The 576,716-nt window shown below is 42.3% G+C and overlaps 2 protein-coding genes across 6 annotated transcripts in view; one reads left to right on the forward strand and one right to left on the reverse strand.

Moving 5' to 3' along the window:
- The first annotated feature begins 10,660 nt into the window (after positions 1–10,660).
- Positions 10,661–483,959, forward strand: APBA2 (amyloid beta precursor protein binding family A member 2). Of its 5 annotated transcripts, XM_075857892.1 has the most exons (15): positions 10,662–10,904; positions 25,872–26,043; positions 78,208–78,301; positions 213,653–214,641; positions 253,446–253,526; positions 266,097–266,136; positions 308,044–308,189; positions 310,763–310,798; positions 322,220–322,306; positions 354,562–354,747; positions 370,447–370,626; positions 370,713–370,925; positions 372,819–372,938; positions 453,518–453,658; positions 483,409–483,959. In XM_075857892.1, exons 4-15 carry the CDS (start codon positions 213,682–213,684, stop codon positions 483,478–483,480), a joined length of 2,262 nt encoding a protein of 753 aa, XP_075714007.1. In that variant the 5' UTR covers positions 10,662–10,904; positions 25,872–26,043; positions 78,208–78,301; positions 213,653–213,681; the 3' UTR covers positions 483,481–483,959. The 5 variants fall into 5 exon arrangements, with proteins under 5 accessions (XP_075714010.1, XP_075714007.1, XP_075714006.1 ...); XM_075857891.1 differs by lacking the exon at positions 25,872–26,043; XM_075857895.1 differs by lacking the exons at positions 25,872–26,043; positions 253,446–253,526 and having other exon boundaries at positions 10,661–10,904.
- Positions 483,960–518,860: 34,901 nt separating this feature from the next.
- ENTREP2 (endosomal transmembrane epsin interactor 2) overlaps positions 518,861–576,716 on the reverse strand; it is an 878,750-nt gene continuing 820,894 nt past the window's right edge. Inside the window, exons 9-11 of the mRNA XM_075855203.1 lie at positions 575,237–575,821; positions 533,379–533,704; positions 518,861–519,524 (exon numbers count right to left, since the gene is read on the reverse strand). Of these exons, the coding sequence (XP_075711318.1) occupies positions 519,339–519,524; positions 533,379–533,704; positions 575,237–575,821 (1,097 nt within the window). The 3' untranslated portion in view covers positions 518,861–519,338. The remainder of the gene's footprint in view (positions 519,525–533,378; positions 533,705–575,236; positions 575,822–576,716) is intronic.

The raw sequence follows: 576,716 nt of genomic DNA on the forward strand, positions 1-576,716 counted from the left end.
GCTTTGAAATGGACAACTGGGCGTTTTTTTTTCGTTATGCCCAACTGGGCGTGTATTGTGTTTTTAACTGGGTGTGTTTACGTGTATGATGCTGACCAATCAGTGACCAGTCAGCGTCATACACTCATCTCCATTGATTTACACAGCAGCGATGTGCAGCCACATACACAGAGATTAACGTTAATCAAGTGTCCTGATAATGAATACAAATGACCTCCAGCCTGGACGTCATGTGTATTCAGAATCCTGACACTTCTGAATCTTTTCTGTGAGATTCCAGCAAACCACGCGTAATCTCGCGAGATTACGGCGGTAAACGAGATTTCGACGCTGGAAATCTCAAAGAAAAGAGTCAGAAGTGTCAGGATTCTGAATACACATGACGTCCAGGCTGGATTTCATGTGTATTCATTATCAGGACACTTGTGTATGTGGCTGCACATCGTTCTAGTAAGAACACTATGTGCTGTGTAAATGAATGGAGAGGAGTGTATGAAGTTGACTGGTCACAGATTGGTCAGCGTCATACACGTAAACACGCCCAGTTAAAAACACAATACACGCCCAGTTGGACATAACGAAAAAAAAACGCTCAATTGTCCATTTCAAAGCTCATTTGCATATATATATATATAAAATAGCTCATAACTTGGCCAAAAATGAACGTTTTAAAAAAAACAAAAACGTTACTGTTATCTACATTGCAGCGCCGATCACATGCAATAGGAGATAGGGATTTGAGAATCTGGTGACAGAGCCTCTTTAATAGGAGGCTGAGTACAGGAATGTGGTTGTCACGCACAGCTGTACTTTCACTGTTCAGTGGGGCTCGCATCATTTTTATGTGAGACATGATCTTTCAAATGTAGGAAACACTTCCTGCTTTGGGCGTACATGTATGTTCAGATGTGTAACAGGTCAAACCAGGGCACTAAGAGCTCCTATTATACATCTCCCCGAATGAGAGATTGGGGATGCATAATGTGCCTGGCATCCAGTTAAAAAGGCTATTTGGGAGGTATGCAAACTGATTTTTTTTTAATCAGCTGATCACAGTCAGTATGGCTGGGATTGTTTTAAGCAATGCTGCTTGGCAAAGATCCACTGACAGACAGGTTACTCACAATGCTCCTCTCAAATGTCAGACACCTTTTACCGGCCGATTAACTGTGGTTCTAGATGCTATATGGCAGAGTTATTAACACACATTAGGTTAACCTTTTATGGATATTTTATAGAAGCCCTTGTGTAAAGTGCCTGTTTCTCATGACAGTGGCATTCAAAATAAGTTCTGATGTCATCACTGGGGGCACTCCAAAGGTGGCGCTCAAGTAGGTATAAATGTATTGAAAGCAATCGAAAGTCGCCATAATCTGATGTTTCGGTCTGATCCCAGACCTTCCCCAGATAATTGATTGCACCACAGAGAGAAGGTAAACAACAAAAGAATAACTGAGATATGCGACCACTGTGGATAAAGAATAACACTGAGCCACTTTGTGATCTTGCAAATTCTTAGTAAATTGGATCTAGGTTCTCTCAAATTCAACTAAATTTTTAGGGTGATAGTGAATTTATTTTTCGTTGTTTAAAATTATATATGTATGTATGTATATATATATATATATATATATATATATATATATATATATACATATATATATATATATATATATATATATATATATACACATATAATATATTTAGATAGATATACATCTTCCATATATGAACCATATATGCTTCAGCTATAACATTTTATTGGATTTAAATTATGAATTTATATATCAGAGTTATCTGTTACTGTAAGTACAAGCCTGTTGGAAAGGATGCTAAAATGTCCCCCTAGTGGACACGTGTAAATTTTCCATAATTTTACATTTTAACAGCATTCAAAACAAAACTTATTATCATCTTAAAAGTTTTATTAATCAGCTAGTAATTGTGACCTTTCATTATGTTAGTTCATTGATTTATTCCTTTCTTACGGTTGCTGAAATTAAAAGACATAAATATAACATAATATAAATATTAGATATTTTAAAGCAATGGGATGTAGGTGTAGGTGCATTATAATATCATACTTTTTAAAAAAAAATTTGGGAAGGTGATGCTTATTACAAACAACCTCTCAACATGTAGAAAGTAGACTTTTGGGATATAAATATTACAATAAAACATTTTATAAAAAGCTTTAAAAAAATAATGTAGGTGTTTTTATTGTGATTGTCTATGACTTCAATGGAAAATGACACTGCAAAATACAAAAACGAAATTAGCTTTTATAAGTGTTTTTGCATATTTACTGCTATTTGGGCACAAGAAGAAAACATCTGGTTTAAAAACACATTAAAGGGGTTATCCCATCTGATGATCAGCTGATCGCCACAGGTACAGCTTCTCTAACCCACAGCTATCATCTGGTATTGCAGGGGAAAGCTCTGTGCAGCTACTCATTTCCCCTACTTTGGCCATTGCAGGGGAAAAATAGTATTGCGACCATATAATACATGGTTGCCTTGAATATGTCAAAGAGGGAGCTAATCTTTGCTTTAAGCACTGAGCTAGGGTCTCCACTAATATATATATGCTCTAATAAGGTATAATAAAAGGTGTCTCTCTATATGGGACGACCCATTTAAATACACAGAACACTGTTCAAAGCAAAGCAGCACAAAAAATGCAACACAAAACAGTTTTGGTGGGATATTTAATCGCACTGCAACCCTATGTATGAAATGTGGTAAACTCAGAGGCAAAAAAAAAAACTTGGCATGGCCTGTTCAGAGATTTGTCTACCTTTAGGCCCAGTTCAAATAGAGGTTTTTGGCGCTGATTTTGAGTGGAGAAAAAAAGCGGCATGTCCTTTCCTGCCATGGTTCCGCCTCAATGGGAGGCAGAAAAAGCATTTTTTGTTGCGTTTTTTGCGCGCGATCCTCAATGGCCGAGGGTGAAAGACGCTGCAAAGAAGCGCATGTAGGTCAAAGAAGCGCAAGTAGGTCAAAATCTGCCTCAAAATTCCTTCAGGAATTTCTTTAGGAGCAATCGTACCATATGTGCAACCTGTGCAAAGCACAGGGGCTCAGTAACTAAGAGGACCATGCTGTCACCTAAACCTACCTACTGTCTATTAGATTAGTTATAAGGAACTGATCTAATTTAATGCTTTACAAGCCCCTCGACCAGGTTTCTTAGAGGTAGGAATGGGAGTAGGGGTTCCCCAAGAGGGGACAAATTGTTGAGGGTTTCCGACCATGGTAACAAGGTTGGGAATGACTGGTATACAGGCTACTTAAACAACAGGCTATATAGTTCGCTGATCTTTTAGGTCAACTGTTGGAAATTATGGCCCTGTTTCTTTTCAGGTTACTCCTCATTGGCTGTAATTCTATTAATCGCCCATATTATGGAAATACTGATAGTTCCTAATATTTTACATAATGTGCATACAAACAGTAGTTCCAATTAACAGATGGAAGATATACAGAATATACTACTAAAAGGGGTGCTTTTTTTATTTTAAAAAGGTTAATATGACATTTCAAATTTACCCCAAAAACCTACTGAAATGAAAAGAGCACCTGTTTTCTGAATTGCTGAGCCCAACCTATATATGTGTGGCAACTAATAATGAGACAATCAAATGTACTTGATGATGTCGCAATAGCGGCCAGCCTATAAATACCGCGTCCTACTTACTTGGTACTTACCCGTTTGCTCACACATTTGCAACTGTTGGCTATTAGCTCCATTTTTCAGAGATGAGGTAAATCTATTGGGATATTTTAATTCTAGAACTAGAAGTTTTATATCCTATTATTATACAAATAGAGATGATTAAATCTGGCCATTTCAATAACCAATATAAAACAACAGGCAAATAGTTTTGGAGTAATATTGCTTTAAAACGTAAGAAATGAATTACAGCAAGGCGTCCTTCACGAACATTATCTGAAAAATGCCAGAAAAAACACCATACTCAGAGTATGCTGCCGCCAAAAGCTAAAATGCTCTTTACAGTGTTTACTATATTTCACTATAGACTTTATAGTATCATCTGGCCGCAGCGTTTTCGACCTAAAACAAAACACACTTTGTCACCAAGGAATTTGATGTGGCGCTAAAGCAGGGAGCGGGGTCTAAGGGGACCCCAGGTATTTACCCTTTAATCCCGGGGATCTGGACGTCGCTGCTGGGGAACCGCTACCCCCAGTGTAGTCTGCCTTGGTGACAGTCTACATAAAAAGCCATAGTACTAAATTCGATAGACAGTATGCAGGGTCATGTATAGCAAAGATCATGGCAGGCAGCAAACGGGCACTCACGGTTGGTCAAGCAAAAGGTCAGGGCAAGTGGTAGAGGTTTGTCACAGGTCACTAGCAAGAGGTCAGGGGGACGGCAGCAGCGGCGATGATGGAGAACTCAAACAGCCTGCAGCGACAGAGGGATACGGCGGCAGTCAGGAGCCAAAGGACGCAGAGGAGAGATAAGTGTACGCTGGCCTAGGAAGCTGCAGCCGTTACACTATATATATTGCGCAAGCTGTACTATGGTAAGTCATTTACTTAAAGTGGTTGTCCGCTTTGCACAATATATTCTGGTTGTGTCTCCAGATAATTAGCAGATCACAGGTTGGCCCACTGCTAAGACCCACAGTGATTGCCTGTAAACTGTGGACAAACATAGCAGCCAGTGTTCCATTTCTCTGCAGCGCCACCACAGGAGAAATGAAGAATTACGCAGTTTCCATTGAAATCAATAGGCTGTCCATGTAATGCACGGACTGGTTAGTTCCTCCAGAGTGAAAGATGGTCTTTGTAGCCGCACTCCGCTTTGGGTAAGGGTATGTTCACACGCACTAATTACGGACGTAATTCGGGCGTTTTTGCCCCGAATTATGTCCGAAAATAGCGCCTCAATAGCGTTGACAAACATCTGCCCATTGAAAGCAATGGGCAGACGTTTGTCTGTTCACACGAGGCGTATATTTACGCGCCGCTGTCAAATGACGGCGCGTAAATAGACGCCCGCGTCAAAGAAGTGACCTGTCACTTCTTTGGCCGTAATTGGAGCCGTTATTCATTGACTCCAATGAATAGCAGCGCCAATTACGTCCGTAATGGACGCGGCGTTCAAGCGTCTGCACATGCCATTACGGCTGAAATTACGGGGATGTTTTCAGGTGGAAACATCCCCGTAATTTCAACCGTTACGGACGCTGCCGTGTGAACATACCCTAAGGGTATGTTCACACGACAGCGTCCGTAACGGCTGAAATTACGGGGATGTTTTCAGGAGGAAACATCCCCGTAATTTCAGCCGTAACGGCATGTGCAGGCGCTTGAACGCCGCGTCCATTACGGACGTAATTGGCGCTGCTATTCATTGGAGTCAATGGAGTCATTGGAATAACGTCCGTAATGGACGCGGCGTTCAAGCGTCTGCACATGCCATTACGACTGAAATTACGGGGATGTTTTCAGGCGGAAACATCCCCGTAATTTCAGCCGTTACGGACGCTGCCGTGTGAACATACTCTAAGGGTATGTTCACACGACAGCGTCCGTAACGGCTGAAATTACGGGGATGTTTTCAGGAGGAAACATCCCCGTAATTTCAGCCGTAACGGCATGTGCAGGCGCTTGAACGCCGCGTCCATTACGGACGTAATTGGCGCTGCTTTTCATTGGAGTGAATGAATAACGGCTCCAATTACGGCCAAAGAAGTGACAGGTCACTTCTTTGACGCGGGCGTCTATTTACGCGCCGTCATTTGACAGCGGCGCGTAAATATATGCCTCGTGTGAACAGACAAACATCAGCCCATTGCTTTCAATGGGCAGATGTTTGTCAACGCTATTGAGGCGCATTTTTCGGACGTAATTCGGGGCAAAAACGCCCGAATTACGTCCGTAATTAGTGTGTGTGAACATACCCGAATAGTTGAGTGTCCTGACCTGTGGGATCCCACTTTATTACACAACAGGGTATGGGAAAATGGGTTTTCTAAACAAGAAAATCACTTTTATCCAGTACATACCATTCTGTTGTAAAGTCCAGACAGCAAGTAAATAGGTGCAGTTTTTTAAGGGAAAATTAGTTGTGTCTGTAGTATAGAGAAATTCTTTGATGGAGAACTTTTTTAATAATTCCCTATCTTCACTTAACTTTTACCATAATGGGCTTTTACATAGGAGAGTTTGTCAGATGCTATGCGAGAAGACAGTGTAGCAAAACGAAATATGGTCACCTCTTTCCGAGTTGCTGCCAGAAAGATTAAGCATTTGGCCCATTCGTAGCAGCATCTTAGGTGGATCCCGGCGCCTCTTGTTTTATGCTGCCATTGCCCTTAGGGTATGTTCACACGAGGGCGTCCGTTACGGCTGAAATTACGGGGATGTTTCAGCCTGAAAACATCCCCGTAATTTCAGCCGTACCGGCATGTGCAGGCGCTTGAACGCCGCGTCAATTACGGCCGTAATTGGCGCTGCTATTCATTGGAGTGAATGAATAACGGCTCCAATTACGGGCAAAGAAGTGACAGGTCACTTCTTTGACGCGGGCGTCTATTTACGCGCCGTCATTTGACAGCGGCGCGTAAATATACGCCTCGTGTGAACAGACAAACGTCTGCCCAATGCTTTCAATGGGCAGATGTTTGTCAGCGCTATTGAGGCGCTATTTTCGGGCGTAATTCGGGGCAAAAACGCCCGATTTACGTCCGTAAATAGGCCGTGTGAACATACCCTTATTGCTCACACATATGTCTCCCAAGAGTTTTGAGAACCTGGAGCAGGTGCTTCAATGTACCAATGATAATATAGCCCTGAAGGTAATGAGATTTGCATCCAACCTGTAGGATGATAATTTGCAAATGATCACATGATAATACTATACAAAAGACATGCCTGAAGGCCTTGTTCACACAGTGCAGAGGATCACATGATAATACCATACAAAAGACATACCTGAAGGCCTTGTTCACACAGTGCAGATGATCACATGATAATACCATACAAAAGACATACTGGAAGATCTAGTTCACACAGTGCAGATTTTGCATGCATTTTTTAAACCAACCCCAGAATTGGATCGAGGAGAGGAGACGCTTTTAGGCCTTCCTGTATATATTTCTTCTGCTTCTATTCCTGGTTGTGGCTTAAAAAATATATTCAAAATCTGCACTATGTGAAAAGGACCTTAGAATACTCACCAATCAGCATGTCTCAGTAAAGACAGAACATAAGTTGTATCATTCAAAATTAGTGCAAACTGTAATTCATGCTATATTACAACATAAGCAACCGAATTCAGATACTGCAACCATTGTGTTCCTATAATGCCAGTTACCCCAGCAGCCATAAAGCATTCCTGTCTGTGGTGCAAAACTGTAAGGTATTTCTGCTCCAATTAAACTTTGAGAAACCAGTGACTCTTATACTTACCCAGAATTCTGTGCTTCTTCGTCCGGGCCGGCCTCCTGGGATGACATTTTATCCCATGTGACAGATGCAGCCAATCACAGGCTACAGCAGTCACATAAGATGAAACCTCATCCCACAAGGCCGGCCTGAAGGACGCGTCACCATGGCTACGGGTAAGCATGAAACTTTTTTTACGTGCAGTTTTCTACAGCAGACATTCCAGCCGAAAAACTGCACTACAATGTAGTGCGTTTTTTTGGCCAGAATTCCCTGTGGCGATCAGGTCGGATACAATGTGTGCTTTTACGCAGCGTATCCGCCCTGTGTGAACATACCATTACTGGCAGATGGAGTGTATTATTTTTATTGCATCACTGCATGGTAAATGACTGGTATGTTTCGACAAATCCCAGCTACAATAGTTTATCAATGGCATACCTCCCAACCGTCCTGGATCCGGCGGGACAGTCCCGGTTTCTCACCGCTGTCCCGGGCGGTCTTCAAAATGTCCCGCTGGGCGCTGCAGCTGTATCAAAACAGCTGATCGCTGCTGACAGGCGCCCTGCATGTCAGACGACTGCAGCAGCGATCAAAAGAAGGCAGGTGTCTTGCGGCGGCGTTCTCACTGGGATCGATGCCGGTACGGGAGTGGACCAACTCCAGTCACCTGACCTGTCAGCTGACCTCACCGGTTAGGTGACAGGTCAGGTGACTGGACTGGTCCACTCCCGGGTCGGCATCGACACCAGTGAGAGCGCCGCCGCAAGACTCTTGCCTTCTTCTGACGGTGAGTGAAAGCAGAGCAGAGAGTGGCAGCAGTAGGGCCGGCTACCTCTTATAAGGGGGTTGTGTTGCGCTACCTACACGGAGCTATCTACAGGGGAGCTGTGTGTGGAGCTATTTACAGGGGGGCTGTGTCTGGCACTATCTACAGGGGGGCTGTGTGTGGCGCTATCTACAGAGTGCTGTATCTGATGCTATGTACAGGGGGCTGTGTGTGGAGCTATCTACAGGGGGCTGTGTGTGGCACTATCTACAGGGTGCTGTATCTGATGCTATGTACAGGGGGGCTGTGTGTGGAGCTATCTACAGGGGGGCTGTGTGTGGCGCTATCTACAGGGGGCTGTGTGTGGTACTATCTACAGGGGGCTGTGTCTGGCGCTATCTACTGTGGGGCTGTATCTGTAGCTATCTACTGTGGGGCTGTATCTGTAGCTATCTACAGGGGAGCTGTGTGTGGCGCTATCTACACGGGTGCTGTATCTGTTGCTATCTACAGGGGGCTGTGTGTGGAGCAATCTACAGGGGGGCTCTATCTGGAGCTATCTACAGGGGGGCTGTATCTGTAGCTATTTACAGGTGGGCTGTGTCTGACGCTATCTACAGGGGGCAGTATCTGACGCTATCTACAGGGGGCTGTGTGTGGGGCTATCTACAGGGGGGCTGTATCTGGAGCTATCTACAGGGGGGCTGTATCTGGAGCTATCTACAGGGGGGCTGTATCTGGAGCTATCTACAGGGGGGCTGTATCTGTAGCTATCTACAGGGGGCTGTGTCTGGCGCTATGTACAGTGGGGCTGTGTGTGGAGCTATCTACATGGGGGCTGTGTGTGGCGCTATCTACAGGGGGGCTGTGTCTGGCGCTATGTACAGTGGGGCTGTGTGTGGAGCTATCTACAGTGGGGCTGTGTGTGGCGCTATCTACAGGGGGGCTGTGTCTGGCGCTATGTACAGTGGGGCTGTGTGTGGAGCTATCTACAGGGGGGCTGTATCTGAAGCTATCTACAGGGGGGCTGTGTGTGGAGAAATCTACAGGGGGGCTGTATCTCGAGCTATCTACAGGGGGGCTGTGTGTGTAGCGCTATCTACAGGGGGGCTATATCTGAAGCTATCTACAGGGGGGCTGTATCTGGAGCTATCTACAGGGGGGCTGTGTGTGTGGAGCTATCTACAGGGGGGCTGTATCTGGAGCTATCTACAGGGGGGCTGTGTGTGGAGCTATCTACAGGGGGGCTGTATCTGGAGCTATCTACAGGGGGGCTGTGTGTGGAGCTATCTACAGGGGGCTGTATCTGGAGCTATCTACAGGGGGGCTGTATCTGGAGCTATCTACAGGGGGGCTGTATCTGGAGCTATCTACAGGGGGGCTGTATCTGGAGCTATCTACAGGGGGGCTGTGTGTGGAGCTATCTACAGGGGGCTGTATCTGGAGCTATCTACAGGGGGGCTGTATCTGGAGCTATCTACAGGGGGGCTGTATCTGGAGCTATCTACAGGGGGGCTGTATCTGGAGCTATCTACAGGGGGGCTGTGTCTGGCGCTACCTACAGGGGGGCTCTGGTGGATGATTTTTCCATTGACCGGTAGCAGCGTTACACAACTGGGAAAAAAAATCCCCATCATGTAACTCTGCTACCTGTCAATTGAAAAGTCATCAACCACCGGGTCTCCCTCTTGACTTTCATTGTTCTCAGGCTTTTGGTCTGTCCTGCAGCTGCCGCCGTGATGAGAAAATGTTATACCCAAGATAGGAAAAGTAACATAAAGACGATATAACCAGATCCATAATATCTGTGATATCCAGACAGTCTAGAGATCCGCAGTGAGAATGTGCGCGTGTTATTTGCAGAAGGATCTGGCCGTGATTTGATGTGTTTATGCGGGATATTGGGCGTGGTTAGGGGGCATGGCTTAAAATGCCCCTCTTTTCCGAATTCAAAAGTTGGGAGGTATGTCAATGGGACTCCCACGACCCCCTCCCCCTACCCAGCTGCTGGACAGGCTACCCCTTTAAATAACCTGCCAGTATACAGAAAAAATAACTTAATAGAATAATATCTGGATCACCTCTTTAGCCATGTGTATATTATTAGAACACCCCACGACTAAACGCAGAGATTCTGACAATACATTACATTAGGGGATTACTTTTTAAGCAATTCCCAAATGGCATAGGTTTATGGAGGATTCATGGTATAGCTGTGTAGCATTTGGGTAGACAGATACATTACAAAAGATAAGAATGTGGGCAATAAAGTGGGCATTTCATAACCATAAACGGATTCATGTGCCCCGTGGTAACCCTTCTAGGTAGGAAATGCCCCTGTAGAAGAAGATGAGTCAGGGGAAGGAGAAGATGTGGATAAACAGGCGTTTACAAACATTCCCCTCCAGTGTATTCCTCTGTATGTCTTTACTACAAGGCACACAGGCCTAGAGGAGGAGGAGGATGGGGCAGCAGCCGTCGCCATGGTAACAGCCTCATCCCCTCCCTGCATTCTCCTTTCTCAGCCAGGGGGCCGCGTTCTTCCTCACGCAGGTTCCAGGGCCGCCATTGTCCGCGCTTGTGCATGCAGCTTCCCGGGTTCATTAGTAGTCTCAGCGTGTGACTGGGAAGCAGGAACACAAAAGAGCTGGTCGCTGCCTGAGAATCCGGATCCTCCGCAGAGAGGGAGACCAACCAAGGCTCTGCGGGCACAGGTAGGCAACTTGGCAGGGGCTGAGGACTCTTACCTGCTCTGCCCAGAAGGGCTGTCCTTTGTAGAAGGAGATTTAGAAGAGGGGTGTGGAAGTGGCATGAAAGTAGAGACCATCCTGGCACTGGAGATGGTTCCATTGGTTTGTATTGAAAACAGGAATGTATTTCCATTGTACGTGATAAGAGGCTGCTGAGGTGATGTCCTATGTAATGTGGGAGCGCGATGTCGTCAGTGTACAGCTGCTAGCGAGATCTGTTTCTGCTACTCTGTTGCTATAAGGAGATGGAGGATACTGTGGATGGTACATGATGGATAGGTGCAGCTGCTGGGCACTGAGACTGGCACCGGATTGTACACGCAGGACCTCCCTGGTAGGAGTTATATGAGGTGCTGTTCCTGGTCCTGAGCAAAGGAGCAGAGGAAATCTGCGTCCACCACCAGCAGCAGCATCTATATAGCAACCAATGTAGCAGAGTGCACATTGCGCTGACACACCCTTATCCCGAAGAGCTGACAGCCAAGTCACTGCTGCCAAAGTTGAAGAGGATACTTTTTATATGCTGAATTGTGTATGTGTGCATGGATTACAACACTATGTATATATATATGAATGACTTGCCATTTATAGATCTGCCATATTCTGCATGGCTGTCCACTTATATTAGTCCCTAATGAAGCTTACAATCTAATTTACTCATACAATTTAATAGGAACCCAATGAAGCTATTTAGATTTTTATGGAGTGTAGGAGGAAACCAACACAAACACTGGGAGAATCTGTAAACTTCAGGTAGATGTTGAGGGTGGGTTCTGTACCAGTGCTGGACATATTCCCTGCCATGGTCCCACTGCTGGACATGTCAGTGACCTGATAATGTGGGCATTACAGCGTTTAAATAATGTATCTTTCCATAAACCTGTATTTATTAAACATGTAAACTGGTAAATAAACTTTGCAGCAAGATATACACACTGAGATGTAAATATTTCACATTGTTATGAATGGTCGTCATGCATTAGGTGACTGCCAGCTGTCCTGGTCATGAAAGACAAGTCTCTGTCATTGCTGGTAAGTCTTGCTGCTCAGATTTTTAGCTCTATGGATCTCAGTAGAGACTTGGCTCTTGGATGACAGATGACTCCATTAAACTGTCATGTTTAGGTCAGCAGCCGCCATACTTCACTCGCTTGTACCGCTGGTCAGTCGTTCACAGTTTATGGAAGGGTGGATTGGCTTTGTTTACATTGCTAATGCTTTCTTATAATGTTCTTGGTCGCTTATTGACTAATGCAGCCTTATTATGCGGTGCCATCATCATTTTCTAGTATTATGGGTTTTTCACTTATATATAGTGATGTGAAAGACTAAACACTGTATATTTCACTCCATGTCATTTTTCTATAGGTACCGGTGTCTTATGATGTTATGTTGCTGCATTAGAAATGTTACAATAAATGACAATAATAAGAGTGTTTCATGTAAAGTGTCCATTCATTTTGTTTTCTTCATGATAGCTCAACTTGTAAACAAATTAAACAAATAATTGGATTTCGTAAATACGTAAGGGGCCGAGGCATACATTAACCTATGCCCTGCTGGATATTGATTCATCTATGGGATTTGGTAGACGTGTATTGTCAGAGGGCTTTCTGTCTGCAAACCGAGGAATTCAATATTTTCAAGTGTCAGTGATGAAGGGAATTTACATGAATAGCATTATGTTATGTCTCACAGTCCTTGGATACAAGACGCTATTTTTATGTCTCTTTACCCTTTCATCAGAACTTTACTTAGAATTACTTATTGTTTTATGCGGATATTACTTGTGTAATAGAAATCAGTCTGAAAGAGAATGTTGGTAGAAGAAAGAACTCCTGGGTAAGATTTTACAAATCAAACTGGTCTCTGGATTTTATCCAGCCTATAAAACATGTTTTCACGTTTCAGTTTTAGGCTACGTTCACACAAAGTGTACTGCTTCAGATTTTCTGTTTGGATTTTACTTCAATTGGGAAGTTAAAATCTGTAACATATAGCAATTGTTGCTATTTCTGCAATCGCCAATGTTGCATTTTTTGCTATGAAAAAGCTGCAAATTCGCAGCAAAAATTGCAAGTAGGGAGAAAAAACAACAACATATTTACACTTTAAAATTAAAAAAGATTATACTCACCTCCCCAAATCTCCCATAGCAATGCCTCACTGCTCCAAAGGGTGTTCTTTGTGCAGCCATCCTCATAGAATGACATTTTGTTCCATGTACCTGCTGCAGCCAATCACAGGCTTCAACGGTCACATGAGACAAAAACTTCATCCTAGGATGCCCAAGGCACAAAGACTAGCCGGTCTCGCGGAAACATGTCGCTACGGGAGATTAGGGGAAGGTGAGTATAGTCTTTTTTTCTCCTCTGCTGTTAGTTCACAGCAGAAAATTTGGCCAAAAGTCTACATTCCGCAGCAAATCTGACCCGTTTGAACATGCCCTTAAAGTTTATGGCCATGCTGGACCTTTTCCTCATCCCTACTGATCAAGTGTTCATAACCACTCCGTGCATGTGATATCATATGATCTGTAACGTTTGGTATTAGACGCTAAACATACAAGCGTTCTTGGATCCCGGCTGCTGGAAACTAGATCCTGGACAGCAAAGTCAGAACTCGGGTGGAGATGTAGAGTATCACAGCATAGTGGGAACAGAATTCAGCTATACTATGCATACTTGTCGGTGAAGGAATTGCGCTCCAACGAAGAAGAAGTTTGGCAGTAGGCTGAAGGCTTGACTGTACTTGTAGTTTTTAGCATTAGTATGGAATTATAGTGCTAAGGGAATTCAAACTGACCTGCTACTTGATTCCAGTTTGAAAAGTTTACCTGTCCCTACAGTTTCATAAGGGGACCATATGATGGAGCCGTAGGCACTCATATGGTGCCAATCTGATGAAACATGCCAGCATTTTCTTTCTCATGCATTCCATATGAATCAATTAAACAAGTCCTAAAAATAAATATAGGTGGGGTCTAATCCCTGGGACATCCACTATAACTGAGAACAACGGACCCCAAGTCCCCATTTTAAATGAGAGAGTTGGCCCGGAGTTCACATCTACACTCCATAGAAATGAATGGGAGTGCTGGAAGTACTAGATGAAGTAGTGATCAGTTGGGGGGCTGGGGACTCTTTTTCTACTTCCTGTTAGTATTTGAAGAAGACAAGATCCAACCTTTCTCTGCTTAGACCCCATTCACATCACGCTTTTGCCCTAAATTTTTTGTGTACATCAGGAAAGTTCCTGACGTACACAGTAAATGTTTCCATAACGCTCCAGTAGCCCGCTGGAGACCAAACGAGTGTGCTTTTGGTCTCTATCAGGCTGGTATTCATCAGGGATACTGTTTTTTGAGCTATGGCATAGCATATTATACAATTCTATTCTATACAACAGAATAATGCAAAAAAGAAAAACATATACCGTATGATATGTTTTTTTAAATGGGAGCTTATGTATAGCATACATCCCAGGCATCCGCTTAACGTATCCATCATGGGCTTTTCAATAGCTTTTCATGACGTATATGTTAAACAGTTACCATAATTGTTTATGGGTGACGGATGCCTGTGACAAATGCCTTGCAGTGGCATCTGTCGCCCATAGGCTATAATGGTATCTGTTTAACGTATATGTCATGAAAAGGGTGATGAGAGTTCATGACGTACCTAATAAAGTATCCAATAATAGTATATGGGTAAAGGATGCCACTGTTAGGTATCCGTCACAGCCTATGTTTAACATATACATCAGGATCCTTTCCCGACATATACGCTAAACGTCAGCCAAGAAACCTGATGTGAACATAGCCTTAGAGGGAATAATAGATTGTTTTTAGCATCACTGCAAAAGGAGAAGACCTGAGGTTTAGTGTCCCTTTAATGGCAGTCACTAGCTTCTGCTATTCAGTAAGTTTCTGACTCACCATGATTCAGAGATAAAACATAATAAGCAAAAGATCAAGAGCAGAACGTTGTAATAAAAAGTCATTGCATACCCCTAGAAATTAAAATATGATATTAAATTGCCCACACCTTTGTACAAGTCCAAACGATTCATGATTATGAAGATTTTGTGCAAGGAATTTTTTTTTCTGCAAATGTACTATGACGAATAAAACATTTCCACATCATGTATACATCTGTTATTTTGATCACCAGCTTTAAAAGTAACTATATATACTGCATTATTATTACCATATGATTTATAGTAACTATTTACAATGTATAGTAGTGGCAGCATTACCTACTTCCATTGGGACTTTCAATCTTATCTTGGGGATGAGAAAACTGGCATAAATACATTCATAAACCAACCTACCCCCCTGTGCTTGGTACTCCATTCAAGTCTAGACACGTTTCTGATATCACGGGAAGCAGATGGGCACCCAGCTCCAGATTTGTATTCTGTTCACCGTTTACATGATGACACATGCTATGATAGCAACAATGACAGTGGTGAGATCAGAAAACCAATCGTTTTGCACTTTGTTCTCATTGGTTAAAGCCATGATCCGACATTTTCGGCTGGATCATATAAGTCGCATGTAGATGCGGCCTTTGCTGGTGACCCTTTTTGTATCTTGTTCACCAGTTATTAGTTAATTAACACAGGATGCTGATCAGCACATTGAAAACCATGGATCCCTACCTGTCTACAGACATATGGTCATTAGCTTAGCATATTTCTATTATTTTCATAACCATTTGTTTTAGGTTCACCTGTTACCTAATCCCCTGCTTGAATGAAGCAACTAAGCAGTCGCAGCATGTAGACTCTCACTCCTTTTATTCAAAACGTACGCACCGTAACCTGCCCTACATTGCTAAATAGTGAATAGCGCTACAGATAACTGTTTTATTTTCTGTAGCTTCAGAACAAAAGATATTAAGGTCATATGTAATAGTCTCAGAAGATATTTGTGGTTGGTAAAATTGAAATATCAACTTAATATTCCCTATGATGTTCACCTTAAGTTTGTAATTTAAAGATACCGCACCATCAGAACTTTGCAGGTGCACCTGGCACTAATAAAAAAACGGACAAATGAAAGCGACATCTTTTAAATGATTAAAGGGGTATTCCGGTTACAACAAGTTACCCCCTATCCGTAGGGTAAGGGGTAACTTGCTGATTGGTGGGTGTCTGACAGCTCTGACCCCCCACCGTTTACGAGAACAGGGAGCCCGAGTTGCCCGAACCCCAAGTTTGAACCGAGCGGCAGGTCGCTCATGCGCACTGCCGCTCCATTCATTCTCTATGGCATCGCCAGAAAAAGCCAAACACTGCACTCGGCTATCTCCGGCGCTCCGAATCCTTGAATCTTTGTCTATCTGTACAGGTCCCCATGACTGGAAATGTAAGCCTTTTGCAGCTCAATATATTTTACTATGCATATGAAGTATATATGGTATTTACCTGATAATCTTATTAATCTCCTTCTATCATTCTATCCTAAAAACCAGCACTCTGTATACTAAGTTCCTGCTGGTGGAGCAGAGATGAAAGCAGTCAAACAGCCAACAATAAACACAACATAACCGTGTTTTATTTACTTGTAGTTTATGATCATTCTATGCTTGTTTTATTGGAACTCAGTTCCCCATGAGCTTGTAAGGGGTGTTGAACAGTTGTGGAACAGAGAGTTTGTGCTTATGCACCATAGCCAATACAAAACAGTAGAGCAGCGTTATACGGAGAGGTAGATTTGTGACTCTAATAGAGTGCACTGAGCGCTGTAGCAGACCTGGAGTCAAAGATCAAGGCTCTCACTTAGTGAGAGAGAGCTAAAGAGCAGTGAAAAGAAGGATGAAGACTGTAGAACACTAAATAGCAAGTTAGCCTTCGTTCACATCTGCGTCAGGGCTCCGTTCCGTCGGAACGGAGCCCTGACTGACACAAATTGAAACCAAAGGTTTCCGTTTCCATCACCATTGATTTCAATGGTGACGGACCCGGTGCCAATGGTTTCAGTTTGTCTACGTGGTGCAAAGGTTCCGTCATTTTGACGTGATGAATACCGTAGTATTCATCCCGCCAAAACGACCGAACCCTTGCACCACGGAGACAAACTGAAATCATTGGCACAGGATCCGTCACCATTGAAATTAATGGTGATGGAAACGGAAACTTACGGTTTGTGTCAGTCAGGGATCCGTTCCGACGGAAAGCTCAGACCGAACGTCGGAACAGAGCGCTGACGCAGATGTAAACGAAGCCTACGCCTGTCATCTTATCTCTGACAGTGTTATGTAGTCATGAATATTGGGCAAATTCCATAGCAAATCAGTTAGTTCATGTCCACGTTATGCAATAATCTCAAATTTAAAAAAAAGTATATAAATACATTACATCAGTCTGTAATATGATTACTTTAAACATTTGGCTTTTTTGGGCGGATTTCACCCAAAATGTGACAGTGGCCATATTCTAATAAATCAGAATCGGTTCATTTGTGAAGGCCATTTTTTAAAAAGTGACAGTAACAGGAAGTGCCGTCATTTTAGTTGTCACTTGTGAATTAGCATCTTAGCAACAGATAGTAAAACTGTCACTTTCTTATTGGAAGAACCGGCGGACAAAACGACTGTTCACTCTCAATTCTCATTTATTAATATATGGCTACTTTCACTTTTTGGGTAAAGTATCTTTGGATAAATCCTATAGAAATCCTCTGAAAGGGGTGTTTCCAGGCAGCATTAGGTGTGTGCTTTGGCAGAACCAGCAGGGGCTGGTCTAAAAATGTAAATTGAAATGTTTGAAGATATTGTTCATTTGCAACTCCTTGATAGTATATATACAGAGTGAACAAAAAAATCACTATGTACCTATGAGTAACAAATCAAATATAATAACTACAGTCATACGTTGGAAGTAGCCTCCATTTGCTTCTAGACAAATATTTACGCGTTTTATCGTGTTGAAATAGAAATGTTGCCGATGTGGTTGTGATGGTTTGCTTTATGTCAAGGACAGTGTGAAAATTGTCTTTGTAAACAGCATCTTTTATATGTCCTCACAGAACATAACCCAGAGGTGTGAGATCAGGTGAAAGTGGTGGCCTTATGTCCTTGGAGATCAATCGATCTCCAAACACGAGTCCTTGAGACACAAGCTTTGTGTGTAACTGCACTACTTTGCTGGAGGCAGCCATGGAAAAGTTCACCCTCATAACTGTACAATAAAATAGACATTCTGCCTTTATGGTGCCATCAAAAAAGATTTCCTTTTCGGACCTTGCACACCTCACTAACTTTCTGACCCCACAGCAAGGTCTCCTGTAACTTTCTGTAGATTACTCAAAAAGTAATGGTTAACCGGTGTACCCCATTGCAATGTGGGATATCACAGCCCGGAGAATTATTCCCTGACCTTCCATTGCACCACAGCCATACACCTGCACTACTACACACCTGTTCCACTACAAATACTTGGGATTTGCGTGACAACACTGATCTTTATAATACCACTTTTGACGAAAACACACTCAACTGACTGCTTGTGGTTCCAACAATATCTTTTAGATATTTGAATATAATTTTATATAACTTAATCAGTTCTACTTGTTCTAGTAAAGTGAATGCTGGAAACGGATTGATTGTCATAGGCAGCACTGACTCTTCCTATTACAACCCCGTCCAGAGTCTTGTAAGCCTATAGGATTAATACAAAGAAGGCAAATCTACTATATGTAGCATAAATTCACAGTGACTTATTTTTTTAAACCTTTGGTATTATTTATAATCCAGAAGCCATGTTTTTTTTCTAATTGGTTTATGGCCTGTTCATATCAGTGTTGTCTTTTCGTTGAGAGGTTCCATCTGAGCTTTCCATTGGGGCAACACCTCAACGGAAAGGCAGACGGAAACCTTTGCTTCCGTTTGCATCACCATTGAGCTCAATGGTGACGGAAACTTTGCTAATGGTTTTCCATTTTTCACCTTTGTGAAATTGTTCCGTTGTTTTGACGGAATCAATAGCGCAGTCGACTACTATCAGAAAATTCCAGCATTTATTTTGTTGAGTGTTGTATGATTAGAGAGTCTGTAAGCATTTCTTGCCACACAGGGAGACATGGAGACAGTAATACCTGTGCCATCATCATCCGGTGGACAAAACTATCTACTCGTTCCCCTAGCAAGGTGACCGCCGCATTACACTAAAACCAAAGCACAGTGATAAGGGTCAGTTTACAGTCATGTGGGCGGTTGCTATGAAACTATTTATAGCTATTGTACGTACCTCGTAAAGACTTGATTTCCTTCTATGAGATGTAAAGATTAACTGTTGCCTTAAGGCCCTATTACACGGGCCAATGATGCGACAAACAAGCATTTATATGAATGCTCGTTTCCTATCATCGCCCTATGTAATAAGGGCAATGATCAGCCGTTGAACGAGTAAATGCTGATCTTCTCTTTTATGCAGAATTAGAAAATCACCGTTGTCGGCAGCACTTCTCAGGAGAAAATAGCTGCCTCGTTTCAGACGTAAAAGCTTCTCCTCGCATTATGCGAGGCGTCTTTGACGCCCGTAATCTTGAGCTGCTCTTCATTGAATTCAATGAAGAACGGCTCAAATTACGTTTCAAAGAAGTGTCCTGCACTTCTTTGCCGAGGAAGTCAATTTACGCGTCGTCGTTTGACAGCTGTCAAACGACGACGCGTAAATGACAGGTCGTCGGCACAGTACGTCGGCAAACCCATTCAAATGAATGGGCAGATGTTTGCCGACGTATTGTAGCCGTATTTTCAGACGTAAAACGAGGCATAATACGCCTCGTTTACGCCTGAAAATAGGTCGTGTGAACCCAGCCTTAGAATCGATTGAAAAAGAATAGCCGGTGTTGCATACACCCTGGATACAGTGCAACTTGATCCATACATCATTTTACAGAGATCCTTTGGAAAATGAAAGCTGCAACCTCATTGGTGGCGTTAAGCAGCTCTTCCTTTTCTCCCTCGCACTAGCTGTGATATCAAATGTTCCTTGCTCTGCATTTTTTGTGGTTTGCAAAAGACCCCGTGTTTTCTTCCATTTATTCTTAGGAAAGTGGGTTGTACGTCTCTGAGCAAGCATATAAGTACAGAATGTCATTTCATGTGTCAAGCAGGCATCACTCTACTTCATAAGCATAATTACCAATTCATTATTCCAGAAAGAGACCTCACAAGAACAAAATACTGCCTTGTGAATACTAAACTGTAAAGAATGTTACCTGCCAATCATTTTTCATTACTACAGACAGTAAGAATACATTGTTAAAGCATTAAACAGAGCTGAATAGACAAAAAGGAAACAACATACAGTACATATCTCTCAGGCCCCATGCACATGACCGCAAAAATCAACCGTAATTGCGGCCGGACATGACCGCAATCGCGGCCCATGATTACGGGCACGGCCGTGTGCATGAGGCCTTAGGCCTTATTCACACGAGCGTGTCCGATTTGTGTCCGCTAAAAATGAAACATTTTCATCCATAAATGTCCATGTTACATCCGTGTAGTTTCCGTGTGTCTCCGTTTTTCTCCTCTACAAGCACTTCCTTGTTTCACTTTTCTTTATTTTCTGCATTTCTTTAGAAACTGACCTGTAAAAAAGGGGACAGTCTGGGCTGCAAAAACTGACCAGAATAGGGCGTGCTGTGAGCACAACATGACACATGCTCCTTTAAAAAAACAAACGGATGTGTAAATATCTGCATTGAATTACATGGGTCAGTGTGCTGTCTGTTTTTAAAACGGACAGCACACTGATGAGAAATACGTTTGTGTGCATAAAGCCTAAGGCCGGGTTCCCACGGGTCAGATATGCTGCATAAAAATCACGCGGCGTGTCCGACTTGGAACCCGCAGTACATTCCGTCCGAAAAAAATCACACCACACCACAAAGCAGCAGTAAAAAACGCTCATACTTACCTAGGCTGTTCTTATGGCGATACGTCCCTCCTGTGCAGTCCGGTCCAGCCTCTCTTAATGACATTGCAGCCTGTAATTGGCTGCAGCGGCGGTCACATGGGATGTAACGTCATCTAGACAAAGAAACACAGACTTCTGGGTAAGTATGTTTTTTTTCCTTTTCCGTAGTTGCGATTTTTGCGGCGTAATCGCTGCAAATATACCGCATAAGTCGCAACTCTTGCCTTTTTGTTGCAGGATTTGCACCCCCATTGAATTCAATGGGGAAAATCTGCAACAGAATATCAACTAAAATGCAGCATAAAATAACATGCTGCTGATTTAAATTCTGCACCGCAGGTCAATTTATTACCGTTTACGCTGCGTGCAGCGGTCACATGGGCTGCAGCATCTTCCAGGGAGGCCGGACCGGACTGCACAGGACAACGGCCTAGGTAAGGCCGGATTCACATGAGTGTGTGCCTTTTGCGCATGCAAAAAAGGTGGCGTTTTGCCTGCGCAAAAGGCACTTGACAGCTCTGTGTGGCAGCATCATATGGTGTGCGGCTGAGTGCTTTTCGCGCAGCCGCCATCATTATGAAACTCCATTTGGATGTTTGTAAACAGAAAAGCACGTGGTGCTTTTCTGTTTTCATTCATCCTTTTGACAGCTGCTGCGCGAATCACGCTGTTCGCACGGAAGTGCTTCCGTGTGGCATGCGTGGTTTTCACGCACCCATTGACTTCAATGGGTGCGTGATGCGCGAAAAACGCTCATAGAACAGACATGTCGTGACTTTTACGCAGCGGACTAACGCTGCGTAAAAATCACGCACATGTCTGAACGGCCCCATAGACTAATATAGGTCCGTGCGACGCGCGTGATTTTCACGCGCGTCGCACGGACGTATATCCCGTTCATCTGAATAAGCCCTAAGTATAAGGGTTTGTACCGCTGCTATCTGCAACGGAAAATCTGTCCGAAGAAACGCACCACGACGTGGTGCTTTTTTTCAAACGGAATGTACTGCGGGTTCCATGTCGTATTCGACCCGTGGGAACGCGGCCTAACATGTGTACAAATGATAATAAAATGGAAAATATATGTAATGTCTATGCACACCATATGTAATATATTCTCATCCCAGGCACTCATGTTCCAGACAGGATCTAGTGTTTTTCACTCTTTGGTACATTTACAAATTAAATTAATATAAACCAGAAACCTGTATATGCCTAAAGCAGGAGGCTGCGTAAAAGTCTTTGATGCGCTGAATGCTATCCTGAAAACATCAAGGTTAATGTATAGTCAATGAACACGTGCGAAAACATCATAATTCTAATGAGCCAGCGGCTACAACATTGTCAGTACATAATGCATAAAGAGCTAGTGACTGCTGCTATCTTTCATTTACTAGCGGGTATGGAAATCACGCAGCCGCTGCTCTATTAAATCATGTCACGAAAGAGGGGATTATTAATACTGGGAACACATATCCGCCAAGCACAGGCTGCAGAGGCAAGTGCTACAAGATCAAAGCTTACAAGTACATCATCATCACCTGACAAACGTGCGCCACACAACCAGATGGGAGGAAGGCGGCTGGAGTGGCGACAACACCTCAAGTGCTTTCTTTCCAGGGGTAATGATGAAGATATAAGAGTAATGGGAGAATGGCGGGAATGTCAGTGGGAACGTGAGGAGATAATCAGGTCTCATTTCCTGCAGTGCCAATTATCTCCACAAATGTGTTACTGCATCATACTAAGTGCTAACAGGCAGATAACATAAACATATAGAGCGCGCGCTCTACGTACCAAACGCGCTCATCGCTGCAGCTTCTGTCTGTTCTCCAAGGTATTTGATGTATACATTAAAGAGTACATTGTACATCGGGGGCCTGCTATGGAAACCATCTCATAAGCTTTTTTCTTTTCTTAGATCCTCTCTTTTACCTATAGTCGTACAAACATTAAGGTTTATAGATATTCAAAAAGCACTTTTATCCTAAACACTAGGTAGGACTTAATTTCTACAGACATCTCTCCTGTCAGATGGGTCTCTGAGAAATATGATGGACATCTAATTATTCACATGTCAGATTTGAGATGCTTCAAGTCTGCGAACGGTCAGGCATGCAGAGCTGTTATGATCCTGACATCTTTTTGGATCCCAGCACTTCCCAGCTAATAGCATCATGTAAGCAAAATATTGCAGATGTGTCCACCCTTAATACCAATTCAATACATTATCAAGCCATCCAGTAAAAAAACGTATACGTTAAAAATATACGTTTTATTAACATGGGAGTCTATGAGCAACAGATGGCCAACAAATTGCATCCGTCACAGCCATCCACTAAAAATATGTATATGTTAGACGGATAGATTTTTTAACATGGGAGTTAATAGGCGAAAAATTGCTCGCAATCAGAGGCATCCGTTGGAGTTATACATGTTTGTTTTACAATTTTGTTTTGTATCTCGTGCCATTGTGGCAATTGTAACTTCATTAAAAAAACACTTCTAAAAACCACAGCTATATTAAAATGTAACATGCGCATTTTATAGCCTTTTTGATGAAACTTTTAGTTTGGTGTCATTTTGTACATGCTTTTTTTTTTCTGCCATTTTTTAAGTCCTATAGAGAAGACTATGGGAAAATGGCAAAAAAAAACACCATTCCCGGAGCATGATGCAATTTAGAAAAAAACGCCAACGACTGCAAAATTGCCTCAAAAACGCCATAATCCAAAACACATTATATTACATTATTTATATTTCCCTATAGTCTTAATGTAACATCTAAAAAACACACTTCAAAAAACACCATTAGGCCAGTATCACTCACACACAGTGGCGTAGCTAGCGCTGTAGCAGCCATAGCGCCTGCTATGGGAGACCCGCGGCATGAGGGATCCCATGCCGGCGGGCACCGCTAGTAGCCACATTCCATAGCGACGTCACATTCAATATAATCTGCGTCCTTAGGATGCAGATACTATTGAACACATTTACTAGGCTACAGTTCAGCCTGCAGCCTATCAGGTGCAGGGACAGTATCCCTGCGCAGGCCGGCATGATTATGTTACTGGATCACACCGGCCTACGCAAGGATCCCGTTGGTGTTGGGGATGCTGTGGAGCAGTTCAGTATGTCGTGGGAACGGGGCCTAGATGAGTATAAATGTTTGTTTTATGTGTTTGGGGGTGCTATCTACAAGGGGGGCTGTATGGCACTGTTTACAAGGGGGAGGTTGGGGCACTATCTACAGGGGCAACTCTATGGCACTATCTATGAGGGGGAAGTGGGGGGCACTATCTACAGGGTGGGCTGTTTTGTACTATCTACTAGGGGAGGTGGGGGCACTATCTATAGAGGAGCTGTATGGCACTATCTACAAGGGGGAGGTGGGGAGCAATATCTACAAGGGGGTGTTGGAGGGCACTATCTACAGGGGGGGCTGTGTGGCACTATCTGCAAGCGTAGGTGGGGGCACTATCTTCAGCGGGGAGGTGGGGTGTACCATCTACAAGGGGAGCTGTATGGCACTATCTACAAGGGGGTTGTGTAACACTATCTACAGGGGGGGCTGTATGGCACAATCTACAGGGAGCCTGTATGGCACAATCTACAGGGGGGCTCTATCTACAAGGCAGGGCTATGTGTGGCACCCAGGGGAAGGGGGCCCAGTCAAAAGTTTGCTATGGGGCCCAGTCTTTCCTAGTTACGCCCCTGCTCTCACACACAGTTTGATGCAGTTTTTTTTGTCAGTTTTTTGAGCCAAAGCCCAAAGTGGATCCAAAAGGAAGAAAAGTTATAAAGAAAAGACTGACGTATCTCCTTTCTTTTGTGTCCACTTCTGTTCTTGGCTCAAAGCACTGAGCCAAAAACAGCCACAAAACTGGTGTGTGTGTGTGTGTGTGTGTGCGTGTTCCTGGCCTTAACAACGCAATAAAAAAATAAATCACAAAAACACAGCAAAATGCTGTGTGTGAATCCAGCCTTTGGCCAGGATTACACATGCATTTTTGTTGCAGTTTTTGCCTGTTTTTTTTAGCTAAACACATGAGTGGACACAAAAGAAATAAGGTGCATCAGTCTATTCTTTATGCCTTTCCTTTCTTTTGGATGCACTTCTGGATAAGAAGTTGTACAGAGCCCTGAGGCTACATGACAACCTTGTCGGCACTTTAAGGGTATGTTCACACGGCCTATATACGGACGTAATTCGGGCGTTTTTGCCCCGAATTACGTCTGAAAATAGCGCCTCAATAGCGCTGACAAACATCTGCCCATTGAAAGCAATGGGCAGACGTTTGTCTGTTCACACGAGGCGTATATTTACGCGCCGCTGTCAAATGACGGCGCGTAAATAGACGCCCGCGTAGAAGAAGTGACCTGTCACTTCTTTGGCCGTAATTGGAGCCGCTATTCATTGACTCCAATGAATAGCAGCGCTAATTACGGCCGTAATTGACGCGGCGTTCAAGCGCCTGCACATGCCGGTACGGCTGAAATTACGGGGATGTTTTCAGGCTGAAACATCCCCGTAATTTCAGCCGTTACGGACCCCCGCCGTGTGAACATACCCTAATAGTGGCCATTAGTTGCTGTCACCTTTGGGAATGCAACATTTCTTTAAAGCTCATAAATGACTGAATAAAATATTTCACATAGAAGACAACTGAGGGACTTACTGTATATTTGCATTTTTTATTTATTTCATTAGGGGCACAATCTGAAAGGTCCCCTATATTATTTTCTCTGCTTTGTATACAGAGCTTTTTTCCTGATGAAAGAGAGATTTTTTTCAGTACTCAATATCTCAGGGCCATACAATTGGTATAACCTGGACACACATAACCTGGACTCAGCAGAGACGTAATAGAAATAGTGTCCAGCTTGACCATATATGTTAGGAACTAAACTGATTGAGATCTACCATTATTTTGATTGTATCAGGGCCTAATTGGAAAATAATCAAATTCCTAAACTCAGTGACCATTTTCTTGACAGATTTTCAACTTGCCCATAATTGGGACGATTGCATTTGTATTGGCATTTCTATCATTTTGGGGCCAGACCAAATGACATCTTTTCCTGATTTTATTGGATCCAGTTCAGAAAAACATATTAACAGTGAACCGGATAATTCTTTGCAGGAAAGTGACAGGTGAGAGAGCAATAGGTAAGTAGACAATATTTGATGGGCACCATAGCAACCGTGTCTTCTGCTACTGTTAGGTACTTATAGACAAAGACATTTCACAGTCATTTCCCTGTCAATCTTTTGTATAGTTATAGTAGGTCTCAGAAGAAGAATATTCGGCTTGTATTGTACTTTCATGGGTTTTGATGCCTGCAAATAACTTTGTTATTTTCACTTCACTTTTACTCAGCTATTTTAGAGAGCATTTTTCTATGTTAAGATAACGATTTCCTTTGTTGAACTTGATGGACATGTGTCTTTTTTCAGCCGTACTAACTATGTAACTATGTAACTACTATGTAACAAACACCAAGCAATCATGGTATATGCATAAATATAGACCATGGCAACTTAGGGTCCTTTTACACCGGTCCATTTTGGCTGTGAGAACGAGCGCCGATCATCGAGACAGCTAGTTGATTGGCGCTCGTTTGCTCCTTTCACAAGGCGCAATGCTTGGTTATGTATGGGGACGAGCGATCATTACTACGATCGCTCGTCCCCATACATTTCTTTTATTTTGGCAGCACATCTCCACTTTCACACAGGAAGATGTGCTGCCGGCAACGATACTATTTTCTGCTAGAGAAACCATACGACCAGCCGAAGAACAAGCGTTGCTCGTTCATCAGCGGATCATTGCCATGTGTACACAGGGCAATGATCACGAACGGGCATGTTCGTTTGCCCGATAATTTGCCAATGTAAAAGAGCCCTTAGATCAGCAAATCTGTGACTGGTGTTTATGCATGTATGTATTGTTAATACTAGTTGTGTCCCTTAAAGGGGTTGTCCCAAGTTGATAAATGGAGCTATAAAGCTCCCCCATGTAAAAATAAGAAGAATTCTAATTACCTGTCCGTCGTCCAGCGATGTCGTTTTCTTGATATCGTTGATTGAAGTTGCGGTCGGTCCCTCTTTGTATCCTGCTCGTTGCCTAGGTTCCCGGCCACCGCTATTTACCTTTAGCGGTGGCCGCGCATGCGTAATGACATCCTCTGCGTCCTGAGCAGAGGATGTCATTTGCTCGTGAACGCGCGTCTCGGCGCTTCTCGGCGCATGCGCAGAAGATGCAGTGGAAGGCACCCGTCGCAAGGAGAAGTCTGCGCTCCGCTAAAGGTAAGTCAAGTGTGTATATGTTTGTGTGTGTGTGTGTGTCTGTGTATATATGGGTGTGTTTGTGTATATGTGTTTGTGTGTGTGTGTGTGTTTATGTGTGAGTGTATATATGGGTGTATTTGTGTGTATGTGTATATGTTTGTGTATATTTTTGTGTATATGTGTGTGTGTGTGTATGGGTGTGTTTGTGTATATGTTTGTGTGTATATGTTTGTGTGTGTGTGTGTGTGTGTTTTTGTATGTGTGGGTTTGTGTATATATGGGTGTGTTTGTGTACATATGTTTGTGTGTATATGTGTGTGTTTGTGTATATATGGGTGTGTTTGTGCATATGTGTATAGGTTTGTGTGTATGTTTGTGTGTGTTTTTATATACGTGTGTGTTTGTGTATATATGGGTGTATTTGTGTATATATGGGCGTGTTTGTGTATATTTGGGTGTGTGTGTATATGTGTGTGTGTGTGCATATATGGGTGTGTTTGTGCATATGTGTATAGGTTTGTGTGTATGTTTGTGTGTGTTTTTGTATACGTGTGTGTTTGTGTATATATGGGTGTATTTGTGTATATATGGGCGTGTTTGTGTATATTTGGGTGTGTGTGTATATGTGTGTGTATATATGGGTGTGTTTGTGTATATGTTTGTGTGTGTGTGTGTGTTTTTGTATATGTGTGGGTTTGTGTTTGTGTATATATGGGTGTGTTTGTGTACATATGTTTGTGTGTATATGTGTATATGTTTGTGTGTATATGTGTGTGTTTGTGTATATATGGGTGTGTTTGTGCATATGTGTATAGGTTTGTGTGTATGTTTGTGTGTGTTTTTGTATACGTGTGTGTTTGTGTATATGTGTGTGTTTGTGTATATATGTGTGTGTTTGTGTATATATGTGTGTGTTTGTGTATATATGGGCGTGTTTGTGTATATATGGGCGTGTTTGTGTATATGTTTGTGTGTGTGTGTTTGTGTATGTGTGTTTGTGTATATTTGGGTGTGTTTGTGTACGTATGTTTGTGTGTATATGTGTGTGTGTGTGTGTGTGTGTGTGTGTGTGTGTATATATATGGGTGTGTTTGTGCATATGTGTATATGTTTGTGTGTATATGTTTGTGTATTTTTGTATATGTATATTTGTGTGTTTGTGTACATGTGTTTGTGTATAGGTTTGTGTGTATATGTGTGTTTTTTGGAGTTTATGTGTGTGTGTTTGTGTATATATGGGTGTGTTTGTGCATGTGTATATGTTTGTGTGTTTGTGTATATGTGTGTGTTTGTGTATATGTGTGTGTGTTTGTGTATATGTGTGTGTTTGTGTATATGTTTGTGTGTATATGTTTGTGTGTTTGTGTATATATGGGTGTTTGTGTACATGTGTTTGTGTGTATATGTGTGTGTTTGTGTGTGTTTGTGTATATGTTTGTGTGTATGTGTTTATGTAATATATGGGTGTGTGTTTATATGTGTTTGTGTATATGTTTGTGTGTGGTTGTTTGTGTGTGTGTAGGTGAGTATAAGTATCGGTATTGTTCACATTGATAACTTTTTTTTATGTTGTTTCAGATTTTGATGTACCAATTGGACTACGTCTTCGATTCGTTGGACTACTGCGTAGATCTACGTTTTTTGAAAATTTTAATAAAATGGTTAACGAGGGTTTTGTTGGGGATTTCTTATTTCAATAAAAAAAATTGTCTTTGTGTTTTTTTTTCAAACTTTATTAGTGCCTAGATAATGGTAGTTGGCTGATTGACAGCGTCCATTATAAAGGCGGTACTTAGTGTTAGCCGGTGCAGAGGCTAGCACTAACCACCCATTATTACCCCGGTACCCACCACCACCAGGGGTGCCGGGAAGAGCTTGGTATGATCCAGTACCCGACCATCTGTTGTGATGGTCGGGTACTGGGGCGGCCGTAGGCTGGTATTATGAGGCTGGGAAGGGCCAAAAACAGTGGACCTTCCCACCCTTGTAAAGCAAAGGCTGCTGCTGCTGTGTTGTATCGGGCTGGTTATAAAAATGTGGGGGACCCCCACGTCGTTTTTTTTTTAAATTTAACAATAGACGTTGGGTCCCCCACATTTTTAATAACCAGCCATATACAAGGCCGCAGCAGCCTGGCATTACACGGGTGGGAGGGGCCACTGGTTTAGTACATTCCCAGGCTAATAACACTGTGTTTGTGGCTGGCTATGATAAATTGGGTGGAACCCCATGTCTTTTTAATAAAAATAATAAATAAATAATAAAAAAAAATGACGTGGGGTCCCCCCCATTTTTATAACCAGCCAGATACAACACAGCAGCAGCAGCCTAGCATTACAAGGGTGGGAAGGTCCACTGTTTTTGGCCCTTCCCAGCCTCATAATACCAGCCTGCGGCCGCCCCAGGGCCCGACCATCACAACAGATGGTCGGGTACTGGATCGTACCCAGCTCTTCCCGGCACCCCTGGTGGTGGTGGGTACTGGGGTAATAATGGTGTTTAGTGTTAGCCTCTGTACCGGCTAACACTAAGCCTCCCCTTGGTAATGGACCTTGTCACTCAGACAGCGGCCATTACTAAAGTGATAGTAATAAAACTTGAAAATAAAACACAAAGATATAGATAAAATATTTTATTGAAATAAAGCACCCCCAACACAACCCTCATTAACCATTTTATTGATGAAAAAAAAGCGTCATCTAAGTAGTCCTCGAAACCGAAGTAGTCCAAACACCAAACCTGTAAAAAATCAAAAATATAAGAAAAAAAATGAAATAAAACATGTCGTAGGCTTAGTTTCACTTTCATGTGTGATACTGACTGTTATACCATGTATAAAAGTCTGCGGCAAAGTTGGCTTAGATACAGGGCGCCAGCAGACAGTATCATACATGGCCATACAGACATTTATACAAACAAACATACATACATGCAAACATACATGCACATATACACATACAAACATGACAACATACATACATGCAAACATACATGCATACATACATGCAAACATACATACATGAAAACATACATACATGCAAACATACATACATGCAAACATACATACATGCAAACATACATACATGCAAATATACATACATGCAAACATACATACATGAAAACATACATACATGCAAACATACATGCACATATACACATACAAACATGACAACATACATACAAGAAAACATACATACAAGCAAACATACATGCAAACATACATAAATGCAAACATACATACATGCAAACATACATGAAAACATACATACATGCAAACATACATGCACATATACACATACATGCACATATACACATACAAACATGACAACATACATACAAGCAAACATACACACATACATACAAGCAAAACATACATACATACATGCAAGCAAACATACATACATGAAAACATACATACATGAAAACATAAATACATGCAAACATACATGCACATATACACATACAAACATGACAACATACATACATGAAAACATACATACAAGCAAACATACATACATACAAACATACATGCAAACATACATACATGCAAACATACATGCATACATACATGCACTTATACACATACAAACATGACAACATACAAACATACAAGAAAACATACATACATGCAAACATACATACATGCAAACATACATGCACATATACACATGCAAACATGACAACATACATACATACATACAAGAAAACATACATACATGCAAACATACATACAGGAAAACATACATACATGCAAACATACATGCACATATACACATACATGCACATATACACATACAAACATGACAACATACATACAAGCAAACATACATACAAGCAAACATACATACAAGCAAACATACATACAAGCAAACATACATACAAGCAAACATACATACACATACAAGCATGACAACATACATACAAGAAAACATACATATACATACATACATACATACATACATGCAAATATACACATACATGACAACATACATACAAAAATAAACTCACCTAAGACGTTCCCACGAAGAGCTGAAAGGTCCCGTCACTTTTCTTCTTACTGCTCCCATTCACAATAACATAGCGGTGGGCGCAGATGACGTAATCACGTGTGCCTGATATGATTACGTCATCAGCGCCACAACGCATTGTTACTATGAATGCGAGCGGCGCCAAGAAGAAGGAAGATGGCAAGTGACGGGACCGTTCAGAGCGCCGTTAGAACGTCTTAGGTGAGTTTATTTTTTTTATATATTTTTAGTTGTTCGCCGGGTGCTGATGCGGCGGCTACACAAATTACATGTAGTGACAGGGGGGGAGAGAGAAGTTGTTTGCCGAAACGGGGTGAATGTAGTGTAGTGTAGTGTAGTGTATTGTAGGGTTGATGACATTCACGGTAAGTTCGTCTCAATCGGGTTTACCATGCCCGCTTGAGACGAACATTCTCCCGATGTTGCTAGAACTACAGTATCTAGCAACATCGGGAGCGCGCACACTGCAGAGCGGAGCGGCTTGATTGACATCGAGCTGCTCACGCCCCTTTTTAGAAAAGATAACCAGCACTTGCTGAGTTATCAAGTGTAAAAAAAAGGCACTTAGGAAATGAATTTTTAAAATTTTTTAACAGCAAATGTTTTAAAATTCATTTCCTGCTTAGAATGTTTAAAAAAAAAATTTGAGTCAACTTGGGACAACCCCTTTAAGGCCACGTTGATACGTGGCATATTTTCTCCGCTGCAATTGTTGGTGCAGATTTGGGAATTTCGCAATGAATCTGCACCAACATTTGACAGGTAATTTAGACGTTGCAGATATCACAGCGGACTTGCCACAGATTCCAGTTTTTGCATTGCACAGTGCATGCTGCGGAGAGAAAATTCTGCACCGCAGCCTAATTTCCGCAGTTATTTTCCACAACGTCCCAACTAAGTTTCCTAAAAATGTATAGAAACAAATGTAAAAAACGGCTGCTGGAGAATTCCACGTCTGAACGTGGCCTAAAGGGAATGTCCATAATTAGAAAAAAGGGTCTGCTTCTTCCCCCTAGAAATAGTACCAACCTTGTCCATGGGCTGTGTCTGGTATTGAAGTGTCACAAGACTGATAGACAGTCTTCTTGGAATGAAAGCAACCCCCTTTTTCTACTCCTGGAAAACAAAAGGGCTTTTTCAGGTTTATGTAAATAAAACGTATTCATCATATAGGAAACACGTATGCAAGATCTCTCCTTGTTGTCAGTGAATCTGAACACTCTAAGGGTATGTGCACACACACTAATTACGTCCGTACTGTAATCATGTTTTCAGTACGGGACAGTTGTCCTGCAGCGAGGCAGGGACTCCTAGCATCGGACATAAGTATGATGCTAGGAGCCCGGCTCCCTGCACTGTGTTCGGTCCGGTACTTGCGGCCGAAATACGTCCGTCAATTACGGACGTAATTAGTGTGTGTGCACATACCCTTAGGGTATGTGCACACACTTACTAAAAAATGTCCGAAAATACAGAGCTGTTTTCAAGGGAAAACTGCTCCTTATGTCCAGCTGTTTTTTTAAGCAAACTCACGTTTTTTGCAGTGTTTTTTACGCCCGTTTTTGGAGCTGTTTTTCTATAGAGTCAATGAAAAATGGCTCCAAAATGGCTCAAGAAGTGACATGCACTTTTTTTTCGGGGTCTTTTTTTACGCAACCCTTTTTAAAAATGGCCGTGTAAAAAAACGGCCCGTCGGAACAGAACACCATTTTCCCATTGAAATCAATGGCCAGATGTTTGAAGGTGTTCTGCTTCCAATTTTTAGGCAGCTTTTCGGCCATTTACGGCCCGAAAAATGGCCGAAACTAAGCCGTGGGAACATACCCTTAGGCTCGAGTCACACTATGTTCGTGGTGCACTGTCGGAGTATACACTAGTAAACACTTTCCACAGCCACGTCAATGTGCCAGGCATATGTTTGGCTGCGATACATTGGGATCCCGAAACCCAAACTATATTAACCCCTTTGGAGCAAAGCCATTTTAATTGTTTTTCACTCCCTGCCTTCTAAGGCCGGATTCACACGAGCATGTGCGGTTTGCACGCGCAAAAAACGCGATGTTTTGCGCGCGCAAAAGGCACTTGACAGCTCCGTGTGTCAGCCCCGTATAATGCGCGGCTGCGTGCTTTTCGCGCAGCCGCCATCATTATGACACTTAGTTTGGATGTTTGTAAACAGAAAAGCACGTGGGCCTTTTCTGTTTTCATTCATCCTTTTCACAGCTGTTGCGCGAATCACGCTCGTCCCACGGAAGTGCTTCCGTGTGGCATGCATGATTTTCACGCACCCATTGACTTCAATAGGTGCGTGATGTGCGAAAAACGCCCAAAGAACGGACATGTCGTGAGCTTTTCGCTGCGGGCTCACGTAGCGTAAAAATCACGCACATGTCTGCACGGCCCCATAGACTAATATAGGTCCGTGCGACGAGCGTGAAAATCACGCGCGTTGCACGGACGTATATCCCGTTCGTCTGAGCCCTAAGGGTATGTTCACACGATGAGAGGCATTTACGTGTGAAAAGACAGACTGTTAACAGCTGCCTCGTTTCACACGTAAATGCTCCTCCTCGCATTTTGCGAGCCGTCTGAGACGCTCGTAAATCTTGAGCTGTGCTTCATTGAGTTCAATGAAGAACAGCTCAAATTACGTGGCAAAGAAGTGCCCTGCACTTCTTTGCCGAGGCAGTCCATTTACGCGTCGTCGTTTGACAGCTGTCAAACGACGACGCGTAAATTACAGGTCGTCTGAACAATACGTCGGCAAACCCATTCAAATGAATGGGCAGATGTTTGCCGACGTATTGTAGCCCTATTTTCAGACGTAAAACGAGGCATAATACGCCTCGTTTACGCCTGAAAATAGGTCGTGTGAACCCAGCCTTAGGCCTCATTTACACGAACGTAATATACGCGCGTGCGACGCGCGTGCTTTGCACGCATGTCGTACGCACCTATATTAGTCAATGGGGCAGTTTAGACGATGCGTGAATTGCGCTCAGCGCGTGTGCGCAGAAAAAAACTCACGACATGTTCTATAATCGTGCGTTTTTCGCGCACTCACGCACCCATTGAAGTCAATGGGTGCGTGAAAACCACGCATGCCGCACGGAAGCACTTCCGTGCGAACTGCGTGATTCGCGCAAGAGCTGTCAAACTCCTGAATGTAAACAGAAAAGCACCACGTGCTTTTCTGTTTACAAACATCCAAACGGAGTGTCAAATTCGAGATGAGCGCACCGAACTTCACCGGGTTCGGCCAAACTCGTTTTGACCGAAACCGGTAAAAAATGTTCGGGTACGCGACGTCAGGAGACAGTCACTGTCCACGGTGCTGAAAGCGTTAAACTGGTTCAGCACCATGGACAGTGACTTCCGCTCCGAAAATCCATGAACCTGTAAAAAAAAAAAGACGTTCTGACTTACCGATAACTCCGGTCCGACCTCCCGGGATGACAGTTCAGTCCAAGTGACAGCTGCAGCCAATCACAGGCCAAGCACAGGCTGCAGCCAATCACAGGCTGCAGCGGTCTCATGGACTGCGGCGTCATCCTGGGAGGTGGGGCCGGATGACAAGAGAGGGACGCGTCACCAAGGCAACGGCCGGGAGCCCGGACTGGGGGAAGCAGGAAGTTCTTGGTAAGTATGAAAGTCTTTTTTTATTCACAGGTTGGTGTATATTGTGTTCGGCATTCACTGTCGAGGGTGCTGAAAGAGTTACTGCCGATCAGTTAGCTCTTTCAGCACCTTGGACAGTGACGGGCGTCGACTAGCCTCATCTCTATGATGGCGGCTGCGCGAAAATCACGCAGCCGCGCATCATACACGGATGACACACGGAGCTGCCAAGTGCCTTTTGCGCGCACAAAACGCAGCGTTTTTTGCGCGCGCAAAACGCACACGCTCGTGTAAATGAGGCCTTAGAGCCATAACATTTTTTATTTTTCCATCAATAGAGTGGTGTGAGGGCTTATGTTTTTTTTACGGGGGGAGTTGTAGTTTCTATTGGCACCATTTAAAGTACCATATAATGTACTGGGAAACTGAAAAAAACTCTTTGTGGAGTGGAATTGTAAAAAACTACGATTCCTCCATTGTTTTCTGGTTTCGTTTTTACGGCTTTCACCGTACAGTAAAATCGACAACCGAACCTTATTCTGCGGCTTAATACGATTACGGTCATACCAAATTTATATCGATTTTTTTTTACATTTTACTACTTTTACAAAGAAAAAACTATTTGTTAAAAAAATTGTTTTGTTTCATTACATTCTGAGAGCCATAACTTTTTTATTTTTTCGTCGTTTGAGCGGTGTGAGGGCTTACATTTTGCAGGATGAGCTGTAGTTTTTATTGGTACATACAATTGTTGAGAGCTAAGGTGACCAAAAAACTGAGATTTTTGGTGTTTTAAAATGTATATTTTTACAGCGTTCACTATGCAAGTTAAATAATGTTATATTGTAGCAGTTTGGACTTTTATGGACACGGTAATACCAATTTTGTTTATTTTTTACATTACTTTAGAGGAAAAATGGGAAAAGTAGTTTTTTTTGTAACTTTAATTTATTATTTTTGCAGTACTAAATACTTTGTTAAACTTTTATTTACATTTTTTATTAGTCCCCCTAGGGGACTTGAACCAGTAATCGTATCTAATACTAATGAATTGAAGGCAGAAAGCTATACCAATTACAGTATGTTTATTATTCATATCAAAAAACCTTTATTTTACTCTTTTTTTTTTTTTTTTATATTAAACCATCGTCGGATATATACTGAAATACTAATGTATTGTAGTATATTGTGATTCCGACAGTCTCCTATTAAGCCCTGCTGGATGGTAGACCTGGGGGCCTTCATTAGTCCCCCGGACTGCCATGACACCCATCGGCAGCCCACAAGAACGTTGCGCGGGGTGGGGTTGCTGTCGGAGTGGGCCGCCCTCCTCCTTCTAACAGCTTAGATGCCGCAGTCAGTGGCGTAACTACCGCCGTAGCGGCTGCTACGGGGCCCGCGGCAAAGGAAAATCAAGCGGCTTTAATAGAAGACTTGCCAAAGCCAGGGAAAACCCATGATGTGCACAAAATTTTAGATCTATATCCCTGCTTAACTCTGACCTGAAAATATATGCTAAGTTATTGGCTGTTCGTTAGGCTCCTCTGATACCGGATCTGGTTGAGCCCGATCAGGTTGGATTTGTTAAACGATGACAGGCTCCTGATAATACTAGACGTATACTCAACATCTTACATTATTTGGAGTCTAGAGGAATTCCTTCGGTTTTGCTGTCATTGGATGTCGAGAAGGCGTTTGATCGCATTAGCTGGTCACAGTGGCGTAACTACCACTTTAGCAGCCGTAGCGGCTGCTACAGGGCCCGCGGCATGAGGGGGCCCATGTCACCCGCCGGCACGGGTCCCCACCATGGCCGGAGGCTCCGCTAGCAGCCGCTATGGCTGCTACAGCGCGACGCCACTGAACACTACGGCAGAGCAGGGAGGTATCTCCCCGCTCTGCCATTAAACAAAAGACATGTATCCCCTATCCACAGGATAGGGGATACATGTGTGATCGCAGGCAGCGATAGGGAGAACGGGGGACCGAAAGTCCCCTGAAGTTCTCCATCACAAACCTCGGACTTCCGGGGTCTCCGTCGGCAGCTCCGTAGAAATGAATGGAGCGCCGGTCGCGCTTGTGTGCATGCGTGACCAGCGCTCCTTTCATTTTTATTGAGCTGCGCAGACGCCGAAAGTCAGAGGTTAGTCATGGAGAACTTCGGGGGAATTTTAGTCCCCCGTTCTCCCTATCGCTGCCAGCGATCACACGTGTATCGCCTATCCTGTGGATAGGGGATACATGTCTTTTGTAGGACACACTGAAGGTCGCATTTTTTTGGGAGGGGGGATGCTGTATGGCGTTCCCTACAGGGGGGGCTGTACGGCGTTCCCTACAGGGGGGGGCTGTATGGCATTATCTACGGGGGGACTGTATGGAGTTCTCTAAAGGGGGGGCTGTATGGCGTTCCTTACAGGGGGGGGGCTGTGTAGCGTTACCTAGAGAGGGGGGCTGTATGGCGTTCCCTACAGGGGGGGGCTGTATGGCGTTCCCTACAGGGGGGCTGTATGGCGTTCTCTACAGGGGGGGCTGTATGGCGTTAGCGCCATACAGCCCCCTCTGTAGATAACGCCATACAGCCCCCTCTGTAGAGAACGCCATACAGCCCCCCTGTAGATAACGCCATACAGCCCCCTCTGTAGATAACGCCACACAGCCCCCTCTGTAGAGAACGCCATACAGCCCCCTGTAGATAACTCCATACAGCCCCCTCTGTAGATAACGCCATACAGCCCCCTCTGTAGAGAACGCCATACAGCCCCCTGTAGATAACGCCATACAGCCCCCTCTGTAGATAACGCCATACAGCCCCCTCTGTAGAGAACGCCATACAGCCCCCTGTAGATAACGCCATACAGCCCCCTCTGCAGATAACATCACACAGCCCCCTCTGTAGATAACGCCATACAGCCCCCCTGTAGAGAACTCCATACAGCCCCCCCTGTAGATAACGCCATACATACCCCCTGTAGAGAACGCCATACAGCCCCCTATAGATAGCGCCATACAGCCCCCTCTGTAGATTACGCCATACAGCCCCCTCTGTAGATAACGCCATACAGCCCCCTCTGTATATACTGAAATACTTATGTATTGTAGTATATTGTGATTCCGACAGTCTCCTATTAAGCCCTGCTGGATGGTAGACCTGGGGGCCTTCATTAGTCCCCCGGACTGCCATGACACCCATCGGCAGCCCACAAGAACGTTGCGCGGGGTGGGGTTGCTGTCGGAGTGGGCCGCCCTCCTCCTTCTAACAGCTTAAATGCCGCAGTCAGTGGCATAACTGGCTGCTACGGGGCCCGCGGCATGGGGGGGGCCGTGTCGCCCGCCGGCACGAGCCCCTACCATGGCCGGAGGCTCCGCTAGCAGCCGCTATGGCTGCTACAGCGCGACGCCACTGAACACTACGGCAGAGCAGGGAGATATCTCCCCGCTCTGCCATTAAACAAAATAAATGTATCCCCTATCCACAGGATAGGGGATACATGTGTGATCGCAGGCAGTGATAGGGAGAACGGGGGACCGAAAGTCCCCTGAGGTTTTCCATCACAAATCTCGGACTTCCGGGGTCTCCGTCGGCAGCTCCGTAGAAACCGCTGCAGCCTATGATTGGCCTGTGATTAGCTGCAGCGGTCACATAGGCTGAAACGTCATCCCGGGAGGCCGGACTGGAGGAAGAAGCAGGGAGTTCTGGGTAAGTATGGGTAAGCAGCAGCATCATCAGCGTTTGCAGGTAAGTAGCTACATCGACTTACCTGCAAACGCTGATGCTGCTGCAGAATCAACTGTAGCCTCTGGTGCCGATGTGTCCTCGCTCGTCCGACACGATGCAGGACCTGGGGCAGGAAGCGAGTGACGTCACAGCGTGATCTCTCGAGAACACGCTGTGTCTGTGCACTGCCAGAAGCTGGGTGTTAACGAAGAGAAGTGGATGATGCTGATTCGTCAGCATCATACACTCCCATTCACGACGCCCAGCTAGTAAAAGAAGTAAAAACGCCCCGATGTACGCACATAATACACGCCCAGTTGTACTTTTACTTTAAACACGCCCAGTTGTACTTTAGAAAGCCTCATTTGCATAAATATAAAAATGGTCATAACTTGGCCAAAAATGCTAGTTTTAAAAAAAAACAAAAAACGTTACTCTTATCTACATTGCAGCGCCGATCTGCTGCAATAGGAGATAGGGGTTGCAAAATCTGGTGACAGAGCCTCTTTAAGTGGAGAAGGAGGCATTTTTCTCTAAAAAGTTATATTGCAACATTTGTTATATTTGCTTATACTATTTATGTTTGTTCAAAGTGCAGTGTCTATTTAACCTTTTCTCTGCCAAGGACGTATATCATACATCCTTGCAGGAAGACACTTCAGAAGCCGAGGGTGTATCCGATAATAGATTTTTATAGTGCTGACAGGGAACTGGAAGTCTAGTTCCACAGTCTAACCTTACGACATGACTCATCGTCATGTGACCGGCCCCACTGTAATCTATGTACAAGCAGTAACTACTACTTATACATAGAGTACAGCAGGGCCGGTTACATGACGAAGAGTCGTGTCGTCATGAAGGAAGGCTGTGCAACTAGTCTTCCAGTCCCCCGCCAGCGCTATAAAAATCTATAAAAATCTCATAATCATCGCGACGGGGGATCAGAATGTATATTAGCGAGTGTGCTCATATACTGCAATGAGTACACAGCTAATACTTTTCGCTCCCCACATAACCCCTTTAAGGCTACAGTCACACGACAGTGGAAAAAAAAATGGCTATTAAAAACTGCTCAACTGTCAGTTTTTCATAGCCATTTTGCATCAGTGTGTCTCCAAATTTTCATACATTTCCAGTCCGTCCGTCCGTTTTTAATGGCCGTTTGTCATCCGTTTGCTGTTAAAAAATACGGACGGATTTTATTTGTCAGGTTTTTTTTTGTCCCAACCCACTGAAAAAACCACAGTGCCCATGTAGATAGTGCCGCAATGCCCCAGTAGATGGTGCCACAGTGCCCACCTAGTACCAGAGTGCCCACACAAAGTGGCATAGTGCCCACATACAAAGGGACAGAGCCCACATAGTGCCACAGTGCCCATGTAGATAGCGCCACAGTGTCCCCTGTAGATAGTGCCACCCCCCCATATAGTGCCACAGTGCCCATGTAGATAGCACCACCCCCTGTAGATAGCACCCACTGTAGATAGCACCAACCCGCACTGTAGATAGCACTAACCCTCATGTAGATTGCACCCCGCCTGTAGATAGCACCAACCGCCCTGTTGATAGCAACCTGCTGTAGATAGCACCAACCCCCATGTAGATAGCACCACCACTCCCCCCATAGGTGGCACCCACCACCCCGTAGATAGCGCCACTGTTGTTCCCTATAGGAGCGGAATCCCTCTATCTGGGGATTCCGCTCATAGAGGGAGCCCCTGACGTCTCTGTCCATATATGGACAGTGACGTCAGGTGCTCCCTCTAAGAGCGGAATTCCCTGCCAGAGCATCAGCTGTGCTCTCGCCGGGAATTCCGGGCCAGGAGTAGCCCCTGACGTCACTGTCCATATATTCAAAGACAAGAGAGAGAGGCGGCTCTCCAAAAATAAATGATTTCAAATAAGGTTTTATTCTCCCATATGTGCAGGAAAAATGCAAAGTTTCAGCTACTCAATTCAGAGAAGAGAAAAACGGCGCTCCTCTAAGGTATTACTATTTTAAAAGTATATAGATAACAGTGCATAGTGAGCTGGTTTACTCACCTAGTTTTGTTGTTCAAGTATAGACACAACACTAATGCTTTGCATTGATATCAGTGATGGTATTTCTCTAGGTGCCGGCTGCCACCCGCTGCTATCCCTCGGGTGGAATCCTCTGTGCCCGGGGAGAAGGAATCAATAGATAGGAGAAAAAGAGCAGCATTCGGGAAACGGCGCCAGGCGGGTAATTAATCCAAAAGCAGAATGTTTTTCTTAGGTATACGTTTTATTGTCACCACAATAAAACGTATACCTGAGAAAAACATACTGCTTATGAATTACCTGCCTGGCGCGGTGTCGCGAATGCTGCACTTTTTCTCCTATCTATTGATGCCTCTCTCTCCTGTCTTTGCCTGTACCGTGGGGATCTTGAAGTCAGAATACGCTATTGATTCCGTCAAAACAACGGAACCCCTGCACAACGGAGACAAGCGGAAACCATTGGCACCGGATTTAAATCAATGCTGTTAGAAACGGAAACCTCTGGTTTCCGTTTATGTCAGTCAGGGCTCCGTTGCGATGGAAAGCTCAGACGGAACCTCGGAACGGAGCCCTGACGCAGATGTGAACGCAGCCTAAGTTATACTTTGGGCATTAACATGGCTCATTATGTTTCTTATAAGTGCCCTTGTAATATTATTTCCTTATTTGAGTGCTGTTGGGGTTGTGTCTGTTGAGAGACTCATATCTTTGTAGACTAATGTATGTCTTCATATCCATACCACATCCACATAACAGACTGTATGTATGTCAACAAACTCTATCCTCTGCGCAGCTACAGTAACTTCACTTTAATTCCAATGCTTAAAGAGGCTCTGTCACCAGATTTTGCAACCCCTATCTGCTATTGCAGCAGATCGGCGCTGCAATGTAGATTACAGTAACGTTTTTATTTTTTAAAAACGAGCATTTTTGGCCAAGTTATGACCATTTTTGTAGTTATGCAAATGAGGCTTTCAAAAGTCCAAGTGGGTGTGTTTAAAAGTAAAAGTCCAAGTGGGCGTGTATTATGTGCGTACATCGGGGCGTTTTTACTTCTTTTACTAGCTGGGCGTTCTGATGAGAAGTATCATCCACTTCTCTTCAGAACGCCCAGCTTCTGCCAGATCACGCTGTGACGTCACTCACAGGTCCTGCATCGTGTCAGACGAGCGAGGACACCGGCACCAGAGGCTTCAGTTGATTCTGCAGCAGCATCGGCGTTAGCAGGTAAGTCGATGTAGCTACTTACCTGCAAACGCTGATGCTGCTGCAGAATCAACTGTAGCCTCTGGTGCCGATGTGTCCTCGCTCGTCTGACACGATGCAGGACCTGTGAGTGACGTCACAGCGTGATCTGGCAGAAGCTGGGCGTTCTGAAGAGAAGTGGATGATACTTCTCTTCAGAACGCCCAGCTAGTAAAAGTAGTAAAAACGCCCCGATGTACGCACATAATACACGCCCACTTGGACTTTTACTTTTAAACACGCCCAGTTGTACTTTTGCAAGCCTCATTTGCATAACTACAAAAATGGTCATAACTTGGCCAAAAATGCTCGTTTTTTAAAAATAAAAACGTTACTGTAATCTACATTGCAGCGCCGATCTGCTGCAATAGCAGATAGGGGTTGCAAAATCTGGTGACAGAGCCTCTTTAACACAGCCCATAGTACAAATTTAAAGGACTAGATGTGCTCCTTTATTCTTTTTTACGTAATGTTATAGTGCCCTTTTTATCGGTCATTTCTGTTTGCCTTCATTCAGAGATTTTTTTCTCTATATGAAATAACTAGGTCTCATATTATGTTATATACATCACATTGTGCAGCTGGAAACACGCCTGCTTGCTTAGTTTATTCAGTGGCTTCCCTGATTATTATTATTAGAGAAGGAATTAGATGGTGTGATAAGGCAATACACTACCTTCCACTCCAGCAGTAGAAATAATCAGCTTGTTTTGCATTTAGACCTGGCTGCTGAATAAACAAGATAGGCAGCTCTAAAATGTAGCAAACACCGTGTGTTCTTGTTTTTTTATGTATCGCATTAGAATTGCAAACACTACACTATCAAGCCACATATTCTAACAACACCTGCAGAGCACTGATAATGCAGTAACCTACATCTATTATGTGAAATAATTAAACGCCAGCTCTTTTTACAATTTATTGTCCTTCATCTCATCTTTCATATAAGCCGGAATACTTTTATTAATGACTTTAGAGTCTATGCAGGAAGTTTTATTCTATTCTAAGAATCTATTATTGCAAAAAATTTAAAATCCTAGGAAGGTGAGAATGTTTTACGTATGAGCAGCATAAAAGATTAAGGCCTCATGCACACGAACGTGTTTTTGCGGCCGCAATTCACCCGCAAATCTGTGGGTGAATTGCGGACCCATTCATTTGTATGGGCCCATGCACACGACCGTGGTTTCCACAGTCCGTGCATTGGCCGGGAGCTGTCATTATATGGGCCGCATTTGCGGTCCGAGCTCATTGAAATCAATGTGTGCACCGTCCGTGATTTGAATGACACTCTGCGGCTGTCCATGCCGCAATCACGGGCCGTGCACACGGCTACGGTCGTGTGCATGAGGCCTAAGCTGGATAGTTCCAGGATGAGCAAGGGCAAGATAAATACATAACTGGTATTGAATGCCATTCTCCAGGCAAAAGTTGTTTTTTTCTAACATGATGTAGCTAACCTACAGCCTCGTGCACACTTCCTTCACCGTTTTAGCGGCCGTTTTTGACGGATTCATGTGCCCGTTTTGTTGGCCGTGTTGTTTCCGTGTGCACTCCCTGTTTCCATTTCCGAGCTCCGAGCATGGTACTATCCAGGGTGCTGAAAGAGAAGGGTTGTTCAGCGCTAGTCACTGTACAGGGTGCTGAAAGAGTTAATGGGCTGCACTGATCGGCGGTAACTCTTTCAGCACCCTGGACAGTGACTAGCGCTGAAGAATGACCATGCTCGGCGCTCGCAAAATAAAATTTTAATTAAATAAAAAATAAAAAAATCAGTTCATACTTACCCAGGACTCCCTGCATTTTCCTCCTGACCGGCCTCCTGGGATGACATTTCATCCCACGTGACCGCCTCTGCAGCCAATCACAGGCTGCAGCGGTCACATGGACTGCCGCGTCATACAGGAAGGTCGGACTGGAGGAAGAAGAGGGACTTGTCACCAAGACAACGACCAGGTACGTATGAACTGCTTTTTATTTTATTTTTATCAGCAGCCTCTTCTCTCTATCAGTGCTGGATAGAGATAAGTGGCTGCCGATTAGTGTAATATCTCTCATGTACTTCTGCCCACCTGGCCGTTGCTAGGCAACTGCTCCGTTACACACGGACGGCACACGGATGCCTCCCGTGTGCCTTCAGTTTTTTTGACGGCCCCATTGACTTGCATGGGCCTCACGGTCACGGAATCTCGGACCAAAGTAGGACATGCTCTACTTTTGTCGGAACGGAGCAACGGGACCGTCCAAAAAACTGAAGTGTGCATGGCTCCATTGAAATGAATGGGTCAGGGTGCTAGCTGTCTGAAAAACAGCTAGCACCCTGAAGAAAAAGACTGAAGTGGGCATGAAGCCTACCTCTGAGTTCTGGTTTCCAGCAATCACACATCATTTGCTTGTATTATTATAATAAACATCTGCTTTCCAGTTGCAGTCATTTCATATCTCCTAGTCAAATGCTAGTAAATGCTGAATCTTACAGAGTTACATAGTTAGTATGGTTGAAAAAAGACACATGTCCATCAAGTTCAACCAAGGGATGGGAAAAAGGGAAGGGATGGGAGAATATTTACCCCTTTTAATCCCGAAGAAGGTTTAATCTGGCTTGATCAACATTCTATACATTGACATCGGAGCTGATATTTCTTCATTCTAGGAAATTATCTAAGCCTTTTTTAAAGCCATCTACTGTTCCTGCTGTGACCAGCTCCTGCTGTAGGCTATTCCATAGATTCACAGTAATCTTTTTTTCGCCAGACGTCGGGAGTGCCCCCTTGTCTTTTGAGGGGATTTTACATTGCACAGGTTTATATTTCTTGTATGGGCCATTCATATATTTATACAACTCAATCATAGGCTCATTCTGACGAGCGTGTTCCTCGTCCATGTGCTGTGCGTTGAAATTACTCACAGCTCATATGGACTCGTGCATTTCAATGGGGCTATTCAGACATGCATGAGTTTTCAAGCAGCGAGTGTCCGTTGCATGAAACTCCCTGCATGTCCTATATTGGTGTGTTTTTGCGAACATAGTCGCCCATTGAAGTCTATGGTTGCGTGAAACCCACGGACAACACACGGACGACCTCTGTGTGCTGTCCGTGTTTCTCGCATCAGTTACTAAATAAATGCAGAGAAATAAAAAATAAAAAAAGTGCTGGCACAGACGTGAAAAAAGCATGCCGCAAGCAAAGCACACTGATGCCAAAACGCACACTGATGGCACACGGACATGAAATGTAGAAAAAACGCTGCGTTTTTTACTCGCAGAAATTGGACACACTCCTCGGAATGTAGCCTTAGTTGTATCTTTTCAAGGCTAAATAGGTTTAATTATTTTAATCCTTCATCATAAGGCTACGTTCAGACAAGCGTGTCTGATTTGCACGCGTAAAAAATGCAATGTTTTTCCTACATTTCATGTCCATGTGCCATCGGTATGCATTGCGTATTGACATCAGTGTGCTTTGCATGTGGCATGAGTTTTTCACGTCCGTGCAAGCATTTTGTTTTTTTTCGTTTTTTTATTTCTCTGCATTCTTTTGTAACTGATGCGTGAAACACGGACAGCACACGGAGGACGTCCATGTGCTGTCCGTGGTTTTCCCGCACCCATAGACTTCAATGGGCGACTAGGTGCGCAAAAATTCACTAATATAGGACATGCAGTGAGTTTCACGCAACGTACACTCGCTGCGTGAAAACTCACGTATGTCTGAATAACCCCATTGAAATGAATTGGTCCGTGTGCTGTTAGTTATTTCAACGCACAGCACACGTCTGAATGAGCCCTTTGTATTTTTCCAACTCCAGGGCATCCTTTCTATGAACTGGAGCCCAGAACTGAACTGCATATTCTAGATGAGGCCTCACTAATGCTCTGTAAAGTGGTAATATTATATCCCTGTCCCGCGAGTCCATGCCTCTTTTAATACACGACAATATCCTGCTGGCCTTTGAAGCAGCTGATTGACATTGCATGCTGTTATTTAGTTTATGATATACAAGTACACCCAGATCCTTCTCACCAAGTGACTCCCCCAATGTAGCTCCATCTAGGACATATGATGCATGCCAATTGTTGGTACCCAAATGCATAACTTTAAATTTATGCACATTAAACCTCATTTGCCAAGTGGATGCCCAAATACTCAGTGTGTCCATATCAGCTTGTAATTTATGAATATCTTCCATAGTCTGAACTATATTACATAGCTTGGTGTCATCTGCAAAAATAGAAACAGTGCTATTAATCCCATCCTTTGTATCATTAATAAATACCGTATTTTTCTGACTATAAGACGCAGTTTTTACAAGAATAAATCTTGCTAAAAAGTCCCTGTGTCTTATAGTCGGCTGTGCTGGTCCCCTGACCGCACATCATGGAGCAGGGGAATGATGTGTCGAGCGGGCTCACTTGCTGAGCCCGCTCGATACACTGCAGGTGTCAGCTGACATGCTGCTCTAACGGCCAGGAACAGTGATCACGCTGTTCCATGCAGTTTAACTCGGCATTTATAGGGGTGTTTCCATGAAGGACATTTATGACAGATTTCAGGAGGTAAATCTGTCATAAATGTCAGATAGATGCGGGTCCCACCTCTGGGACCCGCACCTATCTCTAGAACGGGGCCGCCAATCCACGTTCTAGATTTGTGTGTTCTCCTGGCCGCTTAATGATTACAGAAGCAGTGTAGCATGCGAGCTACCCTATTTCCGTAACTGCTATTCACTTCTATGGGAGTTACGGAAACAGCGTAGCTCATGGAGTTACTCTGTTTCCTTAACTCATCCATGTACTGAAGTGTATTGTACCAGCGATCTAAAGATTTCTGGTTCAAGTCCCCTAGGGGAACTAATAAAATGTGTAAAAAAAAAGTTAGATACATTTTCAAGAGTGTAAAAAAAAATTAAAAAATATTTACAGTTAAAAAATAAAACTTTTTCCTCAAGCACTATGTAAAAAAATAAAAAAATTGGTATTGCTGCGTCCATAAAAGTCCAAACTATTACAATATACCATTATTTAAACTTACACGGTGAACGTGGTAAAAAAATGTAAGATTTAAAACACCAGAATCGTTGTTTTTTGGTCATCTTAGCGCTAATAAATATTTAATAAAAAGTGGTAAAAAAATCGTATGTACCAAAAAATGATGCCAATAACAACTACAGCTCGTACAGCAAAAAATTTGCCCTCACGCCACTCAATCGATGAAAAAATCTAAAAGTGGCGAAACAGAACAAATTGCTTTTTAACAAATAGTTCTTTCTTTGTACAAGTAGTAAAATCAAAAATAATTTTTTCCTATTTTCTGTTGTCTAAACCTGGGTGCGTCTTATAGTCAGGTGTGTCTTATAGTCAGGTGTGTCTTATAGTCAGGTGCGTCTTATAGTCCGAAAAATACGGTAAGTTGAATACTAGTGGTCCCAGCATTGAACCCTGGGGTACACCACTTATAACCGGGGACCATACAGAGTAGGAATCATTGACCACAACTCTCTGGATACGGTCCTTGAGCCAATTACAAACTATACTATCTAAGCATATAGTCCTTAATTTACCAATTAGACGTCTATGAGGGACAGTGTCAAATGCCTTTGCAAAGTCCAAAAACACTATATCCACAGCGGCCCCTTTGTCTAGGCTTCTGCTCAACTCCTCATGAAAATAAATCAGGTTGGTTTGACAACTTCTGTCCTTAGTAAAACCGTGCTGGCTGTCACTTATAATACTATTTTTTTTCACATACTCCTGTATATAGTCCCTTAATAACCCCTCAATCATTTTTCCCACGATGGATGTTAAGTTTGCTGGTCTATAATTACCCAGGGAAGACTAAGAGCCCTTTTTGGAAATAGGCACCACATTTGCCCTTCGCCAGTCCCTTGGCACTATACCAGTCACTAGAGAATCTCTAAATATTATGAACAGGGGGACAGTATCAACTGAACTAAGTTATTTAAGAACTCTTGGATGTAACCCATTTGGTCCTGGAGCCTTGTTCACATTTATTTAACTTAGCTTGGACCATATCTACATTCAGCCAATTCAGTATATTAATTGATGTATTAACAGCACTGGCACCGGCTACATCAGCTGCTCTTTCTTCTGTTGTATATACAGAGCTAAAGAACTCCTTTAGTAACTCTGCCTTCTCTTGAACCCATGACCAACTCCCCATTACCACTATTTAGGGGCCCTACAGTAGACTTCGCTATATGATTCAGTCAAAACAACGGAACCCTTTTGCAACGGTTACAAACGGAAACCATTATCAAAGAGGGGTTCCCCCGACGGAAAGTTCAGAAGGAACCCCTCAACAGAAAGCAACGCTGATGTGAGCACAGCCTAAGTGTTTTTGCCCTCCCAGCCTGTATTTGTTTTTTACAGTATAAGTAAAATGCAACTCTATTGGGGTCACTGTTACCAAGGTTTTTATGAACATTGACGTTCCCAACAAGCCCAGCATGTTTGAAATGACCAGATTCAACAGAGCTTCACCTTTAGTCGGGTCTTCCACCAACAGCCATAACATTTTCTTGCAACAGGTTGAGGAAGTTTCTCCCCTTCGCAGTTGTAGCCGAACCATGACCAATTAATATCCCTGTAATTAAAATCTACCATTGTCACTACAGTACCAGCCACTTGTTTATATAGCTGACATTCCATCTCCTCAGTTATATTGGGGACCTATAGATTACACCAAAAATAATTTTTCCAGTGTTTCATTCCACCCACAAGGTTTCAACCTCCTCACAGTCTTCACCCAATATTGTCTCTTCACACTCGTCTTCATATCACTTCTCACATACAGACATACACCACAGCTTTTCCTATTTGCTCTGTCTTTCTAAAATAGTGTAAAACCCTGTAGATTTACAGCCCAGTCATGTGAAGAGTCCAGCCATGTTTCAGCAACGCCGACTATATCAATATGTTCCTCCAGTATCAAGGCCTCCAGCTCCCCCATTTTGCTTGCTAGACTTCTGGCATTTGTGAACATTCACTTTAACTTGCCTTCCAATTTTTCACATTCAGTATCGGGAATGTGATTTTTTTGTACATTTTGTGGGCATATTCATTTTCAATGTTGTTTTGTAACAAAATGATCTCCTTAGCCTGTTGTCTAGTCCGCTCCCCACAGTCTATTTCTCCCCCCCCCCACAAATATAGTCTGACCCCTTTCTAACCTAACTACCCCTTTATTTTCTACATTGACCTCCCTCCTCAGCCCTAGTTTAAATACTCCACCACCCCAGCTAGAATTGTGGCTGAATATACATTTCCATCTCACCTGTGTGCCAGACCACTTTTTTCCCGACTATGCACTAAGCTAGTCTTTTGCCATATGAATTATTCCACAGTGCTCCAGTGTGCTACCACCCTTGTTGTTTCCCAGTTCCTCTGGGCCAATGCTCCCCAAGATCTCCAAATTCCCAGGCACTTCTTTTCCTCCTGTGCTTTGTGCAGATCTTGAGCCGTAGCTGATGGTGAGGAACTGGCCATGTTTTTCACGATAAAACCCTTAGCTGTGAGGAATGAACGCCTTAAAATGTGTTCCAAAATTCCATTAAAATATTTCAGAAGTAAACTAGAAAATAGACTTTTGTATAGCCTTTTAGGCATACAAGTATTCATAAAAACACATCCGTGTTCTGGCTAGCAAGCTCCTAAGGAATTACTTAGTGAGGTTTGCCCTGAAACATTGCCATTTTCTGTATACATTATGTAATGGGACAATAAAACTTTTGCATGGATGCTGTCATCCTCAACTCTTTTTCGGATTGCTGCCGTGGAGTGGACCACCCCTTTTTCACGACTTTGCATTCAACTACTGTTTATTGGGGTTTGATGCTGTTCCTGTCCTATTTGTTAAAAAAATAAAAACATAATCTTTATGGAATGTGAAAAATTTTACATTCTTATAGGAGTTTCAATTACGCATAAAAACATTTGCACAATTATTTGTAAGAAAATATTTGATATTAAATACTTTGCCCTTCTTAAGTGGATTGTAATTATTGCACTTGTCTGAAATGTGACTTCAGATTTGCTATTTAAACTCAACCAAATGGCTTTCTCTCATCCCATTAAAAAACATATTGCTATGGGATTCCTACTAGATTCTGCTTTGTGGGAAACAGATGCTTTCTTGTCATATCACAGTTAATTGCATTTTTCTCTTTATATTCAAACATGAGACATACCAGCTTCCATCTGTGCCAGCTAAGCTTCTTAAAGTGGTTTCTTTCAAAGCTCATTGCCAACATATACAAGGTAATCTTATTAGGTCGATAAAAAAAAAAATATGAAATGCTAAAACTTCATAGAATCAGTTGATTGTGGTATTACAAAAAACTTATATACTTTGCCCACTGATAAATTGCCTCATAGCCGACATACAATGAAACCCCATCACATACTGCAAGTTATTATAATTTATGTTGGTAGATTATAATGGTCATACATTGTCTGATTTTAAGTAAAGTACTCTCATAGATTGTAAGCTCTTGCGAGCAGGGTCCTCACTCCTCTTGTTTGAATTGTAAATTAGTTTTGTCGTTATGTAATGTCTGATATTGTCTTTGCATGTTCCCTCTGAATTGTAAAGTGCTGCGGAATATGTTGGCGCTATATAAAAATTATTATTATTAGGCCAGAAATGTGGTCCTATATAGTCCCATAAATATGCATCCAGTTTTGAAGTAAAGGAGGAATCCATTTTTTTTTGTCTAAATGGATTTTGACAACCATAGTGGTTTTATTTTTCCGTTGACATGGGTTTGATTTTGTGTGTCATATATGTTATGGTGTAACTTTAAATAATTTTTTGGGGTGGATGCATCAGTAAAAATAGCAAAGGATTTTTTTCTATGCCGTTCACAATACATTAGAAATTACACATTACCCTTATGAATACATTTGTATTCCAGTGCATTAGTATAAACTAGCTGACAAGCCGATGACAGCCCTGAGGGGCCTTTAGGGCCCCTGTTGCCATGACTTTCCATTGGCACTACATGATTACTTTGTTGACACCCTTAGTTGCCAATCCAGGCTATTGCCGCCGAGTCTTGGCTATCAGGGGGATGCAGCAAGCACAACATCTGTGCTGTACATGTACTGAACTGTGCAATAGCTACTTTCTGTATGTGACGTTCACGTACGTGTGGGAAGGATATAGAGAGATATCAGGAAAAAAACACCGGGAAATCTCTATTAGATAAGACACACCTTACTGGTTAAATCCACCGTAAAAACATGTCAGAAGATGTCATCAGTGCACGGACCTATGTTAGTGAATGGGGGCGTTCAGACAGTCCGTGATTTTCACGCAGCGTATGTCCGCTGCGTAAAACTCACGACATGTCCTATACTTGGCCGTCAATGGGTGCGTGAAAATTGTGCGTGTTTCGTGCAACAGTAGATAAAGAAGTAAAGGCAAAAATAAAAGCACTTCCTTAATTTCTTTTTCTAAATGTCAAAACCGTGTGTCATAAGCATGGCATATGCGTGAAAATATCACAGCCATGCAGTACATACTGATGACACACGCAACTGCAACGCGCAAAAAACGCAAAATGCACAAGTTCGTGTGAATAAGGCCTTAGGCTGAGTTCATACTGAGTTTTTTGCAGGAGGAAAATTCTGCCTCAAAATTCTGTGGGTACATATTTCATTTTTTGAAAGGTATTTCCTGCCATTCAAGAGAACTTGTGTACTCCAGTCAATAGAAGGTCCCAAATGTTGCATCGGTATCTAGGTGGTGGGGATCAGGTTCCTTTAATTGTATAGCGTCGCATTTAGGATCAATCACATTTCTGTTGGTATACTATACTCAGGGTAGAAAAAAATAAGTCTGCAAAACACCTTTTAAAGCCGGGAAGACCAGATAAAAATAATTCTACAAGCTACACAAGCACATTTTTTGTGAATTCCCATAATACTATTGGAAATTTACAGGAAGCAATGTAGGTCCATTGTTTTTTAACTAGACATCTTGTTACATGGTTTGGTAATTGAAGCCCCTAGTTGCAGCACAGTACAACGCCCGGCATCAGTCATACTGCATAAAAGTTATATGGTAAGTACCAGATGTGACAATGTAATGACTGGTTATGTAATCCATGGGGGTCCCTCTATCATACAAATGGGATGTTTCTCCTGTAACTGGGGCTGCTGTAGCGCCATCAACAAGGGGAAAACAATAGTGGGCCCCTTTGAGACATTCATACGCCAGAAAACTGGTACAGAAAGGTTGCAAATTCCCCCCCATTATGTTTTGGTCATTTTTTTCATACCACCTATCAGAATATCAATTGTCTATAAAATGGAATATAAGTGGTTGATATGATCTTATATTCACATGGCTCTGTCATTGATTGATGTCATTTTCACCAGGAATGTAATCGCCTTGGAACAAGGAACTTTGCCAGTTTTTTGTTTTTTTTTGAAGATTGGAAATTCTCAATTCATGTGTATAACAAGTTATTATTCCTCAATGGTCTGCTGGATTCAAGATAGGCCTCATGCACACGGCCAAATTATGGCTTTCTGTTGTACAGAGCCCTAATTGGGTACCTATAAAGAGGGATGGGACTCTCCAGTACCTCCATATGCCTCAGATTTCATATGAAGCCATACACCATTTTTTTTCTATTGGATTCCAGAAAAGAGCCCTGTGCTTAGGGCTTAAGGGTATGTTCACACGCTTAACCAAAAACGTTTGAAAATACGGAGCTGTTTTCAAGGGAATACAGCTCCTGATTTTCAGACTTTTTTCAAGCCACTCGCGTTATTCGCTGCGTTTTTTACGGCCATTTTTGGAGTTGTTTTCAATATAGTCTATGAAAAACGGCTCCAAAAACGTCCCAAGAAGTGACCTGCACTTCTTTTTCGTGGCCGTTTTTTAACGCGGCCGTTTTGAAAAGCGTAAAAAAACAGCCCGTCGGAACAGAACGCCGATTTTCCCATTGAAATAAATGGGCAGATGTTTGGAGGCGTTCTGCTTCCGACTTTTCAGCCGTTTTTCTGCCGTTTACGGCCCGAAAAATGGGCGGAAATAAACCGTGTGAACATACCTTAATACAAATTAGCTCTTGTTTGCTTTTAGGCCAGTATAAAAAAAAAATTGAAAAAACAATCATCATCAATCACAATTATATATATTTTTTTGACGCAATAATGGTGCAGGTAAGTGTTCACATCACGTTTATGGGCTACAGGTAAATGTTTGGATAGCAAAAAAAAAGAATCCAAATGTATATTGCAATGTACACCCTTAGATTTTTGTGGACCAAACACATAAAAATGTGTCCTTTTCGTAGAAATGTTTAACAGGAAAATATTTCATATTGTTTTTTTTACAGTATTGGAAAGCGAAAAAAAATGATATGCTATGACACTGGTCTGCAACTCTCTAGGTGCAGCTCTCTAGGTGTGGTCAAACTACAATTCACAGCTTGTAAAGCTCTGGATATAAATATGTTAAAAATCCATAGCCAATGTTAATCACATGTGGGTGCATGAAGAGTTTAGGTGCCTCTTACAATGCAGACAATTTGCATTTAGAAATCTTTGCTTAACCTGTTCATCCATCCAGCATTTGCAGCTTATTACTGAAAGAATAGTTCCAACATTATGGGTCAGACCTAAAACACTGTGGTGGTGCAAGTAGTGCAAAGGGGCACTTATTGTTCCCTTGCTGGAGCTCACTTGGAGACCAATATCAACTTGCTTAGTTATTTCTACACCATAGCAATTAAATCTAAATGCACAGTATGTCAAATCTTTATCTTATTTACATAAATTATATATATATACACTACTATTCAAAAGTTTAGGGTCACTTAGGAAATTTCCTTATTTTTGAAAGAAAAGCACAGTTTTTTTCAATGAAGATAACATCAAATTAATCACAAATACACTCTATACATTGTTAATGTGCTAAATGACTATTCTAGCTGCAAACGTCTGGTTTTTAATGCAATATCTACATAGGTGTATAGAGGCCCATTTCCAGCAACCATCACTCCAGTGTTCTAATGGTACATTGTGTTTGCTAACTGTGTTAGAAGGCTAATGGATGATTAGAAAACACTTGAAAACCCTTGTGCAATTATGTTAGCACCGCTGTAAACAGTTTTGCTGTTTAGAGGAGCTATAAAACTGAACCTTCCTTTGAGCTAGTTGAGAATCTAGAGCATTACATTTGTGGGTTCAATTAAACTCTCAAAATGGCTAGAAAAAGAGAGCTTTCATGTGAAACTCGACAATCTATTCTTGTTCTTAGAAATGAAGGCTATTCCATGCGAGAAATTGCCAAGAAACTGAAGATTTCCTGCAACGGTGTGTACTACTCCCTTCAGAGGACAGCACAAACAGGCTCTAACCTGAGTAGAAAGAGAAGTGGGAGGCCCCGCTGCACAACTGAGCAACAAGACAAGTACATTAGAGTCTCTAGTTTGAGAAATAGGCGCCTCACAGGTCCTCAACTGGCAGCTTCATTAAATAGTACCCGCAAAATGCCAGTGTCAACGTCTTCAGTGAAGAGGCGACTCCGGGATGCTGGCCTTCACGGCAGAGTGGCAAAGAAAAAGCCATATCTGAGACTGGCTAATAAAAGGAAAAGATTAATATGGGCAAAAGCACACAGACATTGGACAGAGAAAGATTGGAAAAAAGTGTTATGGACAGACAAATCGAAGTTTGAGGTGTTTGGATCACACAGAAGAACATTTGTGAGACGCAGAACAACTGAAAAGATGCTGGAAGAGTGCCTGACGCCATCTGTCAAGCATGGTGGAGGTAATGTGATGGTCTGGGGTTGCTTTGGTGCTGGTAAAGTGGGAGATTTGTACAAGGTAAAAGGGATTTTGAATAAGGAAGGCTATCACTCCATTTTGCAACGCCATGCCATACGCTGTGGACAGCGCTTGATTGGAGCCAATCTCATCCTACAACAGGACAATGACCCAAAGCACACCTCCAAATTATGCAAGAACTATTTAGGGAAGAAGCAGGCAGCTGGTATTCTATCTGTAATGGAGTGGCCAGCGCAGTCACCAGATCTCAACCCCATAGAGCTGTTGTGGGAGCAGCTTGACCGTATGGTATGCAAGAAGTGCCCATCAAGCCAATCCAACTTGTGGGAGGGGCTTCTGGAAGCATGGGGTGAAATTTCTCCCGATTACCTCAGCAAATTTACAGCTAGAATGCCAAAGGTCTGCAATGCTGTAATTGCTGCAAATGGAGCATTCTTTGACGAAAGCAAAGTTTGAAGGAGAAAATTATTATTTGAAATAAAAATCCTTATTTCTAACCTTGTCAATGTCTTGACTATATTTTCATTTTGCAACTCATTTGATAAATATAAGTGAGTTTTCATGGAAAACACAAAATTGTCTGGGTGACCCGAAACTTTTGAACGGTAGTGTATATATATAGATAGAGGTTTGGCCCTGAAGAAAAAAGAGCTAGAGTGGATTTTTAAGTTGGAAACTATGTCTCCTAAGGGGCTTAAAGAGGCTCTGTCACCAGATTTGCAGCCCCTATCTGCTATTGCAGCAGATAGGCGCTGCAATGTAGATTACAGTAATGTTTTTATTTTTAAAAAACGAGCATTTTTGGCCAAGTTATGATCATTTTCGTATTTATGCAAATGAGGCTTGCAAAAGTACAACTGGGCGTGTTGAAAAGTAAAAGTACAACTGGGCGTGTATTATGTGCGTACATCGGGGCGTGTTTACTACTTTTACTAGCTGGGCGTTCTGATGAGAAGTATCATCCACTTCTCTTCACAACGCCCAGCTTCTGGCAGTGCAGATCTGTGACGTCACTCACAGGTCCTGCATCGTGTCGGCACCAGAGGCTACAGATGATTCTGCAGCAGCATCAGCGTTTGCAGGTAAGTAGCTACATCGACTTACCTGCAAACGCCGATGCTGCTGCAGAATCATCTGTAGCCTCTGGTGCCGACACGATGCAGGACCTGTGAGTGACGTCACAGCGTGATCTCTGGAGAACACGGCTGTGTCTGTCACTGCCAGAAGCTGGGCGTTGTGAAGAGAAGTGGATGACACTTCTATACACAACGCCCAGCTAGTAAAAGTAGTAAAAACGCCCCGATGTACGCACATAATACACGCCCAGTTGTACTTTTACTTTTCAACACGCCCAGTTGTACTTTTGCAAGCCTCATTTGCATAAATACGAAAATGGTTATAACTTGGCCAAAAATGCTCGTTTTTTAAAAATAAAAACGTTACTGTAATCTACATTGCAGCGCCTATCTGCTGCAATAGCAGATAGGGGTTGCAAAATCTGGTGACAGAGCCTCTTTAATATAGAATACTCTTATGGCCCGCATATGTAAGAGTAGGAGGTAACTTGCCTGCGGATGTTGGGGGGTACGATGGGCGTTGTTCATTGTTGGTATAGCTTGTGTTCTATATATGGATAGGTTGAAGTCTTATTTTGATTTCTCTCTCATGTATATATTGTTTTTTTTAAAAAATTCTTTTTTTATATTTTGTGATTGTGAATATCATATTGTAATTTATTTTGTTTTGCTTTTTTTTCACTTTCTAGAAACACATGGAATTGTCAAACATCATGAAGGATTCTGATAAACAGCAGAGGCCCATTTATTGGGACCATTTGAGTCCCAGTTGGAAAATTCTATTCCTATATTTGCATATACAGCATCGATTACAGCATTGTAGTGTATCTAATGTCCACACATCCATATACAACCTCATTTAGTTTGATATAGGGCTCTACTATATATTGTATAGGTTATCTCCCTATTGATTGGCATCTCTTGAATAATAGATATAAATATATATATGGTTATGACATATGTTTGTGTCAGCATGTCCGTTTGAAATTATTTAATTTTTTTTCCAATATGGTCTATTGTATTCTATCCCATTGGTGACTATAGTCACATGTCTCTAATGGGCATAGAGGAGTATATGGATTTGTATTTTTCAAACGTAAGCAATCTTTTATAATATAAATATTGATTTTCTATCTGGGGGATCTTAGTCAAGATGTTTCTTCCAAGTATTGCATTGGCCTGAAATTCTACATAGCATACATACTGTTTTCGCTTCCTGCGCCTGCGCAATGGGGCTGGAACGCAAGTTCCGTCTCCGCGCATGCGCAGTAGCGATTGCGCTGCACGATGCGTTCCACCGGACTCAATATCCGGTTTAGACGCCATTTTGGAGCATGCGCAGTGGAGACGCGCGAACACTACACGCTGCTGATATGGAGAGATCGTAAACAGTACGTTTATAGATCTAAATTAATCTATAATTGGCCCCTGCTGGTTTTATGAGTAATCCTATTATGTACTGATTATCCATTTTACATGGTGTATATACACTTTGCTTCTGATATTTCGAGATTTATATATGTCTGTTTGAAGATCCAATATTGCACCATATTGACAATGTTTGTAATACACTATTTCAATCACAGTTTTATACATTTAATGAGAATTGTACAGCTAATTGTTTTATTGCTAACTGTTGTACGCACCTCCTGTATATACTTGGCACTATTTTCTGTTTGTTATGGCTTGAGAAAGGTTCCTGTTGAACCGAAACGTTGCTGTTTTTTCTGAGGTGAATAAATCCACTTTGCTTTCCATCTGACTTGAAGTCCTGGTGCCGTCTCTGTGTTCTATGCTTTTCTCTATATATATATATATATATATATATATACAGTATATATATATATATATATATATGCCTGGTTTCATTTTAGGATGATATTACAATCAAATATATACATGCTCATATAGTACACATCATCATCATCATCATCATATATATATTTGGCAAGGACATGGTGTCCGAGGCACAGTTAGCTCCGCCCACAGCCCGACCTGCAATAAGCCTGTGAGGAAGGAGATGTGAGTGCTCAGTCTGTCTGTTGTTTGTGTCTCTATTTGTCTGTGCGTCTCTGTGTGTGTATAAGTTCATGTATGTGTGTCTTTGTGTGTGTGTTTTTGTGTGTCTAAGTGCCTATATAAGTATCTGTATGTGTTTATATATGTGTGTGTGCATCTACTACATTATCTGTACTTAGAGTTATCACTGTGTGTTATCTGTTGTGTTAGGCCCTATTCACATGACAGGGATTCTCGGCCGTGATTTGATCTGAGTGACGGCCTTCTGCCGCTCGCTCACTCTCTTCTCCTCACAGTGCGAAGTGCATGTGAGGAGGAGGAGGACGGTATTTTGTTGCTCCCTGTAGGAGCTGAATCCCTAATCCCCGGCCACAGCTTCGGCCAAAGCTGTGGCCGGGGATTCCGCTCCTGGAGAAGTCCCTGACTTCCCTGTCCATATATGTTCCACATCACGGCCGAGAATCCCTGTCGTGTGAATAGGGCTTAACACCACAGATAACACACAGTGATAACTCTGAGTACAGATAATGTAGTAGATGCACACACAGATATATATACACATACAAATACATACATAGGCACTTAGACACACAAAAACTCACACACAAAGTCACACATACGTGTACCATATATGGACAGTGAATTTACGGACTTCTCCTGGAGCGGTCCCCTACAGGAAGGTAGGGGGTGCCATCTATGGGGGGGGTGCCATATATGGGGGTGGCTATGTACAATGGTGCTGTGTAGCACTACCTACAGGGGGCTGTGCGGCATTACCTACAAAGGGGCTGTGTGGCACTACCTACAGGGGTCTGTGTCTCACTACCTACAAGGGGGGTCTGTGTGGCACTACCTACAAGGGGGGCTATGTGGCATTACCTGCAGGGGGCAGTGGCAGTATCTACAGAACGCAGTGTGTGGCATTATCTACAGAGGGCAGTGTGTGGCATAATCTACAGAGGGCAGTGTGTGGCATTATCTACAGAGGGCAGGCTGTGGCATTATCTACAGAGGGAGGTGTGTGGCAGAAAATTTGCAATTGAAATTCATCTGTTTTTAAAACGGACAGGGAAAAAAGAAAATGCAAACATCGGCCGTTAAAAACAGAAACACGGCCCGGACCTAAACTAAACGGATGCAAAACGGCCGAGAAAAACGGACAAAAACTGACGTTTTTATTGTCCGACACTCGGACCCTGTTGTGTGCATAAAGCCTTAAATAGGACTGCAAGTAACATCTACATTATCTGTACTCATAGAATTATCGGTGTGTGTTATCTGTGGTGTTACATAGGACTGCAGGTAACATCATATTATCTGTACTCAGAGAGTTATCACTGTGTAATCTGTGGTGTAACATAGGACTGCGGGTAACATGTACTACATTATCTGTAATCAGAGAGTTATCACTGGGTTATCTGCGGTATTACATAAGACTGCAGGTAACATCTACATTTTCTGTACTCAGAGAGTTATCACTGTTATCTGTGGTGTTACATAGGACCAGGGCCGGCCTTAGGGGTATGCGAGCGCACAGGGCGCTGCACCCTCCCAACATGTAGGGGGCACCACTGGGCTCTGCTTCTGCTCTGTTATTAGTTGCACACACAAAGTAAATAAGAGCCGAGGAGCAGAGGAGGAAGCTCCGACCACAGCCCGTCCTGCACGAAGCCTGTGATCCTGTCAGCAAGGAGACATGGTAAGTTTCTATTTGTGTCTGTGTGTGTGTATACAGTATGTGTGTCTGTGTGTGTGTGTGTGTGTGTGTGTATACAGTATGTGTGTCTGTGTTTGTGTATACAGTATGTGTGTCTGTGTGTATATACAATATGTGTGTCTGTGTGTGTGTGTATACAGTATGTGTGTCTGTGTCTGTATACAGTATGTGTCTGTGTGTGTATACAGTATGTGTGTTTGTGTATACTGTATATGTGTGTGTATACAGTATGTGTGTCTGTGTTTGTGTATACAGTATGTGTGTCTATGTGTGTATACAGTATGTGTGTATGTATACACAGTATGTGTGTGTATACAGTATGTGTGTCTGTGTGTGTATACAGTATGTGTGTCTGTGTGTATATACAGTATGTGTCTGTGTGCGTGTCTATACAGTATGTGTGTCTGTGTGTGTATATACAGTATGCGTGTCTGTATGTATACAGTATGTGTGTCTGTGTGTGTGTATACAGTATGTGTCTGTGTGTGTATACTGTATGTGTGTCTGTGTGTTTATACAGTATGTGTGTCTGTGTGTTTATACAGTATGTGTGTGTGTGTATACAGTATGTGTGTCTTGTATGTGTGTCTGTGTGTGTATACAGTATGTGTGTCTGTATGTGTATACAGTATGTGTCTGTATGTATGTGTGTGTGTATGTATACAGTATGTGTGTCTGTGTGTATACAGTATGTGTGTCTGTGTGTGTATACAGTATGTGTCTGTATACAGTATATGTGTCTGTGTGTGTATACAGTATGTGTGTCTGTGTGTATACAGTATGTGTGTGTGTGTATATACAGTATGTGTGTCTGTATACAGTATGTGTGTCTGTATAAAGTATGTGTGTCTGTTTGTGTATACAGTGTGTATGTGTGTGTATTCGGTATGTGTGTCTGTGTGTGTATACAGTATGTGTATCTGTGTGTGTTTGTGTATACAGTATGTTTGTCTGTTACATTGTGTGTGTGTGTGTGTATACAGTATGTCTCTCTGTGTATACAGTATGTCTCTGTGTGTATACAGTATGTGTCTCTGTGTGTATACATTACGTGTCTCTGTGTTTGTATATGTTCCAGTGTGTATGTGTGTGTGTGTGTGTGTATCTGCATGTGTTTATGTCTCTTTGTAAAAGCGTGTGTTCAATATTAAAGTAGAACAGATAAATTGAAGATATCTGTGCTGCCTCCTATATACCCTGCTGCCCCCTATCTATCTTGCTGCCCCTAGTATGCCCCCACAGTATTTGTATCTGTGTGTGTGTGTGTGTGTGTGTGTGTGTGTATAAAGTATATGTGTCTGCGTGTGTGTATACACTATGTGTCTGTGTGTGTATACAGTATGTGTGTGTGTATACAGTATGTGTGTCTGTGTGTATACAGTATGTGTGTGTCTGTGTGTGTATACAGTATGTGTCTGTGTGTATACAGTATGTGTGTGTGTATACAGTATGTGTCTGCGTGTGTATACAGTATGTGTGTGTGTATACAGTATGTGTGTGTATACAGTATGTGTGTTGTGTGTATACAGTATGTGTCTGTGTGTGTATACAGTATGTGTGTGTGTATACAGTATGTGTGTGTATACAGTATGTGTGTTGTGTGTATACAGTATGTGTGTGTATACAGTATGTGTGTCTGTTACAGTGTGTATGTGTGTGTGTACACAGTATGTCTCTTTGTGTACACAGTATGTCTCTGTGTATACAGTATGTGTCTCTGTGTGTGTATACAGTATGTGTCTCTGTGTGTGTGTATACAGTATGTGTCTCTGTGTGTATACAGTATGTGTCTCCGTGTGTATACAGTATGTGTTTCTGTGTTTGTATATGTGTGTGTGTGTGTGTGTGTCTCTGCATGTGTTTATGTCTCTTTGTAAAAGTGTGTTCAATATTAAAGTAGAACAGATAAAACAAAGATATCTGTGCTGCCTCCTATATACCCTGCTGCCCCATATACCCTGCTGCCCCCTATATGCCCTGCTGCCCCCTATATAACCTGCTTCCCCCTATATGCCCTGCTGCACCTTCTATACCCTGCTGCCCCTTATATACCCTACTGCCCCTTATATACCCTGCTGCCACTGTGTTATCTGTGGTGTTACATAGGACTGCAGGTAACATCTACTACATTATCTGTACTCAGTTATCACTGTGTTATCTGTGGTGTTACATAGGACTGCAGGTAACACTACTACATTATCTGTACTGTGTATATATGTGCTTGTGTGGGTATATATGGGTCTGTATGTGAATGTGTCTTTGTGCTTGTATATATGTGCCTTTTATGTATTTGTATATGTTCCTGTCTGTGTATTTATCTGCCGGTGTGTGTGTGTGTGTGTGTGTGTGTGTGTGTGTGTGTGTATATGTGGCTGTACATCTATATATTTACCTGTATGTATATATTCCAGATATGTATATGTATATTTGTCTGTATGTCTAAATATCTGTCTTTTTTATGTATAGTATATATGTTCCAGTATGTGCGTGTCTATATATGTGGTTAATTTTTGGCTTGTGTAGGGTGCAGCAATAGAGAGTCCCTCACAGGGCACCATCCAACCTAAGGCCGGCCCTGCATGGGACTGCAGGTAACATCTACTACATTATACCTTTACCCTAGGTGAATAATCTATTATTCAGCAAACGCTTCTGCATTTTTGTCAGGTTTTAAATTTTGGTAATTAGGTTTTAAAATACACTTATATTTCTTTATAATATTTTTTACAAATACTTATCGTCATTCCCTTTACTAGCAAACCCGTGTAACGGGTTTTCTATACTAGGTACTTTATATTACTCAGGTAAGTAACAGTGTTTGAAATACAACATCGATGCATCATTTTATTCTTCTTAAGTGGAGGTAACTTTGGATTCAACTGAGTAGACAGAGAATTATACAGATTGATGATCCCTGGCATTCTCTCAGAGGCGCTGACCTGCAGTGTAAGGACAACTTTTATTAGAAGGGAAAGAGCCGTGAATGCAGCCTAGTTCTTTATCTTCAGCCAGCTTTAAAGGCAGTACAACACACCCAAAGATCTAAGAGGGATTATTACATACAAATATGGCCAGCATCAGCATTATCCATGCATGCATGGAAAATATTAAGCACTTCACTCAGCTAGATCAGCTACTTCCTCTCTGATCATTGTTTTTCTGGATTCGGGAATGGTTGTGGATGTGTTTTTTTTTAAAGTTATTATTTTCCAGAACTGGATATAATATATTATGATTGCAAATTAGTTAACAATTGTAACATTGTATACACTTCATTTTACTTTACATTTATGTATTTAAAAACCATGAGCACGGACCATGTAACAGCTTTCATCGAACAGAAGAACAACATACAGTAGATTAGGATTCTGCCTATAAGTATGCAGATCTTGTACATGCTGGGAAGCCCTGTTAACCTCGGACTAGATCTTAGTTTCCGTGCTTTATTGATTCTACTGTTAACATCACCTTTTTGGTGTTTTACTCTTATTAGCACCTTTTGCAACGTTCAATTTAGAAAACATTAGGGTATGTTCACACGTGCAAAAAGAAGTGGCTGAAAATTACGAAGCTGTTTTCAAGGGAAATTAAGATTTTTATCATTTGGAGCACCTATTGAGGCTTTTTTTGAGGCGTTTTTGAAGCATTTTTCATTGTGTCAATGGAAAATCAGCTCCAAAAACACCTCAAGAAGTGACATGCTACTTCTTTTGATGAGGCTTCTTTTTAGGAGGCTTTTTTTAAATTTAGCAGTGTAAGGGTATGTTCACACATCATGTTTTCAGATGCATTTAGAGGTGTAAACGCCTACAAACATCTGCCCATTGAATTCAATGGGGAAAACAGCGTTTCATTCAGTCAGGGCGTTTTTTTGCACCCCAGTTTTAAAAACAGCATGTAAGCATGACGTTTTTGGAGCAGTTTTTCATTGTCTAAATAAAACAGCTACAAAAAACCTTTTCAGCTTCAAAAACGGCTAAAAATCAGAGGCTGTTTTGCCTTGAACACAGCTCTGTCATTTTCAGCCGTTTCTGATTTTGCGTGTGAACTTACCCTAAGGGCAGATACAGACGGACGTTGCGTTTTTGCGCGCGCAAACAACACGTTTTGCGCGCGCAAAAACCATTTGACAGCTGCGTGTGTCATCCGTGTCTGATGCGAGGCTGCGTGATTTTCGCGCAGCCGCCATCATAGAGATGAGGCTAGTCGACGGCCGTCACTGTCCAAGGTGCTGAAAGAGCTAACTCTTTCAGCACCCTCGACAGTGAATGCCGAACACATCCTATCGAAAAACCTGTTGAAAAAAAAGAAAAAGTTCGTACTTACCGAGAACTTCCCGGCCGTTGCCTTGGTGACGCGTCCTTGGTGACGCACCTCTCGACATTGGGCCCCACCTCCCTGGATGACGTGCCAGTCCATGTGACCGCTGCAGCCTGTGCTTGGTCTGTGATTGGCTGGAGCTGTCACTTGGACTGAAATGTCATCCCGGGAGGTCAGACTGGAGGAAGAAGCCGGGAGTTAGCGGTAAGTCAGAACTTCGTTTTTTTTTCTACAGGTTCATGTATATTGGGATCGGAAGTCACTGTCCATGGTGCTGAAACAGTTTAACTCTTTCAGCACCATGGACAGTGACTATCTCCTGACGTCGCGTACCGATAATTTTTTTGCCGGGTTCGGCCAAAACGAGTTCGGCCGAACACGGTGAAGTTCGGTTCGCTTGTCCGGCTTCGCTCATCGCAAAGACACTCCGTTTGGATGGTCGGAAACAGAAAAGCACGTGGTGCTTTTCTGTTTACATTCATCCTTTTGACCGCTGGTGCGCTGTTTCAGTCGGTTCGCACGGAAGTGCTTCCGTGCAACCTGCGTGGTTTTTACGCACCCATTGACTTCAATGGGTGCGTGATGCGCGAAATACGCAGAGTTATTGAACCTGTCGCGCTTTTTGCGCAGCAGACAAACGCTGCGCAAAAAGCACGGACTGTCTGTACTGCCCCATAGACTTGTATTGGTCCATGCGTGCCGCGTGAAAACCACGCGGCCCGCACGGACCGAATACACGCTCGTGTGAATCCCCCCTTAGGCAGGGGTCTCAAACTCGGCAGGGTAAGTGGGCCGCATATAGAAAAAAATGGGAAGTTGATGGGCCGCATTACTTTCAAATTTGATACAATACAAAATTATTGTTAATAAATTACTTATTTGAACTACTATAACACTATATTACTATAATAATAATAATACTACATTACTATAATAATACTGCTAGGTTTAAAATTTTAGATATTTCTCCACGTGCTTATTTCAACAATCCAGTTTTTCAGTTTAAGTGTCGCTAAATAAAGTCCGGCGGCTCAGTTGGCAGCGTTTGGCAGGCACACATGTCAAGATTGGGCAGCCCCTTTTTAGCTAGTGCCACAGTGTCCTCTGTAGATGCTGCCACAGTGCCCTCTGTAGATGCAGCCACAGTGCCCTCTGTAAATGCTGACACAGTGCCCTCTGTAGATGCTGCCACAGTGCCCTCTGTAGATGCTGCCGCAGTGCACCCTGTGGATGCTGCAGTAGTGCCCTCTGTGGATGCTGCCGCCGTGCCCTCTGTGGATGCTGCCACAGTGCCCTCTGTGGATACTGTCACAGTGCCCTCTATAGATGCTGCCACAGTGCCTTCAGTGGATGCTGCCGCTGTGCCCTCTGTGGATGCTGCCGCTGTGCCCTCTGTGGATTCTGCTGCAGTGCTCTATGTGGATGCTACCGCAGTGCCTTCTGTGGATTCTGCCTCATTGGCCTCTGTAGATGCTGCCACAGAGTCCTCTGTAGATGCTGCCACAGAGTCTTCTGTAGATGCTGCCACAGAGTCCTCTGTAGATGCTGCCACAGTGCCCTCTGTAGATAATGCCACAGTGCCCTCTGTAGATAATGCAGCACACCCCTAAATATTGCCACAGTGTCCTCTGTACATACTGCCACAGTGCCCTCTGTAGATGCTGCCACTGTGCCCTCTGTAGATGCTGCCACAGTGTCCTCTGTAGATGTTGCCACAGTTCCCTCTGTAGATGCTGCCACAGTGCCCTCAGTAGATGCTGCCACAGTACCCTCTGTAGATGCTGCCACAGTGCCCTTCGCAGATGCTGCCACAGTGCCCTCCGCAGATGCTGCCACAGTGATGTCAGGGGCTTGCCCAGAGCTGGAGTCCCGGAGCAGAGCCGCTTCTAGCACTCTGCCTGGGATTCCAGCTCTGCTCCTGACATCACTGTCCATATATGGACAGTGTGTCAGGGTCTTCCCCGGAGCTAGAATCACGGGCAGAGCGCTAGTAGGCTCTTCCTGGGACTCCAGCTGTGGTCCTGACATCACTGGGACTCCGCTCTGGGGAAGACCCTCCACACTGTCCATGTATGGACAGCGATGTCAGGGATTTCCACAGAGTCCCGGAGCAGAGCCTGTACTAGAGCTCTGCACTGGACTCCGGCCCTGGGGAAGCCCCAGACATCGCGTGTCCAAACATGGACACACGATGTCAGGGAATTCGACCATCACTCGGCCATCACTCGGGACACATTCCGGTGATGGCCGTGTATTACCCGGCCCCATAGACTTCTATGGGAGCCGGGCGGCCGGGTACCCGGCCGAAAATAGAGCATGTCCTATTTTTTGACGGCCGGTTTTCCCGGCCGTCAATAAATCGGTCGTGTGAATAGCCCCATTTGGGGTCCATTATTCCTAATGCAGCCGGGTGCCGGCCGATTTATGAACGGCCGGCACCCGGCCGGGAAACCCTGTCGTATGAATGAGGCCTTAGGGTTTCTGGTCCTTGTCCCTAGCAGCCACCCATGGCTGCTCACTGTTTAAGTATTTCCATAGACTATAATTTTGTAAATCCTTAAATAAACAAAATCCAGTGTTATTAAAAAAGCAGCGTTGTGAAGGTAGACACTGCATCCCACCTCCTTTCAGTGGTAGTGAGATGAAACAATTAGCTCACCATTTTATTGTATTTTTAGTCAGATCTGCTGAATTTCAGCGAGTAAATGCAGTTAGTAAAGCAAAAAGGAAGATATTGTTATGGCATTAGAAAGGGTTTCTATATAATATTTTCAATTCAGTATATCAAGCAGTAAGCTGTGTAAGCTTTTTTCTGCAATTCTTTGTTATTATCTTTTGTGTTTTTTCCCGGATTGTAAGTGATTTACCAACAAAGTAATATCAGAACATCCCCTATCCAAATGTTATGAGGGTATATGGAAGTTATATACCAGGATTTAGGGCAGAGAGCAGCTGTAAAGAGCTACCCTTGCTTTGGAGGATGCAGTGTGACCATTACATGGTCATTCAATTGTGCAGGAAATGTGGACATGCCAGCACTCCATTGATAACAACTGTTACTGAGGGGCAGCCGTACCAACAATTCAATCTGTACTGACATTTTCCTTGTTTAGTTGTATGCTTGGATGGTTAATGTACTAAAAATGTTGTAACATATTAACGTATAGATATCTTGTACTTGAGAGGTAGAGCATCATTTTAAATACATCTCCGAATACAATTCTTCTGGTTGCTACTGAAATAGTGGGCAATATTGTTGATAGACACAACCCTAACCACTTTGCTAAGATCCTACTGATTTTTCCTATAACACATATATGACAAGGGGCCATCCTCTACATCTAGAGGAAAAAAGGTTTTACTATCATCACAGATGGAGATTCTTTACTGTGAGAGCAGTGAGACTATAGAACTCTACTACAGGATGTTGTGATGGTTGATTCTTTGAACAAGTTCCAGAAGGGCCTTGATGATTTTTATGCTGCATTACATAGTTTGAGATGTAGTGGGCCCCCGGAAGAAATAGAGCAATTCTTGGATACACTCCCCTTGTGGCGTTTAGCTGATGCGCAGGCGAAGGAGTTAGACAGCCCACTTACTGACGACGATATAGCAAATGCTATTCTAGACTTCGGGATGTATATTCTAATGCCCTGGAGGTGAGAGTCCTGCCTGCCTCCATGAGAGAGGCTCTAGTTGTGGTGTTGTTGAAGCCAGGGAAGGATCCCACTCTTCCAGACTCCTATCGTCCTATCTCGCTTATTAATTCAAATGTTAAAATACTAGCCAAAATATTGGCCACTAGATTGGACAAGGTTATATCATCCCTGGTTCATCCTGACCAAACTGTCTTTATGCCTGGGAAGGGTACGAACATCAACATTCACAGGTTGTTTCCCAATATTGATGCTGCGCAATATGATGCTTCCCCTAGTTTTGTTCTCTCTCTGGATACATATAAAGTGATTCGGTTGAGTGGCGTTATATTTGGATACTCCGCTCCCATTTAAATTTTGGACCGAGAGTTATTCCTCTTGTACGCCTTTTATATGAAAGGCCTATTGCTAGAGTGAGAACACATATGGATGTATCTAAATCTTTCCTTTTGGGACGTGGTACTCGTCAGGGATGCCCACTTTCCTCTCTACTGTTTGCCTTCGCAATTGAGCCTCTGGCGTACGGAATTCCACATCCATAAAAGGTATCCCTCGAGGTCCTATAATTGAGAAAATATCCCTGCATGCAGATGATACATTAGTGTACTTGGTGGATGATGGTCCTACACTGGCTTCCTTCCTACAACTAATTGACACATTTGGAGCCTTCTCTGGATTATCGGTTAATTGGTTCAAGTCGGTTATGTTTCCTCTTTCTGATGGATATTGCTCCCCGCAGGGCCTCCCTGTCCCATTACAAATAGTATCTCAATTCACATATTTTGAGGTGCGATTTTCCCTTAATTTACTACGCTTTCATTAAATTAACCTGTGTCCGTTAGTAGCCTCTACGGAAAAATAGTTAATTACCTGGAAGAATCTTCCCCTTTCCTTGCAGGATAAATCTTTTTGAAATTATATATCTCCCAAAATTTTTATATCTACTCCATATTTGTCCAATTCTATTAGCCAAACAATTTTTTGGACAACTTGATGGTATACTACGCTCGTTCTACAGGCAGGGGGGGCATTTGACACTGTCCCCCATAGACGCCTAATGGGTAAATTAAGGACTATAGGTTTAGAAAATATAGTTTGTAATTGGATTGAGAATTGGCTCAAGGACCGTATCCAGAGAGTTGTGGTCAATGATTCCTTCTCTGAATGGTCACCGGTTATAAGTGGTGTACCCCAGGGTTCAGTGCTGGGACCACTATTATTCAACTTATTTATTAATGACATAGAGGATGGGATTAATAGCACTATTTCTATTTTTGCAGATGACACCAAGCTATGTAATATAGTTCAGACTATGGAAGATGTTTGTGAATTGCAGGCAGATTTAAACAAACTAAGTGTTTGGGCGTCCACTTGGCAAATAAAGTTTAATGTAGATAAATGTAAAGTTATGCATCTGGGTACCAACAACCTGCATGCATCATATGTCCTAGGGGGCGCTACACTGGCGGATTCACTTGTTGAGAAGGATCTGGGTGTTCTTGTAAATCATAAACTCAATAACAGCATGCAGTGTCAATCAGCTGCTTCAAAGGCCAGCAAGATATTGTCGTGTATTAAAAGAGGCATGGACTCGCGGGACAGAGATGTAATATTGCCACTTTACAAAGCATTAGTGAGGCCCCATCTAGAATATGCAGTTCAGTTCTGGGCTCCAGTTCATAGAAAGGATGCCCTGGAGTTGGAAAAAATACAAAGAAGAGCAACGAAGCTAATAAGGGGCATGGAGAATTTAAGTTATGAGGAAAGATTGAAAGAATTAAACCTATTTAGCCTTGAAAAAAGACGACTAAGGGGGGACATGATTAACTTATATAAATATATTAATGGCACATACAAAAAATATGGTGATATCCTGTTCCTTGTAAAACCCCCTCAAAAAACAAGGGGGCACTCCCTCCGTCTGGAGAAAAAAAGGTTCAAGCTGCAGAGGCGACAAGGCTTCTTTACAGTAAGAACGGTGAATTTATGGAATAGCCTACCGCAGGAGCTGGTCACAGCAGGGACAGTAGATGGCTTTAAAAAAGGGTTAGATAATTTCCTAGAACAAAAAAATATTAGCTCCTATGTGTAGAAATTTTTCCTTCCCTTTTCCCTTCCCTTGGTTGGACTTGATGGACATGTGTCTTTTTTCAGCCGTACTAACTATGTAACTATACTATGTAACTATGTAACCCCTAGGTTTAGCCTTAGTTTCCTACAGGCCCCTAAAAGAATGGGGGGGATGGCAGCGCCAAACCTTTGTTCAAACTACTTGGCTTCGCATCTGGTGCTGGCACACTGGTGGATTGACATTAATTTAAGTAATGCGGCCACTGCGTTGGCAGGAGCACTTATGACTTCTTATGAGAGTCTTACAAATTTATTATGTAGGTTTAAATCCCCATGTCATGCGCCGCTCCCGTTGCAAACTATAGCTAGTGCCTGGAGGAAGGCACACATATTACTAAGAGATATTGCAGGTCCCTCTTACTCCCCCAGAACCCCATTATGGAACAATCCATGTTTGTCTCACCTTGTGTCACTGCCGGGGGCGATAATGTGGGCTGGGGGTTCGGTTTCTGGGACAATTGTAATCTGTGGATAGTGATTGTGTATCCTTTTCTGAGCTTGAGGGGAGGTTTGAGGGTCTCGAGAACGGCATTCTTTCAGTATCTCCAATTACGAGATGCCTGCGTGGCCCAGTTTCGCTCTGCTGCACCTTCTTTGGGCTTCCCTAAAGTGGGGGACAGGCTTGGCACCCCGGACCTTCCCAAGACGCTTACTCAAACGTATGCCTTGTTACTGTCTACTGTAAAAAGCCCATTTGCGGGGTGAAGGAGAGATATACCTGATTTGGAGGAGGAGGAGTGGAGGGAGGTGGAATTATCATTCTTTGACTCGGTTATCAGTGCAAGGGATTTCCTAATACAGTCGCGATTTATACACCGGATATATTATACCCCAGTCAGACTCCAATGAATTGGGGCCTCCGTGTCGGATAGCTGCTTTACAAAAACGAAGGAATGACCCCGATAGCTGGCGGGCAGTAAACATTAACATGAAAAACAAATGCGCATAAACGCACCAAATACCCAGCTTTTCCAGCTATCCTAGAGAGTATAAGAGGTGAATTAAGATATAACTTTTTATTGGATATAACTAAAATGATTGCAATTGGGACATATAACATATAAGTTAAAAAGTAGCCAAAGTAGACCAGCAAGTATTAGTATGTAGAGGAACATGATCGTAGTAAGTGGAACGAGTGCATCTGAGCACTAATGTACCGGACCAGCGGCAGTTGTACGCTATTCCGCTGACAGTAACAGTGTAATTACTGGCCTAACTATGTATTAAATGATAGCACAGAAGCCCCCCCCCCTCGACATGTTTCGCTACACACTTAGCATCCTCAGGGGAATAATGGGGCTAATGACGGCGTGCACGAGGTTTCCTTCTCTTAAGACCTCGGGAATTACGTATGTGAGGGTGTGGTTCAGTCCGAACCAATTGAGATGCCTAGAAAGTGTCACACCTCCAGCCGATATGATGGACGTGAGTGCCGTCCAATAAGAGGGCGAGACTCGTAGCCAATCAAAGTACTCAGATAGAGCATGCGTACAGCGCAAACAACGGCTGTCAGAAGAAATGAAGATAGAAGCGTCTGCGCATGACAGTATACTTAGAAGAACGACCAAAACTGTAAGAACAGAGACATCACTACTGGATGCATGAGGTGCCAATAATGGCAGATATACTGTTAGAAATTACTGTTATAATATAGGAAGGTATCAGAAATGCATATATAGATGCATATATAGACACTGAAAAAAGCTATCTTGTAATGGACATATAGAAATAGCACCGATGTTAATTGCCATAATCTGAGATACGATTATAATTATGAATACAGTACAGAATGCCGTTATATAAAGGCTATATGGTGGACAGGAAAAAGACTCTTTGAAGGACAAGGTCATCTAAATAAGATGATCGGACCATTAGAGTGAATATAATGTCAAATCTCAATTTAAGATGTACCAGAGAAGGAAAAATACTTATTTCCTATAATAGGAATCCTCCTCATAAGAGACGTGACAAAATGTCAATTTTAGAATTCTTATATTCGAGAGATAAATAGGAGTACAAATACCAAGGACCATAATAATGAAAATTAAGTATAAGGACAAAAAGACATGGCTGTTCCAGAAAGGCATATTATTGCCAAAAGGGAAGCCAGTATATTAATGATGAAGATGGCAAGGACTTATCAGAGAGAGGACCTAATAAGAGAGGGTTAGAAAGGTCTAATATAATCCGTTTAAAGGAAAGCGACGAAGGTGAAACCCTCATTAAGTCCCGTCGGGGTCAAAGCTGGGTATTTGGTGCGTTTATGCGCCTTTCTTTTTTAGGATAGCTGCTTTAGGTGTCAATCTGCCATCGGCACATACCTCCATTGTATCTTGTTATGTCCTAAGATTTCGCCATTTTGGTCTGAGGTAGTGGAGTTCCTTAATGATAAATTTGAATTTCCTCAGCTCCTCGCCCCTCGAGTGTGCCTCTTGGGCATTATGAATGAGATTGTACAAGGCTATTATGATAAAATGTTTTTCCGCTTTGTTCTGTCCTAGGAAGGTTCTGATTATGGCGTGGAAAGCCACGACGTGTCCGAGTCTGGAGCACTGGATACAATTAGTAAATAAATATGTACCTATGTATCAAAAATTGTACCTCAACGGGAGATGCCCTGACAAATTTGCACTTCTCGCCCCAGCCATTTTCAGTATTTCACTTTGTTTTTTCCTCCCCACTTTCCAAAAGCCATAACTTCTTTTTTTTTTCCGTTGATGTATCCATATGAGGGCTTGTTTTTTGCGGGACGAGTTGTAGATTTTCACGGTACCATTGATTGCACCCTATAATGTAGTGGGAGACTGGTAAAACTTCTTTGTTGGGTGGAATAGGAAAAAAACAGTGATTCCTCCATATTTTTTTTTCTGGGGGGGGGTTGTTTTTTACTGAGTTCACCGTGTGGTAAAAATGGCATGTTAACTTTATTCTGCTGGTCAATACATCTACGGAGATACCAAATTTATAACGTTTTTTTACTCGCCACGACGAGTGAACTCAGCCATAGGGCTTATTCAGACGAACGTTTAATACGTCCGTGCTACGCGCGTGATTTTCACGCGCGTCGCACGGACCTATATTAATGAATGGGGCCGTTCAGACTGTCAGACTTCTCGTCAGAACGCCCAGCTAGTAAAAGTAGTAAAAACGCCCCGATGTACGCACATAATACACGCCCAGTTGTACTTTTACTTTTCAACACGCCCAGTTGTACTTTTGCAAGCCTCATTTGCATAAATACAAAAATGGTCATAACTTGGCCAAAAATGCTCGTTTTTTAAAAATAAAAACGTTACTGTAATCTACATTGCAGCGCCTATCTGCTGCAATAGCAGATAGGGGTTGCAAAATCTGGTGACAGAGCCTCTTTAAGCTTACATTGTTTTTTATCTCAATCTTATCTTACAGAGGTTAATCATACATTTCTACCTATTTACCTTTAAATAATACCTACAACAGTGTTTATATTGCCTTTTGCAAATATGCCATGGGTTGTGCAATTTTTAACACATTTTTAAAGAGCAGGCTCTGCAGAACCACCAATAGTCCTGCCCAACTAATTCTCTGGTGCACTCCCAGTCAGTACATACAGGGAAATAATGTAAAATCTAATTCTAAATTCTTGTAGGAATATTTAGGGATGGGAAAATGACTGTTTTCTAGTGCTCTTTCACTCTTGGCTTCTGTTTCCGATGCATGTTAAAGAGTCTCTGTCACCACATTATAAGTGCCCTATCTCCTACATAAGGAGATGGGCGCTATAATGTAGGTGACCGCAGTGCTTTTTATTTAGAAAAACTATCTATTTTTACCACGTTATGAGCGATTTTAGCTTTATGCTAATTACTTTCTTAATGTCCAACTGGGCGTGTTTTTACTTTAGACCAAGTGGGCGTTGTACAGAGGAGAGTATGACCAATTAGTGACCAATCAGCGTCATGCACTTCTCCCCATTCATTTAGTCAGCGCATAGTGATCCTGCGTTGTTCACTATGTGCTGTCTTATCCTGACACATTAACGTTACTGAAGTGTCCTGACAGTGAATAGACATTCCTTCCAGCCAGGATGGGATGTTTATTCACAATCCCGGCACTTCACTAACGTTTCTGCGGTACTTACAGCAGAGCAAGCATAATCTCGCGAGATCAGCTGTAAATGACAGGTTACAGCGAGATTACGCTTTGCTCTGCTTTAAGTACCACAGAAACATTAGTGAAGTGCCGGGATTGTGAATAGACATCCCGTCCTGGCTGGAAGGAATGTCTATTCACTGTCTAAACACTTGAGTAACGTTAATGTGTCAGTATAAAACAGCACATAGCGAACAACGCAGTGTCACTATGCGCTGAGTAAATGAATGGAGAGAAGTGTATGATGCTGATTGGTCTAAAGTAAAAATACGCCCACTTGGCATTAAGAAAGTTATTAGCATAAATCTAAAATCGCTCCTAACGTGGTAAAAATAGATTGTTTTTCTAAATAAAAAGCACTGCTGTCACCTACATTACAGCGCCGATCTCCTTATGTAGGAGATAGGGCACTTATAATGTGGTGACAGAGTCTCTTTAAATTCCTAGTACCTCTGACTACAGTAAGGGGTAAAGAGGCAAAATTTTGTTTTGTTGTGGCCCAGAAAATCTATGGTTAGCCCTATTCGTCTGTGCAAAAACATAAAGTTTGTTTGTTTTTTAAATATTGTAAATGTAAAAAAAATTCTTAAACACTGTACACAGAAACCCTAGGGGAAGTCTTCGTTCACATCTGCATCTGGGTTCCATTCATGGGTTCTGTCAGACCTTTCCGTCAGGGGAACCCATGAACGGAAATCATAACTTTCCGTTTGCATTACCATTTGATTTCAATGGTAATTCTTCCGTTGCTAATAGTTTCCGTTTGTGTCCGTCTCCGTTTTTTTCGGGGGAATCAATAGCGTAGTCGACTGCTATTAATTTAGCCAAGAAAACAGAAACCGTATGGAATGGAAACAAACGGAAACCATTAGCAACGGAAGAATTACCATTGAAATCAATGGTAATGCAAACGTAAGCTATGGTTTCCGTTCATGCGTTCCCCTGACGGAAAGGTCCTCTTTAAATCTAAAAGTATTCGGAAAGTAATATGTTCTTTGCTGAAATATACTTATGAGTGTGGTTTGTGGTGCAGATAATAGTTTCTAACCCATTTACCTTGTCAAACACAGTGCAGCCTTCTAGCGACTGAATGAGATTTTGCTTGTCCCTGCTGGAATAATGGAGATTGGTATCTTTTTGTCTGAGAAAGTCTTCACTATTGTGCAGTATAAAACTCTTTGTGTTACTGTACCTCAGGCACCAAAACTATATTGTTTGATTTCAGTTGATCAACGAAACAATGCCTAAAATAAATGTTTATAGAAATCTGTAAAAATAATATAGTGTACAGTATTATCCTGTGAAGTGTATACTAACAGATAGAAATGACACATTTTACAGTTTACATATCCATATAAGAAACATTTTCAATAAATTGCATTACTTATTTTCTACTGATCCTGAATAACGCTGGCCAAGCACATAACATTAACTGCTCCCACAGTTGAGCTGCCCCAATACATTGAATTCCACTGAATCAGCAAGATCAGCCGACATTTAACTAATGTGTACAACCTTAGGCCTCATGCACACGGCATGCCCGTAATCATTGCCCGTTATTGCGGGCACGGCCGGCCGCCGACTGCAGCGGACAGCCGCCCGCATTTTTGGCCTGTGCTCCCATACAAAGTATGGGAGCATGGACAGTAAAACCAAAAGATATGAAATGTCCTATCTTTTTCGGAGGCTTTCTACGGCCCGGACACCTTCACACAAAAATACGGGAATGTGTCCACGGTCAAAAGAAGTAAATTGGTCTGTGATTGCGGACCGCATTTACGGACAAATTTTACGGTCGTGTGTATGGGGCCTTAGCATTATGGCCCAGAGCTGCATTCTCAATTCTGCTGGATGTTGAAAGTAGTCAACACCTTGACTCTCAATGGCGCAATGATTTAGCTGGCTCCTATAATGCTATTTTCTCTACTTCAGTGCATTCTGGTAGAGATATATTTTTCTATATCAGGCACAATGTGAAGACCAATATTTCGAGAAGTTAGAGGAGGGATCTCTGTGCAGACGTTCAGCCAACAAGTAATGCTGGTAGATTACATCTCCGTCAAAGCTGTAGAATTGTAAGTGCAGAAGTGGTCCAGAATGTACTGTCATACATGATGTAACTCAGGACCAGTACAAGATAAGTAAAGTAAGTTTTTATGTTGATTCTAAATTGTAAAATGGTACAATTCCACAAAGGGAAATGACCTCAATCCAAAGTAGGTTAAATTTTCTTCCATTAAAATACCTCGTTTGATCATAATGATTCTGAAATCCCACATGTGCTGTCATTATACTTGAAAAATCGACATATAACACCAGCAAACACCCTTCCTCCTTGAGGTTTTGCACTTAAGTGATTCATCAGTTATAGAAAAACATTTATCTCGCTTGTAGTGCTGCACTTTCTTGAGTAATAAAATGACCATTACCACGACTTTCTATATTCAGGCTATTTAAAACATTTCCTAATAATGTGTCACTGCTACTTTTTTTTTATCTCTTTCAATGGATTTTAGTTAAAGCCTCCATATTTAAAGACCATTTCTTCTCTCCCGGTACAAACGTCCTTGAGTTGTCCTCTTGCATGAATTATTTTATTATTCTATTTAACTGTTTCTGTTTTAGGGCTAAATTTACACCTCGTTTGGCATTTCCATTAGGCAGGCCTGCTTCAAATGGCCCCAACAGACATATAGAACTACATATTCTATTGTGTGTCCACACAGCTTGTATACAGTTGCATTGAAAGCGCAGTTGGCTACTATTTTCAATACAGTTTAGGCTGCAGGATACCAACAAATAAACTCTTTGGCATATGTTTGGCCATTAAAGTGTATGGTCACGCCAGCGTAAACATCATGGAATTTTTACAGAATATACACTGACAGTGCACCACAAAGGTGTTGTGAAATGAGCCTAAGTCTCATGCACACGACCGTAATGGTTTTTACTGTCCGCAAATACAGATCTGCAAATACGGATGCACATCTGTAGCTGTCCGCAATTGTGGAAGTGCCCATAGACTTCTTTGCAAACAAGAATAGGACATGTTCTATGTTTTGCGGATCATTTCTACGGCCCAGACACACATCCGTAAATATACCGAAAGGTGTCCGTAGCCTATAGGAATAAATGGGTCTGCAATTTGACTCTGGCAGGGCTTAATAGGAGCAGAAAGATGGCAGACCTGGGGGACTTCATTAGGCCTCCAGGCTGCCATGACAACCATTGGCCCAATGAGATTGCGGGATGCGAATGGAGTGACAGAGGGGCTCCCTTCTATCTAACTGTCTAAAAATAATGCTCACCTCACCGGTCTCTTCTCCTGTCCATGTCCACTCAGCATGACGCTACTCGTACAAAGTACTGACGCCAGGCAGCATCAGGACGTTGTATGTCACGCAGCACTGATGCCATTGAAGTGCTGCGTTGCATATAAGGCCCTGACGCTGCTCCGCATCAGAATCTTGTATGAGCCGCTGCACGCTGAGGGGAACCAGAGGGGAGAAGTGGAACGGTGAGATGATAATACTTTCGTTTTATTTTATGTCCGATGGGGAAATGGATGGCCCATGGTCGCTGTCTTTAGCAAAAATTTTGGTGCACGGCCGCAGTGGTTGTGCCACACTGGAAGAAAGAAGATATGGCATATTATTATTAAGAGGCGTTCGCCTCTTCAGAAATCTGTCACAGCTTACTCCAGCAGAGGAGAGAGCTAAGACTGGCAAATGAAATGAAATGCCATCTTAGTAAATCTGCCCCTCTATCCATTATAATTAGCAAATTAAAGGGGTAGACAAATTATATATTATAAAAACAGTATACTAGAAATTTCTAAATCTATAATTTTTAACCAGACATTATTTTATGTGACTGTAAGCAAAATTGCATTTTTTTTTCATGTATTCACTGCTTTATTCATAATAATATTTATGCACTAATGTCAGAGAATAGTAAAATATGTTACAATGCAACAAATGTAGATAGTTTCTATTTGCATTGAAAATGCAATGAATATATTGAGGTGTCTGAGTCTTGAATGTGTTTTGGCGCAATTTGGAACAATTTTTAAATGCTATGTACAGTTTTGAAGTAATTTTTTTTTTTATATAAATCAATGTTTTATTTCATTTTGAACAACTTCTTAATTGTTTCTTTTATTTTATTTTGTTTTTACTTTTCGAGATACAGCTTCTATTTATCCTGTATATATGGAAGCTGTATCTTGTGGTCAAAGCCGAATCCATCAGGTCTGCAGTACTAATGGCTGTGGTGAACGCTGGTTAAATGTGATTGCTAATAGCTTGATCTAGCGTGTCAGACACGCAGGACCAGTGTTCACCGAAGCTGTCAGTCCTGCAGACCTGATGGATTCAGCTATGCCTTCAAAAGTTTAGATAGCCTTTAATTGTCTCCAAAGGGGACGTGGCTTAGTGAGAAAGGGGTGTTGTTCGAGTACTATACACACGGCTTATATTGTAGTGTTAGGAGAAGATAACATGTCATACTTACCCGTACATATGTTTTTTCTCTTCTGCAGTTATCAGATTCCTACTTGCGCTGGAAGAATGTACAATAATCAGCTTACCACATCACTGTAGCACATTAGAGAATAATTTGCGCCACTTACTCAGGTACAATTTTTTAAAAATTTCATGTTCACCACAATCATATCTTGTGTACTATACTTGTGTATGCTTGTTTCTAGATAGCTTAAAGGAGTATTCTCAACTCTAATATTTATGTGATATCCTTAAGAAATACCATTATTGCCTGATAGATGCTGGTCATCTGACCCTTGTCCCACCCGATGAATGCAAGATTGAATGGAAAGTTGGCCGCGCCAGGTAGGAACTCCCGTTTTCAACACAGATACGGGTCCCGGAGGTGGGACCCACATTTGTCAGACCTTTATGGCATATCACGTGGATATGCCATAAATATCTGAGTTGGGAATAACCCTTTAATTAAGATTCATAAGCTTCTATATAATCGGTTTAGTACCAGAAAGAAGAAAAAATGCACCTGCCATGAACTTTTTGGTTTGCATGATCAGCTCTATGGACATGGTCATTGTAAATATTTGAGACTGAAAGAAGGGAGCAGTGACTTGTTCTCCAGAGAGACAATAAGATATAAGAGCTTTGCTTCCTATTGACAATAGTGAAGGCTTGTATTCACCACAAGTTAGTTTTCTTCTGCATCTAGTCCAGGATCCAGGATTTTAGCCAGCCTTTAGAACCAAAGATCTATCAGCGGGATCTAGCCACTTGCGTATGGTCTCTAACAGACAGCAATGTTTCTTTGCAGACTGCATCAGCATAGAACAAGGATGGCGGTCACAAAAATAGTAAATAGTATAATTAACTGTATTACTTCAAAATAATTTGTGTTAATACTCATTTGCAAACATTTTTGTTGCTGTACACTTTGGGGGGCATTTAGTAACGTAGTTTTTTCGTGCAAATTTTGTGACTTTTGCATTTTTACGCTACATTTGCTACTTCTTTAAAAAAGTCAGCGGAGTTTAGCGGTAGAAGCGGGGCCACACCGGCCTGATAAATTCACTATAATTTAAGTCAGAAATTATAGTGAAAAACTGCACCAGCTCGTAGCTCGCATAGATTTGATATTCTGGTGCATGGCCGATGAGAGATGTGCCTAATTTATTAAGAGGTGTGCACCTACTAATAAATAAGGCACTTCTTATGGCAGCATTTATTAGATTAAGACTGGCGTATAAAATGCCAGTCTTAATAAATTCCCCCCTTTGTGTTTGCTCACCCATGTGATGACATAAAACCCTATAGGGGAGATTTATTAAGACTGGTGTTTCATGTGTCAGTCTTAAAAAAAAATGAGTACGCCTCTTAACAAATACAGTGCTACTTTCGGCTAGCCGTGTGCCACAATTGTGGTGTAACAATCTCAATCGCAGATAGTGCGACCTCGGCTGGGCCACATCCATCTTTGCCCAACCCTCGCCAGTGGACATAAAATGAAAAACTTTATTCAACTCACCTCTCCATTACTCCCCCCGCATCCCCACAGGCTCTTACATCATGCAGCTAAGCATACAAAGTCCTGACGTCCAGCAGCGTCACAACCTTATTTGCGATGCAGAACTTAAAGCGGCTCTGTCACCAGATTTTGCAACCCCTATCTGCTATTGCAGCAGATCGGCGCTGCAATGTAGATTACAGTAACGTTTTTATTTTTAAAAAACGAGCATTTTTGGCCAAGTTATGGCCATTTTTGTATTTATGCAAATGAGGCTTGCAAAAGTACAACTGGGCGTGTTGAAAAGTAAAAGTACAACTGGGCGTGTATTATGTGCGTACATCGGGGCGTGTTTACTACTTTTACTAGCTGGGCGTTCTGACGAGAAGTATCATCCACTTCTCTTCAGAACGCCCAGCTTCTGGCAGATCACGCTGTGACGTCACTCACATGTCCTGCATCGTGTCGGCCACATCGGCACCAGAGGCTACAGTTGATTCTGCAGCAGCATCAGCGTTTGCAGGTAAGTAGCTGCATAGATTTACCTGCAAACGCCGATGCTGCTGCAGAATCAACTGTAGCCTCTGGTGCCGATGTGTCCTCGCTCGTCTGACACGATGCAGGACCTGTGAGTGACGACACAGCGTGATCTCTCGAGAACACGGCTGTGTCTGCACTGCCAGAAGCTGTGCTGTCACTTTCACTTTCCGTTGCGGGGTTCACCCGACAGAAACCTCAGACTGAACCCCAGAGCGGAAGCGAACGGTGATGTGAACAGGCCCTAACACAAAAGTTTTGTATTTTTTTAAGCTGGTTCAAGCGGTCGCGCGCGCGCGCAAGCGGTCGCGCGCAAGCGGTGTTTCGCGGCGGTGATGAGAGGGGGGCCCGCAGCTCACAGCTGTGTTTGACGAGAGGGGGGCCCGCAGCTCACGACATTGTTTTGGTGAAAAGAACAGGCCCCGTTGCAGGGGCCTGTTTTTTTCTACCAAAGGCAAGTCGCGGCAGTTGCCGGGCCCCCCTTTCAATTAAGTTTGGCCGGGCCCCCTACACTAGTACCCCTAATACCCCCTGATGGCGGCCCTGATTGTTGTTGCCCAATCACTGCCAAAAACAATGTGGCTCAAAATTACATCTGCAGAATAATCCTATCAGAGCTTGTAGCTTAGCATCAAACCTGTTGGAAAAAATACAAAATGCATCTTTTTGTCTGGTCTAATAGGATTGTATGGTGCTCTGACTTCTGGCCTCTGACACATCTAGGTGACGTCTTCAATTTAATAGGTAATTGTTATGTTTCCAGTGCAAACAAGAGCCTTTTATATCCATCAGAATTCTAATTTAATTTAACATTTCAGTCCCAAAAAAATTACTTTAAATTGGAAATTTATTTTTGCATTCACTATTATTATTTGCGCACAACTAAGATCCTCCCATGATGGCAAAAAATTTACACCTGCAGTTGATAACAGTGGACCTAACAAAAAACTGATATTTATTCAATAGTGCAGTTTTGGTGTGCTTTTTTTTGGTGCAGTTTTTGAAGCCACAACCAGGAGTGGATTAAAAAGAAAGAGGAGAAGTTAAATCTTTCCTATATGCTTGCCCTTCCTTTACAATCCACTCCTGATTGTGACTTCAAAAACTGCATAAAAAAGCAGCACTAAAACCATGCCTCCCAACTTTCAAGCATTGCAAATAGGGACAACTGGAATTTTCTTTCCTTTTCAGCCACGCCTCTAATCCCACCCAATCCCCGCCCATACACACCCGCTTCAGTCCACACAATATCATGCGCCCATAGTGCTTCCCACAAATAGCTGGCCCTACACAGTATAATGCGCTCTAGCTCCCACCATACAGTAAAATGCGCCTATAGCTGCCACCATACAGTATAATGCCCCCATAGATGCACCCATACAGTATTAAGCCAACACAGATGCCCCATACAGTATAATGCCCCAATAGCTGCTCCCATACATTATATTGCCTACACAGATGCCCTATACAGTATAATGCCCCTATAGCTGCCCCATAGCTGACTCAGAGTATAATGCCCCATAGCTGACCCAATAGAGTATAATGCCCCCACAGCTTCCTCATACAGTATAATGTCCCTATAAATTCTCCCATATAGTATAATGCTCCCATGGCTGCCCCATAATGCCCCCTCAGCTGCCACGATACACTATAATGCCCTCATAGCTGCCCCATACCGTATAATGCCCCTTTAGCTGCCACCATACAGTGTAATGCCCCCTTATCTGCCTCCATACAGTATAATGCCCCATAGCTGCCCCCATACAGTATAATGCTGCCTTAGCTGCCCCTATACAGTACAATGCCCCCTTAGCTGCTCCTAGTGCCAGTGCAGTGCCCACATATAAAGTGCCACAGTGCCCACATAGATAGTGCCCATGTAGATAGTGTCACATGTAGTGCCCACGTAGATAGTGCCACACACAGTGTCCATGTAGATAGCGCCACAGTCTTCCCTGTAGATAGTGTCACCCCCCTGTAGATAGCGCTACCCTCTGTAGATAGTGTCTAAGAGCGAAATCCACAGCCAGAGCGTCGGCCACGCCGTTGCCGGGCATTCCGCTCCACCAGGAGCCCCTAACGTCATTGTCCACATATGGACAGTGACGTCAGGGGTTCCCTCTAGGAGCGGAATTCCCTGCCAGAGCATAGCCAAGGCTCTGGGAGGTGATTCCGCAACTGGAGGAGCCACTGACGTCACGGTCCATATATGGACAGTGATGTCAAGGGCTTCCCCGGGCTCATTGCTTAAAGTAGCACTGTGCCCAGTGAGTCCTGTGTACTAATGCTGAAGCAGGGAGCTGACGGTTCCCTGCTTCAGCATTGCGTTCAACTGTATCTGCGTCCTGAGGACACAGATACAGTTGACACCGGGACATACCACCGGCCGTCCGGGACAGTGAGACACCGCCCGGAATCCAGATGTTAGATTTATTTTTATTTCCTTTTTTGGCTGAAGGGGCATGACAGCATTTTAATGACGTCTGTCAGCAATCAGTGTACCAGTACATAGTTCCTTCACTTCCCACAATGCAGTGCAGCTTGTTCGAGAGTGCACATCTGCTCTTAACCAATCAGTAATAAGGACAGGCACAATAAGCAATCACAGTGCACAGGCATGATCTGTTACGGAAATACTCAGTGTATAGAGACAGTGGCTGGGTGCACGCACGCTGATGAAGTACCGTCCCCATAGCAGGAAGTTGTATTCAGCGTTAATGTAGCTGAAAATGGACTTCCCATAACAACGGGTAACGGGTAAAATTGAATAGGATAGGGGCGGACATCCAGCAAGCATTTTATCAGAAAAGCATTTAGATTAAGATAATTGAATATAATGCAATGTATTTTAAAATCGCTTGAATTGCACATTGAAAAAAAGAATAATTAAATGACAGTTACACTTTAACAGCCTTAGATATTTCTGTTCATTTTTAGGGAAATATGCCTTTAAATGGGTTTTCCAGTTTTATGCAACAAAGCTTATTCCTATACTTCATGTTTCAATTCTTCTAGATTTACTAGTCTCTGCTTACTGTCAGTGAATGAAATTATCATAACCACTAATCAATCTTTATAGCATCAATATTCCATGACATTGGTTCCTTTACCAATGAGTATCAAATCCACATATTATCATAGTAATATATAAAAGGCAAGCCGTGCTGCCAATGACTCACTTCTTCTCTAATAGGCTGCAGCAGTCACGTGGACCACTTGGCAGGTTGAAGCGGATATATATAGTGCTGAGGCACGGCTTCTCAGCCTGCCTCTCATCTCCCTGCATGGACTATTTTAAAGGGAACCTGTCACCACCATTTTCACCCAAAAACCCACAGCACCCTCAGGAAGGGTATGATGAAATATCCTTCTCAGCTTTCCCTCTTTTTTGTGAAAAAAAATCACCCATTTACATATAAAGAATCACCTACAAAGTCATATGCAAATTAACTAAGAAGTGTCACACAATGCCTGTTATCTGAGGAGGAGCCAGGCTGAGGGGGGGGTCACTTCAGATGCCCCTATTTTTGGCCGTATAGAACCTGGAACCATGGTTCTGGTGTCGTTTTAAAGCTGTCTTTAAAACGACACCAGAACCATGGTTCTATACAACCAGAGATAGGGGCATCTGAAGTGACCTCCTCCAGTCTTTCAGCCTGACTGTAAAGGATCTGCCAGGCAGAGCTTTGGGGTTAACACCCACAGATAATCAGTCTGCACCTGCTTCTATGTCTGTGAGACTGACTCCATCTTCCACCACTCAGGGTGGCAGGTTTAGGAGTGGGAGAACCTATCACAGCCTGGCCAGACGGAGCTAGCTCCCGCCCTCTGTCTATTTATACCTGCCTTTCCTGTTCCTCCTTTGCTTGTGATTCTTCTCGTTTGGTTTCCTGGCCCTGCTGCAGCTTCTTGTACCATTGTCCTTGCTTCATATTGACCCCGGTTTACTGACTACTCTCCTGCTCTGCGTTTGGTACCTCGTACACTCCTGGTTTGACTCGGCTTGTTTACTACTCTTCTGCTCTGCGTTTGGCACCTCGTACTCTACTGGTTTAACTCGGCTTGTTTACTTCTCTTGTTGCTCACGGTTTTGCCGTAGGCAACTGCCCCTTTTTCCCCCTAGCTCTGTGTACCCTTGTCTGTCTGTCGTGCACTTATTGAGCGTAGGGACCGTCGCCCAGTTGTACCCCGTCGCCTAGGGCGGGTCGTTGCAAGTAGGCAGGGACTTAGTGGGGGGTAGATTAGGGCTCACTTGTCTGTCTCCCCACCCCCGTCATTACATAATCACAAGCCAATACCTAGTCTACCCTGGTCCCTGACACCACTATGGACCCCCTTGAGACCCTGGCTCAGCAAATGCAGGGTCTCTCCCTACAGGCCCTGGCTCAGAGGGTCAACCAGCCTGATGCTACCATGGTAGTCCCCCTCACCTCACCTCTTGAACCCCACCTCAAGTTGCCCGACCGGTTCTCAGGGGACCGGAAGACTTTTCTCTCCTTTCGGGAGAGTTGTAGGCTCTATTTTCGTTTAAAGCCCCTCAGGTTCTGAGAGCCAGCGGGTGGGTATAATTATGTCCCGGCTCCAGGAAGGGCCCCAAGAATGGGCCTTCTCCTTGGCTCCTGACGCCCCTGAACTTTCCTCCGTTGATCTTTTCTTTTCTGCTCTCGGACTCATTTATGACGAGACTGACAGGACTGCCTTTGCCGAGAGTCAGCTGGTGACCTTACGTCAGGGTAAGAGACCTGTTGAGGAGTATTGCTCTGACTTTAGGAAGTGGTGCGTAGCTTCTCGGTGAAATGACCCTGCCTTAAGGTGCCAGTTTAGGTTGGGTCTGTCGAACGCCCTGAAAGATCTGCTAGTTAGTTATCCCTCTTCTCACTCCCTAGACCAGGTTATGGCTTTAGCGGTACGACTTGACCGACGTCTCAGGGAACGACGACTTGAACGTCTTGATGTTTTCTCCTCTGACTCCCCCATGATGCCTCCCGAGGTTCCGTTGCTTCGTTCCTCCCCGGAAGACTCGGAGGTACCTATGCAACTCGGGGCCTCCGTGTCCCCCCAACAACGTAGAGATTTCCGCAGGAAGAATGGTCTCTGCTTCTACTGTGGGGATGACAAGCATCAAGTGAACAACTGTCCTAAGCGTAAGAATGCAGCCGGAGAACTTCCGCGCCTAAGTGATCATCGGCGAGGTCACTTGGGCGCACAGGTATTTCCCGTATATATGAAATGTAATAAAATCTTGCTTCCCTTTCAGGTCTCTTTTGGTGGTAGGTCTGCTACTGGCAGTGCCTTCGTGGATTCAGGGTCTTCTGCTAATATCATGTCTGTGGAATTTGCTATGTCTCTAGCTATGCCCTGTTTTTGAACTCCTTGTTGGCTCCATGCATTTGGAGCAGTGCTCTGTACTGTTAATGCAGGGATTATCGTCCGATTTGGTTTTAGGCCTACCCTGGTTACAGTTGCATAATCCCACGTTTGACTGGAATTCTGGGGACCTTACCAAGTGGGGTAATGAATGCTTGATGTCATGTTTTTCTGTTAATTCTATTTCTCCCCCTGAGGTGGTGAACACGCTACCTGAGTTTGTTCAGGACTTCGCCAATGTTTTCTCTAAGGAGGCCTCCGAAGTGTTACCTCCTCATAGAGAATATGATTGCGCAATCAATTTGGTACCAGGAGCTAAGCAGATACAGACGGACGTTGCGTTTTTGCGCGCGCAAACAACGCAGCGTTTTGTGCGCGCAAAAAACATTTGACAGCTGCGTGTGTGATCCGTGTATGATGCGCGGCTGCATGATTTTCGCGCAGCCGCCATCATAGAGATGAGGCTAGTCGACGCCCGTCACTGTCCAAGGTGCTGAAAGAGCTAACTGATCGGCAGTAATTCTTTCAGCACCCTCGACAGTGAATGCCGAACACAATATCGAAAAACCTGTTGAAAAAAAAGAAAAAGTTCGTACTTACCGAGAACTTCCCGGCCGTTGCCTTGGTGACGCGTCCTTGGTGACGCGCCTCTCGACATCGGGCCCCACCTCCCTGGATGACGCGCCAGTCCATGTGACCGCTGCAGCCTGTGCTTGGCCTGTGATTGGCTGGAGCTGTCACTTGGACTGAATTGTCATCCCGGGAGGTCAGACTGGAGGAAGACGCCAGGAGTTATCGGTAAGTCAGAACTTCGTTTTTTTTTCTACAGGTTCATGTATATTGGGATCGGAAGTCACTGTCCATGGTGCTGAAACAGTTTAACTCTTTCAGCACCATGGACAGTGACTATCTCCTGACGTCGCGTACCGATAATTTTTTTGCCGGGTTCGGCCAAAACGAGTTCGGCCGAACCCGGTGAAGTTCGGTTCGCTTGTCCGACTTGGCTCATCGCAAAGACACTCCGTTTGGATGTTCGGAAACAGAAAAGCACGTGGTGCTTTTCTGTTTACATTCATCCTTTTGACAGCTGGTGCGCTGTTTTAGTCGGTTCGCACGGAAGTGCTTCCGTGCAAACCTGCGTGGTTTTCACGCACCCATTGACTTCAATGGGTGCGTGATGCGCGAAATACGCAGAGTTATTGAACCTGTCGCGCTTTTTGCGCAGCAGACAAACGCTGCGCAAAAAGCACGGACTGTCTGTACTGCCCCATAGACTTGTATTGGTCCATGCGTGCCGCGTGAAAACCACGCGGCCCGCACGGACCGAATACACGCTCGTGTGAATCCCCCCTAAGGGTAGGATATTTAATCTCTCTTGTCCCGAACGTGAAGCCATGAGAGAGTATATCCAGGAATGCCTGGCCAAGGGTTACATTTGCCCCTCTACTTCTCCGGTAGGTGCTGGCTTCTTCTTCGTAGGGAAGAAGGATGGTGGTCTTAGGCCATGCATTGACTACCGAAGCTTGAATAAGGTCACTGTAAGGAACCAGTATCCCCTTCCTCTCATTCCTGATCTCTTTAATCAGGTTCAGGGGGCCCAATGGTTCTCTAAGTTTGATCTACCGGGGGCTTATAACCTTATCCGCATCAAAGAGGGGGATGAGTGGAAGACTGCATTTAACACGCCCGAAGGTCATTTCGAATACCTCGTCATGCCCTTTGGGTTGTGTAATGCTCCCGCGGTCTTCCAGAATTTCATAAATGAGATTTTAAGAGACTACCTGGGGTTATTTCTTGTAGTGTACCTTGATGACATACTTGTGTTTTCCAAGGACTGGTCCTCCCACATTGAGCATGTCAGGAAGGTCCTTCGAGAAAACAAACTGTTTACTAAGACCGAAAAATGTGCGTTTGGGGTGCAGGAGATACCATTTTTGGGCCAAATCCTCACTCCTCATGAATTCCGCATGAACCCCGTCCAGGCTGTGGCGGAATGGGTCCAACCTGCCTCCCTGAAGGCGTTACAGTGCTTCCTGGGGTTCGCTAATTATTACAGGAGGTTTATTGCTAACTTCTCGGTCATCGCTAAGCCTCTTACGGATCTCACTCGCAAAGGTGCTGATCTCCTCCACTGGCCTCCTGAGGCTGTCCAGGCTTTTGAGGTCCTTAAGAAGTGCTTTATCTCGGCCCCAGTGCTGGTTCAGCCCAACCAAATGGAGCCATTTATCGTGGAGGTTGACGCGTCCGAGGTGGAAGTGGGGGCTGTCTTGTCCCAGGGTACCAGGTCCCTCACCCATCTCCGTCCCTGTGCCTACTTCTCCAGGAAGTTTTCACCCACTGAGAGTAACTATGATATTGGCAACCGCAAACTCTTAGCCATTAAATGGGCATTTGAAGAGTGGCGCCACTTCCTGGAGGGGGCTAGGCACCAGGTAACGGTCTTTACCGACCACAAGAATCTGGTTTTCCTAGAATCTGCCCGGAGGCTAAACCCGAGACATGCTCGTTGGGCGTTATTTTTTACCAGATTCAACTTTGTGGTTACCTATAGGGCTGGGTCTAAAAATGTTAAGGCTGATGCACTATCACGTAGCTTCATGGCCAGCCCTCCTTCGGAGGAAGATCCTGCTTGTATTTTGCCTCCAGGTATAATCATTTCCGCTATTGATTCTGATTTAGTCTCTGAAATTGCGGCTGATCAAGGTTCAGCTCCCGGGAGCCTTCCTGAGAACAAGCTGTTTGTTCCCCTGCAATTCCGGCTAAGGGTACTTAGGGAGAATCATGACTTTGCACTATCTGGCCATCCAGGCCATCCAGGTCTCCCCCTTTTTCTGTAATTTTGGGTTTAATCCACGGTTCTCTTCCGTTTCACCTGGTAGTTCCAACAATCCCGAGGTAGAGGTCGTTCATCGAGAACTGTGCACAGTCTGGGCTCAGGTTCAGAAGAACCTAGAGGCGTCCCAGAGCATACAAAAAACTCAGGCAGATAGAAAACGTTCTGCTAACCCCTTGTTTATGGTCGGGGATCTGGTGTGGCTATCGTCTAAAAATTTGCGCCTTAAGGTCCCGTCCAAGAAGTTTGCTCCCCGGTTTATAGGGCCATACAAGGTCATTGAGTCCTCAATCCTGTCTCCTTCCGACTGGAGTTGCCCCCATCTTTTCGAGTACACGACTTGTTTCATGCCTCCCTCCTTTAACGCTGCTCCCCGTCCTTGGCTCCCTCGAGGATACCTCCGGTCCCTGTTCTCACCCCTGAGGGGGCAGAATTCGAGGTGGCCAAGATTGTGGACAGCAGGATGGTCCAAGGCTCCCTCCAGTACCTGGTCCATTGGAGAGGATACGGGACTGAGGAGAGGACTTGGGTACCCGCTCGGGATGTTCACGCTGGGATATTGGTCACGAGGTTTCACCTTAGTTTCCCCAGTAAACCAGGTCCACTTAGAAAGGGTCCGGTGGCCCCTCATAAAAGGGGGGGTACTGTAAAGGATCTGCCAGGCACAGCTTCGGGGTTAACGCCCATAGATAATCAGTCTGCACCTGCTTCTATGTCTGTGAAACTGACTCCATCTTCCACCACTCAGGGTGGCAGGCTTAGGAGTGGGAGAACCTATCACAGCCTGGCCAGACGGAGCTAGCTCCCGCCCTCTGTCTATTTATACCTGCCTTTCCTGTTCCTCCTTTGCTTGTGATTCTTCTCGTTTGGTTTCCTGGCCCTGCTGCAGCTTCTTGTACCATTGTCCTTGATTCATATTGACCCCGGCTTGCTGACTACTCTCCTGCTCTGCGTTTGGTACCTCGTACACTCCTGGTTTGACTCGGCTTGTTTACTACTCTTCTGCTCTGCATTTGGCACCTCGTACTCTCCTGGTTTGACTCGGCTTGTTCACTTCTCTTGTTGCTCACAGTTTTGCCGTGGGCAACTGCCCCTTTCTCCCCCTAGCTCTGTGTACCCTTGTCTGTTTGTCTGTCGTGCACTTATTGAGCGTAGGGACCGTCGCCCAGTTGTACCCCGTCGCCTAGGGCGGGTCGTTGCAAGTAGGCAGGGACTTAGTGGTGGGTAGATTAGGGCTCACTTGTCTGTCTCCCCACCCTCGTCATTACACTGACTCTCCTCAAATAACAGGCGGTGACTCTTCTCAGCTAATTTGCATATGACTTTAAAGGCTAATATTTTTTATAGGTAAACAGGCGATTTTTAACATAAAAGAGGGAGAGCTAAGAAGGAAATTGCATACACTACCTGAGGGTGCTGTGGGTTTAGTGGTGAAAATGCTGCTGACAGGTTCCCTTAATAAATGTGTTGTTTTAGTGAGCAGATTTATCCACTGTCTAAAAGAAAAACTGTTTGTTGCCCATAACAACCAATCACAGCACAGTTTTCATTTCAGCAGAGCAGGTTAATTAAAGTAAAGCTGAGCTCTGATTGGTTGCTATGGGCATGACAACATCACCTAGAGACATGCAGTAATGTAATAGAAGTACATACACAGACACATACACATACACATACACAGTGAATGAGGTATTCAATATTAACAATAATTCCACCATTATTAATTAGCCCTTGGATGTCATGTAAGTGCCTGTTCACATCAGTGTTGGCTTTCCGTTCCGGGGTTCCAACTGAGGTTTCCGTCGGGTGAACCCCGCAACGGAAAGTCAAACTGAAACCACAGCTTTAGTTTCCGTCACCATTGATATCAATGGTGACGGAAACATTGGTAATGGTTTCCATTCGTCACCATTCTGGCAGGTTTCCGTTTTAACGACGGAATCAATAGCGCAGTCAACTGCGCTATTTGATTCCATCGGAAATAACGGAAACCTGACGCAAAAGCCAATTATGACAGAACAAGGTTGCAGATAAAAAAATAAATGCTACGGACGGAAAATACGCAGCAATTCTGATATGTGTGGATGAGCCCTTTGAAGGCATCAAATCCCAGGGTGTAGAGCAGGGGTCTCAAACTCGGCCGGGTAAGTGGGCCACATATAGAAAAAATGGGAAGTTGACGGGCTGCATTACTTTCAAATTTGATACAATACAAAATTATTGTTAATCAATTAGTTATTTTAACTACTATAACACTATATTACTATAATAATAATAATACTACATTACTATAATAATAGCGCTAGGTTTAAAACTTGAGATATTTCTCCACATGCTTATTTCAGCAATCCAGTTTTCCAGTTTAGGTATCGCAAAATGCAGTCCGGCGGCTCAGTTAGCAGCGTTTGGCAGACACACATGTCAAGATTGGGCAGCCCCTTTTTAGATAGTGCCACAGTGCCCTCGGTGGATGCTGCCGCTGTGCCCTCTGTGGATGCTGCCGCTGTGCCCTCTGTGGATGCTGCCGCTGTGCCCTCTGTGGATGCTGCCACTGCGCCCCATGTGGATGCTGCCGCAGTACCCCTTGTAGATGCTGCCGCAGTACTCCTTGTAGATGCTGCCACAGAGTCCTCTGTAGATGCTGCCACAGTGCCCTCTGTAGATGCTGCCACGATGTCCTCTGTAGATGCTGCCACGGTGTCCTCTGTAGATGCTGCCACGGTGCCCTCTGTAGATAATGCCACAGTGCCCTCTGTAGATAATGCAACACATCCCTAGATAATGCCACAGTGCCCTCTGTAGAGGCTGCCACAGTGCCCTCTGTAGAGGCTGCCACAGTGCCCTCTGTAGATAATGCCACAGTGCCCTCTGTAGATAATGCAACACATCCCTAGATAATGCCACAGTGCCCTCTGTAGATAATGCCACAGTGTCCTCTGTAGATAATGCAACACACCCCTAGATAATGGCACAGTGCCCTCTGTAGATGCTGCCACAGTGCCCTCTGTAGATGCTGCCACAGTGCCCTCTGTAGATGCTGCCGCAGTGCCCTCTGTAGATGCTGCCGCAGTGCCCTCCGCAGATGGTGCCACAGTGCCCTCCGCAGATGCTGCCACAGTGCCCTCCGCAGATGCTGCCACAGGGCCCTCCGAAGATGCTGCCACAGTGCCCTCCGCAGATGCTGCCACAGTGCCCTCCGCAGATGCTGCCACAGTGCCCTCCACAGATGCTGCCACAGTGCCCTTCGCAGATGCTGCCACAGTGTCCTCTGTAGATGCTGCCACGGTGTCCTCTGTAGATGTTTCCACAGTGCCCTCTGTAGATAATGCCACAGTGCCCTCTCTAGATAATGCAACACATCCCTAGATAATGCCACAGTGCCCTCTGTAGATGCTGCCACAGTGCCCTCTGTAGATAATGCCACAGTGCTGCCACAGTGCCCTCTGTAGATGCTGACACAGTGCCCTCTGTAGATGCTGCCACAGTGCCCTCTGTAGATGTTGCCACAGTGCCCTCTGTAGATGCTGCCACAGTGCACTCTGTAGATTCTGCCACAGTGCACTCTGTAGATGCTGCCACAGTGCACTCTGTAGATGCTGCCACAGTGCCCTCCGCAGATGCTGCCACAGTGCCCTACGCAGATGCTGCCACAGAGCTGGAGTCCCGGAGCGTTTGGCAGACACGCATGTCAAGATTGGGCAGCCCCTTTTTAGATAGTGCCACAGTGCCGCAGTGCCCTCTGTAGATGCTGCCACAGAGTCCTCTGTAGATGCTGCCACAGTGCCCTTCGCAGATGCTGCCACAGTGTCCTCTGTAGATGCTGCCACGGTGTCCTCTGTAGATGTTGCCACAGTGCCCTCTGTAGATAATGCCACAGTGCCCTCTCTAGATAATGCAACACATCCCTAGATAATGCCACAGTGCCCTCTGTAGATGCTGCCACAGTGCCCTCTGTAGATAATGCCACAGTGCTGCCACAGTGCCCTCTGTAGATGCTGACACAGTGCCCTCTGTAGATGCTGCCACAGTGCCCTCTGTAGATGCTGCCACAGTACCCTCTGTAGATGCTGCCACAGTGCCCTCTGTAGATGCTGCCACAGTGCACTCTGTAGATGCTGCCACAGTGCCCTCCGCAGATGCTGCCACAGTGCCCTACGCAGATGCTGCCACAGAGCTGGAGTCCCGGAGCGTTTGGCAGACACGCATGTCAAGATTGGGCAGCCCCTTTTTAGATAGTACCACAGTGCCGCAGTGCCCTCTGTAGATGCTGCCACAGAGTCCTCTGTAGATGCTGCCACAGAGCCCTCTGTAGATGCTGCCACAGTGCCCTCTGTAGATGCTGCCACAGTGCCCTCTGTAGATGCTGCCACAGTGCCCTCTGTAGATGCTGCCACAGTGCCCTTTGTAGATGCTGCCACGGTGTCCTCTATAGATGCTGCCACAGTGCCCTCTGTAGATAATGCCACAGTGCCCTCTGTAGATAATGCAACACATCCCTAGATAATGCCACAGTGCCCTCTGTAGAGGCTGCCACAGTGCCCTCTGTAGATAATGCCACAGTGCCCTCTGTAGATAATGCAACACATCCCTAGATAATGCCACAGTTCCCTCCGTAGATAATGCCACAGTGTCCTCTGTAGATAATGCAACACACCCCTAGATAATGGCACAGTGCCCTCTGTAGATGCTGCCACAGTGCCCTCTGTAGATGCTGCCGCAGTGCCCTCCATAGATGCTGCCACAGTGCCCTCCGTAGATGCTGCCACAGTGCCCTCCGTAGATGCTGCCACAGTGCCCTCCGCAGATGCTGCCACAGTGCCCTCCACAGATGCTGCCACAGTGCCCTCCACAGATGCTGCCACAGTGCCCTCCGCAGATGCTGCCACAGTGCCCTCCGCAGATGCTGCCACAGGGCCCTCCGCAAATGCAGCCACAGTGCCCTTCACAGATGCTGCCACAGTGTCCTCCGTAGATGCTGCCACAGTGTCCTCTGTAGATGCTGCCACGGTGTCCTCTGTAGATGCTGCCACGGTGTCCTCTGTAGATGCTGCCACGGTGTCCTCTGTAGATGCTGCCACAGTGCCCTCTGTAGATAATGCCACAGTGCCCTCTGTAGATAATGCAACACATCCCTAGATAATGCCACAGTGCCCTCTGTAGATGCTGCCACAGTGCCCTCTGTAGATAATGCCACAGTGCCCTCTGTAGATAATGCAACACATCCCTAGATAATGCCACACTGCCCTCTGTAGATAATGCCACAGTGTCCTCTGTAGATAATGCAACACACCCCTAGATAATGCCACAGTGTCCCCTGTACATACTGCCACAGTGCCCTCTGTAGATGTTTCCACAGTGCCCTCTGTAGATGCTGCCACAGTGCCCTCTGTAGATGCTGACACAGTGCCCTCTGTAGATGCTGCCACAGTGCCCTCTGTAGATGCTGCCACAGTGCCCTCTGTAGATGCTGCCACAGTGCACTCTGTAGATGCTGCCACAGTGCCCTCCGCAGATCCTGCCACCGTGCCCTCCGCAGATCCTGCCACCGTGCCCTCCGCAGATGCTGCCACCGTGCCCTTCGCAGATGCTGCCACAGAGCTGGAGTCCCGGAGCAGAGCCGCTTTTAGCACTCTGCCTGGGATTCCAGCTCTTCTCCTGACATCACTGTCCATATATGGACAGAGATGTCAGGGGCAACCCCAGAGCTGGAGTCCCGGGCAGAGCGCTAGTAGGCTCTTCCTGGGACTCCAGCTGTGCTCCTGACATCACTGGGACTCCTGCTCTGGGGAAGCCCCTGACATCATTGTCGATGTATGAACAGCGATGTCAGAGGCTTCCCCAGAGTCCCGGAGCAGAGTCTATACTAGCGCTCTGCCCGGGACTCCGGCTCTGGGGAAGCCCCAGACATCGTGTGTCCAAACATCGTGTGTCCAAACACCGATGTCAGGGAATTTCACAGAGTCCCGGAGCAGAGCCGATACTAGCGCTCTGCCCGGGTCTCCGCTCTGGGGAACAATATTTGGAAATGTGTATTGGTCGTACCCCCGACTCTATATATACTCTGAATTATCCACCCTTACTGACTAAAATTGCTAAGGAATTGACCCGTTGGCATCACTTACCCCTCTCCTTTATGGGAAGGTGTCACTTGCTTAAAATGGTGTGTTTCCCTAAGTTACTTTACCCAATGCAAACCATCCCCCTTCTTCTTAAGCATAGGGATGTCCTAAAATTAAACTCAGCCTTTACCTCATGCATTTGGTCACGAAAACGTCCGAGAATAGCTTTGAGGAAACTTATGGTCCCTAAGGATTTGGGAGGACTTAATCTTCCTGATATTCATAGTTATAATTTAGCATGTCTTGCCGGTCACGGTCTGGACTGGCTACAAGGCTCTACCTTGTATTCAAATTATTCCCTAGAAGGGGGGATAGTGGTCCCCTGGCACTTATCCGCCCTTTTACATACAGCATTTGGGTCTCTCCCAATTAATGTGAGGCGTCGGGTGTTATTCCGGGATACTATCATGGTTTGGAAAACCATCAGGTCCTCTTTTAAACTTCCACAACGTGTATCTAAACATATGAACTTGTGGGGTCATCCAGCCTTTCCGCAGGGGAGGGAGAATCCGCATTTCAGAGAGTACCTCGGACATATTACAACTCCAACACATTTTACAGCCTTCTGAAGGTCGTTATATGACTTTTCAAGAACTGGTAGATTCCAAACATGTCCTGTCTCATCATATCCTGGCATATGGACAATTGAGATATTTTTTAACAGCGCAACTCCGGGACGTATCTAACGTATACCTTGACAACCCCCTTGACCTTCTGGTTGCCTCTCCTCCGATCAAATCCTCCTTGTCCCTATTGTAAGGCAAATTGAGAGAACGGCAGGCCAAATCCACAACAGCTATAATGTTTAAGGCCCGGAACAAAGAGTTCTCAGATGTTGATCTAACGCAGAAGATACTTGGGGTTTGGTCGAAGGTGAGGAAAGCGGTTTTCGATGAACGGTGGCGAGAAACTCATTTTAAATTCCTTCATATGGTTTTAATATTCCCCCTCATCCTAATGTCCCTGACAGATTGGTGGCTTGCCTGAGGTGTGACACTCCGAAAACGGATCTTCTCCATGGTTTATGGGCATGCCCAAAATTGACTCAATATTGGCAGGAGGTACGGAAATTTATAGCAGACACATGGGAAGTGATTCTAGACAGAGTTCCACTACCGCTTCTATTACAAGATGTACCTGACTCCGCTAGGTCTCCGCAAGCCCTACATGTATTTTTGGTTATAGCTAAACGCAGTCTATTGGCTCGTTGGCTTACCCCACAGGTCCCAACGATTTTTGAACTGATTGCGCAAATGAAAAAAATGTATTTATATGGATAGGTTGGAGATTGAACGTTCCGCGGAGTCTGGTGCAACAAAATTTTTCTAAGACCTGGGAAGTTTTTGTGGGCAAGCATTTTCAGTCTCATGAAATAGCGGAATTTATGACACCTTTCACCTATACCTCATGGTACTTGAAGAGGAATGTAGCTGGTACACTGGGTAACTTGAAGTGTTAGTTAGGTTTATAGGGACTCAGTTCCTAGATATGGGCGCTACTTTATGCAATCTCAACTCAATTATGGATTTCTGCATGTACATGACTTTGTAGTTTGAACTCTTTATTTTAATAGATTTTGGGGGGTGGGGGGATGTTAAGCGGTTGTTCTGCTGTACTGTTATTCACTTGACTGAACCGCAAATGTCCTGTGTAAAGTCACTATATCATACTATGTCTTTTGCATTGTATCAGGTGCGTCTTTGTGCCCTTTTGTGTGTTTGTAAAAATTACAACAAAAGAACATCTCCACATCTCCTGCCCTGTGAGGATTATCATCCTGCAAATGCTTCCGCATTTTGTATTTTAATGTTTCATGAAAAATTAAAGAATTGACCAACAATAGTTTTTTTTTTTTTTTTTTAAAGCCCATTGTATTGTATTTTTTGCACAATGGGCATACAGGCGGTAGAGTGGTGACACACAGGGGACAGTGATGGCATACAGGCAACAGAGCAGGGGTATACCCAGGGGACAGAGTGGCGGCTTACAGGGGACAGTTGTGGCATGCAGTGGACAAAGTGGTAGCATAGAGGTGGTAGAGTGTTGGCGTACTAGAGGGCAGACGTTTCTAGAGCCCGTGGTATTTTTTTCACACAACAGGCTTTATTTCTAGTTGTCTAATAACTCTCTCTATGTGCTGCCACTTTTTGGAAGAAAATAAAGTTTGAATAAAAGTCCCGTGTGACCACATTGAAAACATAGGAATGTTATTTTGAATATAACTAATGGTACTAATATATAGAGAAAACATAGACTATATGGACAAAAGTATTGGGACCCCTACACATTACACCTACAGGAGCTTTTATGACATCCCATTCTAAATTCATAGGCATTACTATGAAGCTGGTTCCCGTTTTCAGCTAAAACAGCTTCCACTCTTCTGGGAAGGCATTCTACAAGATTTTGGTGTGTGTGTCTATGGTAAGTGTGTGTCATCCAGAATAACATTTGTGAGGTCAGATACTGATGTTGGACAAGAGGGCCTGGCTCGCAGTCCCTGCTCTAGTTCATCCCAAAGGTGTTCGACGGGGTTGAGGTCAGGGCTCTGTGAGCCAGTCAAGTTCTTCTACACTAAACTCACCCAACAATGCCTTTATGGACCTTGCTTTGTGCACTGGCACGCAGTCATGCTGGAACAGTAAAGGGTCCCCCACAAACTGTTCCTACATGTTTAGAAGCTACAATTGTCCAAAATGTCTTGGTATGCTGAAGCATTGAGATTTCCCTTCACTTGAACTAAGGGGCCTAGGCCAACCCCTGAAAAACAATACTATAGCATTATCCCTCTTCCACCAAACTTTACAGTAGGTACAGTGCAGTCAGGCAGGTAATGTATTCCTGGCATTCGCCAAACTCAGACTTGTCCATCAGACTACCAGGTAGAGATGCATGATTCTTCACTCCACAGAACACGTTTCCACTGCTCCAGAGTCCAGTGGTGGCATGCTTTACACCACTCCATCTGACGCTTGACAATGTTCCTGGTGATATAAGGCTGGCATGCAGCTGCTTGGGTCATAGAATCTCATGCCATGAAGCTCCTAGTTATTGAGTCAGCAGAGCGTTTGGTGACTTTTATCCACTATGTGCCTCAGCAATCGGTCACCCCGCTCTGTAGCTTCTCTTGGTCTGCCACTTCGTAGCTGAGTTGCTGTGGTTCCTAAACGCATGCAAATAATATCACTCACAGTTGATGGTGGAATATCTTGGAGGGAAGAAATTTCGCAAACTACTTTGTTGCAATGGTGGCATTGTATTACAGGAATACGCTCAAATTCAGTGAGCTGTTTAGAACGACCCATTCTTTCACAAATGTTTGTAAAGACAGACTGCATGGCTAGGTGCTGGATTTTATACACCTGTGGCAATAGGACTGAATGAAACATCTGGCTTCAGTGATTAAGAGGTGTGTCCCAATACTTTTGTCCATGTAGTTTATCTTAGGTTTGTGTCACACAGTTTTGTCATGCATTGAATACACCATCACATATCTGCTACTACCAATGCATTTTGTTGCACCTACATTTTCCATTGGTAGTAAAACCCTAAACATTGTTTGTCTTATTGCTTCAGCAACATTTAGGTCAATTTTTACTGTTGGGAGCAAAACTACCATGTACGGAAACATCTATAGGATGTCCAGCATGGTAGCTATGCTTTTCTTCACCTCGGACAAAGATTTAATTTGCTTCCCTAGCCTTGTCTTTAAATATCATGGCCAAGGCAGAGTTGGCATCCCTACTGACAACCAGCACCTGCCATAATTTTTGTACGTTTCTCGCTCCCTCTTCCTCAGGTTTTCCGGAATAGACTGCTCACGGTGCCATATGCAAAGTCCCCATTCTTGAACATCAGCCCACACCGAAATATTGGTATTAAAATCCACTCATCTTTCACATCAACATCAAACTTTTATATTGCCATAATTCCTCTTTACACAGTTTTACAATATTATAATTTATTCTATCCACAAGAAAATAAGGTTAACAGCTCAATATTTTATTTATTTTAACAATGCAATTAGAGTGATAAAAATAGTCAATTTCCATAATATTTCTCGCCAAACAACAGATTCACGTATCTGCTCTTGTATTTGCTGTTTTGTGCTCCATTTTGTGATGAGGATTTTACCTATATTTACATTGTTCCTCAGTATAATATAGTGTCAAAATAAATCTTTAAAGAATAGAAGGAAAATTTATAATTTATGTTCAAGACAATTGTAATATTATTTAAAGAAATAGCTTGCAAGCTGTGCCGGCTTTTTTCTCTACCCTTTTATTACCTTTTTATTTTCCTTACAAAGACAAAAATGATAACTAGTGATAAAGTGAATTATGAGCTTGTTTTGTTTTGTACTCCTTGCCTTATCTCTTTACTGTTTTTCTTGTTTGTATGCTGCCTAAATACAAAACAGAAAGATAATACCATGTATTGAATGCGTCTTTGTGGCATTACAATAGTGTACAAATTATAAATGGTGCAGACTGAGGTTTTCTTGCCCCCTGCATTTTAACGTCGCCCCTCACTATGCATTTCGCCCCTCACTAAGTAAGCAAAGTTGTTTAAATTTAGTTGTGGCTTTTCTCTTTATCCTTCAATATTCCGTGTAGTGTCCATGAATATTGTGTCTGACAATTCAGAATAAACCATTAGCATCAGGTTGTTATTCAGTGAACAAGGCACCTTTTCAGTATTTTTAGCTGTTGAATGGAAAATTGTTCTACTGGTGAGTATATAGTAAATTTAAGCAAATAACATGTTTTTTTTTGTGTTTTTAGCGTTGCAACCCTGGCTAAACATGGGTTGGGTGAGAGGTGGGCAGATATAATGGGACAGATAACTTCTCTTTTTTTTCCCCCAAAGTTCCTCTGCCTATTCATCCAGGGTGAATTGTGTTGGGACATTGTAAATTGTGGATAACATGGTGACGACCTCACAGCTTGGTAGGAATGGTATTGTACAGGTTAAGTTAGGGGATATTCTATCTGATCCTAGTCTACTCAAATGACACCGTATCATGCAACTAAATAAAATTATGTATTAGCTTGTCCTTACCTACCAAGTGATTGATCAAAATTTGGGAATATTTTGGCTATGAAATTGACTATAATAGTGACCATATTTCCCTTCCTAGCTAATTAATTTTGGACCATCGATGATGTATATCTACCGGAAGAGAGCATTATAAAAGGAATAAGCACCTGTATTTCTAAAAAGTATTATGTTCCGCAAATACAAACTGTTGTACTAACTAATTTTAGTTACACTATCAAAAAAAAAATATCTTTTTGTCAATTCAATATTTCACCAAGAGAGAAAAAAACAAAACATGTACTACTGCTACTACTACTACTACTACTACTACTACTACTACTACTACTACTACTACTACTTCTACCATTGCTCATATAGGTTCATTGAGCTATACAAGGTCACTGGAAGGAGCAATCGCATATCTTAGTGTTAATTTAGTAGCTGTTCAATCTTGGCAACTGTATACAAACAATGTATGTAAAACAATTGTGCCCTTTGCCCATCTGTGGCAGTTTTGTTCATTTCTGCTATTTTTTAATACTCCAGTCCCTGCAATAAGCAGCTTAACCCCCCTTTGTTTGACCCCATTTTCACATTGAGTCACACAGGATTCAGGAAATGAAAACTTCATGTGCTCCCTGCTTTATTACAGTTTGGTGCTCTACTAAGCACAATTACTGTAAATGATTTCTTATGCATAGGGGAGTGTTTCTACATTACTGATTTCTGAACCATCAGCTGAGGAAATACTGAATTAATGAGAACACATTAAGCATTGTACAGCTTGTCAACCTGTAAGTAGCTTCTAATTGTTCTTCCAATGGTGGAACTAAATAAGTTAATAGGAGTCTTCCCGTTCACATTTTTAAATTCATTTCTGGACCTTTTCAGGCTTTACATTATTTAATATTTTAATTGACTAATCAATCTTTACAGCACAGCATCTTATGAGTGGAGGTTCTGATAAGAAAGGTGCAGAGAAACTATTTAAAGAGGCTCTGTCACCGCATTATAAGTGTCCTATCTCCTACATAAGGAGATCGGCGCTATAATGTAGGTGACAGCAGTGCGTTTTATTTTAAAAAAACTATCTATTTTCACCACGTTATTAGCGATTTTAGCTTTATGCTAATGAGTTTCTCAATGGACAACTGGGCGTGTTTTACTATTGACCAAGTGGGTGTTGTACAGATGAGTGTATGACGCTGACCAATCAGCGTCATGCACTTCTCTCCATTCATTTAGTCAGCGCATAGTGATCCTTTTAGATCAGTATGTGCTGTCTTATACTAACACATTAACAATACTGAAATGTTTCAGACAGTGAATATACATTCCACCGGATGTCTATTCACAATCTCTGCACTTCGTTAATGTTTTTGTGGTAGTTACAGCAGAGCAAGCGTAATCTCGTTGTAACCTGTCATTTACAGCGTATTCTCGCAGGATTACGCTTGCTCTGCTGTAACTACCACAGACAGAGTAACGAAGTGCAGAGATTGTGAATAGACATCCGGTGGAATGTATATTCACTGTCTAAACACTTCAGTATCGTTAATGTGTTAGTATAAGACAGCACATACTGATCTAAAAGAATCCCTATGTGCTGAGGAAATGAATGGAGAGAAGTGCATGACACTGATTGGTCAGCGTCATACACTCATCTGTACAACGCCCACTTGGTCAATAGTAAAATACGCCCAGTTGTCCATTGAGAAACTCATATAATGTGGTGACAGAGCCTCTTTAAGCTGTTTCTCCATAGTTCTGCACATTGTGATCTGGAAAGTAATTGTAACTGTAACTAACCAACTAAAAGGGTTTGTTACTTGTAGTGGCAAAATAAAAGCCTAAAAAAACTACAGAGACTTGAATGGGTGGCCCTAATGTAACATTATCTAAGTGTAGCTTTTTTATACAGTAGGTTTTGTTTTTTTTATCTTAAAAGATCCAAAATTCTGTGCTAATTAATTTCATGACTCTTTTTGTTATAGGGGTTGTAACTCAGTTTTTCTGATATATAGCTCTGTATCTCCTGCTTTTCTTTTTCATCAATCAAAGGGTATGTGCACACGACCTCTTTTCAGACGTAATGGAGGCGTTTTACGCCTCGAATTACGCCTGAAAAGACGGCTTCAAAACGTCGGCAAACATCTGCCCATTGCTTGCAATGGGTCTTACGATGTTCTGTGCAGACGAGTTGTCATTTTATGCGTCGCTGTCAAAATACGGCGCGTAAAATGACGGCTCATCAATAGAAGTGCAGGACACTTCTTGGGACGTTTTTGGAGCCGTTTTCTCATAGACTCTATTGAAAACAGCTAAAAAAAAACAACCGTAAAAAACGCAGCGAAAACGCAGTGAAAAACGCAGTGAAAAATGCGAGTTGCTCAAAAAACTTCTGAAAATCAGGAGCTGTTTTCCCTTGAAAACAGCTCCGTATTTTCAGACTTTTTGCTCACTGCGTGTGAACATACGCTTAGAGTAACATGATACATTTCTGGCTGCCGGCGGTCACCACTAGAGGGAGCCTAATGCAGACATATTCTACACTCTCATTCTATTCTACTCTCAATGAAATCAAATATATATGTCTCCAGTAAGCTCATAGGCTCCTCAGTGTTGGCTGCAGGTAGTTATATTTGTATAATTTAACTGTGTTGCTGTGAGAAGGGAAGCATACGATTTGGAGCTCTGTATTAGAAAAATTTGGGTATGATCTCTATCAAGATATATTGTAACATTAGGCCTATTTTGATAAAGCTAAGGTAATATTTTTTGAGATAATGTGGCATTTGCATTGACAGATTTTCCTGATTAGCAAATTGCCACAACTATACAACTAGCCTTGTCTGGCTCAGGTCAAACATAAAAGGAATCTGTCATCAGGATAGAGTTCCTTGACATAAGGGCATCTATTAGCTGCCCTAAGGAAAATAAGCCGCTATGTTCTTTAAAAATGCACTCTGTAAGTCCTGCTGAAAGTTTCCCTTTAACCTTTTCACAGATTTTACCAGCTACTTTCTGCAGCTGCGATGCCGAATGAAATGTTTGTTGCTAAATTTGACACTGAGATTCTTTGTGATGTATTTAAATTGACTTCCGCAGTATTTTCAAAGATTCTGGACCAGCAATTATTTGAGACTATGTGACGCTGTCTTCAAGTAATTTACTTAGTTTATAGCAACAAGAGAGTAATTTCAATATACATATCAGTTGTGTTTCAACTGGTTTCTTAGCTATTGGGCTTTGATAATCCCAAGAGGCCTAGAAGGAAGGCTCCCGGTTTGTAAGCAGTTTGGTCATGCTTCCAATTTTCATTGTTTTGTTTTATAAAGAATATGTTATGTTTCAGTGTATCAATAGCTTCTATTGTATGTAGCAGGCAGAGTAGATTTGAATAAGACCTAGCGTTGGTACCACTGGGACCCATTGTTCATATCTACAATATATAACTTGTCTAGAATAAGAACTCTTTTTATGTGACATTCTCTTGTATTGGATTGTACAGTAGATGTTGAATTAGTGAGCCAAATGTGCCCTGGTTTAAAGAGAGCCTAGAGATGCTCAGATATGGAGCCAATATAAGAACTGCAAACTATAATTTCACTATAGGGATGGCTTATTAAACATGTGGAATTATATCCAACTGGAACACAGCAGGTCTTGTCAGAATTGCATTCACAAAATACAGACTCAATATTATTTCTTATTGGTTTGCAAAATAACCCACCAGAATATATTTCAACGTCTCACTAACAATGTTTTATTAAACTTCACTTTTAGTTCTCTATTAAAAAATCAACACAAATAATGTAAATTACCGTACAAGGGTTAGAAATGTAAAAAACGATGTATTATTATGTCTGTTAAATAGTGAAAATATATAATATACAGTAAGTAATGTACTGTACTACTGTGGGCCCAGTTTAAAGACCAATATCCCAAACTATAACAGCTAATATATCCCGGTTTTAGGGTGAGACCTTATAGTTCTGTTGTGGTTTTGATGTGATTTTTAGAAAGACTGCAGCAAAAACACTGCAGAAAAACCGTTACATGTAACCTTTAGAACTAAGTGCATTGCTTAGTGTAAACTCTGTCCAGAGGAGTTATACAGGCGCGCAAACATTTACAAATCATCTAAAATAATATTTTGTAGTAGCAATAAACACCTATTAGTAGAGGGTAATGTAGAGAAATACCCACATTATGTAAATAATCTGACAAACTTTGCGATATCGGTCCTTAAACTGAGATAGGATTAATATCATTGTATTATTTTAATAAATAATAACACACATAATATATATTTTTAATGTATTATTTTATAGATCTCTCCATGTTAACTAAACTGAAAAATTCATACGCACGAGTTCTGCTAGACATACAGTAGGTATAGTGAAATACTTACCCAAAATTATGTAAGGCAAGTTAACAGTCATGTACATATGGGGTTTGAATTTTGGCACCATATGTTCAATATGTTAAACATGTTGCTTTTTAAAAGCCTGATAGATGTAAAGTTTTAGAACTGTTACTGAGCGGTCAAAATGTATTCTAGTTGTCTGGTTTCCTAGCCTATATGAAACAATATTGTGTGTAAGAGTTGTTAGCCTCATGGCTCCCAAGTGGATTGTACAAAAGGTTTAGGTTTAAGTATTGATCAGAGTACAGACTGCTATAAACAATGCTTGTATTCTGCTGTAAATGTCGCCTATATCATGGCACCTGAATCTTGCCTGGAGGGAATTGACAAGAAATTGAAATGCTCCACAGCCCTGCAGGGCTATTGCTTTTTGTAAATTGTGCAGTTCCAATAATAACATTGTTTAGGTCTCATTCACACGACAGGGTTTCCCGGCCGGGTGCCGGCCTTTCATAAATCGGCCGGCACCCGGCTGCATTAGGAATAATAGACCCCTAATGGGGCTATTCACACAACCGATTTTTTGACGGCCGGGAAAACCGGCCGTCAAAAAATAGGACATGCTCTATTTTCGGCAGGGTACCCGGCCGCCCGGCTCCCATAGAAGTCTATGGGGCCGGGTAATACACGACCATCACCGGAATGTGTCCCGAGTGATGGCCGGGTTTTCCGTCGCTTGCGCTCTATCTCCTCCTCACAGCGCAGAGTGCATGTGAGGAGGAGGAGTTGATGCCATTCGGACGAATGGCTGTACGCTGTACACTGTGTGGCAGGGCTGGGGTGTACAGCAGGTGGAAGGGAGCGCTGCGCTGGCTCCCTTCCCCTGCTTGTTTTAAAAGCGCCATGGCCCGGCGACACCTTCCATGGCGCCGCTAGCAGCTGCTGCTGCTGCGGCTGCTACTACTGTAGCGACGCCACTATAGCAGAGCAGGGAGGTATCTCCCCGCTCTGCTATGTGCTAGCCCCACTTTAGCTCCTTGAAGGAGCGGAATCCCTGTGTTTTCGGGGATTCCGCTCCTGGACAGAGCGCTTGACGTCTCTGTCCATATCTGGGCAGTGACATCAGGGGAAACTCCTGAAGCGGAATCCCCGAACACATGGGGATTCCCCTTCAGGAGTTGCCGCTGATGTCACTGTCCAGATCTGCCCGGCCCGGAACGGATGCAAAACTTTATGCAAACCGGACGGGCAAAATGGCCAATTTTACCGGCCGACACTCGGGCTCGGGCGGGACCCTGTCGTGTGAATCCCGCCTTAGGTAGTTTCTAGGTATATTAGTGAAGTAGGATGTGTGCATGCATGTAACAATGTGAATAAATGCACACTGCAGTATTGGCATGTATGTTGGTACGCACCACAAGTCCTTCACCAGTATAGATGGTGACATGACTTGATCCCTCACTGTGGCATCTGTTGCTAACTGGCCAGCCATATTTGGGCCATGTTTACACAGTCGTAATTAAAAACAAACAAAACATAACTAGAGTATAGGTCATCTGTCTTTTCTATTACGTGAATCAGATATGACAGGGAATGTAGAACCTCACTGTATTTAAATGAAGGAAGGAAGAAAAATTACCAAAGTTATGACCACGTTATATGGCTCTTACACTAGTGTTAACTGTGAGTGATATGGCTTGATCCTAGTGCCAGCGTCCAGTAATGCAATGTCCAGGATGGTGCCACTGCCGAGCTGTTTGGGGAACTCAGTGGATGCTGCATAAGTCCATATGCAATAAGCTTTCCCTAAGGGCACCAAAATGTTAAAGTGTTGCTAAACGTTTGACAAACTTCTGACATGTCATAGTGACATGTCAGAAGTTTGGATTGGTGGGGGTCCGAGCACTGAGACCCCCACCAATCGCTAGAATGAAGCAGCTGAAGCGCTCGTGTAAGCGCTCAGCCGCTTCGTGTCTGTTCGGCTATTTCCGGAAATAAATGTATCGGTTTACGGACTCAATAGAAAGTCTATGAGCCCGTACTCCGATACATTGGCTTTCCGGAAAAAGCCGAACAGACGCAAAGCGGCTGAGAGCTCACACAAGCACTTCAGCTGCTTCGTTCTAGCGATTGGTGGGGTCTCAGTGCTTGGACTCCCACCAATCCAAACTTCTGACATGTCTCTATGACACGTCAGAAGTTTGTCAAACGTTTAGCTTCATTTTAAATTTCAAGGCAATTTGCATGACAGCAAGTCAGCTCATGGACAGTTCATATACTTTTCTTGCACAGGTCCTTTCTGCCCACTATATTCACTCCTGCTCTGAACCGGAGCTACACTTTTGTAGGAAACTGATGAACACATTCAGACTTACATATACAATACATATGTACTGTAGACACACACTTCTCTGCCCTTTGAAAGAGCCATGGTACAATGTTTCACAAATGTTGTTTATTCAGATTTGACATGTTATGTACCTAAATTATATTAACTACACAATTGTAGTTTGTATTAAGTGTTAAAGAATAATAATTCTGAAACCTACTTTCTTATAATGATACTGTAACGTCCGTGGTCGCTGACCACTAAACTCCTTCCATCCAGTCAACGCCCTTCTCTCCAGAGATGTCTGCACATACGGCCGTCCTGTTCCACAGTGACCACCAGGGTGCGCTCGCGAGCTAAGTCCAAACTTAAGGAGCCAAAGCACACAGGTGGGAGATTGAGCTGATTGCTCCCAGAGCACCCTGGGCTATAAGAAGGGCTGGGCCCCTCCCTGCAATGCCTGAGCATTGTTGTCATTCCCTAGTTTGTCTAAGCAAATGGCCTCCTAGTGTTTCCCAGTTCCCAGTATTTCCTGTTCCTGCTACCTGTATCCTGTATCCCGTGCTATCCTGGTCAAGTACCGTGTTGAGCTGAAGTCGTGCTGTGCTGTATACCACGCCTGTTTTGCTACACCATGCCTGGAGCCTGCCTGCTGCCTAGTCCCAGCCGAGCCTGTATTGCTACTGTCTGAGCTACCACAGGTACACTATACAAACTATAGACTGTGAGCTGTGTCCTGTTGGCCAGCTGCCATACCGTCAAGGCGGTACGGCCCAGTGGGTCCACGTACCCAACGTGACAGATACGTTGTTTCGTTTCTCTGTTATTCCTTCTAGAAATGTATAAATAAATTGACAACTTGGTGTTACTAGTTGAGGGGGGGGGGGTGTCCCTACACAATCTCACAATGTCCAATCAGTGCTGACAGTGCCAGACTGCGTAGGGAGGTACACACCCCTTTGACAAGGGGAATAATAACGTCCAATTGTCAATTTTTTTCTACATTTATAGGAGGAATAGCAGAGGAAATGCACAGCGTAGAATTCTAAGAAAAGATGTCCCAGAATTGTTATTTAATTGGTAATACATGTATGTATTATACCAGACGAGTCTGGAGAGTTGACAGGTTCTCTTTAAATGTAAAAATGTATGTCCGAAGACTGGAAAATATATGTGTAACTGAAAGCTGGTGAGACAACAAGCTGTTCTCAGACCCCATGACCTGAGTATGTCGAGTCAGTATCGTAATGTCCCTGAAGTACCCCCCTCTTAAACCATACTGTACCCCAGAAGTAAGACACAAAACAAGGAAGTTGGATGATTTGGCCACAGCAGCCATTTTATTGAAATTGTATAACAAAATAGAATAATATTCCAACTTTTCATAAATAACATATCAAAACATTATTAGCAAAAAACTTTCAAGCATTAACCACCACACATACCAATAACAGTCAGACTTACATCCGCAACATACCGACTGACAATTAACAAGACGTAACAGGGGAAGTCCTTGGAGCTACAACAAACTTTTTAGGCAGCCATCTGCCCACCGTAATGTTGTACCCCCAGCCGTAGGCCCGGCTCGGAGACACGAATAACCCCTTGCAGATGCCGTAACTTAGCAGCCCCAACTCCTAAGGGATAACACCCTAAGGAGGACCTAATCAAGCTGGACCTTGCCTGGGGGATACATAACCACTATGTATCCCCCCACCATTTTCACCTACTCCAAGGACTCCACCCACAAGCTGTTACCTCTATTGTTCCCCCTCAGAAAAACCGGGAAAAACAGTCCGCTTAGGTTTTACTACATAAGCCCAGCCTCCTCCCACTCACCGATCCCCACTCTCTCCACCCCCTACCAAGAATCTAACCCTTTCCACTAACTGTGACCATGAAGCTGCCTCCAAGTCATGCTGGCTGCCTTATACTTCATTAAGTACGGCCTGTGCTTTTACAGTCTGGCATGAGTTTTTTAGATCACTATTATAGGTATAGAACAACACAGTTTTGGAGAAAACGGGCACTGGCTTGTATTATAATGCAAATATATTTCAGTGTTTGTTCTTTTTTCTTAAACTGTTTAGCCAGGTTTCTAAAAAAACTGACTAGAAATGCTGTCTGGTCTGAATGATAACAATTGACTGCTACATGGATGCTTTTCACAGCTATTTTTCAACTCTGTTTTCCACGTCTTTCCATCTAGTGTCAAAAACTGCTACAAATATACCTAAAATTCTGCCTGACAGCACTTGGTAGAAATCAGCACATAAATTAAAGATGTGGCTTATGAGAAATGAACCATTGAAGCAACCAGGGAGAAAGCACAGATAGATGAAAGGTATATAACTGCCTATGGGGACCTGATTGAAGCATGGCATGTCAACCCCAATCTAAAGCAGGAAGCCGTTTCTAGACTTTGTCTTTTTCACTGAGACACCAGACCTTTCCTTTATTAGAGAATAACCCTGCAGTAACATCAGGATAATTATAAGCAATAAATTCTGTAATGATGGAAATTAAAGGGCATTTACTAAGTAAAAAATAGTGATGTGTTCTAAAGATGGAAATATAAAGATTACTGTTTAAAAAATAAATACATCCATATACCAGGCAAATTAAGTTAGATGCATGTGTATTACAACTGTGAGCTTTGTCTGCATGATTTTTGCTGCATCATACAGCATGGATTCCAGGGGGTTATCATAAAAAAAACACCACATTTTTTTAAGGTGTTTTATGGGATTTTATAAATAATGCTAGAATAACAGGGTGCTGGATATGCACACATTTATTTAATACACACTTTAATGAATGTGCTTGCGGACACAGCTGCAGAGGTTTGGGGTGTATTGTTTACATAGGTCTCACCCAAAAAGATAGCTTTACAACTTACCATAAACTTTTGTTTTTCTCCTAAAGGTTAAAGAGAAAATATTAAAAATAATATTTAATTGACTAAATGACGGTTCCCTAGTAGGATGTTTGATTTCAAATCTTCGCAGAGTTTAGACGATACATTTTTTTGTTCTTATCCTACAGACCTAGAAGTAGACTGCATTCTGATGTATATAGCAGCCTGTAGTCTGTTAATAAATTGCAAATCCAGTCTGACAAAAGTCTTTATTTTGTTGATGGCTCTGCAAAGTAAGGAGGGGAAATGTAAAACTGCCCGTAAATGCTATGTACACCTTTGAGGGGCATTTTTTTTCTATAAACAGGTCAGTCAGTATGTTTGTACTTTATAATTAATCTTTATTAAAAATTTGTTTTACTTTTTGAGATACAGCTGCTCTGTATTCTATATACATAGCAGCTGTATCTTATGTTTTGACCTGAATCCGTCAGTCCGACGGACCTGACGAGTTCAGTGTCAGTTGGTCAGATCCACCTGTAATCTATTACATCTAAGTTATGAACTTAGATGTAATAGATAACAGGTGGATCTGACAGGCAGGACCCGCTGTCACTGAACCCGTCAGGTCCGCGGACCTGACAGGAGCTGTATTTAGCTCTACATGCAGCTGCTCTGTATACAGAATACAGAGCAACTGTATCTAAAAAAGTGAAACAAATTTTTAATAAAGACTAATTAAAAAATTACACCAAATACACAAAAAAAAAAAGTCAAATGTTTCTCCTGGCTTGCCTGTTTTAGTAAACCCTAACATTCCCCGTGAAATAATTCTGAAGCATCTTTTCTTAGAACTTTTCATTGTGCTGTTTCCCCATTATTCTTCTTGGAAATGTATGAATTAACAACTGGGTGTAACAAGTTCCCTTTGTCAATCGGGCATATTCCTATACACACTGATACGGTCCATTCAGTGTTGACAGTGTCAGACTGCGTAGGAACACACCTACCATATTGACGAAGGAACCTGTAACACCAAGTTGTGAATGTATTCATTCATTGCCAGGAGGAATAACAGAGGAATGACACAACACAGACTTCTAACAAAATGTGTTCCAGAATTGTAATATCGTGGGGAATATAAATGTTTACTAAAACAGATATATCAGTACAGACAACAGGTTCTCTTTAAGGGGTTTTTAGCTCAGGGTGGCATGGGAGAGGAACACATTTCCCCTCTTTGTTCTGGAGGACAGCATGCAGCTTCACTGCTGGGGAAGTGTGTACGGTAAGGCAGCTTTAATCGGCGATGGCAACTGTTTGGCAGTTAGTCTTCTCTGGGACAGTGCACTGTCCTTGTACGGTTTCTTTGGGGGGCCGTATAGATGTTAATGTTGGGGTTCTTCACTGGTTTAAACCAGAAAAGCTACAAATGATTTAAGATACTGCACATGTTATAACTCTTCATTTACATATGTCTCGTTGATTTAGCGCAGAAACATTCATTGATCATCCCTAGCGGTTTTGCAGATCTGTTGTTCGATGTCTACCTTATTGCTGATGCATGTTGTTACCTGGAACACAGTGAATGTCCTCTAGAAACAAAGACTGGTGCTAGCATTTGATTGTTCTGAATTTCTTTGAGTTATGATGGTTCATGAGCTTATAAAACTACTTATATTTGGTGCTTTGATATTACTAACCTTGCCACCGTAATGAAGCACATTCACATAGGGTTGAGTGAAATCATTCAGCAATCACTTTACCAAGTGTGACTACAAAAGCAGGAGTTAATAGGAGACTCTTGTTGCAAAATTAACAAACTGAACATGATTTTATTATGGACACACATCGGAAACAACCCAACACATCAACTGTGAATTAGGCCTTTGGTTTTTCATTTACATTTTCATATATGTTTTTATCCATATATTACTTTTTATTGTATATACAAATAAAGACGAGGCTGGACGGCAGCGCGGAGGGCTTAAGGGGAAGCCTCCATGACTGCCATAGGAGGGAGAGGGAACCAATAAGAGAGGAGATAGTTGGTGGGAAGGGAGGAGACGTATAGGGGAGGGGACAGGGGAGTTATCTGTTCCTCCCGCTGTTTTCGGCATTGAGCCGGAAGCAGCGGGAGGAACAACAGGTAGAAATTTAGCTGTGAGAGAGGTTGCCGTTCACTTACCTCCCACGGCAGTAGTTTAGTATGTCTTCCCTGGCCGCAATGTTCGAGCAGCTTCAGGCTGCAGCGGCGTTTCATGATCCGGCTGGAGGAAACAGTGGCAGCGCTAGCCCGGATCCCTCAGGCAGGCCCGTCGCGCTCTGTGTCGGCAGCCGGCACAGAGGCGCCCCCTTCCCCCACCCTCCTCACGGGCGTTAGTGTTATAGCAGCAGGGGGAGAAATGATCCCTGCGGCCCCTGCTACAATAAAGCAGAGGGCGTCGTCGGGAGCGGTGGCTCAGGCCAGGTCACCCCGCAGCTCCCGGCGGTCGCGTCCACCAGAGCGTCTGAGCCCAGACATGGCCCCGCGGGCCTGGCTTCGCAGGGGGAGCCCTTCTAAGGACGCTGCAGGCCAGGTTGCTGGGACGGGCGCCTCCTCCCAGGGCCTGCGTCCTGGCAGGAATCCCCAGCCGCGACGGGGCTCGGCGGCTAACGGAGTCGCAGGCCGGGCTCCCTATTACACCCCCGCCTTCAGCTGCAATATGCCGGGTGCAGTCCACGGCCGCCCCGCATGGTGAGGTGCCGGCCAGGGGGCAGGCTTCCTCGAGATCATCGGGGAGGACGACAAGATCAACGCCGACGTCGAGGCAACAAGTCCGGTCGGAGGTTTGGATCCCTACGGTCGGGCGGCAGGTGGCCGGCCCGTCGGTCAGCATGTCGGGGTCCCCATGTCGGAGATGTCGGTGTGAACACCAGTCGGCACCAAGAGAGGATTTAGAAGATGGAGAGCTGGATGAGACGCAGCGCGGTCAGGATTTTCTGGCTGGCGGGAATACAGCGCCTGGGCAGCCCGGTGAGTGTGTAACTCCTACGTTACCGTATCCAGCAATTTTCATGTCGGGTTTTGAGGGTGGGGCAGCAAGCACGGAGGTTGCGGCTGTCGATAGTGGCGTTGTCGGGCGCGATGGCTTATCGGATTTGGTGGGTTGTTTACGCGAGTTAGTCGGGCGTTTAGATAGGGCAGCGGCCCCTGTAGTTCCTGCGTCCCCGGCGGTGGTATGGGAAGGTCATCATGATGTATTGTCATGGTCCGTGGGTAGTAATGTTTCGGGGGTGTCGAGAGAAGCAGTAGCAGTGTCGGTTCAAACTGAGGCGCAGAAGGATGGGGATAGAATTAGGCTGGATGATCGTGCCCGGGGCGAGGTGTATGTCTGTTTTGAGGGTCCGTTAGGTGCTCACCTGAAGCAGGAGGTGAGGGACCGAATTTGGAAGGATGAATACGTGGAGATATTTTCTCTTCTGCTGCTTGCTAAGTTCAATTTGGATAAAGGCAAGCAGGATGAGAGTAAAAAAGAGGAAGAAGAACGCAGACGGTATAGGCTTATTCCGCAGACGTTCGTGAACTGGTCGCAAGCTTTTGCTATTCGGAGAAAAGGCGCCGGAAAATTGCTCGGCGTTCTGTTATTTCGATGCCATCGGGGAGGCTTATAGGGCGTACGGGGGGCAGGCGTGGTTGCGGTATGATGAGCAATTTCGCCAGCGAGAAGCGGTACGGCCGGCGATTCGGTGGGATCAAAAAGATATTGCGCTGTGGTTAAGGGTTACGGCCTCGATTAAGCAGTCCTTTCCCGGGAGCGTTGGCCAAGGAGGTCAGGCGGGTCAGTCCGGACAGGGTTCCGGTTCAAAACTTGGGTTCTGCTGGCAGTTCAATGATGGCCAGTGTAAGTTCGGGGCCTCATGCAAATTTAAACATGTCTGTTCGGAGTGTAACGGCTCCTCTCATGGGGCTGCAAAATGTATGCTGAAAGGGAAGCGGTCAGGTCCTCAGTCCTCCTCCGTTAGCCAAGGGGCGGTCTCCGGTGAGGGTGGAAAGAATGGCACCGTATCTAACTGAATATCCGGATAGGGTTGTAGCCAAGTTAATTTTCGAGGGGTTTTTGTTTGGTTTTGTTATTCCCCCTCTTCCGTATGAGGTCCCGGTTACACGGCGTAACCTTAAGTCGGCTTATTTGCAATCGGCGGTTGTTTCAGAAAAGCTGTTAAAGGAAGTTTCGCTGGGGCGCATGGCCGGTCCTTTTGTCGAGCCCCCTGTTGTAAATTTAGTTGTATCCCCCTTGGGAATTGTGCCGAAGCGGGAGCCCCATAAATTCCGTTTGATTCACCATTTGTCCTTTCCCAGGGGAGCGTCGGGAAATGATGGGATAGATCACGATTTATGCTCGGTGGTTTACACATCATTTGATAAAGCGGTGGCGTTGGTGCGAGGGGCGGGTCCCGGGGCGTTGTTGGCGAAGACCGACATTGATGCGGCTTTTCGTTTGCTGCCGGTACATCCGGAGAGCCAACGGCTGTTGGGTTGCTTCTGGAACGGGGGGTTCTATGTCGATAGGTGTCTTCCAATGGGGTGTTCTCTTTCGTGCGCATACTTTGAGGCTTAGTAGCTTCGTGGAATGGGTGATGAAGGGTGTAGCCGGGGTGGACTCATTGATACATTATCTGGATGACTTTTTGTGTGTCGGCCCTAGCGGTTCCCCTGTTTGTGGTAACCTATTGTATTGCTTGCAGAAGGTTGCGTCGGATTTCGGAATTCCGTTGGCGCCGGGTAAAACTGAGGGCCCAGTCTCCACCATCTGTTTTTTAGGGATCGCAATTGATTCGGTCGCTATGGAGTGCAGGCTGCCTGAGGATAAGTTACTACCCTTGCGGCAGGAAGTGAGGCGGGCCTGCCGACTGAAGAAGATCACTTTGCACAAACTCCAGTCGCTGCTGGGGAAGTTGAATTTTGCCTGTAGGATTATGCCAATGGGTAGAATTTTTAGTAGGCACTTGGCGGCAGCGACGGCGGGTATCAGGGCTTCCCATCATTTTGTGAGGCTTGGTTTGGAACACAAGGCAGAACTGAAGGTATGGGATGAGTTCCTCGGGCAGTATAATGGGAAATCGTTGTGGATGTCCCCGGTGCAAGAAGTGAGCGATGTGGAGTTGTTTACTGATGCGGCGGGGTCCGGGGGTTTTGGCGCATATGCGGGGGGTCAATGGTGTGCGGGGAACTGGCCGGACAGCTGGGTGGTCAGTGGCCTTACGCGAAATCTGGCCCTGCTCGAGCTGTTTCCCATCGTGGTTGCAGCGAAAATTTGGGGGGACAGGATCAGGGATAAAAAGGTTTGTTTCCACTGTGATAACATGGGGGTGGTGTTAGCAATTAACAACTTATCAGCATCATCTCCACCGGTGGTTCAGTTGTTGCGTCACCTAGTGTTATTGTGCTTGTCGCTAAACGCGTGGGTAGTGGCGGTGCATGTTCCAGGGGTGTCCAACTGTATTGCTGATGCTCTTTCTCGCTCGCAGTGGGATCGTTTTCGTCAATTGGCACCGGGAGCGGATGCGTCCGGCTTGCCTTGCCCGGAGCATCTCTGGGAGCTGGTTTCGGTCCCGTGGAAGGGTTGATTGAACGGTCGCTGGCTAGGGCGACTTGGAACGCTTATTCGGCTAGTTGGCAGCAATGGGAGGATTGGGTAAGAGTATTGGGCAACGTCTGCACGGAGCAAGACAGGTTGGTAGCATTGTTGTACTGGTTGGGGGATGCGTGGGAGGCGGGGTTTTCGCTGGCTAAGGTGAATCGTTTCGTTGCTGGTTTGGCATTTGGTTTCAAATTACGGGGTTTCCAGGATGTATCCAAGCATTTTCGAGTAAGGCAAGCTTTGAAAGGTTTGCGTAGAGGCAAGGCCGAAGCAGATCAGAGGCGACCCGTGTCTTTTGCCCTCCTTGGTTCACTGGGCGCATCGCTGGGGGCTGTTTGTAAGTCATCTTATGAGGTGGATTTATTTCGGTTGGCTTTTTCCCTCGCGTTTTTTGGAGCACTCCGAATTGGGGAGTTGGTCTCCCCTAGTAAGGCTAAGGCTGGGGTGTTGCGACAGGCGGATGTTGGTCTTTACGGGGATAGACTCGAATTGCTGGTGCGGCGGTCCAAGACCGATCAGCTGGGCCGGGGTAAGCGGATAGTGTTGTTTGCTCTCCCGGGATCGCCGATGTGTCCGGTCGCTTGCATGGGTGCGTTCAGGCCACTTGGCGAGGTTCCGGAGGCGCCATTGCTCCGCCATGAGAATGGCGCGTTTCTGTCTAAGTATCAATTTGATGCAATATTCAAAAAATGCTTGGCTGTGGTTGGTGTGGGGGACGGGTGTTACTCGTCTCACTCGTTCAGAATTGGCGCGGCTACGGAAGCTGGGCGTTGGGGGTTGGATGACGAGGGTGTGCGTCGCATTGGCCGCTGGGAGTCCAATAGGTTTAGGTCTTACGTTCGCCCTCATTTGTTATGAGTTGTACGTTGTTTCTTATGGTTTTCTTTGAGTTTCTTGTCCTTTCTTTTCAGATCATCGCCCATGTTTAGTCTGGCTGTTAGGACATTCTTTTGTGCACTGGGGGGCACTGCGGGCGGACGTGCGCCCGAATGGCCGCCCGCTTCGCATTCCGCGTCGGGATGCGGTGTTACATTGGTTAGGATTTCGAGGTATGTTATGGAGCCGGGTATTGGCCGAGTTTCAAACTTATGCTCGCCTGGATAGAGTCCCGGAGGTTTTGGTGTTACATGTTGGGGGGAACGATCTAGGGGTACGCCGCTTTCGTGAGCTAGTGCGGGATATAAAGCACGATTTGTTGTGTCTGTGGGCGTCTCATCCGTCCTTGATGATTGTTTGGTCGGACATAGTTCCGAGGAAGTCTTGGCGCCTGGCAAGGTCGGTGGAGAGGGTTAACAAGGCTCGCATTAAGGTGAATCGGGCGGTGTCACGATTCGTTGCCAAGAGTCCGGGGTTGGGAATTATTGGCGTAGTGATGGGGTGCATTTGACCGAGGTTGGAATTGATCTGTGCAGCTTGGCCTTAGCAGAAGGAATTGAGAGGGTTTGTTGTGGTTTGGAGGAACTCACAGGCTTAAGGTAGTCAAGGCCTGTTTCGCTGTGGCGGGGGAAGTCCTTGAGGTTGGTCAGTACAAAATGGTGGGGAGGTCGTATCGGGGGTATGCGTCCCCCAAAAAGGTATATCATTTGAAGACTTCATAGGGTTTTATCCCTTTGAAGTGGTCTTCTGGTAGTTGGAGCCATCTGCAGAGGTGAGCGGTGCCTCCGAGCTGGTTTACGGCTGGAGGTAAAGAGTTGGTGGTGGTTTGCAGATGGCTAACTTAAAGAAAATCCGGTCTTAAAAATGGCTTCAAGGACTTCCCCTGCTCTGTTAAAGTATTAAAAATGTGGAGTGTTAATTCTGATTCTGACCCATGTTGGGTCATGTGAATTAGAGGTGGAGTTAATCGAATGTTTCGGATTAAATTGCATTTAAATAATGTAAATAAATAAACGGCTGCTGTGGCCATTTCATATCCAACCTCGGTTGTCACGTGTCGTTATTGGGAGATGGGCCGGAAAAGGGGTGAATAGGATTAGAAGGTTTGTAAATAGCACATGACTCTACTTAGGCCAGTTATGTTCTGTGATTTACATAGGAACCATATTACAGACCTGTGTTTTACAGGTTCCATTGACTTCTATAAGGAAATTACTGTGTATTTAGTTTTGTGGATTCCATGTAAGAAATAAGACTATGAAAATACACGTACATTACCATATTGTCTAACATTGGTTCCATATTACATAACAAATGTAAGTGAGTTGCATGTGAATGTGCATGAGGCTTTAACCCTTATGCATTTTTAGTAGGTTTGACTTTTGCATCGACTGTTGCACCATAAGCGATGAATTGAAGAGATGAAGTATTCATTCCAATTGAAGTAAAGAATAATATTATGGAGTTTTTACAGAGACTGTGATGAAATATGTTTTGGCAATTATAATTAGAGAGCGAGCAGATGGCAAAAGACTAATAGAATGACTTTCAAAATAAATGAATTTGCCAGGCTTTAATACCTAATTATGTGCATGATTTATTTTTAGACTAGTTTCTGATGTCCATGCCTAAGGGCAATGTTATTTTACACGTACATCAATAAAATAAAACTGGGCAAATTAGTAAGTGAGTGCAATTATCTCAAGTAACAAATAATAATAAGATAAAAAAAAGCTTCATAGCTCCCTTAGGTTTTGTTAGTTTATAAACTATAAAAATTGCCAGTTGCTGACAGAAGGAGGCCATTTTGAATTTAAAGCACTACATTTTTCTGTAATTTAGTTCTTAAAGGGCTGTCTAATCAGGACAAGCCTCATCTATGTGCCCCATTAGGGCATATTAACATTGTAAAAGGGAAGTCCCCTTCTCAGGACCCACCTATATTGGCTACAGTGGTGTGCAGTTAAGAAAGAGCAGCTTCCGCTCCAGTGGAAATGCTTAGCCATGTATTACTCATTCATTGCCCATTTATTTAAATGCATACTATGGTTGCCCTGCAGTGGCCACAGTGACCAGACATAACATCCACTGGTTCTATCCCCAAGCTCAGCATCACCTACTCGATCCTATGCTGCCCTCAAATAGGGTAGACCTCACTGATATGCTTTAAAGCGACTGTCCAGTCGTGAGCTTTTCCCCTATTTATTTTCTGAGTGCTTGCTGCTTGGCTACTTTTTATGTTCAGCTCCAGTAAGGCAGAACTGATATCTGCAACTTTAGTTTAGCAGATTTTGGCCGGCGCAGCGAGTGCCAATCAATGAGACAGCTTGTTGATCGGTGCTCGTTTGCTCCTGTCACAAGGAGCTAGTATTGGGACGAGCGCTCATTACTCTGATCGCTCATCCCCATACATTATTATCATGACGGCAGCGCATCTCCCGGTTTACGCAGGGAAATGTGCTGCCGACAACGATAATATTTGACTTTTTTAAAACGATACGATCAGCAGATGCACAAGCGTTTGCTCGTTTATTTGCTGATCGCTGCCCTGTTTTCAAACGGCAATTATCGGCAACGAGCGTTCTATGATCGATCGTTTGCTCGATAATTGCCCAGTGTAAAATCCCCTTTAGTAAGGGGGAGCCTGAAGAGTCACTTTAAATTTGATTTAAATCTGACCAAGGACAACATTTGCATGGAGTTTGTATGTACTCTCCTTGTTTACGTGGGTTTAGTCTGGGTACTCTGGTTTCCTCCCATTCTCCAAAAAAGCAAACCGAAATTGGCCCTAGGGTGTGTGCGTGTCTGACATAGGGAAATTAGATTTTGAGCCTCATTGGGACATAGACTCATGTAAATGGCGACAATCTGTACAGCACTGTGGAATATGTCTGCTCTACTGTATATAAGCAACAGTAAAAATAAATACATAAATCAATAGAGATAGCTAAGAGCTAATATTAAGTCCACCTGTAGCACCATCACAGGGGAGATTTATGGCATAGGCCCAAAATGAGGAACTCCCCTCTAATAATTGAGAATACAGTAATAGTGTAAAGGATCTGCCAGGCACAGCTTCGGGGTTAACGCCCATAGATAATCAGTCTGTACCTGCTTCTATGTCTGTGAGACTGACTCCATCTTCCACCACCCAGGATGGCAGGCTTAGGAGTGGGAGAACCTATCACAGCCTGGCCAGACGGAGCTAGCTCCCGCCCTCTGTCTATTTATACCTGCCTTTCCTGTTCCTCCTTTGCTTGTGATTCTTCTCGTTTGGTTTCCTGGCCCTGCTGCAGCTTCTTGTACCTTTGTCCTTGCTTCATATTGACCCCGGCTTGCTGACTACTCTCCTTCTCTGCGTTTGGTACCTCGTACACTCCTGGTTTGACTCGGCTTGTTTACTACTCTTCTGCTCTGCGTTTGGCACCTCGTACTCTCCTGCTTTGACTCCGCTTGCTCACTTCTCTTGTTGCTCACGGTTTTGCCGTGGGCAACTGCCCCTTTCTCCCCCTAGCTCTGTGTACCCTTGTCTGTTTGTCTGTCGTGCACTTATTGAGCGTAGGGAATGGGGACAGTAAAAAAGTGGACCTCTGTACAGCGCTGCGTAATATGTTTGCGCTATATAAGTAACTGAAATAAATAAATAATAAATAAAGAAACCGTCGCCCAGTTGTACCCCGTCGCCTAGGGCGGGTCGTTGCAAGTAGGCAGGGACTGAGTGGAGGGTAGATTAGGGCTCACTTGTCTGTCTCCCCACCCCCGTCATTACAAATAGACTGTTTTTCAAAGTCTTTCCTGTGCCAGTTCCTCATTTTCTCTTTTATATTTATTGGCTTGCTGATCCTTGAAGAAATACCTCATAAGAAAAATAAGATGCTCACCTGCATTCATTTATTTCAGTATAATAAATACATGGTCAGCTTAGTCAGAGGCTTTACAGAAGTGAATGAAATTGATGTCGACTTCCTACTTGTATTCCCTAGCTTTTTCAGTTATCCGGATTTTATCAGCAGTAATATGTTGGATAATTCTTCTGCAGTCTAAGATTCTTGCCTGTATTGAATGTTATTTAGTAAATTTTTACTGACACACGGGAATATATACAATAGTTTCACATTATTTCCTTTTGGTATTGAGACCGAAACTGTTCGCCTTCAAATAGATTTTTACAGATTTGTCAACCTACTTTGGGCAGAACTTTTATTCTTAAATTATTTAAAATGTTATCCTTCTGTTAATTAACACTAGATTTTAGATTTGTGGACTACAGGCCAAATGTAAATTACAAGTGGATCCGCACTTCAATGTGCTATGAACACTTCCGTTTCATTGGCCTTCTAATTATGCATGTAAATTCTAGCCCATCAGTGAAATCATACATCTTATTTGTTTCGACATGACTTGTTTTTGAAAATAATGAAAAAATAATATAACATTAAAAATGGTAATAACATACAGATTGTACTATATAGTCTCTTGAGAATTGAATGCTTGCTTTAATGTTTGTTTTTTAAGTCTTGAAAATTCTAGATGATTTTTTTTTCTCTGTTGCTGCTAAGTAACCTTACAAAGTAGTCCTTTTCTTTGATATAGGGTATTCATCTTATCATTTTTGCCATTTATTCTGCATGAGACACATGAAAAGATAATAACAAAAAGGAAAAAAAGACCACTGCACATCTCATTCATTCTTCCTTCCACTGTGTTCTAACATAATGCAAGTGCTAGATTGTTCCTCTAATTACGGCAATCTTTGATGAAATTGGCAACTACAATCTTTGGCAGAATAATGTTCTTCATGATGTCACTGATTTATCGTGAATTGTGGTCTAAATGTTGATTCGGTCCATGAAATATGTGCATCCAATGTGTGGTCGGTAGAACCATATAAAGGCTTTTTACATCTTTGGGGTAATTTTTTTTGTTGTATTGAAATGCATTTAATTAGTGATTAAAATCACTTTTGTAATGGACTTTTAGGCCCCATATACATGACCATATTTTTTCCCTCCCATAAATACTGGCGTAAATATGGGTCCTTTGTCACACGTTTTTAACCCGTATTTAACCCGTATTTACAGACCCGTTCTCGTAAATAAGGGGCCGTTGTCATCCGTATTCCACCCGTATTTACAGACCCTTAAAAAAAAAGGTGGCTGGAAATGATGCAGACGGGGGAATCCCCTGAAGTCGCCTAGCAAAGCTCCTGTAATTATGGGTGCACACACATAGCCACCCGTAATTACGGGAGCCCCATAGACTTCTATGGGCCTGCCCGTGCCGTATTTACGGCCTGAAATAGGACATGTTCTATGTTTTTCAATGGCCTGGGCACCTTCCCGTAAACAAATGGGAATTACGGGCGTTTTTACGGTCGTGTGCATGGGGCCTTATTCAAAAAATATTTACAGTTTCACTTCGGCAGCTTCTATGTATCACAGTACATAGAAGCTGCAGAAAGCCGATCTGAATTGATCAATGAGTTGCAGTGACAGCTTGGCTGACAACGGTTCCTGTGTGCTCTTGAGCGATTTTCTAAGTTCACTTTCGATCAAGTCAAAGTTGAGCAATCCTGCTTGTCTTTAAGAGCCAGTATTTATATTGAAAATGAATTGTGACCTTTCCCTGAAATAAAGTGTTCCTTAGAAATGCCCTAATGGAAGAAAGATCTGGACGAGGCAGCAATTTGGAGCACATACAACTTGGGTGTAATTGGCCATTCAGTATGAATGCTGTATTTTGGCTGCATTACATGTTGTATAAATATACATTCCGTATTTTTCGGACTATAAGACACAGTTTTTAGCAAGAATAAATCTTGCTAAAAAGTCCCTGCGTCATATAATCCGCAGTCAATGGACCAGACATCGCCGGGCCCCATGACCGCTTCATTACTTTACCCCTTCCCGACCCATGATGTGCCAGCACATCATGGAGCTGGAGGGGGTGATGTATGGAGCGGCCTCACGCGCTGAGCCCGCTCCATACACTGCAGGTGTCAGCAGCTGACATGCTGCTCTAACGGCAATTTCCCTGTTCCTGGCAGTTTAAAGGGCTTGTGCCATAAAACACATGTATCCCCTATCCACAGGATAGGGGATACATGTGTGATCGATAAGAAGAACGGGGACTGAAAGTTACCAAGAGCGCTGCATGAGAAGCTGTGACTTCCGCGTTCTGTGTCCGGCAGCTTCATAGAGATCAATGGGATTCTTCTGCGCATGAGCGAGGGCCTCCCCATTGATCTCTATGGAGCTGTGGAACAGATAAGCCGGACACAGAACCCGGAAGTCCAGGCATCTCATGTAGCGCTTTGGGTGACTTTTGGTCCCCTTTTCTACTTATCGCTGTGGGTCCCAGCAGTGGGTCCCCCAGCGATCTCACATGTTGCCCCTATCCTGTGGATAGGGGATAAATGTGTTTTATGGCAAACCCCTTTAACTAGTTAAATGCCATGGTCAATAGTGACTGCGGCATTTATAGGGGTTTTTCTATGAAGGACATTTATGACATATCCACAGGATATGTCATAAATGTCAGATAGATGCAGGACCTGCATTTATCTCTAGAACGGGGCCCCCTAAACCCCGTTCTAGCTTTCTGTGATATGCCGGTCACTTGATTACATGTGGAGTTACTGAAACAGCGTAACTGGCTGAGCTACGCTGTTTGCGTAACTCCCATAGAACTAAACAGTAGTTACGGAAACAGCGTAGCTAGCATGCTACGCTGCTTCCGTAACTGCCATTCACTACTATGGGAATTAGGGAAACAGCGTAGTTACGCTGTTTCAGTGACTCCACATGTAACCAAGTGGCCGCTGATTCAAGTCCCCTAGGGGAACTAATAAAATGTTTTTAAAAAAAAAAATGTTAGATACATTTTCAGGAGTGTAAAAAAAATAAAAATATTAAAAGTAAAAAAAAACAAAAACCTTTTCCCTTTTTTCCCCAAGCACAATGTAAAAAAATAAAATAATTTGGTATCGCTGTGTGTGTAAAAGTCCGATGTATTACATATACCATTATTTAACTCGCACGGTGAATTTAAAAATGTAAAACATCAAAATAGTTTTTTGGTCACCTTAGGGCTTAAAATATGAAATAAAGAAAAAAGTGATCAAAAAAATCGTATGTACCAAAAAATGGTGCCAATAAAACTACAGCTCGTCCCGCAAAAAATAAGCCCTCACACCGCTCAATCGATGAAAAAAATATCAAAAAATGTTGGCTCTCAGAATGTAGTGAAACAGAATAAATTATTTTTTAACAAATAATTTTTTTCCTATTTTCTGTTGTCTAAAACCTGGGTGCGTCTTATGGTCAGGTGCATCTTATAGTCCAAAAAATACGGTACATTTGTCCTACTGTAGTCCGAGGGCACCATAATTGCAGCATGGTATAAATAATTGTTATTCTCTATAGAATAGACATAAGCCAAATACTTTTATCTATGTTCTTCCAGTTATAGCACACATTTTCCCTGAATAGTGAAAAGTGATGTGGAGATTTTGAGACTGGAGAATCTGGTATTATTTTGTTTTCAACGACTGGAAGCTGGCCTAGAGAACTGTCTCAGCAGAGGATCTTTGGCTTAGCGCACATGAATGATTTTGTTACATCAACCGAGACACTGTTCAAAATCACAGGCACATGTTATTGTCAATAGCTTGTGATGTTTCATCATAGAAATTCAGCATTGTAGCTACTCTATCTTTATGACATGTTTATATGTATTATTCCTCCAGACTACACAAATAGATTTAATAGATTGATTCAATATGATGCTCTGATTTGGGCAGCATGGTGGATCAAGTGGTCCTAGGATCAAATCTGACCAAGGGCACCATGTATATGGAGTTTGAATGTTCTACGTGTTTCCTCTGGGTACTCTAGTTTACTCCCATGCTCCAACAACATAATGATTAGTTAATTGGCTTCCTATGAAATTAGCCCTAGTGTGCGTGTGTCTAAGATAGGGAAATTAGATTGTGAGCCCCAATGGGGACAAAGACTGATATGGATGGTGATAATCTCTGAGAAGGGAATAAGCCGCTGCTAAACCCCTCTGGCACCAGTTTATCTCAACAAAAGTTTGGGAACAAAGGATTGAGCATGTTTAAATCTAACACTCCCGACCCTTCATTTGCCAGACATCTGGTCACATATGGAGGCCCCCATACACATTAGTTAAAAAGACCAGCAAAGTTTAGAGACCAGAAAAGGGAATGATAATACAAAGCAATAATATTGTAAGCAACATTTTACAGTAGCTTTATCCTGGCTGATTACCTATGCACATAAAATGCATTTTTATAAGGTATATTCATTATTAATATGTTCCGAAATACTCAGTATGCTGAAACATAGTTCTGCAAAATACAGACATCTTTTTTAAGAGAAATTGGTACTTATATAATGAAGTTTTGCGCAAAGGGGAAATTATATTGTAAGTAATGTGAGGATGAGCGATCCTATGTGACTCTGTGTGACATAAACCCACTCATCTCCCATTCACTACCTGCTGCAATCACCAAAGAACTACCACCTTTCTGTATGTCGTCTGTTTATTTGTGATTTCATTTTCAAAAAGTAGACACTGTATACTGACTGTAGATGACAAAGTAGCATGTTTCATCCAATGTCCACATTAACTGCAAATTGTCCATGGATGAGTGGATGAATTTCAACATATAACCAAGAGTGCTTCCAAGAGACCTGAATAGAAGTACTTTTTAAAATCTATAACCAAACCGAAAATGCAGCATGGATCGATATAGCCCACTATATGTACGAAATAGAAAAATGTTAGACAAAGTCACACGGGCTGATCCAAGGGTGTTCACCCAAGAGCATCACAATAGAATATATAACCTAAAAAAGAAGGATGCTGAAAAGACACGTAATGTATGAAGAAATAGAAAAATACTTTATTAACATACATAATATGAGACAATAGACAATGTATAGAAACAGAAAGAATGCATAGACCAACAGTTAAAAAAGGGACAGTGAGCTGTGTATCTGTCAAATACTCATAAATAGCAAATTGGTATCTGTGATTTGACTTCCAGGAAGTAGCATATATAATGAGACCAAAAAATAGGAACTATATATCTTATAAGCTTGCGGATCCAAGTGGGGTCCACAGAAAGATAAATGGTTTATCAAAAGGCCATATATAAATGTAGCACTAAATAAGATGGCGACAAACCATTTATGCAAAGTATTAGTAAACTACATAAGCACAAAGAGAAAGGGTAAATAGACCATAGATATGGTCAAATGTTAATGAATACAGCAATATAGATATAGCAGTATATAGTACAAATGGGGTCTACATGCATGTGATCAAATATAAACTGGAAGAAAAAGGCAATAAATACATAGTGAAACCATACCCATAATGAAATGCCAGGAGAGACACACAGCCAACGTCTACCCCAACGCGCGTTTCGGCGCAAATGCCTTCGTCTGGGGGTGGCGTTAGAACATAAACAAAGGCCATTTAAATGAGACTGGGCCAATAGGAGAAAGCCTGCATCACCTGCATGATGTTCCGTAGATAACAGCCTCACTGCCTAATTATCGGTCGCTGTATCCTGGACCGTGAAGTGGCCACGCCCCCGAGAGACGCCAGCCACGAGGCGCCATAACCGGAAGCACGTCACCGCGTCAAAAAGACCCGGTCACGTGAATGCGAAGTCCGACGCGTCACGGGTGACGAGAAACAGGGGCTGGTCACCACGAACCAATGAAAGAGCGACACAGTGAGGTAGGATACTTCAGAGCGTAGGCGATTTGGAGGAAACAATATGCTGTCATAAGGGAAAATGCATTCGTATTGTTACATTCAATTGATACATACAATGTGGACGCACATCCATCAGAACTATCAAAAGCATCAGTATTTAGACAAGATCGTAAGGCAGTCATCACTGAAATTTATATATACACATTCCTTTTGCAAAGTAGCCAAAAGAAGAGAGAACAAAACTTGTGTAATAATGCATTTATACATTTGTAAATAGTGAAAAAGAATATATGTATATACATATATACATGTCTGAACAGGTATATATATATATATATATATATATATATATAGGACATAAAGCAGTGGAAAAATATGTATGGAACAAGTGAAGGATGAAGAAATGCATATTGCAAAAAATAAAATGTGTATGTGAGTGTGTAAAAACAAAAAAGTGAAAATAAATAAAGTGGTGCGTATAGTGCTCAATAAAATGTGAAGAGAAGTGAGGTAGACAGAAAATAGGGTGTGAGGGATAAAAGTATGGTGTAAAAATATATAAATTGTCAGTGGTCAAATCACAGATACCAATTTGCTATTTATGAGTATTTGACAGATACACAGCTCACTGTCCCTTTTTTAACTGTTGGTCTATGCATTCTTTCTGTTTCTATACATTGTCTATTGTCTCATATTATGTATGTTAATAAAGTATTTTTCTATTTCTTCATACATTACGTGTCTTTTCAGCCTCCTTCTTTTTTAGGTTATATATACTTTTTAAAATTTGCCCAATTTTCTTTTTTTAAAAGCACAAAAAACTGAAAACGGTTGCTCAGTTGTTAGCACAGGTACCTTGCAATGTTCGGATCCTGGATTATAATCCGTCCAAGGGCAAAATCTTCAAGGAGTTTGCATGTTCTGCATGGGTTTCCTCTGGGTATTCTGGTTTCCTGCAACACTCCAAAAATTTACTGATAGGAAACTTAGATTTACTAGGGACAGTTAGTAAAGACAATCTCTGTACTTATGTTGTCGCAACATAAATAAAACCTAGAACTATTTTGCTCAGATGACAGCCACAGGTCTGAAATCTGAAACCCCACTGATCACTTGTGATCGCTGGGGGATACAAATAAATGGATGACATGGTTGCCCTGAGTTCTCCAGAGAGGGGGCAGCTCTTTGCAGCAGCTCTCTGTTCTTACTAGTGGAGGTGGCTCCTAAACAGAGGACCCACCCCTATGATATCCTTATGCCCCACTAGGGCACATGGACAGGGGTTGTCGTAATGGAACAGGTCCTTTAAGTTTTATCTAAATGATAATGTTTCAGTTCATCTTACGATTTCAGGTATTTTTCAGGTATTAGGCTCCTCCAGTAAGGCTATAAAATATTCACATCAAGAACTACAGCATGGTTTCAGATATATATTTGATGAAATATAAGAAATGCATGACTGTAATGCTAATAAATGTGTGATTTTATTGTTTTTACTAATTTATGTCTAGAAAGTCATGCAAGATAAGTGACCTACATAGACATGAATGGTTTGATCTGCAGGTTTTCATGTGGTGTTCATTCCGGCTCATACACTGGAATGAATGGAAAGTCATTGGGAGCACATCCCTGCAGATATGTCTCATGGAGCGCCTAGTTTTGCATGTTGCTGATCTCAATAGCACAAGACTTAGCTCAGTTTTATTGCCTCGGGGTAACAGATTCTCATAACAGATTCATTCAATTATGACTATGATTGCATGTGAATAAACATAACCTGATGCTACAGGGATTACCAACGGTACATGAATGATAGTTGTAAGCACACTCAACTGTGTTCAGAGTTTACCCACTGTATGTATAACTCAATGTAAATTGATCTATTAATGGTTCCTTTTATAGACAATATTGGAAGTATACAGGGGCAGATTGGGAACTTAAAATGGCCCTAGAAAAAAACCCTAAAATGGCCTCATGTTTTAGGTAGGTCAAAATTGGCAGCAGGGGGGCCAACACAAGTAGACAGGCCAGAAAAGCATTATCCATAGTCACATTGGTGGTAGGTGGAGCCAATGCGAAAATACAAAGGCAGAGCATTTACAGTAGGTGGGGCTAATGCACAAATAAACAAAGCATAGCACTGTTAGGCTGGGTTCACACGACCTATTTTCAGACGTAAACGAGGCGTATTATGCCTCGTTTTACATCTGAAAATAAGGCTACAATACGTCGGCAAACATCTGCCCATTCATTTGAATGGGTTTGCCGACGTACTGTGCAGACAACCTGTCATTTACGCGTCATCGCTTGACAGCTGTCAAACGACGACGCGTAAAAATACAGCCTCGTCAAAAGAAGTGCAGGACACTTCTTTCAGACGTAATTTGAGCCGTTCTTCATTGAACTCAATGAAGCACAGCTCAAAATTTACGGCTGTCACAGACGCCTAGCAAAATGCGAGGAGGAGCTTTTACGTCTGAAACGAGGCAGCTATTTTCTCCTGAAAACAGTCTGTCTTTTCAGACGTAAAAGCCTGCTACCGTGTGCACATACCCTTAGATGGCCAATGCAACAGAGCAGTAGGTGGAGCAAACAGCTAATTCGCTGACCTCAGCAGTCACGTGTCATACATACTGACATCATCGCTGAGGCCAGTGACCTCAGCGTCTGCAGCGGTCATTTGCCAGTATGGCACGTCATCGCTCCTGGCAAGTAAACGAACTATAAACAAATATTCCCACAATAAAGTGACTGAATAAGACTACTGAAACTTAATAAAAAAAAGTATACAAAGATCAATATTACCACTAGAAATGAACAAATATCCTGAAATTTGTTCTGGGTTCCATTCGGTCGAACCGGATTTCATTTTCGATTCATTCCGAATAAATTTATTGCTAATCGAAAGTGCCCCATTACCCGATAAAGTCAAACACCCTTTCAAGCTCTTTAACACAAAGACAGCATTAGTAATGTCAAAATGCTGTTGTCACGGCGGGGGGTGTGGGCTCACTGGGCCGTAGCAGGGTAGCAGCTGGCCAACAAGGTACAAAACAATGTCTATAGTTCAGAACGGGTACCTGAGGCAATGTAGACAGTAGCGGGAGCACGACTTCACTTTTACAGCAGGTGGCACCGTGGATGCAGTGGAAGACACGACTTCACTTTCACAGCAGGTGGCACTGTGGATGCAGCGGAAGACACGACTTGACTTTCTCAGCAGGTGGCACTGTGGATGCAGAGGAAGACACGACTTGACTTTCACAACAGGTGGCACCGTGGATGCAGCGGAAGACACAACTTGACTTTCTCAGCAGATACGATAGCACGGGATACAGGGTACAGGCAGCAGGAACGAGTAACAGGAAACACTGGGAGACCATTTGCAAGACAAACTTAGGTATACAACAACACTCAGGCGAGGAAGAAGTGGGCAGAGCCCCTTTTTATAGTCCAGTAGCCATTTGGGCTAATTATTGGTTGGTGACAGCTGGGCGTGTACTGGCCCTTTAAGGCCATGCACGCGCGGGCTTGCGCGCACTGCGGCAAACAGTCCGAAGACCCGGAAGTGAGTGCCAGCGTCTCCCTGGAGGGAGCTGACGCCGAGAGGACAGATGTCCATGGCCGGGGCCGTCAGAGGGTAAGTCTGCACGACTGCATTTGTTAAATCTGGTATGTCTGACTTTATCAGAGAATAACTGTGCGAAAGTTTTGAATATCCAAGTAATTCTGACATTGTTTTTTTGTCACATGTTGTACTTTATTTTAGTGGTAAAAGTAGACTGATACGATTTGCGGAAATTAATGAAAAAATAGAAAAATTGAAGAAATTTTGTAAAAATTATAATTTTCCCCTATTTTTAACTGCAATATGTCACATATGTACATACATACTGTACAATTTTTTTTATTAAATATATATTTCCATCGCTTTACTCTATTTTGGCAGCACTTTTGAAAAAAAAATTTTATTTGAGCAATTTAGAAGACTTACAAGTTTAGTAATGATTTTATACATTTTGAAGTACATTTTGTTTTCCTGCACCAAGCCAGGTTTTCAGAGGCTCATAGGTGTCAGAATGGTGGAAACCCCCACAAGTGACACCATTTTGAAAACTACACCCCTTAAGGTATTTATTAAGGGGTGTTGTAAGTATTTTGACCCCACAGTTTTTTTGTAAGAATTCATGCAAAGCAGGCGTAAAAACATATAATTTCACTTTTTTCATAAAATTATCACTTTGAAGACCGATTTCTTTGTAAAGCGACCATGAGAATGAAGAAATCCACCCCAAAATCTATCACCCTGTTTCTCCTGTTTTCAAAAATGCCCAAATTGTGATCCTAATGCGTTGCCTGGACACACGGCAGGGCCCGAAAGGAAGGGAGCAACCGGAGGCATTCAGGTCTCATTTTTGCTTGAAAATGTTTTAGGCCCCACTGTACATTTGGAGAGGTTTTGAACTACCAGAACGATAGAAACTCCCCATAAACGACCCCATTTAGAAAACTAGACACCTTAAGGTATTTATCTAGGGGTGTAGTGAGTATTTTGACCCCACAGTTTTTTGCTAAATTTAATGTATAGCAGGTGAAATAAAAAAAAACAACACTTTTTATATAAAAGTATCACTTTGAAGACCGATTTCTTTGTAAAGCGACCATCAGAATGAAGAAACACACCCCAAAATCTATCACCCTGTTTCTCTTGTTTTCAAAAATGCCCACATTGTGACCCTAATGCGTTGCCTGGACACACGGCAGGGCCCGAAAGGAAGGGAGCAACCGGAGGCATTCAGGTCTCATATTTTGCGTGACAATGTTTTAGGCCCCACTGTACATTTGGAGAGGTTTTGAACTACCAGAACGATAGAAACTCCCCATAAACGACCCCATTTAGAAAACTAGACCCCTTAAGGTATTTATCTAGGGCTGTAGTGAGTATTTTGACCCCACAGTTTTTTGCTAAATTGAATGCATAGCAGGTGAAATAAAAAAAAAAAAAACTTTTTATATAAAAGTATCACTTTGAAGACCGATTTCTTTGTAAAGCGACCATGAGAATGAAGAAACACCCCCCAAAATCTATCACCCTGTTTCTCCCGTTTTCAAAAATGCCCCCATTGTGACCCTAATGCGTTGCCTGGACACACGGCAGGGCCCGAAAGGGAGGTAGCACCCGAAGACTTTCAGGACACACATTTTGCTTGAAAATGTTTCAGGTCCCATTACACATTTATAGAGGCACAGAGCTGCCAAAAAGATAGAAACTCCCCATAAATGACCCCATTTTGAAAACTAGACCGCTTAAGGTATTCATCTAGGTGTGTACTAAGTATTTTGACCCCACAGTTTTCGCAGGAATTAATGCAAAGCAGGTGGAAAGAAAATTTTATTTCACTTTTTTTCACAAATGTGTCATTTTAAGGTCAGATTTCTTGTACAGAGGACATGAGAATAAGGAAATGCACCAGAAAATGTATCACCCTGTTTCTCCTGTGTTCAAAAATATCCCCATTGTGGCCCTAATGTGTTTCCTGGACACACGGCAGGACCCAAAAGGAAGGGAGCACCCGGAGGCTTTTAGGACACACATTTTGCTTTGAAAATGGGAGGATTCTACTTTTCTAGATTGAGAAATAGATGTCCCTAACAGTTTCTACACCCTATGACTATGTCGTGCTAAGAAAGCAGCTGTCCTGAAATCATGTCAGTCCATAGACATTATGTATATCAACCCGCTCTGATATATAGTAAGTTAGAGTGGGAAAATGTATTAAACTGTTGGCGGAAAAAGGCAATATATCTAAAAAAAAGGAGGAAGAATGTATCCAGCTATGTAGAAAACTAGAGCATGTTCACAGGATGAAAGAAAATTTGTAGGGCTGTAATGACTTTATTATTGAAAGTGACTGGTCATACAACGTCTCTTTAGCTCCATCAATCCCTATATAAGGGACGAATGTGCCAAGTGACGCGGTACACCATAACAAGCCCCTGCCCGGCAAGGTAGGAACCGCCATGTGCACAAAACAACCAATCACCTGTAGAATATATAAAGGGGCAGTGTCCCACACCGTATGTATAGATACAGTAAAGGACCACTACTCCCCAAATTAATGTCGCTATTTCTAGAAGTATTGTCGGGTGTAAGAGGTCCACCAAAAACCCGAACAAAACTGTAATAAAGCCCATAGTGTATTGATAAGGACTTATGCATAGACCAGGGTTGGAAGGACAAGCGGAACAATAATATCGTTACTCACTTCACTGTCCTCGTTTGCTGCAGACCCGACACCGTTTTTTGGGGTATTTTTGGTTAGATGTTGAAGGGATGGGGTGTAAAAAATGTTTTTCAACAAGTCGGTGTACATCCTCTGACTCATGGACTACTCTCTGGTCTGCAGATTGAAATAGGAGATCTTCAATCACTTTCTCCTGAAATTCAAAGAATGTCACCCTGCCCGCTGATTTTTTGTACAGGACAAATTCGTTCTGCATCGCAACTTGAATCCCTTGAAGCGACACTTTCGCTGTCGCTTTCAAGTAAGGCTGTGTTCACACAACCTATTTTCAGACGTAAACGAGGCGTATTATGCCTCGTTTTACGTCTGAAAATAGGGCTACAATACGTCGGCAAACATCTGCCCATTCATTTGAATGGGTTTGCCGACGTACTGTGCAGACAACCTGTCATTTACGCGTCGTCGTTTGACAGCTGGCAAACGACGACGCGTAAAAATACAGCCTCATCAAAAGAAGTGCAGGACACTTCTTTGGACGTTTTTGGAGCCGTTTTCTCATAGACTCCAATGAAAACAGCTCCAAAAACGGACGTAAAAAACGCAGCGAAAACGCAGCGAAAACCGTGAGTTGCTCAAAAAATGTCTGAAAATCAGGGTCTGTTTTCCCTTGAAAACAGCTCCGTATTTTCAGACATTTTTGGTCACTACGTGTGCACATACCCTAAAAGCTCAACTTCAGATGCAGAATCCGTATCTGAGCATAGCATCTGATAGGCTCCCTCAACGCTGTATCTTCTGGCAGCCATAATGATAATACAGTCTAAACCGCAAATAATAAATGGAACTAGCGGTTTAAATTATTTTTTTTATCAACTAAGGCCTCATGCACACGACTGTAAAAACACCCATTATTGCGGGTCGTAATTACGACCTGCAATAACGGGCTCATAGACTTCTGTTACCCACGGGTACCTTCCCGTTTTCTCACGGGAAGATGCCGGTGCCGTTAAAAAAAAAAGAACATGTTCTATTTTTCTATTTTACGGGCCGTGCTGCTATACTTTATAATGACAGCACGCCTTGCAAAAGCGGCCGGCTGCCCGGGCCGGCCGTGCCCGGCCGTGCTCGTAATTACGAGTCGTAATTATGAGCACGGTCGTGTGCATGAAGCCTAATCAACTAAGAACACTAAAAGAATTAAACTTTTTTTTTTTTTTATTGTTTTTTTTTTCGTTTTTTTTTTTTCAAACCTAAACCTAAACCCTACGCCTAACACAAACCGTAAACCCAAGCCCAGAACAGCACCCTATGCCGTCTAAGGCCCCATGCACATGAACGTGTTTTTGCGGCCGCAATTCCCCCGAAAATCCACGGGAGAATTGCAGCCCCATTCTTTTCTATGGGGCCATGCACACGACCGTAGTTTTTGCGGTCCTTGCACGGCCCGGGAGCCCGGACCGCAGAAAGAACGGGCATGTCTTATTACGGCCCTGTTCTGCGGTCCGGGCTCATTGAAAATCACGGCCGTGCACACGGCTACGGTCGTGTGCATGAGGCCTAACAGCGTACACGCCGTCTAACAGCGTACCCTAAAAAGAAAGTAGTTTATAGTACGATTCTTAGTATATACAGTAAATATATTTATATTTATATATATATGTATATACTATATACTATAAAATACTGAAAAAAATGTTTTTTTTTTTTAATAAACTGTGTAAGGGACAAGTGATTTTGTGTGGGGACACTGACACACTTGTATCTGTTTCTCTCCACAGCTAGAACAGTGAGGAGAAACAGATACATGTTTTTACTTTTATTTTACAGTAGTGATCACTATGATTGGATCTCATAGTGATCACAAAAGATCAGGAACCAATACTATTGGCTCCTGATCACTGCTCTAAGAACAGAGCTGCTAGCAACAGCTCGTTCTTAGAGCAGGAGCTGTCATTTAGACACTCCCGGCGGCTCTGTACGCAGTAACAGCATGTGACCGCTGTGATTGGCTGTCACAGCGGTCACGTGCTGTTACGACGAAATCGGCAGGTCCTGATGGCTGCACTAAGAACTGGACCTGTTACTTACAGCCGGTTTTTAGTGCAGATGTCACCAGGGTGCCGATAAACCCCCTCTACTACAGCGACGCCAAAAGGCGTCGCTGTAGACTGAGTACATGCACCGCCTGACGTCAAAAGACGGTGGGCGGTCGTTAAGGGGTTAAAGTTGATAATCAAGTGTGATGGCGTAAAAAAAAATTGCTCAGTGACATTTACAGTAAAGCATTGCTGCCTAGCGCACAGCCAGGTCCTGGTGTTCAGTGGTGTGAAACGTATTACCCAAAACTCATGTCCTCTATAAAATATGACTAAAATAATACCACCGTACAGTGCCAACTAATACCACCATACAGTGACTAAATAATATTACAATGTAGAGACTAAATAATACCACCCAACAGTGACTAACTAATACCACATACACTGACTGAATAACACTACCATAACGTAACTAGCCCTAAGAATAAATTTACACGTTGCGGAAATGCTGCAGATTTTACCTGTGGATTTGCCATGCAAAATCCGCCACAAAATACAGTAGCAGATCATTGGGCGATATTTTACAAATATCATCAACATGCTATGGAATTTTTCAAAAATCGACCTGGGGTGCAGATTTTAAAATCCGTAGCACATCATCTTCTTTTGCAGATTTTCATAGTGGATTTCACACCTTTCAATGTAGCAGGCGTGAAATCAGCGGGGATCCCGCAGCAAAATCCACATGTTACACATTTGATTTTGCAAATCTCAGCCACACACTGGAAACAATAAATGGAGAATAGTGGATTGGAAGTGCGGTGCAGCTTAAAATCCGCAGCATGTCAATTTATGCTGTGTATTCTGTTCAGAGATACTGCGTGTTTGGCATTATAAACTAATTGTATACATTTGGGATACATTTTGCACTAAAAATCGCAAGTTGAGTTGTGTTGCTGTTTGTACAGCATTTCCACAGCAGAATTGCAGTAAAAACATGAGACTATCCGCAGGTGCACATGAAGTTTGCTAAAATTTAATGCTTCACACTAAATCCGCACGTAAAACCGCTGCATAAAATCTACAGCGTTATCGACTGTGAGTGGTTTTGTTGCAAAGTGGATGCATTTATGAATCACAGCAACTCAGCCGCGAAGTGTCAGACCAACGTAAAGCTCCAAAGCGGGGTCCCGTTGATTGCTGAAGTGCATAATAGTCGCCAACGCACTGCTGATTCATTATGGGATGAGGCTATGGGGTTGTTTTTAGTGGTTGGATTAGGCCCCTTCGTTCCAGTGAATGGAAATCTTAATGATTCAGCATATCAATGCTCTACTGGATGAATGGGCCAAAAGTTCCCACAGACACACTCCAAAATCTTGTAGAATGCCTTCCCAGAAAAATGGAAGCTGTTTTAGCAGCAAAGGAGAGCCAACTCCATATTAACATCTATGGATTTAGAATTGGAGGTCTTAAAAGCTAACCTATACCCAGAGCACCCTGGACTATAAAAAGGGCTCCGCCCTTCCACTCCTCGCCTGAGTGTTGTTGTAGTTTTCCCATGTTTGTATTGCAAATGGTCCCATAGTGTTTTCCTGCTCCCAGTGTTCCCGTGCCCTGCTACCTGTCTCCTGTATGCCATGCTGTGTTTTGTTCCTGAGCCTGTCTAATGTCAGAGTCGTGTTGTGCCGTCTGCTGGGATACACCACGTCTGGTGTTATCTGCCATCCCTTGTATCATCCGCCATGTCTGGTGCAACCTGCCACGCCTGCTGGAATACACCACGTCTGGTGTCATCTGCAACTCCTTGTGCCATCCGCCACATCTGGCGCAATCTGCCACATCTAGCCCCATATGTGCCAGAGCCTCTGCCACCGTCTGAACTATCTCAGGTACCCTTGTGCCTCAAACCTCTTCCATAGACTTTGCATAAACTGTGAGTTAGCCAGCTGCCACTCTACTATGGCGGAGCGGCCTAGTGGGTCCACATACCCCTAGATCGTGACAAGCTCCTGTAGGTGTAATGTGTAGGTGTCCCAATACTTATGTCCATATACTGTAGCTTGGTATATTCTGCAAAAATAAAAACAGATCTACAGCATAAATCCTATCCTCAATCATCATTATTAACTCCTTCCCAACGTATGACGTATTCTTACGTCAGAGCCCGCTCCATACTACGCGGGTGTCAGCTGTATGATACAGTTAACACTTCACTGTAGCGAGTGGGATCCCGCTCGTTTAACCCTTTAGATGCCGTTTTCAAAAGAGATTATGGCATCTTAGCCATAAGAAAGAGGGGGGCCCCCTCTGACAGCCCACCGTGCCCACTGCGACGTGATCACTGGGTGCCAATGGTTGCCTAATAAAGGCCTCCGGCAGGGCTTGTTGGGAGACTTTCAGAATCCTGATATACTGCAATATTGCAGTATAATGTGCAAGTGATCCAACAATTGCCGGTTCAAGTCCCCTAGGGGGACTAATAAAAAGGAGTAAAAAAAGTTTTTTTAATGTATCAAAAAAAACAAAAAACTTTTCCCAATTTCCCCCTAAAGCATTGTTAAAAAAAAAAAATAAACATAATTGGTATCACCACGTCCGTAAAAGTCTGAACTATTACAATTTAAAGGGAAAGTGTCACCAGCATTTCACCTATTGAACTTTACTTATCCCTCACTGGCCGCTGCTATAAAAAGTTCATTGCCGTTATCCCCTCTCCTAAACTCCTCCTCCGACTGTAAATAACGGTCTGCAAACATTTAGTGCTTTTTATCGTAATAATCCGGTGTCCCTTGGTGCGCACACACCAGAAGAGGACATCAATACACAAGCGCAGGATTGTGTGTGCTGGGGGAAGGCAAGGAGTTGTCAATCAAATGTAAGGAGGCGGGGTAAACCCGGAAAGACTTGAGGAATAAAGATGTGACTCTTTTCAAACGAAGATTTGACTCTTTTCAAACGAAGATATGACTCTTTTCTGCTCATTAGCATACGGTGTGGGAACACAAAAAAACTGAACACTAAAGCTATAGAGCCGCCTAAGAAGACAATTATAGGTTATATAGAAATTATTTTTCACCCACTACCACCATGTATTGCTGGTTTAATAGGTGAAATGCTGGTGACAGGTTCCCTTTAACATTATTTAACACGCATGGTGAATGCAGTAAAAAAATAAAAGTAAATGCCAGAATTGTTGTTTTTTTGGTCACCTCATCTCTTACAAAAAAATTAATAAAAACTTATCAGAAACTTGCATGTACCCCAAAATGGTACCATTAAAAACTACAGCTCATCCCGCAAAAAAATAAGCCCTCATACCACTCAATGGATGGAAAAATAAAAAAGTTATGGCTCTCAGAATGTGACAGAAGGCGACGCAAAACAAATTTTATTTTTAACAATTCTTTTTTTCCTTGTAAAATGAGTAAAACAAAAAAACGATATAAATTTGGTATCGATGTTATCATATAGTTCTGCGGAATAAACATAATTTGTCATTTTTATTGCAAGTTGAACGCTGTAAAAACGAAACCCAAAAAACAATGGAGGAATCGCTGTTTTCTTTCCCATTCAAACACACAAATATTTTTTTTACAGTTTCCTAGTATATTATATGGTACGATAAATGGTGCCATGAAAAGCTACAACTCATCTTGCAAAAATCAAGCCCTCATACGGCTTTATCGACGGAAAAAAAAAGTATGCCTTTTTTTCATTTGAAAATTAAAATACGAAAATTGGCTGCAGCGGGAAAGGGTTAAAAATGTTGAATAAAAGAGGTCCCAGCATCGAACCTTGGAGTACACCACTTGTAGCCGATGACCAGTGAGAGTACAAATCATTGGCTACAACTCTCTAGATACAGTCTGTAAGCCAGTTTTCAATCCAGGGTACTATCTTTTTAATGTACAAAAAATATAAAAAGGTTAAAAAAATAAGCCTTTTCCCATTTTCGCCCTGAAGCATTGTTAAAAAAATAAATAAACAAAATTGGTATCGCCGCATCTGTACAAGTCTGAAGTATTACAATTTAACATTATTTAACCCGCATGGTAAACGCAGTTAAAAAATTAAAATAAATTCCGGAATTGTTGTTTTTTTGGTCACCTCATCTCTTACAAAAAATGGAATGAAAATGTATCAAAAACTTGCATATACCCCAAAATGGAACCATCCTGCAAAAAATAAGCCCTCCTACCACTCAATTGATGGAAAAATAAAAAGGTTTTGGCTCTCAGAATATGGCAATTCAAAACAAATTTTCTTTTTAACAATTCGTTTTTCCCTGTAAAAGTAGTAAAACATAGAAAAACTATATACATTTCATATCACCGTAAGGGCACATTCAGACGTGGCGGAGTTTTTCTGCTGCAAATGTTGGTTCAGATTTGGGGCAATTACGCAACGAATCTGCACCAACATTTGCATATTTGACAGATAATTCAGACGTTGCAGAAAACACAGCGGACTTGCCACAGATTTCAGTTTTTCATTGCAAAGGCTGAAATACGCAGTGAAATTCCGCTTCTTCTCCGCAACAGACAGTGCATGCTGCGGAGGGAAAATTCCGCACCGCAGCCTATGGTCCGCAGCGGAGTTCTCCGCAAGGTCTGAACTAACTTGCCTAAAAATGTATTGAAACAAATGTAAAAAATGGCCGGTGGAGAATTTCACTGCGGACTGTCCGCAGCGGAATTCCACAGCAATTCCGCCACGTCTGAATGTGTGTGCCCTAATCGTATTGACATGCAGAATAAAGATAATTTGTGATTTTTATTGCAAGTTTAACGCTGTAAAAACGAAACCCAAAAAACAATGGAGGACTCGCTGGTTTTTTTCCCCATTCAACCCCACAAATATTTTTTTTTTTACACTTTCCTAGTACATTAAATGGTGCCATGAAAAGCTACGACTCATCTTGCAAAAATCAAGCCTTCATACGGCTTTATCGACTGAAAAAAAAAAAGGTATACCTTTTTTCTCATTTGAAAATTCGAAATTGGCTGCAGAGGGAAGGGGTTGTTGAATAATAATGGTCACAGCATTGAACCTTGGAGTACACCACTTGTAGCCAGTGACCAGTGAGAGTATAAATCATTGGCCACAACTCTCTGGATACAGTCTGTAAGCCAGTTTTCAATCCATGGTACTATCTTTAGTGCTGCTTCTCATTCTATATCTTTATTTAACATGGAGCAATTTCTATGTAGTATACTCTTTTCTACACTGTTATTTATTACATTTGAATGATAATTCTGATTTTTTTAGTTGTGTTTTTTTTTAAATCACTATGACAAATTTCTAATGCATATAAGTTAATCTGCGTTACTCTATTTTCTGTTTATTTGCGTGGATATATTTTTTTTTTCCTAAACAGGATTTTGGTTGCTGAATCTTTTATAATAAATGTAAAACAAACTGAATTTGGTACAAGCTCTGTGAAAAAAGAGTTTAATGAAATGAGGTTATTAGCATTGGGGCATACATTGCTACCCGAACACTTTTAATTAAGATGAAGTTTAATAAAATTTGTTGCTACTTGTGCCTTTGAACTATTTAATTAATTTGAAATCTAATCAAATTTTAACCTCCTTATTTCTAAGAGCTACATTTGTTTCAAGTTAAGCACATCATTTATCATTTATAATTAAAAACCTGGATTTTCCAGTGGATTAATTCATGCGGCTGATGCAGTAATGATGGGTAGCACTAGCTGTACAGATATAGGGGCACATTTAAAACAAGCACCCTTTTAGCCCGGTTTTTCCAACAATAAAAAATGGCACAAATTTCATTGGACATGTGCTATATTCTTGGTAGTAACACATGGGCATGGAAAAATTTGGCATGGGTAACAATAGTTAGCACTGGTATACATACCGTTTAGCCATAACATTAAAACCACTGTGAGGTGAAGTGAATAACATTGATTATCTCACTACAATGGCACCTGTCAAGGGTCAAGGGATGGGATATATCAAGCAGCAAGTGACCAGTCAGTTCAGACTTAGACCAATTGCGTTGGCTGGATAACTGGGCAGGTCTAGAACGGCAAGTCTTGTGGTGTGTTCCCGGTATGGAGTGGTTCGTATCTACCAAAAGGGGTCCAAAGAAGGACAACTGATGTATCAGTGACAAGGTTGGTCATGGGCGTTGATACGCATGGGGAGCTAGGTAACTCAGTGACTCTTCTGTAGGCCCAATTCCACAGAAGAGCTACTGTAGCACAAGTTCCTGAAAAACGGTAATGCTGGCTATAATGGAAAGGTGCTTGCTGCACTAGGGACTGCGTAACTATTTAGAGTGCCCATGCTGACCTCTGTCCACAACTGAAAACAGCTACAATGGGCACATGAGAATCAGAACTACAAAGGCCAAATGAGCATCAGAACTAGACCACAATATTAGGAAATATGAAAATCTTACCTGTGTTTCGAGGCACATTTCTATGCCGTTTTAGGTGGTATTCACAAAATTGTTGCTATAAGAGGAAAAAAGTGAAAGCTGGACATCATACAAATATGGAGCATGTATATGTGATTTGTTTTATACTTTTTATCTACACCAAAAGAATGTGTGCTGCAGTTTTTACAAATGTGCCACACAATGTTTTACCTTAGCAACTGAATTTATGCTACAAAATTAGTGGTTCAAAGGGCAAATCCACACATTTTATGATATTCACTCAAAAATCTGCACTTAGAAGTGTTGTTACTTACTGTACGTTCTTTTACACAGAACTGAAGGGGATCAGAGATTTTGCTTGAGCAATAATGGTGCAGTTCTCAACTGCACCGCTTTTGGCCAAACTCCCCATGTTTAAATTTAGAAACTTATATTCTGAACGTGTGAATACCTCCATGGAGATCATGCACTGAAAGGCCACTTTATTAGAGACCTGCCCTTTCCTGATTTGAGCGTCCCTGTATGTAAATTAGACTCCTGACCCCGGTGTGCAGCATAAAATCTAGTGAGCAAGTTGTCCGTGGATTAGCTTTAGTTTGAATCTTCATTAGAATGGGAAATTCGAGCGACTTCAAACAAAGCATGGTCATCGATGCTAGACTAGCCGGGGCCGGTATTTCAAAAACTGTGGGGTTTTGTCATTCAACAGTGTTGAGAGTATATCAAGAATGGTGTGATCAAGGAAAAGCATTTAGCGAAAGGGAATCCTGTGGATGTAAACAACTCGTCGACGAAAGGCATCAGAGGACAATGTCAAGATTCTTTCTTTCTGTCAAGCAATTTGCAGCCGAATACAACGCCGGTGTTCTAACTGACATGCCCGAAAGCACATATCATCGTTCCTTAGCACGGATCGGCTACAATAGCAGACGACAATTTCAAATGCCATTGCTGTCTATGCTAAACAGAAAGGGAAGACTGCAGTGGACAAAAAAGAACAAATATTGGATCACTGCATTGGAAAAATATTCCCTGGCGAGATGAATCAAGATTTATGTTGCACCATGCTTATAGGAGGGTACGAATTTTACGCAAGCCGCTTGAATCAATGAACCCTTCATAACAGGTGTAAACACTTCAGGCTGGTGGAGGTGGAGTAATGGTGTGGAGAATATTTTCTAGACACGCTCTGGATCCTCTAATACCTGTGGATGGTTGTTTGAAGATTAGGCATTACCTAAGCATTGTGGCCGACCAAGTTCATTCCTTCATGGCAGCTGTTAACCCTATGGTAGAAGGACACTTAAGCGGCGAGAAGGTATCCAGTCCAATTGGGCCAATATTCCTGCAGAACGATTTCAACACCTAGTGGAATCTATGCCACGACGAATTGCTGCGTTTCTGAAGGCCAAAGGAGTTCCATCGTGCTACTTTATGGGTCTCTTTAATAACGTGGCCATTCAGTGTATGTTCCCCATATGTTTGTATGGGTTTCCTCTTTGAAATCCTGCATTTACCAGATCTAATATATTGAATAGTTGTACTGTAATTACAGCAACATCAACAAGTAACTTCATTTTCCTGCTTTTCCTGATCAGTTCTTGTTTTACAGCTACATTGGGACTATTTGGTAATTAGTATCCTTCCATAATGGAAGGTTCTGGGAAGGGTTATTCTGGAAGAAAGCCTAGAATTTTAGAAAGTTTGTTGCAAGAGTATATTGCAATTACAGAATGTCTAGTTGTCCAAAAATTAATAGGTGTTTTTTTTTACTTTTCCGGATCAAAAGTTTTTTAACAAAAAGATCATTGCCCATCAAATGTGGTCTTTCATATTGTACCTGGTATGGGCAAAGGCTTCTTGCTCTTTCTTAGGTTTTCTTGAAAGCTCTCTTTCCAGGCGTTTCTACTTTTTCTTTGTTGAATGTTGTTCTGCCAGATGCTTGGGCACGCATATTTTCTTTACCAAAAATTTAGGCTATAAAGATTGGGACAGTTATTGGTATTTTAATTCATAGTCTCCATTACTTTATAATCTAATTTATTAGTCTTCTATTATGCTTGACTAATAGAGAAAATTTTGAAAGGTACTTCTGTAATCTGTAAGAAGCTCTTTGCTTTTCCACTTAGTTTTCTTGGCAGTAAACAGTACTTTAGCCTCAGTGGTGAAATAAAAAAACTAAGTAATGAAACAAAATTTATGTCGCATTCAACATAAATATCTGATTTATCCTTGTCCTTCTTCATATCCCTGACAAAACCGTGGTATGTGGCAGATTACTGTTGAGCAACCTAGAAAGACTAAGTTCATGGCATTGAATTATTGAATGGCATGACCCACAATTGATTTTTCTGTTCAGTGACGGATCATACCAGAAAACGTTTTTCTCCAGAGGATTAATTAAGTTCTGCTCTCTCCACCAATAGCTGCAGATATGTGAGGCTCTCTTTCAAAGTTCTTGTGCTTAACATTTGTTTATATGTCTAGGCCTGAGGAGAGGCAGTGTAAATTCAAGACATGCATTGCTGTTGACTACATCAAACACTTTGTTGCTTTCTATTTCAAGCTCGTGGTGGCTGGTCGGAATAGCAAATGTACAGAAAAAAGATATGATTTTGTGAGGAAAAGCACCAACTTTTATCTGTAATGACAAGTAGATGTAACAAGAGCTAGCCTGGAAATTCCTGATAATCCCACCTCATATCGAAATCTTTTTTTGATTATTTCTGGTGCTTAACCTCATGGTGCTGTAGCCAGTTTTCATGTTTTCATTTTAGTTTTTTCCTCCCTGCCTTCCAAGTGCCATAACTTTTTTTTATTTTTCCATCAACATAGCCATATAAGGGCTTGTGTGTTTTTGCGGGATGAGATGTATTTTTGAATAGCCCAATTTTAAGTACAAAATAATTTAAAAAAACCTTTGGGTTCCTGATTTTACAGTGTTCACTATGCACTGAGTTCCTTATTGGGGGAGACAGGCAGCCAGAATGCTATCACTAAACTGTACGGTTGTATGAAGGAAAGCAGGGGATTTGGAGCTCTGTCACCAAAAAAACAGAGCTCTAGACAGGGAAACCAACTTCCACAGCATTTTTTTCTGGACAATTAAATCTAAAATCACGGACAGCCCAAACTTTTTACGGACATATGCTCCGCCCCTTTATAGAGACCACACCCTCCATGGCCCTTGAATCTCAAAAAGCACAAAATTAAGGGGGTTGTCTAGGAGTAAGACCTCATGCACATGACTGTAGTCATGTGCACGGCCGTGATTTTAGGGTCAGACGGCTGCGGAGCGTCACCCGTGGGCCGCCTGCGGGCCGTGCACATGTCCGCGTGCATTGATTTCTATGAGTCCAGGCTCACGGGCCATGCACGGACCGTGGAAACCAAGGTCGTGTGCATGGGCCCATTGAAATGAATGGGGCCGCAATTCATCCGCAGATTTGCGGGTGAATTGCGGCCGCAAAAATACGTTGTGTGCATGGGCCGTTAAAAAAAAAATCTGTCTGCAACATGTTAAAAACCCGCACAATACTCAGCTATTAAATCCCCCGCTGCTCCAATGCCAATTCTTTGTTTACATGGCAGAAGAGATGATGTGCTGTACTTACTGGCATCAATGCTGCAGACAGTAATTGGCTGGAGCAATCTTGCACTGGTACAGAACATCATCGCTGCTGCCATGTAAACAAAGACTGACGGGATGACCGCAGCATTGTTATTGGCGCGGCGGGGGATTTATCAGGCAAATTATATATATTTTTTTACTTCTGGACAATCCTTTTAACACATAGCCATTCCGCAGTCCCCAAAATTCATTCAGACCCAGTTCCCACACTTCCAGGCAGGAGTTATACTTTCAGCGTGGCACTCGCATTACCTTAAAGAGGCTCTGTCACCAGATTTTGCAACCCCTATCTGCTATTGCAGCAGATCGGCGCTGCAATGTAGATAAGAGTAACGTTTTTATTTTTAAAAAACGAGCATTTTTGGCCAAGTTATGACCATTTTCGTATTTATGCAAATGAGGCTTGCAAAAGTCCAACTGGGCGTATTTAAAGTAAAAGTCCAACTGGGCGTGTATTATGTGTGTTACATCTGGGCGTGTTTACTTCTTTTATTAGCTGGGCGTTCTGACGAAAAGTATCATCCACTTCTCTTCAGAACGCCCAGCTTCTGGCAGTGCAGACACAGCCGTGTTCTCGAGAGATCACGCTGTGACGTCACTCACTTCCTGCCCCAGGTCCTGCATCGTGTCGGATGAGCGAGGACACATCGGCACCAGAGGCTACAGTTGATTCTGCAGCAGCATCGGCGTTTGCAGGTAAGTCGATGTAGCTACTTACCTGCAAACGCTGATGCTGCTGCTGAATCAACTGTAGCCTCTGGTGCCGATGTGTCCTCGCTCTTCCGACTTACCTGGGGCAGGAAGTGAGTGACGTCACAGCGTGATCTCTCGAGAACACGCTGTGTGTCTGCACTGCCAGAAGCTGGGCGTTCTGAAGAGAAGTGGATGTTACTTCTCGTCAGAACGCCCAGCTAGTAAAAGTAGTAAACACGCCCCGATGTAACACACATAATACACGCCCAGTTGGACTTTTACTGTAAACACGCCCAGTTGTACTTTTGCAAGCCTCATTTGCATAAATACAAAAATGGTCATAACATTAAAAAATAAAAACGTTACTGTAATCTACATTGCAGCGCCGATCTGCTGCAATAGCAGATAGGGGTTGCAAAATCTGGTGACAGAGCCTCTTTAAGTCTTCTCCAGTACATCAAATAAAACAGCTAAAATACTAATAAACTATATAATAATCTGGACTTTAAATTAATATTTTGTACTTAATAGTCTACACATTTTTCAGACTTTGTCTCTACCTAAGCCAAGTGTCTGAAACAGGGTTTCCAAATGGAGTTACCCCTAACAAAAGAAAACAAGGGATTGTAAGAAAAATTGCTGTAACATTGGGATGTGGATATTACCAGTATATAATACCCAATAAATAGCTCAATGCATTGCTCATTGCTCAGCTAATGACACCTTGCAGTGTAGCGATAATGAGGCAGTTCATTGTATAGTTAATGTTGCCATACAGTATATAGGTACTGCTACAATGTAGTATAAGGTTGATGCCGCAATACAGTACTGTATATAGTTATTGTTACCATATTGTATATAGTTTTTGCTGCTTTACAGTGTTCATTGATTGACCCAAAAACGGAATACTAACAGAAATGTATACACATCCACTAAAACAGTTACATACATACATACATACATACTCACATGTGTATAAAACATACACAGAGCAACATATATAGTTGTACAAATGTAAACCTACTCAAAAGCTAAGTTGCGGTCAGCTCTGGTGAAAACCATACCGTAGCCTCAGGGTATGTGCACACGGTGAGAGGCTTTTACGGCTGAAATGACAGACTGTTTTCAGGAGAAAACAGCTGCCTCGTTTCAGACGTAATTCCTCCTCCTCGCATTTTGCGAGGCTTCTCTGACAGCCGTAAATTTTGAGTTCAATGAAGAACGGCTCAAATTACGTCTGAAAGAAGTGTCCTGCACTTCTTTTGACGAGGCTGTATTTTTACGCGTCGTCGTTTGACAGCTGTCAAACGACGACGCGTAAATGACAGGTCGTCTGTACAGTACGTCGGCAAACCCATTCAAATGAATGGGCAGATGTTTGCCGACATATTGTAGCCGTATTTTCAGACGTAAAACGAGGCATAATACGCCTCGTTTACGTCTGAAAATAGGTCGTGTGAACCCAGCCTTAGACTCTGTTGATCAGAGTTGTGACGGATTTGAGGTTGCGGATTCATTTGCACGCTCACTCATGGCAGTCTCCTGCAGCCTTTGGGGAATCTCTCAAATAGCAATTCCATAACAATACCTATATCTGAAACGAACAAGAATTTTTAAATATTTGTGGCATTCACTACAAGTAAAATAAATGCTTAGACATGTATTTAATTGCTTTATGGTTTATCTTAAAGGGGAAGTTTCATGAAGACAACTCCTTTTTAGACAAGAGTTGCTGCAGTGATCAACTGATCACTTCTCTAACCCTTGGCGAACCACTTTTATTGTAAGGGAAGCCACATCTAACTATACATTGCGGATGCTGCAGGGGACATGTAGCATTACATAGCGACGATTCAAATCATTGGCAACTAAATAAAAGCATCTGTCCAATCTGGCTCTTAGAAGGGGTATATCGACATGGGATGTCTTTATGAGTCAACCCCTTCAATATAAAGGGTCACTATATTCTATTAGGCTGGGTTCACATGACCACATTAACGTCCGTAATGGACGGACGTATTTCGGCCGGAAGTCCCGGACCGAACTCAGTGCAGGGAGCCGGGCTCCTAGCATCATAGTTATGTACGATGCTAGGAGTCCCTGCCTCTCTGCAGGACAACTGTCCCGTACTGTAATCATGTTTTCAGTACGGGACAGTAGTTCCACGGAGAGGCAGGGACTCCTAGCGTCGTACATAACTATGATGCTAGGAGCCCGGCTCCCTGCACTGAGTTCGGTCCAGGACTTCCGGCCGAAATACGTCCGTCCATTACGGACGTTAATGTGCTCGTGTGAACCCAGCCTTGCAGTCCCGCTTTGAGCTCATATTTATCGTCATGATTACTATTGGCCCAAGGGCCCTTTTATCCAAAAATGGTAATCTTTGATTAATAAATATAAGTTGCATGGTAATACAAACAGAATACAAAACTCCTGTTCTCTGTATAGTATATTGAATAAATTCTGTAGGGAGTCGAAAGTGACAAATTATTTTACATTTCAAATATATTGTTTAAAATATACCGTTAGGGTATGTGCACACAGCTTATTTTCGGCCGTATTTCGGGCCGTAAACGGCCGAAAAACTGCGGAAAGATCAGAAGCAGAACGCCTCCAAACATCTGACCATTGATTTCAATGGGAAAAACTGCGTTCTGTTCTGACGGGCCGTTTTTTTTTACGCGGCCATTTTGAAAAACGGCCGCGTAATAAAACGCCCGCAAAAAACAAGTGCATGTTACTTCTTGAGCCGTTTTTGGAGCCGTTTTCCATTGACTCTATAGAATAACAACTCCAAAAACAGCCGTGACAATCAGGAGCTGTTTTCCCTTGAAAACAGCTCCGTATTTTCAGACTTTTTTTTAGTAAGCGTGTGCACATACCCTTAGGGATATGCACTTTTTCGCTGGCTTTTTTTTTTGTGGCTGTTTTGCAAAACGACCGCGTAAAAACACGCCCCGTAGGAACAGAACACCATTTTTTCCCTTTGAAATCAATGGGCAGATGTTTGGAGGCGTTCAGATTCTGATTTTTTGCTGCTTTTTTGGCCGTTTACGGCCTGAAAAACGTCCGAAAATTTGCCATGTGCACATACCCATGCAGATGCCAGTAAATGTTAAGATTTTCCTTCTCTCTTTTGTGTGCATACCTTAATTGAATTGCATATATATATATATATATATATATATATATATATATATATATATATATATATATACATACATATATTGAAGAAAGTCCTACAGCACTCCGTATTAGTGAAAAAAATGGTGGTTTATTAAGCCAGCTTAAGCTGCAACGTTTCCGTCCTGCTATCAATGCTTGATAAAGGCCCTATAGCAGGACGGAAACGTTGCAGCTTGTGCTGGCTTAATAAACCACCATTTTTTTCACTAACACGGAGTGCTGTGGGACTTTCTTCAATATTGATCTATATCCCCTGGATTGGGATTACCTGCTTGCACCGGAGACCGTCTTGGAGTTGCATATATACATACACATACATACACAAAAACACACACACACACACGATCCACTCTATTTTCCGTTTAGGTAAAACTTCCTAGAGCCGGTGTCTTCATCAGACATAGAGAATGGAGGTGTTACTACAGTTTTTATATCCTCATAGTCTAGTTTAATCAGAACCGGGTGTAGCTGACACTGGACAGTTTTCCATCAGAAAATAATCGCACGAAACACCTTCCATTGGCTGCAGATTTATTCTTCAGCCAATGTTTTCTTTGTCGTAAAAGAAATTGAGCCACGCTTTTGATTATTTACCGATACAATTTTGTAATAGTATATTGTTAGGTCAATCTGTAATCTTGTGGATTTATGGAATTATAACAAGTTAGGAAGGCCAGATGCGTATGCAAGGTCAGTAACAGTTTGTAAAAATGTCTCACATTGTTGTTCTTTAAAACGTAGGTTTCTGCTGTCCTTGTAGATAAGAGGTTATTGCCAGGGAATATACTGACGTTTCGCCCTTGGGAAGAATACGACAGCACTGTTTATCTTAATATTTCTTGTGTTGCAGTTAGCGATCATGTGAATTCTGTAGCATCAATCTTTTGTCCGAAGGTTAAATAAAACAAAACATAGACTGGATGTATTTAATGCAAATATAATAAGGTCTTAGAAACATCCATAAGATATATGTTTACTTTAGATTTTTATTTATTTTTATTAGTTATTGTGCCAGTCTTTGTGAGGGACAATGGGGCAGATTTACTAATCAAAATGCGCCAGAATTGAGCCAAACAAGTAGCGCTCTAGCTGTGTGCCACATTTATTAAATGTTTTAGCCATTTTTTGTAATGTGTCTAGTAAAGGGGGCATGGATTTATCAAAATGAACCTTATTTATTGATGGTGTGTGGCATTTTTTGTGTTCAATATAGTGGTGTAAAGTAAATAAGACTGGACCTACTGTAGGGAAGAGAAAAGTGTCTAACTTCTCGCAAAAGGCGCCAAATCACAAAGCACGCATAACTGTGATAAATTTGGTGCATCTTCTGACTGTCTCACCTAAGTTTATGCTGTCTAAATTTTAAGACAGGGTTAGTAATGACTTTAGCTTAGGATTGGCTAGGTAATTGTGTCCTATATATGCCCCAAAACCCCTGAGGACGCTGGAGCGAAACATGTGGGGGGGGGGGGGCTATATTAATCCTATTTTAGAGCAATGTTAACAGCTGACCTTTACTATTGACCACAGTTAGTAACTTTACTTAGTGATAGCTGATCTATATTATTGACTGCAGCTAACACTTTTACACAGAGCTTATGATTTGCATTGGGATATTCTTATCTCTTGTATGGCATAGGAACTTTGATACTATTAGGGTATGTGCACACGATAACTGCAATTACGTCTGAAATTCAGGAGAAAACAGCTCCGTAATTTCAGACGTAATTGCATGTACTGGCGTTTTGCGAGGCGTCTTTTACGGACGTAATTTGGAGCTGTTGTTCATTTGAGTCAATGAAAAACGGCTCCAATTACGTCCCAAGAAGTGTCCTGCACTTCTTTGACGAGGCTGTTATTTTACGCGCCGTCTTTTGACAGCGACGCGTAAAATTACAGGTCGTCGGCACAGTACGTCGGCAAAGCCATTGAAATGAATGGGCAAATGTTTGCCGACGTATTTGAGCCGTGTTTTCAGGCGTTATTCGAGGCGTAAAACGCCTAGTTTACGCCTGAAAATAGATCGTGTGAACCAGCCTTACTGGTCGGCACACATTGTAGTTTTAAATTCTATGTTGTAGTTGGAAAAAAACGGGTTTTCTATTGCCTCTGGCAATTTTTCTATATATTCAAAGTTTTTTACCCGCCAACTACTAGGGTCTTTTCCTATTTTTTTGTTAAGCTATATACATAATACACTGCCTGCGGATGGGACATATTGCTATTCCGTAATATGTAATTGGTGCTCCAGTAAGCAGGCAAGTGTATTTTTAAAAATTGGGTGGAGCTTAGTGGAAGGGGTAGGGTCACCCACGGTCCGACAAATTTATTGTAATTTATGCCAGAAGCTGGAGTTAATTATAGTGCAAATCTACACCAGCTGATCGCTGGGGTAGGTTTACATTTCTGGAGCACGGACGGACAGAGATGAGCCTAATTTTCTAAGAGGCGTGCGCCATTTTACTCCATCATGTTTTACGATTACTCCATCGTGTTTTACATTAAGACTGGAATATAAAACGGCCGAATTTTATAAATTCTCTCCATAATCTTTACATGTTATGGCTTTATATCTCGAACTAAATTGGCCTAAAAAGAAGTTAGCAATCATAGGGGCAGATTTACTTAGACTGGTGTTTCATACGCCAGTCTTAGCTATCTGCTCCACTGAAGTAAGAAGCAACACGACTCCGGCTGTCCACCATCTATCCCCCTTCAGATATAAAATAAAAAATAAGTATACTCACCTCACTGCTCCTCTTCACTGGATCAGCTCTGGCTTCCTCAGCATGCATAGTCTCATACAAGGTCCTTATGCTGAGCAGTGTCAGGGCCTAATATGCGATACAGCACTGAACACCATCAGTCCTGCGTCCTATACAACGTCCTGACGTTGTCTGTCATCAGGACCTTGTATGAGCCGCGTCACGCTGATGTAGTTTGGGGGGACATGGAGGGGAGAAGAGGAGAGGTGAGAATATATATATATATATATATATATATATATATATTTTTTTTTTTTTAATTTATTTAACTGTCTCATCGGGAGGGGGGGGGGGGGTTTAAGAGGCCCAAGTCTCTACCTTGTTACGCGAGAGTGAAATAGATTTTCGCTATAGTTTACTATAATAAATTTGTTGGGCCGGTGTGGCTCCACTCCCTTTCAGGAAGCCACGCCCCAATTCCAGAAAAGTGGCCATGGCGGCGTAAAAAGTCCAAAAGTCGCAATTTTCAGTGCAACTTGCACATTTTTTAACCCTCTTGTGACTTTACTATGCCAGTTTTAGAAAGGTTGATAAATTCTTCCCCATAGTATTCTAATTTTTGGATACACTGTGTTATCATTTGGCCCCTGAGTTCTGATCCTGGTAACCGTAGCTGCAAAGCAAAGGGATTGTTTGTTTACATTTGCTTGCCCAATATGATTTCCACGTAATTTGATAAATCTGAATTGAATCTGAATATTTGGTAATTATGTTTGTTTTACTGACATTTTTGCATACAAAATTGGCATTTCGCTATTCAGTTGCGGTGGTAATTTTTGGAAAAGTGACAACAGGAAGTTCTGCCATATGGTTTTTCAATTTTGAATTATCTTTTGAGCAAGTGATGGCCAACTTTCACTGTGTTTTTGATTCAACATGATGACAAAATGAGAGTTGATGCGACGCTAATTCAACATAGAACTGATATAGCTGCTCTTCCAGTTGCCACTTTTGCATTTTTGTGATTTACTAATATAGCGTCATTTTAAAAGTTCAGGCTTGACATTGCGTATCTGATGGACATTTTGCAACATAAGAAATGTCATGGAGGCTCAGTGGAAGGTGTCGTTCATGCCACGTGTCACAAGCCATGTGTTAGGCAGACATATGTATTATAAATATAAATGTCGATATGAGAAACATTAACATTTACCGATCGCACCATTGACAATGGCGATAACTTTTTAGGTATGAACAATCGATTTACAATAATGATAAATAACAGTTTAGTGTTAATCTTCTTGTGCATTTACGCTGGACAAATATTAATATGATCGTTCAGAGGATTACGAATCAGAACAACAATTATCCAGTGTAACGGGCCTTTAGGTTTGGGTGGGAATCCTCTGTATGCATGCTCTGTGGGTTGAATGCTTACATTGATCTCTTCAATTCTGATGAAACATAGGTAATATTGGTCATAATGGTGCATGAAGTAATGTTATTCCAGGCCTATTTAATGCCCAGTTAAATCCAACTACTTAACACTACTACAGTAAATATCAATATCTTCTAGCATACAAATTTTGCTCATTATCATTACCATTAAATTATTCAAAATGTAAACAAAAAAGTAATATCATATAGTAGATATTCTTAGGCCTCCTTTCACACAGGCAGATTTTGCTGTGAATTTGCAGGCCTTTTCAGCAGAGGACATTTTTTGCTGATTTTGAATGTGCAGGTAAAGTTACAAAAAATTGACGTAAAAAGCTAACGGTAAGTAATAGTTTAAATTATTAGGGCATATGAAGTTGAACACAAAAATTGTCCAGCACTGCAAAAAATATGGGTAAAAACGGATTCGGATCTTTTTGATTTTTGTCACATATCTGTCAAGTTAAACCTTTTCCACATCCAGGTATTTGATCCAGAGGAGCAAAACATATCCCTCTAGTTGATTGCGGCCACTTTTGCCTTATGGGGAATAAACTGTATTTCCTGACCCCAGAAAAGGCAGTCAAGTATTTCCCTTGATCAGGTTAATTCCATTACTACCTCTCTGTATTTTAACTCTTTATACAATTAGATGTAAGCTGTGTGTCTAATCATGTTTCCAGTTGCATTGGCTTAATGTGCTTTCGCAAGGGAAATTATAAGTCAACCAAGGACTGGACATTTATATTCAGCTTGGATGAACGCTCATCCAGAAGCTAAGACTGACCATCACAGAAGTACATTTGTGCCCAGTGAACGGCAGCCTCAAACCATTCATGCTGTTCCTATAGTGAAGCAGAAGCTCGCTTAGCTATATCTCCTTTCATCATTAGCCATCAACGTATTTGAGAGAGATTTTATAGTTGGTGAGTCGTGACAATGCAAATGGTGAACAGTAATTACGGTGATCAATGTTTTTTTCCAGTGAGTGGTTCTGCTGGTTGAGTCGCCCACCTCCATTTAAACAGTTTACATCCTGGTTCTTTCAATCCTTTCTGCACCAGTTTTTTTTAGTACAGATTTGCTTCAGATAATTTAGCAGACAGATGCAATGTTTTACTTAGTCATGGCTGATTAGGGATTTTGCTGTTATTCTGGGAAGCATTGATAGAAAGATGCTGGGCGAAACTGGGAAATATCTGGACAACCTCCGATTAATACCGTATCGTATATTTAAAGGGGTTTTCAGAGCTTTAATAAAAAAACAAAAACAAATGGGCAGCTGCATATGCCATAATATAATTAATTAAAAAAAGCATACTGTTAAGGATCTGCCAGGCACAGCTTCTGTATCCACGCCCATAGGTAATCAGTCTGCACCTGCTTCTATGTCTGTGAGACTGACTCCATTTTCCACCACTCAGGATGGCAGGCTTAGGAGTGGGAGAGCCTATCACAGCCTGGCCAGACGGAGCTAGCTCCCGTCCTCTGTCTATTTATACCTGCCTTTCCTGTTCCTCCTTTGCTTGTGATTCTTCTCTGCTGGTTTCATGGCCCTGCTGCAGCGTCTTGTACTATTTGACCCTGCTTCATATGACCCTGGCTTACTGACTACTCTTCTGTACCTCGTACACTCCTGGTTTGACTCGGCTTGTTCACTACTCTCCTGCTCTGCGTTTGGCACCTCGTACTCTCCTGGTTTAACTCGGCTCGTTTACTTCTCTTGTTGCTCACGGTGTTGCCGTGGGCAACTGCCCCGTTTCCCTTTGTTCTGTGTTTCCTTGTCTGGTTGTCTGTCGTGCACTTACTGAGTGTAGGGACCGTCGCCCAGTTGTACCCCGTCTCCTAGGGCGGGTCGTTGCAAGTAGGCAGGGACTGAGTGGCGGGTAGATTAGGGCTCACTTGTCTGTTTCCCTATCCCTGTCATTACATAATCACAAGCCATATACCTACTCTACCCTGGTCCCTTGCACCACTATGGACCCCCTTGAGACCCTGGTTCAGCAAATGCATGGTCTCTCCCTACAGGTCCAGGCCCTGGCTCAGAGGGTCAACCAGCCTGATGCTACCATGGTAGTGCCCCTCACCTCACCTCTTGAACCCCACCTCAAGTTGCCTGACCGGTTCTCAGGGGACCGGAAGACTTTTCTCTCCTTTCGGGAGAGTTGTAGGCTCTATTTTCGTTTAAAGCCCCACTCCTCAGGTTCTGAGAGCCAGCGGGTGGGTATAATTATGTCCCGGCTCCAGGAAGGGCCCCAAGAATGGGCCTTCTCCTTGGCTCCTGACGCCCCTGAACTTTCCTCCGTTGATCTTTTCTTTTCTGCTCTCGGACTCATTTATGACGAGACTGACAGGACTGCCTTTGCCGAGAGTCAGCTGGTGACCTTACGTCAGGGTAAGAGACCTGTTGAGGAGTATTGCTCTGACTTTAGGAAGTGGTGCGTAGCTTCTTGGTGGAATGACCCTGCCTTAAGGTGCCAGTTTAGGTTGGGTCTGTCGAACGCCCTGAAAGACCTGCTAGTTAGCTATCCCTCTTCTGACTTCCTAGACCAGGTTATGGCTTTAGCGGTACGACTTGACCGACGTCTCAGGGAACGACAACGTGAATGTTTATGTGTTTTCTCCTCTGACTCCCCCATGATGCCTCCCGAGGTTCCGTTGCTTTGTTCTTCCACGGAAGACTCGGAGGTACCCATGCAACTTGGGGCCTCCGTGTCCCCCCAACAACGTAGAGAGTTCCGCAGGAAGAATGGTCTCTGCTTCTATTGTGGGGATGACAAGCATCAAGTGAACTCCTGTCCTAGGCGTAAGAATAAGCAGCCGGAAAACTTCCGCGCCTAAGTGATCATCGGGGAGGTCACTTGGGCGCACAGGTATTTCCCGTAAATATGAAATGTAATAAAATCTTGCTCCCCTTTCAGGTCTCTTTTGGTGGTAGGTCTGCTACCGGCAGTGCCTTCGTGGATTCAGGGTCGTCTGCTAATATCATCTCTGTGGAATTTGCTGTGTCTCTAGCTATGCTGATTTGCCTAAACCTGTCCCGGTAGTGGGTATCGACTCCACTCCTCTTGCTAATGGTTATTTTACACAGCATACCCCTGTTTTTGAACTCCTTGTTGGCTCCATGCATTTGGAGCAGTGCTCTATACTGTTGATGCAGGGATTATCGTCCGATTTGGTTTTAGGCCTTCCCTGGTTGCAGTTGCATAATCCCACGTTTGACTGGAATACTGGGGATCTTACCAAATGGGGTAATGAATGCCTGACGTCATGTTTTTCTGTTAATTCTATTTCTCCCCCTGAGGAGGTGAACACGCTACCTGAGTTTGTTCAGGACTTCGCTGATGTTTTCTCTAAGGAGGCCTCCGAAGTGTTACCTCCTCATAGAGAATATGATTGCGCTATCGATTTGGTACCAGGAGCTAAGCTCCCTAAGGGTAGGTTATTTAATCTCTCTTGTCCCGAGCGTGAAGCCATGAGAGAGTATATCCAGGAATGCCTGGCCAAGGGTTACATTCGCCCCTCTACTTCTCCGGTAGGTGCTGGCTTCTTCTTCATAGGGAAGAAGGATGGTGGTCTTAGGCCATGCATTAACTACCGTAACTTGAATAAGGTCACTGTAAGGAACCAGTATCCCCTTCCTTTGATTCCTGATCTCTTTAATTAGGTTCAGGGGGCCCAATGGTTCTCTAAGTTTGATCTACGGGGGACGTATAACCTTATCCGCATCAAAGAGGGGGATGAGTGGAAGACTGCGTTTAACACGCCCGAAGGTCATTTTGAATACCTCATTATGCCCTTTGGGTTGTGTAATGCTCCCGCGGTCTTCCAGAATTTCATAAATGAGATTTTAAGAGATTACCTGGGGGTATTTCTTGTAGTGTACCTTGATGACATACTTCTGTTTTCCAAGGACTGGTCCTCCCACATTGAGCATGTCAGGAAGGTGCTCCAGGTCCTTCGGGAAAACAAACTGTTTGCGAAGACCGAAAAATGTGTGTTTGGGGTGCAGGAGATACCATTTTTGGGTCAAATCCTCAATCCTCATGAATTCCGCATGGACCCCGCCAAGGTCCAGGCTGTGGCGGAAAGGGGCCAACCTGCCTCCCTGAAGGCGTTACAGTGCTTCTTGGGGTTCGCTAATTATTACAGGAGATTTATTGCTAACTTCTCGGTCATCGCTAAGCCTCTTACGGCCCTCACTCGCAAAGGTGCTGATCTCCTCCACTGGCCTCCTGAGGCTGTCCAGGCTTTTGAGGCCCTTAAGAAGTGCTTTATTTCGGCCCCGGTGTTGGTTCAGCCCAACCAAATGGAGCGTCCGAGGTGTGAGTGGCGGCTGTCTTGTCCCAGGGTACCAGGTCCCTCACCCATCTCGGTCCCTGTGCCTACTTCTCCAGGAAGTTTTCGCCCACTGAGAGTAACTATGATATTGTCAACCGCGAACTCTTAGCCATTAAATGGGCATTTGAAGAGTGGCACCACTTCCTGGAGGGGGCTAGGCACCAGGTAACGGTCCTTACCGACCACAAGAATCTGGTTTTCCTAGAATCGGCCCGGAGGCCAAACCCGAGACAAGCTCGATGGGCGTTATTTTTTACCAGATTCAATTTTTTGGTTACCTATAGGGCTGGGTCTAAAAATATTAAGGCTGATGCACTGTCGCGTAGCTTCATGGCCAGCCCTCCTTCGGAGGAAGATCCTGCTTGTATTTTGCCTCCAGGTATAATCATTTCCTCTATTGATTCTGATTTAGTCTCTGAAATTGTTGCTGATCAAGGTTCAGCTCCCGGGAACCTTCCTGGGAACAAACTGTTTGTTCCCCTGCAATTCCGGCTAAGGGTACTTAGGGAAAATCGTTTTCGAGAGCCTTCTGTAAAAAGTTGGAGATTGATCTGTCCTTCTCCTCTGCCTTCCATCCTGAAACTAATGGCCAAACCGAGAGGACTAATCAGTCTCTAGAACAATATTTAAGGTGTTTTATCTCTGACTGTCAATATGATTGGTTCTCATTCATTCCCCTCGCCGAATTTTCCCTTAATAACCGGGTCAGTAACTCGTCAGGGGTCTCCCCCTTTTTCTGTAATTTTGGGTTTAATCCACGGTTCTCCTCCGTTTCACCTGGTAGTTCCAACAATCCCGAGGTAGAGGTCGTTCATCGGGAACTGTTCACAGTCTGGGCCCAGGTTCAGAAGAACCTAGAGGCGTCCCAGAGCATACAAAAAACTCATGCAGATAGAAGACTTGTTTATGGTCGAGGATATGGTGTGGCTATCGTCTAAGAACTTGCGCCTTAAAGTCCCGTCCAAGAAGTTTGCTCCCCGGTTTATAGGGCCGTACAAGGTCATTGAAGTCCTCAATCCTGTCTCCTTCTGACTGGAGTTGCCCCCATCTTTTCGAGTACACGACATGTTTCATGCCTCCCTCCTTAAACGCTGCTCCCCGTCCTTGGCGCCCTCGAGGAAACCTCCTGTCCCCGTTCTCACCCCTGAGGGGGTAGAATTCGAGGTGACCAAGATTGTGGACAGCAAGATGGTCCAAGGCTCCCTCCAGTACCTGGTCAATTGGATAGGATACGGGCCTGAGGAGAGGACTTGGGTACCCGCCTGGGATGTTCACGCTGGGGTATTGGTCAGGAGGTTCCACCTTCGTTTCCCCAATAAACCAGGTCCATCTAGAAAGGGTCCGGTGGCCCCTCATAAAAGGGGGGGTACTATTAAGGATCTGCCAGGCACAGCTTCTGTATCCACGCCCATAGGTAATCAGTCTGCACCTGCTTCTATGTCTGTGAGACTGACTCCATCTTCCACCACTCAGGATGGCAGGCTTAGAAGTGGGAGAGCCTATCACAGCCTGGCCAGACGGAGCTAGCTCCCGCCCTCTGTCTATTTATACCTGCCTTTCCTGTTCCTCCTTTGCTTGTGATTCTTCTCTGCTGGTTTCCTGGCCCTGCTGCAGCTTCTGTACTATTTGACCCTGCTTCATATGACCCTGGCTTACTGACTACTCTTCTGTACCTCATACATTCCTGGTTTGACTCGGCTTGTTCACTACTCTCCTGCTCTGCGTTTGGCACCTCGTACTCTCCTGGTTTGACTCGGCTCGTTTACTTCTCTTGTTGCTCACGGTGTTGCCGAAGGGCAACTGGCCCGTTTCCCTTTGTTCTGTGTTTCCTTGTCTGGTTGTCTGTCGTGCACTTACTGAGTGTAGGGACCGTTGCCCAGTTGTACCCCGTCTCCTAGGGCGGGTCGTTGCAAGTAGGCAGGGACTGAGTGGCGGGTAGATTAGGGCTCACTTGTCTGTTTCCCTATCCCTGTCATTACACATACACTCACTTTTTAAATCCCCTGCAGCTCCTGCACCGCTGGTCCAATGTTACCCCACCATGCGTGACTGATGCATCAAGTGATTAATAAAACCAAACAAAAGGTGGATTATAATTCTAGAATTTCAGGCGGACAAACAGTATATAGGTATCAATAATCTTTTAACTTCCTGACCGCCGACAGTAAATTTACGTCGGCACTTGCTGGGCCCTGTGCAGCGCCAACGTGAATTCATGGTGGGTGTTAAAAGCGCGATCTGGGTGTCTCAGAGCAGCGCTGACACCCGGATCGTGCTGTTAACACCTGCCTCTGGTCCCGGAGACATAATCGGGACCTGATTGGTTCAGGTCCCGATCATGTGATCGCAGGGAAAGTTTGTTGTAGCAACGAACTGGAAAGTTTTGTACTATAACAAACTGGAAAGTTTGTTGCTACAATAAACTTTCCCGGGACCGATTGCGGGTGCTGCAGTTGGTTGCATGGCAAAACCGGAGGCCCTACAACAGACTCCGGGTGTGCCATGCCCGGCAGCCTATGAGTACCAGCCGGAGGCCGGTCCTCATAGGCTTCTTGTCAGTGTGACTCTCAGCGTCACACTAACAGTTTATAATACGTTACACTACCTTGGTAGTGTAATGTATTATAGCAGCTATCAGTGTTGCAGATCTTCAAGTAAAACATGTAAAAAGTAAAAAAAAAAAAGTAATAAAAATGTTTCATAAAAGTGTAAAAACAAGTTATAAGTTCCAAAAACCCCCAAAAATTTTTTTCTTATGATAAGACTGTTATTATAGGAAAAAAATGAAAATGTTTAAAATTACACATATTTGGTATCACCTTGTTCGTAACAACCCAAACTATATAACTATAATATTATTTTTCCAGCACGGCGAACACTATTTTTTTGGTCATCACCCCTCCCAAAATATAGAATAAAAAATGATCAAAAAGTTGCATGTACCCCAAAATAGTACCAATAAAAACTACAATCCGTTCCGCAAAAAACAAGCCCTTACACAGCTTTTATGACTGAAAAAAAAAAAGTTATGGCTCTCAGAATATGGTGACACTAAAAAGAAATAATGTTATCGAAAAGTGATTTTATTGTGGAAACGCCACAAAACATAAAAAAACAATATACATATGGTATCGTCGTAATCGTATCAACCCGCAGAATAAAGTAAAATGTAATTTATAGCGCACGGTGAACACTGTAAAAAAAAAGGACAAAAAACATTGTCAGAATTTATGTTTTTTTGTCACTTTGCTTGCCAAAAAAATCAAATAAAAAGTGATAAAAGCTGTTACAGGAGCCTGTAAAAATTACATTATACTGCAATATATTAGTATTGCAGTGTATTGTACCAGCGATCTAATGATCGCTCGTTCCAGTCCCCTAGGGGGAATAATAAAATGTGTAAAAAGTAAAAATTTATTATTAGTGAAAAAAAATATTATATATTTAAAGTCCAAAAATTCCCCCTTTCCCATTTTTCCTCTAAAGTAATTGGTATCGCTGCATCCGTAAAAGTCGGAACTGTTACAATATACCATTATTTAACTCGCACCGTGAACGCCGTAAAAAATAAAGAATTTAAAACGCAAAATCGCTGTTTTTTGATCACCTTAGCTTTTTTTTAAAATCATAAAAAGAGATCAAAAAGTTGGATGTAAAATAAAATTGGTACCAATAAAAAAAATAAGCCCTAACTAAATATAAATAAAGTGATAAAATAAAAAAAGTGATGCCTCCGGGAATGTGATGAAACAAAACGTTTGGTTTTTTTTAACAAATAGTTTTTACTTTGTAAAAGTGGTAAAATATAAAAAAAACTGTATAAATTTGGTATCACCGTAATCGTATTAAGTCTCAGAAAAAATTTAAGTTGTTGTTTTTACCGCATGGTGAAAACCGTAAAAACGAAACACAAAAACACAAAAAACAATGGAGGAATCGCAGCATTTTCCAATTTCAGCCTGCAAAGAATTTTATTTTCAGTTTCCCAGTACATTAAATGGTACTTTAAATGGTGTCACTAGAAACTACAACTCCTCCCGCAAAAAATAAGCCCTCACACAACTCTACTGACGGAAAAATAAAAAAAGTTATGGCTCTTGGAAAGCTCGGAGAGAAAAACTAAAATGTAAAAGCAAAAAATGGATCAGTCCTGAAAGGGTTAATTAATTTCTACTGAAAAACATTTATGACCACGTGGGGTATTACCATACTCAGAAGAAATTGCTTTACAAATGTTGGGGTGCTTTTTCCTCCTTTATCCTTCGTGAAAATGAAAAAATGCAACATTTTTGTAGAAAAAATGTTGATATTCATTTTCACGGCCTAATTCTAATACATTCTGCAAAAGACCTGTGGGGTGTAAATGCTCACTATACCCCTATATAGATTCCTTAAGGGGTGTTCCTAAATGGGGTCAGTTTTGGGGTGTTTCCACTGTTTTGGTACCTCAGGGGCTTTGCAAATGCAACATGACACCCAAAAACCATTCCAGCTAAATTTGAGCTCCAAAAGCCAAATATTGTTCCTTCCCTTCTGAGTCCTGCCGTGGGTCCAAAAAGCAGTTTATTACCACATATGGCGTATTGCTGTCATCAGGAGAAATTGCTTTACACATTTTGGGGTGCTTTTTGTCCTTTATTCATTGTAAAAATTAAATATTTCTATGTTTTTATCATAAAAAAGTAGATTTTAATTTTCACGGTCTAATTCCATTAAACTTCGCAAAAAAACTGTGGGGTCAAAATGCTAACTATACCCCTAGAAAAATTTCTTGAGGGGTGTAGTTTCCAAAACCTTTTGTGGGATTTCCACTGTTTTGGCCCCATAAGACCTCTTCAAACCTGACATGGTGCCTAAAATATATTCTAAAAAAAGGAGGCCCCAAAATCCACTAGGTGCTTCTTTGCTTCTGAGGCCTGTGTTTCAGTCCATTACCACAGTAGGGCCACATGTGGGATATTTCCAAAAACTGCAGAATCTGGGCAATAAATATTGAGTTGCGTTTCTCTGGTAAAACCTTCTGTGTTACAGCAACAAATGTATTAGAAATGAATTTCAAACAAAAAAAAGAATTTGTAAATTTCCCCTCTACTTTGCTTTAATTCTTGTGAAACGCCTAAAGGGTTAAGAAACTTTCTGAATGCTGTTTTGAATACTTTGGGGGTGCAGTTTTTAAAATGGGGTGATTTATGGGGTCTATCTAGTACATAAGGCCCTCAAAGCCACTTCAGAACTGAACTGGTCCTGTAAAAATAGCCTTTTGAAATTTTCTTGAAAATATGAGAAATTGCTGCTAAAGTTCTAAGCCTTGTAACGTCCTAGAAAAATAAAATAATGTTCAAAAAATGATGCAAACATAAAGTAGACATATGGAATATGTGAAATAGTAACTATTTTGTGTGGTATTACTATCTGTTTTATAAGCAGATACATAAAAAAAATAGAAAAAATATAATTTTTGCACATTTTCTTTACATTTTGGTGTTTTTCACAAATAAGCAATGAATTTATTGACCAAATTTTTGCACTAACATAAAGCACAATATGTCACGAGAAAACAATCTCAGAATCGCTTGGATAGGTAAAAGCATTCCAGAGTTATTACCACATAAAATGACACATGTCAGATTTGAAAAAATGGGCTGGTCCTGAAGGCCAAAATGAGCTTGGTCCCGAAATGGTTAAGAACATCCATAAATAATCTCTTCCTGGGTGCTATAAATATCTTCTTTTTGTAAGTAAACAAAGATGAGAGCTAGTTTAATGGAATTTACTGTATGCTAGTCTTAAAGCTGTATGCATGGAGCCTATACGACAGCACACGGAGTCCCTACGTTCCCGATATTACAGACCTGTTAGCACTCTGTGTGACATCGTATGGTGCACAGCATAATTTTGTCTAGAAGCAATGCCACTAAGGGAGAATACCTCTGTCATACAGCATTTGGTGGAACATGTCACAATTTAATTTCTTATGGATTCGTTAATATAAATCTGTAAGAACAAAAACTGCTGAATGCCCCATATGAAATTGGTGGCATACAAAGTTTCAGTATGGGCCCACAGATTTCTAAGGGTGCCATAGTAGGATGCATACGACATGGATCTGTAATACGCCTTGTGTACGTGAACTCTTACTGTTGTAAATAAGCTATACCTGCTTGTATATCTGGAAACTGGAGAAACCATTTAAGTGGAGAAAAAAGAAAGTCTGTAAAGGAGTCTTGCAAATGTCTAGTATTGTATAATATGGCATACGTTCTGTCCAGGGGCATAGACAGTGGGCGTGCAGGAGGGCTGTGGCCAAGTGGCGGGCTGGTCCGTCGTGGCATATCCCGTTCTCAACAGTTCAATCCAATGCTTCAGCTCCCTCCTTCAGCATTCACTGTGTAACGCCGGCAGTGAGTGGCTCGGTACAGACAGGCGCGATACAGATTTTGTTGGGGCAGCTATGGGGGCATTATACTGTGTGGGGGCAGCTATGGGGGCATTATACTGTGTGGGGTCACTATGGGGCATTATACTGTGTGGTGGCAGCTATGGGGCATTACACGGTGTGGGGGCAACTATGGGGGCATCATAGTGTGGGGACCGTTATTGGGCATTATACTGTGTGGTGGGCAACTATTGGTGCCTTATACTGTGTGTGTGGGGCCTCTATGGGTTATAAACATGGGTTAGGGGCCTACTCAGATGTGATTCGCCCCCATGTGCTAAACCTAAGGCTACGCCTCTGGTTCTGTCCGTACAATATCGACCATAATCACTCGTAGCATTGCTCCGCAGGTTCGTGTGTTGTATTCATGAATCTCTCTTCTATGTCATGTATGATATTAATCTCAATGAGTTCAGATGGAAACTTGGGCCAGAAAAACAGCAGTAAGTTGTAATACTGTATAATCAGTGGAGGAATTTGACACCTACAGAATAAATGATCCTGAGAGAAGGAGGAAGCTGAAGTGGCCAAGTGAATTTATTGCTGTACAAATTACTCCAGTTCACATAAGAACCTAAACCATAGGAAACAAATTGACTATTCTGTGAAATGATTTCTTTCTGTGTGCACCAACCGCTTTACTGCAGGCTATGTAAGATCCATAGGGCCATTGCTGCGACTGAAGAGTAATATATCTTTAAAGGGTTTATATCCATATTTATAATAGAATGGAAACCTGCCCTCTGAGGAAATGTTTCCCACTGATACGCAAATGTATGTTTCTGCCAATATTTTGTTTGTAGCTGAAATTCAAACTTTTGTAATGGATATTTTTTTTTTTTTACCATTTAAAGAACACTTGTCTAAAATGGCTTGCCCTGCCATTCCCTTCTGTATGATTATAGTTGTGTATATATATGATGTGAAATTGTATATGTTGGCAATCCAGTGATTGTTGCTACCATGCGCTACGTATGTTTTTTTATCTTAGATGTTAGATATATTTTGGACACACCACCTGCAACTGTTCGTTTCGAGAATCCAAGTATCTGTGATCATCTCTGGTCATGAGACACCAAGACACTTTATAGTGTACCTCCAATTATAAACCACTTAGGATATGCACCTCAGAGGGTAAATTCAAGTCTCTAACTAAAATAAAAAAGAATGAATGTTCTATGTTATTTATGGGCTTTATTCATTTGCAGGCTGCACGCTCCATTTATTTCCGTATAGGACAGAGTAGGAATTACTGAATCACTGCAGCCCTAAACTTCCTCCCAGCTGAGAGATATAAAGATAGAGATAAAATAACTTAAATATCTTACCAAAACCAAAAATGACAAGCCCCTGTGTGCCTGTAGAGGGAACGTGCTAGCTAACAAAGTCCTGTTTATTACTGCAGCATCATCGACACCGATTCAATCATGAGGTCTCTCTCTCTGCAGTGTAGAAACAGCGGTCGAGACCGAGCGCCAGCACCGCTATATCTCTAACGTGGCAGACAATAACAAATTCTTGTTAGTAAACTAGGATGAAGGGGATGTCTATAGAATAAACAACTGAACTTTGAGCACTGAAAAAGCTAACAGCATTGGAAAATTGTATTATTTGAAGAAGAGATTACAAAAGTTTAGTAAATATTTATAGTTACAGTCAGTACAAATCTACAGTAAGGCTTCATTCACATCTGCGTCGGGACTCCGTTCATGGGTTCCGTCTGAGTTTTCCATCAGGGGAACCCATGAACGGAAACTATACTGAAACAAACGGAAACCATAGGTTTCCGATTGCATTACCGTTGATTTCAATGGTGACGGATCCGGTGCAAATGGTTTCCGTTTCTCACCGTTGTTTAACCCCTTCCCGCTTTGGCCACTTTTGACCTTCCTGACAGAGCCTCATTTTTCAAATCTGACATGTTTCACTTTATGTGGAAATAATTTCGGAATGCTTTAACCTATCCAAGCGATTCTGAGATTACATGATTTCTCGTGACACATTGGACTTTATGTTACTGGAAAAAATGTGCTCGATATATTCAGTATTTAGATGTGAAAAACACAAAAATTTAGCGAAAAATTGCCGAAATGAGCATTTTTATCAATTTAAATCTGCTTGTAAGACAGGCAGTTATACCACACAAAATAGTCGCTAATTAACATCCCCCATATGTCTACATTAGATTGACATCGTTTTTTGAACATTTTTATTTTTCTAGGACGTTACAAGGCTTAGAACTTTAGCAGCAATTTCTCAAAACGCGAGTTGCTACAAAAACGTCTGAAAATCAGGAGCTGTTTTCACCTGAAAACAGCTCCGTATTTTCAGACGTATTTTGCTATGCCGTGTGAACACACCCCCTAACACAATGTTTTACCAGAGAAACGCAACTCAATATTTATTACCCAGGTTCTGCAGTTTTAGGAAATATCCCACATGTAGCCCTAGTGTGTTTATGGACTGAAGCACCGGCCTCCGAAGCAAAGGAGCACCTAGTGGATTTTGGGGGCTCCTTTTTATTAGAATATATTTTAGGCACCATGTCGGGTTTGAAGGGTTCTTGCAGTGCCAAAACAGTGGAAATCCCCCAAAAGTGACCCCATTTGGGAAACTACACCCCTTAAGGAAATTATTTAGGGTTATAGTGAGCATTTTGACCCTATAGGTTTATTGCAGAAATTATTGGAAGTAGGCCGTAAAAATGAAAATCTACATTGTTTCAAAGAAAATGTAGGTTTAGCTAATTTTTTCTCATTTCCACAAGGACTAAAGGAGAAAAAGCACTGCAAAATTTGTAAAGCAATTGCTACCGAGTAAAACAGTACCCCATATGTGGTAATAAACGGCTGTTTGGACACACGGCAGGCTTTAGAAGGGAAAGAGCACCATTTGGCTTTTGGAGCTCAAATTTAGCAGCAATGGTTTGCGGAGGCCATGTCACATTTGCAGAGCCCCCGAGGGGACAAAACAATAAAAACGGCCAAAAAGTGACTCCATTTAGGAAACTACACCCTTTGAGGAATTAATCTAGGGGTGTAGTGATCATTTTGACCCCATAGGTGTTTCATAGAATTTATTAGAATCGGGCAGTCAAAATAAAAACAATCCTTTTTTCTTCAATAAGACGTAGCTTTAGCTCAATATTTTTCATTTTCTCAACAAATAAAGGAAAAAAAGAACCCCACATTTGTAAAGCAACTTCTCTGGAGTACGGAAATACCCCATATGTGGGCATAAACTGCTGTTTCGGCACACGGCAGGGCTCAGAAAGGAAGGAGCGCCATTTGGCTTTCAGAGTACAGATATTGCTGGATTGGTTTCTGGTTGCTATGTAGCATTTGCAAAACCCCTGTGGGACCAAAACAGTGGAAACCCCCCACAAGTGACCCCATTTTGGAAACTACACCCCTCAAGGTGTTTTGCATAAATTAGTGTGCACTCGATATTGCAGAGTGAAAATGGGATTTTTCAATAGATATGCCAATATGTGGTGCCCAGCTTGTGCCACCATAGAAAGACAGTTCTCTAATTATTATGCTGTGTTTCCCGGTTTTAGAATCACCCTACATGGGGCCCTAATCTTTTGCCTGGACAATCGACAGGGCTCAGGAGTGAAAGAGTACCATGGGAAATTGAGGCCTAATTTGGCGACATATAAAGTATTGATTCACAATTGCAGGGCTCTGATGTGAAGTAATAAAAGAAACCCCTGAGAAGTGACCCCCATTTTAGAAACTACACCCCTCAAGGCATTTATTAAGGGGTGTAGTGAGTATTTTCACCCAACAGGTCTTTTCCATAAATGATTGCGCTGCGGATGGTGCAAAGTAAAAATTACAATTTTTCCCCAGATATGCCAATTCAGTGGCAAATATGTAGTGCCCAGCTTATGCCACTGGAGAGACAAAGCCCAAAAATTGTTAAAAGGGTTCTCCCGGGTATGGTGGTGCCATATATGTGGAAGTAAACTGCTGTTTGGGCACACTGTAGGGCTCAGATGGGTGAGAGCGCCATTTGGCTTTTGAAGTGTAGATTTTGCTTGGTAGTAGTTTTGTTTGAGTATTACTGGTATTTCAGTTTATAATGTTTTGGCATATGTAAGCTGGGCAGAGTACATCATGGGCATAGTCAGGTGGTATAATAATGGGGTAAACAATAAAATAATCCATAGATGTGTGTTACGCTGTGAAGAATCTTTTCTGCACAGGCCAGTGTCGCACTGATAAATGGTGTCCTTTCTTATCCCCCTTTTGGTCCACACTCCGCACTCCGGAATTTTGCAGGGAAGCGTTGTCCTGGTATAATATGGGCACTCTCGCTTCCAGCAGATATGTTTGGGCCCTCCCCTTTCTGGTTCCCTAATTTTAGGGCCCCGATAAATGGCCTCATGAAACATACTAAATGTTCCCCTCTGATCTACACAACCGCATATTTTTATTTCATGACTTATTGGAGCCTTAACTAATTTTATTTTTTCATAGACGTAGTGGTATGAGGGCTGTTTTTCTGCAGGACGAGCTGTAGTTATGCTTGGTACCATTTTGTGGTACATGCGACTTTTTGATCACTTTTTATCCTATTTTTTGAGAGTCAAGGTGACCAAAAAACAGCAATTCTAGCATAGTTTTTTTAGGTTTTTTTTATACAGCGTTCACAATGCGTCATAAATTACATGTTAACTTTAATCTGCAGGTCAGTACAATTCCGGGGATACCTAATTTATAGCATTTTTTTTACAACTTTTTGCACAATAAAATTACTTTTGTAAAAAGAATGTATTTTTTCTGTCGCCATGTTATGAGAACCATAACTTTTACATTTTTTCGTCGACGGAGCTGTGTGAGGGCTTGTTTTTTGCGAGACGAGCTATAGTTTTTATAGGCAACATTTTTGGATACATGCGACTTTTTGATCACTTTTTATTTAGTGACCAAAAACAGAAATTCTAACATTGTTTAGTTTTTTACGTTTTTTTTTACTCCGATCACCGCGTGGAATAAATAACATAATATTTTTATAGTTTAGGCCGTTACGGTGATACCAAATATGTATGGTTTATTTCTTTTTTTTTCAATAATAAAGGACTTGATAACGGAAAAAGGGCGATTGTGTTTTATTTTATTACTTGAAACTTTTATTATATTTTTTACAACTTTTTTTCACTTTTTTTTACAGTTTACTTTAGTCCCACTAGGGGACTTGAAGGTCCAACTGTCAGATTTTTTTTCTAATACATTGCACTACCTATGTAGTGCAATGTATTAGATCCGTAAGTCATTCACTGACATCAAGCCGATTAGGCTTCGCCTCCCGGCGGGGCCTAATCGGCTTCCGTAATAGCAGACAGGAGGACATTCATATGACATTCCTGTTGTCATAATAGCAGTTGGCAGTTGTGCGATTGCAGGGCACAGCTGGCGATCTGCTAACAACCACAAAGATGCAGCAATCGCATCCGATCGCTGCATCTGAGGGGTTAATGGCAGGGATCGGAGACAGCTCCGGTTCCTGCCATTACAGGTGGATGTCAGCTGTAACATACAGCTGACATCCACCACTGATGACAGCGGCTCATCTCCTGAGCCGGCGCCATCTTGCCCGTGGCTACGGAAGCCTTTCAGGCCCCGCATTCGGGTGGGGGCTGCAAGTTTTCCGTGCTAGGCACACCGGGAGGCCAGTATTAGGCCTCCGGTTGCCATTGCAGCCATTGACACCCCGGCGATTTCATTGCTGGTGTGCAGATGAGCTGCAAACACCTTAAATGTAGCGATCGCTTCTGACGGCTGAATTTAAGGGGTTAATGGCGGGGATCGAAGCTAACTTCGGTCCCCGCCGTTACAGCAGGATGTCAGCTGTAAGATACAGCCGACATTCGGGGATGATAGCACCGACTCCGCTTCTGAGCCGGTGCCATGCATTTGTCGTAAGTATACAACATTTTGCGGGAAGCACTGGCTTTCCATGACGTATACTTATGACAAATGTTGGGAAGGGGTTAAGAGTTCCGTCGTTTTGACGGAATGAATAGCGCAGTCGACTGTGTAGTCGACTAGATTTAAGCCGGATGCACACGATTACAGCACGGCAGTATTTCCCGGACCAAACACACCAGGGAGCCGAGCTCCTAGCATCATAGTTATCTATGACGCTAGGAGTCACTGCCACTCTGCGGGAAATCTGTCCCGTACTGTAATCATGTTTTCAGTACGGGACAGTAGTTTCGCGGGGAGGCAGAGACACCTAGCGTCATAGATAACTATGACGATAGAAGCACGGCTCCCTGCAGTGTGATCAGTCAGGAAATACTGCCGGCATATGGTCCGTATATCACGGACCGAACACGCTCGTGTGAATCCGGCCTAATGGTGACAAACGGAAACCATTTGCACCGGATCCGTCACCTTTGAAATCAATAGTGATACAAATGGAAACCTATGGTTTCCGTTTGTTTCAGTTTGGATTTCGTTCATGGGTTCCCGCAGATGTGAACAAAGCCGGGTTCACGTCTTCATTTGGGTTTCTGTTGCTCTGCTCCATCAAAGGAGCAATGAAAATACAGAAAGCCCCAGTATCCATTACATGACAGAAACCATCGGTGCCCGATGGAGCCCATTGAATTTATTGGGTTCCTTCAGATCTCTAACATGGTTTCCGTCATTTGGCTGGAGAAAATAGTGAAGCATGCCATGCTATTTTGTCCGGCAAAAACGACGGAAGCCTTGAACGCAGATGTGAACAGCCCCTTATTTCTTAGGTGAGTTTTACACTTGCCAGTGGTGTTGTGACATAAGGCCAGACCAGTACCACAAAAACAACCCTATGAAATATGTGGCACTGGGCTGCATTTTGCTAAATAATATATCTGGATGCTGGGGTAAAATACTGCAGAAGTATGAACGCACAAAAACGTCTGAACTTAGCCATATATTGAGCAAACCTAAAATTATATTTTTAGGGTAAGGACACACGTAGCATAAATACTGCGGATTATTCGCAGCATAATACAGTAGCAGCAAAGTGGATGAGATTTGAACAAATCTCATCCATACGCTGATAAATGCTGAGCGGAAAAAACAGTGAGAAATTGACCTGCAGTGCGTTACCTTTATCCTTTATACCTGCATCATGTCAAGTGCATTTGCGTAATCACTGCTTTTTTGTAGCGAGTTGTCCCCATTGAATTAAATTCAACACTGATTCCGACGCAAAAATCGCAATATCTGTTATTTGTTGCGGGTTTTAACTCCCCATCGCATAAAAAAAATACAAATCTTATACTTACCCAGTAATCTGTGCTTCATCGTCCAGGCTGAAACTTTTTTTTATATGTGCAGTTTTCTGCAGTGGATATTCCTGCTGAAAATCTGCAACACAATTTGGTGTGTTTTTTCGCCCGGCATTCCCTGCAGCACCAAGGGCGGATACGCTGTGTGATTTTACACAGCATATCTGCCCTGTGCGAACATATCCTAAGGCCGTGTTCCCACTTAGCGTAAACGCTGCGAAATTACCGCAATTTAATTCTGTGCAGAAATTCCACAGCATTTACAGTAGCAGCAAAGTGGATTAGATGAACAAAATCTCATGCCCACGCGGCGGAAAAAACCTGTTAAGAAATTGACCGTTAATAAAACGTTAATAAATTGACCTTCAGTGCAGAATTTACATCCGCAGCATGTCAATTAATCCTGCGTTTTCGTTGATTTTCTGTTGTGGGTTTTCCCCATTGAATTCAATGGGGATGCAAAACCCGCAACAGAAAGCCATGTGTTACGACTTTTGCGGTGGAATTGCAGCGATTACGCAGCAAAAATCGCAACTCGGGAAAAAAACCACATACTTACCCATAACTCTTTCCTTCTTGCTGCAGTCCGACCTCTTGGGATGACGTTTCATCCCATGTGACCGCCAATCACAGGCTGCAGCGTCACAAGGCCTGCAACGTCATTGTAGGAGGCTGGAATACGCGCAGAGGAGGGGGAGGGGGTAAGTAGCTTTTTTTTTCACAGCGCTGCTTTCTGCATTGAAAATTTTGTTTGAAAAACCGCACCTCAATGTGGTGCGGTTTTTCGGACGGATGGTGCTGCGGGTACCAGGTCGGATAAGCTGCGCAGTTTTTAATTGTGGGAACCCGGCCTTAATGTGTAGGTTCACCTTTATGGGTCGTCCACATTCAACATGGATGCCTTTTTAGGGGTGTATTCACACAGTGTGTTTTTGCTGCATGCGATTTTACCGTGGTTTCCGTGCTAACTGCAATACCACTACAAATTGTAGTAAAAAAACACATTTTGTTTTGCAGTGTACTTTTTGGATGCGCGGCAGAAACGCATTGTGTGAATAAATCCCCAACACTTCTGAACTCCTTTAGGGCATGACCAGATGTGGCGGAATTGCTCTGGAATTCCGCTGCGGACACTCCGCAGCGGAAATCCGCAGAGTACACGTTTCTCCATTGCCTTCCACAGCTTTGTGGTTGGGTTCGTTTACACGTTGCGGACAATTCCGCTACGGAGCATAGGCTGCGGTGCGGAATTTGGTGTCCGCAGCATACACTGACTGTTGCGGACGTGTAGCGGACTTGTTGCGGCTCATTGCCGAATTTCTCCATTCAATGGAGAGTCAAAATTCCGCAATGAAGTCCGCAGATGTTATGTGTGCTGCGGAGCGTATTGGTTTTACTAACATGACATTTCTTCATTCTGGCTGGACCTATGTATTTCTAGGTCTACAGCCAGACTGAGGAAGTCAATGTGTGCACCCGTAATTACGGGAGCGTTGCTAGGCGACGTCAGTAAATAGTCACTGTCCAGGGTGCTGAAAGAGTTAAACGATCGGCAGTAACTGTTTCAGCACCCTGGACAGTGACTTCCGATCACAATTTACATCAACCTGTAAAAAAAATAGAAGTTCCTACTTACCGAGAACTCCCTGCTTCTTCCTCCAGTCCGGCCTCCTGTGATGACGTTTCAGTCCGAGTGACGGCTGCAGCCAATCACAGGCTGCAGCGGTCACATGGACTGCCGCGTCATCCTGGAAGGTCGGGCTGAATGTCAAGAGAGGGACGCGCCACCAAGACAACGGTCGGGTAAGTATGAATTTATTTTTCTTTTACTAGGGAAAGTGCTGTCCCTTCTCTCTATCCTGCACTGATAGAGAGAAGGAAAGCCTCTTCACCTCAATACGCAACGGCTAGTCCGTATCAATTTAATGCCCACTTTAGGCAGAGCCGCAACAGAATCTGCAACGTAGATTCTGTGCGGCATTGATGCGGACAGTGTATGCAGAACTCCGCCACGTCTGGGCATACCCTTAAGCAGGGTGTGCAGTGGGCTCTCATCACTCACTCGTTTAACCCCTCAACTCCCATTTAAAGTGTACCTATCTCAAGACAGGATTATGCGGTCATAGTTTTTCATGCATTTAGTTTTATATTAAATGTATATGTATTCAATTTTGTTTTTCGAATATTTCTTAAATCGTTCTTGAATGATTTATTCTTTCTGTGAGCGGTTTATTCGAGTGACCATATTACATAATCTTTTTCATCGCATTGCATTGGCAGATAATACATAATTGAAATAAATTCATGTTAGGCAATCATATAAAATACTGCACATCATTATTTTAGTTACGTTAAGGAACAATGTCTTTTCCTTAGCTGTAGCGGTGAAAACATATTGCAAGACTCAATTTCATGGAAATGTATCCTAGATGTGTGGGTGGCGAATGGAAGCAAATACCGAGTCTGTATGTGTTTTCATAAGCGCTCAAAAACAGAACCCCCAGTGTGCTAACAAGTAACTTCAATTACTTTTCATGGGGTTTTAATTAGCGCGGTGATTGCATATGAAGTACAATTAATGTATCTCTGTGTTTCGCTCTGCACCTGGTAGGGAATTCATATGGGACTTTGCAGAGACTTTGAAATATGTTTCAGAACAGTAAGAAAATAAATCACAGACTGATTTGTCACATAAGCTTTGGGAGATGTAATGTTAGAAAAAGTTTTGACAATGAGTATGGATTCTTTTAGTAGGGCTGTTCAATCTATGCTATTGAAATTGTTTTATTTTTCCCCTATGGCTGGGTTCCCACAGTGCAGATTTGGAATGCAGTTTTTAAGCTAAAACCAGGAACGGAACCTAAACAGAAGAAATATATAAAGGCCTGCTCTCCTGTATTCAATTCTGGTTTTAGCTTACAAAATGCAGGCAAAATCTGCAGCAAATCTGCACTATGGGAACCCAGCCTAGGGGTGCAGTCACATGCAGAAAATTTTTCCATGTAGGTTACACTCCTGGTTTTGGCTTCTAAATACTTCCTTGTAAGTCCGGGACGGATACGCTGCGTAAAAAACACACAGTGTATCCGAACTGGAACCCGCAGTACATTCCGTCCGAAAACTGCACCACATCAGGGTGTATTTTCTCGGATGGAATTTCAGCTGCGGAAAGCAGCGGTAAAAAACCCTCAGGGCACATTCACACGTCGCAGAATTGCTGCGGAATTCCGCTGCGGACAGTCTGCAGTGGAATTCTCCAGCGGTCGTTTTTTACATTTGTTTCTATACATTTTTAGGAAACTTCGTTCAGACGTTGCAGAAAATAACTGTGCAGAAATCAGGCTGCGGTGCATATTTTTCCCTCCGCAGCATGCTTATTACATTGTGGAGAAGAAGCGGAATTTCACTGCGGATTTCAGCCTTTGCAATGCAAAAACTGAAATCTGTGGCAAGTCCGCTGTGTTATCTGCAACGTCTGAATTACCTGTCAACTATGCAAATGTTGCTGCAGATTCGTTGCATAATTGCCCCAAATCTGCACCAACATTTGCAGCGGAAAAATTCTGCCACGTCTGAACGTGTCCTCATACGTAGGTCGTTCTTATGGTGACTCGTCCCTCCATCGCAGTCCGGTCCGGCCTCCCAGCCCATGTGACCGCTTCAGCCTGTGATTGACTGCAGTGGCGGTCACATGGGATGTAACGTCATCCCTTGAGGCTGGCCTCTGACGTAATCCAGGCCGGCCTCTTGGGATGACGTTACATCCCATGTGAGTACCGCTGCAGCCTGTGATTAGCTGCAGCAGTCACATGGGATGCAGCGTCATCCCAGGAGGCCATACTACAGGAAGGAGGAGGGCGTTCTGGGTAAGTATGATTTTTTTTTTCTTCCGGCATTGCGATTTTTGCGGCGTAAACGCTGCGATTACGCTGCAACACCTGGCTTTCTATTGCAAGTTTTGCATCCCCAGTGAATTCAATGGGGAAAAATCCACAACAGAAAATCAACAAAAACGTAGCATAAATTGACATGCTGCAGAATTAAATTCCACACCCCAGGTCATGTTATTAACATTTTACGCTACGTTTTTTTCCGCAGCGTGGGCATGAGATTTACTAAGTCTCATAGGTATGTTCCCATACACAGCATACCTTGTTGATTTTCTGTAAGAGAAAATCTGCTGTAGAATCTCTAGAAAAACACTGATAAATCTATCACAGAAATCCGCACCAAATAGTGTGTTATTCCTGCTCATATTGCTGCGGAAATGTTTTTTCCACATCGGTTTTACCTGCATATTTAGTGTTAAACATAGGTTTTAGCAAAGTATATGTGCACCTGCAGATTTCCAGCGGTTTTTACTGCGTTTCCCCTTCGTAAACGTTGTAAAAACCTCAACAACATAAATCTATTGCGGAATTCCTGCTCCCCATTGAAGTCTATGGGCAAAACCCTCGGCATCTCCGCACAGAACACGCAGCATAAATTGACATGCTGCGGAATTAAAAAACGCACCGCAGAACACTTTCCGCACGACTTTTGTGTGTCTTTTTTCTGCAGCGTGGGCATGAGATTTCTAGATCTCATTCACTTTGTTGCTACTGTAAATGCTGCGGAATTTCCACACAGAATTCCGTTGCGGAAATTACGTTACGTGGGAAGGAAGCCTTAAGACTTTTTCTTAAATTATTTCACTTTGGGTCAAAAAACTGTCACAGAAAATACATGTGTGATTTTTACCTTCTTCACATACTTTTTTTCAGCGTTTTAAATGCATGTAAAAAAATGTATGCGTCTCAAGCATTTGTTATGACATTTGTTATTTTGTGACATTTTTCACTTGCATTTTTGAAGTCATATAGATAAATTGATGGAAAAGGCACCTGAAAAATATGCCATAACTAGAGCATGCTGCTTTTTTCTTTATTTTTTTCAATAATAAACACCACTCCAAAAACGCCACATACCAAAATGTTGCGTTTGTAGACGTTCTCATATTTTACTATAGACTTTAAAGTTACATCTGCCATTTTTGGGTAAACAAAAAAAGTGAAAAACGCCACCGAAGACATAAGTAAACTATGTGTTTATAATGGTTCTCACCGGTTTGTTCGTGGATCCTCAGTGTCGTCTGGGAGATGGTGCTTGGAACCCAGGCAATGCTTGGCACAGCGGGTAGAGGCGGTCGGATGGATAGGCAGAAGTCAGGACAGGCAGCAGACGTCGTAACGGGTATGGAAGCAATAGGTCAAGGCAGGCGGCAGCCAAGGATAGTCAAGTTCAGGCAGAGGTCAGCAACGGGAAATCCAGACAAGGCAGAAGGGAAGGAAACAGAGAACCAGGGCACAGGGAAACTCACGGGGAACTTGGTTAGACAAGCGTGGATGTAGGGAAGGAGGAACCTTAAATAGGAAGTCTTTGGAATTAAGGTGCACGCTGGCCCTTTAAGACAGAACGAGTCAGCGCGCGCGCCCTCTAGTGACTGCAGCCGCACATGGAGGATGATGGCCGCAGAGGGAGGTAAGGGATGCACTTACCTGACGCCGTCCAGGACCAGCAGAGCATCCGGATCGAGTAAGTGGAGCTCGGGATGAGCATGTGGTAATGGAGAACGCAGGAACCGGAGCAGAGGCCGTGGGGAAGGCGGGGAACGGTGCGGCAGACGTTACAGTGTTTAAAGCCAGCCAGCAGTTTTTACTTCTCTACCCGAGTACAAACTTTTGTTTACAGGTTCAGCTTTTTCAACTAAACCACACTTTAGGTGCAAAAGATTTGGAATAGTGACTAGAAATCCTGCATTATGGGACATTATCCATCAAGGTAAAATTATGTAATTACTAATTGTCAATTGGAGGTAGTGGGGGGGGGGGGATATATTGGGACACATGAAAATAAGGCACTTGATTTAGAGGACTGCCGGCATCTGTGTAATACTTGTGATGCTGCAGGTTAAGTGAGCCAAGCGGCTGTAACAGTCCAGTGGTCGGCATGCTGTACTACCACCTTCATATTAGAAGAATTTTCTCTGCTGTCTCAATTGGACTGCCTTCATAAGTCTCTTTCTGTGCACAAACATGTGCCAGAGTGTTAGGTCCCAGTTTGACTCTAGCATACTTATTCCAGTACCTGTGATTAACTTTTCGTGTACCTAACCTTAGCTAGTTACTCCGTTCCCAAACCATTGCTTGTGACCCTGAGGGTATGTGCACATGCTAGCTGGCTTTTACGGCTGAAATGACAGACTGTTTTCAGGAGAAAACAGCTGCCTCGTTTCAGCCGTAAAAGCTCCTCCTCGTATTATGCGAGGCGTCTGTGACGCTCGTAAATCTTGAGCTGCTCTTCATTGAGTTCAATGAAGAACGGCTCAAATTACGTTGCAAAGAAGTGTCCTGCACTTCTTTGCCGAGGCAGTCAATTTACGCGTCGTCGTTTGACAGCTGTCAAACGACGACGCGTAAATTACAGGTCGTCTGCACAATACGTCGGCAAACCCATTCAAATGAATGGGCAGATGTTTGCCGACGTATTGTAGCCCTATTTTCAGACGTAAAACGAGGCATAATAAGCCTCGTTTACGTCTGAAAATAGGTCGTGTGAACCCAGCCTGACATCGGCTTTGGTTGACTATTCCCTGGGATCTCGATTTGGCACTGCATCCACATACAGTCATTTGCTGTCTCTAACTAGCCATATTAAGGGTATGTTCACACGCTGAGCCAAAAATGTCTGAAAATACGGAGCTGTTTTCAAGGGAAAACAGCACCTGATTTTCAGACGTTTTTTGAGCAACTCACGTTTTTCGCTGCGTTTTTCGGGCCGTTTTCGCAGCGTTTTTGCGCCGTTTTTTCGGCCGTTTTTGGAGCTGTTTTCAATAGAGTCTATAAGAAAACGGCTCCAAAAACGTCCCAAGAAGTGTCCTGCACTTCTTTTGACGAGGCTGTAATTTTACGCGTCGTCTTTTGACAGCTGTCAAACGACGACGCGTAAATTACAGGTCGTCGGCACAGTACGTCGGCAAACCCATTCAAATGAATGGGCAGATGTTTGCCGACGTATTGTAGCCTTATTTTCAGACGTAAAACGAGGCATAATACGCCTCGTTTACGTCTGAAAATAGGTCGTGTGAACCCAGCCTAAGGGGGCAGTTACAGGGCCGCAACCTGCAGGATCCTGGCAGCTGAGTCCATACCGCCTTGTGGAGGTCCCTGGTGAAAACCAGGGGGCCTGTTAGACTCCATGCTTCGACACTACAATACAAGCCAAGCCTAAACTGGCGAGTAGAAATCTTAGATGTCCAACCACGTTCGTGACAGCGGCTCCCATTGGTTGATGGTTGATCATCAGGTCATATGGAATGTTTACCTAAAGGGTTTTTTCTTATAATGACTACTGTATCTTTTCTTGTAAGTTTTCTTGTAGTGATTATTGTCTGAATACTGACAACTTGTAGGAAATATTTTGCATATGATATTTAAAAAAGAAAAAAGAGGGTTTAAAATTTCAACAGTGTATGATAGAAAATACTAATGTTTCTATTAAAGTGCTCATTTGCTCATTAAAATTCAGACAGCTCTGTACAAGGAGTCCTTTATTTGGCTGGGAACATGAAAATAATGATAAAAGGGAGAGTGGAGAGTATTTGATTTGCCCTGTATAAACTCGGCTAATGTTTCTCGGTAGAGACATCTACTTCCAAAAGCCTTGTCATCACTGCATTTGTATTCAGAAAACATTTCTTCCGTCTAACATTAATTCTTAAGGACATACTAAATGTACTATGGGCGTATGGCTGCAAATGCACTGCTTCTAAGCTGAAGTACACACTTCATGAAATAGAAGCGGAACTCGATTCACTGCTTGTCATTGCAACATTGTCCTTTCCAAATGCATGTTACTTAGTAAAAGCCCAGCTGTCAAAATCTTTCCATAATATATATAAAAAAAATGATTATTCACTTTGTATTAGGCCTTATTCACACGAGCGTGTGCGTATTGCGCGCGCAAAAAACGTAGCAGTTCCGTGTGGCATCAGTATTTGGTGCGTGCCTGCGTGATTTTCGCGCAGCCGGCATCGTTATGACACTCTGTTTTTATGTTTACAAACATAAAAGTAGGAGGTGCTTTTTATTTTTTCATTCATTTATTTTACAACTGTAGCGCAAATCACGCGCGGCACACGGAAGTGTTTCCGTGTGCCGTGCGCGATTTTCACGCACCCATTGACTTAAATGGGTGTGTGCAGCGCGAAAAACGGCCAAGTATAGGACATGTCGTGAGTTTTACGCAGCGGACACACGCTGCATGAAAATCACGGACGGTCTGAACGTCCCCATTGCCTAACATAGGTCCGTGCGACGCGCGGGATTTTCACGTGCGTATCACGGACGTAAAATACGTTTGTGAGAATAAGGCCTTGGAGTGTGAAGGTGAAGCTTTTAAAAGGATCTCCGTCTATCCCCCATATAGAATGAATGAATAAAACCCACTGCCTGCATCCTCCACCCTCAAAGTGCAGACTGGGAAAATGTCATTCTCTTGTTTTATTTTGTACTGTAAGTGTATTCTTCTGTTCTGAAACAAAATGAATGGACCAGATCTGTTTCACGGATCCAAACCTACAAATGAACAAATACAATTAGGGCATGACCACACATGGCGGAATTCCTCCGCAACTGTCCGCATCAATGCCGCACCTAATCCGGGTTGCGGATTACGGCTGCGGATCTGCACAAAATGTGCAGAAAATTGATGCGGACTAGCTGCTGCGGACTGCGGGAAAAGTGCTTCCCTTCTCCCTATCAGTGCAGGATAGAGAGAAGGGACAGCACTTTCCCTAGTGAAAGTAAAAGAAATTCATACTTACCGCCCGTTGTCTTTATGACGCGTCCCTCCTTCGGCATCCAGCCCGACCTCCCTGGATGACGCGCCAGTCCATGTGACCGCTGCAGCCTGTGCTTGGCCTGTGATTGGCTGCAGCCGTCACTTACACTGAAACGTCATCCTGGGAGGCCGGACTGGAGACAGAAACAGGGAGTTCTCGGTAAGTACGAACTTCATTTTTTTTTACAGATACATGTATATTGGGATCGGTAGTCACTGTCCCGGGTGCAGAAACAGTTACTGCCGATCGCGTAACTCTTTCAGCACCCTGGACAGTGACTATTTACTGACGTCTCCTAGCAACGCTCCCGTCATTACGGGAGCCCCATTGACTTCCTCAGTCTGGCTGTAGACCTAGAAATACATAGGTCCAGCCAGAATGAAGAAATGTCAAGTAAAAAAAGCAAGACGCATCCGCAGCACACATGACATGTGCATGACAGCTGCGGACTTCATTGCGGAACTTTGAATCTCCATTGAAGTCAATGGAGAAATTCCGCCATGAGTCCGCCACTGCTCCGCAACAGACAGAGCATGCTGCGGACACCAAATTCCGCTCCGCAGCCTATGCTCCGCAGCGGAATTGTACGCATCGTGTAAACGAACACTGCTAAATTAAAGTGAAAGTCAATGTAGAAACGGCTCCGCTGCGGATTAACGCTGCGGAGTGTCCGCAGCGGAATTTAAGTGAAATTCCGCTATGTGTGAACCCGCCCTTAAAACCTCCTCTTTCTTTACAGGCATTCATCTGGCGATTGTGCAAGTCTTAAAAAAAAAAGATCATTTGACTTTTCAGAAGATTACATTACATACAATAAATATTTTAAGGGCAGTTGCATGGAGGTTTCACATTCTGCCTATGTGGGTTTTCATAGATAATGTATAATGTGCATTTAAGGCCTTATTCACACGGACATCTCCATTTCACGTGCGCAAAAGGTCCGTGTGTCAGCATATGGTGCGTGGCTGCGTAATTTTCGCGCAGTCGGCAACATTATGACACTCTGGTGTTATGTTTACAAACAGAAAAGCACGTGGTGTTTTTCTGTTTTCATTCTTTTTACTACTGTTGCACGAATCACGCGCGGCACCCGGAAGTGCTTCCGGGTGCCGAGCTCGATTTGCACGCACCCATTGACTTCAATGGGTGTGTGCAGCGCAAAACATGGACAAATATAGGACATGTCATGAGTTTCACGCAGCGCACATACGCTGCGTGAAATTCACTGACAGTCTGAACGGCCCCATTCATTAACATAGGTACGTGCGACGAGCGTGAAAATCAAGCGCTTAGCACGGACGTAAAACACGTTCGTTTGAATAAGGCCTAACTGTGATAGGAAATGCAGATTTTTATCTCCATATACTAAAGGTGCTTTTACACAGCCCGATACCGGCTGGAAAAAGTGCTGGTTGACAATACAGCCCATCGATTGGCGCTCGTTCGCTCCATTCACAAGGAACAACAAACGTTATGTATGGGGACGAGCTAATTATACGATCATTTGTCCCAATTTGTTTGCATCATGTCGGCAGCACATCACTCTCTCTCTACACAGGGAGATGTGCCGCCGACTAGCAATATTTTCTTTTCACTTTTGAGCAACAGTCAATATGATTAGTTAAAGACATCACTAAAGGGCCAGCCTTTAGACTAAGGCCTCATGCCCACTCCAGTTTTATTCGTCAGGCTGCTATCCGTTGTTTTAACTGATAGCGCCCTGACACATTCATTTCAATGGGGCCATGTACACTTCCGTTGTTTTAACGGAACCGGGGGCCGTTCAGTCAAAAATAGGACAGGTCCTACTCCTGCCGGTTTTTGACGGAACAGTCTCGGCCTTTTCGCTGATTTGGTCCATGAAACAGCGGACTGCACACATAAGCCATCCGTGTGTGGTCCGTGTTTCACGGAACCATCATTAGCGGCCGTGCAATAGCCGACAGAAGTGTGCATGCAGCCTTATTTAGTGATAGACAGTCCAGTGCTACACTTAAAAAGAGAGGGAGACTTCATATCCCTCCATAAGTATATGTAATTATAAAATATTGATTAGAACTGGAAAAAACTGTGACAGATAGTCTTTAATCAATAATAGTTTGTCAGTTGGCATGATCTAGAGGAATTTTTAGCCTCTGGATGTGAACAAGAATGTTTTTTCTTCAGAGGCAGCCAGCAGATATTGGAAAATATGAGGAAGTGAAACACTAATATACTAAAAAGTTACTTAAAAGCAATGTAAAACTTTGAGCACATTTTTTTATATAAAACAATGTATTAGAAAATTTTAGAAATTCTTTAATTGTTTTTTATTAGAAAATGTTTTTTTTGTTCGTTTTGAGAAACCGCATCAAACATAGATGTGATCGATAACAGCTGGATCCTGCACGTCAAGGACACAGAGGTCCCGCTGTCACTGAAGCCGTCAGTCCTGCTGACCTGACGGATTCGGGTTTGAGCACTAAATACAGCTTCTATGTATCCAGGATATATAGAAGTTGTATCTCAAAAAGTAAACATTAATAAAGAAAACAATTCAAAAGTTGTCTAAAATCTTGAACTACAAATATTCTGCCTGTATAAACGTTTCAAATAAGTATTTATTGACCAAATTTATTATTAAAAATGGTAGGGCACAGAGTGCCAAAAGATCCAGGTACAGGCGTTGGCAACCAGATCAGAGACGCACAATGAAGCCTGTGTGATATAGACAGTCAGCGTGCACCCATTCAAAAGTGCCTGAGATGTCAGATGTTATTTGTCACATTGCATAACTCCATTTAATAATAAATTTTGTCAATAAATACTTATTTTAAACGTTTATACAGGCAGAATATTTGTACTTTAGAAATTTAAACGTATACCTCTACACTGCTGATTGAGGAAATCCTGAACTACATTCCTTTATTAAAAAAAAATAAATGGACTCAACAGTTTACATGGTCTTTAATTATTTATATAAGATTAGAAAAACTGTAATGAAAAACTGCTTCAGAGAATTAAAGATTTTACACAATAACATGCCCTGTCCATATGACATATTAGAGCGTAAGGATATCATTTAATCGGGTTCACCCACCTCTGTGCCAAAGTGAAAAAAGAGCAGCTCGGACTCGGAGATCCAGTATAATCATCTGCAGATTTCAGCACCTTCAGCACTAGAGTGTTTACAATGGGAAGCTCCATTTTATGGTGTACCAGTCTCCCTTTACTCCTTAATTACGAGCTACATACAGTTACGTCTTTGCAGTTTAATACTTAACGCAACATCACGTAACTGTACGTAGCAGTGATAATGTGGGCTCGGAAGCTGATGTCAGTATATTACAGCTGACACCCTGCTGTAACGGCAGGGACCAGAGCTAGCTCCAATCCCTGCAATTAACCCCTTAAATGCCGCCGTCAAAAGTAACCCCAGCATATAGGTGTTTGTAGCCGATTGGCACCCCAGAGACGCGATCGCTGGAGTGCTGATGGGTGCTATGGCAGCCGGTGGCCTAACAATGGCCTTCTGGTCTTCCGAATGTGCCAGAGGCAGGATCTAATAGGCTTGCTGTCAGTGTGACACTGACAGCTCTAATGCGTTGCACTATGTAGGTAGTGCAATGTATTAGAATAGAGATCAGCGGTGCAGGCCTTCTAGTCCCCTAGTGCCCCTAGTGGGACAAAATTAAGTAAAACATTTTCTTAAAAATGTACAAAAGTATATAAAAAAAAAGGAGTTTGACGTTAAACAAAAAACGCCTTTTTTCCCATAATAAGTCTTTTATTAGAGGAAAAAATTAAAGCATTTAAAAAGCAATACATATTTGGTATTGCCCTGTTCCTAACCTCCCAAACTATGAAACTGTGCCAGAATAGCTGTTTTTTGGTTACCTCCAAAGATTGGGCACCATTTATGAATTATTATTTATTTACGGCATTATTATGCCCTGATGTACTCCGCACAGCTTACATATGCCCCCACATTATAAACTGAAATACCAGCGAAATACCAAACAGAACAACCACCAAGCAAAGTCCGCACTACAAAAGCCAAATGGCGCTCCCCTCCCTTCTGAGCCCTACACTTTGCCCAAACAGCAGTTTATGTCCACATATATGGCATTCCCATACCCAGGAGAACCTGCTTAACAGTTTATGAGGTATTTGTCTCCAGTGGCACAAGCTGGGCATAACATATGGCGCACTAAAATGGCATATCAGTGGAAAATTGCAATTTTCACTTTGCACCATCTGCCGCGCATTAATTTCTAATGAAAAAATACCTGTTGGATCAAAATGCTCACTACACCCCTTAAAAAATGCCTTCAATGGTGTAGTTTCCAAAATGGGTGTCACTTCTTTGGGGTTTATTTAACTATTTGACCTCAGAGTCCTGCAATTGTGGGCCAATGTTGTGAAAATCACTAAAATAGGCCTCAAATGTGCGTAGTGCTCTTTCACTCCTAAGCCCTGTCATATGTCCAGGCAAATGATAAATGCCTTGAGGGGTGTAGTTTCTAAAATGGGGTCACTTCTCTGGGTTTTCACTGTACTCTGGTACCTCACGGGCTTTGCAAATGTGACATGGTGCCCTAACACCAATCCAGCAATATCTGCACTCCAAAAGCCAAATGGCGCTCCTTTCCTTCTGAGACCTGCTTTGTATCCAAACAGCAGTTTAGGGCCACATATGGGGTGTTGCTATACTGGGGAGAAATCAACTAACAAATTAGGTGGAATTTTTTTTCCTCCTATTATTCCTTGTGAAAATGAAAAATTGGGAGCTAAAATTATATATTTTTGGAAAAAATTTTTTTTTTTTAATATTCACATGCTAATTTAATAAAATGTATGATACACCTGTGTTACAAAAAAACTTTGGGGTCAAAATGCTCCCTATACCCTTATATGAATTCCTTGGGGAGTGTAGTTTCTAAAATGGTGTCTTTTTAGGGTCTTTCCTATGTTTTGGCACTACTAGACCTCTTCAAACCTGACATGGTGCCTAAAATATATTCTAATAAAAAGGAGGCCCCAAAATCCACTAGGTACTCCTTAAATTCTGAGGCCTGTGTTTGAGTCAATTAACACACTGGAGACACATGTGGGATATTTCTAAAAACTGCAGAATCTGGGCAATCAATATTGAGTTGCGTTTCTCTGGTTAAACCTTCTGTGTTACAAAAAAAATGGATTAAAATTGAATTTCTGCAAAAAGAAAAAGAAAAGTAAATTATGAATTTTACCTCCAGTTTGCTGTAAATCCTGTGACATGCCTAAAGGGTTAAGAAACTTTCTAAATGTTATTTTAATACTTTGAGGGGTGCAGTTTTTAAGATGGGGTGATTTGTGGGGGGTTTTAATATATTGGCCCCTCAAAGCCACTTCAGAACTAAACTAGTTCCTAAAAAATAGGTTTTGGAAATTTTCTTGAAAATTTGAGAAATTGCTGCTAAAGTTATAAGCCTTCTAACGTTCTAGAAACATAAAAAGGAGTTAAAAAAAATAATGCCAACATGAAGTAGACATATGGTTAATGTTAATTAGTAAATATTTTGTATGGTATTCCTATCTGTCTTACAAACACATACATTTAAATTTAGAAAAGTGCACATTTTTCAAAATTTTCTCTAAATTTTGGTGTCCTTCACAAATAAATGCTGAATGTATCGAACAAATTTGACCACTAACATAAAGTACAATGTGTTACAAGAGAAAAAATCTCAAACGCTTGGATAAGTAAAACCATTTAAAGTTATTACCACATAAAGTGACACATGTCAGATTTGAAAAAATGGGTTGTGTCCACAAGGCCAAAGCTGGCTGTGTCTCTACGCGGTTAAGTCGATTGAAAAATATCTTTAAGAATACACTTTCATTTGGAGCAGCACAGAATACTTTTCTCTGAATGGTCCCCGGTTATAAGTGGTGTACCCCAGGGTTCAGTGCTGGGACCACTATTATTCAACTTATTTATTAATGATATAGAGGAAGGGATTAATAGCACTATTTCTATTTTTGCAGATGACACCAAGCTATGTAATATAGTTCAGACTATGGAAGATGTTCATGAATTACAGGCAGATTTAATCAAACTAAGTGTTTGGGCGTCCACTTGGCAAATGAAGTTTAATGTAGATAAATGTAAAGTTATGCATCTTGGTACCAACAACCTGCATGCATCATATGTCCTAGGGGGCGCTACACTGGCGGATTCACTTGTTGAGAAGGATCTGGGTGTACTTGTAAATCATAAACTCAATAACAGCATGCAGTGTCAATCAGCTGCTTCAAAGGCCAGCAGGATATTGTCGTGTATTAAAAGAGGCATGGACTCGCGGGACAGGGATGTAATAATGCCACTTTACAAAGCATTAGTGAGGCCTCATCTAGAATATGCAGTTCAGTTCTGGGCTCCAGTTCATAGAAAGGATGCCCTGGAGTTGGAAAAAATACAAAGAAGAGCAACGAAGCTAATAAGGGGCATGGAGAATTTAAGTTATGAGGAAAGATTGAAAGAATTAAACCTATTTAGCCTTGAAAAAAGAAGACTAAGGGGGGACATGATTAACTTATATAAATATATTAATGGCACATACAAAAAATATGGTGAAATCCTGTTCCTTGTAAAACCCCCTCAAAAAACAAGGGGGCACTCCCTCCGTCTGGAGAAAAAAAGGTTCAAGCTGCAGAGGCGACAAGGCTTCTTTACAGTGAGAACTGTGAATTTATGGAATAGCCTACCGCAGGAGCTGGTCACAGCAGGGACAGTAGATGGCTTTAAAAAAGGGTTAGATAATTTCCTAGAACAAAAAAATATTAGCTCCTATGTGTAGAAATGTTTCCTTCCCTTTTCCCTTCCCTTGGTTGAACTTGATGGACATGTGTCTTTTTTCAGCCGTACTAACTATGTAACTATGTAACTATGTAACTATGTAACTATGTATAACTACTTAAAGTAGGGCACTTATGAAATGTTTTACATGACTAAATCATAATCTTTTAACCTGACAATGAAAAATTCATATAGAACTTAGTGAGCTTAGACCGCATCCATGCTGAAGTAAAGTGTTCTGGTGACAGAAAATGGCTAAGCAATTATGTGCGACTTTAAGCAAAGCTTTTATCTGAACTATAATGAGTTAAATATATTTTTTCAATAACATGGTTTGCGCTAAAAGAAATATATTAGCTGCATTATTTTATCATTCTTTTACTTTGCAGATAGTTGTCCCATTGTCCTTGGGAATAGTTCTGCTTGTCCATTTGCTTGAAATAATTTACAGGATGCCCTAAAGATAGATTCGTCTATTAGGGCTTATTCAGACGAACGTGATATACGTCCGTGCAACGCGCGTGATTTTCACACACGCCGCACGGACCTATATTAGTCTATGGGGCCGTGCAGACAGTTCCGTGATTTTTACGCAGCGTGAGTCCGCTGCGTAAAACTCACGACATGTCCGTTCTTTGTGCGTATTTCGCGCATCACGCACCCATTGAAGTCAATGGGTGCGTTAAATTCACGCGCACCACACGGAAGCACTTCCGTGGGATGCGCGTGATTCGCGCAACAGCAGTGAAAAGTATGAATGAAAACAGAAAAGCACCACGTGCTTTTCTGTTTACAAACATATAAACGGAGTGTCATAATGATGGAGGCTGCGCGAAAAGCACGCAGCCGCGCATCATATGGTGATGCCACACGGAGCTGTCAAGTGCCTTTTGCGCGCGCAAAACGCCGAGTTTTTTGCGCGCGCAAAACGCACACGCTCGTGTGAATCCGGCCTTAAAGGGAAACATGTTTCCATTTGTGATAATGCCAACAGGTCTATCAGTCAAATAATGACTATGCCTTATCTTTGTCATCTGCCATTTGGTAGAAGTGTTAGTGGTACATACTGATGACAATAAGTAATAAGTATTTATAAGGCTTGGTAAACATGGTGACAACATATTGAGTGATCTAACCACTAGACACCTACACTGAATGGCCACTTTATTAGAGACACCTGCCCTGTCACGATTGGAGCGTATGGAAATTAGACACGTGACCCTGGAGTGCAGCAAAAAATCATACGACCAAGTTTTCTGTGGATAATTTTCAGTGTAAATCCACATTAGAATGTGAAAATTGAGCAATCTGAGTGACTTTAAATTAGGCATGGTCATCAGTGCTAGGGTAGCGGGAGCCAGTATTTCTGATGACCTGTGGACGCCAACAACACGACGACAAAACGGGTCAGAGGAGGATGTCAAGAAACGTTTTAACAAACAGGCGATGCACAGTAAAGCAAATTGCGGAAAATACAACGCTGGTGCTTCAATTAACGTCTTCAAACGTACAACTTGTTGTTCCTTAGTACGGACAAGCTATAACAGCAGATAACCAGTTCGAGTGCCATTGCTGTCTAAGGAAAACAGAACGGCAAGACTCCAGTGGGCAAACAAGCTAAAAAATTGGATCATTGAGCAGTGGAAAATCGCCTGGTCAGATTTCTGTTGCACCATGCTGATGGGAGGGTCAGAATTTGGCACAAGTAGAATGAATCGATGAACCCTTCTTGTCAGGTGTCTACAGTTAGGGCTGGTGGAGGTGGTGTATTGGTGCGGAGAATATTTTCTTGGCACACCCTGGATCCTCTAATATCTGTGGATAGACATATGAAGGATTACCTAAGCACTGTGGACGACTTGGCAGCTGAAGCTATCCTGTCCGCATGGGGCAATATTCCTGCAGAACAATTCCAACACCTAGTGGAATCTAAGCCACGATGAATTGCTGCACTTCTGAAGGTCAGATGAGGTACAACATGCTACTAAATGGGCGTCTATAATAAAGTGGCTATTCAGTGTAGGTCTGCCTATTAAAACTCAAGGTCATTGCTTGTAAGTCTACTGTGCAAACTTTTCTAAAATGCAGTGTACATAGTATTTGCAAGCAGTTTGATATGCTGCCCTCTTAGCTGTGCTTGCCCTGATGTGGCCCAGGAGGAGAATTATGCGCCAACGTTAAAATGCAGTTGTATTTTTATTTTCTTGTTTGAGAAATGGACCATCTGTTGTTACATTACAGTGCAGGGATTTTGAGAAGTGTAAAAAAATTGTTCTGTAAATAATGTATAAATTCATAGCTCAGCTATTGGTTGTGGGATACTGTAGGTCTAAGTCAGTAATCTGAGCAAAGTTTTACATGTAGCGCTATTGAATATCCATCATACGTTTGAATAAGTATTATATTTCCACATCCTACATCCAAAATTTTTTTTGTGTGAAGAAGGTCTTAGGCTAAGTTCACACTAACGTTACTAGAAGCTTACCTCTCATCCCTCAGAGGAAGAGAGGATCGATACGGTTTCGTTAGGGTATGTTCACACAACTTATTTTCAGCCATTTTCCGGTCCGTAAACGGACGAAAAATGGCCGAAAAATCAGAAACAGAATGCATCCATACATCTGCCCATTGATTTCAATGGGAAAAACGGCGTTCTGTTCCGACGGGCCGTTCTTTTTCGCAGCCGTTTTGAAAAACGGACGCAAAAAAGAAGTGCATGTCACTTCTTCAGCCATTTTTGGAGCAGTTTTTCATAGACTCTATAGAAAAACAGCTCCAAAAACGACCGTAAAAAATGCAGCAAAAAAAAAACGCACCGAAACTCGCAAGTGTCTTAAAAAACGTCTGAAAAGCAGGAGCTGTTTTCCCGCACTGTATTTTCAGACGTTTTTGAGTTTGTGTGTGCACATACCCTCAGAATTACCAGTGATTTCAATGGTAATGCTTTTGTATCATTTGCTTTCCGTTTGTCTCCGTTCGCTAGGTTTCCTGTTTTTTGAACAGAAACAAAAGTGCAGTCTGCAGAAGTTTTGTTTCCATTCAAAAAAATAGAAACCTAGCGAACGGAGACAAACAGAAAGCAGCTGATACAAAAGAATTACCATTGAAATCACTGGTAATTCTAACGGAATTGTTGCTTTCCGTTTTAATGTATCAATCCTCTCTTCCTCTGAGGTAAACGTATACTAACGCTAGTGTGAAAGAAGCCTTGCTGAAAACATTCAGAAAAAGGAAATAAATGTATGACATGGATTTTTGTACATGAATACACAGGAATTATTTTGCACGGTTACTTAAATTTTTAACATCATATATAATCTGACTAATTTAAAGAGAACCTTTCACCTCCCCATACATGTGCAGCATGTAATAGGGAGGGCTGCACAAACACTGGGGCACTTTACATTTAAACGTTCTCTTTAATATTATACATTTCTGTTTATGTTTTAAAATATCATAATTTTGATAGAATCGGTGAGATGTTGCTATTATAGTGGAGCAGATGCATCTTTGGGAAATCTACTTAGGTCCTTTGATCGGTTTAAGTTTTACAGTTATTGCAAGTCCTGCCATCATTCATCAACTTTCCATCAGATGAAGACATCTTTCCCTTGTGACCTTGTCCAATGTTCTCTGTGGGATGTCTGCCAATGAAAAAGACTTGCAATTTATCTTGAGTAAATAATAAGATTTTTCAGGCCACACATTTGAGAACATGCTCCGGAGCATCTTAAAAATCTGTTTCATCTTACAAATAGTTGTTATAACTGAACCATTAAACGTAATGAGCCGTTTTATTAATTTGGCGTTATTATGCAGGTTATACATTTTTTTCCTCCACTCATCGACAGCTGTCACTATGTTAATATTGGAGTCCACATAGTGAAATGTCTAGAGGGACTTTCTTTGGCTATGAACCTGTCAACCCCATGCATCCCAGTACTGCACCATGCTGTCATATCTGTCATTTTACTGCTGGACAGGACATTTAAATGTAACAGCACAAGCAGCTTGATAAGCAAGTCAGAAGTCAGCTGGAAGAAGGAATTCTTATTCACTCACCATAGCAAATGGAAACAAATTAAACTTTTAAAATATATATTTTCCACTAGGATATAAAAATTGTGAGTTCATTTTTATGTGTAAACACCAGATATTGTACTGGAGGTATTATCCTAATCCCCCTAAAAGCTGAAAAATAAAACTTATCAGACCTTTTTAAAGCTCTCCCTAAGGCCACATTAAAAGCTAGAAGATTTTAGAAAATCTGCGGCAGAAGTCCGCAGCTCAGATTTTGGCCAAGAATTCAGTGGCGCTTGGAGTTTGGCCAGGGATGCAATGGAGATAAGGCCCTGTTCACATCATGTTCTGAAGTCTGCATTTACTGTATAAACTTAACATATACACTACAAACCTCGAGAAAATAGGCCATTCTGATGCTTCCATCTAAGTTTTTGGATGTACATGCTAAATATGTAAGAATAGAATTGCATTCGTTTGTGTATCTGGTAAACATTAAAACATCTATTTTTCTTCTATCAAAAGGAGTTAAAAACATTTATGTTTAATGTATACAAACATGAAGCATTGAGTTTGTAGATGTCACCTATATTGACTATTATGTAAAAAAACAACGTATACATTGAGTATATGTTTTCTTTTGAGCACAGAATATTGTGGTAGACTATACTATTCTCTCCTTCCAAAAAAGTGTATGCCATCATGGAGGCGGTCAAATGCTAAAAAGGCATACTATTTTGGACTACATTTGGCCCATTAATACGATGACGAATAAGTTTGAATAACTTTTATTTTATATAGAAGGGTTTATACTCGGTGGAGAGCAGATACATGACGTGAACAGGGCTTAAAAGGCTATATATACCTTTAAAATGCAATTTAAAAAAAAATAAAAACGTCAATCAGTGTAATTGGTGCAACTTTATAATTAGGTTTTATTAAAAAAAAAAATCGTTTTTGAAATACAGCTGCTTTGTATTCTCTTCACACAGCAGCTGTATTGTTCGCTGAATCCTTCTCCCGTCAGATCCGCGAGATTGACGGGTTCAGTGTCAGTAGACACGCAGGATCCACCTGTTATCCATTACATCTAAGTTCATAACTCAGATGTGGTAGATTACAGGTGGATCCTGTGTGTCAGACACACAGGACCCACTGACACTGAACCCGTCAGGTCCGCGGGACTGACGGATTCAGGTCATAGTAAACGATACAGCTGCTCTGTATTGAGAATACAAAGCAGCTATATTTCAAAAAGTTAAAATAATTTTTAATAAAACCTCATTTTAAAGTTGCACCAATCACGATTTGTGACCTTTTTATTTAAAAAACAAACAAAAACAAAGCCTTTCAAAGGTGTACATAGCCTTTACTCTCCAGCTTTTGATTGTAAAATCTGTCAATTGAAGTCAATGGATGCGTGAAAATCCCGCGCACCACACAGAAGCACTTCCGTGGGACGCGCGTGATTCGCGCAACAGCAGTGAAAAGTATGATTGAAAACAGAAAAGCACCGCGTGCTTTTCTGTTTACAAACATACAAACAGAGTGTCATAATAATGGCGGCTGCGCGAAAATCACGCAGCCGCGCATCATATGGTGATGACACGGAGCTGTTAAGTGCCTTTTGCGTGCACAAAATGGCAAGTTTTTTGCGCGCGCAAAACGCACACGCTCATGTAAATCTGCCCTAGTTCCCAGCTGGGAGTTGTAGTTTTACAACAGCTGCTCTAGAGCAGGGGTCTCAAACTCGGCCGGGTAAGTGGGCCGCATATAGAAAAAATGGGAAGTTGGCGGGCCGCATTACTTTCAAATTTGATACAATACAAAATTATTGTTAATCAATTAGTTATTTGAACTACTATAACACTATATTACTAGAATAATAATACTACATTACTATAATAATATTGCTAGGTTTAAAATTTGAGATATTTCTCCACGTGCTTATTTCAACAATCCAGCTTTCCAGTTTGTGTCGCTAAATGCAGTCCGGCGGCTCAGTTAGCACACATGTCAAGATTGGGCAGCCCCTTTTTAGATAGTGCCGCAGTGCCCTCTGTGGATGCTGCCGCAGTGCCCTCTGTGGATGCTGCCGCAGTGCCCTCTGTGGATGCTGCCGCAGTGCCCTCTGTGGATGCTGCCGCAGTGCCCTCTGTGGATAATGCAACACACCCCTAGATAAGGCCACAGTGCCCTCTGTAGATAAGGCCACAGTGCCCTCTGTAGATAAGGCCACAGTGCCCTCTGTAGATAAGGCCACAGTGCCCGCTGTAGATAAGGCCACAGTGCCCGCTGTAGATAATGCAACACACCCCTAGATAATGCCAGTGTCCTCTTCAGATACTGTCACACACCCACTTGTAGATAACGCCACAGTGCCCTCTGTAGAGGCTGCCACAGTGCCCTCTGTAGAGGCTGCCACAGTGCCCTCTGTAGAGGCTGCCACAGTGCCCTCTGTAGAGGCTGCCAAAGTGCCCTCTGTAGAAGCTGCCCCAGTGCCCTCTGTAGAGGCTGCCCCAGTGCCCTCTGTAGAGGCTGCCCCAGTGATGTCAGGGGCTTGCCCAGAGCTGGAGTCCCAGGCAGAGCGCTAGTAGGCTCTTCCTGGGACTCCAGCTGTGCTCCTGACATCACTGGGATTCCTGCTCTGGGGAAGCCCCTGACATCATTGTCGATGTATGGACAGCGATGTCAGAGGCTTCCCCGGAGCAGAGCCGATAATAGCGCTCTGCCCGGTACTCCGCTCTGGGCAAGACCCTGACACACTGTCCATATATGGGCAGCGATGTCAGGGAATTCCACAGAGTCCCGGAGCAGAGCCGACACCAGCGCTCTGAACGGGACTCCGGTTCTGGGGAAGCCCCAGACATCGCTATTCATATGTGGACAGCGATGTCAGGGAATTCCAGAGTCTCGGAGCAGAGCCGATACTAGCGGCTCTGTGTCCCGCGGGCCGCAGATGACAGCCCCAGGGGCCGCATGCGGCCCGCGGGCCGCGTGCTTGAGACCCCTGCTCTAGAGGGTGACAAGACAAAGGCAGCAAGCAATGAGTCAGTCAATTTAGCCTTAAAAAAGGTGTGACCATTGTTCTCAAATCACATACAGTATAGCAAAACATATTGTTGATACATTTTTTTCCAATGAATTCCATAGACATTCAACATTTAATGCAATATTTGTTCCATCAGACTCAACGGATGTTTCCATGTCATCTTATCCTTGGTATGAATAGTCTGTCAGACTGATTGATGTACGGTATTTTTCTTTAATATAATATAATGTAACATTATTCCTATATACATGCAAATATAATTACTAGCATTATGGCATAATGACATAATTCCTAGTATTTATGGCATAATTTCTATTTTTATAAAATTTATAGAACACCGTACAAAGGTGTAACATGTCAGAACGGTAAACTGTTAACAATACACAATACACAAAGAATACTAGAAACTGAAAATGAGTGCAAAATTTAGTATTAGTATAAGGGAGCACTATACATTAGCAAGGTCTGAAAATGTGCCACTTGGGAGCATGTCAAGTTAGACAACAAAAATCTTGTGCCTTGTAGAGTGTTTGCCATAGACAATTCTGACTCTACACCGCGTTCCAAATTATTATGCAAATTTTATTTTTCGCTGATTTTCCTAAATAGTCGATGCAAATGACAGTCAGTATAATCTTCAAGCCATCAACCGTTGGAGTATAATGCAAATTTTATTGAACAAATCTCCGAATGATTTTTTTTTTAGAAGTAAAAAACTCAAAATGCACTGTTTCAAATTATTATGCACAACAGAGATCAAAACATTTTAAAGGTTGTAAAGCGAACTAAAATGGTAATTTGTTGAATTTGCAGCATCAGGAGGTCATATTTACAGAAATCAAAAGCTCTTTCAATCAAAAAAAACTTAGCAGGCCAAGTCACATGTTGAGTATTTGGACAGTTTCTGCTTGAATATCTTTGCAGGATGTCAGAATAGCCTCCCAGAGCTTCTGTTTTGATGTGAACTGCCTCCCACCCTCATAGATATTTTGATTGAGGATGCTCCAAAGGTTCTCAATAGGGTTGAGGTCAGGGGAACATGGGGGCCACACCATGAGTTTCTCTCCTTTTATGCCCATAGCAGCCAATGACACAGAGGTATTCTTTGCAGCATGAGATGGTGCATTGTCATGCATGAAGATAATTTTGCTACGGAAGGCACGGTTCTTCTTTTTGTACCACGGAAGAAAGTGGTCAGTTATAAACTCTACGTACTTTGCAGAGGTCATTTTCACACCGTCAGGGACCCTAAAGGGGCCTACCAGCTCTCTCCCCATGATTCCAGCCCAAAACATGACTCCGCCACCCCCTTGCTGACGTCGCAGCCTTGTTGGGACATGGTGGCCATTCACCAACCATCCACTACTCCATCCATCTGGACCATCCAGGGTTGCATGGCACTCATCAGTAAACAACACGGTTTGAAAATTAGTCTTCATGGATTTCTGAGCCCACTGCAACCGTTTCTGCTTGTGAGCATTGTTTAGGGGTGGCTGAAAAATAGCTTTATGCACACTTGCAAACCTCTGGAGGATCCTACACCTTGAGGTTTGCGGGACTCCAGAGGCACCAGTGGCTTCAAATACCTGTTTGCTGCTTTGCAATGGCATTTTAGCAGCTGCTCTCCTAATCCTATTAATTTGTCTGGCAGAAACCTTCCTCATTATGCCTTTATCTGAACGAACCCGTCTGTGCTCTGAATCAGCCACAAATCTTTTCACAGTACGATGATCACGCTTAAGTTTTCTGGAAATACCCCATGTTTTCATACCTTGTCCAAGGTATTGCACTATTTCACGCTTTTCGGCAGCAGAGAGATCCTTTTTCCTTCCCATATTGCTTGAAACCTGTGGCCTGCTTAATAATGTGGAACATCCTTCTTAAGTAGTTTTCCTTTGATTGGGCACACTTGGCAAACTAATTATCACAGGTGTCTGAGATTGATTACAATGATCCAAAGAGCCCTAAGACACAATACCATCCATGAGTTTAATTGAAAAACTAATAATTAAATGTTTATGACACTTAAATCCAATGTGCATAATAATTTGGAACACAGTGTAGAAGTGCTCCTGGGCATTTCAGCTGGTAACTTAAGTTTTTTTTTGTGAAGAAAAGCCAAGTTGGGTACATAGCTGCAGGAATGTTTGGCCACTTCCTGGCTCATCCACCCACCTCTCCGGCATTTGGAGATATTCATGCTATACATGGCCGGCGTCAGCACCCGGTGAACCTGGGCAAGTGCTGGGACCCACTACACTTGAGGAGGGGCCCACTCGGCTGCCGGGTGTTTTACGCTACAATCATGGCTCCTCCAGGAGCGGAATACCCGGCCAGAGTGTTGTTGACGCTCTTGTCTGGGATTCCACTCCTAGAGGGAACCCCTAACGTCATTATCCATATATGGACAGTGACATAAGGGGCTCCTCCTGAAGCGGAATCCTCAGCCAGAGCATTGCCGAAGCTCTGGCCGGCGATTCTGTTCCTGGAGGAGCCCCTGGCGTTACTATCCATATATGGACAGTAACATAAGGGGCTCCCCCTGGAGCTAAATCCCTGGCTAGAGTGTCGCCAACAAGGTGGTTGTATGGCACTATCCACAAGTGGTAGGGTGTGGCACTATCTTCAATGGAGTGTGTGTGGCATTATCTTCAAGGGGGTGTGTGTGGCACTATCTACAAGTGGGTGTGTGTGACACTATCTACAAGGGTGTGTATGTGGCACTTTCTACAAGGGTGTGTGTGAGGCACTATCTACAGGTGCTGTGTGGCACTATCTGCACAGTGCACTGTGGCATTATCTACAGGGGGGGTGTCCCCTTACTTCTATATGGGGACATAAAGGGGGCCTAACTTTTATATGGGGGCACAATCTGGGTTTACCTTCTATATGAGGGCATAAACTTCTATATGGGGGCACAAATTTCCGTTTTCTGCCGTTTTTACTGAAGCCGTGAGTTCCCCCCGCAAAGGGGCCCACTAAGTCTGTGTCGCCCAAGAATTGGAGTCGGACGTAATTCTATACTATACTATACTATACTATACTGGCCATGATAAGTCTACTTATCATTATTAGTGCCTGACAGATGTGACTCTCAGCATTCACTGTTAATAGGCATAGATGTTAACTTGCTGCATCTGATTAAAAAAAAAAGAAATCATCAAAGCATATATTATGCAAACATATCAAGGCTCTGCCATCTGTAAGTTCCCTTGAGTTCCTTAAAGTCTGAGGAACAGTCAAGGACTGCTGTACTTGAAAAGTAAGTTGCCTGATATAAATGATGGATGCATAGGAGTATAATGTTATAGTGTGGGTTAAAGAAATAACAGTTGGTTTTCTCTCAATCGGGTCAATGTTCTGATAACGTGTTATCTAAACAGATATTTCCATACAGATTTTTTGCTATCTATGTATCTTATAAGCACATGGAGATTGGAAGAGTCATTGTTTTCTCTTTAACCTGTGGGGCGTGAATAGTGTTAGGCCCTATTCACACGACAGGGTTTCCCGGCCGTCAAAAAATGGGACATGCCCTATTTTCGGCCATTCTCCCGGCCGCCCGGCTCCCATAGAAGTCTATGGGGTCAGGTAATACACAGCCATTACTGGAATGTGTCCCGAGTGACAGCCGTGTCATCCGTCGCTCGCTCTCTCTCCTTCTCCTCCTCATAGTGCGAAGTGCATGTGAGGAGGAGTAGGAGGGTATTTTCTTGCTCCCTGTAGAAGTGGGATCCCCAATCCCAGGCCACAGCTTCGGCAACGCTGTGGCCGGGGATTTGGGATTTCGCTCCAGGAGAAGTCCCTGACTTTACTGTCCATATATGGACACAGTGACGTCAGGCACTTCTGAAGCGGAATCCCCAACCGTGTGGCCGGTGTTTTTCCGCTCCAGGAGAAGTCCCTGACTTCACTCTCCATATATGGACACAGTGCCGTCAGGCACTTCTGAAGCGGAATCCGTGACCGGTGTATCCGCCCCAGGAGAAGTCCCTGACTTCACTGTCCATATATGGACACATTGACGTCAGGCACTTCTGAAGCGGAATCCCCGACCCTGTGGCCGGTATTTCCGCTCCAGGAGAAGTCCCTGACTTCACTGTCCATATATGGGCATTGAAGTCAGTGACTTTTCCGGGAACGGGTGGAGGGCGGGGTTGCAATGTAAAAGGTCCCTTTGTAGAACTACCTACATGGGGCTGTGTGGCATTACCTACAAGGGGATGTGTGGCATTACCTACAGGGGGCTGTGTGGCACTACCTACAGGGGGCTGTGTGGCACTACCTACAGGGGGCTGTGTGGCACTACCTAAAGGGGGCTGTGTGGCATTACCTACAAGGGGCTGTGTGGCATTACCTACAGGGGGCTGTGTGGCATTACCTACAGGGGGCTTTGTGGCACTACCTACAGAGGGCTGTGTGGCACTAGCTACAGGGGGCTGTGTGGCACTAGCTACAGGAGGTTGTGTGGCACTACCTACAGGGGGCTGTGTGGCATTACCTACAGGGGCTGTGTGGCACTACCTACAGGGGACTGTGTGGCACTACTTACAGGTGGGCTGTGTGGCACTACCTACAAGGGGGGCTGTGTGGCACTACCTACAGGGGGGCTGTGGCAGTATCTACAGAGGGCAGTGTGTGGCATTATCTACAGAGGGAAGTGTGTGGCCAAAAATTTACAAATTAAATTCATCCAATTTTAAAACGTACAGGGAAAAAAAAAGGATGCAAAAACGGGTCAAAATCGACCGTTAAAAACGGCAACACGGCACGGAATCGGAACGAATGCAAAACGGGTGGGAAAAACGGTCCAAAACGGCCGTTTTTATCAGCCGACACTCGGACCCTGTTGTGTGAATAGAGCCTTAGAGGAAAAGGTATTAGTAGAGACGACGATCAGAATGAGAACATGAAAACCATTATTGTGACCATATGACATAAATTTGGAATGTATTAGAGATATATTATGAGAGGGAATTTACATAATACCTTCCGTTCCATATACAAAGCAGCATTTTTAAATATTTCATTACTTGTGGTTCCACATTTTGGAATGCTATATTCTAAATGTGTGTTTTTTTCTTTTAGTCTACCCAAATATTTGTTCTTGTTTTGCGGAGCACAGACTATTGGCTTTTCTTACTGTTCGAAATTGGAGCTGATATCTGTTTATTTTGTAGGTCTTATATTGCGCAAAGAGGCAGAAACAGGAAAAACATTCAATGTTTCTATTTTTTTTCAGATTCTGGTCTAAGTTATAACCATTTGTGTATGTTTGATTGTGATTGGAAATAATGTCCCTTAATCCCATAAGGTTTCTTCTTTCCTTGTTTACAGAGGGTAATTGCAAGTTCATGCAACAATCACATTATGGGTCACTACTACTAACATATAAAACAGGAGCCCTGTATATTGCTTATTAGGGCTTATTCAAATGAAAGTTGTATACATCTGTGTGATGCCCATTAAAACAATGACCGTCACACGGACGCATGTATTTAAATGGGACCATTCACATGGCCGTTATTTTAACAGACCGTGTTAAGGGTTCGTTAAGAAATAGAACATATCCTATTTTTTTCCGCTTTCACGTATCCCACGATAGACTCAAGTCTATGAGAGATCCGTGAAAACGGGTCCCACACGGGTGCAACTCACGTGAAAAACTCATATGCAGTTTTATGTCATTTTTGGCGCGTTTTTTCAGCCAAAGCCAGTGGATCCAACAGGAAGGAAACATATAAGTAATTACTTTATACTTCACATTCCTTTTGGATCTAAGCCGGGCTTGGGCTCCAAAAACTGATTCCAGCCAAAACCAGAAGGGCGTCCAATATATGCAATGGGTACAAATCTTTCCATTATACTTGTTCTCTGTTTTAGGTTCCATTACTGGTTTTGGCTTACAAATACTGGTGCAAATTACTGACCAAAATATGCAAGTATGAAAGAGGTTTAACCCTCTATTGACTTAGTGCACAGAGTGTCAGGTTAAACTGTCTTTCCCTGAATAGAATTAGCCCAAGATCACACATGCAGCTTTGATTCAGTTTTTGGTGCAGTTTTTGGCTTCGTTTTTATTTAGCCAAACACAGGAAGAAACACAAAAAAAGTGATACATCAGTCTTTTCTTTATATCTTTCTACCTTTTGGATCACTTCTGGCTTTGACTAAAAAACTGAACCAAAACTGCCCTAAAAATGGCATCAAAACTGTGTATGTGATCCTATAAATGGTATGGTAAATGTCTCTTTAGCCTTTCAAGAGTTCTGAATTGCATGGTATTTGCAGCTACAGCAATGAAGGTAAAGATGATATTACAACTGCAGAGAATATTTTACACAAGCTTCATGTGGTTTATAATGTAAAGTTGTTATTATAAGCAAATCATGGTTCATATTTTGCATATAATCGGCTACAAATGAAGGTTACTGTTATGAAGAATAATGAGATTATCCTTCACCCACTCAATAGCAGCTCACACTCCACTGCTCCCTCCTCATAATAGCTTCCTTCAGCGTTGCCATTATATAGTTAAATCAAAGACTCCCCTGATGATCATTCACGTAAATTATGGGACACTGTAATTATTATTGATTACTCCTCACTTCTATAATAAACTAAGAAAATATTCAATCAAAAACAATAATAGATACAACCAAAAATATTAGGAACAGAAGTTATATTTTGATTTTTAAGACATTTTACAATAAAGCAAAGGACTTACGTTTTGATAATATTTCAGAGGATCGCAAAAATAGATCCAAAGGAAAAACGTGAATCCTTTTATTTAGCATTACAGCATGCTTTACACGCTTAGATATTATACGTTCCTCTACTCACTTGCCATCTGCCCTTCTAAATTCCCTCATCCTAGCTCTTCTAGTTTATGCCAAGACCTATTTATTGGCAGCGTTTATGATGTGGGGATATGGAACTGCTAGCCCATAATCTCATGAGACCAATCACATTATAGCACTTAGTTGCTAAAGCATACAAAAACCTCATTCCCCAATCAGCTAATTATCTAGAACAGTTGTGTTTTTAGTGTAAAATCTTAATTCATCTTCCATTAGCAGATGGAAATATCTATGTATGATTTTCCTGTTAATGGAAAGAAGATCAAATAAACCCAATCCTCCGTAATACCAACTGCAACCTTACTGTTTACGTTAATGTAGAAATGAACAAGTGCTTCTTTCAATAAGTCGCTTTACACCAATTGTGAATGACGGCTCTAATGAACTTTATCCATTTCTAAATAAATGTAATTATGTTTTTTTTGATGTTGCCAGTATTTCTAGGAACAAAAACGAACAGATTTTAGCTATACTTTTGTAGACTTCTGTAATTGTGCATGTTAATATGCATTTCTTATTTTCTTATTTACTTTACATATTTACAATCACCTTCGAAATGACTGAAAGTAAATGAACAAAGCGAATTGGAAGCTTCGTTCACATCTGCGTCAGGGCTCCGTTCAGGGGATCCATCTGAGCTCTCCATCATGGGAACCATTGAACGGAACCCTGACTCAAACAAACGCAAACCATAGGTTTCCGTTTGCATCACCATTGATTTCATTAGTGACAGATCCGGTGCCAATGGTTTCCGTTTGTCTCAGTTGTGCAAGGGTTTCGTCGTTTTGACAGAAAGAATAGCACAGTCGACTACGGTATTGATTCCGTCAGAACAATGGAACTCTTGCACAACTGAGACAAATGGAAACCATTGGCACCGGATCCGTCACCATTGAAATCAATTGTGATGCAAACGGAAAACCTATGGTTTCCGTTTGTTTCAGTCAGGATCCCGTTCTGACGGGAAGCTCCAACAGAACGTCAAAACGGGACCCTGACGCAGATGTGAATGTAGCCTAATATGAAAGCTGATCACTTTGAATAAGAAAAGGCATTGTGGGGACGGAACGTCAGATTAGGATTCAGATTTCCATAAAGACAATTAATATATAGTGAGGAACCATGATAGTTGTTTGAGGTTCCCATTGAAAAGCAGTAGTAGCTGAAGTGAAAGCTACATGATACAAATCACACAATGGTGATTTAGTAATACTGATGCACCGTACAAGCAGTGCGCCGGATTCTCCCCTTGTGCAACGTGCGCCAGATCAATCGACAGGGCACAATACCTGAAGTAAACTAAAATCAGTGGAATGTCAGAATTAGTATTGCTTTTTCTAACCCTTTTCTAACAAATTTCTCTGAAGCCCCGCCAATTTTCCAACTCACATTCGTATGTATATGAAAAAGTGGCACTGGATCTTCATAAATGTGGCATTTAACCTAAGCATATGGTACTTATAAGACCAGTATACCAGACACACAAAAGAAAGCAGGCAGGTGTGGACTGGGATTACAAGAAGCACATAACCATGTTAATATTTATTCATATATAAAGAAAATTAATAGAAGATGGATTTGTTGATATCAAAACATATATGCTGCAGTCTATAATTAACTCTAGCTTTTTTTTTTTGTATCGCATAACATTATTTTTGAAATGGGGCACATAGAGAGGATTTAAGAAAAAAAATTAATTGACTGTAAATTAATTTGTCATAGTCCTAGATTTGGTTCTGAGCTTTGAGTCCAAGAGGGCCATGACTTCATATATTGCCTAGCTTTTGGGACTTCCACCCAGCTAGGAGATCTGCTACAAGTATAGATTTATTAAGAACTTGTGAGGACTCCCAAAATGGCCTTCTATGCTTAGATACTGCATTATAAGTTGGTTGAATTTCTCTTTAAAGGGGTTTTCCCACTCACCAAAGTTGTCTAAATAAGATGTGTACCACATATTTTATTAAAAATTCTCCTAATGCGACAAATGACAAACATACTTTTTAATAATCTATATCTCCCCATGCGATCCTTGTTCTTCCTTATCATTCTCCATAAATGTGTGGCTGTGTGCGGAGCGACATGGAGCCGCTCTTCCACAATTCCCCAGCCCTAGACTCTGTGCTGTGACGTGAAACAGTCTCACAGTCCTCAGCAGCAGCGGATAGGGACTGTGTATAAGTCGCTTGGGCATCAATAAATTGCTGACAGTTTAGTGATAGAAAGCAGGAGAATGAAACACAAGTGCGCATGCGTGACCACCTAACTGGACTGCCGAGGGTGGACGCTATCAATGTCAACCAGATTTCTAAACAAAGCAGGGACATAAAGGACAAGTAACTGGCTAACTTTGTAACATTTCGATATCAAAAATATTATATTACAAACTTGTTTATTTTAAAATCAAGAATCACTTAAACACTATTTTAGTTAATGGGTACAGTCTTTTGTTCTGTGTACACATATTTTCAAGAGTTTGGATTCTATGTTTATTACTTGCAATCTGTTAAAACTATGTACACAGTTATAAGCATTGCCATTCGAAATGATACATACAGTATAGTGGACTTACATTACTAATAATATGTATTTTCTAAGTACTTTATTAGTACTTGATCAGATCTAAACAGGGATATTTTGGGAGAGTGGAGTGCTGGAGGGGTTTGATGATTGCTGAGGGCGGTGTACAAAGTTTTGGAAACATACATACCTACTTGTGCTAGAAATTGTAGATGTACTGTACATATGCATTATATTACCTGGCAACGTGTCATGCATAATACATTATGATACAGATTGTCTTAGCGAAGATAATGCTGTCATATACAATATTTCTTCAATGCAAATGAGAACAAATGACAATACTTTAAAGTGCTGTGCTCAAAAAAGTAATCGGCTCACTGAACAATAAGTAGCCATCAAAATGTCATAGAATGTCATCATTTACTCGCTATAGCCTGGCCACCTAAACACAAATTTTGTCCTAAATCAGGTACTTGGCAAAAAGCAAGACTTGATAAACCAAATCAGTGCCCTTAGTAGGAATATGATGCAAATGACATGTTATATGGGTAAAGCAGATTTATACCCAAGATATACCAGCTGCTATATGCATATGTGCTCTATAAGTCACAATAAAGTGATATCTCTATGTTATATTTGTTTTGGTGGCAGAAGTAAAAATAAAGACTTCTGAGTAACAGGAGTACTCAAATAGTATTTCCCTATACTGCAGGCTTAATATGTGTCAAAATGTTTTACAGCGACTGCATCTTTTATTTATTTATTTTTTTACATTCTTTTATTTATATTTTCGTCTGAATAAGCATACAGCAAAACATAGAATAGTCGCACAAAGCGTTAATAGAAAATAAAACAAAAAAATAGAATATTATTATGCATACAAAGTTCCAATACACAATGTACAGCAATCCTCTGACCCAGCAGAGTAGGAAGATATAATGGAAACAGAAAACATGGATATTATAAAGCATATACATGTCATTACAAAATGAGCAATACTAACAAGAATGTAGGCAATAATGTAGGCACCATGGCGACCAGGACTAAAACCACTCAGTATCGAAATTCAATAATATACACACCCTTTATCAGAGAGAGGATAGTAAATGGAAGCAAAACAAGACAACCCAGAGAACTCTAACGGATATTACATCGCAACCCCCCAGAACAGGTCAATGTCCTCATCAATGTAAGGTACGCTCTCCAACTTCCCCCATCTGATGGAAACATTACTCAGACTCCAAGGTACCCGCCGTCCCCTCCCCAAAATGAAACCTATGCATATGACAAACCAAACTCACATTCCTAGATGACATATGATGGGACTGTGTCGCTTCCTCCGTTCTCTGCAAATGTAGTATCTCCTGAAATCAGTCAGTAATCGTAGGAACGCTGACGTGTTTTCCAAAGACATGGGCTAACAGTTCGAGCTGCAATTAATAGGAAACTAATCAGGGTTTTCATATATCTTTTAATCGAACCAGGGAGCATGGAGAGAAGCAACACCTCCGGAGTATTGGGAAGCACCTTGCCTGTGATCTTGTGAATCAGGTCCACTACTGTAGACCAGAATGTGTGTATTAATGGGCACCCCCACCAAACATGCAACATAGTGCCACCTGTACTTTTGCACCGCCAACATGCATCTTTTATTTCTTTGCATTTCAGTCATTTTACATGCATTCATTGCTCCTTCAACACCAGACTATAGAACTAGAGAGCAAAACTTTACTGAAGTTTACTCAAAACATGCTCCGAACCCCTAGTTACTTTATAGGGACTGTTTCCATTTAAAAGAATATCAAGTTCAAACTCAGTTCTAATATTTCAGATTTTATTTTTGCTCTGATGCATCTATAATAAAAAATGAAGCAATTTTTCATTAGTTCTTGATTAAAAATGTTATATCATTTTTATTTTTACAGCTCCAATGCAGACCTATGTGTCTCCATAGTAACAGACTACAAACAAACTGTGTGTAATCTGATACGCCATACTCTTCCTAACCTGCTGAACGTACAGTATGTAAGTAAAAAGTTTGGGACAGAAGAGAGTATGACTGTAGGATAAGACTACACAGAATTTGCTTGTAATCTGTTGTCATGGAAACATATAGGTCTGCATAGGACCTGTAGAAACAAAACTGTAGGACATTTTTTAATCAAGGTCTGTAAAGTTGCTGCTGGAAACATTTAATCCCAAACTATTCTAAAGTTGTTTCTTTTATTTTTTTATAGGCAATAGGACAATAAAAAAAAATTGGTTGCAAGGGTGGACGTAGCCTTTGAAACATAACTCTCCTGTAACATACAATCTTTTTTTGCCCCCTTACCACCCCTTGTGAACTTAGATCACCCTTGAACCCTCTGGGGGTCTAAGGTTTTGAACTGCCGGAAAGTCCTGGTCTTGGCTTAATACAGGTGCTAAAATGCAGCCGCATTATAGGTGTCTGAATAAAGGGTAACAAGGCCGGGATCACTAAAGCCTAAGGGCATGGCCAGACGTAGCGGAATTGCTCTGGAATTCCGCTGCGGACGCTCCGCAGCGGAAATCTGCAGCGGACCCGTTTCTCCATTGCCTTCGACAGCTTTGTGGTTGGGTTCGTTTGCACGTTGCGGACAATTCCGCTGCGGAGCATAGGCTGCGGTGCGGAATTTGGTGTCCGCAGCATACAATGGTTGTTGCGGACGTGTGGCGGACTGTTTGCGGACTCATTGCGGAATTTCTCCATTGACTTCAATGGAGATTCTAAGTTCCGCAATGAAGTCTGCAGATGTTATGTAGATGTTATGTGTGCTGCGGAGCGTATTGGTTTTTTAACATGACATTTCTTCATTCTGGCTGGACCTATGTATTTCTAGGTCTACAGCCAGACTGAGGAAGTCAATAGGGCTCCCGTAATTACGGGTGACTACGTGTGTGCACCCATAATTACGGGTGACTACGTGTGTGCACCCATAATTACGGGTGACTACGTGAGTTCACCCGTAATTACGGGAGCGTTGCTAGGCGACGTCAGTAAATAGTCACTGTCCAGGGTGCTGAAAGAGATAAGCGATCAGCAGTAACTGTTTCTGCACCCTGGACAGTGACTATCGATCACAATATACAGCAACCTGTAAAAAAAAAATAGAAGTTCATACTTACCGAGAACTCCCTGCTTCTTCCTCCAGTCCGGTTTCCCAGGATGACGTTTCAGTCTAAGTGACGGCTGCAGCCAATCACAGGCTGCAGCGGTCACATGGACTGCCGCGTCATCCAGGGAGGTCGGGCTGGATGCCGAAAGAGGGACGCGTCACCAAGACAACGGCCGGTAAGTATGAAATTCGTTTACTTTCACTAGGGAAAGTGCTGTCCCTTCTCTCTATCCTGCACTGATAGAGAGAAGGGAAGTACTTTCACCTCAATACGCAGCGGCTAGTCCGCATCAATTTATTGTCCATTTTGGGCAGATCCGCAACAGAATCTGCAACGCAGATTCTGTGCGGCATTGATGCGGACAGTTGCGGAAGAATTCCGCCACGTCTGGGCATGCCCTAAGACTAAACTATGCGTATAGAAAACTTTCAGTTTCATGTTGGTGATGGGTAAATTAGACTCATTAGCTTCATTGGTGAATTTGGTAAATACAGTACTGTGGAAAATGTGTGCACTACATAAATAATGGCCACTAAGCCGATGTCCAGTCTGAGATTGCTGTACCACATCCTTCTCTCATTGGCTTGCAGTCCTCTCTGTTGGTTTTAGTGAGTGGGATGGCTGCAGCATTGTTAGTTTCCAATTAAAAAGATTACCATTTAGTTATATAAATTTGTTGGACGACTGAAGGAAGCAATGAATAAATATATTATCTGTAGTCCTTACAAATGCTCAAGAGTCTATTAATAACATCTTTGATTGAACATATCCTCTTGATGTGTAGCAGGCACATAAAATCTTTAATAAGCAGCACAATATGCTTACTATTTTATTAACAATTGTTTCTGTGTCACCTTGACAATTCAATTGAAAATGTTGCTTGTTAAGGTCTTTAAGCCCTTAGTTCGCTGGCGGCTGGTACATAATGCAAAGCGCCATAAATTTACGGCACCATCAGCAGCGGGTGTCAGCTGTATTTTACAGTTGACACCCTTTTACAAGGGCCAAAAAATTAAGACGTAGACAGCATAAAATTATAACGTGCAGTCTGAAGATGCGCCAAATTTATCATAGTGGTGCATGTAATATAATAAATTTGGTGCATCTTGCTAGAAACTTTTCTTTTCCTTATTCCAACTCTTAGTTGGCTTAGTTTAAGCTATGCCCCTTCCCCACTAAGCCACATTTTAAAAGTGTCTAGCAGACACAAATATCTAGTTCGAAATTAGAAATACTCCAAAATGCGCCGAAATTTGGTTAATTTTTAGACATTCTAGACACAGCAACAAAAATAAATCTGCTCCATTGAATTAGGAGGTTACTGACTTATGTAGTAAGTTTCTTAATGTTTTAAAAGCACTATGGAAAAAACAGTATTTTTAATTTATTCATTATTTATTACTGTCTTTGCTAAAGTACATATGTGCCATGGGTGAAGGTTTTGAAACTTAGAGTTTAACACTAATATGGTTCTGTGTTCCCCATTCTCTGCAATGGAAAATAACCACGCGTGCACAGCCATCTAGTTGAAAACTAGGAGCAGGATTCTTCTGTTGGATAATCTTTACTCTCATGACATATCTGATTGACGCAGTGGCACATGGTGTGATCCTGTGTGTTGGGCCCTGTATCTAAGCCTATTACATGGTAGGCGTAGATACATGGCCTATGTGTGATACTGTCTGTTAGACCCTGTATCTAAGCCTACCACATGTTAGGCTTAGATACAGGGCCCCAGCAGACTGGAATCTTATACTGCATAAGATTGCTGTCTTCTGGGGCCCTGTATCTAAGCCTAACATGTGGTAGGCGTAGATACAGGGCACATCAGACAGGATCACACATGTTATCCTGTCTGCTGGACCCTGTATCTAAGCCTAACACATGGTAGGCTTAGATACATAGCCCATGTGTGATCCTGTCTTATGGGCCCTGTATCTAAGCCTACCACATGGTAGGCTTAGATACAGGGCCCCAGCAGACAGTAATCTTATACTGTATAAGGTTACGGTCTGCTGGGGCCCTTTATCTAAGCCTAACATGTAGTAGGCTTGGATACAGGGTCTAAAAGACAGTATCACACATGGGCCCTGTATCTAAGCCTACCACATGTTTTACTAATGTTTTTTTTACAGGTTCGGATATTGGACTGCGTCGGATTCGAGGACTTCTTCGATGACGGCTTTTTTATTCTCAATAAAATGGTTGACGAGGATTGTGTTGGGATTTTTTATTTCAATAAAATATATATATATTTTTTTACACTTTATTACTACTGCCTTAGTAATGGCCGCTGGCTGATTAAGCCTCATCTTAGTAATGGACGCTATCAGTGTCAGCCGGTGAAAAGGCTAACACTATCCCCCATTATTACCCCGGTACCCACCGCCACCAGTGATGCCGGGTACGATCCAGTACCCGACCATCTGCAGTGATGGTCTGTTACTGGGGCGGCCACAGGCTGGTATTAGTAGGCTGGGAAAGTCCAAAAACAGTGGGACTTCCCATCCTGGTAATTTTAGCCTGCTGCTGCTATTTTGTATCTGGCTGGTTATGAAAAAAAGAGGGGACACCACGTCATTTTAAAAGGAAAAAAAAAGAATTCTAAAAAGCGACGTGGGGTCCCCCCCATTTTTCATAACCAGCCAGATACAACATAGAAGTAGCAGGCTAACATTACTAGGATGGGAAGGGCCAAGCTTTCTTGCCTTTCCCAGTGTAATAATACAAGTCTGTGGCCATCCCAGCGCTCCCAGTTACTACAGATGGTTGGGTAATGGATGGTACCTGGCTATTCCCAAACCCGTATTGGCGGTGGGTACCGGGGTAATAATGGGGGATAGTGCTAGCCTTTTCACCGGCTATCATTAAGCCGTGCCTTAGTAATGGACGCTGTCAGTGGAACAATGCAGAGTCCGGGTTTTTCCCCCAAATATGAACCCTAAAATGCATGTGTAAGGTCTTATTCAAACGAGCGTTGTTAAAACTTGTCCGAGTTAAGTCTGAGAAAAACTGCTGATTTGCATTAGTTTGCATCAGTATTTTCTGCGTTTGCCTTCAGCTTGTCAGTTTTTTCAATCAGTGTGCCATCCGTTTTTCACATCACTGAAAAAAAAACTAAGGAATGTCCTCATTTGTCCCAAGCCACTGAAAATACCCTCAGGATGCCCACATGACTGCAGAAACGCCAACATTTTCTTTCGCTTATAGCTTAGAGAACATTGTGAGATTATTCTCGTGCGTATTTTTAGCTTCTGACCATGTCTTATATTTAGGACCATACTGCTTTAGATCTGCTTCCGGGTTTTATTCCTCAAGTGTCTCCAGGCAGGGGCGTAGCTGTAGGGGGTGCAGAGGTAGCAGTTGCAACTGGGCCCTGGAGCCTGAGGGGGCCAAAAGCCATATAAGAAGACACCAGTATTATAAATGATATATGGTAGGTAGGGACCCTGTTATAATTTTTGCATTGGGGCCCCCGGAGCTTCAAGTTACGCCTCTGTCTCCAGGCAACCATCCGTAAAGAACACAACAGAGAGGATGGCATCTGTGTGGCATCAGATTTTCACGCAGACCTTTTGACTTCTATGGGCCATTCTTGCATGAAAAACAGACAAAGATAGAGCATGCTGCTATTTTTTTCATCATGGACGGATGATCTGTGAAAAAAACCTGACGCCTGAATTGGCCTATCAACTATAATGGGTCAGTGTTCAGTCCCGCTGCTTTCCTTTTTACAGTCGGGTAGCACCTGGAGGTGAAAATCATTAGTCTGAATGAGCTCTGGTGTTTCAGAATGATTTCGCTATGTAAATAGTTTGTTTTGCTTTCTATGCCCAAATTTACAACAGATGGTGTCAAATTATCTACATAGAGTAAACTTGTGAAAAAGGCATTGGCAATAGATGTATATTTTAGACGTCTGAAGTTAAACGTAAGTTAGAAACCATTTGTCAGTCAAGTGAGGAATTTGTCTTCTACCTAATTCTGCCAGTATTAGGGAAATGCTACATTTCTGCATTATAAACAGCAGCTGTGTACCGCAATTGCAAGTCTATTTTACAAAGGCATTTAGCTGCTTGTATTACTCATTGATGTCATATGAAATGGTTTCTAGCACTTTTGTTTCTATACCAAGTGATCTAGAAATGAAAGTGTTATTACAAAGCAAACAATGCGGGGTTGTGCTAAAATCTATACTTTTGATATGTTCGGGACGTAATTGTTAGAAAAAGAAAAGTTCACAAAATTTGCATTGAAAATCTTTTATTTTATATTTATTTTATATAAATCAAAAACATTTTTTTTTTAGTTTTGCTTTTACGAGGAAGGCAAGATTGCTAAATTCAACTACCATGTATAAGTTGTCTATCAAAAGGTAGTAATAAAAACCATTCCTACTCCCATGCGTGCAGCAGTGATGAAGCTTTATGTAAGACCATAAAAAGATATAGTTCCTAAATCCTTTTATATCCTTTTATTTTTTATTTCAGTTAGAGATCATTTGAGCAGTTGGTATACGTAGCCCATAAAGTCCTTAAAGACGTTAAATGGGGTTGTCTATTATTGTATTACTTACTTGGGGTTTTTTTAAATTAATTTTTCTGACATTTCAATTAGATATATTTCCATAAATTAGTCAAAGGACCTTTTTGCTCTGGGTTCCTTCTGCTGGACTCCCACTGGTATGACTCATATGACATTGATTTGTGATTAACATAATGCTTCTTTTTTTTCACAATACTAAAGATTGTGGCTCCCCCACCATCATAAAATGACCCATCCCGCAGCAAGCTCTCCCACAATCACCTTAAGGCCGGGTTCCCACGTAGCATAAACGCAACGGAATTCTATGTGGAAATTCCGCAGCATTTGCATTAGCAGCAAAGTGGATGAGATTTAGAAAACCACATGCCCACGCTGTGGGAAAAAACGCAGCGTAAATGTTAAGAAATTTACCTACGGTGCGGAATTTAAATCCGCAGTATGTCAATTCATGTTGCGTTTTAGTTGATTTTCCGTTGTGGGTTTTCCTTATTGAATTCAATGGGGATGAAAATCCTGCAATAGAAAGCCAAGTGTTGCGACTTTTGCGGCGTATTCAAAGCGATTACGCCGCAAAAATCGCAACTACGGAAAAAGAAAGAAAAATCATAATTACCCAGAAGTCTGTGTTTCTTCGTACAGTCCAGCCTCTTGAGATGACATTGTATCCCATGTGACTGCTGCAGCCAATCACAGGCTGTAGCGGTCACACTAGCTGCAGCGTCATCCAGGGAGGCCGGACCAGACAGCACAGGAGAGACGCGTCGCCATAACATCGGCCTAGGTAAGTATGAGCGGTTTTTACCTCTGCTTTCCACAGTGGAAAATCTGTCCGACGGAATGTACTGCGGGTTCCAGGTTGGACACGCTGCGTGATTTTTACGCAGCGTATCCAACCCGTGGGAACCCGTCCTAAGGCTGGATTCACACATACAGTTTTTCTGTGTTTTTGTGCGTTTTTCATGGCATTTTTAACATCATTTTTTAACAGAGTTTTTAAGTGTGACCAGATGTAACATTAATTTCTTTAATGAAATATAAAGTGCACTACATACAACTGCGTTTTGGTTTGTCGCATTCTTGTTGCTTCATTATGGTCAGTGGCATTTTGTTTAAAAAACACAGTATGCTCTGGGTGTAGCGTTTTCTTCTGACTTTTTTCCCTTTAAGCTACTCTATTGGAGTTAAAAAACACCTAAAAAAAAGCACATACAAAATAACACTTAATAAAAAACGAAACCCAAAAAACGCCACTTAAAACGCCATAAAATACACTGTTGCATCTTACTAAATGCTGGCGTTTTAAAATGCAGGTAAAAAAGCTTTTAGTTTTTTTTACATGCATTTTAAAAGGCTGAGAAATAAAAAATGTGTGTGAAGGATGCCGAACAAAGTTGTGAATTTACAGCAGCTTGCCTGACTAAAATCCGCTTGTGATGTCGCAGCTTGCATGACTGAGGGTATGTGCACACTCTAACTGCATTTACATCTGAAATTACGGAGCTGTTTTCAGGAGAAAATAGCTCCGTCATTTCAGACGTAATTGCTCGTACTCGCATTTTGCGAGGCGTCTTTGACGGCCGTAATTGTGAGCTGTTCTTCATTGGAATCAATGAAAAGCGGCTCAAATTACGTCCAAAGAAGTGTCCTGCACTTCTTTGACGAGGCAGTCATTTTACGCGTCCTCGCTTGACAGCTGTCAAACGACGACGCGTAAATTACAGGTCGTTGGCACAGTACGTCGGCAAACCCATTCAAATGAATGGGCAGATGTTTGCTGACGTATTGGAGCCGTATTTTCAGGCGTAAATCGAGGCATAATACGCCTCGTTTACGTCTGAAAATAGGTTGTGTGAACCCAGCCTTACAGTATACAGCTATAGAGTGTACTCGATTAAAACTCACTTGTTATGTCACAATAGCTTACCTGACTGAAACAGTAAAATCACAGTAATTACCTGACGTAAATCCACTTGTTATGTCACAATAGCTTACCTGACTGAAATATATTTGTGATAGCAAGGCTGCTTATCTGGCTGAAACCCACTTGTGATGTCACAGTAGCTTACCTGACTGGAACTTACTTCTGATGTCATGGCAGCTCACCTGTATGACGCTGTGAGTCACTGCCTCCCTGCAGGACTACTATCCCGTACTGAAAACATGTTTCAGTACGGGACAGTATTCCCGCAGGGAGGCAGGGACACCTAGCGTCATACATAACCATAATGCTAGGAGCCCGGCTCCCTGAATTGTGTTCGGTCCGGGAAATGCGGCCGACATGCGGTCCGTATATCACGGACCAGACATGGTCCTGTGCATGAGGCCTTAGACTATATATAATGCTGTTAGAACAAGTCTTTAGACCAGTGGTTGGGCTGGGATTTGCGGACATAAAACTGACACAAAAGTCTACGTGTATTGCCATTGTGTGAAAACAGTCGTTGTGAAACATGGGATAGTGAAGTTTTCCCTCAGTGATTGTTTTAATATTATGTTATGCAACAAACAATTTGCCTGTTTGAGGAGATCGTAATACAGGATGTCTATTACTAATGAGTAATGTCACACTAAAGACATTACCAAATATACTGTAAAACAAGAGCTACCATTCCCGGATAGTAAAGGGGTCCGTAGATGGCCCGTCCTGGATCCCCTCAGGTTGCCACATCAAGTAGTCTGTGCTTCGCCGCATACAAGGTCCTGACACTTCGCAGCGTTAGGTTGTAAAATATGTCCAGGGTGGTGGTTCTGATGATCTTCGGGGGTGGGGGGGGGCTGGCTTGGGGGCCCAGCAGTCCTTGTTTATACTCCTGCTGTAAACACATACAAGATGTTTGTGTAGGTGAAAACACAATGACCGAATGAGTAAGTCTAGCATTGGTCTGTCCTTCAATGTATAATTTTATGTCTGATAATAACTTTTATATAGAACATATCTTTTTTTGCAATAGAGACAACCCTATTTGTGTCATTATACTTAGAATTTTACATTATAATTTTTCCTGACAGCTCTGTGATTATGCTGATTGGTAATTAAAGTTCGTAAACCGCTACATCGATTTCCGGAAAAAGCAGAACAGAAACGCAGCGGCTGAGCGCTCACATTAGCACTTCTGACGCTTTGTTTTAGCGATTGGTGGGGGTCTCAGTGCTCGGACCCCCACTGATCAAAACTTCTGACATGTCACTATGACATGTCAGAAGTTTGTTGAACGTTAATTACACTTTAAATGCTAAAGATTATTTTCCTTTCCCAATCCCCTTCAGAAACCATATTGGATAAATCCAGAGTCCAGATGCAGTGTATAGAAGAGTCTGGGATCTCAACATTCAAATAATTTACTTAATAACATATTGATTGGATTGCATAGTAAGACTAGAGCTACACCGATAAAAAGTCACAATGTAGCCATAGCTTAAAGCTTATAGTAAAAATGTGTATCAGTGTGTTTGGTGCAACTTTCTATATACTTTTTATTAAAAATTATTTGTGCTTTTTGAGATACAGCTGCTTTGTTTCCTATATACAGAACAGATGTATCTAGTGCTGAATCATGCATTAGTGCTGAAACCTGTTATCGATCACATCTAAGTTATGAACTTAATAGATGTGATCGGTATCAGCTCGATCCTGCGTGTCAGAGACACGCAGGACCCGCTGACACTGAACACCTCAGTCCCGCTAACCTGACAGATACAGGTTTCAGCACCAGATACAGCTTCTCTAAAAAAACAACTACAACTATTTCAAATGTGTACATTGCCTTTAAGTCGATGAAAAGAAAATACAAAAAAATACAGTATAGTAACTTGAACTGACAAGAGTAAAGTGAATTGCTATTCGAGACACATTTAATATACTTACACACTATAGTGTATTCGTAAAAAAAAAAAACATTGTTGCATGTGAAAATGTTTTATAAAAATTAAATGAGATTTTCAACCAGAACAGATTCTAAGCCATAGGTCTAGTTTTATTGTTTGTTATGTGCTGCTTGGAAATCCTAATTTTCTATATTTATGTCTTTCACAGAATCTTTAATGAGATGAGGGTCATATGAAATGCTCAGTATGGCAAACAGGAAACGTCAGAGTACCAGGCCTAGCATGCTGGATCAAAGACCAAGATCTTGCCCTTCTTCTCCTCAAGTCTTAAGTCGAGAAAAGGAGGACTCTGTATATGAAGAAACTGTAGTTCATGAGTACACAAATGCACAATTACATAATAGGCACTCTACAAGCACTCAAGAGGAGCAAGACTGTAATGACAATAGTGGTGATGGGGACTCAAGCTCTGATTATGTGAATAATACTTCTGATGAGGAGTACGATGAAGGCCTTCCAGATGAAGAGGAAGGTATCACTTATTATATACGTTATTGTCCTGAAGATGACAGCTACCTTGAAGGCATGGACTGCAATGGAGAGGAATATATCCATACTGAAGAACACCAGATAGATACAGATGAATGTGTTGAAGCAGTGGAAGATGAATGGACTGAATCCAAACTACAGCAACGAGAATGTATTGAAGGAGATGTAGGGCAGGAAAATCAGATGCAAATTTTAGAGGAAGACAACTCCTCGTCATTAGAAGTCCAAGATCAGGAGGAAACAGCCCAGTATAGTGAAAATGAAGAGGTATATCCAGATTACTATCCAGTAGAGGCTAATGGAAATTCTCTTTCACAATCTCCATTTCATAAAAGGAAAACTGATGGTAATGGAGAGGATCAGGAGGAAGATATCGACCAGATAGTAGCTGAGATCAAAATGAGTATGAGTATGAGTAGTATCAATAGTACTACAGACATGAGCCCTGAGCATGGTGGAACAGAAAACGTGCCAAAAGACCATAAGGAAATATGCCAGAAAACAGATGCAGGCCACTCGGCAAACAGACACGAAAGTCGTCCAAAGTCTTTAGATATTCCTTCAGCTTCAAAGCATGGTGATATACAACGAAGTTATAAAACAAAAGTTCGGACTCCAGAAGAAAGACAGAAGTGGTCTCAGGAACAGGTTAGTCAAAGTTATTTTAGAAATATTCAGTATTTTGTAACTTTTGGCATTTTAAACATTTTTGAGACACCTTATTTCCAAAAAGTTAATTTTGACAGTAACAACTATATTTAATTTGTATGGCAGCCCTTGGAATAAACAAGTGTCAGCCAAATTGTAGCTTGATGGATGGACTTCAGATATGTCATGCTAGGTAACAATATTGTAAACTAGAGGTCAGCAACCTTTGGCACCCAAGCTGTAGTAAAACTACGACTCCAATCATCCCTTGACAGCCAAAGGCTTTATTATTCCACTCAAAAGCTGTCAGGGCATGCTGGGAATTGTAGTTTCACAACATCTGGAGAGCCGAAGGTTTCCGACACCGGTTGCAGATTAACATGTAAATCCAGTAGTAATAGATCCTAGAATGAAGGGCACACCACTAAGCGGATCACTTGTGTCCCTTTGTTCTAGTAATTGGTAGGCGTCTCATGATCTGAACACTCATCAAACATAACTCCTGACATGTATTTATGCCATGCAAAGTCAAGGTTAGGCTATGTTCACACCTTGTGACATTTCGTTCTGCTCCGTCAAAGGAGCAGAACAAGGTAATAATGGAAGCAATGGTTCAGTTTCACAACGGACACCACCGGTGGCGGACGTTCCGTCGGCTTTCCATCGATGTGTCCGTGATTTTACCTGGCACAATAGTGCACCATGCGGAGCCTGCAACGCAGATGTGAACAAAGCCTTATTCAGGTCCTCCTAACAAAATAAAATAAATAGACAGATACAAATCTGTTGTCACTGCATTGCCATAGCAAATAAACACAAAAAAGCAGCACTCTTTGGGCGCTAAGATAGATGCAAACATAGAATATTTGGATTCATTTAAATTGCATTACTGCAATATTTACTGTGCTTATAAATGTGAGGATCTTAGCGATCGTGAGCGAGCAAATTGTGTGAGCCCACCTGCCAGGACCAGGCAACCTCAGGGAATCCCTACACTAAGCATTATGACTATATAGTAGGAGACTGTCCTCTCTATCTTATCAAAATATATTCAGAGTAGGCGGGAACCAGCTTTATTCTGTTCTTATTAATAAAGGCCTTAGACAGATGCGAGGAATATGCAACCAATATGGAGGCAGTCACCACCCCTAAATGTACAATACAAAAAACAAGGTTAGTCAGCACCTCCCAACAAAGTGAAATAAATGTGCAGGTGCATGTCTGCTGTGAATGCAGTAGCAAAATAGTACACAAATATGATCAAAACGAGCGCTAAGAACCTCACATTTATAAATATACAGTAGAATATATAGTGGAAATGCCATTTAAAAAAATAATCCACATATTCAATGTTTGCATATATTTTAGCACAGCAGGGTGCTGCTGCTTCTTTGTGTCTGTTTGCTACATATGTCTCGATGCCATTTCAAGAGTTTGTTGAAATTCGATGTACACTTCATTGTATAGGGTCCCTTCATACTGGAAATCTACAGTTATCAAACTTTACAGACTTCATCATTGCAATATTCTTACATCTATCTATGACATACAGTATTAGACATTTTAGTAGATAATTTTTGTTGAATTTCCCATTAAATTGAGTGATTGCATATTCCTGGTACTATTCAGATCTCCATAAATGTAAAACCCCTTTTGTAGGACCAGATCTAGAACCGATTGTATTGTCACATATGTTTTAAAAATGATAAATATAATACAGGAGAATAGGAGATGTTTGACATTTAAGTACTGCTCAGATTATTTTGTTAATCTAAAAATCTTGTGTAGAAATGTCAGCCTGTGTTATGTAAAATATCGCCTCTTGTTATAAGTGTAAATGGTTGTTTATTAGGAGAGTGACAATAGGTCTTGTCTGTCTATTACCATAGCAAATAAAAGCATTTGAATAAGGGCATGTGAAAGCATGAGCTTGGTAATAAAAATGGAGGTCTGCACAAGGTCAGGTTAGCACTGTGAGCCAAGCAATATAAAAGGTGGTTTACTATAAATCCAATTTATTCTTTATATTCACATCAATTATCTTTCATTCTCACACAGACATGGCTTTAGTAACTCTGGATACTCAGTGCTGTTTTCTTAAATATGAACAGTCAGATGGAAATAGAAGAACATTGTCACTGTTCTTACATTTTAGTCCTTGGCAGCTATTGATATTTGTGTAGTCATTCAAGCATGTGGAATTGTGATCACTGGATATACTCTTGGTTGAAGTTTAGTAGCCTTAGTTCAAATTGTATTAGGTGATAGAAATCTATGCCCTTATTAGATTTCGATAATGGTACAAACAATGCGATCTAAGATCATCGCTAATAGTAGAGTATATGAAATAGCTTTCCATGTGCTCTAATGACGGCAATGAATAATCAATAAAATAGGGTAAAATCAGTTCTTACTAATTTCTGAGACAATACATTATATTGTACACATCTAAGGTACGTATAAGGCTATGTTCACACGGAGTATTTTGCCGAGTTTTTTGACGCGGAAACCGCATCGCAAAACTCGGCAAAAACGGCCTGAAAATGCCTCCCATTGATTTCAATGGGAGGCGTCGGCGTCTTTTTCCCGCGAGCAGTAAAACTGCCTCGCGGGAAAAAGAAGCGACATGCCCTATCTTCGGGCGCTTCCGCCTCTGACCTCCCATTGACTTCAATGGGAGGCAGAGAAAGCGTATTTCACGGTGTTTTATGCCCGCGGCGCTCAATGGCCGCGGACGAAAAACGCAGCGAAACTCGGTGTGCAGGGAGAGGAAAATCTGCCTCAAACTTCCAAACGGAATTTTGAGGCAGATATTCCTCCTGCAAAATACTCTATGTGAACATAGCCTAATAGGGGAAATTAAGGAAGGCCAGCCAGATTTTGCAATGTTTGTCCCACAAGGGCCTTGTTCACTGCCACTTTTCTTCTGATCTCTACAATTTCTATTTACATTTGCAGTCAGAATAGACCATTTGGGGAAAGATTCCAATTTCATATATATTTTTACAATACACTCATTGAAAGCTTTTTTATAAAGTGATTAAGATTCATTGATGGATTCTGTATGGCTGCCGGCCATTATTGTAGCCTATTGATCATTGTTATTACAAAGGCTCTATCACTGGCCAAGATCTAGAAGGTGATGTGCACTAAATGTAGAATGTATATTACCCTTCTGCTAGCTTTATCATCAAATGGATTAACTTCTGTCTGTGTAATAGAAGGAAAGAAGTCCTCTAGATGTCATCTGGTCCTTCTACCCATGATTGTATAATTCTATAGCCTTATTTTTTGTAAAAAAAAGGTGGCACACCAGACCCTGAATGTCCACTGTATTATGACATCAAGCAGCAATTAAGGCGTTAAGGTCAGGTTGGCATACTGGGACACGTCATAAGGATGCATTGCACGTATTTGTCATTGGAGTATTTAGGATAATACTTGTTCTGTTTGTTTCCTTAGTTCAAATTGTGCTAGGGTGATGGATTCCGTTTGGCAGGCGGCCACTATTAGAGCCCATTGAGTTATATTGATCGTTTTTATTACAAAGGCTCTCTCACTGGCAAAAGATCTAGAAGGAGATGTGCACTAAATGTACGATACATCCTAACCTTCTAGCTTTATCAACGAATCTATTCATTTCTGTCTGTGCCACTTTCAGAAATCCAGAATCCATGCCATTTAAAGCTAGTGATTATTCTTGGGCTTGTGTCTGGCATTTGAACGTTGTCATGAGGGCAAGTAGATATAATGGGCCTCATGTATTAAAACTATCTTGGGGCCCAGGTGTCCATATCGGCCAATCAGGTTGGCAAGGTCACACCCCCCCCCCCCCCCGAGATAGTATTTCTCATATTAGCGCGTGTGTTTTTGTATTTTGCTGTTCTATAAGACCTGTATTTTTAGGTGTTTTCTTTTAAGGTATTGTAACCGTGAATGAAAACAGATCTTTAGTTTACATGCTTATTAGGGGCAACATATATTGTGCAGCTTCAAAGTCCAATTGCCTCCTGCTCCTTATTTCCTAAGGCTATGTTTACACAGAGTTATTTGTAGGCAGAATAAATCAGACATGTTATCTGTGCCAAAGTCGCATGCTTTTTTACATTTCTTTTAATGATTGCGAATTTTGACGCTTTTTTTATGTGCTTTTTCTGCAGTTTTTCAGCTTGTTTTTTATGCTGATTTTTTTTAATACTGTTCCTAAATACCTGTATCTGTTGGGATTTTTTTTTAATAAGGTGTGTTTTATGCATGCAAAAAAACCTCCTACTGACCAGTGAAAAATGTTGGCGCGTTTTCTGCATAGAAAACATGCCAACAATGCCAACAATGTGATGACACTTTTTTTTCTACAGGACGTGTAGTTTAATTGCGCCCAAAAACATGCCGTATACACTAATGGCACGTATTCTCAATGAAATTGTTTAAAAGCTTTAGGGTATGTGCACACAGGGTGTTAAAGTACGCAATGAATCCGATCTAGAACCGACAGGGAATTCCAATTGTGGTGCAGATTTTCGGCTGGACTCTCCGCTGCGGAAAACAGATTTAGGAAAAAAAGCCAATACTTACCTCACTGACGTTGCCATAGCGATGTGACCCTCTGTTCTCCATGCACCCCGGCCTCCTGTGATGATGCTGCAGCAGTCACATGGGATAAAACGTCATCCCAGGAGGCCGGGTTCACGGAGAACAGCTGGGAAGAAAAAGAGCCATTGCTATGACAACGCCCAGAAGGGTGGGTGTAAGTGTAGACTTTTTATTAAATTTAAACAAAATTGTGGTGGAATCGCAGCTTTTACACTGCAAAAACAGCAAAATTTGCCATATGTTATGGATTTTAACTTTCCTGTCTCAGCTGATTTTTTTTTCCGCATTGTGTGGATCAGATTTGCTCGAAACTCATCTACTTTGCTGCTACTGTAACATGCTGCAGATTTACTGCATTGAAATCCGTTGCAAAAAATCCGAAGCTAATCCTCCAAGTGTGAACATACCAAGCGTATAAAAAAAAAAACACTGTGTAAAGATGGCCTGATAGATTGTAATGGCAATGTTTTGGTATATGTGGTGTGAAAATGATGACTACTTCTCCCATCTATAGGCAATCAGAAGAAATGCTAGTCTTAGGGTATGTTCAGATATGCATTGCAACAGGTGAAGTCCGCAGGTAAAGTCTGCAGCATGCCCTTAAATTTGCAGCGTAAAAATATTCAACTACTGTAGTGAATGGGGTTTTGTAGAACCACATTCATTAGTATTGTGCTGTAAATTTGTTGCGAATTTTCACTGTGGAATCCACATTAAAAATCTGCAAAAATTCTGCACGGTCTACTAGTTAGGTGATGATCCATTGGCATGGAAACATGTCCTCTTTTCCCAAAATATGTAGCGGCTGAGCCACAAAGGTTTACTTTTTTCACTTAACCGGTAACTAAATTCATTTTTATGCGGCCTACTAGTATTCCTTTGTGACATTACCTTTTTTGACAGTACAGACCCAATGAGATGACCCAGAAGAGGGCACTATTTGCTGTGTCTGATCTGGAGCTGTTTGTGGTGAGAAAGTTTCTCACATAATGATTGAGAATATTAAACACTGGAGTTAAATAGCTGAGATTTCTCTTAGGAATTCATATTCAGACATTTGAAAACTCTGTTCATATAAGTCTTGACTGTAAGAGGGCCGCATAGCCTGAGGCAGTAATTATGGAAATTATGCAGATCATGCTGTATTAATCATCTTTTTGTTCACTGTAACTTGAATAATAATTTGATAGAATAAAACTCCCTTTAACAATTTCACCTCCCAAAAATTGTTGTCTAATTATTATAGATATACATTGTAAAGCAAAACACTGAATATGGGTTGTATTTGTTTTAATTACCTGTTGACAGATTTCTTTATTGTTTTATCAGATTGACATTTTAAATTCAGGGATTTCTAGAAAAAGTTACCATATACAGAGAGTATACACGGGCCAATTTTTGGGCAAACATAAGTTCATATGAACGCTGTGTAAACAGCGAGATGTTCTGCCGACATGATGGAAATGTATGGGGACGAATGATTGTTGTAAGGATCGCTTGTACCCCTACATAACCGATCATTGCTCTTTGTGAAAGGGGGAAACGAGCGTCGATACTTAAGTAAGGAAGATTCAGTTCATTTGTATTTGTATGTGGCAATTTGTTTTCCTAATATATATATATATATTACCTCTGTTCTGCCTTTTTTATTTTTTTAAAAGACATACTATTTAATTGCTCACATTTGGCTCAATTCCCATGTCCTCTAAAGGCTAATGATTGGGGTTAAATGGGGGCCTTTGTGAGATATTACAACGCTCACGTCTCAAGTTCTTAGAAACCTGGTCCTGGTATTGGGCACCTCACATAAGTTACTAAGACTTACTGTATTGTATTTTACTCCTCAATCTTCCCCAGCACTTTGTGGGAAATACAAAGCCTATGTTACAGAATGTAAAGTGAGGCCAATGCATCAGATGATACTTATCCCTGGTGAAATGTAATGGTTCTTTAGCCTCTGTTCACATCTGCATTGTGGCTTTTCTTCATAATGAAAGCCATGAAGCTATGCCAGATTCATCATATAATGGATCCCAACGGCGCCTGACGGACCCTATTGACTCATAATAGGATCCATTGGGGTTCCATCATGGTTTCCGTCGTTTTGCAAGCTGCGCCGTTTTTACCGTCAGACCTGATGGCAGTGTGAATGGAGCCTCACTTATAATGTTCAGATGTCGCAAAGTCCGCGAACAATCAGTAATTATCTTTTATTAGTTTGGTGCCAGATATAGATGCAAATTTTTTCCATTTTCCAAGTAATTATTTTAAAGAGGACCTATCCCTTCCTAGGAAACCTTATTAAGTAATAGGAGACCAAAATATAAAAACTTTCTCAAATTTATATAATTAGGAAAATAAAAAAAATCCTTTGATAAAACCTCAAAATTTCTTCAGCTGTAGTGCTGTGTGCAGTCGACGTCTCAGGAGATTTTGACTGCTCTGTCAGATTTCCTGCTTCTAAAAGTTGGCAGAACCCACTGTGAGGGGAAGACTTCATGCTGGATGTTATTATATTAGCAGCAATGTTAGATGCTTTTACTGTGTATTTTGGAGGAGGAGGAGGCTAGAAGAAAGGTAAATCCTGTCACAGCTTTCTCCTCAGTGTGTGGCTGCTGCTGGCTTTGTGTGTCTGTAGTGAGAGAGTCAGATTAACCCTTTATAAACAGCTGTCTCCTCCAGTAGCAGATTAATCCTTTACAAGACTCCTATACAGATTAATTCTTTAAAAGCAGCTGTATTCTACTCCTCTAGCTAGGCTGCATAATACACAGGGAAATCGTATTACATGGCTGATAAATAACAATATTCTGTATATAGTTAATGCTCAGGCTATTGGCTGGAGGTGACGAAATTTCTCTCCCGATCTGCGTTTTGTTGATTTGCCGCCAATTACGATTCATTGGGGAACTAATTTACCAGGTTAGAGATTTGCTTTTGGCAAATTTATGCGAAAATAGGGAAGTCGATTCTCCTATTGTATATGTACCAGCAAATCGACAAAACACTGAAAACAGGTGAATATTTTGCTCACTTTTACTTCTGGCCAGATCTGAGCACAAGGCTCCACTTTACCATTTTGATTCTGCATAGAGTCAGCTAATCCCTTCACACACAGTTGTTACCTCACAGAGTAGAAGAGTATCTCACCAGATTTGGGCTTCACTTTGGTGACATGAAAGTAAAATCTGTGTCCCTGGAGATATCTCTTCTGCTAATAATATGTATTTGAGAAAAGTCTTATTATTTCATCTACTGCTACTTTATGTATTTTTTCTCAGAACCGATAGGATCTCTTTCACATTGTAGAACAAAATAAACATGTCGACTGTTTTAGACCTAAAATTGTTCCAGATCTAGAGCATGCATTGTCCTCATTGGAAATGAAATGCTACAAAGCAAATAGTAACCATCAATAAGAATTCAATTCTAAGATTGCATTATAAGCATTCAGACTAATGAGACAATTTTCTATTAATCAGAAATAATTATCATCTTACCATCGATACACAAATTATTTTTCTTGTTTTCTATTGTATTAGCTAATTTACCTGTGTGTCCTTACCCTACTCAAATGGTTTCTTTTAATTACTATGGCTAAACTAATAGTGCAAATTTACTGATTCTATATCTTTGTAATATAGTCTCTGTAACAATTTGGTCCCTGAACTCTGATGGGGACTGCAGCTGCATGTGAGGAAGGTCGACCATCTATAGGGACAGGATATATATAGAAATTGTGGATTCAGCTCTGGACTTCAATACAGGGTATAACTCAGGATCAGAACAAGATAATTTAACCAAATATAGCTTTCAGCAGTTATAGTTATTTGCTGTAAACATACTCCTACATACAAGAACAATTGTGTTTCTTAAAAGCAAACAAATTTCCTACAAAAATTATATACAAGCTTATAGACGTATTCAATAATTATTCCTTTATACTAATAAAACATCAATTATATTAATTAAGAGGTTTCTCCGGGATTTTATTGATGGTCTATACTGATGGTCTATGCTTAGAGTAGGTCATTAATATCAGATCGGTAACTCCCAGCACCCCTATCGATCAGCTGACTGAAAGGGCTGTGGTGACAAATGGCGCGGCCTCTTCCTAGTTTACCAGGTACAGCGCCATACACTTCAAGTGAACGGGACCAGGCTATAGATAACTGCATTCCTAGGCACAGCCGCTACGGAAGTGTACGGCGCTGTGCATGGTGAACTAGGAAGAGGTCGCAGTGTTCGTTGCCGCTGTCCCTTCAGACAGCTGATTGATGGGGTGCTGAGAGTCGGACCTCCACATATCTGATATTGATGACCTATCTAAAGGATAGGTGTTATTGTCTGTGGGTATGTGGGCCCACAAGGCCGCACCACTGTAGCGGGAGGCAGATGGCCAAGCAACAGAGCACCCAAACAATACAAAGTCCAGCACAAGGGTACCTGAATAGTCCAGACAGTGGCCAAGTCTTTAGCACGGATGGAGGTGGGTGCAGCAGGTTACGCCAGACGTGGCGGATAACAGCAGGTGCAGCAGGTTGCGCCAGACGTGGCGCATAACACTGGACGTGCAGATGACACGGGACGTGGCAGCTGACAGTGGGTGCAGTAGGACACGACTCCAACACTAACAGGCTCAGGAACAAGAACACAGCACGGGATACAGGATACAAGTAGCAGGCACGAGTAACATCAGGAACAGGAAAACGCTAAGGGACCATTTGCAGGACTGACATGGGAATACTAACAACTCTCAGGCAACGAACAAAGGGGCAGGGCCCTTCTTATAGTCCAGGGAATCATGGGCTAGTTGATGATGATGATTCCATTTGTGTGCCTGCTATCCCTTTAAGGCCGGGCACGAGTGTGCGCGTGCACCCTACCAGACACAGCGGACCGGAGCGGAAGTGAGCGACGGCGTCTCCTGGGAAGGAGATGCGAGCCAGCGCTCACAGATCCATGGCTGCGGCCACCGGGGGGTGAATAAACCCGACGGTCTGCGGCCATGGACACTATAATAGGCCATCAATATACAAGTCCCGGAGATCCCCTTTAATGCCCTACAAACCCTGTGGCAAGAAACATACAGGCTCCATAAATATATTACATAACAATAACTTGTTCGTTATTAATATAATTCACAGACTATTACCTACCAAAGTAAAAAAGGAGTATTGTGATGTATTATACAAAGAAAAGATTGCAATATATACTCACCTCACTGATTTTTGCCTGATCCCGTACCCCCAGTCTTCTCGGTGTGATAAAACTCTTTTCTGTCAGTCCAGCTTGATGACATGTTGTCTAGTGATGTCACTATGACCACAAAATCACTATGTCAGGTGATATAGGCATCACATTGACCTGACAATAAGAATTGTCGAGAGACTAAGGAGACCGGCTGAGACAACATTTTGCCAAAATCCGCCTTTTCCTGTACCAATCTATAATATTAGGGAGTTATAAGAGGGTGGCTATTTTATGGGAAGAGGGAAGTGTGTGAGCAGCTATGTACTATAAATATGGAAACTCTAGCTGTTAAGGGATAAAGGGGCTGCCAAAAGGGACTTTGCTGACATTTATAGGGGAACTAGTCCATTGGCACTGTGGCTCACACTAAAATAGTACAGTGGCTGGTATTTATTTTATTTATTTATATAGTACCAACATATTCCCCAGGACTGAACAGAGATTGCCATCCAATACATTGGTCCGTGTCCCCATTGGGGATCACAATCTCAATTACAAATCAACCTATCAGTATATTTTTGGAGTGCATGAGAAAACTGGAGTTCCCAGAAGGAACGTAACCAAACACAAGGAAAATAAACAATCTCCCTGTAGATGTTGTCCTTTGTCGGATACAAATCTAGAACTGCAAAGCTGCAATGCAACAATTCTAACCACTAAGCCATGATGCCTCCTAGCATGGCTAAAATATTACAGCGGCAATGTGGTCAACAATATTACAGAGCAATGTGGCTGGAATTATTACACATGCATGGTGGCTGGCTGGTGAGCACCATGGCACTGCCATGGGGCATAATGGCTGGAACAGGGACACTGTGGTTGGCACTGGCACTGCTACTAAAGCACTGTGACTGCCACTTCTACGTCGAAATGTAGCATAATGTAGTGTAATCATAATGTAGTATGACTGGCTTTATTACATCGACACAAATATGCTCCTCCTATTTGAGTATTATTTGAGGGTTATTTGAGGTCTGTATGGTGGTGTTAATTGGGCACTGTATGACAAAACTATGTGGACACCTTATAGAACTCTTATTTTGGCACTGTATGGCTACAATATTTGCAATATTGGGCAACACTGTATACCAGTATTATGTGGGTACTGCATAGTGTAATTATTTGGGTATTGAATGTTTTGAATAATATGGGCACTGTATTATGTAGGCATAGTAATTTCAGGCTAACATTGTGTCTTTCTTAAGGCGTACCTAACCTTTCAGTTGGCTTTTCAGAATAAGCTGTCATATGTGTGCACGAGGAGTGACACTATTTCTGGCCATTATATGACTTACATATGACATTTTATTTGGCAGTTTTTCGATTTACAGGCTCTATCTCTAATTCTCAGTTTTCTCTGAGCTAGTGATCGCAGACTAACTGCTGTCATGTCTTCTATACACAACACACATAGAAGAGGAGAATCCTTCTCTCATATCTCTACCTTTCACATATATAGTAGCAGCAACCAAATGGAGGAGATTATACAGCAGTACTGAGCAGTGCTGTTAGGAATCAAGCACTGGTGTCAGATAAAACCCTTCGGCCCCTTTTACACGGCATTTTGAGCCTTTTGTCGGAGGACTTCAGAAGTATACCTCTGAAAGTCCTCTGCTCCAGCTGCTTAAGGTCCTCCCTCCAGCCGGCTACACAGCACTTGGAAGCTTTCCCAGCACCTGTGCCATGGAACCTCACATCCACCCAGCCTAGCACACTGTTACTTTACTCACTCGCGCAGCGGCCCGACTATACCCCTCTGTGTCGCAAGACCTTTCCTGGGGTAGCTCCACAGATGTAACTAGCCATATATGACAAAGGTCTTGCGGCACAGCGGGGGGATAATCGTGCTGCCGCGTGAATGGGTATGGTGAGCGTGTGGAAGCTCTGCACTGCCCATGGAAGCCTCTCTCCATGAATGTGCCAGAAAACCCCACACTTGCAAAGCTTAGCGCTGGAGGGGGGCCCTCCTTGGTGGTCGGCACTGTTCTGAGGAGAGCTTCCCCACAGTCACCCTACCCACCCGCATGGCAGCCCGATCATTCCCCCTCTGTGTCGCAAACCCTTCGCCCCAGGAAGCTCCAGTCTCATAACTCGCTATATGGCCAGTTACATCACTACGTAACAACGTAATTTACATCACCGGAGCTTCCCTGGGGTAGCCCCAGTGATGTAAATAGTCATACATGGCCAGTTACATCACTGAGGCTTCCCCAGGCAAAGACACAGGGGAATAATAGTCAGGTCACCATTTGGGTGGGTATGGTGACCATGGGGAAGCTCTGCGTTGCCCGGAGAATGTGCAGACTAACAAGGAGCGCCCCTGCTTCAGCCGGCAGCTTCCTCTCGGTGGGGGTTGAAAGCAGCTGGGCTACTTTAAAGAGGCTCTGTCACCAGATTTTGCAACCCCTATCTGCTATTGCAGCAGATCGGCGCTGCAATGTAGATTACAGTAATGTTTTTATTTTTAAAAAACGAGCATTTTTGGCCAAGTTATGACCATTTTTGTATTTATGCAAATGAGGCTCGCAAAAGTCCAAGTGGGCATGTTTAAAGTAAAAGTCCAACTGGGCGTGTATTATGTGCGTACATCGGGGTGTTTTTACTACTTTTACTAGCTGGGCGTTCTGACGAGAAGTATCATCCACTTCTCTTCAGAACGCCCAGCTTCTGGCAGTGCAGACACAGAGCGTGATCTCGAGAGATCACGCTGTGACGTCACTCACAGGTCCTGCATCGTGTCGGACAAGCGAGGACACATCGGCACCCGAGGCTACAGTTGATTCTGCAGCAGCATCGGCGTTTGCAGGTAAGTCGATGTAGCTACTTACCTGCAAACGCTGATGCTGCTGCAGAATCAACTGTAGCCTCTGGTGCCGATGTGTCCTCGCTCGTCCGACACAATGCAGGACCTGTGAGTGACGTCACAGCGTGATCTCTCGAGAACACGCTCTGTGTCTGCACTGCCAGAAGCTGGGCGTTCTGAAGAGAAGTGGATGATACTTCTCGTCAGAACGCCCAGCTAGTAAAAGTAGTAAAAACGCCTCGATGTACGCACATAATACACACCCAGTTGGACTTTTACTTTAAACACGCCCACTTGGACTTTTGCGAGCCTCATTTGCATAAATACAAAAATGGTCATAACTTGGCCAAAAATGCTCGTTTTTTTAAAATAAAAACGTTACTGTAATCTACATTGCAGTGTCTATCTGCTGCAATAGCAGATAGGGGTTGCAAAATCTGGTGACAGAGCCTCTTTAAAGGCCTTGCAACACATAGGGGGATAGTCGGCCACCATGCAGTTGGGTATCGTTATCGTGACCAGAAGCTTTTATGGCTTATTACTGGATGCCTGTGGATAGAATAGCGTACTCGACTATGCTATTCTAACCAGCAAAACACACAGTATACCTGATGTGTACCGCCTGATGGAGGCTCAAATTACACCCTTTTGGCCTCCATTGTTATAATGGAGCCCTATGGATACGGTTAATGTGTACGTCTGAGCTTTCCCGATGTGCACGTTAACGTAGGGATAGAATCTAGAGCAGCATCTCTGTGTGTGTGTGTCTCTCTCTCACTCTGCTCCTGCTCTTCTCCTCTCCCCTCACCTCTCCATAGACTTCATGTAGCATGTAACCTGATCCTCAGTGAGCTGAAAATCTATCTCGTCTATCGAGACCATTTTTGGCAGTGAATTGAGAGTGAATAATAGTGCAGGGGGCAATAAGGAGCTGGAGAAACGCCTCATAACTAAGAGAGAGGCATTGTTCTCTAATAAGATATAGTACAAATTTCTTGTAATGCTTGTACTATTTTTTTATACAAAGTTAGTGACCATTTAAGGGGACATTGCTGTAGGTTTGACCATATTTGTCACAAAGCGGGGTGTGGACCCACTGGGCTGTACCGCGCAGCGGGATGTCAGCTGGCCAAACAGGTAAGCACAGTTCAATAGTTAAGCGAGGATACCTGAGGCAATCGTAGACAGTAGCGAGGCAGGAACGTCAAGGACCAGGCGGCGGAAGACGTCAGGAGAGGCGTAGCAAATCAACCGAGACTGTAGCACAGCACGGCAACAGCACGGCATGGAAACAGGATACGGGATACAGGAATAAGGTACACTGGGAAACTGGAAGAAACTGGGAGACCATAAGCACGACAAACTATGGGTAACAAACAACGCTCTGGCAAAGAGCAAGAGGGCAGAGCTGGCGCCTCACCGGAGGACGACGCTGCAAGCAGTTAAAATGTCTATGGCCGCGGCCGTCAAAGTTTAAGACAGAACGACGGACCGTGCCCATAGACGTTACAGTATCCCCCCTCTTACGTCCCCTCTTCTCGGGACCAGAGCGGGAGAGAAACTTCTTCACGAGGACAGGAGTATCGATGTTCTCCTCTGGCTCCCAAGACCTCTCTTCTGGACCGAACCCCCTCCAATCCACTAAATAAAATGTCCTTCCTCTCACCTTATTGGTAGCCAAAATTTCCTTTACTTCGAAAGTCCCCGATGAGCCGCCAGAGACCACTGTAGAACTGGGAGTCCTGGAGTAGCGGTTCAGGACCACGGGTTTCAGCAGGGAGACGTGGAAGGAGTTAGGAATCCTGAGGGTAGGGGGGAGCCGCAGCTTGTAGGATACAGGGTTGATCTGTAGCAGGATTTCGAAGGTCCGAGGAACCATGGGGCAAATTTGCACGACGGCACCTTCAGCTGGATATTCCTAGAAGACAACCAGATTTTAGTCCCTGGAAGGAACTGCGGAGGCGTCCGTCTTCTTGTATCTGCCTTTTTCTTCATGCGGTCCACCGCCAACAGGATAGAAGATCGGGTCTGTTGCCAAATCTGTAGAAAGTCCCTGAAGGTCGAGTCAGCTGCAGGAACCTGGGATATAGTATAAACACGAAGAGGTATACGAGGATGCTGACCGTAGACGATGAAAAATGGACTAGAAGTGGTCGACTCACTGGTGTGGTTGTTATAAGAGAACTCTGCCCACGGGAGCAACTGCACCCAATCATCATGGCGCCTGGAAACAAAATGACGTAGATCTCCATGATCTGGTTAACTCTCTCGACTTGCCCATTGGACTGGAGATGATAGGCCGAAGAGAAGACCAATTTCACACCGAGAAGGCCGCAGAGTGCTCTCCAAAACTACGAGGTGAACTGGACCCCTCGGTCCGAGACAATATGCAGGGGCAAGCCATGCAGACGGAACATGTGTTGTATGAAGAGGTCAGCCAATCGCGTAGCAGACGGCAGGCCGGTCAAGGGAATGAAGTGAGCCATCTTGAAAAATTGATCCACCACCACCCAGATCACACTGCAACTCGCAGGAGAAGGAAGTTCCGTGACGAAGTCCATAGCGACATGTTGCCTGGGGGCAACGGGCACAGACAGTGGTTGGAGCAGGCCAGCAGGTCTGGAGTGAGCAACTTTATTTGCTGCGCATACCGTGCATGAGGAGACAAAGTCCATAACTTCTTTGCGTAGCGTGGGCCACCAGAACTGACGGGTGATTAGATCTTGGGTCTTACGAGCACCCGCGTGACCTGCCAGCTTAGAACTGTGACCCCAGCGAAGAATTCTTCCTCGGTCAGCCAGAGCGTACTGTCACGAATCCGGGTGTGGACCCACTGGGCCGTACCGCGTAGCGGGATAGCAGCTGGCCAAACAGGTAAGTACAGAGTTCAATAGTTCAGTGAGGATACCTGAGGCAATCGTAGACAGTAGCGAGGCAGGCACGTCCAGGACCAGGCGGCAGAAGACTTCAGGAGAGGTGTAGCAAATCAAGCGAGACTAGCACAGCACGGCATGGAAACAGGATACGGGATACAGGAACAAGGTACACTGGGAAACTGGAAGACACTGGGAGACCATAAGCATGACAAACTATGGGTAACAAACAACGCTCTGGCAAAGAGCAAGATGGCAGAGCCCTTTTTATAGCCCAGGTCATCCTGGGCTAGATTGCAGACTTCCTGCAAAATGCGCGCACTGGCCCTTTAAGACCGTGCATGCGCAGGCGCGCCCGCCCGCCAGAGATAGTCTAGATGTCCTGAAATGAGTGCTGGCACCTCACAGGAGGACGACGCTGTAAGCAGGTAAGATGTCCATGGCCACGGCTGTCGAGGTTTAAGGCGGAACGACGGACCATGACCATAGACGTTACAATATTGAAAGGGGCGGCCTAAGGAATCTACTAAAATGACTTGATACATCTCGATACAGCTCTAAATTGTTCAGCATTGCTTTGGATTGTTCTGTCATTGAATTGTTCTGTCATCACACTTTCAATCTCTCAGGTGAAAACAACACTTTTATCAATAGGATTTCTGTTATATGCAGCATTGCACTGTGACATCACCTGGCACATGGTAACACATTCTGTAGTAGATACGGCACTATTGTGGGCAGGATGCCGTTAATCTTAGAGTCACACTGTAGCCCAGGAAATAGGTTAAATATATTTTTAGAAAGTTTACATTGAAGACAATCTTATTGAATCACCAGGTCAAAACCCTCAACAGCATGTTCCTTAGGCTTCGTCCACATCTGCGTCAGGGCTCCATTCAAGGGAACCCATGAACGGAACGGAACCCTGACCTAAACAAACGGAAACCATAGGGTTCCGTTTGCATCACCGTTGATTTGAATGGTGACAGATCCGGTGCAAATGGTTTTCGTTTGTCACCATTGTTTAAGGGTTCCGTAGTTTTGACGTAATGAATAGAGTAGTTGACTACGGTATTGATTCGGTCAAAACGACGGAACCCTTAAACAACGGTGAGAAATGGAAACCATTTGCTCCGGATCTGTCACCATTGAAATCAATGGTGATACAAACAGAAACCTACGATTTACGTTTGTGTCACACAGGGTTCCGTTCATGGGTTCCCCTGACGGAAAGCTCCAATGGAAACCATGAACGGGGTCCCGACGCAGATGTGAACGAAGCCTTAGTGAACAGAATGTGTATTTCATGTTTTCAATGATTGAAAAATAATTTGTAAGAACATAATAATTAGCAACATGCTGTCTGCTCTTTCTTAAGAATACTTTATTTATGTGTCTGTCAACTTTAAATAAGAAATTTCAATCCATTTTCCAACCTTCTTTGTGAAATGAAGAATGATATCCCAGCTAGCTCAATGATGCAGGCCAATTATTTCTACACATTTCAACCTGCACTGATATTATTTTTCAGGTATGTCAATGACTATTTCTATGGCTGGTCACCAAGTTGCGTTGCTTTAGATAATTGTGTAATTAGAAAGCTGTCGTGATTTTTATGCCACTGTACTAATGCCGCTGACATCTGCAGAACAATGCCAGTGGGTCTTTTATCAATTTTCACCATGAATTAGCACGCCACTAAGATAAATTAGTTGCTCTGGGTAGTTAACACCAGGTGTGTGACAGTAAATAAATATAATTATACTGTGTTCGACAATAAAGTGTATTTGGAAGCTGTCAAGGACAAAACTTTGAATGGAAACCTAATAATATTTTTTTTATTGGAGGACAATAAAATATATTGCTTTCTGAGCTTTACAAACTAAAGAGGAAGGCTCCTGCCAGTTATTCAGAGTGATCGATATATAAAACTAAAGTACTGAAAAGTGGAAGCGTGTGATGCCAACAGGATTTGTAGCTCAATAAAAGTGGTTTGGGTAAACACGCTGGTACAATCTGTGGTAAATCTGCATATATTTCCATGTGGATTTATATTAGGTACTCCCTACAAATTTGCTGCGGACTTCACCTCTTACAATAGAGTAGGTGACATCCCCTGAAAAAATGAGTTTCGTTTTATCTCTCTGGTTTTATTTAATATGATACTTGCACTTGCATGTATTCGACTGATATACAGGGATTAACTCCTTAATGACCGCCGATATGCCTTTTCACGGCGGTCGTTAAGGGTACTTAGCGTTTCCACGGCACTGTGTCTTAAGCACGTCACCGGTTACTAGAGCTGGTGTTTGGCTGTCTAAAAACAGCTGAGCTTCAGCTCTTATGAGCGGGATCAAAGTTACCTTCGAGCCTGTCTGTTTAAACCCTTAGATGCTGCGGTCAATAGTGACTGCGGCATCTAAGTGTTTTTAGACGAAGGAGGCTACCACTGTCACCCCATCGGCCCTCCAGTGGCGCTATTGCGGGATGACGATGGTTTCCATGGTAGCCAGAGGCCTAACAAAGGCCCCCTAGGTCTGCCTTCAGTGTATACCTCTAGGGCCTAGTAGAATGCCTGTCAGTTTTAAAACTGACAGGCTTGATACACTGCAATACAGAAGTATTGCAGTGTATTATAAAAGTGATCAAATGATCACATAGTAATGTTCTATAGTGGGGCTAAAAAAAAGTATAAAAGTGTAAAAAGTATAATATAGTTACTACTAAATAAATGAAAAATCCCAAGTAAAAACAAATTAAAAATCCACTTTTTCTACTTACAAAAAGATTTATTATGAATAAAATTAAAAAAATGAAAAAAGATACACATAATTGGTATCGCCGCATCCGTAACGACTCGAGCTATCAAATGGTTGCATCATTTATCCGGCACGGCGAACGCTTTTCGGTTTATCCTGCCTTCCGAAAAATGCAATAAAAAGTGATCAAATAGATGTATGTACCCAAAATAATATGAATAAAAACTAAAAGTCGTCCCACAAAAAATAAGCCCTCATACAGCTAAATCAGCGAAAAATAAAAAAGTTATGGCTCTCAGAATATGGTGACACAAGAACAAATGCTTTTTTTTTTTTTTTAAATTTATTAAGCAAAAAATAGTAAAACATAAAAAACTATACATTTGGTATCGCAGTAATCATAACAACCCGCAGAATAAGGTTGTCATGTTACTTGGTAAACAGCGTAAACTTAAGATGCAAAAGAAATTGTGACATTTTTGTTTTGATTCCATTAACCCCCAAAAAAGTTATTAAAGTTAATCAATAAATTATATGTACCCCAGAATTATGCCATTAAAAATACAACTTGTACTGGAAAAAATGTCTACGGAAAAATTAAAAAGTTATGTCTTTCGAAATACAGCAATCAGAAAACTGAAAATCGCTCTGTCATTAAAGAGTCTCTGTCACCACATTATAAGTGGCCTATCTCCTACATAAGGAGATCGGCGCTGTAATGTAGGTGACAGCAGTGCTTTTTATTTAGAAAAACAATCAATTTTCACCACGTTAGGAGCGATTTTAGCTTTATGCTAATTAGTTTCTTAATGCCCAACTGGGCATGTTTTTACTTTAGACCAAGTGGGCGTTGTACAGAGGAGTGTATGACGCTGACCAATCAGTGACCAATCAGCGTCATGCACTTCTCTCCATTCATTTATTCAGCGCATAGTGACACTGCGTTGTTCACTATGTGTTGTCTTATACTGACACATTAACGTTACTGAAGTGTCTTGACAGTGAATAGACATTCCTTCCAGCCAGGACGGGATTTCTATTCACAATCCTGACACTTCGGTAACGTTTGTTTGGTATTTACAGCAGAGCAAGCGTAATCTCGTGAGATCACGCTGTAAATGACAGGTTACAGAGAGATTACGCTTTGCTGTGCTGTAAATCCCACACAAACGTTACCGAAGTGTCGGGATTGTGAATGGACATGCCGACCTGGCTGGAAGGTGTTAGGGATCTGCCAGGTACTACGTCTAGGTATACTCCTGGGATTAATCAATCCACACCTGAGGCCAGACCTGTTCGACTGACACCATCTCCCACCAACCAGGGTGGCAGGCTCAGGAGTGGGAGAGCCTATCGCGGCCTGGTCAGTCGGAGTTAGCTCCGCCCCCTGTCCTTTATTACCTGCCCTGTTCTCTTCCTCACTGCTTGTAATTCTTTTGGATTCCTGGCCTCACTGCTGCTTGCTCCAGCCTGCTTCTGCCGTGCTTCTGCCTTGCTGCGTTTCTTTAACCTGCTTTGCTTTGCCCCTGGCTTGCTTCCTTCTCCGTGCCCGATTTGGTATACTCACTTCATCCTGGTCCTGACTACTGATTCACCGCTCCTTTTCCTCGTGGCGTTCCGTGGCTACTGCCCCTTCCCTTGCGTGTTCCCTGTTTGTTCTCCCGTGCACTTAGACAGCGTAGGGACCGCCGCCCAGTTGTACCCCGTCGCCTAGGGCGGGTCGTTGCAAGTAGGCAGGGACAGGGCGGTGGGTAGATTAGGGCTCACTTTCCCTTCACCTCCTTCCTGCCATTACAGAATTACAAGCCTTTACCTAGTCTACCATTTCTCCTACGCTGACGCTATCATGGACCCCCTTGAGACCCTGACCCAGCAGATGCAGGGCCTCTCCCTACAGGTCCAGGCCCTGGCCCAGAGGGTCAACCAGGGTGACGCTGCTTTAGTAGTACCCCTCACCTCACCTCTAGAACCCGACCTCAAGTTACCTGACCGGTTCTCAGGGGACCGTAAGACGTTTTTCTCCTTCCGGGAGAGTTGCAGACTGTATTTCCGCCTAAAACCCCACTCCTCAGGTTCCGAGAACCAGCGGGTGGGTATCATCATATCCCGACTCCAACAAGGGCCCCAAGAGTGGGCCTTCTCTTTGGCTCCTGACGCCCCTGAACTTTCCTCCGTTGATCGTTTTTTCTCTGCCCTCGGACTCATTTACGACGAGACTGACAGGACTGCTTTAGCCGAGAGTCATCTGGTGACCTTACGTCAGGGTAGGAGACCGGTTGAGGAATACTGTTCTGATTTTAGGAAGTGGTGCGTAGCTTCTCAGTGGAACGATCCAGCCCTAAGGTGCCAGTTTAGGTTAGGATTATCTGACGCCCTGAAGGATCTGCTGGTTAGCTACCCCTCGTCTGACTCCCTTGACCAGGTTATGGCCCTAGCAGTACGACTTGACCGACGTCTCAGGGAACGTCAGCTTGAACGCTTCAATGTGCTCCCCTCTGTCTTTTCTGCGATCCCCCCCGAGGTCCCGTCTCCTCGCCCCTCCACGGAGGACTCGGAGGTACCTATGCAATTCGGGGCCTCCATGTCCCCTCGACAACGTAGGGAGTTTCGCAGAATGAATGGTTTCTGCTTCTACTGTGGGGACGACAAGCATCTACTGAACACCTGTCCCAGGCGCAAGAATAAGAAGCCGGAAAACTTCCGCGCCTAAGTGATCATCGGGGAGGTCACTTGGGCGCACAGGTATTTCCCGTTAATGTGAAACGCAATAAGATTTTGCTTCCCTTTCAGGTCTCAATTGCTGGCCGGTCTGCCACTGGCAGTGCCTTCGTGGATTCGGGCTCATTTGCTAATATCATGTCTGTGGAATTTGCTATGTCTCTAAAGATGCCTTTTATTGATTTACCTTATCCTATCCCTGTAGTAGGTATCGACTCAACTCCCCTTGCTAATGGTTATTTTACTCAGCATACTCCTGTTTTTGAACTCCTGGTTGGCTCCATGCATTTGGAGCAGTGCTCTGTACTGGTGATGCAGGGATTATCGTCTGATCTGGTATTAGGTCTTCCCTGGTTGCAGTTGCATAATCCCACGTTTGATTGGAATACTGGGGATCTTACCAAATGGGGTAGTGAATGTCTTATGTCATGTCTTTCTGTTAACTCTATTTCTCCCCGGGAGGAGGTAAACACGCTTCCTGAGTTTGTTCAGGACTTCGCCGATGTGTTTTCTAAGGAGGCCTCCGAGGTGTTGCCCCCCCATAGAGATTACGATTGCGCCATCGATTTGGTGCCTGGTGCCAAGCTTCCTAAGGGTAGGATATTTAATCTTTCATGTCCTGAACGTGAAGCTATGAGGGTGTATATCCAAGAATGCCTGGCCAAGGGTTTCATTCGCCCCTCGACTTCTCCTGTAGGTGCTGGCTTCTTCTTCGTGGGGAAGAAGGATGGTGGTCTTAGGCCGGCATTGATTATCGTAACCTGAATAAGGTCACCGTAAGGAACCAGTACCCACTTCCTTTGATTCCGGATCTTTTTAATCAGGTTCAGGGAGCCCAATGGTTTTCTAAGTTCGATCTACGGGGGGCATATAACCTTATCCGCATCAAAGAGGGGGATGAGTGGAAAACTGCGTTCAACACACCCGAGGGTCATTTCGAATACCTGGTCATGCCCTTTGGGTTGTGTAATGCCCCTGCTGTCTTCCAGAATTTTATTAATGAAATCCTGAGAGAGTACCTGGGTAATTTTCTTGTTGTGTACCTTGATGACATACCGGTGTTTTCCAAGGACTGGTCCTCGCACGTGGAGCATGTCAGGAAGGTGCTCCAGGTCCTTCGGGAGAATAATCTGTTTGCTAAGACTGAAAAATGTGTCTTTGGGGTACAGGAGATACCATTTTTAGGGCAAATCCTCACTCCTCATGAATTCCGCATGGACCCTGCCAAGGTTCAGGCTGTGGCGGAATGGGTCCAACCTGCCTCCCTTAAGGCGTTACAGTGTTTTTTAGGGTTCGCCAACTATTACAGGAGATTTATTGCCAACTTCTCGGTCGTCGCTAAGCCTCTTACGGACCTTACTCACAAGGGTGCTGATGTCCTCCACTGGCCCCTTGAGGCCGTCCAGGCCTTTGAGACCCTCAAGAAGTGCTTTATCTCGGCCCCCGTGCTGATTCAGCCCAACCAAGCGGAGCCATTTATTGTGGAGGTTGACGCATCCGAGGTGGGAGTGGGGGCCGTCTTGTCCCAGGGTACCAGCTCCGTCACCCATCTCCGCCCCTGTGCTTACTTCTCTAGGAAGTTTTCGCCCACGGAAAGTAACTATGATATTGGCAACCGCGAACTTCTAGCCATTAAATGGGCTTTTGAGGAGTGGCGGCACTTCCTGGAGGGGGCCAGACACCAGGTAACGGTCCTTACGGATCACAAGAATCTGGTTTTCCTAGAATCGGCCCGGAGGCTTAATCCTAGACAAGCTCGGTGGGCACTATTCTTTACCAGATTTAATTTCTTGGTTACCTATAGGGCTGGGTCCAAGAATATTAAGGCTGATGCTCTGTCACGTAGTTTCATGGCCAATCCTCCTTCCGAGAAGGATCCTGCTTGTATACCCCCTGGTATAATCGTTTCTGCCACGGATTCTGATTTAGCTTCTGATATCGCGGCTGATCAGGGTGCAGCTCCCGGGAACGTCCCTGGGGACAAACTGTTTGTTCCCCTGCAATACCGGCTGAGGGTACTCAGGGAAAACCATGACTCCGCTCTATCTGGTCACCCTGGCATCTTGGGCACCAAACACCTCATTACCAGAAACTATTGGTGGCCTGGGTTGCCTAAAGACGTTAGGGCTTACGTCGCCGCTTGTGAGGTCTGTGCTAGGTCCAAGACCCCTAGGTCCCGACCTGCGGGCTTACTACGTTCCTTGCCCATTCCCCAGAGACCTTGGACCCATATCTCCATGGATTTTATCACCGATTTGCCTCCATCTCAGGGCAAGTCGGTGGTGTGGGTGGTAGTCGACCGCTTCAGCAAGATGTGCCACTTTGTGCCCCTTAAGAAGTTACCTAACGCCAAGACGTTAGCTTCTTTGTTTGTGAAACACATCCTGCGTCTCCATGGGGCCCCAGTCAATATAGTTTCTGACAGAGGGGTACAATTTGTTTCCTTATTTTGGAGAGCTTTTTGTAAAAAGTTGGAGATTGATCTGTCCTTCTCCTCCGCCTTCCATCCCGAAACTAATGGCCAAACGGAAAGGACTAACCAATCCCTGGAACAATATTTAAGGTGTTTCATCTCGGACTGTCAATTTGATTGGGTCTCATTCCTTCCCCTTGCTGAATTTTCCCTGAATAACCGGGTCAGTAACTCGTCAGGGGTCTCCCCGTTTTTCTGTAATTTCGGGTTTAACCCAAGGTTCTCCTCCGTCTCCCCTGGTTGTTCCAATAATCCTGAGGTAGAGGATGTTCATCGGGATCTGTGCACTGTCTGGGCCCAGGTTCAGAAGAACCTAGAGGCGTCCCAGAGCGCACAAAAGATTCAGGCGGATAGTAGACGTTCTGCTAACCCCCGGTTTGTCGTCGGGGATTTGGTCTGGTTGTCGTCCAGGAACTTGCGCCTTAAGGTCCCGTCCAGGAAGTTTGCTCCCCGATTTATTGGACCTTATAAGATCATTGAAGTCCTCAACCCTGTATCCTTCCGTCTGGAGCTGCCCCCATCCTTTCGCATACATGACGTCTTCCATGCCTCCCTCCTTAAACGCTGCTCCCCGTCCTGGTCCCCCTCGAGGATACCTCCTGTTCCCGTTCTCACCCCTGAGGGGGTGGAATACGAGGTGGCCAAGATTATGGACAGTAGGATGGTCCAGGGCTCCCTCCAGTACCTGGTCCATTGGAGAGGATACGGGCCGGAGGAGAGGACTTGGGTACCTGCCCGTGATGTTCACGCTGGGGTATTGATCAGGAGGTTCCACCTTCTCTTCCCTACTAAACCGGGTCCTCTTAGTAAGGGTCCGGTGGCCCCTCATAAAAGGGGGAGTACTGTTAGGGATCTGCCAGGTACTACGTCTAGGTATACTCCTGGGATTAATCAATCCACACCTGAGGCCAGACCTGTTCGACTGACACCATCTCCCACCAACCAGGGTGGCAGGCTCAGGAGTGGGAGAGCCTATCGCGGCCTGGTCAGTCGGAGTTAGCTCCGCCCCCTGTCCTTTATTACCTGCCCTGTTCTCTTCCTCAGTGCTTGTAATTCTTTTGGATTCCTGGCCTCACTGCTGCTTGCTCCAGCCTGCTTCTGCCGTGCTTCTGCCTTGCTGCGTTTCTTTAACCTGCTTTGCTTTGCCCCTGGCTTGCTTCCTTCTCCGTGCCCGATTTGGTATACTCACTTCATCCTGGTCCTGACTACTGATTCACCGCTCCTTTTCCTCGTGGCGTTCCGTGGCTACTGCCCCTTCCCTTGCGTGTTCCCTGTTTGTTCTCCCGTGCACTTAGACAGCGTAGGGACCGCCACCCAGTTGTACCCCGTCGCCTAGGGCGGGTCGTTGCAAGTAGGCAGGGACAGGGCGGTGGGTAGATTAGGGCTCACTTTCCCTTCACCTCCTTCCTGCCATTACAGAAGGAATGTCTTTTCACTGTCAAGACACTGTCAAGACACTTCAGTAATGTTAATGTGGGTGTATGTGACAGCACGTAGTGAACAACGCAGTGTCACCATGCGCTGAGTAAATGAATGGAAAGTGTATGATGCTGATTGGTCACTGATTGGTCAGCGTCATACACTTCTCTCCACAATGCCCATTTGGTCAATAGTAAAAACACGCCCAGTTGGGCATTAAGAAAGTAATTAGCATAAAGGTAAAATCGCTAATAACGTGGTAAAAATAGATTGTTTTTCTAAATAAAAAGCACTGCTGTCACCTACATTATAGCGCCGATCTCCTTATATAGGAGATAGGGCACTTATAATGTGGTGACAGAGCCTCTTTAAGGACCAAAATAGGCTGGTCACTAAAGGGTTAAAGAGGATGTTTGTCAACTCCCCTGACATGTCTGTTTTAGTAAATATTTACATTTCACATAAGAAACTAGAGCATCTTTTCTTGGAACTCTGCATTGAGTTATTCCTCCTGGAAATGTATAAATAAATTGACAACTTGGTGTAACCATTCCCCTTGTCAATTTCGCATGTTCCTACAGAGACTGACACTGTCCAATTAGTGCTTACAGTGTCAGACTATGCAAATAGTAAGATCCCCTAGGAAAATCCTGGTCATTAAAAAGGCAGTTTTTTAATCCATATCAATAGAGAAAAATAAGACTCTCAAGCATAAATTCCTCTATAAATTAATACATAACGTTCCTTTGATGCAGGTGTTGTTGAGAGTGCCTCGCGTCACAGTTAAAATTTGGAAGCAGGCAGATCTTACAGCTGTAAATCTGGCAAATACTTCATTATCCTTTTTCCCTGTTTAGATTGAGGTAGCAGATCCTCCAGCATCCAGGCAGCAGTGTGTATAAATCTTGACAGCTATCTGCTCTCTCTTTTAGTAATCCATATTCAAGAAAGAGAAATTGAATTACATGATTAATAATGATATAAGTTGTTGAGGAATATGTAAATATGTGATATATTTCATTGTTTAAAAATGTCTACTATGAAGTTTATTATATGTCGTTTTTATGAATGGAAGTGATACAGTAAATCAAGTCTAAGGTGAAAATATATAGGAAACTTGATTCATTTTTATTTCAAGCCCCTCCGCGGAAGCATGGCAATAAAAATAATATACAACTACCTGGATTATTCTGATCTACAGTAACTTTCTCTATAACACCTTTATGTTGGAAGCAAATCAAAGGTCACTGTCTTTGCAGATGTTAGTTCCAGGCCAAGGGCAAGATGTCCTTATATTTCATTGCTGGCTGGACTATTAAGGATGTAATATACAGAACTATACCACAAATAAAATCTCAAATGTCAAAAAAGCACAGCACCTTAAAATAGTTTCTATAGTGGTGCTAGGCCACGGTGCAAATTCTGTAACGGGCCCCATCTTTATATACAGTTTATAGAAATGGTGTCCTCTTATGTGGCAGAGGAAACGTTAGGCCACCTAATACACCAGTTTCTGGTACAACTGTCCGAAGTTCTGCAACACTTTCTCGTCTGTATACTGTAGCTAATGGCTAAGAACCACAGTGATGTCACAACACAAGGATGATAATAATAAATATATTATCATAATACAAGGCATAATACACACAGTGATGTCACCTTATAGAGGTCATGAAAGCAGTGATGTCACAGTACAGTACTGGATAACTAATGCAGTAATGTCGCAGCACTGAGGTAATTAACTATTAGAAATCTAAAAGTCAATGCACACAGTGATGTCATAGTACAGGGATTATAAACAGTGATGTCATAATACAGAGCATAAACACTGGTATTTCCTTACATGCCAAAGTTGCCAATGGGCATTAAATGCAACATCTGCATCCTCTATTGCTTCCCCCTTTCCAAGGAAGAAATAAATTATGAGCATATGCATGCTCACAAGGTATTTTTGAGGTTCTTAGGGACACCCAGATAATGGCTGCGTTGGCTTCAGGAATATGGAGCAAAGATCATGAGGTTGATACTGGTAATCCCACATTTTACTTCAGGTGGCATTATCTGATATCAGTTCCATTTTCTCTGCGCAGTGTAGAGAGGATAGCGCTGATTGTGTAGTATATATCACCTACTGCAGGAATTAGGAGAAATGGGATTGCCAGCATTAACACTCAGCATAATTATACAATTAGTGTTTTAGTCGATTGTCATGCTAATTTGAATTTCATCCTGATAATTTGACATCTGTTTTTTTTCAATTGTTCACTATTTACCACCTCTCCTCCCCTTAGCCCTCCCCAGTGCTGAGACCATATGAGTACATAAGTGAAATCCTTCATCTATGCACTATAGCTGGTATTGTTCTATATATATGCCCTATAATTGACACTATTATGTGGATACTATGACTGTAACTACAGCACTAATTTATGTATTTTAAGTATTTTGCCGGTATTAACTTTGCCACTATGGGGTATGTTATTATTACATGAACACTACTATAACGGCTGCAATCTTATGGTTACGATATTGAGAAAAGTAACAAGAAAAAACTGCACCCTAATGACATGGGGTGTGCATGCACATTAATTATATGGCAGACTTTTTCACTAAATCCCAACAATTTAATGGGAAAATTGTTTCGATCACAACAATTTGAGCATTTATTCTGCTTAACATTGAACCAGCGGTATATATAAAGAAGGAATAGAGTGGGTATTATTACCTGGTCTAGCCCAAAGGCCCCTTTGCCACCTTTGGAAACAGTGGTGTTATAAAGGGGAAATGCAGCGGTGTGATCGTGTTTCATGATAACTGCATAATAATGTAGCAACTGTAGACAGTTGCCACATAATTCTTCACTTTCCTAATGTATATAAATTTTTGAGCTATTAATGGGTGTCCTTAGTATAGATTTTGTAAAGGAGTTCCGGACACGCGTGCTACACTTCTGTTTTGAACATTAACGTTTTTATGATAATATATAAATATATTGCAGTGTATGTTAGATCAGGGGTATACTTATTTATACATAGAAATATTCATTATTAGTGGACGTACAGCCACCATGTCCACATGTACACACAACATAAATTGCATTTTATTATTAATGCCTACGTTCAAAAACTAAACAGGACTAGAAAAACTGTTGTGGTCACAGACAATAATTAAAATAGGAGCCAGGGGCAGGGAGGCTCCACCTATTAAGCCAGATGTAGTTATGTCAGATGGCTTCTAGTCCTTAGCTAAGTTGGTCAGATGTGTGCTTGAACTGGGGGATGGACTGTAGATAATTAAAAAAAAAAAGTCTGCAATGTGCATACATATGGGGGGTCTATTAGACTTATAAAGGGTAGTTTTTGTGGTGGAATTATACTTTAACTACTATAAACATAATAAACGCCGGAGCTATAAAGTAAGATTTATTTTGCAGAGCTACAAACACCAGAATGCGCATCGATGTCCTGTTCTGGTGCGTGCACACAACCGGACATTATAGCGGCGCATGCGCAGTAACTAGATTTTAGGCCCGAACGAAGGACGGAAGGGTGTCGGACCATACATGACAGGCACATGCGTACTATCTCAGATGAGATTTCGACATTCAGGGTGGGCCAGTTTTCAGCAGTGGGTGGCCATACAAAGAGGAACAAACAAGATTATTACCATAAAAGGCGCAAAATGTTTGCAGACCGTTATTTACGGTTGGAAAAAGAGTTTAGGACAGAGGATAACGGCAATGAAGTTTTGACAGCAGCGGCCAGCGAGGGGTGAGTAGAGTTCAATAGGTGAAATGCTGGTGAAAGATTCCCTTTAAACGAAACAAAGACATGCAGCTCACAGCAGAAGAATAGATGTCACGTAGGATTCGTGTATCCACAGGGCCGTACCGCCTTGGCGGTATGGCAGTTTGCAAACAGGGCGCAGGTCAGAGTCTGTAGTTCATATAGGGTACCTGTGGCAGCTCGGACAGTAGCAAGGCAGGCTTGGCTGGGACTAGGCAGCAGGTAGACATCAGGTGTCGAGTAGCATGACAGGCATAGTATACAGCACAGCACGGCAACAGCTCAACAAGGCACTAGATCAGGATACAGGAACAGAGAACACTGGAAGCAGGAAACACTAGGGGACCATTTTCAAGACAAACTTAGGATACGACAACAAAGCTCAGGCGTGGGAGGAAGGGGCTGAGACCTTCTTATAGCCCAGGGTGCTCAGGGAGCAATCAGCTCAATCTCCCACATGCGTGCGCTCTGGCTTCTTGAGTCTGGACTGAGCTCGGGAGCGCACCCTGGTGGTCACTGTGGAACAGGACGGCCGTATGTGCAGACATCTCTGGAGAGAAGGGCGTCGACTGGATGGAAGGAGTTTGTGGTCAGCGACCACGTACGTTACAATAGAGAGAGACAGCAGATGGTCCAGTGATTTGTGAGACCAACAGCTTGCATAACTAGAAAAGGTTCGGCCTCAAAGAAAAACTTTACAATTGGCCCCCTGCCTTTGGGCGAAAACATTTCCGTCTCCATGTAAAAGTAAAGACATTGTGGTGTCTGGAACTTGTATCCGTAAATGCCCAAATAATATGTCCCATCATAAACGCTAATGTATATATGATAGTTTACCTCTTAGTAATACAGTCATGCGCCTATCAAATAATATCACTATACAAGGCTGGTTAGTTAAACTAGCCCTTGAAAGGGTACACCAGGATATCAAGCTTTGGCTGAGAGCCAGTTGGTCTGTTAGCTAAGTACCGGCACTTGCACATTGTTTTAATTTTGATACTTAGTTTTGATCTTGATATTTATGCTGGGAAATTAGGTTTTGACGGAGAGTCAATTTATCTGTAAGCTAAGTCCCATCACTTGCACACTGTTTTAATTTAAACACTTAGTCTTATAACTATCAATAACCTTTGGCTAAAAAGGAAGTCCTTGGAGACTAAGTTTCGACACATGCACATTGCTACAATTTTTTTTTAACTTAGTCTTCTAATGAAGAAAACTCTGGCTAGGAAATCATGTACTTGGAGTCCCCGCGCATGCGCAGTCCTTTATCAACACTTAGTTTATGATGAAGAACTATTTTTTGCTCATGACCCGTTCAAACTTAGTGATTGGTTACCTCCCATCTGAATTAATACGAGGTTATGTATACCTTAAAATCGACGCGTCTGAAATCATTGGTCAATATACCTCCGAAGATGCCATCTCGGCCAAACTTGTTTGGGGAAGGGGGGCTCTGTTAAGTGTTTTTTTAACTACACTACAGGCTCTGTGTTGTGGTGGATGGGGTAGTGATCTGCAGATACTCTCCACCACTATAAAAATATTAAGTAGCCATCGCTATTGAACACATCACTTCTACTGCTAGCCAGCATAGTTTGATCTGTCTGATACACAGGACCGGCGTCAGCACCCAGCGAACCCGGGCAAGTGTCGGGGCCAGGGCCAGCATCAGTAAGCAGTGAACATGGGCAGTGATGTCAGAGGGAGAGAAGGAGTCCCAGGCAAGCGCTAACGGCTTTGCTCCGGGACTCCGTCTCTGTGAAAGCCCCTGACATCACTGTCCATATATGGACAGTGATGTCAGAGGGAGAGAAGGAGTCCCAGGCAGAGCGCTAGGGTCTCTGCTCTGGGACTCCGTCACTGGGGAAGCCCCTGACATCACTGTCCATATATGGACAGTGATGTCAGGAGGAGAGAAGGAGTCCCAGGCTGAGCGCTAGTGGCTCTGCTCTGGGACTCCTTCTCTGGGGAAGCCCCTGACATCAATGTCCATATATGGACAGTGATGTCAGAGGGAAAGAAGGAGTCCCAGGCAGAGCTCTACAAGAGACTCTGCTCCGGTACTCAGTCTCTGGGGAAGCCCCTGACATCACTGTCCATATATGGACAGTGATGTCAGGAGGAGAGAAGGAAGGCAGAGCGCTATAAGTGACATCAGGGGTTTCTCCTGAAGCGGAATCCCCAGCCAGAGCATCGGCAATGCTCTGGCTGGGGATTCCACTCTTAGAGGGAACCCCAAATCGCTACCTACAGGGGGGAGGCTGTGTGGTACTTCCTGGGAGGGGGCTGTGTGGCACTACCAGGGAAGGGGGGCAGTGTTGCACTACCTGGGAGGAGGGGGCTGTGTGGCACTACCTGAGAGGGGGGGCTGTGTGTCACTACCTGAGAGGGGGGCTGTGTGGCACTACCTGGGAGGTGGGGGCTGTGTGGCACTACCTGGGAGGTGGGGGCTGTGTGGCACTACCTGGGGGCTGTGTGGCACTACCTGGAGGGGGTGTGGCACTACCTGGGAGGGGGCTGTGTGGCAATATCTACAGAGTGCACTAAATTTATGGTGGTACAAACTGGGGGCCTAACTTCTATATGGGGTAATAAACAGGGCTTAACGCCTATATGGGGGCACAAAGTGACGTTTTCTGCCATTTTACTGCAGCCATGAGTTCCCCCGCAAAGGGGCCTACTAAGTCTGTGTCGACCAGTGGCGGATTAAGTAGACCATAGGCCCTGGGCTGTTACCCAAAGTTGGGCCCCCCTTCTCCACCGCCGCCCTGTAACTATTGTTAACACTTCCTTTTTGTCCAGGCATTAACAAATGGGTGTTCCGACTCCGCTTGTCAAAAGGCTGTGTCCCTACATACTGACAGTCTCCAACCATCGCTGACAGTATCGCACCGTGTAGGGACACATTCTCCTGACAAGGGGAATAGTAACACTTATTTGTTTATCGGTCCTGGACTGCACAAAGACTTTTTGTGAAATACAAGGATTTCCTATAATAAACATGTCAGGAGAGATGACAGATTCTCTATAAATCTAGTGACTCACAGGTGACGATGTCGTTTTTTCCCTTTTCTACTCCACCCGGTCCATACTTCATGACGACTTCTCCCGGCCATGACCCATTTCTGCACAATTTGGCACGCAGATGTCTTCGGCTCCTCACTTTTCCAACATTTCCACACCTATAAACAAAGATAAAATTATCATGGTGCCACACACTGTGCCCCTAAATATAATAGCACCAAACACTGCGCCCCTAGATATTATAGCACCATAGACTGCGCCCCTAAATGTAATTGTGTCAAACACTGTAAAGTAAAGCACCACATACACATAGCCCCTGTAGATAGCGCCACACGCAGCCCCCTGTAGGTAGAGCCACATACTGCCCCGGGTAGATAGCGCTACACACAGACCCCTGTAAATAGCGCTACACAGCCCTCCCCCTCTTTAAATAGCGCCACACTGCCCCCTGTAGATAGCGCTACACACAGACCGCTGTAAATAGCATCACATAGCCTTCCCCCTCTTGTATATAGTGCCACAAAGCCCCCTTGTATACAGTGAAGGAAATAAGTATTTGATCCCTTGCTGATTTTGTAAGTTTGCCCACTGTCAAAGACATGAACAGTCTAGAATTTTTAGGCTAGGTTAATTTTACCAGTGAGAGATAGATTATATATATAAAAAAAAACAGAAAATCACATTGTCACAATTATATATATTTATTTGCATTGTGCACAGAGAAATAAGTATTTGATCCCTTTGGCAAACAAGACTTAATACTTGGTGGCAAAACCATTGTTGGCAAGCACAGCAGTCAGACATTTTTTATAGTTGATGATGAGGTTTGCACACATGTTAGATGGAATTTTGGCCCACTCCTCTTTGCAGATCATCTGTAAATCATTAAGATTTCGAGGCTGTCGCTTGGCAACTCGGATCTTCAGCTCCCTCCATAAGTTTTCGATGGGATTAAGGTCTGGAGACTGGCTAGGCCACTCCATGACCTTAATGTGCTTCTTTTTGAGCCACTCCTTTGTTGCCTTGGCTGTATGTTTCGTGCCATTGTCGTGCTGGAAGACCCAGCCACGAGCCATTTTTAATGTCCTGGTGGAGGGAAGGAGGTTGTGACTCAGGATTTGACGGTACATGGCTCCATCCATTCTCCCACTGATGCGGTGAAGTAGTCCTGTGCCCTTAGCAGAGAAACACCCCCAAAACATAATGTTTCCACCTCCATGCTTAACAGTGGGGACAGTGTTCTTTGGGTCATAGGCAGCATTTCTCTTCCTCCAAACACGGCGAGTTGAGTTAATGCCAAAGAGCTCAATTTTAGTCTCATCTGACCACAGCACCTTCTCCCAATCACTCTCAGAATCATCTAGATGTTCATTTGCAAACTTCAGATGGGCCTGTACATGTGCCTTCTTGAGCAGGGAGACCTTGCGGGCACTGCAGGATTTTAATCCATTACGGCATAATGTGTTACCAATGGTTTTCTTGGTGACTGTGGTCCCAGCTGCCTTGAGATCATTAACAAGTTCCCCCCGTGTAGTTTTCGGCTGAGCTCTCATCTTCCTCAGGATCAAGGATACCCCACGAGGTGAGATTTTGCATGGAGCCCCAGATCGATGTCGATTGACAGTCATTTTGTATGTCTTCCATTTTCTTACTATTGCACCAACAGTTGTCTCCTTCTCACCCAGCGTCTTACTTATGGTTTTGTAGCCCATTCCAGCCTTGTGCAGGTCTATGATCTTGTCCCTGACATCCTTAGAAAGCTCTTTGGTCTTGCCCATGTTGTAGAGGTTAGAGTCAGACTGATTAATTGAGTCTGTGGACAGGAGTCATTTATACAGGTGACCATTTAAGACAGCTGTCTTTAATGCAGGCACCAAGTTGATTTGGAGCGTGTAACTGGTCTGGAGGAGGCTGAACTCTTAATGGTTGGTAGGGGATCAAATACTTATTTCTCTGTGCACAATGCAAATAAATATATATAATTTTGACTATGTGATTTTCTTTTTTTTTTCTTTTTTTTATATAATATATCTCTCACTGGTAAAACTAACCTAGCCTAAAAATTCTAGACTGTTCATGTCTTTGACAGTGGGCAAACTTACAAAATCAGCAAGGGATCAAATACTTATTTCCTTCACTGTATAGTGCTACACAGCAATTCCCCCTTAAATATAGTGATACACAGCGCTCCCCCCTTCTATATAGTTCTATACAGCAACCCCCCCTTGTATATAGTGCCACACAGCACCACTCCTTCTTGTATATACACCGCGTTCCAAATTATTATCCAAATGTAATTTTTTGCTGATTTTCCTAAATAGTTGATGCAAATGACAGTCAGTATAATCTTCAAGCCATCCACCGTTGGAGTATAATGCAAATTTTATTGAACAAATCTCCTAATGATAACAGATTTTTTTTTAGAAGTAAAAAACTCAAAATGCACTGTTTCAAATTATTATGCACAACAGAGATCAAAACATTTTAAAGGTTGTAAAGAGAACTAAAATGGTAATTTGTTGAATTTGCAGCATCAGGAGGTCATATTTACAGAAATCAAAAGCTCTTTCAATAAAAAAAAACTTAACAGGCCAAGTTACATGTTAACATAGGACCCCTTCTTTGATATCACCTTCACAATTCTTGTATCCATTGAATTTGTGAGTGTTTGGACAGTTTCTGCTTGAATATCTTTGCAGGATGTCAGAAAAACCTCCCAGAGCTTCTGTTTTGATGTAAACTGCCTCCCACCCTCATAGATATTTTGCTTGAGGATGCTCCAAAGGTTCTCAATAGGGTTGAGGTCAGGGGAACATTGGGGCCACACCATGAGTTTCTCTCCTTTTATGCCCATACAGCCAATGACACAGAGATATTCTTTGCAGCATGAGATGGTGCATTGTCATGCATGAAGATCATTTTGCTACGGAAGGCACGGTTCTTCTTTTTGTACCACGGAAGAAAGTGGTCAGTCATAAACTCTACGTACTTTGCAGAGGTCATTTTCACACCGTCAGGGACCCTAAAGGGGCCTACCAGCACTCTCCCCATGATTCCAGCCCAAAACATGACTCTGCCACCTCCTTGCTGACGTCACAGCCTTGTTGGGACAGGTGGCCATTCACCAACCATTCACTACTCCATCCATCTGGACCATCCAGGGTTGCACGGCACTCATCAGTAAACAACACGGTTTGAAAATTAGTCTTCATGTATTTCTGGGCCCACTGGAACCGTTTCTGCTTGTGAGGATTGTTTAGGGGTGGCCGAATAATAGCTTTATGCACACTTGCAAACCTCTGGAGGATCCTACACCTTGAGGTTCGCGGGACTCCAGAGGCACCAGCGGCTTCAAATACCTGTTTGCTGCTTTGCAATGGCATTTTAGCAGCTGCTCTCCTAATCCTATTAATTTGTCTGGCAGAAACCTTCCTCATTATGCCTTTATCTGAACGAACCCGTCTGTGCTCTGAATCAGCCACAAATCTTTTCACAGTACGATGATCACGCTTAAGTTTTCTTGAAATATCCAATGTTTTCATACCTTGTCCAAGGTATTGCACTATTTCACGCTTTTCGGCAGCAGAGAGATCCTTTTTCTTTCCCATATTGCTTGAAACCTGTGGCCTGCTTAATAATTGGGAAAGTCCTTTGATTGGGCACACCTGGCAAACTAATTATCACAGGTGTCTGAGATTGATTACAATGATCCAAAGAGCCCTAAGACACAATACCATCCATGAGTTTCATTGAAAAACTAATAATTAAATGTTTATGACACTAAAATCCAATATGCCTAATAATTTGGACCTGCAAATCTTGTAATTGCTCAGTATAATGTCCCCCATAGCTGCCCCCACAGTATAATGTCCCCCACAGCTGCCCCCACAGTATAATGTCCCCCACAGCTGCCCCCACAGTATATTGCCACCCATAGCTGCCCGATACAGTATAATGCCCCCATACAATATAATGCCCAACATAGCTGCCCCATACACTGTAATTCCCCATACAGTATAATGCCCCCATAGCTGCCCCATTCTGTATAATGCTCCCCATAGCTGCCCCATACTGTATAATGCTCTCCATAGCTGCCCCATACAGCATAATGCCCCCTATAGCTGCCCCATACAGTATAATGCCCCCATAGCTGCCACACAGTATAATGCCCTCCATAGCTGCCCCATACAGTATAATGCCCCCATATGTATGTACCTAATAGGAAAATAATAACATAATTACTTACCTATTCCTGATCCCACGACGGGTGGAGGATGCTTCTCCTCCTCTGCACTGTCCTCACGGCAGAGTGAATGCTAGAGCGAGGCTCCAGCATTCAACCCAACTGCGTCTGCGTCCTGCGGACACAGGTTCAATTGGAAGCGGAACCATCGTTTTTTAAGATTATGTGCGGTTTGGGTGGCCATGGGCCCCCTGGGAGCCTCGGGCCCCAGGCGGCTGCCCGAACTGCCCATATGATGATCCACCATTGTGTGTCGCCCAAGGGTCCACATAAACCTGGAGCTGGCCCTTCTGATACACATATAGGGACTCATTCACACAACACTAAGTTGGTCTTTAAAGGGTTAAACTAAGTGCCTCCCAGTAAAGGTTATAACTTTTTAGAGTTTCAGATTACTAAGAATAAATGTATTTACTTTAGATTAATAGAACGGGAAATAGGGGTTTGTTGCCATTATGTCGAATTGAAGCATCTATCTATCTATCTATCTATCTATCTATCTATCTATCTATCTATCTATCTATCTATCTATCTATCTATCTATCTATCTATCTATCTTTCTCTCTCACACACACACACACACGCACACGTATATATACATATACACCGTGTTCCAAATTATTATGCACATTGGATTTAAGTGTCATAAACATTTAATTATTAGTTTTTCAATGAAACTCATGAATGGTATTGTGTCTTAGGGCTCTTTGGATCATTATAATCAATCTCAGACACCTGTGATAATTAGTTTGCCAGGTGTGCCCAATCAAAGGAAAACTACTTAAGAAGGAGGTGGCAGAGTCATGTTTTGGGCAGGAGTCATGGGGAGAGAGCTGGTGGGCCCCTTTAGGATCCCTGAAGGTGTGAAAATGACCTCTGCAAAGTACGTAGAGTTTATGACTGACCACTTTCTTCCGTGGTACAAAAAGAAGAACCGTGCCTTCCGTAGCAAAATGATCTTCATGCATGACAATGCACCATATCATGCTGCAAAGAATACCTCTGTGTCATTGGCTGATATGGGAATAAAATGAGAGAAACGCATGGTGTGGCCCCAATGTTCCCCTGACCTCAACCCTATTGAGAACCTTTGGAGCATCCTCAAGCAAAATGTCTATGAGGGTGGGAGGCAGTTTACATCAAAACAGAAGCTCTGGGAGGTTAGTCTGACATCCTGAAAAGATATTCAAGCAGAAACTGTCCAAACACTCACAAATTCAATGGATGCAAGAATTGTGAAGGTGATATCAAAGAAGGGGTCCTATGTTAACATGTAACTTGGCCTGTTAAGTTTTTTTTTTATTGAAAGAGCTTTTGATTTCTGTAAATATGACCTCCTGATGCTGCAAATTCAAAAAAAATACAATTTTAGTTCTCTTTACAACCTTTAAAATGTTTTGATCTCTGTTGTGCATAATAATTTGAAACAGTGCATTTTGAGTTTTTTACTTCTAAAAAAAAATCTGTTATCATTATGAGATTTGTTAAATAAAATTTGCATTATACTCCAACGGTTGATGGCTTGAAGATTATACTGACTGTCATTTGCATCGACTATTTAGGAAAATCAGCGAAAAATTACATTAGCATAATAATTTGGAATGCGGTGTATATATATATGTATGGACGTGTGTGTTTATAATCTGCATCAGCATGGAGGACATCATACATTAGTAATAAGCAGTGTACGGTAGCTGAGAATCCAGCACTTGTGAGACATATAACTCTTACCAGAAGTTGCAGCACATTTGTGTTTGTGTGTCCTCTCTACTCCTGCTTCTTCCTTTCCTTCTCTACATAGACTTCTATGGGCATCATGCCTGTGTGTTTTTCTCTCTCGTCCTTCCCCCTGATCCTCCCTCCCTTCTCCATAGACTTCTGTATGCATCATATGTGTTTCTTTGCTACTGCTCTCTCCTCTCTCTCCATAGACTTCTATAGGCAGCGTGTCTATGTCTCTCTGCTCTTTCTCCCTCCTCCCCTCTCCATAGACTTCTATTGGCAGGCTGTGAAGAGACACCCCCCACGTTCCCTTCAGTCCTTCTCTGCTCTGTAATTAGTGACAGATGTTTCTTGACAACAGGGGGTGGATAGCAGCTTACAGGAAGGGAAACACCTAGAGGCAGTAGCTTCATGCAGAAATTTCATAGATAAAACAACTCATTTTTAACAGTAAGTAAATTATTAGATTTACTATTAGATTAGCATAAATTGTTTGAAAAGTTAGTGTCCATTACAAGTTTTACTGAATAAAATACAAGTTATATTGAATCTTTACCCACAATATTATATATCAATCTGCTCAACTTCTCCTGCTCTATGTCCCGCAGATTGGACAGATTATTCAATGTGACAGGTTCCCTTTAATTAGGTTTTATTTGATTATGAGGAGCCATCTCCCAACCCTATGACAGAACCCCTTTTTCAATTTTATCCTAGTAGAAAATGTAAATGTCATATGACCCATCCTACCCTTTCTCATGTGCACACCATTGACAATTCTAATAATTCCAGTAAATGGACTTCTATTCAGACAGTGAATATTGCCCCTCATAGATCACTGTGTGAACGATTTACCGTTTTAATTCAGAACGAATATAAGCTACTGTTCAGAATCTGCAATAAGAAGGATCACACACGTTACCATAATGTAAACTTTGGTGTAGCACTACCATATTATATAAATGCCCTGGAATAGAAAGTAATTCATACATGACTATTTTTGATACTACACATATATAATTTCCTAATTTATTCCTACTATTGTAGAACTTTTACCAACGAGCCATATAATTACTGATTTAATTGCATGAGTTCTAATTTCTTTAATAATCCATTTTCATATCTGTTATGCCTAGGTGTGTAACAGTGGGGAGCAGTCTAGGAAACAGCAACGTTCTGATCTTAATGGGCCAATTGATAACAACAATGACTCAGAGGTAAGCAGTTCTGTTGTTGTATCGCATAGAGCTTCATCTGTTGGTTTTAAGAATGTGATTTACAAGATCCCATGTGATGAACACCAGGAACTTTCTCGATCTCTATGTACACTTACCAACACTGCTCATCCCACACCATTTTCTCTTCCGACAACATCTATACAGAGTCACAGTGTGAGCCATTGTTGATTTCTGGATCAAGAGTGTCATGCTTATATAACTGCCTTTTTTCTGCAAATTTACAGTTTAGCGTCACCTCTTGATCTTCCTTCAGATTAGACTAGCAGATTTTAGTTGGTCTCATCTTAATGTTCATGAAACCTAAACCAAAATTAAATGTCCAATTTTATTGCCTCTTCTTCCCCCCTCAATGAATTTTTCAACCAAAGACGCTGCCATTTTAGAATTCATAGGGTTTCTTTATCCAGTAGTTAAAAACATCTGATCCTGCATGAAATGAATCAACATTCTAGATATTCAGTTGCTTAATGGTCTCTCTTTTTGTATCTTTAAGCTTGTGAACTTACTTGGATGTGCATTTCATCTTTTTTCCAAAAAACTGGGCTATTTCTTGATCATCACCAGTTTAAAGGGCTTTAAGGTTTTACTTTGACTCAAGACTTGGAGGGCATACTTTACTTTCTTGCCATCAGGCAGAGGCGTATCTAGGTTCTCCAGCACCCGGGGCAAAGATTCAATTTGGCGCCTTCCCGCCAACTACTTTCCCGACATCTCCTTCCCCCTCTCCATGTTTGCTTTCTGTACCAATCAATGAGGTGTCATTTTTTAAAAAACATTTTTTTATGTAACTCGATCATAAAACCATTTGTACATTTTGCAAGCAATATAGTTATATAAGGTAGTTAACATAACAATAAGTTAAAATAAAATTAATTAAAGAGGTCAGTGTGCCTGACTAAAACAGATTGTATAACTGAGGCTAAAGAGACTATATGGTGACATAATCGACACCCTGCTCTAGTAGATACTGCCATACAGCCCGCCTGTAGATAGTGCTGCATACCACCTTGTAGATCATGCCACACTGCCCCCTTGTAGATACTGCCACACAGCCCCCCTTGTAGATAGTGCCACACACACCCCCTGTAGATAGTGCCACACACCGCCCCTTGTAGATAAAGCCATACAGCCCCCACTTGTAGATAAAGCCACACAGACCCACTTATAGATAGTGCCACACACCCCCTGTAGATAGTGCCACACACCCCTTGTAGATGAAGCCACACAACCCACCTTGTAGATAGTGCCACCAAGGGCGTCGCTAGCACCAGGCATTCGGGGCCCAATTCCCGGATCTTTGGCCCAGTGGCCCAGATCCCCGGCGACTGCCACATTCAGGTCGCAATTGTGACCGCGTCTATAAAAGTTACTATAGTAACTGGGGCCTATGTAATAAAATACACGGCCCCTGTTACTATAGTAACGACACATACTTACCCATCTTCCTTCCCGAGCGCAGCAGAAGTCCTGACGTCTTCTCGCACCATGTCGTCACAACGCTAGATTGTGTCGGGACATCTGTTGCACCCAGAGCCGAAGAGGAGGGTAAGTGTAACGTTACGGTCTGCTGGGGTCCTGTATCTAAGCCTGCCTTGTGGTAGGCTTAGATACAGGGTCAAACAGACAGTATCACACATGGACCCTGTATCTAAGCCTAACACATGATAGGCTTAGATACAGGGCCCCAGCAGACAGTAATCTTATACTGTATAAGATTACGTTCTGCTGGGGCCCTGTATCTAAGCCTACTATGTGGTAAACTTAAATACAGGGCCCATCAAACAGGATCAGACATGGGCCATGTATCTTAGAATACCATGTGGTAGGTTTAGGTATAGATACAGGGTTCATGTGTGACACGGTCTGTTAGACCCTGTATCTAAGCCTACCACAAGGCAGGCTTAGATACTGTCTGCTGGGGCCCTGTATCTAAGCCTCACCAACCATTTTATTGAGAATAAAAGAAGCCGTCATCGAAGTAGTCCTCGAATCCGACGTAGTCCAATGATTGAACCTGTAAAAGAGCATAAACACACCAAAAAAATTAGTAACACTTAAAAAACAAAACAATTCTTATACTTACCTTTCCTGGGTCAAGCACTGGAGCCGCAATGTCAGCGAGCTGGGCCCTATATCTAATCCTATTATATGTGATACTGTCTGCTGAGCGACTGTATCTAATCCTATCCACAGCTGTAGTGTCAGAGTGCTACAGATATGCTCTCTCATATATATATATATATATATATATATATATATATATATATATATATATATATATATATACATATATATACATATATATATATATATATGCATATATATATATATATACACACACATACCCACATATACATACACGCACACACATTTTTTTTGGGATGGACATATGTTAGTACAAGGATACTTACTGCTGGGATCCTGTATCTAAGTCTATCATGTGTGATACTGACTGCTGGGGCACTGTATCTAAGTCTATCGTGTGTGATATTGTCTGCTGGGCCCCATGTATCTAAGCCTAGCATGTATGATACTGTCTGCTGAGACAAGGTGGGTATGTGGGACTACCTATTGGGGACTGCATGGCACTGTCCACAAGGGGGATGTATGGCAGGAGGACTGTGTGTGGGACCATATTGGGGGTTCCGACACTATATACAGGGGGCATTGTCTAGGGAACTCTCTACAGGTGTCTTTGATTAGAGCCCCGAGACATAACTTTGCTTGGGGCCCCAGAAATGCCAAATTTGTCCCTAAGGGTTAGTACAAGGATACTTACTGCTGGGGCCCTGTATATAAGGCAACATTCACACGAGTGTGACAGATTTACACGCGTAAAAATACACGTAACTCTGGCCGTGTGCGTTGCGTTTTACATAATTGTGCTTTGCGAGTGGCATATGTTTTTCACGCACTTGCAAGCACTTTTTTTAATTACTTAATGCATGAAACACGCACATGGATGTCGTCCGTGTGCTGTCTGTGGTTTTCATGCACCCATTGACCTCAATGGGCGACTAGGTGTGTGAAAACGCACCAATATAGGACATGCAGTGAGTTTCACGCAACGGACACTCGCGGTGTGAAAACACACGCATGTGTGAATAGCCCCATTTAAATCAATGGGACCGTGTGCTGTGCGTTGTTTCAACACACAACACACGGACGAGAATCACGCTCGTCTGAATGAGCCCTAAGTCTATCATGTGTGATACTGTCTGCTGGGGCCATGTATCTAAGCCTATCATGTATGATACTGTCTGCTGAGACAATACATCCAATTCTATCCAGCGGTGTAGCTATAGGAGTCTTAGTCGTATAGATATGCTATCTCCAATATATATGTACAAAATATATTTTTTTTCATGGGGGGGGGTAAATATATGTCTTGGTGCCCCTGATCTTTTAAGACCCTAGCAATGCCCATGAGTACCACACTGCCCCCCTTGTAGATAGCGACACACAGCCCCCCCTTGTAGATAGTGTCACACATCCCCCCGTTGTAGATAACGACACCGAGTCTCCAGACAAATAAACAAAACTCGTACTCACCTAGCCCCGTTCCCGCGATGAACGGAGCAGCTCCACAGCCTCCTCAGTAGCTTATGAGATGGTATCCTCGCGTAGGCCGGTGTGATCATTGACCTCATCGCGCCAGCCTACACAGGGAATGGCAGAGTAGGGAGCTAGCACCTTGCTTCACCATAGTATTCAATTGTATCTGCGTTCTAAGGTACACGCAGATACAATTGAATGTGGCAGTAGCCAGGATTGAGGGGGCCCGTACCGCCTGGCCCGGCACATTATGGGCTGGGCGGCACGGCTCCCCTCATTGTGCGGGCCACTATGGCTGCTATAGTGGCAGTACCGCAACTGACGGCAGCTGTACCAGCGGCACCTGGTCTGTAGCTGCTCTGCGGTGCCCCCCTTCCTTCCATACTAGTTGCACTAGTGGCACATGCCCCACCTGCCCCCCACCTCCTAGCTACGCCTTTGCATCAGGGCAGGATGCGGTAATTATCACCCTGCACAATAAATGTCCTTTACTGTGGTGTCAGTCAAGGGCTCTACATAGAGGGCTATACCTTTAACTTGGAGATTGAAACAGAAACAGGTAGGTAATTTAAGAATGACAAGAAGAAACTCGAAAGTTTGCTAATGTCAAAACAGAATGGCTCGTCTCTCTTAGATTCTCTTTTTGTTTGGTTTCTGATAATAACAGAGCTAATATTGTATAAAAACTATTAATCTGGTGATAAAGAATTTACAAAAAGTGCCTACAGAACATTGCCGTATGTCATTACAAAAATATAGTACCAAATTCAATAACAACAATAACATGTCCTATATAAAGCCATAAGAGCAGAGCTATGAATACTAAAATAGACATCGTAAACATAGACAAGTGCGCCAAATTTAGCAAAGCAGTGCATGCTGTCTGATAACTTTGCAGCATCTATCTAGACATATTAGACACTATTCTTTCTATTTTATCTCTCGGTTGGCACGCCTTTTTTTTTGGCCAAAATTTGAAGACTCGTCCCTTTCCGCAAGACCACACCCTCTTGATACAGAATTCTGGCGCATTTTAAAGTGTAAATCCACCCCAAAGTATTTACATATTTTAATGGACAAGTTTATGAGAGATTCTCTACGTTCTTCAGGTGTAAATCTGATAACACCTTTATTTTCTCCTTTGTGAGTGATCATGACAAGTTCTGTACAGCACTACAGAATTTGTGGGCGCTATATAAATAAAGTTAATAAATAAAATCAGTTAACATTGTTTCACTCTAGATGAAAAAAAGTGGATTACTTCTGTGATTAAAAATGAGAGCTAAAATCTGAGCCAGTCCCTTCATTAGTTTTCAGTTACCATGTCTTTACTCCGAGAGCATGGTAAGTGCCACACACCATGATCCCAGTATGTCTAAAAAGTATTGAAAATTAATTAAAACTCATTATGGCTGCCCTATTACAACATCCTCAAATTTAATTCCATTCACCATCACCATGTTCTTTGTCAGGAAAAGCGGAGAAGTTGCAGATGACTCTTTAGGGAAATGCCATTGTGCATCCGTAGACTCTCCTATGAAGGCCCAGCCTAGTGCTACATTAGCCCCATGTCATTTTGTGTGTTATGGTGCAACTGATACCCACATGATGTCAAATGGGCATAATGGTGCATCTAAGGCCCCATTCACATCATGTTTTTGGCCATATGTTTAGCGCATATGCCAGGAAATGATTCCGACATATACGTTAAACAAAGGCTGTGACATATGCTTAACAGGGGCATCCCTCACCCATAAGCTGTTATAGCAGCCATTTAATGTATATGTCATGAAGTTTTCATTACGGATATGTTAGAATATCCTACTACCGATGGATGCCACTGTTCTGCAACTATCACCCTTAGGCTATCATGGTATCAGATTAAAGTATACGTCATGGAAATCTCATTAAAAGCTTATGAGGAGTACGGTAACTAGTGCCTGTGACGGATGCCATACAGTGGCATCCGTCGCCAATATCTTCCCATGTTAAAAAACATATACCACACCTTATATATTTTTTACAGGATTCCGTTGTATAGAATAGTGTGATTACATGGTTCGTAAGGTTGAAAAAAGACACATGTCCATCAAGCACAACCAAGGGATGGGAAAAGGGAAGTAAAAAATTTCTACACATAAGAGCTTATATTTTCTTGTTCTAGGAAATGATCTAAGCCTTTTTTAAAGCCATCTACTGTCCCTGCTGTGACCAGCTCCTGCGGTAGACTGTTCCATAGATTCAGAGTTCTCACATTAAAGAAGGCTTGTCGCCTCTGCAGGTTGAACCTTTTTTTCTCCAGACGGAGGGAGTGCCCCCTTGTTTTTTGAGGAGGTTTTACATGGAACAGGATTTCACCATATTTTTTGTATGTGCCATTAATATATTTATATAAGTTGATCATGAACCCCCTTAGTCGTCTTTTTTCAAGGCTAAATAGGTTTAATTATTTTAATCTTTCCTCATAACTTAGATTCTCCATGCCCCTTATTAGGTTCGTTGCTCTTCTTTGTATTTTTTTCTAACTCCAGGACATCCTTTCTATGAACTGGAGCCCAGAACTGGACTGCATATTCTAGATGAGGCCTTACTAATGCTTTGTAAAGTTGTAATATTACATCCCTGTCCCGCGAGTCCATGCCTCTTTTAATACACGACAATATCTTGCTGGCCTTTGAAGCAGCTGATTGACATTGCATGCTGTTATTTAGTTTATGATTTACAAGTACACCCAGAGCCTTCTCAACAAGTGACTCCCCCAGTGTAGCTCCCCCTGGGATATATGATGCATGCAGGTTGTTCGTACCCAGGTGCATAACTTTACATTTATCTACATTAAACCTCATTTGCCAAGTGGACGCCCAAACACTTAGTTTGTTTATATCCGCTTGCAATTCACGAACATCTTCCATAGACTCAACATTCCTACATAGCTTGGTGTCATCTACAAAAATAGAAATAGTGCTATTAATTCCATTCTCTATATCATTAATAAATAAGTTGAATAATAGTGGTCCCAGCACGGAACCCTGGGGTATACCACTTATAACCGGGGACCAATCAGAGTAGGAATCATTGATCACAACTCTCTGGATACGGTCCTTGAGCCAATTCTCAATCCAATTACAAACAATACTTTCTAAACCTATAGTCCTTAATTTACCCATTAGATGTCCACAGTGTCAAACGCCGTTGCAAAGTCCAAAAACACTATATCCACAGCGGCCCCTCTGTCTAGGCTTCTGCTCACCTCTTCATAGAAATAAATCAGGTTGGTTTGACAGCTTCTGTCAATAGTAAAACCGTGCTGGCTGTTACTTATAATACTATGTTTTGTCACAGAATCCTGTATATAGTCCCTCAATAGCCCCTCAAACATGTTCCCCACAATGCATGTTAATCTTACTGGTCTATAATTACCCGGGGAAGACCTAGAGCCATTTTTGAAAATAGGCACCACATTTGCCCTGCGCCAGTCCCTTGGTACTATACCGGTCACTAGAGAATCTCTAAATATTATGAAGAGGGGGACAAAAATAACTGAACTAAGCTCCTTAAGAACTCTAGGGTGTAACTTATCTGGTCCCGGGGCCTTGTGCACATTTATTTTATTTTATTTAGCTTGGACTATATCTACATTCATCCAATTCAATATATCAACTGATATATTAACAGCACTGAAAAGCGGCTGCATCAGCTGCTCTTTCTTCTGTTGTATATACAGAGCGGAAGAACCCATTTAGTAACTCTGCCTTCTCTTGATCCCCTGTGACCAACTCCCCATTACCACTATCTAAGGGTCCTACATGTTCAGACCTTGGTTTTTTTGCATTTATATACTTGAAGAATTTTTGGGGATTTGTTTTACTATCCTTGGCCAACCGCCTTTCATTTTGTATTTTTGCTGTTTTTATTACCTTTTTTACAAATTTTATCAAGCTCTTTATAATTTACAAAAGCTACAGCTGTACCCACAGATTTGTATTTTTCAAATGCCCTTTTTTTGTCATGTATTGCCCTTTTTACAGAAGGTGTAAGCCATGTGGGGCTTAATTTTAGTTGTTTATACTTGTTACCTCTAGGAATAAATTTTGCACTATATTTATACAAAGTAGATTTGAAAATCTCCCATTTATCATTTGTACCATTATTTGACATTAGTTCTTCCCAGTCTATATCCTGAATTGCAGCCCCCATGCTTGGGAAATTGGCCTTCTTAAAATTAAGTGTTTTTGCCCTCCCAGCCTCTGTTTGTTTTTTACAGTATAGGTAAAATTTAACTATATTGTGATCACTGTTACCGAGGTTTTCACGAACATTGACATTCCCAACAAGCTCTGCATTATTAGAAATGACCAGATCCAATAGAGCGTCACCTCTAGTCGGCTCTTCCACAAACTGGCCTATAAAATTTTCCAGCAACAGGTTGAGGAAATGTCTCCCCTTTGCAGTTGAAGCCGAACGATGACACCAGTTAATATCCCGGTAATTAAATTCTCCCATTATCACTACTGTACCCGCCTGTGCAGCCCGCCCCATCTGTTTATATAGCTGAACTTCCATCTCCTCAGTTATATTGGGGGGTCTATAGATTACACCAAAAGTATTTTTTTCAGTGTTTACCTCCCTTTGTAATTCCACCCACAAGGTTTCAACCTCCTCACAATCTTCACCCTCTAATGTCTATTTCACACTTGCCTTCATATCACTTCTCACATACAGACATACACCACCGCCTTTCCTATTTGCTCTGTCTTTCCGAAAAAGTGTAAAACCCTGTAGATTTACAGCCCAGTCATGTGAAGAGTCCAGCCATGTTTCAGCAACACTCACCATATCTATATGTTCCTCCAGTACCAAGGCCTCCAGCTCCCCCATTTTGCTTGCTAGACTTCTGGCATCAGTGAACATACACTTTAACTTGCCTTTAAATGTTTCCCTTTCAGTATCAGAAATGTGGTTATTTGACATTATTTAGGCATTTTTATTTTCATTGCTGTTTTGTAACGAAAGGATCTCCTAATCCTGTTCCTGGTTAGTACGCTGTTTGATACTTTTTTTGGTACTGCATTTTACCGGCCTGACGGAGGCCTCTTTTAGCCACTGTCGGGGTAATGTAACCTTATGGACATGTTTACAATGTACGCAGGGAGCTTTCTTATTATTATTTTTATTTATTATTTAATATATATTTGTTTGATGCACTTAGCCTTGTCCACACTTGCTATTGCCATTCACCTATTTTATTTCCATAGAATGTTTTTTTGAATGCTTTGTGCACCTTTCTTTCCAACCCCAACTTGTAGCTTGCTATCGACGGAGTAAGCAACGACCGCGACCTTAATTTTATGACCTGCTCTATTTATTTATTCAGTAGCTTACACAGTGTTCCTACTCTGCATGAAGATGTATTAAGGTGGCTGCAATGTTATTATGTCTGTACGAGCATTTATGTATGCTGACAGGTAAAATAAATTTAGATGTTTATCGCAGACAGGATGAAACCAGTGGAGCAGCTACAGTGTGACTTAATGAAAAAGCAATGCAAATAATCCCAGCACAGAGTAAAAATGAAAATAAACTGAATAAACAGTAGAAAAGTATGATTGTATACATGTGACAAATAAAACAAAACAAGGATTGGTGAAGAATGACAAAAATGTATTTGAGGGAAAGACTTAGAAATTGTTAAATAATGGCTACTCATCTAAATAATGTTCATTTATAATAAAGAGCTAATAGCATCTGCAAATAGGAGAAATCGTACCTGATCCTGAAATATTTGGGATAAAGTTGTAGTTAGGAAAGAGCTAATATTTAAAAAAATCGGCAGATTTACAGATTTGTAATACGGCACCCATATAAATTTGTGGGCCCATGCTGTAGAGGTTTTCCTCACAGATTTATACTAAATCTGTGAGAATGTTATTTTTTTTGCCATGTTTTATTGTATGTCATTCTATGGAGGTATTCTCCCCTAGAATGAATACTTCTAGATGAGAATATGGCGGCATACAGAGGCACCAGGAGTTCTGTGTGCTGTCATAAAGGCTCTGTGCATGAGGCCTAACAATACATTTTCTAAAAAGAGAAATATTTCCGTGATTAAAATTTTAAAGGGGTTTCACAGAATCAACAATTAACATCTATCCACAGGATGGGTGGTAATTGTCTGACCGCTGGGGGCCCCACCACTGGAACCCTCACTGATCGTGATAACATATTGGCGTGCAATTAAATTGAATTTCCAGCCAATAAAGATTGATGGCCTATCCTCAGGACAGGCCATCAATAGCTGATGGGTCGGGGGTCCAACTCCCAGGACCCCCGCCGATCAGAAGTTTTGAAGGGGCCACAGCGCTCGTACAAGCGCTGCCTCCCCTTCATTTCCCTTACTTGCTCACACTGAATCACCGCCATGGCCAAAGCTGTGGTTCACAGTATTAGAAGCCTTCTCCCATTCACTTCAATGGAAGAAGGTTGCAAATAGTCTACAGCTCTATGCTCCTCCATTGTAATAGACAACAAAAAAAAAAATCTTATCGTTTTGTGTCTTCAGCTCCTATGCAGAACTGTGCGTTTCCATGGTAACAGAATACAAATGTGCTGTATAGTCCTGCATTTAAATTCTTTTACCTACTAAATACATATTACATAAAATGTAAAGAAAAGATGAAGGCAGTGTGACTGCAGGATTAGATTACACAGTACGTGTTTGTCGTCTGTTATTGTGGAGAAGCATACGGTAGGTCTAAATAGGAGCTGAAAACACAAAATGATAGGGTATTTTTAATTAAAACCTTTTGCAATGTTGCTTACTTACTCATTTAAGATGCATTGGTACAAAACAAAAAATGAGTACATATCCTTTATGACATGTACACGACAAAATGTGTTCGTTTGCTTGTTTATTTTGTGTCTAATTAGTCTTTGTATGTCAAATGTATAATTAAATTGTGCATTTACTCTTAACATATAGATTTGTAAAATTATATATTATTTAATTCTAGCATATCTACAATATGTTATGTATTCCCACCACACAGCAGAGAATATATTTTAAATGAGTGGAAGGATTCCAGTCCCAGAAGATCACTAGCACTGTAGAATGAAGGTCAGGGAGGCGCTCCGTTAAATATAAATCTTTTCTGGTCTATAGGGAACTGAGAATTATGGCCACATTTTGTGCAAAGTGTCTATTTTAGCTCATTATAGAATAATTGCTGCACACTAAAAATTGTACTAGTCAAGTGACAGACTCTATTCCTTACTTATGATGTAGACCAACAGGACCTCAGAAATACTTGCTGAGCCGCCACTGTGTAATGTTTGTAGACAAAGGTTTTATAATATCAGGGATAGAAATACATTTAACAGGTTTTCTGGTTTTATGAAAATAAAGTTTTAGAAAATGTTTCCACCCACAAAGTAAAACGTGCCAAGTCAGAAGATAGAGGGATAGCCATACAAATGTGTCCACCTTTACAGAAGATAGAGGGATACACCCAAATGTGTTCACCCTTAGGCCTTATTCACACGGACATGTCCGTTTTGAGTGCGCAAAAAACGCTGCGTTTTGCGCGCGCAAAAGCTCCGTGTGGCATCAGCATATGGTGCGCGGTATGATTGCATCACTATGACACTCTGGTTTTATGTTTACAAACAGAAAAGCACGTGGTGCTTTTCTGTTTTCATTCATTGTTTTTACTACTGTTGCCCGAATCACGTGCGGCACCCGGAAGTGCTTCCGTGTGCCGATCGCGATTTGCACGCACCCATTGACTTCAATGGGTGCGTGCTGCGCGAAACACAGCTAAATATAGGACATGTCGTGAGTTTCACGCAGCGCACATACGCTGCGTGATAATCACTGACAGTCTGAGCGGTCCCATTCACTAACATAGGTCCGTGTGACGCTCGTGAAAATCAAGCGCATTGCACGGACATATAACACGTTCGTGTGAATAAGGGCTTACAATCTCACAGCATCCAGTACAAAAAATCCTATGTGTTAAAAGTATAGCTTTTTTTTAACATTGGAGTCTACGGGTGATGGGTGGCATCTGTCAGAGGCATCCATCACAGCCATCCAGTAAAAAAAATTGTATACAATAAACACATAAGTTTTTATAACATAGAATCCTATGGCCAACAGATTGTCGACGGATGCCTCTGATGGATGCCATCCAGACTCCCATGTTAATAAAAGTACGGTATATTTTTTTTTACTAGATGGCTGCGAAATATACGTTTTTTTTAACATGGAAGTCTATGGGTGACAGATTCGTCGGAGGTATATGTTTTTTTTTTTAATGTTGGTTTAACATCTCAAGCCATACATCTCGGATTATGTTGGATTTAGAGAGAAAGTAATGGAGGACACATATGTAGTTTGGTAATTATGTTGCTTTTGCTCTCGAGTCTGTCTGGGGTAACCCCAAGAGACAGAAGGATTTGAGGAAGCCTACATCCACAGAAGATCTGTGGTTAGTTCCCCAACATGTTTGGAACAACCTCCCTGCTGAGTTCCTTTAAAAACGGTGTCTAAGTGTACTTAGAAGAATTGATGGCAAAGTGTGGTCACACCAAATATTGATTTGATTTAGATTTCTCTTCAATTCTTTCACTTTGCATTTTTTTAATTGATAAAAAAACTATTAACATTTCTTTTTTTGAAAGCATTTTTACTTTGCAGCATTTTTCCACAACTGCCTAAAACATTTTCACAATACTGTGTATATACAGTAGGTTTGAAGAAGAGTAAATGTTGAAGCGAGTTTGACTGCAGGATCAGATTACACGTAGATTGTTTGTTGTCTGTTACATTTAGGATGCATTGGAGCAACAGAAAAAAGAGCTTTTATGTTTTATGTACATAAAACATCTTAAAGTATTATTTTAAACCCATTTTATTAATTTGACGTTGGCAATATTATTAATCAGGCAGTTTTATTTAAGTGTTATGGGATATTAACAATTTCTCTTTTTTTTCAGCAAACAAAGAAAGTGGCGTCGTTCCCCAGTTTTGTGGATGGTATGTACTATTCTCTAATTTAGCATCAGTGTTGCATGTTTATGAGGACATCTGTTGACAGTCAGAATACAATTTAATTAAAAGTAAAGTAGATGAAACATGTTCCTTTATGTCCTTACATCATTCAGCCAGGGTTGGAGTGACCCACCAATGCATCAGAGCATCGTCAGTTACATAGTTAGTTAGTACGGCTGAAAAAAGACACATGTCCATCAAGTTCAACCAAGGGAAGGGAAAAGGGAAGGAAAAATTTCTACACATAGGAGCTAATATTTTTTTGTTCTAGGAAATTATCTAACCCTTTTTTAAAGCCATCTACTGTCCCTGCTGTGACCAGCTCCTGCGGTAGGCTATTCCATAAATTCACCGTTCTTACTGTAAAGAAGCCTTGTCGCCTCTGCAGCTTAAACCTTTTTTTCTCCAGACGGAGGGAGTGCCCCCTTGTTTTTTGAGCGGGTTTTACAAGGAACAGGATATCACCATATTTTTTGTATGTGCCATTAATATATTTATATAAGTTAATCATGTCCCCCCTTAGTCGTCTTTTTTCAAGGCTAAATAGGTTTAATTCTTTCAATCTTTCCTCATAACTTAAATTCTCCATGCCCCTTATTAGCTTCGTTGCTCTTCTTTGTATTTTTTCCAACTCCAGGGCATCCTTTCTATGAACTGGAGCCCAGAACTGAACTGCATATTCTAGATGAGGCCTCACTAATGCTTTGTAAAGTGGCATTATTACATCCCTGTCCCGCGAGTCCATGCCTCTTTTAATACACGACAATATCCTGCTGGCCTTTGAAGCAGCTGATTGACACTGCATGCTGTTATTGAGTTTATGATTTACAAGTACACCCAGATCCTTCTCGACAAGTGAATCCGCCAGTGTAGCGCCCCCTAGGACATATGATGCATGCAGGTTGTTGGTACCCAGATGCATAACTTTACATTTATCTACATTAAACTTCATTTGCCAAGTGGACACCCAAACACTTAGTTTGTTTAAATCTGCCTGTAATTCATGAACATCTTCCATAGTCTGAACTATATTACATAGCTTGGTGTCATCTGCAAAAATAGAAATAGTGCTATTAATCCCTTCCTCTATATCATTAATAAATAAGTTGAATAATAGTGGTCCCAGCACTGAACCCTGGGGTACACCACTTATAACCGGTGACCATTCAGAGAAGGAATCATTGACCACAACTCTCTGGATACGGTCCTTGAGCCAATTCTCAATCCAATTACAAACTATATTTTCTAAACCTATAGTCCTTAATTTACCCATTAGGCGTCTATGGGGGACAGTGTCAAATGCCTTTGCAAAGTCCAAAAACACTAAATCCACAGCGGCCCCTCTGTCTAGACTTCTGCTCACCTCTTCATAAAAACAGATTAGGTTAGTTTGACAACTTCTGTCCTTAGTAAAACCGTGCTGGCTGTCACTTATAATGCTATTTATTGTCACATAATCCTGTATATAGTCCCTCAATAGCCCCTCAATCAGTTAGACGTAGGTTGTAAAAAATGACCCTTTAGATCTGGAAAAGTACAACCCATCTCTAAAGCAGAAAAGTAGTGTATAAAGGATAACATAATGCTTGGGTTTTCTCATTTTCTTCTCATTTTCACATATGAACTATCTACCATATTTCTCAGACTATAAGACACAGTTTTTTAGCAAGAATAAATCCTGCTAAAAAGTCCCTGCATCCTGTAGTCGGCAGTCAAGGGACCCGGCTGCATCGGGCCCCCTGACGCTTCTTACTTAACCCCTTCTCGACCCATGACGTGCCGGCGCATCATGGAGAGGGGGGATGATGTTTAGAGCGGGCTCACGTGCTGAGCTCGCTCGATACACTGCAGGTGTCAGCTGTGTTTTACAGCTGACACGCTGCTCTAACGGCCAGAAACAGAGATCACGCTGTTCCTGGCCGTTTAACTAGTTAAATGCCGTGGTCAATAGCGACCGCGGCATTTATAGGGGTTTTTCAATGAAGGACATTTATGACATATCCACAGGATGTGGATTTGTCATATAGATGCGGGTCCCAAACCCCGTTCTAGCTTTGTGTGCTCTCCCGGCCACTTAATTACATGTCGAGTTACGGAAACAGCGTAACTCGCTGAGCTACACTGTTTCTGTAATTCCCATAGAACTCAATAGTAGTTATGGAAACGTACCTCTCATGCTACGCTGCTTCTGTAACTGCCACTCACTACTATGGGAGTTACGCAAACAAAATAAACCTTTTCCCATTTTTCCTCAAGCACAATTTAAAAATATGTATTTTTAAAAAAATTGGCATTGCTGCGTCCGTAAAAGTCCAAACTATTACAATATACCATTATTTAACTCGCACCTTGAACGGCGTAAAAAAAATAAAAACACCAGAATCGTTGTCTTTTGGTCACCATAGCGCTAGCAAAAATGAAATAAAAAGTGATCAAAAAATTGTATGTACCAAAAAATGGTGCCAATAAAAACTACAGCTCGTCCCGCAAAAAAATATCCCCTCACACTGCTCAATCGATAAAAAAATTCAAAAGATATGGCTCTCAGAATGTGGTGAAATAGAACAAATTAACAAATAGTTTTTTCTTTGTAAAAGAAGAAAAATATGAAATAATTTTTTTCCTATTTTCTGTTGTCTAAAACCTGGGTGCGTCTTATAGTCTGAAAAATACGGTATTTTTTATGATGTGTGCAATGATATCTACAAAGTTTACAACCTTGAATATGCACATTGCAATCCCACTGAATCTTAGAGGTTGTTCACATATCTCTAGTACCCTGGCTCATTTCCTTCTGACATTTTATATAAGGGCACGACTGCTGCCATTGTTTTTTATTTAATCATCTGTGCCCTCTTTTAACCAAAAAAGTGCAAGGAATTGACGTCGGACATCTTTAAAGAAGACCTATCAGCTATCCTGACATGTCTCTTTTAGTAAATACGTGCACTTGCCATAAAATAACAGATATGGAGCATATTTTATTAGCAATCTGTGATGTGGTGTACCTTAGTTATTCCTCTTGGAAATGCATGAATAAATTGACAACTGGGCGCTCCAAATAGAGTGTGTCCCTACATTGTTTAAAGGGGATCTGTCAATAGTTTTGAGCCACAAAGCCACCAGCATGTCGTTATGCAGCTGGGGGTTAAACATGCCCACATCAAAACCAGCAATAGAGCTTACAACTTACCAAGAACAGGAGATTAGTCAAATGGCATCCGACACATACACAATGTGCAGACGAAGCCAAGTACACACGCAGTGAAGGGAGGTGTATTGTTTTCGAGTTCATCTGCGCGACGCATATTTATTTTATTTATTTCTGTTACTAAAAGAGCACCAACATATTCTGCGCCACTGTACAAAGGTCCACACTTACTGTCCCCATTGGGGCTCACATTCTAAGTTCCCTATCAGTATGTTTTTGGGGTGTGGGAGGAAACCAGATGGAAGCCACACAAACAAAGAGAGAACCATACAAACTCCATACAGATGTTGTCCTTGGTTGGATTCGAACCCAGGACCCCAGTGCTGCAATGCCACTGAGCCACCATGCCGTCCGACCTTACTGTGCATTTCCCGGACTCATCTCAGGAAGTTGTAAATTCTTTAAACGACTATTGCCAAAACGTCCGGTTTCGACGTGGGTATGTTTGGAACATTAAACCCCAGCTGCATAGCAGCATACTGGTGGTTTAATGGCTCCAAACCTACTGACAGCTTCCCTCTAACACTGTCAACACTGGATGTGGCAAGAGACACGCTCCTTTTACAAGGGGAATGCTAACATCTAGTTGTCAATTTATTTATACAAATCTATGACGGATAACAGAGAAAAAAAAAGGTTGCTCCAGAATTGTTATTTTATGAGTAATACAAGTATATACTACGAGTGAGGAGAGCGGACAGGTTCTCTTAAAAAGCCACCAGTCTTTCCCTTTCAGTTGGGGCCATGTGGCCAGCCAATTTCCTGCAGCATAGGAGGGATTGGCATCAGGCGGGACTTTTTACAGGCAGGGAAAATGGATTCCCCCACCTACTGATATATATGAACAAGTCTTTATATCAGTGGCATCTGAAATTTCTGAGCTGAAAGCCAGAGGCCAATAGAAATATATTGCTCTCAATTAATTCTATTTGATTGCTAAAGATCTCTGATTAAGGTTTTACACATTACATGTATCTTTATGTATCCTTGCAAAATGAGAATAGGTAGAATATGATATGAATATGATTGCGGGCACTGCCGACGGAGGCGGACAGCCACCCGCATTATTGTCCCGTGCTCCCATATAAAGTATGGGTGCACGGTCCATAAAAAGCAAAAGATAGGACATGTTCTATCTTTTAAGGGCGGCTTTCTACGGCCCAGACACCTTCTCGTAAATATATGGGAAGGTGTCCGTGGTCAATAGAAATGACTTAGTGTTAATTGCGGACCGCAATTATGGCCCGCATTCTACAGTCGTGTGCAGGGGGCCTTAGGCTGTGTTCAGATCTGCGTCGGAGGCTCCAATTTTACTATAAGAGAAACTGGCGAAAACTATAGCGGATATCTATGCAAGCTCGTAGCTGGCGTAGATGTCCCTTACAGATGCACAAACAGCCAGAAAGGCGCATAATTTAATAAGAGAGGTGGAATTCTTATTGATTTAGGCGCTTCTTACTCCAGCTATCTGTATATTAAGGGTATGTTCCCACACACAGGATACGCTGCAGATTTTCTGCAGCAGAATCTTAAGAAAAACGCTGGTAAATCTGTGACAGAAATCTCCACCAAATAGTGCATTTTTCCTGCTCATATTGCTGCGGAAACGCTGCGTTTTTTACACAGCGGTTTTACCTGCGTATTTAGTGTTAAACATTGGTTATAGCAAAGCATATGTGCACCTGCGGATTTACAGTGTTTCCGCTGCGTAAAGGCTGTAAAAACCGCAATAACATAAATCTGTTGCAGAATTTCTGCTCCCCATTGAAGTCTATGGGCCAAACACGCAGCATCTCCGCATGCAGCATAAATTGACATGTTGCGGAATTGAAAAACACACCGCAGAACCCTTTCCGCACTAGTTTTTTTTCCGCAGCGTGGGCATTAGATTTTCTTAATCTCATTCACTTTGATGCTACTGTAAATGCTGCGGAATTTCCGAACAGAATTCCGTTGCTGAAATTCCACAGCGTTTACGCTACGTGGGAACCCAGCCTAAGACTGGCATATGAAACGTCAGTCTAAGAGCTCATGTACACTTCAGTGATTTTCTTCAGTGTGCTATATGTTTTTTACGGATAGCACACTGACCCATTCATTTCTATGGGGCCATTCACACACCCATTTTTTTTGCGGATCCGTGTGTCCATTCCGCATATTATGGAACTGGTCCTATTCCTTCCCATTTTTGCGGATCAGTCTCGGCCATTCTAGTCATTGATCTATTAAAAATACGGACCGCACAGGGAAGCGTATCCGTGTTTTGCAGCCGTATAAAAGGCCACGGATGTGTGCACGAGCCCTTAATAAAACTTCTCCAATGTTTTTCATACATTTGTCCCTTTTAGTACACATGCACATAGAGAACTGACAGAAATGCTGGTTTATGAAGGGTAAATGTGAAGAACGTGTAAACTCCTGCCCTCAGCAGTAGAGAAACAGAGGGGGATGCGTGTTGGATGTGGAAGTAATTATCACTCATTGTCTGCTCCAAGCATTGATTAAGTGATGATCTTCGGGAGCTTTTATAGTGAAGTCACTTGCAGGCACAAGTAACTGAAAAGACTTAATTAAGCTGAAAACATCAGGTTTCATTTTCAGGGATATTACGGGGACTTGCTACACGGTTTCTGGAGTAATGTGTTTATTTTGATAGGTGATAAATGTGTGAACACTGGGATCTCACCGCTTGGACACCAACCAATATCGAGAACCGACGTCCTAAACATCTTGTTCCTTTTCACTGCTCGACCACCGTTCCGTTAAAGCTTCTTCTCAATGCAGGGCATGCAGTGAGTAGGATCTGAGTGTTCGGGACCTCGTTCTCGTGATCGGTGACAGTCCCAGTGGTAAGGCCCCCAGCTATTAGACGGTTATCACCTATCCTGTAAATAGGTGATAATTGTCGATTCTGGGATCACCTCTTTGGTACAAATACAGCTTCTCTGTTTAACAATGAGAGCCATTTATGACTGTACATCCTGTGTAATTTATAGAGCAATATGTTCTCATTGGAATATGCAATTAGATCATGTCTGTTACCCTTTCTAGTGTACCACTGCACCTGTCTTCAGGTAATAGAAAACATAGCAGCTTTCTTCCGGAAACAGAAGCTTTTCTTCCTGCCCATGGGTTGTGTATGATATTGCAGCTTAGCTTTATTGAAGTGAACGGGGCTGAGCTGCAATACCACACACAACTGTTCTTAGAAATAATACCTGCTCTTCTAATCCTGGACCATCCCTTTAAGTGAGAAGCAGTGTAAAGCTAAGTTCTCGTGAGCAGATATGTGTCTGTAACGAGTGCAGATCGCCAATAATGACAGGTCGATCGGCGCTCTTTTAAAGGCCGTTTTACGCTGGCCAATGTAAACTGGGGACAAATGATCGGTAATACCTATACGATATACCTGTATGGGGACAGATGATCGTTCGGGCACCTATACAGTTTACAGTTTACATATTGTCGGCAGCACGTACCCTGTTTACACAGGGAGATATGCTGCCAACAATGATGATTTTCAGGGCAGTATAATAAATTAAAATACAGGGCAATGATCGGGAAAAAGTGTTCGCACAATTGCTCATTCACCCGCTCATTGGCCTGCGTAAATGGGCCTTACAGAATGTGTCTATCTATGACTAGAGCTTGTAGACTTATTGACTGACAGCTTTGGTCTATAACATTTACTGTTGCTAAGCAATGTATGACATTCAATCAGCTGTCAGCATGTGGAGGAAGCTGGCCAGTCACAAAAACCTTAGAAATATTCATGAGTCTCTACATGGCCAAAAGTATGTAGACACTTGGCCATCACACCTATATGACCCTGTCAGAGATCCAGTTCTAAAACCCTGGTTGTTAATATGTAGTTGGGCTGATGTTACAGCTGCCTAACAAGTGATTGTGACTTTTTTTTATTGTAAAACATTTGTTTTCTAGATTATTCTAAAATAAATCTCCATTCGTCATCAGAGATAGTCCAGTGAGATCCCACCAGACACCACCTGTAATCTTATCTTTCATCTCTACACCACCTTCTTCTCCACAAGCCACAATAGCGTTTAATTCATAGTGTGGTGGTCATACTTACCGTAAACTATACCTAAACAACATATAAAAAATGATTGTGCTTCATATTATACGTGATGCTGTTTTTGGGATCATTAGAGATGTCATCTTTGTATCTGTGGGCTTTGATAAATTCTGTTTTCAACCTCTCTACATTAGAGGCAGTTTACACTGAGTTTTTCGACGCGGAAACCACGTCGGAAACCGCGTCAAAAAACGGCCGAAAATGCCTCCCAACCGTCTCGAAAAAGAAGTGACATGCCCTATCTTCGGGCGTTTACGTCTCTGACCTCCCATTGACATCAATGGGAGGCAGAGAAATTGTATTTCGCTGCGGTTTTTTCCCGCGACGCTCAATGGCCGCAGGCAAAAAAACGCAGCGAAAATCGGCGTGCAGCCAGAGCAAAATCTGCCTCAAAATTCCAAACTGAATTTTGAGGCAGATTTTCTGCCTGCAAAAAACTCTGTGTGAACCCAGCCATACCATATTCTTGTAACTATAGATTTTCATGTTGCATATTTAAAAAACGACTGAAATAGGGCATATAACAAAGCGCAAATTATCATGATTGGGCAATTCCAATAGCACGTACATTACAATCCATGCCTAACTTTGTGAACAGATTGAAGCAGCAATGATTTCCCATTCCGCTCACTTTGCTTGAAAATCTTTAACATTTTTATTCCGTCCTGATGAAAATAATCATTTCTGTACTGGCAATAATTTCTTAACATGGATACTTTAACTTGCATATTATCAAAGGGCATCTGAAATGTAAAACTGTCTGGTCATAAATTATATATTTTGAATTTGCAGCTGAACTTCAAGGCTGAATATCTGTTAAAAATTTTATATTAAATAGTGTAAATTCAGATGTAGATTTTAACTACTTTAAAACCATATTTTTCAGGGCTTTTATTGGCTTTTGGACTACTCATACTTTGATTACTATCCATAACTTTTTAATAATATATATTTTCTAATAAAAGTAATACATTCTATTATTATATTTATTATTTTATGTATTTTATACATGTTGTTTATTCCATAGTTTTTAGATATTAAATTTTAGCAAAATCAAAAATTATATTCAGGATTCCTATGTATGTTCTCTCATGTACATAATTCTATTTCTTAGGCAGCTGTAGATGAATATTAGATGTAAGACAGTCAGAAGTGCTATGCACATTTTTTCTTCCCTTTGCTTTTTTTTGTAAATGTACATTTTCTCTCTCCATGCATGCTGAGTAGGCAAGCTTCTTCCCGGTGAATTATGTCTCCAGTGGCGTAAGGGGCATGACTGCAACCAGGTGCGCAGGGAAATGGGGCCCGCAGAGAGCCTGGCCCGGATCCCCGAAAACTGCCACATTAAGCAGTCTTTGCCGCACTGCATGCAATGTCATGATGCTGGCGTTAGGACTTTGTTTGCCCCACGGCACAGACTGAACCCGATGTGGCAGCTTGAGAGGATCGGGGGTGGGGTTCCTATGCGAAAGAGATAGCAAAGAAGCGGGGAGTAAAGATATTATATATATATATATATATATATGTCTGATCTGAGAGTGGTCTGATGTGGGGGGGCCGCACGGGGGCCTGGCACTCCTTGGTTATGCCCCTGTAAATCTCAACATATCTGCTCCCCCTCACAGCATGCTGTCATACATGCATACTGAGGGAGGGATACTGCGTCTGTAAACCCTTCTCCCTGTCTTTAATGTAATGTTTCATGCTAAAAGGATTATTTGGAGACTGATGAGATTTCTGAACATTAACAAGAGCCTGTAGGCAGAGAAAGGGGAAATACAGACTGCTGGAATTTGAGGAAGATGCCATTTTTGTGATAAGAGATAGTAAACAAAAAGCCACAGTATTTTGTATATGTATTTGTACAAAAATTAAAGTGGTTTTCCAGGATATAATAGAGTGGCCCCTTCAATGTCTATCCTACATGACTTCCCTTTAATTGGGCTGAGTGGCAGTACGAGGCTCAGCCGCACATATGGTTAAACATTAAAGGGCCCACAGCCATTAGTGTTTTGGTCTCAGAAAACCCATAAAATGCAAAACTGGATCAGGAGTGGCGCTGTGCAGGAACTGCACCTCAGCTCTATTTACTTGAATAAGGTTGTGCATGGAATGCGGCTGAGGTACAGTTCTCTGCACAGTGCCTGATCAGAAGAGACACCATGCAAAAAAAACAACTAAAGACATCCCAGTCCTTTTGTTATAGAGATAGGTGAGGTTCCCATCGGCTGGACAACCACGATCAGTTAGTGATGGCATGTCCTGACTTAGGCCCCATGCACACGACCGTATTTTTTCCCCTCCCGTAAATATGGGTCCTTGGTCACACGTTTTTAACCCATATTTATGGACCCGTTTTCTCTGCTTCTGTTTATTCAAAAATTGAAATCAGGCATGAGCCTGCAGACAGGGGAATCCTCTGACATTGCCTAGCAACGCTCCCGTAATTACGGGTGCACACACGTAGCCATCCATAATTACGGGAGCCCCATAGACTTCTATGGACCTGCCCGTGCCGCAAATATGGCCTGAAATAGGACATGTTCTATATTTTTCAACGGCCCGGGCACCTTCCCGTATGCAAACGGGAAGGTACCCGTGGCCAATAGAAGTTTATGGGCCCGTAATTACGGTCCTGTGCATGGGGCTTTACTTGGCTGGAAAAAATACTTTTAATAAATAGGGCTTAGCTGGGTGAGCACATTTTGTCATATAAGGCTTGTGCAAATTCATAAATCAATGTAATATATATGCTTTGACAGCTGTGTGGCTAGATCTAGAAGAGTCCAGCGAAAACAGAGACAGGAGAACGAATGAGATAAAGCTATAATCAAATGTGCAGGGGTCTCTGAAGTAACTGTACAGACGCCATGCAGACCTGGTACTCACCAGGAATATGTAATTACCCATAAACTTCCTCTTTAAGACCACTTTGTAGTTTGACCTTTTTCGTGATCTAGTCATAAACGCGTGAAGCATTTTTTGCATTACACACAGTACTTAGAAATGATTCAGTAGAAGATAGAGGTCTCTCATCTGAATGATACTGGATGCGGGGGGAGCCAGCTGCTCTTGGCTTTGTGGCTGCAGTCAAGCATATGTCTTGCATGTAACAAATGACCTTTCAGACTTAGTTTAACAATAACCATTTGGTGCGCAAGGACGATTAGGAATTATATTTCAATACATACTGTAAACAATGAATTTGTCAGTGAGATACTACACACATTTACATGGTGTATTTTTCTTGACTTGAAACTCCTAATGCAGCCCAATAAAAAGGGCTATGTATAATAAGTGTACTTCTTACTTAGGACAGCTCATAACTCTGGCGGGAGGTTGAAATATCGTCCACATTTACGTGTGTGTGTATATATATATATATATATATATATATATATATATATATTAATAGTGTATATATATCAGACGAGCAGACTAATATCGTTAAATATTCTACATTTTTGTTTTATAAATTGGTTTACATTCTCATAAATATAAGACAAACTAGAATGGTTAGGGCATGGCCCCACGTGGCGTATTTCTTCCGCAACTGTCCGCATCAATGCCGCACAGAATCTGCGTTGCAGATTCTGTTGCGGATCTGCCCAAAATGTGCAGTAAATTGATGCGGACTGGCCGTTGCATATTGAGCAGAAAGTACTTCCCTTCTCTCTATCAGTGCAGGATAGAGAGAAGGGACAGCCCTTTCCCTAGTGAAAAGTAAAAGAAATTCATACTTACCGGCCATTGTCTTGGTGACGCGTCCCTCTTTCGGCATCCAGCCCGACCTCCCTGGATGACGCGGCAGTCCATGTGACCGCTGCAGCCTGTGATTGGCTGCAGCCGTCACTTACACTGAAACGTCATCCTGGGAAGCCGTACTGGAGGAAGAAGCAGGGAGTTCTCGGTAAGTATGAACTTCTATTTTTTTACAGGTTGCTGTATATTGTGATCGGTAGTCACTGTCCAGGGTGCTGAAACAGTTACTGCCGATCGCTTAACTCTTTCAGCACCATGGACAGTGACTATTTACTGACGTCGCCTAGCAACGCTCCCATAATTACGGGTGCACACACATAGTCACCCGTAATTATGGGTGCACACACATAGTCACCCGTAATTACGGGTGCACACACGTAGTCACCCGTAATTATGGGAGCCCCATTGACTTCCTCAGTCTGGCTGTAGACCTAGAAATACACATAGGTCCAGCCAGAATGAAGAAATGTCATGTTAAAAGCCAATACGCTCCGCAGCACACATAACATGTGCATGACATCTGCAGACTTCATTGCGGAATTTAGAATCTCCATTGAAGTCAATGGAGAACTTCTGCAATGAGTCCGCAAACAGTCCGCCACACCTCCGCAACAACCATTGTATGCTGCGGACACCAAATTCCGCACCGCAGCCTATGCTCCGCAGCGGAATTTTCAGCATCGTCTAAACGAACACTACTAAAAAGCAGTGGAAGGCAATGGAGAAACGTGTCCGCTGCGGATTAACGCTGCGGAGTGTCCGCAGCGGAATTCCAGAGCAATTCCGCCACGTGGGGCTTTGCCCTAAGAATAATAGACAATGGAAAATACGACACAGAGAACATAAAATAGCTTGGGCAATAAAAATAAAAGATAAAGATGTTTGTCTTTGAAAGCTGTTCTGCAGTTTACATATAGCATACATGTATATAAAACAAATTGGGTAACTTTGTAAATACATTGCATTATTTATCCTGTGCTACCTTATACTGAGTTACAACCTGTATAATACGTCAAAACTTCACTCATAATTCTAATTACTTCAGAACTGAAATCTCCCTAGCATTACTTGCTGGCTCAATGTCTGCACAAAGTTGATTCAAAGTGGCCTTTTTCTATTAGGGCATCTACTACATCAACTAATGGAGACAAGTAAGCATGTTCTAACGCACCTTCTTTAACCCTTTCAGGACGCAGCCATTTTTGGATTTTCGTTTTAATTTTTTCCTCCCCACCTTCCAAAAGCCATAACTACTGTATGTTTTACTACTTTTACAAGGAAGAAACTAATTGTTAAAAATAAAATTTATGTTTTGTTGCCACATTCTGAGAGCCATAACTTTTTTATTTTTCCGTTGATTGAGGGCTTATTTTTTGCGGGACGAGCTGTAGTTTATTTTGGTACCATTTTGGGCCACATGAGACTCTTTGATCACTTTTTATTTAATATTTTTGTGGGATATGAAGTGAACAAAAAACTGCGCTTCTGGCGTTATTATATATTTTTTCTTTTTACGGCGTTCACCGTGCGCATTAAATAATGCTACATTGTAATAGTTTGGACTTTTATGGACTCAGCTATACCAATTTAGTATATTTTTTACATCACTTCAGAAAAAAATGGGGAAAGGGGGTTTTTTGTAACTTTTTTTTTTACTCTACTAAAAACTTTTTAAACTTCTTTTTAAGTCATTAGGCCCCTAGGGGACATGAACCAGGGATCATTAAATCTAATGTATTGCAGTATTATGTCATTTTTACAGGCAATGAAGAAAGGCAGTCCTGGGGGCCTTTATTAGGCCCTTGGGTTGATATGACAACAATGGGCACCCCCCAATCACGTCGCGGGGGGGTTGATGAGCTGTCAGAGCGGGGTGCCCCCTTCTTCCTAAAGTCTTAGATGCAGAAATCTTGCTTGATCGCAGCATCTAAGAGGTTAAACGGCCAGTAACAGCGAGATTGCTGTTCCTGGCCGTTAGTCCCGCGTGTCAGCTGGAAAACACAGCTGACACCCGCTGCGTACAGAGTGGGCTTAGCGGGTGAGCCCGCACCAAACACCACCTCCCGCATCACGACACAATAGTACGTCGTGGTGCACGAACAGGTTATGGACACTCCAAGGCCAATTTTAGTTTTTTCATTTATGTTTTTTCCTCAAAAAGCCATAACTTTATTATTTTTTCATCCACATAGCCGTATGAGGGCTTATTTTTTTGCGGGACAAGTTTTTGTTTTCATGGCACCGTTTATTATACCACATAATGTACTGGGAAATTGAAAAAAAAATATTTGTGGGGTGCAATGTGCAAAAAACAGAGATTACGCCATTTTTGGGAGGGTTTTGTTTTTCCGGTGTCCATCAGGCTGTAAAAATTACATGTTCACCTTATTCTGTGGGTTGATACGATTACGGCAATACCAAATTTATGGGTTTTTTATGTTTTACCACGTAAAAAGAAAAAAAAAATTGCTAAAAAAAAAATATTTTGTGTCGCCATATTCTGAGAGCCATAACTTTTTTATTTTTTCTTCGATTGAGCGGTGTGAGGGCTTATTTTTGGTACCATTTTGTGGTACATGCGACTTTTTGATCACTTTTCATTACAGCGTTCACCGAGCAGGTTAAATAAAGCTTTATTGTAATAGTTCGGACTTTAATGGCCGCAGTGATACCAGTTATGTTAATTTTTTAATTTTTTTAATTGCTTTAGGGAAAAAAAATGGGAAAAGGTTTTTTTTGAACTTTTAATAGTGTTTTTTTTGAAACATTAAAAAAAACTTTACAAATTTTTTACTTTTTTCATTAGTTCACCTAGGGGACTTTAACCAGCGATCATTGGATCGCTTGCATGACCTACTGCAATACTAATGTATTGCAGTATATAGTTATACTGACAGTCTCCTTTGAAGCCCTGCAAAGATGGCAAACCTAGTGGCCTTCATTAGGCCCCCAATCTGCCATGATTGCCAACTCTGCGATCGCATCATGGGGGGGACGATGGCACGTCGGAGGAGGCTGCCCCCCTGATACTAACACTTTAAATGCCATGGTCGAAATAGAGCACAGCATTTAAGGGGTTAAACAATCGGAATCAAAGTGATCTTTGATTTTGCCTGTTTCAGTGAGGCGTTGGCTGTATTACACAGCCATCACCCGCTGAGTATGGGGTGATACTTCCCCTTAACGGCTGTCACGTACATGTACGTGGAATGTCGTTAAGGGGTTAAATCAGATCTGTCATCGCAATATGCTACCCTAGGTAAGGACAGTATATTACAGGGACAGGTCCATTCTCCTATTAGCCAAATGGCACAAAAAATATTGTACCGCTTATCTAATAGGAGCCATTAAAGAATACAGTGGACTCCTAGTCATGTCTGGTGTATTCATTAGGAGAGTGCTCTACCCCCCCCCCACCCTTCAGACCAGTGATTGATAAGCTGCCGTTTATGCAGCTTCTGTATATTCTTTGATTGCTCCTGTTTGCTTAATGGCATCATTTTTTTTTTTGGGCCGTTTTGGCTAATAGGAGAACAGTCCTGTCCTTGTAATATGCTGTAATTCACTGTATTTTAACGATATATATTGTGCTCCCACAAATATGAACATTTGAAAATTCACTGAAGTGATAAATGAGTAAAATGTATAATTTTTATTTCATAGCTATCTAAAAACAGGGGTACAATCACCACTGTGAAAAGCCCAACCGTGTATTTAAAAACGTATTAAACAGAATACTCCCAGTCCTAGTTCGTTTGCGAACCCTTAATGACTGGGTATGTAAACAGAGATATCAAAATATGGAATCAGCGTATAACATTGGTAAAGCAGTGGTTTGGACCCTCGTTCACACAGGAGCCTGCGTTAACCGCACCAGATTCTCCCAATGTACAGACGCACAACAATGCCACAGCCCCCTACGCAAAATTCCCTCACTTCACCCGACCCTACGCGTTTCTATACTTATCATCAGGGGTCTGTCAGTCTGGCCAGGATGCCAGCGATATATCTTCAGCAGCAGATATTCTACTGCACAACACGGAAGCATGCACGCATAGATGTCAGCGGCATGCTTCACTCTGGGACTCTGAATCACTATGAACTGAATACTCCGCCCCCTGGCTCCGGCAGCATACATCAAACAGCCAATCACACTGGCCCAGCACATCCATGATGCTAAACCATGTGACTCCCGGCTGTCAGCTGACATACCCGGAAGTAACAATGTAAACAACACAGAGCATGCGGACTCAATGGGAGGCTGTAGAAGTATCTATTTACTACACAAAGCCTCATGCTATTCAAGGATGGAGTATAACACTATAAGGTTGGATATGTGTTGCGGATCAGCTCAGGGCCGCAATTGGACTACCACGATAGGAGCACCTACCCTGAAAATACATAATATATGGATAGAAGAACGACGTAATTGTAAACCTCACTTAAAACATTTGACACACTCCTGGACTCAATTGCCATACCTGCTACTTATTGATTGATATATTACAAGTGACTACACTGGGACTAGGAATGCATTACCATACCCCCACCCAGAGGACCAACAAAGCCCTATGACTTGATATGGATAGTATATTAAATAAAACAGGTATAATTTGTTTGCTCGTTTAAACCTTCAGGATGTACGCAAGCCAGTCTGTAGATCCATTGGGCCTCTTTACGCAGAATGAGGTTATCCCAATCCCCTCCCCGTTTAGGAGGACGTACCAATTCAATTGCCTGAAATTTTAAACATTCTGCCCTGCCTTGATGTTTTGCATGCACATGTTTTGATATGGAAGTATCTCTTTCATTTGTAACATCTCCAACATGTTCCCTAATCCGGCGCCGAAACTGCCGTATCGTCTTGCCCACGTAATTCAGTGGGCACGGACATGTGATTAAATAGACAACTCCAGCCGTTTTGCAGTTCACAAAATCTCGGATATCATAGTCAACCTTGGTGGTAACACTTTTGAATTTTTTTCCACTTTGAATGAAATCACAGGCTCTACAACTACCACATCTGTGTGTACCCGGTATCTGCCTGTCTAACCAAGTACCCTTTTGGATTATTGGATCAAAACAGCTCTGCATCACCCTATCCCTGATGTTTTTACCTCTACGGAACGTGACTGAAGGCCATTGTGTTATCTGATCCGCCAAGTCCGCATCGGCTCCTAGGATACGCCAATACCTCTTGAGGATTTCCATGATCTCAGATTGTTTGGAGTCAAAAGTACCTATGAGCCTAGTGACCCTTTCCTCTTGACGTTGTCTAGGGACTAAAAGGCTCTGCCTATCTGCATCCCTCGCTCCCTCATAGGCCTTTCTAATTACCCCCTTTGTTGGAGATGTTACAAATGAAAGAGATACTTCCATATCAAAACATGTGCATGCAAAACATCAAGGCAGGGCAGAATGTTTAAAATTTCAGGCAATTGAATTGGTACGTCCTCCTAAACGGGGAGGGGATTGGGATAACCTCATTCTGCGTAAAGAGGCCCAATGGATCTACAGACTGGCTTGCGTACATCCTGAAGGTTTAAACGAGCAAACAAATTATACCTGTTTTATTTAATATACTATCCATATCAAGTCATAGGGCTTTGTTGGTCCTCTGGGTGGGGGTATGGTAATGCATTCCTAGTCCCAGCGTAGTCACTTGTAATATATCAATCAATAAGTAGCAGGTATGGCAATTGAGTCCAGGAGTGTGTCAAATGTTTTAAGTGAGGTTTACAATTACGTCGTTCTTCTATCCATATATTATGTATTTTCAGGGTAGGTGCTCCTATCGTGGTAGTCCAATTGCGGCCCTGAGCTGATCCGCAACATATATCCAACCTTATAGTGTTATACTCCATCCTTGAATAGCATGAGGCTTTGTGTAGTAAATAGATACTTCTACAGCCTCCCATTGAGTCCGCATGCTCTGTGTTGTTTACATTGTTACTTCCGGGTATGTCAGCTGACAGCCGGGAGTCACATGGTTTAGCATCATGGATGTGCTGGGCCAGTGTGATTGGCTGTTTGATGTATGCTGCCGGAGCCAAGGGGCGGAGTATTCAGTTCATAGTGACTCAGAGTCCCAGAGTGAAGCATGCCGCTGACATCTATGCGTGCATGCTTCCGTGTTGTGCAGTAGAATATCTGCTGCTGAAGATATATCGCTGGCATCCTGGCCAGACTGACAGACCCCTGATGATAAGTATAGAAACGCGTAGGGTCGGGTGAAGTGAGGGAATTTTGCGTAGGGGGCAGTGGCATTGTTGTGCATCTGTACATTGGGAGAATCTGGTGCGGTTAACGCAGGCTCCTGTGTGAACGAGGGTCCAAACCACTGCTTTACCAATGTTATACGCTGATTCCATATTTTGATATCTCTGTTTACATACCCAGTCATTAAGGGTTCGCAAACGAACTAGGACTGGGAGTATTCTGTTTAATACGTTTTTAAATACACGGTTGGGCTTTTCACAGTGGTGATTGTACCCCTGTTTTTAGATAGCTATGAAATAAAAATTATACATTTTACTCACTTGTAATATGCTGCCCTTACCTAGAGGTGACAGATTAGCATTACATTTACAGTATTTATGAATGGGAATGTTATCATGAAAGTGCTAGCAATGCAGTACATCTGAAACATATGACACTTAAAGGGGTTTTCCCATAATTCATATTCATCTAAAAGGTGGGGGTCTGACCGCTGGGACTACGACCAATCCCGAGAAAGGGGCTTGCCTGTCTGTCCCTGTACGCCCTCTATAAATGGAGCGGTACTGCATATGCTCAGCCACTGCTCTATTCACTTTCTGTAGGGCTGCAGGAGATAGCGCTCTGCATCCCTATAGAAGCACAGGGACAGCCGGGTAAGCCTGTTCTTGGGGTTGCGGGGTCCAGCGGTCGGACCCCCACTGATCAGATATTTATCACCTGTCCTGTGTATATGTGATAAATATTAATTATGCGATGGATCGCTTGCATGATATACTGCAATACCAATGTATTGCAGTATATCATGATATTTACAGGCTTCTTTTAAGCCCGGGCTTAATAGGAGCCCAAAGATTGCACAATTGGGAGCCTACATTAGGCGCCCTGGCTGCAATGACAACCATCAGCACCCCGCAATCAAGTCACAGGGGGGCCGATGGGACATCAGAGGTGGCTGGCCCTCTGTTTCTAATGGCTTAGTCACTATTGACCATGGCATCTAAGGGGATTAAATGAGCAGGATCCCGCTCAAGCAGAATCCTAGCTGTTGCATTTAAGGTCGGCGGTTAACTTACCCCCTCCACACTTCATCCCCCGGCCTCCACTGTATATATATGCCGGAAGAGGTTTAAGTTGTTGTCTTATGAAGACATCTCCTGTCCATATGCCTTAATAGGGCATATCGATATCATAGAGGCGGGTACTTTGCAGAAAGGAGAGCCGCTCTGTAACATTAGTTCCTGGTCTGACCAGGACCATCCATGCAATATATGGACGGACCTTCATTTGAATGGATGGCATATATTGCTGCATTTCCCCTGTAGTGGCCACAGATGAGGCTTCTCTTGGCAATAACAGCTCATCACTGGGGTCAGAGAAACTGAACCTGTGGTGGATGTTCTGTACAGTTTCCACACAAAAAAGGAGTTGTAAACATATGCTGAAGCCGCTTAAACAGCGAACATCAACGCACCACTGATAGCTCTATCGACATTCAGGACTAAGGCGCACATTTTATGGACTGGTACCTTCTTCGGAGCGCTCAGAAAACCCTGGGACTGTCTCCTATGGACTCAGAGTGAACGGTTGGGCTGAAAGGTAACATGGCGCTGATTCTCGTCACGTCCCTTCCGCTATACACACAGGAGGAATCTCTGTCTCAAGCTCCTTCGCAGCCTGAGGGACTTTCGGATACTATCCCACCTAATGCAATGATAGACTATGTGGCAGTGGCACAGTAGGTGGCACGCCAGATAGCCCCGGACATCCAAAAGACATTAGGGGACACAATTCATTCCTCCCTTAACCGCATACATGCGGAATTGGTGCAGAAAAACACCAGAAATTACAAGTTAAAAAAGCGTATAACACTGCTTGTGGAAGAAAATTAGTGCTTACAGACTCAGCTTAAATTTGTCCTGACTAACACTAACCAGGAGAAAAGGATGCTAGGAGAAAAAGATATAGAAAATCGCTCCAGGCGGAACAACTTGATAATAGTGGGCTTAAAAGGATTGGTCACCACTTCCTTACCTACATCGCTTGTGTGAACGTGACCTACCGGATGCCCTAGGATTACAACACCTGTGTAGAGTAGAAAGGGCGCACAGAGTGGGCCCGGACCCGAGAAATCAACCCATATCGGCTGATAATTGTTTAGAATGGCCTAGACAGGTCATTATGAAGCTTCTTGATTACAACGATAAAGTGTCTCTTGTGAGAGCTTATCGATGCAAATCTCGACCCCTGGAATTCAGGGGTATGAAGGTGCTACTTTTCGAAGATTATTCGATGGATGTCGCCAAACGTAGATGAGCCTTTAATAAGAGCTACTTCGCTTTATTCCAAGCTCAGAAAAGGTTCAATCGACAAATATTCGGCTACTTTGATGGTGTTCCAGATGGATGGTCAAGCCACTGCTTACACTTCAGTGAGAGAAGCTGAAGAAGCACTCCTGGATTCCTGTTTGGGACAGACGCAATCTTCAGGACGGAGGCCAGACCTGGCCAGGGACCTCAATTTCCTCATCTAGGAGAATCCAAAGCAAAAGATCACTGCAGAGAGCTGGCACCCCTAAACCACAGCGCCGCCCCAGAGATCACACCAGATCCTTTTCTCTGGACTGACCGGCAAAGATTTAAGCCATGGAGGACTGCCTAAGTGGACACTGTATGCTGGTAAAAAGATTGTAATATGAGCCATTTTGGTGAATTTTCTTTTTTCAGAATGTATGCTCTTTTTCTATATATTGTATGATAGAATTCCATGTATGGTTGTGCACTAATGGCACAGTTTTCCACTGTCATTATCCTAATTATCCGCTCATATGGGCCACTTGCTATTTTAACGCCATACATGTCGGAAAGGGAGGGGAGGGAGCAAAATGTTTTACATGGCAGAAAAAAGTGAAGTCCATATCGCCATCAGGTGGATGCTATATGCACCCCTCCCTCAGAGGCGTACTGCTCAACGATTGTTATCTTTGACTGTATTTGTGTTTTCTTGTTCTTGTTCTGTTTGCACTGTTAACACATGGCCTTTCCGAAAGTGTGAATCCAACTTCCCTAACCGACCAGACTTGTTATAGAATGGTTACATCCTGATGCCAGGGAATTCACTTACTATTCCCATGCCCATCAATTGTGGTCTCGCATAGATTACTTCCTAGTGAGTGAGACCTTCACATGCTGCCTGATAGAGGTATCGATTGAAGATTTGGTTTTATCTGCGCACTCTCCGGTTCTGATCACCTTTGCTGATACTATACCTAAGGGAAAGGATTATATACCTGTATGGCGATTTTCTTCCTTTCAAACGAAGGACGAAGGTTTTCTTCAAAAACTCCAGGGGTGGTGAATAGAATTTGAGGGGGACAATGGGATTCACCGCTCTGATCCGGCTTTATATTGTGTCACGGCCAAGGCAGTGCTTAGATGAAAAATTATGCACTATATGTCTGCCCTTAAACGAAAGACTGCTGAGGGATATCATACCGCCAGCTCTCTTTCGTGCTCTACATATACGGCATTTTTACAGTCTCCAACGAGAGTTGGGGGGATGAATGGAAGGAGGCAAATGCTCAGTTCGAACTCTGGATGGAAAAAATGGAAAACATAAAAATTCCAATTTAAAGCTGATATCTTTAGATATAGTAATAAAGCCGGAAAACTTTTAGCACATCTGTCGAGGGGCAAACACACTCCGACACATATACTGGCCCTTAGAGACAAATATGGGGTATCCACATCAGATCCCAAAAAGATAAACAACATACTCCGTAACTTTTATCAGGCTCTATATGCTAATACCCCTATTGACACAAAGGCAGGGAATTCTTGGAGAAAATACAATTACCTAGACTTTCCCAGGGACAATATGAGCTGTTGAATGCAGATGTCACTGCTGAGGAAATACAGAGAACGATTAGAACCCTTCCTAGTGCTAAAGCCCTGGACCAGATGGGTACGCTGGTGAATTTTATAAGGCCATGCGAGACATCAGGCCTTTATTGTCGGAATATTATAATACCCTGCTCCGGTCCCTTAGATCCAGGATCATATCAGCCAATATCGTTGATAGACCGAGATCAAAAACTTATGTCAAAAACATTGGCGGACCGTCTAGCTCCATACCTACCTGATTTAGTGGGGAGCTCCCAGGTGGGTGGGACTGGAAGCAGTGCATCGCTACAGGACCTCTCTTCTGGACCAAATCCCCTCCAATGTACTAAATAAAAGGTTCTTCCTCTTACTTTTTTGGTGTCCAGGATCTCCTTAACCTCAAATGCTGGGGGCAACTGTAGGGCTAAGAGTCTTAGAGTAGCGGTCCAGGACCACAGGTTTCAAGAGAGAAACGTGAAAGGAGTTGGGGATCCGGAGGGTCGTGGGCAGCCGAAGCTTATAAGAGACCGGGTTGATCCGCTGCAGGATCTCAAAGGGTCAGAGGAACCTGGGAGAGAATTTGCATGACAGCACCCTCAGTCGGATATTTCTTGAGGCCAGCCAGACCTTGGTACCCGGAAGAAATAGAGGGGGCTCTCTTCTCCTTGTATCTGCCTTTCGCTTCATGTGGTCGACTGCCTGCAGAATAGAGGACCGGGTTTGCTGCCAGATCCGTAAAAAGTCCCGGAATGCAGAGTCAGCTGCAGGCACCTGGGACGCAGCAGACACAGGGAAAGGAATATGAGGCTGTTGGCCATAAACTATGAAGAATGGTGTAGAGGTGGTGGACTCACTTGTGTGGTTGTTATAGGAGAACTCGGCCCAAGGAAGAAGCTGCACCCAGTCATCATGCTGCCTGGAGATGAAGTGTCGTAAGTAGTTCTCCATGATCTGATTCATCCTCTCAACTTGGTCATTGGACTGGTGGTGGTAGGCTGAGGAAAAGTCCAACTTTATATTGAGGAGTTTATAGAGGGCCCTCCAGAACTTTGAGGTGAACTGAACCCCCCGATCAGACACGATATGTAGAGGTAGGCCGTGCAGGCGAAATATGTGTTGGATGAAGAGGTTGGCCAGTCGAAAAGCAGAAAGTAGGTCGGTCAGCGGAAAATGAGCTATCTTTGAGAATCGGTCCAGCACCACCCAGACTGTACTGCATCCAGCAGAGGGGAGCAGATCCGTGACGAAGTCCATTGCAATATGCTGCCATGAAGCATTAAGCACAGGCAGCGACTGGAGCAGGCCAGCTGGTTTGGCAACTTTGTTTGCTGCGCACACTGTGCAGGAAGAGACAAAGCCCATAATGTATTTGGGTAGCGTGGGCCACCAGAACTGACGTGCAATCAGGTCTCGGGTTTTACGGATACCCGCATGACCTGCTAGTTTAGAGTTATGTCCCCAGCGGTGGATTCTTCTTCTGTCTGCCAGACGCACAAAGGTCCTCCCCGTAGGGATGTTTCTAACTTGCAGAGGGTTGACAGAAATGATGCAGGATGGGTCAATTATATTTTGTGGAGGCTCCACGGTGTCCTCTATCTCGAACAACCTGGACAAGGCATCGGCCCTCACATTCTTGTCGGCAGGACGATAGCAGAGCTCAAACTGGAACCGGGCAAAGAACAGCGACCACCTGGCTTGACGGGGGTTCAGCTGTTGGGCCGTCTTCCATTCATCACCCCGGCGAATCCGGATTAGGTTGTAAGCCCCATGCAGGTCTAGTTTAGAGAAAAATTTGGCTCCTCGTATGTGATCAAACAGTTCTGAAATTAATGGCAACAGATATCTGTTTTTTACCGTGATCTGGTTGAGACCCCGTTAGTCGATGCAGGTGTCGAAGAGATCTGTCCTTCTTCTTGACAAAGAAGAAGCCGGCCACGGGGAGGAGGATTACCGTATGAAACCCCTCTCCAAATTCTCCTTAATATAGGTGGACATATACTGAGTCTCTGGCAAGGAGAGAGGGTATACCCTTCCACGTGGAAGGGACGCATCAGGAACCAGTTCAATAGGGCAGTCATACGCCCGGTGTGGGGGCAGCGACTCCGCCTCCCCCTTGCTAAAGACATCCGCAAACTGAGAGTAGTGAGAAGGCAATCCTGCCAATGACCGAGACTGGGGAGACTGAGCCGGATGGATCTGACCCAGGCAACAGTTGAGGCTCTCGGAACCCCACTGGAGAACCTCTCCAGAATTCCAGTCCAGAACTGGGGCATGTAGTCGGAGCCAGGGCAGACGCAACAGCACCGGGTTGACATCCCTGGGCAGGATAAAAAATGAGATGAACTCGGAATGAAGGGCTCCCACTTGGAGCTTCAGTGGTTTGGTCACATTTACCATCGGGTCTGACAGAGGCAGTCCATTCACTGAGGCAATAATCAAAGGCCTCTCCAGAGAGGTTGTGGGCAACTGGAAAAGATCCACCAGGTCTCTCCGAATGAAGGTAGCTGTGGATCCAGAGTCCAGATAGGCAGAGACCCGGTGCGTTTTCTCGCCGAACACTATGGTCATGGGGATGGACAACTTGGAAAAAAGTCCCTCCTCCCCAAAGTTGTCTCTCCAACCAACCCTAGGTTCTGGGGCTTTTGGGGGCACAGACGCACAAAATTGTCTCCGAGGCCACAATACAGACAGAGTCCCAAGGTGCGTCTGCGTTGCCTCTCCTGGAAAGAGAGATTTGATATGGTCCGTCTTCAAAGACTCCTTAGGTGGGTTGCTGAAATGTGAGAGCCGGACTAGGGAGTCCTCTCCCCCGACGAGCCTCTCGGAATCGTTCTTGGATCCTTTTGTCAATCCGGGCGGCAAGAAGAATGAGATCGTTCAGGGTAGATGGCAGATCTCGGGTGGCAAGTTCGTCCTTAATCATGGGGGACAGTCCCTGCCAAAATGTTGCACCTAAGACCTCGTTGTTCCATAACAACTCTCCCGCTAGGGTGCGGAAGTGAATGGCGTACTCGCCCACGAAAGTGTCTCCCTTGTGAAGGTTTAGCAAGGAGGCTCAGGTTCCTCAAATATCATACGAAATGTCTGTCGGGTCTCTGGTCTTTCTCGTTCCCAGATAGTGTTCGCCCATGCTAGGGCCCTGTTAGTGAGGAGAGAGACGATGAAAGTGACCCTTGCGCCGTCAGTGGAAAATTCTTTGGCATACAGGCTGAAGTGGAGCTGGCACTGGTTGAGAAATCCCCTGCAGGTCCTCGCGTCTCCCTCATAGAGATGAGGAAGTGGCAGAGAAAATCAGGGGGGGTCAGCACTGCCTGGAGGTGTAGTCGGAGGATCCATACTGCCAGGAGGTGTAGTAGGAGGAACAGCAGAGGCAATAGGAGCAGGTGCAAGGAGAACTGCAGCTTGCGCATCCATTCGCTCTCTAATGGAGTTCACCGACTGGAGGAGTTGGTCCAGTCGTAATTGGCAGACTAGCATATCCGACTGCATGGCTTGTGATGTCGTCACGGTCTTGAGTTGACCAGCGGGGTCCATGGCCTGATCGTACTGTCACGATCTGTGGCTATGTGGACCCACTGGGCCGTACCGCCGTAGCGGTATAGCAGCTGGCCAAACAAGGTACAAAGTCAATGTCTATTGTTCGGATAAAGGTACTTGTGGCAATTCAGACAGTAGTGATGGTTTACGCTCGGATGGAACTCTGGCAGCAGGCAGACAACAGGTGCGGAGAAACACAGCGGGTGTAGTAGGCGACACAACACGACCCCAACTCAGTTTAGCACAGTTACACGGTAGCACGGGAAACGGTACAGGTAGCAGGAACGGGAACACTGGAACTGGAAAACACTCAAGGAACCATTTGCAAGACGGATACGGGTAGATATAAACACGCTCAGGCAATGCAGGGAGGGGCATAGCCCTTCTTATAGTCCAGGGTGATCTGGGAGCAATCAGCTCAATCTCACACGTGTGTGCGCTCTGGCTCCTTAACTCTGGACTGAGCTCGCGAGCGCACCCTAGTGGTCATTGCAGAAAAGGATGGCCACATTTGCTGACATCTCTGAAGAGAAGGGCGTCGACAGGATGGGAGGAGTTCGTGGTCAGCGACCACGGACGTTATAATGTCTCTATGGGGTCACCTGGAATTCCCCTCCGAGGGAGGAAGTGGGCGCTGTATCCCCTTGGGTACCTGGTGGAATTAGTTATGCAGGAGATCTTATGCATGTGGAAGACAAGAGATGGTACACCCCATCCGAAATTCAGACTAAACTAAGGTCGTCTGAGGTAAACTTTTTAAAGATACTCCATTCTGCTCTCTATGGTTTCAATATCTTACCCTCCCCATGTTTCACATGTGATACCCCACTTACAAATAAATCTTTGGCATGGTGTGTGGGATTGCATTCATACTCGACAGTATTAGCAGATGATCCAAGCGTATATTTATGATCAATGGAATGTGAGACTCCCTACATCTCCTCAGGTATTATTTCATCAAGTTAGACAAGAAGAAAATCGGCATATGCAGAGATCTCCTCCTCCTCTGATACGCATAGTGCTTGTGGAGGCTCTCCGTTGCCTCTTTTCCAAATTGCTGGAATTAGTCCCATTGTCATTCAAAGAGACTTATCCTCAGCTTTTCTGGGCAAAATAAGTAGCATTCTACTTTTTGCTGTGGAAAAATTTTCGTAGCATAGGAACTGGGTTGTGGAAACCTCATATGCATGGAATGCATATTGTCGTCGGAATCAGTGTCAAATCCAACAAGTGTGAACGTGGCCTTAGGGTGAGTTAAAGAAAAAACTCTGTTAAGATTTTGCTAGGAATTTGCAGGAAATTAACCCTTTGCATTGTAAAGAGTGAAATACAATTCTGCAACATAATAGGCATGCGGTTGATTTCAAAATGAGCAGCATGTCCTAAATTCCATGCAGATTATTTTTTTCTGCTGCATGTGCATGGGGTTTTGAAAACTCCATTCACATAAATAATATTGTAATTTTATAGTGAATTTTCAGCGCACAATCCACACCAAAAATAGGAGACAAATCCACCACGTCTGAAGTGGCCTTATTAAGTCGTCCATGTTCGGTCTGTATGTTAAAAAGTATGTTAAAAAGGTTTTTTTCCATTTCCCTCACGTTTTTTTGCCGCTATTTTTGGAATTGTTGCAAACCACGCAATTTGCGCCGCAATTACTAAAATTGTATAAAAAAAGGGTACAAAACATGAAAAAACAGAGCTGTTAGGTTATATTCTCTCAGTGCGGTCAAATTATGTTTTGTAAAAATTGTGGAAAAAATGGGATTTGACTGCTATGTGTAAATAGACTAAGGCCTTATTCAGATGGCTGTGATCCGTCCCTGATATATGGACCGTGTGTTGGCCGTATTTCCCGGACTGACCACAGTTCAGGGGGCCGGGCTTCTGGCATCATGGTTATCTATGATGCTAGCCGCCACTGCCTCCCCGCGGGTTTTGCCACAATTTTTATATATTCGCAGCAAAACTGCATTATTTTTGCCGGGATTATGAAAATTGTGGGATAAAAAACATGAGGGAATCGAAAAAAAAAAACTTTTTAACATACTGTACTTTATATTATCTTCAAGTGTGGTCAAAAGGAATGTGAAGCAGGATGTAAAGGGGGGAAACACTCACCAGCCTGCAAGGTCCAGTCGGCTGTGTAGAGAAGGACCTGTCTGGTGTGCAGGCTCTCTCAACACGGAGCTTCTGTTTCCATGCAGCATCTTCCTGCTCTGTGAGTCCTCTCAGCGTTAGTTACTTCAGAGTAAGGAATGGCCCCATTACACTGCAGGGTCCGGTCCTTTCTCCAAGTAACTAATGCTGGTGCCCTCACCCAAACATTTAAAGTAGCTGAGAAGCGGATGGGCCCCTTTTTTTCATTATTGTGGCCAGGCCCCTGACGGCAGTACTACCCTGATGGCGGCCCTGCATCCATGTACAGATGCCACATATATGCCAAGTGAGGGAGAAATACTTAAAATCTCAACAGGGAACTTTGTACTGGGCTGTTTATGTCAGGTGGAAAAAATAATAAGTACATATTTGTGTCAGGGAATCACTACTTGATCAATTCCCAGAGTGAAAGTTGATGGAATTGCTATACGAGCAATTCCTAAAAGGCAACTGGAGACTGTCTGGATCAAGCGTACAAGTAAAATAGCTACCTCAAGTCCGTCATTATTCTGGTCAGCAGAGTCTAAGGCTACTCTATGGGTTACACCAGAGCCCACTGCAAGGCAGGTTGGATTTGGCCGCATAGAACCCAGGTTGCTTTTACAGAATAAGGTGTTGGACAGGAGGTGCACTTGCAGGCAATACCAGAACAGATAACCAGAAAGCCAGCGGCGAAAAAAACAAGCAGCGTTCAAACCAGGAGAAACTAAAAGTCGAAATTGCAAAACAGAAGTATACCAGGAGTTGCAGAGGTCGAAACCAGCTGTGAGCTGAATATCGAAATAAGTGAGCAGAGGGTAAATCCAAAGACAAAGCTGAAGTCCAGTTCAAAGAATCAAGTATTCAAGGTAGAAGTATTCAAGGTAATTCAAGGTGTAACCAGGAGCTTGATCAGACACATGCATTCACAAGAAAATCACAAGCAACAAACAAGAAACTGAGCAGACTCAAATACTTTACCCTTGGCCCTGATAGGTTGCCGGCAGAGAAAACAGATTGGCTCTGCATTTCAAACCAGGGCCACCCAGAAGCTTGGCTAGCAGTCATGACATCCTAAAAGTGATGGACGTTTCCTAACAATTTGTTATTGTTGGGAGAATTAGATGATTATTTTAGAAAGTACATTTCACTGGTTATATCAACTACATTAAAGTATGTAGTAAAAGAACCAAGGAAAATTATTTTTTTGTCTAAGGTTTGACAATTTTTCCCCCTATATAATGCAAACATATAAAATAAATAGATAAAGGTTAGATTTTCGTGCTATAAAAATAAATAAATCAGCAGAATGTGAAAAAATAAAAGAATATTGACCGCTAGAATGCATTATTCCAATACTATTTAATGACTATTGGTTCTGAAAGGGTTTTGGACTGCTGATAAATCTCTTGAGTGTTCTTAAGTCTGAAAGGTATCATTATGCACAAAAGAATCATATATATTATATATATATATATATATAATATATATATATATATATATACAGTGAAGGAAACAAGTATTTGATCCCTTGCTGATATTGTACGTTTGCCCACTTTTACCAGTGAGAGATAGATTATATAAAACAAAAAAAAAACAGAAAATAACATAGTCAAAATTATATATATTTATTTGCATTGTGCACAGAGAAATAAGTATTTGATCCCCTACCAACCATTAAGAGTTCAGCCTCCTCCAGACCAGTTACACGCTCCAAATCAACTTGGTGCCTGCATTAAAGACAGCTGTCTTAAATGGTCACCTGTATAAAAGACTCCTGTCCACAGACTCAATTAATCAGTCTGACTCTAACCTCTACAACATGGGCAAGACCAAAGAGCTTTCTAAGGATGTCAGGGACAAGATCATAGACCTGCACAAGGCTGGAATGGGCTACAAAACCATAAGTAAGACGCTGGGTGAGAAGGAGACAACTGTTGGTGCAATAGTAAGAAAATGAAAGACATACAAAATGACTGTCAATCGGCATCGATCTGGGGCTCCATGCAAAATCTCACCTCGTGGGGTATCCTTGATCCTGAGGAAGGTGAGAGCTCAGCCGAAAACTACATGGGGGGAACTTGTTAATGATCTCAAGGCAGCTGGGACCACAGTCACCAAGAAAACCATTGGTAACACATTACGCCGTAATGGATTAAAATCCTGCAGTGCCCGCAAGGTCCCCCTGCTCAAGAAGGCACATGTACAGGCCCGTCTGAAGTTTGCAAATGAACATCTGGATGATTCTGAGAGTGATTGGGAGAAGGTGCTGTAGTCAGATGAGACTAAAATTGAGCTCTTTGGCATTAACTCAACTCGCCGTGTTTGGAGGAAGGGAAATGCTGCCTATGACCAAAAGAACACCGTCCCCATTGTCAAGCATGGAGGTGGAAACATTATGTTTTGGGGGTGTTTCTCTGCTAAGGGCACAGGACTACTTCACCGCATCAATGGGAGAATGGATGGAGCCATGTACCGTCAAATCCTGAGTGACAACCTCCTTCCCTCCACCAGGACATTAAAAATGGCTTGTGGCTGGGTCTTCCAGCACGACAATGACCCGAAACATACAGCCAAAGCAACAAAGGAGTGGCTCAAAAAGAAGCACATTAAGGTCATGGAGTGGCCTAGCCAGTCTCCAGACCTTAATCCCATCGAAAACTTATGGAGGGAGCTGAAGATCCGAGTTGCCAAGCGACAGCCTCAAAATCTTAATGATTTACAGATGATCTGCAAAGAGGAGTGGGCCAAAATTCCATCTAACATTTGTGCAAACCTCATCATCAACTACAAAAAACATCTGACTGCTGTGCTTGCCAACAAGGGTTTTGCCACCAAGTATTAAGTCTTGTTTGCCAAAGGGATCAAATACTTATTTCTCTGTGCACAATGCAAATAAATATATAAAATTTTGACTATGTGATTTTCTGTTTTTTTTTAAATATAATCTATCTCTCACTGGTAAAATTAACCTAGCCTAAAAATTCTAGACTGTTCATGTCTTTGACAGTGGGCAAACTTACAAAATCAGCAAGGGATCAAATACTTGTTTCCCTCACTGTATATGTATATATATATGCAAAAAGTAGAAAAGTTAACACAGCACCAGTACCTCAAGATGGATGAAAAATGCTGGTTTAATCACTTCAAAGTGAGCTTTTGGTGATTAAGGCCTCATTTACACAAGCGTAATATACGCGCGTGCGACGCGCGTGCTTTTCACGCGTGTCGTACGCACCTATATTACTCTATGGGGCAGTGCAAACAATGTGTGATTTTTGCGCAGCGCGAGTGCGTTGCGTAAAACTCATGACATGTTCTATAATCGTGCGTTTTTCGCGCATCACGCACCAATTGAAGTCAATGGGTGCGTGAAAACCACGAAGGTCGCACGGAAGCACTTCCGTGCGAACTGCGTAATTCGCGCAAGAGCTGTCAAACTGAATGTAAACAGAAAAGCACCACGTGCTTTTCTGTTTACAAACATCCGAACGGAGTGTCTTAGAGATGAGCGAACCGAACTTCACCGGGTTCGGCCGAACTTGCTTTGACCGAACCCGGCAGGAGACAGTCACTGTCCAGGGTGCTGAAAGAGTTAAACTGGTTCAGCACCCTGGACAGTGACTTCCGATCCCAATATACGTGAACGTGTAAAAAAAAAAAAAGTTCTGACTTACCGATAACTCCCGGCTTCTTCCACCAGTCTGACCTCCCGGGATGACAATTCAGTCCAAGTAACAGCTGCAGCCAATCACAAGCCAAGCACAGGCTGCAGCGGTCACATGGACTGCCGCGTCATCCAGGGAGGTGGGGCCAGATGTCAAGAGAGGCGCGTCACCAAGGACGCATCACCAAGGACGCGTCACCAAGGCAACGGCAGGGAAGTTCTCGGTAAGTACGAACCTCTTTTTTTTTAAACAGGTTACTCGATATGGTGATCGGAATTCACTGTCGAGGGTGCTGAAAGAGTTACTGCCGATCAGTTAACTCTTTCAGCACCCTGGACAGTGACTGACGTCGACTAGCCTCATCTCTATGATGGCGGCTGCGCGAAAATCACACAGCCGCGCATCATACACTGATGACACACGGAGCTGTCAAGTGCCTTTTGCGCACGCAAAATGCTGCATTTTTTTGCGTGCGCAAAACGCACACACTCGTGTAAATGAGGCCTAAAACAGCATTTTTTTTCATTCATCTTGAAGTACTGGTGTTTTTTCTACTTTTTGCCTCTATCCATTTCAAGTCAAGGATCTGATTCATCCCTTGCGGAAAAATGCACATGGCCTGATTTACAGTGTTTTGAGGAATGCTGTGTTTGCTTTTTTAGAATTGCGTGTGTGTGTATGTATATATATAAATATATTTACATATTTTTGGTTTTTCAAATCAAGCACTGTGTATTTGTAATTTCAAACAACATGTCATACAGTGTTACAAGCAGCATACAGTATACATTCTCCAGTATAACAACCCGATGCAAACTTACAGTGTTTAACCCCCCCCTCCCCAAATACGTTCTGCAGATGTGTAGTTAGGTTTACCTTTACCCGGGGCAAAGATTCCTATATGAAACATTTGCTGCCCTCACCACCAATTAGTTGTAACATGACTTTTTTTGTTCATTTACAATAGGAGCATCAATACAAAGGCATGTACCTATCACTTCCCATTCCTAGTTACTTCAATATATTTATATATTTAAGTAAGATTGTGGTTTACTAATTACATTTTACATATAATGTACACAAATAATACCGCTAAATACTGTACACATAAATAACGCCACTATATGTTGTACATATAAATACTCTCACCAGCCATATCCCTTTTGGATCCTCTTCTTAAAACATCAGGCTATATGCTGACAATGTCTTACTTCTTCTTGTAGACCCCACTACTTCTCTGACAGCTGTACAAAAAACATTGAAGAATTTGGTAGTGTTTCTTATTATAAGATTAATGCTTTCAAAGCTCAAGTTTTGAGTTTGGGTAATGACACAAAAACAAAATCCTGCTTAATGTCCAGACTCCCTTACATATGCCAACAATCTAGCATTTCTTATTTAGGAATTAGGAGTCCTAGCTCAGACTTATTGGCTAAGAATTATAATCCACTTTTGTTTAAAATGACTCAACTTGTTCAAAAATTCTCTAAACCGCCTATTTCATGGGCAACAAGAATCGCTATGACCAAAATGATGATATTACCTATCATTTTATATGTGTTCCGTATTGTGGTGATACCTATTCCTAATACATTTACATCTAAACTGACGGTTTTATATGGAATTTGCTTCTCTACCATGACCAGGCCCTGGATCAAGAGAAATATGGGCATCCCTGACTCAAAAAAATATTCATCAGATGCTTTAGATCAATTTACGACTTGGTGGACTTCTCATCCTGATAAGAGATGGGTGGAAATTAAACGAGCTACAGTGCATGACCCTCTTATTTCCCTCTTCCGTTCCCCTGCGCTCCCCCACTCCAACCCTTGCCTTACACTATCTAGCATAATTGCATCCACAGAAGCCTAGCAAAACTATGTTTTAGCAATGCCATCAGTCAATACCTGACTACACTTGGTAACTTACCGTTTTTTTATTTGTACACACTTGTTCCAGGTGTAATTCTCTAATTCGAATTTGGCAGGTCTGAATACTATTAAACAATTATTCTCAAAGTCTTACCTACAATCCTATTAACAGTTGTCTAAAGACTTTGCATTACCAAAGGGCGACTTTTACAAATATTTACAAACCAGACATGGACTTCACAAATAAATCTATAAACGCTCCTTCTTTCCCTCACACTGCATTTAGCTTCTTTGCCTTCACCATGTCTCCCATAAAAGGAACCTCATTATTCTATAATTCATTGGTGCAACCATGTACTCAAACCAAACCCTCATACATTATTAAAGGGGTTTTCCCATCAGAGACATTTATGACATATCCACAGGATATGTCATAAATGTCAGATAGATGCGGGTCCCACACCTATCTTTAGAACGGTGTCCCCTAAATCCTGTTCCAGCTTTTTGTGCTCACGCTGCTTCTCAGCCACTTACTGATTACATCGTCGGGAGTTACGGAAACACTGTAACTCGCTGAGCTACGCTGTTTCCGTAACTAAGAAAAGCTAGAATGGGGTTTAGGGGAACCCGATCTAGAGAGAGGTGCGGGTCCCAGAAGTGGGACCTGCATCTATCTGACATTTATGACCTATCCTGTGGATATCAGAAAAAGCATGGTTGAACAGCAGCACACGTCTCCCAAATTTCAATGAATAGATTCTTTTATTGGTCAAACATCCAGTAAAAAATGGCAACGTTTCGACCCGTCTCAACCATGCTTTTTCTGAGGATTACATTACATCAGACTGGGTCTGTCTGATTTTACAGTGTGAGACCGATCCTGATATCGGGATTTGTGCTCATTCAAATACTTTATTTTTGGATTATATCCTGTGGATATTTCATAAATGTCCCTCATGGGGAAACCCCTTTAAGTGGCAACAAGACCTGGATATATCTGTGACACTTGAAGACTGGTATAGAGCCATTAAAACATTTAAATGTATATCCAACATTGGGAAACGGCTTTTAAAGTAGTTCTCAGATGGTATCTCAAGCTGACACAAATAGCAAGAATTAACCCCTCGTACACTCCTTACTATTGGAGAGACTGCGGATCTCACGGGACATATTTACATATATGGTAGGAATGCCCATTAGTGTATAACTGTTGGAAGACATTGTTCTCCCTTATGTCAGCTGTGACAGGCCTTGACGTACCCCTTGACCCGGCATTGGCGCAATGCATTTTAGGGATGAGTAACTTTCCTTCACTTCTTCACATGCCAATAGGTTATGTAATACTGCCAACTGGTCTAATTATTGCAAGAACATGGAAATCCAACTCTGCCCTAATGCTTACTGAACTCTCACAAATGATACAGGTAGCATATGATATGAAACATTTACTAGCTCCGTTTTCTTCACATTGTCCGGTTTCATAATAATTGGTCTCTTTGGTCTGAGTGCTATAAACACACTAATGCCTTAACCTCACTGACTGTTACAGCTTGCCTTGTTGTCACTAGTCAGTAATGGTGACTCATACAGAGGTGCATTGTCACGTGGTCCAGTGCCTGTTTCTTACTGTTGTAATGAATACATTATGTAACTTTTATTCTGATTTGATTATTGGATGCTGGCTGTGTACTAATATTTCTGTGTACAGTTATACAGATATTTTATTATATTCCCTGGACATATACTACAGGACAATTTTTTTTTTCTTTTTGCTATATCATCTTGTTCTCTCTTTACATCACCCCAAGTGCATTGCTTATACTTTTATTTCTGTGTAGGTACCTGCGTGTACCCTTACTTCTAGTGATACTGTTATTTAAGTTTTTTATGTCTCTACAAAATTTGCAACCTAAATTGAGCCACATTCAGAGATTAATTTCCTGGTGATGCCACCTCATCTTCCCATGTGTCCTTAGAGAGGGGATGCTACGTCCACTTCCCATTTCAGTCTAGTGGGTTTATGGAGGTCCCTTAAATCCCTGGTTAAACGTTTTTTTATACACTATAGATATGAGCCCTTTTTATGGTAGGGTAGCTCACAACATGATCAAGTATCCTCGAAGATGCTTATATCAATCGTTAAGGCCTGGATTTGTGCTGTGTGGCATATGTGAATGAACTGGTAGAAAAAAAAAGAGACAATTACATAGGCCAAACTCCTCTTTAAGACTCTGAAAGGTTATAACTGGTATAAGTACTTAATACCCACCATCCCCACTCATGCAATCTCTGCAGTTGGAAGAGGTAAGGATTATCCCACAAAGGCATACATTTTGAGCAGCCCTCTATATAAAAAAGTATTTTTACAAATCCACCACACTTTATGAATAAGTAAAAGGTCTGGTTTAACCGCAGCCTCTTTTCTGAATTCATGAGACTCAAGGAGCCCCACCCACTAAATAGGAATACATTTTTCATATGAATACCAGTTACTCTCCATCCTCCAAAGTGCTAAAATTGGGTTGCCATATAAAAATTCCAAGCATTTGACAAGGCCTGGCCCCCTTCCCCCTCAGGTAAATGGAGCTTTTACAGATAAATCCTAGTGATCCCTATTTTCAGATCAAGTTCCTAATAAAATGATGCATTCATCTAAACAAGTATGTGGGAATCCATATGGGGGCATTGTGAACTATGTAGAATATTCTCGGCATCAATGTCATCTTAATAAGATTGTCCTATATAGGGACGAGAGGGGCAGTTTAATCCAGACATCAATTTTTTCACTCATTGTCAGCGATGTGGGTTGGAGATTCACAAGGTATCGTCAATTAATTCACTACTATAGGGGTAGAGAGGTGCTCCAGCGGCATTAAAATGCAAATTTCATCCAATTTCTCCAAAACTGGTATGTAATATCCAAAACAATAGTAAGATGTCTGTTTGCCCCAGAAATAATAGTAAGTCATCCACGTAGAGTTCAACCCTCTCTTCTAATTCGCTATATTCAAGCCCTGTCACTTGAGGATGCTGTCTGAGGGCAATCACTAGCGGTTTCACAGCCAGTGCGAACAACAAGGGTCAGAGAGGACATCCCTGCCTTGTCTCCCTGGCCAAAGACCAATAACTTGAAAGTTCGCTATTATATTAGCCTCTATCCTGGCAGTCAGAGATTGATATATCAGTCTAACCCAATGGACAAATTTAGGACCAAAACCAAACTTCTCCAGGAGGGTCCACAGATATCCCTATTAAAATCTGTCAAATGCTTAAGCAACATCTAATGACAAAACCGCTAGGGGTTGTCACAGAGCCTACGGAGGATGGTGTGAACCCACTGTGTCACCAAGAGATTTAACATGGGGCTAAACCGTGGAGCAGAGTCTAAGGGGACCACAGGTATTCACCCTTTAGAGGGATCTGGTCTTTGCTGCTGGGGAACCCAAGGTTGCAACCCCCTGGTGTTGCCAAGGGAGTAGTCTCCCTTAGCAATGGCTGATGTTAACAGTCATAGTACAAAATTAGCAGAGAGAATGCCTAGGGTCAGGGCAGGCGGCAGAGTTTCATCATGGGTAACAAACAAGTGATCAGAGGAGGTGGCAGGCAAGGATAGTAAAAGGTACAGGCAGGGTCAAAGCACAGGAAATCTAACAAACGATAAGGCAGGGTAATTCTAGCTAGCTAAAAATAATCTAATTGCTCAGCCAATGGTGGCCTCGGGAGAATCCTTTTATACCTTGGGAAAGCTGAATATTTTGGCGCACTAGGAAATGCAGGGGGAAAGCTGAGAAGGAGAATGCCGGCCAGCCTGGAGCAATGGAAGGATGCAGAGGCAGCCAAGAGTCAGAGGACACCGAGGAGAGGTAAGTATATGGTGGTTGGGGGGGAACGGTGGCCATTATACTATAGGAATCTGGCAGAGTCAAATCCTTCCCCACTTTGGGCAGTACTACAACCACTGTTTCATAGAGTAACATAGTTACATAGTTGGTACGGCTGAAAAAAGACACATGTCCATCAAGTTCAACCAAGGGATAGGAAAAGGGAAGTAAAAAAAATTCTACACATAAGAGCTTATATTTTTTTGTTCTAGGAAATTATCTAAGCCTTTTTTTAAGCCATCTACTGTCCCTGCTGTGACCAGCTCCTGCGGTAGACTATTCCATAGATTCACAGTTCTCACAGTAAAGAAGGCTTGTCGCCTCTGCAGGTTGAACCTTTTTTTTTTCCAGACGGAGGGAGTGCCCCCTTGTTTTTTGAGGGGGTTTTACATTGAACAGGATTTCACCATATTTTTTGTATGTGCCATTAATATGTTTATATAAGTTAATCATGTCCCCCCTTAGTTGTCTTTTTTCAAGGCTAAATAGGTTTAGTTCTTTTAATCTTTCCTCATAACTTAGATTCTCCATGCCCCTTATTAGATTCGTTGCTCTTCTTTGTATTTTTTCTAACTCCAGGGCATCCTGTCTATGAACTGTAGCCCAGAACTGAACTGCATATTCTAGATGAGGCCTCACCAATACTTTGTAAAGTGGTAATATTACATCCCTGTCCCGCGAGTCAATGCCTCTTTTAATACACGACAATATCTTGCTGGCCTTTGAAGCAGCTGATTGACATTGCATGCTGGAATGGAAAGAATTTTATTTGGCACACTCTTAGAAAGGTAAAGGGAATTTTATTTTTATTTTATTATTTTTTTATCGTGATGCCAGTGGCTATATGTGCAACGTTTCGGTTGTTAGACCGTCATCAGGCACTGAGCCGTACTGGGGACTGTTTTCACGAAGCTGGCGCTTTCTAAATAATGGCGGCTTGCCGCTTTCAATTGCGTTCCTTCAACTGGGTTGGGACCCTATTCTGAGCACCTGAGAAAAACTAATGCTATCTGAACAACTCCACACTGACATTGCATGCTGTTATTTAGTTTATGATTTAGAAGTACACCCAGATCCTTCTCAACAAGTGACTCCCCCAGTGTAGCTCCTCCTAGGACATATGATGCAATCAGTTTGTTGGTACCCAGGTACATAACTTTCCATTTATCTACATTAAACCTCATTTGCCAAGTGGACGCCCAAATACTCAGTTTGTTTAAATCCGCTTGCAATTCATAAACATCTTCCATAGACTGAAAATTACTACATAGCTTGGTGTCGTCTGCAAAAATAGAAATAGTGCTATTAATCCCATCCTACATATCATTACTAAATAAATTGAATAATAGTGGTCCCAGCACCGAACCCTGGGGTACACCACTTATAACCGGGACCAATTCAGAGTAGGAATCATTGACCACAACTCCCTGGATACGGTCCATGAGCTAATTCTCAATCCAATTACAAATGATACTTTCTACTACTCTGATACTAGTCCTTAATTTACTCATTAGACGTTTATGGGGGACAGTGTCAAATGCCTTTGCAAAGTCCAAAAACACTATATCCACTGCGGCCCCTCTGTCTAGGCTTCTGCTCACCTCTCTGGTTGGTTTGACAGCTTCTGTCCTTAGTAAAACCGTGCTGGCTGTCACTTATAATACTGTTTTTGGTCACATAATCCTGTATATAGTCCCTCAATAGCCCCTCAAATATTTTCCACACAATGGATTTTAAGCTTACTGGTCTATAATTACCCGGGGAAGACCTAGAGCCCTTTATGAAAATAGGCACCACATTTGCCCTGTGCCAATCCCTTGGCACTATACCAGTCACTAGAGAATCTCTAAATATTATGAAGAGGGGGACAGAAATAACTGAACTAAGCTCTTAAGAACTCTAGGGTGTAACTCATCTGGTTCCGGGGGCCTTGTGTACATTTACTTTGTTTAATTTAGCTTGGACCATCTCTACATTCATCCAATTCAGTATATCAACTGATGGAGTGACTCTTGCAACCGTCCTCTATCAAAGTTATCTTGATATATGTTAAGCAAATGGGGAAGTAGGTAATCTCCATGCTCATACCTCTATCCCTATGCCATCAACACGCTGGTCCTTGTCATTAGCCATACTTTCTACCACTTTGTTGAATCTCTTCTAGGGTAATTGGCTCCTCCAGGGCTTCCCTCTCCTCTCGACCCAGAGAGGGTAACAAGATGCCTTCTAGATAATTTATCAACTGTTGTGGGGTTTAAGTCAACCTTGAGGAATTGAGTTGAAAATAAAAACTCTCAAAGATATGCAGTATATTAGAAGCCTGTGTAAGCAATTGACCCCTCTCATCCCTCACTTGATGAATATATGTATTGTCACTTTGAGATTGGACCAATCTATCTAAAACCTCTCTGTCACTTCACCATCCTCATAGTATTATTGTTTCATAAAATTATTTTATTATCAGCTTTTTGCAACATATCAGGACCTCAGGGGATGTTGGACTTCCTTGTTTAAAGTGGTAGCCCTGGCAATCTAAAAGGAACAAACGAAGTACAGGAGCTGCGCCTTAGCATAAAAATGTGGGTGCTATCCTCAGGGGAAACTTGACATGAGATCCTAAACAAGTACAACCACAATCCAAAAGAAGAGGCAGCACTCCAGTGGTATAAAAATCCAAAATTTATTCACCCAGCATACAGGCAACGTTTCACCTTCCCATTGAAGGCATTTTCAAGCTATGAATGTGTGTGCTTCAAGCATTTAAATAGTGTGCAAAAGTACAAATTGGCAATGTATGATGCGTGGTGGGTTTTCAATAACGCCGATATCTCGGCGTGTCATGACGGTAATATTATATTACCTTTAACTTTAAAACCTGAACAGGTGTGTTGTTCGTAGCGACTTGTGATGAGTGCAAGCTGTAACTCATAACATGATGATTGACACTTCATTGCACATGTATGTATTTTTTGTGACTATTGCGATATATGCCTATTTTTTATTGAACTACTGATTCACATGTCTTTCACATGATTGTTCTATTAATTACAGTATTTGTATGTTGTACTACTGCATTTCACTTTGCACTTTAAAATTAATCATGTTTGATTATCAAACATTGCCAATTTGTAGTTTTGCACACTATTTAAATGCTTGAAGCACACACATTCATAGCTGAAAATACCTTCAATGGGAAGGTGGAACGTTGCCTGTATGCTGGGTGAATAGATTTTGGATTTTTATACCACTGGAGTGCTGCCTCTTCTTTTGGATTGTGGCAATCTAAAAGGAGTTTAACTTCCATCCCAGTTGCCATATCCGCTGCCCGCTTCCCGAGTCAAGATGCAAAACCACGGCAGAGTGGTCTGACAGCACCTGGGGCAAGTATTCCACACAAGAAACATATAGCATTGCTAGGGAGTTACATAAAATGTGGTCTATAAGAGAAGAGTATTGATTAATGTTTGGCCACTTAGCCCCACCTTCTGTAAAAAATGTATAGAAACATTCCCAATTGAATAATGTGCAATTAACCCCCACATATATTCCATCACTATCCTTAAGTGAATAGTGACATCTAAACAGTATATTCCTATGAATTGGCAAGCACACACCTCTTGAGTATGTTGAGAAAAAAGAGTGGCAACTATTCTCAATTCAGAGTCTATGTAAAGCTGAAGCAGTCTCTTGTGTCATATGTGTCACTTGTAATCGCAGGAGAGCACTTTTTAATCTGCTAAAAACACATTATGCTGTCTAGTGGCCTCCATCATATCTCGATTCTTCCATGACATACAATTTATTCAACCAGCCAGTTAGGAATCAACCTGCAGCCTTTTCCACTTTATCAACATATTCTCTATATCTTACAGATATGGGGTCAGACAAGGTTGTTACACTTCCCACTCCCTCCTCCAATCCATAAACAAAATAAATAATTTGTAATCCTCCCCTCTTCGGCGTGTCATGGAAATTCTCAAGGTCCCAACTAGCTAGAAACAAAAGCAACATTTTCCAACCATCTGAAACTTCCATACCTTTACCGGTTTGTATCTTCATCTTCACCACATCTTCTTGCAGCGAGAGCTCCTGCCACAAGCACCATAATACGTAATTCTCCATATTGGCATAGCTGTTGTTCCTGGCTATCCAGCCAATGTAGGCCATCTCTCAGGTTGTCAAAAAAAGATGTCCCCAGTGCCACCACACGGAGTTTGGCCAGATACAACATGGAGTATTACTAATTTAGGAGACAGAGTCTTCGTTTAATATCTAGAAATTGGAATCGCTTGCATTGTGCATTCATAGAATAATCTGGGAAGAAAGCAATTTGCTCACTATTGATTGTAATATCTTGACGCTTTCTTGCTTTGCGCAATATCAGGTCAAGATCTTTATGATAATGAAGAAGCTTAAAAAACTCTGGCCTCTGCAGTCTGCCAGGGATACCAGGATGAGTAGGCACCCTATGAGCCTGCTCTACCACAAACAAGGGTGTGAGGACATCATTATCAAAAGTGTCCAGTAGCCATGCCTCAAAATATGTATCGGGGTTCGCTCCTTCCACCTTTTCCGGGACCCCACCAGCCCGACATTATTGCAGCACAGCTGATTTTCTAAGCCATTGGTCTTCATCATCAGCACAGTTACTGCCTGAGCATTAGCCTGGACATCTCTTCTCATAAGTGGCATGGCATCCTTCATCTAATTCATGTGTCCTTCAGCTGCCATTGCTCTTTCCGCCACCTTCTGCAGGTTATGCGTTATAATAAAAGTGTGCTATTTCATTTTCGCTATCTGGCAAGTGTGTGTGTCGAGGAAGACATTGAATTGGCTCACCAAGGCAAACAACCCATCACCCACCACATTTTTGTAATGCAGCCCTCCACACTGAAGACTGAGACCGGCCTGCTCCCCCAGTAACATTATCCTCATAATCCATCATTTCACCACTCAGGACCATGAAACTAATCTGCCTGGGAACCGTTCTGAAAAACTTGGCGTGGCTGGTAACTGTCCCTGCCCAACAGCAGTGGTGCCAGGCGCTTTGTGTGCAAACTGCTCACACTGTTCAAACTTTTCCACTGTTTCTAGGCTATCAGTGCCATATTGAACCTCCAGCTCTAGCTCTCAGCGATCTGTTTAAGCCTCTTCCATCGTTTCATAGGAGCTGTTGCCAATCCCTTTCATTTTGGCAACAGATGTCTTTTCTGCCCTCTTTTGTAGCCAAAATGAGGATCTAAAGGATCTTTTCATATTGGTAGCTAAATCACGCCCATCATACTTGTCTTTACTACTACAAATTTACTGCAGAATTGTGCAGTGGTTTAAAAGAAATATAATAAAGCATAATTATAAGTGGCTCAAAAAATAATCATAGCAATATAAAATAAAAACTAAATACAAAAAAAAAATAAAAAAAAAATAAAACATGATTATAATACGTATTTGTCAACCAGCGACATCAATAGTTACCAGAAATTAAAAAAACTATGAAATGTGAAGGAATAATAAATGGCGTTATATTTTGAATTAGTCTAATCATTCCGTTTTAGCGCTTTCTTTTTTCATATTTGTAAGTATACAATGACTATACTCTGCTAACCAACTGTCATCTCTCATTCCAGTGCCTGGTCCTTGTGAGCCGGAGGATCTTATTGATGGAATCATCTTTGCAGCCAATTTCTTGGGCTCCACACAGCTGTTATCAGAACGCAATCCATCGAAAAATATCAGAATGATGCAAGCCCAAGAAGCTGTAAGCCGTGTGAAGGTGAGGGCTTTAGAGATTTAACATTTTGGTCCCTGTGAAACCTCTATATTTTAGGCCAGTGTACAATTCTGGCTTTTGCTGTCACATGCAACAAAGAAAATGTCAGGAAAATCTTAATAGAACCGCTGAACTATTTATATGGGGTTACTCAGAATCACTGTAAATAATGGCAGCTGTGTACTGACTACTATTTAACATGAATTTAAATGTGATTGTCTAATTCTAAACACAACCACATCCCCAATTATAAGAGGGTGTTCACACTTATGCAACCACATTATTGTAGTTTTGTTATTTTTATTTTCCCCCTTTACATTATTTTAGTTTGTTTTTCAATTGAATTGCACAGATTAAGGTGGAAAAGTTCTGAAATGATTAATCTTGGACTGATTTTTTGACATGACAAAAACCTGGCATTTTAACAGGGGTGTGTATATTTTTATATCCACTGTATACGTCAAAATAGTGCCATTTAGAAGTGCAAGTCGTTCTTCAAAAAAACATGCCTTCATACAGCTACATCAACAGGAAAAGGAAAAAATAATGGCTCTTGGAATGCTGCAGTGAAAAAATGATAAAAAAATCACTGCACCCTGAAAGTGCAAAAGAGGCTGCATCCTTGAGGGGTTAATAAACAAGTCAAAACATATATTGAGAAGTTGATTTATTTGTAAACATTAGCAAAACCATTTGTAATTTTCAATAATAAAATCCAGAAAATTCCCAATTTTTAAGAGAATATACTACTATACTACAGTAAAATAAATAGAGGTTGGAACTTCATACTTTCCTTAATAGTAAAGATATATTTAAACATGTTTCTGTGTAGACATTAGAATTCTCCATGATACCAGCTCTGTAGTTTATCCCTTGTAGACGTGAACCACAGCTTCAACCATGCGTTACATAGCATTTTCAGTCCTGAGCATGAGCAGCAGGCCATAGAGCAGCGGTCATGCCAACAGTCATGGAGAGAGGTGAACGCTTGCCTTCATCCTCTTCTTGGGGAGGAGTTTCGTTTATGAGGTCATGGAGAGAGGTGATTGCTTGCCTTCATCCTCTTCTGGGGGAGGAGCTTTAGTTTAAGAGGTCATGGAGAGAGGTGATTGCTTGCTTTCATCCTCTTCTGGGGGAGGAGTTTAGTTTATGAGGTCATGGAGAGAGGTGATTGCTTGCCTTTATCCTCTTCTGAGGGAGGAGCTTTAGTTTATGAGGTCATGGAGAGAGGTGATTGCTTGCCTTCATCCTCTTCTGGGGGAGGATCTTTAGTTTATGAGGTCATGGAGAGAGGTGATTGCTTGCCTTCATCCTCTTCTGGGGGAGGAGCTTTAGTTTATGAGGTCATGGAGAGAGGTGATTGCTTGCCTTCATCCTCTTCTGGGAGGAGAAGTTTTAGTTTATGAGGTCATGGAGATAGGTAATTGCTTGCCTTCAACCTCTTCTGGGAGGATGAGTTTTAGTTTATGAGGTCATGGAGAGAGGTGATTGCTTGCCTTCATCCTCTTCTGGGGGAGGAACTTTAGTTTATGAGGTCATGGAGAGAGGTAATTGCTTGCCCTTATCCTCTTATGGGAGGAGTTTTAGTTTATGAGGTCATGGAGAGAGGTAATTGCTTGCCCTTATCCACTTCTGGGAGGAGGAGTTTTAGTTTATGAGGTCATGGAGAGAGGTAATTGCTGGCCTTCAACCTCTTCTGGGAGGAGGGGTTTTAGGTTTATGAGGTGATGGAGAGAGGTGATTGCTTGCCTTTGGCTTCTTTTTGGAGGAGGTGCTTTAGTTTATGATGTCATGGAGAGAGATAATTGCCTGCCTTCATCATCTTCTGGGAGGAGCAGCTTTAGTTTATGAGGTAAATTATCTCAGGGGCAAACATTTCATATAAGACTAGGGCTACACCTAGACTTTTTTCTATAGAGGAATCAAAAACGAGTGATTTTCAAGAGATTTACAAGCAATTTTAATCTTACTCTATGGAGTAAAAAAAAGTAGCTTCTACTTATTAAAATCATTTTGCAATCCCATCATGTGATTAAAAATAGAAATTTCTCGAAATTGTCTTGGCTGGAGTGATTTTGAGATTTTCAAGCTTCTCAATGCATTCTTTTTTGTAGTGAGCGATTAAAAGTCTAGTACTATACTTTGCTGGAGTATTATGGATAATATGACAATCCCATTAAAAGCTTGTAGTAATATACAACACCTCTGGTTGGTCAGCCTGGTAATTTTTGTTTCTTGCACTGATTTACATTCTTCTGCTTTAAAAAAAATTATTATTTTTTCACTTTCACAAACATAACTCCAATCTAATTGTTATATTCCTATGAATTGAAGATTAAGCATGTGATAACATGATGCTAACATTAGGCTTGTAATGTCAGTTCCCTATAAAATGATGTGGAATGACATGCCTGTGGTACTAACACGTTTATAGCAATATAACAACTGGTCGTGTGTGGGTTTCCTTGTCATATTTCTCAGGATTGTACGCTAATAGATTACTCTTTTCTCTATTTCTCCCTCTGTGTGTGTTCACACTCCCTTATTCTCTCTGTCACGTGCTGTTGTCTACTCAGCGGATGCAGAAGGCTGCTAAAATCAAGAAAAAAGCGGTGTGTGGAATGTTTCCTATTTTTAATGACATCCATTTCATTGTCTTTTTTTCATTCCATTGGCATCCAAAACATTTCATATTATGTTGAATAGATTCTTTTTTGTAATCAAGCATTTATTCCTTTTACATATATAGCACCAACATATTCCACAGCACTGTATTGAACTTGTTCTGAGAGGGGCTTATTATCTAAATATTTTACATGTATAAGTTTGGAATGGGCAAGGAAAGGAGAGCACCCATAAGAAACCCATGCAAACACAGGAAGAACATACAAACTTCATTCAGTTGTTATCCCTGACCAGATTTGATCCCAGGACTCCAGATCTACAAAGCAACAGTGCTAACCACTGAGCTACCATATTTAAGACACCCATAAGCAAAGCAAATTACCCCCCCACCTTCAGATATTAATGCTTCATTAACCCCTTCCCGACATCCTCCGTATATATACGACGTTATCGGGAAGGGCTTCCCGCAAAGCGCAGTACTATTACGTCTCAGGAGCTGAGCCCGCACCATCACCGCCGTGTGCCAGCTGTATGTTACAAGGAGTTTTTAGCCACCGGCACCACAGCAATGTGATCGCTGGGTTGCCGGTGGATGAAAAGGCGATCGGCGGCGGGGCCTAAAAGGCTTCCGGTACCATCTGTAAGATGGCGCCGGCTCAGCTTCCAGCTCAGAAGCTGAGTCGGCATCATCAGCAGTGGGTGTCCGCTGTATGTTACAGCGGACACCCCGCTGTATCGGCAGGAACTGGAGCTAGCTCTAATTCTTGCCATTAACCCTTTCGATGCAGTGATCCAATGCGATCGCTGCATCAATGTGGTTTGTAGCAAATCGGCAGCCTGCCATGCTACTATGGCAACAGGAGGCCTAACAATGGCCTCCTGTCTGCCATTACGAAGCCAATTAGGCCCCGGCCGGAGCCTGAGCGGGTTGCTGTCAGTGAATAACTGACAGTTCTAATACATTGCACTACATAGGTAGTGCAATGTATTAGAACATCAATCAAACAGTTGGACCTTCAAGTCCCCTAGTGGGAATAAAGAAAACTGTCAAAAAAAAAAAAAAGTAAACATAAAATTGTAAAAAATAAAATAAAAGTTTCAAGTAATAACATCAAACACGTTCGCCCTTTTTCCCTTATCAAGTCATTTATTATTGTAAAAAAATAATAAAACCATACATATTTGGTATCGGCACGTCCGTAATGACCTGAACTATAAAAAATCTTATGTTATTTGTACCTCGCAGTGAACGGCGTAAAAAACAATGTAAAAAATAATTCCAGAAGTGCTTTTTTTTTTTGGTCACTTTGTCTTTCAAAAATTGAAATAAAAAGTGGTCAAAAAGTCGCATGTATCCAAAAATGGTACCTTGAAAACTATTACTCGTCTCGCAAAAAAACAAGCCCTCAGACAGCTCCGTCGATGAAAAAATTAAAAAGTTATGGCTCTTACAACTTGGCGACAGAAAAAATACATTCTTTTTACAAAAGTAATTTTATAGTGCAAAAAGTTGTAAAACATAAAAAAGTTCGCCGAAATCGTACTGACCCGAAGAATGAAGTTAGCATGTAATTTATAATGCATGGTGAATGTTGTATAAAAAAAAAAAAAAAAAAAAACTATGGCAGAATTGCTGTTTTTTGTTTACCTTGCCGCCCAAAAAAAAGGATAACAAGTGATCAAAAAGTTGCATGTACCCCAAAATGGTAGCAATACTAACTACAGCTTGTCCCGCAAAAAACAGCCCTCATACCACTACGTCTATGAAGAAATAAAATTAGTTAAGGCTCCAATAAGTCAGGAAAGAAAAATATGCAGTTGTGCCGACCCGAGGGGAACATTTCTTCTGTTTCAAGAGGTGATTTATCAAGGCCCTAATAGTAGGGAACCAGGAAGGGGAGGACTCAAATATATCTGCTGGAAGCGAGGGCGCCCGTATTATACCAGGACAACACTTCCCAGCAAAATTCCTCAAACTGCAATGGTAGGGAGTGTGGACCAAATAGGAGATAAGTAAGGACATCATTTATCAGTGCAACACCGCCGTGTGCAGAAAGGATTTCTTCACAGCGTAACAAATATTTATGGATTATTTTATTGTTTACCCCATTATTATACCACATGACCATTCCCCTAATATACTCTGCCCAGCTTACATATGCCCCACATTATAAACTGAAATACCAGTAAAACTCCAAACAAAACTACTACCAAGCAAAATCCACGCTCCAAAAGCTAAATGGCGCTCCTTCCATTCTGAGCCCTACAGCATGCCTAAACAGCAAATTACTTCCACATATATGGCATCGCCATACCTGGGAGAATCCTTTTAACTATTTTTTGGGTGCGGGTCTCCAGTAGCACAAGCTGGGCACAACATATTTCCCACTGAAATGTCACATCCAGGGAAAAAATGTAATTTTTACTTTGCACCATCCGCAGCACAATCATTTATGGAAAAGACCTGTGAGGTTACAATGCTCACTACAGCCCTTAATAAATGCCTTGAGGGTGTAGTTTCCAAAATGGGGTCACTTCTCAACGGTTTCTTATATTATTTCACAACAGAGCCTCTGCAATTGTGAACCAATACTGTGGTAGTTGCCAAATTAGGCCTCAATTTCGCATTGTACTCTCACACTCCTGAGCCCTGTCGATAGTTCAGGCAAAAGATTAGGGCCACATGTAGGGTGTTTCTAAAACCGGGAAACACTGCATAACAATTAGAGAGCTGTCTTGTTATGTTGGCACAAGCTGGCTACCACATATTGGCATATCTATGGAAAAAATAAAATGTTCACTCTGCAACATCGAGTGCATACTAATTTCTGCGAAACACCTGCAGGGGTTAAAATGCTTGCTACACCCCTAGGTGAATACCTTCAGGGGTGTAGTTTCCAAAATGGGGGGTTTCCACTGTTTTGGTACCACAGGGGCTTTGCAAATGCAAAATAGTGCCCAGAAACCAATCCAGCAATCTGCACTCCAAAAGCCAAATGGCGCTCCTTCCCTTCTGAGCCCTGCCGTGTGCCCAAACAGCAGTTTATGACCACATATTGGGTATTGCCGTACTCAGGAGAATTTGCTTTACAAACATTGTGGTTCTTTTTAACTTTTATTTATTGAGAAAATGAAAAATTTTCAGCTAAAGCTACGTCTTATTGAAGAAACTGGATTTTTTTTATTTTCCCTGCCCAATTCTAATAAAATCTATAAAACCACTGTGGGGTCATAATGCTCACTACACCCATAGATGAATTCCTCAAGGGGTGTAGTCTCCAAAATGGGGTCACTTGTGGAAGGTTTCCCCTGTTTTGTTCCTTCGGTGGCTTTGCAAATGTGACATGGCCTCCGCAAACCATTACTGCTAAATTTGAGCTCCAAAAGCCAAATGGCGCTCTTTCCGTTCTAAGCCCTGCCGTGTGTGAAAACAGCCATTTAGGATTACATGTGGGGTGTTGTTTTAATCCGGAGAAAGTGCTTTACAAATGTGGCAGTGCTTTTTCTCCTTTAGTCCTTGTGGAAATGAGAAAAAATTAGCTAAACCTACAATTTCTTTGAAAGAATATAGATTTTCATTTTCACGGCCTAATTCCAATAATTTCTGCAATAAACCTGTGGGGTCAAAATGCTCGCTATACCCCTAGATAATTTCCTGGAGGGGTCTAGTATCCCAAATGGCGTCACCTTTGGGGGATTTCCACTGTTTTGGCACCGCAACAGCCCTTCAAACCTGACATGGTGCCTAAAATATTTTCTAATAAAAAGGAGGCCCCAAGATTCACTAGGTACTCCTTTGCTTCTGAGGCTGGTGCTTCAGTCCATTAGCACACTAGGGCCACATGTGGGATATTTCTAAAAACTGCAGACTCTGGGCAATAAATATTGAGTTGCATTTCTCTGGTAAAACCTTCTGTGTTACAAAAAAAAATGGATTAAATATAAATTTCTGCAAAAAAAAAAGGAAATCTTTAAATTTCACCTCTACTTTGCTTTAATTCCAAGGGCTAGGAAACTTTGTAAATACTGTTTTGAATACTTTGGGGGGTGAAGTTTTTAAAATGGAGTGACTTATTCGGGGTTTTTTAATATATAAAGCATTCAAAGCCACTTCACAACTGAAAAGCCCCCTGTAAAAATAGCCTTTTGAAATTTTGCCGCTAAAGTTCTAAGCCTTGTAACGTCCTAGAATAATAAAACTGTATTAAAAAAACGATGCAGATCTAAAGTAGACATATGGGGGATGTTAATTAGCAACAATATTGTGTGGTATAACTGCCTGTCTTACAAGCGGATACATTTAAATTTAGAAAAATGCTAATTTTTGCAATTTTTCACTAAATTTTGGTGTTTTTCACAATTAAATACTGAATGTATCGAGCAAATTTTGCCAGTATCATAAAGTCCAATGTGTCACAAGAAAACAATCTCAGAATCGCTTGGCTAGGTTAAAGTTTTCGGAAGTTATTACCACATAAAGTGAAACTTTTCAGATTTGAAAAATGAGGCTCTTTCAGGAAGGTCAAAAGTGGCCAAAGTAGGAAGGGGTTAAAATACATGTATTTGATTTAATGTGTGACATCATATGAGGGGGATTCCCCTTAACCCTTTCGCTGGCAGGAGTTTTTTTTTTGGACATTTTGCACCTCTGGTAGCCAGGACAATTTTCCTAGTATTGACATGTACAAATAAAGCCTAAATTACAAATATAAGAATCATACTAAGCCCCCATAACTATATATTTTCTGAAAGTAGACACCTGGCACATTGTCAAAATGACGCTAAGCCATTTATACACAAAGGCACCGTCATACAATTTTGTGTCAGATTGCAATTTTAATAAAACATTCATAAAAATTATATTTGTGGCTAAAAGTGTTACCCAAGCAGAACATTTGATTCACCACACATCCTATAAATAAAAGGTCACTATGTGCAGTGTTCATACATAGCACGTATGTCTACTGTATGTTTTCATACACAGGTCTTCATAAAATCACAAGAATTTAAGAGACCAAAGTCTGTTTTTAAGCTCTAATTTAAAGAAAAGTAACAACCTCCAAAATACAGGGATTACACGCATTAAAAAGTGAGTGCACTCCCAAACCCTATATAATGTATTTCCTGAAAGCAGACAACCTGATGGTTGCAACTGTCTTGACGCGCTGTTGACAGCTATGTCCACCTTCACGTAAATTTGTGGCAAACAGGAATTATTATTTTTTATTTTTTTTTAAAAACGCATTATAACATAAAATTGCGCCTAAAACTCACATACAAGCAAAGCTTTACCCACAAAAATGTGAAAATAATAGACCAAGGTATGCAATGTTTTTATATACCACATACGTCTATATCAACAAGAGTTTGTGCTCTCAAAAATACTGAAACAGAGGCCATGTAATGTTTTGCCATCATCCACAAAAGTGTTGAAAATACATACGGTACCCGGCAAACAGCTAACATTCTACCAAAGTGCACAGTTTTTGAGAGCGCACTGCATACCATGTATATAAAAAAAACTTTTTCATTTATACACACAACCACCTTCACGCAACTCTGCATCAACCGTAATTATAAGCAAATACTGCATGAAAATTCAACTATGTGACTAATATGCGTTCTCAAGCAGACCCCTTATGAAAAAAATAAAATATGTATTCTACAAAGAGCTGTAAGATGGGATGAGTTCATACATACCACAGATGTTTACATTTACAGATGCATGTGTTAAAGAAACACCAAAACTACAGGTTTGCACCACCAAATGTATTAAATATGGAATTTTCTATCCCCCTATACAAACTCTAAGGGCACGTTCAGACGTGGCAGAGTTTTTCCGCTGAAAATGTTGGTGCAGATTTGGGGCAATTACGCAACGAATCTGCACCAACATTTGCATATTTGATGTTGCAGAAAACACAGCGGACTTGCCACAGATTTTAGTTTTTGCATTGCAAAGGCTGAAATACGCAGTGAAATTCCGCTTCTTCTCTGCAACAGACAGTGCATGCTGCGGAGGGAAAATTCCGCGCACCGCAGCGGAGTTTTCCGCAACGTCTGAACTAACTTGCCTAAAAATGTATTGAAACAAATGTAAAAAACGGCCGCTGGAGAATTCCACTCTGGACTGTCCGCAGCAGAATTCCACAGCAATTCCGCCACGTCTGAACCTGCCCTTAGGCTGTGTTTACACAACACAGTCAAATCAAGTTTTTTTGATACGATTTAAAAAAAAAAAAAAAAAAGCAAGACCAATTAATTTTGCCACGATTCTGCAAAAAAACGTGGTAAAAACACAAACTGACTGAAATGTGTGAACGCAGCTTAATCCTTGATCAACAATCATAGTTCCCTTCACTTAATCACATTCATTAACTAATACTGTTTTTTTGTTGTAGTGGAACTAATTGGAAACTATTATTTATGGCGATCGTCAGTGGATGAAAATGTATTTTCTGACTGGCAAAAATCTTTTCCATCCATCAGAAACATAAAAAAATTATTCACTAGTGATAATTGTTATCGCTATGACTGTAGCGTGTAACGGGTATCTCTAAAGAAGCTAAGGATCAGGTTCATACAGGATAGGGATAGTGTAAAAGGTGCAAACTTTATTGATGTTTGTGTTTGGTGCAACTTATTTGATGCTGTGATCCTGATGCTGGTAAATGTCTGGATCGTGGAGTTAATAAATGGCCTAATTAGGCACAGAGGGGTGATTAGACGATCTACTGCTCATCTTCTCACTCCTTTTCTGAAAAAAAACAACAACCTATATGTGACAATCAGATGGCAAGTATGCTGTCTGATTGATAAAGGGTTGATAACATTAAGAATAGTTCATGTTACCCCTTTCCCATGGTCATCTACAGCCATAGAGGGACAGGAGGAGGATCACATATTCTCCTTCTGTCCCTGCACACTTCTTGCACGTCCCCCTGCTGGCCCCCTCCCCTCTTCTACACATTTTGAAATGGGAGCTGCAAATATATTCAACTCCCATATCAAGCTTCTCCCGCTCATGCTAGGCATAGCAAGAATCTACCTATTGTTTTTTAAAAAAAGGCCCGCATGTTATTAAATTGCCATTGGTTGAATTTCACATTTGAGCCAGCCACACCTGCAGTGGCCATCCATGTAGTTCATGGACAGAGCAGCTCTCTGTTCTGGCACATAGAGGGGTATCCCAAGCTAGGGACCCCGCTCTATGACATCCATATACTCTTAAAAGGGCATATAAACAAGGGTTTTCCTGATGAGACAACCCCTATAAACTATAAAATCCATAGAGGAAGGGATTACTATTACCCACTGACACCCTATAGCATGTAGAATTTCCCAATGCAATTTGTCTTGCTTTGTATTTATAGCTATAATATTTATTAATTTTATTCAGCACCGCACCATACAAAACTAAACCTACTTTGACAGATGTAAACACAATTAATTGTGGAATGCAGTGATTGGTGATCAGTGTAATAGAAATAAGCATTACAATAGTAGCATCTATGACCAGGCCCCCTGCTTGGATTAACATTTGTATACCAGCATTTTTCTGCTGTCAGCTCCTGACTGTGCTAAAAGTAAACTTTTCTGCTAAGCAAAGACTACATTGTAAAACAATTTTGTATGTCATGCTGCACTAAATGGGCGAAAGTTGCCCAATGCGGAAATTAACAGATCATACCAATTTGTTTGTACATATGATTTTTTAGATGTCATCTAGAGAAGGTATTATTTCTCTCAAGCGAATATAAGAGACTGTAATAAATCTCTATTAGAGAAAAATGCCCTTTTCTCCACTTATTAGGCCTCATAGATTGTAAACGCTTGCTCATAGATTGTAAGCTCTTCCGAGCAGGGTCTTCACTCCTCTTGTTTGCATTATTTATTAGTTTTGTCACTTTGTAATGTCTGATATTATCTGTACGTGTTCCCTCTGAATTATAAAGTGCTACGGAATATGTTGGCACTATATAAATAAAGACTATTATTATTATTATCAGGCCTCTCCCTCCTTCTAACTATTCACTCTACTGTTCACTCACTATAAATTTACTGGTAAATCAGTCTTCTTAAGATGGGACAGACTATCCGTCCACAGAAGGATCAGGTTACATCTGCCCATAGAAGTCTATGAAGAAGGGAGGGGGAGGAGGGAGCAGGTGCAGAGTAAGAGAGGAACATATAGACGCTGCTGTAGCTTCTGGTAAGCATTCTACCTCACCCCAGTGCTGGATTTTCAGCTACACTTCTCAGTAGTGCTGTATGATGTCCTCCATTCTGTTGGTGTTTCTGACAGTGTGCTACAAACATATTGGGGAGCAGGATGTGCAATGTTTGGCACACATTATAGCAGTTGGGCTCTTCCCACTAGCTCAGAGAAAACGGAGAATTAAAGATAGAGCTTGCAGAGGGTAAAGCTGCTAAAAAAAAAAAAATGCAGAATACAAGTCATATAATGGCTAGAAATAGTGTTATTCCTCATGTACATACATATGACAGCTTATTATGAAAATTCACCTGAAAAGTTAAGTACGCTTTGAATAACCTACTTTACATTTGCACTGAAGAGAGGGTTAAAAGGGACCGCTCTTTGCAGGCGCAAAATCGGCCTGAAGGAATTTTGAGCCAGATTTTGACCTGCATGCACTCTCTTTGCCGTGTTTTTCGCAACCGTTTTCTCTGCCTCCCATTGATATCAATGATAGGTCAGTGATGGAAACACCAGAAGAAATGGCATGACACTTCTTTTTCCAGCAAGCGTTTTTTTCCTTGCAGGGAAAAAAACGCCTTCGCCTCCCATTGAAATCAATGGGAGGCATTTTCGAAGTTTTTTGGCGCAGTTTCCGTGTAAAAAAAACGCAGGAAAAAAACCTCTGTATGAACAGGGCCTTAACATGTTTTATTAGTGGTTCTAAATGAAAGTGTATGAAGTATATACTACATTTAGATTCAACAACTAAATTCTAATAATACAACCTCGACTAGCCTAATGTCTATATAGGGAGGAGTGCCTTACCATGAAAGAGGGGGAGTGTGCTAAGAAAGGGGTGGGATCTAAAGAAAAATGGCTAATAAAAGGATACTGAAAATAATGAAGGGGAACTTTTCTACTTCAAATCTGCGATGTGCAATATAGGAGGTATGGTTTAAATAGCAACTGTTTACGGGATATCTCCTCTAATAGATTTTTTAAACATTGGGGCTCTAAGGAACCTCCATGATGGTTACATGTTCTTGTGGTACAGCATAAAGCATTCTCATCTCATATGTGTAATGTCAACTCTGCTATTTTTCTGTTTTTCAATACTAGTCCATTCCACTTTAAATACGCAGTAGTTGGGTAATATCTTCAGTTCAGTTTAACAATTTTTCAGAAGATTTTTCATAAGTAACAAATTGTTAAGTGGCTATTGTGCAGAATGTATATTGTTGCATGTCGATTTTCTTTTTTACTTCCTAGTAACTCGGTAGTTTAGTGTTTTTTTGGATATATAACTGTCATTCATAATAATAACCTAAAATCTCCGTCAATCCCATACCCTTAAAATGTACATGTTTCTAACTAATGCTTACCATTTCTGGCATACTCCCCTATTTCTTCCCTATACTTGTACTCATTCATTCACAGTACATAATGATAAGTGCCTTGACTGATGAGATGTAATTTACTAGAAAACAGTTCCAAAAATCTCCTCTGCGGCTTTGTTTTTATGCCTCATGGCATTTTATCATGAAAAGATATGATAATTATGGAAAATGTGCCAAGGCAGATCTTTTCTCTAGATAACAATATGCTGGAGAACATGTTTTTCCTGAAGCCAGAAAGTATTTTTCTTATTTGGAGTAGACTAAAATATTATATGAATCTGCCTAATGGTTTCAGAAATAGCACTCCCTTTCGTGTTACTGACATGAATTCATTATAAATATCCTTATCTATTTAGTGATGTGATAAAGAAAGTGTACTGTAATAAGAATTATAGACTAAGTAAACTAGTCTCAGCTAAGTTACAATGCAATTAAGAGTGGACATGTTCAGTATGGATGCAGGGTAGACCCCTAGAATGATTTCCTCTGGTGGTACCAAAGGTACCCCAGTCCGGCACTGTATAGAGCAGCAAAATCACATCTTAAACATCCAGTGTGAGCAAGGTCATAGGCCAGCGTTGGGTTACAACTTAATTTACTCATTCCCAGCTGCAATGTGACTGTAAGGGTATGTTCACACGATTAACAAAATACGGCTGAAAATAAGGATTTTAATCAAACCAGTGGTTTTTACGGCCGTTTTTTGGAGCAGTTTTTCTATTCAGTCAATGAAAAATGACTCCAAAAATGGTACAAGAAGTGACCTGCACTTCTTTTTACGGGGCGTCTTTTTACGCGCCGTTTTTTGAAAATGAGGCGTAAAAAAAACGCCCCGTCGGAACAGAACGTTGTATTTCCCATTTCAATCAAGGGGCAGATGTTTGTAGGCATTTTGCTTCCGATTTGTCAGCCATTTTTCGGGACGTTTACTCCCCGAAAAACGACTGAAAATAGCCCGTGTGTACATACCTTAATGCAGTGTGAGGGCCTGTTTACATCAGCGTTCGGGTTTTGTTCATCGGTTCGGTTTCCATCAGAGGAACCGATGAATGGAAAGCCGAACCGAAAATAAACTATCGCACATTTGCATTGATTTCAATGATATTGCTTCCATTTCAGTTGGTTCTAGTTTGTTTCTGTTCCATAAAGCTCCCCCAAAAAATTTGTGGAAACAATAACAGTCGATTACGCTATTGTTTCCTCAAAAAAAATGCAAACTTAACGTAACGGAAACCACCTACAATGGAAGCATTACCACTAAAATCAATGGTAATGCAAACGGAAGCTATGGTTTCCGTTTGGCCTTCCGTTCATCGGTTTCTCCGACGGAAAGGTCGAACGGAACCGATGAACGGAAACCCAACACTGATGTAAACACACCCTAAGGCTGGATACACACGAGCATGTTCGGTTCGTACAGGACGGAACGTATTTCGGCTGCAAGTCCCGGACCGAACACACTGCAGGGAGCCGGGCTCCTAGCATCATAGTTATGTATGACGCTAGGAGTCCCTGCCTCTCAGTGGAACTACTGTCCCGTACTGAAAACATGATTACAGTACGGGACAGTTGTCCCGCAGCGAGGCAGGGACTCCTAGTGTCGTACATAACTATGATGCTAGGAGCCCGGCTCCCTGCACTGTGTTCGGTCCGGGACTTGCAGCCGAAATACGTTCCGTCCTTTACGGACCGAACATGCTCGTGTGAATGCAGCCTTAGTCACACCAAAGTTACATCAAAATTCACATGCACATTCATTGAGTCCTACATAAAATAATATCATTTAAACTGTCTTTTTATTCTCATTCTAGAATTCTGAAGGAGATTCTCAGACATTAACAGAAGTGGATCTTTTTATATCAACACAGAGGATCAAAGTTTTAAATGCTGATACACAGGTATGTTTTCATCTTATTTGTTATAGATGAACTAAGCCGTGGGACTTGTGGATAGAACTTTTATCTTTGGCAGGTGCTGAGAGCAGTGTAGCTGCCTGCAGAGTTTGAGGACAATGTAGTATATCTGAATGAATACAATGTTGAAGTCACCATGAGCATTAGGCTTCATTCACATTACGTTCGGGTCATACAGTTAAGATATATATTCTTTTTTCTTCCAAATTAGCATGTAATTAACTAAATCTATAAAACGTATTCATCTGTATGCCATACTGTTGACTACATCTACCTATTGACTTTTATTGGCAAGTTTGGCCCATAGTACACTGTGGATATATCACAGTCTATGCTTGCACACTTTTTTTTGTAGATGTACTTACTGTATGTATATTTGTGACTCATGCCCAAAAATGTGATGTGACCCAGCCGGATTGAGACATGGCTACTGTAGATCCCAGTACAGGTTACTTTGCTGCTGATCTAAACACTGTTAGCTATTATACTTTGCACCAATTCCTCACTATTATAAAGATCTCTGCTTGCAGTTAGTGTATATGGAAGCATGCATTGTTTAAATCCAGAAGCTAAAAAGTTAACTTTTTATTTTTTACACGGTCTAAAATACGGTGAAATGGGTTATCCAGGATTTTAAAATTGGTCTATCCTCAGGATATCCGTAGAATATTAGATTGGTGGGGGTCCGACTCTCGGCATCCCAGACAATCAGCTGTTTGAAGGGGTCGTGGCACTTGTCAAGCGCTGAGGCCTCTTCACTGTTTACATCAGTTCATTTTGGTTCATACTTGTACACGCCATTACATTTATAGCCGTTACACCCCCGTGTTCTTGGCCTCCGCATGGGTAAGATCTATTATTGCCTCACGCAGGTACTGTTCTATTCAGCTAGTTCGGGAAGGAATATGGTTCAATCCTTGGAGGTGCCTAGCAGCAGGCTCCCTTGATGCCCCAACTTTTACAGATGCCAAATTTTATGTTTAATTTTTTTCTACTGTAAAAATTAAACAAATAATTCATACTAACATTCACACATGGAGGTTTCACACTGTAGTAAATAGGATTTTTGGAAATTTCATTCACAATGTACAGTAGTTAAAACGAAGCGTTCTTCAGGTCATGCTGTTTTTTTCTTTTAGTTTTTGGGACAGGTGTACTAGTATGACTGCACCTAGACCTCGGCGTAACTTGTGTGTCCCTACCCTTAACAACCCAGTTTTTGCATCATTATTCTCACCCCCCCCCCCTAGATCCTAGTATAAAAGCAAAAGCTCCTCCACCTGTTTACCCTTAATTTTTCCAAAGCCCAGCTGCACTCTTCCCATGCAGGCTCTGGAAATGGTGGTACTGTATGCATGTGTATGTCTCCGTAAGAGTGTATCACCAACGTATAAATTTCCACCAAATATAGTTGTGTGCATGAGATTTTATTAAGCTTAGAAGCTATGGATTCTGTTTAATTCATGACTATTTCTTGCCTTATTGCAATCTTTGTGATTTCTTCCCACAATCCTTGGCTTTACTTTTTATAGATCAAACAGATTAGTCAGCAGCCCTTATTATTAAACCTGCAGTGATGGAAATTGTTTTTTTTTTTTTCATTTCTGTCATTCCCATATATACTGACATCGTAGCAAAAAAAGGGTCAATTATTACCCAAAGTAGGAACTTAATTACAGCCCTTCAATCTCAGCTTATTGTGCCTTGTTGTGACTCATTCATCTTCCTTGCCATTATAATGCAAATGCAGTGTGACAGATATTTGTTTATCAGCAGGCAGGACAGAGGTGTTTATTTTAATACAATGCATCTTTTCAGTACTCTGCCATGGCAATATACAGAAATAAGGTTACTTAGGAGGTGACATTCGTCATTGACTAAACTGTAGGAATTCTGGTGCCGCTGAGATGAATTATTACTTGTTCTGCGGCAGTAGACTCAAGTACAGAAACTGTCAACATGAAAACATATTCTTTACCTAGACTATAAAAATGGAATACAGTAACCTACAAAACTCAACTCCTCTAATAACATAGCTGCCAGGTGTCAACCTCAATTTCCCATTGATGAGAAAATATTACAAATCGCCAGGTGCTATTACATGAAGAATTTAAAAAAACTTTAAATTCCGCACTGAAAATCCAGCAATTTACAGTACAATGCATGTGGATGAGGTTTTAAAAACCCCTTCCACATGTAGCAGAAAAAATCAGCGTAAAATCGAGGGCATGGAGCATGTCAATTCTGTCTTGGATTTGTTGTGGATTTTCACCATGGATTTTACTCTTTGCAATGCATAGGGTGAAATCCATACCAAAATCCAGGTGTGTAAAATAACAAAGAAAAAGTGTAATGGAAAGATATTGTGCCTCTTGCCTGTTTTGGCACCATGGCTGGTTTTCGCTTATGAATACTGATGGAAATACTAATCAAAGAACTGCAGTGTGAAAGTTTTTGTGTATTTAGACAAAGCTGGGTGCAATCCTTGTAATAGTTTTCAGTTACCTAATAATGGGCTACATGACTCAAGTAAATTAATGGTAATAGGGAAACAGCCAGGGGTTCATTCAAGGGGTTCATAGTTTGTAAGGCTGAAAAAAAACATATGTCCATCCAGTGCAGCCTATTATTCTGTAACGTTGATCCAGAGGAAGGCAAAATCCCATGAGCAAAAGCCAATTTTCCTTATGTTAAGGAAAAAATCCTTCATGACTCCAATATGGCAATCAGAACAAATCCCTGGATCAAGGACTCATCTACAATAATCTAATAAACATAACCTGCAATATTATTACACTCAAGAAAGGCATCTAGGCTCCTCTTGTACTCTTTCAGTGAATTCACCATAAAAACTTCTTCTGGCAGAGAGTTCCAGTCTCACTGCCCTTACAGTAAAGAATCCGCTTCTGTGTTGATGTAGACATAAAGGATGCCTTCTTGTTACAGTTACAGTCCTTGGTATAAATAGATTGTGCTCAAAACTGTACACAATACTCTGTGTGTGGACTGACTGGTGATTTATTAAGAAGTAGAACTATGTTCTCGTCATTTGCATCTATGACCCACTTGACCCATAATCTTATTTGCCTTGGTAGCAGCTGCCTGACACTGGTTGCTACAGTTAAATTAACGGTCAACTAAAGTTCCTAAGTTCCTTTTCATGTCAGTTTTTTCCATTTAGTATGTAATGGATACATGCATTTTCCCTGCCCAAGTGCATCACCTTCCATTTATTAGTGTTAAACCTCATTTGCCACTTATCTGCCCAAGCCTCCTACTTATTCAGATCCATTTGTAACAGAATACTGTTCTACTTTGTGTTAATTACTTTGTACAGTTTAGTTACATCTGAAAATTGAAATTTTACTGTACAATCCCTCTACAAGGTCATTATTAATAGGGCCCAATACTGACCCCTGTGGTACCCTACCAGTAACGGTGACCCAATCTTGAGTATAACTGTTAAAAACCATCCTCTGTTTTCTATCACTGAGCTACTTACACACCCACTTTCCCCCTCTCCCAGGATTCTCATTTTATGTACCAAACTTTTATGTGGCACGGTAATAAATTCTTTGGAAAAATCAAGATATATGACATCCAACAACTTACCCCGGTCCAGTCTAGGGCTTACCTCCTCGTAGATGCTGATCAGATTAGTTTGACAGGACCGATTCCTAATTAACGCATGCTGATATGGAGTTACACCTTTATTCTCATTGAGATACTCCAGGATAGCATCTCTTAGAAAATCTTCAAACATTTTACCAACAATAATGTTTAAGCTTACAGGCCTTAAGATTCTGAGCTCAGTTTTTGATGCCTTTATGAATATTAGCTCGACATTTGCTATGCCCCAGTCCTGTGGAACAGACCTTGTAATTATAGAATCCTTAAATATTAGAAATAATGGTCTGACTATCACTGTACTAAATTCTGTTAGAACTCGATGGGGTATGCTGGTTGGACCCAGTGATTTGTCTATTTTAATATTTGTAAGGCGGCGCTGCACCCCTTCCTGAGTTAGACAGATGACATTTAATGGAGAATTTACTTTATTCCCCCTTATTTGACATTTCATTCTCCTCTGTGAAGATAGTGAAGAAAAAATATGTTAAATAAATTAGCTTTTTCTTCATCACCCTCCACAATTTCTCCCTCAATTAGGTTTTAAAAGACCAACATTTTCAGTATTAACCTTTTCATTATTTATGTAATTAACCCCTAGGCACACCAGGACGCAACTGTACTTTGTAGGAGGTTACTTCGCGCACCACGACGTACAGTTACTGCACGACAGTGTGCACTGGGAACCAGGAGGTCAGCAGTCTCTGACAGCTGACACTCCACTCTTGCCGGCCAGCGGTCCTCTGCCACTGATTAGGCAATTAACCCCTTAAATGCGGCAATTGATTGCGATCACCACATTTTAGTGGTTTCTAGCACATCGGCAGACCCCACAATGAAATTGCGTGGTTTGCCGATGGTTGGCATGGCCTCCGTGTCTGCCATGTACGTAAGCCTATGAGGACCAGCCTCTGGCTGGTCCTCATAGGTTTCCTGTCAGAATGACAGGAAGTCACTGAGTCGTTCCCAATGCACACTGTCGGCATCGGGAATCGATGACACTCCACTGTTGCTGATCAGCAGTTCATCGCTGATTTAGGCAATTAACCCCTTAAATGCGTATGTAGCACATCGGCAGCCCCCGAAGGCCAGAGAACTGCCTCCGGCCCTGCCATGTACGGAAGCGTATAGGGACCAGCCTCTGGCTGGTCCTCATAGGCTTACTGTCAGAGTGACTGTGACTGTGACGGTTACACTGACAGTTGGAATACATTACACTATGTAGGTAGTGTAATGCATTCTACCAGCAATCAGTTCTGCAGGTCTAAAGTGTAACAAGTTAAAAAAAAAGTTAATAAAAAATATTTTATAAAAGTGTAAAAATAGAAGTTATATGTTAAAAAAACAAACACTGCTTTTTTTCCTATAATAAGTCTTTTATTATAGGAAAAAAATGAAAACGTTAAAAAAAAGTACACATATTTGGTATCACCACATTCGTCACCACCCCTCCCAAAATATAGAATAAAAAGTGATAAAAAAGTTGCATGTACCCCAAAATAGTACCAATAAAAACTACAACCCATCCCGCAAAAAACAAGTCCTTACACAGCTTTTTTGACTGAAAAATCAAAACGTTACGGCTCTCAGAATATGGTTACACAAATAATAAATTATTTTACAAAAAAGTGATTTTATTGTGCAAACGCTGAAAAACATTAAAAAAAACTATATACATATGGTATCGTTGTAATTGTATTGACCCGCAGAATAAAGTTAAATTTAATTTATAGTGCATAATAAATGTCGTAAGAACTAAAGAATTAAAAACGCCTAAATCGCTTTTTTTTGGTCAGGTTAACTCTAAAGAAAATGTAATAAAAAGTGATCAAAATTGTATGTACCAAAAAATGGTACCAGTAAAAACTACAGCTCGTCCTGACAAAAATAAATTGCTTTACAAGTGTTGGGCGGCTTTTTCTTCTTTATCCCTTGTGAAAATGAAAAAAATCAACATTTTAGTGGACAAAAATGTTGATATTAATTTTCACTGCCTAATTCCACAAAATTCTGCAAAAAATCTGTGAGGTAAAAATGCTCACTATACACCTAGAAAAACTCCTTTAGGGGGTGTAGTTTCCAAAATGGGGTCACTTTTGGGGGGCTTTCACTGTTTTGGTTCCTCCAGGGCGTTGCAAACACGACATGGCACCGAAAACCATTCCATCAAAATCTGTGCTCCAGCCCTGCATATGGTCCAACAGCAGTTTGTTACCACATATGGGGTATTTTCGTAAATCGGCATAAGATGCTTTATAAATATTGGGGTGCTTTTTATTCTTTACTCCTTGTAAAATTTAAAAAGATCTATGTTTTTTTCAGAAAAAAAGTAGATTTTTATTTTCACAGACTAATTCCAATAAATTTAGCAAAAAACATGTGTTGTCAAAATGCTAACTATACACCTAGAAATATTTCTTGAGGGGTGTAGTTTCCAAAATGGGGTCACTTTTGGGGGGCTTCCACTGTTTTGGCACCACAAGACCTCTTCAAACCTGAACGTCTAAGTTACTACCACATAAAGTAACACAACTTGTGCCACGAGGCCAAAACAGGCTGCGCCTCCAAGGGGTTAAAGGAATATTTTAGGGTTAGTGTTGTTCTCTTTAGCAATAAATCTATCTGTCTCCAGCTCTGCTGTCTTTATCTGTTTTTTTTACATAATTAATTTTTTCCTGTAGCTTTTTAGGACTTTTTCATTGCCTGCCTGTTTTAGTAGTTTAAATGCTTTTGTTTTTTTTTTGTTTTTTTATCATTTATTGCCCCTTTACATTTTTATTTATCCACATTGGGTTTCTTGTGTTATTTCTACTAACCCTTTTATTGCCCCAATGTATGTACCTCTCACAATGAAAATTGAAGACGCTTTTAAAAATATTCCATTTAGTATGTGTATTCCTATTGCTGAGAACATTGTCCAAGTCAACAACCTGATAAGTTCAGTGTTTTTATGACTCTTTGAGAAAACATCCTATTAAAAGACAAGTGGAAGTCAAATATATCATGATTAACGATAAACCCTTTCCGAATGCGAACCCTGGAGTTCCTGGGTTCCACTCCTTACCCCCATGGCTAACAGCTGATTTTGCTGTGGGAAGCTATGGACAGCGAGGCATTTCCCCTACAACAGCCACTACAGGAGAAAATTAAGTATTACACGCCAACGATGCAGATGAATGGTCGTCCATGTAATACAAGAACTGCTCTAGTCTCCTAGAGTGGGAACCGCTCGTTCAGAGCAACTGTTTGTTCAGGGTCATAGTGGTGGTCCTGAGCGGGGTACTGTCCTCTGTCCATATGCCCTAATGGGACAACTCCTTTAAATTAAAGTGTCCTTGGAATTTGTTTTTAAATGTTGCTATGACCTTGGTTTAGTATTACTTAGATACTGTATCCACCGTAGATTATAGGTTGCTGTAAAATACCAGCTGGATACAGATATGTGCAGCACCACTTTCTTTTAAAACTCTTCAGAACCATCAGACAAAGAATACATCTTGACATTGGTATGGACTAAATTAATTTTATTTCATTTATCAAATAGTAGTCTTAAGAATTTCCCAAATGGTGTCTCACTCAAAACAACTAAATGGACACAGGCACATTGTATTCATTCCATGGTTGTTTTTATTTTTGTAACCAGATTAAATTGTTTTGTATAGATTCATGTTGACCCCTTGGTGACATTCAACACACTATTATGTTGGATGTACGCCATCACAATATGGCACGGGCTCAGGAACTGAGCCTACTCCAAATGTGGCGGGTGACAGCTGTTTTTAAACAACTGACACCCACCTGTAATGGCCAGGATCGGAGATAACTCAGTTTCTGGCCGGTTAACCCCTAAGAGGTCACGGTCAATACCAGCATCTGAGAGGTTAGACAGAGGGGGCTCCCTCTGTCTTCTAAAACCCCCCCTCCCCGATGAAATTGCAGGGTGCTGATCAGTTGCCAGGGCAGCTGAAGGTTTATTGAGGGCCTTCAGGTCTGCCTTCTGTGGTCTATTATTAAGCTTTGCTGGAAGCAAGACTTGATAGTAGAGCACAGAAAAGGGTAATACACTGCAATACATAAGTATTGCATGAGCAATTTACTGATCACATGGTAAAGTTTCCTAGGGGGACTAAAAAAAGTAAAAAATTGTTGAATCACATTTTGAAATATATATGAAAAAATAAAAATAACTTAAAGTTCATAAAGACACCCTTTTACCATTTTTCACGAAAAATTATATAAGCAAGAAAAGAGTAAACATACTTGGTATTGCCGGGTCCCTAAAAGTCTGAACTATTAAAATATCACGTTATTTAATCTACCGGGGGAACGCCGTAGTTAAGAGAAAAGTAACACAAGCATTACTATTGTTTGGTCACCTTGCTCCCCCAAAAAAATGGAATAAAAAAATAATCGAAGAGTAGCAAGTACCCCAAAATGGCACCAATTATAGGTCCCGCAAAAAATAAGCCCCACACAACTAGTTCTATCAATAGAAATACAAAAAAAAGTTATGCTTTTCAGAGTATGGCGACACAAAACACATTTGTTTTAATATATTGTTTTAATTTTGTAAAAGTAGTAAAACATAAATAAAACTATCTATCTTTGGTATTACCCTAATCTTACTGACCCATTAACATGTTATTTTTAGCACACAGTGAATGCTGTTTTTTTCCCATTTCCCCCTAAAAGATTGTTTCAGTTCCCAGTACATTATATAGTGCATTAAATAGTGCCATTTAAAACTACAACTCGTCCCGCAAACAACAAGCCCTCATATAGCTGTCAACAGAAAAATAAAAAATTTATGGCTTTTGGAATGTGACAATGGAAAAACTAAAATGAAAAAACGAATATTAGCTGTGTCTTCAATGGGTTAAGATCAGCCTAGTTCAGTGGTTCTCAACCAGGGCGGGCCTCGGTACACTGGGGCATCGTGAGAACCCTCCAGGGGTGCTGTGACACTCTTTTGAACCACTGCCATGGTCGAGCTTTCTCTCCTCCTCCTAACAGCCCGAGGCGCATGTGAGAAGGAAGAGATTTTTTGCAGCCCCCTTGTAGATAGTTCCCCCCAGCTCCGTAGATGGCACCCCCACCCCCCCTTCTTGTACATAGCGCCACTTTAGCTCCCTGAAGGAGCAGAATCCCCCTGTGGCTGGAGATTCCGCTCCTGGATGGAGCGATTGATGTCTCTGTGCATACATGGACAGTGATATCAGGGCAACTCCTGAAGTAGAATCCCCATCCACAGTGTTGCGAGCGCGGTGGCCTGTGATTCGGCTCCAGGAAAATCCCCTGAGGTCACTGTCCATAAATGGACAGGGACATCAGGGGCTTCTCCAGGAGTGGAATTCTCGGTCACAGCATCGTATTTTCATTGGTCTTATATCTTCAGTCTTATATAAAATCACAAACTGGCTGCATTAATATCTGAAAAAAATAAAAATAAAAAATAAATGTGTGGGTATATATATATATATATATATATATATATATACATACATACAGTTAGGTATAAAGTGCAGACTCTCAGCTTTAATTTGAGGGTATTCACATCCTAATTTAAGGAAGGGTTTAGGAATCACAGCTCTTTAATATGCAGCTGCCTCTTTTTCAAGGGACCAAAGGTAATTGGACAATTATCTCAAAAGCTATTTAATGGGTGGCTTGGGCTATACCCTCATTAATCCATCATCAATTAAGCAGGTAAAAGGTCTGGAGTTGATTCCAGGTGTAGCATTTGCATTTGGAAGCTGTTGCTGTGAACCCACAACATGAGGTCAAAGGAGCTCTCATTGTAAGTGAAACAGACCATCATTAGACTGAAAAAAAAGAAGAAATCCATCAGAGAGATAGCAAAAATATTAGGAGTGGCCAAATCAACAGTTTGTTACATTCTTGTAAAAATAAAAAAAAGAGCGCATGGGTGATCTCGTGAACTCCAAAAGGCCCAGACATCCACAGAAGACAACAGTGGTGGATGATCGCAGAATTCTTTCCATGGTGAAGAAAACCCCATTCACAACATCTACCCAAGTGAAGAACACTCTCCTGGAAGTAGGTGTATCAGTATCTAAGTCTACCATTAAGAGAAGACTTTGTGAGAGGAAATACAGAGGATTCACCACAAGGTGCAAACCATTAATCAGCAAATACAGAGGGTTCACTACAAGCCTCAAAAACAGAAAGACCAGATTAGACTTTGCCAAACAACATCTAAAGAAGCAAGCCCAGCAGTGGCGTAGCTATAGGGGTCGCAGCGGTCGCAGTTGCGACCGGGCCCCTAAGCTTGGGGGGCCCACGGGCCCCCGTTGCCATACAGCATGTTTCCTAACAATCTTCTGTGCCGTGAAGCCGGCACTTCCTGGCTACGGTCACATGGTGTACCATGTGTACCATAGTGTACCATGTGACCGCGTTGTCACGTGACACGGCTTCCAGACGGAGCAGAAGAGTCGGTGCGGAGGACTCAAGGTAAGCTGCAGTGTAATGTTATGTAATGTAATGTAATGTTATGTATTGTAATGTAATGTATTGTGTTGTGATGCCTTGTGATGTATTGTGTTATTTGCGGTGGAGAGGGGGGGGGCGTTAAATCACAGCCCCCCCCCCTCCTCCACCGCAAACGGCACAATACAGTATAGTACACATGACTATGAGAGCGGGGCTGCGGCTGTGTAATACAGTCACTGCCCCGCTCCTGAGTCCTGACATGTGCGCGCCGTCAGGATGATGCGATGCGGCCAGCGTTGCACTAATGATCTGCGGCACTGAAGACAGAACATGGCGGGCGCTCTACAAAACACCCCCATGTTCTGTCTTCAGTGCCTGCACCGCCGGCCGCATCACCTCATGCTGACCGCGCGTGCACTTGTTGTCAGGAGCGGGGCAATGACTGTATCACACAGCCGCAGCCCCGCTCTATAACGGCGTAGATCAGAGAAACCTCTCATCTCCGCCGCTATTCTCCTGAATGCTGCGATCAAAGCTGACTGCAGCATTCAGGGGAAAATGAGAAGGGGGATGCCCCTGGATCGCGTCACAGGGAATTCCTGTGACGCGATTGAGGGACATACCATATATGGGCAGACAGCCCAGGGTCTATTGACGGACCCCAGGGCTGTCTTACTATATTTCATGTTGTTAGGGCATACTCAGGTATGTCCTAACAACTGCCTGTGTACTATACATACAAAGGCTAATGTACTGGCCTATAGCTATAGGCCAGTACATTGAAGTTTAAAAATAAAGTAAAAACAAAGTAGTGTTAAATAAAAAAAATACACATTCACCTTTTTTACAATAAACATTAAAAAAAGTCTCAATACATAAAACATACACATAATCGGTATTGGCGCGGCCGTAATAACCTGCACAACTATTTTTTTGCATCATTTATGTGTAAAAATTGCTTTCTATCATTTAGGCCCCATTCACACGACCGTGCCCGCAATCACGGCCTGCGATTGCGGGCACGGCCGGCCGCCGACTGCCACCCGCATTTTCGGGCCATGCTCCCATACAAAGTATGGGAGCACGGCCCGCAAAATCCAAATGGACGGACATGTTCCATAATTTTCGGAACATTTCTACGGCACGGTCACCCATCCATAGCGCTACGGAAATGTGTCCGCGCTCAATGAAAGTGAATGGGTCCATTTTTGCAGACCGCAATTGCGGTCCGCAAAAACGGAGGTTATCTACGGTCGTGTGCATGGGGCCTAATTGTGAGACGCGAGGTGCGATGATGAATTTAACCTCCATGTGCCTCACATTAATAGTAATTAACCCCATCATGTACCTTACACATTAACCCATTATGACTGAGAAACATGATGGGGTTAATTACTATTCATGTGAGACATTCAAAATTCATCATCGCACCTCGCGCCTAACATTAGAAAACGAAAGAACTTTTTTTTTTTTTATTACTGTTGGCAAAGTAAACGAAGTATCGGTATCGAAGTCCAAATTTTGGTATCGGGACATCCCTACACTGTGGGTCGCGTCCCCCTGGGGGTTGCGAGTCACTCACCGAGGTCCCGGTTCCAATCAATGCTGGAGCAAGGATCTGACATCTCCACGATCTAGCATTCCTTGTGCCCTGAGCGGCTCGACGCAGGCAGGCGGGATGTAGCGACATCATCGCGCCTGCCTGCGCTGAGTCACTCATACCACACACTGGAGGAGGCGAAGGATCCTCCACTCGACGTGGGAACGGGGATAGGTAAGTAATTATGCACATATGGGGGCATTATACTGTATGGGGGGGCTGATATTGTGGGGGGGGGCATTATACTGTATGGGGGGCTGATATGTGGAGCATTATACGGTATGGGGCTGTTATGGGGGGGCATTATACTGTGTGGGGGCAGCTATGGGAGCATTAACTGTGTGGGGGCATTATACTATGGGGGCTGTTGGGCACGGCGTCTGGGCATAGGAGCGCGCAGGGGTCTGATGATGATGGTGGTGCTGGGGAGGGGTAGGGGGGCCCAAGCTGAATTCTTGCACCCGGGCCCATGAGCCTTTAGCTACGCCCCTGAAGCCCAGTTCTGGAACAGCATGAAACGAAAATCAATATGTACCAGAATGATGGGAGGAAGAAAGTATGGAGAAGGCTTGGAACGGCTCATGATCCAAAGCACACCATATCCTCTGTAAAACATGGTGGAGGCAGGGTGATGGCATGGGCATGCATGGCTGCCAAAGGCACTGGGTCACCAGTGTTTATTGATGATGTGACTGAAGACAGAAGCAGCCGGATGAATTCTGAAGTGTTCAGGGATATACTTTCTGCACAGATTCAACCAAATGCAGCAACGTTGATGGGACGTCGCTTCACAGTACAGATGGACAATGACCCAAAACATACTGCGAAAGCAATCCAGGAGTATTTTAAGGCAAAGAAGTGGAATATTCTGCAATTGCCAAGTCAATCACCAGATCTCAACCCGCTCGAGCATGCATTTCACTTGCTTAAGACAAAACTTAAGGCAGAAAGACCCACAAACAAGCAACAATTGAAGACAGCTGCAGTAAAGGCCTGGCAAAGCATCACAAAGGAGGAAACCCAGCGTTTTGTGATGCCCATGGGTTCCAGACTTCAGGCAGTCATTGCCTGCAAAGGATTCTCTACAAAGTATTACATAAAAAACATTTTATTTATGGTAATGTTAATTTGTCCAATTACTTTTGAGCCCCTGAAATCAGGAGGCTGTTTAGAAAAATGGTTGCAATTCCTAAACGTTTCACAGGATATTTTTGTTCAACCCCTTGAATTAAACATTAAAGTCTACACTTCAATTGCATCTCAGTTGTTTCATTTCAAATCCAATGTGGTGGCATGCAGAACCCAAATCATGAAGATTGTGTCACTGTTCAAACAATTCTGGACCTAACTGTATGTGTATATATATATATATATATATATATATATATATATATATATATATATACATATATATACATATATATATATTGTGACAACCTGTGGATCACTTAGCTCACAGGATCGCCATCTCCCGGGTGAGATGGTTGGCACACATAGGAAGTTCACTCCAACTCCTTGAATAAAAGGTTTAAACCGGCCAGGAATGCTGCGTATCCTTGGACAGCACTTGTGCCCTTAGAGCCTCTCGATCTGCTTCCAACTGTGCCAGGAACCTTTGGTTATGCTCCCTCTGTTTGGTATTTGTTTCCTGCAGCTCTACATTCATCTGCACCATTTGTTTGAGGAGTTCCTCCATAAGACCCATTGAAATGGAAAAACAGTCTCTTTAATTGGGCTTCTGGCCCTTTAAATTTCACTGCACACTTCTTGTGCCATTTTATTGCCCAAAGCAATTCTCCGCCATATGTGACAACCTGGGGACCACTTAGCTCACAGGATCGCCATCTCCCGGGTGAGATGGTTGGCACACAGAGAAAGTTCACTCCAACTCCTTGAATAAAAGGTTTAAACCAGCTGCAGCTAGCTTTATTGTCTTCACCACAGCAGTCAGTGTTACAACAATAAACATACAAAATAAACCCTAGGCCGTCCAGCCTCTAACTAACACATTCAGTGTCCCTCACTGCGAGACACTGAGCCTTGTGCCCAGCACCTCAAAACCTTCACAGTTTTACCTCACACGGTGGTGACTCTCACAGGCTAGCATACCTGTCTTCCCCAGACTGAGAGCCCTGTGTGAACTGCACACCCCTGAATTAAAGAACCATCTCAGGTGAAGCCTAACTAGGCTCATCAGACAGCCCAAGACATGGACTGTCTGTATGGAGTGGAAGCCCGCCCTTCTCCTTCACACTCCAGCAAACCAGGCCCTATTCCAGGCTCTACACCAAGCAACAGCAGAGAAAACCCTCTCTGCTGTACATTTTCCCTGGTTGCTTAAAACCTGAGTTTCTGCACTGTCCAGTAGCTGCACTGCTACAATATATATATATATATATATATATATATATATATATATATATATATATAATCATTCATAACTGTACTTATTTACGTAAGTGAACAGGGGCAGTAATAGTTTTCACTGTTCCTTTTTCTCTCTGTGATAGTCTACTTCAATACATCTGGTCTTTTTCATGGTAAAATGTCACCATTTCCATACTGTTTTTTACCTTAACCCAGACATACACAGTGCCGCTTATCTCTACACATTAATTTGGATAAATACCATACGATACAATTCTATACAATAGTCAGATTATCTTTACATATTTGCCAGCACATGAATTTTACTGTTCTAGACATCTCTTAATACTGAACGATTGCACATTAAAGTGACACGAAGGCCACAGTCAGAAAACCAATAGAAAATAAAAGCAGTAGGAGCTGCCAGAGCGATAACACAGTGATTTATATCTGCTACCTGCATGGAGCAGAAAGATAGGACATTTCACAGATGCATAATCTCCTCATCTACACTGTCCCAAGGAGCCTGACATAAATAAAAAGATGTCACATCTTTATGTGCCCAAAGTATACTGAGCTCTGCTAAAATCGCGGTGAAGTTTTAATAAGAATAAAGTTATTCCACTATGTAAGATGTTTCCACACCATGCTAGACGTGCTTCACAATGTTTTTTTTTTTTATAACAGTGCTATGAAACCTGTGGGTCTAATTCTCAGCATGTACTGCCCGCCTGCAGAGTGTCCCTTTACTTTTTCACCGAGGTCCAAGCCAAGACTCTGTAGCTAAAATCATTGTCTTTTGCTGGAATTACATTTATATAGTAATTCCCGACAATTGTGTTTGTACTGGTTTACCTGAGGGAAGATGGAAATTAAGTTCCACAGAACAAAGCTTAAAGGGGTCGTCCAGTTTCAGCAAACGAATGTTATTTTTAATGTAATGAAAAGTTATACAATTTTCCAATAAACATTCTGTATTAATTTCTCATGGTTTTCAAGATCTCTGCTTGTTGTTTTTCAGTAGGAACATTTATTGTTTACTTCCAGTGGATAAAATTCCGTCCATGGTCATGTGATGGACACACAGGTGCTGGGATCATTAGAAGACACAGCTCTGATACACATGCCGTAACTGTAACGATACCAGTAACTGTAACAATATAAAAAGATAACATTAATTTGCTGAATGTGGACTACTCCTTTAAGTCATATGTGTGTATATGTACACAAATTTCAGGACAAACTGATTGTCTCTTCTGCCTGCGTTAAAGCAAAACTAGTGTGTCCCATTGTATTGTAGCCATATTGAACCTCAACTGTTTATCAGCATTGGCAGGCAGATGTGATATTTCTTTGAGATCTTTTTCCATTATGCTGACACAGATACATAGAAACATCAGATTATGTAGTTGTAAAGGATCTGCCAGACACCGCTTCTGTGTCGACGCCCGTGGTTAATCAGTCTGCACCTGCTCCTAAGTCTGATAGAGTGACTCGATCATCTACCACTCGGGCTGGGAGGCTGAGAAGTGGGAGAGCCTATCACAGCCTGGCCAGACGGAGCTAGCTCCCGCCCTCTGTCTATTTATACCTTAATTTCCTTCTCCTCCTTTGCCTGTGATTCTGCCTGTTTCCTGGCTCTGCTGCTGCTGCTTGTACTATTGTCTTCTGCTTCATATTGAACCTGCTTTACTGACTACTCTCCTGCTCTGCGTTTGGTACCTCGTACACTCCTTGTTTGACTCGGCTTGTTCACTACTCTTGTTGCTCACGATGTTGCCGTGGGCAACTGCCCAATTTCCCTTAGCTTCTGTGTACCCTTGTCTGTTTGTCTGTCGTGCACATATTGAGCGTAGGGACCGTCGCCCAGTTGTACGCCGTCGCCTAGGACGGGCCGTGCAAGTAGGCAGGGACTGAATGGCGGGTAGATTAGGGCTCACCTGTCTGTCTCCCTACCCCGTCATTACAGTAGTAGTCAATGTGATGATATTGCATCCCATGCTATAGAATATAGTTAAAGCAGTTGTTAAGATGTTTAGACATAAAGTTGTTCTTACTGGTCACTAAAGGCACTCAGTATATACAGTGCTGTAAAAATGTCGCAATTTCTTCTTCAAACTATAAGACAAAGATAACGCAAGTAAACACAAAATGCTGTTTTGAAATTATGATTTTACTTATTGAAGGGAAAAAGCTTTTCAGCCCTACCTGGCCCTACGTAAAATAGTAATTACCCCCTTAGCTACTAAATCAACTTAAGTTAACCAAATTCAATTGACAATTGGGTTCAATTTCAGTAGCCAAAACCAAGCATGAACCACAAATAAGGTTTTGGGGGGGCTAAGTCAAAAAGTCCTGACTTGAATCTCATTGAGATGCTGTGGCAAGACCTTAAACGTGCAGTTAATTTTCAAAAACCCTCCAAAGTTGCTGAATTAAAACAATTCTGCAAAGAAGACTGGACCAAAATTCCTCTACAGCTCATCGCAAGTTCTCACAAACGTTTGATTCCAGTTGTTACTGCCAAGGGTGGCACAACCAGTTATTAGGTTTAGGGAGGCAACTACATTTTTACATGGGTGATATAGGTTATTAATAAATCTTTACCCTAAATAAATGGAATGATCATTTAAAAGCTGCATTTTGTGTCTACTAGTGTTGTCTTTGTTATATTAAAATTATTAAAATTATTTAAATGTGACAATTTTGGAAAAATAGACGAAATTGGGACAAACTTTTTTTCAAAGCACTATATATATTTATTTACTGTTCAGCTATAACATTAAAAAAACTGATAGGTGAAGTGAATATCATTGATTGTCTCATTACAATGGCACCTGTCAAGGGGTGGAATATATTAGGCAGCAAGTGAACATTCAGTTCTTAAAGTTGATGTGTGGGCAATGTTCTGCTGGAAAACTTTGGGTCCTGGCATTCATCTGGATGTTATTCTGACAGTACCAGCTCCCTAAACATTGTTCCAAACCAAGTACATCCCTTAACCCCTTAATGACCAGCCTATTTTAAACCTTAATGACCAAGCCATTTTTTACGTTTTTCCATCGTCGCATTCCAAGAGCTATAACCTTTTTATTTTTGCGTCGACATAGCTGTATAAGGTCTTGTTTTTTGTGGGACAAGTTGTATTTTTTAATAGCACCATTTTGGGGGACATATTATTTATTGATTAACTTTTATTAACTTTTTTTGGGGGGGAATAGAAAAAAACCTGAAATTTCGCCACTCTTTTTCGCGTCTTAAATCTACGCCGTTTACCGTGTGATATAAATAACACAATAAGTTTATTCAGCGGGTTGTTACGATTGCAACAATACCAAATTTGTATCGTTTTTGTATGTTTTACTACTTTTACACAGTAAAAAAACACTTTTTTTTCAAAATTATTTGTTTTTGTGTCTCCATATTTGAAGAGCCGTAACGTTTTTATTTTTTCGCCGATGCGGTTGTATGAGGGCTTTTTGTTTGCGGGAAGACTTGTAGTTTTTATTGGTACCATTTTGGAGTAGATGCGAGTTTATGATCACTTTTTATCACATTTTTTTAAAGTCAGGATTCACAGAAAACAGCAATTTTTTCCATAGTTTTTTATTACATTTTTTACGGCGTTCACCGTGCGGGTTCAATAATGTAATAGATTTATAGTCGGGGTCGTTACGGACGCGGCGATACCAAATATGTGTAACTTTTTTACTTTATTTTATTTTATTTTTTTAATAGTAAAGCATTTTGTAAGGGGAAAAGCTGGGTTTTTCATTCACATTTTTTTTTTAATTAACTTTATTAAACTTTTTTTTTACTTTTTTACTAGTCCCACTAGGGGACTTTAATATGCGATTCTCCGATCGCTATTATAATACACTGCAATACTTTTGTATTGCAGTGTATTACTGCCTGTCCGTTTAAAATGGACAGGCATCTGCTAGGTCATGCCTCCGGCATTCACTACAGGCAGACCTGGGGGCCCCCGGCTACCATTGGAGACACAGACACTCGGCGATCGTATCGCCGGGTGTCGGTGGGAGAGAGAGGGAGCTCCCTCCCTCTCTCCAAAACTACTCAGATGCGGTGCACAGCATCTGAGGGGTTAAACGGGTGAGATCGATACTTATATCGATCTCACACGGCAGAGCAGGGACGCCCCCAGCCCTCAGCTACGTCTGGCAGCTGAGAGAAGGGAGATTTGACGGCTCCCTGCTTGTTTACTTTATCTTGATGCAGTGCCGTAAAAAGGCATATGCATCAGAATAAAGCCCGTTAGTGGCCACAGTGAAAAGGCGTATTGGCGGTCACTAACGGGTTAAAGCGTAACTTATTTTTCAGATGACTTTTCAGAATAAGCTAGTATATGTGTGTACGTGAGGAATAACATTATTTCTGGCCATTATATGACTTGTATTCTGCATTTTTTTTTAGCAGTTTCCCCTCTGCAAGCTCTATTTCTAATTCTCAGTTGTGTGTTGAGCAAACTGCTATCATGTCTTCCCTAAACTGCACGAATAGTAGTGGAGAATCCTGCTCTCATATCTCTATCTGTCACATATGTAGAAGCTGCAGCAGCATTGAGTACATTTTACAACAGCAAGGAGTAGTGTAGCTGAGATTCCAGCACTGGGGTTGACATAGAAATCTTACCAGCAGTCTATTTCTTTTTCACTCTGCCCCGGCTTCCTCCCCCTGCTCCCCCTTCGCTCTTCAAAGACTTGTAAGCAGCGTGTCTGTTGATGACTTACTTTCTCTCTGCTAACCTCCTCCTGCCCCCTTCTCTATAGACTTGTATAGGCAGGCAGTGAAGAGGTATGCCCCCACCTTCTGCAGTCCATCAATTCTGCTCTGTAACTAGGGACGGATTTTGCTTGACAACAGGGGGTGGATTACAGGGAAAGAGACACCTAGTGGCAGTAACTTCACACAGAATTTGCATGGAAAAAACAACTACATTTTAACAGTAAGTAAATTACAAAGTTGATCTATATTAGGTATACTATTAGATTAGCATAAGTTGTTTGAAATGTTAGTGTCCATTTAATGGCAATGGTATTCCCTAATTGCAGTGGATAATGCGGTCTGCCACACTGCAATAATTATTCATGAAAGGTTTGAGGAACATGGCAAAGAGTTTAATGTGTTGGCCTCCAAATTACCCCAACCTCAATCCGCTCAAGCAACTGTGGGATGTGCTAGAAAAACAAATCTAATTCATTAAACCTCGCCTTGCAACTTTCAAGACTTAAAGCATACCTAACTTTACAGATGACTTTTCATAATAAGCTGTCATGTATGTACATGAGGACTAACACTATTTGTGCCCATTATTTGACTTGTATATGGCATTTAGTTTTTTTTAGCAGGTTCACCCACTGCAGGCTCTATGTCTAATTCTCAGTTTCCCAGAGCTTGTGGGTGGAACCTAGCGGCTATAATGTGTTCAACACACTGCACACATAGAAGAGGAGAACCCTGCTCTTCTATCTCTTTCACATATATAGAAGCAGCATAGAGGACATCATACAGCAGTAATTAGCAGTGTAGCTAAAAATCCAGAACTGGGCTGAGATATAAATCTTAACAGTAGCCTGTGTCTCCCCTCTGTTCCTGCTGTCCCCTCCCCTCTCCATAGACTTTTATGGACAGGATGTCTGTGTCTCTCTCCCTCTGCTCCCTCCTCCAGCTCCCCTACCTTCTCTATAGACTTCTATAGGCAGCGTGTCTACTCTTTTTCTCTTGGTTCCCTCCTGCTCCCCCCTCCACTCTCTATAGAGTTATATTGGCTACATGTCAGTGTCACCTTCACTCTGCTTCTGCTCGCTCCTCCTGTTGACCCCGCACCTCTCCACAGACTACTATGGGCAGCGTATCTGTATCTCTCTCTCACTATGCGCACTTCTCCTACTCCCACCGCCCCTTTCCATAGACTTCTATGGGCAGCATCTGTGTCTCTTCCTGCTCCCTCCTCCTGCTACCTTCTCCCTTCCCAATAGACTTTTATAGGCAGTTTGTCTGTGTGTGTGTGTGTGTGTGTGTGTGTCTGTCTCTCTCTCTCTCTCACTCTGCTCCTTCTTTTCCCTGCCATCTCCATAGACTTCTATGAGCAGCGCACGTGTGTGCGTGTCTCTTTCTCTTTTCTCCTGCTCCTTCCTCCTTCTCCTTCCACTCCTGTTCATAGACTTCTATGGGCAGGCTGTAAAGAGCACACCCTTTCTTCCTGCAGTCTTTCTCCTCTGCTCTGTAACTAGGGACGGATTTTGATTCACAACAGGGTGGACAGGAGATTACTGGAAGGAAGACACCTAGTGTCAGTAACTTGCAGGGATTAAATGACTACATTTTAACAGTAAATAAATTGCAACGTTGATATATATCAGGTGTACTATTAGATTAGCATAAGTTGTTTGAAAATTTAGGGTCCATTTAAGGGACCTTCTACTTACATCTTGCTGACAGATGCCACAGGCCACCTTTAAAGGTCTCATGGAGTCCATTCCTCAATAGGTCAGATCTGTTTTGGCAGCACAAGGGGGACCAACACAATTTTAAACAGATGATTTTAATGTTAGGGGCTCATTTAGTATATTCATATAGCCCTCAAACTAAAAGGTACCTGTCAGCAATCTTAGTGCTTACATTGCAGATTCATGTTCTAGGGAGATTTGTTTTGAGATGCAAGTTGTTGTCTTGCTATTATGCATCTTATACTACCAGAGGCTGTTGTAGGGAGCCTGCGTAATTTTTTTTTATCAAAGTATCCTAGCTTCTGAACAGTAGTTTGTTAAAAGAGTATTGGTGACAGAAGCACTGAACAACGGGTAGACAACCTTAGCGAGATGGAGATATACTTTTTAAATTTGGGGGATTCTTGAGATCTACTTGGTACCGAGTTGTGACAAGACCATGGAGGGAATGGTGTGTTACTTATTAGGGGTGTTGCTAAGGTTTTAAATGACACAGTGCAAGGATGGACATTACTTTTTAAATTAAAATAATACAGGAGAGTACAGCACTATACTACAATTACATCTAGTGACTCACAGGTGACGTCTTCTTTGATGTGTATGTTGCTGACCTCTGCACTGAGCAAAACATTAGGGGATTATGGTAATTGTTGTGTAACAGTGATTAAATTGGTTGGCTAAATGCCTTTAAGGTGCTTTTGCCACATGTGAATTTTATAATGTGTCAGTCAGACAGCTGAGACCACCACAGATCTCCAGAGAATATACTGTTATTCCTGCTTTCAGAAAGGATGAAGCCAGCCATGCAGTCAGCTGTTCATTGAAATGAATAGGATAAATGGAAACCGTCGAGTAAGACCACTTTGATTGGATGAAAAAAAAGAATAGAAGTAGAATTTGTCCTTCATACACTCCTCAACATTGAATTTGCAACACCAAGAAGGAAGAGTTTTGGAATTGTGAAAATCACATGATCGATAGACATTTTAATGCTATGCAAATGATAAAAAAAATGGAAACAAAATATTCCAAACATCTTGATTTATTCGGTATCGAGTATGAGCGCCATGCACAGAAATACACACACTTACACGCCTTGGCATGCTATCAATGAGGTCATTAATGGTTGTCTGAGAAATGTTATGCCATGCTAAATGCACTTGGGAACGCAAATCTTCAAGATTGGCTGCTGGCAGCTCCCTTTGCAATTGCCGACCAATGACATCCCAGATGTGCACGATGGGAGACAAGTTCAGAGACACTGCAGGCCATGGTAGCACGTTTAGGCCACGCAGGCTGCTCATAGTAGCACGAGCAACATGCGGCCTGGCGTTGTTCTGTTGAAAAACGGCTTCTGGGACACTTTGGAGAAATGGCCATACCATTGGTTCCATGACCAAATCAATGTAACGCCGAGCTGTTAGTGTACCTGAAATGAAGACTAGAGGGGTCTGGCCATACCGTACATTATGCCACCCCACACTTTAATCCCGGAAGTAGGAACGATGTGACGTTTGCTTGTGAAGGCCACTTCATGGCGTTGCCCATGTGGTCTCCAGACCAATCTCCGGCTATCATTCCGTCCGAGACAAAAGCGGGACTCATCACTGAAGAGGATAGACCTCCATTCCAGTCTCCATTGCCATCTTGCTATGAACCATGATAGCCTTTAGAGTGGTGGCGTGTGGTCAATAGAAAACCTGTAGCTGGACGTCTAACTCGTAGCCCAGTGTTGTCTGAACACCTTCTGATGATTTGTGTCAACACAGGTTTCCGCCCTAGGCTTGGGATGTGACATCCAATTTCACTTGCAGTACAGAATGGATCACTATGCGCCAATCAGACGATCCATCCATGCAGAGGTTTGCCTCCGCGTACCTCTTGCTGTCATTCCTGTTCGTTGCTGTTCTCCCTACCTTGATAAGTGCTGACATTTCAGCCTAGATGCATAGCAATCTGCTGGAGTGATAAAACAAGTTCTTTCAGCTCCAGTATTCCGTCCCTCTCAGTTTGCGACAAATGCTGATAACTGGCACGTCGAAGAACAGAAGGCATCGCACTATCATCCCACACCACTTGATCCCATTTTTGAGGTTTCATGTGGCTAAAAAACTTTGCTTTCAATCTGGCTTTTATGCCCCTCCCAAATGCCACAGATTGGAGCTAGGTGCTTGAAAATTTTATAATTTGCAGATTTTAGCGACACCTGCTACTTCCTTGATTTGCATAACCTTACAGCTTGTCCTTCTTGGTGTTGCAAATTCAAAGTTGAGGTGTGTACCTTACCACACTTTATGATCCACATCTGGCACCAAAAACTGCATAAAAATACCTCAGCGAAACCTGTACATATACAAGCAGCCCCGTAGTTTTCGATAATTCCCATTGCTTTCAGTGGAGAGACTGCATAGTGGTCACATCTTCACTGATATCTTCTCTTTTTAGAGTTCAGTGAGTTTCAAGTTGCAGGAGCCTAATGGATTGTACTACTTGACTTAGATTGACAAGTAATTTGGGGAATTTGTGACTGAATAATACTACCATACTTTTACTGAATAATACCTCCACACCATGACCACATATTTCCACCACATAGTGTCTGAAGAATCCCACCCTACTGTTACTGAATAATACCTCCCCACCATGACCACATATTACCACTACATAGGGATTGAATAATTCCACCATACTGTTACTGAATAGTACCGCCACACCATGACCACTTATTACCACCACACAGTGACTGAATAATACTACCATACTGACACGGAATAATACATTTACACCATGTCAACACATTACCGCCAAATGGTGTCTGAAATACCACCATACTTTTACTGAATAATACCTCTAAACCATAACCACACATTTCTACTACAAGGTGACTGAATAATTACAGCATACTGTTACTGAATAAAAACCACTATACAAAAAATATTACCACCATACAGTAAACATATAGTGGTGGATACCAGTTCTACAGACCATATAAATGGATACAGTACAGTTACATTCAGTGACTCACAGGTGACATCTTCTCAAATTGGAGTTAATCACTTTCCACATCTTCTTCATCCAGGCTAGACCGCCATGATGACTTCTTTCATCCATGACTTGTATGTGAAGAATTTAGAGCACAGACATCTTTGGCTCCTTGATTTTCCAGAATCCTCCCCACCTATTCCCCTTCCCCTCATTGCACCCCCTGAGAACGCGATTGTTATGCCCTTGAGAACAGTTTATCTTTTCTACACAGTGAAAAGAAGGTATGCTGATGCATACCGGCCAGGCTTATGCCAAAAGGACACTCTTTTGGCATACGCTGGCTGCTTGGAGGACTATGGATATAGCTTTCCCAGCACATATGCTGAACATGAATAAAAATGATATGTGAACAGAGTCTTTTTGATGCTTTATTTTTGGGATTGTAAGTCTGGTTCCCGCACTAGGAAACACTGTATACCTTGAAAGCTGTCTATCATTATGTTGTGGAAGGTGACACTATTGGGGTATATGAACGTCATAGATCCTTTATAAGCTAATAACACTTGCTCTGGTGGACTCGGGATGTCCATGAATTACATGGATGGCTGTATGTGACAAGAGGTTGTGTGTAATGAGGGGAATAAAAAAACTATTCTGTAAATTGAAATTACTCCTTTTACTAGCAGAAAATAAAAATTCGGAAAATAAACCAGTGATGCCATCTGTCAGCACATCATGCTGACAGATGCTGACAAAAATTATGGCAGCCTCCATTAGGGTCCATTCAGACGTTGCTTTAAGGTGCGTTTAGAAATGCATCAAAGAAAGCATCAGCAATTTGGTTCATTTTTTAAAGCGGTTGCATTTTTTATCGCCATCGCATCGGAAAATATATCAAATCGCAGATGTGTTTTTTATGCGGCTCTAACCGCACCTTAACTGCAACATCTAAATGTACCCTCAGCAAAGCAGGCTGTTATAATGTTGAATTCTTTGCAGTTCTGCAGGATTACTATTGGTTTGCTCCCACTTGTTAAAGGAACAATTTCGATAATAATACTGTATTATGTTTTTATAAAATCAGATCTTTATTTCAGTCCTACACAAAACTGTTTTTATTTTTCTTAGTTTGAGCGTACTGTACTTTGACTGTGCTACTCTTTTGAAGTTGTTTTGCTTGCTCTACTTAATGTATTCATTGCTCAGGTATCTCAAAAGCTTATTTTTTATTAGGTGGTTCATATTACTTCCTAAAGTGGTACCCTTGAATCAAAAATTGGTTTGCCAAAAGAGAAGAAAAATGCTCATATTTTTGAGTTGTGCAATGCGGGCACAATTTTGCAAAAGACTTGTAAATTGAGCCCAGTTCACCATTTTCGGGCAGCTACTGCACCTCAATAATATTGATTATTCAACTTTAAACACAATTAGGGTAATTTACCTGTTTTATGAGGCTAGAACTTATTCCTGACTACTGTAGGTCTTTAGAGTCCATGCTGTCATTAGTAGCCTGTTGTACTAATCCTTGTCTGGGTCGGATTAAAGTTGGTGGAGCCCCATGGGCAAAAAACTTGGTGACCCAAACATGTATAACACATATATAGCATTCCCATGGCCCTCTCCAATGAAGTCTATGGAGTCAGTCGAGCCACCACTCTCTTAGACTTCAAAAGATAAAGCCATACACATGCATGGCCACCCCTCCAATTCTTCTCAGATGGATACGATCACTCAGGGGACCCTTGAGAGGTGGGGGTGCCAAAGTTAAGCAGTGTGTACACTAGCATGTTAAATAGCGATTTGAAGACTTCTCGTAGTCATAACTCTCTTCTGCAGAGTTTGGTGCCCAGACATCTTTGGCTACTCGCTTTTGCAGCACATCTCCGCCTTTTCTAGAATAACAAACTCCCCACTCTACTTCCCTTAGTAGTGTGTCATGCTGTTCCAGGTGCTCACAATACAGTGGCATGCTGTTCATAGTTATATAGTACTGCTATATTTCCCCCAAAAATAATAATGGCAATCACGTTGTGTCCCTCATAATATTGCCATATGCATAGTACCTCCCAATAATAGTGCCACATTTTGTGGGTAGTGGATGTCCTCTATTTCCCCAATGTGGTACAGGCCCCGAGGCACATGTCCCTTGTGCCCTCCCTATAATCCGGCCCTGATCCTTGTATCAACATCTATACATATATATAGATACAAGGATCAGGGACGGATCATCTTTTTCTAGTGGCCATAGCTAATCTTCTGAACTATATATATATATATAGTTCAGAAGATTAGCTATGTTCACTAGAAAAAGATGACAATTTCAAGAAGTTCTCCTAGGCTAAAAATGTTGTTTATTTGTCTCATCACTGCTGACACTACAACTTTATAATCCAAAGACGAAGGAGAAACAAAAAGCGGCAACTCACCATCCTGCGTTAAAATCTTTTTATTTTAGCTCATAAAACATCCACAGACAGGGGGTGCGGGAGGATGCGCCCGGCGGGCAACAGCCCGTTTTGTGTAACAACACTTGCTCTGGCCGATCTTTATAATGTATACCCTTCCCTGTTTCAATCGGCTTCCCAGAGCCAAAATCTCAGTGACCTCCTGTGTGGATGCATTGAGTGTTTGTTTGAACGTACATATTCTACAACAAATCAGTAGTGCACGCGTAGACTTTCTGTATAGACATACATTTAAATGACTGTAATTCACCCACGTCCATACGGCATGGTCCCATTGCATTACTGTGATATGTCAAATAAACATAATTTCTGAGTGTTGAAGAACACTTTTAAGCGCTAATATATTATTAAGGAAGAGTTGAAAGACTGAACGGTATGTACAGTATGTATGTTGTGAGGGTTTAGCATCAGGAGAGGTTGGTACAGCGGTTTCTTTGTAGCCAGAGACAGGGACACCGTGCATTAAAAGTCATAACAGGGCTTTGCCTGTGTTTTTATTCTTGTCAAAGAAACAGCCTCTTGTACAACAAGGCAAAATACAAAATAAATCCTGCTCGTCTGAGCACTAACTAAACAAGATATTATCTAACTATACCAAGTGCCTTCCTACCAGGCACTGGACACAAAGTAACACAGGTCTTTACTCACATAGAATACAGGCTACTCCAGCCTTAGTAGTCTCCAGTCTGAGTCAGGGGTGAGACTCACACACACTGTGTCTGCACCTTTTTATACACAGGCTACAGGTGCAGCTAATTGAGCAGCAGCCTTGTCCTACAAACAGAGATGGACTAGGGATTGGGGAACCCACCCTGCTCTTCTCCAATCCAACTCCAGGCCCTTTTTCCGGCTTTTCCTTAAGCTGAGATTGGAAAGCTAGAGCTTTCTATTGCAAGAACTACTCATTCCCTGGAGCCTAGGATACATATGACAGGATTCTAGGGGAAATGTACCTTCCCTCAATGACTTTACCTGTCACTGTCTCACATACCCTCTTCCTCTGTTCGAGCCCGTGGGATCGGACACATTTAGCTACAAGGCAGTGTGTCCTAGACAAAGCGTCAGCATTGCCCTGCAGTTTTCCTGCTCTGTGTTCCACAGTATATTTGAAGTTCTGCAAAGTAAGAAACCACCGTGTAACTCTTGCATTTCTCTCTTTAGCTTGACACATCCACGTAAGAGGAGAGTGGTCTGTAACCAACCTAAACCGACGACCCAATAAATAATATCTCAGGGACTCAAGTGCCCACTTAATTGCCAAGCACTCCCGTTCAACTATGCTATAGTTTTTCTCAGCCGTGGTAAGTTTTCTGCTCAAATAGGTCACAGGATGTTCCTCACCACCCACCTCTTGTGACAGAACTGCTCCGAGCCCCACATTAGAAGCATCAGTTTGGACAACAAACTCCTTTTTGAAGTCAGGAGTGACTAAGACTGGTTGGTTACACAGGGCCAGTTTCAACTCTTGAAAGGCGCTTTCAGCTTTCGTGTCCCACTTGACCATGACAGACTTACTTCCCTTGGTAAGATCTGTCAGGGGCGCTGCTGTGCTGGCAAAGTTTGGAATGAAGCTGCGGTAATAACCTACAATCCCTAGAAAAGCTCTGACCTGCTTTTTGGTTGAGGGCTGGGGCCAGTTTTGGATAGCCTCAACTTTGTTGACCTGTGGCTTTATCACCCCTCTCCCAATTATGTACCCCAGATACCGTGCTTCCTCCAAGCCTAAGGAACATTTCTTTGGGTTTGCTGTTAACCCCGCGGCTCTGAGGGAGTTTAGTACTGCTTGTACTTTTGGTAAGTGGCTTTCCCAGTCATCACTAAAGATTATAATGTCGTCCAGATATGCCGAAGCATACCGACGATGGGGTTTGAGGACTATGTCCATTAACCTTTGAAAGGTCGCTGGAGCCCCATGTAGCCCAAATAGTAAACAAATATATTGAAACAGACCATCCGGGGTGATGAACGCAGTTTTCTCTTTGGCGCCCTCCGTGAGGGGTACTTGCCAATAGCCTTTGGTTAAATCAAGTGTTGAAAAATACCTTGAATGGCCCAGTCTCTCTATTAACTCGTCAACTCTTGGCATTGGGTATGCATCAAACTTTGACATCTCATTTAACTTGCGGAAGTCGTTACAGAAACGCAATGACCTATCTGGTTTCGGAATCAATACAATGGGACTTGATCATTCACTTTTTGACTCTTCAATAATGCCAAGGTCTAGCATTTTCTTGACCTCCTCAGATATGGCTTGTCTACGAGCTTCAAGGACTCTGTAGGGTTTCAAGTGGACCCGAGCCTGAGACTCGGTCACAATGTCATGTTTTATTATACTGGTCTGTCCTGGCAGTTCTGAAAACACGTCTGTGTTTCTCTGCACAAACTCTTTTGTCTCCTGTTTCTGTGGCTTTGTGAGGGATTCTGACACATACACATCTGGGATAGGACTATAGGGGGTCCTTACTGCCACGAGGGTCTCTCTTTCTTTCCATGGCTTAATTAAGTTTACATGGTATAACTGCACTGTCTTCCTTTTACCTTGTTGGTAAACTTTATAATTTACATCCCCCACCTTTTCAATTATCTCATACGGCCCTTGCCATCTAGCAAGAAATTTGCTTTCTACGGTTGGCACTAAGACCAACACTCGATCACCAGAGTTAAAATTTCTAACTTTAGCAGTTCGGTTATACACCCTGCTCTGAGCATCCTGAGCTTGCTCCAAGTGTTCCTTAACTATCGGCATGACCACAGCGATTCGGTCTTGCATCAACGTGACATGCTCAATTACACTCCCATAAGGTGTGGACTCTTGCTCCCAGGTTTCCTTGGCTATGTCCAGGAGACCACGGGGTTGTCTGCCGTATACAAGTTCGAAAGGAGAAAACCCTGTGGATGATTGAGGAACTTCACGTACAGCGAACATCAAATAGGGCAGAAGACAGTCCCAATCCTTGCCATCCTTACTAACCACCCTCCTCAACATGCCTTTTAATGTCTTATTGAATCTTTCGACAAGACCATCAGTTTGAGGGTGATATATAGAGGTACGCAGGTGTTTAATTTTCAGCAGTTTACATAATTCCTTGGTGATTTTGGACATAAAAGGAGTTCCCTGATCGGTAAGGATTTCCTTAGGTAAACCAGTATGGGAAAACATGTAAAACAACTCTCTTGCAATGGCTTTTGAAGAGGAATTTCGCAAAGGGACTGCCTCAGGGTAGCGTGTGGCATATTCCAACACCACTAGGATATATTGATGTCCTCTAGAGGATTTGACTAAAGGGCCGACCAGATCCATGGCAATTCTTTCAAAAGGGATCCCAATGATAGGCAAAGGCACCAGCGGACTCCTAAAATGTGGCATAGGAGCCGTTATCTGACACTCCGGGCAGGACTCGCAATACCTCTGAACTTCCGTATATACCCCCGGCCAGAAGAATCGTTGTAAGATACGCTCTCTGGTCTTTTCGCAACCTAGATGTCCACCCAGCACGTGTTTATGAGCCAGGTCCAACACCGTTCTACGATACGGTTGGGGTATCACCAGCTGTTCAACAACCTCCCCACGTACGTTATCTATCCGATACAGCAAATCCTGGTTAACCGCCATGTGTGGAAACACCTTATCAGCCCCTGGATGTTGAGGCACTCCATTTAATACCTTAGTATTTTCCCTGGCTTTTACCAATGTGGGATCGCTAAGTTGAGCGGTCCCAAAATTGTTACGTGATACATTTAACTCTGGTATCTCAGAAATTTCCTCCTGCTCATCTGTTTCACCAGCAAAAACAGCCAGAGGAAATTTATCAGGCTCAGTGGTCACCCCTACTGCTGGCACCTCAGCATCTTCGTTAAAGGGTTCTGGGCTAATCACAGCGCACACATTAATACCATCATTAACATTTACAGTGGAGGTTACATCTTTCTTCCTCCACAAGTCCCAGAACACTGGGAAGTCTCTCCCCAGGATCACACTGTGCATCAGAGACTTGACCACACCCACTTCATGGCAAGCGGTTCCACAGGAAGTCTCTAGAGTGACCACAGCGGTGGGGTATTCTTTAGTGTCCCCATGTATGCACAGGACCCCTATACTATGTCCGCTGAATGTTCCAGGGTCTATCAGGCTGGCATGCACCAGGGTAACCAGACTCCCAGAATCCAGCAAGGCACTCACAGTACACCCTTCCACTTTTACGACACACATTTGTTGCTCAGTCTCGTAAACAGTCTCAGCAGAACAAACAGGATGTGCAAACAAGGATATTCGCCTTGCTGCATCACACTCCATTGGCTCAGTAGTCAGGGGACAATTGGCAGCAATATGCCCAGGTCCATAACACTGCCAGCACTGTATGCGGCCCCGGTCCCCAACTTGAGACCCTGGTCTGGCCTTCAGTGTCTCTCTGGGATTTCTCTGCTCCCCTTCTGAGCCACCTCCCTTAAAGACATTTCTCACCCCTCTAGTAAATGGAACAGTCTTACCGGGTACTCCGCACGATTTGCTGTTCCTGGGGTTAGAACATCCAGGCGGTACTTCTTGGAGTAGATCCTGAGTAGCTCTGTACCTTTCAATCAGGTTCACCAGCTGTTCCGCATCTGTAGGATCTCCTTGACCGACCCAACGCTGAACCTTCGGTGGTAAGGAGCGGATGTATTTGTCAAGCACCACTCTCTCCACGATCTGCGCAGGGGTTGATTCCTCTGGCTGTAGCCATTTCCTTGCAAGATGGACAAGATCATACATTTGTGATCGCGCAGGTAGGTGTTCCACGAAAGTCCAGTTGTGCACTCGTCGAGCACGCACATTCATATTAACAACCAGACGGGCAAGGATCTCACCCTTCAGCTTGGAGTAATCCTTGGCATCCTGCTCATTGAGATCAAAGTACGCCTTTTGCGGCTCTCCGGTTAGGAAAGGTGCCACCACTGCTGCCCACTGATCTGAAGGTAACTTCTCTCGTTCTGCCACTCGCTCAAACACCATGAGATAGGCCTCAACGTCGTCGGTGGATGTCATCTTCTGCAGAGATGTCTGTACCGCTGCACGAGTGGTTTGGCGCAAACCATGAGGCCCCGCTGACCTCTCCACTGAGGCCTGAATTTGGTCTTGCATATAGCGATTAATTTGCTGCTGTTCTTTTAAGGCCAGTCTGTGGGCTTCACCCAGCAGAATATTAGTTTCAGCCTGTGCACGCATGGCTTCCTCATGCACCATTCGCTGAGTCGCGCTGGCTTCTTGCAGAGCTGTGCTTATCTTCCCCTGGTTGATATTAGCCTGGATCAGCTGTTTAAGTATTTCATCCATTTTAACAGTCTCTTTTAGCCCTTTTGCCGCCTTCACCCAAGTCATACACTTCTCAGCACTCTCGGGGAGAAAAAATTGTGTTGTTGCCCCTAGCAACGATTTTCCACTTGGAGCAGCAAAAGTCCTTTTAAATAGGTGTATGTCTCTTTAAGACCGTGCCCGCATCGGCCACCATATGTGAGGGTTTAGCATCAGGAGAGGTTGGTACAGCGGTTTTTTTGTAGCCAGAGACAGGGACACCGTGCATTAAAAGTCATAACAGGGCTTTGCCTGTGTTTTTATTCTTGTCAAAGAAACAGCCTCTTGTACAACAAGGCAAAATACAAAATAAATCCTGCTCGTCTGAGCACTAACTAAACAAGATATTATCTAACTATACCAAGTGCCTTCCTACCAGGCACTGGACACAAAGTAACACAGGTCTTTACTCACATAGAATACAGGCTACTCCAGCCTTAGTAGTCTCCAGTCTGAGTCAGGGGTGAGACTCACACACACTGTGTCTGCACCTTTTTATACACAGGCTACAGGTGCAGCTAATTGAGCAGCAGCCTTGTCCTACAAACAGAGATGAACTAGGGATTGGGGAACCCGCCCTGCTCTTCTCCAATCCAACTCCAGGCCCTTTTTCCGGCTTTTCCTTAAGCCGAGATTGGAAAGCTAGAGCTTTCTATTGCAAGAACTACTCATTCCCTGGAGCCTAGGATACATATGACAGGATTCTAGGGGAAATGTACTTTCCCTCAATGACTTTACCTGTCACTGTCTCACAATGTATATACTGTATGTATGGACAATGTAAACATTTGGTAGGAAGCAGTATTTTCCCTCTCCAGTTCCTATTTTGCACAGGTCTCTGTATGGGATACTATATAAAGTATGTTGTTGGTAGAGGTTTGATAGATGCTGCATGCTTGTGTAATTCAGGTTCTAAGCACTTTTGATTTATTTCTCGTAAATAGGAATCAATGATGGACCATGCACTAAGGACAATCTCATACATTGCTGATATTGGAAATATTGTTGTCTTGATGGCACGACGTCGGATGCCAAGATCTGCATCACAAGATTGTATAGAAACTACTCCAGGTGCCCAGGAAGGAAAAAAGCAGTACAAGATGATCTGTCATGTGTTCGAGTCGGAAGATGTAAGTTGACAATTCTTTGTAAAAGGCACACAGCACCTTTAATTAAAGTATCCTAAATGATTAATCACATTAAGTTATAAATATTTTTATGAATTTGTGCACAAAGTTTTTTTGTGTACTCTGTGACAACAACTGCTGTGACATAATGGGGCTGCAAACAAAAAGAACATCAATGTTATTATAATCACCTCTTATAATAAACTACTGTAAATCCCTACATTACTGGTATCACTCACTGGTCTTCTTGGAGAACAAGAAGAAGTGGGAATTGCTAGACAGCTTCTCAACAAGTGTTGATTCTTGATGCCGCTACCTCTGTTCCAACTCTATGCAGCCTTTGCTCATTTTTGTGGGAAAGATGGTCAATTTGACCATGCTATGGGGTTCACCCCTGACCACATACCATAGCAACACTTTTAATGTTTTGTCAGGGATTTGTCCAGGATAGGTTTCGATTAGAGTTCATTAAAATCGAATTTTAGAATAGTAGAATGAAAACCAAAGTCCACCCAAAGCAACCTTTCATAGAGTCAACTCCAACCCCTAACACATATTGCTTTGCTGCCAGTTCTTCACAGTATTTTTTTAAAAGAAAAAACAAGTACCGTTTACAGTTATTTCTTTAAAAAAAAAAGTTGTCAAAATGTACCTATAAATCATCATTTTGACATGTGGCCATTTGTACACATCATCCCTGTGCAAGAGCTGGTGTTTACTGACTGCACTTAAAGGGAATGTGTCGCTAGAAATTATTTTATTTTTTTCAGTTAAACATTTAGTATTTGAGTGATTACATTGTTTTAATTTTTTTTTATTTTTTCACAAGTCAGGAAATATTACAAATTAGATTCTAATGTATAACATTTCCATGTGCTGGTCGCTAGAGGGAGCAGTTCCCAAAATTGCAGCATGGTCACTGTGGTAAAGCAACCTCATTGATTTATGCTTCAAATTTGGGTTGGAGACACTCTCTCTAGTGTCCTCACATAATCCCCCCTCCCTTCTTTTGGCTAGTGCCAGGAGAAGGAAGGGTTTGAATGTCTTCAAACCTCCTACACTGTGTGCTGCCATTTTCTGAGCGATTGCACAGTGTAGGAGGATTAGATACAGGGCTCAGTAGACAGTATCACACGAACATACACGAATATAAAACACACATCACATACACAAACATAAATTACCTGCTCCTGCCGCTGCCTCCTCCACTGGTCTACGCTCCTTGCGCCTTTGCTTCGTTGATCATATGGCCGGAAGTCGTCATCTTACTGTCTGGCAGCGGCTTCCGGTCCACATCAAAAAGGCGCCGGATTTCGCTCTACGAACAAGCTTCGTTTTGGTCTGTGTGCCGTTCCCACACAGACGGCGTACGCTTCTGAGAATGTAAGGGCTCCCGTTCGCATTCTCTATGGGGTTGCATGTGCCATATTCTATCTCTGTATGTGTCGTTAATCGACATACAGAGATGAAAAAAAAATGGCAACACCCATAGAGAAGTAAAAGTAAGAACACAGTAAAAAGTTTAAAGTCACAACACTAATAAATAAAATTTTTGTTTATATTTTATTAAAAGCAATATAATAATAATAATAATAATAATAATAATAATAATAATAATAATAATTAAAAAAAAAATCATGACACCTTCCCTTTAAAACTACACTAGATCTAGATTTAGAGAAGAGTAGAGAGGTTGTCTAATGCAGGGACACCCATAGTCCTGAATCAAAAAGGGACTTTTCTGTTGATTATAATATAAACCGGATCCCATGTAATGGTGCAATTGCAATTGATGTAGCTGTATTCTAATCCATGCAAAAATTATTATGGGTAGGAAATATTTGAGATTAAGTATTCTTACTTAGTGTGACCTATGAAATAAATAAAATAAAAAATCAAGGTAACCATTAAAAAATACCATTTTATTCTGTATAAAGGGAAAAAATAGAATCACTACTATATTTGTTCGAAAGTAAGCTTCTAACGGATACTGTACATCTGATAATAGGAGTTTAAGGAAAAAAGTGTAATAAGGACATTTTAGCAAAACATACTCCTGATACTGATACTCTGCGTCATCCCTAGTACAGGACTTGAGGGGATGGGTGCATGACACAACGATTCTCTCTCTTGTGTTATTTGAATCCATTTTCCCCGGAGTGTTCCCTCTAATGATAGCAGTACCCTTCTTTACCCTGTACCTCAAGTTGTAAAGTAAATCTTATTTTAACGTGGCCCCATCTATAAAACCTGCATGTACTTTGCCGGCTTACTGTAGGTGGACGTTGATGGGTGAGAATATTGCACCTGCTTCTGTATTTTTCTGCTTTTTACAGCAAAAATAACATTACTTTTTTAAAATAATCTTTTTTTTAATCATTTTATAAAAACTATTAAGACCTCGACTTCTTATTGTCTTTTAAAATGTCTGCAGTAGAAAAATATAAACCATTTTACTACCTTTTGTAGCCCACTTCTTGTTAAAGCGGATATGTTATAAAAATATACTCCAAAAAATATTGTGCCATCTAGATAATAGCTGATTGGAAAGAAAACAGTTATGAATCCACAGTGTTCATGAGCCTAGCGCTCCCTCCACCTTTCCCCGCTACCATCAATAATAATTGACTGGCACTGTATACCCCTGTTTTCTTTGTTCTCGTCTATTATCCAGAGGGCACAATATGTTTTGTGCCGTTTGGTATAACAGCTTGTTGAATTTGTTAATATATAATATACTGCCCTTATATAGGAGTTCATATTTTAATGACAGATATAACTTTAAAAATAATTTACAGACAAAATTTATATTTTCTTGGAGGCAATAAGCACCTGTGTGTTTGTATATACAGCAGACGTCCTGACATTTTCTGACTTGCAAACCACTTTCAAACATGACGGGTTGAGTTGAGCCACACTGGGTTTATAAAACATAAAAGTCTATAAAAGATTTGACAAAGTGCCACATCTCTTATGCTAGGGTTCACTGCCAGTCATATGGTTTTAACCCTAGTGCCAAGTTCAATATCAGTAAGGGCATGTTCACATCACCGTTCGCTTTCCGTTCCGGGGTTTCTTCGGAGGTTTCCGTCAGGTGAACCCCGCAACGGAAAGTCAAACTTAAACCACAGCTTCCGTTTCAGTCACCATTGATATCAATGGTGACGGAAACATTTCTAATGGTTTCCGTTCATCACCATTCCAGCAGGTTTCCGTTTTAACGACGGAATCAATAGCGGTGTCGACTGCGCTATTGATTCCGTCGGAAAAACGGGAACCTGCCAGAATGATGACGAATGGAAACCATTAACAATGTTTCCATCACCATTGATATCAATGGTGACTGAAACGGAAGCTGTGGTTTCAGTTTGACTTTCCGTTGCGGGGTTCACTCGACGGAAACCTCCAACGGAACCCCGGAACGGAAAGCGAACGCTGATGTGAACAGGTCCTAACATCCCTGATGCCACTAGAGCACAAGAGTATTTTTATAGCTGCCACCAGCTTGAAAATACTAATATATAGTAATAGTGAATGAAAAAAATTCTTAGCCTAGTTCCTGACTAGGAGCTCTGTTTCCATGTAGACTATTAAGAAGGGGTATGGGAGTGACAGATACTGAATATACCACAAAATGGTGCCCATAGCAGTTGCCACCCTTTAGACATTGGGTCCAGTACCTGTAGGAGACCTACACTGCTGCTTGGTGCAGATCATGAGGCACTAAAGTTCAGATTGAGATGAAATTGCTATTCATGTCTCTGTCCTTCCATGAACCACATACGCGTCTTATAAATATTCATTTAGAGACAAACCATCGAATGGTAGATGGAAGATTAAAATGGTAAATGCACTTTCATCCCTTTTTACCTTAAATGTAAACCATTCTTTATAGTTGGATAATGCAGTCATTTTACCAGAGAAGGAATTCTTTATAAGAAGCTATTTGAAGAGGACTTTTCATTTTGAAGCTTTCTCATACGCAGAATTGAAATGTTGCCATTCCCAGATCTGAAGCTTTTTCCTTCTTGATTTTTAAATGTACAAGATATTCTGGGAAATCAGCTATAGTTAAGGTTCTCCTACTGCCAAGCTTCACTATCTTACACTGGTAGACATCAAAGGGTCTTACAATAGAAACTCATGATACAACTGTGACTTTGATACGTTTCTTTAATGTCTGCTACCTGGAGTGTCCCAGAGTGCTATCACCAGAGGTTGTCCTGCTTGCAGACTTGTGTCAGCTGTAATACGACATTGGGCTCTTTCACAGCATACACTATAAGAAACACGGATTGTATTGTGTAAATTCTAAGTTGGGTGCTGAATGTCTAATTTATATAGGGATGACAACGTGTGCAGTGAATTATCATTTTAGGTGCTTAGAAATTCATGGTACATTAAGCATATGACACTTAGACTAGGTTAACATTGGGACATTGATTGTGGCATAGTATAACACTCGGGGTAAAAATACTTTGTGACAAAAAACAAACGGTAGAAAAAATGCTGGTGGCACTAAGTCCCAGTGAACTTCAAGCCTTCAGCTCATCTGCATTGTTGGGTCTGGTGTCTCATCTTCCTCTTGACAATACCCTATAGATTCTCTATGGGGTTTAGGTCAGGCGAGTTTTCTGGCCAATCAAGCGCAGTGATACTGTGGTTATTAAACCAGGTATTGGTACTTTTGGCAGTGTGGGCAGGTGCCAAGTCCTGCTGGAAAATGAAATCAGCATCTCCATAAAGCGTGTCCGCAGAGGGAAGCATGAAGTGTTCGAAAATTGGATGGCTGCGCTGACTCTGGACTTGCACCTGCCCACACTACCAAAAGTAGTGTCACTGCGCTTGATTGGCCAGCAAACTCACCTGACCTACACCCCATAGAGAATCTATAGGGTATTGTCAAGAGGAAGATGAGAGACACCAGACCCAACAATACAGACGAGCTGAAGGCCGCTATCAGAGCAACCTGGGCTTCCATAACCCCTCAGCAGTGCCACAGGCTGATCGCCTCCATGCCACGCCACATTGATGCAGTAATTCATGCAAAAGGTGTCCCGACCAAGTATTGAGTGCATATACTGTACATACTTTTCAGTAGGCCAACATTTCAGTATTAAAAATCATTTTTGAAATTGGGCTTATATAATATTCTAATTTTCTGAGAGACTAAATTTTGGGTTTTCATTAACTGTTGGCCATAAGCTTCAACATTAAAAGAAAAAAAATGCTGGAAATAGATCACTCTGTGTGTAATGAATCTATATAATATATAAGTTTCACTATTTGAATTGAATTACTGAAATAAATTAACTTTTTGATGATATTCTAATTCATTGAGAAGGACTAGTATTGTAACAAACCCTCAGATGTATGTAAATCTAAGACTATATCAAGACAACTCTACTTCTAAATCTAATTAGAATGTTTCCATCCACTGACCACAATAAGGGGTCTTAAAAATGATGACACATAAAATATATTACAATTATTGTACATTGATCAAGCCTTATTTACATAAGGATTTCAGAAGGCTTCTCTGAAAATTTGTGACCCATTTAATTTAGTATCTAATAGAATTCATAGTAATGTAATACTGAGCACTGAATGGTGTTTACTACCTTCATTGATAAAAATTTCTATTCATTGAATTCGTTTTCCCTCTGTCTTTACAGACAAAGATGGTGCAGCTTGCCGTAATTCTGATTAAATACCTCCTTCAGATATGTATGAGTCAGCTAGAATTACCATTGGGAGATCTCCCACCCCTCCCTGTTTCAAAAGATTATTCTTAATAAAACCAATTCCAATATGAATCACTCTCTCTGGTCACTGCAATATACCAATTATATTTTTGTTTTCTAACGATGGATATATTCCCATTGCCTGCAGTCACAAAATGTGTTGTGTGGAGATAATCTCTATACCCCGGGGAACGCATCGGCTTTGCCGTAGAAGGAACACATTACATCAGTAAGAATAATAAGTCTGTGCCACATTATTTGCAGAATCCTGCAGTTGCTGTGACTTTTTAGGCTACAGAAGTTAATATGATGCTCGTGTAGATTTTTTCTTCTGTGCTTGAAAGAGAAAAACATATTGATATTGGAATTACTATAATAAATTAACTTTCAGCCTTTAGGAAAACTTTCTGCCCAGAAAGTAATAGTTGAGTTCAGAGTAAAGCGATAAATCTCAGTACATACCTATTAATCCCAGAAGAAGAAAATGTTAAGACAAACTATTTGTTCTCTAAAAAGAGGTAACCTAAAATATGCCCTAAGGGGTGCACTGCTTTCCAGTTATTTTCTATGATTTTGTTATACCACCTGGTTTAGTAAGTTTGTTCTACTTTGTTAGGCCCCATGCACACGAACATAAAAACGCCCGTAATCACGGGCTGTAATTACGGCCCATAATTACGCGCCCACAGACTTCTATTGGCCACGGGTACCTCCCCGTATGCTTACGGGAAGGTGCCCGTGCCGTTGAAAAATATAGAACATGTCCTATTTCAGGCCGTAATAACGGCACGGGCAGGCCCATAGAAGTCTACGTGATAGTGACTACGTGTGTGCACCCGTAATTACGGGAGCATTGCTAGGCGACGTCAGTAAATAGTCACTGTCCAGGGTGCTGATAGAGTTAAACGATCGGCAGTAACTGTTTCAGCACCCTGGACAGTGGCTACCAATCACAATATAGATAAAGCTGTAAAAAAAAAAAAAAGACGTTCATACTTACCCAGAACTCCCTGCTTCTTCCTCCAGTCCGGCCTCCTGGGATGACGTTACAGCCCATGTGACCGCTGCAGCCAATCACAGGCCAAGCACAGGCTGCAGCGGTCACAGACTGCCGCGTCATCCAGGGAGGTCGGACTGGATGTCAAGAGAGGGACGCGTCACCAAGACAACGGCCGGGTAAGTATGAATTTCTTTTACTTTTATTACGGAAAAGGCTGTCCCTTCTCTCTATCCTGCACTGATAGAGAGAAGGGCTGCCGATTAGTGCAGTGCAATTTTGCAGCCAAAAACGTACCCGTAAATACGGGTGGAATACGGGTGACACCGGACCCGTATTTACGGGCACGGGTCCGTAAATACTGGTGCAATACGGGTCGAATACGTGTGACCAAGGACCCGTATTTACGCCAGTATTTACGGGCGGACAAAAATATGGTCGTGTGCATGAGGTCTTCGACTGTTTTATTTGTTTAGAGGATCTGTTTTTTTAATAAATTATTTACTGCAGGCCTTGTAGCTACTCTAGGGACCATATGAGGGTCCTAACTCAGGTTGGCCCCACCACCCTTCCTCATGACTCCTTTTTTCAATACACAACATGAGCAAAGAAGAAGAGGTGAACAGACTGCTGCCACTCTTCGCTTTTAGAAAGAGTTTAAGAGGGTGACCAGTCTTTCCAGATAGGTGATTGTGTGATAGTGTGAGCCAGCACCAAGTGGGTGGCCTCTCCTCAATGTAAACTGACACATTTTATACACTCCAATTTTCTAATATCAATATAAAACCCATGCCTTCCTAAAACTGCATTCCTGATCCTCAAAGACCTGCCTACAACTCCACAATTTCCACTCCGCCTTCCAGCGTGGTACTGTCTATTCAGGTTGTGGAGATAATGACAGTTCCCAAAATAGTCCACACAAAAGCATGAATCCCAGGTAAACCTCTTTTTTTTTTTATTATACATTTATTCAAATATACGGCATATACAATACCAAATATTACATTAAAGTAATCAACCCTTTAACCCCTCTCTTCTTTTCTCATGCCCTGTAAACCTTTACTTTTCCAGTTCTTTAGTTACTTCTGCCTAATATCTATTATAGTACATGCATGGCCTAATTTCTTGCCTACCAATCTCTGCCGATCTAGTTATAGTTACCCCATATCTGCCAAAATTGTTAATTTTTCTTCTAGAGCTTGTGCTCTGTTCATGTCCAAATACAGAATCTTCTCTAAAATATATACAGTATGGATCCTGAAAGTAGTTTGACCAGTATAATTTCCATACAAATATACAGAAAATTTTCTACAATTGACCTAAGTGATTTATTGTTGCAGGCTGGTTCTGTTATCGAGCAATATCGAGCTGTAATCGGTAACACTACTTTCCCTGTAATGAGGATCACCATGACTAGCATTATAACGGGTACCGACTACTATAGAAACAATGTTCAGAGTGTATACATGTTCCACCCACAGCATCTCACTATGTGTGGTCACTCAGGCACCCAACCCCTGACTTCAAACATAAATCCAGGCACCAGCATCAGCACACAAGCAGCACAGCACTAATATCCACATCACCGCGTAATATGCTGTCAGCGAAATATTTTTGTCCAACATGGTTATCATAGATTTTTGGGTAGGGGGTACTTGACTGAGAATGGCACTAGTCTGGAGGATTTACCCTCACCTACTGTAACTGTTTATAGTTCTTCAATCTTCAATATCCATGCTCAATTTAAAGGGGTTGTCCCGCAATAAAAAATAACATTACTCTGATAGATGACGCAAAACAGAACTATGTAATAATTGGAAACATTCTGAAGAAAATGCTCCTGTGTCTAGATATATGGTGCTGCCTGGGTATGCTTTTGATTTCCTCTCCGGACTCCGCCTAATGTGTTCAACTAAGAAGCCACCTAAGTGTGCCAATTCTTAGTTGTTGATCTGCACAATAACAGGAATCACTCCGCCACCCGTGTACAAAAGGGATCCAGGCAACGGGACTGAGCTACTGGGCATGTGTAACCACTGGCACTGGACACAATAGGTGGACGTTCTTAAAAGGATGAAAAAATAATAACCCTGGGAATCAAAGAATCGTGGGACAACCCTTTAATATAACTGTCACATTTTGTTTTCTGTGTTTATTACGGGACAAGCCTGAAATATATAGGACATTACAGTAATAAATAGATGGGAAAGTGGTGGGTCTGAAATCATTATTTTAATTTGACTAAAAGGACAGTTTAATTCCTGCAAGGCTTCTTGTTTAGTTTATTTATTTTTTTCAGTCCCTTTTATTTTCTGTGTCATTTGCAAGGTAATGCTTTTAATTATGAAAAGTTAATATTGAAAAGTTATACGACTGTATAATATAGTTTGTGTTAAAATTCTCGCACCATTTTCAAGATCTCTCTATATTTAGAGGCTGTAAACCACTACATACCCTGTCTTGCTCTTACCTGAGAAGTGGAAACAATTGAATAAAGTCTAGGCAATGCTCTCATTTCCAGACTGATACACTGTAGCAAACTATCAGAGAGATTTTGCTGATGCACAATTGTAACAACTTCTGAGCTGAGAGCAGGACTAGGGCTTTTCTGCCTCTGAATTATGTGAACAAGACAAAGTACACAAAGTATATTAGAAAATGATATAGTGATTAACCCCTTCAGGACTGAGCCTGTTTTGGCCTTGTGGACGCAGCCAATTTTTTCAAATCTGACATGTGTCACTTTACGTGGTAATAACTTGGGAATTCTTTTACCTATCCAAGCGATTCTGAGATTGTTTTCTTGTGACATATTGTACTGTATGATAGTGGAAAATTTTGATCAATAAAGTCAGTATTTGTTTGTGAAAATCACCAAACTTGAGAGAAAATGTACAAAAATTAGCATTTTTCTAAATTTAGCTGTATCTGCTTGTAAAACAGATAGTAATGCCACACACAATAGTTACTAATTAACATTTCCCATATGTCTACTTTATGTTGGCATCGTTTTTTGAACATCGTTTTATTTTTCTAGGACGTTACAAGGCTTAGATCTTTAGCAGCAATTTCTCACATTTTCAGGAACATTTCCAAAACCTATTTTTATAGGTACCAGTTCAGTTCTGAAGTGGCTTTGAGAGCCTTATATATTAGAAACCCCCATAAGTCACCTAATTTTAAAAACTGCACCCCTCAAAGTATTCAATACAGCACTTAGAAAGTTTCTTAACCCTTTAGGTGTTTCACACGAATTAAAGCAAAGTAGAGGGGAAATTTACAAATTTATTTTTTTTGTCGGAAAATCCATTTTAATCCATTTTTGTTCTGTAACACAGAAGGTTTTACCAGAGAGACGCAACACAATATTTATTGCCCAGATTCTGCAGTATTTAGAAATATCCCACATATGGCCCTAGTGCGCTAATGGACTGAAACACAGACCTCAGAAGCAATGGAGCACCTAGTGGATTTTGGGGTCTCCTTTTTATTAGAATATATTTTAGGCACCATGTCAGGTTTGAAAAGGTCTTGTAGTGCCAAAACAGTGGAAAGAAACCGAAAAAGACACCATTTGGCAAACTACACCCCTCAAGGAATTCATCAAGGGGTATAGTGAGCATTTTTACCCCACAGGTTTTTTTTGCTGAATTTAGTGGAATTAGTCCGTAAAAATGAAAATCTACATTTTTTCCAATAAAACGTAGAAATTATCAATTTTTACAAGGAATAAAGAAAAAAAAGTGCCCCAAGATTTGTAAAGCGATTTCTCCTGATTACAGCAATACCCCACATATGGTAAACATAAACGGCTGTTTGGACACACAGCGGGGCTCAGAAGGGAAGGAGCGCTATTTGGCTTTTGGAGCTCAAGTTTACTCAATTGGTTTTCGGGTGTCATGTCGCATTTGCAAAGCCCCTGAGGGAACAAAACAGTGGGCACCCCCCAGAAGTGACCCCATTTGGGAAACTACAGCCCTAAAAAGAATTTGTCTAGGGGTATAGTGAGCATTTTGATCCCATAGTTTTTTTGCTGAATTTAGTGTAATTTGGCCGTCAAAACGTCTATTATTTTTTATTATTTTTTTTACGGTGTTCACCGTGCGCTATAAATGACATATTTAATTTTTTCTGTGTCGATGCGATTACGGCGATACCATATGTAAATAGGTTTTTATGTTTTACGGTGTTTGCACGGTATTTTGTTTTTGTGTCACCATATTCTAAGAGCCACAACTATTTTATTTTTCTATCAGGAAAGCTTTGTGAGGACTTGTTTTTTGCGGAACAAACTGTAGTTTTTATTGGTACAATTTTTGGGTACAAGCGACTTTTTGATTCTTATTTATGCAATTTTTTGGGAGCTGAAGTGACTAAAAATAGCGATTCCGGTATCGCAATTTTTTTTAAAATTTTTATGGCGGTCACCGGGATAAATTACATTATATTCTTATAGCTCAGGCCGTTACGGATGCAGCTATACCAATTATGCATAGCTTATTTATCTTTTTCAGTTTTTTTTTCTAATACTAAAGCACTTTATAAGGGAAAAAGGGCGATTTTTTTAAAAATTTTATTATTTTGACATTTTACTTTTCTACATTTTTTTTGTAACTTTTTTTTTTTAGTCCCACTAGGGACTTGAAGATCCAATTGTTGGATCATTGTTAGAATACCCTGCAATACTTATGTATTGCAGGGCATTATATCTGTCAGTTACACACAGACAGGAGGCATATTAGGTCCTGCCTCTGGCAGGATTTAATGGCCTTCCATAGATGGCAGACCGGAAGCCTTTGTTAGGCTTCCAGTTGCCATAGCAATCGCCCCCCACAACAATCGCCCCCCGCAATCGCGTAGCGAAATGCCGATGTTGCTATAACAACTTAAATGCGGCGGTCGCTATTGACTGCCGCATATAAGGGGTTAATCGGTTCGGATCACCGCTGTGATCCAACCCGATTTTTTTCCCCCAGTTCTAAGGCTGCTAGTAGCAGCCTATACTGGGAAATGCCAGGCTGCGGGGAACTCCGCCTGTGTGCTCTGTTAGGAGCACACGTAGATTAACGGGCTGCAGGCACAAGGACCAGTGCTGCAGCCCGTTAATCGACGTGCGGTGGTCGGGAAGGGGTTAAAAGGATACTTTTCAACTAAATTTGCATAAATCAATAGTACAAGTGAATATAAGAAATGTACTATATCTTATTAGAGAAAATGCCTCTTTATTCACTTATCCCCCCCCCCCCACCTGTTTACTCACTTTGAATTTACTGCTAAATCCATCTTCTTAAGACAAGATGGACTATTAGCTCACCGAAGGATGAGGTTACATCTGCGCATAGAAGTTTATGGAGAGGGAAGAAGGAGGTGGTAACAGAAGCAGACTGACAAAGGCAGAGAGAGACACAGAGACACTGCTGCAGTTTCTAGGAAGTGTTTTATCACACCCCAGTGCTGGATTCATAGCTATACTGCTCATTACTACTGTATGATGCCATGTTACTGCTGCTTCTATATATGTAATATTTATAGATAGGAGAGCAGGATTCTCCTTTTCTATGTTTGCTGTGTATAGAAGATATAACAGTTAGGCTCTGCCCACTAGCTCAGAGACAACTGAGAATTAGAAATAGAGTTTGCAGAGGGGAAAACTGCTGAAAGATGCCACATACAGTACAAGTCATATAATGACCAGAAATAGTGTTATTCCTCATATACACACATATAAAGCCTATTCTGACAAGTCACATGTAAGGTTACGTACGCTTTAAACTAGATTTGCAAAAACTCGGAAAACCCCTTCAATATATACTGAAATGTTCCGCAACTTTCTAATATTCTTTGGGGGGGGGGGGGATTTATTATGACTGGCGTTTCATACAACAGTATTGATCTAAACATTTATCAGCGTGGAGTCTGGGATGATTAACTCCCAGCGGATTTCCTAAATTGCACAGTAACAATAGCACACGATTATCCATACCTCCCAACTTTTGAATTCGGAAAAGAGGGACATTTTAAGCCACACCCCCTAACCACACCCAATATCCCGCATTAACACATCAAATCACGGCCAGCTCCTTCTGCAAATAACACGCGCACATTCTCACTGCGGATCTCTAGACTGTCTGGATATTACAGATATTATGGATCCGGTTATATTGTCTTTATGTTACTTTTCCTGTCTTGGGTATAACATTTGCTCATCTCGGCAGCAGCAGGTGCAGGACAAACCAAAAGGCTGAGAACAATGAAAGTTAAGAGGGAGAAACTGTGGTTGATGACTTTTCAATTGACAGGTAGCAGAGTTACATGATGGGGATTTTTTTTTCCAGTTGTGTAACTCTGCTACCGGTCAATGGAAAAATCATCCACCAGAGCCCCTCTGTAGATTGCTCCACACACAGCCCCCTGTACATAGCGCCAGACACAGCCCCTTGTAGATAGCTCCACACACAGCCCCGATGTAGATTGCTCCACACACAGTCCCCCTGTACATAGCGCCAGACACAGCCCCCTGTAGATAGCTCCAGATACAGTCCCCATGTACATAGTGCCAGACACAGCCCCCTGTAGATAGCTCCACACACAGCCCCCTGGAGATAGCTCCACACACAGCCCCCCCTGTAGATAGCACCACACACAGCCCCCCTATAGACAGCTCCACACACAGCCCCCCCTGTAGATAGCACCACACACAGCCCCCCTGTAGATAGCTCCACACACAGCCCCCCTGTAGATAGCTCCAGATGCAGCCCCCTGTAGATAGCTCCACACATAGCCCCCCTGTAGATAGCTCCAGATACAGCTCCCTGTAGATTGCTCCACACAGCCCCCTGTACATAGCGCCAGACACAGCCCCCCTGTAGATAGCTCCAGATACAGCCCACCTGTTGATAGCTCCACACACAGCCCCCTTGTAGGTAGCGCAACACAACCCCCTTATAAGAGGTAGCCGGCCCTACTGCTGCCACTCTCTGCTCTGCTTTCACTCACCATCAGAAGAAGGCAGGAGTCTTACGGCGGTGTTCTCACTGGTGTCGATGGCGGCCCGGGAGTGGACCATTCCAGTCACCTGGCCTGTCACCTAACCGGTGAGGTCAGATGACAGGTCAGGTGACTGGACTGGTCCACTCCCGTGCCGGCATCGATCCCAGTGAGAACACCGCCGCAAGACTCATGCATTCTTTTGATCGCTGATTCAGTCGTCTGGCATGCAGGGGGCCTGTCAGCAGTGATCAGCTGTTTTGATACAGCTGCAGCGCCCAGTGGGATATTTTGCAGACCGCCCAGGACAGCGGGACAGCGGTAAGAAACCGGGACTGTTCCGCCGGATCCGGGACGGTTGGGAGGTATGGATTATCTATTGCATCTGTACAGGTTTTTAGCCTCTGGAAGTAAACAAGAATGTTTCTGTAAAGGATCTGCCAGACACAGCTTCTGTGTCGACGCCCGTGGTTAATCAGTCTGCATCTGCTCCTAGGTCTGTTAGGGTATGTTCACACGAGGTCATTACGTCCGTAATTGACGTACGTATTTCGGCTGCAAGTACCGGACCGAACACAGTGCAGGGAGCCGGGCTCCTAGCATCATAGTTATGTACGACGCTAGGAGTCCCTGCCTCGCTGCCGGACAACTGTCCCGTACTGTAATCATGTTTTCAGTACGGGGCAGTTGTCCGGCAGCGAGGCAGGGACTCCTAGCGTTGTACATATGTATGATGCTAGGAGCCCGGCTCCCTGCACTGTGTTCGGTCCGGTACTTGCGGCCGAAATACGTCCGTCAATTACGGACGTAATGACCTCGTGTGAACATACCCTTAGAGTGACTCGATCTGCTACCTCTCAGGCTGGTAGGCTGGCCAGCCGGTTCTAGCTCCCGCCCTCGGTCTATGTATACCTTCATTTGCTTCTTGTCTTTGCCTGTGATTCCCTCCTGTTTCCTGGCTCTGCTGTTCCAGCTATTTACTATTGACCTCAGCTTCATTTTGACCCTAGCTTTACTGACTACACTTCTGCTCTGCGTTTGGTACCTCGTACTCTCCTGGTTTGACTCGGCTCGTTCACTACTCTTGTTGCTCACGGTGTTGCCGTGGGCAACTGCCCCATTTCCCTTAGCTTCTGTGTACCCTTGTCTGTTTGTCTCTCGTGCACGTATTTAGCGTAGGGACCGTCACCCAGCTGTACGCTGTCGCCTAGGACGGGTCGTGCAAGTAGGCAGGGACTGAGTGGCGGGTAGATTAGGGCTCACCTGTCTGTCTCCTTACCCCGTCATTACAGTTTCCATTCAAAGACAACAAGTAGAAATCTTGAAAATGGTGTGAAATGGGGTCTGTTTGCTAAGCGTTTGGATGGTTTGGGCAACAGTTCTGTCACAGCATCATTGTTTCCATAAACGGATGCCATAACACTAGTGTGAGAGACTAATACGGGGAACAGTAGCTCTTTCTTGTAGCCAAAACATGTGTTCATGTTTACTTTTACAAGAATGCTAATGTGAGCCGCATATTCTGTAATAACTCCACCACAGCCATTACAGACATCTGCCAGCAATATCACAATGTCAATGACTTTTATAAGACCTCAACCCAGTTAAGTGCTACTAGAAAATAGTGGGAAAAGTAGACTCACCATTTTTTTGATAAGGAGCGGTCATACAGTAGAGTTCTGGAAAATCACATATATTTACAAGGCCACTTTTATCAAGGAGTACAACTTTGTGTATTGAATAATAGTTATTAGATAGCGACACCTAGTGGCAGGATAATATTTCAATGTGTGTTTTTTTTCCCCTTTGGCACATACTTTACTACCACTACTGTTACTACTTTTATAAGTAATATTAATACAATTATAAATTAATAATATTATTGATTCTAAACTTTCCATAATATATGACACCAGTGGGTGATCAAACTTTGGAATTAAATTTTTACTAGACTATATCTTCTCTCCTTATCAGGCCCAGCTCATTGCACAGTCAATTGGCCAAGCTTTCAGTGTTGCTTACCAGGAATTCTTACGAGCCAATGGGATCAATCCTGAAGACCTCAGTCAAAAAGAATATAGTGATATCATTAACACCCAAGAGATGTATAATGATGACCTCATACACTTCTCAAACTCTGAAAACTGCAAGGAGGTAAGTAAAATAATGTTATCACTGTTAGTGGGTACTTTCATCTGCTTTTTGGGGTATTATTATCTTTATGATTTGCTTGTAAACAGCTTCAGGTGGAAAAGCTCAAGGGAGAGATATTGGGAGTGGTTATTGTGGAATCTGGATGGGGCTCAATACTTCCGACTGTAATACTTGCAAATATGATGAATGGAGGGCCGGCTGCACGCTCTGGAAAACTCAGCATTGGCGATCAAATCATGTCTATAAATGGAACAAGCTTGGTTGGTCTTCCTCTAGCAACATGTCAAGGCATTATTAAGGTATGTTACATGAATATTCTATTATACATCTGTGTTTTTTTATAATATATGGAATCTATACCTGGTGATCATAAACATGCAATGTCCATTAATAGCAACTAGAAAATTTTCATTGTGATTTATTGTCAATCTTTGAATCCACTGCATTTGTCATTTATGTGCTGCAAGGGAGTAAAGTGATATAGGCGACACATGTGGGATGCTATAGTCAGCTGATGGGCTAAATTCCCAGCAGACTGGACTCCACTGCTATTAATACATTTTGGGGTATACCATTATAAACAGGCTTACTCAAGAGTACATGTACCATCTAAGGTTCTATCTGAAAACACCCTTGACATATCCTAAATTTAAGAAGGACCTGTCACTAGGTCCTACAAAGTGAGTTAGCAGTCTCATCTAATAGTCGCTGTGTCTGTGAGTCCAGCAGTGTTTGTCTTGTACTTGTGTATCCCCCCTTCGCTGAGCTATGGACCTCTCTATATTTAGCAATAAATATGGAAATGACTCGCTGGCTAGCCAAGTGGGTTTGGCTGCCAGCGATTCTCAGTGGGCGGAGCTACCAGTGAGCCGCTAATGCTGACCTATCAACGTGAGGCTGTTTCCTAAAGTCAGTCTTTAGCCAGCGTCATCGCATCAGACCACGCTGGCTGAAGACTGACTTACGCGATAACAGCCGGCTGTCAACGCATGAGTCAGTCTTGAGCCACCGTAGTCGCACGTGATGACGCTAGCTGAAGACTGGCTTTAGGAAATCGCATCAGAGGCTCAGTGATAGCTCCGCCCACTGAGAATTGCTGGCGGCCAAACCCACTTGGCTAGCCAGCGAGTCATTTCCATATTTATTGCTAAATAAAGAGGGGTCCATAGCTCAGCGAAGGGGACGACGACGACACATAAGTACAGTACAAACACCACTGGACTCAGAGACACAATGGCTATCAAGTGAGACTACTAACTCACTTTGTAGGACCTAGTGACAGGTCCTCTTTAAACTCATAAAAAATGTCCAATTCTTCATAGTTTTGTCATCTCAAATATTTTCTCAGATATTTTGCAACAGTTCATTCATAACATTTCAGGGACCTGTAAAGTAAAAGTTGCCTAAATCAGTAATAAGAAATAATAATGTAAAAAGTCAAGTGCTGTCCAGATGAAATATATGTAGAAAATAGTTTTTGCTTCCATTTATTTCTGTCTGCTAAAGTAATATATCTTTCTCTTCCGTCCTTTTGCCTCATCTTTGAATGAAGCAGAAAGTACAGCCAGGGAAGATTGGAACATTGATAAGTTGCTCTCTGCAGCTTGATACATAACATTAGTGAGAAACATGGACTAACCTTGAAGGCTATGTGATATATCTGCTCTGTATTTCCCACTGGAATGACTTTCCATTATTATATGAAAATAATTTTAGAATACTATTCTGTTTGATCATTGTATGTAACTAAGTATACTTGATTATCCAAAGGTGTGAATAGTTATGCAAAGGTAATAATCTAGAAAGAATGTATATGGGATGCACATCTATGTTGACGGTGTGGTGCAAAGGGGTTGGGATGAAGTCCCAATGTATATAGTCTCGATTACCCCAGCACTCACAAGAAAACAAAGTAAATATATTGCAAGTTGAATAGATTTATTTCTTCATAAAGCTGTATATCATACATTATTTCATATGTAATCAGCGTTTTTATATGAATATATGAGTTGAAGCGACTTAATAATGACGTTTCGGCCAATCCACTGCCTTTATCACTGTCGCTGTGGAAAATAAATATTAATTTTTTTCTAACATATAAATCTGATTATAGAATAGTATTCTGTGTGTCAAGATTTGTAAAAGTTGCTGCAGTACCTCTGTAGGTTATACTTTGGTTATGTCTTTTGCAGGGCCTTAAGAATCAAACACAACTGCAGCTAAATATTGTAAGCTGCCCCCCTGTCACCACCGTCCTCATCAAGAGACCTGATCTGAAATACCAGTTGGGGTTCAGTGTGCAAAATGGAATTGTAAGTGGAATTCACAATAGTTCCTTTATACTGGTCTCTGAAGTGAATTTATTTATGCTTAGTTTTAGCATTATTCTTTGGTTAACTGACATATTTTGTTTATTAGTTTCCTTTTTTAATTCACCTGAGAAGTAAGGCTCTGTTCACATTAGCATCATGGCTTCCATTAGTAATAGAGCCATGTTCAGAATGTTAGATCTGTATTCATGCAAATACAGATAGACTACAAAATAAAAAAATGAAAGTGAACACAGCCTTAGTCTGCTGTCACAGGACGTATTTGTCATCAATGAGTCTATTCACATCGGTGTATAAAATACGCCTTTATTTTAAAAACGCAGCATGCACTACTTTTATTTGTTTTTTCAGATGAAAAACACCAATTGAAGGTGATGGAGAATGATTATGCATCCATATTTGGCCTGTATTTGATTTGTATTGCATCAGTATGTCATCAGTTACGGATTACGGATCCATATTACTGACTTTTATCATCTACGCTCTTGTGCAAGAGGCCTTAAGGTCTGTTCACATTACCTTTTGGCTCTACTATTAGTGTGTACGCTGGTAAAGCTCCTTATGTACACGCTAAACGTGTTCATAATGCTCCATTAGCCCGACGAAGGCCAAAAGAGTGTCATTTTGGCCTCCATCGGGTTGCTATACATCGGTATACCTTTTTTTTGGAGGATGGAATAACGTAGTATACGTACTACGTTATTCCATCCTGGGGGATCCCACAAAAAAAATAAAAATACTGCGCAGTATATACGTTTTTTTTTTAACACAAAAGCCTATATGTGACGGATGCCACTGCATGAGCATCCGTTACATTACTCTCCATGTATGGACGATGCTATTAGGGGCTTACAACTATGGAGTTCTCGGCCAGAGCATCAACAGTGTTATGACTGGGGAGTCCAGGACTGGAAAAGTCCCTGACGTCACTGTCCATACATGGACAGTGATGTCAGGGGCTTTAAACTATGTAGTCCCCGGCCAGAGCATCAGTAGTGCCCTGGCTGGGGACTCCAGGACTGGAGAAGCCCCAGATATTACTGTCCATATATGGACAGTGACTTCAGGGTTTCCCTCCAGGAACGGAATCCCTGACCAGAGCATTGCCAAAGCTCTGGCTGTGGATTACGGCATATTAACGCTCCTTATGTCACTATGGACAGTGTCGTCAAGTGTTTTCTCAAGACAGGAGTCCCTGGCCAGTGTGCCAGCAATGCCCTAGCCAGGCACTCCATTGTTGAAAGCCCCCGACGTCAGGCAACGGGCTTCCCCGGGCTCAGCACTTAAAGTAGCGATGTGCTCGGGGAGTTCGGGCATAGTATCCTACTGTATGCCTATACAGTGGGATATGTCGGTGCCTTCTGTTAGAGGTATACGTCGGGACTTCTCCCAACGTACGTATACCTCCGACGGAAGGAAAAAACGTGATGTGAACAGGCCCTTTGTCTGTTATTTCATATATGTTTTATGAAAAATGATGCTACATGCAATAAAAACAAAATTACATATTACACGAGATATCTTTCTGTATAATCATGTACTACTGCAAGTAGTATAAGGATATTAAAAGACATCAAATCTTTGATCTTACTATATAATTTCTGAAGCAGTTATATGACATCCATTCAGGCACAAACCATCTGTAGAATAAAGGCTGTTCCCAATGAAAATATGCTATAAAAACCCAAACCCTTCCCGCATTACACTAAGAGTTGAGCCATGTGCCCTAAGGCTATGTTCACACGGCCATTTCCAGATCAACAAAGTTCTATGGGTGCATTTACACGGACATTTTTTAATGGCCTGTGAATACTGGCCATCAAAAAATAGAATATGTTCTATTTTCAGCCAATTTCATGGCTCGACGGCCCCCATAGAAGTCAACGGATCAGTATTTATCGGCCGTTTTTCAGAAAGCCACCCGTGTGATAGCCATTAAAAACTGAGTCAGGCCCTCAGAACTCAATTGTATCCATGTCCTTAGGACGCGGATACAATTGACAACGCTGGGGAGGCAAGGGAACCATTAGTTTGGCGCATTTTTGTGATGAAGGCGGCATGATGATGTCCTGGTCCGAAGATACCAGGCCTGCATCGTTAGAGAAGAGGATGGTGCTGGAACGGAGACAGGTAAGAGTGTGGCACTATATACAGGGGGACTGTGTGGCACTATCTACAGGGGGTGGTGTGCGGTTCTATCTACAGGGGGTGTGTGGCACTATATACAGGGGGACTGTGTGGCACTATCTACAGGGGGTGGTGTGCGGTGCTATCTACAGGGGGTGTGTGGCACTATCTTCAGGGGGTGTGGTGCTATCTACAGGGGCGTTGTGTGGCATTATCTATAGGGGAATGTGGCACTATCTTCCTGGGCACTTTGGCACTATGTGGGCACTATCTACTGGGGACACTGGCGCTATCTACATGGGCACTGTGGCACTATCTATGTGGACACTATCTACAGTGGGCACTGTGGCACTATGAATGTGAACACTGGCACTATGTTGGCACTATCTATTTGGGCACTGTGGCACTATCTATGTGGACACTGGCACTATCTGTGTGGGCATTGTGGTGACTATTTATGTGGGCACTATCTACAGTAGGCACTATGGCACTATCTATATGTGCACTATGGCACTATCTATATGGGCACTATCTACAGTGGGCACTGTGGCACTATCTATGTGGGTACTGGCACTATTTATGTGGGCACTGTGGAACTATCCATGAGGGCACAGTCTACAGTGGGCACTGTCGGACTATCTACATGGGCACTGTGGCACTATCTATGTGGGCATGTTCTACAGTGGGCACTGTGGCACTTTTTATGTGGGCACTATCTACAAGGACACTGGTATTTTCAGGGGATTGGGACAAGAAATCCCTGACAAATTTAATTCATAAATTCTTTTAACGGACTTTAAAACAGATGGCAAACGGTTGACAAACGGCCATTAAAAGACGGCTGGGAAGTGGATAAAAATTTGGCGGCACACTGATGCAAAATGTGAAAAGCTGTCAGTTGATCCATTTTTACCGACCGTTTTTTGTCACTGTCGTGTGAATATAACAAACGCCTCGCTATTAGTCCTGACTGCAATATCATAAGCACGTTTTAGTGCTGTCTCATTGTGCCGTAACCTTTTACAGACGGGCGCTGCACTAATTTATACCTATGGATTTTCAGGAATAGTTTCTTCAACAGCAGTTTGCTGCCATCTGCTGGAAATATCCGTCAACTGATACATTTTATAGCAATAGAAAATCACAAAACCTAATTTCCATATTGATTGAATACATATCAATTTATCTATCTAGCTACTCTATTATAATCTATATTTTAGAACTAAAATTGAGAATCCTACTAGAACTCTACTTTATTTGAGAACACTATACACTTTTTATATAAGGAGCAGTAGCTCAGCAAAATAAATGGATGGTAATGGGGATTGTACTCATTTGCTTTCTCTTTCTCCTCCATTTGCCCCCACCCTGCTGTACCGACTACGACTGGCCCGAGTTTCACACCTAAATATCTTCCTCTCCTTCCCTCTGTAACCACCGGACATCCTTCGTCTTTATGGTAGGGCATCAGTACCCTTATACCATTGTCAGCCACAGTGCCCTCTGTCCACGTACCAGTTACTATGAAAGCACACCATAAAAGGGACAGCCACAGTGCCCCATAATTGTCAGCTATTTAGTGTTCTAAAAGACAGCCACAGTTTCCAAGCCTGTGCTCCTCTTTTTTTGTCAGCTAGGAGCAAGTTACATGTGTGCTAGCAGTCAGCCTTGCGGAAGATTACAGATGAAGTGATCTTTATTGTGTTCACACCGCATCAGAATGTTAATGATATGGAGTAGGTTGGTGATTGCCCATAAGGCTACATTCACACGAACTTAGCCCACCTTAGACGTGAAAAACTGCCGTTTTCCACGTCCGATGTGGACCCGTGCAGGCCGTGATGTCACGGATCCCCCACAGACTACAATCTATGGAGGGATGCATGACACGCAATAAAATGGGATATGTTGTGTGAACGTCTCCATTGAAATGCATGGGTCTGTGTGACGGGCGTTGTTTTAACGGCCGTCACACGGACAAGATTCACGTATGTGTGAATGAGCCCTAAGGCTCTTAAGACACGGAGTACAAGGAGGGGATGAAATGTGGCTTAGGTGACCCGGCCTATAGCCACTTCACTTTTGAGACATTGTTAACAATTCTATTTATTTACTCTTTAGATAAAGATGGTTTGCATCCCAAAAAAATTCAAAAACAGGATTTTCAGGGATTTTAGGAGCCATAGCTAAGTACCTATACAGTACATCTGGTGATTCGTTACTCGCTCACCAATATATTTCCTGGGACATACAGAGACTTTAGATTTGCTGAAGATTTATCTTGGAAATGTTGTCCTTGATTTTACATTGTTCAACATATGCCTGTACTCCTGGGTGCTAGTTTATATTGTCCAGGTTTCTGAAATTAATATCGATTGAAAAAAATCCAAAATAAACATTAGATAATGGAATTCAGTAACCATTTCATTACAATGATTGTAGTGGGGAGTAAGGTCCTTGGAGACACGTACAGCATAAAGGGCTCCAATACACCATCAAAGCAGGAAAATGTCCTTGAAAATAGTTTTCTATTGATGACAATTATAACATTAGGACCTGCATATTATATTTTCCACTTGCACATAATTATAGAATGTTTATTTTCTTAGTAACAGCACTCATTGCTCTTCACAATGCAATTCAGGCTTTAAACTTTACATAACCTTTACAATGTTTTCATTTTTTTTGTTAAAATTCTGTAGGTGTGAATTGCAGAGAACAAGATAACAGTATAAAACGGATTAGCTGGTGGATCTACAGCAGAGGTGCACAACCACAATGGTTTTATGTGCGGCCCCAGCTTGTCCGTATCTCAATAGTTCAGAAAAACATGACTGTCAAAGAACAGCCACAACCATCTGATGCAGAGAACGACTGTCGTTAGACTGCAGCTCCGTCCTCTCTTCCCTGCTCTGATCATAGATATCAGTGAAGGTCTTTGAAGTGTGACATGGTCACTGCTGAATGGAGGAGAACATGTAATGCTTTGCCATTTACAGCAGACAGAATGTGTGTTTGACCAGGGAACAGGCCATTTCCCCAGACTTGGTCTTCTGGAAGACCTGGAACAAGGGTCTGCTTGCTGGAGTGAGCAGAGAAGGGTAGGCTCCCACTCCACCAGTACAAGCCTGGACTTCTACTAATCGATGGCTACCATTAAGCACTAGGTCTGCAATCTCTTAAAGAAGGGTATAAGGCAGTCAGAAGGTGCTCTCTACCTGGGGAGGGAGAGTAGCCAAAGCTCCCAGCCTGGGAAAGACAGGCATTGCCAGCCTGTGGGAGTCAAGAAGTTCTAGCAATGAACAAAAGTGTGCTTTGTGGTACTGGGCGGTAGATCTAAAGCCTGATAGCGAGGGACACTATATGTTTAGTCAGTGGCCAGATAGCCTAGGATTTATTTTGCTGTGCTTTTGACTTGTTTTGTCTTTTCTAAATGAGGAGATAATAAAACTGTCTGAGGCTAGTTGTACGAGACACTCTGTTTTACAGTGAACTTTGTGTTAGATAGGAGTTAGATAGGAGTTAGATAGGAGCACCCTCCGGTGGCTGATCAAATGTATCTTCCATTTAGGGGGCACTGTGTGTCCGGCACTTCTTGGGAGGCAATATGTAGCTAGCACAGCTATGGCATACCTCCCAAGATTTGCATCCTGATTCGCAGGGCACTCTTGAGCCCCGATCCGACCGGCATCGCCCACAGAACAATAGAAAGCACCAACATGTATGGAAATTTGAATAAGTACGCCCAATTTCCAATTCTGCAAAACAAAAGGAGCAGTTGGAAGGTATGGTTATGTGGTTCTGTGTGGCCGGCACTGCTATGGAGGACACTGTGTGGCTGGCCTTAATAGTGACACTGTATGGCTGGCACTACTGGGGGGCACTGTTATGGCCATCACTGTGCCATGGATCACTGTAAGACTGTTTGACTGTATGAGTATCATTTTGCGAAACATTAAGGCGCAATCCAGGCAAAACTGTTACTATGTTTTGTCTAGTGCAGGCCTGAAGGTGTGGTGCATGAATGGTATTCTCTCTTAGGCCATTCACTAGGCATAACACAGTGCCTTAGTTTTAACCAGAGTAATCCCTTAAGGGGGTATTCCAATCTGAGACATTCATGGCACGCATACATATATATACATATATATTTATATTATATATCTGATTGTAGGGATTCATATTGGAAGCATGGGGGTCTCCTGAACCCCTGCTATTTGTCACTCTAGAAAGGGGGAGATGAGATGGAGAAGTGACTGCGCATTCACGCTGCTCTCACCATTGTAGTTTATTGGAGATGCAAAACCCTCGGCTGTTTCTGTGTTCTCCCGATAGGTGGGAGTCCCAAATGTGGAAGCTCCACCTATCAAACATATATGGCATATACTTTTTAATATGCTGTAAATGCTTCAGTTGAGAATACCTTTTTACGTTTTATTGCGGCCCTTGGCAGTGTAACAATCTGACAATGTGGCTCTCAGAATGGATAAGGTTGTGCACCCTAATCATCAGTGAGAGGAAAATGTATTTACCCCTTTCTACATGTCAGATTATTGCATATTTGCATTTCATTGCTTTCTGATTTTTAAATAAAAGTAGACAAAGGAAATACAAGTAGGAGTTAACACATACAGTATCCCAGTTTATAAAATATTGTTGTATTTAATGAATATCATGTATTCTAAAGATTGGCAAATGGAAAATCTAACATCTTTGTCAAGTACCCTCATTGCTATTTACTGTTTCTACTTATTATTTGTACTTACTGTGCATGGTAGGAAAAAAACAACTTGCACGGTGCCACATAGTGCAGATCACAAAAAGTAATGGAATAAAACAGAGGAAAGTCAATTGAGCTCACCTCTTGGCGTTGTGCTAGCACAGACACAACGCTGTTGTAGACTTATAATGAAATAGGTACCAGTAGACCGCTGCAGCCAGGTCCCATCCGGTAACTGGAGGTGGTTACCGCTGTAAAGTATTTGCAGGAAGAAAAAATTGGTGGATCATAAACGGCGCTGCTGGTAATAAAGGTAGAAGCAGTTCCAGTGTTTTGAAATACAAAAAGAAATAATTTGTTGTAGAAGACTAAGCGTTTCAACGATGAACCAGCGTCTTCATCAGGCCAGCATAAGTCAAGACGCTGGTTCAGCGTTGAAACGCGTAGTCTTTTCCACCAATTGTTTCTTCCTGCAAAAAATATAGCAGATCTATACATTCTGGTATTGTTCTCTTTTTATTCTAATTATCTTTTTTTGCACTTGAATACGCCCTTTAGATCAGCTCAATAACACATGACCATCCAGGTCCATACTATACAGAGGACAAAAGGGGCAATTTCCCAAAGGTCTCCATCACCAAGGGACCTTCAATACCCAGTTCTTTCCAAATTTTCCAGTCCTTTCCAGCAACAACATATGGGAATTGGAAAGATTTAGAGGGAACCTGTCACCTCTTCTGATAAGTCTGTTTTAATGAATTCTTGTATTCCGCATAAAATCACAATGCTGCAGAATCTATTCTTAGAACTCTGCGTTGTGCCGTTCCTCTGTTATACCCAGGGCCGGCCTTTGGGGTGTGCGACCTGAGCCATCGAACAGGGCGCATCACTCCAGCAGGTGGAAGGGGCGCTGCACTGGCTCCCTTCCCCTGCTTGTGTTTCTGTGACGTCCGGGCCCGGCGACTCTGCAGCTGCCTTTCCGCCCGGGCCCTCATTCTTTGCAGTGGCATAACTACCGCTGTACTACCATATGAGGGGGCCCGTGCCACCTACCGGGACGGCCCCCTATGCCTGATGGCACCGTTAGCAGCTGCTATGGCTCCTACAGCGGTAGCGACGTCATATTCAATAGCATCTGTGTCCTTAGGACGCAGATACTATTGAACACTATGGCCTTGGCAGGGAGGTATCTTCCTGCTCTGCCATTTACTGGGCTACAGGCCAGTCACATGATCACGCTGGCTCACGCAAGGATCCCATTGGGGAGCAGCTCCGTTTGTTGTGGGAACTGGGCCTAGGTGACTACAATTTTTTTGTTTTTATTTGTTTGAGGGGCTGTATGGCACTGTCAACAAGGGGAAGTGTGGGGCTGTATGGCACGGTCTACAATGGGGAGGTGGGGGCTGTATAGCACTGTCTACAAGGCTGGAGTGGGGGGCACTGTCTACAAGGAGCTGTATTACACTCTAGAGGGGGGCTGTAGTGCAGAATCTACAGCTGTATGGCACAATCTACAGGGGGCACTATCTATAAGTGGGGCTGTGTGTGGCACCCAGGGGCGGAGAGGAGGGATATTATGCTGTGGGGTGGGGGCACTAAGGGGGCATTATACTGTGTGGGGGACAGTATGCTGAATAGGGGCAATATACTTATGTTGCACTTAGGGGGCATTATACTGTGTGGGCACAATTAGAGGACAAAATACTGTGTCCTTAAAGTGGTTATAATATGTTATATTATTAACTATTATTATTATTATTATTATTATTATACTGTATGGGGCAGCTATGGGGACATTATACTGTATGGGATGCACTAAAGGGGCATACTGTGTGGAGGGCACTAACGGGGCATTATACTGTGTGGGGGGCAATGTACTGTGTGGGGGCACTTAGGGGACACTATACTGTGTGGGGGGCACTAAAGGGGGCATCATACTGTGTAGGGGCAATATAAAGGGCATTATACTGTGGGGGGGCATTAGACATTTTGTGAGGCATTTTTTTTTATGATGGGGTGGGGCGCCGAAAGAAAAATGTTGTTTATACCTCCTTGAAATATGAATAAATTGGCAACTGGGTATTACCATTTGCCTTGTCAAAGGGTGTGTCCCTACACAGCCTGAGACTGTGAGTCCTGATTGGACAGTGTCAGTCTGTGTAAGGAGACACCCCCAACTGGTAACACCCTGCTGTGATTGTTTTGGTACATTTGTAGTAGGAATAGCAGAAGAGCGGTATAACCCAGAGTTCTAAGAAAAGATACTTCAGGATCAGTATTTTATGGGGAATACAAGTATTTATTAAAACAGAAATGTCAGGAGAGCTGATAGATCCTCTTTAAAAGATAATTAGGAGCATTTATATTCCGGTGCATGGGTTAGGCCTCTATTCCCCTCCTTAGTCCTAGAATACTAGAGCAGATCTCAGGGCTGTTTTGTATAGAGCAATAATAGGGCTTCCATAGAGATGCATGAGCCCTCTACTGTTTCTCTGTATACCGTGTTTCTACAGAATACAGAGGGGTTTTTTTCTGTTGGATGTAGAAGAATCTGTAAAATCCAACAGAAAAATATTTTGGCAAGCACCATCAGACTCTGTATATATGGAGGTATTCTCTCCTAAAAGCATTGGTTGTATGGTTCCATGGTAAAAGAGCCGCACAAGCTCTGTGCACTGCCTTATAGGCTCCATGTATAGGGTTCAGCCGCGTGCATGAGCGCTCAATGTGCATTGTTGTATTAATGTTCCTAACCGCATATTACCACTAGATGGCAGCCTTCACTATGCTATAAAATCATGTTAAATGACAATTTCTGGTCGTTCCCACTAAAAAAAATATAATACATGCTATTCCTTCAGTAATTATACCGCCATTTTAACAATAGTATGTTGTATCACGATTTTGTGTGCATGTTGTCAGATTGTATCAGCAATCTGACAGCACAAAGTATTATGCAGTACAATACCTATTCTAAGTTATCGTTTAGAAATATCTCTATAAGGCGAATTTCACACGGTAGTATTTTGGTCAATATTTGTAAGCCAAAGCCAAAAATGGAACCTACACAGAGAAAAAGTATAATGGATCTATATATATATATACTTTACAATGTACGCCTGTGAGGAAAATATTTTGCATAGCAAGAAGTTGAGAAATCTGTTTGAGTTGTGGAATATTTTTCCCATCTTTCACAGCATATTTTTATGCTGCCGAAATACGAGGCAAACACGCCATGTGTGACTATACCCGTACAGGGGTTTGTTGAGCTTTGTTACCCAGTGAGCGTGGCATTCTCTGCGATCAGAAGGTTATAAAAATCTGTGTTGTTGAGACGCCAAACAATTTCATTACTGATTTTATGAAAGTAGATTGAAAAGCAATTTAGTTTATAAACATGACCATATTTTATGTTCATCACTATTATATCCGGATATGGCTTAGAGCAGCGTTTCCCAAAGCGTGGGTCGGTGACCCCCTCTGGGGTCGTGTGAAGACCTCTGGGGGGGTCGCGAGACACTCACTCACTGATATGCGCCGCTTCGGTCCTGATATGGCCGCTAATGGACCATCAGCTGTCATAGTTGGGCCTCAGAGTATGCTGTGTGGCAAGACTGTGGCCACTCATGGTGGGTCATGTGACCCGTCCATCAACGGCCATATCCAGGTGCACAACAGCAGTATGCACGCCCTGCCCCCGCTGCCGCCCCCATTAGTCATTCATCCGCCTCATCCGAATTCATCACTAAGCGCCAGTAAGTGAGCGCCAATGAAAGAAGCTGGTGCCTGTTTGCGCCAATGATAGGTCATGCTCTACATCTAACTTTCCTCCTCCCTCCCTCCTCTTGATAGTGTGTTAAATCAGTCAGCGCTGCCATCATTAATGGTGCTGACTGTAGTGTGTGAAGTCATATCAAGAATATCTTTCACAGTAGCAGAGGATAGATAGCAGAACAGAGGCAGAGGACAGGAGTATAGAGACAATAAACGGGAGTATAAGATTATATAGGCAGTATACAGGAGGACAGAAGTATACAGGCAGTATACAGGAGTATAGGAGTATACAGGCAGTATACAGGAGGACAGGAGAATAAAGGCTGAATAGAGCTGAAAAGCAGAATATATAGAGGCTGAATAGAGCTGAAAAGGAGAATATATAGAGGCTGAATACAACTGAAAAGGAGAATATATAGAGGTTCAATAGAGTGGAAAAGCATCATATATAGAGCTGAAAAGGAGAATATATAGAGACTGAATACAGCTGAAAAGCAGAATATATAGAGACTGAATACAGCTGAAAAGCAGAATATATATAGAGGCAGAATACAGCTGAAAAGCAGAATATATAGAGACTGAATACAGCTGAAAAGCAGAATATATAGAGACTGAATACAGCTGAAAAGCAGAATATATAGAGACTGAATACAGCTGAAAAGCAGAATATATAGAGACTGAATACAGCTGAAAAGCAGAATATATAGAGACTGAATACAGCTGAAAAGCAGAATATATAGAGACTGAATACAGCTGAAAAGCAGAATATATATAGAGGTAGAATACAGCTGAAAAGCAGAATATATAGAGACTGAATACAGCTGAAAAGCAGAATATATAGAGACTGAATACAGCTGAAAAGCAGAATATATAGAGACTGAATACAGCTGAAAAGCAGAATATATAGAGACTGAATACAGCTGAAAAGCAGAATATATAGAGACTGAATACAGCTGAAAAGCAGAATATATAGAGACTGAATACAGCTGAAAAGCAGAATATATAGAGGCTGAAAAGCATAATATAGAGAGACTGAATACAGCTGAAAAGCAGAATATATAGAGACTGAATACAGCTGAAAAGCAGAATATATAGAGACTGAATACAGCTGAAAAGCAGAATATATAGAGACTGAATACAGCTGAAAAGCAGAATATATAGAGACTGAATACAGCTGAAAAGCAGAATATATAGAGGCTGAAAAGCATAATATAGAGAGACTGAATACAGCTGAAAAGCATAATATATAGAGACTGAATACAGCTGAAATGCAGAATATATAGAGACTGAATACAGCTGAAAAGCAGAATATATAGAGGCTGAAAAGCAGAATATATAGAGGCTGAAAAGCAGATTATATAGAGGCTGAATACAGCTGAAAAGCAGAATATATAGAGGCTGAAAAGCAGAATATATAGAGACTGAATACAGCTGAAAAGCAGAATATATAGAGGCTGAAAAGCAGAATATATAGAGACTGAATACAGCTGAAAAGCAGAATATATAGAGGCTGAAAAGCAGAATATATAGAGGCTGAAAAGCAAAATATATAGAGGCTGAAAAGCAGATTATATAGAGGCTGAATACAGCTGAAAAGCAGAATATATAGAGACTGAATACAGTTGAAAAGCAGAATATATAGAGACTGAATACAGTTGAAAAGCAGAATATATATAGAGGCTGAAAAACAGAATATATAGAGGCTGAAAAGCAGAATATATAGAGACTAAATACAGCTGAAAAGCAGAATATATAGAGACTGAATACAGCTGAAAAGCAGAATATATAGAGGCTGAAAAGCAGAATATATAGAGACTGAATACAGCTGAAAAGCAGAATATATAGAGACTGAATACAGCTGAAATGCAGAATATATAGAGACTGAATACAGCTGAAAAGCAGAATATATAGAGGCTGAAAAGCAGATTATATAGAGGCTGAATACAGTTGAAAAGCAGAATATATAGAGACTGAATATAGCTGAAAAGCAGAATATATAGAGACTGAATACAGCTGAAAAGCAGAATATATAGAGACTGAAAAGCAGAATATATAGAGGCTGAAAAGCAGATTATATAGAGGCTGAATACAGCTGAAAAGCAGAATATATAGAGACTGAATACAGCTGAAAAGCAGAATATATATAGAGGCTGAATAGAGCTGAAAAGCAGAATATATAGAGACTGAATACAGCTGAAAAGCAGAATATATAGAGACTGAATACAGCTGAAAAGCAAAATATATAGAGACTGAATACAGCTGAAAAGCAGAATATATAGAGACTGAATACAGCTGAAATGCAGAATATACAGAGACTGAATACAGCTGAAATGCAGAATATATAGAGACTGAATACAGCTGAAATGCAGAATATATAGAGGCTGAAAAGCAGAATATATAGAGACTGAATACAGCTGAAAAGCAGAATATATAGAGGCTGAAAAGCAGAATATATAGAGGCTGAAAAGCAGAATATATAGAGGCTGAAAAGCAAAATATATAGAGGCTGAAAAGCAGATTATATAGAGGCTGAATACAGCTGAAAAGCAGAATATATAGAGACTGAATACAGCTGAAAAGCAGAATATATAGAGACTGAATACAGCTGAAAAGCAGAATATATAGAGACTGAATACAGCTGAAATGCAGAATATATAGAGACTGAATACAGCTGAAAAGCATAATATATAGAGACTGAATACAGCTGAAATGCAGAATATATAGAGACTGAATACAGCTGAAAAGCAGAATATATAGAGGCTGAAAAGCAGAATATATAGAGGCTGAAAAGCAGATTATATAGAGGCTGAATACAGCTGAAAAGCAGAATATATAGAGGCTGAAAAGCAGAATATATAGAGACTGAATACAGCTGAAAAGCAGAATATATAGAGGCTGAAAAGCAGAATATATAGAGACTGAATACAGCTGAAAAGCAGAATATATAGAGGCTGAAAAGCAGAATATATAGAGGCTGAAAAGCAAAATATATAGAGGCTGAAAAGCAGATTATATAGAGGCTGAATACAGCTGAAAAGCAGAATATATAGAGACTGAATACAGTTGAAAAGCAGAATATATAGAGACTGAATACAGTTGAAAAGCAGAATATATATAGAGGCTGAAAAACAGAATATATAGAGGCTGAAAAGCAGAATATATAGAGACTAAATACAGCTGAAAAGCAGAATATATAGAGACTGAATACAGCTGAAAAGCAGAATATATAGAGGCTGAAAAGCAGAATATATAGAGACTGAATACAGCTGAAAAGCAGAATATATAGAGACTGAATACAGCTGAAAAGCAGAATATATAGAGACTGAATACAGCTGAAATGCAGAATATATAGAGACTGAATACAGCTGAAAAGCAGAATATATAGAGGCTGAAAAGCAGATTATATAGAGGCTGAATACAGTTGAAAAGCAGAATATATAGAGACTGAATATAGCTGAAAAGCAGAATATATAGAGACTGAATACAGCTGAAAAGCAGAATATATAGAGGCTGAAAAGCAGAATATATAGAGGCTGAAAAGCAGATTATATAGAGGCTGAATACAGCTGAAAAGCAGAATATATAGAGACTGAATACAGCTGAAAAGCAGAATATATATAGAGGCTGAATAGAGCTGAAAAGCAGAATATATAGAGACTGAATACAGCTGAAAAGCAGAATATATAGAGACTGAATACAGCTGAAAAGCAGAATATATAGAGACTGAATACAGCTGAAAAGCAGAATATATAGAGACTGAATACAGCTGAAATGCAGAATATATAGAGACTGAATACAGCTGAAATGCAGAATATATAGAGACTGAATACAGCTGAAATGCAGAATATATAGAGGCTGAAAAGCAGAATATATAGAGACTGAATACAGCTGAAAAGCAGAATATATAGAGGCTGAAAAGCAGAATATATAGAGGCTGAAAAGCAGAATATATAGAGGCTGAAAAGCAAAATATATAGAGGCTGAAAAGCAGATTATATAGAGGCTGAATAGAGCTGAAAAGCAGAATATATAGAGACTGAATACAGTTGAAAAGCAGAATATATAGAGACTGAATACAGTTGAAAAGCAGAATATATATAGAGGCTGAATACAGCTGAAAAGCAGAATATATAGAGGCTGAAAAGCAGAATATATAGAGACTGAATACAGCTGAAAAGCAGAATATATAGAGACTGAATACAGCTGAAAAGCAGAATATATAGAGGCTGAAAAGCAGAATATATAGAGACTGAATACAGCTGAAAAGCAGAATATATAGAGACTGAATACAGCTGAAAAGCAGAATATATAGAGACTGAATACAGCTGAAATGCAGAATATATAGAGACTGAATACAGCTGAAAAGCAGAATATATAGAGGCTGAAAAGCAGATTATATAGAGGCTGAATACAGTTGAAAAGCAGAATATATAGAGACTGAATATAGCTGAAAAGCAGAATATATAGAGACTGAATACAGCTGAAAAGCAGAATATATAGAGACTGAATACAGCTGAAAAGCAGAATATATAGAGACTGAATACAGCTGAAATACAGAATATATAGAGGCTGAAAAGCAGATTATATAGAGGCTGAATACAGTTGAAAAGCAGAATATATAGAGACTGAATACAGTTGAAAAGCAGAATATATAGAGACTGAATACAGCTGAAAAGCAGAATATATAGAGACTGAATACAGCTGAAAAGCAGAATATATATAGAGGCTGAATAGAGCTGAAAAGCAGAATATATAGAGACTGAATACAGCTGAAAAGCAGAATATATAGAGACTGAATACAGCTGAAAAGCAGAATATATAGAGACTGAATACAGTTGAAAAGCAGAATATATATAGAGGCTGAATACAGCTGAAAAGCAGAATATATAGAGGCTGAAAAGCAGAATATATAGAGACTGAATACAGCTGAAAAGCAGAATATATAGAGACTGAATACAGCTGAAAAGCAGAATATATAGAGGCTGAAAAGCAGAATATATAGAGACTGAATACAGCTGAAAAGCAGAATATATAGAGACTGAATACAGCTGAAAAGCAGAATATATAGAGACTGAATACAGCTGAAATGCAGAATATAAAGAGACTGAATACAGCTGAAAAGCAGAATATATAGAGGCTGAAAAGCAGATTATATAGAGGCTGAATACAGTTGAAAAGCAGAATATATAGAGACTGAATATAGCTGAAAAGCAGAATATATAGAGACTGAATACAGCTGAAAAGCAGAATATATAGAGACTGAATACAGCTGAAAAGCAGAATATATAGAGACTGAATACAGCTGAAATACAGAATATATAGAGGCTGAAAAGCAGATTATATAGAGGCTGAATACAGTTGAAAAGCAGAATATATAGAGACTGAATACAGTTGAAAAGCAGAATATATAGAGACTGAATACAGCTGAAAAGCAGAATATATAGAGACTGAATACAGCTGAAAAGCAGAATATATATAGAGGCTGAATAGAGCTGAAAAGCAGAATATATAGAGACTGAATACAGCTGAAAAGCAGAATATATAGAGACTGAATACAGTTGAAAAGCAGAATATATAGAGACTGAATACAGCTGAAAAGCAGAATATATAGAGACTGAATACAGCTGAAAAGCAGAATATATAGAGGCTGAAAAGCAGAATATATAGAGGCTGAAAATGAGAATATATAGAGGCAGAATACATTTGAAAAGCAGAACACAGCTATACACATTTTATTAGAGATGGATACATTTTTAAACAGATCGTTGGAACCTTCTACATCTGGCAGCGATAAGAATAAAAAGAAAAATATATGTTGCAGTGAGGAGTATATCGAATATGGTTTTACTGTTATTTCTAATAAACCCCAATGTGTAGTTTGTGAGGAGAGGTTGTCACAAGAAAGTATGAAGCCATCAAAACTACTTTAACATTTAAGTACCAAACATCCAGACATAAAAGACAAGCCTGTGGAATTATTTCAAAGAAAGCAACCAGTACTAATGAAAAAGCATTACTAGCAAGTTATTGAGTGTCATTTGGCATTGCAATAGCCAGTAAGCCACATACAATTGCCGAGAATCTCATTTTACCGGCAGCTGTGGATATGGTGCAAATAATGTTTGGTGAAAAAGTGGCTGATAAGCTCAAGCAAATACCTCTCTCCAATAATACCATTCAAAGAAGGATCAGCGACATGGCAGAAGATGTACTTCGCATTGCAGATGGACGAATCAACAGATATATCCAACTGCGCCCAATTCATAGTCTTTGTAAGATATGATACAGAGAATGTGTTACAGAAGATATTTTATTTTGTAAGCCGCTAAAAAACAATACTACCGATAACCATTTATTTGAAACTTTTATGCAAAGTACTAGTAACTACGATATTGACTGAACGAAATGCATTGAAATATGCACTGATGGCGCCATGACAATGACAGGACATCGAAGTGGTCTCATTGTCAGATTAAAAGAGAAAATGCTGCGTCTACACTGTTTTCTGCTTCGAGAAGCTCTTGTATCAAAATCATTACCAGCTGAAATGGATTGTATTTTAAAATCTGTCATTAGGGCGGGTTCACACATAGCGGAATTTCACTTAAATTCCGCTGCGGACACTCCGCAGCGTTAATCCGCAGCGGAGCCGTTTCTCCATTGACTTTCACTTTAAATTAGCAGTGTTCGTTTACACGATGCGTACAATTCCGCTGCGGAGCATAGGCTGCGGAGCGGAATTTGGTGTCCGCAGCATGCTCTGTCTGTTGCGGAGCAGTGGCGGACTCATGGCGGAATTTCTCCATTGACTTCAATGGAGATTCAAAGTTCCGCAATGAAGTCCGCAGCTGTCATGCACATGTCATGTGTGCTGCGGATACGTCTTGCTTTTTTAACTTGACATTTCTTCATTCTGGCTGGACCTATGTATTTCTAGGTCTACAGCCAGACTGAGGAAGTCAATGGGGCTCCCGTAATGACGGGAGCGTTGCTAGGAGACGTCTGTAAATAGTCACTGTCCAGGGTGCTGAAAGAGTTAAGCGATCGGCAGTAACTGTTTCTGCACCCGGGACAGTGACTACCGATCCCAATATACATGTATCTGTAAAAAAACATATAAGTTCATACTTACCGAGAACTCCCTGCGTCTGTCTCCAGTCCGGCCTCCCAGGATGACGTTTCAGTGTAAGTGACGGCTGCAGCCAATCACAGGCAAAGCACAGGCTGCAGCGGTCACATGGACTGGCGCGTCATCCAGGGAGGTCGGGCTGGATGCCGAAAGAGGGACGCGTCACCAAGACAACGGCCGGTAAGTATGAAAATCGTTTCCTTTCACTAGGGAAAGTGCTGTCCCTTCTCTCTATCCTGCACTGAATAGGGAGAAGAGAAGCACTTTTCCTGCAGTCCGCAGCGGCCAGTCCGCATCAATTTTCTGCACATTTTGTGCAGATCCGCTGCAGAATCTGCAACGCAGATTCTGTGCGGCATTGATGCGGACAGTTGCGGAGGAATTCCGCCATGTGTGGTCATGCCCTAAAAGTCGTAAATTCCATCAAAGGAAAAGCATTGCAAACTTGTATTCTCAGAAAAATCTGTGAAGACATGGGTTCGTTATATGAAAATCTTCCGTACCACACGAAAGTAAGATGGCTTTCCAGGGGTAACGTGTTGACAAGAGTTTTCCAGTTAAGAGCAGAACTTTTCATGCAATTGAACCTGCAATTCTGTTTGGCTTCTTAGGGCATGACCACACATGGCGGAATTCCTCCGCAACTGTCCGCATCAATGCCGCACAGAATCTGCGTTGCAGATTCTGCAGCGGATCTGCACAAAATGTGCAGAAAATTGATGCGGACTGGCCGCTGCGGACTGCAGGAAAAGTGCTTCTCTTCTCCCTATTCAGTGCAGGATAGAGAGAAGGGACAGCACTTTCCCTAGTGAAAGTCAAAGAAATTCATACTTACCGCCCGTTGTCTTGGTGACGCGTCCCTCTTTCGGCATCCGGCCCGACCTCCCTGGATAAAGCTCCAGTCCATGTGACCGCTGCAGCCTGTGCTTGGCCTGTGATTGGCTGCAGCCGTCACTTACACTGAAACGTCATCCTGGGAGGCCGGACTGGAGACAGACGCAGGGAGTTCTCGGTAAGTATGAACTTATATTTTTTTTTACAGATACATGTATATTGAGATCGGTAGTCACTGTCCCGGGTGCAGAAACAGTTACTGCCGATCGCGTAACTCTTTCAGCACCCTGGACAGTGACTATTTACAGACGTCTCCTAGCAACGCTCCCGTCATTACGGGAGCCCCATTGACTTCCTCAGTCTGGCTGTAGACCTAGAAATACATAGGTCCAGCCAGAATGAAGAAATGTCATGGTAGTAAAAACAATACGCTCCGCAGCACACATAAGATCTGCGGACTTCATTGCGGAATTTTGACTCTCCATTGAAGTCAATGGAGAAATTCCGCCATGAGTCCGCAACCAGTCCGCCACTGCTCCGCAACAGACAGAGCATGCTGCGGACACCAAATTCCGCTCCGCAGCCTATGCTCCGCAGCGGAATTGTACGCATCGTGTAAACGAACACTGCTAAATTAAAGTGAAAGTCAATGGAGAAACGGCTCCGCTGCGGATTAACGCTGCGGAGTGTCCGCAGCGGAATTTAAGTGAAATTCCGCTATGTGTGAACCCGCCCTTAGACTGGCCTTCCTTGCTGATATTATCCAACATTTAAAGAGGCTCTGTCACCAGTTTAATACTTCCCCATCTCCTACCTAATCTAATAAACCCTTTGTTGTAGTTATCTACTGGGTTTTTTTTATTTTTTTTAAACGTTTTATTATTATTGACAAAGGTCTGATAATTTTTACATTTATGCAAATATTTAGTAAAAGCCCAACTGGGCATTTTTTTTTGGGGTTTCACCAAGTGGGTGTTGTAAAGAAACGTGTATGACGCTGACCAATCAGCGTCATACACTTCTCTGCATTCATGCCCAGCTTTATTCACAGCACAGTGTGATCTCGCGAGATCACGCTGTGATGTCACTTGCTCCCGCAGTTCCTTTACCGGAGCGGTGGGAGAATGACCAGACATCGGCTCCAGCCGTGCCAGGACGATTATCCTCCTCAGCAGCAGTCCTGGCACGGCTGGAGGCGATGCCTGGTCATGACGCCCACTTGGTGAAACTAAAAAAACTGCCCAGTTGGGCTTTTACAAAAAATTTGCATAAATGTAAAAATTATCAGAACTTTGTCACTAATAAACGTTTCTACATCAAAGTGTTTATTAGATTAGGTAGGAGATAAAGCAGTATTAAACTGGTGACAGAGCCACTTTAAACACTTTGAATAGTAGTTAGCAAGGCCGAGATGTTAAGATGTTAACATAATAACAGCCAGGGATAAAATTAATGGATTTATAAAGAAACTTGATTTCTGGTTGATATCACTTGACAAAAAGAAATTTGATTAATTCCAGTGTATGCAAGAACTCTTGGAAGATTTGGCTACGTATGATACGGCAAATTCTGAGTCTTTTCATAAGGTCATGCAATTAAGTTTGCACAATTTTAAACAACAGCTTCTTGAGTATTTGGCAGCAAAAACTCAAAACACGTACGTACAACAGTCACAGATGGATACTGAATCAGTTTTTAGACAGTTGCATTCAACCGGCAGAAACTCCAGCAAATATGAAGGAAAAACGTATTGAAATATGTACTGATGGAATGTTGCAAGTAGATTTTTTTTTTCCAGAACGTAGACCAGTTTTGGTTAAAACGAATGCAAGAAAACCCTGAGCTTGCAAAAGAAGCTCTTCAATTTTTGATACCATTTGCAACCTCATATTTGTGCGAAATTTGTGTGAAACTTTCTCATCTATGACAGCCACCAAAACAAAAGCAAGAAATCACCTCGAACTGGAGAGTGATATCATTGTATGTGTACTAAATACGGAGCTCAGATTTGAGAAGCTAGTTTCTAAAAAACAGACATATAGTTCAAATATCTTTTTTTTACTTTATTATTAACTTGTCTCCAGAAGATTAGGTATGAATGATGTTCGAATACGCCAGATGGAGTATTTTGTGTCATTGTTGCACCATAAACTTTTTTTGGTCTTTTTTGGATGTGTTCTCTGGTTTTGAAGACTATTATCGTTGTTTTTGATGTTGCAGGGACTTATTTTTCAAATTAGTTGAGGGTCCCAAACAAAAGTCTCGGCCAAAAGTGCGTCCCGGCCTTAGATAGTTTGGGAACCACTGGCTTAGAGGATAAATCTAAAATACCTTTATATATGTGTGCAATTTTCAGCAGTGGTAAAAGTGTGTAAGGCTCTGTGCACACTACGTTTTGGCCCTGCTCTTAGCATGTACATCGGTAAAGCTCACGACGTATAAGGCCTTATTTACACGAACGTGTGCGTTTTGCGCGCACAAAAAATGCTGTGTTTTTTGCGCGTTGCAGTACCGTGTGTCATCAGTGTTTGGTGCGTGGCTGCGTGATTTTCGCGCATATGGCATCCTTATTATACGCGGTTTTGAGGTTTAGAAAATGAAATGAAGGAGGTGGTTTTATTTTTCCCTTCATTTCTTGATCTACTGTTGCGCGAATCACACGCAGCACACGGAAGTGCGTCCGTGTTGCTGCACGTGATTTTCAAGCACTCATTGACTTCAATGGGTGCGTGATGCGCAAAAAACGCTAAAGTATAGGACATGTCGTGAGTTTCACGCAGCGAACACGCTGCTTGAAAAACACGGAATGTCTGAATGGCCCCATTGACTTACATAAGTCCGTGCGACGCGTGTGATTTTCATGCGCGTATCACGGATGTGAAACACGTTCGTGTAAATAAAGCCTAAGAGAGTTCATGACATATATAGTTATTGTATAGCATTACATTTCTTTGGTGATGGATGCCACTGTTAAGGCAACGATCGCAGCCTATGTTTAATGTATACGTCGGGAGCTTTTCCTGGCGTATACGTTGAACATAGGCCAAAAACATGATGTGTTCAAAGCCTAAGGCTAAATTCACACTGCGTTTTGGGTTTACGTTTCACGGGACCGCTTGTAAACGGTCCAACTGAACATCTGAACATGGACATCCACAGACGTATTATGCAGTTGTTCATATACTGGACAAAATTATGCCTAAGGGTATGTTCACACACTTGGAAAAAACGTCTGAAAATACAGAGCTGTTTTCAAGGGAGAACAGCTCCTGATTTTCAGACGCTTTTTATTCAAAGTCGCGTTTTTTACGGCCGTTTGGAGCTGTTTTTCTATAGAGTCAATGAAAAACAGCTCCAAAATCGGCTCAAGAAGTGACATGCACTTCTTTTTCACGGCCATTTTTTTACATGCCGTTTTTTTAAAATGAGGCATTAAAAAACGCCCTGTCGTAACAGAACGCCGTATTTCTTATTGAAATCAATGGCTAGATGTTTGGAGGCTCTCTGCTTCCAATTTTACAGACGTTTTTCTCCCGTTTACGGCCCGTGTGAACATACCCTAATGGAAACCATTTTGGCATAAGCTTGACCATTAAAGTCTTTGGGCAAGTCGGCCTATACGTCTGGAGATATTTCCGGTGTATTCACTGACAGACAGTGAACAGACGTGGTGTGAATTTACAGTAGCTTAAATGCAATGAATCTTAGGCCTCACACACATAGCAAAGCCTTGTACACGGACCCTATGTGGTGACACACAGAGTCACTATTCTTCCGTATTACGAAGCCGCATGCCCCCCGTATTGTTCTTCCAAACAGCACCATATCTTCGCATGTGAGGGAACTTCTGAAGCAGTATGAGCCCATAGCTTGCTATGGGTTCCATATTACAGATCTATTCACCACAAATCTGTAATACGGACGTGCTCATGAGCCCTGATCGTACACAATTATTATAATATAGGATACTATTAATTAATGCCATTGTTATCTATTCCAATATGATATCTGAATGGTATACTATTTGTTGAATATACTTCTTATGAACCTGACTCTATTGTGTACATATATACAGTGTGTGTGTGTGTGTGTGTGTGTGTGTGTGTGTGTGTGTGTGTGACTGAGATGGGTAGATTAAAACTCAAATGACGTGACATATGTACAAGGTGACATTTATTATTTTTCTTGTATTTAATTTTATCTTGCACTATGTGAGAGGAGCTGTGAGGTTATGCTGTTTTCCAGTGTATTAGAGGATTATTTCACACAAAGCCTCCTGCTGGCGATGTACACTTAGGTGGCAGTACTGCATTGAGATCTGCAGATTATTAAACTGGAGACGTGCACAGAGCCCTATAGCAGACGTCTCTTCCATTGATGTGTGGCACTCTACAGAACGGATAATTTGCCAGAATGGGTGTAATTAAACATCCTCCACCTACATGTCATTTTCTCATTATGCATGCAGCTGCTAGTTATTTACTTGGCTCACCACATGGCAGTTTTTTATGCTTTTATCCTGCGTAATGCAGAACGTAAAGCCATTCCATAACTGGGAACTCAGAGACTATATCACCGGAATAAAACCCACTTAATCTTGTCTTGCTCTCAGTGAGTATCCTGCATTAGACCTTCATATCTGTTGTTGTTTTACTTTAATTATCAAAAAAAAAAACATATTTATCTGTGGTGAAATTACTATTCAGTACCAGAGCTAAAGGCTAAAACATGATAGCTCTACATAGCAAGAAATAATCACTGTTGTAAGCTAGGCTGGACCTACCCATAGGCAACAGTAGGCCTGTGTCTATAGGTCACTCTAGGGCAAGGGGCAAGTGCTGCAGGGAAGATGTACATATTAATACCCTGACCAGTGTTGTATTATGTAAATGTATATGTTAATTAGGTGATTAAAGCGCTGCGGATGTGAGAGGAGGGCACTCAGGGAGGGACAAGGGGAAGGCTGCAGGCAAGGGCGTAACCACCGATGTTACAGCCATAGCAGCTGCTATGGGGCCCGTGGACTCGAGGGGTCTTCCTTGCTCCAGATCCTCCTTGCTCCACAGTTTTCCTCACCTCCAGTTGAACCGCATATAAGTACCTAATGTTAGCTAGCGTCAATACCTTGTGCGGGTGGTGGTGCACACAACGTCCTGAGGCTGGCCGATGTCAAGATCCAGCCTGGTGTGTTGTGGTGCCATGAAGTGAAGAGGAACCGGGAGCAAGGAGCAGTAAGTAAATAAAGTGGTCTGATCTGGGGTGTGAAATAATTTTTTAAGGACTTGTCTGGGGTCTAAATACATTTTAGCGTCTGGTCTGGGGACTGAATTTATTTAGGAGTCTGGTCTGGGGTCTGAAAAATGATGTGGTCTGGTCTGGCGTCTGAATAAATTTTTGCCATTTGGTCTGTGGTCTGAATTAATTTTGGGGTCTTGTCTGAGGTATGAATTTATTTTGGGGTCTGGCTTGTGGTTTGATTTTTATAAGGAGTCTGGAGTCTGAAATTATTTTGGGGTCTGGTCTGAGGTCTGAATTTATTTTTAGGGCATTGTCTGCACACTATATCGGGCACATATGGCAACAAAGTACATCTCTGGGGGTACATATGGTGGCACAATATATCTCTGGGGCAGTGATGGGACAGTATACTGTATCTCTTGGACACCATAGTCTGATGAGGAGTGTGGCTCGGCCAGCAAATATGCCATCACTTTGTGACATTGAGCTGGTAAGTATGCAATGGGGCCCAGCAATTACTAGTTATGTCCCTGGACATTTCAGGTGATAAATGTTGTGAGAAGCACTGCAATTTTCTACTTTATTTCGTAGGAGCAGATAACCATTTTAAAACCATACATGATTGTAGGTGTCACCTACTTGATGGGCAGAATCTAAATCCACCAGACAATCTGTACCTACTGTCATGTGATATTGTCATGAAGCTTATTTCAGTGAAATGATCATTATATTACCTAAAAAAAACAATCCAGCCCCTACCGGAATAGAAGAGGCAGATAGTGGCTTAAAGAGAACCTGTCGCCAGCATTTCACCTATCAAACCAGCAATACCTGGTGGAAGTGGGTGAAAAATCATTTCTATATAACCTATAATTGTCTTCTTAGACGGCTCTATAGCTTTAGTATTCCGTTTTTTAGTGTTCCCACACCGTATGCTAATGAGCATAAAAGAGTCAAATCTTCGTTAGAAAAGTCATATCTTCATTCCTCAAGTCTTTCCGAGTTCTCCCCACCTCCTTACTTTTGATTGACAGCTCCACGCCTTCCCTCAGCACACAAAATCCCGCGCTTGTGCATTGATGTCCTCTTCTGGTGTGTGCACACAAAGGGATACTGGATTATTACTATAAAAGGCGCGAAATGTTCGCAGACCGTTATTTACAGTCAGAGGAGGAGTTTAGGAGAGGGGATAACGGCAATTAACTTTTTATAGCAGCGGCCAGTGAGGGATAAGTAAAGTTCAATAGGCAAAATGCTGGTGACAGGTTCCCTTTAATAATAATAATAATAATAATAATACCAATAATAAATATAATAATGCAAACAAAAGGAGATTCAGGCAGCACATTTAAAAAAAAAAAAATAGCAACTTTTTATTCAGCCATTGCATGGGTGAATAAAAAGTTCCTATATATTTTTTTTTTTACGTGCTGCCTGAATCTCCTTTTGTTTGCCATTGTTGGGGGCGGTTGGATTCAGTCCTGTCGGGCTTAGGGTATGTGCACACGTAGTGACCAAAAACGTCTGAAAATACGGAGCTGTTTTCAAGGGAAAACAGCCCCTGATTTTCAGACGTTTTTTGAACAACTCGCGTTTTTCGCTGCGTTTTTCGCGCCGTTTTCGCTGCGTTTTTTACGTTTGTTTTTGGAGCTGTTTTCATTGGAGTCTGTGAGAAAACGGCTCCAAAATTGTCCAAAGAAGTGTCCTGCACTTCTTTGCCGAGGCAGTCATTTTACGCGTCGTCGTTTGACAGCTGTCAAACGAGGACGCGTAAATTACAGGTCGTCTGCACAGTACGTCGGCAAACCCATTCAAATGAATGGGCAGATGTTTGCCGACGTATTGGAGCCGTATTTTCAGGCGTAAATTGAGGCATAATACGCCTCGTTTACACCTGAAAATAGGTCGTGTGAACCCAGCCTTATACTTCTATATTTGTGATCCATTCTGGTGCTGTTGCCTCTTCGTTTGCATTGATGATCATAATAATGATAACAATAATAGTAAGTATAATAATGTATAAACTTTAATTTAGTTTATTATTAGAGATGAGTAAATCTTTAGTGATTCTCTCCTAGAGTGAGCGCTGAACAGACTGATTTTCCTGACAATATATGAATAAATTCTCATCTCCACTGATTTTCCAAGATCAACTTAAAAGCTATGTACACATTTGAAGGCAAATTATTGTTTGTTTAATAACTCAATGTTTTATTTGATTTTGAACAACTTTTGAATTTGTTATTTTACTTTATGTAATTTTTTATTTTTCGAGATACAGCTTCTGTGTATCCTGCATACATAGAAGCTGTATCTTGCCTTCAAAGCCGAATCCGCAGGACCAGCGTTCACTGAAGCCATCAGTCCTGCTGACCTGACAAATTCGACTTTGACGGCAAGATACTGCTTCAATGTATTCAGGATACATAGAAGGTATATCTCAAAAAGTAAAAGTTTTTTTTAATAAAAAACAATTCAAGTTGTTTAAAATCAAATAAAAAATATATTTCTTAAAAGAAAAAAGATATTTGCCTTCAAAAGTGTACATAGCCTTTAATTCTTTGTAAATTTCAACCTTGATTGATGAATTATTCCTTCTTATAGACAGTTGATAAGCAAATATTTGAATAAAAAATCTTCTCTAGAACCTTGAACAAGGCAAACAATCTCTACTTCTATTTTAGTTATCTTGAAGGATACTATGGCATGTATTTCTGTATATGTAAATTTTTTGCCTTGAATACAAGCAAGCTTATGTTTAACCCCTTAAGGACGCAGCTACTTTTGGACCAAATGACAGAGCCTAATTTTTTTAATCTAAAATGTATTACTATATGTGGTAATAACTTCGGAATGCTTTTACCTATCCAAGCGATTCTGAGATGGTTTTCTCGTGACATATTGTACTTTATGTTAGGGAAAAAATTTGGTCAATAAATTCAATATATTTTTGTGAAAAAATTAGCATTTTTCTAAATTCAAATGTATCTGCTTGTAAGACAGATAGTTATACCACACAAAATAGTTACTAGCTAACATTTCCCATGTGTCTACTTTATGTTTGCATCATTTTTTGAACATCCTTTTATTTTTTCTAGGACGTTACAAGGCATATAATTTTAGCAGCAATTTCTTACATTTTCAAGAAAATTTCAAAAGCCTATTTTTTTAGGGAACAGTTCAGATCTGAATTGGCTTTGAGGGCTTATATATTAGGAACCCCCACAAATCACCCTATTTTAAAAACTGCACCCCTTAAAGTATTCAAAACAGCATTTAGAAAGTTTCTTAACCCTTTATGCGTTTCACAGGAATTGAAGCAAAGTGGAAGGGAAATTTGCAAATTTCATTTTTTTTGCAGAAATTCCATTTTAATCCATTTTTTTCCTGTAATACTGAAGGTTTTTTTTTATCAGAGAAATACAACTGAATATTTATTGCCCTGATTCTGATTCTGTTTTTAGAAATGCGGCCTTAGTGTGGTAATGGACTGAAACAAAAGCCCCAGAAGCAAAGGCGCACCTAGTGGATTTTTGGACCTTCCTTTTCTTAAATTATATTTCAGGCACCATGTCAGGTTAGAAGAGGTCTTGTGGTGCAAAAACAAAGGAAACCCCACAAAAGTGACTTGATTTGGGAAACTACACCCCTAGAGGAATTCATCTAGGGGTGTAGTGATCATTTTGACCACACAGGTATTTCATAGATTTCATTAGAATTGGGCAGTGAAAATGAAAAATGACATTATTTTCCAATAAGATGTAGCTTTACCTCAGAATTTTTAATTTTTTCAACAAATAAATGAGGAAAAGCACCCCAACATTTGTAAAGCAACTTCTCCAGAGTACGGAAATACCCAACATGTCGTCATAAACTGCTGTTTGGGCAAGCACGCCATTTAGCTCTTGGAGTATAGATTTTGCTGGATTGATTTCTCTGCACCATATCACATTTGTAAAGCTCTTAAGGTACCAGTACAGTGGAAACCCCCAAAAAGTGACTCCATTTGGGAAACTACACCCTAGAGGAATTCATCTAGGGGTGTAGTGAGCATTTTGACCCCCCAGGTGTTTCAGAGATTTCATTAAAATTGGGCAGTGAAAATGAAAAATTAATTTTTTTCCCACTAAGACGTAGCTTTAGGTCAAAATTTTTAATTTTCTCATCAAATAAAGGAGAAAAAGCACCATAACATTTGTAAAGCAACTTTTCCAGAGTATGCTAATGCCCCATATGTGGTAATAAACTATTGTATGAATACACATCAGGGCTCAGAAGGGAAGGAGCACCATTTGGCTTTTGGAGAGCAGATTTAGCTGGATTGTTTTTTCTGCACCACGTTGCTTTTGCAAAGCCCCTTAGGTACCAATACAGTGGAAACTCCCCAAAAGTGACTCCATTTGGCAAACTACACCATTGAGGAATTCATCTAGGGGTGTAGTGAGCATTTTGAACCCACAGGTGTCTCATAGATTTTATTAGAAATGGGCAGTGAAAATGAAAAATTACATTATTTTCCAATAAGACGTAGCATTAGTTCAAAATACCCCTTATGGGGTCATAAACTGCTGTTTAGATACACGAAGGAGCACCATATGGCAGTTGGAGCAGATTTTGCAGGATTGATTCTTGGGCGCCATGTTGCATTTACAAAGCCCCTGAGGTACCAGTACAGTAAGAACCCCTGAAATGTGACTCCATTTGGTAAACTACACCCCTTGAGGAATTAATCTAGGGGTGTAGTGAGCATTTTGACCACACAGGTTTTTGCTGAATTTATTAGAATTGGGATGTGAAAATAAAAAAAGTTAGAATTTTTTTTGCGAAAAGGTGTAGTTCTAGCCCAGAATTTAGCATTTTCACAAAGACTATAGGAGAAAAGCACCTCAACATTCGTAAAGCATTCTCTCCAGAGTAAGGCAATACCCCAAACGTGGTCATAAACTGCTATTTGGACACACAGCAAGGCTCTAAAGGGAAGAAGCGCCATTTAGTATTTGGAGTGGAGATTTTACAAGATTTGTTTTTTGACACCATGTTGCATTGAGCTATAGAACCAGTAGAGTGGTACCCCCGAAAAATTACCCCATTTTGGAAAAATGATCCCTCAAAGAATTTATCTAGGGGTGTAGTGAGCATTTTGACCCCACAAGTGTTTTGCAAAAATGAGTACACAATAGATGTTGCAGATTGAAAATTGCCGTTTTCCACAGATATGCCATTTCAGTGCCCAATGTGTTGTGCCCAGCTTGTACCACTGTAGACACACACCCCATACATTTTTAAGCGGGTTCTCCAGAATACGTTTGTGCACACTTCCAGGCTCAGTTGGACCACCATTTGGCTTTTGAAGCGCAGATTTTGCTTGGTGTTTTACTGGTATTTCATTTTATAATGTGGGGATATATGTAATCTGTGTAGAGTACATCAGGGTATATGTAAGATGGGCGGAGTACATCAGGGTATATGTAAACTGGGCGGAGTGCATCGGGGCATAATAGGATGATGTAATAATGGGGAGAATGAATAATCCATGGATTGGTGTGGTACGCTTTGAACCAATCCTTTATGCACAGGCTGGGTTTATTGGGTATTATACAAAATATCTGCGCTCCAGTATTGCCTTATATTTGACTTCTTCACTAGCCCTATAAGCCGCACAAGGCCCTAAAGTTTCCTCATCTCCGCTGCATCTACAGGGTCCATCTGTGGGGTCCAGCAAATGATGATGTGGGGTATTTAATGATATTCTACTGGACCTAAAAATTTAGTCTGTGCCGTCATTTAATATCATTTTGCATCATTGCGTTTTGAGAATCATAACGTGTTATTTTTCCGTTGACGGAGCTGTGTGAGGGTGCGTTTTTTGTGGAACGAGCTGTAATTTTTATTGGTTCCATTTTGGGGTACATGCGATTTTTTTTAGTCACTATTTATTCCATTTTTTGGGAGATGAGGAAACCAAAAAACAGCAATGCTAGCACGTTTTTTTATTGCTTACAGTGTTCACCGTGCAGTATGAACAACATGTTAACTTTATTCTGCGGGTCGATACGATTACAGCGAGACCAAATTTATATAGTTTTTTTACGTTTCACTACGTTCCCACGATAAATATACTCTTTTCTAAAAAAATCATGTTTTAGCCAAAACGTTTTTCTTTTTTAGTTGATATCGCTGCGGGAGGGCTTGTTTTATGCGTGATGAACTGTCGTTTCTATTGGTACCATTCTGCATTACTTGCAACTTTTGGATCACTTTTTATTACATTTTTTTTTTAAACAAGATGACCAAAAAATAAAATGCTGTCATTGTTTATTATTACATTTTCTTACGTTGTTCACCGTGCGGTAAAAAATAATGTGATATTTTTATAGTTCAGGCCATTCCGAACGCGGCAATACCTATTATGTATAGTTTTTTTTCATGTTTTCATTTTTTTTCTAATTATAAAGGAGTTGATCAGGGAAACAGGGCAATTCTTGTTTTTATTAGTTAAAACTTTTATTTATTTATTTTTCTTTAACATTTTTTTTACCTATTTCACTTTTTTTTTTACACTGACCTGGGGACTTATGTATTGCAGTGTATTGTAACTGTAATTCTTCATCTGACAGTTAGCGTAATAAGTCCTGCCTCGGGCAGGACCTAATAGGCTTCTGTACCTGGGCAACCATCGCCATAGCAACCATCGCCACCCGCGATCCATCATGGGGTTAAACGGTGGCGACCGGCGGCAACTGCCACCGCTGCCGTTGCAGCGGGATGTAAGCTGTGTATTACAGCTGACAGCTGCTGAAGATGAAGCGCGCACAGCTCCTGTGCCCGCTTCATCTACAGGGTGTGACTGTACGCCCTATTGCGGGAATGCACTTTGAATCTGGATGTACAGTCATGCCCAATAGCGGGTAGGGGTTAAAGGGAACCTGTCACCAGCATTTCATCTATTGAACTCTACTCACCCCTCGCTGGTCGCTGCTGTCAAAAGTTCATTGCCATCATCCCCTCTACTAAACTCCTCGGAGCGTAAATAAGTCTGCAAACATTTTGCGCCTTTTATGGTAATAATCCGGCAGTCTCATTCGTTCCTCTTCTTATGCCCTCCCACCTCCGAAAACTGGCTCATGCTGAATGATGAAATCTCGTCTGAGATAGCGGGCATGCACCCGTCATTTATGCCTCAAATCTAGTTACTGCGCATGTGCCGCTGTGATGTCCCGTTGTGCGCACGCACCAGAACAGGACATCGAAGTGCAAGCGCGGGATGTTGTGTGTGCTCTGGGGAGGAGAGGAGCTGTCAATGAAAAGTATGGAGGCGGAGTTAACTCGGAAAGGCTTGAGGAATTAAGATATGACTCTTTTGAAACTAAGACAAAAAAACTGAATACTGAAGGTACAGAGCCAACTTAGAAGATAATTATAGGTTACATAAAAATAATTTTTCACCCACTTTCACCAGGTATAATAGGTGAAATGCTGGTGACAGGTTCCCTTTAAACTACAACATACAATGTACAGACTAAAAGCAGCAATGTGAATCTATGTGAGGCAAGAGCACATTATAATAAAAATGTAAGTGGCGGTCGTCAGAATTGGTACTATTATAGAATAATGATATACAACGTCTAGAAACGCAACGTTGGCATGGTATTTTTATGGAGATCCTGTGTCCTGACCTGTAAAATTCTCTGAATATTGCTGCTCTTTCTTAAAATTCTACTATGAAACATAAATTTATTTCACCATTGTAAAAAGTGATACGTAAAGTTTTATATATTTAGTGGACTGGTTAAACATCTCAAGAGTTTTAATAAACTTTTATTTCCATTGCCATTTAAAATGTGAGCTACAATATGGAAATACAAGTGTAATAAATTAAATGAAATCACCATTTTCCACTCATAATTCTTTTAGTTCAGGTACATATTGATAAGCAGTTTCATGTTCTTATCTACAACAATGTCTACCAACTTTCTAAAGTATTAATTTTTCCGTTTTTGTGCCCAGAAGCCATGTTTTTTTTATTGGTTTCTCTGTTAGAAAGTTTTTGCTTTCATTGCTCAGTACTGTGCAAGTGAATGAAAGAGTGCGGCATCATGGCTCACCACACAGAGGCAGGGAGGCTGTACCATGACATAATTTACATGGAGAGGCAATACTACATGTGCTTACATTACAAAGGCTGATTAAGAAGGTGAGGGTGGGAGCGATGGTAGCATGGATTGGGGTCTTATTTAATTAAGGGGTGTGATCTGGGGTGTAAATTAATGTAGGGGTCTGTTCCAGGGTCTGAAGTAATATAAGTGTCTGATCTGGGGTCTACACCGCATTCGAAATTATTATGCAAATGTTATTTTTCGCTGATTTTCCTAAGTAGTCGATGCAAATGACAGTCAGTATAATCTTCAAGCCATCAACCGTTGGAGTATAATGCAAATTTTATTGAACAAATCTCCTAATGATAACAGAATTTTTTTTAGAAGTAAAAAACTCAAAATGCACTGTTTCAAATTATTATGCACAACAGAGATCAAAACATTTTAAAGGTTGTAAAGAGAACTAAAATGGTCATTTGTTGAATTTGCAGCATCAGGAGGTCATATTTACCGAAATCAAAAGCTCTTTCAGTCAAAAAAAACTTAACAGGCCAAGTTACATGTTAACATAGGACCCCTTCTTTGATATCACCTTCACAATTCTTGCATCCATTGAATTTGTGAGTATTTGGACAGTTTCTGCTTGAATATCTTTGCAGGATGTCAGAATAACCTCCCAGAGCTTCTGTTTTGATGTGAACTGCTTCCCACCCTCATAGATATTTTGCTTGAGGATGCTCCAAAGGTTCTCAATAGAGTTGAGGTCAGGGGAACATGGGGGCCACACCATGAGTTTCTCTCCTTTTATGCCCATAGCAGCCAATGACACAGAGGTATTCGTTGCAGCATGAGATGGTGCATTGTCATGCATGAAGATAATTTTGCTACGGAAGGCACGGTTCTTCTTTTTGTACCACGGAAGAAAGTGGTCAGTCATAAACTCTGCGTACTTTGCAGAGGTCATTTTCACACCATCAGGGACCCTAAAGGGGCCTACCAGCTCTCTCCCCATGATTCCAGCCGAAAACATGACTCCGCCACCTCCTTGCTGACGTCGCAGCCTTGTTGGGACATGGTGGCCATTCACCAACCATCCACTACTCCATCCATCTGGACCATCCAGGGTTGCACGGCACTCATCAGTTAACAACACGGTTTGAAAATTAGTCTTCATGTATTTCTGAGCCCACTGCAACCGTTTCTGCTTGTGAGCATTGTTTAGGGGTGGCCGAATAATAGCTTTATGCACACTTGCAAACCTCTGGAGGATCCTACACCTTGAGGTTCGCGGGACTCCAGAGGCACCAGCGGCTTCAAATACCTGTTTGCTGCTTTGCAATGGCATTTTAGCAGCTCTCTTAATCCTATTAATTTGTCTGGCGGAAACCTTCCTCATTATGCCTTTATCTGAACGAACCCGTCTGTGCTCTGAATCAGCCACAAATCTTTTCACAGTACGATGATCACACTTAAGTTTTCTTGAAATATCCAATGTTTTCATACATTGACCAAGGTATTGCACTATTTCACGCTTTTCGGCAGCAGAGAGATCCTTTTTCTTTCCCATATTGCTTGAAACCTGTGGCCTGCTTAATAATGTGTAACGTCCTTCTTAAGTAGTTTTCCTTTGATTGGGCACACCTAGCAAACTAATTATCACAGGTGTCTGAGATTGATTACAATGATCCAAAGAGCCCTAAGACACAATACCATCCATGAGTTTAATTGAAAAACTAATAATTTAATGTTTATGACACTTAAATCCAATGTGCATAATAATTTGGAATATGGTGTAAAGTAATTTAGGGATCAAGTTGGGCATCTCATAATAATTTAGGGGTCTGGGGACTGAAATTAATTTAGAGTCTGCTCTGAGGTCTGGAGTACTTTAGTCTAGTCTGCGCTCTAAATTAATTTTGGGATCTAGTCTGGGGTCTGAATTTATTAAGTGTTCTGGTCTGGGTTGTGAATTAATTTAGGGGCCTGGTAGTGTGTCTGAAATGAATTTAGGGGACTGGTACTAAAATTAATTTTGGGGTCCGGTCTGGGGTCTGATGTAATGTAGGAGTCTTGTTGGGGGTCTGAATTTAATGTAGGGTTCTGGGGGTTACATTAATTAAGGGATCTTATCTAGGGTCTGAATTAATATAGGGATCTGGGGATCTAAATTCATATTGAGGTCTTGTCTGGGGTCTAAAGTAATTTAGGGGTCTGGTGGGGTGTCTGACATAAATGTAGGATTCTTGAGGATGAAATTAATTTAGGGATCTGTTCTGTGGTCTGGAGTAATTTAGGGGTCTAGGAATTGGTGTCTGAATTAATTTTGGGATCTAGTCTACAGTCTGAATTTATTTAGTGGTCTGGTCTGGGGTCTGCAGTAATGTAGGAGTCTGCTCTGGGTCTAAATTAATTTAGGGGTCTACTCTAGTGTCTAAATTAATTGGGATCTGGTCTAGGGTCTAAATTATTTAAGGCTTCTGCTCTGGGGTGTGAACTAATGTAGGGGTCTGGTCCGAGATCTGAAGTCATTAAGGGGCTTGGTCAGTTGTCTGAAATTAATTTAGGGGCGAGGGTCCTGAAATTTATTTAGGGGTCGGTCTGGGGTCTGAAGTAATGTAGGAGTGTGGTCGGGGGTCTGAATTTAATGTAGCGTTCTGTGGTCTAAATGAATTAAGGGGTCTTTATCTAGTGTCTGAATTAATAACGGCGTCTGGGATCTAAAATAATTTTGAGGTCTGGGGTCTGAAGTGATTTAGGAGTCTGAAATAAATGTTGGGTTATTGAGGCTGAAATTAATTTAGGGGTCTGGTCTGGGGTCTGAATTAATGAAGAATTCTTCTCTGGGGTCTGGGGTAATTTAGGGGTCTGGAAATTGGTGTCTGCTCTTGGTATGAATTAATTTAGGTGTCCACACTGGTGTCTAAATTAATTGGGATCTAGTCTGGGGTATAAATTAATTAAAGGTACTGATCTGGGGTATCAATTAATGTAGGGGTCTGATCCCGGGTGTAAAGTCATTTAGTGGCCTGGTCTGGGTTTGAAATGAATTTCTTGGTCTAAGTTCTAAAACGAATTTGGGGTCTGTATAAAGGGGTCTTGTCTGGAGTCTGAATTCATTTAGGTGTCTGGTTTGAGGTCTGAAGTAATGTAGAGGTCTGGTCGGGTGTCTGAATTAATTTAGGGATTGAATTAATAAAAATTGTGTGGCCTGGTCTGGGGTCTGAATTTATTTAGGGGTCTGGTCTGGAATCTGAATTAATGTAGGAGTCTGCTCTGGGGTCTTGGGTATATTAGGGATCTGGGATTGGTGCTTGAATTAATTTAGGGGTCTGCTCAGGGGTGTGAAATAATTTAGAGGTCTGGTCTGGGGTCTAAATTAGTATAGGGGGTCTGATCTGAGATCTGAATTTATTAGGGGGCTTGTTGTCTAAATATACACTACCGTTCAAAAGTTTAGGGTCACTTAGAAATTTCCTTATTTTTGAAAGAAAAGCACAGTTTTTTTTCTATGAAGATAACATTAAATTAATCAGAAATACACTATACATTGTTAATGTGCTAAATGACTATTCTAGCTGCAAATGTCTGGTTTTTAATGCAATATTTACATAGGTGTATAGAGGCCCATTTCCAGCAACCATCACTCCAGTGTTCTAATGGTACATTGTGTTTGCTAACTGTGTTAGAAGGCTAATGGATGATTAGAAAACACTTGAAAACCCTTGTGCAATTATGTTAGCACCGCTGTAAACAGTTTTGCTGTTTAGAGGAGCAATAAAACTGACCTTCCTTTGAGCTAGTTGAGAATCTGGAGTATTACATTTGTGGGTTCGATTAAACTCTCAAAATGGCTAGAAAAAGAGAGCTTTCATGTGAAACTCGACAGTCTATATTTGTTCTTAGAAATTAAGGCTATTCCATGCGAGAAATTGCCAAGAAACGGAAGATTTCCTACAACGGTGTGTACTACTCCCTTCAGAGGACAGCACACACAGGCTCTAACTAGAGTAGAAAGAGAAGTGGGAGGCCCCGCTGCACAACTGAGCAACAAGACAAGTACATTAGAGTCTCTAGTTTGACAAATAGACGCCTCACAGGTCCTCAACTGGCAGCTTCATTAAATAATACCCGCAAAACACCAGTGTCAACGTCTACAGTGAAGAGGCGACTCCGGGATGCTGGCCTTCAGGGCAGAGTGGCAAAGAAAAAGCCATATCTGAGACTGGCTAATAAAAGGAAAAGATTAATATGGGCAAAAGCACACAGACATTGGACAGAGGAAGATTGGAAAAAAGTGTTATGGACAGACGAATCGAAGTTTGAGGTGTTTGGATCACACAGAAGAACATTTGTGAGACGCAGAACAACTGAAAAGATGCTGGAAGAGTGCCTGACGCCATCTGTCAAGCATGGTGGACGTAATGTGATGGTCTGGGGTTGCTTTGGTGCTGGTAAAGTGGGAGATTTGTACAAGGTAAAAGGGATTTTGAATAAGGAAGGCTATCACTCCATTTTGCAACGCCATGCCATACCCTGTGGACAACGCTTTATTGGAGCCAATTTCATCCTACAACAGGACAATGACCCAAAGCACACCTCCAAATTATGCAAGAACTATTTAGGGAAGAAGCAGGCAGCTGGTATTCTATCTGTAATGGAGTGGCCAGCGCAGTCACCAGATCTCAACCCCATAGAGCTGTTGTGAGAGCAGCTTGACCGTATGGTACGCAAGAAGTGCCCATCAAGCCAATCCAACTTGTGGGAGGGCCTTCTGGAAGCATGGGGTGAAATTTCTCCCGATTACCTCAGCAAATTAACAGCTAGAATGCCAAAGGTCTGAAATGCTGTAATTGCTGCAAATGGAGCATTCTTTGACGAAAGCAATGTTTGAAGGAGAAAATTATTATTTCAAATAAAAATCATTATTTCTAAGCTTGTCAATGTCTTGACTATATTTTCTAGTCATTTTGCAACTCATTTGATAAATATAAGTGTGAGTTTTCATGGAAAACACAAAATTGTCTGGGTGACCCCAAACTTTTGAACGGTAGTGTATTTATGGGTTTGGTGTCTGAATTTATTTATGGGTCTGGTCCAGGGTGTCTGAATTTGTGTTGTGCGTGGGGATGCTAAATGATGCATACGGCGCTTCTGGTTTTCTCGTCATTTTCTTCCTAAGACGGAACAGAAGAGAAAACCTAGCGCAAATGGGATCATAGCCTAAGTTTCTTTTCTTTTTTTAATTTATAAATATTTTATATTATCGCAATTATTTTTCCAGCAAATATATACAGCCAATGCTATTATGATATATATAATATACATATACTTTCAGCCTCATCATAACTAGTAAACAGAAAAATAGTGTGGCTTACTTACTACCTGTATATGATAGATTACTTAATCCATTAACCCCCCCACCCTACCCAAAAAAATTAAAATAAAAAAAGGGGGGCTCCCGCCGCCGATCTCCCCTAATTAATTATAATTCTATTGTTCAGCATAGACCTCTGTTCATCTGTCATAAATTTAATCCATGGCTCCCATATTTGCCTGAATTTATGTTTTTTGATCTTACTGTTATAATGGCCAGATTCGATATTTCCATTCCTCACTATTAATCTATGCCAGCCTATGACCTTTGGAGGTATCTGTTCCATCTATCTCTGTGCTATAGTTAACCTTGCAAAAAAGAGCAAAATAGCCACCAGTTTTTCTTACTCTGAAGGAGATGCAGCTTTTCCAAGGTTCCAAGTAGCCAAATCTCCGGATCCTCAGAAAACCCAAATTTTTAATTTTGTTCTATACATTTCAAAGCGTCTCACCAAAATTGGTATACCCTAGGACATCTCCAATATAGATGAGAGAAATCCGCGTCTAAAGCCCCATATCTAATACATTCCCCTGTATATTGCTTTGAGAATTTTTTCATTTATCTTGGAGCCAAGTATAGGCGGTGTTCAATAAAAAATTGTGTAATTCTATGTGACCTATTCAAAAGAAGATTGCCAATACCACAATTAATCATCAATTGTGCCCAATCCTTCTTACCCCTTTGATTCCGCTCCTCCCGAGTTTCCCTTTTTAATTTATTTTAGATCATGGATAATAAACCTCTTTGTCCCACTAACTGATATAAATTCCATAGTGAATCAGAAGACTCAATAGAGAGCTAAGTTTTATCCACTGTTGCTTTCACCGCATGGTGTATTTGAAAATATTTAAATCCCATATGTGAAGAAATATTAAATGCTTTACTCTATGTATCCCACGCTTTCAAATCCCCATTATGCCATTTTTTTGGACCAACCTTAGTCCATATTTGGATCATCCACTCCAGTCATTTATCATTTATTTTTTTGACCTCAAGCATATTATAATTGCCAATCAATGGCGTGAAACTCAATGCTCTCCTCATGTTATACAGATTCCTTACAATTCCTAATTCTAAGTTGACCAGATTCAAATACCTCCAATATATTTTTCAGGGATCCCCTACTGGTATTAACGATGTCCTGTATAAATGGAGATGGTTTCCTAGTCACAAGAGTTTTACACTGCCCTGCTAAGAAATTAATTCTTAAGTCAGGCACTGCTAATCCACCTTCATCCTCACTATCCATTAAATATTTTAGTTTTATCCTAGGTCTCCTCCCCCTCCAAATTATTTCTCTCATGAGACTTTCGATAACTTAAAAAAAAAATTCCCCTATTCAAATTGGACAATTGATCAACGGGTATAGCTACTGTGGTAACACGATCATCTTGGTTATAGCTATACGATTTGCCATTGAAAGGGGTAGTTTATTCCAAATTTTAATTTTATTCCTAGTATTTTTAATAACCGGGTCTATATTTAATTTTACATATTGTCCTATATCTCTTGAAATGTTGATACCGAGATATCTGAATGACTCCTCTTGTTTCAATACCCTTATGCCCGGGTAATATTTCCCCTTATCTATCGGAAACAAGATAGTCTTTTGCCAATTGATTTCCAATCCCGAAATTTTTCATCTGTCATCTGCATACAATGCGATCTTGTCCTCTCTCCCCTGACATCCAAAACCATTATTTTCTTTATCCTGACGGATCCCCGCAGCGAATAGCTCCAGATACAATGCAAAATATGAGGGGAGAGGGAGGACTACCTTGTCGTGTGCCCCTAGATAAAATAAATTCTTCTGTCAACCCTTGATTCACAAGGACCTTGTTCTAGGTTCCCTATACAGAATTTTAACCCACCATAAAAAATTACTATCCAACCCGAATCTATTCAGTGTCTGCCACAAAAATGGCCACTCCATCCTGTCAAATGCTTTAACAGCATCCAATGACCTAATGGAACGAGATCCCCCCTTCCTCCCAAATCCAACTGCATGTTTTCAAAGAGGCGTCTAAAATTAGTATTAGTGGATTCATTGGGCATAAACCCACACTGATATTTCCCTACAATACAAGCTATATTCCTAGCCAACCTTCCTGACAACATTTTTGCCAGGATCTTAGCGTCCGAGTTGATAGGAGAAATCGGGCCATAAGCTCCCGGGTCCAACTCTTCCTTATCTTTTTTTAAAATGAGTATTATCTGAGCATGATACATTGAATCCAGTAGGACATCTGTTTTCTTTTTTATTAAAGAATTCTAGAAGCAGTGGGGCTAATATATCACTATATGTCTGGTAAAATTCATATGGGAGTCCGTTCGGTCCTGGTGATTTAAGACTGGGCATCTCCTTAATAGCTTTCACCACTTCCTCTAATGTTATCCTAGCATCCAATATGAGGCTTTGTTCAGGAGTCAGACTGGGAAAAATACATTCATCTAAGTGGTTCCCTATCTCATTTCCCCTTCCATTATATTCCGTAGTATACAATCTAGAGTAAAAGGAGAGAAAAAAACTGTTCAATTTCATTCTGATCTCTACATATCTTTTCACTTTCATCCCTAATTGCTGCAATTTCCCCTCGCATCTGTTTACACTTTAGCATATTTGCCAGAAATTCTGATCCTGAAAAAAACTTCCTATTTTGTTCTTTACGCAATTGTATTTTCTCATATGTTTCCACGGCTACGTTATATTTTTCACGAGAATCCTCGTAATTTCTAAGTATATATATAGATTCAAATTCCTGTAACCTGTTTTTAGCCTCGTCTTCTTGCTGAAACAGTTTTTTCATTCCATCTATATACCCCTTCATCATCCCCATGACAAATGCCTTTAAAGCATCCCACACAATTTCTATTGTGGTTGTATCAAGATTAAAATTTATGAATTCAGTCAACTGTTTACAGATACAATCTTGGTCCGTTATCAGTGTTAACCAGTAGGGATTGAGTCTAAACCCAAACCCACGGGAGGGATTATAAGAGGTAATCGACTTGATTACCAGCATTAGTGGTGAGTGGTCGGATATTGATCTTGGTTCATATTTAATCTTATGGACCATAGAAATAGTCAATTGATCCAAGGACCATATCTATCCTTGACAGAGTGTTACTTGTCTTATTAAAACAGGAATATTGTTTCCCATATGGGTTTTTTACCCTGCAAAGATCAACCCAACCCACCTCCTTTACAAATTTACATAGTAAAGGTTCAGGTCTCAGTTCTAACCTACCATTTAATCTTAGCTTGTCAACGCCTTCATCTATCACACAGTTGTAATCACCCAGCATGAATATCAGTACATTATTTTTGTCCAATAAAAATTTACATAGCTCAGGCAGGACGGACAGTGAAAACGGGGTGATATGTATATTAATGCCAAAATCAGTCTTCGGCCTCTTAGTTGGATGTCTAAAAAATTATATCTGCCCAACACATCCACTTTTTCCTGGAAAATTTTGTACTGCAGTGATCTGTGTATTAACACACTTACTCCCCTTGAGTAATTTAAATATACTGCATTGATTTCTGACCCAAACAATTTTCTAGAGAGCATTGTTTTTCTCTTTGGTTATATATCTTTCAAGCAAGCACACTATACCCAGCATATGATCCCATATCATTTGGAAAATTGCTACCCTCTTATCTCTTTCCTCCAAACCTCTAACATTCCAACAAACCACTTGTGTCTTCACTGTCCGTCACATAATATCTAAGGTTGAGAGACACGGACGGGGAGGAGAGGAAACCCAAAAAAATAAAAAAAATAAAAATAAAAAAGCAAAGAAACAACCTAATATTCCCACGCTTGCGGCCTCTTCCTTGTATGTAGACTACAGGACCCCTAAACCTAACGTAAAATATATCCCCCCAACCCCCTCCTCCAATATTTTTATTATTCTTTAGTATCCAACCAATCATTATCCTCCTTCGCAGTCAAACAATGAATTATCTCATTTTGATAAAATACACCCAATTTGGCAGGAAACAAAAGCATATATTTAATATTATTTTCCGACAATTTCTTTTTCACTTCAACAAATTTAACTCTACGTGTTTGAGTCTCTTTTGAGTAATCTGGATAAAAAAAAATCCTTTTTCCATTGTGTTCAATTTGTTGCTTCGCTCTAGTTTTCCTAAGTAAACAATCTCGATCGAATGAGCAAACAAATTTGAACAAGATGATCTGAAAAGTAGGCCCTGGTGTTACTATCCGCAACGGTATTCTATGAGCCCTTTCAATCCCATACAGACAGCAAAAGCCCTCCTTCCCCATAGTCCTTGCGATTCACTCCATTAAAAAATGTATACAGTCTCCTTTGACTGTTTCCGGAAATCCGCCTGCTTTTACATTACATCATCTAGACCAGATTTTCCAGTCAAACCCTGCAACATGTACAGGCACCCAACCTTTCTTTGTAGCCACAGAAATCTCATCAAGAATCCTGCCGCAGACTGTTCCAGGATATTCAGGCAAAGCTTTCTGTCTGTCCTCCGTGCTCTTCAGAGCCCACTTCAGGGAAATGCCTGCAACAGCAGAATGCCAGCCAGAGACAGACACGAGGTGTGAAGAGACACGGTTTGAGGAAGGGAGGGTGGAGAGCTGGGGTGGAGAGCTGGGGGAGGAGAGCACAGACGAATTCCAGTGACCCGTAGAGACTACCAGCGAGAGAGAGAGTTTGGAAATTGAGCTCCAATGGTCAACAGTTGTTGCTAGAGAGGAGGAAGGAGGGGAGCGAGCACGCACGCTTCACGCTACGCTGTGCTCAGGACGTCAATGGATCAATACAGTGCATTCAGAAAGTCTTTAGACCCTTTCCCTTTTTCCACATTTCGTTATGTTGAGGCCTTGTGCTAAAATAAAAAATAAATAAAAAGTTTTTCCCTATCATTCTACACTCAATACCCCATAATGACAAAGTGAAAACAGAATTTTAGAAATTTTTGTAAATTTATTAAAAATGAAAACCTCAAATTTCGCACAGATATAAGTATTTAGACCCTTTGCTATGACACCTGAAATTCGGCTCTGTAGGCCTCCCATTTCTCTAGATCATCTTTGAAATGTTTCTACACCTTGATTGGAGTCCACCTCTGGTAAATTCATTTGATTAGACATGATTTGGAAAGACACACCCCTGTCTATATAAGGTCTCACAGCTGACAATGCATATCAGAGCAAAAACCAAGCCATGAGGAGGAAAGAACTGCCTGTACAGCTCAGAGACAGGATTGTGTGAAGGCACAGATCTGGAGAAGGGTCTGAAAATAATTCTGCTGTACTAATTGTTCCTAAGAGCACAGTGGCCTCGATAATTCTAAAATGGAAGAAGTTTGGAACAACCAGGACTCTTCCTAGAGCTGGCCACACCACCATCTCTAAGTAATTGGGGGAGAAGGGCTTTGGTTTGAGAAGTGACCAAGAACCCAATAGTCACTCTGGCTGAGCTCCAAAGATCCTGTGTGCAGATGGGAGAAACTTCCAGAAGGTCAACTATCGCTGCAGCACTCTACCAATCCGGGCTTTATGGCCAGAATGGCCAGAAATAAGCCTCTCCTAAGTGAAAGACACTTGAAAGCCCACCTGGAGTTTGCAAAAAAAAAGCACCCAAAAGACTCTCAGACTTTGAGAACAAGTTTCTGTGGTCTGATGAAACCAACATTGAACTTTTTGGCCTCGATTCTAAGCATCATGTCTGGGGGAAACGAGGCACTTCTCATCACATGCCCAATACCATCCCTACAGTGACGCATGGTGGTGACAGCATTATGTTGTGGGGTGTTTTTCAGTGGCTGGGACAGGGAGACTGGTCAGGGTTGAGGGAAAGATGAATGGAGCAAAGTACAGACATATTCTTAATAAAAACCTGATCCAGAGTGCTCTGGACCTCAGACTGGTCCAAAAGTTTACCTTCCAACAAGACAATGACCCTAAGCACACAGCCAAGACAACACAGGAGTGGCTTGGAGACAACTCTGTGAATGTCCTTGAGTGGCCCAGCCAGAGCCCTGACTTGAACCCAATCGAACATCTCTGGAAACACCTTAAAATTGCTGTCCACCAACGGTCCCCATCCAACCTGATAGCGCTTGAGAGGATCTGCAGAGCAGAATGGAAGAAAATCTCCAAATCCAAGTGTGCAAACCTTGTGGCATCATACCCGAGATGACTAGAGGCTGTTATCACTGCCAAAGGTGATTCAACTAAGTACTGAATAAAGGGTCTGAATATTTATTTCAATGCAATATTTTAGTTTTTCCTTTTCAATAAATTAGCAAAGATTACTAACATTCTGTTTTCACTTTGTCATTATGGGGTTTTGAGTGCAGAATGATGGTGAAATACATTTTTTTTTTTTTTTTTTTAACACAAGGCCTAACAAATAACATAACAAAATGTGAAAAAAATGAAGGGGTCTGAAGACTTTCCAAATGCATTGAATTCTGAGTTAGTCATGTCATCACATATAATGTATAAATAGATGCATTTTCTTTTACCTTTTCAGTACTTTTCTGAGACCTGTGCATGCTGAAATTGCAGCTGTATTTCTCAGCCTGTGGGAGGGTCAGCCTGCTTGTCTTTAACCCTAAGAAACTTTGCTCCCCTGCTGTATTTTGATGCCAGATCTACACATTTATACAAATGAAATGGTTGGCCGAGAGGTAGATTTTACTATCAATTATCAATTATTTTTAACGAAATTAAATTTAACTAGAAATATAATACCATATTAAGTAATTAAGATAATTCTTAGATTTGTGCATGTTTGCAGACTATTGTTCATTTTTATTAGCATTTCTTTCACGGGAAGCTCTTAGGGCGGGTTCACACATGGCGGATTTTCACTTAAATTCCGCTGCGGACACTCCGCAGCGTTAATCCGCAGCGGAGCCGTTTCTCCATTGACTTTCACTTTAATTTCGCAGTGTTCGTTTACACGATGCGTACAATTCCGCTGCGGAGCATAGGCTGCGGAGCGGAATTTGGTGTCCGCAGCATGCTCTGTCTGTTGCGGAGCAGTGGCGGACTGGTTGCGGACTCATGGCGGAATTTCTCCATTGACTTCAATGGAGATTCTAAGTTCCGCAATGAAGTCCGCAGCTGTCATGCACATGTTATGTGTGGTGCGGAGCGTATTGGTTTTTTAACATGACATTTCTTCATTCTGGCTGGACCTATGTATTTCTAGGTCTACAGCCAGACTGAGGAAGTCAATGGGGCTCCCGTAATGACGGGAGCGTTGCTAGGAGACGTCAGTAAATAGTCACTGTCCAGGGTGCTGAAAGAGTTAAGCGATCGGCAGTAACTGTTTCTGCACCCGGGACAGTGACTACCGATCCCAATATACATGTATCTGTAAAAAAACATATAAGTTCATACTTACCGAGAACTCCCTGTTTCTGTCTCCAGTCCGGCCTCCCAGGATGACGTTTCAGTGGAAGTGACGGCTGCAGCCAATCACAGGCCAAGCACAGGCTGCAGCGGTCACATGGACTGGCGCGTCATCCAGGGAGGTCGGGCTGGATGCCGAAGGAGGGACGCGTCATCAAGACAACGGGCGGTAAGTATGAATTTCTTTTACTTTCACTAGGGAAAGTGCTGTCCCTTCTCTCTATCCTGCACTGATAGGGAGAAGGGAAGCACTTTTCCTGCAGTCCGCAGCGGCCAGTCCGCATCAATTTTCTGCACATTTTGTGCAGATCCGCAGCCGTAATCCGCAACCCGGATTAGGTGCGGCATTGATGCGGACAGTTGCGGAGGAATTCCGCCATGTGTGGTCATGCCCTTACTGACTTTTATTTTAGTATTATTTATTTTATTGTGTTTGTTCTAAAAAAATAAAACGTAAGTGAGAGAAAACGCTCCAGGTTATCTTTAGTTACAGCACAAGAGAACAGAGACTGCTCTTTTAGCTCTTAAGATTTTGAAAGGAAAGGGAGAAGTTTGCCATTGTAAATTTGTACTTTTGCAGTTTCGGCAGGGTGCACAGTCAGAGTTATTTGTCCCACACTGCTAAGTCAAGATGGAATGGGAAAGCAAGGTTTAAGGAAACTGCAATTGTCACAATCTCCAGTGTCTCAGAGTTCTCAAATTCTAGTCTATTAATTGTTTTCTTATTGATTAAAAAAAATATAGCACCATGGAATATGCCGACACTAAATACATTTTTGGGAAATAAAAAAACATAGCCTGATGTTTCCATACATTAAACAGACTAACTATATTATAGGTACCACATATACATTACTTAATCAGTATAATACACCTACTGTACAATATTTATCTATTTTTTCATTCTCTCTTAAGCAGGTCATCAGGCCTTATTCTTTTTTACCTAGGTCTGCCAACAAAATCATGTCTATGCACACTGGCGTACCCAGCCATTCATTCCTTGACTTATCCTTTATTGTGTTCTCTAGGGATGAGGAGGGTTAGAGGTAACTTTTACAGTATCTTTTAACAGAAGTGTGAAAATAAATGCTTCCAACACTATACCGAGTATTACCAGCCTTTTCACTTGTGTTGAATATACTCATTCTTCCTCAGTAACACATACACTTGTGTACCCAGAAAGCAGAATCCATGGTAGTGAGATTTTTTAGTTCGAAAAGGAAGGTAAAAAGCCCAAAATGTGGAGATGTGCTCAGGAATATGCTAGCCATATAGCAGATAAAGGGAATGACTACTTGGCACAGATTTGCTATTGACCAGCACATGCACTCGCAAATTAGCCCCCTTGTAATTCAATTAAGCTAATCCTCAGCTTTTCAGCACGGAATCCATGGCAATATTGAACATGATACAGATTTTAAAATCTGCAGCGCGTTCATTATTCCGCATGGATATTTTCCTGAGCGTGTGAATGGGGTATAAAATAATTCTATTTAAATATTACGGGTGGTATGTTAGCAGTTTCTGTCAGGATTTAGGCATGGAATCCACGCCTATATCTTGACAGAATCCTGGACGTGTAAACATAGCCATATAGTGTTCCCCATGTGTCTCTTAGGCCCCTGGGTTTTGGCTCCACAGCTTTATGCAGCTGCAGGTAGTGTTGTTCTCTATGACACCATGGATATCACAACACTACTTAAAGTGTAGCTAAACGTTTGACAAACTTCTGACATGTCATAGTGACATGTCAGGAGTTTGGATTGGTGGGGTCTGAGCACTGAGAACCCCACTAATCGCTAGAACGAAGCAGCTGAAGAGCTCGTGCGAGCGCTCAGCCGCTTCGTGTCTGTTTGCCTTTTTTTTTTCGGAAAGCCGATGTATCGGAGTACGGGCTCATAGACTTTCTATTGAGTCCGTACACCGATACATTTATTTCCGGAAATAGCCGAACAGACACGGAGCGGCTAAGCGCTCACACGATCGATTCAGCTGCTTCGTTCTAGTGATTGGTGGGGGTCTCCGTGCTCGGACCCCACCAATCCAAACTTCTGACATGTCACTATGACATGTCCGAAGTTTGTCAAACGTTTAGCTACACTTTAATCTTGTCAGCAGGGCCAGAACCATAGTAGCAGTTCATAGTATGAGATCCATAAGACTGATGCTTGGGTCTTTGGTCAGCTTTATATAAAAGGCACTGGGCAGTATACCCAGCAGTGCCAAACTAGACTGAACTAGTGCAATATCAATGCCACTTTCTGTTTGGTCAATCTATTTGCATTTATTAGAAATTTCCTAGTCATGTTTTAAACAAATGTAGTAGTATTTTGAGTTTAGTCAAACTTTGTTTTCTTCTTTTTTATACCTTGTCTGGCTCAACACCACCTGTTATCCTTAAATGTGCCTCAATAGCTAAGAAAGGTTCATGAACCCTGCTATAAATAAGTACTTAGAACGGAATAATATCATTAACATAACTAGTAGGATTTTTAGAACTTTCTAAAATATCTAATAATTACCTTTTTTTTATTTTAACTATTTTTTTTATTTATGTATTTCATTAAAATTGCTTTCAATTGGAGACATTGATCTACTGTATATTCCATATATGGTTTACACCAATGGTATGTATTGTTTAATCCAATTCAGTTAGTAATTTCACCTTTAAGATATTAAACAAAATTTACTGACAATGAATGTACTGTAATATAGGGAAAGTATACACCAGTGTTACGCAATTACTGAAAAAAGAAAAATAATTGACTATCCAAGTAGAAACCACATCACTGGAAAAATAGTAATTAAAACATAGCTTCATCATTAAAACCACAACAAATTTGGGCACATGATTCCAATTAAAGGTATGTCTTACACGTTCACTATGAAATTTGGAAATGAGAAAGATCTGACAAATTCAAAATCTTTTCAGGAACACAAACAATATGTGTTACTAACTTTCCCTGTGCTTTCACCCCTACTTTCATTGCCAGAGAACCCTCCCTGAAAAGTGACACTAGAGAACCTTGGTCAGAGCTGTAGGTACAGTAGATTTTTCTTCACTCGGGGCAATGATCTATGTGGTGCCTTCCTTACAGTGCATTGGGAATGTCTTCAGACCCTTTCACTTTTTCCACATTTTGTTATGTTGAGGCCTTTTGCTAAAATAAATAATAAAGAAAAAGTTTCCCCCTCATCATTCTACACTCAATACCACATAATGACAAAGTGAAAACAGAATTTTAGAAATTTGTACAAATTTATTAAAAATGAAAACCTCAAATTTTGCATGGACATAAGTATTTAGACCCTTTGCTATGACACCTGAAATTCACTCGGGGGGCCTCCCATTTCTGTAGATTATCTTTGAAATGTTTCTACACCTTGATTGGAGTCCATCTGTGGTAAATTCATTAGATTGGACATGATTTGGAAAGACACACCAACCTGACAAAGCTTGAAAGGATCTGCAGAGAAGAATGGCAGAAAATCCCTAAATCCAGGTTTGCAAAACTTGTGGCATCATACCCGAGAAGACTGGAGGCTGTTATTGCTGCCAAAGGTGCTTCAACTAAGTACTGAGTAAAGGGCCTGAATACTTATGTAAATTCATTATTTTAGTTTTTCCTTTTCAATAAATTAGCAGCGATTACTAACATTCTGTTTACACTTTGCCATTATGGGGTATTGAGTGCATGATGGGGAAAAACTTTTTTTTTTTTTTTTATTATAAAAATTTAAATGGTCTGAAGACTTTCTGAATGCATTGTACATGCAAACCTAGTATTAACTGAATCCCCCCGCTCCATAAAATGTAAATTAACTCAGACCCCAGATCATACCTCTATATTAATTAGACCCCAGACCATACCCCTAAATAAATAAGACCCCAGACCAGACCCCTAAATGAATCAGACCGAAAACCAGACCCCTAAATTAATCAGACACCAGACCAGACCACTAAATTAATCTGACCGCAGACCAGACTTCAAAATTAATCAGACCTCAGATCAGACTCATAAATTAAATTAGACCCCAGACCCCTAAAATAATCAGACCCCAGACCAGACCTCTACATTAACAGGACCCTAAGTTAATCAGACACCAGGTGAAACCCCCAAATTGATGAGCCCAGACCAGATCTCTAAGTTAATCAGAACCCAGATCCCTAAAAAAAAAATAAGACACCAGACCCCTAAATTAATCAGAGCTCAGATCAGACAAACAAAAATTCAGACCATAGATCAGATAAAATAAATAAATTCAGTTCCCAGACCAGACCATTTACTTTTACCATTTAGGAGGATAATAATACAGGTCACATTAATCCCACTGCATTTTCCTAGGTATTACGGCTCCATCAGGGCATTGCCGGTTTTAGGCAAAGTGTGGCCCTGGGCAAAATTACAAGAAGAACCCCAAATGTTAAAATAATGTACCAACAACATAGTTACATAGTATTGACCCACAGAATAAAGTTAAGATGTCATTTTTACCGCACGATAAACGCCGTTATAACAAATCCCCCCAAAAAATGAAGGAATTGCTGTCCTTTTTCACAATCCACCCCACAAATAATTGTTTTCCAGTTTTCCAGTACATTATATGGTACAATAAATAGTGCCATGAAAATTTATAACTTGTCCAACAAAAAACAGGCCCTCATATGGCAATATCGATGGAAAATTTAAAAAGTTATAGCTTTTGGAAGGAAAAACTAAACTAATCTAAACTACCCGCGTCCAAAACCTGATCCATGTAATACAGGATACACTACAGCACAAAACCATCCCTAATAAGTTGTGATCGTATACCATGAATAAAAGGAAATTAATAAATAAACACCCTATACACAATATAATAATTGTGATATTGAGGACTAGACAATAAATCTAGTCAACAAATGAATATGAAGCATGGGTAAAAGTATACATGACCCGAGATAGCTGTAACAAAATGTCTGCCCCACGCGTATCGGTGCCTCCTGGTGCAACTTCGTCAGGGGTGAAGAGACATCTACTAGTATATACTTTGTGTGTGTGTATATATATATATATATATATATATATATACTATAAACATATAGAAAATGACAAACAGGTGAAACAGCGCATATACAAATAACGGAAATACCTCCTTATTCCATGCGTCCAGACTAATGGTCGCCCCAGCCAAGCGCTTCAACTTAGCGTCTGGAAGTGTCCTTTGCACAAAGTTCGGGGAATGCGCAGAGGAATAGAGTCCCTTTCATGTCTCATGTGCAGGACTAAAAGAGAAGTAGCACAAGCGCAAATCGGTACCAATGTACCTAAGGCCTTATTCAGACGGACGTGTCCATTTTGCGCGAGCAAAAAACGCTGCGTTTTGCGCGCACAACAGTTCCGTGTGTCATCAGCATATGGAGAGACAACCCTAGGTGGGATGACGTCAAACCTCAAAGCCTCTCCCAAGTTATCTATTCCTGTGACCATCATCTCTGGAGAGACATCACACTTCTCTGCCTATCTGGATTCTGGAGAAGCTGCAAATTTTATCCAAATTTTATCCAGCAGGATCTAGTGGATCGTCTACATCTACCCACAGTTCTTCTGGAGAAACCCCTGCCTCTGTGAATGGACTACCATTGCCCAACCTTATTGTGTTCATCACTAAACCACTGACACTACAAATCAGAGTTCTTCACTCGGAACAGATCACCTTCCTCGTGCTGCCTAAAGCTATCAACTCTGTTCTGCTTGGCCTGCCTTGGCTTCGTCTACACGCTCCGGTTCCCGACTGGAATTCTGGAGGTCCCCCAATGGGGGCCCATATGCCTTAGCCACTGTCTGCCACAGGTTCGTCCTGTATTGCCTCCACTGCCTCAGTCATTCTCCGATCTACCGTCTCATTATGCTAGTTTTGCGGACGTCTTCAGTAAGAAGGAAGCACAGACTCTTCCCCCTCATCACATCTATGACTGCCCTGTTGATTTACTTCCTGATGCTTCACCACCTCAAGGGCGAGTTTATCCTCTCTCCCTGCTATAGACCCTAGCCATGTATGCCTACGTTAAGGAGAACCTCGAGAGAGGATTCATCCGGAAATCTTCCTCCCCGGCCAGAGCTGGATTCTTCTTTGTGAAGAAGAAGAACAGATCTCTTCGTCCATGTATCAACTACTGGGGTCTGAACCAAATTACGGTAAAAAATAAGTATACCCTGCCGCTCATCTCAGAAATTTTCGATTGAATTCGTAGGGGCCAAGGTATTCACAAAGCTGGATCTACTCGGAGCATATATTTTGATCCGTATCCGCAAAGGTGACGAATGGAAAACCACATTTAACATCCGAGACGGCCATTACGAATACCTTGTGATGCCCTTTGGACTGTGAAACGCTCCAGCTGTGTTCCAGGAGTTTGTAAATCACATTTTCTGGGATCTGCTGTATGTCTGTGTGGTGGTCTGTCTGGACGACATCCTGATTTACTCATCTGATTTGATGACACATCGGAAGCATGTTCGCCAAGTTCTGGAGAATCGCCTATATGCTAAAATTGAGAAATGAGTGTTCGAGAGAATCTCTCTGCCCATCCTGGGCTACATTGTATCTGACCGTGGTCTCAAGATGGACCCAGAGAAGGTGAGATCTGTCTTAGAGTGGCCACGTGTAAAGATTTCTGGGATTTGCAAACTTCTGTCGGCAATTTATCCTGAACTTCTCATCTCTAACTGCTCCAATCTCGGCCCTCACCAAGAAGGGGGTGAACGCCAAGATTTGGTCTCCAGAGCCACAATCAGTGTTTACTAATCTCAAGAGTGCTTTCACCTCAGCATCTGTTCTCCATCACCCTGATGCTCCTCGGCAGTTCTTTCTGGAAGTGGATGCATCTTCCGTTGGTGCTGGAGCACTACTATGTAAAAAAACTCTAAGGGCAAGATGGTGGCCTGTGGCTTCTTCTCGAAATTATTCTCTCCGGCAGAGCGCAACTATTCCTTCGGGGGATGGGAGTTGCTTGCCGTCAAGTTGGCATTAGAGGAATGGAGACACTTGTTGGAGGGCGCGGTTCACCCTATTATCATTTATTATATTACGTACTGACAGTCAGCACAATGACTAAATCCTCGCCAAGCCGGGTGTTCGTTCTTCACTCGATTTCAATTCTTGCTCCACTCCCGTCCTGCTGATAAAAATGTGGAGGCTGACGCCCTGTCTCTATCATTTGAGCCTAATAACTCTTTGGAAATTCCTCAATATATTATAGATCCGTATAGATTATAGAGCGGCCTAGTGGGTCGACATACCCCTGTATGTATGACAGTAACAAGGTAAATATCAACAAGGTAATCTAAGTGTGGATATAATTGATATAACAATCAGATATATGACTAAATAATTTATTATAAATAGTGCTAATAATATAAAAGTGAATTACTATATAAGTGTACTTATACAAAAAAAAAAAAAAATTATATACCATATAACATGAATACTTATGTAAAATAAATAATATATAAACAATAACCATCATGTGATTATCAAGCGCTTAACCCAAAAATCCTGTGAAGAGTAGTTCTACATTTAGCCCACGTGGGGCCATTGAATCCAGGTGATAGATCAATTTGGACTCCATACTCAACAATAAATTATGTTAGTCTCCCCCTCGTATATTACAGGTGACTTTTCTAAGCCCACTACTTTGAGACCGCAGGGCTTAGCTTCATGGACCCTCAGATAGTGTAGGGCCACCAAAGTGAGAACCTTTTTTAGTGATTCGTCCCGTTATGCCAATGTGATAGTAGAAATAGTCTTTTGAATCCTTTTACATAGTTCCTGGGATGTTGGTCCCACATACACTTTCCGTCACGGACAGACTGTCCCATAAATTACCATTCGGTTTTACAATTAATGTACCCCCTGAGTTTCAACGTTTCACCATTCCTGGGGTTCACAAAGGTAGATGTTGGTTGAAGAAATTGGCAGGAAAAACAACCCCCATAGGGGTGAGAACCAGTCAGTCCAATCTGACGGTAGGTCTCATGAAGTGACTCCTCATCAAACTGTCACGCAAATTGGGGGCACACTTGGCTATAATTTGTGGGGCCTCCGGGATAATCCTTCTGACTCGGGGGTCTGACTGTAAAATCTGCCAATGATTTTTCAAAAAGGAATGCATTTTGTTCCACTGATTGGTATATGGTGTGATGAAACGGATCTTGTTTTCCAGCACATGCGGCAAGGGTCTTAGCAGTTTATTTCTATCACCATTTTTTACCTGCTGATAAGCCTTCGACAAAACTTGACGAAGGTAACCACGGTCTCTAAAACGCTGTGTCAATAGACGCACTTGGTTCTGAAAAACGTCAAACTGTGAACAGTTCTGTCTTACTCATAGGAACTGTCCAACTGGAATACCGTTTCTAAGATGAACTGTGTACATGACAAAAAAAATACCACATATGTAATTATCCTTCTACTAGCAGATAATGTTACACCTTCAAATTTTAAGTTCCAAATTAGTCCTCCGAACTAAAATATATGATACAGTTAGGTCCAGAATTATTTGGACAGCGACACAATCTTCATGATTTCGGCTCTGCATGCCACCACATCAGATTTGAAATGAAACAACTTAGATGCAATTCAAGTGTAGACTTTCAGGTTTAACTCAAGGGGTTGAACAAAAATATCCTGTGAAACGTTTAGGAATTGCAACCATTTTTCTACACAGCCTCCTCATTTCAGGGGCTCAAAAGTAATTGGACAAATTAACATTACCATAAATAAAAAAAAATGTTTTAATACTTTGTAGAGAATCCTTTGCAGGCAATGACTGCCTGAAGTCTGGAACCCATGGACATCACCAAACGCTGGGTTTCCTCCTTTGTGATGCTTTGCCAGGCCTCTACTGCAGCTGTCTTCAGTTGTTGCTTGTTTGCGGGTTTTTCTGTCTTAAAGAAGCTCTGTCACCAGATTTTGCAACCCCTATCTGCTATTGCAGCAGATAGGCGCTGCAATGTAGATTACAGTAACGTTTTTATTTTTAAAAAACGAGCATTTTTGGCCAAGTTATGACCATTTTTGTAGTTATGCAAATGAGGCTTGCAAAAGTCCAAGTGGGCGTGTTTAAAAGTAAAAGTCCAAGTGGGCGTGTATTATGTGCGTATATCGGGGCGTTTTTAATACTTTTACTAGCTGGGCGCTCTGATGAGAAGTATCATCCACTTCTCTTCAGAACGCCCAGCTTCTGCCTGATCACTGCTGTGACGTCACTCACAGGTCCTGCATTTTGTCAGACAAGCGAGGACACATCGGCACCTGAGGCTACAGTTGATTCTGCAGCAGCATCAGCGTTTGCAGGTAAGTAGCTACATTGACTTACCTGCTAACGCCGAGGCTGCTACAGAATCAACTGAAGCCTCTGGTGCCGATGTGTCCGACACGATGCAGGACCTGTGAGTGACGTCACAGATCTGCACTGCCAGAAGCTGGGCGTTCTGAAGAGAAGTGGATGATACTTCTGATCAGAGCGCCCAGCTAGTAAAAGTATTAAAAACGCCCCGATGTACGCACATAATACACGCCCACTTGGACTTTTACTTTTAAACACACCCACTTGGACTTTTGCAAGCCTCATTTGCATAACTACAAAAATGGTCATAACTTGGCCAAAAATGCTCGTTTTTTAAAAATAAAAACGTTACTGTAATCTACATTGCAGCGCCTATCTGCTGCAATAGCAGATAGGGGTTGCAAAATCTGGTGACAGAGCCTCTTTAAGTTTTGTCTTAACACCTTCCCGTCGTAAACAACTTTCAGATTTTCATTTTCGTTTTTTCCTCCCCACATTCCAGAAGCCATAACGTCTTTATTTTTCCGTCGATATAGTACTATGAGGGCTTGATTTTTGCGGGACGAGTTGTAGTTTTTCGTAGCACCATTTATTTTGCTGTATAATGTACTAGGAAACGGTAAAAAAATTATTTGTGGGGTAGAAAATGAAAAAAACATTGATTCCTCCATGGTTTTTTGCGCGCTGTTTTTACGGAATTCACTGTGCAATTAAGACAACATGTTAACTGTATTCTGTTGGTCAATACGATTACGGAGATACCAAATATATATAGTTTTTTCCATGTTTTACTACTTTTACATGTAAAAACCTAAGTGTAAAAAAGAAAATTTATTTTGCGTCGCCAAATTCCGAGAGCCACAACTTTTTTATTTTTCCGTCGATTAAGCGGTATGAGGGATTATTTTTTTGCGGCATAAGCTGTAGTTTTTAATAATACCATTTTGGTGTAAATGCGACGGTTTGATCACTTTTTATTTCATTTTTTGTGGGAGATAAGGTGACCAAAAAATAGACATTCTGGCGTTTCCCATTTATTTTTTTTACGGCGTTCACTGTGCGGGTTAAATAATGATATATTATAATAGTCCAGACTTTTACGGACGCGGCAATACCAATTATGTTTATTTATTTATTTTTTTACTATGCTCTAGGGGGAAAATGGGAAAAGGGTTTTTTTTTGAACTTTTAATATTTTTGTTTTTTTTTTTACACCAAAAAAACCTTTATTTTACTTATTTTTACTTTTTTTATTAGTCCCCCTAGGGAACTTCAACCAGCGATAGTTAGATCGCTTGCACGATATACTGCTATACTAATGTATTGCAGTATATCGTGATTCTGACAGGCACCTATTAAGCCCTGCCGGAGGCAAGGCTTAATAGGTGTACAAAGATGGCGGACCTGGGGGCATTCATTAAGCCCCCAGGCAGCCATAGCAACCATCGCCCCCCCGCGATTGCGTTGCGGGGGCGCGGTGAGCTGTTAGAGGGGGTCGCCCCCCTCTTTCTGACGATTTAAATGCTGCGGTCAGTATTGACCGCGGCATTTAACGAGTTAAATTAGCGGGATCGCGCTCGAGCGCGATGCCACTAGTTACTCTGAAGTGTCGGCTGTAACATACAGCTGACACCATCATCGTAAGGAGCGAGCTCACTGCGTGAGCCCGCTCCATACTTCCCCTACCCGACTTTGGCGTATGGATACGTCAAATGTTGGGAAGGGGTTAAGCAAGTGAAGTGGGTTGAGATCTGGTGATTGACTTGGCCATTGCAGAATATTCCACTCCTTTGACTTAAAAAACTCCTGGGTTGCTTTCGCAGTATGTTTTGGGTCATTGTCCATCTGTACTGTGAAGTGACGTCCAATCAACCTTGCTGCATTTGGTTGAATCTGAGCAGAACGTATATCCCTTAACACTTCAGAAATCATCCGACTGCTTCTGTCTTCAGTCACATCAATAAACACTAGTGACCCAGTGCCTTTGGCAGCCATGCATGCTCTAATCTAATCTGGCCTGTCTATTTTTGAGGCTGATTAATGGTTTGCACCTTGTGGTGAATCCTCTGTATTTCCTCTCACAAAGACTTAGATACTGATACACCTACTTCCAGGAAAATGTTCTTCACTTGGGTAGATGTTGTGAAGGGGTTTTTCTTCACCATGGAAAGGATTCTGCGATCATCCACCACTGTTGTCTTGCATGGACGTATAGACCTTTTGGAGTACAAGAGATCACCAATGCTCTCTTTTTTTTTTCAAGAATGTACCAAACTATTGATTTGGCCCCTCCTAACATTTGTACTATCTCTCTGATAGATTTCTTCATTTTTTCAGTCTAACGATGATCTGTTTCACTTGATTTGAGAGATCCTTTGACCTCATGTTGTGGGTTCACAGCAACAGCTTCCAAATGCAAATGCCACACTTAAACCAACTCCAGACCTTTTACCTGCTTAATTGATGATGGATTAACGAGGGAATAGCCCATGCAGCCCATTAAATAGCTTTTGAAATAATTGTCCAATTACCTTTGGTCCCTTGAAAAAGAGGCAACTACATATTAAAAAGCTGTAATTCCTAAAACCTTCCTCAAATTAGGATCTGAATACCCTCAAATTAAAGCTGAGAGTCTGCACTTTAAGCTAATATTGATTTCTATAACTGTATATTCAATATGTTTTGGTATAAAAGCTAAAATGGCAAAACTTGTGTCACTGTCCAAATAATTCTGGACCTAACTATATGTTTTACTTATGACATCATTCGTTGCAATGCCAATTAATTCACATAGTTTACACATTAACCCCTTAATGATTGGCGACATAACTTTTAATGGCGGTCATTAAGGGTACAAGGGCACAGTATTGCCTTCTCAAAGCGCTGTGTTGTAAGCCCAGTACGGGAGCTGGACTGTCTAGAAACAGCCATTATCTTGTTCTTACGACCGGTAACGGAGTTAACGCTGATCCCATCCATTTAACCCTTTAAATGCGGGGGTCAATAGCAACCGTGACATCTAAGTGGCTTCAGAGGAAGGGGGCTCCTTCTGTCACTCCATCGGCACTCCCACGACGTGATTGCGGTGTGCTGATGGTTTCCATGGCAACCAGGGACCTAACAAAGTCCCCCAGGTCTGTCAAAAGTGTATGCCTATTAGGAATGACTATCAGTTTTACACTGAGAGGCATAATACACTACAATACAAAAGTATTACGGTGCATTATGAAAGCGATCAAATGATTGCATAGTGCAGTCTTATAGTGGGACTAAAAAACGTAACAATACGAAACAAAACCAAACTTTTAGGTAACAATTCTTTCCCCGACAATTAAAAAATTCTTCACTGAGCATTCACCGTATACGGAGTAGCTATAAGATAACCTTTGAAAACTTTAATTAAAATATTATAGCTGGAACAAACATATTATTTATAGAAAATTCACATTTAGGTATATGTTCGTGCGTGTAAGGGTGTGTTCACATCAGTATCGGGCTTCCGTTCATGGGTTCAGATCGAACTTTCCGTCAAAGGAATCGATGAATGAAAGGCCAAACAGAAACCATAGTTTTCGTATGCATTACCATTGATTTCAATGGTAATGCTTCCATTGCAGTTGGTTTCCGTTTGTTTCCATTCTGTAAAGTTTCAGTTTTTTTTGCGGAAACAATTGCGTAGTTGAATACGCTGTTGTTTCTGCGAAAAAAACTGAAACTTTATGGAACAGAAAAAAACAGAAGCTATGGTTTCCGTTTGGCTTTCCGTTCACCGGTTCTTCCGACGGAAAGGTCGAATGGAACCGATGAACGGAAGCACGACACTGATGTGAACAGGCCCTAAACCGGAAGATTTGCTGCTGACATGATGCAAATGCATGGGGATGAACGATCGTAGAAACGATTGTGCGTTCCCCTATGTTAACGATCATTGCAACTTGTGAATTGAGCAAACAAATGCCAATCGACAAGCTGCACTGTTGATAGGTGCTCGTTAAAGGTGGTTTAACACAGGTGATATCTGCATGTGTAAAGTTGTATTTTCTTGTTTAATCTATAAAACATTCTATCTTTCCCTTGTCACTTGCACGTGTATCGTTCACCAGTACATCTGCACTGCCAGAATTACTGTTCTATTTTTACTGCAATGCCCCTAAAGATTCACATTAGAACCGAGATAGTGAAGAGATGCGTAGAGATTTGATAGGGTATAGACAGACAGCCTCATCTGTTATTTGTGAGAGCCGCAATTCTATCAGTATCTATTTTTATGTTATTACTTTGACCATGGAATATTACCTACAAGGATATATATGAAATGAATGCCTCCAGATCTGTTATTTTGGTTCAAAGATAGATAGATAGATAGATGGATGGATGGATGGATGAATAGATAGATAGATAGATAGATAGATAGATAGATAGGTAGGTAGGTAGATAGGTAGATAGATAGATAGATAGATAGATAGATAGATAGATAGATAGATAGATAGATAGATAGATAGATAGATAGATAGATAGATAGATAGATAGATAGATGAAATAAAAATGATTGACAGTTGTTTTATGAGCCACATCACGATTATCACTTAGGAAGTTGCAGTAATATCAGATATATGTCTTTTTAAATATAGGTTTAACCCAAGACCTATTGAGTACCCCAGGGCCGTCTTTAGGATAGATGGCGCCCTGTGCGAAATTATCTTTCAACGCCCCACCCCATCATAAAAAATGCCCCATAAAAACAGTATAATGCCCCCCACGTTATAATGCCCTATATAGTGCACCCACACAGTATAATTCTCCTTTAGTGCCCCCCATACAGTACAATAATAATATAATATATTCTAACCCCTTCAAGGACACAGTATACTTTGTCCTCTAATTGTGCCCACACAGTATTATGCCCCCTAAGTGCCACACACAGTATATTGCCCCCTGTAGTACCCCTACACAATATAATGTCTTCTTAGTGGCCCCCACACAGTATAATGCCCCCCTCTCCTGGCTGCCATACACAGCACCCCCCTTGTCGATAGTGCCTCCCGTAGAATGTGCCATATAGCCTCCCTGTAGACAGTGCCATACATCCCCCCACCTCCCCCTTGTAGATCGTGCCACACAGCCCCCACCTCCTCCTTGTAGACAGTGCCCCCCCCAAAAAAAAATTGTACTCACCTAGGCCCCATTCCCACGACTAACTGAGCTACTCCACAACGGGATCCTTGCATCGGCCGGCATGATCCTGTAGCCTAGTACAGAGTTTCCCAACCTTTTTGGACTCGAGGCTGTAAAAATGGAAAAATAAAATTTCCTCAGGACACCTCTACCAAAAATAGTTTCGAGAAAGACGGCTAAAAACAAGCACTACACTCTTAGGGTATGTTCACACAGCATTTTTTGTAAGGCAAAAAAAATCTGCCTCAAAATTCCCTCAGGAACTAACAGCGTTGTTTGACTTTTTTTTGCGTTTTTTGAAGCCGTTGAAGATATTGCAAAAGACGCAGGCAAAGAAGCTCCAAACGGGCGCCACAGGTATTTTCTGTCTCCTATGCATTTCAATTGGAGCTCAGAGGGGGAAACCACTTGAACACCATCAGCCCCCCACTCACAGTAAAATAACATCAGGCCCCCCACTCACAGTAAAATAACATCAGCCCCCCACTCACAGTAAAATGACCATCAGCCCCCCACTCACAGTAAAATAACATCAGCCTCCACTCACAGTAAAATGACCATCAGCCCCCACTCACAGTAAAATGACCATCAGTCCCCCACTTACAGATTCCCCTTGTAGGTAGTGCCGCAAACCCCCGGTAGATAGTGCCACACAGCCCCTGTAGGTAGCGCCACACAGCCCCCTGTAGGTAGTGCCACACAGCCCCCTTGTAGGTAGTGCCACACAGTCCCCTTGTAGGTAGTGCCACACAGTCCCTTGTAGGTAATGCCACACAGTCCCCTTGTAGGTAGTGCCACAGCCCCTGTAGAAAGTGCCACACAGCCCCCTGTAGAAAGTGCCACACAGCCCCCTGTAGATAGTTCCACACAGCCCCCTGTAGATACTGCCACACAGCCCCATTCTAGGTAGTGCCAGACAGCCCCCTTGTAGGTAGTGCCACACAGCCCCCTGTAGGTAGTGCCACACAGCCCCCTGTAGGTAGTGCCACACAGCCCTCTGTAGGTAGTGCCACACAGCCCCCTTTTAGGTAGTGCCAAACAGCACCCTGTAGGTAGTGCCACTCCACACAGCCCCCTTGTAGGTAGTGCCACACATCCCCCTGGTGGGTAGTGCCACACAGCCCATAGCCCTCTTTTAGATAGAACCCCCCTTCCTTTACATAGCTCCACTCTAGCTCCCTGAAGGAGCGGAATCCCCATGTGGCCAGGGATTCCGCTCCCGGAGCGCTCCGCTTGATGTCCCTGTCCATATATGGACAGTGACATCAGGGGCAACTCCTGAAGCGGAATCCCCATACACAGCATTGCCGACTCTGTGACCAGGGATTTTACTCCAGGAGAAGCCCCTGTCGTCTGTGTCCATTTATGGACAGTGACGTCACTGGCTTCTGGAATGGAAACCCCGGTCACAGAGTCGGCAACGCTGTGGACGGGGATTCCGCTTCAGGAGTTGCCCCTGATGTTACTGTCCATATATGGACAGAGACATCAAGCGCTCTGTCCAGGAGTGGAATCTCCGACCACACGGGGATTCCGCTCCTTCAGGGAGCTACAGTGGCGCTGGTAGATAGCAGAGCAGGGAGATACCTCCCTACTCTGTTATAGTGGTGTGCTAGCGGCGCCGCCTGCCATGAGGGGGCCCGTCCCGACGGGCAGCATGGGTACCCTCATGCCCGCTGTCACCGATAGCAGCCGCTATGGCTGCTACAACGGCAGCGATGCCACTGAGTGAAGAAGCGCCCGGGCGGAAATGGCGGCTGCTGAGTCGCCAGGCCCGGGCGTTTCTAAAACAAGCAGGGGAAGGGAGCCAGCGCAGCGCCACCTTCTACCTGCTGGAGTGGTGCGCCCTGTGCAAATAACTGTGTGATAACTCTCTGATTACAAATTATGTATTAGGCTGGATTCACACGAGCATGTTTGGTCTGTAAAATACGGAACGTATTTCGGCCGCAGATCCCGGACCGAACACACTGCAGGGACCCGGGCTCCTAGCATCATAGTTATGTACGACGCTAGGAGTCCCTGCCTCACTGCGGGACAACTGTCCCGTACTGTAATAATGTTTTCAGTATGGGACAGTAGTTCCACGGACAGGCAGTGACACCTAACGTCATAGATAACTATGATGCTAGGAGCCCGGCTCCCTACAGTGTGTTCGGTCTGGGATCTGCGGCCAAAATACGTTCCGTATTTTACGGACCGAACATGCTCGTGTGAATCCAGCCTAAGTGTTACCTGCAGTCCTATGTAACACCACAGATAACACAGTGATAACTCTCTGAGTACAGATAATGTATTAGTACTACCTGCAGTCCTATGTAACACCACAGATAACACACAGTGGCACGTGCCATATTATTGGAATGCACATCCGCCATAAATACAAGGATAGCGTTAAGAGGTTAAAGTGGTTGTCTGGGTTTTAACTTTTTATGTAGTAGCAGGAGAGGAGGGCTTCAAATAAATAGCAGCCTATATTTACCTCTCTCCTCCCAGACATTCCTGCGCTGGGGGCTTCTGTCATCTTTGTTCTGTGAGTACAGTGGTGGTGTACTGTCTACATGATGTCGCCGCTGTATACAAACAGAGAACAGAAGTGACTGAAGTCGCCAATGCAGGTACATCTGAGAGGAGAGAGGTAATTATAAGTTCTTTTTTTTTATTTTAACAACCCCTTTAAAGGCTATGTAAACCTTTGAATTTTTTTTCTATTAAAAATTATTTTAACTTTTGGAGATACAGTTGCTTTGTACTCTGTATACAGAGCAGCTGTATAATGCTCTGACACCTGTATCCGTCAGATCAGAAGCACTGACGGGTTCAGTGATAGCGGGTCCTGCGTGTCTCTGTATCTCGGACACTTAGGCTCCGCTGACCTGACAGATTCAAGTCTCAGCGCTAGATACAACTGCTCTGGATACAGGATACAAAGCAGCTGTAGCTCAAAAATTAAACATAATTTAATAAAATGTAGTTACAAAGTTTCACCAAACTCATTTTTATTAAAAAAAACAAAAAACTATTTTAAAGGTGTAAATAGCTTTTAACGTAATCTGAACAGGGTTTAAAAGGGCAAAAAATGGTCAATGTGCACTATGAAAACACTGAAATATGTGCCCATTTGACATTTATTAACACTTTAGTTTTGTTCAGTTCCACCATGGTGCCAATTTGCCACTTATTGCCCCTTTAGCGTCCTTCTGTTTGGAGGCCCCTTGATGCCCATTTGCCATTTACTGCCCCTTTAGCACCTTATGTCACTGAAGAACAATAAAGGGGGAAGAAAATGGCAAATGGGCATCAAGGGTGCACTTAACAAAAGGGGCAATAAGTGGCAAATGGGCACCAAGGTGGCACTGAATCCTCTGCCCACTTGCTATTATTGGCCTTTTTAGACCCATCAGTGCCCCCATTCATTTAAAGCCCACACTCAGTGACTGACCTGCTGGGCTTCTCACAAACACTGCCCTTACACAGCTCCAGTGCAAATAAAATAAAAAAGTTCTGGCTCTCAGAATATGGTGATGCAAAATGTGCAGAGTTTATCAGTGCAACACCTGCCACATATCTATGAATTATAATTTTATTTACCCCATTATTATACCTTCTTATTATGGATCCACCCTGGAGAAAAACATTTATTCTGTGTCCCCACCAGCCCAGGAAACGCATAGGCAGATAGCGTGGTATCTCCTCCCTGTCTTGCGTCCTGAATAATGTCCTCACGCCTGTCTCGTCATTCAGGACACAGATCAGAAAGAGTGAGTGTTTGCATTACTGAATAGAGAATACAACACGTGATCGCAACGACCAATCACTGCAGAGGAAGTGACTTCACTATGCACTTGAATGGTCATCACAGCGGACGGCAATTCAACCGTACAGGGGATTTTTGGCAGCGGCGCTGGGCAGCCAGCTTTGAGGTCGGTGCAGTTAGTGAGTGGCACCTGACCCACTGGCACCCCGCTGGCGCCCCCTTATAGCGTGGGGGCTGGCGCCCTGTACGACCGCACTGGTCGCACGTACCTAAGGCCGGCCATGCTCAGGTCCTTAAAGCAGTATGAAGAAAATCTGATCCACTGGGGAAGCAACACTGAAGGGTAGACAGATACCACTAACATAAATTGCTCAACTGTATTACGTACGCCAACATTAAAACGGTACACTCTAAAGTACACACTGGGTGTAATAGTACAAATATACATGTAATGTTATAGTCAGTTTGAGGAACCAGGTAATGGAGTCAATTCTGGTATTGTCCTCTTGTCTCTTGTGGACAATATGCTGGTAAAAGCTGTATTTTATTATAGGGTTAGGTTCATTTGAGTACTTTGTGTTGTTGAAGTTCTGAAGGTTTGAAAGTTTTAGAATACAGTGTAAAATTTTGTCAATTTGTTCACAATGATCTTTGACCAAGTAAAGCATAAAATCCTACATTTCCTACCATAGACCCACATACACATGCTAGTTTCATAAATTATAATTACATGAACTTGGTGATGATTGGTTACTGGCTATCCAGTTTTCTCCCACTGTTAAGTCCTTATGCATCCTATGTAATTCTCACTAATTTTAACTAGTGTTATAGGGAAATCAGATTGTGAGTTCTATTGTGGGCAGGGACCATTGCAAATGACTACTGTGTACTGCCAATGGTCAATTTTACAGTATCATGATCACAGTTATTGTATAGACTCATTATATGCAAATTGAAAAAAAAAATAATCTAAAATTCTAACTGCACACTTCTCAGATGTTAAAAACCGGAGCAGGTAGAAAAAGGGTTAAATCCACAGCGTCCATACAAAAAACAAAGATTATACCGCTCAGACAATTTTACACAATAGTTCAGTTTAGTGTCCTCAGAGAATATCCCTTTTCCCCAGGCTGTATACAATAGGAAAACGAAATCCCAAATGGTGCGTGCTCTTCCAGGGACTTATAGGTCTATGGAGGCTAAATTGGAACTCCGATATTGACTTCTCCTAATAGTTCCACAGAATTAGAATTCTATACCACTAAGGATTTAAAACAAAGTATAGTGCAACACTTTTTGGGATGTATTTTCACTTCATGCAATTTATTTCCATACTCCCAAAATGGCAAAAGTTTCAAGCATATCAAAATGTCTAAAAACGCAGCACGCCAAACAGTTGTAGCCCAATACAATAATGCGGTTTCTTTTTGTCCAGTCGTCCTCAGGTTCTCACTCCCTGGAATAGGTGGAATAACACAAGGAAAGTGTGGACTAGATCTGATTACTTATGTTCACTCTCAGATAGGGTTTTATATCTAGGATTTACTTTCAGTGCATTTTTTGCTTTCTTTAATTTGAATGTATTTAAATCCCTTCACAAGGAGCAGAAGTCATTTGTGTGTAATTGTTTTACCTAAATCTCTTGGAAAACTTTACTGATGTTTGGGTTAGTTTTGCTCCAGTGCTTCCTATTTTCAGCATCATTAGCCCTGGAGAAACCTACATTGCAGCACAAAATACATTTTGCCTTCTGCTTATAAAGACTACTGAAGTTGTTTTCTGCATAGATCTGTTAGGTAATTTTGTTCCTGATTTATAAAAGCAAATAATAACCTTTGTTTGTTACAAAAAATGCTGTTTACTCTCACTGGAATAAAGAGTGCTGATCTTTTTTTTACCTGAAGCCAATGTGTTCAGATATAATTCTTTGGCTTACTTAAACGCAGTTCAGAATTATGAAAAAAACTACAATATTTGCTATACTAAAGTGCAAAATGCTGCACACATTGATTAAATAAAACAGTATTAAAACATAATCTCAAAGCTTCGATTCACGTGAAACTAATACATTGTGTTATACTTAGTGCAGGGACTGAAGGCGCAGTGTATAACTTTTCTTTGGTGTTCTTTGAATCCCTGAGTCATGTACGGCAACCTCAAGCCCCTCACTAGGCATAACACTGTCAGTTTTTTCTGAAGTGTACCTTTAACCCCTTCCTGCCCAATCACGTACAGTTACGTCATCAGCGCTAATGTGTTAGCGCTTTCTTACGTAACTGTATGTGGTCGTGATTGAGCGGGCTCAGAAGCTGTGCCAGCGTCATCACCAGTGGGTGTCAGCTGTATATTACAGCTGACACACGCTGTAACGGCCAGGACAGGGGCTAGCCTCTGATCCTGACGATTAACCCCTTAGATGCAGCAATCAAAAGCGATCGCTGCATGTAGGTGGTTTCTAGCCTGTCAGCACCCCAGCACGGCAGTCGGATGCCGGTGGTTGCTATGGTAAGGCCTAAGGCGGGGCCTAAAAGGCTTACGATCAGGGCCAAGAAGATGGAGCAGGCTCAGAATCTGAGCCTGCGCCATTATCTGCGGGTGTCAGCTGTTACCTGATGTAACGGCTGATGTAAAGCCCCGCTCAGAGGCGAAGCCTAATAGCAGTGTATTAGTATAGCGATCAGGGCTTTATGCCTTCAAGTCCCTTAGTGGGACAGAAAAGGATGGCTCTCACATGATGACACAAAAAAGAAATGATTTTTTTTTTAAAAAGTGATTTTATTGTGCAAACGCTGTAAAATATAAAAAAACTATATACATATGGTATTGCCGTAATCGTATGGACCCGCAGAATAAAGTAAATATGTAATTAATAGTGTACATTGAACGCCGTGAAGAAAATACAAAACTTTGTCAGAATTGCTTGTTTTTGGTCACCTTGCTTGGCAAAAAATAGAATAAAAAGTGCAAAAAATTTGCATGTACCCCAAAATGGTACCAATGAAAACAGATTGTCCCACAACAAATAAGCCCTTACACAGCTCCAGTGCAGATAAAATAAAAAAGTTCTGGCTCTCAGAATATGGTGATGCAAAATGTGCAGAGTTTATCAGTGCAACACCTGCCACATATCTATGAATTATTATTTTATTTACAACATTATTATACCTTCTTATTATACCCTGATGTACTCCGCACAGCTTACATATGCCCCCACATTATAAACTGAAATACCAGCAATGCCCTGAACAGAAAAATAATCAAGCAAACTGTGCGCTCCAAAAGCCAAATGGCGCTCCCTCGATTCTGAACCCTACAGCGTGCCCAAATAGCAATTTACGTCCACATATATGGCATCGCCACACCCGGGAGAACACGCTTAACAGTTTATGAGATATTTGTCTGCAGTGGCACAAACTGGTCACCACATATTAGGCACTAAAATGGCAGATCAGCGGAAAATTGCAATTTTCACTTTGCACTGCTGAGCGTTCATTTCTAATAAATAAACAAAACTGTGGGGTCAAAATGCCCACTACACTCCTTACAAAATGTCATGAGGGGTGCACTTTCCAAAATAGAGGTCACTACTTGGGGGTTTGTTTTACTATTTGACCTCAGAGCCCTGCAATTATGGGCCAATGCTGCCAAAATCACTCAAATGCACATTGTGCTCTTTCACTCCTAAGCCCTGTCATATTTCCAGGCAAATGATAAATGCCTTGAGGAGTGTAGTTCACAAAATGGGGTCACTACTTAGGGTTTTCCACTGTACTCTGGTACCTCAGGGGCTCTGCAAACGCGACATGGCGCCCATGCACCAGTCCAGAAAAATCTGCGGTCTAAAAGCCAAATGGCGCTCTTTTGAGCTCTGCCATGTGCCCAAACAGCAGTTTAGGGCCACACATGGGGTATTGCCAAAAGATGCAAACATAAAGCTGATGACCTGGGAGTTGGACCCCGACCCATTAGCTATTGATGGGATAGGTCATCAATTTTTAGCAACTGGATCACCCCCTTAACACCATAAATCACAATCCTGTAGGAACTTGAAAAATGACATACACAAATTAACCCTGATTCAACATTTCTCCATTGTAAAGAATAAGAGTCAAAAGGAGGATAATAAAAATCGACTAAGCTCTCCTATCGACTCCAGTATCCCCACCAATCATTCCTAACTTTTAACCAAGATGCAACTTTTCTTCCACTCATTATAAACATTATATGTAGATACATGCATTGCATTAGTTTCTACAGAATTCAGAAAGATCAATAAAATCTGCAACTTCAATAGTAGACAAAAGCAAAAGAACAATTTCACCAAAAAAGAACGTGGAGCCTTGAAAAACATTATGGGCAAAGAACAGACAGATAGTGATCCAAAACACAGATACGGGAGGGGGGTAGTGATACATGATACGGAGATTTACCCAAAAGTAGCCTCACGTATCCTGTCAGATGAGACCTGTTATTGCCAACTAACTACAGATCCTTTACCCACATTCAAAAAATAATTCAGTATTTTAATACTAAAAACCTAAAAAGGCAAAGGAATTTCTACTTACGAAATACCCCAAAAGGCCCATACACTATCACTAACCAAAAATTAATAAAGATGTTAAACACCCACCAGATTGCTGCAGGGATTGATTCATTAATGAACTCCCTCTCCAAATACATTGATATCTTATTACAGAAATATGTGATTAACTCATATTTAAAGGACTTTGCCAGTCTGATTTATTTACTAGAGGCTATCGAGCGGAAACCAACATACAGATGGGCTATGGATGTTACCTCCTTATACTCAAATATTCCACATGATCTAGTATTCGCATCTATCAAAAAATTTCTAGATAACGATTCAAATATGCCTTCGAAACGAAGGCATCCATTTTATCCTTACACACAGCCTATTCAAGTTTGAAGCAAAACCATGATTACAAATACGTGGGACTGCTTTGGGTACGAAAATGAATATATATATACACCCTATATCAAGATGGTGGATTGTGATAGCCTATTCAATTTCGAAAGTTTCCACAATAGAAAATGTACCATATGGCCAATTTAGGTATCCAAGAAAAAAATTATACCAAAGATTCAGATTTTCAGTCAGAATGCAAAGTGATGAAACATAGGTTCAAGGAGAAAAGCTACCTGTCTAGGATCATAACGTCATAAGGGGAGCAAGCAATCTAACCCGAAAAGAATGTAGAATCCCCAAAAAAACAACTGGAAATCAGAATGTTACGTCTCTCCCTTACAACTTTACAACTACATACAACCACACCCATAATTGCATAAAATAACTTAGCCAAAAATGAGCCTATATTGCAAAATTATCCTCATCTAAAAATGCAGAATTACCTATAGTAATTACCATACAGTGCGGCGTGCACAGTATGCCACAAAACAAATCTCCTGGCTATTGCACAGATACAGTGCATTAACCAAGCTCAGTACATATATACAGCACCAGAACCAAGCCAAGTACATAAACACAGCACCAGAACAAAGCTCAGTACATATATACAGTGCCAGAAGCAAGTCAAGTACATAAATACAGCACCAGACTAAAGCTCAGTACATATATACAGCACCAGAATCAAGATCAGTACATATATACAGCACCAGAACAGAGCTCAGTACATATATACAGCACCAGCACAAATACAGTTCAATACAGAGTTCATTTTCAAATTCAGTTTTTCAGGGCGGTTTCTCATACTGATGACCTATACACAGTATAGGTCATCAGTATATGATCGTCAGGGGTGCGACACCCAGACCCCGCACTAATTAACTGTTCTGGCTGCCTCCGGCACCGTAAGTTATGCAGTGGTCAATGCTGGAAGCAGAAGGCCCCGACCACTGTATAGCGAACGTGCTGCAACACTGCAGCTCTGCTCCTATTCAAGTTAATAGGAGAAGAGCTGCAGCATGGCTGCTATACAGTGGTCGTAGCCTTCTGCTTCACCCACCACTGCACAACGTATGGTGCCAGAGGCAGCCGGAACAGCTGATCGTGCGGGGTCTGAGAGTTGGACACCCACCAATCATATACTGATGACCTATCCTGTGGACAGGTCATCAGTATGAAAAACCATCCCATGCTCATCCTCTTTAACCCCTGTCATATAAGTTGGTACAGCATAAAACTACAGCTCCCAGCATGGCCTGAACAATGGATATGCAGGGAGTTGCTATTTCACAAAAAAAAGAAACCTATCACCCATCATCTCACTGCAAATCATACAGTGATTGCAGTACTGATCATTCACAGGGAGAATAAACATTTAGATGTAGTGACTCACCGGAGACATCTTCTCAGATTGGTGTCATTCTCTTTCTCTTTTCTTCTCTATCTGGTTCAGACCTCCATGATGACTTTTCCTGGCCACCACCCTTTTCTGCAGAGTTTACCACTCAGATGTCTTCGGTTCCTCACCTTTCCAACATTTCCGCACCTACAGATGTAGCCAAGTTTATCTTGAGTCTGCTGCAGCGGGATATCACACAACAAATGAGATTGAAAAGCCATTGAAAATGTCAAGTTAAAGTTACCTGACACTGTGTATTTAATGTGTTAAAAGTCAAGATAAAGATGGCTACATCTGTATAAACAAAGATAAAATTCTCATGGTGCAACACTCTATGCCCCTGAATATAATATCACCATGCACTGTGCTCCTGAATATAATAGCACCATACACTGTGCCCCTGAATGTAATAGTACTATACACTGTGCCCCTGAATATAATAGTACCATACACTGTGGCCATTAATAAAATTGTGTCAAACACTGTAAAGTAAAGCACCACACACACACACACATACACACACACACACACACACACACACAGTGCTCCGGTAGATAGCACCGCTCACAGAGCCCCCTGTAGATAGTGAAATGCAAAATTCCCGCTGTACATAGTGTCCCATATAGAGCCCCATGTAGATAGTGTCCCATATAAAGCCCCCTGTACATAGCGCTCCTCATAGAGCCCTTGTAGATCAAGCCCCTCATAAAGCCCCTGTAGATTTTTCCCCTAATAGAGCCCCTTTAGATGGTGCTCCTCATAGAGCCCTCTGTAGATAGTGTCCCCATAGAGCCCCCTGTAGATAGTGCCCCTCATAGAGCCCCTTGTAAATCTTGCTCCTCTTAGAGCCTCCTGTAGATCGTGCCCCTCATAGAGCCCTTTGTAGATAGTTCCCCCATAGAGGCTTTTATAGATAGTGCCCCCATAGAGCCACCTGTAGATAGAGCACCCCATACATCGTGGCCCTCATAGAGCCCCCTGTAGCTAGTGCCCTCATAAAACTGACTGTAGATAGCGCCCCCGATAGAGTCCCCTGTAGATAGTGTCCTCCAGAGAGTCCCCTGTAAATAGTGTTGTCCAGAGATTTCCCTGTAGATAGCGCCTCCTGTAGATAGTCCCTTCTATAGATAGTGCCTCCTTTAGATAATGCCCCCTGTAGATAGTGATCTCAACACTGCCCACTGAAAAAAACAAAACCCTTTCAGTGCTCCCCTGTCCCTGTTCCTGTACCATCCTCCAGCGACGCAAGTCTGGTCAGGGCCTGGGCCTCATCCATCGAAACGACATTCGGTGCGATTACGTAATCGCACCGACTGCATCATTGCTAAAGTGCCAAATGGCGAGACAAGGAACTGATAGTTCCCATGTATGGCCAGGCAGCGCTACACTAATCAGTTGTATTCGTGTCCTAAGGATGCGGATACAATTGGGTGCAGAGGACCGAAACTGGGTCCTGCGTCACCCGGGCTCACCGAACCAGCTGTAATTGTAACAACCGGCCGGATCTCACCCATGTGTCTGAATATATATATATATATATATATATATATATATATTAACTAACTACCCAACATTGTAGAAGTAGATTAACTCTATATGTAACCTGTATAATATTGTCCAAAGGTGAGCATACAGTATTTTTTTCTTAACGATATTGTGCTAAAATGTTTCCGCTGACTAACATTTCATTTGAGATATAAGAAACTATTAAGGGAATTTGCATTAACCTGTTAATTTTGGAAGGATCGGTCAACGATTTAATATTTATGGAGTTCTCCCAGCTGATGTCTGGTGTGTTGTTGTATTGGTACTTTGTGATGCTATATGTGGGTATAGTAATTATTCAGGACTATACGTGGCAATGTGTGTATTGTTTCTGTAAGGATGAGGCTCACACAGACTTTGTTGTGTGGCAACTCCAATTTGAACTGTCTATTGAAATACATAATGTAGTGTGTACATGGAACTTTTATGAGATTTTAATGCAACTTCTGTGCATTAAACCAATACGAAATCTATCGATCAATCGATCAATCTATCAATACGAAAGTCATGAGGCAATTTCTGTTGCGTATATGTAATGTAAAGTTGAAATTGGAGCTATAGTGCCACAAATGCCTTTGTGTAGCTCCAGACCAACATAAGGCTATGTTCACACGGATTATTTTGCAGGCATTTCTGCCTCAAAACTGCGTTTGGAAGTTTGAGGCAGATTTTCCTCTCCCTGCACGACGATTTTCGCTGCGTTTTTCGCCCGTGGCCATTGGGCGCTGTGGGCATAAAACGCCGCGAAATATGCTTTCTCTGCCTTGAAGTCAATGGGAAGTCAGAGGCGGAAACGCCTGAAGATAGGGCATGTCGCTTCTTTCTCCCGCGAGCCGAAAAACGGCCGAAAAATCAGAAGCAGAACGCCTCCAAACATCTGCCCATTGATTTCAATGGGAAAACGGCGTTCTGTTCTGACGGAGCGTTTTTACACGTAAAAAAAACAGCTGCGAAAAAGAAGTGCAGGACACTTCTTGGGACATTTTTGGAGCCGTTTTCCATAGACTCTATTGAAAAAAGCTCCAAAAACGGCCGTAAAAAATGCAGCGAAAAACGCAGTGAAAACCGTGAGTGGCACAAAAACGTCTGAAAATCAGGAGCTGTTTTCTCTTGAAAACAGCTCCGTATTTTGAGACATTTTTGACTCTGCGTGTGAACATACCCTAAGGCTGGGTTCACACGACCTATTTTCAGACGTAATGGAGGCGTTTTACGCCTCGAATTAGGTCTGAAAAAACGCCTCCAATACGTCGGCAAACATCTGCCCATTACTTTCAATGGGTCTTACGATGTTCTGTGCCGACGACCTGTCATTTTACGTGTCGCTGTCAAAAGACGGCGCATAAAATTACAGCCTCGTCAAAGAAGTGCAGGACACTTCTTGGGGCGTAATTGGAGCCGTTTTTCATTGACTTCAATGAAGAATAGCTCCAAATTACGTCCGTAAAAGACATGGCGAATAAGGCCAGTACATGCATTTACGTCTTAAATTCCTGAAAACAGCTCCGTAATTTCAGACGTAAATGCAGTTATCGTGTGCACATACCCTAACAAGGCCACTTGCATATGGCAGTACTTTGGTAAGTATTCTGCATCAGTACTTGGAAGCCAAAACCAGGAGTGGAACCTACACAGAGAAAGTATAATGGACAGATTTGTAACTCTTTTGTGTTTTTGTACTCAATTCTGGTTTTGACTTAAAAATACTGAAGAAAAATACTGATCGATATGCTGCTGTGAGAAAGTGGCCTAACGCTGGTCGTAATACATGTGCATTTTAATGTCTGTATTTCGTCCGATAGACCCAGGTCACTTATGGTTTTACCAGACTGAATTCTGAGGTGATCTAAGTTCGCTTGAGTAGATCCGCGACGGAGAGAATACTGAAAGCTGTTTTTTTTGGTATGTGCATCTGAACTTCAGAGCCGATTACTACGCATTGTGTCTTAAATACTAGTAATTGACTTAGTTAAGTAAATATCTGCCTATTTCAAGTGAATAATTGTGAAGGATTATATTTCCTGGAATGTGCTCAAATAAAGTCTTGGCACTTGAACTGCAGGATTAAATAGAAGAGAAGCCTTGAATACTTAGCCATGGGACAGTGCGATAAATAGATTGCTGCAGGGTGAGGCCCCGTGCACACGATTGTGCCTGTAATCACGGTCCGTAATTAAGGACACAGCCGGACAAGGACAGACGCGGACAGTCTTCCGCATTTGTGGGCTGTGCTCCCATTATAAAGTATGGGAGCATGGTCCATAAAATAAAAAAATAGGACATGTAATATTTTTTTTACGGAAGGTTTCTACGGCACGGACACCTTCCCATAAATATACGGGAAGGTGTCCGTCGGCCATATAAATTAATGGGTCCGCAATTACGGCCTGTAATTACAGACAAAATCTACAATTGTGTGCATGGGGCCTAAATCATCACAAAGAAATAAAATTAAGAAAATATATTGAGTGTTTTTGTAGAAAAGGCTACTTCAGGCAACAGTATACCTTGAGGATAACAATTCTTCTTTTCCCATATTTGTGAGGCAATATTTATAGGATAAGGCACTAATCTGTATTAAATTAATGCACAACTAGATTAATGCATGTAGCTTATCTTTACATACAAGTCATTCCACAGGGGACTAAAGAGGAGAGGTTAAACAGCTTTAAATTGCCCTCACTATATAAGAGCTCCTGAAGGCTCGTAAAATACAAGACGTACAGTTTAACATTATTTTATTGCTAACACCCCCTTGAGAGCTTTATACACACAGAGCAGTCCAGTATAGGGACGACATTAATCAGAATAACACTGCATCTACATACATATTTCAGCTAAATGAAACTGACCGCTAAAGATTTTAACACTTACAGGGAAAATGGAAAATCTTTTTTATGTGCTTTAGGCTTAGAAAGATTTGTTCTGTGAAATTATCGACCTAGAGTATATCATATTATTATTCTTTATTACTGATGACCAAGAGTTGGAGATCATACATACCATAGAGTAAGTAGCTGAATGTTTATACATGGAGTATTTGCAGCTTCAATTAGTTAGTTTGAGTTTCATAATGTTATTAATTTTTGTTAATAATCTTTAGTGCCATTGTACTCACTAGTATTGTTTAGTGTTACTGAAAATGTAGGAACTAAAAACTTAAAGCGATTGTCTTAAAAAAATGTAAAAAAATTAACTTCGTAATTTATTAAAATAATTTTTACATAATTTTTGGTGGTGTTTTTTATTTATTGTAATTTTGTGCATGTGTTTTTATGGAATTTTCCAAGTCCTATAGAGAAGCCTGTGAGGAAAATGCTAGGAAAAAAACACTGTGTATGTAAACTTTTAACTATGGACTTTAAAGGCTACGTAAACCATTGAATGGCATTTTTTGTTTTTTAATAAAAAAAGATTAGACAGTGTGTTTGGTGCAACTTTCTAAATAGTTTTTATTAAAAATTATTTTTACTTTTTGAGATACAGCTGCCCTGTATTCTCTATACAGAGCACCTGTATAGTTTGCTATAACCTGAATCCGTCAGTCCAACGGACACGCAGGATCCACCTTTTATTCATCACATCTAACTTCATGTGTTTTAATAAAAACTATTTATAAAGTTGCACCATTAAAAAAATGCCATTCAAAGGTTTACATAGCCTTTAAAGTAAGATCTGACCGCAGCATTTTTTACCTAAAAAAAACACGCTGTACAAAAATTCTGCAAATGAAGAAAATGAAGACACCACAAAAAATGCAGCAAGCTGAGATAAACGCCAATGAAAACACTTCTGAACACTGTGTGTGAAACTGACCTAATAACCATGTAGTCCCACATCTACCTGAGGAGTTGTGAGTACACAGGCCTGATAGGTACTAGTTACAAACGTCAAGATTATTGGGCCGGGCTGTACAGAGATTGGCCTTTTTGTTAACATTTGAATATCCATACAGGAAGACTATGGATATGCAGCATACAGTATATACAGTAGAGATAAGATGTGTATATAAAACTCTCTCTCCCTCTCTATATGTATATATGTCTATATATAGATATACATAAACAACACAAAAGTTTAAACAGCACATTCCAACAAAATGAAACAAATCGTGCATGCAGGTGCAAATTTATACAGCACACAAAAAAATGGCGACAGAACACTGCGAACACTAATGCCACCTAAGCCAAGACAAGGCGACCTCTATGAGGTGGGAACCTATGCTGCACATACACCCAGAACTGGGACTAAGACTACATATATATCTGGGGATGGTAGGAACCAGCATTAAACTAATTAAAATCACCCAGGGCAGAATGGAAGGAGTGCAAGAACAAAAAATGGAGGCAGTCACTAACCCCACATATATGAATCACATATACAACACAAAAGTTTGAACAGCACATTCCAACAAAATGAAACAAAACGTGTATACAGGTGCAAGAACGCCTGTGACTGCAAATTTATACAGCACACAAGAAAATGGCGACAGCACACTGCGAACACTAATGCCACCTAAGCCACTAAATATAAATAAATATGCATTACTGCTAAATCTACTTACAATAGGGAGGTTCTTAGCACACATTTGATCACAATCTGTGAGTCCACCTGCCACGACAAGGCGACCTCTATGGGGTGGGAACCTACGCTGCACATACACCCTGAACTGGGACTAAACCTACATATACCTGGAGATGGTGGGAACCAGCATTAAACAAATTAAAATCACCCAGGGCAGAATAAGAGGAGTGCAAGATCAAAAAATGGTGGCAGTCACTAACCCCACATATATGAATCACATAAGCAACACAAAAGTTTGAACAGCACATTCCAAAAAAATGAAACAAGACGTGTATACAGGTGCAAGAACGCCTGTGACTGCAAATTCATACAGCACACAAGAAAATGGCAACAGCACACTGCGAACACTAATGCCACATAAGCCACTAAATATAAATAAATATGCATTACGGCTAAATCTACTTCAAATTGGGAGGTTCTTAGCACACATTTTGATCAAATTGTGTGAGCCCATCTGCCACGACAAGGCGACCTCTATGAGGTGGGAACCTACGCTGCACATACACCCAGAAGTGGGACTCAACCTACATATTCTTGGGGATGGTAGGAACCAGCATTAAACAAATTAAAATCACCCCGGGAAGAATGGGAGGAGTGCAAGATCATGGAGGCAGTCACTAAACACATAAATATGCATTACTGCTAAATCTACTTACAATAGGGAAGTTCTTAGCGCACATTTTTATCAAATTGTGTGAGCCCACCTGCCACGACAAGGCGACCTCTATGAGGTGGGTACGTATGCTGCACATACACCCAGAACTGGGACTATATAGATTCACTGTACAAAGAAAACAGATAAAAACAAGGGGACATATACAAAAACACCGAAAAAGGCCATACTTACAAATGGACACAGCCAGGTCAGAAACGCTGATGAAGGAGAGTGAGCAGGTGCTTTAAATAATAATAGCCACTCCCACTAGTCTTGAGGGGAGTGGTGTGTGTGGTGCATGGGATGTGTATTAAGAAATAATAAATGAATAGTGTGTGAGCATGGTGTGTTGTTGTTTGGCATAGCAAGCAGGGTAGCCCGCTCTATGAACTATCAAGGCGTCACAAATAGGCTTCTACCTGGCTATACACGTTGTGCCTCATGACGTACACACTATCCCTCCATGTTTCACACACTTGCACCCCATTATCCATTTATTTCTATTGAGGCACTTCTCATTACTGCCCCCTATATTTCACTTATCGTATTACACTTGCACACACACTATTAATTTATTATTTCTTAATACACATCCCATGCACCACACACACCACTCCCCTCAAGACTAGTGGGAGTGGCTATTATTATTTAAAGCACCTGCTCACTCTCCTTCATCAGCGTTTCTGACCTGGCTGTGTCCATTTGTAAGTATGGCCTTTTTCAGTGTTTTTGTGTTCACTGTACAAAGAAGCGTGCATTTACATGGAGAACTGTTTTGCAAACTGACTATGATGACCAAAGAAACTGATAATACATTTTTGTACCATTGTTAAATTTTTTTCCCTTTTGTTCATTTTTTGCAATAATTTGCATGCCTTAGTGTCTACTTTAGTTTACTTCTGTCACTGAAAATACTTCTATTATTAGAAATATTATTAATGTAATTAAAGATGGCATATTTAATGTGTAATTAATACTATAGTTCAGGAGTCAGCAACTTATGGCACGTGTGTCACAGCTGGCACGCGGAACATGTTTGCCTGGCACGCTGCGTCCTAAGCCCCTTTAGTGTCCTCCAGCCTTAATCTAGCCCAAAGCAGTCCTCTTGGCTTGATTGATGGCTCTAGCATGTGCCAGTGTCACTGGTTTCTTCAGGACTAGGGAAAACACAGTGCTTGTGTAAGATTTCATGAAAGAAATCAGTTTGTATTATATGACTACTTAATTTTTTAAATCGTCACGCCATACAAAAAATTCTGCCTACCCGTGTTATAGTTCCTTCTAAATATACTTTATCACTTTTTTCTCTTTATACTTGAGATATAAGAGATTAAGCCCATTCAGACTTTCCAACTTCCCCACTCTTTCCGTGTCACCATGAGAAAAGGAGGTGCTTCTTCTGGGCATCTTGACCTCTTAAGGGGGTTTTACACAAGATGATTATCGAGCAGACGAGTGTTAATATAATGCTCGTTCCTCATATTTGCCCTGTGTGAAAAGGGCAGCGATCAGCAGATGAACGAGCAAACGCTCAATGATTTGCTGGTCGTATCGTTTTAAAAAAGTTCAATACTATCGTTGTCGGCAGCAGATCTCCCTGTGTAAACAGGGAGACACACTGCCGACATGATAATGTATGGGAACGAGCGATGGGAGCAATGATTGCTCGTCCCCATCCATAGCTCCACGTGACTGGAGCAAGCGTGTGCCGATCAACGATGTCTCGTTTATCGGCGCTTGCTGCACCGGCCGAGTATCCGCCGGTGTAAAAGGGCCTTTAGTGGGTGCAATTGCACCTTCTAGTTCTTCTTTGATAGGGAGTCATACAGTTGCTCTAATCTAAATGGAATCTACCCTGCTTGAAAAAAATCCCAATGTGGGATTGAAACATTGGTTGAATAAATCACTTCATTTTTTATCTTTTCACCTGGAGTGCTGTGAGATATATTGTTTATTTATTGGAACAATCCTTGGATCTGGATTAATCGCTTGCACCCGCTCCTTCTTTTTTCTCTATTTGAGTGCTGCTGCTTTCTTGATTTATTATTTGGAATCTACCCTGGTGATGTTCCCTTTGAATTTTAGAAAAATATTCCAGTGCAAAAATAATCAACCCCTGTTGGCGCTGCTCGTGATCTCCAGTAGCAGAGAAGATTTTAAGGGGATGATTGTCGTAATTAAGGAGTCTTTATTGACTGCTGTACAACTCATTTTACCCCAAACTAGCACAATTACCTGACTAAGACCCCAGTTTGTGGTAGAAACGTGTTGAGCAAAAGAATCAATAAACAATCCTTAACCACAATCATCTTTCTTGATATCTTCTCTGCTTCTGGGGATCATGAGCAGCACCAATGGGAGTTGTCTCTTCTGCATTGGAATATTTTTTTACAATACACTACAGGAACTGTCTGGATCTATTGCATTTGTCAACAACGTGGTCTGAGGCTTTGTCACCCTGCAAATGGGTCCGCAGTCCGAGAAGCGTGCCATAGAGTTGTGTCTATAGTTTGTACAACTCACTCAGTTGCGCGTACACCTATTGTCTTTTGTTTTTCATCTTTCATTTAGTCTGAGCTTACTACACTTATCTAGTGCCTTTCTCTCCTTTCATCTTTTTTCCTACGTGCTGTGGGTCCAGTATCCTTTAAATTCTAGGTGATCAGTGCTCACTACACCTTGACACTGGTTTTGGTCAAAGGGAGAGTGTTTGGTGGACTGTAAGTAGCACTCTGCAGTAGAAGCTGCAACAAAAAATATCTCCCAAGTGTTCTTTTGAATTAGAATTACTTTCTAACCTTCAATTCTATAGTCTCAAGGAAAGGCTTTATCAGCAGCTCTTTAGAAATGAGTTAAAACATCAATGTTTTGACTATTCTTTCCTTAATTAAGTGCTTTTTACCATTTTGATGATGCAAAGACGCAATCAGGCTGAGATTTAATGTGTCTTTTTTTTTATTTCCTACATAATTTTTTTTTTTAGATAATTATCACTGATTATAAGATCTTTGATCCACGAAGACTGCATTTAACATCCACATGTGCAAGCAGTTTTGAGTACATAATACACAACACTTAATTTCTTATACATTACTTATCTAGGGCCCTATTGTGCCCTAGACACTGGAGGTGTGCGCGTAGTTAGGGCCGTATTTTGTCCTAAAAAAAATAAAATATACAGTATATATATGTATATACAGTATATATATATATATATATATATATATATATATATATATATATATATATACACGCAAGGTCCTGAAATTGATTTTAATGTAAGGGTTTGATCTGGGGTCTGAATTAATTTGGGGGTCTGCTCTGTGGGGGCAGCCTCTTCAGCCCTCTGCATTGCCACATTGCTGTAATATTGTCATGATATCGGCCAGGGTGACACTGATGGCGGCAGGGGGCAAGTAGTGGCAGCACTGGACTCCTAATTCGAATAGGATAGGTAATTATTGTAAACTGCTCACTATTTATTGGGGGCCTGCTCTCAATGGCACACATTTACATGGGGCACTATTTATGGCACAACATTATATGGGGCACTTAGGGGGGCACTGTCTACATGATACAATTTTATACGTGGCACTATCAGTATTACGTCACTATTTGCAGTGGAGGTGGTCCAGGGCTGTTTCTGCAGTATGTGCATGGATTTCTTCAAGCCACATTCAGATGAAGGGGAGAGCCTCAGAAGTCTCTGCAAAAAAATCTGCATTTGAATATAATCTTAGACTCATTTATCATAGACAAAGGTTAAACAGGCCCGAATTAGCTCTGTGGAGGTCAGTGTTATAAAAGAGTTAGTGAAGAGGGATTTATGAGGGAGAGCCTGTTTGCAGAAAGTTTGGATAAGTATCTCAAGTTACTAGGAAGTGAGCTATATATTAATTATATATTCATCTAAGTAAAATCCTGCATGTACCCACCCCACATCTGGACCCCACTGTATTTCATTGGAAACAAATTAATCTTCAATATTAAATATTAATAATAAAGTAGCATATGACAAAAAATCTAATTAAAATATGTCAAGGAGCTCTGTTCTTCTAACACCTTTTCCATACAGTACGTCTTTGATGTTCAGAATGTGTTTCCCATTCAGCTTCCCATTGATATTGTAATTTGGTCTAAAAAAAACAAAACAAATGACAGTTAATCATAATGTATGATTTACACAAATTATCTAGAAAAATATGAAAAAAGTGATGCCTGAGCAGGACAATATCTCTAGTGTGAATGTTGCCTTATCAACCAAAAAAGTGCTGGCTCTATATGTGCACCTACAGTTTATCATAGTAGGAGGCTCATTGGTCGTATGCGTTCCAAGTAAATTCATAGTGTGTATTAAATACAGTATTTGATTTATTTTATTATAGTAATCTTGAATTATATGTAACACAACTAAATGATGGAAGATTTGCCACAAGAGTTACATTGACTGTGAAAAATTTATTTATTTTTCCCTTGATCTGTCCTTGTAGATCTGCAGTCTTATGAGGGGAGGAATTGCCGAAAGAGGGGGAGTAAGGGTCGGACATCGCATTATTGAAATCAATGGACAAAGTGTGGTGGCCACAGCTCATGAAAAGATAGTCCAGGCACTCTCCAATTCAGTAGGGGAGGTAAGAACTCTTGCTCTTTGTGGTTCAGCTATGTTATTACAACACAAGTCAGCCAGCATTCATAGCTGATCAATGCTTTCCAGTCATTGGCGCATCTTTAAATACACATTTTATATTTGCCTTTTTGAGGATGTGAGGTTACTGGAATGTGTAAAGATTTTATTGTTTGCAATTTTGCTGGGAGCATTCTCTGTGCAAAGAGATATAATGGATCCTATTTACACGGCAGGGTACATACTGCTTGACTATTGTTAATGTGGCTGTAATATTCCCATCCTGGTTAGGGGGCAGCGGACATAAGAATTAACTATCCGCTGCAATGAATTGAGATGTTAACCCCTATGAATATATTCATTCATTTGTGAGCTGCTTTAGACAGATATGAAAACATTAGATATACAAGTCAGTATCTGCAGCTCTGATATCCCGTGTTCAGCTGCATTATGTGGCCCAGGGCTTTGAACATTTTATTTTAGATGTTTCATTGATGAGATATATTGATATTCAAAAGCAGCGAAGAAGAAAGGATTTTAGATTTAAAAAAAAATATATATATATATATATATAAAACCCATTTATTTCACAGCTCCATTTCTCCTGCAGCTCTGTTTTATATGGTTTATTGCGATAAGGGAGGATAGACAAGGTTGCTATAATTTTCTTATTCATGTGTGGCCATATAGATTCTATAAAATCAATAGGTGGCATGTCAGGGTCATCTGTATGATTTATAGGCAGGGGAAATGAGTGACTGCAAATATAACACTAAGTAGAAAAAAACAGTCTACAATATTTGAATTTTAATTGTAATTACATGTAGACATACGTGTAGATGTGTGTCCCCTTTTTTCCCCCAAAGTTTAGTTTTGATCCACAATGGAAAAGAATAAAGGTGACATTGTACCCTCCCACCTTGTTGGACCCAATCTGAGTATTGTAAACAACAAAAACAAAACACTGATACTGATATTTGTGAATACGTCCTTGCATATCAACTACAGATTACCCTGTCCCTTCCCCCTCTCCTCCAATAGTCAAAGCAGGGCCTCCTTCAGAAGTCACAGCATTGCCTCCCCCCAGTAGTCACAGCTGTGTCTTCCTCCCCAGTAATCACAGCTGTGCATCCTCTCCCAGTTGTCACAGCAGTGCCGTCCTACTCTCTCCAGTAGTCCAGACAGTACCACCCCTTTTCCCCCATGTACTAACCTCCCAAACACTCCTGCAATGTATTCTCTACTAGCAGGAAGCTACCTGCGAGCTTTTTGTTCCGATATTCATCCCAGCTAATAGAGATTGATGTAGGAGCACACAAAACTGTGATTATCTGAAAGCCCTTGTGTAATCTCTCTGCCTAACTAGGATCTCTGTCTTCTCCTGCTGGGAATGATGCAGCAGGATACTGTCAGTGACAGCCTAGCTGTATGTATTCTGTACTCATTTTAAATACCCAGCTGCCAAATGCAAAGAGGGCTAAAAGTAATACTCTGTCGTCATGAGCGATTTTCTAGCCGCCATGTTGACCTATCGACCAGGTATTTTTCAGCCTGATATATCTTGATAGATATATATATATATGTATATATATATATATATATATATATATATATATATATATATATATATATACATAAATATATATGGCTTTTAACCCCTTCCCTCTTTGGCCACTTTTGACCTTCCTGACAGAGCCTCATTTTTCAAATCTTACATGTTTCACTTTATGTGGTAATATCTCCAGAATGCTTTTACATATCCAAGCGATTCTGAGATAATTTTCTCGTGACACATTGGACTTTATGTTACTGGCAAAATTTGCTCGATACGTTCAATATTTAATTGTAAAAAACACCAAAATTTTGCGAAAAATTGCAAAAATTATAATTTTTCTCAATTTAAATGTATCTGCTTGTAAGACAGGTAATTATACCACACTAAATTATTGCTAATTAACATCCCCCATATGTCTACTTTAGATTGGCATCATTTTTTGAATATCATTTTATTTTTCTAGGACGTTACAAGGCTTTGAACTTTAGCAGCAATTTCTCACATTTTCAAGAAAATTTTTAAAAGCTATTTTTACAGTGTTCAGTTGTGAAGTGGCTTTGAGGGCTTTATATATTAGAAACCCCCAATAAGTCTCCCCATTTTAAAAACTTCACCCCTCAAAGTATTCAAAACAGCATTTAGAAAGTTTCTTAACCCTTTAGACGTTTCACAGGAATTAAAGCAAAGTAGAAGTGAAATTTACAAATGTCATTTTTTTTTTGTAGAAATTCATTTTTAATCCATTTTTTTTGTAACACAGAAATGCACCTCAATATTTATTGCCCAGGTTCTGCAGTTTTAGGAAATATCCCACATGTGGCCCTAGTGTGCTCTTGGACTGAAACACCGGCCTCAGAAGCAAAGTAGTACCTAGAGGATTTTGGGGCCTTCTTTTTATTAGAATATATTTTAGGCACCATGTCAGGTTTGAAGAGCTCTTGCGGTGCCAAAACAGTGGAAATCCCCCAAAAGTGACCCTATTTGGGAAACTACACACCTCAAGGAAGTTATCTAGGGGTGTAGTGAGTATTTTGACTGCACAGGTTTTTTGCAGAAATTATTGGAAGTAGGACGTGAAAATTAAAATCTAAATTTTTTCAAAGAAAATGTAGGTTTAGTGATTTTTTTTCTCATTTCCATAAGGTCTAAAGGATAAAAAGCAATTTCTCCTGAGTAAAACAATACCCCACATGTGGTCATAAACTGCTGTTTGGACACACAGCAGGGCTTAGAAGGGAAGGAGCACCATTTGGCTTTTGGAGCTCAAATTTAGCAAGAATGGTTTGCGGAGGCCATGTCACATTTGCAAAGCCACTGAGGGGGCAAAATAGTGGAAACCCCCCACAAGTGACCCCATTTTGGAAACTACACCCCTTGAGGAAATGATCTAGCGGTATAGTAAGCCTTTTGAACCCACAGTTTTTTTGCAGGAATTATTGTAATTAGACCATGAAAAATTATAATCTCCATTTTTTCAAAGAAAATGTAGGTTTAGCTAATTTTTTTCTCATTTACACAAAGACTAAAGGAGAAAAAGCACCACAAAATTTGTAATGAACTTTCTCCCGAGTATAACAATACTCCACATGTGGTCATAAACGGCTGTTTGGACACACGGCAGGGCTTAGAAGAGAAAGAGCGCTACTTGGCTTTTGGAGATCACATTTAGCAGGAATGGTTTGCGGAGGCCATGTCACATTTGCAAAGCCCCTGAGGGACCAAAACAATGAAAACGCCCAAAAAGTGACTCCATTTAGGAAACTACACCCCTTGAGGAATTCATCTAGGGGTGTAGTGAGCATTTTGACACCACATGTGTTTCGTAAAATTTATTAGAATTTGGCAGTGAAAATAAAAACAATCCATTTTCTTCAATAAGACGTAGCTGTAGCTCAAAATTAATAATTTTCTCAACAAATAAAGGAAAAAAAGAACATTTGTAAAGCAACTTCTCTGGAGTACGGAAATACGCATGTGCGCTCTCATCTCCTCAGCTCTTGTGAGAGATCAGTCTTGTACTTTGTCTGACGAACTGGCAAGGGGGCGTATCTGTGCTACGGACAGTGTAAGAGTTGGGGAGTGCTTACACTGTCCGTAGCAGAGACACGCCCCCTTGCCAGTTCGGCAGACAATACACGACTGATCTCTTGCAAGAGCCGAATCGATGGGAGCACGCATGCGTGCTCTCCACTCCACAGCTCTGTCCGTAGCACTGACACGCCCCCTTGCCTGTTCGGATGAAAAGACTGCAATCGCACACTCTCATGCTGTGGCACGGTCCATATATAACTGCACCGATATCTAAATAACGGAGGGAGGTAGAAAAAAAAGGTAAAGTGCCCCAGGGTTTGTGCAGCCCTCTCCATTATATGCTGCACTCAGGTGGAAAAATTTGGTCGATAAATTCAATATTTATTCGTGGAAAAAAAAGCTAAATAGTTATACCACACAAAATAGTCACTAGTTACCATTTCCCATATGTGTACTTTATATTTGCATCGTTTTTGAACATTCTTTTATTTTTCTAGGACGTTACAAAGCTTAGAACTTTAGCAGCAATTTCTCACATTTTCAAGAAAAATTCAAAAGGCTATTTTTACAGGGACTAGTTCAGTTCTGAAGTGGTTTTGAGCAGTGGCGGATTAAGAAGACCATGGGCCCTGGGCTGTTACCCAAACTTGGGCCCCCCTTCTCCACCACCACCCTGCCGCGCCGTAACTATTGCTAACACTACCTAAACACTAGTACACAAAGTAGGCACATTATGCACAAAGTACACACAGTACACAAAGTAGGCACATTATGCACAAAGTACACAAAGTAGGCACATTATGCACAAAGTACGCACATTATGCACAAAGTACACAAAGTACCACATTATGCACAAAGTACACAAAGTAGGCACATTATGCACAAAGTACGCACAGTACACAAAGTACCATATTATGCACAAAGTACGCACATTATGCACAAAGTAAGGACATTATGCACAAAGTACGCACATTATGCACAAAGTACACAAAGTACGCACATTATGCACAAAGTAGGCACATTATGCACAAAGTACGCACATTATGCACAAAGTACACAAAGTACGCACATTATGCACAAAGTATGCACAGTACACAAAGTACCACATTATGCACAAAGTACGCACATTATGCACAAAGTACACACATTATGCACAAAGTACACAAAGTACCACATTATGCACAAAGTACCCACATTATGCACAAAGTACACAAAGTACGCACATTATGCACAAAGTAGGCACATTATGCACAAAGTACGCACATTATGCACAAAGTACGCACATTATGCACAAAGTATGCACATTATGCACAAAGTACACAAAGTACGCACATTATGCACAAAGTAGGCACATTATGCACAAAGTATGCACATTATGCACAAAGTATGCACATTATGCACAAAGTATGCACAGTACACAAAGTACCACATTATGCACAAAGTACGCACATTATGCACAAAGTAGGCACATTATGCACAAAGTACGCACATTATGCACAAAGTAGGCACATTATGCACAAAGTAGGCACATTATGCACAAAGTACGCACATTATGCACAAAGTACGCACATTATGCACAAAGTATGCACATTATGCACAAAGTATGCACAGTACACAAAGTACCACATTATGCACAAAGTACGCACATTATGCACAAAGTAGGCACATTATGCACAAAGTACGCACATTATGCACAAAGTACGCACATTATGCACAAAGTAGGCACATTATGCACAAAGTACGCACAAAGTACGCACATTATGCACAAAGTACGCACATTATGCACAAAGTACGCACAAAGTACGCACATTATGCACAAAGTACGCACAAAGTACGCACATTATGCACAAAGTACGCACTGTACAAAGTACGCACATTATGCACAAAGTACGCACAGTACACAAAGTACACACATTATGCACAAAGTACACAAAGTAGGCACATTATACACAAAGTATGCATAGTACACAAAGTACACACGAGTATGCACATTATACACTAAGTAGGCACATTATACACGAGTATGCACATTATACACAAAGTACACCTTGTAAACACATGAATATGGACATTAAACATACATGAATATGGACATTAAACATACATGAATATGGACATTAAACATACATGAATATGGACATTAAACATACATGAATATGGACATTAAACACACATGAATATGGATATTAAACACACATGCACTTACCTTTTATGTCTTCACTGCAGCTCTTCTCCTGCTCACAGCACAGAGCCCGCCGACAGTCTCCCCTCCCCCATGTCCCGACAGCTAGCAGCAGAGATGTTTAGAGCAGGGAAGGGGGGCTGGAGGGGGAGCTTCTAAAGCAGCACAGACCACGGCTGCTAAGTAGAAGCAAAGCTCCCCTCGCCTGACAGGTGCGGTCCTGGCACCGGGGCTCCCTCCGGTGCTAGCGACGCCACTGGGCATGAGGGGGTTCGGGCGGTCATAGGCTCCTTGGGCCCCCTGGCAGTCTTGGGCCCCGGGCGACCGCCCGAAACGCCCTAATGATAATCCGCCACTGGTTTTGAGGGCCTTATATATTAGAATCCCTCAATAAATCACCCCATTTAAAAAACTGCACCCCTCAAAGTATTCAAAACAGCATTCAGAAAGTTTATTAACCCTTTAGGCGTTTCATAGGAAATTAAACAATGTAGAGGGGAAATTTACAAATTTCTCTATTTTTTGCCGAAATGAATTTGTAATAAAAAAATTTGTGTAACACAGAAGGTTTTACCAGAGAAATACAACTCAATATTTATTGCCCAGGTCCTGCAGTTTTTAGGAATATCCCACATGTGGCCCTAGTGCCCTAATGGACCGAAACACCGGCCTCAGAAGCAAAGGAGCACCTAGTGGATTTTGGGGCCTGCTTATTTTTAGATTATATTTTAGGCACCATGTCGGGTTTGAAGAGGTTTTGTGGTGCCAAAACAGTGGAAACTCCCCAAAAGTGACCCCATTTTGGAAACTAGACCCCTCAAGGAATTTATCTAGGGGTATAGTTAGCACTTTGACCCCACAGGTATTTTGCTATATTTATTAGAGTTAGTCTGTGAAAATGAAAAAACCTAGAAATGTTTAATATTTACAAGGAATATAGAAGAAAATGCAGCACAACATTTGTAAAGCATCTTCTTCCGATTATGGAAATACCCCATATGTGGTAATAAACTGCTGTTTGGACCCACGGCAGCGCTCAGAAGGGAAGGAGCACCATTTGGATTTTGGAGCGCAGATTTTGCTGGATTGGTTTTTAGTGCCATGTCGCGATTGCAACGCCCTGGAGGGAACAAAACAGTGGAAACACCCCAAAAGTGATCCCATTTGGGAAACTACACCCCTCAAGGAATTTTTCTAGGGGTATAGTAAGCATTTATACCACACAGGTTTTTTGCAGAATTTAGTAGAATTAGGCCGTGAAAATTAATATAAACATTTTTGTCCACTAAAATGTTGAATTTTTTCATTTTCACAAGGGGTAAAGGAGAAAAAGTCGCCCTAAATTTGTAACGCAATCTTTCCCGAGTATGACAATACCCCACATGTGGTAATAATTTATTTTTTTAATAGAAATTAATTAACTTTTGCAGGACTGATCCTTTTTTGTTTTTCAATATTAGTTTTTCACTCCCCGCCTTCCAAACGCCATAACTTTTTTATTTTTCCATGAATTGAGCAATGTGAGGGCTTATTTTTGGCAGGACAAGCTGTAGTTTTTATTGGTACCATTTTTTGGTACATGCAACTTTTTAATCACTTTTTATTACATTTTATTTAGAGCTTTGGTGACCAAAAACCGTGATTTTGGTGTTTTAAATTCTTTATTTCTTACGCCGTTCATAATGCGCTATAAATGACAATTTTACTTTATTTGCAGGTCGATCCGATTACGGCCGTACCATATGTATATAGTTTTTTTTTATCTTTTGCACAATAAAATCACTTTTTTATAAAATTATTTATTTTCTGTCACCATATTCTGAGAGCCGTAACTTTTTTAATCTTCAGTCAAAAAAGCTGTGTAAGGGCTTGTTTTTTGCAGGACGGTTTGTAGTTTTTATTGGTACTATTTTCGGGTACATGCGACTTTTTGATCACTTTTTAGTCTATATTTTGGGAGGGGTGGTGACCAAAAAATAGTGATTCTAGCATTGTTTTTATTTTTATTTTTTTTGCGGCGTTCACCGTGCGGTAAAAATAACATTATAGTTTTATAGATTGGGTTGTTACGAACACGGTGATACCAAATATGTGTACTGTTTTTTAACGGTTTCATTTTTTCCCTATAATAAGTGACTTATTATAGGAAAAAAAATCTTTTATTTTTACCCTTTTGTAAAACATTTTTATTAACTTTTTTTTTTACTTTTTTCTTTACTTTTTACACTTTCTTTTTTTACCTGCAGCTTTGATTGCTGCTAGAATACATTACACTACCTAGGTAGTGTAACGTATTCCAATTGTCACAGTCACAGTCACAGTCACTCTGACAGTTAGTATACGAGGATCAGCCAGAGGCTGATCCTCATAGGCTTCCATACATGGCAGACACAGAGGCCGTTGTCTGGCCCCCGGGTGCCATCACAAGCATCAGTAGCCCCCACATTTGCATCATGGGGGCTGCTGATGTGCTACAAACCCCCTACATGCGGAGATCGCAATCGAGCCCCGCATGTAACGGGTTAATTGCCAAAATCAGCTGCAATGAGCCGCTGATCGGCAACAGTGGAGTGTCAGCTGTCAGGGACAGCTGACCTCCCGGTTCCCGATGCACACTGTCACCGACACTGTCACAGACATTGTCCCCGACAGTGTGCATCGCGAACGGCAGTGACGTCCTTTCACTCTGACAGGAAGTCTATCAGGAGCCTGGTCCTGATAGGCTTCCGTACATGGCAGACACGTTGGCCATTACTTGGCCTCCGATCGCCATGCTAGCCATCTGCAAACCTCACGATTTCATTGTGAGGTCTGCCGACGTGCTAGAAACCCCTAAAATGCGGCGATTGTAATCGATCGCCGAATTTAAAGGGTTAATTGCCGAAATCAGCGGAAATAAGCTGCTGATCGGCATACAGTGGAGTGTCAGCTGTCAGGGACAGCTAGCCTCCCGGTTCCCGGTGCACACTGTCGCTGACAGTGTGCACCGGGAACAACGCAGTAACTGTACGTCCCTGTGCGCTAAGACACTGGCTACATGAACGTACAGTTGCGTCGTGGTGCGCCTAGGGGTTAATGGAGGACATGAAGCTCCTATTGCTTACTATTCAAGATCAATGAGTACTACAGAAAGAAACCATGCACAAATTGATAGGGACGCTTCAGCCATTGTGGCAGGAGTAAAGAAATTTCATGAGTACTTATATGGAAGAAGTTTCCAAAGAAGGGAAGAAGGGTGGCCAAAAACCAGTAATTCTGACACAGTTTTTTATTCTATTTTTTTTTTTTTACAGTGTCAACCATGGGCTATAAATGACAATTTTACTTTATTCTGCGGGGTCTATACGATTACGACGATACCATATGTATATTATTATTTTTTTTACATTTTGCAGCGTCTGCACAACAAAATCACTTTTTTTTATTTATTTATTTTTTGTGTCACCATATTCTGAGAGCCATAACTTTTTTATTTTTCAGTCAAAAAAGCTGTGTAAGGGCTTGTTTTTTGCGGGACTAATTGTAGTTTTTATTGGGACTATTTTGGGGTACATGCGACTTTTTGAACACTTTTTATTCCATGTTTTGGGAGGGGTGGTGATAAAAAAAATATAGATTCTGGCATTCATTTTTATTTTATTTTTTTTGCAGCATTCACCGTGCGGGAAAGATAACATTATAGTTTTATAGTTTGGGTCGTTACGGATGCGGCGATACCAAATATGTGTACTTTTTTTAACGTTTTCATTTTTTTCCTCCAGGCGGGACCTTTTAGGCTTTCTGTACTTGGCAGACAGGAGGCCATTATTGGGCCTCAGGTCTGCCAGAACAGCCATCAGAACCCCGCGATTTGCATTGCGGGCTTCCCATCTGCTAGGAAACACCATCTAAGCTGCATCTAAGGGGTTAATCGACCGAATCGGAGGCTAGCTTCGGTCCTGGCCATGCAGCAGTGTGTCAGCTGTAATATACACCTGACACCCGCTGGCGATGATGTGGGCTCAGCTTCTGAGCCCGCACCAGAAACACAACGTACCCATACATTGTGTTGCGTTAAGTACTTAACCACAGCGACATAATAATACGTTGTATGTCGTTAAGGGGTTAAGGTATTGATTTTATTTGAAACACATATTTAACCCGTAAGTGACCGCCAATACGCCTTTTAACGGCGGCCACTAACGGGCTTTATTCTGATGCATATGCCTTTTTACGGCACTGCATCAGGATAAAGTAAACAGAGCAGGGAGCTGTCAAATCTCCCTTCTCTCAGCTGCCAGAGGAAGCTGAGGGCTGGGGGCGTCCCTGCTCTGACGTGTGAGATCGATTTTAGTATCGATCTCACCCGTTTAACCCTTCAGATGCGGTGCTCAATAGCGAGCACCGCATCTGAATGGTTTTGGAGAGACAGTGAGGGAGATCCCTCTCTCTCACACGGACACCCGGCGATACGATCGCCGAGTGTCAGTGTCTTCTATGGCAGCCGGGTCTGCCCCAGGTCTGCCTGTCATGAATGCCTGCTAGATCATGCCTCTGGCATGACCTAGCAGATGCCTGTCCGTGTTAAACGGACAGACAGTAATACACTGCAATACAAAAGTATTGCAGTGTATTATAATAGCGATCTGATAATCGCATATTAAAGTCACCTAGTGGGACTAGTAAAAAAGTAAAAAAAAAGTTTAATAAAGTTAATTTAAAAAAAAATGAAAAACCCTGCTTTTCCCCTTACAAAATGCTTTACTATTAAAAAAACAAAATAAAGTAAAAAAGTTACACATATTTGGTATCGCCGCATCCGTAATGACCCCGACTATAAATCTATTACATTATTTAACCCGCACGGTGAACGCCGTAAAAAATGTAATAAAAAACTATGGAAAAATTGCTGTTTTCTGTGAATCCTGACTTAAAATTTTTTTTATAAAAAGTTATCAAAAAGTCGCATCTACTCCAAAATGGTACCAATAAAAACTACAAGTCTTCCCGCAAAAAAAACGCCCTCATACAACCGCATCGGCAAAAAAATAAAAACATTACGGCTCTTCAAATATGGAGACACAAAAACAAATAATTTTGAAAAAAAAGCGTTTTTACTGTGTAAAAGTAGTAAAACATACAAAAACTATACAAATTTGGTATTGTTGCAATCGTAACAACCCGCTGAATAAAGTTATTGTGTTATTTATATCACACGGTAAATGGCATAGATTTAAGACATGAAAAAGGGTGGCGAAATTTCAGTTTTTTTTCTATTCCCCCCCAAAAAAAAGTTAATAAAAGTTAATCAATAAATAATATGCCCCCCAAAATGGTGCTATTAAAAAATACAACTTGTCCCGCAAAAAACAAGACCTTATACAGCTATGTCGGCGCAAAAATAAAAAGGTTATAGCTCTTGGAATGCAACGATGGAAAAACTTAAAAAATTGCTTGGTCATTAAGGTTTAAAATAGGCTGGTCATTAAGGGGTTAAGTAGTGCCAATACATGAAGGTTTTGTCTTATTTATATCTACTATTTATGATAAGTTGTGGTGTTACTTAATTTATATTATAAGTGTGACACCTGTTTCTTCTGATGCTTTATTAGGGCCGTGTACCTCAGTGGGACCATCTATACAATGGATCCCAAGTTCAATATTTGTTTTTAAATGTTTTTAACTCTGTCCTATGTGCTATCTAAAGCTTTGAGATTAATTTGTTTTTAGGTGCGCACACTTAATTCATGTGTTCTTTCACTCTGCTGCCATTACGTGATACTGTACATCCTGCCATTATCATTAAATGTATTTAGTCTTGAGAAGAGACATTTAAGGAGTGGGGACAGGATACATTTGTATATAAATGGCCTGTGCAGAAAATATGGTGAAAATGTGTTCCTTGTAAAACTCCCTCAAAAGACAAGGGGGCCCTCCGTTCGGCTGAAAAAAAAAGGTTCATCCTGCAGGGGCGACAAGCCTTCTTTACTGTGAGAACGGTGAATTTATGGAATAGCCTACCGCAGGAGCTGGTCACAGCAGGGACAGTGGATGGCTTTAACCCCTTAAGGACACGGCCAATTTTGGCCTTGAGGACAGAGCAATTTTTTTTATATTTCCCTCTTTGCATCCCGACGCTCATAACGCTTTTATTTTTTGTACGACGTAGTTGTATGAGACTTTGTTTTTTGCGGGATGAGTTGTACTTTATGTATGTACCATTTTTTGGTACAAATACATTATCGTTTAATTTCTATAAATTTTTAATTAGATTAAAATGCAGAAAAAAAGCAGTTCCGCTGCAGTATTAATATTTTTTTTTTTACACCATACACCGATCATCATAAATAATGTTATACATTTGTTGTACAGGTTGTTACGGTCGTGGCAATACCAAATATGTCTATATTATTTCATGTTTTGGGACTTATATTTTAAAAAGTTTATATATTATAAAAAATGTGTGTTTCTGTGTATTTTATTTACTTTTTATTTATTTATTTATCATTCATTTTTTTTTTACATTCATTTTACTTTTTTTTTTAATCCCATAAAGGGATTTATCATTTTGATTTTTATTTTGTAACTGTAATGTACTGGCATAGATCTATATGCCAGTACATTAGCCTGTTGTAATGATAGGGGTAGGGAAACGGACAAGTGCGCCCTAATCTACCCGCCACTCTGTCCCTGCCTACTTGCAACGACCCGCCCTAGGCGACGGGGTACAACAGGGCGGCGGTCCCTACGCTCAGTAAGTGCACAAGACAAGCATACAAGGGAATATAAAGCAAAGGGAAAGGGGCAGTTGCCCACGGCAACACCGTGAGCAACAGAGTGGTGAACGAGCCAAGTCAAACCAGGAGAGCACGAGGTACAAAACGCGGAGCAGAAGAGTCGTCAGAAAGCCAGGGTCAGAATGGAGCAGGATCAAATTGTTAGGAGCTGTAGCTGGGCCAGGAAACCACACGGAAAGAATCACAAGCAAGGAGGAACAGGAAAGGCAGATATAAATAGACAGAGGGCGGGAGCTAGCTGAGTCTGGCCAGGCTGCGATAGGCTCTCCCACTCCTAAGCCTGCCACCCTGAGTGGTGGAAGATGGAGTCAGTCTCAGAGAGATAGACTCAGGTGAAGACTGATTGTGTAATGGCAGGAAGGAGGTGAAGGGAAAGTGAGCCCTAATCTACCCACCGCCCTGTCCCTGCCTACTTGCAACGACCCGCCCTAGGCGACGAGGTACAACTGGGCGGCGGTCCCTACGCTGGCTAAGTGCACAGGAAGACAAACAGGGAACACGCAAGGGAAGGGGCAGTAGCCACGGAACGCCACGAGGAAACGGGGCGGCGAACGAACAGTCAGGACCAGGACGAAGTGAGTACACCCGAGCGGACACGGAGACAGAAGCAAGCCAGGGCAAGCAAAGCAGGTCAAGCAGAACTGCAGCAAGGCAGAAGCACGGCAGAAGCAGGCTGGAGCAAGCAGCAGTGGGGCCAGGAATCCAAAAGAATTACAAGCACTGAGGGAGAGCACAGGGCAGGTAATAAAGGGCAAGGGGCGGAGCTAACTCCGAGAGACCAGGCCGCGATAGGCTCTCCCACTCCTGAGCCTGCCACCCTGGTTGGTGGGAGAAGGTGTCAGTCGAACAGGTCTGGCCTCAGGTGTGGATTGATTAATCCCAGGAGTGTAGCTAGATGAAGTACCTGGCAGATCCCTAACAGTACTCCCCCTTTTATGAGGGGCCACCGGACCCTTACTAAGGGGACCCGGTTTAGTGGGGAAGAGGAGGTGGAACCTCCTGATCAATACCCCAGCGTGAACATCACGGGCAGGTACCCAAGTCCTCTCCTCCGGCCCGTATCCTCTCCAATGGACCAGGTACTGGAGGGAGCCCTGGACCATCCTACTGTCCATAATCTTGGCCACCTCGAATTCCACCCCCTCAGGGGTGAGAACGGGAACAGGAGGTATCCTCGAGGGGGACCAGGACGGGGAGCAGCGTTTAAGGAGGGAGGCATGGAAGACGTCATGTATGCGAAAGGATGGGGGGAGCTCCAGACGGAAGGATACAGGGTTGAGGACTTCAATGATCTTATAAGGTCCAATAAATCGGGGAGCAAACTTCCTGGACGGGACCTTAAGGCGCAAGTTCCTGGACGACAACCAGACCAAATCCCCGACGACAAACCGGGGGTTAGCAGAACGTCTACTATCCGCCTGAATCTTTTGTGCGCTCTGGGACGCCTCTAGGTTCTTCTGAACCTGGGCCCAGACAGTGCACAGTTCCCGATGAACCTCCTCTACCTCAGGATTATTGGAACAACCAGGGGAGACGGAGGAGAACCTAGGGTTAAACCCGAAATTACAGAAAAACGGGGAGACCCCTGACGAGTTACTGACCCGGTTATTCAGGGAAAATTCAGCAAGGGGAAGGAATGAGACCCAATCGAATTGACAGTCAGAGATGAAACACCTTAAATATTGTTCCAGGGATTGGTTGGTCCTTTCCGTTTGGCCATTGGTTTCGGGATGGAAGGCGGAGGAGAAGGACAGATCAATCTCCAACTTTTTACAAAAAGCTCTCCAAAATAAGGAAACAAATTGTACCCCTCTGTCAGAAACGATATTGACTGGGGCCCCATGGAGACGCAGGATGTGTTTCACAAACAAAGAAGCTAACGTCTTGGCGTTAGGTAGCTTCTTAAGGGGCACAAAGTGGCACATCTTGCTGAAGCGGTCGACTACCACCCACACCACCGACTTGCCCTGAGATGGAGGCAAATCGGTGATAAAATCCATGGAGATATGGGTCCAAGGTCTCTGGGGAATGGGCAAGGAACGTAGTAGGCCCGCAGGTCGGGACCTAGGGGTTTTGGACCTAGCGCAAACCTCACAAGCGGCGACGTAAGCCCTAACATCTTTAGGCAACCCAGGCCACCAATAGTTTCTGGTAATGAGGTGTTTGGTGCCCAAGATGCCAGGATGACCAGATAGAGCGGAGTCATGGTTTTCCCTGAGTACCCTCAGCCGGTATTGCAGGGGAACAAACAGTTTGTCCCCAGGGACGTTCCCGGGAGCTGCACCCTGATCAGCCGCGATATCAGAAGCTAAATCAGAATCCGTGGCAGAGACGATTATACCAGGGGGTAAAATACAAGCGGGATCCTTCTCGGAAGGAGGATTGGCCATGAAACTACGTGACAGAGCGTCAGCCTTAATATTCTTGGACCCAGCCCTATAGGTAACCAAGAAATTAAATCTGGTAAAGAATAGTGCCCACCGAGCTTGTCTAGGATTAAGCCTCCGGGCCGATTCTAGGAAAACCAGATTCTTGTGATCCGTAAGGACCGTTACCTGGTGTCTGGCCCCCTCCAGGAAGTGCCGCCACTCCTCAAAAGCCCATTTAATGGCTAGAAGTTCGCGGTTGCCAATATCATAGTTACTCTCCGTGGGCGAAAACTTCCTAGAGAAGTAAGCACAGGGGCGGAGATGGGTGAGGGAGCTGGTACCCTGGGACAGGACGGCCCCCACTCCCACCTCGGAAGCGTCAACCTCCACAATAAATGGCTCCTCTTGGTTGGGCTGAATCAGCACAGGGGCCGAGATAAAGCACTTCTTGAGAGTCTCAAAGGCCTGGACGGCCTCAGGGGGCCAATGGAGGACATCGGCACCCTTGCGGGTAAGGTCCGTAAGAGGCTTAGCGACGACCGAGAAGTTGGCAATAAATCTCCTGTAATAGTTGGCGAACCCTAAAAAACACTGTAACGCCTTAAGGGAGGCAGGTTGGACCCATTCCGCCACAGCTTGAACCTTGGCAGGGTCCATGCGGAATTCATGAGGAGTGAGGATTTGCCCTAAAAATGGTATCTCCTGTACCCCAAAGACACATTTTTCAGTCTTAGCAAACAGATTATTCTCCCGAAGGACCTGGAGCACCTTCCTGACATGCTCCACGTGGGAGGACCAGTCCTTGGAAAACACCAGTATGTCATCAAGGTACACAACAAGAAAATTACCCAGGTACTCTCTCAGGATTTCATTAATAAAATTCTGGAAGACAGCAGGGGCATTACACAACCCAAAGGGCATGACCAGGTATTCGAAATGACCCTCGGGTGTGTTGAACGCAGTTTTCCACTCATCCCCCTCTTTGATGCGGATAAGGTTATATGCCCCCCGTAGATCGAACTTAGAAAACCATTGGGCTCCCTGAACCTGATTAAAAAGATCCGGAATCAAAGGAAGTGGGTACTGGTTCCTTACGGTGACCTTATTCAGGTTACGATAATCAATGCACGGCCTAAGACCACCATCCTTCTTCCCCACGAAGAAGAAGCCAGCACCTACAGGAGAAGTCGAGGGGCGAATGAAACCCTTGGCCAGGCATTCTTGGATATACACCCTCATCGCTTCACGTTCAGGACATGAAAGATTAAATATCCTACCCTTAGGAAGCTTGGCACCAGGCACCAAATCGATAGCGCAATCGTAATCTCTATGGGGGGGCAACACCTCGGAGGCCTCCTTAGAAAACACATCGGCGAAGTCCTGAACAAACTCAGGAAGTGTGTTTACCTCCTCCCGGGGAGAAATAGAGTTAACAGAAAGACATGACATCAGACATTCATTACCCCATTTGGTGAGATCCCCAGTATTCCAATCAAATGTGGGATTATGCAACTGCAACCAGGGAAGGCCTAAAACCAGATCAGACGATAATCCCTGCATCACCAGTACAGAGCACTGCTCCAAATGCATGGAGCCAACCAGGAGTTCAAAAACAGGAGTATGCTGAGTAAAATAACCATTAGCAAGGGGTGTTGAGTCGATTCCTACTACAGGGATAGGATAAGGTAAATCAATACAAGGCATCTTTAGAGACATAGCAAATTCCACAGACATGATATTAGCAGATGAGCCAGAATCCACGAAAGCACTGCCCGTGGCAGACCGGCCAGCAAACGAGACCTGAAAGGGAAGCAAAATTTTATTGCGTTTCACATTAACGGGAAATACCTGTGCGCCCAAGTGACCTCCCCGATGATCACTTAGGCGCGGAAGTTTTCCGGCTTCTTATTCTTGCGCCTGGGACAGGTGTTCAGTAGATGCTTGTCGTCCCCACAGTAGAAGCAGAGACCATTCATTCTGCGAAACTCCCTACGTTGTCGAGGGGACATGGAGGCCCCGAGTTGCATAGGTACCTCCGAGTCCTCCGTGGAGGGGCGAGGAGACGGGACCTCGGGGGGAATCGCAGAAAAGTCAGAGGGGAGCACACTGAAGCGTTCTAGCTGACGTTCCCTGAGACGTCGGTCAAGTCGTACTGCTAGGGCCATAACCTGGTCAAGGGAGTCAGGCGAGGGGTAGCTAACCAGCAGATCCTTCAGGGCGTCAGATAATCCTAACCTAAACTGGCACCTTAGGGCCGGATCGTTCCACTGAGAAGCTACGCACCACTTCCTAAAATCAGAACAGTATTCCTCAACCGGTCTTCTACCCTGACGTAAGGTCACCAGCTGACTCTCGGCTAAAGCAGTCCTGTCAGTCTCGTCGTAAATGAGTCCGAGGGCAGAGAAAAAACGATCAACAGAGGAAAGTTCAGGGGCGTCAGGAGCCAAGGAGAAGGCCCACTCTTGGGGCCCTTCCTGGAGTCGGGATATGATGATACCCACCCGCTGGTTCTCGGAACCTGAGGAGTGGGGCTTTAGGCGGAAATACAGTCTGCAACTCTCCCGGAAGGAGAGAAACGTCTTACGGTCCCCTGAAAACCGGTCAGGTAACTTGAGGTCGGGTTCTAGAGGTGAGGTGAGGGGTACTACTAAAGCAGCGTCACCCTGATTGACCCTTTGGGCCAGGGCCTGGACCTGTAGGGAGAGGCCCTGCATCTGCTGGGTCAGGGTCTCAAGGGGGTCCATGAAAGCGTCAGCGTAGGAGAAATGGTAGACTAGGTAAGGGCTTGTAATTATGTAATGGCAGGAAGGAGGTGAAGGGAAAGTGAGCCCTAATCTACCCACCGCCCTGTCCCTGCCTACTTGCAACGACCCGCCCTAGGCGACGAGGTACAACTGGGCGGCGGTCCCTACGCTGGCTAAGTGCACAGGAAGACAAACAGGGAACACGCAAGGGAAGGGGCAGTAGCCACGGAACGCCACGAGGAAACGGGGCGGCGAACGAACAGTCAGGACCAGGACGAAGTGAGTACACCCGAGCGGACACGGAGACAGAAGCAAGCCAGGGCAAGCAAAGCAGGTCAAGCAGAACTGCAGCAAGGCAGAAGCACGGCAGAAGCAGGCTGGAGCAAGCAGCAGTGGGGCCAGGAATCCAAAAGAATTACAAGCACTGAGGGAGAGCACAGGGCAGGTAATAAAGGGCAAGGGGCGGAGCTAACTCCGAGAGACCAGGCCGCGATAGGCTCTCCCACTCCTGAGCCTGCCACCCTGGTTGGTGGGAGAAGGTGTCAGTCGAACAGGTCTGGCCTCAGGTGTGGATTGATTAATCCCAGGAGTGTAGCTAGATGAAGTACCTGGCAGATCCCTAACAGATTGCCTTTGGAAGTTAACCCCGAAGCTGTGCCTGGCAGATCCTTTACAGTACCCCCCTTTTATGAGGGGCCACCGGACCCTTTCTAAGTGGACCTGGTTTACTGGGGAAACGAAGGTGGAACTTCCTGACCAATACTCCAGCGTGAACATCCCGGGCGGGTACCCAAGTCCTCTCCTCAGGCCCGTATCCTCTCCAATGGACCAGGTACTGGAGGGAGCCTTGGACCATCTTGCTGTCCACAATCTTGGCCACCTCGAATTCCACCCCCTCAGGGGTGAGAACGGGAACAGGAGGTTTCCTCGAGGGAGCCAAGGACGGGGAGCAGCGTTTAAGGAGGGAGGCATGAAACACGTCGTGTATACGAAAAGATGGGGGTAACTCCAGCCAAAAGGAGACAGGATTGAGGACTTCAATGACCTTATACGGCCCAATAAACCGGGGAGCAAACTTCTTGGACGGGACCTTAAGACGCAAGTTCCTAGATGTTAACCACACCAGATCCCCGACCATAAACAAGGGGTTAGCAGAACGTTTTCTATCAGCCTGAGTTTTTTGTACGCTCTGGGACGCCTCTAGGTTCTTCTGAACCTGGGCCCAGACTGTGCACAGTTCCCGATGTGCGACCTCTACCTCGGGATTGTTGGAACTACCAGGTGAAACGGAGGAGAACCGTGGATTAAACCCAAAATTAAAGAAAAAGGGGGAGACCCCTGACGAGTTACTGACCCGGTTATTAAGGGAAAATTCGGCGAGGGGAATGAATGAGACCCAATCATATTGACAGTCAGAGATAAAACACATTAAATATTGTTCTAGAGATTGATTAGTCCTCTCAGTTTGGCCATTGGTTTCAGGATGGAAAGCAGAGGAGAAGGACAGATCAATCTCCAACTTCTTACAGAAAGCTCTCCAAAACAAAGAAACAAATTGTACCCCTCTGTCCGAAACAATATTGACAGGGACCCCATGGAGACGCAGGATGTGTTTGACAAACAAGGTAGCTAACGTCTTGGCGTTGGGTAGTTTCTTGAGGGGCACAAAGTGGCACATCTTACTGAAGCGGTCTACTACAACCCACACCACCGACTTGCCTTGGGATGGAGGCAAATCGGTGATAAAATCCATGGAGATATGTGTCCAAGGTCTCTGGGGAATGGGCAACGAACGTAGTAAGCCCGCTGGTCGGGACCTGGGAGTCTTGGACCAAGCACAAACCTCACAAGCGGCGACGTAGGCCTTAACGTCTTTAGGTAACCCAGGCCACCAATAGTTTCTGGCAATGAGGTGTTTGGTACCCAGGATGCCAGGATGACCAGATAGTGCGGAGTCATGATTTTCCCTAAGTACCCTTAGCCGGTATTGCAGGGGAACAAACAGCTTGTCCTCAGGAAGGTTCCCGGGAGCTGAACCTTGATCAGCTGCAATTTCAGAGACTAAATCAGAATCAATAGAAGAAATGATTATACTTGGAGGCAAAATACAAGCAGGATCTTCCTCCGAAGGAGGGCTGGCCATGAATCTACGCGACAGTGCATCAGCCTTAATATTTTTAGACCCAGCCCTATAGGTAACCAAAAAGTTGAATCTGGTAAAAAATAGCGCCCATCGAGCTTGTCTCCGGTTTAGCCTCCGGGCAGATTCTAGGAAAACCAGATTCTTGTGGTCGGTAAGGACCGTTACCTGGTGCCTAGCCCCCTCCAGGAAGTGGCGCCACTCTTCAAATGCCCATTTAATGGCTAAGAGTTCGCGGTTGCCAATATCATAGTTACTCTCAGTGGGCGAAAACTTCCTGGAGAAGTAGGCACAGGGGCGGAGATGGGTGAGGGACCTGGTACCCTGGGACAAGACAACCCCCACTCCCACCTCGGATGCGTCAACTTCCACGATAAATGGCTCCATTTGGTTGGGCTGAACCAGCACCGGGGCCGAGATAAAACACTTCTTAAGGACCTCAAAAGCCTGGACAGCCTCTGGAGACCAGTGGAGGAGATCAGCACCTTTGCGAGTGAGGTCCGTAAGAGGCTTAGCGATGACCGAGAAGTTAGCAATGAATCTCCTGTAATAATTAGTGAACCCCAAAAAACACTGTAACGCCTTCAGGGAGGCAGGTTGGACCCATTCCGCCACAGCCTGAACCTTGGCGGGGTCCATGCGGAATTCATGAGTAGTGAGGATTTGACCCAAAAATGGTATCTCCTGTACCCCAACACACATTTTTCGGTTTTTGCAAACAGTTTGTTTTCCCGAAGGACCTGGAGCACCTTCCTGACATGCTCAATGTGGGAGGGCCAGTCCTTGGAAAACACAAGTATGTCATCAAGGTACACTACAAGAAATATCCCCAGGTAATCTCTCAAAATCTCATTTATGAAATTCTGGAAGACCGCCGGCGCATTACACAACCCAAAGGGCATGACGAGGTATTCGAAATGACCTTCGGGCGTGTTAAACGCAGTCTTCCACTCATCCCCCTCTTTGATGCGGATAAGGTTATACGCCCCCCGTAGATCAAACTTAGAGAACCATTGGGCCCCCTGAACCTGATTAAAGAGATCAGGAATCAAAGGAAGGGGATACTGGTTCCTTACAGTGACCTTATTCAGGTTACGGTAGTCAATGCATGGCCTAAGACCACCATCCTTCTTCCTTACGAAGAAGAAGCCAGCACCTACCGGAGAAGTAGAGGGGCGAATGTAACCCTTGGCCAGGCATTCCTGGATATACTCTCATGGCTTCACGTTCGGGACAAGAAAGATTAAATATCCTACCCTTAGGAAGCTTAGCTCCTGGTACCAATTCGCAATCGTATTCTCTATGAGGAGGTAACACTTCGGAGGCCTCCTTAGAGAAAACATCAGCGAAGTCCCGAACAAACTCAGGTAGCGTGTTCACCTCCTCAGGGGGAGAAATAGAATTAACAGAAAAACATGACGTCAAACATTCATTACCCCATTTGGTAAGCTCCCCAGTATTCCAGTCAAACGTGGGATTATGCAACTGCAACCAGGGAAGGCCTAAAACCAAATCGGACGATAATCCCTGCATCAACAGTACAGAGCACTGCTCCAAATGCATCAAGGAGTTCAAAAACAGGGGTATGCTGTGTAAAATAACCATTAGCAAGAGGAGTGGAGTCGATACCCACTACCGGGACAGGTTTAGGCAAATCAATCAAAGGCATAGCAAGAGACATAGCAAATTCCACAGACATGATATTAGCAGAGGACCCTGAATCTACGAAGGCGCTGCCGGTAGCAGACCTACCACCAAAAGAGACCTGAAAGGGAAGCAAGATCTTATTACGTTTCATATTTACGGGAAATACCTGTGCGCCCAAGTGACCTCCCCGATGATCACTTAGGCGCGGAAGTTCTCCGGCTGCATTCTTACGCTTAGGACAGTTGTTCACTTGATGCTTGTCATCCCCACAGTAGAAGCAGAGACCATTCTTCCTGCGGAAATCTCTACGTTGTTGGGGGGACATGAAGGCCCCGAGTTGCATAGGTACCTCTGAGTCTTCCGGGGAAGAACGAGGCGACGGAACCTCGGGAGGCATCATGGGGGAGTCGGAGGAGAAAACACATAAACGTTCGCGTTGTCGTTCCCTGAGACGTCGGTCAAGTCGTACCGCTAAAGCCATAACCTGGTCTAGGGAGTCAGAAGAGGGATAGCTAACTAGCAGGTCTTTCAGGGCATTCGACAGACCCAACCTAAACTGGCACCTTAAGGCAGGGTCATTCCACCGAGAAGCTACGCACCACTTCCTAAAGTCAGAACAATACTCCTCAACAGGTCTCTTACCCTGACGTAAGGTCACCAGCTGACTCTCGGCAAAGGCAGTCTTGTCAGTCTCGTCATAAATGAGTCCGAGAGCAGAAAAGAAAAGTGGGGCTTTAAGCGAAAGTAAAGCCTGCAACTCTCCCGAAAGGAGAGAAAAGCCCTCCGGTCCCCTGAGAACCGGTCGGGCAACTTGAGGTGGGGTTCAGGAGTTGAGGTGAGGGGAACTACCAAGGTAGCATCAGGCTGCTTGACCTTCTGAGCCAGGGCCTGGACCTGTAGGGAGAGACCCTGCATTTCATGAGCCAGGGTCTCAAGGGGGTACATAGTAGTGTCAGGGACCAGGGTAGACTAGGTATATGGGCTTGTGATTATGTAATGATAGGGGTAGGGAAACGGACAAGTGCGCCCTAATCTACCCGTCACTCTGTCCCTGCCTACTTGCAACGACCCGCCCTAGGCGACGGGGTACAACAGGGCGGCGGTCCCTACGCTCAGTAAGTGCACAAGACAAACATACAAGGGAATATAAAGCAAAGGGAAAGGGGCAGTTGCCCACGGCAATACCGTGAGCAACAGAGTGGTGAACGAGCCAAGTCAAACCAGGAGAGCACGAGGTACAAAACGCAGAGCAGAAGAGTCATCAGAAAGCCAGGGTCAGAATGGAGCAGGATCAAATTGTTAGGAGCTGTAGCTGGGCCAGGAAACCACACGGAAAGAATCACAAGCAAGGAGGAACAGGAAAGGCAGATATAAATAGACAGAGGGCGGGAGCTAGCTGAGTCTGGCCAGGCTGCGATAGGCTCTCCCACTCCTAAGCCTGCCAGCCTGAGTGGTGGAATCTGGAGTCAGTCTCAGAGAGATAGACTCAGGTGAAGACTGATTGCCTCTGGAAGTTAACCCCGAAGCTGTGCCTGGCAGATCCTTTACACCTGTGTACTGATTGTACACAGGCAGTTGTTAGGGCATACCTCAGTATGCCCTAACAACAGGAAATATGTTCAGACAGCCCTGGGGTCCTTCACTGGACCCTGGGCTGTCTGGCCATACGAGTTGTGGGCTTTGATCGCGTCACAGTTATTTTCTGTGACGCGATCAATGTGCAGTCCCCTCTCTTTGAACGCCGCGATCAGCTGTCATCGCGGCGTTCAAAGGGTTAACAGCGGAGAGAAGATGTTTATCTCCTCTCCGCTGTCAGAGCGGGGCCGTGGCTGTGTATTACAGCCGTTGCCCCGCTCTCGATCGCGCGCACAGACGTGCGCAGGGACGGCTGTCACGCAGGACGAGTATGCTCGTCCTAATGCGCGAAGTGCTCGCCGCTCAGGACGAGCATACTCGTCCTGTGTCGGCAAACAGTTAACCCCTTAATGACCAGCCTATTTTAAATCTTAATGACCAGGCTATTTTTTACGTTTTTGAATCGTCGCAATCCAAGAGCTATGACTCTTTTATTTTTGCGTCGACATAGCTATATAACCCCTTGCGTACCTTTGACGTAATAGTACGTCGCTGGCCACTTATTCCAGCGTACCTTCGACGTACTATTACGGCGCAGGAATAAACTGTCACTATGTGAAATCACATAGTGACAGAACAGCGGCGGCAGCTGTCATTGACAGCTAACCGTCTCTGCTACCGGCCTGGGGACCAATTAGCAGTCCCCAATGCCGGCGATTGCTGTGATTGGTCAGTCTCTGAAGACTGACCAATCACAGCCGTCTGTGACGTTGTCTGCAGGAGAAAGCTCCTGTCACTTTCTCTGATCTCCTCACTTCTGTGAGATACGTGAGGAGATCAGAGAAAGCGGTGTAAAAAAAAACAAAACACTTTTTATTAACCCCTTCCCGAAAATGGGCGTATAGTAACGCCCTGAGGATGAAGCGCGCACAGGAGCTGTGCTCGCTCCATCTTCATCGGATGTCGGCTGTAATATACAGCCGACATCCCACTGCAACTACAGCGATCACTGTCCACTCCGATCGCTGTAGTTTAACCCCTTAAATGCCGCTGTCAATAGCGACAGCGGCATTTAAGTGATTGATACAGAGGGAGGGGGCTCCCTCTGCACCCCATTGCCCCCCCGCGAAAAATCGCGGGGTTCTGATGGTTGCAATGGCAACCAGGAAGCCTAGCAACGGCTTCCTGGTTGCCAGGTACGGGAGCCTATTAGGTCCTGCCCAAGGCAGGACGTAATAGGCTCAACTGTCAGTTGTAAAGTGACAGTTACAATACACTGCACTACATCAGTACATACAGAAGTAGTGCAGTGTATTGTGCAGGGGATCAGAAGATCAGATCTTCCAGTCCCCTAGTATGTGTAAAATAAAAAGTGAAAAAAAAGTTAAAAAAAAAGTTAAAAAAAAAGTTTTAGATAAATAAATAAATACAAGTTTTACGTAATAAAAACAATAATCGCCTTGTTTCCCTGATCAAGCCCTTTATAATTAGAAAAAAAATGAAAAAAAAGACAAAAACTAGACATAATAGGTATCGCCGCGTTCGTATCGGCCTGATCTAAAAAAATATCATATTATTTATCCCGCACGTTGAACACCGTAAAAAAAATACCATAAAAAACAATGGCAGAATTTCCTTTTTTGGTCACGTTGTTTCCAAAAAAATGGAATAAAAAGTGATCAAAAAGTCGCGCGTAGCCAAACATGGTACCAATAAAAACGACAGTGTGTCACGCAAAAAATGTATGTACTCCGCACAGATTACATATGCCCCCACATTATAAACTGAAACACCAGTAAAACACTAAACAAAACTACTACCAAGCAAAATCTGCGCTCCAAAAGCCAAATGGCGGTTCTTCTGGGCCTGGCAATGTGACCAAACAGCGGTTTATGACCACATATGGGGTATTACCGTACTCTGGAGAACCGCTTAACAATTTATGGGGCGTATGTCTCCGGTGGTACAAGCTGGGCCCAACGCATTGGGCACTGAAATAGCATATATGTGGAAAATGTCAATTTTATATCTGCAACATCCACTGTGCACTAATTTCTGAAAAACCTTTGGGGGTCAAAATGCTCACTACACTTCTAGATGAATTCCTTGAGGGGTGTAGTTTCCTAAATGGGGTCACTTCTCGGGAGTTTTCACTGTACTCGTACCTCAGCGCAATGCAACATGGCGTCAAAAACAAATTTTGTAAAATCTCCACTCCAAAAACGAAATTGCACTTTTTCCGTTTAGACCCTTGCCGTATGTCCAAATAGCCGTTTACAACCACATATGGGGTATTTCCGTAATCAGGAGAAATTGTGTAACACATTTTGGGGTGTCTTTTCTCCTGTATTCCTTGTGGAAATGAAAAATTCTGAGCTAAAGCTACAGGTTATATTTCACGGACCAATTCTAATAAAATCTATAAAACACCTGAGGGCTCAAAATGCTCACTACACCTCTAATTTAATTATTTCAGGTGTATAGTCAAATTGGGATCACATCTGGGGAATTTCTACTGTACTGGTACTTCAGGGACTCTGCAAATGCGACATGGCCCCCAGAAACCAATTCAGCAAAATCTGAGCTGCAAAATCCAAATGGTGCTCCGTCCCTTCTGAGCCCTGCCATGGGTCCAAACAGCAGTTTATTACCACATATGGGGTATTTCCGTAATCAGGAGAAATTGCTTTACAAATGTTGAGGTGCTTTTTCTCCTTTATTAGTTATAAAAATTAGAAAATTCTGTGTTTTTTCCAAAAAAAGGTCTCTTTTCATCTTCACAGACTAATTCCAATAAATTCAGCAAAAAACCTGTGGGGTCAAAATGATAACTATACCACTAGAAAAATTCCTTGAGGGGTATAGTTTCCAAAATGGGGTCACTTTTGGGGGGATTCCACTGTTTAGGTCCCTCCAGGGCGTTGCAAACGTGACACGGCACTGAAAACCATTCCAGTAAAATCAGAGCTCCAAAATCCAAATGGCGCTCCCTCCCTTCTGAGCCCTGCTGTGGGTCCAAACAGCAGTTTATTACCACATATGGGGTATTTCCGTAATCGCGAGAAATTGCTTTACAAATGTTGGGGTGCTTTCTCTCCTTTATTTCTTGCAAAAATTAGAAATTTTTACGTTTTTCCAGAAAAAAAGTAGATTTTCATTTTCACAGACTAACTCCAGAAAATATAGCAAAATACCTGTGGGGTCAAAATGCTAACTATACCCCTAGATAAATTCCCTGAGGGGTGTAGTTTAAAAAATGGGGGTCACTTTTGGGGGTTTCCACTGTTTTGGCACCACAAGACCTCTTCAAACCTGACATGGTGCCTAAAATATATTCTGAAAAAAGGAGGCCCCAAAATCCAAGAGGTGCTCCTTTGGTTCTGAGGCCTGTGTTTCAGTCCATTATCACACTAGGGCCACATGTGGGATATTTCTAAAAACTGCAGAATCTGGGCAATAAATATTGAGTTGCGTTTCTCAGGTAAAACCTTCTGTGGTACAGAAGAAAATGTATTACATATGAATTTTGTAAAAAAAAATGAAATTTGAAAATTTCAGCTCTACTTTCCTTCAATTCCTGTAAAACGCCTAAAGAGTTGAAACACTTTCTGAATGCTGTTTTGGATACTTTGAGGGGTGCAGTTTTCAAAATGGGGTGTTTTATGGGGGTTTCTAATATATAGGGCACTCAAAACCACTTCAGAACTGAACTCGTCCCTGAAAAAATCGCTTTTTGAAATTTTCTTAAAAATATGAGAAATTGCTGCTAAAGTTCTAAGCCTTGTGAGGTCATAGAAAAATAAAAGAATGTTTAAAAAATGATGCAAACATAAAGTAGACATATGGGATATGTTAATTGGTAACTATTTTGTGTGGTATTACCATCTGTTTTACAAGCAGATACATTTAAAATGGGAAAAATCATAATTTCTTCATATTTTCGCTAAATGTTGGTGTTTTTCACAAATAAGCAATGAATTTATCGACCAAATTTTTGCACTAAACTAAAGTACAATATGTCACAAGAAAACAATCTCAGAATCGCTTGGATAGGTAAAAGCATTCCGGAGTCATTACCACATAAAGTGATACATGTCAGATTTGAAAAAATGGGTCTGGTCCTCAAGGCCAAAATGAGCTGGGTACTCAAGGGGATAAGGTCTTGTTTTTTGCGGGACAAGTTGTATTTTTTAATAGCATCATTTTGGGGGACATATTATTTATTGATTAACTTTTATTAACTTTTTTTGGGGGGGAATAGAAAAAAATCTGAAATTTCGCCACTCTTTTTTGCATCCTAAATCTACGCCGTTTACCGTGTAGTATAAATAACACAATAAGTTTATTCAGCGGGTTGTTACGATTGCAACGATACCAAATTTGTATAGATTTTGTATGTTTTACTACTTTTACACAGTTTGACTGGGTTCACACGACCTATTTTCAGACTTAAACGAGGCGTTATGCCTCATTTTACGTCATAAAATAGGGCTACAATACGTCGGCAAACATCTGCCTATTCATTTGAATGGGTTTGCCGACGTACTGTGCAGACGACCTGTAATTTACGCGTCATCGTTTGACAGCTGTCAAACGACGACGCGTAAATTGACTGCCTCGGCAAAGAAGTGCAGGACAATTATTTGCTACGTAATTTGAGCCGTTCTTCATTGAAGTCAATGAAGAGCAGTTCAAGATTACAGGCGTCAAAGACGCCTCGCATAATGCGAGGAGGAGCATTTACGTCTGAAACGACGCAGCTGTTTTCTCCTGAAAACAGTCTGTTTTTTCAGACGTAAAAGCCTCTCATCGTGTGCACATACCCTAAAAAGGCTTTTTTTTCAAAATTATTTGTTTTTGTGTCTCCATATTTGAAGAGCCGTAACATTTTTATTTTTTCGCCGATGCGGTTGTATGAGGGCTTTTTTTTGGGGGGAAGACATGTAGTTTTTATTGGTACCATTTTGGAGTAGATGCGACTTTTTGATCACTTTTTAATCACATTTTTTTAAAGTCAGGATTCACAGAAAACAGCAATTTTTCCGTCGTTTTTTATTTAATTTTTTACGACCTCCGTGCGAGTTAAGTAATGTAATAGATTTATAGTCGGGTCGTTATGGACGCGGCAATACCAAATATGTGTAACTTTTTAACTGTATTTTGGTTTTTTAATAGTAAAGCAGTTTGTAAGGGGAAAAAGTGGGTTTTTTATTTTTTTTTTCACATTGTTTTTTTTATTAAACTTTTTTTTTCACTTTTTTACTAGTCCCACTAGGGGACTTCACTATGCGATCCTCCGATCGCTATTATAATACACTGCAATACTTTTGTATTGCAGTGTATTACTGCCTGTCCGTTTAAAACGACAGGCATCCGCTAGGTCATGCCTGCGGCATGATCTAGCAGGCATTCATTACTGGCAGACCTGGGGGCCTTTATTAGGCCCCCGGCTGCCATGGGAGACACAGACACTCAGCGATCGTATCGCCGGGTGTCGGTGGGATGAGAGGGAGCTCCCTCCCTCTCTCCAAAACCACTCAGATGCGGTGCTCGCTATTGAGCACCGCATCTGAGGGGTTAAACGGGTGAGATCGATACTGATATCGATCTCACCCGGCAGAGCAGGGACGCCCCCAGCCCTCAGCTGCCTCTGGCAGCTAAGAGCAGGGAGATTTGACAGCTCCCTGCTCTGTTTACTTATTCCGATGCCGCAACGTAAAAAGTCTATGGCATCGGAATAAGGCCCGTTAGTGACCGACGTAAAAAGACTATGGGCCGGTCACTAACGGATTAAAAAAGGCTTAGATAATTTCTTAGAACAAAACAACATCAACACTTGTGTCAATGTGTAGAATTCTTGTTTGAATGTTGATCGGGCTGATCACCACTTGGGATCAGGAGGGAAATTTTTCCCTTTTAGCACAATTATTTCCCCCTATTGATCCAGAGGAGGGTAAAAACAAACCTATTAGACATGAGTCAAAGTTCTAAACTTTGCCCCTTCATCCACATCTCTCCCTTCCCCTTGTTGAAGTTGATGAATATACTGTATGTCTTTTTTCAACTGTACTAACTATGACTGACTGTGACTATGACTATTATTATTATTCTCATTTATATTATCATTATCCTTTATTTGTAAAGCCTAGTTCACACAGAGTTTTCTTGGCGTTGTTTTTGATCCGGAAACCGCGCCAAAAAATGTCTGAAATCGCCTTCCATAGATTTGAATGGGAGACGGAGGCGGTTCAGGCATTTCCGTCTTTGACCTCCCATTGACATCAATTGGAGACAGAAAGCGGTTTTCACTGCGTTTTTTGCCCGCAGCGCTCAATGGACATGGCCAAAAAATGCAGCAAAAGATGCGGCAAAGAGAGTGTAGGCAGGTCAAAATCTGCCTGCAAAAAACCCTGTGTGAACATACCCTAAGGTGCCAGCATTTTATGTAGAGCTTCTAACAATATGGTCTATGGAAGTATTATAATTAAATCTATTGTGTGACATATGGCCCATGGTTGTACTACATCAGTGATTCGAAGGCGATACATGATCCCCTAGACAGGTCTCTCAGTTGAATGCATTAAACTGTCTATACATATAATACAAGAAAAGGAAATTGTATACTGCAAGAAATATAGTTTATTTGTATCTGTCAGGAAGAAAGAAATAGACAGTGAATGCCTGGAATTGTTGTCCTGTGAACCTTAATTTTAAAAGACATTCTTCTCTGTGCCACAGATCCACATGAAGACTATGCCAGCGGCGATGTTCAGGCTCCTTACTGGACAGGAAACACCTCTCTACATCTAACAACGAGCAGCCATAAAAGAAACTCTATCTCAAGTCCAGATCAATATACATCCACATATCGACAGAGACACTGGGCAGATATTTTGTATTTCGAACAAAAGAACAACAAATATCAATGGACAGATGCGTTTACCTTTTATTTTATTGCTTATTTTATTTTTGCCAGAGGCAATGCCATTTCTAAGAAAGTCCATAACCAACAGGGACAATTTATACATCATAGTCATTCCGGACTGTTTACTGTTCATGAATAATAATGAGGATATTTATTTGTTATTGTACATGTAGTGTTAAGGTGTATGTGATGTATGTTACATTGGTAAGTGTGTGGAATTAAAGACAAAGAATGATGGACATGATACAATGTGGATTTCCATGAAGACCAATGAAATCCATTTTAAGCTTTGCTCATGTGGAAATACATTGCTTAAGAGGTCCCATTAAACGGTCTTTATAAGCCAATATAGTCTACACTATAATTTTCAGCTGAGTCCCTGTCTTTCATGTTTGTTGCAGATTGTAATCTATGTAATGCCACTAGAAATGTCCAACTTGATATAGCCATATCCATGTACAGTGAAGGAAATAAGTATTTGATCCCTTGCTGATTTTGTAAGTTTGCCCACTGTCAAAGACATGAACAGTCTAGAATTTTTAGGCTAGGTTAATTTTACCAGTGAGAGATAGATTATATAAAAAAAGAAAATCACATTTTCAAAATTCTATATATTTATTTGCATTGTGCACAGAGAAATAAGTATTTCATCCCTTTGGCAAACAAGACTTAATACTTGGTGGCAAAACCCTTGTTGGCAAGCACAGCAGTCAGACTTTTTTTGTAGTTGATGATGAGGTTTGCACACATGTTAGATGGAATTTTGGCCCACTCCTCTTTGCAGATCATCTGTAAATCATTAAGATTTCGAGGCTGTCGCATGGCAACTCGGATCTTCAGCTCCCTCCATAAGTTTTCGATGGGATTAAGGTCTGGAGACTGGCTAGGCCACTCCATGACCTTAATGTGCTTCTTTTTGAGCCACTGCTTTGTTGCCTTGGCTGCATGTTTCGAGTCATTGTCATGCTGGAAGACCCAGCCACGAGCCATTTTTAGTGTCCTGGTGGAGGGAAGGGGGTTGTCACTCAGGATTTGACGGTACATGGCTCCATCTATTCTCCCATTGATGCGGTGAAGTAGTCCTGTGCCCTTAGCAGAGAAACACCCCTAAAACATAATGTTTCCACCTCCATGCTTGACAGTGAGGACGGTGTTCTTTGGGTCATAGGCAGCATTTCTCTTCCTCCAAACACGACGAGTAGAGTTAATGCCAAAGAGCTCAATTTTATTCTCATCTGACCACAGCACCTTCTCCCAATCACTCTCAGAATCATCCAGATGTTCATTTGCAAACTTCAGACGGGCCTGTACATGTGCCTTCTTGAGCAGGGGGACCTTGCGGGCACTGCAGGATTTTAATCCATTACGGCGTAATGTGTTACCAATGGTTTTCTTGGTGACTGTGGTCCCAGCTGCCTTGAGATCATTAACAAGTTCCCCCGTGTAGTTTTCGGCTGAGCTCTCACCTTCCTCAGGATCAAGGATACCCCACGAGGTGAGATTTTGCATGGAGCCCCAGATCGATGTCGATTGACAGTCATTTTGTATGTCTTCCATTTTCTTACTATTGCACCAACAGTTGTCTCCTTCTCACCCAGCGTCTTACTTATGGTTTTGTAGCCCATTCCAGCCTTGTGCAGGTCTATGATCTTGTCCCTGACATCCTTAGAAATCTCTTTGGTCTTGCCCATGTTGTAGAGGTTAGAGTCAGACTGATTAATTGAGTCTGTGGACAGGAGTCTTTTATACAGGTGACCATTTAAGACAGCTGTCTTTAATGCAGGCACCAAGTTGATTTGGAGCGTGTAACTGGTCTGGAGGAGGCTGAACGCTTAATGGTTGGTAGGGGATCAAATACTTATTTCTCTGTGCACAATGCAAATAAATATATAGAATTTTGACTATGTGATTTTCTTTTTTTTTTTTTTATATAATCTATCTCTCACTGGTAAAATTAACCTAGCCTAAAAATTCTAGACTGTTCATGACTTTGACAGTGGGCAAACGTACAAAATCAGCAAGGAATCAAATACTTATTTCCTTCACTGTAGCTTCCGAAATTCTATCTACATTAGATAAAGCAGTATTGTTTTCAAGAACAGGACACATATGTTAGAAGCATTGACTTGGTTCTGTGGCGTGCATTGTTCGCCTTTTGGGCACATTCAGACGTGGCAGAATATTTCCGCTGCAAATGTTGGTGCAGATTTTGGCAATTACGCAACGAATTTGCAGCAACATTTGCATATTTGACAGGTAATTCAGACGTTGCAGATATCACAGTGGACTTGCCACAGATTTCAGTTTTTGCATTGCAAAGGCTGAAATACGCAGTGAAATTCCGCTTCTTTTCCGTAATGGAAAGAGCATGCTGTGGAGGGAAAAATCTGCACCGCATCCTAAATTCGACACAGTTATTTTCTCCAACGTCTGAACTAAGTTTCCTAAAAATCTATAGAAAGAAATGAAAAAACGTCTGAATGTGCCCTTATTCTGGGTTCTAAAGTGAGGGTTCCTGATCCCTATTGCAGCAATAAACATACTTATTAATAACCGTATAAAATGTATATTGCGCCCTATTGTCTAGAGCAGACGTCACTAAATAGCTAGCTTTTTACAACCAAGTTTTTTACTTTAAAAACTCTTTTGCATTATGGTTTTATTTTAATTTTGTCATGGTTAACAAAATGAAAGTGTTTGCTTAACATTCAAATATTAGTCCATTCCACTGATTTCAATGCCATATATTGCCAGGTACTACTGTGATGATCATTATTATCCATATTATCAATGCTTTGTAAACTGACGGAAGTAAAATAAGCTTAAATCAGAGCTAAAGGGCAATTAAACGTCAATAGTCTTCTTTTCTATAATAGTCATTGTTCATGGTCACATGGCTAGCATACTACAGTAGATGTAGCCCCCTTTAGTTCGGTATCAAAAATTTTTGTACAAGACTAAATGATCAGCTCATAAAATGTTGCTCTGCTTTGTGTTCATTTTAGGGCTTCTGTGACTAACATCTTCCTTATCTTTTTGTAATAAATATTAACGGCATGGCAGAAGGGCAGGTGACAGGCAATACATTGCTCTGATATAAGATAAGAAGTAACACATCATCTCTAAAATAAATATAGTGTGAACCAAGGAAATGTCAGGCGCTGGAACATATTATAAGCCATTAATTTAACAACTGCCAGTAGAGTCCTTTTTTCCAATGTTTTAGTTTTATGAATTATTTGGGAAGTGTAAATATATAGTCCCTCATCTCAATGTTCTTAACTCATACAAGCTTCTTTGTTTCTTTTTTTTTTTTTTTAAACCAAAATTAATATAGGGTCTTAGGTGAAAGGTCATATTTATTTCTCTTAACAATCAATAAAACAATCATGTGAATGAGCCCTTAAAGAGTACTTATCGTTACAAAATAAAAATCACAAACAGTCCTTAGGCAGTTGTTGATGTATATTAGGCCCCTATCACACTGCGTTTAGTGGCCTCCGTTTGACTATATGCTGGGAAATGCTCCCGACATACAGTGTGACGGATGCCTAACAGTGGCATCTGTCACAATAGATTATTATGGATTCTGTTAAGTGGATAGGTCATGAACTCTCATGATCTTTTCATGACGTATCCATTAAACAGATACCATTGTAGCCTATGGATGACGGATACCACTGTTAGGCATTCAACATGGGCATCTGTCACCTATAGGCAATCATGGCATCCATTTAACAGGTACGCCTTGAAATGATATTAAAATGTTCATGACATAAGTAAAAAAATTATACTGTGCGATACATTTTTTTGCAGGAAGCCTCTGAATAGAATAGTCTAGTCGACAAAGGGACACTCTTTTGTCCTCAGTAGGTATGATGGGAACCTGTAGGTATTACCAACATATGCGCCAGAAGCTTTCTTGATTCATACGTCAACTGTGCAGGTGAAGGGGGGTGTGAAAGGGAATTAGATGTAGTGCTGCTCCCCCTCCCACACAAGCTGATTCAGAGAGACTTTAAAGGGAATGTGTCGCTAGAAAAATATATATATATTTTTTAGTTAAACTGTTAGTGTATAAATGATTAAACATTGTTCTAATTTTTTTAATTTTTTCACGAGTCAGGAAATATTATAAATTAGATTCTAATTTATAACATTTCCCAGTGCTGGTCACTAGATAAAGCAATTCCCAAAATTGCAGCATTGGCATGTGGTAAAGCAACCACATTGCTTTATGCTGCAAAATTTGAGAATACACACTCGCTCTAGTGAGCTCTCAGATTCCCCCCTCCTTTATTCTGGCTAGTGCAAGGAGAAAGGAGGGGATTGAACGTTCAAACCTCCTACATTGTGTGTCGCCATTTTTTGAGCGAACACACAGTGTAGTAGGTTTACATACAGTAGTAATCACACACTAAAACACGTACATACACAGAAATAACTTACCTGCTCCTGCCGCCGCCGCTCTCTCTGGTCCGTCCGCTCCGTCTGCTCCCTCCGCTCCCTCTGCTCCAAGTGCTTGCATTAGAACACAAGTCCGGAAGCCGCGACCGGAAGTAGTAATCTTACTGTCCGGCCGCAGCTTCCGGTCCACAAGAAAATGGCACCGGACGTCGCTCGGCCGAAGGCCTTCCATTTGGACTGTGTGGGAGCAGCGCATGCGCCGTTCCCACACATACAGCGTACAGCATAGTGGATGGAACGGGTCCGGTTCGCATTCACTATGGGGCTGTATGTGCCGTATTCCATGTCTGTATGTGTCGTTAATCGACACATACAGAGATGAAGAAAAAAATGGCAGAACCCATAGACAAGGAAAAGTTAAAAAAGAAAAAAAAGTAAAACACAAACACACAAATAAATAAAACATTTTTTAATAAAACACTAAAAGCAAATTGATATAAAAAAATTTTTTTTCGCGACACCCTTCCTTTAACATGAATGAATTCACATGTGGCAGATTTTGTTGCAGAAATTTCTGCGACTGTAAATCATTTCTATTCATCTGAATATAACTTGCAAAAATCCATGCACCTGATGCAGAAACAGCCGCATGCAGATGAATGGAAATTATTTTCAGTCGCAGAAATTTTTGCCACGTGCGACTGCACCCTTCGAGAAAGATTTGCATGCATTCCCCCCACCCTGCTTAGTATTTCCTGTATTGCTGTAGATGAATTTTATGTGAGACTGAAGAGGTTTCAAAACCTTTATAGAGAGCCTACAGGCAGGGTAAGGGGAACTAATGGCTGCAGGAAGATGAAGAAGATGCCATTTCACCTCAGTTGTATTACAAATTTGCATACTGGATATTCATACTGTACTTCTGATTCATGCATGCAAAGTTATATTCACAGGTACACTTTAATTTTTAACTTAATACTGTATGCGGTGAATCCCTAATATTATTGGAATACAATTTCTATTATGGAGTATAAATTTACTAATGGACAACCATTGATGTTACTTCTGTTTTATATGGAACAGTTGCTGAAAACATTGAGAGATAGGTAAATACAGTACGTAAAATTCTTAGGGTATGTGCACACGGTAGCAGTCTTTTACGTCTGAAATGACAGACTGTTTTCAGGAGAAAACATCTGCCTCGTTTCAGACGTAAATGCTCCTCCTCGCATTTTGCGAGGCTTCTTTGACAGCCGTAAATTTTGAGCTGTGCTTCATTGAGTTCAATGAAGAACGGCTCAAATTACGTCTGAAAGAAGTGCCCTGCACTTCTTTTGACGAGGCTGTATTTTTACGTGTCGTCGTTTGACAGCTGTCTGCACAGTACGTCGGTAAACCCATTCAAATGAATGGGCAGATGTTTGCCGACGTATTGTAGCCCTATTTTCAGACGTAAAACGAGGCATAATACGCCTCGTTTACATCTGAAAATAGGTCGTGTGAACCCAGCCTTAGAATATACTGAAGAATTTTTGCTGTGGTCTCTCAATAGATGATAATAGCCCTTGATGTAGAACTAGCTGTGGTGTTTTTAAACCCGTCTTTTTAAATTATATTTCTAAGGCTACGCATACAATAAGTTATTTACATGGCATATAGACAGTAAGATAATGTCTGAAAGCATATTTTCTAAAAGATAAAAAACAAGCCGAGAAGGATATAAGGCTATTCTTTCATCTGTATTAAATCCTCGTCGACAATTCCATCGGAATTGACAGTGAGAATAGCGCAGCATGCAGCAATACTTGTGCCATTAAAACAACGAAAACCACAGCGGAACCCCAACAGACCCTATTATAAGTTAAGATGTGCCGTTGAGATCCGTCATGTGAAACAGATGTGAACATAGCCTCTGTGTCTAGGACACTAGGCTTCGTTCACATCTGCGTCGGGCTTCCGTTCATGGGTTCTGTCATACCTTTCCATCAGGAGAACGAATGAATGGAAACCAAACGGAAACCATAACTTTCTCCTTGCATTGCCATTGATTTCAATGATAAGGTTTACATTGCAATTGAGTCAATAGCATAGTCGTCTGCGCTATTGATTACGGCAAAAAAACGGAAATCTTTTGGAATGGAGACAAATGAAGACAAATGGGAACCATTTGCAATGGAATCATTACCATTGAAATCCATGGTAATGCAAAGGGAAAGCGTTACATGAAACAGACTGTGTCGTCATGCACTACTGAGCTGACAGGCATTGTGTCAGCCTCTCTGATAAGTCTATTCACAGAATACAGTGTGCCATAAATGGTGTTTGTACTGTTGTTCGTACCTGCAGGTCATCGTATTAAACGTTAAATTTCTAGGCTGTAAAGCAATTACATTGTGTCAGGGCATAGCTGGCAAGTTCCGAAGAAGAATTTAAAGGGTGTTAGGAATATCATCAGACATTTCCACTTCCAGTCCAAGAGGCCACTATATCCCATTGAACTTGTCCTTTTCCAAGATGGCCAGTTTTACCTGGGAAGAATCCATCTTGGTTACTGTTTCCTGTTTGGGCCTATAAATAGGCACTTCCTGAATTAAGACTTTGCTTAAGTATTAGTTTCCTCTGCTCCTGCTGCCTTGCTTTTTGCTCCTATTTGGAATTGCTGACAACCACCTGTGTACTGACTCCCAGCTTTATCTGCCTACCTGCTTGTGTACTGACCAGGCTTCATCTAACTACCTACCTCTGTACCGTCCCGGCTACATCAGTATAGTTGCTCTCAGCACACTAAGTCTGTTTGAATTCAGCTCTTCGGCCAAAAGGACCCAGCCTAATACACTTGTAACGGGACAGAATACTCAAGTCCAAAAAATGGATCCTCCTGAAGACATACCTGTTAAGCAACGTGTAGCAGGTTTAAGCACTATGTTAAATGAATGCCAGAGTGAATTATTATCCCTGAAGAATAGTTTTGCTGCCCATGAGGTACATGTGACTCAGAAGGTTCAAGTCTGTTCGCAAAAGATCCGGGATGCACATAATGGTTTTTCAGGAATTTATAACTAAATTATCCTGCAAGAAAAACCTATCTTCGAATTGGAGAATCTATCAGTTCCACTATCTGCAGCTTCACCGGGTACTCTCCCACTTCCCCAGACAATTTCAGAAGAGATTTCCAAAAGATTCATGGATTCATTAGTCCGTGTTGAATGCATTTTAAATTATATGAGTCTCATTTCAGATCTGAAAGATTAAATGTACGGTGTATCCGTTTGCTTCTTAATGACCCAGCTTTGGCATGTTCCTCTCCTTATATCAAATCTAGTAATCCAATATTGGAGAAACTTGATGACTTCCTCACAGCAATGAGACAAACTTTAGATGATCCAAATCGGAGAGATACTGCCGAAAAGGCATTATTGAGGCTACGTCAGGGGAGACGCTCAGTAGCAGAATATACGGTAGATTTTCGAAGATGGGTTCTTGACACCACATGGAATTCTGAAGCACAACTATCTGTCCATAAGGGACTTTCTGACCCAATTAAAGATGAATTGACCCGAGCCGAGACTCCCACAGAACTTGAAGCTTTTATCAACCATTGTATTCGTATTGATGCTCGACTGATTGAGAGAAGACGTGGAAAGAGGGCTTCCACTTGGAGTTATCCCAGTTATCGTGAACCTATGATCTCAAATTATTCAGGGAACTCTGAAGTTAAATCAACTAATGAACTGGAGACTGAATCTATGTAAGTAGACACAGTTCACAAACAGAGTCTTGATGAAAGAAGAGAGCAACGGTGTCAGGAGAACTTGTCTGTAATCTGGACATTATGTGTCAAATTGTCTCAAAAGACAGGAGCTACATTGGTAGAGGCTGACCTTTCTGACCAGGAGTCTATCATTTCCAGTACGCCTCAACATGTGTACGCAGTGATCCCTCATGTGTCCCCATTAGCAGAAACAGAACAAAGGAAACAATAGTTTGCACATCTCCGTTCCAATTTGATTCCAAGTTGGGTCTCATTGGATTTTCACTTCAGTTATGGTGGATTCTGGGGCGAATGGCAATTTTATGGACATCACGTTTGCTCAGAATAATAAATACGAGGAATTGACGGAAACCGTAGATGGTTCACCTTTGAACTCAGGTCCGGTTACTCAGGAAACTGAGCAGTTGAACATAGTAATCGTACCAAATCACTGTGAGGCTGTTAAGTTCTTGTTTATTTCATCCCCTCAGTTTTCTGTTATTTTGGGGATTTCTTGGTTGACGGCACAAAACGCATCTATTAACTCGGAATCGTCTGTGATAAGGAAAATGTTGAAAAATTACCACCTCACCGGCCACATGATTGCCCTGTGGATTTATTACCTGGAGCAGCCATACCCTTTGGATGTACATACCCATTAGCTGAACCTGAATTAAAGGTTCTTAAGGAGTACTTAGAAGAAAACTCAGCAAAGGCTTTTATTTGTACTTCTACATCTCCAGCAGGGGCACCTATATTCTTTGTGAGGGAAAAAAAAACGGTTCCTTAAGACCTTGCATTGATTACATAAAATTGAATACGATCACAATCAAGAACCATTATCCTCTCCCAATTATCTCTGAATTCTTGGAGAGGCTTTGCTCGGCTAAGATCTTCACTAAATTAGACTTACGAGGTGCATACAATTAAATCCGAATTTGACCAGGTCATGAATGGAAGACTGCTTTTTGAACCAGATATGGACACTATAAATGTTTGGTAGTGCCTTTTGGACTGTGCAATGTCCCTGCAACATTCCAACATTTTATTAATGATATTTTTAGGGATTTACTGGACCAATTTGTTGTCATTTATCTTGATGACATTTTAATTTCTCAAATTCCCTAGAAGAGCATCATGACAGGTTCGAACTGTGATAGAGCGTCTTCAGAAACATCAACTATACATTAAATTTGAAAATATGTGAATTTCATCAGACACAAGTTCTTTTCCTGGGCTATATCATTTCACCTCAAGGTTTACAAATGTATCCCAGTAAGGCTCAAGCTGTATTAGAATGGCCAATTCCTAGAAATTTTAAGGGGGTTCAGAGGTTCATAGGATTTGCCAACTTCTATAGACGCTTCATAAAAGACTTTTCCAAAATTGCTTCTCCAATCACTCAATTAACTAAGAAGGGATCATCCTTTATTTGGTCCCCAGAAGCTGAGAAGGCTTTTTTTTTTAAATTGAAGATGAGGTTTACAACAGCCCCCATCTTGATATATCCTGATCCAAGGCTCCCTTTAATCATCAAAGCAGATGCCTCAGATTCTGCTGTTGGAGCAATACTGTCGCAGAGAATGGGAGAATTTTTTTTATTACACCCATGTGCTTTCTTCTCTTGTCAAATGACTGCCCCAGAAAGGAACTATGACGTTGGAAATAAAGAACTGTTAGCCATCATAAGTGCGTTTGCTGTGTGGAGACATTTGTTGGAGAGTGCTGAACATCAAATAATTGTATTGACAGACCACCGTTATTTAGAATTTGTCAGGACTGCAAAGGGACTCTCAACTCGAAAAGCCAGATGGAGTTTATTTTTAAATCGATTCAACTTTCTTATTTCCTACAGACCGGGATCTCGGAATGGCAAGGCTGATGCTCTATCTACAGCATATATCGAGGATTCACCTCAGGTTGAGATAGAAGAAACAATCCTCCCCAAGTCAATTGTTTTGGGAGCTATTGGTACTGGGGAGTTGTTGTCTGACATCAAGGAAGGTTATGAAACAGATCCAACCCTTCTAAATCCCCCAGTGGACTTGCATTTATTCTATCAGAATAATTTCTGGAAGTATGACCATTGTTTGTATGTATCAGCAACATCACGATTGAAAGTTTTGCAACTTGTTCATGATTCCAAACCGGCAGGTCACAAGGGTATCCAGAAGACCCAAGAATTACTGTTCGGGGGCCAAAATACAGGGAGGATGTTAAAAGATTTGTATCGTCCTGCAGTATCTGTGCACGGTGTAAGACTCCCCGTACCTCTCCGATTGGACTTTTGAAACCCTTGCCTGTCTCTCTCGTCCATGGAAGATATGTGAAGGAGAAAAAAGAGGGGGCGGAGGAAAACAACGGCGCTCCTCTGAGGTGATATTGTATGGAAAACGATTGAAGCAATGCAAGGTAAGTTGGTTTACTCACCTAATCGCGTTGTGCACATGTAGGCACAACGCTACTGCTTCGCGTATATAACGTAGAAAATCTCTTTTTGTGGAGTCGGCTGCCATCTGCTGCTATCCCACGGTTAGAGGCCTCTATACCCGGGGTAAACGAGAACTGGAGATTTGAACAAAAAGGTTTCTGCTTCCGGGACACGGCACCAGACCGGTAAGTAGTCATAAATTTATACATGGATTTGACTACTTACCGGTCTAGCACCGTGTCCCGGAACCTGCAACCTTTTTCTTCAAATCTCCAGCTCTCGTCCATGGGGCTCAATCTGAATGGATTTTATTGTGGAATTACCACTGTCTGTGGGCATGACTACGATCCTAGTAGTTGCAGATCGACTCACAAAGATGGCTCATTTTGGGCCTTGTCATGGACTTCCTTCTGCAAAAGAGACCACAGAATTAATGATTAGGGAGGTGTTTCGACTGCATGGCATACCTGATGATGTAGTGTCTGATTGGGGAGTGCAATTTACTTCACGCTTTTGGAAGCAATTTTGTTCTGCTCTCAATATCTATTAAGTTATCGACTGCTTTCCATCCGCAATCCAACTGTCAAACAGAACACACTAATCAGTCACTGGAACAATATCTTTGATGTTATATTTGCCATCTGCAAGATGATTGGGTTGACATTCTACCAATAGCAGAGTTCTCCTACAATAAGTCCCAACATTCATCCACAAGACAAAGTCCTTTCTTTGCCAATTTGGGCTCTCATCCAAGTCTCCTTCCTAATTTTCCAAGAGATTCTTCCATTCCTGCTGTAACAGCTAGATTGGGGTTGCTACAAGATTACCTCAAAATACTACCCAGAAAACTGCAGACAAGCTTCGTAAAGCTGCATCAGTGTTTAAGGTTGGCGACAAGGTCTGGCTATCTACACGAAATCTTAAAGTGGGTGTGCCTACCGCTAAACTAGGTAAAAGATTTGTAGGTCCCTTTAAAATTTTGACACAGGTCAGTCCAGTTGCTTTCCAACTTGAGCTTCCAGACGCCATAAAGACTCACCCAGTCTTCCATGTCTCTCTACTTAAACCAATGATTCCAAATCTGTTTCCTGGTCATAACTCATCTCCCCCAGATTCGGTTCAGGTTAACAAACACAAAGGATTCCTTGTGGAAAAGATTCTGGAATCACGTATCTTTCAAAATAGACTTCAATATTTGATACAATGGCAGGGTTATGGCCCAGAAAACATCCACTCTCTTTGGTTGTTGAGAGAATTCCACCAAAGATATCCTGAAAAACCTAGCCTGGTACCGTGCAGGGGATGTCATTGAGAATGTGAATACTGTTAGGAATATCATCAGACATTTCCACCTCTAGCCACAAGAGGCTACTATATTCCGTTGAATTTGCCCTTTTCCAGATGGCCAGTTTTACTTTGGAAGAATCCATCTTGGTTCCTGTTTCCTGTTTGGGCCTATAAATAGGTACTTCTTGAATTAAGCCTTTGCTTGAGTATGTGTTTGCTCTGCTCCTGCTGGCTTGCACTTGCTCCTGTTTGGAATTGCTGACTACTACCTGTGTACCGACCTGTCTTCATCTGACTACCTACCTGTCTACCGACCCGGCTACAGCAGTATAGTTGCTCTCAGCACCCTGAGTCTGTTTGAAATCAGCTCTTCGGCCAAAAGGACCCAGCTTAATACCATAGTAATGTGAACAGGGAGATGCGCTGCCAACATGATAGAAATGTCTGGGGACAAGCGATCGGAGTAACTCGTCCCCATACATAGCTCCTTGTGAAAGATGCAAACTAGCGCCAATCAATGAAATGTCTGGTTGATTGGCGCTCGTTTACACGGCCCATGTCGGGCCAAGTAACAGGACCCTTTGGAATCAGTCACTCTCACTGTAGTTTAAGGATATGTTTGCTTGTGATCTTGTTGATCGGCGCTCGTTTACACGGCCCTCGTTGGGCTGTGTAATAGGACCTTTAAACTCAAGCTTAGTCCTTCTTTAAGCTGAGAAGTGGAAACAATTATATCCAGTCTAAGTAATCCACACTTTACATGCACTGATTTGTGTTGCTGATTCATTTAGCTCACAAAGGATGGCATAGACTGGATACATGCACATATCAGCTGTGAGCAGGTTTATGTCTCTACTTGTTTGTTTTTTATAGAAAACAGATCTTCATAATGGTGAGAAATTGAAACAAAAAGTATATTAGAAAGTTGCAGAAATCTTTATCATACATAGAAATAGAAAACATTTCAACATATTGTGAAAAGTCTGAATGGATATAAAGGACATATGGAATATCCACAGGACCTCTCAATTAAAGTTTTTGAGAGTTATAGAAAGAGCTTAACGCTGAGTAGTAAGGTAGGCATCATGTATACATATGTATACATTTTTAAGATAGTAATACCTCTTTAAGGACATTTTGGTCTTACAATTGACATCCATTGGCTAATTATTAGAGGGTAGCTTTTTTTTTTTTTTTAAAGAAAATGTATATAACGGTATGAAATAAAGGAGAAATATTGTTGGAGAGTGGTTATAAAGAGCGTGTCTCATACTGGAGTACCTGTCCTGTCCTGTATTACACAGACGTACCATTGCTTGAATAGGCTCTGTGTAATGCTTAATTTCCCATGTGGTGGCACAGCAGGGAGATTGAACACTTACAGCTGATTGCTGGGGATCCCAGCAGGGAGACACTTTGTGATCAGCTTATTGATAAGGCACACTAAGCAGGGATTGTCCAAGACGGAAAACCCCTTTAAAGGGTTATCACACCAAAAAATAAAGCATTCCACTGTAAGATCGCATAAAGCATAACAGTTCCAAATACCAGTGCCGGTAGTCAAACATGCCAAGTGATGAGCTTAGTTCCACCACCCGAATTCTCTAGTATATGTGCGGCACAGTGATTTCTGCTATTATGCGGGCCAGCCAATAAGAATCAACGCACCAGAAGTGGCTTCTTTTCACCAGCACTGAACACACTGACAAGTATTCCTGAGATGGAATATAAAAAAACAGGGGGTCGCCAAAACCAGTATGTAACAGCAATATCTAGACACGGATTAATTTTTAATAAAATTAATCCTATTTCAAAATGTTTACGTTTTGAGTGGATCTAACAGAAAAATCTTACATTTAATAATGGGACAACCCCCTTGTTCTCCCATAAACCCTAATTTTGTGGTCTTACAAACATTGCGCTTTTTGGGTACCTGAGAGAACTTCTTAGTATTCTAGGATCTTTTGCTACTTTATGGATGACTTGAAGCCATTGTAACACTTAAGAGTAATTTTGGCTAACAACTCCTGGGAAGATTCAGTACTGTTCCAGGTCCTCTCCAGTTGGGGATATTGGCTCTCTCTATGGTTTGCTGCAATGCCAAAGCCTTAGAAATGGCACTGTAAGTCACTTTATTTCACCATTTCTGCTTTGGACCCGACACAAGCATTAAATGTGTATGTGTATAAATTAAAACATTTCTGCAAAAAAGTAGGGTGTAAAGAGTGTTAGATTGTAATCATTGCAGTTAATATTTCCATTTAGAGTACATAATTTTTCAATTTGTGGGCATTATATGACTTGTATCCTACATTTTATAGCAGCGATGCCCTTTACAGGCTGTAGCTCTAATTCTCAGTTGTCTCTGTGGGTGAAGCCTAACTGCTACGTCTCCCATACCTTGGACACATAGAAGAAAAGTATCCTGTTCTCCTATATCTATCACATATATAGAAACTTCAGCAGCATGGAGGACATTATACAGCAGTAAAGACCAGTGTCATTGAGAATCCATCACTGGGGTGACATAGAAATCTTACCAGGCAGCTGCAAGATGTCTGCGTGTATCCTTTTCACTCTGCTCATGCTTCCCCTCCCCTCTCCATAGACTTGTATGGGCAGCATGTCTGTGTCTTTTTTTCTCTCTGCTCCCTCCTCCTGCTTCCCCCTCGCCTCTCCATAGACTTCTATGAGCAGTAACCTCTGTGTCTCTTTCTCTCTTTGCTTCCTCCTCCTGCTCCCCCTTCCCTCTTGGTAGACTTCTAAGGGCAGGCAGTGAATAGACATTGTATGGATGCCTGCAGCCCTCCAGAGCCTTGACTTGTAACAACTAGGGCCCAGGCCATAAAAAGTAATATGGCCAAAGACATAGAGCTGGTCATGTACATAGGTTAGACGGCTATTTACCCAAACTACCTTAAAAGCATGTCTGTTTGGTACTGAAAGGCATGTTATTTCTATAGAGTGAATTATATAAGTGGCTAATATGTTGATGGAAACAAATGATTGGCCAGGCAAAAATTCATGCTGCCTGATCTCTATTTCCTTTGATGGAAGATATCTGGGTACAGTTGGGTGGTTCTAGCTCCTGACATCCCCGGCGAAAAGCTGATTTTTCAAGTAAAAGCGTGGCCAGCCAAACATAATGTAATATCACATAGTGACCATGCAGATGAATGGTCATCCATATACTGTAATTCATGGATAGCTCGAGTCTGCCAGAGTGGAGCCGCTCTTTACAGAGTGCCTCTTTGTTTTAGCTGATTGTATGGGATTCACACGGGCATGATGTCCCTATGCTAATGTCTCTATGATGTCCATATGCCTTAATAGGCCATATGGACAGGGGTTTTATTCATGAGGCAACCCCTTTAAAGGAAGAGTCCTTAGTTGTGCGTTGTGTTATATTAGGTACCTTGGTGGTGAGTGATGTTTTAGGGATATGAAGTAGTAAAGTCTAGACGTGAGCACGCAGGTAAGGATGCTGTCTGTTAATTGATGACATACAACTTTTTGCTGTCATAAAATCCTACATGAGAAGGAACAGTTGCCGCATATACTGTAATGATCTTAAGTAATTTGGAAACCTACCAAATCCAAGTTCTTTTATCATAATACTTTTTGTATGCATGGCCTGATGTCTAGTGTCCCAGTCTCGTCTATAGATCATAAGGACAGTTTTTCACTATTGTAGTAGCTGAGTACAATCTGGGTAATGTGGTAATGGTGCGATGGTTTATTGTGTGTATACATGTATTAAACTGCTCAGCCTTTGGATCTTGTATTACTGCCTGTTTTCAAGATCTAGCAGAGAAGTTTCTCCTTCAAGAGCAGCGTCTGTAAATGGATGATTTTGTTATGAGACATGATGTTCGTTTTTTGCAGTAAACAGGAGACAAAGAACACGACTTGACTTGCTTCATTATTTTGTTCGGTCAATGCCAAACCATGACCATTTCCAGTATTAGATTGTGGGCATCGTGACCTCATATTTCATTAACAAAATAAATGTTGATCGGTGTTCTACATTTTGGCTTATACCTTGAATAGTATACACAGTGATTTAAGAAGCCTTACCATACAGTAACATAAATGTACTGAATTTCGAGGCGTAACATATACGTTGCATGCAACCGCCAATTGTAGGAAAGCATCACTGTTAATAAATTGAATACAAATTAGGAGCGGTTTGTCTCTTATTTAACCCCTTAATGACTTGACACTATAGCACACTATATATTTGTGTCTTGTGCTGGTAAAGCCATTCTCTATTGTTTTACCCTGTGTCAGAAAGTCCAGTCTTTATTTTGACTAATATTTAGCAATCCCTACACAAAGTGATAAGTCAGCCTTTTCTACCAGCTATATTGTTTGTGGAATGGCTGCAATATTCTGCTGTATAGTCATGTATAATGTATAGCTTTCTTTGCAGCTTTCCACTCTCAAGAGACTCATCACTTTTGCGTGGTTGCAAAATTGATTGAGACTTTCATTAGACTCTGATTTCATTATAGAGGGTTAAATAATAATACTATAGAGACAGTACTGTGCAGAAAGTCAGAGATCACCTATTATCTATTTCATTTCCTATCACAACAGACATTGAGCGCAAGTCATTACTTTCTCCGTGTCAAAAAATGGAAACTGATCCATATCAAAAAGTTAAACAAAAGCTTTCAATACTAAGTATAATATCAAATCTATCAGTATTTAATATTTATTTTCTTTACTTTTGTGCTCCTTACTGCCATTTTAAGGGTGGTTTTACACCAGCAGATTGTCATGAACGCTGGTAACAGCATGCTGACCACCAATCATTTGCACCATTTTCATAGAGCAATGATCGGTTATCTGGGGACGAATTATGGTTAATTTGATCGTTCATCCCCATATAGTACGAATGTTCATACGAGTGCTTGCTCAGCCATCATCTGCCCGTGTAAAAGGGCCTTAACTCTTCTATACTTCCAATTTTAATTTTAATATGTTATAGCTGTGTCCCCAACAAAATGTGTTCCAATGGATGTCACTGGCATTGTGTTAATCTTTTAAAGAGACACACAAGAAATTATCCAAACACACTATAGCTGCCTTTGAAATGTCTCTTTCATGTGCATCTAAAATGACTTAAAGAGACACTTCCATCAAATGTATTTTCTTTATTGTCAAGCATCATGTGACTATTATGTGATATTTTTTTAATTCACTCCATGTAAACTACTTCCTCTCTTGTTTCCTTGACTTCCTCTCGGTGTGCACTGTTAAGCCAGGTTCCCACAAAGCGTAAACGCTGTGGAATTTCCGCAATGGGATTCTGTGCGGAAATTCCGCAGCATTTACAGTAGCAGCAAAATGAATGAAATTGAGAAAATGTAATGTCCACGCTGCGAAAAAATTCCCCCAGAAAAGTCTTTCGGAATGTGTTCTGCGGTGCAACTTTCAATTCTGCAGCATGTCAATTTATGTCAATTTATTCTGCGGGTTCTGTGTGAAGATTCTGCGTGTTTGGCCCATAGATTTCAATGGGGAGACATTACAGCGATTACACAGTGGAAACACAGTAAAAAAAAACTCTGGAACTCCGCAGGTGCACATATACTTTGCTGTAACCAATTTTTAAAACTAAATCCGCAGGTAAAACCACGTGACAGATTTACCAGCGTTTTTACCAGCGTGTGTGGGAACATACTCAAGGCAGAGTGGGATTGCTTTACACTCTGTCATTACAAAAAATCGTGTTGTCATAAAGGAAGACTTTGCTTCCGGTCCCTCGCCAGTTCTATAAAAATCTATTAAAATCTCATAATCCGTGCGATGGGGGACCAGAATGTATATTAGCAAGTGTACTCACATACTGCAGTGTTATGGAATCACCAGTTGAGCAATTCCCAGTTTTATAAAATTGCTAGGTTAGCGATTCCCCAAAGGCTGCTGGAGACTGTCAGGAATGAGCGTGCAAATAAATCCGGAAACCCAAATCCATCACAACTCTGATCAATAGAATCTAAGGCTACTCTATGGTTTCCTCCAGAGCCCACCATAAGGCAGGTTGGACTTTGCAACATAGAAACCAGGTTGAGCTCGGTGTTGGATAAGAGGTGCAATGCAGTCAATACCAGAGCAGATAACAAGACAGGCCGAGGATAAACAGAAAGTCCAAATCACAAAGCTAGTGGATATCAGGGATTGCAGAGGTCAAACCCACCCGGAAGCAGAAAGTCCAAATCAGTAAGCAAAGGGTAATCCAGAGACAAGCCGAGGTCCAGTTCAAAAAAGTGAAAATAGTCAAAGGTACAGCGTATAGTCAGTAGCTTGATCACACACATGACATCAAGGAAAATCACAAGCAAAGAAAACAGAACAAACCCAGATTTAAATGCTCCACCCTTCAATCTGATAGGAAGAAAGACATAGAAGTGGAATAGGCTCAACAACTAAAACCAGAAACTCCCAGAAGCTAGACTAGTCATGGTATTCTTAAAGGGACAGATGTTTCCTAACAGTATCCCCCCTTTCTAGGCGGGGCCACAGGACCCTTAAACCTCGGTCTAGGTTTCAAAGTAAACTTCAAATTAAGGACCTTAGGGGGCGTGGCTTAGCTATGGAGTGTGAGCACACGTCTTGGGGGAGCTCCATGCTAGCGAGTATATACTCACAGTTATCACTGCGTGGAACCGGCGGGAGATGCCCGTAAAACGTAAGGGAGCTTGCGCTACACCTTCCTGTGCCTTACCCAGATCCTCGGCCAGCAGCGTGGGCATGGACAGGTTCCTCTCCTCGTCGCAAGCAGCCTCAGTGGTCATCTTGAATAGGACGCATCTACAGTTCCTGGCACTTCAATTAGATGACCAGGAAAATAGGGGACGCCGGAACAACGTCCGCCTGAAAGGTCTCCCGGATCTTTGCTCGCGGGACGATCTCTCTACAAGGGTCTCCATCATTTTCAATAAGCTTACCAACAGACCCCTAGAAACTACTTTAGTAGACCGAATTCACAGGGTCTCACGCCCCGGTCCAAATGACCAATCCAAGAGACGTTCTATACCGCCTCCACTACTATTCTGATAAGGACATAATTGTTCGGGGAGCATGGTCACATGGTCCATTGTCCGTGGAAGGTAGTACGGTTACACTATATCCTGATGTTTCCCCACGAACATTATATATGAGACGTCTCCTCCATCCTTTACTAGAAAAAATTAACGCTGCGGGAGCTACCTATAGATGGGGTCACCCATTTCATGTGGTTGTCAAGAAAGACTCAGATTCCTTTCTATTACGTCATTTCTCGGATCTAGATGGCTTGTTTTGCTTTTTGCAAATTGACCCTTTCCCAGTCCCTGATTGGCTGGCACTGGAAAGGCCTGATCAACCTAAGCGACGACGCCCAAGACGATCCAGTCACCCTTTCATCAGCAGGTCCCTCCCAGTGGCAGTACATTTACGCCTCGTGGATCTTTCCCTGAGGGTTCCACCTGAGGCATAATCTGGGGACTTCTTGCGAGTTCCTACTTCTGTAAAGTCGACTTGAACTTGGTCATCACCTTGGATCCTTGTACCATATAATGCCTTCATGTCTTTAAACTCCTACAGGTTCCTGCGTTGAGATATTTCTCAGCGATCTTACAAAATGTTATGTTTTTGCTGTGCGATTTATCCAAGTATTTGTTTACTGTGATTTGCTAGACCGAATGTTGCGCTGATTTTGTATTATTCCATTTTTCATAGGGCTAAATGCATATCTCTTAGTCTTACATTATCTCGAGGTGGGCTACTGTTATTCACTTGACAATTGCCTTAGTTTTCTCTGCTGAGCCCTTCCCCTTGGTCCCTATCCCCTTATCCATCCCCTCCTTTCCAATTCTTCCTTCTCCCACCCTTTCTCCCTCCTTTCACTTCCCTTTCACACCCCTTCTTCCCTTCCACCCATTCCCTCCTCCCTCACCTTCCCTTTCATGGCGCTCAGTGGTCTCTCGTCCTATATTTTAGGACATGATTTTGGACTCCTACAGGTTCATGGGTTGAGATATCCTTCAGCGGTCATACAAAATGTTGTATTTTTGTGGTGCAACTTTTCCAAGTATTTGTTTATTGTGACTTGCTGGACCAAATGATGCTCTGATTACTTCATTTTTCACAGGTCTCGATGTATATTTCTTAGTTGTATATTACCTAGAGATTGCTTTAATTTTCGCTGCTAATTCCTTCCCCTTGGTCCCTATTCCCCTTCTCAGCCCAACCTCTCTACTCCTACCCGCTACCAATCCTTCTCCCTCCTTTCCCCTCCCTCTACCATCTCTTTTTTCCTTCCATCCTTTCCCCCTTCCCTCACCTTCTCTATTGTGGCACTAAAGGGACTCTTATTTTGTATTTCAGGAAGCTATGCTTGCTAGGTATTATCCTGCTGAGACACTTGGGGATTGACTTTTCTATTATTTACAGATCCATTCTATTATTACCACTGTGCATATTGTTGTATGCGGTGTTGGCTCCCTTGCTCACTTTGCAGTTTGTTCTATTTCTGCTTGGTGGTAATGGAGGCTTCATCTGTATGTTCAAAGGGATACAGTTGTCCTCATATTCAGGGCAGGTTGGTTTGATATTCCTCGCCCTCTTTTAGTGGGACACAGATACTATACATTAATTCCCTAGGTTTTTGGTTGCAGAACTATGGTCTACAAGTATTTGTGCCTCCGTCGCTTTCCATGTGGCAAGTGGCGGAAGAATTTGTTTGTTAGTTGTTTGTTGTGCTTGCTGTACTGGGCTCCCCCCCATGGTTTTCCTATTCCCCGTAAATTTCACACCCAGTCTCCACAGCTTTCCCACCACTGAGGAGTCGGCCCTTGGGCCTCTTTCCTGTTTGTTTTTCTACCCCTACTTCCTTTCCGTTTCTAGTCCGTCTCCCTATTTCATCCTTCCCTCCATCACCCCCCCCCCTTCCCACTGCAGATATTGTGCCGCACGCTCAGACGGATCTGAGGATAGGTTCGCTGAATGTCAAGGGTTAACATAGCCCTGGTAAACTATCCATTCTTCTGAACATGATGAAGAGTAGACATTTGCATGTTGCGTTTCTTCAGGAAACTCACTTGTGTGAGCAGAAACCTTTTAAGCTGTCCAACTTATGGTTCACTCATGCTTACTATAATTTCTCGCCTGACCCGAAATCCAGGGGGACAAGTATTCTGATCTCACGATTCCTCCCATGGGAATTTATGGAGTCTCGCGGTGGATGATATGGGGGGAATGCTTATACTCAAGGGCTCTGTGGACTCTCAGGTATACACCTTTGCCTCTCTATACTTACCCAACGTGGGCCAAGGTACGGCTCTTATTGGCTTTCTGGACGCCCTTGAGGAGTTTGGGGAGGGTACCATTGTCCTGGGCGGTGACTTCAATGTTGTCTTTGATCCCACTATGGATGTATCTACTGGGTCGTCGTCGTTTTAGTTTTCCCAACTTCGCCGTATTGCGCTGTCTCTTCACGATCACCACTTTGTGGACACTTGGCGTCTTTTACATCCGGTGGATAAGGACTTCTCTTTTTATTCTCCTGATACATGATACTTATTCCAGACTTGATCTATTTTTTATCAAACATCATTCTCTCCACTCTCTACTATCTGCCGACATTGACATGATCTCCTTCTCGGACTATGCCCTCATTACACTGACCCTCTCTTTGCATTCTCCGCTCCTCCGTCAATCTCAATGGAAATTGAACCCCTCTCTTCTCACCGATTCAGTAGTCGCCTCTGATATTCAACGTTCAATCGACGATTATTTTACAAATAATGCCACCGCAGCTACTAATCCACGCGTCATTTGGGAGGCTCACAAATGTGTTATCGGGGGTACGTTTATCAAACATGGCGCTCGGTTGAAGAATGAACGCTCTACAGCTATTGCCCATCTATAATCGGAGATTAGGATCCTAGAGACTTCCCATAAGCATTCCCGTGACCCGGATTGTAAGATAGCTCTCCTCTAGAAACGGTAAGATCTTCTAACCCTTCTGATGTCCAAGGCCAAAGCTACATTTTCCAAATGTAAACGTCATTTCTATGAGTACGGCAACAAATGTAGTAAATTGCTTGCCAGAGCGCTGCGCATTCAACAGGCCCATACTTATATACCCTTTATTACGTCCTCCTCCCGCCCTCGTGCCCACTTGCCTCTGGACATAGCTTTGACATTTCGTGACTTTTACGCCTCTTTGTATAACACTGATTCCACCAACCCGGCTACGTTATCCAGAGGATTCCGGTCGAACATTAAAGCCTACATTGCAGAACATGGCCTTCCCTCTTTATCGGACGATGATCTCACTGCTTTGGAAGCGCCAATTACCTTGCAAGAGCTGTCTTATGCTCTTAAACATTCTCAATCGGGCAAAGCCCCCGGTCCTGATGGATTTACGCCCCCAGCATTACAAAAGATTATTTGACGCTCTGAGCCCGCATTTTCTATCCTCCTTCAACTCCTTTTCCACCTCATCTCCCACCCGACCTAATGCTCTTAGGGCACACATTGCAGTGATTCCTAAGGCCGGGAAGGACCCCTCACAATGTGCAAGTTATAGGCCGATCACTCTCAACACAGACGTAAAGCTGTTTGCAAAGATTCTTGCTGTGCGTCTGGCACCGTTGTTGGGGGATGTTGTTCACATGGACCAGGCGGGTTTCATGTTGGGCAGAGAGGCATGTGACAACACAACAAAGGCAATTAACCTTATCCATAAGACTAGGATATCTAATACACCACTCATGCTCTTGTCCACAGATGCTGAAAAAGCATTTGACAGAGTCAATTGGACGTACATGGGAGAAACTCTTCTCTGACTTGGCCTTAGATCCCATATGATGGGCTGGATAATGTACCTATATTCCTGCCCCTCTGCTAGAGTCCGTGTGAACAGTATCCTTTCAGACGGGTTTTCAATTCACAACGGTACCAGACAGGGTTGTCCTCTGTCCCCCTTGATTTTTATTCTAACTTTGGAGCCCTTTCTCCGTCACGTTCGAGCAAATTCTGACATTAAGGGGCTGGAGATGGGTGCCACAATTGATAAGGTTGCAGCATATGCAGATGATCTATTATTTTTCTTGACTAACCTGACCGTTTCCCTTCCCAACCTCATGCAGGAATTCCAACGTTTTTCCAAATTGTCTAATTTCAAAATAAACTTTTCCAAATCAGAAGCAATGAATATCTCCCTTCCCCCCTCTCTTACTTACCTCGGAACATTCCTTTTAGTTTTAAATGGAACTCGGTAGCCCTAAAATATCTTGGAGTTCGCATCCCAGCTGACCTGAAAGAACTGTTCAACTTGAACTTTCCATCTCTCCTCACCGACATCAATTTGGACTGTGCCAGATGGTCAAAAGGCACTTTTACATGGATGGGGCGATGCACTATATTCAAAATGAATGTTCTTCCAGGCCCTATAGTTCCATTGTCGTTTTTTTAAAGAGGTCAACTCACTACAAATATCCTTTGTCTGGAATGGCAAGTCTCCTAGACTCTCACGTACACTTCTGTGTAGATCTAAGGAATCAGGGGGTCTGGCACTTCCTGACGTTAGATCCTACTATATTGCGTCCCATCTTTCGCGTATAGTTGATAGGTGCAGACATGCGGTCTTTAAGCCTTGGGTGGGCTTGGAGCAAAGTTTCTCTACGGTTCCTCCTGCGGTCACCCCATGGCTGGACCGTAGTCAACTCAAACCTCTTTGTCAACATCCTACTATTGGCCCTACTCTGCTATGCTGCTCACTTTCCTCGGTGAGGTCATCCTTTCTCCCAATACATTCCTCAATGTATCCCATTCTGGGGAATCCCTCCTTTTCTACAGGTTTGACAGACCCAGTCTTTCGTTCCTGGTTTGCTTCAGGTAAGTTCAGAGAAGCTCAGTTCCTGATTGGTACTGAGTAGCTCTTTACCTAGCTTGAGTAGGGTTCTCTATGCTCGCAGCGGTATATCGCGGTGGGAGGCTCTACACATTCTTTTTCTGGTCCTTACCCTACCTTGCACTTTTTGTTTTCTTTTCCTCTCTCTTTCCACCCTATACTCTTCCGCTATCCTCTGGAACGTGCTTCTTTGTTGTGGACTTAAAGTCCAGCATCTCACTCACCTTTGTGAGACTACTTTATTGCTCAGATATATCTCGCACATATTCTACATTTATATTTTGTGTGCTTCTGTATAATTTGTATCCCTATTGTTTGACAAAATTGACCTCTTGGTCATGAAAATAAAGAATTAAAAAAAAAAAAATTAAGGACCTTAACTAAACAGTTATCATGTACTGAATAGGCAGGAACCCAAGTCCGCTCTTCTGGCCCATGCCACTTCCAGTGTAGCAAGTACTGGAGTGTACCCCTGACCCTTCTAGAATCCACAATCCTCTGAACCTCAAACTCCTTATCTCCTTATACCTGAACTGTAGGAGGTTTCATGAGTGGATAAGATGGTGGAAAACAATTTTAAGGAGAGATTTGTGAAAAACTTCATAAGTTTTAAAAGACGAAGGAAGAGCCAGACAAAAAGACACAAGGTTAATAACTTCAACAATTCCACATGGACCAATAAACCTAGGAGCAAACTTACGAGACGGTATTTTCAGTCGCAGATTCTTAGTAGAAAGCTACACCTTTTGACCCACACTAAACACAGGACCCACCGTACGTTTCTTGTCAGCATTTTTCTTTTGAATAACTTGGGAGTTCTTCATGTTCAATTGAACCTGAGACCAAACTGTGCACATCTTATATGATTCAACTTCCACCTCAGGGTTATCACTAGAAGAGGCGGAAAATTAACCAAAATGAGGATAAAAACCATAATTACAGAAAAACGGCAAGGTATCAAAAGAAACATGATGACGATTATTTATAGCAAATTCTGCTAGTGGAAGATATGTGACCCATTCAGCCTGGTTATCCGCAACATAACACCTAAGATATTGTTCCAAGGTTTGATTAAAAAGCTCGGTTTGACCATTAGTCTCAGTATGAAAAGCAGAAGCGAACGTTAACTGTACACCAAGTTTCTTACAAAAAGCTCTCCAGAAGTTAGCCATAAATTGAACACCTCTATCAGAGACAATATTTTCCGGAATACCATGCAGACTAATCACTTGGTCAATACATTTTTTAGACAGAGTTTTGGAATCAGGAATTTGCAGCAAAGGAATGAAATTACACATTTTACTGAGCCGGTCCACCACAACCCAAATGACAGTTTTCCCTTCAGAGGGAGGCAAATCGGTGATAAAATCCGCAGACAGATGAGACCAAGGTTTCTGCGGAACAGACAATGAAAGTAGTTCACCCATAGGACGAACTCGAGGAGAGACATATGAACTCACATCACGAGACAAAGACGGACGAGACAAATTACCAGTAGCGCCGCGAGACTAGTTTTTTTTACCAGTTATCCCTGGATGACCACACAAAACCGAATCATGTTGAGCAAACTAAATCTGACCTGAGGAGGGAAAATAATTTTCCAACAGGAATGTTTTGCGGAGCGAGTTGCTGGCATTTTTTAATCTCAGAAGATCAGGCAATATTGCAGAAACCACTATACCCTTAGATAAAATAGTTTCAGGATGAATGTCAGGGACCTGTGAGGAACATAAACTTTGAGATAAGGCATCGGTCCTGACATTTTTAGACCCGGGCCTGTAGGTTATAATAAAGTAAAATTTGATAAAGAACAAGGCCCACCTAGTCTGTCTGGGATTGAGTCTTTTGACTGATTCCAAAAAAATCAGGTTTTTATGGTCAGTCAGTACAGTAATTTGATGCCTAGCACCCTCTAGAAAGTGGTGCCACTCTTAAATGCCCACTTAATAGATAGAAGCTCATGATTACCTATATCATCATTTTTCTCAGTGCCGGAAAATTTGCATGAAAAAAAAGCACAGGGACACAAATTTGTCAATGCAGAAGATCCTTGAGACAACACAGCCGCCACACCTCTTTCTGAGGCATCAACCTCAACAATAAAGAGGCTAGAAAGGTCTGGTTGAACAAGTACAGGCGCTTCTATAAAACACGGTTTCAAGGTTTTGAAGGCGGAGACCGCACTAGGTTTCCAATTTACAAGGTCAGAACCCACTTTCGTAAGATCCATCAAAGGTTTGGCAATGGAGTAAAAATTCTAAATACATTTTTGGTAATAATTAGCAAAACCCAAGAACCTCTGCAAAGCTTTTAGTGAAGTGGGTTGGGCCCAGTTAAGAACCTCCTGAACCTTAGCGGAGTCCATACGAAAATCATGACGAGACAGAACATACCCCAAGAAATTAACTTCCTGAACTCCAAAAATACATTTTTCCTTTAGCACTTGAAGGACGGATCTTAAATGTTAAACATGGGAGGACAAATCGGAAGAAAACACAAGAATATCGTCCAGTTACACAACCACAAAGCGTCCCATAAAATTTCTGAAAATATCATTAACCAAGTTCTGAAAAACCGCTGGAGCATTATTTAAACCATTACTTAAACCAAAAGGCATGACCCAAATACTCATAATGACCATCCGGAGTATTAAACACTGTCTTCCACTCATCCCCTCCGCGTAAATCCAGTTAAGAGAACCAACTTGTTACTGAGATCTGATTAAACAGGTCCGGGATGAGTGAAAGCGGATACTGATTCTTAACGATAATCTTATTCACGGTAGTTGATACAGGGTCTTAAACCGACATCTTTCTTTTCAACAAAGAAAAAACCTGCACCCACCGGAGAACTAGATGGATGAACATGACCCTTACGGAGACTGTCTTTGATATAATCTTTCATGGCTTGTCTTTCCAGAGCAGAAAGATTATAAATCCACCCCTTAAGCCTTATGCACACGAACGTATTTTTTTCCTCCCGTAAATACTGGCGTAAATATGGGTCCTTGGTCACACGTATTCGACCCATATTGCACCAGTATTTACGGACCCGTGCCCATAAATACGGGACCGGTATCACCAGTATTCCACCCGTATTTACGGGCACGTTTTCGCTGCAAAATTGCACTGCACTAATCTTTAGCCCTTCTCTCTATCAGTGCAGGATAGAGAGAAGGGACAGCCCTTTCCACAGTAAAAGTAAAAGAAATTCATACTTACACGGCCATTGTCTTGGTGACGCGTCCCTCTTTCGACATCCAGCCCGACTTCCCTGGATGACGCGTCAGTCTATGTGACCGCTGCAGCCTGTGATTGGCTGCAGCGGTCACATGGGCTGTAAAGTCATCTCAGGAGGCTGGACTGGAGGAAGAAGCAAGGAGTTCTGGGTAAGTATGAATGTCTTTTTTTTTACAGGTTGATCTATATTGTGATCGGTAGTTACTGTCTCGGGTTCTGAAATAGTTACTGCCGATCGTTTAACTCTTTCAGCACCCTGGACAGTGACTATCCCCTGACATTGCCTAGCAACGCTCCTGTAACTACGGGTGCACACACGTAGACACCCGTAATTACGGGAGCCCCATATACTTCTATGGACCTGCCCGTGCCGTTATTACGGCCTGAAATAGGACATGTTCTATATTTTTTAACGGCACGGGCACCTTCCCAATAGGCAAACGGGGAGGTAACAGTGGCCAATAGAAGTCCATAATTACGGGCGTTTTTACGTTCAAGTGCATGAGGCCTTAGGCAGCTTAGCATTAGGGAGAAGTACAATGGGGCATTCATAAGGAGGAGGGAGAGATTCACAACCAAGTTCAGAAAAGACATCCTCAAAATCTTGAATGCTGTCCGGCAACGATAGTGCGTTGCAAGATACGTTAGTAGTAGACAAAGACATGAAAGAATCATAACATTTAAAATTCCACTTAATCAAATCTGCTTTTACCCAATCAACAACAGGATTACGTGTCGGCAACCATGGGATACCCAATATTACCTCAGAAGGCAAATTTTCTAGGATAAAGAAAGAGATTAGTTCGGTATGCAAAGTACCCACTTCCAAAGTTACAGGCGAAGTGGAGAACATGACCGACCATTGAGAGAGAGGGGCATTATCTATAGCGGATACTTTAACCAGGGTACTCAGCTGAACAAGCTAATCTTTTATTACCTGGAATACAAAGAAATTAGATGCAGAACCACAATCTACAAAAGCTTGACCAGATATACAAACATTATTAAACCATACATTAATGTGGGAAAAACCTGACTGCCCAGATGGCATTCCCAGGGGCCATCTAGGCTCTGAAGTTTTCCAGAGCTGGACGTTCTGGAGTTTTGGAACAGTTCTTGAGCGTATAAACAGCGTCCCCGTGAAAGAAACACAGTCCACTGTGTTTCCGAAAAAGTCTCCGTTCTTGAGAAGACATAGTGGAACCAAACTGCATGGGCTCTTGTGCATCAGATGAAGGGACCTCAGCGCAGGGAAGGGGAGAGGTCATTGCTCATCTTTCAGTTTTGCTCTCGTAGTCGTCGGTCCAGACGCACAACAAGAGTCATGGTATCCTCTAAAGTCAAGGGTGGAGGGTAATTTATTAGGAGATCTTTTAAGGTTTCAGAAAGGCCTCGGCTGAATTGACATCGGAGTGCAGCATCATTCCACTGTGAAGCGATGGACCACCGTCTAAATTCCAACCAATAATCTTCGACAGGACGCCGTCCTTGCTGGAGAGATAACAGATTGGCCTCCACCACTGCAGTGATATCTAGTTCTCCATATATTAAACCAAAGGCCTCAAAGAAGATCTCCACAGAAAAAGGTTTAGGGGCATCAGGTCCCAACGAAAAGGCCCAGGTTTGAGGATCTCCCTGCAAAACGATGACACCAACTCACTGCTGCTCAGTTCTAGAAAAAGGTCTTAGTCGAAAATACGACTTACAACTCTCCCAAAAATTAACAAAAGACTTACGATCACCAGAAAAATGATCAGGTAAGTTCACTTTATGTTCAACTGGAGTTGTAACTGGAATGATTGCTTGGGTCTGCACAGTTTCATGATGTTGAATCCTTACGGCCAGACCTTGTACCAGTTGAATCAAATCATGCATCTGTTCCACCAGGGCTTGCATAGGTTTCATCATGAAAAAAGATAATATTAAAGGCTTGTGACAATGTTATGGAATCACGAGTTGAGCAATTCCCAGGGTGGGAGTTTTATGGAATTGCTAGGTGAGCAATTCCCCAAAGGCTGCTGGAGACTGTCAGGAATGAGCGTGCAAATAAATCCGCCAAATCCGTCACAAATCTGATCAACAGAATCTAAGGCTACTCTATGGTTTTCTCCAGAGCCCACCACAAGGCAGCATAGAACCCAGGTTGTTTTAACAGAGTCCGGTGTTGGATAAGAGGTGCAATGCAGACAATACCAAAGCAGATAACAAGACAGCCCGAGGGTAAAGAGAAAGTCCAAGTCACAAAGCTAGAGGATATCAGGGATTGAAGAGGTCAAATCCAGCCGGGAGCAGAAAGTCCAAATCAGTAAGCAAAGGGTAATCCAGAGACAAGCTGAGGTCCAGTTCCAAAAAGTGCAAATAGTCAAAGGTGCAGGGTATAGTCAGTAGCTTGATCTAACACATGGAAACAAGGAAAATCACAAGCAAAGAAAACAGAACCAACCCAGATTTAAATACTCCACACTTAAATCTGATAGGAAGAATGACAGAGAAGTGGAATAGGCTCAACAACTAAAACCAGAACCGCCCAGAAGCTAGACCAGTAGTCATGGTAATCTTAAAGGGACAGACGATTCCTAACACTGTGGTGAGTACACTGCTAATACTTTTCGCTCCTCACATAGCCCCATTAACCATTTGAGATCACTGCTAAAGAAGTACAATATTTTTAATTGCATTGTACTGCCTAAATAAAAAACAACAGCCAAAAATGATTAAAAAAATTGCCATAAATATTGACTTTGAAAAAAATACCCCTTTCTGATGAGTGTACCTCTAAATTGATATCTTTGGGAGATTAGATATAAAGTAATTCACTTGCATAACAGATTGTAAAGTCGTAGAAAATAAATAAAAATCAGTGATTTCCAAAAGTTAAAGGGTACCATTTGACTTTTCAGCATAAGCGATCATGTGTGTGTGCATGAGGGGCAGAACTATTTCTGGCCATTATATGACTTTAGGTATTCTTAGAAGTTTTCCCCTTTGGATGCTGTATCTGTAGTTTGCATTTCTCTCTGAGCTGGGGGGTGGAGACTAGCAGCCATATACTACACACAGTAAGAAGAGGAGAATCTGCTCCATAACCTTCTCTCTTACTCAGAAAAAGCCCCAGGATCACGAAGGACATATATAGAGAAGTACTGACCTGTACTAATGTGAATGTGCTTCGTTTGTGATAGGAAGTTTCTATGCCTGTGGTTCTACTCTTATCACCTGGACTTCCAGCTCACTCTTCCCCTCCCCACTCCATAGACTTTCATAGACATGTGTAATCTGATACATGTGAGCTGCAGTCTGTCTAGAGACGGATAGAGCTGAATTTTCAGACTGAAAGTCAGTTTGACAGAGGTAGAGGAGCAGGAAAACAGCCAGATAAGAGCAGAAAGAGGCATATTACACTGATAAAATATATTACAAAGTTTCTTATAATCACCTGTACTATTAATTTATGCAAAGTTTGTTGAAAGGACAGTGTCCAGTTAAGTTAAAAATCACTATTAAAAAATAGTGAAAAAATGTAATACAAGACGTAATAGACCACTTAACTGGTTATCATCAGATAAACAGTACTTAAAGAGGCTCTGTCACCAGATTTTGCAACCCCTATCTGCTATTAAGATCGACTTACCTGCAAACGCTGATGCTGCTGCAGAATCAACTGTAGCCTCTGGTGCCGATGTGGCCGTCACGATGCAGGACCTGTGAGTGACGTCACAGATCTGCACTGTCACAAGCTGGGCGTTCTGAAGAGAAGAGGATGTTACTTCTCATCAGAGCGCCCAGCTAGTGAAAGTATTAAAAACGCCCCGATGTACGCACATAATACACGCCCACTTGGACTTTTACTTTTAAACACACCCACTTGGACTTTTGCAAGCCTCATTTGCATAATTACAAAAATGGTCATAACTTGGCCAAAAATGCTCGTTTTTTAAAAATAAAAACGTTACTGTAATCTACATTGCAGCGCCTATCTGCTGCAATAGCAGATAGGGGTTGCAAAATCTGGTGACAGAGCCTCTTTAAATGTTTTTTCTCGCGACAGACATTTATTTTTCCAGAAACAACGACCACTTTCACCGTAATACGATTGTTCGTCCCCATACATTTTGCATCTTGCCGGCAGCACACCCTCTGTTTACGTGGGAAGATGTGATGGCGACAAGCGAACCATTTTTTGGCCACATGAAAGATCTGCTTGTTTTTCAGCTGATCGCTGTCCTGTTTACACAGGGCAATAATTGTGAAGGAGTGTTCGTACAACCACTCGTTCGCCAGATTATTGGCTTGTGTAAAAGGGCCTTAACTCTTGCTTCAGATCTGAAAAAAATCCAGAAGTGTTTCTGTCCATCCTTCCACTGTGAGAAGACAACTCTATGGGCCTGAAAAGATATGTAGCTGTAAAGAACAAAATTAGTAAGAAAGGAAATAGTCACAAAAGAAGACAAATGGCACTAGAACACCACAACGTGAGATGTGGTGTATGTTTTATGGACTGATAAGGCTAAAATCATTGGAAGTAACACAATGCAGTATGTATGTAAGACTCTTTGAACCATGTCTACAACCATCAGTCAAGCACGGTGGAGGATCTGTTCAAGTTTGGGGATTTAGAGGAGATCTAGGGTTGGTGATATGTTTTTGATTGAAGGCATCATGAATGATTAAAGGTTAAAACAATATTAATATGGCATGCAATACACTATGAAACTTTTGAGTCATAAAAAAAAAATTGTACAGGAAGATAACAACCCCAAACACACGGCTGTAAAGATCCAGAGATATTTATCAGACAGAGAAGCTGCTGGTGTTCTAGCCACCCCGGAGTCCAGATAATTGTAATTTTTAAGATTGAATCTTGGGAAGACATCCCTGCAGACTTGTTGAAATTCTAAAAGCAAGTCTCCTAAAAATATTGGAACCAGTAATAATTGGAAATAGTGGACACATGAAATCAGGGCCGGCATCCGCACCCGGCAAACCAGGGCAAGTGTCGGGGCCCACTCCACTTGGGGGGGCCCACTCGGCCGGCGGGTGATGACACTGTCGTCGTTAAGGCATCACTGACCATATATGGACAGTGATGTAAGGAGAGGATTCCCAGACAGAGCGCTAGAAGCGGCTCTGCTCCGGGACTCCGCCTCTGGGAAAGCCCCTGACATTGCTGTCCATATATGGACAGTGAATATGGACTGCGATTCCAGGACCAGAGCAGTGTCCCAGCCTGGCCGCGCTGGTCCTGCTTCGATTTAGTTGGGTTGAATGCTGGAGCCTCTCTCCAACATGCACTGTGCTGTGAGCAGATCGACACAGGCAGGCACGATGTAGTGACGTCACTACCTATTGCCTGTCTGCGATGAGTCACTCACAGGACAGTGCAGAGAAAGAGAAGGATCCTCCCTACGTCGGTAGGTAAGTAATTATGTTTTTTTTTTCTTTAAGGTACATATGGGGGCATTATACTGGGTATGGGAGGGGGGTCCTATTGTAGCTGCTGAGGTGGCATTATACTATATGGGACAGCTATGGGGGCATTATACTGTATGTGACAGCTATGGGGGCATTATACTGTATAGTGCAGCTATGGGGGCATTATACTATATGGGACAGCTATGGGGGCATTATACTGTATGGTGCAGCTATGGGTGGCATTATACTGTATGGTGCAGCTATGGGGGCATTATACTGTATGGTGCAGCTATGGGGGGCATTATACTGTATGGTGCAGCTATGGCAGGCATTACACTGTATGAGACAGCTACGGGGAGCATTATACTGTGGTGGTCAGCTACGGGGGGCATTATACTGCGTGAGGCAGCTACGGGGAGCATTATACTGTGGTGGTCAGCTATGGGGGGCATTATACTGTGGTCACCATCTACTGGGGCATTATACTGTGTGGGGGGCAGGTATGGGGAGCATTATACTGTGGGGGGCAGCTATGGGAAGCATACTGTGGTGGTCAGCTATGGGGGGCATTATACTGTGTGGGGGCAGCTATGTGGGGGTCATTATACTGTGGGGGCATTCATGGGGTCTGTCGGGCAAGGCAGCTGGGCGTAGGCATGCGCATGGGTCTGGTGCTGGTGGTGTTGGGTAGCAGGGCCTAAGCTGAATTCTTGCACCAGGGCCCATGAGCCTTTAGCTACGCCACTCCCAGGCAGAGTGCTAGTAGTGCTCTGCCCAGGACTATGGATCTCGGGTTGCCCCTGACAACACTGTCCATATATAGACAGTGACATCAGGAGCTGTGTGCCACCGCCTGGGAGAAGGGTGCTGTGTGGCACTATCTACAGAGGGTACTAAATTTATTGGGGTACAAACTGGAGGCCTAACTTTTATATGGGGGCATAAACAGGGCCTGACATCTATATGGGGCACAAAGTGACGATTTTTGGCATTTTACTGCCGCCGTCAGTTTCCCCGCAAAGGGGCCCACTAAGTCTGTGTCGCCCAAGGGCCCACATAAACCTGGAGCCGGCCCTGCATGAAATACTGTAAATTTGATATTATACTTAAAGGGGTTTTACCATCAGAGATATTTATGGCATATCCACAGAATATGTCATAAATGTCAGATAGATACGAGTCCAACCGCTGGGACCCGCACCTATCTCTAGAACGGGGCCCCCTAAACCCCGTTTTACTGCTTTGTTGTGGTTGAAGAGTGTGATTCCCGACCATGAATTACGGAAACAGCGTAGATCGCTGAGCTGCGCTGTTTCCATAACTCCCATAGTAGTCTATGGCAGTTACGGAAGCAGCGTAGCATGCGAGCTACGCTTTTTCCGTAATTCATGGTCGAAAATCACACTCTTCAGCCACAACACAGAGCTGTAGAATGGGGTTTAGTGGGAACCGTTTTAGCGATAGGTGCGGGTCCCAGAGGTGGGACCCATATCTATCTGACATTTATGACATATTCTGTGGATATGTCATAAATGTCTCTGATGGGAAAGCCCCTTTAATTGTTGAGTTTTTTTTTTAATTTTCTGTTGAATTAATAAATTGTACTTAACGGCCATGTTGACAGGAAATGTAATAAATGAAAAGGAAGTTAATGGGAAAGTCTCTGACTTTTCCAGTTTGTAGAATAAGTTACATTAGTTGAAAAATTATAGTAATAATTAAAGCTGCTATTTCCATAAACGTAATATTTCTGCAGTTCTTCTTTTAATTATTACAAGATATACAATATTCACATCCCAGATCATCCAAAGCCTCTTGTCTACTCCATGAGTGGACTATTTTTTTTAAAGAGGCTCTGTCATCACATTATAAGTGCCCTATCTTCTACATAAGGAGATGGGCGCTGTAATGTAGGTGACAGTAATGCTTTTTATTTAGAAAAACTATCTATTTTTACCACTTTATGAGCGATTTTTAGCTTTATGCTAATTAGTTTCTTAATGCCCAAGTGGGCGTGTTTTTACTTTAGACCAAGTGGGCGTTGTACAGAGGAGTGTATGACGCTGACCAATCAGCATCATACACTTCTCTCCATTAACACAACACATAGCGATATAGTTATATCGTTATGTGCAGCTACATACACAAACACTAACATTATTGCAGTGTCCTGATAATGAATATACATTACCTCCAGCCAGGACGTGATGTTTATTCACAATCCTGACACTTCTGAATGTTTTCTGTGAGATTTCCAGCAAGGCAAACATAATCTCGTTTTAAATGGCAGTTTACATCGTAATCTCGCGAGATTACGTTTGCCTTGCTGGAAATCTCACAGAAAAGATTCAGAAGTGTCAGGATTCTGAATAAACATCACGTCCTGGCTGGTAGTGATGTATATTCATTAACAGGACACTGCAGTAATGTTAGTGTTTGTGTATGTGGCTGCACATAACGATATAGCTATATCGCTAGTGCAGTGTAAATGAATGGTGGAGAGAAGTGTATGACGCTGATTGGTCACGGATTGGTCAGCGTCATACACTCCTCTGTACAACGCCCACTTGGTCTAAAGTAAAACACGCCCACTTGGGCATTAAGAAACTAATTAGCATAAAGCTAAAAATTGCTCATAAAGTGGTAAAAATAGATTGTTTTTCTAAATAAAAAGCACTGCTGTCACCTACATTATAGCGCCAATCTCTTTATGTAGGAGATAGAGCACTTATAATGTGGTGACAGAGCCTCTTTAAGACTGGGGTTTCATTAAAAAAAATCAGATACGATTTTTCAGGTTTTTTTTTTTATTAAATCAATTTGTGAAAACAATTTGAGGTACATAAAGTAATACAACACTGAGGTTGTAAGAGTTTTCTTCTTCAGAAGATTTTATCTCCTGTTATGTTATGCTCCCTTTCATTGATGGTACAGATATACTATTCTATAAATGTTATCTGCAAGTTTGCAGGTCAAGATAATGGCTCCCTTCTGAGGGAGGTGGCAGCTGTTGAGAACATGGTATACATTTAATGAAGCTACATGGCAGCAATATCCAAATCTCTATTTTAAATTAAAAAATAGATAAAATTTCAGGTATCTGTTCCAAAAAGGCTTTTTTTGTGTGGAAATAAAGCTTGCATTGTTGGTGCAGAACATAATACATTCAGGGACCCTTATTGAAAAGGATTCTGTATTCCCATGCATGACCATGTCCAGATCGGAGATGCCATGTTGTTGATTAGTGTTGGTGACAGAATTGGATGTAAATGTCCTCAGTCTTTGCATGCAATCTTAAAAACTGGTTGTCAAAGAATGGTTTCTCTGCAGACTCCAATAAGACTATGTGGTCTGTCGTGGTCTATTTCTCGTGTTAGATGTATCCTGTGAAGAAATGTCACTGGAGAACTGAGTGCACCACAACTTCGTAGGTGAAGATCTTCTTGCAGTCGTTTTCTTGACATACTGACGCTGTGTTGAGAGCTTGTAATCACCTGTTAATAAAACAAACAGTCGTTAACACTTAGTAGATGAATAAAACAAATGTAGAAGATAAAATTGTGACCTCTCTCTACACAAACTAGAATAAACTATGGCATAAGTACTATGAAAGGCAACTAATGGGTTATGACCAATTTTGGATACCCAAGCCAGTTATCATAACATTGGGCACCCAGCGTGTGTTAAAGAAAGAATATTTAACCATAAGCATAGAAAGCATAGAAAGGTTTTCTTTATTATTCGTAGCAGTAAGACTATGGGCGTCTCTGCTGCAGGATATTGAGATGGTTGGTTTGATAAATAATCTTTACTAGATTAGTTGAGGTGGGTAATTGATCCAGAGATTAAGGGTATGTAATATAAAAGTAATATAAAAGTGGGGCAGGAGCCTGATTGACTATATGACCATATGAGCAACATTGTAAATGACATGAGCTGTTTTAGCATGCTATACATTACATCAAAGTAAAATGTTCGAGGAAATGTCATTTCTTCGAAGAATCAAGAACATAAGATGGATAGAAGCTCACTCGCCAGGGCTGGGAGTAAGTGATTATCTTCAATTTATTAATGAGTATTGATCTTTTAATAGTTCAAGAAGACATTGTACAGGATATTAGGTAGCTGACAAATCTTATTTTGTGGGGCTGTTCTTGCTTGATAAATAATGTAGGTGATGTAAGTGTGAGTAAGATGGTCATAAATATAAAGAAGAATATGATAACATACACAATGTATATACAGTAATAAGAAGACTGCCCTAATATACTTGTGAGGGGATTTACATATAATGTCAATTTAAATTGGGTAGCTGCATGTGATTTGATGTGGCACTGTCCGTAGCTGATTGGACAGTGTCACAGCTCTAGTAACACGCCACTTGCCAGTACACGCCCTGTTGACAGTTCAGGGGGTTATTTAAGTATCGGGCGCCAAATATAACGACACGGGTAGGAAAAATATGTAAAGTGCCCCAGGGTTTGTTCAGCCCTCCCCATTATATGCTGCACTCAGCTGCACATACATGGGGAGGTGAAAGGTTCCCTTTAACAGACCAATGTAATATGTTTTTGTATGAAAGTACTGTGTACATGAAACTGGGGTAGAAATTATTTTGAAACTCTGGAAACTCTGGAAAGACATATCAGGTCCGCTCATTGCCATCTCCTGAGAAAAGAATCAGTAAAATAAAACAACTTATATTTTCGGAGATATCCTTTGGTGCTGAGATGGAATTTCTTGCCGTACAGTTTTAATAAGTTCTCTACAACAGCATGGGCCAAGTAAATAGTAGAGCAAAGTAAGTATTAATTTAAGAATTTGAAAGGCTCCCTAGTGAATATTTACAATGAGTGACTGAATTTTTTTTATTTTTTTTTCACTGGAACTTTGTCTTCCAGTAGTTTATGCCAACTAAATCACACTATATTATTCCAAGTGTTAATCTGAATTATGACTAAGATTAGTAAAGGAAAACTAATGATTCTATGAACAACACATGTAAAACACCAGAACAGTTACTTATGCATTCCAAGAGATGGTTTATTTGTAAAGTAAAGAAGTTTAAAGTTTCACTTATGAATGGAATCCGTTAAATCAGCTGGATTCATTCATAAATGGCTCACGTGTATTACATTTCTGTCCACTATTGCTTCTCTCTGTTTCAGATTACAATTGTAAGTGTGGTTTTAATGCTAAACACAAATTTGAAGAAAAGAGAGAACCTCAGCTGCAGGGTCTATGTATAGACACACACACACACATACACACACACACACACACGCACACACACACACACACGAAAGCACACACACACACACACACACACACACACACACACACACACATCTATCTATCTATCTATGTATATATTCTAATGTTCAATGAGAATTACTATATAAACAAATAAATAAATAAATATATATATATATATATATATATATATATATATATATATATATATATATATATAAAATCATTGATGATTGGACTTCCCCTATAAAATATTACTTGCCCTAACTGGAAGCAAATCACTAAGCTACACTAAGCTTCCTCATTTCCACTTCTTGACTTGAGGGTTTTACAGTGTCATACATTGACCGGTGAATGGGATAACTTGCTCCTTTATTAACTAACCAACCTAAATAAATACTCAGAGACATATGTTGGAATAAAATTCTGGCCAAGGCGATTAATTAATTACAACCTCTCTCTGTACATCTGTACAGATACACCAAAAAACGTTAGCCAGCCATATAATATAACCAGTTATCCAAATCAATCATAAATTAACATAATTAACATAAAATTAAACATTTTACCAGGAAGGGGATGGTCTTCATGCCCCACCGAGTTTACAACTGAGTTAGAATGCGCTCAGACTCCCTTTTTTCAGCCTACCACACCCTCCATGCTGACTAACCCCCTTGACAAAAACCACACAACCCCCAAACCCACAATCGGAATAGCCCAATGCAAAGCTACTCCATCTGCTTACAAGCAACACCAGAAACAAGAGTAAGGCCACAAAACACAAAGTACAAATTGTAAATTGACACCAGTTTTCAGGCGTAAGTTTGCATTTTCCTCTGTCTTTCCAATTATTCTTATTTTTTTTTTATTTTTTTTTAATTTATATATTTATTTTTTAAAGTATTTATCTTTTTTTAAAATTTTTATATAATTGTACTGAACACAAAGCAACCCAACAAAATTGCCAACAGTTCCCCATAAACATCATAACCCCCCCCCCCTTAATGTCTCCTCCTCTTCCTTCTCCACAGGATGGGCAGGCGGGCAATTGCTCCTTCACCTTTCCTTCGTCCGGCGCTTCTGCCGGACTCTGCCTCGTGGCGCATGCGCAGCGTCTCCCCATCCGGTGAAGCCGCTCCTCCCCCGACGTGCCGCGGCTCCGTAGCTCCCATGACCGGTGAATGGGATAACTTGCTCCTTTATTAACTAACCAACCTAAATAAATACTCAGACATATGTTGGAATAAAATTCTGGCCAAGGCGATTTATTAATTACAACCTCTCTCTGTACATCTGTACAGATACCCCAAAAAACGTTAGCCAGCCATATAACATAACCTGTTATCCAAATCAATCATAAATGAACATAAATGAACATAAAATTAAACATTTTACCCAGAAGGGGATGGTCTTCATGACCCACCAAGTTTACAACTGAGTGAGCATGCGCTCAGACTGCCTTTTTTCAGCCTACCACACCCCCCATGCTGACTAACCCCCGCCAAAATCTAGCCGTATGACACCTCATGTCGGCTGCGCTCCCCCAACCATCGCCAAGGCTTCTTCCCGGCTGTCCTGCATCCCTACGTTGAATATGTCCAAGCCAACATTCGTCAGATGGACCCCATCCGTACGGAACAAACCAGTCGTCCCACCTTCCAACAGATGGTGACGTACCACCACACCACCAAGGAGACGCACAAATGAAGCCATCTCCTTGTTAACCTTGCCGCGGGACCCGCATAATGCCCCAAAGTCCCTGGCGTATCTCTACACCTTCCGAGGCACCATCTCCGACCATACCAAACGAACTGCAGGCAACATTCCCAGCAGGCGGACCACATCCCTCTTCATGGTTCGAAGCATATCCCTCTGAGTCTGCTGTCCCAGATCGTTGCCTCCAACGTGTAACACTAATATCTTCGGATGACCAACCATTCTTGCCAGACAAATCACTTCATTCACTACATCGTCCCACCGAAGGACCCTGTAGCCAAACAACTTTTCCATTGGAAAACCAAGCTGCTCTCCGTTTAGTCTTACTACAGCCCTCCGATGAGCCCAGTAGATAAAAGAGTGACCGACGATCCACGCCACAGCCGGAGAGGTGCCTGTGAACAACAGCAAAGTCACTACCTGCACAATCACACAACATACCACACTAAACCACAGGAGTCCACACCCGCCCAGGACGAACATAACATTTGTATGCCCCGGACTTCCATCTTCCCACTCGTTTAACCCCTAGCACTCCAAGCCCCAGGCGCGCCGCTTTGGTAGCAGTACCCTAAATGAATGTGTGCCAAATTCTGTTTCCTTGCCCCCCAATTTACCAATACCTTTCCTGAGTACCGCTAAAAATTAGTAACGCGAAAGAGGGGAACACTCCTCATGAACAAACAGCGTACCCAGAAGAGCAGCCCCACGGGACCGTAGGAAGCCCTCAAAATTGGCCACTGGGCAGATCCGGGTATCAGAAATGGCCGACAGAACCACCGCCACCCCTTTGTGGAGTTGATCCATTTTTGACCCCCGTAACCATATTCTGACAACCCCCTCGACACATCCTCCATCCGTATACCCCCAGGGCGGGTCCTACTGTCGCTTACCAACTCCCCTACTCGAAAAGCCCCAAAAAAGGCCCAAGAAAAACCTACCGAAAACAACCCCACCTCATACTCCGACAGACAAATCCCATTCAAGCCCCCAATCAATCTGTCCAAAAGATCCACTGTAATCAGCCACCTGGTGTCCACCGACTTCTTTTGGCGCCTCAACCCTTTCAAGGCCTGCCGTATCCGAAATTCTTTAGTTACGTTATCCCATCCCACCAATTTAAAGTGGAGGGCCTGGGCTGCCAAATTCCGTTCCACACCAGGTGCCGACACACCCAAGTGCACCGCAAAAGCCTCAAGAGCATCCACGAGACACTTTGGCCGTCCCTCCAAACTCCAACACTCCTTTCGCCAAGCCGTAAATGCACTACAGGCCTTGACATAAAATTTCCAAGTAGGAGGCGCCAAGGAATTCCACAGCAGTTCGTCCATCACAGAACGACCACGGACCACAGGCAGGAAGGGCAGGAGCATCCGACCTCCCGGAAGCGAGCCCACTGAAAACGGGAAAGGGCGTCAGTTGCAACATTCAAAACCCCGGGCTCATGTTTAGCCCGGAACAGCACACTCAAACGTAAACATTGCAACACCCTCAACCACCGGGTCAGAACCAGAAGACAAATTATTAATTGCATGTACTACTCCCAGAAACACCACCCACCTAACACCGCCACTGGAATCGGAATCGGAAACAGCTCCACAAAGGTCAAATTCCTCAGCAGAGAAGAACCGTACCAGGACGAGGGCCATTTTGACGCGCACCACCTAGCGCCTAGCAGAGCTCAAAAGCCCACACTACCGGGCTTATCAGTCTGAAGACCCAACTCCACCAAACTCGCTTGAAATACCAAAACCCTGTTGAAAGATACCAAAAAATTGTCCCAAACTTGAAGATCCTCCCGGTGATCCTTGGTGATTCGTACATAATGATGGGGAGCCACCACTCCCGAGGTCGCCTTGCACAAACGTCTGCTAAAAATCCTCCTCATTGGAATGACCCGGCAAGCAAAATTCAACTTACCCAAAACAGATTGAAGTGACTGCAGATTCACTTTCTTGAGGCCTTGAAGTTTTGCTATCGCGGATCTTAGATCTGCCAATTTATCGTCCGGCAGCCAACAAACACCTGCCACCGAATCCAATTCCAACCCCAGAAAGGTCAGACACGAAACAGGACTCATTGTCTTGTCCTCCGCCATCGGAATGCCAAACTTCCGAGCAACAGTCATCAGCGTGTCCAGAATGTGACGACAAATGCCGGATCCCGCCAGCCCCACGCATAAGAAATCATCAAGGTAATGAATGATGCTATCACAACCCGACAATTCCTTAACCACCCACTCCACGAATGTGCTAAAAGCCTCAAAGTAGGAGCATGACAACGAGCAACTCATCGAAAGGCACAAATCCACAAAATAAGCCCCATCAAAAAAACAGCCTAAAAGATGGTGACTCTCGGGATGAATCGGGAGAAGGCGGAAAGCGGACGCCATGTCGGCCTTTGCCAACAAAGCCCCTTGGCCAGCTCGAACCAAATCAACAGCCCGATCAAAGGACGTATATGACACTGAACATAGTTCCCTATCTATGTCATCGTTGACTGAAGCTCCTCTAGGTAAGGAAAGATGATGAATCATCCTAAACTTCCCTGGTTCCTTCTTTGGAACCACCCCCAAAGGGGACACCCTCAAATCCACCAAAGGAGGGCATGAAAAGGGGCCCGCCATCCGACCCAGAGCTACTTCCGCGCTCAGTTTGGCTCTGACTACATCCGGTAATTGAACCGCCGATTTGAGATTACCCGAACCACCTTAATCCACACGCCCCCCACTACCAGGAATCAGAAAACCCACCGTTAACCCGTCCTGCAATAACGTTGCATGCTGTCTGTTATCGTATCGGCCTAACCACAGCAGCATCGCGCCGAGGTTCACCGGAGTCCTCCCCTTTCCCAAACTCCCCGGACGTTTTCCAGAGCGCTTAAAGCCACTAGAGAAGGGGTGCGAACCCCCACACCCCGATCATTCATGTCGGAATTAACACGACACCCCAGCTTTACATTGGCCATCGTTAAACGGAAAACATAATCCTTTCTTGTTAACCGCCGCTTCCCCAGTGGACTGTCCTCCGGCCCCAGGCTGAAAAGGAGACCGGCGCTGAGCCATCATCAACCGCATCCACAACGGCAGGTCCATTTGGTCCCACATCATAGATGGGCAAGATGCCAAACGTTGACAAAATTGTTTGTCATACCGCTACCACGCTAACCCCCATAAGTCTTAGAGCATCCAAAATACATTCCACGTAGCAAAACAAGGATGCACATCCTATCCGGGAATTTCGACCCCCAGACATTCAAAAAACACAAAACGGCCGCAAACCAATTCCTAAAAGCATTTGGAATCTTCCGGTATCGACGTTTTCGCTCCTCCTTCCGTTTCTTCCGCTTTTCCGCTCCGTCAGCTTCCTTGGTTTCCGGGAAATCGTTCAATGGCAATAGCGAAAAAAGTTCCACGTACTCCCCCTTCTCAATCTTCTCCCGGACCTCGGTCTTCTGGTGAGCCCCCAAAGGACCTGAGAAAGCCAAATAAGAACTCCAATGGGCCACGTCTGCCACGGGACCCACCCCCAAGGCCGGGGTGTCCACAGCCCTCACTAAAGAAGATTCCCCGACCTGAGACAAGCACTCCTCCCGATCCGCCCCGCTACCTGCTGGGGAAAAAAAACACCGAACCCGGGACCGATCTCCATGCTCCCACCACCCCAGGGTCAACCGGGTCTGGGCGGCCACCCTGGGATGATAGCAAATCCCTCACTTCACTTAACACCTTCACTACGTCCCCAGACGCACCACAGCACTCACCCCCACCTCCTGAAGCCCGACCCCATGGTCCACCACCGCTCTCCGACATCTGAAGGTCCGTCTGCCTCCCCAAGATCCGTTGAGGCGGATCGCCACAACTCTCCCCAGCGGTGTCCATCCATGCCTAGCGACCCCCCTGCGGCATAAGTGATAAGGTCTCCCGACCATACACCGAAGACCTCCTCCTCGATTCCACTGTATCAGCCTGCTCCGCACGGCGCCGACCAGTCGAACCTCCAGAGCTGCGCCTGTTCGATGCACCCGTGAAACGACTTCCTCGATCCACCCGACTCCTCTCCCTGCTGACCGTCCTCATCGACGACCTCCATTATCTGTCATCAGTCACAGATTGCCTTGCCGGTCCCCACCTCCATCCTGTCTCTGATGGGCGACGCGCCACTCCTCGCAAGACCCCATCCGGACGCTGGCCTTGACTCTGGCCACACCTCTCTGCCCGCCATTCTTCGCCTACACCCGTCAGCCCGCCGCTCTGGGCTCACGCTCCTGCACCTCCTGGTAGGCCGCATGGGGCTGGGGCTTAAACGAACAGGCGGCCTGGACTTCCTCACTGGTCGCCACGAATCCATCGCTGCGGACCTCATACCGGACACCTGCGTCGGCAGGCAGGCAGGCCTACGATCCGCCGCCAACGCCCGCACGCACTCCATCAATTCCTCCATCAACATCCTCACAGCACTCCAAATGCTCCTTCACTTTCCCTTCGTCCGGCGCTTCTGCCGGACTCTGCCTCTTGGCGCATGTGCAGCGTCTCCCCACCCGGTCAAGCCGCTCCTCCAACGTGCCGCGGTTCCATAGCTCCCAAAACATGATGACAATACTTCTTTAAAGCAGATCTGTCTGCTGAATATGTTACCCTATGTTAGGGCAACATATTACAGCTAAAGGTCCGTACCCCTAGTAGCCAAAACAGCACAACAGTTTTTTTTTGTGTCTTTTGGAAATTAGGAGCCCTGGAAGAATACAGCAAACTCCTAGTTATGATATGAGTCAGCTGTATTCATGAGGGCAACGCTCCCCCTTCCTCCCCTCAGCCCTTTCTGTGGCAGTCTGTCAGTCACTACAGACAGGGGCGGGGGAGGTGCAGAGAGGTGAAGGTAATGCGGTTACTAGGAATATGGATCTATATATGTGATATGCTGCCACTACGTAGGACAGCATATTAAGCTGACAAATTCACTTTAATGCATAATTTTATATGAAACAACAGGAAGAATGTTGTAAAGGTAGATGAGATTGAACAGAAACTTTATGAAATACATTTAAAGCAGAGGCGTAACTAGGGGTTTAGCAGAGGATGGGCGAAACACATCTAAGTGGGCCCCAACCCAGTGGGCCCCCTAATGCATGTTTACATGCAGAGGCGCATCCGGCGGGGTCAGGCTTATGTAGACAGCGTAGTTTGCTGTGATATGCTTTCTCTGTAAGCTTCCATTGAAGTGAATGGGTGTTAGAGAAACAGTGTAGCATAGCGAGCTGTGCTGTTTACGTAATTCCATTCACAGTATAGTGCCTCCCCGCACAGTGTAATGCCCCCATGGTGGCCCCCACAGTATAATTAACCCTTTAGGGGCCCCACACATTATAATGCCCCTATAGTGGCCCCCACACAGTATAATTAACCAATTAACCCTTTAGGGGCCCACACAGTATAATGCCTCCATAGTGCCCATCATACAGTATAATGCTCTGAAAGTGCCTCCCCACACAGGATAATGCCCCCATAGCAGCCACCACACAGTATAATTCCCCTATAGCTGTCCCCACAGGATAATGCCCTCATAGCTGCCCCCACACAGGATAATTCCCCTATAGCTGCCCCCACACAGTATAATGCATTTATGGCTGCCACACACAGAATAATGCCACAAAAGCTGCCCCACACAGTATAATGACCCTATAGTACACCCCACTTAGTATAATGCCCCCATAGCTTCCCCCACACAGGATAATGACCCTATTGTGCCACACACACAGTATAATTCCCTCATAGCTGCCCCCATATAATGCCCACACCGACAGCATAATGCCCCCCAGAGTATATTGCCCCACACCTGCCCCCATACAGTATAAAGCCCTATAGTGCCTAATAAAAAAAATGAAATAAGAAAACTCACCTAACCCATAGTTGCCAACATTTGATTTATTTTCCAGGGACACTTAGGGTGTGGCGTCTTTGGTGGGTGTGTCTTATGGGGGCATGGTTTATATGGTGGGTATGGCTAGTGGGCGTGGCTTTCCAGAATTTCTGCATACAAAAAAATGAACAAAATTTTTACACTGGTTATGCTAACAACTAATCTGGTGGCCGGTATGTCTCTGGTTATCTAGTTGTTTACAGGCAGGTGATGTCTCACTTAATCTTTAGGGCTAGGCGATATGTGCTGACCATTACTGGTAGCGTAAAAACCAGCATAGATAGTGCCACACTCAGTGTCCCTTGTAGATAGTGCTCCACACTGCCCCCAGCAGATATTGCCACACACTGCCCCCAGTAGATATTGCCACACACTGCTCCCTGTAGATATTGCCACACACTGCTCCCTGTAGATATTGCCACACACTGCTTCCTGTAGATGATGCCACAGTGCCCCCTGTAAGATAGTTCCACATGGCCCCCATTTAGATAGTGCCAAATTGCCCTCCGTAGATAATACCACAGTACCCTTTGTAAATAGTGCCAAGCAGACCCCTGTAGATGATGCCACACAGACCCCCTTTAGGTGATGCCACACAGACACCCTGTAGATGATGCCACACACCCACCATAGATGATACCAACCCCCCTGTAGATGATGCCACACACCCCTGTAGATGATGCCACACAATCCCCCTGTAGATGATGCCAAACACACCCCCTGTAGATGATGTCACACACAGCCCCCCTGTATATAGTGCCACACACTCCCCCTGTATATAGTGCCACACACTCCCCCTGTATATAGTGCCACATAATCCCCCTGTATATAGGGCAACATACTCCCCCTGTACATAGTGCCACATACTCCCACTGTAGATAACCCCTCCCTATCCCTCTAGATAGAGCCATTGTGGCTCCCTCTATGAGCAGAATAACCGGCCAGGTGTCGGCAATACCATGGCCAGGGATTCCGCTGCAGGAGTTGCCCCTGAAGTCACTGCCCTTATATGGACAGTGAAGTCATGGGCTCACTATGTGATCGGAATACCTGGCCAGGCATCGGCAAGCCAGGATTTCCGACGCTCCAGGAGGAGCCCCTGGCTTCATTGTCCATATATGGACAGTGACGTAGTCATCGGCTCCCTCTATGAGCGGAATCCCCGTCCAGGCGTCAGCAATGGTCTGGCCGCTGATTCCATTGCAGGAGGTGCCCCTGACGTCACTGCCCTTATATATATAGTGAAGTCATAGGCTACTCCTGCAGCTCCGGAATCCCTGGCCAAAGCATTGCTGATGCCCTGGCTGGGAATTCCGCTCATAGAGAGATCCCTGACTTCACTGTCCATGTAAGGGCAGTGATGTCAGTGGCACCTCCTGCAGTGAAATCCCCGGCCAGGGCATCGGCAACGCTTTGGCTGGAGATTTTGCTCCAGGAGGAGTGAATGGCAGAGCAGGAAGTGGATAGTTTCCTGCTCTGCCATAGTATTCAATTGTATCTGCGTCCAAAGGAGTTGCTGTTGTTGGGACAAGTCCTGGGACAGCAATTTGTCTATCTCTGTAAATTTGGGACAGTTGGTAAGTATGCCTAACCTCGTTCCCACGATAAGTGAAGGAGATCCCTCTGCTCCTCCACTCTATGCAGTGTGTGGCTCCTTGGTTGAGCACTGGATTCAACTGTATCTGCATCCTTAGGCCGAAAATATAGTTGAGATAGGGATACACCACCACTGGGGGACCGGCCCAGCCCGCCCCTGGGCCCCAACATATCAGAGGGCCCAGTGCCACTGTCCCCCCTGCCCCCCTGCTAGCTATGCCTCTAATTTAAAGGATCACTAAACACTAAAATTGAGATATGCAGATATAAAGCATGAAGGTAAATGCAATGTTCATTGTATAACTGGACCTGATGTTGCATATATATCTGTGTTCCCGGAGTCTATGACTATGGGTTAAGTGAAGCCCGTAATATCATCGAAAGGTTAATTTATTTCAGTAATTCAATGCAAAAAGTCAAACTCATATATTATATGGATTCAGCTTTTTTTTCTTTTAATGTTGATGATTATGGCTAACAGTTAATGAAAACCCAAAATTTAGTGTCTCAGAAAATTAGAATATTATATAAGCCCAATTTCAAAAATGATTTTTAATACCGAAATGTTGGCCTACTGAAAAGTATGTACAGTATATGCAATCAATACTTGGTCGGGGCACCTTTTGCATGAATTACTGCATCAATGTGGCGTGGCATGGAGGCGATCAGCCTGTGGCACTGCTGTGGTGTTATGGAAGCCCAGGTTGCTTTGGTAGCGGCCTTCAGCTCTTCTGCATTGTTGGGTTTGGCGTCTCTCATGACAATACCCTATAAATTCTCTATGGGGTGTAGGTCAGGGGAGTTTGCTGGCCAATCAAGCACAGTAATACTGTGGTTATTAAACCAGGTATTGGTACTTTGGCAATGTGGGCAGGTGCCAAGTCCTGCTGGAAAATGAAATCAGCATAAATCTTGTCAGCAGAGGGAAGCATGAAGTGCTCTAAAATTTCCTGGTAGACGGCTGCGTTGACTCTGGACTTGATATAACACAGTGGACCAACAGCAGCAGATGACATGGCCCCCAAACCATCACTGACTGTGGAAACTTCACACTGGACCGCAAGCAACTTGGATTGACGCCTCTCCACTCTTCCTCCAGACTCCTTGATTTCCAAATGAAATGCAAAATTGACTTTCATCTGAAAACAGAACTTTTGACCACTGAGCAGCAGTGTTTGTCCACTGTGTTATATCAAGTCCAGAGTCAACGCCGCCGTCTACCAGGAAATTTTCGAGCACTTCATGCTTCCCTCTGCTGACAAGCTTTATGGAGATGCTGATTTCATTTTCCAGCAGGACTTGGCACCTGCCCACACTGCCAAAATTACCAATACCTGGATTAATAACCACAGTAACACTGCGCTTGAGTGGCCAGCAAACTCGCCTGAAATAAAAACCCCATAGAGAATCTATGGGGTATTGTCAAAAGGAAGATGAGAGGCACCAGACCAACAATGCAGATGAGGTGAAGGCTGATATCAAAGGAACCTGGGCTTCCATACCACCTCAGCAGTGCCACAGGCTGATCACCCCCATGCCACGCCGCATTGATGCAGTAATTCATGCAGAGTCGGAGCCCCGACCAAGTATTGAGTGCATATACTGTACATACTTTTTAGTAGGCCAACATTTCGGTATTAAAAATCATTTTTGAAATTGGGCTTATATAATATTCTAATTTTCTGAAATTTTGGGTTTTCATTAACTGTTAGCCATACTCATCAACATTAAAAGAAAAAAATGCTGGAAATAGTTCACTCTCTGTGTAATGAATCTACATAATATATGAGTTTCACTTTTTGAATTGAATTACTGAAATAAATTAACTTTTTGATATTCTAATTCATTGAAAAGGACTAGTATATAAAAGAACTAAGTTAATGATTTTATCCAGAGCTGACTCGTGCTGGATGTCTCCTGTGTAATAGATCTGTTTCTGGCCTTATTGAAGGTTTTTTCTTTGGTAGTAGCCAGAGATTTAAAACATGAGCTGCTAGAAGGGGGTCTTATAAATATCGCTCAACCAATAGAAGACTTGTGGGGCTTACTCTGTGTGATGTATGCTTACTTGCAATTTGGTCCATAATAGTTGAACTTTTGGGCCATGACTGTATGTAAGAAGGGGGCACTGTTTATGATCATCTATAGTAACCTGATATATCACATATTTGTGGACACACACACCTCATGTACAGTACCCATGGTTCCCAAATCATGTGCGAGTGGAAACACTACAGTATTTGGGCTCTGTTGAGGTTTTTGTATATGCAAGTTTAGAATCCTCTTAAATGTTCATGTCCATAAACACAAGGTTCTTTTCAGGGTAAGTACAATTAGAGAACAAGACACAGAGACGTCACAGAGCATACAGATGTAGCCATCTTTATCTTGACTTTTAACGCATTAGATACAAAGTGGCTATATCCTTTATCTTGACTTTTTCAATGACTTTTCAATGGCTTTTGTTGTGTGATATCACGCTGCAGCAAGTTATCAGAGTCAAGATAAAGCTGGCTACATCCGTATCTGCTCCAGTGTGCATGTAATATGTAGAGGACGTGTCAATCTTTCCTGAATAATCCGCTTTACACAAGGTTTATGTACAGAAGTAGCAGAACTGAACTTATTATTTATTAAGTCATCTTCTTTTTCACAATGAGAATCCAAAAACTCATTAGGTGGTATTACGTCACATCTTCCAAAATGACAAACTTAGCTCTTTCATATTGACAAAATCAGCTCTGCTACCTGTGTATGTTGTGCTATACGATGGTTAGAGAGCTGCAGATGAGACTGAGTGTAAGGTGTAGTTCAGCTGTCATTACGTTGATGCGTTCCTAGATGTGCTTTGTCATATTTGTTTACCTGGTCTATAATGTTGGCACTAAAGATGGCTTCCTCCATGTGCCGTTCATCTGATTTGATGACAGACTTAATACTATTTACAACGTGCTGTACTTCCGGAGACAGGTGACAGTTTGAATGTTCCAGAAATTTAGCCACTAATATCTTTGTGTCCTTATATGTTTTCAGGTCCACCAGGGAATTGGGCCTCTCCTTTGAAATATTTTTTAGGGTCTTGGGCTTGATTCGATGACTCCCTTTCTTGTTTTCTTTTTGTCTTCCGAATAAAAAATGGGTTCCTGTCTCCTGGCAGGCTGAGGCAGTCATGTGCGGATACGAGCAAGGAGCTGAAAAGAGAGAAGGAAAAGGTAAATAGCCGAACAGATTGAAACAGGATATCAAGACTAAATTGTCTGACTGGATATCAAGCATCAAGATGCAAAGCATAAATAATTAATAAATCAACTCTCCCAAGTGAGTATTTAGCGGATTAGGGAAATTCAGCACACGTTTTAAATAAATGTATTCTGGTTCAGTCATGCCCGCTGCTGTACTGCATAATCCATCTCAAAACAAATCATAAAGCAGCATACAACATATGATTTGTAAGTCGCTCAAAAATGTACAATTTTTTACTTAAATCTGAACTTGCTCACAGTGTCATAAAGTGCTTTCTATTTTTTCTTTTTTTTATTTACAAAAAAAAAACTGTAAAAATAAGATTACGTTTCCTATATATTCCTGCCAGGTTTCCGACCCGCTTGATGCATGCAGTATGTCAAGCCCCCACTGACATACTCAGCCAGGCATGCATTGCATTGTTGTTTTTACAATGGACACAGCGTAATGGGGAATATTTTATTGTCCCATTACGTATATAGCAGTAATTTATGTACACTCAAAGTATAAGCACTCAATTCAGTCCCTATATTTTAAGACAAACTTACATGGCACAATTTCATAGGAAGTTTTTGAAGTGTTAGAGGAAAGACACCCAAACACAGTGGGAGCATACAAATTCTACAAAAGCGACCCATGGTTGGATATGAACCTAATACCTGAATGCTGCAAGGCAACAGTGCTAACCACTAAACACCATGGAATATACAGGTAAGTACTGTACCTTATTATTCCATTTTACTGGATGTTGTTATTTTTAGTAAGAAAACAAAATAATCCTGTCCTGGAAACCCCTGTATAATAACATTATGCCACATCAAAGGGATTCTATAGTACACATTAAATAACCGGACTTCTGTAATTTACTTTACATATTAGTTATAATTGTTCTATCTGTCTGTATTCTCTCTGTCTGACTGTCAGTCTATTATCTATCTATCTATCTATCTATCTATCTATCTATCTATCTATCTATCTATCTATCTATCTATCTATCTATCTATCTATCTATCTATCTATCTATCTATCTGCTACTATTACGGTTCTCACTGGAGATGTGGATCCTTTAAGCCACAGTTGATTTGGCGCTGGCAGGACTGGGGTAAAGAGTCTAAGGAATTTCCCATTCTTCCCCCTTAACCCAGGCAAAGAGGTATGGACATTCCCGGTTGCATTCCTAGATCCCGGCTCCCTGAATAGTTACCGATTGGCTGTAGGTGTGCTGAAAGAACTGTAGTGTAGTCAGGAACAGTGCCGATAGTTGACACCAGAGAAGAGGTCAGGATGTCAGAGTCAGAGGATGAAATGGGAATTGTAGTCAGAGAAAAGGCTGAGGGTCAGAACCAGGAGTAGGACAGCAGCTACCATTCAACAAATTAAAGGAACAGAAAACCTGTCCAGAAGCATACAAGAGAAATCCAAAACAGAAACAAGGTCACTGTCAGGATCAGTGTAAAGTCATGGTCGGGGTTAGGATCAGAAGCAAAAAAACAAACAAGAATGTACCTTAATCTGCAGACCTGAGTCCTCATTAAATAGGCTGCCTGGGCCGACGTCATCCAGAAGCACTGGTTGGCAACATGGACAGCAGCAGGAAAGAAGAGAGCCCCAGACTAGAAGAACAGGTTTGCGGCTGCCAGGAGAGGGCTAGCAACCTGACGCGGACGACGGCTGGAGCCGTCACGCTGGAACGCGGAGATGTAACACTAGCTATCAATTATCTATCTATTATCTATGTAATATTATTTAATTATCTATCTATATGACATGTATATATTATTATTAGTTTATTAGCTCATATTGTTATACTTGTTTGCCATTGCTATACCATGTTTCTGGACAGGTTTTCTGCAGTCATTTATGGTGTTATAGAGAACACAGATGTTTCGGGACATAATGCCAAGTGCTGTATAAAGTCTAAATACAGTGACTGTGAATACATTCTCCTTGTGTCAATGAAGTTAGTAGAAGCTGTTCTGGATAGTGTTCCCAGTGAGGCTCCCACCAGAGTTACTGCTAACCAGTGTGTAGAGAAGCGTTTATGTATCATAACGCAATGTGAATGATTACAAGAATCTTTTCAAAATGAATTATATGCAAAAGATATTATATATATATATATACTAAAAACTGATTATAAATGACACATATTTGCAATTTTGTTATTTGTATATCATGTAATTTTTAAATGTGTATTATATATATATATATATATATATACACATAAATATATCCATATTATCATAATGCACTAACATTATTATTGTGTGCATCTGTGTCAATGGCTGCTGTTCAATGGTATAACTTTTTAGAACTTTTGTCTTTTAGATATACTTGTGTTAAAAATCAAGTATTGGGATTTTAGCCTTTTATATTTTTTGCTATATAATATATATATTTTTCATGTGTAAATCATTAAGAAACCCTGAATTAAAGCTGGACAACTGTTACATAGTAATATGGCCCTGGTTTTATTAAAAATTTAGTTTTTAATAAATGTAAAATTATCTGTAAGTCACTTAAAATAAGCAGAACCTTCATTATGTTATATTTTTAAGCAAGAGTAATAAAAGGCTTTGGGGGTTTGTTCCCACATATGATTAGATATAAATTAACCTAAAAATGTGCCTGTTTGCTTTATGGAAATGTATTTTCACTATTAATGACAAAGAAGGCTAAAACATAGATCCGTATTTCAGCCTCCATTGTAATAGATATGTAGAATATAGTTCCTCTAATAAGAAATAATGGAAAATCGCCAGTTGGCAAATCAGTGCAAAGTCGCAGTTTTGCCAATTTCTAATAGGGGTCATCTTCTTTTAAAGTTTATTTTAATTATATACACTACTGTTCAAAAGTTTAGCTTCACTTAGAAATTTCCTTATTTTTTAAAGAAAAACACAGGTTTTTTTTAAATGAAGATAACATTAAATTAATCAGAAATACACTCTATACATTGTTAATGTGCTAAATGACTATTCTAGCTGCAAACATCTGGTTTTTAATGCAATATCTACATAGGTGTATAGAGGCCCATTTCCAGCAACCATCACTCCAATGTTCTAATGGTACATTGTGTTTGCTAACTGTGTTAGAAGGCTAATGGATGATTAGAAAACACTTAAAAACCCTTGTGCAATTATGTTAGCACCACTGTAAACAGTTTTGCTGTTTAGAGGAGCTATAAAACTGACCTTCCCTTGAGCTAGTTGAGAATCGGGAGCATTACATTTGTGGGTTCGATTAAACTCTCCAAATGGCTAGAAAACGAGAGCTTTCATGTGAAACTCGACAGTCTATTCTTGTTCTTAGAAATGAAGGCTATTCAATGCGAGAAATTGCCAAGAAACTGAAGATTTCCTACAACGGTGTGTACTACTCCCTTCAGAGGACAGCACAAACAGGCTCTAACCAGAGTAGAAAGAGAAGTGGGAGGCCCCGCTGCACAACTGAGCAACAAGACAAGTACATTAGAGTCTCTAGTTTGAGAAATAGACGCCTCACAGGTCCTCAACTGGCAGCTTTATTAAATAGTACCCGCAAAACGCCAGTGTCAACGTCTACAGTGAAGAGGTGACTCCAGGATGCTGGCCCTCAGGGCAGAGTGGCAAAGAAAAAGCCATATCTGAGACTGGCTAATAAAAGGAAAAGATTAATATGGGCAAAAGCACAGAGACATTGGACAGAGGAAGATTGGAAAAAAGTGTTATGGACAGACGAATCGAAGTTTGAGGTGTTTGGATCACACAGAAGAACATTTGTGAGATGCAGAACAACTGAAAAGATGCTGGAAGAGTGCCTGACGCCATCTGTCAAGCATAGTGGAGGTAATGTGATGGTCTGGGGTTGCTTTGGTGCTGGTAAACTGGGAGATTTGTACAAGGTAAAAGGGATTTTTAATAAGGAAGGCTATCACTCCATTTTGCAACGCCATGCCATACCCTGTGGACAGCGCTTGATTGGAGCCAATTTCATCCTACAACAGGACAATGACCCAAAGCACACCTCCAAATTATGCAAGAACTATTTAGTGAAGAAGCAGGCAGCTGGTATTCTATCTGTAATGGAGTGGCCAGCGCAGTCACCAGATCTAAAACCCATAGAGCTGTTGTGGGAGCAGCTTGACCATATGGTACGCAAGAAGTGCCCATCAAGCCAATCCAACTTGTGGGAGGGGCTTTTGGAAGCATGGGGTGAAATTTCTCCCGATTACCTCAGCAAATTAACAGCTAGAATGCCAAAGGTCTACAATGCTGTAATTGCTGCAAATGGAGCATTCTTTGATGAAAGCAAAGTTTGAAGGAGAAAATTATTATTTCAAATAAAAATCATTATTTCTAACCTTGTCAATGTCTTGACTATATTTTCTAGTCATTTTGCAACTCATTTGATAAATATAAGTGTGAGTTTTCATGGAAAACACGAAATTGTCTGGGTGACCCCAAACTTTTGAACGGTAGTGTATATATATATATATATATATATATATATATATATATATATATATATATATATATATATATATATATATATACAGTGAAGGAAATAAGTATTTGATCCCTTGCTGATTTTGTAAGTTTGCCCACTGTCAAAGACATGAACAGTCTAAAATTTTTAGGCTAGGTTAATTTTACCAGTGAGAGATAGATTATATTTTAAAAAAACAGAAAATCACATTGTCAAAATTATATATATTTATTTGCATTGTGCACAGAGAAATAAGTATTTGATCCCTTTGGCAAACAAGACTTAATACTTGGTGGCAAAACCCTTGTTGGCAAGCACAGCAGTCAGACGTTCTTTGTAGTTGATGATGAGGTTTGCACACATGTTAGATGGAATTTTGGCCCACTCCTCTTTGCAGATCATCTGTAAATCATTAAGATTTCGAGGCTGTCGCTTGGCAACTCGGATCTTCAGTTCCCTCCATAAGTTTTCGATGGGATTAAGGTCTGGAGACTGGCTATGCCACTCCATGACATTAATGTGCTTCTTTTTGAGCCACTCCTTTGTTGCCTTGGTTGTATGTTTCGGGTCATTGTCGTGCTGGAAGACCCAGCCACGAGCCATTTTTAATGTCCTGGTGGAGGGAAGGAGGTTGTCACTCAGGATTTGATGGTACATGGCTCCATCCATTCTCCCATTGATGCGGTGAAGTAGTCCTGTGCCCTTAGCAGAGAAACACCCCCAAAACATAATGTTTCCACCTCCATGCTTGACAGTGGGGACGGTGTTCTTTGGGTCATAGGCAGCATTTCTCTTCCTCCAAACACGGCGAGTTGAGTTAATGCTAAAGAGCTCAATTTTAGTGTCATCTGACCACAGCACCTTCTCCCAATCACTCTCAGAATCATCCAGATGTTCATTTGCAAACTTCAGACGGGACTGTACATGTGCCTTCTTGAGCAGGGGGACCTTGCGGGCACTGCAGGATTTTAATCCATTACGGCGTAATGTGTTACCAATGGTTTTCTTGGTGACTGTGGTCCCAGCTGCCTTGAGATCATTAACAAGTTCCCCCCGTGTCGTTTTCGGGTGTGCTCTCACCTTCCTCAGGATCAAGGATACCCCACGAGGTGAGATTTTGCATGGAGCCCCAGATCGATGTCGATTAACAGTAATTTTGGATGTCTTCGATTTTCTTACTATTGCACCAACAGTTGTCTCCTTCTCACCCAGCGTCTTACTTATGGTTTTGTAGCCCATTCCAGCCTTGTGCAGGTCTATGATCTTGTCCCTGACATCCTTAGAAAGCTCTTTGGTCTTGCCCATGTTGTAGAGGTTAGAGTCAGACTGATTAATTGAGTCTGTGGACAGGAGTCATTTATACAGGTGACCATTTAAGACAGCTGTCTTTAATGCAGGCACCAAGTTGATTTGGAGCGTGTAACTGGTCTGGAGGAGGCTGAACCCTTAATGGTTGGTTGGGGATCAAATATTTATTTCTCTGTGCACAATGCAAATAAATATATATAATTTTGACAATGTCATTTTTCTGTTTTTTTTTTATATATAATCTATCTCTCACTGGTAAAATTAACCTAGCCTAAAAATTCTAAACTGTTCATGACTTTGAAAGTGGGCAAACTTACAAAATCAGCAAGGGATCAAATACTTATTTCCTTCACTGTACATACATACATACACAGTATATATATATATAGATTGCACAGTAACTGAAAACCAGGGTTAACGGACCTGTGCTCAAAGTGTGGCGAATCCTTTGATTCCTTTTTTCAGTTAGGGCACATTCAGACGTGGCGGAATTGCTGTTGAATTCCGCTGCGGACAGTCCGCAGTGGAATTCTGCAGCAGCCGTTTTTTCATTTCTTTCTATACATTTTTAGGAAACTTAGTTTGGACGTTGCAGAAAATAACTGTGCGGAAATTAGGCTGCGGTGCAGAATTTTCCCTCCGCAGCATGCTCTTTCCATTGTAGAGAAGTGGAATTTCTCTGCGGATTTCAGCCTTTGCAATGCAAAAACTGAAATCTGTGGCAATTCTGCTGTGATATCTGCAACGTCTGAATTACCTGTCAAATATGCAAATGTTGTTGCAGATTCGCTGCGTAATTGCCAGTGGCGGATTATCATTAGGGCGGTTTGGGCGGCTGCCCGGGGCCCAAGGCTCCCGGGGGGCCCATGGCTGGCTGAACTGCACATGATCGCATGAGCCCCCTCATGCCCGGTGGCGTCGCTAGCACCGGAAGGCGCCCCGGTGCTAGCGGCAGCCACATTCATTTGTATCTGAGTCTTCAGGACTTAGATACAAATGAATACTATAGGCTGCAGCCGGTCACGTTCAGCTTGCAGCCTATAAGGCGCTGGGAACACTCCCTGCGCAGGCCGGCGTGATGAGGTACTGCATCACGCCGGTCTGCGCATGCGTCTAGTCCGGAGGATTCCCACGCATCCAGCTGGAGCGGCCGCCACAGGGTAAGGTAAGTAAACTGTATATATTTTTTTAGGTGGGGACTATCGCTGTGTTTATATTTAAGGAGGGGGGGGATTGCTCTGTTACACTATATACAAGGGGGAGTGCTGGGTGGCCCTATATACAAGGGGGAGGGTAGTGCTGTGTGGGTCTGTATACAAAGGGGGAGAGTGTTCTGTGTCACTATATACAAGGGGGGGTGCTATGTGGCCCTATATGCAAGGGGGAGCGCTGTGTGGCCCTATATACAAAGGGGGAGTGCTGTGTGACACTATATACAAAGGGGGGAGTGCTTTGTGACACTATTTACAAGGGGGGAGCACTGTGTAGCACTATATACAAGGGGGGCTGTGTAGCGCTATCCACAGCAGCATGTGTGTGGCGCTCTTTATAGGGGGCTTTTTTGTGCTGTATACAAGAGGGGAGGTCTGTGTGGCGCTCTCTACATAGGGGCTATATGGCACTATCTATAGGGGGCTGTGTGCAATCGCTCTCTACGGGGGGATGTGTGATATCTACAGGGGGCTGTGTGTGGCGCTATCTATAGGGGTGTGTAATATCTACAGGGGCTGTGTGTGGCACTATGTACAGGGGGCTGTGTGTGGCACTTTGTACAGGGGGCTGTGTGTATGTGTGGTGTTTTACAGTGTGTGGTATTATTATATTCAGGCATGCAGTGTTCGGTGCTATTATATTTAGGGGCACAGTATGTGGCACCATGATAACTTTTTTCGTTTATAGGTGTGGAAATGTTGGAAAAGTGAGGAGCTGAAGAAATCTGAGTGGCAAATTCTGCAGAAATGAGTCATGGCTGGGAGAAGTCGTCATGAGCTCTGGACCGGATGGAGAAGAAAAGAGGAAAAAAATTACTAGAATCTGAGACGTCGTCACCTTTGTGTCACTAGATTTATAGAGAATCTGTCACCTCTCCTGACATGTTTATTATAGGAAATCCTTGTATTTCACAAAAAGTCTTTCTGCAGTCCAGGACTGATAGACAATTCCCCTTGTCAGGAGGATGTGTCCCTGCACAGTGTGATACTGTCAGTATGTAGGGACACAGCCCTGTGACAAGGGGAATCGTAACACCCATTTGTTAATGCTTGCCCAAAAAGGTAGTGTAAAAAAATAGTTACAGCGTGGCAGGGCGGCAGTGCGGAAGGGGCGCCCAAGTTTGAGTAACAGCCTAGGGCCTATGGTCTACTTAATCCGCCACTGGTAATTGCCCCAAATCTGCACCAACATTTGCAGCGGAAAAATTCTGCCACGTCTGAACATGCCCTTATTGTGGTCCTGTCATATTGGGGTACGGGGAGCAAATTTGCAAGTTTCTCCATGACGCAACGGGTGTCACTGTAAAGGATGACCTCAAGGTTTGTCTTTTAATCATTGATCCTAAATCATATCCCTTTGTGGCTGATCAGACTTTCTCTCCAAGACGCAATACCATGCCCGACAAATAGTTGCTAAATTTTGAATGGCTCCCATTCCCCTCGACATCAGTAACTGGATTTGCTCTATCAATGTTACTTCAGCACTGAAAAAATTTATATTTAAAAAATAGAAATAAAAATGTTACATTTCATAAGATTTGGGATATATGGCTTTACTCTCTCCATACCATTCCCTTGTGTTGCCACTCATTTGATGACTCTTAGGGTATGTTCACACGCAGTGTTTTCAGACGTAATTCGGGCGTTTTACGCCCCTAATACGCCTTCAAACATCTGCCCATTGCTTTCAATGAGTTTTACGATGTTCTGTTCCCATGGCGTGTTTTTATACGCGTCGCTGTCAAAATACGGCGCGTAAAAAGACGCCCGCAAAAAAGAAGTGCATATCACTTCTTGGGACGTTTTTGGAGGCGTTTTTCATTGACTCCATTGAAAAACAGCTCCAAGAACGGCCGTAAAATACGCAGCGAAAAATGCGAGTTGCTACAAAAACGTCTGAAAATCAAGAGCTGTTTTCGCCTAAAAACAGCTCCGTATTTTCAGAAGTTTTTGCTCACTGCATGTGAACATACCCTTAGTCTTTCCTGTGTCCTCTTGTACATGTGACCCTTTAGTGGCGTCACAATCCAGCTTAACTCTAGAGGATCCTTTTCTTTAGATGATTAGATCCCTTATGTACGGTTGAGTCCTATTTTTCACTAGAATGCACTACCTCTTTGCTTTCTGTGTCTTACTGCAGTACACAACACTTGTTTTCTATTTGCTTTAAAGATTGTATGTTTTAGTTGTAATGTGTGCCTTGCTCCCAGTTTACGAAGCTGAGAAACACATTTTTGGGATGTATTTTACACTATGTCAGTCTGTATTTGATATATGACTGACACTCTTTGCTTTCTCTCTGTACACATTGCTATATTGAGATGTTGTCATGCTGTGTGTATTTTGCATACTAATGCCTCATGCACACTAACGTATTTTTTTCCTCTTGTAAATACTGGCGTAAATACGGGTCCTTTGTCACCAGTATTCCACCCGTATTTACGGACCCGTTTTCTCTGCACTAATCGGCAGCACCTTCTCTCTATCAGTGCTGGAAAGAGAGAAGGGGCAGCCATTTCTGGCAGAGTTTCCGCAGTGATTGAAAGTAAAAGAAGTTCATATGTACCGTTGTCTTGGTGACGCGTCCCTCTTGACATCCAGTCCGACCTCCCTGGATGACTTCCGTGTGCAGTCCGTTGTTTAATGGACCAAATCAATGACAAGACTGAGACTGTTCCGTCAAAAATGGATAGAAGTAGGACGAATCCTAGTTTTAACGGTACGGCCACACGGTTCCGTTAAAACAGCGGAAGTGTGCATGGCCCCATTGAAATGAACGTGTCAGGGGCCTATCCGTTAAAAAAAACTGCCGAAAATAACTAAGTGAGCATGGGGCCTTAAGTTAGAACAATGTAACACCTCCAGAAGTGACTCAATTTTTAAAACTAGACATTGAAAGTATTCATTTAACCCCTTCCCGACATGCGCCGTACATGTACGGCGCTGTCGGGAGGTGCTTCCCGCAAAGCGCCGTACATGTACGGCGCAGTGATTGTGCGGGCTCAGAAGCAGAGCCGGCACCATCACCGCGGGGTGACAGCTGTATTATACAGCTGGCACCCTCCTGTAACTGCCAGGACCGGAGCTACTCTCCGATCCGGCAGATTAACCCCTCAGATGCTGCGCTCAATAGAGCGCAGCATCTGATAGGTTTTCACCCGATCGGCAACCCAGTGATGCAATCGCTGGGTTGCTGTGGCAATCGGACGCCAGAAAATGGCGTCCGAGTCTGCCTTGTACGGGAGCCGATGAGGACCCGCCTTCGGCGTGTCCTCATAGGCTTGCTGTCAGTGAATAACTGACAGCGCTAATACACTGCACTACGTATGTAGTGCAGTGTATTAGAGTAGCGATCGGGGCATCAGGCCCTCATGTCCCCTAGTGGGACAAGTCAGAAAAGTAAAAAAAACGTTAATAAAAATGTGGTAAAACAATAAAAACACACACATTTCAAATAAAAATAAAGCTAAACTGACTTTTTTCCCATAGTAAGTCTTTTATTATGGGAAAAACCGTAAAAATTAAAAAAACTATACATAATTGGTATCGCCGCGTCCGTAACGACCCAAACTACAAAACTATTATGTAATTTATCCCACACGGTAAACGCCGTAAAAAAAAACCATGAAAAACAACGCCAGAATCTTTGTTTTTAGGTCACATCTCCTTCCAAAAAATGCTATAAAAAGTGATCAAAAAGTCACATTTACTCCAAAATAGTACCAATAAAAACGGCAATCCGTCCCGCAAAAAATAATCCCTGACACCGCTTTGTGCACGCAAAAATAATAACGTTATGTGTCTTAGAATATGGCGACACAGAAAACAAATGATTTTATAAAAAAAGTGATTTTATTGTGCAAAAGCCGCAATACATAAAAAAAACTATATCAATTTGGTATCGCCGTAATCGTATCGACCCGCAGAATAAAGCGAACATGTAATTTACGGCGCACTGTGGATGCCGATAAAAAAAACAATAAAAAACGATTCCAGAATTGCTTGTTTTTGGTAATTTCCTTTACCAAAAAATGAAATAAAAAGTGATTAAAAAGTCGTATGTGTTCTAAAATGGTACCAATAAAATCTACAGCCCGTCTCGCAAAAAAGAAGCCCGCACACCGCTCAATCAACTGAAAAACAAAAAAGTTACGGCACTAGTAATGCGGTGATGAAATAACATCTCAATGCCCAGGCCGGAGGGGAACATTCCTTCAGTTTCAGGGCCCTAGTATTTAGGAACTAGGAAAGGGAAGGGACATCGCACATCCGCTGGAAGCGAGGGCGCCCGTATTATACCAGCGCAAAACATTCCCAGTAATATTTCCCAAACTACGAAGGAGAAAAAGTCCCCAAAAGGTGCAGAGCGTTACAGAAGGGGGACAAGAAAGAAAACCATTTATCAGTGTGACGCCGGCCTGTGCATAACAGATTGCTTCACAGCGTAACACACATCTATGGATAATTGTATTATTTACCCCATTATTATACCCTCTTATTATGCCCTGATGTACCCGTACAGATTACATATACCCTGATGTTCTCCGCACAGATTACATATGCCACCACATTATAAACTGAATACCAGCAAAACTCAAACAAAACTACCAAGCAAAATCCATGCTCAAAATGGCGGTCTTTCCCTTCTTAGCCCTACAGTGTGCCCAAACAGCAATTTATGGCCACAAGTAAGGCATTACCATACCCGGGAGAACCCGCTTAACAATTTATGGGGTAACATTCTCCAGGGGCACAACATCTTGTGTGGTGAATGGGCAGATCAGTGGAAAAATTGCAATTTTCACTTTGCACCATCCACTGCGTATTCATTTCTGAAAAACACCTGTGGAGTCTAAATTCTCACTACATCCCTTGATAAATGCCTTTAGGGGTGTAGTTTCTAAAACGGGGTCACTTTTGTTTGGTACATCAGGGGTTTTGCAAATGCAACATGGCGTCCGCAAACCATTTCAGCAAAATCTACGCTCCAAAAGATAAATACCGCTCCTTTTCTTCTGAATGCTCCCATATATGTCAACAGCTGATTATAACCACATATGGGGTGTTACCGTACTCGGGAGAAATTACTTTACAAATGTTGGGGTGCTTTTTCTTCTCTATTCCTTGTAAAAATGAAAAATGTTGATCTAAAACGACATCTTGTTGGAAAAAAAAATTATTTTTCATTTTCATGGCTTAATTCAGCAAAAAACCTTTGGGATCAAAATTTTCACTATACCCCTAGATGATTCCTCAGGGGGTGCAGTTTCCCAAATGGAGTCAATTTTGGGGTGTTTCCACTGTACTAGTACTACAGGGGCTCAGCAAATGTGACATGGCGCCCAGACACTATCCAAAATCCAAATGGTGCTAGTTCCATTCTGAGCCCTACCGTGTGTCCAAACAGCCGTTTATGACCACATGTGGGGTATTGTTTTACTCGGGAGAAGTTGCTTTACTAATGTTATGGTGCTTTTTCTCCTTCAGTCCTTGTGGAAATGAAAAAAAAAACCTAAACCTACATTTTATTTCAAAAAATGTAGATTTTCATTTTTACGGCCTACTTCCAATAAGTTCTGTAAAACACCTGTGGGGTCAAACTGCTCACTGTACTCCTAGATAATTTCCTCATGGGGTGTAGTTTCCAAAATGGGGTCACTTGTTGGGGGTTTCCACTGTTTTGTCCCCTCAGGGGCTTTGTAAATGTGACCTGGCCTCCGCAAACCATTCCTGCTAAATTTGAGTTCCAAAAGCCAAATGGCGCTCTTTCCCTTCTCAGCCTCGCCGTGTGTCCAAACAGCCTTTTATTACTACATGTGGGGTATTGTTTTACTCGGGAGAAATTTCTTTACAAATTTTATGGTGCCTTTTCTCCTTTAGTCCTTGTGGAAATGAAAAAAAATTAGCTAAACCTACATTTTATTTGAAAAAATGTAGATTTTCATTTTCACAGCCTACTTCCAAAAATTTCTGCAAAAAACCTGTGGGGTCAAAATGCTCACTATACCCCTAGATAATTTCCTCAAGGGGTATAGTTTCCAAAATGGGGTCACTTGTTGGGGGTTTCCACTGTTTTGTCACCTTAGGGGCTTTGCAAATGTGACATGGGCTCCGCAAACCATTCCTGCTAAATTTGAGCTCCAAGAGCCAAATGGCGCTCTTTCCCTTCTAAGCCCTGCCATGTGTCCAAACAACTGTTTATTACCACATGTGGGGTATTGTTTTACTCGGGAGAAATTTCTTTACAAATTTTATGGTGCTTTTTCTCCTTTAGTCCTTGTGGAAATGAAAAAAAATTAGCTAAACCTACATTTTATTTGAAAAAATGTAGATTTTCATTTTCATGGCCTAGTTCCAAAAATTTTTGCAAAAAACTGGCCGGTCAAAATGCTTGCTACACCCCTAGATAAATTCCTCGAGGGGTGTAGTTTCCAAAATGGGGTCACTAGTTGGGGGTTTCCACTGTTTTGTCCCCTAGGGGGCTTTGCAAATGCGACATGGCCTCCGCAAACCATTCCTGCTAAATTTGAGCTCCAAGAGCCAAATGGCGCTCTTTCCATTCTAAGCCCTGCTGTGTGTCCAAATAACCGTTTATTACGACATGTGGGGTATTGTTTTACTCGGGAGAAATTGCTCTACAAATGTTGTGGTGCTTTTTCTACTTTAGTTCTTTTGGAAATGAAAAAAAATTAGCTAAACCTACATTTTATTTGAAAAAATTTAGATTTTCATTTTCATGGCCTAGTTCCAAACATTTTTGCAAAAAAACTGGCCTGTCAAAATGCTTGCTACACCCCTATATAAATTCCTCGAGGGGTGTAGTTTCCCAAATGGGGTCACTTTTGGGGGGTTTCCACTGTTTTAGTTCCACAAGACCTGTTCAAAGCTGACATGGTGCCTAAAATATATTCTAATAAAAAGGAGACCCAAAATCCACCAGGTGCTCCTTTGCTTCTGAGGCCGGTGCTTCAGTCCAGTAGCACACTAGAGCCACATGTGGGATATTTCCTAAAACTGCAGAACCTGGGCAATAAATATTGAGTTGCATTTCTTGGGTAAAACATTCTGTGGTACAAAAAAAATGGATTCAAAATGAATTTCTGGAAAAAAATAATGAACTTTGTAAATTTCACCTCTACTTTGCCTTAATTCCTGCGCAATGTCTAAAGGGTTAAGAAACTTTCTAAATGCTGTTTTGAATACTTTGAGGGGTGCATTTTTAAAATGGGGTGACTTATTGGGGGTTTCTAATATCTAAGGACCTCAAACCCACTTCACAACTGAACTGGCCCCTGTAAAAATAGCATTTTGAAATTTTCTTGAAAATGTGAGAAATTGCTGCTAAAGTTCTAAACCTTGTAACGTCCTTGAAAAATAAAATGATGTTCAAAAAATGATGCCAATCTAAAGTAGACATATGGGGGATGTTAGTTAGCAACATTTTTGTGTGGTATAACTGCCTGTCTTACAAGCAGATACATTTAAATTGAGAAAAATGCAAATTTTTGCAATTTTTCGCTGAATTTTGGTGTTTTTCACAATTAAATACTGAATGTATCGGGCAAATTTTGCCAGTAACATAAAGTCCAATGTGTCATGAGAAAACAGTCTCAGAATCACTTGGATAGGTAAAAGCATTCCGGAGTTATTACCATATAAAGGGAAACATGTCAGATTTGAAAAATGAGGCTCTGTCAGGAAGGTCAAAAGCGGCCAAAGAGGGAAGGGGTTAAGGGTATAGTGATTATGTTAACCATGTATTTTAGCTAGAATTATGGGAGAACATAAAACTGAAGTGCCTTGTGGCTTTTTTGGCCTAGTTAGATGAATTCCAGGCACAATTTGTTTGCAGATGTTCTGAAGTGACTGAGCAGAAAACACCGTCCTCCAGTATTCATCTAGGGGTATAATGAAATGGTTTGTTTTATTTGAGGTATAATTCCAATTTTTAAATGGGCAATAATGTAATGGAAACAGGGGTAACATTTCTGTATGTCTATATGAAAAGAGCAAAAGGGGTTAAAAAAAATGTAGAGAATGAATGAAATTAATACTTTAGAGAACAATGGTAAGAACGAAAACAGTTTTTGATGCCCAAGCCTGGCTTATCGGGACAAGTGTCGCATTGATAACCCGTGTCTTTTCTAACTCCATTTTTGTAACACATTTTGTGTAGGGCCGTCTCTTTTTTTCATTGGGGCAATCTCAGTTGGGAAGTGCTATCCCGGCACAACTCTGCTGACCTGACTTCCATGGGATGTGCTTGCACCCTCTTCTGCACTGTCTTCGAACAGATATTACTTGTAATAACCTGTTTTATTACTTGTACTTGGTATTCAAGATACCGTGCATTTTTTCCTGCCTTGCGGTATATTATAAAGGAATTACACAGTGCTGTTTGAATTAAGTGCACTGCAACCTTTTTATACCAGACGCGTGACTTCCTCATCGCATTGTATGGCTGTAATAATTGGACAGCCAGGTCCACCCCTCCCATGTGTTGACTGTATTTTTGAATGGCCACAGGTAGAGATGAGCGAACTTATGAAAAGTTCGGTTCGGCTGGTTCGCCGAATTTCATGAAAAAGTTTGATTCGGACCGAACTAGTTCTGACCGAACCTGTAATACAAGAAAGCCCCTAAAAATCGTGTATAACACTGTTTAAAAGCCCTAGAAGCCCTGTATAACACTCTTAGGTCACCCATGAGTGCATCCAAGTACTTTTGAGCTGTCTTTAAGGCAAAGTTAGTGTCAAAGTTACGCCAACATGTATGGCTATAGGAAAACGGATGGGATATGGTGATAACTAACAGAAACCACTGCACTTGTGCATGTTGTATGCTTAATTCATTGTTAAAAAAGGTACAAAAATGAACCATTTTTGGCGGCAGATGCCTGCCAGGGTTCATACATATAAGGTGGTAAAAGAAGAAGCAATGGCTTTTGACAAGCCCTCAAAAAATTTACCCTTTATGGTGGCAGATGCCTGCCGGGTTCATCCATACATGGATGTAAAAGCAACAAGCAATGGCTTTTGACAAGCCCTCAAAAAATTTACCCTTTATGGTGGCAGATGCCTGCCGGGATTCATCCATACATGGATGTAAAAGCAACAAGCAATGGCTTTTCACAAGCCCTCCAAAAATGTACCCTTTTTATTGGCAGATGCCTGCCGGGGTTCATTCATACATGGATGTAATGTAAAAGCAACAAGCAATTGCTTTTGACAAGCCCTCCAAAAATTTACCCTTTTTATTGGCACATGCCTGACGGGGTTCATCCATACATGGATGTAAAAGCAACAAGCAATGGCTTTTGACAAGCCCTCAAAAAATGTACCCTTTATGGTGGCAGATGCCTGCCGGGGTTCATCCATACATGGATGTAAAAGCAACAAGCAATGGCTTTTCACAAGCCCTCCAAAAATGTACCCTTTTTATTGGCAGATGCCTGCCGGGGTTCATCCATACATGGATGTAAAAGCAACAAGCAATGGCTTTTCACAAGCCCTCCAGGCCTGCTTGTAGCAGACGGCAGTGGAGGTGTATTGGTGGTAGTAGAGGTAGCCAACGGACAGCAAGGGTGGTGGTAGTAGTAGTAGCAGCACATTAAAAGACACTGGACAGTCACAACTCCCAGGACAAAGCCCTGTTGTGGGGCAGGCCTGCTTGTAGCAGATGGCACTGGGGGTGGATTGGTGGTGGTTGACTGGTAGTAGTGGTGGTGGTGGACTACTGACAGCACGGGTGGTGGTGGTAGTAGTAGTAGCTGCATCAACAGCACAGCAGCACATTAAAAAAGAGTGGACAGGACAAAGCCCTGTGGTTGTTTTTCTGAGACTTGTCAGAGGTACTGCGGATGGTGCTGTCACTGCTGTGTATGAGGACCGGCGTCGGTTAATAGGCAGACACAGACAACATGGAATATCAAGCCAAGGCTTCCTTTGGAACAAAAGATGTTGAAAATAAACTGTGGCAGAATTTTACAATCCCCAAGATAAAAAGACTGTGGTGGGGCAGGCCTGCTTGTAGCAGACGGCAGTGGAGGTGTATTGGTGGTAGTAGAGGTAGCCAACGGACAGCAAGGGTGGTAGTAGTAGTAGTAGCAGCACATTAAAACAGACTGGACAGTCACAGGAGGACAAAGCCCTGTAGAGGGGCAGGCCTCAGGCCTGCTTGTAGCATACGGCAGTGGAGGTGTATTGGTGGTAGTAGAGGTAGCCAACTGACAGCAAGGGTGGTGGTGGTAGTAGTAGTAGTAGCAGCACATAAAAAGAGACTGGACAGTCACAGGAGGACAAAGCCCTGTGGTGGGGCAGGCCTCAGACCTGCTTGTAGCAGACGGCAGTGGAGGTGTATTGGTGGTAGTAGAGGTAACCAACAGACAGCAAGGGTGGTATTAGTAGTAGCAGCACATTAAAAGAGACTGGACAGTCACAGGACAAAGCCCTGTGTTGGGGCAGGCCTCAGGCCTGCTTGTAGCAGACGGTAGTGGAGGTGTATTGGTGGTAGTAGAGGTAGCCAACGGACAGCAAGGGTGGTGGTGGTAGTAGTAGTAGTAGTAGTAGCAGCACATTAAAAGAGACTGGACAGTGACAGGAGGACAAAGCCCTGTGGTGGGGCAAGCCTCAGGCCTGCTTGTAGCAGACGGCAGTGGAGGTGTATTGGTGGTAGTAGAGGTAGCCAACGGACAGCAAGGGTGGTGGTAGTAGTAGTAGCAGCACATTAAAAGAGACTGGACAGTCACAGGACAAAGCCCTGTGGTGGGGCAGGCCTCAGGCCTGCTTGTAGCAGACGGCAGTGGAGGTGTATTGGTGGTAGTAGAGGTAGCCAACGGACAGCAAGGGTGGTGGCAGTAGTAGTAGTAGCAGCAGCACATTAAAAGAGACTGGACAGTCACAGGACAAAGCCCTGTGGTGGGGCAGGCCTCAGGCCTGCTTGTAGCAGACGGCAGTGGAGGTGTATTGGTGGTAGTAGAGGTAGCCAACGGACAGCAAGGGTGGTAATAGTAGTAGTAGTAGTAGTAGCAGCACATTAAAAGAGACTGGACAGTCACAGGACAAAGCCCTGTGGTGGGGCAGGCCTCAGGCCTGCTTGTAGCAGACGGCAGTGGAGGTGTATTGGTGGTAGTAGAGGTAGCCAACGGACAGCAAGGGTGGTGGTGGTAGTAGTAGTAGTAGCAGCACATTAAAAGTGACTGGACAGTGACAGGAGGACAAAGCCCTGTGGTGGGGCAGGCCTCAGGTCTGCTTGTAGCAGACGGCAGTGGAGGTGTATTGGTGGTAGTAGAGGTAGCCAACGGACAGCAAGGGTGGTGATAGTAGTAGTAGTAGCAGCACATTAAAAGAGACTGGAAAGTCACAGGACAAAGCCCTGTGGTGGGGCAGGCCTGCTTGTAGCAGACGGTACTGGGGGTGGATTTGTGGTAGAAGTAGTAGCAGCACCAACAGCGGCACATTAAAAAAAGAGTGGACAGGACAGAATCCCGTAGTAGCAGGCGGCAGTAGCAGGCGGCAGAGGCAGCAGCAATGTCAGATCTAATCAGTGGCATCAGGCACAGGGGTTTTAAAATCCTCACCGATCCACGCTTGATTCATTTTCAGAAACGTGAGATTTTCCAAGCTGTTGGCGGACAATCTTGTTCGCTTAGGGGTGACGAAGCCCCCTGCCGCGCTGAATACCGTCTCTGACGCTACACTGGAGGGTGGACAAGACAGTACACCCATGGCAAACTGGGCCAGTTCTTGCCAATGATCCAATCTGCTGACCCAGAAGTCCATGGGGTCTGGGATCAGGATTTCTGACGGAGAAAGGGCACAGTCCAGGTACGAGTGAACCAGGTTGTTTAGGTGCTGAACCTGGTGATGGTGAACATCCCTTTTGTGACTACGATGTGTGTCAGGTCGGGGTAGAGGATGTAAAAATGTTGTCATCATATTTTCCAAACTAAATTGGCTGCTGCTACTGCTGCTGCTGCTGCTGCCGCCGCTGCTGAGGCGCTGGAACAATGAGACAGTGGGGAGCGGAGAGTGGCCCCCGGGTCAGACATGCTTGCAGCAGGTGTTTGCCGTTTGAAAGCCGTGACAAGCTGGCTGCATAGCTTCTCTCAATAATAAGTCATTTTTGCCTCCCTCTCGGAAGGCGCAAAAAACTCCCCCATTCTGGCTTTATACCGAGGGTCTAAAAGTCTATCCAGTACTCATCTCTTTGCTTCATGCTAACAATACGACAGTCAGCGCGCAAGTAACGAAGCATACAGCTCGCCATCCTGGCCAGCGTTTCAGAGGGCCCGGTTGGTTCCATCTCCGCCCCATACTGCCATGGTTGTCCATCAGCAAGGTCGTCGTCAGACTCGTCATCACCATCACTGTCATGTTGTGCGGCTGCCTCGTCCCCTATCCCTTCGTGTGATTCCAGCGTGCGATTTCCTCCTTGATGCACAGCATCAGCTCCTGCCCTGTGTGGCTTTTCTCGCCCAGGCTCAGCAGGTGTAAGACAGCGTTGTGGCACTTCACCTTGCACCTTTGAGAAGAGGAGGGAGGAGGAATGGAAGATACGCTGTGTCCTGTCGGGGACGGGAGGACCTCCATTGAGGAGGGCAAGGAGGAGGAGTAGCAGGAGGAGGATGGTAGGCGTCTGGTGTCCGGAGTTGAACCAGAAAGATACAAGCGTGGAGGTGGTAATGTCTGGCATTGCTGCGGTGGTGCATCGGACTGCAAAATATTGACCCTGTGGGCCGTGAAAGACATGTACTGTCCCTGCCCATAGTTGCTGCTCCACGTGTCGACGGTGGCATGTACCCTGCTGCACACGGATAATTGCAAGGAGTGGCCCACCTTTTCCTCCACGTGCTTGTGCAAGGCAGGGACAGCTGTTTTGGAGAAGTAATGTCGGCTAGGAATTCGCCACCTAGGCTGAGCGCACGCCATCAATTGCTTGAAGCCGGCGGAGTCGACCAGGTGGTACGGCAGCGACTGCACCACCAACAACTTAGCCAGGTGTGAATTAAGCCGCACGACAAGTGAATGACTGGGTATATATTGTTGCTTATTGGACAACGATTCCGTAATGGATAACTGACGGGACGTAGGAGGAGCACTAGATGACAGTGATGATGATGATGACAACGACATGGTGGATAAGGCCTGGCTACTACTTAGATGACAGGGACTCGGAGCAGCAGCAGCAGTGGCAGAGGGGTCTTCATTAGATGTACATGATGGTGGTGCATGTCGATTGTCCCACATGGCCTTGTGATGCCGCTCCTTGTGTTTACGTAGAGCGGTAGTTCCTACATTGCTGCCCTGCCCACGCCTTACTTTCTGCTTGCAGATACGGCACTGTGCCATGTTTTCGTCCTCCGGGAAGGTACAGAAAAATTGCCACACGGCAGAGTACCGTAAAGAGGTAGTACCACGTCCACCAGCAGCACCACCACCACCACCCGAGCTTGCCCCTTGTCTGGCAGGCTTTTTTCGGGAGCCTACACCAGTAGCATCAGTGTTGCCGTCACCGGCTCCTGAGCTGACCCTACCGCTGCAACGTTTTTCAGATTTACTTCTGCCCCTACCTCGGCTTGGCTGTTTATCACTGCCAGTGCCGCCACTACTACCCTCCTCCTCTGACGCTGTCATCACCTCATCACCTGGTTCCCACGTCCTGTCTAAAACAACATCATCATAGCCCTCCTCGTCATCCCCGCCACTTCTGTCACTGTGTTGTGAATGTGATGTGACATCATGGCGGGCTCCATGCCCCCCCTCATTACTGAGTCTGCCACCACGGCTACCACCAACACCCCCACTACCACAGCTATGCGTCTTGGACACCGCTTCCACATCCACCACCACCGCAACACACTCCGTTGGCTGACTCGCGGAAAACAAATCATCATCACTATGTTGTTCAGTATCTTCCTTCGCACCCGAGGAGATGTCTCTTAGGACTCTCAGGAAAGATGGCTTCCCGCTAGGAAGGGGGAGTGAAGACATATATGATGGAATGAAAACGCTAGAAATACCCATATTACTACTGTCACTGTGCCAAGGAACTGTAGAGGATCTGGAATCCAACGAAATCTGGCTTGAAGCCAGATCGTCAGAGTCTTCCTGCTGAGATGACCGCGAGCCAGCCAACCAGTCCACAATGGCCGTATTGTCTAAAGTAACCCGCCCACCGGAGGAGATGGACAAGTCCGGCTTCCTGATACTGCTACTACTACCAGCAGGCACATGGCTGCTGCTACTAGTGGAACTGGGCACATGTCTTGTGCCACAAATGCTGGTACTGGGTCTGGCACCAGCAGATCCAACATTTGGACTGGAAGAGGACACGGCATGGGTGTTTTTTCCTCTACCCCGTCCTTTCACAACCTTTTTTTTACCAGACATTTCACTGCTGGAGTGCAGCAAGTTGAATCGAAACCCCGGGGATGAGCCCCTTCTAAAATCTTATTCACACACTTGGCTTGGCAAATGGCAATGAATGAGAATTTCTATCAGCCACTGTGCACTGACTCAGGGAATGCTGGCCCTGGGCGCTGTAGTACTACAAAGTCTGCCTCAGCTGCCTGTATTGCAAGTTGGATGCAACGGCCCGGGATGAGCCCCTTCTAAAAGCGTATTCACACACTGGCTTGGCAAATGGCAATGAATGAGAATTTCTATCAGCCACTGCACTGACTCAGGGAATGCTGGGCGTTGTAGTACTACAAAGGCTGCCTCAGCTGCCTGTATTGCAAGTTGGATGCAACGGGGATGAGCCCCTTCTAAAAGCGTATTCACACACTGGCTTGGCAAATGGCAATGAATGAGAATTTCTATCAGCCACTGCACTGACTCAGGGAATGCTGGGCCTTGTAGTACTACAAAGGCTGCCTCAGCTGCCTGTATTGCAAGTTGGATGCAACGGCCCAGGATGAGCCCCTTCTAAAAGCGTATTCACACACTGGCTTGGCAAATGGCAATGAATGAGAATTTCTATCAGCCACTGCACTGACTCAGGGAATGCTGGGCGTTGTAGTACTACAAAGACTGCCTATATTGCAAGTTGGATTTTTATGTTAACGGCCGGGGATGAGCCCCTTCTAAAAGCTTATTCACACACTGGCTTGGCAAATGGCAATGAATGAGAATTTCTATCAGCCACGCCGCGGTGCACTCAGGGAATGCTGGGCGTTGTAGTACTACAAAGGCTGCCTGTATTGCAAGTTGGATTGTTATGTTAACGGCCGGGGATGAGCCCCTTCTAAAAGCTTATTCACACACTGGCTTGGCAAATGGCAATGAATGAGAATTTCTATCAGCCACGCCACGGTGTACTCAGGGAATGCTGGGCGTTGTAGTACTACAAAGGCTGCCTGTATTGCAAGTTGGATTGTTATGTTAACAGGGATGAGCCCCTTCTAAAAGCGTATTCACACACTGGCTTGGCAAATGGCAATGAATGAGAATTTCTATCAGCCACTGTGCACTCAGGGAATGCTGGGCGTTGTAGTACTACAAAGGCTGCCTGTATTGCAAGTTGGATTGTTAGGTTAACCCATGCAACGGGGATGAGCCCCTTTTAAAAGCTTATTCACACACTGGCTTTGCAAATGGAGAATTTGTATTGCAATTTGGATGTTGAGAGTAGACTCCTGCTGTAGTTGATGAGCCCCTTCGATTGCTGGATTCCTGGCTTTTGGATTCCTAAAGCTTTCCCTAACTGCACAGAGATGCTATCCCTACAGCTCCTGTCTGTAAAATGGCCGCTGAGCTCCGTGCATAGACTTTTATTGCAGGCTTGAGCCCGCCCCTATGCTGCCTCCCGATTGGCTGGGAGAGCCGTTTGCAAGGCATTATGGGGTAGCCTGATGTCAGGTGATATTGTGAAATCCTCCATTTTACATCTAACATGTGGCAGGCGCCAAAACGTAGCCGGGTTCGGTCAAAACGGGTTCGGCCGAACCCGGTGAAGTTCGGATTCGCTGCAAACCAAACTTTTCCCGATGTTCGGACCGAAACCGGGTTTGGTTGTCCCGGTTCGCTCATCTCTAGCCACAGGCTTGAGGACTGTGGTGTTACTTCCTCTTACATGAATATACGTGAGGATGAAGACGTCTTTTTTGTGTCTAAATTTAGTCAGCATAATGTATTCATTACACAGGGACTTGCTTTAGCCAGGTGTCAATTTTTGATCCACCAGATTCTTTGGGAGGCCTCTTTGATTCCTCCTTACTGTACTGCAGGCCATTTTCCTTTTTTGAACAGACACTTGAAAAGAGGGACGCTTGTATAAAAATTGTCGATGTAAAGGTGATATCTCTTACCTAGCAGGGGGTATAAAATGTCCCAGACAATTTTGGCATTAATGTTGGGGATGGTGGGGCATTCTGGTGGACAGATCTGGGAATCTTTTCCCTCGTAGATACGGAATCTGTGAAATTTTAACAGTGCTTTAAATCGTGTTCTCATCATTACAGCCCTGTACATTGGTTTATTGTATTTATATGATTCATTGGTTGCGCAATTCCAAAAAGGCTGCTGGACACTGTTGGGAGTAAGCATGCAAATAAAGCTGCAACCCCAAAACCGTCAAAACTCTGATCGACAGAATCTAAGGCTACTCTGAGGCATTTTCCTAGAGCCCACCACACTGCGGGATGGTTTTGCTGCACAGAACTCAGGTTGTTCTAACAGAGTTCAGTATTGGATAAGGGGTGCAAAGCAGGCTAAACCTGAACAGGAATCCAGACAGCCAAACAGCAAGTCCAAAACGGAGCTAGTGAAAACCAGGTACAGCAGAGGTCAAAACCAGCCGAGAACAGATAATTAAAATTGTTAAACAAGGGGTTAACGAGAAGCAAGCCAAGGTCAGTTTCCAAGAAATCCAGAAGTCTATGGCAAAGAGTAAAGACCCATGCACACGGTCGTGCCCGTAATCACGGCCCGCAATTGTGGGCACGGCCGCCGATGACCACCTGCATTTTCGGGCCGTGCTCCCATACAAAGTATAAAATGAAAACTGTAAAATGCAAAAGAACAGACATGTTCCATAATTTTCAGAATATTTCTATGGCACGGACACCCATCCATAGCAATACGGAAAGGTGTCCGAGGCCAATAGAACTGAATGGGTCTGTAATTGCGGACTCTATTACAAGTTCACAATTACGGAGAATTTTTACGGTCGTGTGCATGGGGCCTAAGTGAGAGCTTGATCACCACACCTAAGAACGAGAACAATTCACAAGCATAGAAGGAGGGAGGAGGCCAGATATAAATATCCCACCCTACACCTGACAGGAAGAAAACAGAGAAGTGGGATAGGCTCAAAAAGTAAACAGAACTGCCCAGAAGCTAGATCAGTAGTAATGGCGATCTTAAAGACACAGACGCTTCCTAACACAGAGGTCAAAACCAGCCGAGATCAGAATGTCCAAATCAGTAAGCAAAAGGGTTAATCTAAAGACAAAGCCGAGGTCCAGTTCCAATAATCCAAATAGTCAGGTGATACAGGGTGTAGCCAGGAGCTTGATCAGAAACTTGCATAGACAAAAAAATTCACAAGCAACAATGAAAGAAGTGACCAGACTTAAATACTCCACCCTAGAATCTGATAGGAAGAAGACAGAGAAATGAGATTGGCTCTGCAACTCAAACCAGAGCCATCCAACAGCTAGTCTAGTAGTCATGACATTCTTAAAGAGACGGATGTTTCCTTACCGTACCCCCCTTTCTATGAGGGGCCACCGGACCCTTAAACCTCAGCCTAGGTTTCCAAGGAAACTTCAAATGAAAGACTTTAACTAAACGATTAGCATGGGCTGGATAGGCAGGAACCCAAGATTGTTCTTCTGGCCCATACCCCTTCCAGTGCAACAAGTACTGGGAGTACCCCTGACTCTTCTGGAATCTACAATCCTTTGAACCTCAAATTCCATGTCTTCTTCTACCTGAATAGGAGGAGGATTCTTGAGTAGATTAGATGGTGGTACAAATTATTTAAGGGGAGATTTGTGGAAAACATCATGAATTTTAAAAGACGGAGGAAGAGCCAGGTAAAAAGACACAGGGTTTATAACTTCAACAATTTCATATAAACCAATAAACCTAGGAGCAAACTTACGAGACGATACTTTCAGTTGCAGATTCTTAGTAGAAAGTCATACTTTTTGACCGACACTAAACACTGGACCCACCCTATGTCTTTTGTCTGCATTTTTCTTTTGAATAACTTGGGAGTTCTTGAGGTTTGATTGCACCTGAGCCCAAATTGTGCACAGTTTATTTGATTCAACTTCCACCTCAGGGTTATCACCAGAAGAGGCGGAAAATTAACCAAAACGAGGATGAAAACCATAATTACAGAAGAGCGGCGAGGTATCAAGAGAGACATGGTGGCAATTATTTATAGCAAATTCCGCTAATGGTAGTTACGAGACCCATTCAGGCTGGTTATCAGGAACATAACACCTAAGATACTGTTCCAAGGTTTGATTAAAGCGCTCGGTTTGACCATTAGTCTCAGGGTGAAAAGCAGAATTGAAAGATAACTGTACACCAGGTTTCTTACAGAAAGCTCTCCAGAAGTTAGCCACAAATTGTACACCTCTATCAGAGAAAATATTTTCTGGAATACCATGCAGACGAAAAACCTGATCAATAAATAATTTAGACAGAGTTTTGGAGTCAGGGAGTTAAAGAGGCTCTGTCACCAGATTTTCAAACCCCTATCTCCTATTGCAGCTGATCGGCGCTGCAATGTAGATAACAGGAACGTTTTTCTTTTTCAAAAACGAGCATTTTTGGCCAAGTTATGAGCATTTTTATATTTATGCAAATGAGCCTTTCTTATGGACAACTGGGCGTTTTTAATCTTATTTCCAACTGGGCGTGTATTGTGTTCGTTACATCTGGGTGTGTTTACTTGTTTTACTAGCTGGGTGTTGTGAATGGAAGTGTATGATGCTGACGAATCAGCATCATCCACTTCTCTTCGTTACCACCCAGCTTCTGGCAGTTCACAGACACACAGCGTGTCCTCGCTCGTCCGACGGGATGAAGTTCCTGTGGAAGGAAGTGAGTGACGTCACAGCGTGATCTCGCGAGGACACGCTGTGTGTCTGTGCACTGCCAGAAGCTGGGTGGTAACGAAGAGAAGTGGATGATGCTGATTCGTCAGCATCATACACTTCCATTCACAACGCCCAACTAGTAAAACAAGTAAACACACCCAGATGTAACGAACACAATACACGCCCAGTTGGAAATAAGATTAAAAACGCCCAGTTGTCCATAAGAAAGGCTCATTTGCATAAATATAAAAATGCTCATAACTTCGCCAAAAATGCTCGTTTTTGAAAAAGAAAAACGTTACTGTTATCTACATTGCAGCGCCGATCAGCTGCTATAGGAGATAGGGGTTTGGAAATCTGGTGACAGAGCCTCTTTAAAGCAAAGGAATGAAATTACAAATTTTACTGAAACGGTCCACCACAACCAAAATGACCGTTTTCCCTTTAGAAGGAGGCAGATCGGTGATAAAATCCATAGAGAGATGGGACCAAGGTTTCTGTGGAACAGACAATTGAAGTAGTTCACCCATAGGACGAGTTCGAGGAGTCTTAGCGCGAGCGCAGACATCACAAGCAGAGACATAGGAACAAACATTACGAGATAAAGACGGCCACTAGTAGAGCCGTGAGACTAATTTTTTAGTGCCAGTTATCACTGGATGGCCACACAAAACAGAATCATGTAACTCATTGAGCAAATCGAAATCTGACCCGAGGAGGTACAAACAATCTCCCAGCAGGAATGGTTTGCGGAGCGAGTTGCTGACATTCTTTAATCTCAGTTGCAAGATCAGGCGATATTACAGAAACCATTATCTCCTTAGATAAAATAGGTTCAGGATGAATGTCGGGGACCTGTGAGGAACAAAAACTTTGAGATAATACGTTGGGCTTGACATTTTTAGGCCCCTTGTCTGTAGGTTACAATAAAGTCAAATCTGTTAAAAAAACAAGGCCCACCTAGCCTGTCTGGGATTAAGCCTTTTGGCTCATTCAAAAGTCAGGTTTTTATGGTCAGTCAGTACAGTAATTTGATGTCTAGCTCCCTCTAGAAAGTGGTGCCACTCTTCAAACGCCAACTTAATAGCAAGAAGCTCCTTACGATTACCTATATCATAATTCTTCTCAGTGGCAGAAAATTTGCGAGAAAAAAATGCACAGGGATGCAAATTAGTCAATACAGAAGATCCTTGAGACAACAGCCCCCACACCTATTTCTGAGGCATCGACCTCAACAATAAAGGGGCTAGAACGGTCAGGTTGAACAAATACAGGTGCTTCCATTAAAAACTGTTTTTTATATTTCAAAGGTGTAAACCGCACTAGATTTCCAATTTAAAAACGTCAGAACCTTCTTTTGTAAAATCTGTCAAAGGTTTGGCAATGGGGGAAAAATTATGAATACATTTTTGGTAATAATTAGCAAAACCCAAGAACCTCTGCAGAGCTTTTAGTGAAGTGGGTTGGACCCAATCAAGAATCGCCTGAACCTTAGCGGAGTTCATACGAAAATCATGAGGAGACAGAACATACCCCAAAAAGTAACTTCCTGAACTCCAAAAAGACAGTTTTCTAATTTTGCGCAAAGACAATTTTCCCACAGTACTTGAAGGACGGATCTTAAATGTTGAACATGAGGGCCAGTCAGAAGAAAACACAAGAATATCGTCCAGATACACAACAACAAAACGTCCAATAAAATTTCTGAAAATATAATTTACCAGATTCTAGAAAACAGATGGAGCATTGCTTAAACCAAAAGGCATGACCAAATACTCATAATGACCATCTGGAATATTAAATGCTGTCTTCCACTCATCCCCTTTGCAGATACGAACCAAATTGTAGGCCCCGTGTAAATCTAGTTTAGAGAACCACCTGGCTCCTGAGATCTGATTAAACAGGTCCCGGATGAGTGGAAGAGGATATTGATTTTTAACGGTAATCTTATTTAATTCACGGTAGTCAATACAGGGTCTTCAAATGCCATCTTTCTTTTCAACAAAGAAAAACCCTGTACCCACTGGAGAAGTAAATGGACGAATATGACCCTTATGGAGACTGTCTTTAATATCTTTCATGGCCTGTCTTTCTGGAGCAGAAATATTATAAATCCACCCCCTAGGAAGCTTAGCATTAGGGAGAAGTACAATGGGAGTGTCATACGGTCTATGAGGAGGGAGAGATTCACAACCAATTTCAGAAAAAACATCCTCAAAATCTTCAATGCACTCAGGCAACGATGGTGCATTGCAAGATACATTAGTAGTAGAGAGAGACATGCAAGATTCATAACATTTAGGATTCCACTTGATCAAATCTGCTTTTACCCAATCAATAACGGAATTATGTGTCTGCAACGGTGGAATACCCAATATTGCCTCAGGAGGCAACTTTTCTAGGATAAGGAACGAGATTATTTCAGTATGTAAGGTACCCACTTCCAAAGTAACAGGCGGAGTGGAGAACTTGACCAACTGCTGAGAGAGAGGGGTATTATCTATAGCAGACAGTTTGACAGGGCTACTCAGTTGAATGAGGGAAATAGCCAATTTCTTAGCAACCTGAAAGTTCAAAAAATTTGCCGCAGAACCACAATCTACAAAAGTCTCACCAGAAATACAAACATTAGTAAACAATATATTAGCAGGCAAAAGGATTTTTTGAGAAAATGTGGGAAAAACCTGACTTCCCAGATGGCATTCCTGGGGACCATCTAGGCTCTGAAGTTTTCTTGAGCATATGACTAGCGTCCCCGCAATAGAAACATAGCCCTCTGCGTTTCCAGAAAAGTCTCCGTTCTTAAGAAGACATCGTTGAGCCCAATTGCATGGGCTCCTGTGCATCAGATGAAGGGATCTCAGCGCAGAAAAGGGGAGACCATTGCTGAACTTTCTTTTTTGCGCTCTTGTTGACGTCGGTCAAGACGCACAACAAGAGTCATGGTATCCTCTAAAGTCGAGGGCGGAGGGTAATTTACTAAGAGATATTTCAAGCTTTCTGAAAGGCCTTGGCGGAATTGACATCGGAGCGCTGCATCATTCCACTGCGAAAAGACGGCCCACAGTCTAGATTCCAAACAGTAATGTTCGACAGGTCGCCGTCCCTGCTGGAGAGATAACAGATTGGCCTCAGCCAGTGCAGTGATATCTGGTTCATCACATAGTAAACCTAGGGCAGCAAAGAAGGTCTCAGCAGAAAGAAATTCAGGGGCATCAGGTCTCAACGAAAGGACCCTGGTTTGAGGATCTTCCTGCAATAGGGAAATGACGAGGCCAACTCGCTGCTGCTCAGTTCCAGAGGAAAAAGCTCTTAGCTGAAAATACAAATGACAACTCTCCCGAAAATTAAAAGACTTACGATCATCAGAAAAATGATACGGTAAGTTCATTTTTGGTTCAATCAGAGTAGCAGCTGGAACGACTGCTTGAAGCTGTGCAGTCTCATCGTGTTGAATCCTTTTGGCCAGATCTTGTACCAGCTGAGTAAGACCGTGCATCTGTTCCACTAGGCTGCGCATAGGTTCCATAGTGGAAAGATAATTTTTTTTAAATGGCTTGTGAATATATAATTAAATCACTAGTTGAGCAATTCCCCAAAGTGCAAGTTATGGAATTGCTCTGTAAGTGATTCCCCAAAGGCAGCTGGAGACTGTCTGGATAAAGCGTGCAGGTAATCCGCTACTTCAAGTCTGTCACTACTCTGATCAGCAGAGTCTAAGGCTACTCTATGGTCTTCACCAGAGCCCACCACAAGGCAGGTTGGATTTGGCTGCATAGAACCCAGGTTGCATTAACAGAGTACAGTGTTGGACATGAGGTGCAATGCAGGCAATACCAGAACGGAACCCAGACAGACAGACAGAGGGTAAACAGAAAACAGAGTACACAACCAGGAGAGACTGTAAGTCGAGAGCAGAATGTCCAAATCAGTGAGCAAAAGGGTTAATTTAAATACCAAATTGTCAGGTGATACAGGGTGTAGCCTGGAGCTTGATCAGAGACTTGCATACACAAAGAAATTCACAAGCAACAATGAAAGAACTGACCAGACTTAAATACTCCACCCTAGAATCTGATAAGAAGAAGAGAGAGAAATGAGATTGGCTCTGCAACACAAACCAGACCCACTCAGAAGCTAGGCTAGTAGTCATAACAATCTTAAAGAGACGGACGTTTCCTAATAGTATTTACATACTGTGACAGTTTAACTGCAGAACGAGAATGCTCTTCCTAATGTGGCAAGCACCCGCCACTCAGGACGAGTATTCTCGTCCTGTGTTGGCAAGAGCTTAATATTGAATTTAAAAAAATTGGCAGCTGGTGTGTTCTTCATTGATAAAAAAAACACATATAGTAAGTAAGAAAAGCAATAAAAAACATCTGCAATGTTAGAGGTAGCAGATCAAGTAAAGGTCATGAAGAATGACATCTATCTAGCAAAATATATCAGTTTGTCATAAGATACTTCTTTACTGTGCCAAAAATAAAGAGAAACAATTTGATCTTTGCCTTTTGTTTGGGAAAAATAATAATAATAAACGTTCTATTGTAGGGGAATCAGTAACTTCCTCCAGCCAGCTGTGATCCACAATCTATCCTCCTGGAGAAAGCTTTCACCTGCTGTGTTTTTCATTATATTTAAGAATACTATTTGCTTTGGCAAATGGATAATTGATTCCCCCAGTAGTAATTAATGTAATTGCTATTGATTTAAGAAGCTCTCCACCACAAAACCCTTACAAGAGGGAGGAATCACTGAAACATTTTCTGTCTCTCTCAATTTAGTTCAGGGTAAGCCGAGCCATTGCATTGATGTATGTGCTCCATTTGCAATACAACCATCCTTTATAAATGCACCGACAGAGCGGATCTTAAATCATCTTTGAAATACGGTTGCATTTTAACACAAACAAAGGCAGCCAAAGAGATTTACGACATAGTGTGATAGCAAATCTTTCCAAAGTATTGACACTCTTCCTATCTCCAAATTGCCAGCATTAGATATATTGCACACGCCTAACAAATTGAACCACCAAAATCATACAGTTGTATTCTACAATATAAGGGTATGTCTGGATGGAACATACAATACATCCTGAAGGAGAAGATTGGACTAGAACGGCTGCCACAGATGCTAAATTAGAGCAAAGAAAGAACATATATTACAACTAGTGTAGATGTGACTCATCTATTATAACCATGCTAATATCCTAACTGTGATCATAGATCATTAGTTCTGGATGTATTATGAAGGGCCAAATGCACACGCCAGCTGTGTTTTGTCAGTTGTTCTCTTTCATCCATAGCTCAGTCTGTCATTCGCTTGCAATTTTATCCATCAAGTGCATATAATACCCGTGATCAGTAAATGTTAGCTCTTGTCTCAGTGAGTAGTGTGAGACAGATAATGATGCTTAATGATAGGAGTACATAATAATTTTTGGCTATATTCCCAGTGATACTGTATTTTATAGTTTGACTGTCTTTCTGATAATGAGCCATTAATTGTATACATGTATAATTCTAATTAACAGGGAATAATATTTTGGACGATTCCTTTGTTGAATTTACAATAGTTTCTAAATGTCTTAAAAACAGACCAGAATATAAGGTAAATTAATATATGTGCAAGTTAAATTGTCTGTAACAAATGCCAATTATATAGGAACTTATTCTGGGGTCTTGTCCTCAGACTATACCGAAAAAGCGCATTTGCTTTTCATTTTACTGTAAACACTCAAGTTTGTTATATTCTAATGTCCTGTTCACTTGTCAGCTTGAGATAGGGTTGTCTACTGCTGGAACTCATGGGCACTCTTAAAGCAGGGTCTATTAAAAGGACCTTCTGATCGTGTGGTGGACCAGAACCTGATGCCAACAATTTATATAATCTTTGCACACTGATGATGACAATGCATTATATGTACATTATAATCTGTAAAAAGGGCCATGGACAACCTATGCGGTTTCTCACTAAGCCCAAATCAAGAAGAAAATGTTAGAAATTCTTACGTTTAGGGTTTTTAGCAATGATTTATTGTTAATTATAAAAATTATCATTTGGTGATTATGTGTTTGTTTGTAATATTATAACTGAGTATCACCAATTTCATTTATTTACTTTTGCTTTCGCTAAGCACGCCTTAAGAAATAGATAAAAATAATGAAACTCTATAAGCCCACTTGCAACTTTACGCCGACCTGTTATAGGTCGGTACCTACTCTTATAAGAGATGCAGGACCATACGGCAACCAACATCAACACAGCTCTGAAATGCAGGATCCACCTGTAATCTATCAATCTAAGTTCATAACTTAGATGTGATAGATTACAGGTGGATCCTGCGTGTCAGAGACACACGCAGGATTTGCTGACACTGGTCCATGGAACTGACAGATTAAAGTCATAGCGAATGATACAGCTGATGTGTATACAGAATACAGAATAGTTGTATCTCAAAAAGTAAAATAAATTTCTAATAAAGATTAGTGAAAAAGTTACAAACACACTGACTGATCTGTTTATTAAAAATAAATATATGTGCAAGTATGATGGTAACCCCTACTCTCATTTAATTATAAATAAAGATGCATCTGCCCCCCATGGCAGAGACTGTTTTGAGCACCGACGCTGCGTGTCATGGTCTCTCTCCGGCCGGCCAGCCTCTCCCAAATCCACCAGTGACAGAGCATTAATTATTTTGGAACGCACAGACAAATGCAGATAATGTCCAATGTTAAATGGACAAAGTAAATTCTGCAGCGACACCTCCTTTAAGCAAAAAGAGCCCACTGATGAAATACCGAATTTCCTTGCACCGCCAGCCTGTTGTATAGGGAAAGCCTGTCTACAAAAAAGAATAACACTACCCCACCCAGTGAGAAAGCGCGGAAATACGTTTGTACACCTTTACAGAACCTCCTTTGGTTTGTTCTCCCTGGATAAGGTATCCCACCACAAATTATCTATCTCTACAATCTGAAGAACAAGACCTCTAAATTATTTGCATAATTGTTTTATAATTTTAAATTAAGATAACTGTAAACACGTGAACCCACCACTGAAATTTTTACGCCTGAATTGTTTTATTTTCGAGTCTACCGTATACATCAGGATGCCTGATCATAACTGTAAAGGTCCTATTACATAGTCCGATGTAGTGAAAACGAGCGCCAATCAATGAGACGGTAATTTACAGTGAGCAATTGGCCCCTTCAAAACAGCTGATCGGTGTGGGTGCCAGGAGTCGGACCTCGACCAATCACATATTGATAGCCTATCCGGAGGATAGACCATACATTTTTTGGGACTGGAAAACCCCTTTAATGCTGCATAAACGAGCAGATCAGCCAATGATTGTTCATCGGCTGATCACTGTCCTGTTTACACAGGGCAATGATCAGGAACAAACATTCATATGAGCGCTCGTTTGCCCGATTATTGTAAAAGAACCTTAAGTTCCTTCCGCAAACTTTAAGGCAGGGGTCTGGTCATTGAAACCTGGGCAACTTCGTTGCTGTCAATATATTAATGTAACTTAACAATGTGCTATCATTTTCTACTTGACTTGAATAAAATTGAGAAGAAAAGCTTTTGCGTTTTTGGAGGGGTAAAAAGCACATGGTACTGTAGGAGTGTTCGTATTTTCACAGTAAAATACTTTATATAGATAGCTCAGTGTAAAAAAAACATGACTATCTCCCTGCACAATAGTCACAGGAATCTTTCTTCATCATGACTTGATCATCTGCAGGATGCTCTGACAACTCCCCAGTGTTGAACATCATCTATAATAAGAGGAAGAGCAGCTCAAAAACAATTGCCACCATCTTTCGTGTGACAGTGCTTCCTGCTGCTTAGTTATAAAAATCTATACTTTTTTTTTCTTTTTTACAGATACTCGTATGAAATGATATTGCTAAACTCAAAGTTCATTAATATGACAGTATGTGTGAGCTCAGACGTCTTTTGTAAAGAAAGATCCTACAGATTTTGATAAAAAAAATTATTTCAACCAGATGTGAGATAAATAAATACTGTACAATGTAGATATTTTTGGAAGTGAAAAGGTAAATGCCTTAGCAGTTTCATAGGACATACATCATGTGGGACTCCAAAATGATAAACGCCTCTGTCCTACTCTATTCCTGAGACTCTATTTTAAAGCTCTGAAAATCCAATTGGGTGATCTGTCAAGCTTTTAGTGTGACTGATTGTAGCGAGAAGACAAGCAACAAAGGAATCTCCTGTGCACTAGGGATTCGATGTCCTTACTAATGAAAATCTCCACAGTGACTGCAAAGTGTCCGCAAGGGCACTAATCAAATTATTACATACAAATCAGAGGACACGTCAGTATCAGCCAAATAATCCTCTGTGTCTGTGTTCAGACTCGCTGTTCTTCCAAATTCTAATACTATTTGGACCTAACCATGACAATGAAATTGAAATTATGTAGAGTATCGAAATAACAGAGAGATGTGCAAGCTATAAATCATTCCCTGTGGAAGCATTCAATCTCCATTGTCCCTGTTAACTTCACTAAACTAGCGATAATAGATCTGTTACTGAGTGTCCTATTCCTACGGGTCAACAGAAACATATTATATGTTAAGAAGAACATTGGAGGAGATATATCAAAACTAGTGCAAACGAAAAGAGGAGTAGTTACCCATGGCAACCAATCAGGTTGCTACTTTCATTTTCCAAAAGGCCTCTGAAAAATGAGAGATGGAATCTGATTGTTCGCCAATGGCAACTACTCCACTTTTCCTTTGCACCAGTTTTGATAAATCTCCTCCACTGTTTTTGAAAAAAACTGATATATGATGACACAATTTAGTATGTCCAGACCAGGCCAATTTAAGTTTTTAATTTTCATTTTTTCCTCCCCTCATTCCAAAAGCCATAACTTTTCTATTTCTTCGTCGACATAGCCATATAAGAGCTTGTTTTGTGCGGAACAAGTCGTAGTTTTTCATGGCAGCATTTATTGTACCGCATAATGTACTGGGAATCTGAAAAAAAATTACTTGTGAGGTGAAATGGGCAAAATTCGATGACACCATTTTTTAGGGGGTTTTGTTTTTACAGCATCTCTCAGGCGGTAAAAACTACATATTCACCTTATTCTACAGGTTGATACGATTACGGCGATACCAAATTTATATGTTTTGTTTTATGTTTTACCACTTTTAAAAAAATAAATCTATTTGCTAAAAAAAAAAAGTGTGGTGTCGCCATATTCTGAAAGACATAACTTTTTTATTTTTCCATCAATTTAGAGGTGTGAAGGCTTAAATTTTGAGGGGTAAGCTGTAGATTTCACCGATACAATTTTGGGGTACATGCAACTTTTTTATCACTTTTTATTCCTTATTTTTAGAGAGCTAAGGTGACCAAAAAACAGCAATTTGCATGTTTTATATATATTTTTTTACGTTGTTCACCGAGCGGGTTAAATAATGCTATATTGTGATAGTTTGGACTTGTACGGACGTGGCGATACCAGTTATGTTATCTTTCTTTTTTTAACATTGCTTTAGGGAAAAAATGGGAAAAGGTTTTTTTTTTTACTTTTAATATTTTTACTTTTAACTATTTTAACTGTTTTTTACTTTTTTTATTAGTCCCCCTAGGAGACTTGATGCAGCAATTTATTAGGCCCCTAGGCTGCCATAACAGCCACTGTAAACTACCGATCGTGCCGCGGGGGGGTGGGGGGGCGTGATGGCATGTTTGAGGAGGCGCCTTTCTGATTCTAACAATTAACACAAAGGTGTTAAACAGGCAGAATCAAAGTGATCTTTGATTTCGCCCATTTCAGTGAGGTGTCGGCTGTGTAACACAGCCGTCACCCACTGTGTATGGAGCGAGCGCAGCCCGTGAGTCCGCTCCATACTTCCCCTTAACGGCTGCCGAGTAACAGTATGTGACATGTTGTTAAGGGGTTAAAGAAGGCCTACCAGAAGAAATGTATAAATGGCTGTTTAATTTGAGATTATGATGACAACAGTTTTTGATCTAATTTCAGTCAGTCCCTAAATGGCCACTATTCTGGCTATTATGCTGTACCTAAGATGCGTAGCGCTGCACCTGACAGCACCTGTGCCTAACAGTTGTCATGACAACACTACACCTGATAGAAAGTCATGTCATCAGTATCTAGTAGTACAGCCTCAAGCTTTGGGCCTGTAACTTCAAGTACTCATATTTCATCCAAGAAGATATATCCCACATTCTACTGATTTATTTGGTTTCCATCAGCACTGGCTGCATATGACCAGTCAGCTCCTCTATAGATTGTCTGCTCTTAACCTTCTCAGAAGATTGAATACCAAGCCTACTATGCAGAAGAAGACTTTTTTTCTGTTTTTGTTTTTACACACTAAGACGTTCCTCCAGTTTCAGTTAAAGGAATTATTACATTAGATTATGAGTGCATTCCCATTATAGTTTTTTTTTTAACCCATTGCTAATTGTTGTGTTGCGAATGCCAGTGTAAGTGATGCCAAGAACTGTAGTTTAGGAAGACCCATAGACCTTCCACAAGGATCTACTGTAGATGTGGCAATAGGTGGGCTTTTACTGTCTTAGGGCCTGTTCACATCAGCATTGGCTTTCCGTTCAGGGGTTCTGTCTGAGGTTTCCGTCGGGTGAACCCCTCAACGGAAAGCCAAACGGAAACTTTAGCTTCTGTTTGAATCACCATTGATATCAATGGTGACGGAAACATTGCTAATGGTTTCCGTTTGTCACCATTCCGGCAGTTTTCCGTTTTTTCGATGGAATCAATAGCGCAATCGACTGTTTCCGTCACCATATCAATGGTGGTGCAAAACGGAAGCTAAGGTTTCCGTTTGGCTTTCTGTTGAGGGGTTCACCCGACGAAAACCTCAGACGGAACCCCTGAACGGAAAGCCAACGCTAATGTGAACAGGCCCTAAATAGAAACAATGTACAATGAACAATAAATATCCTTCTTTGACCATCTAAAAAAATTAGAGGTCTGCTTATGAAAAACATGGTTGTCAAGTCCTTCATCTGATCAGAACATATCAACATCTCTAGTTTCAGAACACGTGATAAACAGCACTGGATGATCCATATACCTCATACAGTCACTAATTCTGGCTTTAATATAATTAATAAGAGTCTCTCTCTTTTTTTACGTACAACTTTGGACAGTAACACAAGGTCCACTGTAATGTAATTCTATGGGCAAGGTGCTTACTAGCTATTACTAGGGAAGTACTATGATAATGGGCTCCTGGTATATAGTGGCTAAAGTGATGCTGATGCTGTTTGTTCCAAAAGCAGGAGTGCATTATCCTGCCATAACCTTCCACTTGTCTGATATTGCTTCCATTATACTAGTGGATTATAAATAGCACAAAACACAGTGAAAACTTGAGCACGGATTTTACTGAAAACACCAGCACATTATAAAGACAGGTGCTGTTAGTATTACTCATTGCATCGCTTTGTTCATAGTTTTAGTGTTAGTGCGAAGTCAAGTGAGTATTACTTTCCATTAGGATTTTACGGAATGCCATAAATGTGTTGCTTTTGGTCAAATATATTTTACAACTTTCCTTGTTACTTTAGAAAATGTGATTGATAATAAAAATTCTGATGCCATACATAATAGTATAAAATGAATAAAACGTGTGCATGGATCATTTTTCGTGTCTTGGCTTCTCGGTATAATACAAATGATAAGAATAACATTAATACGATTTTGTATTCTCTGAGCTTGATAATATTGTTTCCAGAATGTCTTTACGGTAAGTTTTTATAAGTGATTTTGGTCTAGTATGCCATTACAGATACAGTATGTGCAGGGCAAGGAATGGGGGAAATCATGACACCAAATCAATGCATTTTTTATGATCATATAAATCGAAATAAAATAGTTATTACACTGTATTTCAGAAACACAGGGACAAACTGGGTTTCAAACAGGCATGTGTAACTGATATAGTGTCTTTGTGGATTGTTAAGAAAATATATTTTTATATACACTTAATTGTGGACTACATTTAAACAGTAATTACATAACAAAAGGTGATGAGTATATGTATTCAATAAAAAGTATATAACCCTTTCGAGACTAGAAAAGGGTTTTGTACTGTTCCCAGAGATGGCAGCATTCTCGTCCATGGACTGTGTCTGATATTACAGCTTATCCCCATTTTTGTTGAGGTGCATCTCATCAACAAGAGTGGCGTAATTCCTGTATTTTATTTACAACATGATAAGGTTACATGTGGAATAGGAACATTTCATATAAGTTCGAGTATATTGTTGCATTTGATGTCTGTACCAGATAAATTCCAAGAATGAAGAAAAAAATTCTGGGCTTTAAACAATTCTACAGTTATATTTATCCTCATCTCTGACTGCAGTAGTCAATTACTTTTCAGAATTGTCTATCCTGATATGTTTTAAGTGTAAAAAAAATGAAACTTTCATCTCTTTATGATTGATGTGCTATAGAGAAGGTTGTTTTGTGTTTCATGTATTTTGTTGGACAATTCTCAGACAACTGTATTGGCAGCTATGAGTTTTGTAAAGCCCACTGGAGGGTAAGAATACTGATGGCAACAGTGACATGACTTGCCCTCTAGCATGCCATAGGTCTTACTTCTACCTGATCTGAAGGGCTATGAAAAGATGGCTATACATAGACACAAACTCTCTGCAACGGTCACCAGGGACTTACATTTAGATTTTCCAACAGGAAAATAAAAGGTTGGGATGGCTGATTGACATATACAGCCTATTCACAAAGACAGATTTAGTAGGGATGATTTCATGAATATTTCAGTGCCAGAACGGCTTATGATATGTTGGAAGCTAACATCCCTGCAGTGTGTATCCAACCTAAGCTGAATTTTAACACAAAAAAAACATAAGCTGGTACCCGGAAACCTAAACACTAATGGCTAATTGGTGACTATTTTGTGACCGCAACCTGGTATCCAACCAGAAAAGTCCTTACCTCCTTGCGAAAGTTAAGGGTGTAGAATGGGGAAATTCTGTAGACTCCGCACCCCAGTCTAATCAACGCCAAACTTTCATTTTAAATTGTAACACCAGCAGGGTGGTTGCTTTATGGCAGCTGAAATGAATCTGAGTTAATTAACAGAGAAATATCATAGATTATTAGGGTATGTTCACAACTTCACAAGGCAACGCCAAATACGTCTGAAATTCCGGAGCTGTTTTCAGGTGAAAATAGCTCCTGAATTTCAGATGTTTTTGCAAGTACAGACGTTTTTCGCAGCGTCCATTACGGACGTAATTGGAGCTGTTTTTCAATGGAGTCAATGAAAAACTGCTCCAATTACGTCCCAAGAAGTGACATGCACTTCTTTGAGGCAGGTGTCTTTTTACGCGCCGCCTTTTGACAGCGATGCGTAAAAATACACCTTGTCTGAACAGAACACCGTAAAACCCATTGAAATCAATGGGCAGATATTTACAGATGTAATGGAGACGTCTTTTCAGGCGTAATTCGAGGCATAAAACGCCTGAATTACGTTCGTAAATAGGCCGTGTGAACATACCCTAACAGTCTCTGGAAAGTGATGGAGTACAGCCCCTTCCCCTAGAGACCAGGAGTCACATATCCTGCTAACTTGCCCACCTTCTAATGATAATGAAAGGACTCTGCTCCAAGGCCTCATGCACACGAGCCTGTCCGATTCACGCGCGTGAAAAACGCACGTGAATCGGGTCTGTGTGTGTGGCGTTATGCATCAGTGTGCTTTGCGAGTGCCATGCGTTATTCACGCACTTGCAAAGCACATCTTCTTTTTTTTTAATTATTTTCAACTGAATTGATGTGTACATCACGCCCCGAACACGCATGTGGATGCGTGTGCGGTGCGTGGTTTTCACACGCCCATTGACTTCAATGGGCGCGTAGGTGAGTCATAACGTGCCAATATAGGACATGCAGTATCTTTCACGCAGCGCTCTCGCTGCGTGAAAAATCCTGCCTGTGTGAAGGGCCCCATTGAGATCAATGGGTCTGTGTGCCGTGCGTTGTTTCAACGCACAGCACACGGACGTTATTCACACTCGTGTGAATGGGGCCTTACTGTCCCACTATATACAGAAAAACTGATAAGTTGACTCAGACTATATTATGCCTGCTTTAGTGGCATAGTATGGAAAGTAAAAAAAACAAAAAAAAAAAAACCCACCAAATATATATTAAAAAAAAAATGCTTACAATATAACTAATTTAAATAAAATTTAATTTCCTGGCAATACATACTCTTTAGCCTTTCCTTTTAACCAGTCTGTAGATACTGTACAAATGAAATAAATAGTAAGAAAGGCAGCAAAAGTCAAGCTTGCAATGTTTTTACTTCAACCTATTTTATTTGCGCACAATACTATTATTATATTTTTAACAGTTGCCCTGTTAACAGTATTCAGCTAATCTCATTTCCCTGCATTTTATAAACTGCAGCGCGATACATTTACAAAATTAGTCATTTTGCCGAGTTTTGTGAAGGTCTCTGAACTGATTCAGACTGGATCTACTTAGGCAGCAATTTACCAAACACAAGTCAATAAGAACCTATTTGCAAACAAGACTTTCTAAAAGTCATATAGTCTCATACTGTGAAATCACAGCTGGAAACACAAACCATTAAACTATTCGGATCATTCTGTAAGTGTGTTAAAGTTCAGCCTCATTTTCTCAGTTGGGGATACATACTATATTACTTGCCTGGTAATTTTCTGGTGTATAAAAGTGCCTTTAATTCTCAATTCAGTTCAAGCTTCCAAATGTCTTTCCTAATTAATCTACCAATTGCACTGCAGAACTGCTGGGGCTGCCTCAGACATCAAACTTTCCTTTCTAGTAACTGCCTACTATAAAATACAGAATCCATTTCAGGTACTAAAGTCAAACTGTTTGTTATATCTGCTGATATATTTTGTCAGATTTTTATTTTGGAATGTGCTCTATATTGATCAAAGATAATTGCTTTCTAACCGGGTTATGCATTCTATCTGTCTTGCCACATAACCCCGTAATACAAATTATATTATGACGATCATCTAGGCTTGAACTGTTCTATACAGAATATTTTATGACATTTGGTGAGACAATATATACATTATAAAGAGGGGCTAAGGACCATTTACCACTTCAAGAAAAATTAACCAGTAAATAAAGCCCTTGAGTTCTCCTATTCTGTCAAGATGTTAATGTAACACTAGACTAAACTAATATACCATGGTACGGCTAGTGCAGGGCCCGCGGGGGCAGAGCATGAAAGAACCAACCTAAGAATCCCTGTGCTGTGCACCACCCCCTAAGGCCCTGCACTAGTCAACATACAGTGGAAAAATGTATTAATACTGAACTGTTAAAAGTTAATAGTGAACTGATACAAGTGTCTGTTTACCTTCTGTACTAGATGAGCAGGAAACAGGGTCACTGGTGGATCGGACTATACTGGCAATTCGATATTTCCTGGCATGATGCTGCTGGACTGTCTTTTCCTTCGGTCCTGAGTGAGGTGCTGAATGTAATGGTAATGTACTTGGTGATGGTTGGCATTGTCCAGGTGGTTGGCTGAACACACCACAACACATTTTTATAGGTTTCAATGACTGAGGCACTTTCCTTTCTTTTGTCAATAGTTGAGATTCTCTTTCTGGAGTGCTGAAATTCTCAGATGAAGAGTCCAAGGACCTGGACTGAGTATAGTTGTCACAGTCTTGCCACTGGGATCTATCTGTAGATGCTCTGCTTCCATCATCATCGGGTGAACACTGAGAATTGGTGAGATGAAGGCCACAGCGGAGACTATGTTCCAAGCTGGCACAGCTACTCCCTGTAGCTGCTGTACGTATATTGCTGTATGGAGAAAAGTCTGCAGAACGCAAAGAACCCTGAACCTCTAATGAACAAATGTCCTCTGATGAGCAGCTATGAGCAGGGATATCAGCTATTTCCGACACCAGAATAGAGGTGCTGTCCACAGACACTAAAATGTAAAACAAAAATAACAATTAGGTTCAATATATTTTTTTTAATTGCTTTATTTAGCATGTAGCTGTCCATAGACTTGTTTTACTGATACATTTACTTAAAGGGATTGTCTGAGATTAATGTTATTACCAACCTAAAGCTTTTTTAAAAAAAATGAGGCTTGTTCACCTTCTGTGCTTTCCTCCTGCATGCTCACAGCCAGATGTTACCATTACATCATTAGTCAGTCCCTTGCTGTAAAGTTTGTAGATTGTATGGAATACTTTGTGCAGAGAATTCCGTACCGCAGTCACATGACCGCATCCTCCAATAGATCTCACACTGTATGAGTGAATGGTAATTGTCTTTAATCCTGCTCAATCCATGTCCTTGAATGTTCACATTACATTTAATGCTAAGGTCTTAAACTTTAAAACTACACTGTAATGATAAACAGTATACGGAGTGCTAAGGGGCTCTTGTTTTAATCCATATGGCATTAATCTTAATTTTGGCTGAATATACAGAGAAATGGAATTGTACCATAATGGTCAATCTGCCTCTATGTGCAGTCATTTATCAGCGGCATTCTCATGTAGTTTAGTTGCTTGTTTGAAGCACTGCAGATATTTAACACAATGGACATTATTTTTAATTAGACATATACATAGAATTCCTTTAATCTACTATTCAATGATCCCAAAAGTTTTATAATATGGCACTGGTTTCCCACACAGAATTGCAATATAATGTGGAATTTCTTACGACCAGAAGTAGACTGAGCAAATATAACATCAGTCTGAAGGCTATTTACCTTCACAAGTGAGTTTATATACATTTTATAACCATCCAATAATTCAGAATATATCATAATCCAACTCCTATCAGGTCCGATTGATGCCAGATTAAAT

Source organism: Rhinoderma darwinii, chromosome 3, assembly GCF_050947455.1.
Source record: "Rhinoderma darwinii isolate aRhiDar2 chromosome 3, aRhiDar2.hap1, whole genome shotgun sequence".
Classification (NCBI taxonomy): domain Eukaryota; kingdom Metazoa; phylum Chordata; class Amphibia; order Anura; family Rhinodermatidae; genus Rhinoderma; species Rhinoderma darwinii.

Coding starts and splice junctions, on each gene's coding strand:
- APBA2 (XM_075857892.1), top strand. CDS start 213,682: ATGCTCAGTATGGCAAACAGGAAACGTCAGAGTACCAGGCCTAGCATG. Junction 322,307..354,561: donor TTTTAAATGCTGATACACAG/GTATGTTTTCAT, acceptor TCTCGTAAATAG/GAATCAATGATGGACCATGC. Junction 354,748..370,446: donor ATGTGTTCGAGTCGGAAGAT/GTAAGTTGACAA, acceptor TCTCCTTATCAG/GCCCAGCTCATTGCACAGTC.